Here is a 553,300-nt window from a genome sequence, read left to right as displayed (position 1 = left end):
ACCCACAATTGCTGGAGGTACTAATGTTTAAGGAAGTCACTTTTCACCTCAACACCATACTTTTAAAGACAACCTCGTCTTTATTCAATATTGATTCATGTTGAGTTAACGCCAAGTGCTACTTTGACTCCATTTTGTCACAAGGACAAAACGACAGAAAAATTGCTGATGCGCTCATCAACAATACAAAACGAAAAAACTGCCCGGTCGGTTCAATATCTCTCTCTAAACATAGTTTTTTTGTCAAAAAAAATTCACAAATAACTCCTTTTTTTATGTGCCTGGCATTCTCGACATTTTACAATCTGGTTTTTAGTCATCCCAGAGTTTCTAATGAAGTGTTTTTAGTTCTTGACACCGGGGACTACGCTATTCTTATTCTGTATTGCCCCTTTTGATACCTTCACCTCTCGCGGCCGTTGTGTGGGCATCTGTGGCAATTGTTCTTCAAACCTTTGACCTTACGTTATCATGACAAGTAGAAGCAGGATGTCAGCGGCTGACAGGCATTTGTGGTAGAGCAAGACCAGCATGGCTCAAGTGTCCTGGTCTAGCTGCAAATGCCGTAGCTAGAAGATGACACAAATGGTTGATGATTTAGTTCTTGGGTGCTTTATGTGGAGAGATACTTACTGTCTGGGTATCCGTGCCGGCCCAGTAGTTGTCTGTCCAAATTGGTGAAAGAGGAAAACTGGCTGTGGTCTTCATGCTGAGAGATGGAAGAGGAGGAGGAGGAGGGGGAAGACACTTCGGCCAGTGAGAAACTCTGATAGGGGAATCCACTAGCAGCAGGAGGAGGAGGTAGCTTTTTGTGGCGAGCACGGCAATTCTGGAACCAAACCTGCAACAAATCAAAAGTCCATTTCATTTGTGGTTTTTTTTTCTGTAGGTATCAAACAATTCGTACCTGTATGACCCGTCGACTCAGTCCCGTCATTTCCGCCAGTTTCTGCAGTGTCACAGCATCAGGGTTGTTGTCCTGGGCAAACTGGCTCTGCATCACCTGCACCACAAAAACCAGTGGCCAAGATCATGATCGATTCTCAACTTTATTGCATGAGAGTTTATTTGTCGAGTTTATGTTCTACGGTCAAGTTTATAGCGCCACCTACCTGCAGCTGCTCTGCCGTGAAAGACGTCCGCGCCCTTTTAGTAGGTTTGGGTTGGCCGTCCTGGTCGGAGGGCAGAGCCCCCTCCAGGGTCAGACCGCTTCCTTCAGGAGGAGCACAAGTGTGTTGACTGCTACGTTAGCTTCTCATGCTAGCCGCTATACGCTTCGAACGTGTGGATTACCGTACCGTTTTGTGCGGCCCTGCGTAGGTTGTCCAGTACGGCATCATAGTGGGCGCGACAGAGCACCCTGCCCTCCACCAGGCCAAATTCCTCGCCTGTGGACAACTGGCGTTTGCAGGAGAAGCAGGCGAAACATGCCAGGTGGTAAACGCTGCCCCGCGCACGCCGTACCCAGTCAGTGGCGTACACCTGACGGCCACACTGGGTGCACTGGGTTCCAAACCTGCTACACAACATGGCGACATTGTTAAATCAACACTGTGGTGCCTTGAGCTAGAAATGCCCCAATTGAAGAATCGCCTATGCATTTTAAGACTCGCACAAATCCAAAAATGAGAACACTCGCAAGGAGCTGCTGTAGGTCACAACTCACACCCAAACGCTCACACGCAAATTGAATTTGGCTCCTCGTGTCCCTCCCTACTCTCTACACTGTAGATGGGAGTTTATTCCTCAGCATTCTTTTTTTATTCTTTTATTATGTTTGTACTGTATTATATATTGTTTGTATTTTTAATGTATTATTTTTGTTTTAAACTTATCGTACAAAATTCGCTTAAAAATAAATGGCTTACAAATGAATCGAAAAAGACACCTACGTCAAAAACTCTCTAACTTTTACTATTGATGATTCTTCCATGACACTTGAATCCACTGAATTCCTCAGCATATGACTTTCACACACATTTTGCACACAAATTGCATCTTGTCGTTTCTTTTTGTCCTACCTGAAGTAGTCTAGCTTGCAGTAAACTTGTTTGTTCTTAATGTAGCAGCTGCTTTGCTGGCGCAATGAAGTCCTGCAGACGGAGCACTCCAAGCAGCCCAAATGCCAGTGATGTTCGTTCACCTTCAACACAAACACACAAATGTTGATTTGATGTACAACCACAGGCAAAAAGAATAAAAGATGGCGTGTTTGTACCTTAAGCAGGTATCGGTCGTGGATGTCCGCGCCGCAGCTGGCGCATAGCTGCGGCCGCTGCTCGGGCTTCGCCGGAGGAGAGCAGCGACAGGCGACCCGCGGAGGACTGCGCACTCCAGCCTCCTGTTTCACCTCCAGTTTGGACTGCAGCGGAGGTGTCCGTGTTTTGCAGGTGAACAGTTCATTTTATTTATACTTTAAATGTATTTTATCTTAAAAACATGTATGTAAAATTTATTTTTATAGTATACTTATGTATTTTGCCATTATACCATATATTAGAACATATAAAAATTAAAAATCAAGTATTTTAACAAAAGATTTATTCAATGAATTCAATTTGTTATAGATTGATAGATTGATATGAAATGTACAATATTTGCTTAAATTTGTAGTTGATAAAATGTATACATCAATAATTTTCACAATGTATAAAAATAAAGGTTATAGTAAAAACATACCATATATTGCTAAATGTATTTTATAAACATTATTATAGGTATAAAAACACAATCAATTACAGTTTAAACAACAATATACTAATAATTTATAAATTGCATGTACAATGTCTAAAATTGATTTCAAAATTGTTTAAAAACATGACATATATATATATAATATAAATTACTTAATGAATATTCTACTACAAAATAAATCATTAAAAATAATTCTTGCCTAAATGATATCAATAGTTATATCAACACAATGAAGGGATTTTAAAATAGCACCAGATAGAAAATATAACCACCAAAAAACAACTTTTGGCTTTTGCTAAATACATTTAAGCATGTTCTTCAATGAGCAAAATTTTTGTAGGCTTCACATTTAACCTTGACACAAAACTTCACAAAGATGAATTCTGTCATGGCTTTGAATTATTATGCATATACAAAAAGCAAAGGAACTCACCATGTTTTGTCTCTCAGAAGCGGCCCACTTCCAAGTAATAATGCACTGACTGCGCAGCTCACTTTGTACATTATATTTCCACCACCTCCTAAAACTGTAAAAAAAAAAAAAACTGTCACCGTTAAATTTAAACCCTGCAGAGGACAATTTGACGCAATTAGACGCAAAAATATGATCGATTAAAAGAGAAAAATACGTGTGCAATTAGTGATGGATTGAAAGGAGAGTGTCAATTTCATGTGCCAATCAAGGCGGGTGGAGGGTGGGGGGGGGTACATGTTAATAGCTCATTTCATCAATGAACACACACTTAAATGTGCAAAAGGGAAGAGGATGCAAATGCAGATTGGGCCATTGACGGCAGACAATTGTGCCGTATGAAAAGAGCCTGATTGTCACACTTTTTTTTTTTGGTGTGTCATTAAAGATGCATTCACGCACAACTTCTGCTACATCAACAGGGAAGGCAGCCAAAGAGGTGAGAGGTTCTCCCTTTAAAAAAAAAATAGGTGGAGCGGGAAAAATATATCGATATTTCAATTAAACTCATGAGACAAACAGCAGACTACTTTGTAGGATGGAGGAGAAGGAAACGTGGTGATGGAACAAACTGCAAAGTGAAGAAAAGCATAATAAGGAAATAGGAAAGTTAAGAAGTAGGAGGGGGCGGGGTTAGGATTCGTTTAGGAAGTAGTGTTGTCTCCCTCCCTCCCGACCCACTCCCATTCCAACAGTAGTTTAATAAGTTTAACATCTTTCCTGCAAAACAAAAATGTCAACCTATTTCGAGTCGAGCAAGCTGTCCATATGGCTGTTGATTATCTTGGTGCTGCTGGAGAGCTCAAACGGTGCTGGTAAGACTTGAACAAAATGAAATTATTTAATAATGCTTATAATTATTATTTTCTTATTTATATCTGTAGTTTAGTGTTTGTTTTATTGTTTTTAACTTTATTGTTTCATTGTTTAGGTTTTTAAATGAATTTTATTTACGTACAGCATTTTGTTTTATTAGTGTGTTTTTTTTTTTAAAAAAGCTCTAAAAATATTTGAATTGAGTTTAGGATGTTTTATAAGAGAACTCTATTTCCTGTATATTGTAAATATTAAAAAAAATCATCTTGCAAATAATTTATTTCCCCTTTTCAATTTGAATTTTGTTAATTTAATTACAGTGCAATTATTTTTATAGTAGTATTTTACTTATTGTAATACTTCTTAATTCTAGTATTTCTGCTGGAACTACTCTATAAGCCTTCAGTCCAAATTAAATGAACTGAGTCGGGAAAACAAAAACAAATTAACTATATTCAAGCAAATTTGAAGGAAAAAACAACATGATTAACTTTATTTATGCTATGTCTCAATGGACCAATCACTTGTGTGCGTTCATTAGCACGCCTTCTCATTGCAGGCAGGCGCCCATGTGTTTATCTTTAGCTGGTTGTTCAACGCCAAAAGGAAGACATACAGCCGCAGCGTGTCATTATCTGACAGAAACTTCCAGAAGTCAAAACTGGAAGCTGGTTGGAGACATGATCAGAAAGTTGCAGACTTCCTGCACTTACATTAAGCCGCATCCATTAGCTTAGCACGATATGATAGCCAGTCGGGGGAAATAATAAAACTTTGTTTCTGTACTTAAGTAGATTTTCCAGTACCTGTTCTTTGCTAACACCGTATTTATTTTTATTTTTTTTGCAGTCAATCCTTGTTGCTACTACCCTTGTCACAACTCAGGAGTTTGCGTACGATTTGGCACGGAGAGCTATGAGTGCGACTGCACCCGGACGGGCTTCTACGGGGAAAACTGTACCCATCGTGAGTCCAATTGAAATATGATCGCAGAATAACTCAAGAATGAGACAGCTAGCTGAAACATGAAGGCAGACAAGATGCTAAAACACTAAAGAGCAGCTTTTTGATTGCGACACAAAAAAGGAAATACAGGAGCTGATTGGTTAACCCAGAAGAAGAGGCCAAGAGCTGACAGAAAGGACGAACAGAAATTGACTGACGCAACATTTACTTGGAAGGAAAAAACAATTTTGTGTTTGTTTTCCTCTTGCCGTCCAGCGGAGTTCCGGACCTGGTTGGGGTTGATGCTCAAACCTAGCCCAGAGTTGACCCACTACCTCCTGACACATTTCCAGTGGCTCTGGGACTTGGTGAACAACTCGTTCCTTCGGGATACCTTCATGAGATTCATGCTGACTGGTGAGCCACAACGCACAACTTGTTGGTGGTTTTGTGTCTATGGTGTGCCTTGTTCTCCCAAAGTGCGCAGTGAGCTGATTCCCAGCCCCCCGACTTACAACACCAAGTATGGCTACCTCAGCTGGGAGTCCTATCAAAACACCTCCTATTACACCCGCATCCTACCTCCGATCCCAAACGACTGTCCTCTACCCATGGGAACCAAAGGTAAGAATTGCAAGTCTTCAGATAAACCAAAACATTGAGATCTTTTTTCATCGACCACAGGCAAGCCCGATCTGCCCGATCCAAAAGCGTTGGCTGAGCGTTTTTTCAGACGGCAGATATTTCGGGCGGATCCGGCGGGAACCAACATGATGTTTGCTTTCATGGCTCAACATTTCACCCACCAGTTTTTCCGCACGGACCGGAATGTACGGGGAGGCTTCACCAAAGGTCTGGGGCACGGGGTGAGCAAACTTTGAATCAAAGACAACAAGATTAAATTCAATAAGTCACTTTAGCGTCAACTCGGCATTTGTAGAGGGGAAAGTCACAATTTGATTTGTTTGCGTGCAGGTGGACGCAAGCAACATCTACGGCAACACGCTCACGCGGCAGTTGCAACTCCGTCTTCATAAAGACGGAAAGCTGAAATATCAGGTAAAAAAAAAAATTGTTTTTTTGCCAAAATTTGCTATTAGCAGTTAGCTTAGCATCAACACCTGACCGGTGTTGCTCGTGTGAGCATAGCTTTTTGCTTTTTATAATTGGCAGCATAATTAAAAGGGACCAATAGTTGATTTTTGGGAACCGCTGTCCGCAGCTAGTGAACGGTGAGGTGTACCCTCCAAGCGTGTCCGAGGCCCCCGTTCACATGGTGTACCCGACTGGCTTCCCCCCCGAGCAGAGACTGGCCGTCGGTCATGAGCTGTTTGGAATGCTGCCGGGCCTGACCTTGTACGCCACCTTGTGGTTGAGGGAGCACAACCGAGTGTGTGACGTCCTCAAGTCAGAGCATCCCAGCTGGGATGATGAGCAGCTCTTCCAGACCGCCAGGCTCGTTGTCATCGGTAACGTGGTACTTACTGGAACTAGATGGGAGTGTGGTTTTTTTGGAGGGGGGGGGGCCTAATCAATTTTTTCTCCTCATCTCTGCAGGTGAGATCATCAAGATTATCACAGAAGAGTACGTGCAACACCTGAGCGGCTACCTGTTCAAATTCAAGTTCGATCCCTCGTTGCTCTTCGGCCAGCGCTTCCAATACAGCAACCGTATCGCCCTGGAGTTCTGCCACCTGTACCACTGGCACCCGCTGATGCCGGACAGCTTCCATGTGGACGGCGATGACATCCCGCACTCGCGTTTCTCCTTCAACACCTCGCTGCTTTTGCATTACGGCGTGGAGAAGCTTGTGGAGGCCTTTTCGCGGCAACCGGCGGGACAGGTAGGAGAAGATCAAGTGATGAAAGCTTACCTGGTGCTGGCCAACTTTCATAACATCACGTGGTAATTCTTCTTTCAGGTATGCGGAGGTCGAAACTCTCACGAAGTGGTGCTCGGAGTGTCCGAAATGGTTATCCGAGAATCCAGAGAGACACGTATGCAGCCCTTCAATGAATACAGGAAGAAGTTCAATTTGAGGCCTTACAACTCATTCAGAGAATTTACAGGTACGCCGAAGAGGAAAATGCCAGCTGTTGTTAGCATCTCTGCTAAGCTGTCAATTGGCAGATATTTTAATATGCATGGAGAATGAGGATCTCACTCACTGCACAATAAGTAGAAGCTTCATCCAAGCTATTTCTTGTCTTAAGCCAAGCTACAAAAAAAAAAAAATTACGATATGTTTTGCTAACTGTAGATGATGAGGACATGGCGGTGGCTTTGTTGGAGTACTATGGCCACATCGACGCACTGGAATTCTACCCGGGTATTCTCCTGGAGAAGCCGCGTCCTGGCTCCATTTTTGGAGAGAGCATGGTCGAGATGGGCGCCCCTTTCTCCTTGAAGGGCTTGCTGGGCAACCCCTTGTGCTCACCCGAGTATTGGAAGCCGAGCACCTTCGGAGGGAAGGTCGGCTTCGATTTAGTCAAAGCGGCCACGCTGGAGAAATTGGTGTGTCTCAACACCAAGTGGTGTCCCTACGTTAGCTTCCGAGTTCCCCTCCATCAGGAGGAGACCAAGATCGAGAAAGATAAGGAGCTTTAACTCATCTAAGTAGGAGATAAAATCCCTAAGAGATTCAGAAAATTTTAGTTAGTTGCTCTTCCCTACAATTTTTGTTTTTTATTGACAAATTTATATTGACAAAAAAAAACATTTTCCACTAGCAATTTTTTATGAAGCATGTCAATCTTAAATAGAGCAACACATTTTTTTTTTTTTGAAGAACTCAAGTCTGATGTTTAATCTTTATTTTTTTGTTTTGTCCAAATACAATATGTCCTGGAATAAATTCAAAGCAGAGCAATATTGCATTTCACGTCTTTCCATCGTAGCTCCGAATATATACTCACTGACCAAAATTAAAGCAACATCGTGTACGTTACATTTTACACTAGCACAGTTGTAGCCCCCCCTTTGGTCTTTTAAAAAAAAAAATTAACAGTCAGTCAGCTCTGTATGTGACACTGAAATGAAACAAACAGTGATGCCAAAGTAATATACATCAGAAATTATAAATCAGCATACATTGACGAACAAAAATCTAATTTTCAGCGTTCTTTCGAAATGCTATAAAAAGCTCTATCTGTCCATTTTTTAAAATATCATAGTAATTTATTTAATGTATCATTTAATGACCGCTTTAATTTTTTTCGTATAGTTTTCCAACCCGGTCGACACTTAAAAGAGAAACACACACACACCAATGTCTTTGGTTTGTGTAATTTGTCATGCCACTCAAAAAATATATAAGTGGGGACCAGACATTTAACTAATTGCTAACACCAAAAATCGGTTGTTTTGTGTTTTATTCATTTGACCCAAGTTTTGGGGATTAAATGAATAACCCAAAAAGTTTGAGAACTGCTGCTTTAAGCGTCCTGTTTTTACTGTATAATGAAATCATTTGCTCTGATGGAGTCTGCCCTTATCGTTCTCCTGCTTGTTATCCAACGTAGAAGTGGCTGCGCTTGCGCCTGCCCCCACCATGGTGGCGGCCGTTGGGTAAAAATGAACGTCCACCGACACTGTGGCGTGTCCCACCGAGACGTGGTGCGAGATCATCAAGGGGGCGCCCCCGTGCGACACGCTGAGGCTGTGGTGGAGGGGAGCCGCCAGAGCCTCGGCCCCCCGCAGGGTGAGTGAGGATCGCAGGCCCGTATCGGGCGGGGAAGGGGTGGGGAAGGATGACGGGGGAGGCAGGGTGTCCTGGCACAGGCTCTGGTTGTCCGCCGCCATGCTGGGCCACTCCTCTTCAGTCAACTGCAAACTGGGAGCACTGTGGGGACTGCTGGCCTTCTCCTCGCCGTCAGTCTCCTCCTCCTCCTCACCGTGGTCAATCTACGACAGGGGAGCAAAGTTCATCATAAGGAAGGAACAGTGGAGCTAAAATATTTTTTAATGAGTATGTTAGTTCTTTGTTTATAATTGTAATACCTGGGTGTCCACGACAGGCTCGGGGTAGGTCTCCACAGTGACCGAGCGGGCGGCCTCGCACGTGGGCTCCATCTGGACCGTGACCAGACTGAGGCCTGGAGGTCTAGCTCTGGTGTCTGACGACTTGGCATTGTGTTCCATCACCACCAAGCACTCGTCGTCTTCAAAGGCCCTGCTCTCGCCATGCCCAATGTGAGGTCACGTTTCAATATTTTTTCTACGCAGTCAATATTTTTCTACACACCGGTTCTCATACGGTCGTCCCGCAGGGTGTCGCTCCGCGTGACGCATGGGGACTCCCAGGTTCCTCTGGGCTGTTGAAGAGAACAGGAATAAATTGCCCAGGGGGAGGATGCATTTGAAGGAACTTCTAATGCTACAGGTAAGGCTTCACATGCTGCCTTCTTGTATATGGCAGTGGAGAAAAGAAGGTCACACCTGAAGGCCTTTTAGTATGTGTGACTGGGAAGAATATTAGCTGTGGGTCATTGGGTAAACTAGAAAAAAGGCCGCATTTAAAGGCCGTAAAAAATAAACAAATTAAATTTGAAGACTTTCCAAGAGTGAGCATTTAAAACTGGTGTTTTATATATATTTAAAAAAAATTTTTTTTTTAAATAAATCACAATGAAAAGCCACATTTGAAGGCCTTCCATATATCGAAATGAGTGGTTTGTTCTCTCGTAAAGAATAAAAGAAGGATGTATTTAAAGGCCCTCCATACCTCAGTCATTAAAGACTGTAATGGTATGTTCTGGAATGAATGCCAAAAGAAGCTTGCATTTAAAGGCGTTACGAAAACGGAAAACATCAGAAAAGGAAATTCAGACTTGGCAGCTGGTGTGACCTCTTCAAAGCACCTTATTGTTTATTTTGTGAGCGTGTGAGGGGATTTTTATTTAAAAAAAAAAACAAGTTTGACTTGACAGCCAGCCTTTGGAACTGGTTTATGTGCTGACATGGTCGCTTTAGAGCGCATCGTCGTTGCAGCCAATCGTGGGATTTTTTTCCAGCCACCCAAGGGATTAAACAGATCTATTTTATAAACAAACAAAGTTGGATTCCTTTTTTTTTTTTGTGAGAGTTGAGCAATGAAATCAGTGGACACACCCACAGCATCTTTTCTTTACAAATCTTAAGCCTCATACTACTTGCCAATTTTATTTTTTCATCATTAAAATTTGGCAGAGTTAACGACACAAGACCTTTTTGTACATTAAAGATGCACTGCTACTATCCTTCATATCCACTTTGGAAAAGAATGAATACTCCCATCGAATAAGTTGTGACAACACATTTTAATGTACACATGATCCAACAAAGATTCTCCCGTTTTCACAACTCGTCTTTCTTTAACGTAGATTTTTGATTGAAGGGCTTTCGCACAGGCAGACCTTGCTTTTTTTTAAGCTTGGCTCCGACGCTCCTCAAATCATCCGCTCCTTTGTCCTTTTCCGGTTCTCTCACCCCCACGCACGCGTCGGACTTCTCGTAGCAAAGGAGGAGATCCGCTCTGCTCTTCTTGACGTACACGAAAGCGGCGTAGATGTCATCGTAGTGGCTATCGAAGAGTTTCTCGCAAGCGGCCCTCAGCTGCGCTTTGGTGAAATTCTTGCTGCTTTGCAATCTGTTGCACACGTCAACGTCGATGATGAGGTCGTCGATCTCGAACCTCCGTCTTCGGGCCGAGGGCGCTTGCAGTGCTTTGTTGAATTCTTTGGCCACCAGGAGGCAAGTGTGGCAGTAGGTCTCGGGGTTGATGTCTTCGCCGTCAACGCTCAGAAAGACCAAGCAGCTACACAGCGCCAAAAGGAACATCGTCACGGCGCAGGAGCGCAAAGCGAGCATGAAGGCTGACAAGGAGCAGCTCGGAATGCCAAGGCAGAGAAGCGACGGCTAACGTTGACGACAGATTTGTCAGGTTTTTCTGGTTCCTTAATTGCTGCTCGCTGATGTTAACCCTTACACGCCGCTGATTTTACAAGCACGTTTCATCTATCGCCACTTTTGGAACGCCTTGAAATGCAGCCTTCTTCTGATGTTTTTTTTTCAGGATACTTAACCGCTTCTGTCCTTCATAGCAGGCCTTAGAATTCCACCTCGGTCATTCTTCATGGTCATCTTTGGAAGCCCTTCACTCCCAGAATGCCTTCAAACATGGTCTTCTTTTGTTGCTGTTTTTTTTGTATCAAGTATAAACTTCTACTATCCCAGCCACCCTACCAAAACCTTCAAATTCAGTCTTCCTTCTTTCTTGCTCATCTTTTTCTTTTTTTTTTCTATGCGCAGATTTGTCTACTGATGACACTGTCTCATAACTCATCTTTTGTTGCAGTCTGGGAATGCTGAGCAATGGGAACATCTTCCATGTTCTTAGACTCTCCTTCTTCATCCTCGTCCTCTTCTTCCACACTTTCACATGCCGAAGACTTCTGGTAGCAAAAGATACTTTCCAACAATTTTGGTGGACGACTCATCAACGTTAAGTAGAAGTCCTCGGAGTGGGAATCGAAGAGTTGCACGCAGGCGGCGGCCAGGTCGTCTTTGAGGAAACCCTCGCTGGGAGCCAACCTGTTGCACACCTCGTTGTCAACCATCAGTTCCATCAGAACCGGCCGCCGCTTTCGAGGCGCGACAGCTTGCAATGTTTTCTCGATCTCTCGGGCTGCAAGTAGGCAACTTTCGCAGATGATCTGGGGGTCCATTAGCTCACTGTGAACATGCAGGAAGGCGAAGCAGCTGCATAACGCCAAAAGGACGAGCGTCGTTGCGTGAGACCGCAACGCCACCATGTTGGCTGTCAATGGCCAGCCAGCCCTGAATGCAAATGCTGACAGTCAGGAACTTGCAAGGCGTGTTGCCTTGATGCTTTCAGGTTTTTCTCGTTCTGTATCTATACGCAACACCAATACGGCACGTTTCTAAAAATGCAGCCTTCTTTTCTAACATATTTCTCAAGAACATGCCAGAGCTGTTCGTCATGGTCACCAGTTGATTGCCTTCAAATGCATCCTTCCGTTGACAATTGGGTAGGATATTTTGGAAGCGCTTCTCTCCTTCATAGCCAGGCGGTTAGGTCCTTTTAATATGGTTTTCTGTTTTGGCAATTTTTTTTTAAATAGGCTTTTATACTTTCCTTCATGACCACACATGGAATGCCTTCAAATGTGGCCTTCTTTTCTTATTTGTTGGAGGACACACCACAATTATGTTTCATGGCCACCCCCACTACCCTTACGCATTTAAATACAGGCTTTTTCTTTTATTCATTTATTATTTTTAAAATGTATTATTTTTAATGTATTATTTATTTATTTAGATTTCATTATTATTATAGCACAAAAAAAGGTACTAGAACTGGAATTTTTGACTTTACTTAACCAACCTGCACGTCCAGTAGGCACCGGCTCATTCTTCTGCACCACAGAGTAGAAGGCCACGGTGACGAAGATGAAGGCCAGTGACACGCCCACACCCACCACAATGGGCACGTCGTGTTTCTCCAGGACGGGCAACCACGAAGGCGACTGCGGAGTCACCCTGGAGCTGAGAAGGCAAATTAGAAGGTAAGCAGATGATGCACGAGTGAAAACTAATTCCCAACATTGTGGGCACCTACGGAGGGTCGTTGCCGGTCACAGCCGACTGCGACGTGTTCCTCTGCTCCTCGTCCGCCGCCCCCGCTTGATCCCGCCGGCTCCCATTTCGTCCAACGGAATCATCGAGCCCCCTGACCTCGGCAGGTTCCGGAGTAGGACCGAGGGTCCGGATGGAAGGCCTTTGCAGGGAGTTTTCGAGCTGGACTGGAGAAGATTTGGTTGCTCTGATGTGAGGAGTGCGTGTGGCAACTTGCGTGGTGGGCCGAGCGTCCGTTTGGGGTTCGGGCTGCTGGAAGTTGGGGTACGAGGGCGGCGGCAGCACGGGAGGTTGCACCTGAGTCACCAAAGACTCGCCCGGAGGGACACTCGTGGACCGCAGTTGTGGAGACACGCTTGAAGACCAGGATGAGGAGCCTGAAAGAGGTAAGGTTTCAAATCCTGGCACGGTTCGAAGATGTTCAAGTGAAATCTAGAACTAAAACTCGCTCGGATATGTTTTGTTGCTAGGCAGAATACGAGCTCGTACCCGCGACGGCAAGCGTGACCGTGGCTTGACTGCGACCGAGCGCGTTGGAGGCATCACACACGTACGTGCCTTCGTCGTAGCTGCGAGCAGACTCGATGCGGAGCGTGGCTTTCCTCGCTCTGGGAGAAAAACCCCGTTCAAATCTTTATTCGAACGCCGCTTAGCGATGACAACAACAGCGACTCACCCCAAGGTCATCTTGGCCCCCGTCTGCTTGGAGTGGCCTCTCTTCAGCCAGCTGATGGATGGCGGGGGCTCGCCCGACGCCTCGCAATGCAGGGACGCTCGGCCCCCCAAGGCTACCGTTAAGGCGGGGGGCCGCAAGGTCACCAAGGGGGCGGCTAGACAAGGAAATAACCAAATGATAAACTAGTTTCAATTCAGGATTTCCAATCAAGGTTCCAAGCCAGGGTTAGGGTTTAACATTACAAAGCAGGAAGGAGCAAAATGTGAAAGTAGGTTGAGGACCGAGCACGGTGAGCTTGGCTGGCTTGCTCCTCCGGCTGATGTTGAGCGAAGGGTTGACGGTCTGGCACACGTACACGCCGCCGTCTTCAGCGCTCACGTTGACCAGACGAAGCGTGCCTGACGTCTTCCTCTGACGCCCGCCTCCGTATTCTCCCTGAGCCAGATGGAGAAAAAGCACAATCAATGAGTTTCCAGCTAACGTCTCAACTTTCTACTTTCACGTGGAGCACCTGGCTTTGCCTCCCTGTGGTGAGAACGCTGCCATCTTTGATCCACAGGATGGCGGCGGGTGACGAGCTTTCGCCGGACACGCAGCGGAAGGAGGCCTCCTCTCCTTCTTTGACCGTCTGATCCCTTGGACCAAAGAACACCTCCTCCAAACCTGACCAAACACCATCTTGTCACGCTCGTGCAAAAGGTATATTTGGCAAAATCGCAAAAAAAGATTAAGATACTTCTCCGACCTATTAAGACATGCTTCAAGCTGAGCCTACAAAAATAAAAACATCTATGCACATCTATCGTGCATTTAGAACCGGACTCACCCGGCCGGGACGAGACTGTCAGACTGGACAGGACGACTAAGCAGAGGCCGGGAATCATCTGTGGAGGGCAGACGCGCATCCTACTGAAGAACTCCACCGTCAAGAAACCGCCACACAGTTTCAGCCATTGTGTCCCTCGTTGACAAGCAGGTACTGTCATGAAGTCAAAAATCAACACCCAGCAAATCTTATCGACTAATATATCAGATTAAAGGTCTCTGTGAACGCTTTCTAGATCTCCAATAGGTTTGCTCGCATGATGTGATGAGATTCCTCAAAATTAACCGCAAAATTACTACCACATTCATATGTTCTTTTTGTGCTCCTCGAGCCCCCTCCTCGCTTTCCCGATTCGTCCCCTTTGGTGGGTGAATGGGGCCAGCCACTTTATCGAGCGCATTGTACACGGCGCCCTCAATGGGAATGACATGAAACGAGTTTGCCGAGCTTTGTACCGGCAACATCAACATCTTCTCTTTGCCCGGCGTCTGATCCTATATCGGCTTTCATGGCGATCTCACCTCGTCCATGTAAGGGATGGCGTGCGTGCCCGACCAGCACATTTTTGCCTTATGTAATGCTCCATTAGCATGACACTGAAGAAGGCACAGTTTTGATCTAGCTCAGGGGGCCTGCATTTGAAGATGACTGGGTTAGGGTGGAGGTGTGAGCCTGGTAGAGATGGATGAATGGATGAAGGCACTGCTAGCTGGGTGGGTGGACGGAAGGAAGAGTGGATTAACTGACAGATGAATGGACATAGCATGTAAAGATTGCTGGCCGAGTGAGTAAATAAATATAAGGCTCGCAAGACAGCACAAGATTTTGGGCCCTCACACAAGAGCGGTTGACTCTCAAGACGAGACGGCATTGTTGGTCTTGAGTCATCTCTTCTCGAGGCTGCTAGCTTTCGTGTTGCGTGGGTGTCCATTTGTATGACTCACAAAGGTCACAACACGTCATTTACACTTAGCATCTCAATAACATCTCTACTTGCTAATTGGAAATCCTCCATATAAACAATTAACTAAGTGGCATCCCCCATTGCCCGGTATCAATAATACATGCAGTACACAACTTGCACAGACGGTAATAGTTGAATACTCACCAAGTACCGAAGAAGTCTTTGCATGTGTGGTCTTTGCAGAGCTGCTGTGGAGACCTTCGGTGTGCAAACCCTGTGTCCTCTTGATGCACTCGCTCATTGAGAGGGCGCCGATAAACAGCTGCCACACACACACACGCGCACACACACATACATACACACTCGTCCGAGTGTTCGTTCAAAGCAAACAGCTGTAATGCTGAAGCGCACAAAAAAAGAACCTCTCCTTTGTAAGCTCTTTTATGCACCTCGACATGCCGAAAAAAGATGTGGAACCCAAAATGCAAGTAAAAAACATTGGTACAATTTATCAAATAAAATCCAATGTATTTTTTAACAAACAAATAATAAATTGATCTGTGTTAATATAAGCTGTCAACTTTATTATACATAAAAGTTTAGTCCAACTAGGTTGTGTCTGGCAAAATTCTTGCAGAGAAGTTTACAATAATCAGCTACAGCTTTTAATTTCATTAGAGAATGGCTAATGAATACGTACATCTATAATATGTACATTTCTTGACACCACACTACCTTTACTAACCTACCTAACCACCTTAAATACCAAATTATTTCACCACTTATTTAGCTACCTACCCAGTTTAGCAAGCTTTTATCCCCAGTTGTCAATCAATGAGCAGATTGCGATCCATACTGACACTCATTGGTTGAAGTGCACTTTGCACAGCTTCCCGATTAAATGTGGGTTAATGATGGAGGCTTGATGAGGGTAAATGGCGCCTAGCACAAGGGACACACACTTATTTGATTCAATTGGACTTGCATCTGTTTGTGTCTTCATGAGCTTTATCAATTTTATAGCCGGCTGAAGATGTCAAATGTAGAAAAAAAAACTGAAGATGTTTCCCTTGTCACACTTGTCTCCCACTGCCTTGCAAATGGAAATGGCCGCTGGCGTGCTTAGCATAATGGTATGGAAATTGAAAGTACAAATGCAGCCATTTATAATCAATGCTGGCCTAGCGCTGATTTTAATTAAAAGCAGACAAAGGTAGAATGTCACACGCTCGCTCGGGCTGAGAACAACATCAAACAATCTCAGCGCAGCCAAAGGAGCTGCGGCAGCGCCCATACCATATTCATCTACAATATTAGGAAGCGCTGCAAACGGCAACAGTAAACATGCATTATCAGCTTTTGAATTGTACTTTTTTTATGCTGATTTTCTATTAGATCTTCATGTTCCTAATGAAACAACCTGCATCGTAACAGCAACTTTAACGCTGTCAATTTTGTTGCTGATCAATAATGTTACTGAGGTAAAGTGCTGAAGTTAGTCAGAACCACAAGGCCATTTGTTATGTTAATGGGGTCAGAATTGATGCTGTAATGTGGAGCTGCTTGCTTTTAGCTATAATCAATTGTTTAGTTTGGGTTTCAATCAAAATGGACGTATCTGGTCAAATTGAGTTTTTAATTGCTTTTATACAAATAGCTGTCTCACTGGACTGCCCACCCGCCAAACAAATGGAAACGTGTTTAAAAAAAAAAAAGATTCTGCTAAAACCAGAAGTTATTATTATTAACAATTGATTAATTAATTTACTATTATTATTGAAAAGTATAAAATGTGTGTATGTTTATGAAAATATATATAATTTAATAATTTTTGGAACGGTGTCATACCGGAAGTATTTTACTGAACCTTTTTCGGGTCAGAGTTCAGTTCCGTTTTACCAGTAAAGTCAAGATGGCGGCTCACATGTCCCGTTGTCGAACCTGGAGTCGTGTTCAACGGTAACGAACTATTGTTGATAACAAGCTTAAACACCAAATGAACGTCGTTGCATTACAGATGGACCCGTGTCGCAGCACAATTTATCTAACAATTATCTTGTCGTCTGATTTGCGTGCTTGTAACTTCCACGGTCGTGCGGCGTGAGCTTAATGAGTTAGCTTGATGCTAATTACCGGCTGTCACTTTCTCTTTGGCGAAATGAGTGAAATTTGTATCTTATAGGTTTGGCATAGCGGCGTACAGGAAATACAGCAGCGGTGGTGGCTACCCAAACCTCTCGCTATGTACGCCACTTCCCGGCATTCCCAAGCCCGTCTTTGCGTCCGTGGACGGCCAGGAAAAATATGAAACTAGGATCACAACTTTAGAAAATGGCCTCAAGGTTGCCTCGCAGAACAAATTTGGACAATTCTGCACCGTTGGAAGTAAGTCGCCACTCTCAATTGCTAACCACCTGTTCCCAGATGTACTCATTTCAACATGGCAAACAATATTTTTTGTTATTTTTAGTATTAGTCAACTCTGGATCCAGACATGAAGCAAAGTACCCCAGTGGAATAGCTCACTTCTTGGAAAAGCTTGCTTTTTCTGTGAGTACGTTTTTGTTGATAAATACAAACATAACATTGAAAAACAAATGTATCGTAACTGCGCTCATTTAATTGTTTCTGTTCAAATTTTGTGGCACTATCACAGTTTTCTCACACACGAGTGAAAGTTTACTAAGTGCGGTCTTTGTAGTCCACAGCTCAGTATGGCAGCAAAGATGAGATTCTGCTCACGCTGGAGAAACACGGAGGGATTTGCGACTGCCAAACATCCAGGTATCGTCACCAATACTTCACCAATAATTTTTTGGGGTGTCTGATTGTTTTGTGTGTTTGTTCATGTATCTTGTGGCTGATCTGTTTGCCGGTGTGCTACTAATGTTGATGTTGCGTGACAGGGATACCACCATGTATGCGGTGTCTGCCGAGGTGAAGGGTTTGGACACGGTAGTGAGCCTCCTGGCCGACGCGGTCCTGCAGCCCCGCCTGCTGGGTGAGTCCACCGCCTCGAAAGATCTCAGGCAATTGAAAGGAGCCATTTCCGACCGCGCATTGTTTGCGTCCAGACGAGGAGATGGAGATGACCAGGATGGCGATTCGCTTTGAGCTCGAGGACCTGAACATGCGGCCGGACCCTGAGCCCTTACTCACCGAGATGATTCACACCGTGAGTCCACCGTTCGTTCATAACGGAACTGTCAAGTCTGTGCAGCTCCTTCTAGAATGCATGTCATTGAGGTTTTTGCGTGTGGCTACTTTTATTTTGTTTGAGATTTCTGTTAGTTTTTAATTTTCTGCCTGTTTGTTTGATTATTTTATTTATTTATTTTTAGTGTCTATATTTTGAGTTCATATTTTTGTTTATCCAGTCTTTGTATGGTTATTTTTTTCCGTTTTTTTGTTATTTTATAATTCAAAGTATCATTCCAGCATTTAAAGTATAAAATAAGTATGAAAAAAACACTCCATGCAACAAGCTTATTTGTGAATCCTGTCATTGCTCCCAAGTGTAACACCGTGCATTGTTTTGAAACGCGTGCGTGTGGTCGTAGGCGGCGTACCGAGGCAACACGGTGGGACTTCCCCGCTTCTGCCCGCCGGACAACGTGGACAAAATCGACAAGGCGGTGCTGCACGGCTACCTTTCGGCCTACTACCGGCCCGAGCGCATGGTCCTGGCTGGCGTGGGTGTGGAGCATGAGCGGCTGTTGGAGTGCGCCCACCGCTACCTGCTTGATGTCCGGCCCGTGTGGGGCGACGCCGTGCCGGACCTTGTCGACCGCTCTGTGGCGCAGTACACGGGGGGCATTGTCAAGGTGACTCCCGCTGGGCTTTCTCAGATGGGCCATGGTTTAAGGGATAAGCATGGGAATTAAATGACTGAATGTTTCAGATTGAAAAGGACATGTCGGACGTGAGCCTTGGACCGACGCCGATACCAGAACTCACGCACATCATGATCGGACTGGAGACCTGCTCCTTCCTGGTGCCAAATAATTTTTTGGGTTGTATTTGTAGCTTGGGATTGCAGAGGTTTGTGTGTGGGTTTGTTCATGTGGGTGTGTCTCTGTCCAGGAGGATGACTTCATCCCGTTGGCGGTGCTCAACATGATGATGGGCGGTGGTGGCTCGTTCTCGGCAGGCGGACCCGGCAAAGGCATGTTCACACGCCTCTACCTCAATGTCCTCAACAGGTAACATAAACTTTCATTGATTTAGACATGAATTTTAGAATTTTTGTGTAGTGTGCGCGTGTATGAATTTGTTTGCTTGTAGTTTGTAAAATTGTATTTTGTTTTCATTTGTTGCTTCATAATCACTGTCTTGTGTGACCACCGTAAATGAACTGTGACCTCCTCGCATGGGAGAAGTCCATCTTAAGTCTGTTGGTATTAATTTTGTTTGAATTTTGTGTTGTGGTTGTCATGCGTTTCTCGAAGGCATCATTGGATGTACAATGCCACGTCGTACCACCACAGCTACGAGGACAGCGGCCTGCTGTGCATCCACGCAAGCGCAGACCCCCGACAGGTCATTACCGACAATGTCACAAATGGAACCCGTTCTGTTCATACTCCTCACTTCGACTTGCACTTGCAGGTTCGCGAAATGGTGGAGATTATAACACGGGAGTTCATTCAGATGACAGCAACGGCAGGAGAGGTTGGTGTGCTCGTGTGTTGTCAGTTGTTGTTTTTTAATTAACGTTGTTGTATTTGGGGGGTTGGTTGCAGATGGAGTTGGAACGGGCCAAGACGCAACTCAAGTCCATGCTAATGATGAACCTGGAGGCCAGGCCTGTCATCTTCGAGGACGTCGGCCGCCAGGTGCTCTCCACAGGCAAAAGGAAGCTGCCCCATGAGCTCTGCGCCCTCATAAGTGAGTACAAATGTCAAACAAATCCATACAAGAAAAAAAAATCTACCAAAAATGGTCACATTCCACGCAAATGAAAAAATTGCACAAATTATAAAAAAAAACCCAATATATTTAGAGAAGCATTTACACATGCACACACAATAGATTTTTTAAAATATAAGAAGAATGTATCTCAACTTTTTTGTCTCCTAAAATACAAAATAAAAGATATATAAAACGTATATGAAAAACACCCTACATGCATCCCTAAAAGAGGAAAATACATTTTACAAAAATATCTTAGAAACCAAATATTTTTGCTGGCATCGCAGGCGAGGTGAAGGCGGACGACATCAAACGGGTGACGGCCAAGATGCTCCGCAGCAAGCCGGCCGTGGCGGCTCTGGGGGACTTGATGGAGCTGCCTTCCTACGAGCACATCCAAGCCGCCCTGTCCAGCAAAGACGGACGTCTGCCACGCACTTACCGCCTCTTCCGATAAAACCAAAAATCGTGTAAATAAACAAAATGGACACTCGCACTGAACTCTCCGGGTGCGGACTAATACCTCCAGCAAGTAAGTAATCTGTAATACAAGATGGTATTTATTCTTTCTCTGTGGTTCATGTGGAGGTTGATCAAAGAATATTTGAGAAAAAAAAAAAAAAAGACCGCACGGCAACGGTATAATCAAAATAGATTCTTGTAAAGCTCTTGTTTTTAAACTGTTAAATGTTTTTTAATTTAAAGCAGGAGAATCTAAATTGGGGCTACGCAGATTTCTAACGAGGCTAAAGCACCCCCTGGCATTGTGCATAATCTACATAAGTACTGAACTGGCATGGCGGAAAACGTGCTGAAACGTGGACGGCAACTGTTAAATAAAAGCAAGCCTTTCCCCATTATTTAAAAAAAAAAAAAAAAGTTTATTGTGGTGCTTCTGTAGAAAAAAAAATCCTGAGGAAATTCATCCAGGCACTTTTTTCATAGTGTTTCACTACATGGACAAGTTGTGGTAATACAAGTAAGGTTTGGGTTTTAGGCTAACTCCACAAAGGTATGCACTTGGCATCATTTATCAAATCATTTTGAGAACCCCTGGTGTAAGGCATCTGGTTAGGACCACACACAAAAAAATCCTTGGAATGAAAAGATGAAAGCGAATATAGCAGCTGCTCATTGGGGTAAACAAACAAAAGAAATCTCTGTTCTTTGCAGTAGCATCTAAAACCGTCTTTAGTAATGTGCTAGTTGTTCCACAAATGTCCCAAAGCATTCCATTAATACTGACTTTGGATTACGGGCATGTCGAGGTTCCTGCCCTCGAGTGCTCCTCGTTCTGACCAGTAGGTGGCGGTGAGGTCCCGTCTGTGGTTTTGAGGGTGTTTCATGAAATGACACACACGCTGCTTTGGTTCTTCATGGTCTCCCTCATCTTCAGCTCCCTGCTGATCCTCCTCTTGATGCCCTCCAAATACAGGCTGCGGTCAAACTGGCCCGCTCCCAACGGAATACTGCACAACACACAAGTAGGTTACCAAATCTGCAGTTGGGAATGGGATAGGTTCAGTTGTGAATTGTGCATACCTACTTGTTGCCACATTTAGGTGCCTCTTTCTATCCATCTAATTACTTCTACGCTAATCGGAATCATCATGGTACTCACGTGTCTCGGCCCGCCTTTAGTTTGACGTGGTAGATGCCGATGACGGGCCGGTGGTCCGAGGTCTTTATGCTGGAGCAGCTGGCGTATTTGAGCACGTGGATGTCGTCCGCGTACCTGGTCCGGAACAAGATCCTGTCCTGGTGAGGAACACATACTTATTGTTTTTCTTTCTATTGTTGCCGTTGACAGCGGTGGTGCTTCTTACGGTGTACGACGGCGTCCTCTGTTTGGCGCTGCTGTCGTACACGTCGCTGCCAATGTCGAATTTGTACGTAGGTGGGAAGTGGATGTTGGCCTCCTGGAAGCCTTTGAAGATTGAACCTGAAAACACATCTGCATTCAATATCATTCAGTGGCAACAAATCTTAAAAAAAAAAAAAAAAGTGCATAGGTCTGTCTTCCTACCTACTTCTCCATCAACCTTCCTATTTCGGTAACCGCATACCTAGCTAACTACCTTAAGAATTCAATGAAAATCTACCATCTTTCATCTCCTTGGATAGCTGGTCGTGCTCCATCAGGGCGTCCATGTCATCCCCAGACGTTCTCTTGATAATACTCTCTACGCTGGCCCGCTCATGACCCAGACGAAAGTTGAAGTCTCCGAACCAGAAGACCTGGTCGAACCTTGTGGTGACGTCAGCTACGTGACACACAGACAGGAGCACAACACTGAGGTTAGAAAAAAAAAAGAAAGACTTGTCTTTAAATTACCCTGGGGCTTTTCCTTCAAAGTGTTGTGTTGCAGCACCCCCTAGTGGACAAAAGATGACCATGCATATTCACGACCAATTAACGTAAATAGAAAATTGTTTTATTCAAAATGGAAAAATTATTAATTTTGAAAGATGGACCAAGTCTTTAAAAGATCATGCTGACGTAACGCACGTAACATTAATTGCAAAGAAGTCAGTTTAGTGATTACAATCATATCAGGACTTTTAAGAGGCCACAGCATTATTAAATTGCATTTTTTTCAAACACCCAAATTAAGAAAGAACCCTTTCCTTACATGACGTTGATCTGTAAGGGTTGGTATCGGGGAGTCCCTTGGGAAGCGCCAATGCCTCCACGATCTTGTTGTAGTCCAAAATCCTCTCGTACACCTTGGCATCTCCAGCTGGAAGACATTTTGTGACGTGTCAGCATAATGCAACATTACAATGTGTGAGAATACAATGTGACAAAATCTTCATTTGATGCTTACAGGTGAAGTGTGATGTGATGAAGAGGAAGGACGTGCCAAAGAAGGTGAAAGCCACGGCCACGGCCCCTTTGGTCTTGATCTGCGAGATGATCCTGGTGGTGACGGTGGCGTGTTCCACCTCGGAGCAGAACCAGATCAGGTCTCTGCGGATGAAGGCGCTGAGGTACAGTACGCCGTGAGACGCCGCGTACAGCATGACGTAGTGTGGACCCAGAGATTCCTGGAGGCGTATCTCCCACTCCCGCCTACACACACACACACACACAAATTTGTGTAATGCACAGAGACACTTAATAGTAGGGAGCCGAGTACCTGTCAGGACATCCTTCCTGCACTCCGATAATGTAAAAGTCTTGTGCATATTCTGAGTCGGTTGGAAGGAGGAGGTCGTCAAGGTTGGAAGGAAAGCCCTGGGGTGCAACAAACACGCAGAAAGGCACACCAAGTGTACACACACAGACACATTCATTGACAAGAGGCAGACACACAACCAAACGCACACCCACACTGAAATTCTGTGATGCTCGCAACAGTGGTATCATTGTCAAAAATCTGCACCATACCTTCTCTCCCTGCATGTTCCATGTGACCACGTAGACTCCGAGCCTCCGATCTGGGAAGTAGCGCTGAAGCTCCTCCACCCCCAGCAGGGCACCGCTGCCAAGCCCTCCTCCTTCCAGAAAGCTCCTAAATGACACCGCATTGTCTTTATTTCTTTGGTTACACTCGTAATGTTCTAATGCAAGGACAGGCAATTTGAATGATGGTGTCGGGTACTTGACCCTGAAAACAAAGCTAGGCGATATGTTGGTATAGTTCCCACCAACCGTGTGCAGCTGCCTAACCCAACAAAATGAGAATGACCAGTTCTCTCCAGCCCTACTTAACGTAACTTCACGCAGTGATACTTCAACCATCAACTTAATTGTGCCTACCAGCATTGGTCCAGGCGTCGTACCTGTTTCTGACTTCCTGGGGTTTAATGGGGCTCAACACGCTGCTGGTGGACCTCATGGAGTTGACAGACAGGCTATCCGAACCGGCGTCGCCCTCGCTCAGGTTCCTGTGCAGTAGCAGCAGCCTCTGGGATCTCCTCCTGGAGGCGTAATCCGAGCAGTCCTTGTCAATCTTATTAGCGGCCCTCAGAGCGGCCGAAACGAAGTTGTGCCCCAGGGCGGGCAGCGGCGCCGAGCTGGGCTGCACCGGCGACAGGCGCAGCCTGGAGGACCGCAGCCGAAGCTCCGAGGGGTCGCTCCGCGGCACGGCGGTCGAGCTGCGGTCGGAATCGGATAGACTGCTGCCTCTTTCGCGAAACAACCTGGGAGATGTTACGATGGCCTCGCTTGTAGGGGAAGCTACTTCCTTGAGCGAGTCCGTGGACGAGCCCACTGGGTCGCTCAGGCTCTCCTGGCTGGATCGCAGCCTCCGGGCGCGGACGCTCTTCTCCGGCATCTTGCCTTTCCACTTGCTGGGCAGCGAGGGCGGCCGAGGCTGGTACGGGCTATCTCCAGCCGCGTTCCGCGCAGCCTGCTGCAGTTTGAGGGCGTTGTTGAACTCCTTGCACATTTTGCGGTCCGCCGAGGGGGCCTTGGGCGTTCGACCGTCACTGGCGACCGTCGCCGGGCTGCAGTTGCCCGGCCTTACACTGTCTCCGTTCTCCGTCATCCTTTTCTGATTTTTAAAATGTCAGCCTGTTTCATTGTCTCACTCGAAACAAATCACAACGCATACATTCAGTTAAATCTGTGGCCGGTTAGCAGTGCGGCTAGGCTAACACGGTCCTCGCTAAACTAACTCGGCATACGCCGAAAAAACAAACTATTCACCTCCTCAAGAGCAATAAATACATTCTTGCTATCGTTAATCCGTCATTAACATAGGAAACCAGACAGGTATTGCCCCGTTAACTATCGGATTATCACCCCAAGTGTGTAAAGTACACGTAACAAGTAGCCAGGCGACTTCCTTAGCAACGTTTGACAACAACTACTTCGTTGCCAAGAGGAAGATGGCAACGTGATCAACGAGGCGTCGCACTGCCCTCGCATGGTCGGTGGCGTAATTACATGCAACTCCCCACACTTTCATAATTAGTTTACAACAGTTTTCCTGGGGAGGGTTAGACAAGAAATTAAGTTTAGAACGTTGACTTTGTCTTTCAACCCTAACCATGATTGCACACCATAACTTGATAGGCCAAACCTGTCTTGAAAACCTAGATCGAAACCCAAACATTGTTTTCTAATCAAAGAATGTGACTTTTCAAGCATGTAATAAGTGAAGTTACTTAGCTCAGTTGCTATTATGACACGAAGCAAAAATAAATGTTCGAAATACGAAAGTCATGTTCGTCTCGGAAGAGCGTATTATTAGAAACACATCTTCTCCTCCTCCTCGCTTTTTCTTTATCTTTCCTCCTCCAGAGGATGCGGATGCTGGGGGGAAATCGATGCCCCGATATGAGACGAGGTCCTTAATGAGGATCAGAAACATCTTCATAAAGACCCCTAATCCAGCACTTAATCCCTCGTTACACAATCATCTGCATTCAGAGGGAGGCCTCCTTGTTCATCCCTCCGTTCGCCTTTGTCTTGACTCGTCTTTGTCATTTCGTCTCTTTTTTTTTTTCTTCTTCTTCCATGCGCTCTCATTACACTTTCAGATTGGGTGCAAATTGTGCTTTTGTGTGCACTCCTGCTCAATCTCAAATAGAAGACATATGCTTAATTAATGAGGGAGAAGCACACAAAAGATACTTTTCTGGGAGGCGGGGGTTGGGGTGAAGATGATGGCTCTCAAGTGGCACACGCAGATTAAAATTGATGGCACTAGTTGAATTTGAGAACTCTTTGACTGGCCTTCTAACCTCAAAGGGATCTTTTCGAAATATCTTCTCATGACAGGAGAGGACAGAGAAGACACAGTGTGGACATTTTGGTACGATAGGCGCCAGTAATTAACAAGAGTTTCTTGTGTTAGTAGTCTATTTTCTCACATTTGTTCAAGTTAAAAAAAAAAAAAAAGGGGTTATGGTTCCGAACAATGGATACATTCTCAATTTGACACTAAAGTGACATTTCCAATTGGGTTTCTGGCCAGGGTTATGGTTTCAGACAAGGGACGGGGTTTCAAATTGCGATTCAAATTATGATTTGAAAACAGGGTTAGGGTTTTAAATTAGAGTTTCAAGATGGGGTTATGGTTTGAAAGTAGGATTTCCTGACTGAGATACATTTTCAACAGGGGTTAGCATTTCACCATCATTTTTTTTTTTTTTTTTTACACAAATATCTGTAGCCTGCTTCTACTTCAGCCCAGACTAGTGCGAGTACTCGAGCACCCCCGCAACCATTTCCAGACAGAGCGAGCCACCGCTGTTTATTTACAAATCATTAGGGAGATTGGAAAGAGCCTCTCGTCAGACCCGGATCGGTGGCCTTGTTCACGGTCACGTCCTCCGGGGTGTCGACAGCCGCTGGCGGCCATCAAAGAGCAACGTGGCTGATGGGAGACCGCTCACTCAGTCCTAATCTACTGGCAGGAGGGAGGATCCAATCCGGATCTTCCCTTCCGAGCCTGAGGTTTTTCCAAGTAAGACAATGCATTAGCCAGATAAAGGCCTCCCGACTGAGGCTGGATCTGCGGGAGCCTTACTTTCTTTTCCGCCCTATCTGCTCGACGGGCGCCTTAAGCTTGGCCTTATTTCCAACCTCTTTTATCATGGCTCTGATAGTCTCCATCATTTTTCCGCCCAAAAAACAAACCCAGTCCAGTGAAAACATCATTTTTGTACTAGTATTTCAAAGTTAAGACTTTCAAACCCAGGTTTGCAATCCTAGGCAGGGTTTAAAATGAGAATTTTAAGACCTAGTCAGGGTTTCAAATTAGGGTTTCAAGCCAAGGTCAGGGTTTCAACCTTTAGCAAATTTGTACCGAAATATATCAAATAGAAAAGTTAAAACATGAATGGCTTAGTTATTACGTTTTATTCATTCTCCACTAAGACCCGATCATTCAAATTTGGGATTGTGACGGCATCAACTCTCAAGAGATGAGAGAGCCTGTCTGATTGGCTCGTCACTTAGGCAAATCAGTGCCGAGTTATCGCGGCGCATAATTTCAGTGTGACGGGATGGACGTGTTTCTCTCTCTGTAGACAGTACGGATGGCAGCCAGACGACAACACCGGACGGGACGGGAAGCCCCAGACGTCACATCTGCCGTTAAAAAGTCCCAAGGGGGGTGTGTGTGTGTGGTGAGGGGGGAACCAGGGCATGGGAATTGTGCTCTTCTCACCCCATCCCCCCCCAACACCCAGCCAGACCCAATGTAAGCTCCCAAGTATGGAAAAAAATAAACCTGGACTGACCTTGTTACCATGGGGGATCTCCATGACGACAGAAACTTGTAAAACTTACTTCTAAAACAGAACCAGAAATATAAATCAGAAACTTCGCATTCCTAAGGGAGAAATTGTCAAAAATAAAATTTGATCAGAATACTAATCAAAAAAAAGCAATGAATTTCAAAAAATATATGTACATATATTTTTCAACTTACAGGTTTGCTTAAAAACATGACAGTACAGAAACATTTATTACTTGAGTTCAAAAGTAGACTGGCGACTCATGGATTTTGGTGGAACACTTTGTCCCTTTTGTGACATTCCAGCGAAGATCACCAGTGGCCTCATTACGGCTAAAAATAGACCTTATTGTCCGTCTACTTTTTTTTTTTTTTTTCCGGGTCTTTCGGATATTCTCTTAAGCACTGAAAACACATCTGAGCAAGATGCAAAAGTGCTGCTTCCAGAGTGTGTGAAGTTTGCGTGGACATTCACACGGAAACATGTTTACTGATGTCACAGCTTCTTTCCCAGGCTCTTGAGGAATTTGCTTGGAGGAAAAAAGGGGTCCCACCAGTGGCGTGCAAAGGGGAGGGGGGGGGGCATCCATAGGTATGATAACCCAAAGGAGTGTGTCGGTTGGGGAAACTGTCAGTCTCACCGATGCCTGACAGCAGCTACCGAATTACGACGACCCAGCAAACACACCTATGCACAGTCAGCATTTTCTCAGTCAGTGGGAATGTCATGCGCTTGTACACACATCATGTGGGAAACCGATGGAGGGTCTGATAAGGGGTGTGAACCTACCGATGTATGCAGGTTGAACTGCACACCGTAAACAAGTTTGGAAATGAAACCCGTATCAATGGTTATTGGGATGCTTTGCTAATCTGAGCAGCTAAAAGTTTAGCTTGATAGCAAGTTACAGCAGGTCTACGTTGAATGCAAAATAAATGAAGCAAATGTGTTTAAAACATGGAGGAGGGACGGGTTTCGGGGTTGCTTTGCTTAACCCAGCCCAGCTCAGTAAAAAGTGGAGCTTTACTTTGAAAGGTCAACATGAGTACAGCCCCTCCCCAAGCTAATGGTGAGAACCTAAAGTTTTGTTGATGTTAAATGAGGTAATCTGTTGAAAACCTACAATTAACTTATTTTCCCAATAGATTTTGTTTGGGCTTTATGATGCCACCCAGCTTGTATTTGTGTTCCCATAAATGTGGTGTGCGTCTGCGCATATCTTTGTGGGATTGCGATATTTAAGCAGCCTGTGAATTGGACTGAAAGGTGAGTCTTAAATCGACGTTTGCTTCTAACAACAGGTGCAGGAATGGTGAGCACAGGACTATCAAATTTGCCCATAGTCAGCTACGTTAGCATCAGATGCTAACTTATAGTAGCTACCTAACTAGCCTGAAGCCGATGACCGGTTTGATGCAGGTGTTTTTGGGTCTGTTTTTGTTCCCAGTCCTGTTGGCTCAAGCTAGTTTTAAACCTTTTGTGAACAAAAATACTGTTTTTTGTCATGGTGCTATCTAGCAAGGTAGTTAACAATTGCCTAGTCTTTGTTTGTTAGTTTGTTCTGAGATGTTTGTTCTTGTTCCCGCTAACTTGATAGAACTCGTACGAAGCATATTTTCTGAAAACAAAATTTAGACCGCTATGCTAGCTTCCTGTGCTAATTGTTAGCTGGATAAACATGTCAAAGAAAATTGCCTAATGGAAAATGTTGGTGGGAGGTTTTGCAGTAGTTAAATGACATTTAATCTGCTTCGCAATGTCTTTATAAATCATCAGGTCCCATTAAGGTGTGTGAACTTCCATTTGCTTCCCTTCACGCCCTAATGAACGTTCACAGGTGCCGCATTGTCTTGCACAGAAAACTCCTGCTTTCCTGCCTCTTTGTGTGCCATGCCATGTCACGGGTTCTCATGCAGACTTTATACACAGCGGCACCGAAGAGGAGAGATAATCCTCACCCTTCCTTTCCTCTCCTCTCCTAACGACAATTATGAGATTATTCACATAAACAAGCTCACACACATTCATGGAACTTTCATTTACAGTCTAGAGGCATCAGAAGTTAGAATAATAAACTAGAGAGCATCAAAGTCGTCACAGTTTTTCCAAAAATGTTTTTACTCCACGGTGGGAAAGAAGACAGGGGAATGATATTTATGTGTGTTTTGCATCTGGGAACAGTCTGTCTAGTCCTTGTCCAAGTTAGATGACCTCACAAAACAGGCTCAAATATGGAGATATTTTATTCCCGCGACTGGGGTACAAATATTAGCATGAAGTTTAACAATAAAAATATTAGACTGCAAAATATTGGGAAAAAAAATATTATACACAAAATAAATGTGAAAATATTAGCTGCATAATTACAAAAATATTTCAATAAATGAACACATTGAATAAAAAAAAATTACAAAACATATCAATAAACAAATACTACCCCAAAAATCAGATATGTACAATTCTGATTATTTCCTGTACTTTACCCATTAAGCTAATTGAGCACAGGCCACTTATTAAACATCATTAAGACGACACAGCGCTACTTTTATGTCTGAAGCAGCTGCTTCCCGCTATTGTGGCGCCCCGACCTCGGGCGACCAGTCGCAGCGGGCCAATGCTGCTCCCATTTCGACAAGAGTGGCAGGAGGTCCCAGAGAGCCAAGCATGTTTTTGGACGCGTAATCACAAACAGGAAGCTCTGCCGGACGCGCTGAGCCACTTCCTCCTTTTGTTTACCGCTCAGCTTGAGTAAAAGCTACACGTTCGAGGTTTGTCACTGACTGTTTTGGCGCCGTTGTTTGCTATTTAGGTCAAATCTTTTAAACCGGCCCACCCAGCATTTATTGCATTAATAATTAAAGCATTAATGGTATTTTGATCAGGATAAAGATTTTGCACCGACAATGTAACTCTCCCTCCCGTCTTCCATTTGGCTTTTTCTCAGATTCATTCTTTCCATTCCCTTCTTTTGCTGCTCGCATGATGTCACGACCTCGGGGTCCATTTTCACTCAGCTTGAGTCAGATTTGAGTTCCTTTTATAAAAATGACCTCGCCCTGGAGTTCTTCCTCAAGTTCTTCGTCACTTCTAAAACTGTGGCCCGTAACAGGAAACAGAACGAGAGGAAAAGTCAAAGCATGAGCTGGCGTTTGTGTTCATTTAGGGTGTGGTACTTTATCTCCACGACAGCTCAACGCCCTTGGACTGCTCGTTGACATTTTCTCACATTTCTCGGCAAGGTGCTTGGCCCGTCTCACCTTCTCCCTGGCAGCAGTTGCCTCTTTTGCCTCAAGCGCCGGAAAGCAGGAGCCAAAGACCCTCGCCCGTGTTTCCTCACATTGGGCAGCAGTAGAATGTTCAATTCAAGAAAAAAAGTCACTGGAGCCTCCTCCTCGATAAGAACAATACAGACAGAGCAGGATGCATTCATCTCTGTGTGAACCACTCAGGAAATAATAGCACTGCAATACAATGGTCTATTTTCCTTCCCTCAGGTATTTTTTTCTGCGTGTGTGCCACGGACACCATGTTCACAAACATTCGGACATCTGTCAGGTCTTCTAAGTTTAAAAAATATATATATATATTCTGAGGCCAAAGTCTTGCTCAAAAACAAACTTTGGCACCATCTTGTTGAGGTGAGAGGAGGAGTTTTGTTTATCGAGGCCATAGCCCTGTCTAAAATGATCGACCTTTTTTGGGTGGGTGTTCAATTATCTGCAAATGTTTCCCACCCAATAGCTGGGGGGAAACTCCCGCGTTATTTTGAAATAGAAAATCAGGAGGGGGAGCGTTTAAAATTCATACAGCTTGACTTATGTCTGATTCTTTGCGGATGTTGTTCCGCTAATAATAGCGGTACCACAAGGGATGCGAGGCCGCGAGGGTCAACTTTTTCCTCGGGCCTCACGGTTCATTACAAGCCTGCGAATCTCTTAAGTAGTAAACAAGGTTGTATAATTAGAAGCTGCTGTCGTTTGACTGCGGAAGCCATTTGTCTTGGAGTGTTCAATGTGTGTACACTGCTTTATGAAATGTCTTTATGTGTGTATCTGCCTTTACATACATGTCTGGACATGTCGCACATACACACCTGCTGCTGCTGTTTGCGACCACACACACACACACACAACCACACAAAAAAACTCACTCATGAGAAGATTTGTATGCAAAGTGATTTTTTTTTTAAAGTACTTTTCACATTCTTTGCCTCAAGCTGTGATTGGAGGAAAGGATCCAGAAGTCGTCCAGGCTCAAACAAGCCAACACGACGCTCGCAGTCTAGCACCACCTTGCACGTCTTAAATTTCATTACCGAAACGAAACCTCAGTTTAAGAAAAGACGTTTTGCGTGTCAAAACAGTTGTTAAAGATAGACAGCGTAACATTAAACCCAGCTGGATCGAGTCAATCGGGTCTTTAATCTGGACCGATACCCAGTCATGCGTTGCTTATCAAATAATGACAGCCACTGTATTAGCTCGAACATGTGCTTTGGTGCTTTTTACCCAAACGAGACCCCGTGCAGCTGTCCGTGCTTGTAAAGCTGATCAAGTAGAACAGATTTGCCCCATCTGCGCTGCGCCAGTTGTGGGTACAGCCCCCTTGACGGCCCCCTGGGTTCATACAATGAGGAGGAAATCAAGACAAATCCTGTTTACCCGCCACCTCACAATGCCAAAGTGTAAACACCTTTTGGGTCTGGCTTGCATTGGGCAATGAGCACAATAAAGTAGTTGCGTAAAAAAAAATTAAAAAAAAAAAAATACAAGAGGATTATTATCCGCTTGTTGAATCTATATTGTATTATGTGTTTAGTTTGATGAACGTGTCAAAAAAATTGTAGACAAATACAGTGCAGCTCAGCCTCTGACTAGCAATTTTGGCAGTATGTCAAACCCGTTAAAAAAAAAACGCTAAAATTTAGAGTATTCGCCGAAACTCCATTCTTGTCATTGGGAACCAATTTAAAACACAGAATGAGGTTACGCATTAGAATACACAAATTAATTGACCGATTGGGATCAAATCAAAAGCAGATTATGGGCTTAGTTAATATAATACATTTCCATGACAATACTGATATGACATGATTAAATTGTGGTTTTTACTGGCCGTGGAATCGGTTTAAAGGTTGGGCACTCCGCATTTACTGGAGTATGCCTTTCCTGAGGCTCTCTTAACGTCTCCGCTTTTTTTTTTTGGACTCGTGCAGCAGTTTTACCTGCGAGCTAGTCGTGTGTCATTGTGGTTTATACAACAAAACAGGAGGTAGTTGACAGTGAGGCAGTTTAACAGTTCTTTATAACTGCTCAGGAAAAGTTGGGTGGTTGCTACAGTGGTGGCAAGAAAATAGACATTTGGTTAAATAGAAGATTAAAAAAAATACATTTACGATGTGTTTAAAAGTTGTTAAAGAGTTGTTAAAGAGGTTTTAACGTCATTTTCAGGGTTAAAAGTTTTTTAAGCGAAGAAATCTAGATCGCAAGTGAATCTGAAACGTAACGCTTCCGACGACAACAAATAGAAACCTTTGGGAGGCATTTTAAAGTGGCTTCACACAGCACTTGATTGGAATCTGCAGATATTTTGTGCTGACTTAGCTCGAAAACCTGACCTCACAACATCAGCGTTTGTTTACTAGTGTGGAAGAAGATGTAAACTGATAATAGAGAATTTCTCAGACTTATCAGTTGATGCCGCTATGTTGTTGCTGGTGATGATGATGATGATGGTAGTTTGGTTGTTTATTTTGTGTTGGTATTTTTTTCCACTATAAAAGTTTTTTTTTTTTTTTTAAAGTAATATTCACTATTCTGTACTTGTTGTCATGATGCCAAGCTAAAATTCAAGGAATGTCTTTTTCTCCAAAACTAAATACAATTGGCTTTCAGTTTATTACGATTAAATTGTCAAATAAATCCTAATATTTTTTTCTCTAATTGCCAGAAGCCATTTTGTCCAAGCGCTGATTCATTCAGTTACAATCAGTCTACTGTTCTCCGGAACTTTATACTTTTTTCCCCTTTCTACGTGCATAAAAAAATATCCTAAAATAGCTTTTAAAATGAACTTTTAATGACCTGATGTAGTATTTTTTCAAAATTATGGAAATTTTAACTCGCGCTGCCATTTTGAAAACGTGCTAAATAATTAGCATACAAAAAAATTAATTGAACATTAATTGAATGTGAGCATTTTTGAAGCTTTTCCTCTCCCCATTAATTGCTGGAACACTACGCAGAAAAAGGAACAAAAAGTGTGGAATGAAACCACAACATAAACTTTTTTCCAACTCTTTCCGCGATATCTATCGCTTGATCAACTGTGTGTTTGTTTGGAGGAGGGAGGGGGTGGGAGAAGGAGCTGGGGGCACCGTGGGACCGCGCCGACCGATGGCCCTCCTCCCCGCTTCGCCTCCCCAGATGTGGAGCGAGCGACTCGGGGTCATTTCCAGCCGGAGAAGTGTGGCGACAACATCTCCCGTTGACAAGGGCGTGCGAATTTTTTTTTACCGCGGAACTACTCCAACTTTTTTCCTCCCATCTCATCAGCCCCAGACAAGAAGACGTTCGGATCTATGAACAACCCATGCGGACTTTATGTGTGAGCACTTTGTAAACCTGAAGGAATGCCGATTTTTTTGGCGAAAGTAACTTTAGTGTTGTGGCTGATTGGACTAGCACGTGGTGAGTTACCCTAAAGTTCGCATTTATCGCCTGCATGTCGTATTCTTGAGTGAGCCACTTTTTCAAATCAACCTGTTGCGTTTGTGAACACACACTGGAAGTGACATGACTTAAGTCACAGTTGGTTCAAATCGAATTTATGCTTCGTCCTCTTCCTCCATATGAACTCACTCAAAATGATGCAGTAAGTTTTCTTTTTGGGGATTTTTATGCTCGTTTGAATAACATTTGTGTTGACATTCTGTCCAATTGTCTATGTGGCTATCGAAGGGACAGGTGCCTGGAGCAAGGCTTCTCAAAGTGTTGGACATTTTTACAAGGACCCACTTTATAATTCCGGTGCCAATCTTGTAAACCCTCAATGCCAACAGAATTGTTGCCTCTTTTTTAGGGGGAAAAAAAAACAAGTCAACGATAAATTCAAGTCATAATGTCATGGGATTTAAATAATTTTTTTCAAGGAAAAAGTAATCATCACAAGATCAAAAACTGCTGTTTAAATGTCTTAATTGGTATTGTTTTTGTTCTAAAATTTTCTTTACAGCGTATTTTTGCTGACATCTTTTTAAGAAAAAAAGTAATCTTTAAAAGAACAAAGAATATTTTGTCAGCATAAAAAAATCATACTGTTATGCTATCAACGCTTGACAAGTTAAAGTCAAATGTCAACTCGTAAGCTAAACCTTTTTATAGTACAACTTTTATTCTGGAACAACAAGACTTCTAAATAAGCTATTTTCTTAAACAATAGCTTTTTTGTTCTGGGGAAAAGTATTCTTGAAATTATACCACTTTTTTTTGTTAAGAAAGAACTCAATGTATTCATGCAGTGATGTCATATTTCTATCATAAGGTACATCTCTATCAGCTTTCAATTGGCCCAAAGTTGACGATTGATTAGTTCGTTTGTTTTAAACAATTATAACTTGTACAACATACTTGTTGCAAATGAATCTGTGTCCTCCATTTTGAGAAGCTCAGGCTGTCGAGGGCTCTCCCACCAAGCCACTGTGACAGTCATTCGTACCCACACTGGACATTTTTGTAGTTTTGCCCAAATTGTCCTTTCACAACATGTGCCCATGTATTATTGTGATTGTAAACTTTCCCTCGGTAGGCCTGAGATGCTCCATGCCCACCGAGTCATGTTTGAACCAGGGGAGATGTGATGCCACTCCGGACGGCAACGGACAGTGCAAGTGAGTAGAAAACTTCAACTTGTACAAAACAGAGCGGGGCGCGTGTCTGATTTGAGTCATCGGCGGTCGGCAGCGGGTCCGCGTGCGAGCCAGCCCCCTCTGCGGCCTAACTACGGCGGCCCTAAATCTTATTTTTGTTTTTCTTTCAACAAGCGACAGCTGGGGTCTCCAGAAGCCCGGCGGCCATTGTTCTCGGCAGCGATTAATTCTGTGTGACTAATCTGGGTGAGGCTTCCCAGAGAGGCCAGACCATCAGACCTTGTCTTTCTCAACACAGACCTCTATAACCCCTTTTCCCTCCTCTACCTCTTTCTCTCGCTGGCTCTCGCTCTCTCTCGGGATTTTGTCCCAAAGTGGCCCTCAGTCTCACTTACTCCCACTGGACAGATGGCATAGGGTTCTCCAAAGTTATGCACGCTGTCTGCAGTGAAGTGCCTTCACATGCAGGGACCATTCCAAAAGTGCAAATTTTTCCCATGCCTTTGTTATTTATTCACTTGTAAACCTGGCTTGTTTTGTCATTTTCCCCGCAACTCTAAACGGTATTCTGATTATTATTGTGCTCGTCCAGTATTTCATTGTTGGTCGACAGCAAGTGGCAAAATGGCCGCCACCTGAGATGGATTCAAATCGGTGCAATTTGCTGCTTAAGTCATATCCCACAAGCACAATATTAATCAGAGAAACGAGTTAAGACTAGTGAGGCCGCATAGAACATAGTATTGCAAAGAAAAGTTTTGACCTGCCCTTTAATGCTAACTTTTGATAGGCTAATGAAAATTAGCGTGGTTACGTTAGTCATTTTAAATCCTAAAACCAGGCAGCCAAAGATAACTGCCTGCCACAGCTTAATTTGGTCCGGTTGTGTTATTCACTCCTTTTAGTCTCCTGGCTACTCTACCACCCATCGTCCAACCGCCCGCCCCTCTCTGCCTTCCCCATCTTCTCTTTGGGGGCCACAAAGCCATCATTGTGCCTCTGCAATGTCCTCCTTCTCAGACTTCTCCAATTAAACATGAAGATAGAGCATGAGGCTTTCAATCCAGGTTTGCCTTTTCAAATGGGAAGTGTGTTTACGACGGAATGTAATCAGGTTTTCATTTGGCTGTTTTGGAAACATCAGACTGGATTTTTTTCATACAGGAATTTTTTATTCTTTATTAGTTTGGCACAAAATTGTATACAGTTTCCGTCACTACCCTCTGCTAATGCAGAACTAATGTATGTAACGGTATGCTAAAACATTGTACTTCCATATTTTGAATTTATTTAATGTCATATTTGGGTTCATTCTGTACAGGCAGGAAACAAGTCGTGTGTTTCCTAAAGCAAGCTAGCATAAGCACTGTAAACAAGCGTGACTTATAAAGAACAGAATGTTACTAGTTACTAGTTAATTGACTTAATTAACTTCTTAATGTTACATTAAATGTTACATTTAATGTTCTAACATTAAATGTTGTTAGTTTGAAGTTGATTTTATTTTTTGTGAGGTTGAACAAGTTTGCATGGCTACTGTTAGCAAACTGCTAGCTTCTTTCTGCCCTGCCTAACACCTGAGCTAGACCCGCTAACAGAACTTCAAGATTCAAAGCGTTGTAACGAAACATCCCCATTTAAATACTCAGAGCGTGTTTTTTTGTTTTGTTCATAAAGTTTTTGTGAAAGAATTCCCAGCTATTTTGCCCCGTAGACCAAAAGACGCTTGCATTTTGAACCGAGGCGTCACGCCAAGGTCAAGTGAACGGGGTTGGCCGCTTCACTCGGCAGGCATACCTACTTGACATTCCAGACCGTAAATACCATCTCGTATCTGCGCTGGCAGTCACTGACGTTTATCTGCAAAAGAAGTTAGCTGAAGGCCTTTTTGGTTTACTGTCAAGTTGATTCCGATTCCAACCAGCCATTTTTTTAAAAGATTTTAGTTTGAACTGTGACGGTTACAACTCACAGATGCTGATGTCAGCGATTCATTCTCTGATCCTACTTGATGCTAATCAAGTTCCTTTAGTTGCACTGTTGCTATAAATTATGTATGTGGGATGCATGATGTCTTTTGAATTGCTCTTTTTTTTTACGGCGTATTACAACACTGAAAAAAGTTAGAAGGGGCTTGTCACGTTTGCTTCCACATGTCAGGGGGATGTTCTCCGATAACAAGCACGGTTGTTAATTCCGTGCTGCTATGTGCAGTGAATGCTTCAATGTAGCACCACTTCAATGAAAGTGAGCCCTTGTCTTTCCAGTTCTGCCGACTCTTCAATGGCACCTCTGTTTGCTGTGGTCAGATGAGTCTGTCTATAACCCCCCGACCCCCATATTGGCACACACACCTCCATTGAGAGTCAGGAAATGGCCTCAAAGTGACTCGAGGGAAGAAAAGGTGTCATATCTCATCATGTGATCACACAACAGTTTTTTTTTTTTCCCTTTGGCGAGATTTTCGATGTAGAGTGGGTTGATTGGCCCGACTGGAGCCTCAGCGTGGGGGGATTAATGAGATCATAAGTTTCCCGGTTGCCACGATAAAACGCCCCGATGTCCTCGTCCGGACACCTGTCTGCGGTTTAGAGGGACGTGACGACTTGAGGTTTTGCTTCGAACACAAAGTGCTTAGGTGTGTCACGCTTTATTTGCTCTTCAGTTCCTGGCTAGAGGACATCCAAGCTAGCGATATGCTCAAAAGTAGTTAGCCATCATAATATGCCATGATTTTAGTCTACCATCACACCCTTAATGATTATTCATTTCTGTGGTTTCACAATTGTCACCAAGCCCCCTGAGGCTAACCCCGTAACTATGATGTGGTCTTTGATGAAAACCACTTTGGCACTCTTGATGTGCAGGCCAATGTGATTATCCTGGAGAGTTGCTATTCCACCTCCAGACTACCGCAAAGCCCCAAAGCGGTTCCCAGCCTCCTCCGTTGTCGTCATTACTCGTGCCGTGACCCACGAGACATGTTTCCCTGCCTCTGTAACGCTCCCAAATAAAGAGTGTCTCTATCTTGGAAGCCTCCAGATTTGGGCCAGCCAGGTCAACCTCCTATACAATTAGAGAGAGGAGAAGAATAGATGAAAGGAGGTGAAGAGGAAGTCGTCAAGCTTTCCTTGTCATTTATGGCAGACCACGGGGACTATATTTGTCTATAAGGAGATGTACCGTCTCTTTGTTTATGCTTACTTTGTTTCGTTTAGTTTCGGAACTGCATTAAATTTGATCAATTGTCCCAAAAGGGGATTATCCTAAAATACCCTAAATCATGTCAGTCCAGAACCTGCTGTTAATAATATCTCCCACAGGGATCCGCATGGCTTAATAATTGAATTGAATAAATGCCATCAAACTAAGAGCGTTAAAAAAGGGGGTACAGCGTCAGGCTCATCCAGCCGGGTGCGCCATGCCCGACTGTATATTCCGTGCACCCAGATGGCAGATTGGGCCGAGCCTGATCGGGGAAACCCCTTTTAGCGTTGGGTCAAATGTCAACCCAACATCTGCTAGAGAGTCGGAGCGGCTGCACGGGTCCCTGTAAGTGCAGGCGACCCGTTGCCAAGGACTACGGCGGCGACCATTGAAGAGCAAAGAACAATAAGCAGAGAATATAATAACAGTATCGGCCTTAGACGTGATCATCTCGGCACGGTTATTGGATAGCTCGCCCAACACCTGATATTTGCTCAGCTTCTGATTTGTGCTCCTCCTTTTCACGTGGTCCTTATTTACCTTTGATGCGTTGGAGTCTTACCTGCCGCTGAGATTCTTCTTGTTGAAGCAGCTGCCTCTCACTGTTTGTTTTGACTCCATAAAAGAGCCGTTGACTTTCTTTTGTCTCACCCTGCTCTCCTCCATGTATTGATTTAAAAACCTTTTCTTTAAGCTTTTACATACAAAAAATAAGACAAATTGAACAAAAAAATCCTCAAGGAGAAAAAGAAATTGGTTTAATGCACATCAAAACAGGACCAGAGGTATTTATTTACTAACTGTAGTCACTCATGAAAGCAGTTTTTTTTTTTTCTTTTTTTCATGTTGTTAACAAAATATCACTGCAGCCAACAAAAGTCTCTCCAAGTCCAGGCCATCATGTCTGATCCACATGCACTGAAGTAATGCTGAACTCTATCTTACTTATAAGGTATATATTTTATCCTATTCCATTCGTACCCTCACTGACTCAGAGCCTTTTAAAAAGCGACTTTATGCCGAGCGTGTATTTGACGAGCCCTTGCCAATTTAAAGAGCAAACTGTTAGCATTCTTCATGGAGTCCGCGCTGCCGTTGACTTGGGACCAGCGGTGTGTTTGGAGAACGTGTCCACGTGCCACGACGCTATTTGTTTATCCTTGAGGTCTTGTGACCGTTTTGTGATTAGAAAGTAGAAGAATTCATTTCATTCACTTTTAAGGGAAATTGAAATATTGGGATTTACACGTCTTTTTTTTTTTTTTTTTTAAATATGTCATTATTTGGGGGATGGGGGACTTTTATGTCTCAACAGTTCTAGTGGTACTCAGTATCGTGACTATTCGAGAATTGAGTCCTCATACTGGCATCGGTCTGGTGGTATTGAACATCTCTAAAAAGCTCTTTGTTAATGAATTTGTTTTTTTTCCAGTTATGACAAGTGGTGGGATGGTGGTGGGTGTCCCAGGAAGAGAGTGGTGGGAATACGGGGAGGTTTTGAATGTGCCGGGGCAGCAGCTGCCGTCCGGCTCCCTCATTAACATGCGCACCTGCTTCTCGCTGCCTTTTTCCAGCGGGCTCGTGCGGCGCCTCCCAACCGCTGGCTCCTAAAGAAGAACCCGAGCGCCTCCATTTCAAGGCTGTCCACTGCCTGGTTCTTGTTGGAGCGCACACCGGTTGCAGAAGAGGCTTGACCAACCTCGCTTGGCACGCCACTGGTCGCTCAGTCCGATGTTTATGCAGCGGGCAGCCTAGCATGTGATGTTTTCTTATTCTTGCCACAATCCCAATGCTGGGTAATCCCCCCGAGAGGGCCGCTGTCTAAACACTCGTCTGTGCCGAAAAGATGGGTCGGCTGCTCGGCCCCCACGCTCATATTGGACCCCCTGGGAATGTTTTGGGATGCGGTACTGGCATCCCGTTCAGGACTGTCTGACTGTGGTTCGGTATTTGATGTGATTTTGGTCGTGGGAAGACCAATTGGATTCTTTCTGAATCTCTTATTCCGGCTTTTGCTCATATTTTCTTGTTTTAAATTTAAAAAAAGAATTGGGGTGATAAGTAGTTCCTCAACACACTTGGCAACAAGATGGCTCAAAAAATCCAAAATTCTCTTACTCGAGATTGCTATGAAGCGCTGTGAGGTAAAAGTTCTGTCGGCCGTTTCTCCTTTTCGTTCTTTTTGATTCCGCAAGGCTGCTGCAAGGCTGCAGAGGTATGCTTGTTGTTGTTAGCCGCATTGTTGGGCATCCTCTCGGAACGCCCCTCAGCTCCCCTCATTGTCATTCCAAAAGTATGCTTTTCTCCCGCTATGTGGGAACTTATCAGCCGGCGTTTTTACGACGCTGTGAGAAACATCACACGAGTTTTGTCCCCCTTTTTACTGCCGAACAATACATTGTTCACGGAGAGCCGTGACGGAAACAAGGAGCTCCCATTTAAAGGCCCGCTTCTCATAGACACGTTGGCCTGTTGTAAAAGCACCTTTTTTAAGAGACACGGGCCCTATCGAGTAAAGGCTATTACCCTATAATATTATTTATGACCACAGAGGGTTGACCCGATTGTTTTCCCTTGGGTTGCTTATGGAATTCCCATTGACTAAACAATTCAAATTCACATCGGAGAGTAGTAGAATATTTAAATCGCAAAGGCACTAATTTACTGGGTGAAAAAATTATTAATTAATTAATTTATTTTATTCATGAATATTATTATATTAACAAAGTGAAGGCATCCACATTGAAACTGTTGACGATTTCACGATTTCAACACAAAAACAAAACACACGCATTTGATTAAATGGGATTACTTTTCTCAGGTGTCGAGATGGATACACCGGAAACAGGTGCCAGTTTCGCGACCCGTGCCCCAGCGGAACTTGCTTGAACGCCTGCGTTGGCACGCCGTGCCGCAACGGGGGTACCTGTCAGCTGGACGGCCTGCAGGCGTACAAGTGCCACTGTCCGCCCGGATGGTCAGGTAACAAGAAATATACTTGTTTGGATTAGAAACGGAGCCGTTATTTATATAAATTTTTTATATAGGCATTATTTGTTTTAAGCGGTTTGAAAGTGAATGGATATAATAACACACAATAAACAATATTTGAAAGGGAAAAATATGGACAAAATTTATAAAAGTATTCGACAAAAACAAAAGATATTTTTCTAAATATTAAAAAATTAAATGTAATGTAATATTCCATATTACCAAAAATATTTGATCAAAATATTAGTTTTAAATATTGTTGAATATATTCATGATTGAATGAATATTGTTCATATGTTCATTTTTGTTTTTTGTTGTCCCCTAGTTTTTTATTCAACAGACGAATTGGTTATGGGAATTTTACTCCAATCCATATCAGTCAGACCCTTATACTACCATATTATATTTTTTCACGAAACTTTGTATTCCCAGGTAACCAGTGCCAATACCCCGACCCCTGCGCGTCCAACCCGTGCGCAAACGACGGGCGCTGCTCGGCCATCGAGTCGCAGTACGTCTGCACCTGCACGCCCTTCTTCTCGGGCAAGACCTGCAAGCAGGACGTCAACGAGTGCGATGCCAGCCCGCCGCCGTGCAAGAACGGCGGCTCTTGCGTCAACACGGTCGGCGGCTATCACTGCCGCTGCCCGGCCGAGTACTCCGGCCAGCGCTGCGAGAGCCGCTACCTGCCCTGTAGCCCGTCGCCGTGCCAAAATGGAGGCACCTGCGTCCAGAAGGGAGACACCAGCTATGAATGCACCTGTGTGCCAGGTACGAACATCACTTGTGTACGACTCCGAGTTGGAAAGGTAGAGGGAGGAAAAAGCCCATCATATCAGAAAAGAGGAAGTCAACCCCTAAGTTTCTTTGTAATATATGCTCCGTGCAACCCAACTAGTCTAAACCCAGTGTTCTGATTAATGTTTAGTTTATGGAATATGAATTAAACAGGAAAAATCCACCTGTTTTTATCCATCTCAAGCAGCGGCCATTTTGCTAATCTGGCAACTGTGATGTCATTTTCAGTCAATAGCATGTGGCAAAATGGTCGCCCCCTGAGATTGGTGGGGCATATACAACATATGTTTGGGTTGACATTCTCTTTAAATTGGGCGGATGCTGGAAAAAATACCCTCAATTTATATTTTCCGTTTTTAGTGGGCATTTTTGCCTTGGTTTTTCAATTTGAGCAACTACTTGTTGAGAGCAGCTCGGCGCTGGGTGATGTCATTTCCAGCTGCTGGCTTGCACGTGTGTGTTTTGCTGCGGTTGAGTGTGTGAACAGGGCGAAGGCAGGAAAGCATCTGGGCTTATCGGAAAGGAAATGGTCAAAGGGACAACATCCTTTGCACATAACATACGATGGCGTACGGTGCCTCCGCGCCAGCTTAAATTGCACATAATGTTACAGTGGCTTCAACTTTTTTTTTTTAATCCAGTTAAGTACAATTCTGTGGTATTTAACGTTCAAGTTTCTATTCTCAAAAATTTTCTGTACCCTGAATGTGATGCCACAGACCTCAATCATACAGATGGAGGAAAGAAACAGTTGGCCACATTTAACTGCACTGGAAGAATAACTGACAGCAGTCGGAGGTGTTCAGGCAGTTGAAACAGTGGGAAAATAAAAAATCACTTTGGACTGTTGACAGGCTTCACGGGGAAAAACTGCAACCAGAACATCGACGACTGCCCCGGTCACGAGTGCCAGAACGGCGGCACTTGCGTCGACAGCGTCAACTCTTACAACTGCCGGTGTCAGCCTGAGTTCACAGGTTAGTGAAGCCAAGTCACAACATAATTTCTTTTCAGAATGAAATGAATGAATATTTATATTATTTGTCCCTCGGTACAGGTCAACTGTGCACGGAGGACGTGGATGAGTGCCAGCTGATGCCCAACGCCTGCCAAAACGGCGGCACGTGCCACAACACCTACGGCGGCTTCCAGTGCGTGTGCGTCAACGGCTGGGCGGGCGACGACTGCGGCGAGAACATCGACGACTGCGCCAGCGCCGCCTGCTCCCACGGCTCCACCTGCCACGACCGCGTGGCCTCCTTCGTCTGCGAGTGTCCCCCCGGCCGCACAGGTTTGTCCGAGGAGGCCGGGACCAAGACACATTACTTTGGTTTTAAGCTCACTTGACTTACCACCACTGACTAAATATACTTGGGGTTAAATCTGCTACCCTTTTTTTCCCCTAAATGCTTCAGATAGATTTTTCCAAGCGTATGTGTTTGGCTGCAGGTCTGCTCTGCCAGCTGGATGATGCCTGCATCAGCAACCCTTGTCAGAAAGGCTCCAACTGCGACACCCACCCCGTCAGCGGGAATCACATGTGCACCTGCCCTCCGGGCTACCTGGGGGCATCCTGTGATCAAGACGTCGACGAGTGCTCACTAGGTAAAAAAAAAAAGACAAAAACTCTCACACTGAAGTGATAATATGATCGAGATGACTCAGAATCTACACTGAAAAAAATAAGCAGTGTGTGACTGCTGTCCGAGCTACCGAGTGTAAAAAGCGCTACTTTGGCCAGGTCCCAACCCGTGCGAGCACGCCGGCAAGTGCATCAACACCAAGGGCTCGTTCCAGTGCAAGTGCCAGCGGGGTTACGTGGGGCCGCGCTGCGAGCTGGACGTCAACGAGTGCATGTCCAATCCGTGCATGAACGAGGCCACCTGCCTGGACCAGATCGGAGCCTTCCACTGTATCTGCATGCCAGGTTAATAAGACAAGCATCGGCCTGGCATGGTGTAGTGAAGCAAGCTTTTCCAAATGTGCCAGCCTCTCTCTCTCTCTCTTACTGTGTAACTAACCCCCCCTTGCTAATTGGCCAGGCTACGAGGGGGAGTTCTGCGAGATCGATACGGACGAGTGCGATCACAGCCCCTGCATGAACGGCGGCAAGTGTATCGACAAGATCAACGCCTTCCTATGCCAGTGCCCCACAGGTGAGGGTGCCGAGGTGAAGCGGGGTTGCGAAGCAAATAGGGCGGGCAAGGGTGTGCGGCAGGCCAGGGGGTGCAGGGGTCGATCTCTTTCGCTCGCTCTCTTCCCCCTCCCCTCCCTCCGAAAGACAAACACACCGGCGTAGTCGACACAAACTGCTCTGCGGACGTGCACTAATCCCGAGCCCTGAGGCGGGCTTACGTCGGCCCTACTAGCTTGAACGCAGAAGGAGGAGAAGCAGGAAAATCTATGGGGGGAAAGACTTGGAGAAGTTTCAACTTTTTTTTCCCTCCCCTTTTATCCATGAAGTTAGCTGGCTGACTTGATTGAGTGCCAAGTAGGCAGGAGTAATTGCTTGATTATTACCGTAATTTCCGGACTATAAGCCGCGACTTTTTTCCAAAATTTTGAACCCTGCGGCTTATAGTCAGGTGCGGCTTATATACGTTTTTTTTTTCGTGATTTTTGTGATGACTTGATCACTTTTATACACTCGCAAAAAGGCTGTGGACCACTGTTGTGCGGTATCTTGAAGAACAAAACAACAACAAAAATACTATTTTGAAACACTACTATGGCTGCTGCTTATTCTGGCAGTGTTGCTTGTGACTATTATGAGCTTTAGGAATACACGCTAGGTGACCTGTGTCAAAGGGCTCTAAACCCTTTTTCATACTATGTGACTCAGAGATTACACAAAGCAGTGGCGCTGTTTAGACCATCTGCATTGTATTAAAACCCAATCAATCAGCATTTAAATTCAATTCTTCTGGCATTGTGCTCACCAAAAACAAGTTGTAATGAATGTGAACTTTTAATGCATTTTATTCAGAAGGTTACTTTGAAGCCTGAGGCTTAAATGGCGGCGCGGCATATTTATGGATTTTTACGGCTTTCTGTGTACGGTCTTTCTTTGTAAAAAACTCATGTGCACGTGCGGCTTATAGTCCGGTGCGGCTTATGTAAGAAAAAAACTAAAATATCCCTGAATTTTAGCTGGTGCGGCTTATAGTCCGGTGCGGCTTATAGTCCGGAAATTACGGTATAGTTTGTTTTATTGGTATGCACAGTATTGACTGCCCCATTTTGAGAATGCTTGCTCAAAAGTATCAATACGGGACATTAGAATGTTAAGGAATGTAGCTACTCTATCCGAAATAGAAACCAAAAGAGAAAAAAAATGGGGATTAGAAGCTTCTTCAAACTGGCCAAACACGTTCATTGAAGTGGAAATGATACCCCCCCTCCCCATTACTTTATTCTTTTATTTTTCGGCAAGGATCAGAGGCAGCCTGGGTGGGGGAGAAGCAGCATTTCTCCAGTTGAGGAAAAAAAGAGGGAAAGAAAGCGTTAGACGTGATAAAGCGCCAACACACCGAGGCTTAGTGCCAAGGTTACGTGAGGAAGTGGTGGCAGGGAAAGTGTTTTGGCGGGAGGATGCACGGACCGTTATTGCACAAGCAAGAATGGAGGCGTAAGAAAGGGAGGGGGGGCACGGGGTTCTCAACTGCCGTGCTTGAAATGTAAATTCCCCCTCCGGCCCGAGACGGGGGTCCCCTCTTTTTATTTCTGTACACGCCATAGCCATGGAAACCCCGCTGAGGGCCATTGAATCGTGTCGTTCCTCCAATTTATGCAGTTGACTAAAAAAAATCCCTCTGCATTGTTTTGGTAGTCAATGATTGCATTTGTGAAGAAAATGTATTTATTTATTTTTTTTCCCTCAATTCTTATTTGACAATATTAATCAGAATACAGATTTTAGACTAGTGGGGGGCACATAGAAAATACTTTTGCAAAGAAAGTGTTTGATTTGAATTCTATTTAAACCAGTTTACTTTTCTTGATGGTTTTCCTGCATGCTATTTTTTCTTATTAAAACACTTGCTAAAAACTCCTACTGATCTCTGTGATTGTTCCATCATGTGAGGGACAAAAAGAGATGGAAGGGAAACATTTAAAGCAAAGAAAGGGAGCGCCTGCTGGTGAATTTTGAATCACGAGGAACTTGAATAGCGCAAGGTTAAGGGTCAAGCGAGCTCTTTTTCGTGGGAGTGTCTGAGGAGGAGCCTTGGGTTATTGTGATAGAAAAGTTTTTGGGGGGGCGGGGAAGACAGGCCACCTTTTGTCCATCGGCCTCCTTAGACAGGGGCAACTTTCACTCAGCCCCTCTTTTTCCCATATCTTCACTGGTGCCGAGTAGTGAAGGGAAAGGGGGGGGGGGATTTCATAGTGTTAAGTGATGATGAGCAACGTGCAGGTTTCAGATTTGGGGGCGAGTATTTTTTTTTTTTTGGGTGACAAAACATCCTTTGGGCTCATTGGCCACATCATTTTTAAAAGAGTCAAGTTAAAGTGTAGAATATGTATAGAAATTTGATCATATAAAATTTATATTTTATAAATATAAATTTTATAAAATTTATATTATAAATGCTAACCCCGTTAACCACGCTTTGCTCACCCGCTGCTTTCCACACTCACATTCCTTCACACCCTCTTGTTTATTTTTTTTTCTTCCAGGTTTCACTGGGCATCTTTGCCAGATCGACATCGATGAGTGTGCCAGTACGCCGTGCAAAAATGGTGCCAGGTGCACAGACGGACCCAACATGTACACCTGCGAGTGCACAGAGGGTATTCTATCTATCTATCTATCCACCCATGCACCCCCATCCACCCATTGAGATCCTTCCATCCTTCTGGTCAGGTTACACCGGGCGGCATTGCGAGACGGATGTGTACGAGTGCCTCTCAGACCCGTGTCACTACGGCTCCTGCGTGGACGGCCTGGCCTCTTTCAGCTGTCTTTGTCACCCGGGTTACACGGGACGGCTGTGCGAGACCAACATCAACGAGTGTCTCAGCCAGCCGTGCAGGAACGGTGGCGTCTGCCAGGACCGGGAAAATGCCTACATCTGCAACTGCCCCACTGGAACCACCGGTAGGAAGGACTATGGAGTTCTTCTCTTTTCTTTGGGGTGACTGGATGTGTTTTGTGTTTTCTTCCTGGCAGGAATCAACTGTGAAGTCAACATTGATGACTGCAAGAGCAACCCGTGTGACTACGGGACCTGCATCGACAAGATCAACGGTTATGAGTGTGCCTGCAAGCCCGGATACACTGGTGAGAAGCTTGTGCATCTAAAGGAGACGTGTTATATTCAGCGAAGCACGTCTGCCTCACAGTTGGAAGGTTCCGGGTTCTGATTTTGACAACAGAGACAGTATAGAAGATGAATGGATGGAGGGGGGGTCGAACAGTGGCGGGAGGAGGCCGACAGTTGGCGGGCGAGCCAGCACGCTCCTCCGAGGCTGCGGCGGTGTCGATTTCCCGCTCCACCCCGTGTCCCCAGCTTGCTGCTGTTGGGACACGCAAGCTGCCCACCCGCACAAAGACGCCGCACACAAAAACACACACCGTTGTGTGCGCGGCGTCACTGGGGATTTGAGCAAAAGAAAAGATTCAGTGAAAGATTCCTGAAAGTTGAGCTTTTAAAAGCTTGGAAAGCCCGTCCTGGAATTGAAGCCAAATGGTCTTCTTTTGTGTCGTGAATGGCGGCGACGCTTCAAGTCGCCGACAAAAGGAGCCGAAACTGCAAACTAGATGGTCGTCAAATAACCGCGACTGGTTTTTTTTTCTCCACAAAAATAAAATAGCAGATTTCAATTGTATTTTTTTCCCCCTGCAATAAATCAAACTAAAATAAAGCAAAAATCTAACTCTTTTTTTCCATCCAGAATATACTGACCACAAACGATAAGCTGTAATTGCCTTTGGAAATAAAAACAGGCTCTCCTTTCCCTCCGCCAGGCGCCATGTGTAACATCAATATAGACGAGTGCGCCATCAACCCGTGCCACAACGGCGGCACGTGTATCGACGGCATCAACCACTTCACCTGCGTGTGTCCCGAGGGCTACCACGACGCCACCTGCTTCTCGCAGATCAACGAGTGTCTCAGCAACCCCTGTGTCCACGGCCACTGCGAGGACAAGATCAACGGGTGAGGCCCGCGAGGACGCCATCTGTATTTTCATCTAGGAGGCTTTTCTCTAAAGCAATGTCGCTTTGGATTTCAGCTACAAATGCCTGTGCGACTCCGGCTGGAGCGGCCAAAACTGCGACATCAACAACAACGAATGCGAGTCCAACCCGTGCATGAACGACGGCACGTGCAAGGACATGACCAGCGGCTACGTGTGCACTTGCCACGTGGGCTTCACTGGTCAGTGGGCTTCCGTTGTGTGACAGTTCTGAGCTCTTAGCTCAACTAGATTTATCAGCAATTTCTCTCGGCGGGTCCCTCACGAATATATTTGAAAGTGTTTTATTTAAATATTGGGATTCTGCAAAATCAGGTGTTGAATCGTTAGTAGAATAGTTGTTTTTCACAGAGAAAAAAAAAGAATACATACTGTATTTTCGCATTGTCTATCTACATGTGCTGCCGCACCGTTTGTGTTCAAATATCCGCTGCGTCAACAGGTTGATATTCGTTAGTCCGTCTGTGGCCTGTCCCATTATGTGTTAGGCTTTATTTCGATTTGTTTTAAATGTACAACGTGTAATTCATGTAAGTCATGCCAAAAAAAAAAAAAAAAGTCTTTGTGTTTTGCTACGGCAGGACCAAATTGTCAAACCAACATCAACGAATGTGCCTCCAACCCCTGCCTCAACCAGGGGACGTGCATCGACGACGTGGCCGGCTACAAGTGCAACTGTGTTCTGCCTTACACGGGTATGAAAATATTATCGGCCGCATTGGCATTCCTCCACAGTTTCCCACCGCTTGTCTTCCTTGACTTATTAGCCGATAGGAAGGGAAAATATCCCACAAATTCAACAAGCTTTCCAGGAGCTAGACTTTCCTTTCCAGTCCCTCTGGCCTCCCGAGATACAAGCATCCCTGCAAAATATTTTTCATGTCATATCTTCTTTCAATTTAAGTCATCTTTTTGGAAAAATCCACACAGAAGCCAAAAGTCTTGGTTTTCTGGGGTGGGAACAGGGCGCTGCGCACATTTCCTGTTTGCCTGCTTTCCCGTCTCCCAGCAGCAGCAAATGTCCCGACAATGGGCGGAAGCTGAGCCTGGCTTCCTGTCGGAGACGTGCCTTGTGGAAACAGATAGGGAAACGTCGCCACTGGGCCGCTTAAAGTGACGGAACCTGGAGAAAAAATCTGCGATAGCACTGATTGAAAGGTCCTCTTTTAACGGGTTATCTGCCGAGTTCATGACTTCTTAACGATGTCACGCAGTACAAGTTAGCCATAGCTTCATGTCAAAACTTTTTTTAAAACTGGCTCCCCAAATTTGTGGACACTCACCAAATTCCCTGGACTCGATTTTGTTCTTGGATGATTTTGACAATTAAATTGAAAATGACAAGGCAATGTAGTAAAATACCATTTACAAAGGCCAGAAGAACATGGAAAAAAAAAAAGGCTTCATTTTGGTCAGTCCTTAATTTTTGATGTCTATTTTGTTTATCCAATGCAAATCAGGTGTTCTACAGTTTTGAATTCTTCGTTTTTTGTGTTACAGGAGAAAACTGCGAAAGCGTAATGGCCCCCTGCAGTGGCAAACCTTGCAAACACGCTGGAGTGTGTCAGGAGTCGGAAGACTATCAAAGCTTCTCCTGCGTCTGCCCCGAAGGATGGCAAGGTAAACGCTGGTGTCAGCCGTCCGTCCCTGAAGATAGCGTGGGAAAATCCAAAGTATTTTGGTGGAAAAGCTTTCATGACTCATAGTTTCCCGTGAAGCGTATTTTTTCACGTTTCTCCTTTTTGTCAGGTCAAACGTGCGAGGTGGACATTAAGGAGTGCGTGAAGAATCCCTGCCTCAACGGAGCCACCTGCCAGAACACGCTGGGAAGTTATCGCTGCGGCTGCAAGCCCGGCTTCACCGGACGCAACTGTGAAACTGACATTGACGACTGCAAGCCGAGTAAGTCTTTACAATGAGAAAAATAAAATACAAATATCGCCCAGCTGTATGTAAGAGTTTCTAAATGAAGTCCGCGTTCCCTCCATCTCCGTCCGTCAGACCCATGCGGCAACGGGGGTGCGTGTCAGGACCGAGCCAACGGCTTCCTGTGCACGTGCCAGCCGGGCTTTCGGGGCCCGGCGTGCGATGAAGACATCAACGAGTGCGAGAGCCACCCGTGCAAGAACGGTGCCAACTGCACCGACTGCGTCAACAGCTACACCTGCACCTGCCCGCCCGGCTTCAGCGGCATCCACTGTGAAAACAACACGCCTGACTGCACAGAAAGGCATGCCGGGATGAGATTTCTTTTGTCCACTGCTGCCCTCTTTGGTGGAAGTTGGAACGACAAATAAAATCGGATTTGTTTTCCAACTGTGTGCTTTTACCCGCAGCTCCTGTTTCAACGGCGGCACGTGCGTGGACGGCATCAACACCTTCACGTGCCTGTGCCCGTCCGGCTTCACCGGCAGCTACTGTCAGCACGACATCAACGAGTGCGACTCCAGACCCTGCCTGCACGGCGGCACCTGTCAGGACAGCTACGGCACCTACAAGTGCGTGTGTCCGCACGGATACACGGGACTCAATTGTCAGGTAGGAAATAATGGTTGAGTGGTTGATTTAGCTCTTGATCAACACGAGAATGACTTGAATGAAGTGATTTTTTTTTTTTTTTAAGAATTTGGTGAGCTGGTGCAGCTCGTCACCTTGCAAGAACGGAGGTAACTGCTGGCAAAGGGGTACGGCCTACAGTTGCGAGTGCCAGACTGGCTGGGCGGGCGTCTACTGCGACATACCTAGCGTCTCCTGCGAGGTGGCAGCCAAACAAAGAGGTAAAAAAAAAAGGAACATTTTTAGTAGGTTGTATCCAAATAGTGTTACTGAGTCAATTTCTTTGTTCTATTTCACAAATGTTGCTTTAGTGGTGTACAATCAAATTTTCTGGTGAGCCAGATCTGGCTCTGTTTTAAATGAAACCAAATGTGTGTGATTTCCTATTTTCCAAGGGGTGGATGTCGACAACCTGTGCCGTAACTCAGGCCGGTGTCTGGACGCAGGAAACGTCCACCGCTGCCACTGCCAGGTGGGCTACACTGGCAGCTACTGTGAGGAACAAGTGGATGAATGCACTCCCAACCCCTGTCAAAATGGAGCCACTTGTGTGGGCTTTCTTGGAGGATACACTTGCAAGGTAAACAATGTGAAGTTCAAGATGTTTTTATTTCAGCCATCATATACCAGGAGATTTCAAAATAGAAATAAAAAGTGTGGGCTTTTTTTTCCACATGTGCACGCCTTGTGAAATTAAGCCCTCCATTGTGCTAACATTGATATTGATGCAAAAAAACAAAGTTGACTGAAGTGTATAACAGCCCTAAAAAATGTAGGCCTTCATTATCCTTAAAATGACTGCATGCAGATTGTATGAAATATTTCTCCGGAATCACTGTAACTACCAACGAGTAACTCCACGGCCTATTTACAAACACCATCCACCTCCAGTCATGCTAATCTCCCCTCGATTAAAAAGCCTCCGGCCGGCCTTGGCCCGGAAAGAAAAACGTCGGGTAAACAATAATCTTTGTGTTTCATGTCCGCCATCGATTCAACTCTTCCTCCTCCTCCTGCTCTTCCTCCTCCTCCATCTTGGCGTCACAGTGCTCGCCAGGCTTCGCGGGGACCAACTGCTCCGACGAGATCAATGAGTGCTTCTCCCAACCGTGCCAGCACGGGGGCACCTGCATTGACCTGATCAATACCTACAAATGCTCCTGTCCCCGGGGAACGCAAGGTCACACCAACCCCTCAACCTATCTTCATTGCTGTCTTAATTACACTTTGGGTGGAAGGTTTTAAGTTTTGGGTCATTTTTTATGTGAAGTTAGGAGTGTTATAAAAAATTTTTATAAAAGTATTACAACCATTGTGGCAACCAACCCATTTTGATAATATAACATTACAATATTCCCAGGCATATCTTCTTTATCCTCAGTAAAAAATGACTTCAGTAGCCTTAATAATTGCATCGTATCACCCCCGGTGGCCACAGAAATGAATTCATCGTAATTGCCCAATCTGTTTCTTTCACACCAGGCGTCAACTGCGAGATCAACGTGGACGACTGCATGCCGCTGGCCGACCCGCTCACCAAAGAGCCCAAGTGTTTCAACCACGGCAGGTGCGTGGACGGCGTGGGTGGCTACCACTGCCTGTGCCCGCCCGGGTACGTGGGCGAGCGCTGCGAAGGTGACGTCAACGAGTGCCTCTCCAACCCGTGCGACCCGCGCGGCACGCACAGGTGCATCCAGCTAGCCAACAACTACCGCTGCGAATGTCGTACCGGATTCACAGGTACGGTTTTATTCTTTCGCACATCCCGCTGAAGTTTTGACAGTATAAAGGAATATTTTTTGACTCGACTCTAGGTCAGCGCTGTGACGCCGTGTTCGACGGTTGCAAGGGGAAACCGTGTCGCAACGGGGGCACTTGCGCCGTGGCCAGTAACACTCCAAACGGCTTCATATGCAAATGTCCGCCTGTAAGTGTGTTGAATGTATCTTTTTTTACACAAGACTCAAAACAATTGAATAGAACAAATATTAGAATGTAATCGAAAAGCCCCTACTGAGTTAGGATTAGGTTTGTTGACAGCCCGCCATTGTTTGCCGTTGATAGCCGATTCTTTCCCAACAGGGCTTCACTGGCTCCACATGCGAATACAACGGCCACACTTGCGGCAGCCTCCGATGCCACAACGGCGGCACCTGCATCTCGGGCCAAAAGAGTCCCAAGTGTCTGTGCGCGCCGTTTTTCACGGGGCCCGAGTGCCAGTACCCCGGCGACAGCCCGTGCAAATCCAACCCCTGCTACAACTCGGGCACGTGCGAGGACGCCGCCAAGGCACCGTACTACCGCTGCGTCTGCCCCGCCAACTTCAACGGCCTCTGGTGCCACATTCTGGACTACAGCTCCCCGGGCGGGCCGGGTCACGACCTGGCGCCGCCGCCGCTGTCGGCGGCCGACGAGGCCTGCGAGATCCCGCAGTGCGAGGAGCGCAAGCACAACCAGGTGTGCGACGTGCTGTGCAACAACCACGCGTGCGGCTGGGACAACGGCGACTGCTCGCTCAATTTCGACGACCCGTGGAAGAACTGCTCGGCCTCGCTGCAGTGTTGGCGCTACTTTAACGACGGCAAGTGCGACGCGCAGTGCGACAACGCCGGGTGCCTCTACGATGGATTTGACTGCCAGAATCTGGAAGGACAGTGCAAGTAAGTCAAAAAAACTTGCTGCCATGTAATCCGTCAAACACCTTCAACTTGAGGTATTCCGCCCCACAGCCCGCTGTACGACCAGTACTGTAAAGACCACTACGCCGACGGCCACTGTGACCAGGGCTGCAACAACGCCGAGTGCGAATGGGACGGCTTGGATTGCGCCGACAACATGCCCGAGAAGTTGGCCCTGGGCCAGCTGGTGGTGGTGGTCCTCATCATGCCCGAGCAGCTCCTCAACAACTCCTTCGGCTTCCTGCGAGAGCTCAGTCGCGTCCTGCGCACCAACGTGGTGTTCCGGATGAACGCTGAGGGCGAGACCATGGTCTACCCTTACTACGGCAGCGAGCAGGAGCTGAAGAAGTACATCGTCAAGCGCTCGGTGGACACCTGGTCCGACGTGCCTGGCAAGGTGGTGAACGTGGTTAAGAGAAGCATAGATGGGCTTCGGTGGACAAAGAGGGAGCTGGATCACGTGCAGATCAAAGGGTGAGAATCTTTTTTTCTTCATTTTCTATCAAGATATTGAAGATGATCAAGCAACTAAACGTGTTGACTTGGCCCGCTAGCTCCATCGTGCTCTTGGAAGTGGACAACCGTCAGTGCGTCCAGCAGTCCAGCGAGTGCTTCCAGAGCACCACCGATGCCGCCGCCTTCCTCGGGGCGTTGGCCTCCAGCGGAAAACTGGACGTTCCCTACACCATTGAAGCTGTTTATAGTGAGTAGACGTCTTCTATATATTATGGAGTTTCTACGCAGAAGATAGTAAACACATGTTGTGGCACAACTGAAGGTGTGTAACTATCAATTCAGACGTGCCTATAAAAAATTCAAATCTACGAACCGTGATATAGTGGGGGGAACGCTGCAACTGAAGTTATACATGCTTCGTTCTGGAGTCTTTACACACGTGCTCTCATGCACAAGTGGGACACGTGTGGGGGCGCACACGTAAAAAAAAAAAAAATGGAAATATCCTTGGCACCCGCCCACCCTGGTCAGGTCTTAACCCTGCCGCTCTTTGATTGTGTATTTGTTATGCGGCCATGAACAAATGCAGTGGCGATCAATCAATCCTTTTTTTCTGGCTGCTCTTAAATCCACCGGCTTCAGGCTCCAAAATGCTTAATTGCTGCAAATCAACTCAATGCAGCTCTCCATCGCGTTTTTTTTTTTTTTTTTTAATAATTGTGCGTGCACGGGTGCGAGAGGGGCCGCCGCTGCTGCTGCTGCTGCTGCAACCTTCACCTCGCTGAATGTAATACCAGGACTTAAGGCTTTAGGTTGGGGAGGGGAGTTTATCATTTCAAAATCGTTAGTAGAGGGGGGGGGAGAAAAAATTGATCGGGAGTGTGCTAGAAGTTGGGAGTCTTTGTTATCTGGAAAATCCGAATAAATCCTCCGTCTTTACAGCTTAAAGCGCGTGCAGTAATTTGAAGTTCATTAATCCCCCCCCCCCCCTCCTTTCTTTTTTTCTCTTAAAGAAGAAATGGTAAAGTTGTCTCTGGGTACCCTGACTTGAAAAGGGAGTTAGGAGGCTGGTAGTGGTCTTTCTTTTTTTTTTTTTTTTTTTCTCCATCACGCCCCATTCTTTGCACTTGTGATTATTATAGGCTAGATAGTAGAAGCAAGAGTTAGCGACGCGCACACTTCTGGTCCGTCCTCGGTCCCGTGACCATGCTGTGCCTTCTCCCGCCAGGCGGCGCCGACCCGCAGCCGCCGCAGGAGCTCTACCCGCTCTACCTGGTGGTGGGCACCCTGGCCGTGCTGGCCTTAGTCGGCGTGGGCATGGTGGCTGCCCGCAAGCGCCGGCACGAGCACGGGCGCCTCTGGCTCCCCGAGGGTTTCAAGACCACCGAGCCCAGCAAGAAGAAGAGACGCGAACCCGTCGGGGAGGATTCTGTGGGATTAAAGTAAGTTACTTTTTGACTCTTCTTTTTCATATTGGAATTCCTAAGAATGATTTTTATCAGGGAAGAATATGGAAAGAGATGGGAAATATGTAGAAAAGCTTCTCATGTTGGTGTTTTGCTTTGAAAGTACGAGAGTTTGGGAAACTAATTATTGGTTCCTTTGCCCTAAATGAGGTGAACATTTTGAAGTCGGAATGGTTCCAAATATTCAAAAGATGTGGGAAGAAGAATCAAATGTATCCAATATCTCTTGTGAATTTTATAGTGGACATTTGTCATTTTGAAATAGTCATAATTGGTATTATTATTAATAATAATAATTACAATAATATGTGGAAGAAGCCTGAGGTGAAATATTCATGTATCAGGGTATTTTATTTTAAACTGTGTGGAATTTGGAGTTGGTAAGAATGACTGGAATATGGAAAATAGTTCCCAAGTCGGATGTATGTATGTATGTAGGGAATTTTACTGTACAAATGTTGTTCAGATTTCAACGCGTGTTAACATTTTGAAGCTGGAATAGTGTGAATTGATCAAGAAATCATTTGGGATTTTTGCACGGCTAAGTCTAAGATGCTAAACATTTTGAAGTTGGTATGGTTTCGATTGGTCAATAAATGTGGAAGGAGTAAAATGCCCCGAGAGTGAGGCAAATAAGACGCTCTGTTGAGTTGCGCTTTAATTGACAAGCAAGGGGTGGGCTGTGAATTTGATCAATGCCAGTTGTTTTTACCATTAATGGAGCACCACTTTGAAGATGTGGAGCAATTTCACCGCAATCGTCTCTCGTTGTCACAGGCCGCTGAAAAATACCTCGGATATTTCACTCATGGACGACGGCCACGATTGGGGAGAAGATGAGACTTCGGATGCCAAACGCTTCAGGGTAAGAAATCTGCAAAAAATAAATGAAATAAAATGGTGTGTTGTCAGAGAAAACAAAACTACTCTGCTACAGCTTTGTGATTTTATGTAATCGTTCTGTCAAAATAATTTTTCAAATATGGTTTGACAGACTTTCTTTTCTTTTTTTTTCCCAGTATTTTTATCTGAAGTTTTTGTAGAAATATTTCACTCTTTTTGTATTTTGTCTAATCTTTTTGTTTTGTGATTTTTTTATATTTTGTATTATTGTCTTTTTTTTTGACACATTAATGTATTTTTTTTGTCTAATATTTTCTATCACTGATTAATATTATTGTCACGTTAGTTTTGCATTATTTTTTTTCCTCTTCAGCAGTTTGACGAGCTCGCCGTCCTGGATGCGGGCGAGCGCAAGGACAACCGGCAGTGGACCCAGCAGCACCTGGACGCAGCCGACCTGCGCGTCCCCTCCGTGGCGCCCACACCCCCACAGGGCGAGATTGACAGCGACTGCATGGACGTCAACGTGCGAGGACCAGGTGGGTGACAGTGTCTAATTAAGAAGAGAAATTGCCATGTCGCACGGTATTTATTATATTTATTATTTTTATAAATAAAGTCACACATGATTTATTCATATATATATATATATATATATTCCTAAATAATGTACAATAATATGATCATATCAATTTTCTTTTACCTTCCCTCGATTTTTATTTATTTTTATTTATATGTCTACAGTTTTCTATGTGTCTTGCTTGATCAATAGGTGTTTTTTTTTTCCTCTGATGGTAATCTGCTTCAATTTGTGCAAAAATCCATATTAATGACATCATGCAAAAAAAAATATTTCAAAAATCCTTCATTTAGGACCAAAACATTTTTTCCTCCTTTCCCGTCTCATCCAATCAGGTTATTTATTATTTGTTTTACTCATGTAGCGTTTAGGTTAATGTTTTTTAAATCACTTTTAGCAATCTGAACAGTGCATACGTGTCACATGTAATTAATTACATGATCCTAAAATAGCTTGACGCTAGCATGTTGTGTGTGTCTTGTGCTTTCTGTCAAAGCAGAAAGCACATCACGTTGCCAGTGTGTGATTTGCGTTGGCGTGCACGCGGGAGTTGCTGCAGGCAAGGGATCTTCTTCAAAGCAGCCGGTGCCTGGGGGGTTAGGAAGAGTGGGGTGGGGTTGGGGGGGCTGATTCCTGATCAGATTAATCATTGCAGTGACAAAGTAAAAAGTTATTAGTACAAGCGTGAGATCTATTTTTTTTAAATAGAAGCGTAACTTTCAACTGTATGTTCTAAAGTTTAACAAAAAAAATAAAGTTAGAAATATTGTAACATTCGATTTTTTCACAATGTTGTATGTAATTTTAATCTTTCAACTTTTGAACTTTTTCTCATAGCCTTTCAATGTGGGCTTAATTGTATTAGAATATACAGCGGACTAAGCATTGACAACCAAATATTTTTCATCAAAGAAATGGTCCTAGCCTCTGGGCAAAATTTTGGTGTCAACCTATTCAACATGGTCGCCCTACATGGCCAATCACCAGCTAGGACAAATCAAAGTAATGGGGTTAACAACTCGCCGGTGCACTTTTTTCGCCCCCGCCGTTGCCGATCGATGGGCTGGGATCGACCAAATCTCCGGGATCCGCGGCCCGACATTCCTTTTGAAGAAGAGGAAAGCCCGGCCTGAGTATCTGCGGCGAGCCGCCTCGCTCAGTCAGATATTGAGGTTCGCCTTTTTTCCGTAACCCCCCCGAGCTTTTCTTTTCTTCTGAAGAGCCGCCGAAGCCTCCATCGGAATCCGTTATTCAATTTGTTTGTTGCTTTGTTTTGATCGGCCGTTGCTTTGAAGCGTGCCCTGTTGTCTTCCTTTCTCTGCTGAGTCTTACTCCCCCCCCCCTTTTTTTTTTTTTTTAAATAACCTCTATTTGGCTGTTTAATCATAACCACGAATAGCAAAAATACATTCCACTCTGCATGCGAAAGTAGCCTAGCTACAACGTAACACACTTTTGCCTCCGCCCACATCAGATGGCTTCACACCGCTGATGATCGCATCCTGCAGCGGTGGCGGCCTGGAGACGGGCAACAGCGAGGAGGAGGAAGACGCCTCGGCCAATGTCATCAACGACTTTATCTACCAGGGCGCCAGCCTCCACAACCAGACGGACCGCACCGGCGAGACGGCGCTGCACCTGGCCGCCCGCTACGCCCGCTCCGACGCCGCCAAGCGGCTGCTGGAGGCCAGCGCCGACGCCAACATCCAGGACAACATGGGCAGGACCCCGCTGCATGCCGCCGTGGCCGCTGACGCCCAGGGAGTCTTCCAGGTCTGTTCCTTTTTAGATTACCAAACATTTGAGGTCTCAGGGAGACATTTTCCCAAGGCCCCCATCATAATCATAAACTATGTGGACCCCTCAATGTCATAGAAATTCAAAAGTTATCTATTTAAAAAAAAAAAGTAGCGCTGTTATTTTGGGTGAAAACTATCATTCGTTCGAATGGAAAGAAAACCCTCCTATTCGCTGTTTTGTTTTTCCTCAAGCCACAGCTGTCTACTATATTAAAACGCCATTGCTTTGGCGCCACCTTGTGGCTTGTTGGTGCCCTGTGTACAGATTCTAATAAGAAACCGCGCCACCGACTTGGACGCCCGTATGCACGACGGCACCACCCCCCTCATCTTGGCCGCCAGGCTGGCAGTGGAGGGCATGGTGGACGAGCTCATCAACTGCCACGCTGATGTCAACGCCATTGATGATTTTGGTAAAAACAACAACAACAAAACTGGAATCAAGTTTTGGATTATGACGTTGCGTTTGTCCTCTCAGGCAAGTCAGCGTTACATTGGGCCGCCGCTGTGAATAACGTGGCGGCTGCTGTCGTGCTGCTCAAGAGTGGCGCCAACAAGGACATGCAGAACAATAAGGTACCAAAACAGCATTTACATCTATGTAAAATGATAAAAATATGTATCTGTGTACACGATATCTATAGAATATAAAGTTAGATGGCACTACAATTATAAGAATATTAGATTAAAAACACAAATATATACACAATTACCGTATTTGTCTTTGAATCCTTTGATCCGTACCGTCAAGAACCGTTTAAGCATCGCTTCCTGTCTCTCGTTGGGTTCACCTCAGGAGGAGACGCCGTTGTTTTTAGCAGCCCGGGAGGGAAGCTACGAGACGGCTAAAGTCCTGCTGGACCACTTTGCCAACCGGGAGATAACAGACCACATGGACAGACTTCCCCGAGACATCGCCCAGGAGCGAATGCATCACGACATCGTCCGTCTGATGGACGAGTACAATCTGGTGCGGAGTCCCACCATGCACGCAGGTGCCCTGGGTAACGCCTTGTCGCCCCCGCTCTGCTCCCCCAACGGCTACCTGGGCGGCATGAAACAGCCCCCGCCTCAGGGCCAGGGCCCGGCGGGCGGCAAGAAGGCTCGCAAACCCGGCACCAAGGTCTGCAAGGACGCCAAAGACATGAAAGTGAAGAAGAAGAACTCGCAGGATGGGAAGCCGCCCGGCAGCTTGCTGGACAGCTCGGCCGTGCTCTCCCCGGTGGATTCGCTGGAGTCGCCTCGCGGCTACGGCTCGGACGCCGCGTCCCCGCCCGTTATGACGCCCGCGGCGCTGAGCCACCTCCAAACCATGTCGGACCCGCACATGGGCGTCGGTCACATGGTCATGCCCAGCAAGCAGGAGCTGGCACGGATGCAATTCGACCCGCTCCCCCCACGCCTCACTCACATGCCCGTGTCTGGATCCACCGGCCAGTGCGACTGGATGTCCAGGATGCAGTTCGGCGCCATGAGGAACAGTGCTCAGCACGGGATGATGACTGGCCCCCACAGCGGGCACCCTCAAATGATGGCCTACGCGAGCATTCCCAGCAACCGCCTCAATCCAATCATGCAGCAGATGCAGAACCTCCAGCAACTCCAGAACCAGAACTTTATCAACGCCGATCTGAGCCCCCCGGAGCTCCAGCAGGGTCCCGTACCCATCCGCACCATCCTGCCCCAGGAGGCCCAGATAATGCCGGCCGCAATGGGCGCCCAGTTCCTCACGCCACCCTCTCAGCACAGCTACTCGGGCCCCGTGGACGGCAACACACCCAGCCATCAGGTCCAGGTGCCGGACCACCCCTTTCTGACGCCTTCGCCGGGCTCACCCGACCAGTGGTCCAGCTCCTCGCCGCACTCCAACATGTCGGACTGGTCAGAGGGAATCTCCAGTCCACCTACTAGCATGCCGGCCCAGATGGGACACCTGGCAGAGCAGTTCAAGTGAAAAAGGGACCCATCGCTCTGTATTTTATTGCATCTTTTTACCTTCATTTAACCATGTCTCGTTTGCTCGAATGTTCTGGTATATTTTTATAAAAAAAAGAAAGGAAAAAAAAGATGAAAAGGGCGACTCAGAATATTTTATATGCTTTTATACCACTCTTTCCCAGCATTTTATTGAGCCAATACATTACATCCATAAAGTCTGTGATATTGGGATTTACGGTTTATTGGCTTCACATGGCCATTACGGAGTTCATCAATAAATCAAATAAAATCAACACACTCTTGCTTTTTGCACCATGTATTTTATTCTTTAATTATACTTTATCCTTGTTTAACTCCTTGTTGGAGAACAGCAAGCTGTGCGAAAAGTTTATCGATGGTCAAATTTAGGTCATGTTTCTCTGTGCATTTTACGTTCACCCTGCAAGCCCAATATCACAAACTTTTTGGAAGAGTGTTTTTCTTTAGAAAAAATATTTGTACTAAATAAATCAGGTCAAATTTGGACGTTGGGAATTGCCTTCTTTTTTTTTTTTTTACTAACCAAAACATGGCTTTCATCCACTATTGTTTTTTCTTCATTTTTATTTATTAATGTCTTTATTTAAAAACATTGCCTGCCTGTAGATGTTGCTGTTAAATCCTCTTTACTCTTCTGTTCTATTCTTTTACTTTTTCCATACATACACTGGCTATTTATTTGTTTCCTTTTGGCTCAATTTTATTTGTTGTGTAGCTAATCTTTGTATCTAAAGAAAATTGCATTCAAGGGGCATTCCATGGAGAACTTCCAGTGTTACGGGCGTGTTTGTGTTTTATTTTTTTTTTTGTACAAAGTAAACGTATGACAAAAGGAAATACGAATATGTACAGTTTAAAGGCCATCTTGGAGATTGGCTGTGTTAAACCAGGCTTTATTTTAAGTCCTGTGTCGTTTGTCAAACTGGCCTGTTTGGGCACTGAGTCTTGTCAAGCAGGAGGGAGTCAAGGAAAGAAAACACACCTTCCTCCAAATAGTTTGAGCCTATGGCTGTGTTCCCCATGTTGTAAATAGTTCATGAATTTCCCCTGTAAGCAAGATTTTGTTGAAGAAATCTGATGTCTTAAAGCATAAAATAAATTTGTGTATGTTTTCAAATGTTTTTGCTAAATAAAAAGGGTGACTGTACATCAATATGTTTTACATGCACCCTGAAATGAGATTTTGTTTTGTAAAAAGATATGACTGGCATAGAAATTCAGTGTGAAAAAAAATGTTTCTCGGCCTAATAAACTTGGTTTTAAAATTGTCCTGTATTTTTTGTTGCGCAAGTGATAGAAAGTACTGGTAATACAGTAATAACGTTATGATTACAGTTAATATTTACAGTACATTCAGTTAATTGTAATGAAAAAAAATCAAAACAAACTATGAATATTAAACAATTAAATAAATAAACTAAGAAGTGTACTAACTGAGCACAACTTATGGTACCATGTGACCATGCACGCGCAACGTTCCGTTCAGCTTGTGTTTTTATGACGAATATCTCCTCCTGGTGGAGGAAACATGTCATTACGTCAGTCCCTTGCGCCAACCTTTCATTGGAGCAGCAAAGCCATAAAAAAACCTTTCGCAAATTCGCATTATTCATTTATGAACATTTAACCACACGATTCGCACTTAAGTCTGTAATGAGTAAGGAGTACACGTGTTTTACATTGTTATTCATTTAGTGGACTGAATAACTGATGACTAACTGATGAATAATTGATGGATGATGACTGAAATGACTTAAATAATCATACAATTATTGTAATTATATTATAGAAATATTTATCTTACTTTACGTTTTCAGAGAACATTTTAAAGGTTTTTTTTTTTACTGGACTACAAATCCCATGATGCACCGTCGCTACTGTCCAGTTCAAAGTTGAAACGTGACAGTAAAAATAGGCTTTCCCCGCTGTCAGCGGAGCTTGCCGTTAGCGCTTTGTAACGTGAAAGCTGGAGGGGGGTCGCGGAAATAAGCCACTAATTTTGGCCGGGCCACGGAGCAAGCTCGCCGGCCTCCGAGTAGCCAAAAATGTCCCTTTACCGAAAGATTTAGCTGTTAGCCGCCGCGAGCTTTGACACAACCGACTGTGAGCTTTGCTAGACAGCTAGCCGGAGGAGGCGGTGGATGGTGGTGGAGGGGTTCGCCTCATGTAAAATAACTGCTGCTAAGCTAAAATATATTAATTTTTTTAGCCGAAAAAAAGACCCAAAACCGGGGCCGCCATGTTCGTCCAGGAGGAGAAGATGTTCGCAGGTAAAGTGTTGAAGATTCACATCTGCACCGTGGACGGCGCCGAGTGGCTGGAGGACATCCCGGAAGACAGCACGGTGGAGAAACTCAAGGAGAAGTGCTTGAAACATGTGAGCTTTCCTCCCTTTTTATGCTTGTTTGCTCTGTGAGTGTCAGCCGGCCCTCGTATTTATACTTAAGTTCATATAAATGGCGAGCGGGCTGGGCTGGCTTGCTGGCTGTGGTTATTTTTAGGCTCGGCTTCCCTCCCTCAATCTCCTCACTTCGTCTCCGATACGAGCAGTTCACTTTCCCTTTTTGGATGTGGCTATATTTATGACATGTAATATTATACACTACATACTCGTATTCAATTTCATTAGCCTTACATTCTGCTTTTAGAACATTAGGGACATAAACGTCCGTAATCGTCAGTATACTTTGTAAAGTAATATTTTGTGTGTTTGTGTGTGGGTGTGTTTGATTGTGCTCGCGCGAATGTGTGTGATTGTGGATGTCATTATAGCAGCACGATGCTGTTAATAAAGGACAGTTTTGGTTTGGTAATAAATGTGTGTTTTGTATGTTGCAGTGTGCGCATGGAAATTTGGACGACCCCAAGACACTGACCCACCACAAACTCATCCACGTTGCCACGGAGCGAGTGCTCAGTGACACCAAAACAGTGGCGGATGAAAGCCTCAAAGATAAAGGTAGCACGAAAGCCATTCTGTGTAATAAGAAACATTCCACAAGGAAGTCTTTTTTTTTTTTTTCAGACATTCTGCTGCTCATAAAGAAAAGACCACCGCCAGCGCCTCCCAAAATGGCGGAGGTGTGCGCTGAAGAAAAGGTAGGACCAGAGAACTCTTGAGAAGTAGAGAAGAAAATTCAGTTTCACTGTGACAGTAAAAAAAAAAAAAAAGCATACTGGATGAATAATGTTATCGCAACATTGCTAAAGGAAAGTGTTATGCTAATGCATCAGAAAAAACACGACAACAAGGCCCCGGACAAGGACGCCATCTTGAAAGCCACCGCCCACCTAAGCACTCGCCACTCGGACCGCATTGTCACGCAGCACAACATCAGAGACGTAAGTTGGCCTCCGTTCTTCGCCTCGCCTACGTCCTCATCAAGTTTTTAACAATACGTAATTGAATTTGATGACAAACCTTTGGAGTTGCTTGGGAGGACCTAACTAAACTATTGTTTGGAAAAAAATTGGTGAAAAATGAAACGAGAAATAATTTTAGAGTGTACACAATATGAGCCAAAGTCCTCGCCAAAGAAAAAGTAAAGCATCTTCCCTGACTTAATTATTAGCCGTTGTCCAGTTTCAGACAGAGCTCCGAAAGATCCTGGTGTCCCTCATCGAAGTGGCCCAGAAGCTTCTGGCCTTGAACCCCGACGCCGTGGAGCTTTTCAAAAAGGCCAACGGTAGCAGTTCGCACCTCAACGAATTTTAAAAAACGTACTCCTCACATAACCCCGTCTGTGTTCCGCCTGCCTGCAGACATGCTAGACGAGGACGAGGACGACCGCGTGGATGAGGCGGCCCTTCAGCAACTCACCGAGATGGGCTTCCCCGAGAGCAGAGCCGTCAAAGCTCTCAGACTCAACCAGTGAGTCTCGCGTCGGGGCGAGTCGCCGCTATGCAACTGCTCCTCCTTTTCACCTTATGTTTTTTTTTTTGTTTATTGCCTGTCCTAGCGCCTTTTCAGACTTTCCCACTTGCAGGCTTTGCCCTGCCGTGGCACTGTGCCTCTTTTTCTGGCTTTTTGCTCGCCCTTCTGACTGTGTGTGTCCTACTGTGTCTTCTCCGCCCAGCATGTCGGTGACGCAGGCCATGGAATGGCTGATCGAGCACGTCGACGACCCCTCCGTGGACACGCCGCTGCCCAGTCAAGATGCTGCCGCTTCTTCTTCTTCTTCTGCTGCTTCTTCTGCTGCCGCCGCGACGGCCGGCGCCTCCGCTAACCCAAACTCGTCGGCCTCGGGCTCCTCCAAAACGCCTCCCTGCTCGTCAGCGCCGCGACGCAGCCTGTCCAGCACGGACGAGAGCGGCGGCGGCAATCGAGCGGACGACCTCACAGAGATTTTCAAGAGGATTCGTAGGAAAAGGGAGTTCAGACCTGACTCGAGAGTACGTGCCCCGTCGTGGTTGTTTCCTCTGCCGACTCGATCCGCTCGCCGTTGAGCACAGGCGTCCGCTTTGCAGGCGGTGTTCGCCCTAATGGAGATGGGCTTTGAGGAGAAGCAGGTGATCGACGCGCTCAAAGTCAACAACAACCAGCAAGATGCTGCGGTAGGCACATGTGCCCTTATTTGTAGCAAGTTACCCATGGATGGAAACATAAGCTTCTTTTTATTTCTTGAATAAAATGACGTATTGTAATCACAACCACTTTACTCACATAAACTGAAAAAAAACCTTTTTGTTCAATTTTAATTTTTTCCTCCGTTGAATGTTATGCATTTAGAGCACAACATTCTCCTCAGAGAATTTCTTCTTTTAATGACTGGAATGAAATGACATTGTTACAGTGCGAGTGGCTGCTGGGAGACAAGAAGCCATCTGCAGAGGACTTGGACAAAGGCATCGACACCAACAGTCCGCTCTTCCAGGCCATCCTGGAGAACCCTGTGGTCCAGTTGGGTTTAACCAACCCCAAGACTCTCCTCGGTACATGCATACATAAATACATAAACGCTCGCTCGCTCGCTTTTTGTGAGATTTCGGGATTGATCCTTACCCTAAGTCCGTTTGTGATGACCTGAGCTCACCCGATCCGTTTCTCTGCGCGTGTAGCCTTCGAGGATATGCTGGAAAACCCGCTGAACAGCACCCAGTGGATGAACGACCCCGAGACGGGCCCCGTCATGCTCCAGATATCCAGAATCTTCCAGACCCTCAATCGCACATAGGGGCGAGAACCCCACGTGTGAATGTGGCCGCTGCGTGTGTAATTAAAGTTGTACCTTTACAGTAAATATTTATAACAGTAAAGTATATGAAAAAAAATATTATTACAGCGACTATACAAAGTTCTATTTACGAGCTTGTTTTTACATTCTAACTAGAGCAATTTCTAGTTATTTTGCAATATCATTGTTGCCACCAACAAACACACAAACGTGCATGACCAACGTTTACGCCTCACCTTCGGCATTGTGTATCGTTACGTGTGTTTTTCTTTTTTATTTATTCATTTGTATTCTCTTTTTTAACCCTCCTGTTATATTCACAAAGGAGTATTAGGGCCACAATGAAAAGAAAGATCAAATTTCATCTTTGAGATTAACAGTAACATTTTTAACCATGAGCTCATTGGTTTTTAAGTGCAAGACAAAATAATTACATGCGGTTTGACAATTGAACACACTTACCTTTGTTGGTCTACTTACATGGCAAACAAAAGTAAACACAACACATCCTGTTTATACAGAAACAAAAAATATTGATCGACTGGATCATCCATGGAATTACGTTTTTCCCCCAAGTCTTGAAAGGGGGGGGAACAAATATTTAAACATTTGTATATTTTAGGAGATGAGCACACAGTCTAAAATTGAATCTGCCCTGCACACTTAACAAATGTTCTTTCACTTCAATTTAACGCTTTGTTTCATGACAGGAGGGTTAAAGACACACGAACGAGCTGGCCTAAAATGCACAGTATGTTCCGCCTTGTCCGTAGCAAGCCATGGCTAACCTGTAAAGAACAAAAAGTCCCTTTTGTTTGGAGGACGTGGGACAAACATGGATATTATGGAAAAAGGGGGGTGAAGAACGATTGGCCTTCTCTTAACTTGTGAATGCGCTTGTCCAACTACTGCTACGTTTGAGTTTCTCATTCTCGAGCAAAGCTCAGCAGAAGAGCAACATTCCCAACAAGTTGTTATATAACACTTATGGATTTCCAAGAACGTCCACGTCTTTGCCTCTCTGTGACTCCTCCTCCAGTCCCTGTCCCAGCTGATGGCAGAAAAAAACATCATCTGAATTTTAAAACGTGAACTGCCTGGTTAGAGAACAGCAAGTTATGCAAAACGTACTAAAGCGTTGAACTGTTGGATGTTTTCATTCAAAAGTTTACAAATTAAGTTGACCTGTAAAGGTGAAATTGCTCATTTCAGATTTATCCTGAGTTGTCCAATATTAAGACATTTGTAAGGAGTGTGTTTGTGTGTGTGTAGGACAATGTCGACGGTTACTCTTCTTATTTATATGAAAAGAAAATTATTTATAATAAGCCCGTCTTTGAATGTGAAGAAAAATGAAAATGGTTTGAATCGTCGCGTCTATCATTAACACTTTGTTAATTCAAACACGACCTGTGGTGATTTGTTTTTATTTCAGCGGTTACGCGTCAATGCGTCGTGGAAAACTATCATTTTTGTCTCCTGGTGTTAACGTAATAATATACCAAAACGTAGTTTTACGGTGACTTTTTTTTTTTTATGCATTTGGATGAGTGCTCGGAAAACGTTTTCTTTTTTTTCTTTTGCGTTTTTTTTTTCTTTTGACTCAAGGTTTCTTAATCTTGCGACGATCGCCTCAACTACGCCCAAAGACATCTCCACCTACTACTGACATCGACGTCAACCACAAGATATTTTTTTGTTAGACTTTGATGCCAGATGTTTCTGAACATTAAATAGTGCGGCCATGATCGAAAAGCACAAGAAATGATACATTTAGACACGGACGTTTTGGTTTTTTTTATTCTGAAATATACTGATATATATTTCAGTCAGATTTTGTTGGGACTTTAATCTTTTTAAGCGACTTTTTATATTTAAAATAGTGACTTAATCCAATATTTTCCTTGAAACTTCTCATTTTCATCTAAAGTAATATGAAACGTATTGCAAATCAACATTAATGCAATTGCTTTTGATAAAAAAAATACACACTGTGTTTGTTAATATGACAACTATGATCGTTTGTATTTTTTCTCTCCATTTTCCCTCCATGTACTTGAGTGCTATAGAATGATTTAAGAATTATTTAAATTTTGTATATTTAGAAAAAAACTGGTAAAAATTATAAGGACTACTGAAAAGTACAATTGTAGATTGAAGTGTACTTGCTTTTGTCCTCAAGTGCATGTCACAGTCTGTCAGTACTATTATACTTGGTACAGTATTTGATACATTTTTCCACCTCTGGCTACAATTTTCACATTTCCAACAAGCGTTGCATACGTTGCAAAGACAACAAATAAAGCACATAAAGCATAGAAGGGAAATTACAATAAGCACTGCATACGTTTCAAAGACAACCAAGCACATAGCGCAAAAAAGTGAAATTATGTCATCAGCCGATCCGAAGCAGCGGGGGAGGGGCCAGTCAGCCTGTACGTCATGATGACGCAACCCAATGGGCGGGATCGTATAGAAAGCACCTCTGCGGCTCTTCCTTCCGCCACAGACGGAGACGTTCTGTCAGCCCTAGGAGCTTCCCTCGCTCTTCTTCCGCCTTCCTCGTCGTTCGGCCAGTTTGCCCTCTAACAACTTTAGCCATCTCCATCACCATGGCAGCGGTCAGGACTCTCAGGAAGCTGTGCCAGCACTCTCGCCATCAGCTATGTCTCCTCCACACGTCCGCCTCGAGGTGAGCCCGCCGCCATATAAACGACCACGCTACTCCTCAACATGGCTTCCTTTTTCTTCTGCACGTTTTCTGTCGTCGAAAATGTCTGCTTCTACTCTGTGTTTTTTTTGTTACGCTTCAGTATTACTCTAGTTCCAATCGAGCTTTGAAAACGCGAGTTTTTAACTGGCCAATATACCAGAATGTATATCCTCTCATCGAGAGAGCGCCCTCTATCGTCATGCCGGTATTAAAGCACGGTGGCTGATGAAATCCACCCGAGCGTTTGCACCCTGTTGCAGTTTTGCATGGAGGTGATGACATGCCCTTACTCGCACATATGCACACATTTCCAACGTCAGCTCCTTCACATGCACAATAAAGACCCACACTGCTACATATTAAAAGGTAAAATGTCCCGTACTGCCAAGTATTAGTCAATTTAATTAACTTTTACCTCGTGTCCAGCACAAGTCAAGTCACAAGACGAGCCGTTTGGTGATCAGGGCTTGCATGTGCATCATAAAATTTGATCTCCAGTGCATACTGTACTTGAAATAGAAATAAATTATCTCGTCAGCAAGAAAGGCATTACTGTATTAAGGATCCTTCTTTTTTTTTTCCCCCCTTAAATTATTGTTTTTTAACATGTGAACATCAGTTTGAGGAAAGATTAAGTGTTTTTGTTTACCATATATTTTTTTGAAGATTTGTTAAAAAGAAGAGGTTTATTTAACGTTTTATTTTCAGGAAATCCTGTATAATTTAGAAGTAAGCAATATGAATTTCAAAACTTTTTAGTCCATATATTTTCATCTCAGGGGAAGAAATTTTTTTCCCACTCCATTTCAATTGTAAAAGATATACATTTTGAAGGAAAACCACTAGCATATGTTTGTATCATATATTTTATTCCAGGTTAGGAGTCTAAGCAAGTGTATTTTTAATTTAATTTGTACACTTTATACTGACGAAAATAAATTGTGCCATTTTCAAATGTAGGTGCGTCCTCGAGTTGTGCTACTTTTCTTCCCCAAGTTACTGTAATTTGCTTTGGCATAACAAAACGTTGTTACATCACCAGTCAACGCCTCATTGCTCTTCAATTCCTTGCCAGAGCATTCTCCTCCCTCTCATGTGTGTTTTGGGTTATGTAAGCGTAAAAGTTGGCCCTGCTAATTGTTTGGCTGGCTCTGTGGTCACACAGTAAATTACACCCCAAAGTCTTTTTGGAAAAGACTTTTATTTTTTTTCCTTGGAACCTTCTTTGCTTCGCTGGCACGGTGAAGTCATTGCTCTGGAGTTAGTGCGCGGCTCCAGTGTTACTGTCTGTGTGTGTGTGTGTGTCAACATATGGCCCGGACAGCTCGAGCGGCGACTAATTTTAGAAGCTACAGGTGGTAGTGTGTGCCAGAGTATGCAGCACTGTACTAGATATAAAAAGTATTCACAGTTGTTCACACTTGAAACTTGAACATTACCAAAAAAAATGCTAGTCGTATTAAAAAAATCTTTTTTTTCTTGATGTGTGCTCGACAGGCAGGAGGCGGTTGTCATCTCAGGAAAGAAGCTGGCACGCCAGATCCGGGACGAGGCACGGTGCGACGTGGAAAAATGGATGTTGGCCGGACACCGGCGGCCTCACCTCAGCGTCATTTTGGTTGGCGACAACCCGGCCAGCCACTCGTACGTGCTCAACAAGACCCGATCGGCCGCCGATGTCGGTGAGGACGCACAGGCTGCAGATTTAAGATTTTCATCTCTTGCGTGTGACCTGGACCGTGTTCCAAAATGATGATTAATAATCACATTCAGTTGAGTGAACATTTGCTGCGTCTCCCTCAGGAATCTCCAGCGAGACAATCCTCAAACGTTCCGACATCAGCGAGGAAGAGCTGTTGGACCTCATCTTTAAGCTCAACACGGACCACCGCGTGGACGGCCTGCTCGTGCAGCTGCCTCTGCCAGGTGGGTAAACGTTAAGCACGGACGCAATATCACCTATGCTTCAAGTTAACTCTTGACAAGAGTAAAAAAACGAAAGTTCAGAAGTTTCTTAACGTACTTCAAAATAGTTTCTTGTTACCAGATGGTTGCAAAGCATGACTGCTATTATTTTGACCCCTGCACAAAATGTGTGATCATGAAGCGAGGTGGAGCATGAAGCCGAAATGATCAATGTTTGTCGGCACGCAGATCACATCGACGAACGCACCATCTGCAACGCCGTCGCCCCCACCAAGGACGTGGACGGCTTCCACGTGGTCAACGTGGGCCGCATGTGCTTGGATCAGTCCAGTATGTTGCCCGCCACGCCCTGGGGGGTCATGGAGATCATCAAACGCACAGGTACCCGCGGTGCCCACCTAGCGATGACATTTTTGCCTACGGCGTGTCGTGATGGGTCTCCTCTAAAGAACGGTGTGTTTGCTTTGGCTACTCAGGCATTCCCACCGTGGGCAAGAACGTAGTGGTGGCGGGCCGTTCCAAGAACGTGGGCATGCCCATCGCCATGCTCCTGCACACGGACGGACGGCACGAGAGACCGGGAGGTGAGCTGATGTGGTCGATCAAATCTCCAAGTCTGTTGGAACACGGACACACAGTGCTCTTGTGTTTGACCACCGTGTGCCCCTGTGTGCTACCAGGTGACGCCACTGTGACCATCTCCCACCGTTACACTCCCAAGGATCAACTCCGACATCACACTCAAATCGCGGACATTGTCATCGCCGCCGCAGGTGTGACAAAACTTCCTCCTCGTTGTGTCATCCGGGTTGTGTAAACGGCACCAAGATTCTTATTGTTGTCGTTCTCGTCAGGAATTCCCAATCTCATAACCGCTGACATGGTTAAAGAGGGTGCGGCTGTCATTGACGTGGGCATCAACCGGGTGCAAGACCCAGTCACTGGCAAGAGCAGGCTCGTTGGAGATGTGGACTTTGAAGGTAAATTTGAAAACAAAACAAGATGTTATCAATCTCAAAAACAACATTTTGCTTTAGAAAAGAGCCGATAGCATTATTGTTTGTATCTGTTATTAATTTTTTTTTTTTTCGTGTGTGTCAGGTGTAAGACAGAAGGCGGGCTTCATCACGCCGGTGCCAGGTGGTGTGGGGCCCATGACGGTGGCCATGCTCATGAAGAACACCATCAAAGCAGCCAAGAATGTCTTGCTCTATCCTCCTGAGAGGATTCGCATGGCAGCCGCATCTTAATTGAGGGGGAAGAGACCCCAAAACAAAAAACATTCCACAAACCCCTTTCACTCTCTTTTCTGGGACTGGAGGTATAGTTTAAGGCTTCCCTCTTGTTTCTTTTCCTAATTTTTAATTCCTTCCTCATGGCCACCCACGCTTGACTGTTACATCTACACAAGTGACAGAAATCAGTTTGACTTTGGGAATATTTTGTTAAAAGAATCATAAGAGATTTTTATTTATTGCTTCAACGGCGTTTAAAGTATTTAAGGGCGCGTGGCGGTGTTCACCTCAAAAGCAAAGTGGTGCAGTGTTGAGCAGAAAAAAGGGCTGACTCCATCAGGAGCGCGTTGACCAGTATACAAAAGCTTTAAGATTCACTAATGCCTTTGTAAAAACTGAAATAAATATTTGTGACTATTCTACAGACTTTTTTCTGTTTTCTTTCAGTCAGTCATACTTTAGTATAAAGCTTCTCCACTCCCTTTTCAAAGAACTTTAACATTTTCCAGCAGTTGCACAGCACTGACATAGGAACTCCTACAGTAGTGTAAGTGAACGATTCGTTCAAAAGAACGAATATCTTTCAGTGAATGAGAGTGAACGAATCACTTCCTAAAGTGAGTCGTGAATTGCATTTCTGTAGTGAGTGAACGAATCAGTGAGTGAGCTGCATTTCCAGTTCATCGCGAGAACGGATCAGTGAGGGAACGAATCCTGACTTTCCCGTTCGCGAACGAGCCAATGAGTGACTGCCTTCCTTCCCGTGCATCAACGGATCAGTCAGTGAAGGTGTTGCGTCTCCCTCCTGGCGTGAACTATGTAGAAAGAAAGAACCACTGACTGAAACTCCACTTCTTTTACGCACGTTTTCTCCAAGCTAACGGCTAACTTTATTGCATGAAGGGATGCGCCGTTATGCAACAACGGGGAGATTATGCTTCTCTTTGGGTAATCTTGATTTTATAACACTTAAAATAACGTGTATGTATATATACGCCTAAATATTGTTATCCAATATATCTACTGCAATTTCACATTAGATTGCTGGTTTGAAATTTACTTTTAATATTATTATTATTTTAATAAACATTAAAACCTGTTAAAACTTGTCTGGTGTTTTTTTTCCTTGTTTTTATTTTTTGGGCATGAAAACAAAAATCTGACATTTGGTTAACTGCTTTATATGACAATATTTTACGTATTTTACGTTGTGTAATGTGTTGGTGTCCCCCAAAATAAAGAGCAAGTAGTCAAATACACATTCTTGACACGTACAAAAAATGCATAAAGTTATTAGGTACACCTGAAAATGGCAGTGTACCTAATGGAGTGTCCGTGTGATGTCACAGATCAACCAGCCAATCAGGAGGTGGGGGTGAGGGCGGGTGTGGCACTTTTCACTTTTAGTTAAGCTTTGGCCATGATTTTTCCCTAATGAACTGGCCTGTTATTAGGTACACCTAAAAATGGCGGTGTACCTAATGGAGTGTCCGAGTGACGTCACAGATCAACCAGCCAATCAGAAAGTGGGGGTGAGGTCGGGTGTGGCACTTTTCACTTAAACCAGGGGTGGCAACCTCCAGTCCTCGAGGGGCCGCGTTCCAATATGTTTTCCAAGTGACCCTCGTTAAACACACCTGCGTGAAAACTTTTAGCTCCTTTTGAACGTGAGAGAAGCTAAAAGTTTTCACGCAGGTGCGCTTAACGAGGGTCACTTGGAAAACATGTTGGAACGCGGCCCTGAGGACTAAAGCTTGACACCTGTGGCCTTTGACCATGATATTTCCCTAATAAAGTGGCCTGTTATAAGGTACACTTGAAAATGGCGGTGTACCTAATGGAGTGTCCGTGTGATTCCCTCGTTAAGTGCAGGTGCGTGAAAACTTTTAGCTCCTTTTGAACGTGAAAGAAGCTAAAACTTTTCACGCACCTGCGCTTAACGAGGGTCACTTAGAAAACATGTTGGAACGCGGCCCCGAGGACTAGAGTTTGACACCTGTGACCTTTGACCATGATATTTCCCTAAGAAAGTGGCCTGTTATAAGGTACACTTGAAAATGGCGGTGTACCTAATGGAGTGTCCGTGTGATTCCCTCGTTAAGTGCAGGTGCGTGAAAACTTTTAGCTCCTTTTGAACGTGAAAGAAGCTAAAACTTTTCACGCACCTGCGCTTAACGAGGGTCACTTAGAAAACATGTTGGAACGCGGCCCTGAGGACTAGAGCTTGATACCTGTGACCTTTGACCATGATATTTCCCTAATAAAGTGGCCTGTTATTAGGTACACTTGAAAATGGCGGTGTACCTAATGGAGTGTCCGTGTGATTCCCTCGTTAAGTGCAGGTGCGTGAAAACTTTTAGCTCCTTTTGAACGTGAAAGAAGCTAAAACTTTTCACGCACCTGCGCTTAACGAGGGTCACTTAGAAAACATGTTGGAACGCGGCCCCTCAAGGACTGGATGTCGACACCCCTGGTTTAAGTGAAAAGTGACACACCCGCCCTCACCCCCACTTTCTGATTGGCTGTTTGATCTGTGATGTCACACGTACACTACTTTAGGGACGCCTCCATTTTCAGGTGTACCTAATAACAGGCCAGTTCATTAGGGAAAGATCATGGCCAAAGATGAACTGAAAGTGAAAAGTGCCACACCCGCCCTCACCCCCACTTTCTGATTGGCTGTTTGATCTGTGACGTCACACGGACACTCCTTTAGGTACGCCACCATTTTCAGGTGTACCTAATAACAGGCCAGTTCATTAGGGAAAAATCATGGCCAAAGATGAACTGAAAGTGAAAAGTGCCACACCCGCCCTCACCCCCACCTCCTGATTGGCTGGTTGATCTGTGACGTCACACGGACACTCCATTAGGTACACCGCCATTTTCAGGTGTACTTTATATATGTATATATACATATATTTATGCATTTTTTGTACATGTCAAGAATGTGTATTTGACTACTTGCTCTTTATTTTGGGGGACACCAACACATATTACACAACGTAAAACACATGTACATATTGTCATATAAAGCAGTTAACCAAATGTCAGATTTTTGTTTTCGTGCCCCAAAAAAATACAACAAGGAATAAAACACCAGACAAGTTTTAACAGGTTTTAATGTTTATTAAAATAATAATAATAAAAGTAAATTTCAAACCAGCAATCTAATGTGAAATTGCAGTAGATATATTGGATAACAATATTTTGGCGTATATACACATACACGTTATTTTAAGTGTTATAAAATCAAGATTACCCAAAGAGAAGCATAATCTCCGCGTTGTTGCATAACGGCGCATCAATTCATGCAATAAAGTTAGCCGTTAGCTTGGAAAAAACGGGCATAAAAGAAGTGGTGTTTCACTGAGTTCTTTCTTTCCTTGGCAAATCGTAAACGTACATTCTGGCTTACATAGTTCACGCCAGGAGGGAGACACAACACGTTCACTGACTGATCCGTTGATGCACGGGAAGGAAGGCAGTTCACTCATTGGCTCGTTCGCGAACGGGAAAGTCAGGATTCGTTCCCTCACTGACCCGCTCTCGCGATGAACTGGAAATGCAAATCACTCACTAATTCGTTCACTCAGTTTCGTTCGATGGTGAACGGGAAATGCAATTCACAACTCGTTCGTGAACGGGAAGTTACGTCATTTTCTTCTTCGTTTTGTTTTACGGCGAGGCGACACCAGCTTCAATGCGCATTATCGACACCTACTGGTTGAAGTCATATGACCTGAAAAAAGAACGAATCACTTGAGCAAGTATATTGTATTGTATTGATGTGTATGAGTTGTTTCCAAGGGATGTTGTAAAAAAAACAAAAACAGATCTGTGTGAGTGTGTGTGTGGGGGGGACGATTCGTTTGAACGAATCTTTTGAGTGAACTGATTCTAGATTCAGTTCACCTAAAAGAACTGGAATGCACATCACTATCCTACAGTCCACTGTGTGTGTGCGCGCGCGTGTGTGTGTGTGTCGGGGGGCGTTCGGAAATACACTCACCTGTGCACTTTGGTGTGCTCAGAGAGAAAGAGTGCGATTCCCTCCCATTACCGAAAGCAGGCAGCACTTTCGGTCTCCAGTCGGAGCGTCGAGTGCGCGCACCAGCACTCCGTTTTCAGGTGTAATGTAATTTACCGAATAGTACATTAGAACAACGCAGTGGCTTTCCGAACGTTCCGGTGAAACAGTGCACGCTCGGAAGCAATACCGAACCCACCCTTTGTCTTGAACGTCTTTATTTTGTGATAGTGGGAGACGTTGCTGCACCTTCTACACACAGCAACGGTTCACAATTTCGCTAATTCGGCCAGTTAAATATGGCAATAAGTCAAAGAGACCACTGCGACAAAATACGTCATGTATTTTGAGTCGTTCAAACCCCGTCGCCTCGAAAATGGCGGCTATGCCGGTAGTGACGTCAGAGGCGACACAACGTGCACGTCGGAAACAAATTGTAAACGGACCAGAGACGTTAACATAACTACAGTGGTGAACTTCCAATCTGGGTCATCTTGAATCTTAATTATTTCGGTTGGCTTATAAATCAAGACTCAGTTTGAACTGATATGGACCGGAGTAGATCCCCGAAAAGAAACAGTAAAGTGGAGAAAAATGACAAAGAAAAAAAGAAACGAAGATCTCGGGCTTCGTCGTCGTCGTCTTCCAGCAGTAGAAGTCGGAGCAAATCGAAGAAAAAGTCCCATAAAAGTCAAGGTTAGTACCACGCTAACGAGAAATAATGACGGATAAACACTTTTTATCGGGGAAAACTAACTCTAAAAAAACCTGTTCGTACCTTCAGGTGTAAAAACACAACGAAAGAAACGGAGACGAAGCTCTTCTTCTTCGTCGTCGTCCTCGTCGTCATCATCCACCTCCTCCTCGTCGTCTTCGTCCAGTGACGAAAAAACGAAGAGAAAGAGAACAAAGAAGTCAAAGAAGAAGAAGGCCAAGCTGAAAAAGCGCCGTAAAAAGGAAAAGAAGAAAAAGAAGAAATTAAAAACGAGGAAAGTGGAGAAGGAGGTGAAGAAAGAGGAAGTGGAGGAGAAGAACAGTAGAACGCAGCACGTGGACGCTATACAGAAGAGGCTGATGCAGCTTGCAGAGCCGTTAAGCACCCCTCCACCCAAACCTTCTTCTTCTCTGGAGCTCTGGCAGAGTGACGATGGCGGTGTGGAGCTCGGGCCAGGTGACCCACAATACAACTCTATTATTTTGTTGCAAGCAGTGTTGGTAAAGTACATTTTCTACACAACCTCGTTCAAAGTTTAGTTCACAAATTTGAAAATGAACTTGTTCAGGTCATAGTTCGTAATTTGTTGGTGGAATTAAGGGCACTGAATGGAATCAAATGTATTGTCCAATTTGCAAAGTGTCACGGAACTCACGCGCAATCTGTAATACTTACTTTCGGAACGGACTCGTTCTGTTGCTATTCAGAATCCAGGGAGCGCCATGTTTAATCTCTTGTGTTTTACAGTTATGACGGACGAGCAGAAGTCCCGGCTGGCCACCAGGAGGCCTTTGACCAAAGAGGAATACGACGCCCGGCAGAGCGTCATCCGCAGAGTGGTAGACCCTGAAACGGGCCGCACTAGGTGAGTCGTTGGTTGTTGTTAGCCTCTGAACTTTGATAACAGAAGGTTGCTGTTATGTGTACTCCTTCAGACTGGTGCGAGGTGAGGGCGAGATCATCGAAGAGATGGTCAGCAAGGAGAAACACAAAGACATCAACAAGGTAAGACAAACAAAATCTACAACAGGGGTCTCAAACTCCAGTCCTCCGGGGCCGCATTTGGAAAACTTGGGAACATGTAGGAATGCGGCCCCCTAGGACTGGAGAAGTTTGAGACCCCTGATCAACAATATCTGTAGAAATGACATATTTTTTTGTCATTGTGATTTTTTTGTTTTTTGCCCACGAAGCAAGCCACCAAGGGAGATGGGAATTCCTTCCAGAGAGTGCTCGGACTCAACAGATGAAACAAAACAAACATGACGTTTTGATGTATTTCTCTTGTTTATACACTGCATTAAAAAACACGGGAATATGGATAAAGCCGTTTTACCCATCAACACACACACACGTTGTTTTTTACTGTACATTAAAGCCATTTTCATTGATGATTGTGTCTGAAAAAGCTTGCATTGTGGAATTTGCCTCGCCATCTGTTGAACACTTTATACAAACTTACGGAATACTTCAAATAAAAGCGCATCAGTTCCAGGAAATGAATTAGCTCAGTTCCGCAGTTTTTTTTTTGTCTGAAAATCAAGCAAATGGACTAGAACAACATTTAGATGAAAATAAATGATAAAAAAAAACAAATCATGCGTAAACCGAAGTTCCACTATCCTCCTTCCTTGCCTCATTTAAGAGTGCCCATTTTTATGGCTTGTTTAATCATCTTATAAAATGGCCGGGCAAATTCATTTACTGTCAGGGGCGATTTTTATGTTTAAAAAGTCCTCCAGATATTAAAAAAATATTTTGTAGCAGTGTTAGATGGCAGTGTCAAGAATAAAGTCATACAATTATGAGAAATGTCACGTTTTCAAAATAAGTCATTTGTTTTTATGTCCCAATACCTTTGTCCATACACACACTGAACTCCGTCTCGGCAAGGTCCATAAAATTTGGGCTAATCCTCACTTCGACGTGTGTTTGCATGTGGTGTAACAAATATTGCACATTTCCCCTGGCATGTTGGTCCATTGCAGCCATGCTGGGTCGTCCCCCATTTTCATTTCATTGTTCTCATTATTATACATCTTTTATGTTGTTTTAAAATGTGGACATGACATTTTGTACACTCATTTACAAACACATTCAACACCTCCTGTACAGCGTGCGGGACAAAGCCACTTCCCAGAGTTCCAAAACAGCTTTTAACAAAGGGTACAATATAATAATAATAATAAATAGAACACAAGTGTGATTGGCAAGAAAACAATAGTCATTATAATAATAATAATGAACTAAAAACATAACAATCGTGTGCCAGGCCACACTAACACCAAGAATGAAAAAGAAGTTTTTGCTCCACTGAAATCAACAGCAAATTACAAAAGTGAAGAGTAAAGAAGACCTGAGCGGAGCAGACAGCATTTGTGCAGAACAAGAGTCCTCTTATTTAGAATCTATATCACAAGAGTAATGTACAAACATTGTGGCTGGAGGCATCCAAACACATGACATGGTTCCCTCTCGGCTTATGAGAACTTTGGCACATTCAGTTTTTCAGCAGGTTCACCTCAGAATATTCGTGGAGTCACGGCACATATTTTCAAGAAAAGTTAAGATATTTTCCAGAAAATAGTCGGTCGTTTTTTTTTTTTCAAGTTTGTGATTCTGAAAAAATAAAGTCCAAGACGTTCAAGAAAAAAAAATATTTTCCAGAAGAAAAGGTCGTGTTTGAGATAAAAAGTGGAAAAAAAAAAATCTAATTTCATGAGATTAAAATATTTTTTGGACCATTTTTGGGATTTAAAATAGTCTTACTGTATTAATCATTTCCAGAAAATTTTGAGTACTTTTGGGAAAACAAAATTCAAGTTTCAAGTTATATTTTTAAGTAAAACACTGAAAGGTGACTATATTCCTGAAAAAAATATTTTAGATTAAAAAGTCACTTTTCTTTCCCAAATGTTTTTTCTCATAAAATGACCTCTTTTTCTGGAAAATATAGTACGTATTCAGATAATATTACAATTTAAATCTCAGAAAGTGTGATTTTTTTTTTTTTTTGTTCCCTCAGTGCAGCCCAAACATGTAAAAATGTGAGCGGGTTGTCATGCAGTTAAAGGGTCAGAATTGATTTCCTTGACGTGACAAGGATTTTTGTGGTGGAAAAAGGGTACCCACAAATCCAGTTTTCATCTCTGAATCGATTCCACTATAAGTCTGTGTTGTGCTTGCAAGTTCGGAGCATAATTTTACAGCATTTTGGACCCAGTGGCATAAAAAAAAAAAAAAAAAACTTCATGATTGATGTACCAAACCTAAAAGAAGTATAGTAATTCCTCGCATGTGGAGTTTTTTTTCTTTTGGCTCTTTCCAAATGATGTCAAACGACGGCGCTGAAGTACTGTCCAAAGAAGATTTGGTGTTGAAGTGATGCGTCTCCACTTGGATGAGTTTTGTATGGTTGGGGAGCTAAATTTAGCCTAGGTGCTAGTGGAGAGTTTGTGATATGTTCACACAGACCAAATCCTCTGTAAGCCATTTCTTTTGATGGGTACAATAAAGTTGAAATGGCATTAACGTGTAAATTCTGACACGTTTCTGATTTCATTTGTTCATAAAGTTAAATGACGGTTAAAAACGGTTACAATTGCCTTTAGACGCGACGGGATGGCGCCAAACCGCTAAAAATATTTCACAACTTGTGATTTCATGATCATTATGAATAATGTCATCTGTGTATTAATCTTTTTAATCTGTATGTCATCATTTTTGGTTGTGTTTTGGGGAGGACTAAAACATTCGTTTTTGCCACTAAAAGCTGCCAAAGCACAGGATTGTGTGAATTAAGTGTTTTAATAAGTTGAAATGTTTCTCAAGTGTGTGGAAGGGGTCAAATTAAAAATACACAACCAAATTTGCGTCTGGAAAGGAACCCAGGAGGCTGACTATAAAGGCAATTGTAGAATTTTTTTTTTTTAAATGCAAGGAGGCATCAACTACTTGCATTTTTTTGCATCCCTAACCGTAGCCACTTACTTATTTGGGATTGAGTGCCCCGGCCTCCATTTTGGTGCTGCTGCTGCGACCCCAGCAGCCCGCCGTGATGCTCATGCTGCGCTGTGCCGCCCCCTGGCTGTGGGCGTGGCCGGCTCCACGCTCACCGTCCGACTGACTCTGCGTACGCTCGGGACGGCTGTGGACGCCGCCGACGCCGCCCGTCGTGGGCGAGCTGGGTGCGGGCTGCGAGGAGATGGTGCGCAACAGGTGGTTGCGTTTGCGCAAGAACTCGCTGTTGGCGCCCAGGCCGAAGCTGCCCTTGCGCAGGACCATGCGGGTGCTGCTGGACTTGGCCGGGCGCGAGCGGCGGTTGTGCTCAAGCTGGGACAGGTGGGACGCGTAACCCTCCGTGATGAACTGTCGACACGAAAAATATGATACTCTTCATACGAGTAGTGGAGCCTAACGCTAGTTTGAAACGCTAACCCTCGTTTGAATGTCAAATACTTTTCATAAAGTCATGCATTTTCAAAAAAAGCTTGAATCTAAAATTTGTTCAAATTGCAACACAAACAGCTTGCCTATACTACCTGACACTGGTGCTGCATCTTCTTGGAAGGTCTACCAACAATGAAGATCTGCGATGGATGCAAGTTGATGGAGCTGTACACGGAGATGTCCTTGCTGGACCCGTAGCCAGCAAATATCTTCATGTTGGCCTGACACCACGAGAAGACAATGAACATTGTGTACCCAGATTTTTATCCAACTGTCCAAAATGTTGACATTAAGACATACTCAGACCTCGGTCAACGACTTGAGGAAGTTGGCCTTGTGCCTGAGCGGGTCGTGCACCAGGCCGTCGCAGAAGGACACGATGCCGTGCGGGAAGTTATGCTGCGACAACCAGGCGACCACTCTCTGCTTCTGCATATCCGGTCGGCCCGTCACGTAGATGATCAGGTAGCCCAAATCCTGCCAGTGCCTGCTCATGCACGCAAAACAATATCTTAACATTCACACAGGGGTCAAAAACAGTGAGCTCGCCGTAAAAGATTTTACCGTACGACATCCACGGCCCCCGCCCGCACTTTGGGATCGCTGCCCATGATGGACACGCTGGCGGCAAAGGAGCCGTCGATGCTGAAAACCACAAACTCGGTGCCGCGAGGGATCACCGTCAGGTAGCTGTCGGCAAACGTGTGGTCGCCCCTGAAAAAAATGTACGTGCAACTTTTTTTAAATTTTATTTTAAAAATATTTGACTTTCTGGACTTTTTTTTTTTTAGTGTGTAATTTTCCAAGAGCGGTACTTATAGCTCACCTGACAACCATCTTGATAGGGTAGACGCCGACGCCCAGACGCTTGTCGTCAGGAATGACAAAAGATACGCGGCCGCTGCTGTTGGTCACCTCGGTGTTGAAGTAAATCCATTCTCCCGACGGAGGCTGAGTCATGACGTGAAGGTCCACCTGCGGCGGCACACACATTCAACAAACACAAAAGGCACACACGCCTGAGACAAAAAGTTCCAACCTTCTCGCCGGCCAGGGTGACCATGTCTAGGGGGCCGTACATGAAGCGACCGGTCACCGTCTGCTGGCTGTCCTCGGTGAACACAGCATCGTTGACGCGATGGTTGGCCGTCACGTTCTGTAAAAGTATGTCATTTAGTCGTTTGAAGAAGCTCCTTTGCTTCAAAAGACATCCTACCCTGATCTTGACGTGAGTCCTCTTGCGCAACCACTTTTCGCGAGGTTTGGACGGCTTGAACTCGGACACTTCTTTGCCGTCCAGTTCGAGGATACTGGAGTTGTCGTGCCTCATAACCTTCAGCACACATTTGGATCATCACCTTTGGGTTGCGCGGACAGAGCGGCGAGCGACGGGTAATGCGGTCCCAACCTGTCTGAGGAGGAATGACACCACGTCGGTGGACTCCCAGTAGGACGCGTGGAAAAGATGCGGCAGCGCCACAGTGGGGAAGGCGGTCAGCGCGTCGGGGCAGTAGAGTGCAAAGTCCATGCGCTTGGTGCCCCACCAGCGAGCTGCAACTGGGACGGGAACGCAATGAGTGGCGGACACACACACGCAATCACACCATGATTCATTTGACAAAGACCAAAGCCCAGCCAGCCCATTGCCACCAATCCCAGCAGCAGGTGTTGATCTACAGGAAGAGATTTGCGGAAGTTAAGAAAAAAACAAAAAAGAAACCACCGAAGAATCATCAGAGACAAGAGGAAGGTTATTTGATTGAAGAGAAGATCGGCTCCTGATTGAGGAGAAGCTTCCTGAGCCTCACGGGTCCGCCGGAAGCAATACCTTGGTCCACCTCCGTCTGGGAATCCAGCGAGATCAGATCGCACATGGCTCTGTGCAGGCCAGGAGACATGGGAGTGTCGGATCCTACACTTTGATTATCGCACAGCATCGGCTCCCCATCTTTCTCGTCTGTGGGTTCTTTGAGTTTCTTGCGGGATTTGGGGGGGCTTTTCAAGAAGAATTTGTTTTGGGATGACAGGGCCAGCTGGGATAAGAGGCCAGAACATTTGGACTGACTAAACGAGTCTGTCTGAGCTGAAAGGGAAAAAAAAAAACGTGAAAAACAAAACATGGGCGCTGCGGCGTGTCCATCTGGAAGAAAACCTCAATGGGATTTTGGTTACAGTGTGTGTGTGAGTGCAAGTGGGTGGGACGTTCACACACACATACAGAAAAAGAAACCACAACAAGACTGGTTGGTCGTTGCAGCATTGGGAGAAAATGCAAGTTGCATTTAACACTCAAGACGGTGAAACAGACAACATAGCGGGCGCTCTTCTGTGGACCTCTGCCTGAACTAACAGGGTGCGGGGGTCTTCATGTCTACCTGCCTAAGCACATCGTGTGTGTGTGTAGATGAGACTGTGGTGGCGTTGGGCGAACACTTACTGTTGGCTATGTTGCTGGCAGTGTAACTGTCTGCCATTCCTGACACCTGGCTGGCAATGCTGACCTCACTGGCGCGCCGCTGGCCCCGGGAGAAGGGGCCCATGATGGGGGATGATGGGTACGAACTGTCCATGAAGACACCACCATGAGACTGAACAACATCCGCTATGGAGCCGAAACAAGGGAGATCCCGTTAGACAGGGGATGAGGGTAAAGGTGAGATGGTGAAGGAGAGGTGGGGGTGGGGGGGTCATGGTTTCAGAGGACAAGCCGTGATTTTGCTCAAGGCAAAGGTCAACTTCCGATGGCCTCTGAAGCTTAATCAAAAACATGTCGACAAAACACACGATGGACACTATCACATCGAGCAATGATGAAAGAGGAAGACAAGCGAGGATGAGGAAGGTTGAAGGGGGAACGTGACGTGACAGGAGCGGCTACACACACTCGGGAGTGGCGGGTGTAGCCTTGAGGGCGCCCTCCTGCCAGTTAAGCACGGGGACGGGGATGCACGTCTCGCTGATGGTCTCTTGACAGCGAAGCAACACGGGCGGCCCGCTGTCAAGTAGCAGCGGAGCGTTGCTCTGGACTGTCTCCACTACAGACGCCGGGATGAGGGAAGGAAGGAAGGAAGGAAGGAAGGAAGGAAGGAAGGAAGGAAGGAAGGAAGGAAGGAAGGAAGGAAGGAAGGAAGGAAGGAAGGAAGGAAGGAAGGACAAGGAAGACACATAAACATATGAAGCAAGAACAAAAGACAAAAGAAAGAGTCAAGCCCTGAGTGGTGCCCATGTTTTTTGCAAGCGTCTTGATTCAACTCCAGAAATGGAACGGTACAGAGCTCCCAATACTCAAAGGACGCCAAGGTACAGATGGTCCAACACTTGAACAAACCTGCGTCGTGTTAAATGCTTTCCACAAGTTACACGCCAAAGGATTCTCATTTTGACACCCATAACCAAAACTGTAGGCCGTGACGAGCGGTCCACACATGAACCCTTTTGCAGGACTCTGACCACATTTGGCTTCCCAACAAACACACACACACACACAAGAAAAATGCTGCATTTTTCTTTGGAGACAATGCTCTTTGTCGTGTGGCAGAGATGCAGAGATGAAATACAGGATGACACCCACATGTGACAAGCGTGTGAGTGTGCGTGTATGGTGAGCACGTGGCCGTAAGACTCACCCAGCAGAGTGGAATTTCCGTCCCCTAGAGGGAAGCGTTGGTAGCGCGGCACATTGAAGGGAGGCAACAGGTGGAACTTCCTCTCCAGAAGAGGCTCCAGGCGCGAGGCGGAAGGATCGGCCGGATGAAACAAGTTGTATACCTGCTGACATGCGGGTCGGAGCTGGGCCACTGTGAGGGCAAGGGGGGGGGGATCCCCATTCACTTTAATTGTTCTCTTGACCATAACACGCTCGTTTTTTTACCGTCCAGCATGGGGATGACCGTCTTTCTCAGGGCTAGCACCAGACCCAACGGCGAGCCGAAGAGGAAAAAGTCAGAGACTTCAAAGTCCAGCTTGCCCAACGCGCTTCCGTCGAGCATGGTGCTGCTGCTGGACCTGCGCGATGCCCCGTCACCCCGCAGGATGCTGGAGTGTAAGCTGCGAGGACATTGCAAAGTCAACTCATTTGAAAGAGGGGCAAAGCGTGATTTTTGTCCACGGTGGTACCTGGACAGGAAAGCCTGGTGCTGCTTGATGGTGTCCAGCTCGTAGGTGGACGAGTCACTTCTCTTGCGCTGCAGCTGATGCTTCTTGCTCTCGTCGCTCAAGATGCTTCGCGGGATGTCAATGTTGCTGCGACTTAGATGCCGGCTGCCTTCCAGGGTGGACGAAGCCGACCCCTGCCCGCAGTTGATAATGGTGCCCGGCGACAGGAGGTCCTGGTCCTGCCAAAAAAAAAAAAAAAAAAAACTTTGAGTGAGTGGATATTGAGAGGTTTGCGAGGTTTTGAGCACCTGTACACTGACGAGACTGCCCCTCCGGCTGCTGTTCTGGCTTTCGTTGACAGTCTGGGTGCTGCTGCACAGAGCGTCGAACCCGAGTATTCCTCCCACACAGTCCCCGATGAGGCAGACCTATAGAAAGGACATCAGAGCACAGAAATTTCTCAGCTATAATAGTTGTCAATTTACTTCCTTGACACCGATTCCTATTCCTTTGGTAGCATATTTTGTTAGTTTCAAAAGAGAATAAAAAAATATGGCTAAAAAACCAACCTGGCCGGAGAAGGCGGCGCCGTCCAGAGATTTGATGAAATCGGCGTAGACCTGATTGGCTCTGACGATGACGGTGGCCACGGCTTCCTGGTACTGAGGCGCAGACGTGGCCAGCAGGGGGAGGGCCGCCAGCGGGATGTGATCTTGGCTGCTGGACAGACAGCTTTCGTCGTAGCCGTACGGGCTCAGGCTGCCCCGGCAAGACAAAGAGCGCATGCTCAGCAATTTTTAAATACATTTTTCAGTTTTTTTCTTTTACAATATACATTTGGAAACAAATTAGTATTTTTTTTCACTCCTCAAAATAACCCTCTTATTTCAATCTCAGATACATTTTGTACACTGCTGATTTCTAGTAGTAAGTGATGAAACCGGACAAAGACAGAATGAGGTTAGACGATGCAACGCTAACTTACTTGGACACCAGGGAGAAGGCTTCGGCACAGATGGCGGGACACGGAACCAGGCGGACGGCGAGGCGGCCCAGCGCCGCCGGGTAGTGGACGCGCATGACGGAATCGAAGGCGGCGCCGATGGTGTTGACGTCGGCCTGCTTGCCGCTGTGTTCGCCGCCGCCCGTGTCCAGGATGTTGCCGCCATGGAGGACCAGGATGAGCACGTGGATCTTGGAGGGCTGCGGAGCGGAGACGGACATCAGGTACAACTGGAGAACACCTGGTGCTCGTTCTCTGCATCGCATTAGGAAATGATGTTTGTAATGTTGGGAGGGGTGCAACAAGTGGGATTTGTACAATAAAGTCTTATGGGTTATTAGGGGTAACCAAACTTTGACGTCTATAACCGTCAATGGCACTGAATGAGTTAACATAACACAAGATGTAGCAAAAAGTGCCACAGTTGCCAGAAAACGGCACAGGGTTTGGGTAAGGCTGGTTCAGGGTTGGGCAGGAACTACGGATTGGCTTCACAAGGGGGTAGGAGCACTCGGGATTTTAGGTTTCCGTGGTTAACTAGAGGGGTGGGCTCACAGGAAACTGGGTGTGAGCTACTTACGGACTGGTGCCGCGTTATTGTGATGCTGGGAATGGGAGCGCTATCGGCTGGGACCCTAAAGGAGGCTCGCATCTGAACACAAGAGGACACAGACGCTCAAGGATGGAAAACCGTTTGAGCATCTAGTCCCTCTCCTTTATGGCCTTTGCACTCGGACGCTCTTTGTCCTCTCCTCATTAGTACAACTCAGTGCCCGAGTTGAACGACGAAGAAAAATGCTGATGAAAATTCATGAGATGTTCCCTTCAAGACCGTACCTCGTCTAGTCTTTCCCCGCCGGCCGCCCTGTCGTAGTCCACCGCCATGTCGCCTGCAAATACACCAAAGAAAGCTGTCAGGGCCAGGCCGTCCTCACCAATCATATCGCCGTGTCATCATTTTCCTCGTCTTACCGGAGGTTTCTTCCATGTCGGGAGCCTCGATCTTGTCCATGAGGTCGTTGGAATTCCACTTGGTGATTTGCTTGGGTAAGACCTCCTCGCTATCTGAGAAATCCTCTGCGACACACACATAAATACAAAAAAGAAAAAACATTTAGTAGCTACAATTGCACTACTACGCCACCGTAACAGAGTGGCGCTGTTTTAGGAAGCAACTCGTAGAACTGTCAAAGAAGAAGACAGAGTTTCTTTTGGACCCAAGCACGCTGGACTTCTCAGAAAACAACCGCTTCCTCGATTTTGGGCCAGGAAAAAAAAAGTATTGTCTATGATAGTGTAGCTTTGTGGTTTCTTTTAAGTTGTCATTTCTATTCATTTATTTTGTGATTTATATTGTGTTGTATTTAACTTGAAAGAGCTTCCAGAGAGATAACATAATCCTTATAGGCATATATTTTCTATCCTCTGAAGAACAACTAGTACCACTGCAGCTTATGGCATGCATGTTAAAATGTTTGTCATGATGTTCTTCTGCTATTGATGAACACAAAGGAAACGGGGAAACAAACTACATACATGAGTCACTTTTCATTCGAATTTATTTGCTTAATGTTTCATGCCATTGCTTCAATTATCTACCTCTAGTTCATTCATTTCCAAAATTATTTTGACTTTGATATCCAAAAGCACCGCTTCTGATGGTGGACGGCATCTTGCTTGAGTTCTCTCTCTGTCTCTCTCTCTCTGTCTCTCTCTCTCTATGCATGCACGCACGCTAATGTTTCACCCTTAAGGACAAATAAAACAGGTCTTGTAATGTTCTCCTTCATCGTCATTGAAACGATGCCAACAAACAATAAGGAAGGTTTTATTGCTCGCTGAAGTGTATGTATCATGGGAGAGAGTGTGTGATTTATGAACATTTGACATTCCAACCAGCTACTTGGCCTGAGTCCTGGGACAAAGTCATCCGGCAGGGTGGAAGGACGTAGGAGGTGCATAGGAAGGAGGAGGAGGAGGAGGAGGTTTATTTCAACTGCAGCCCAAAGCATGCTGGGTATCTGGGAAGCTTAAGAACTGATCTGTGGTTAGAGAGATGCATGCGAGTCAGCTTCCTGGAAAAGGGCTCGGGTGAAACCGCGTCTATGTATAGACAGGCGCTCGCTTTTCTGTAAGGTCCCATACAAGAACTGTGGAAATTGTTCCAATGGTCACGTTTAGTGTCTTACCGTGAGCGTCGAAGAACTCTTCGTCGGAGCTGTCGTCCGAGTCCCGCGCGATACTCTGCATCCTCCACTCCGAAATGCTGTGCCGGGACGGGCTCACTGGCGAGAGACAAACATTTGGATGTTTCAATAAAACGCCACGGGGTATAAATCCACAATTTTGAAACACAGTGAAAAAATATTTCATTGTTTTGCATTTTTCACATTTAAACATATTGGTACAGGTACCGAGGCACTTTATGCAGGGGTTGTGTCGGAGTGAATTTCTTGGTATTGGTGCACAAAACACCCGTTTAAAAATACAGTGGGAGAGATTTTGCATTTTCCATCTTATTTTAACACACTCTCCCAACCTAGCACAAAGAAATATTGCACCACCGGCTTCCACTCCCACACATGGGGTGTTATATAAACACGCAACAACCCAGCACAGCTCCCAGGCAGCGAGACTGCGGCATGCTGGGAAAAACAGAGGAAATTGGCAGGTCTGGTCCATCATGGTGGAGCGGTTGCAGTTGGAGCTGGTCTGAGATGTCACGCCGCTTCTAAAAATAGGCATGCGAGGACCCACGAGTGCATGTGTGCGAGTCTGGGCACAGGTGGCAGACCCCCCCACCCCACCCCCCCACAGCCAGTGAGCTGCTGCTGTGGTTGCTAAAAATAGCAATGTTGTAATCCAACAGGTTACATACAGTTATGTAATACAGTGAAGCCATGTCAATTTGAGGTTGACTGACTTTGGCCATTTTACAAAAATGACATATACTATATTATATTTAATATTTCATTTTAAAATGTTCTAATGTAATATTTATTGGAATACACTAAAATATTCATTGCCTCTTTCATATATATTATCTATATATTATATCATACATATATTAATTATATATATATATATTATAATATTTTGAATTTAATAATGCATATATATTTAAATACACTAAAATAATCTGAAAATTTTTAATATACAGTAGTAAAAATTTATATTCATTTTAAACAAAGAATGTAATGCTTACTATAACATAAATATGGATGAATCATTAAATTTTTTTAAATACTATACTGATATAGAAAACTAACAATAGAGAGAATGAAGAGACTCGCACCTCCTCGTTTTGAGGAGCGGGAGGAGCGGGAGGAGGTGGACCACTGCTTGGTGAGCACGCCGCGAGGCTGCAGCGTGTTGGTAGCCGAGCCGCTGACCGTCACCTCCGCCTCTGCCGCCTCCTTGGCCTCCTGCTCCGTGGCCGCAGGCGGCGTGTCACCGTTGGCTTCGGTGGCCTCCTCCACCTGGCAGAACTGCGCCATCTTCTTGGCCAGGGTCAGCTGGGTCTCCAGCTCCAGCTGCCTGATGTCTTCCATGGTCAGACCGTACCACTCGTCTTGCCAGCACCAGGCCTGCCGGTGGGCGCGTACCATTACTTTTCTTAGTCCTAGGAGAAAGGAATACAACAAGATTGTCATTGAAAAGCTTGTATCTTGAAAAACTCCACACCTGGGTCACTCGAATCTCAAGACATCACTGTATATACAACTTCAGAAAAATACGAACCAACATCATGGATGAATCTCTCAATCTTGGACTGCATTCCCCAGTAGCGGAATTCCACCTTGCACAGCTTGTAGGCGCACATGATGGGCATCCTGCCCGGGTTGTTGTTGTACTCTTCTATCCAGTCGTCCAGCAGGGGGCCCCGCTGGGTCTTGGCCGACTTGTACAGCCGCGGGTCCTCCTCCGCCTTGTACTCGTGGGGAGCGATGGGGTCCGTTACTATATCAATAGGGTCTGCCGTTTGAAAAAAAAAAAAAAAAAAAAAAAGTATATATCACACACACGTTTTTTAGCCACTTAAAAAGGTCTTTTTTTTTTAAAACTAATAATTTTTTTTTAAAAAAATGCTATATATTTTGAACATCATAATAAACATTAGATACATGTTTATAAAAATACTTTATGGTTAAGAATAGCAATACTGTTTAGTTTTTTAATTCCATACATTTTTTCCAAATATCCTTAAATATTTTAAAAATAAAAATGCATTTAGTAAATATTTAGATTAAAAAAAATAATATCAATACTCCCAAAACAAAATATTTTTTCAAATAATTTTTAGAAACATATTGCAGTAGCAGCTGTTGGCCACATGAGGGCCTCATCACCAACTCATGTGGAAAACAGGAAGCGAGCGATTTGATTTGAAGTCAATATCGCCCATCCCTATGCGGAGTCAGTGCAGAAAATGCAGCATGAAAAATGTTTGTTGACAAGTAAACACTTTGCGGCCTTACCGACTGTCCTCTGCCTTTTGTCGGCGGCCGACATGTTGAAAACGTCCGGCTGGTTGCCGGTGTCGCTCATGTAGTACGTCTCGATGTCGATGGAGAACTTCTCCACGAAGGGACACGTGTACCTGGATGGAGCACACGATGGTGCTTAATGATGTAGCTTCGGACAACTCTTTTCTCATGATATTACTATTTACTTAAAAATATATCATTTGATTCTCGTCAGATTTATCACAATTATGCTCACCGCGTGCGGGTGTAAGGGTAAGCATTCCAAGACTCCTCTTCCACCCTCAGCGCCGCTTTGGGCAGGATGGAGCGGAACCAGCTGGGAATGTGCATGCCAATGTGGTAAACCTTGTGGGTGTATTGGCCAGTGCCGCCCGGTCCGTCCGTGTACGGTTTGTTCTTTAGGATTTCCACGCCGCTGCCCTCGCCGCAGCTCTCCTCACGGCTTTTTTTCTGCCATAACAAGAAATAAAAAGTCAACACAAAACAGATAATTTGGGAAAAATATGACTTCTGTAACCAGTTATCCATAAAAGGGTTTGTCGAGATGTTGGCTCCAACTATTTTTGGGTCATTTTTAATACTGCGCCGCAAGGAACTGGCATTTTGAGCTCTCCTCTGTCCCCAACTATGGTTTTGTTGCCCTAAAAACAGTCTCTGTACTGGAACTCAGTACATTTTGCGTCTGGGTGGTGTGAGCCGGGCTGCGTCTGCGTTGCTGTAGAGCGCGGCGCCTGCGGCTAATGAATGACCTGTCATCGGTAACGAGGTCTGCTACGCCGGACGCTCAGTGTTCTCCTCCTCCTCCGGCAAACTGGGCTGATTCATCGCACAGCTTCTCCTCTCCCTAAATTGACTGCAGGAATCAGGTCTGGCAATTAACTCCCTACTTGCTGCAACAATAAATGCAGCACTATGTTACACACAAGCAAACAACCTAACAACATTTGGAGACATCTCTTCTTTATCCTCTGCAAAGAAGGAATATTGATACGGCTTACTAAGGAGTTTTGACCAACGCTGAACTATATTACAAGGCGCTATTTTCTTCTGAATATTTAAATAATAAATTATAGTATTTTTTTAAATGTCATTTGCAGTCATAAAAAATAAAATAAGTGTGGGGAAAAAAATTTGCTTCCACTGTAAAGCCCGTGTCATGTTTTGGCCAAGACGTCATCACTAAAACGGCGTCGACGCGAAAGGCTTCAGCTGTACATCGTGTTTGTTTTTTTTCTTCTCTACAAGTTAGTTGATGGACTTTTCTGATTGAGATGCAGAGGCGCACCGGCGGCCATATTTCATTTCTCACCCGAACCCGACAGCGGCCAGGCTGAATTTAAAATGAGTCGTCACAGAGGACGAAAGCGGGAAGAAGGGACGGGAACAGAGACGCTCTGACGAAGCAGCAGAGGCCTATATTTGCTGCTGTTGCCGTGGTAACCGGGCTACATCAGGAGATGGCAAACTTTGGTGCGCTAGGGAGAAATTGGACATTTTCAGGTATGAGGTTAAAAAAAAATATCAAAAATATAAACTAAGGATCAATGGATTTAATGAAGCGTAATATATTTTTACTCACAATAAGTTTTACAATTACTTGATAAAACTAATTAAAACTTTTGTAATGTACATGTAAAATTTGTACTTGTACTTGTTTTGCTTCCTATTGAATAAATTGACCGTTTTTGTAAAAAAAAGATAAATGAACAAAATGGTACTTTACGATTTCTAATTATTTAATCAAATTAAAAAAAGTTAATAAATACTTTTGATATCGCTAATTTTTCCCATTATTCACAATAAAAAACTACATCATAACTTGAGCTATATTAATACAAAATAAGTTAAAAATTGACAAATACACATTAATTAGCCAATTATAAACGTGAAAGAAACCACAAAATTATTGCAGCAAGTATTTCAGGACGTTTGATAATGTAAATACTCGGCGACCAAACGTCAACCAAACCTACGCCCCAATTTTCCTTCCATCCATCCCTTCCTCTCTCTCTTTCTCTCTCTCACTTTTTTGCCATCAACCCCTCCTGACCGCGCTGGCACATTGCTGCTAGTGATGTCACCGTTGCCACGGAGACGGCAGCCTCCCAACAACGAGGCGGTGCGGGTCAGGGGGAAAGGTAACTACAGGCCACTGGCGTTACAGACTCCGCTCCTTTGCATGCTCGACGCGTCGGTATGCAAAACATCAGCGAGGAAAAAAATAAAATAAAAAAAACAGCAATCCCGGAACCGTTTTTGCATACTCGAGTACATGCTAACCGCTTTTGGAGCTGATGATTCACGTTCCCGACCAGCTAGATTTCGTGAAGTTGTCGTAGTGAACTGCGGGTCAAAGTGTTTCCATAGTTATCAAACCCAATTGAGGCATAAACGCACTTTCATATTGATTTGCGTTTATTCTAGCTTATTAAAAAAAAATACACGAGAAGAGGACTTTGTAAAAAAATTCTTGCACATTAAATCACAATGCGAACAAAAAAATTCAATACTGAATTATTTTTCAAAACTGTTGGGGTTTTTGTCAGTAAAAATGTCTCCGAGGTAAAAAGGGTAGACTGTCGAGAAAGTAGAGTCGCTGTTAAATAATGCAGACCGTTATGACGAGTCGGCCTTTCTCCTGGGTGTGCAGCGGATCAGCTGGCAGCACCGCTGGATTAAAATAAATCCTCCAGCATGTGCGCGCACCAAATGAGGAGAAAAAAACAAAATGCAGGGTTTTTTTGTTTTTTTTTGCTGGATATCAAATCCGAGGTGGCTACCTCCGCCTAATTTTGGGCTTCTTTCAGCTTGGACAACTTCGAACATCATGAAAGATGATATTGGGCAAAATTGTATATGCAAGTGATTTTTTTTTTTTTTTTTTTTACCGTTAAGATAAAAAATGCGTATCTCTCCTCTCGCTCTCCGACCCAGTTACGAGTTTTGTTTAACAAAATTCTTCCAAAAAGAGGCCTCAAGCTGTTTATTGCCACTCCCGGTGACATTTGCTGTCAAACTAAAAATTTCTTGTGTAATTAAAACAGCCGCATAACTTTGCTTTAGAGTTTGAGCTGTTTACTAAGTCTGCTGTGAAACTCTTCTTGGCGAGCGTCTCTAGGTCTGAATTGTACTGCCTCTAGGGGGCGAAGGCGAGCACACACAATAACCATTGAATTGAAGCAAAAACAAAGTGGCAAAAATAACTGGAATTCTTTACATTAGCTGCATTTTTTTTTGGGGGGGGGGGGTATTAATGCCAGTTCTCCTGATAAATATCAGAATTGGCGATCGGCCTATTGATTAGGTCCCGCCTCCGACAGTGTTCGGCCCTTGGTGACCTTGACCACCTTACCACATGTCCCCTCACCTGGATCATGTAGAGCTGGGCAATGCGGTACTCCTCCACACTCATGGGCATGGGGATGCGGTACTCCTTGATAAGCATGGTGGAGGGCGGGGTGGGGCGATGACTGACAGGGTAGAGGGGCGATGGAAAGGGGGGATGGGGATGGGGAAGGGGAGAAAGACAGGTTTCCTACAAGCGACGCTTCAAATCTGCCAAGCCGACGTCCTCATGGATGGCTCCTGTAGAGAGGGGGAGAAATTAAGATCCCAGCAGAGAAAGTTGTGAAAAGACAAGAGAGCACGGCTCACAGTGAGCTAGCTGCACTTTGTATGCGTCGCTGCCCCATCCAGCTTCTCCTGATCGAGTAAGCCCTTCCCTTGATAAACTTGGCTACTTATACACCGGGTCGATGCTTAGTGTGTGTGTGCGGATGTGTGTGTCCCCGGACCTTGGGCTCCGTCACATGGGGGGGCTCACTTGGCAATAAGAGGGATTAGAGTTTTAGTGGGGACCATTGCGTAATGTTCTCGGAGCCCCCCTCCCCCCCCCCCCACAACAATTGCACAAATAGCTGCCTTGAAACAAGCACGCGCTGGGCACAAGGCGAGGGTGGTGGTTGGACATACGCAACGTGTGGGTGGTGTGAGGTAGGCTGGATGCAACAGTGGAGGTATAAAAAGTCTGCACACCCCTGCTCAAGTGTCAGATTTTTGAGGTATAAAAACATGAGATTGAGATAAATCAGTTCCAAACTTTTTGCATCTGAAACAGAAGTCACCCCCCTGTATACATCTGACATCTTTTAAAGTGTCTCTGTTAAACTGACTCAGTTTTAACAAGGGCCACTGTTTTTATGCCGTGGAGCTCGTACAAGGTAAAAAAGAGCGACCTACGTGTTCAAAAAGTGAGTCGCAAGCATTGCATAAGCTTAACATCTACTCATTCCTGAGCATTTTTCCCTGGCGGCCGGCCCTTAATCGCCAGGGCCGCGCTAATGGTCCCACCGTGTTATTTATCCGGCAAACAAAGGCCAGCTTTGGTGGCGGCACCTGGTGGAGGTGGGGGGGGGGGGGGGGGGGGCACGATTACGTAGGCTGAGTGGATACCCCACATCACTTAAGCCTGCGGGCACATGCAGACATGCAACACTTACCTAATGGACTACACTATAGTGGACTTTATTTGTTAAAAAAAACACAATTTCAAATTTAAGGGGAGGAAAAAAGTTGCCATCTCATGAGAATGAAGATCAAGAACATCCTGAGTGAGCACCCAACACGACTTGCACCCGCAGGCACATGAAGACAAGCGAGCGCTTACCTAACTGACTACTGTGCCTTGCTTTTTTTGGAAGTACATTACCATCAGGAAAAAAAAAAAAAAAAAAAAAATCAGAGCAGGACCCCACGTATATAAGCTAAAAATAACTGCCCATTCGGGAGAAGCTGGGATAAAAGTAGGCTAGCGGAAGGGCCCGCAAGAAGAGCAAGAGAGGTCACCAGTTGAGACTTAAGACTTACGAGTTAAGAAATTCGTCATTGTTGTGGGATACGAGCATCGTGCGGCGGCAGTGAAGTCAGATCAACGCACTTCATAACAAGCAACATAACAAATATTTCAACACAAATTGCATCAACACATACGTGACAATACAACTATACTCATATTCTTTATCCTCTGTCAAGAATGACTAGTGCTGCTTACTAAGGTGCTGTGACAATGTCCATGTACATCTGTATTATACAGCCCCCTGGTGGTCGAGGCGGGTACACCAAAAGGAGCAGCACAATGTCCAAAGAATTGAAGCAAAAAAAATGTAGCAAAACAAATTCATAGCAATAATAATTTGTTATTTTCCATTTAATTATTTCCATATTTTCTGAATTACAAGGCATCACTTCATGTTAGACTTGATTTTTTTTATGTTTGTTTGAATACATTTACAATGTATTTAAAAAAAAAAAAGTATGTTTCAGTAAGTTTAAATGTGTTCACAGAATTTTAACACATATGCCCCATATGAATTTTTAAAGGTGAGAAAAAGCTACAGAAACGTCAACAGCACAGGCAGGAGTATTTAAAAATAAAAGATTATTGTACGCCAAACCTCATATATAGCTATATTAATAAATTAGGAATTAAACTATTGTCAATTATTTTGTGGACCTCCAAGATACAGCTCGCATTCTTGAGTTTGACAACCACCGCCCTAATGTATAATCTCTTTTCACAGCAGCAATACCCAGGCTACTTTTTGTAAATCCGTTCCTCCTGCTTTCCCTTGGAGCCCGATACAGATGCGAGACCTGAAACACTCTAGTGTGCGAGTGCCACGCTTGACCCAGAAAAAAAAAAAACACATCCACACAACACATAGAGAGTAAAAATAGCTCCGTCACAATAATCCGGGCATACGCAAGCATAGCGCCTGACGTTTACTGGGCGAATATGCTGGTCCAGTTCTAAAAATAGCCCCCCCTGGAGGCAGTGACGCAAGAGCGGTGCAAAAAAAAAAAAAATCAGGAGGCGAGGATCTCGTTGGTACTCCACAACGGATGGCCGCGAGCACAGTGCTGCAACTGCTCGCCTCATCTGGGGCCTTTTTTTTTTTTTTTTAAACACTGCTGAACCGTCTGAGGCCATGGTGCATGATGCGTTTAGCCAGCCGTCCGGTTAAAATGTCAAAGGGCTCAATATGATACCGTGTGGGGGGACAATTGTTGCTACTAAGCAGGGATATGACACATATCTGATAATGGTCAAATTTGAAAACGTTTGCTTGTAATTTTGCAATACTTTTCACAGAAAAAAAAAATTATAGTCATAGGATTCTTTTTTTTTTTTTTACTTTTATTCATTACAACTGTTTTTCTCTGGATAAAAAAATGTGAAAATTTTTAGGCAAAATTTTTCCCCTCGAATATTTATCCTAATGATGACTTTTTGATGCAATTTATTGCAAAATAAAAAACTTTTTAGGAAGGTTTTAAAACACTGAGTTTGTTGAATGGTCCACAGAAATGGATTGAGTTGCTTCTTAATACTTTAGTCAACAGACAATTAGCAAATCAGTTTAGGTCAACAGATTCCCTCGTAAATAGGATGGCAACTCGGATGGTCACGTTTAAGGCCGTTTGCACCAAAGACACTTTGTCTGACGTCCATAAAGTGGCAACTATGTCTACAGAGGCTCCGCCTCACGGGACAGGTGGGACAAGGGAGGCAGGAAGAAAACGACGAAGAACCCAGTGGGATGTGCAACCTGCCTTTCTTCTTTAGTCATCGTTGCACGAAGGGGATGAGCTAAAAATACCCCCTACACCCTCAGAGCATCTTCTCCATCGTGTTCCTCCTCCTCATCAGGATCTTCTTCCTCCTACTGTAAGACTTAAAAACAGCTCGGGCTTGAAGGCGGCTAATATGTGGACAAGTTTTGCTCTCAAGTGATGCTAACTACGATACGGACATGCTAACCACGCTTCGGTGTGTTTGAGGCGCATAAGGAGAACACTTCCCGCAGGAGGGAGGCAGTTTTTAATTAAAAAGTGGACACCAACAATTTCCCCGCATTGTTTTCTTTTTCCGCCTAGCTGGCGCTCATCGTTGGCTTTCCATGCTTTCACCCCGCGTCCAAAATTAGATGACCTTATATGCAAATGACACTAGGATTAATCAGCCGAGGTTAACCAAGGATCTCTCGCGCCGTGCAATGCTTACATAACTGTCTAGGGGGCGGTGTGTGTGTGGGGAGGGTCCGATAAAGGGATAGCGTGGCTACGCTGTCATTTGGAGCAGACCATTAGTAAATTCATTCAGGCCGCAGGAAATGTTTTTTGTTGCTTTTTCCTTCAACCTCAATCAAAGCTTTTGTGTGAGAGCAATGCCTCCACATGAGATGACGGCGGTCAAAAAGCAAAAAAGCTTTCAGACAAGGGTCCTTGAGATGTTTGTACGTCCTGTTATGATAAACGGGTCCAGCCAATTCCATGAAATCTGGTGAAATTGAGTGGTTTGATTTTTATTTTGGCTTCTCCCAATCTGATTTATCCATTTGGAGTCAAATTTGATTTGATATCCAAGTACTGCGACGTAAAGGCTGCATGCTTTTCTGCTGAGCTTATTGGAATAATCACTAAACACAATGTGGCAACCTTATGAGGGAAAATGTTAACGCCCGAGGCCAAAACGCATTCTCCGTCCCTGCCCCTGTATCCGCTCCATCATGGCTTGAAGGGGAGGGCGGATGGGGTTGCCATGGAGACACCGAGGGGGCTCGCCGGCTGCTCATTGGCGGGCGAGACGAGGGAGTCGAGAGCGATGAGGAAAGCGGAGCCCACTCGCACAAACGAGGGCCCGATTTTGATTCTCGCTACCGCAGTAGCACAAAAACGTTCCGGTCAAAAATGAGGCTTGGGTCGGTTTGGAGCTGGCTACACGAAGGGAACAAAATACTAAATATAAGTGATTTTTTTTTTGTGCCAGCAGAAACACATTTTAAGATGAAACAGAAGTTTATTTAATTTTTATTACACAAATATTAATGCCCAAACTTCCTATTTTGGTTGTCTTGTCGGAAATGTAACGGAGCTCGCCATCAAGAGATATTTATGTTCAGCCTATGAAGCTTGCGTTTGAGAAATATCAATGAATGAGTCATTCATCAGCAGGGGGCGCCGTCAAAAGAAAATGAACTCCAGATGCTTTTATCGTCAAATATTTCCGAAATTTTGATTCAATTTGAAATCGGTGTTAATGAACACAATTATATCTTCTTTTTTAAACTCGTGTGAATGATTTTGACCACATTCACATTCTTTATTCCTGTGACCTATAACCAAGTAGTTAATAAGAAAAAAAAAACTCTATAAAGCAAGAAGGAAGAATGGAATGAGTGAGTGAGTCCCACCAGTGTCTCACTCTCACTCTTGCTGACCATAAAAGGCCATTTGTCCTTTCCTTTAGTTGAGGTCATGCTCTCCTTTTCTGTTCCTTTTTTTTTTAACCACCTTTTCTTATCAAACTGCAAAGCTTGTAAAAGCTGCTATCACCACAACACGCACGGACAAGCTACACTTTGAACCGACGGTTTTGTCTGAAAACCTTTCACAAAAGTAACTTGGATTCCCCAACACAATTGTGTAGCATGAGGGCGAGGTGGGGTTGGTGGTGGGGGGGTGTCTTATTTTTAGCCCACGCTAAAGTCAGGTGTCCGGCGGTGGTGGTATGTACTCGCAAAAAACTTAGCTATGCAAACGACACTTTCCCATTACACAAGGCAATCCGTCATCTAACAGGATGCCGGACTTTGACTGACGGAGGTCCGTTGGCAACCTCTGAACTCCCCGTCACGTGAAAAGATATGAAGAGGAAACAGCAGCCCCTCCCTCCCTTCACTACAGACGTACAGTACATTGAGGACAGAGGAAGGGGGTGGCGGTTTGATTAAAATAAAAGGCAGGCGACGTGACGCAGGATCCACTTCCCACATTACTTGAAACGGCGTCAGGATGAGCGTCTACTCAAGAAGAAAATGGCGCTCATTGATTATGGCTGCAAAATGCCGCTTTATTTTTCCAAATTTTGTGTCAAGTCTTTTAAGATTTTTTTCCCTTCAAATTATACACATATCCCATAATGCAACCTTGAACCTTTAACACAAGTCGCTTCTTACTTCAACCCCTCGGGCACACAACACTCTGAAAAAGGTGACCAAAATAGTGCCTGCATGGCGTCTTGTGAGTAGGTGGGCTCTATTTGAGGATAAAACTTGTTAAAGCGCCCCGCAGTGCTGCCAGCGCCAATAAAAATCTATTGACTGTCAAACAAGTGACGCAAAGAAGGCGTGAGCCGACTGCCTGTGGGGCTTATTAGCTACGGAGGGGGGGGTGAAAAAAAATAATAATTACACTACGCGACCCAAGATAACATGAAGGCGCCGTGCTTCGTCCTCTACAGTTGGAACCAGCTGAACAACATTTGTGATATTTATCTTGGTAGTAAATTTTTTATTTCCTCATAAACTCTCACAAATTTCTTTGAAATGCAAGTTTGTTTAAAAAAAATAAATAAAAATCAAGACTTTTATTTCTATTTTTTTTAAATTAAAAAGAAATTACAAATATTCTCATATTATCCTTGATATGCACGTTATTGGTGTCATCATGAAATTTTCCTTTGTAGAATCACACAAATATTTTCATGAGATGGCAACTTCTTTAAAGCGTGGCACTTTTTGTGAATGAAAGGATAACTTTGTTAAATTACACCAATATCCTCAGAATATTGCAACTTTTTTCAATTATGTGTATTTATTTTCATACAATACATACTCGTGAATCCCACAGTGGCTTGAAAGCTAATTAGGCGTATAAACTGTAGGGGGATCTCTGGCACATAACAAAAAGTGATCAAACCAAAAAAGGATTAAATGACGATTCAACTGTTGCACTTTGGCAATTAAAGGATTTTTGTGTTTGCATTGCGGTAGGCCACGCCCTGTATGTGCATGCGTGTGTATGAACAGTTCCTCAAGCCAAAGCGCGAAAAGTGTCACACCCCACTCTAAAAACTGGTTATGCAATAAAAAAAATAAAAAAACCATTGACAACATTAAAAGCATTTGAAAGGTTTATGAGGGTGTCACTTTGAATAAATATCCTGAGTTGTCATGAGAAAATAAAGAAGGAAGTTGGTGTAATGGCAGCGTGAAATGACATCTCCGTGTGCAGATCACATCTTTTTGCACAACATCCCTACTCAACCGTCACGCCAGCCTCGACACGTTACGGCGGGATAACATGACGATCCCGACACGCAGCATTTCTCCATTTGTGCAAATGCGAGTCTCGTCTTGTCCTTATGTAAGTAACTGACTTGGGTTCAGCCTTTATGTTGACATAACAAGTAAGGGTCACATCCCACATCACGCTTGCAAGTTATATTTTGTATACAGACATGACTCCTTACCACCCCTGGCTACCACGTAGCTCGGCCTCGAATGTTGATTGTTTTTAGCTTGCTGTCTATATAGCAAATAAATTAATAGGCTGATAAATCTCAATTGTGAGCTGGTCTCTTGGGGTGAAACGGAGGAAATACAATCAAGAAATAGCACCATTTGGACCCCAAAAGATGCCAGTCCATTGCAATCAACCAAAGTTCTGCGGAATTACAAACTGGGTTGAATTTACTGACACCATGGTGCTTGTCGCTCAGATTTTTGCTCGCAAGTAAAATGGCAGCTCCCTCGTATCTCAAGGCACCACTGTCATTTCGTCACTTGCAAAACTATGAATTAACCTCAGATCACTCTTGTAGCTGAATGAGCAACGTTTGGAGATTAAACACTATCTATGGGTAACGCGTCACGTTGACAATGGAGTGCAGCAATGATTCATAATGAAAATTATCAAAAGAAATACAGGGCCACCAAATTAAATTAAATGCCCCGTGGAACGTGGACCTGCTGTGGTAGTCAGTAAAAGCTGCGAATGATTGACTGCATGAACACTTCCTGGTTTCGTTCTGAAGACAATTTCGCTGACACAGCGTGAGGGCCACAAGGCAGAAAGAAGCAGGTACAAAAGTTCAAATCATTAAAATTGGAACTAAAAAGGGAAGTGGCGTTTCGAACCAACGTAAACCCACCAGGCACTTAGTTACCTAGCAACATAGCAGCCATGACAAAAATTCGCATCACATACCTGCGATGTACCTCAGCATTGGGAATCAGGAACCCGGTTTATTCACCTGGCGGAGCGGGAGGCGGGCGGGGTCCTCTCCGGAGTCAGCGGGAGTCAGCGGCAGCCGCCCACCCGGTGAAGTCCATGAGGTCGTAGCGAGTGCAACCCCATCCAAAAAAAGTCCCAATTTCCTTGACGACGACGCGGAGCACAGATGACGCGACCACAAAACATCGCCGTCGTCATCAGCACATCCTCGGCGTGTGTTTACACCGTACACCCGGTCCTCTCCAGCGAGGTTTTTTGCCACTCAGGGCCGCACATTTGGCAACGGGAGAGGCTACACAACACTCCGCCACTAAAAAAGGCCAAACTTAGCTCACGGGCGACGTCCACAAAAAAACGCCCTTATTTCCACCCGTTTGGCGGGAGTCGGCGGCACGGGGGCTGCGACGTGTCCGGGTGAGGGGAGCTCAGCTTAGGCCAACTGGCGGTGAAGAGGGCGAGGACCAAGACGTGAACGAGGAAGAGACGCCACCACCGCCATCGTGAAGTTGTCACTCGCAAGTCTGAAACGCAGCGAGACTTCACAGTCCCTTAGCAGCACGTCACACTGAGACACGCCAAAGACACACAAGTGACATGATGCTGGGGATCCGGTTAGACTTTCAAAATAAAGGTAATAAAACTACGGTACAGTATGCAGAGTGGGATAGAAGTTACACGTTTTAAAAGAAGTGGGAAGATAAAACTGACGTAAGACTGTAATGAAAAACTGAAGGAAAGATTGACAAAAGGAGGAGAAATTTATCGGGGGGAAAGGATAGAATGGAAGGAAGTCCAAATGAAGGAAATGAGAATGATGGCGTAAAGCTTGGTAAAGAAACGAAAGACAAATGAAAAGACGAAAGAAAGAGCAAGGAAGGTATGAAGAGAGGCAGAATGGTAGTCTTGAGGATAGATAGAATGTAATGAACAAAATACTTGGTCAAAGGAAAGAGGATAGTTAGTAAAGAAGGGTGGGGAAGACAGGGCAACGAAATACATTTGTAATTTCATCCGATCCTGCGTCAAGGGCAATGCTGTAGGTTTTCCGGTCTGTCCTTGTTGTATCAGCTTGACAGGACTATCTTTATTCAAGCGCAATATTGCCCTCTGCCGGTCAAATGCAAATTACACGACCTTATCATGGCAAGCCGATTTTGAAGATTTTAAAAGTTGATCGGTTTTGTTAGTTTTTACGTGATGGTCATATTCTCATTTTCTGCGACCAACAAAGCGCTTCCCGGTGGACTATTTTTAATCTACCAGAGATGAGAGGAAGATTTGTGTGGAAAATTAACAATTTCAAATATACGGATGGTTCAATTTCTACCTTTCCACTGCATTATTTGACACGTTTGTCCGTTGCCAACATATTTTTTACTCCAGGGGGCGACAGAGTCTACAAAATCATTGTTTTGGCCACGAAGGAGAACGGTGCTTGACGACTGTCTTTAAGCGTAGAAGAGTCAACAGACTTGGAATTAACATGTCTTAGCTCATTAATATAAATGTAATGTCTTCTTTGGACGTACTTGGAAGTATGTCGAGGCTTATCATGTTCGTACGCTACATGTACAACGGCCTAGCGAGTGGAGTGGCGAGGAACAACTCCCCTTGGCTCTCCTCGGTGGCAAAGACGCCCCTGGGTACACCTTTGCGGGTTGCAATCGCCGGAAAGAAGGACCTGGTCCACTTGGAGGAAGACGAGCTGAAGGAACAGTTTGTGAGGGGCTCTGGACCCGGCGGGCAGGCCACCAACAAGACCAGCAACTGCGTGGTGCTAAAACACATCCCCTCTGGTATTGTAGTCAAGGTTAGTTGTTATTAAACTCCTCATCAGTCATTAGTGTTGTTTCAGTTTCTTGATATGTTTATTATGACGATTGAATGATGTAACTTTGTTTACACTTTCCCACAATCCTGATCCTCTCGTGCAGTGTCATCAAACCAGATCAGTGGACATCAATCGGAAGCGAGCGCGAGAAATAATGCAGCAAAAACTGGACGTTTTCTATAAAGGAGAGCGCAGCGACATTCTGGTCAGAAAGAAAGAGGCTGAAGTCAAGAAGCAAGACAAACGAAGGAGAGTCAATGAAAATCTGCAGAGGAAGAGACTATTCAAAGAAGCCCTCCTAGCCCAGACCACATCTGCAAATGACTCGGTTTGAAATCAACAGCAATACCTGAAACAATTTGGGTGATCTTTTTAGCCTTCATATCAATGGGAATGCTGTCCTCAGTAAACCACATGTAATTCACTAATCTGACCATCGCTTTAAACAGAAACACCATCAAATGTTGATTAAAAATTATTTAACTTCTTTCTTTCAAGTGTTGTGTGTTTTCCAAATATTTATTTTTCACTACATCAAATTAAAAAAAATCATTTTCTTCGCAAAATTCCCCAATTACACCCAGAATACAAGTTTTGCCTTTCAAATGTTAATTTCCTCGTTTTTTTGTGTTTGTGGAATAGCCCAAAAAATTGTATAGTAACGTTCCATTATTGTCCATACATTATGTATACTGGATTTCTGTAGTGTTTTGCAGCGACCTTTTTAATATTTTGGTTAGATTGATTAAATTAACTGATAATTGGCTTGTTTAGAACTAATATTTATTACTAAAACTGTAATACGTAGACAAAACTTAAAGCTCTCGCTTTTTTTACTGGCTGTTTGACAAGAGCTCGAAATACAGCCAATGAGAGAAGACCATAGACCCACATGATCCCGCCTATTTGAATCAAGTTAACCAATTAGAAACGCCCTAGGATTTCAAACTCCTACACGTTTCTACGCATACATACACTAGTTATTTGTATGGGTATGTCGACGTTGTCGTCTCAACACAAAAAAACCCCTAAAACCACAGGAATTATTTAACTCACCACCCTCCGCGTCGGACATGTACTCGAAAAACTGACATGGCAAAAGGTAACCAAATCATCCTAACTCTTTTATGTGTGCGCTTATGGCTTCGCTAGATAGTTAGCTAGGCTAATAACAAGCTGCTACCCAGATTGAGGGAGTAACAAAAGTGCTGGATTTTGAGTTTGCAGGGAAGAAGCAGGCGCAAAGGACGGACGAAAAGCCGGAAACCGTTCCTGTAAGCAAAGGCATCTCCGAAGAGACGAAAGAAAACCGGCCCGTGGTTACGAAAGAGGTATGTTTGATGTCTACGCTGAACAAAGTAGTCCTGCTTTGACGGAGTCTCTTTATATGGGGTTACCCGGATGTAATCGAATGGGATAAAGAAACAAACGTGTATTAAAATATTCAGCTCTTGCAGGACATCCGGCATATTTTTCATCAGTTTACCCAGTTGAAACAAAATGAAATGTCATTAAGTAATTAAACATAACCAAGTCCCCCCCCCACACACACACACACTGTGTTAATGGGGCACCCAAAAGTCAATATACTACTGTATATATAAACTATTTAAGTATATTTACTTTGATTTGTTTTTATCTTGTGCAATAAATTAAAGTTGAAAATAATTCAAAGTGGCCCTTGCATTGTTCAGCCAGACTGCACAAGAAAAGCACCTCAGAGCGTTCGCCCAAGTCCATCTAGTTCAAAAAAGGCCATATTACCTCTGAGGTACACTTCCGGCATGCTCATTCAAGATGGAAGTGACGCGGATGTCAATCACACAGCTAAGCTTGACAAAGGTGAGAAAGCTTCTGTATTAGCATTGCAAATAGCAAGACAAGAGAGCGCCAGACACAAGCTGTTGTCATTGTAGACACCTCGAATAAGACTCCGACAGAGCTGCCTGAAGCCAAAGTCGCCGATCAACCGCAGCAAAAGCAAACGACGACGCACACGAACGCGAGGCTGCCAGACAAAAGCAAAGTTCCAGCAACTAAACCCCGAAGTCGGAATCCTCGCAAGGGCAAAGGGAAAAAGTGCGTTGGGAAGCAATTAATCTCATGAGTGAGGAGGAAATGTATTATAATAAAATTGTCTTTCCCTTCAGGACAGAGAACAACGCTTCCCAAAACAGAAAGGTCACAGACTACTTCCCGATCAGGAGGAGTAACAGGAAAACTAAAGCAGAGTTGAAGGTTTGGGATGATCCTTTTCTACCAACTTAATTGCTGAATATATTTTCCGCTATTCTCATTCACGTCAGCATTATGACATTTTTACATTTTCCATGTACAGTTGCCACAGACACCGAACAGATTCTATTCGCATGAAATGTTTACAGAATGAAGAGCACAAGCATTTGGATGATTTGATAAAGAACGGCGTTGAAGAAGGAATGCAGGTAACGCCCGTGGTGCCGATATTCTTATCCTGCAAACCAAAGTAAATGCGTCTTGTGACACTTAAGAACTGTCACCTCTCCGTATTACCAAAAACAAACATTTCGGAATAGCGTTAGTTGTAGCACTCTATTCACCATGGGGGGCATAATATTTCCAATGTGTTATTAATGGTGCTGGGTTTTGTCCACAGGTGAGGGTGATCGAGGGCAAAGGGCGTGGCGTGTTTGCCGAGCGGCGATTTAAGAAGGGCGACTTTGTGGTGGAGTACCACGGCGACTTGCTGGAGCTGGCTGAGGCCAAACTACGAGAGGCCCGCTACTCCCAAGACCCCCAGACGGGCTGCTACATGTACTACTTCCAGTACCAGGCTAAGACCTACTGGTGGGTCTACTTGAAGGCTCCCATCGTATGATTGTGAGAAAATAAATGTTTCTTTTCTCCGCCACACAGCGTGGACGCCACGCGCGAGACGAACCGCTTGGGGCGGCTGATCAACCACAGCAAGGTCGGCAACTGCCAAACCAAGTTGCACGCCATTGACGGTTCGCCTCACCTCATCTTGTTGGCGGCCAGGGACATTGAGGCGGACGAGGAGCTGCTGTACGACTACGGCGACCGCAGTAAGGAGGCCATCTCGGCTCACCCGTGGCTCAAGCATTAAAACGCACACACACCACCGTTGTCTCGGAACTCATCGGTGCCACACGGACGCTACGGATGACTCGTCCTTTTATTTTTTTTATTTTTTTTAAAGGACGTACAAAAAATGATTTTAAACTAACATGTTTGTTTTTTTTTTTTTAAAACAATTTTAATCATGCTTTTTACATTTCTCTGCTGTAAAGGATCAAATGTTACATATTGTCTACTGTTGCGATATTTTCCACCCGTGTAAATTATGAGCTAAGCTGTACTCAATAAAAGACACAATGAGCTGAGAAATGCATTTAAGGAATAAATGGTTCAAAGTGTCATGAGGAGATGAATGTTTTGCTTTGTAGCTCCTCGGAGCAGGAATCAAAGTTTCCGCCATCACAAACATTACTGGGCATTAAAATGTCATTTTGTAAGAAATTCAGTTACGATATCATTAAAGTGAAAAGCACTGGACTGGACGCTTCATTAGGTACCCAAAGGAAGTGCATCACAAGATGTGGCCAGTGTGGTTTGAGCTTGATGTGTTTTTGTAAACCTCAGATTCTTTCGTTTTTGTTGATGAAAACTAAGTATAATCAACACATTTTGTTAAATTGAAATTATTACAATAAACCATCTAATATGTGTGTTTGGAGACCAAATGTTTTTTTTAACATAATTTGACATTTGGTTTAACTGTGTATTTTTGGGAGTATCAAACAAAAAATGTAATCTTTAACTGAAAGGTGTGGATAAAGAATATATGATTTGAGTACTGTTATGTTGAAAGTTTAAAAACATATCAATTGCTTATTAATGTGTTAATGTTTGTTTAAAAGACACAATGTTCAATTTGACAGTTAGGTATTAGGTATTGCTAACAATTTGCCAAAGTGTTGGTTAAGTGAGTCGAGTTGCCTTTCCTGCCATCATAAAGAGCTCGTGTTTTAACTTTTTGTATCTCTCTTCTGAAGGATGCAAGTGTACCTAATGATTTGAAGCGCACCACAATAATCAATCTTTTGTCACACATATAAAATTAAGCGTGTGTTAACTTTACAAATAGTCTGTGAGTACAAAAATATAAAAGTGTTTCTAGAAACCTTCCAAACAATCCAGTCTCACCAGGGTATTTTTTGAGGTCTTCTCGTCTTACTTCCGTCTAAATGAAAACCTAGCGAGAAAGAGAAAAACAAGTTAGTGCGGGGAAGGCATTCGGGTATCGGAGGGGAAAAGTGCACAGCACCGAAGAAACTCCAGTGAGTCAACATCATTTGGTCACAAGTATGTGATTAGGCTCAGGATGAGTGAGTGCAGCCTCACGCAATGCATTGTGTCATGTGCTGCATGTAAAGCTGCACTTGACAACAACGCATCCGTTTGCTTTGCTCCTCGTCGTCCTCGGTGAGCTGAAGTCGATCCAGACTGAGTGAAGGAGGGGTGGGTTCGGATCACCTCTCAATCACTCATCAATTCGAATAAGTCGTTTGTATATCGTATGCATGACAAGTCTGTAACTATGTAAAGGAAACTGTACTTATAATGTACGCCACACTGGGATAAAGGATGAACCATTTTGAACAATTATTTTTTACAATGCTTTATGCTATATTTGTTTAACAGAGAAAAAAAAAAAGCAAAAATCAGCTGATTTCGTTTGCCATTTTCTTTGTCCTCTGTCTGAATGTGTCAACGGATTTTAAAAGCTATCTGTACGTCTAGTAAGTTCAAAATGTGAGTACTTCGGACACATTGAGTAAATATTAAAGACAATTTAATTACTCACAGTTTTCCAATGGTGGTCTTTTCCGTTTTTGCATCGTTGATCCCGGCCGCTCCGTCCTGCGCCGACCCGTCCAAGTCCACTTCCACCATGGCCGCTTGGCCCTGTGGCAGAATCCCGCTGCACAAACACAATCGAATCCCACGTGAGCCACTTGCACGCCAAACTGTTGCATGAGGACACTTCAACACGTGATGGTGAACAATAAAAAGCAAAAGCAGGCTCCTTTATTGCAGCACGGTCTCATAAAAGTCTTGATAGTAATCTTTACCTCTTGTAGAGCTGCAGCTCCTCTTGGGCCACCATGAGCTGGGCCTTCAGCTGGTTCCGCTCCTGTAGGACCTCTTTCAGCTCCTGCATGGTGAAGCGAGGCCTGTTGGGGTCACTCAGGTCCACCACCATTTGATTGGGTCCCACCGCTTGCTTCAAAGACAACAACACTAACACTTAGATTATGATTTGACGTACAACTTTTTTCCTGATCAATTTACTCGTAAACTGACAAGCCATTAATCCAGAACTAGGTGTTGGTTCGGTCGGTTAGTTTGCGCGTGAGCGCCCTCTGCTGTGCACTGAGAGTGACATCACAGTGCACTCAGTTTCACGGCTCACCAGTTTTCTGGGTTTGGCCACAGTGGATGCCGATCTAAGTAATCCTCATATTTAGGCAGCCAACACCAGCGGGGGAAAAAAAATACAACTTAGATCGTACTCATTTATATCCACGGACGACTGCCTCACCGTGCCCTGGCCGGTGGAGCTTTCCGTGACGACGCGGTCCAATTCGCTCTTCAGGTTGTCCCGCTCAATTTTCAGCTCTTCCAGGGACAAGTTGTACTTGTTGACCATCTTTTCGAACATCTCCAGCACGCGAACTATGCGAAACTGGAGGTCGGACACCTCCTCGCCCGTACGGCTGATCCTCAACAAGTCTCGTCCGACAACGTACGAGATGTCGTACACGTCCTCCACAGTCAGCTCGAAGGCGTCCTTCTCAAACGCCAATGCTGGCGACGACTCCTCGTCAAAGTCCATGCTTACAAAGGAGAACCCAATCTTTATCTTCGTCGCTTCTCACTGATGTTTATGGCCGGAGCGGGTGACTTCTTCCAGAGGAGCAGCACTTCCCCCATCACGCGTCTGCCAATGGCGAGTGGGGAAGAGGACGGCTAGTATCCTAGCTACAGGTGAGAGAGCACAAAGAGTAACGAGCGGAGTTGAGAGGAATCCCCTCCATTCCTCCACTCGCCAACAAACATTCTTTGTAGTTTAACGTTTGTAGTGGCTAAATACTCGCTTTGCGTACCGATTCAAATAGAGTTTGGAAATGAATCGGGCAACGCTTTGTAGTGTAAACCCCTTTGGAGTGTGGCCTGGCTAAAGGATCAGCCAGTACCTCTCAAATGTTCGGGCTTGTCCACTTGTTTTCTCCCGTCACTATGGCAACCAAAGATCCCAAACACGTCAAAATGTATGAGTGCACAACATGCACCGCTCGTCGGACAGTAATTTTTGTCAACTGCAGAAAGCGACAGAATTTTTGTGGGAATTACGTGAAAGGGAAGAGTCAGTGAAAATGAAGTCAGCTAAGCTACAAGCATTAAAAGTATATTTATCTCCATATCTTTGCATTTGCTTTGCATACATTGCATACATACATGGCTACATCAAATGTAGCTTAACAATACTGAAACTACTCTCCTGAAAATATTTGTCGGTTTAGAAGACAATGAATTAGCAAAATAATTCATTTAAAAACTACAGAAAATCTTTTTTAAAAATGTCAAATGTGACCATTAATACGGGATTTCTGTCATTGAAAATGTAAAATTGTGAAAAATATTGCATTTGAATAGCATTTAATTTACCTTTATGACTGTTCAAACATAGAAATACATAACATGAAAAATAAAAGCTTTATTTCAACATTAAATAACCATAAATTTGTACAGTAGATTTGGTTGACTAGACTAAATATATATCAAATTGGTTTCACTTGCGCGCAGGTAGCACATTTTATACCATTGATACTCAATACCTTTGTCATATATTATTTTAGCTGCTGTTCTTTAAATAAGCCACTGTCAGCTAGAGTTGGCTTACTCCATTTTTTTTCTTAATTGCATTAACTGCGAAAAAGGAATTGACTGTACATCTTTTGGTACCTTCCCACCATTTGGCAGGTAATTTAAAAATCAAATTGAAATACACTACTCGGAAATAATGGATAAAGCCCAATAGCCCTAACTGCTTAAAAAAATCATACAAAGGAAACGAGGCGTCTGATTGGCAACAACGTTGGGTCGTCTGCGATTAAACCGGCGGCGACCATGGGCATGATGGCGGTGAAGATCCTGGAAGTGAAAACAGAGAAACCTCTGCCGATACAGATACACGTTTTTTGAGGAGATATGTGGAAGTATGTATATCACTCACAGGCGACGTATTCCAGATTCCGGCAAATCTGAGGAGGTGCTGGTGACCTCTGGTGGTGGCATCGATGAAGCTGAAGCACCAAGGAGACAGCTGACATCCTCCTCTAAGTCTTCACTGGGCGACGGAATAAAGTGAGTGAACTAACATGTTTTATGGCCATGAACTCACGACATTACGTTGCACTGATAAAATAATAACAGATATGGAAAGCCCTCGTCAATCCCTTTAATCTGAGATGCGACTCAATGTGGTTTGTTGCAGGATTTTTGACCCGATTTCTTTTTTTAATTACCTTTTGTGATAGGCCAGTTCTTCCTCTAGGAGGAAAACTTGAGCCTTGAGTTGGTTTCGCTCTTGCAAGACATCACGAAGCTCCTGCAGAGTGAAGTGAGGAGCTTTCGCCTCCGCCTCTTCAGGCACTTCTTCCTGCAGATGACACAACATGAAATATCTACAAATGTTACAAAAAAAAAACTATGATTATTAGTGTTATTATTTTTTATGATTATAATGGTGTCTGTCTTACCAGTAAGAAAGCAGACTTGTCTAAGTCCTGCTGACTTGTGTTCACGTGTCTGTGCGTTGAGCTGTTGAGGAAGTTGGGAATGTTCTCCAAGGAGTCAGTATCTCCTCCGCACTCGACCCATACCGAGTCTGCCTTGACACACTCGGACGCCTGAATGTGGGCCGCATCGGAAAAACACGAGGGGCACTTAAGGCTTATAAAGACAAAGTGTTAAACAGGACACATTAAATATTTCCCGGGATCCTCACCTGTGGGGACGCCTTGGACCTGGATGAAAACAAAAGGTTCTCCTCCTCCATCTTGGCCACCTCCCTCTCCAGTTCCCACTCCTGCCTCTCCTTCCTCAGCTGGGTCAACTCGCGCCGCAGGGCGTCCATCTCGAGCCGACGGGCCTGCGCCGCAGCCTCCAGCTCTGCCCGTTGCCGCATGGCCGCCTTGCCGTGCGCCTCCATCGTGCCAAGCTTGTGACGGAGATCTTGATTGATCCGGATCAGACGGTGCTGCTGCAGCTGAAGCTGAATGGAAACAAATGAGCGGTGCAAACCAAAATGTCAGACTTCCAATGTTGTTTCAGGCATGGATTCTTGGAGGCTTGGACTGAGATGTCCACTCACCGCCTCAACGTCATCGTTTTTTAGCATCAGCTCGTGGTCTTTGGCTTGGATTTCATCCCTCTGCTTCTCCACCAACTTATTGAGCCTCGTCATCACTTGCTTTTCCTTCTCCGCCGTCCCTGCGAGGACACAATATATTTACCCATAGGACAAGAGGAAATATAGCTCCGCACTGCATGTGCGATTTGATAAATATAGCGGTGACAACAGTGTCTTCAAAAATAACCTGTGCTAGTTTGACCCCGCCACATTTGGCCGCGAATGTTTGTGTCAGCATATCGACACAAATTATCCATTCTCACGTGACTGAACGTACAGTAAACAGGGCCCCCGATAGTTCTACTCAGAGATGCAAGCAAGTAGAGAAGGCAGAGTAGGTCTCTAACTGATAATATAGTCCACCACAGTAAAACCCACCCTCATCTTGCAGGTACTGGTCTTGGTTTTCCACAAGAGCTTGGTTGAAAGCTCGGCAAGCCAGCAGCTTTTTGTTCTCCGCTTCCAGCTGAGACATCTGCGAGAGGAGATTCTCAACCTCGGCTTTCCACACGTCTTCCACCTGCACTAACTCCTGGAAGAAAAAAAACCAAAACAAAACATTGAGTCAGTCAAAATTCTGTATTTGGTCTTATCACAACACATCCTCTGTGTGTACAATCAACACGAATATATGGGGTTCGACTCTTTCTACATCGCACTTACCAGGTGGTGCTTTCTCTCCTGCGCCGTCCTGTCGCTGCGCTCCTGGCGCAGCCGCAACAGCTCCCGTCGCAGCTCGTCGGCCTCCTGCCCACTGCCACCGGCGTCTCCGCGGCAGCCCACCAGCGTCTCCAGGAGCTCTAAAACTCGGACCACCTTAGGAACCACGCCAGCCAGAGCCTCACAGCCGAAGCGCTCGATGGTCCGCTCAAACTCCTGCGCCAGGGCCGCGGCGATGTCGTACACGTCCAACACGGTCAGGTCGGACCAGGTCTTCTCCAGAGCAGACATGACGTGTATTGCGATTAAAAATAAAAAATCTTGGTTCTTCGTCTTCCTCCACGGAACGGTCGTGTCACATTTTAGAGTGGAAACGAGCGTTTAAGGGACTTTTGTGAAGGACCGCGACGAAGGACTACTTGTTGTGAAGTTTGTTGACAGGTTCAACTTTAACTTTCTACGATGCGTTCAAGGCTCTCGAAAAAGTTCGTACATATTATTTATTGATTCCCTGAGCGGATCAATTTATACGCATTCATCGGACAAGACCACTGCAGGATATTAATAATATAACAATGTCTTTTCTTCCGACAACGTTGCAATGACAATCCATATTATATTAAAACCTGAACGCGAGTATGTTGGTTTTTTTCTTTTACCACAGTTTCTGAATGCAACAGTCAATACATTCCACGCTGCACGGAGAAGCCGACTGCGCATGTCAGAATACTTTAAAAATACAAGCGAAAGACCAAAGCCCAGACCACGTATTAAATTAGTGTATGAAAATACAGAATACGCAAATGTATTAAAATGATATGGGAGGCTGACAAAATTATGACTGCATTGAATTTCACTTGAGAAAATTTCAAATCAAAATTAAAAAAAATAAAATATATATATTTTAAATTAGTCAATAAAACCTTAACGTTTATGGATATGTTGTGTGGGGATACGATTCAGTGGTGATAAAATGGAAAAGAAAAATACATTTTATATATATTGTAGAAATAAACGTTTATGGCTTACTTGTAAAATGTCCCCCCTCCTGGAAAAAATAGAGGGACAAGTCAATAAATTAGAATTAAACATTTATTTAATCTGCTGGGCATTTACATTTGGTATCAGGACAAACACCTTTGTTAAAATATAGTATTTCCGACTAGATTTGGGAGCATATCAAAAAGAATAGAACAGCATAAAATGATGCAATAATAACCCTTCTAAGTACCCTGTAGGAAAAACTCCCCGAGGTGATAAACATCCACATTCATTCTAGAAGCGACTACATGTAATTGGCGTGTACAGCACGTATCCATTCGAGATGAACTCTATACATTATTCTTGCTGGGACTTGCTGTACAACTGGATGGCTTTACATGAATTATTATTATGATCAGTATGATTAATTAAGACATCAGTCCAGCACATTCCAAGGCCTCTGAGCTAACAAATGAGATGAAAACTGTTCAACATGAAGACAACGAAGGAGGTGTGTTTAAAAAAAAAAAGTTCAGATAACTCAAAGCAGCATCTAGAATTTTTACCATGTCTTAAAATACTCAACGCGGTGGAAAAAAAACTTTGTTGATTAGGTTGCCAAACTTTAAAATAGAATAATAGACTGTTGTATTATATAAGCATAAATGAAAAACAATGTGCAGCTTCTGTTCCATTTTGGCAAAAGCAAATGACATGAAAAAAAAAGAGCAAGATTGTCAGCAAGCAACCTATACTACTCATAAGGCATTTTACGTTCCGTGATGACGACACCGATGTGACATCTTTGTGCTTCTGCTTTCACTTGAACTGCAATAAGACGAAGGAGTCAAGTCACTTTAAAATAAATAAATAAAATAAATAAATTATGGAATATGAATAGTATATTTACAAAATGAAAATCTATTTAACTATTGTCTATTGAGCATATATTTGTGGGCCGTTTCGAAAGACTTACGGGAGACTTGAGCCGGACACTGGGCTTCTGGGCCAGCGCGGGCTTCTTCATGAGCGCCGGCTTGTTGAACCTGGGTGACATGGATACCAGCGAGGCGGGCTCGTCGTCGCCGTTGCCATCAATGTCGGCCAGCTGGAGCTGGTCCAGCGGCACGCCGGCCAGAGAGTAATGCTGCTTCCTCAGCATGCCCAGACGCAGACGCTCGTTTTCCAGATGAGACTCCAGCTCCAGCACCTTCACCTACAAAAACATTGCCACATTCAATCCATTAGGGGGCAGTATTACACAACTCTCAGAAGAACGTAGCCCAACTTGTCCTTCTGGAATCATTTCCTGTGTCACTGCAAATTTCTTTTTTCCTCTGCCAATTCAACCTGTCCTTTATGTTGAATTAGAAGATGAATGAGAAACAAACTTTTTTTAAAAGGCTTTTCACCAACCCAGCTTTGGATGGAACATTTCACAAATAAAAAAAGGCATTTCATTTTTATAGAGTCTATGGGGCCCATAATCCACAAGGTGTTTTCTGAGTCCATCGTTACCTGTGACTCCATTTCTTCTTTTTTCAACTTGATGAGCGACATCCCAGAGAAGTCCATGGGATCTGCACACCAGACACACACAACAAAAAAAAACACGATTGGATTGAGGCTTGACACGCACCCGCTGAAGTAATTGCCTGACAGCACTCGCGTACCCTTGTCCTCCAGGTTGTCCTGTCCCGTCCTGGTGGAGCCCACCACTTTGGCGGCCATTTCGTTGACCAGGCGCGAGGCCTGCTGGAGCACCGTCAACCTCTTGCTGTGACGATCTGCTTTCACCTGGAAACACATTCGCAAACGTCAAGGAGACCGTCACAGCAGACATACACAGACCCGAAACTTTAGCTATAAATTCCTTGAAGTTACCTTGGAGGCAGCGACCAGTTGTGCAGTGCTGGCAGCGATCTCGTGGGAGCAGACAATCAACTCTTCATATTTTCCTGTGTGCAGCACCACCTTGTCAGCAGACTCCCTGTTGGTGGCCAGGAGAAAAACACCCAATTGGTTCTCTCAGCAAATCAAGAGAACCTGGTGTCAAGTAGAACTTACACCATCTCTGTGGCCCCCCAGCCCACCGCCTTGGCCGCAGAGATCAGCCCCTCGGTCCAGCGAGAGTTCCTGGCGTAGAACTCTTTGATGGAGGCAGCGCCCTGAACAAAAACAAACTTGTGTTATTCTAGCGGCTAGAAGAACTGACCTAGGGCGACACAACTCACCCTGCCGCTCTCCACGATCTCCTTCTGCAATTCCGTGGAGGCAAGGACCAGCATGCGGATAGCCTACGCAGGACGCAAGTGAAAACACACAATAAGGATGACAAAGGTAAGCAGAGTACAATGTTGTCCAAGTCCAGCGTACCTTCATGAGGTCTGTGCAACTGTTGAGGATCCTGAAAGAAAAAGGTACACTCAGATAACGACCTTCAAATATTAGTACCAGCGTTAAAAAAAATCCGTTTGAGTTGGGCCCAATTAATCAAAACATTTGAATAGCTCTGGTGAAAAAATGGCAGTGGTGTTTGATATTCTCATGAACAAACCTTTCATTGACTTCCAGTTTAATTCCCGACGTGTCCTTTCGAGCCTGATTCATCACTTCCTGTAACCACAAGGACACACATCACTTGCATATTCAAGAATAAAAAAAAAAAAAATGGAGGACTAATATATATACACATGCCAACACCTAAATAGACAACACACAAACAAACCTAAGCAAGCGACAAACATCCACAGACAGTTTCACCTAAGAAAATAAATAAAATAACACTACTACTTTTTTCTTTCTACAGCTAATCCTACTAACATCAATCCTGCGGACGGCCTCCTCGATGGCCGCCGAGGTGGCGGCCATTTCCTTGTCAACCAGATCCCCCAGCTCATCTTGGCGGATGTCCATGCCTTTTGGTCGCAGCTCCTACACAGCAGAAAGACAATTTCAGTTTGCACTCATCCTCGGACGGCGCGCCGGATTGCATCACGCTTGCGTGCCTGGCCCAGACGTAGGATCTTGTGGATGATGACTTGAATAGAGGCTGGGTCGGCCCTCTGCAGCGTGCTCTTGGACTTGAGCTCCCTCAGGTACTGCAAACTCTGAGTGGCGCAGCTTCTGCAGTTCTCCGTCAGTTCTGTGGGGCGGGGGTGCGTGTCATTTAGGCAATAAATTCATTTTAGTCATGTAACATTACGAGGGTATTTGTGTATTGCTTACTGTCTGCGTGGTCAGTTGGCGCCATGTGTGCGGTGGCGCTGCCATTGCTGATGGTGTCGGCGGCTGCGTGGGAGAAGTGAGTCAGCGACCTCAGCAGCGCTCCAGCGTCTGAAACGCAACGACACGATGTCACCTCGTTTCATTATTAGTTTCGTTATTATTATCGACATTGTTACAAGACATTTACCCTTCATGTCTTTCACGTACTCCGCTTGACCGTTTTTCATTTTATCCACGGAGCTCAGTGCCACCTCTGCTCGACTGATTAAATAATCTGTGTTTGAAAGACAGTCAGAAGTTTAAAAACATTCAATTATTAACAACGATGCGAGACCGATGCTCCATCTCAGCGGCGTGACCTGGGGAGCTGGTGCATCGGATGTGGAGGGGATCGTCCAGCTTGGCCACGGCATCTTGAATGATGTTCTCGGCTTCTGTGACGGTGCCCTGCAGCAACGCGAACTGCTCGTCCAGGAGCTTCTGCTTCAGCAGCTCCTCCTGTCTGGCCTGCGTGCAATACAAATGAAATCCACAAATATCGGACTGTTTCCGCGCACTCAATCCAGTGTACGCGATATAGGAACCCGTTTGCGTGACCGATTTGAAATCTAAAACCAAGCAGTGAACAATCCTGACCCACCTTCTCCTCCAGTCTGGCCTGCAGCTCGCTAAGTTCCCTGCTGTTCTTGTCTTTCTCTTGCTGGACGGTGGATTGCTGCAGCTGCGCACTCTGGCGGACGGAGGAAAGCTCGGCCTCCTTCTCGCTCACCGAGCGCATCAGACGCTCCTTCTCCGCCTGCAGGGCGACCATGGTGTTGTTGACTTGAGCTGAGGACTGCAAGACAGAAAGAAAAGCAGATGCAGTGAAGGTAATCACACTCTGTAGTTAAGTGCATTTACAATATTATTATTTTTTTTGTCAAAGATAAACTGTGTCAACTCACCATCTCACTGCTCTGCAGGGTGGCCTTGATGCGGGTTATTTCCGCCATCTTCTCTACCAGTTCTCTCCTCAGCTTCTCCATCTCAAATTTCTGCTCCTCCACCTACAACAAAAACCATTTTGTTTCAAAAATCAACCAGAATGCGAACGCTCCCACGACGACAGCTCGCCGACCTTCATGTCTGCTTCCTGCCGTATCCGATCCACCTCAAAGGCCAGCTGCTGTCTGGTCCTCGCCACCTCCTCCTGAGTTTGCTGGGTGGCAGACAGCATCTTCACTGTGTCGGCACTCTGTCGGCAAACGTGAAGCAATTATGACTTACGATTGCTGTGTCCAATGAAAATCCTGCAAGTATTGCTGCTTGACCTATGTCAACCAAGAGATTTGTCAATGTCGGAGAGGAGCCAAGTTTAGATTGGCTTGGTTTTGGACGTTACATATTTTGGTTGACACCTTTAGTTTAAAGTATTAATACAGGTCTTGGAAATGTCAGTACAGGGATGCATCATTTTTTTTTTTACCCCCGAATCAGAGCCTTTTTTGTGGTGTGCCTACCCTACGAAGTAGTTCAGCATGGCTGGCCACCAGCTCCGTGTGCTTCTCCTTCAGCTTCGTGTAGCGTTGTTCTGTAGCCTGGGCTCTTTCTGCACAAATACACAAAAGCACTCTCTAAATACACAGCAGCCAAAATATGGGGATCAATTTGTGATTAATGTAACATTGATCTTACGTTCCGCCTCAATGAAGGTGCTCTGCAGGCTCTCGTGCTCGGTGATGCGGCGACGCGCTGCCTCCAGAGCCAGGCGGAGCTGCTCGTTTTCCACTAGCGCGCGTTGCTTCTGAGACCGCTGCTCCTCCAACTCCGCCTCCAAGCTGTTGATCTGCGACTTGAGCTGCATGATGTAGCGCTGGGCCTTGCGGTGGGCGGGGAAATAAAAAAAGATAATATCACTTACAAATCATTTACATCAGCAATCTCCAAGTAATAGCCAGAAGTAGTCATTCCATATAGCTCGGAGAGAATATTTGTAAACAAGCTCAGAGCTCCTACTAAATATAACAACTATATTCAGCGTAGAGGTGAGTTGTATTTTTGTGATTTTTCATTTGTTGTTACTTGTACTGCTTGAGAAGGGAACCACCGGTTGAAATAAATCAGAGGAAGCATGACACACAAGCTCGCCACATTCCACATGTGGGGAAGAGATATTTTGCATCCGTCCAACAGGTGTCCAAACAAACAAAGCGGTGGTGTCAAGTCAGTCACAACAGCGCTCCTCACCTCCGCTTTCACCTTCTCCAGCTCGGCTCGCAACAACTCCATATCCCGCTTGAGGCTCTCAATCTGGAGATCCCTGTTGCAAGATGATAACAAGAAAATATTGACAAAAAAAAGTTATTTACTACAACTAATATTTTCAACTTTTTCATCAATCCCTGCAAAAGCTGGCAATGGCGTTTGTTGTTATTGATTAAAGTGCAATTACCAACGTCCCCACAGGGTGGCGCACAGACTATTTGCTTGGGTATTGGAAATGATGGGGAATTTAAATTGTCCTGCGTTTGAATAATTTCTTCCACTGGAATGTAACATGGTCCATATGAGACGACACTACCACGACGCATCACCTGTCGTCGAAGCCTCCGTTGGGCGGTCCAAAGGCCTGATCGAAGATGTCGGGCTCCGGCGCGGCTTGCGAGCTAGCGGCGTCGCTGACGTCGATGAGCGGCTCGGGGTCATCGTCATCATCGTCGTCGCCGTCCTCGTCGGGGATGACCACCACCAGCTTGACGTGCTTGGCCAGCGAGGCCGCGTGCAGGAAGTTGGGTGGTGACTGATGACAGGATGAGAGGGAAAGAAAATAACCATGTTAGCACAAGTATTCACATTTTGACATGTAAATGTTAAAAGTAAAGTACGTGTACTTGGATATTTCTCGCCACAGCTACAAATAAATATCAGATGAGTCAATTGGTAATTTAAGGCCTTCCAGTTTGATGACTCGTGGTGTTGGGAGAAATATGTGAGCTGTCCCTTATGTGAGTCAAATGTGAGCAGATCTTACATCAGGCAGTCGGGGGATTTGGATGAGCCTCTTGAAGAAGAGCATCTCTCTAGCTCTGTTGAAGAAGGTCTTGAGGCTGCGGGCCACAAAAGCGGACAATCACGTCATCATACAGAGAGTCCCCCAAAAATATCTGCCAATTTGCAATCAAACTTATAGGACGTGTAAAAAAAAAATAAAAATAAAAAAGTGAATCATTAAACTTAAGTTGAAGATGAACGTGAGTTTATTTTTTATTTTATCCAGGGTGGAGAACATAGGTCATTTTGTTGACCTATTACACAGAGATTCAAATTTCAAATGAGATAGGGGGATGGTAGTTGTGGTCGCCTGGCTTATGTTGCACACTTTCTTTTATTCAATACGTTCACTTGACACCACCACGTAAGCTCCAACACGTACGTACCTCTGGAACTGATCCCGGAAGCGATCCCGGTGTCCTTGTAAAGTGTCAGCGGGGAGACCTGAAATCCCCCAAACCGATCCATTTATTGATTACGTTCAACCCCCGGACTATTGAAATGGTCATTCTGCGTTTCCTTACACGCGTGTAGCTTGAACAGGAGCTTGACCATGAAGTGATAAAGTTGACTGCAGTCCTGGATGACCTGGATGAGTGGCGACAGACGACACTGGCCCGAGGTGAGCGTGGAGATGGCGATGGACGAGTTGAGTTGCCTCAGCACTGATCGGGACCACATTTACACATATTTAAATGAAGTCACACAAAACAACTGAAAAATTACATGTTGAATCGTCGACCTTACAAACATGTCGACCGACATGGACCAATTATGTTGGTTCTCGCAACACACAAACCGAAAAGATGTCGGATTTGAAATGATTCAATTTTAGGCTATAAAATCTGTTGGGTTTTAACATGAACAGATTCTACTTGAACACAGGATGAAGGAATTTTGAACACTGTGGCAAGATTCTGGGCGTCTTTCATTACAAGTGAATAAACGGAAAGAGACTTAATGTCCTGTAATTGGCTGGCATTTCCTCATCAGATGCAGCTAATTTAGGGCGATACGATGTAGGAAACAAGTTCAACGGAGGCCACGCGGCAGAAACGCCCTTCCTCATCAACTGTAGGAGGAAACCACCATTAAAATTGCACGAGATTTCATTTTAGGTTTTGGGTAAGGGTCACTACGAGACTGTTTTGGAGTTGCAGTGTTTGAGTATTTGTTTTTTTACCTGTCTCAGCCAACTTCAACTCCCCATCCATGTAATCAAACATCTCCACGGTGAGCTGAAAGCTGCCGGGGACAATTTGAGAGTGTCGTTACGAGAGAGAGGAATGAAGCGAATCGACTCAACTAAATGTCGAGGATGCGAGGTTTAACGGACTCACACGTTGTTGATGTCCGTCCCCGCCGTGCGCTCCAGCACCTCATCGGTGGCCTCCAAGTTGGCGGGGATTTCAGAGTGCTGCGAAACAAGAAAGCTGCGTGTTCAATTTCAACGTAATGCCAGATGGGTCCCGTGAGTCCGGACGCCCCTTTCACCTTGTTGTGAAACTTCATTTTGGTGCAGAGCAGCTTGGAGTACAGCGCAACCAGCTGGCCGTATCGATCGTGCAGGTTGCCCTGGAAAAGCAAATGTCCACACGAGAATAAACAGACCTCTTAGGCTTAATGAGCGTTTCCATGTTCATAAAGGAGCCGGTAGACGTCTAGACGTCATTTAATGCTAACGATTATTCCGTAGCCGCATGATGGATTTTTCTTGTGGATGAACGGCGCTGTACATAAAAAAAACATTTCCTTGCCTACAATCAACGAGACAAACACTCACCCAAAGCTGGCCGAGTTCCACAATAGAACTGAAATGTCTCATGCAGTCTTGTAACACCTGCGAAGGAACCCCCCAAACACACTTGAGTGATGAATTCACTTGTTTTTGTTTGTTAAAAATATCGAGAGCCTCACATTGCGGTGGCCGTCACGCAGGACTTTGTGCAGCACGTGGCAGAACTTCCAGCTGAGGATGGAACTGTTGGCCAAGGGGAAGCCCAGAGCGTACGACCAAAAGGTATAGGCCCCCTTCTCCCGGTGAGTGCCTAGGATGATACCTGATTGGTTCCCTGTTAAAGAAGTGCATGTTGATGGGAATCGGCTGCACTCCTCGCCTCAGGAGAAAAAATAAATAAATAAATAAATTTAAAAAAGGATACGCCGTGCATGCTTCTCCTTCACGGGTGTTTCGGTGGAGTTGATGGCTTTGCTGATGCTGCTTAGCTGAAAACGGAAGACAATTAAGATTTTGTCATTTTTTGCAAGTGGTGATTACAGTTGCAGCATAGATGACATAGTTAAGATCAAATGCCCACGCCGGGAGATACGATCTCCAAATGATTATGTGGAGAATGAGTCATCGGAAACTGTGTGCCTTCCGGAACCGGTCCGGCAGGACCAACAAGTGTCAACCGTGAAATGGCGACGTGAAGGGAGGAAGAGACGCGTCGTATTTTGATTTGGTCGTTGTCTAGAACGTAGCCTTACTGATTACCAGGAAGTTGTAAACTACCATGATGGGAATCCTCCAATTGTTAATGGTTAGCTGTCTATATAAAATAATAATATAAAAATATATATTAGGGCTGTAACAACAAACAATATGTACAATAGGAAAATCAATTTGAACTAATCGTCCTTAAATCGTATCGCACACCCATGTTTCAAAATACAGATCGAATTGTCTTGTATGGGAGAGACGCGCTTCTATCTATAAAATGTCAAAATTTTATAAAAATACCACAAGTGACACCTGATGAGCTATTGCCAAACGTCCCTCCCCTTCTAATTTCCAAGGTAAAAGTATTTTCATAATCAAGGAAGAAGGAAGGAGGGTGAAAAAAAACAGATGACGAACTGTGGTAATTAATTGGCAATGATTATCATTTTATATTTTGTTCCTGTTCTTAACTCAGCACTTTTCTGTGTGTGTGTGTGTGTGTGTACGCATAGCAGCCTCCATCGGCCTGGTCTTATATAAAACTCTCATCCAGTGAAGGCATTAATCCCCACGTGGCTTTAATCTCTGGTTTTCATTTCTCTTCTCCCTCCCTAAATTTTCATCCTAAAAAAAACAAACATGTTTAATCATTCCCATTACTGTGTGAACCTTTTGAGCAAATATTAACAAGTCAAGGAATCTATCTAGCATTTTCCCGTGGCACCTGATCAGCAAAATAATTGCTGACGTCATTTTAACTTGCTGTTACTCTCCCAAAATTCCAACTAAAAACAGTCCCTGCTAATTATTTTGTGGCGCCCCAAATGAATGCTAGCAAACATCCAGGGACCTCAGTTTGTGAAGCACAGCTTTACTGCACATAAGAGCATCGAGAACAGATGGGCTTCTGTGCCAATGAGAAAGTAAATACAACAGGAGAACGCCCCCCCCCCCCCGTCCCCATCTCCCCCGACTTGCCGGTGACGCAAACTAAACGGTCGTGCTAGCTCGTTTACACAGGGCGAGTTTGGCAGGGCGGCGTGGAGGCCTGTGTGACAATGAGGGGCTTGTTGGTTGGGGGAGGAAAAGAGGATGAATAGTTGGGTAGCACATTGGGGAGGAGCTGCTGTGAGTGTGTGTTTGTCGCATTGGCACACAGAGGCCGTCTCGACAGATGGCCGCCGAGCAGCGAAGCTACGGGCAAACTGGTGTTGGCGAATGATTGATAAAAGCCAGGCAAATGTGCCGCACAGCAACGTCACGACACTTGACTCACTGCCGTTGCCATGACGACCATAGTCACTGAGGAGCTAGTCATCATCTTAAATCAACGCAGGAGGACAGTAAAACGACTCTCATGCACGAGCTGCTGTTAGCCACAGCTCACACCCAGTCGCTCACGGGCAGATTTGCCAAAGCCAGCCTCTCTCCAGCGTGCAGATGTTTAGAACGCCACACTAGTTCCTGCCTCCTAAAGGTAATAGTAATAATAGTGTGTCTAAAACGTGAAAGAGGAGCATCGGCAAATTGAGAAGGAGGGTAAGCCTCAACTAATCCTCACCACCACCATAAGGTTGGCTTGCCAGCCGGCATTATTGTCAACCCGAGCAGCGTCATCCGTCCGTCTCCTGTCCGGCGAGTGCGCATGCAAACCATCTGGATGTTGCTCAGTTCAGAGTCGGGAATGCTTATTAAAAATTTAAAACCGCTACTGCCCGTTGGTTGGAAATGCGAGTGCATGATAGCGCAGCTCGTTACTATCTTGAATCAACACACAAGAGCAGTGGCGTTGGCTAGCAAACTGCTCGGAATGTTGTCTATTAGGATGTGATCAAAGTGGAGTAAAAGTTCATTAAAAGTTGACATAACTGACATTTTTTCAGCAAGCCCCAGTCTTTTTTTTTTTTTTTTGTGCGCCCAGACCAGATTCAACCTATTTTAACGGACCACTATAAAAAAACAAAACACACTGTTTGGTTTCCTTCTCTTTGTCTTAGAAAGGGGAGGACAGAGAGCAACTGTGCTAACTCGAGCATACTTTTGCAACACTTACTTTTGGCCTTTTTTGTTGTTGTTGATTAATGTGCATCGTTTAATAAAAAAATAAAAAATAAAAAAAAAAACACACAAGATGCCAAAAGGTAGCTCCAATTAAAACAAAAGAACACTAATATTTCCATCATTCTCTTTATTTTAGCCTAACATGGAGTATATTTATTATTCTTAATGTATCAAATATTCTGTATTTTCCTATATTTTATTACATAATTTCCCTGTGTGGGACAAATAAAGAAATATCTTATATGGGACAGTGACACATTTCTCTTTAGTATTCATGAAGATATTTGTCTGTCTAATGTGTGTTTTTAGTGAGACAACCTTGTTTTGGAAACAAGACATTGTCATAAAAGTGTACATTAGTGTGCTCAGGTTTTGTGTCGACATAAAACCACGATGGCAGACACAAACAGCGAATTTAACTCACGGCATCATTGCCCCTTTTAATTAAGAGGAGAAGCCCAAATGCATTAAGAGTGCTTTTCTCTGCTGTACTCCCACTCAAACACTTCTTGTTTATCTAACTACTAGCTTCACGCCCCATCGCCTCGCCTGGCCTGGCCTCACGGGTGCTCTCTCAGGCAACTATAGCAAAAGAAATCAAACACTGCACCCACACACACATTTCTAGAGGAGAGTGCGCATGTGATGCTTCACCTTCACGAGCAGTGCAGCAGTGGAGCTCGACTGCATGAATCAGCAACTTGATCACAAGACAAGTCAGGCTACCTCCTACACACTACCCAGCAGGTTCTTGATTTTCAAATTAAATCGGTTCACGCTCCTAACTAATCTTGCCCCCTTGAAATAAACGGAAATGCGATTCAAGCCCCACATTGTGCTAAGGAGTCTGTGCCCTGGCCACCAGGGGGCACTATAAGACATACATGCGGGTACAAACGAAGAAAAACAACTGCGCAGTAAGCAAGCTACAATAAGATCTTTTGGGGTTGCCAGAGGATAAAGAATATACACCTGTGTATCGTGTCGTACGAGATACCTCAAGTTCTTCTAATGTCTAAAATTTCATTTCACACAACGATAAAACATTACGACTCAAGGGCCTTTCATTCTGACAGAGGCAATCATTCACCAATTTGTGAAAATGTTGCAGTAAAGTGCCAACCACTGCAGAGAAGGACTTTTGCGATACTTTAAAATAAGTCCGGTATCGGCTCGATGCTGATACCTGGTATCGGTACTTGGCTGTCCTTATAAAACAGCAATGTTGATGCTATTTGTTAGCCCACCGACGGTGCTTTGCATTGTGGTTTAGCATTAAAATAACAGACTTTCTTAATTTATGCAAAGTTCCACCAAGATTTAACTAAAAAGCATAAGTAGTATTTTGTGTAACCCCCCCCCCCATCGCACAAACAGGGTCAACTAATCTCCTTGGTGGAGGGGATATACTCAAAGTCATTCTTTCGGCCAACAGCAAACTTGGTGGAACAGAATGGAGATGATTGCTGTTCCAGATTTAGAAAGTGTGACAAATGTTGTGGAGGGAGGCGGAGATGGAGAGCTGGCCAAACAGGACTAACTAGATCAGCACCACCATAGTGTCAAGTTATGTATGCTTTCCTTTTCCATATCCTATTTATTTGACTTAAAAAATGCCATGGATTTATTGTGTTTGGATTTAATGACAATGGTTTAGTGTTTCAATTTATATCGATTAAAATGTACTGATGTCATTCATTTGAAGTTCATTAAAGCACAGGCGAGTTCTTAACTTTGGTTCGGTTAAAAAAATGGTTAATCATCAATATTGATTTTTACTGCAGTTAAAAGACAAGTTAGCCCTGCAATGTGGATTACGTATAAGGAAAATTAGCCTTGTATTTTGGTTAATGAGAGCAACGTTAAAAAATATATATATTTGAGTATAAGAAAAGATGAGCGCTCGATTTTATGTCAATTAAGACATTGGTGCACCCCCCTCGTTTATGGTTATTGTGAGCCCAATTTACCTTCTATTTTCAGTCAATTAAGATGTGGGTGAGGCCCCCATTTAGGCTTAATTGAAGCACAGGTAAAGCCTCCATTTTGAGTCGGAAAAAGGCAGATTAGCCCTCAATTTTAAGTCGGTAAAAAGATCGGGTTAATTAAAATACAGGTGAACCCTTCATTTGGGTGTACCGGGAAAAGACACGGTTATCGAGCGAAAGTCACCCTTACCTGCCGCTTGTCGAATTGATCCCTCTCGGCTCCGAGGCTGGCCTCGGTTCGCCTGGCCTTGACCCGCGTCGTGAGGGTGCTCATCCTCCACTTCAGATGCGGACTCAAATGTCCCAAATCCCCATAAAAAATATTTTAAAAACACACATATAAGAGAGCGCACAAACTGGCTCGCCTCGCAATGCACGTTCTTTTCTTTTTTGTCGTCGCCGTCTTCTTTAACGATTCCAAAATATTCCCAGTCCGCCACAGCGGCGATGAAACGCGGCCAGAAGGAGGAAACGGACGTAGCCGGTCTGCCTTGTTCAGGGTACGGATGATCCTCCCCCTCTAAAAGGTGGACGAATCCACAATTACGTCATTTGCCTCCCACGTTCTACTTTATCATTTTTGTTTGTTCTTTTATTATTTCACCCATTTAATTTTCAAATTCACGTATGTATCTCTAAATAGTACTTTGTTTTTTTTTCCCTAATCTATGCCCGACAGACGATGACGTCATTCAAGCCGGCAATGCTGTCACTGTAAGACATTGTGGAAACCAATGTCAAACTACAGTGAGATCACTAATTTACTTTGTTTAAACAAATTATACTTCATTATTAACACTTTATTAACAACAGTAAATTTTACTATCAGTCCACAGCACAGGTATTGCTTGTTGCCAGACCGAATTTATGAGGACAGCTACATTTGCGTAATTTTGTTGGCCACAGAATGGACTTCTTGAACAGAGCCCAAGTGATTAAAGCACAGTGTAGTGCACAATTTTGAAGTTCTGGGTTTGATTCTTGACTCAGACAAGCATGCACAGTTGTTTAATATAACCCCATTACTCCTTACCTCTTGATTAGACTGCACAGGTATACCTAACGTAGTGCCCCATGACAGCCTTGAGTGCAGTGAACATGTCAGACTTGAATTTCACGTTACTCGGCGGTGGGGTGGAGCAGACTTCATGGCATGCAGTTTGTCCCTGTTTCCAGAGTGCACATAGACACATACTAGGTCAACAAAGGTCATAACTGGCTTTGTAACATTTTTTTTCCCAGCAAAATGACTGCAGCAGTTTGTCACATACCGGTGCAAAATCATGACGCCTCAATGGAGAAAGGTTATTTTTAGACCGTTTAAACATTGGCCCTTAGGCAATAAAGTTACTTAAAATGTGATGTCAAATGTTTTAGAAAATACGTCCATAACCTTAATTATTTTTGAATGCGATGCAGTTGCAAAACAATTAATTTAGTGCATGAATAAAGAAGGTTGTCACAATAGAAAAAAAATGCAGTAAAGCGTTTTGTTTTGTATTTTTGGGGCAGAGTAATGCTGCCATCTAGTGGCAAATTACAGTCATGACTAGAATAAAGAATTAAATATTGTTGAAGGGAAACAAAAATTGGGGACGGAACGGGAGGTATTGTCAACGCTTGATAATCGATTCTAAAAATATTGGATAGTAGGTTCTGCTAATAGGGTGGCGTGATGCCACCATGAATTGCATTTGGTAGATTTCTGTTTTAAGAATGTACATTTATTGTGAGATTTGGGACTATTTACAACAATAAAATTCTCCGTGTTAAAACTTTAAAAACTTTTGAAAGACTAAGGACAGTTGTTTAGATTTATTGAGTCAATGCCTTTCTACTGGAACCCAATTTGTAATTGTAATATGTAATTGTTGCTCTTTTTAAAGACCTGAAGTATAGAATTACAAAATCTGAAAAAAATCCCCACCAATTGCATAAAGACCGCTCGCTAAAACGCTGCCCACAAAAAAAACGGAAGTTTGGTGGACCAAGACGAGCCGTTCACTTCAATTTCAGTTTCCTTCAATTTTTTATCAGGTCATTTCTTACACATTCAAGTCGTCACAGAGGTTATAATAGTTCAGTGTAATAGTTGAATTTTCATTATAGTTTTGATTTAATTTTTAATTTTTCTCGTTTTAATTAAATTTTCGAGCAGGCTTGTTAGTTTCTAATATTTAAATGCTTTAATTTAGTTACATTTTTAATAGTTTGCCTATAAGTTTTTATAAATCGTTTTAGTATTTGTTGTGTGTAAAAAAGCGAGGGGAGGGTTACCAAGTAGTGTGTAATAAAGTAAGCTGATATTCCTTCTTCAGTATAAATAAATTGGAAATGAATGTCAAAAGCTCATGTACGAAAATGAAGAACGCTTTTTATAACCTTTTAAGCTTTCGAATTATTACCTATTTATAATGAGTTTTTATTCGTTTTAGTTGATATTATTGCTATAATGAACAATGTTTTTCAATTTGAAGTTATTTTGTGAGTTCTTGTTGACTGTAATAACCTTGATCATCACATGACACAAACATTTGATTCATGGTTTATTTGAAATGTGGCCCACTGTAATCGACACTAAATTTGGAGTAAGGTCAATTGCAATTGACGTGGACCATTGAATTTGACATACTGTAAATGTTGTTTGTCATATGGTCAACTGTAATTAGCATACGCTCACCATATTTAACATCTGGGCCTCTATATCATTTGAAATATTTTCTTAATTTTTCTTTATTTTATTTATCCATTGCTCTTATTTATTCATTGTATGTGCCTTCTCATTTTTACTTTTTGTATCGTTTACTTGAATGTGTAATATGTCTTGTCACCGTGGGATAGTAGGAAACGTAATTTTATCTCTTTGCATCTCTTGACATTGACAATAAAGCAGACTTTGACATATCCTGTAGTCAGCATTATATGAATACATCACGTACTGTCATAATTGTCTTTGAAATGTGGTTATTAAAACTATATAATTTGCCGTTTGAAGAGTCTACCATTGACCAGCTGGATCCAAGCGTTAAAAAAAAAAAAAGTGTCATTTTATTCCTAATCAGTGATAATGTCCTAAATTGCACGCAATCTCTCATTGCAGTTTCACACACACGTGTGCTTACTCATCACATAACACCAAAAAGCAGAAGCAATAGGGGGGTAGGGTTGCGGGAGGGGTCTTCCTGTGCGGGTTCACACCAAAGTGACTTAAAGAACAGCTAAACATTCGCTCTCTGGCTTCTCAGCATTTTTCATTGGCTCCCTCGACATGCACTGCAACTTCACCTCAACGTTACTGGTCCGGACGCTTCCCGCGCTCCTGTCCGTGGAGTTCATCCTCGGGGCCATAAGCAACGGTTTTGCCCTCTGGATCTTCTGCTTCCACCTGCGCCCGTGGAAGAGCAGCACAGTGCTGCTCTTCAACCTGGCTATCGCAGATTTCCTGCTCAACATGATTCTGCCCTTCCGAGCCAGCTACTACAGCTCGGGCATCAAGTGGTACTTCGGCCAGACGATGTGCAATGTGTCGCAGTTCATGCTGGCGCTCAACCGCACCGGGAGCACACTCTTCCTCATGGCCATCGCCGTGGACCGCTACATCCGAGTGGTGCACCCTCACAGCCACGTCAACTCCCTGACCCCCTCCAAGACCATGTGCGGCGCGGCCGTCCTGTGGTTGCTCACCGTGTGCATGACAGCCAACACCCTCACCCTGCAGAACTATCGCTCAGACTATTGCGAGAGCTTCCTGGTGGAGACCAAGGCCAAGGGAAACCGGCTGTGGCACAAGTTCAACTTCCTGTTCTCCTGCTGGATGCCGCTGTTGGTGATTCTCTTCTGCACGGTGCGCATCGTAGCCCAACTGCGGGGACGGCAGATAAGCCAGCACGGCAAGATAAGGAAAGCGTTATGGTTCATCACTGTGGTGGTGATACTCTTCGCCATCTGCTTCCTGCCTAGTAACATCACGCAGCTTCTCATCTGGATCAAAACCCAGGAAGCCATTAAGACCCTACCCGAGTCGGAGCTGTGCGACGCCATGGACGACCTCACGGTGGTCTTCTACATGACCGTCAGCCTCACTTATCTCAACAGTGCCCTGGACCCGGTGGTCTACTACTTCTCCAGCCCTACCTTCAAGAACATCTGCAGGAGGTCCCTGAAACTGCCCCTGGGGGATCCCACCGAAAGCACAGAGAAGAAGACCAGGGAGACTGCGTCACAGTCGTGCAGCCAGATTTAGCAGTGCATTTTCTCAAAAGTATTGCTTTTTTTTTTATTTTTTTTTTTATGGCTCACTGCAAGCACATCTACATTATCATATATCTGTAATATAAATATTTTGTGAACTTCTTTAAAATTGTTTTTATCTCATTAAAGACATACCAAAGACTGAGAACTATGAACAACTTATTTGTTATTTCAAAAACAGTGCCCAGTAACGCACTATTAGTGATTATACGGCCCGGTTTTATTACTAGGCACAGGCACTTTCACTGCTTCTGCAAAAACTTCACAAATGCGGAAAACATTAAAAAGCACAATGTCACCTCCAATTGTGTTGTTTCATCAAATTTCATTCACTCAAGTGATGCAGCGGCACACTTCCTCTTTTGGGTCACACCTTAAAAAAAATAATGGTGCATTTCAGGGAAAGCAATACTTTCAATTCTCTTAAAGTTCTCTGAATAAAGATGCTAATATTTTTTGAAGAAAACAAAACAAAACAGGAAAGCTATCTCACTCAAAAAAAAACCACAACCAGCTCAGTTTTTTTTTAAATTCAGAACCTAAGTATCATATGCAAATTCAGACTTTATCTGAGCCCTACTGTTTGCATGCTGCATTTTGCAAAATTGACTTTTTAAACGGGCAGCTTTAGAGTTTGCCTGTTCTGACATCTTGACTTTAGCGGCCCTACACATAATGATAATCTCTATTATTATCTCAGGAAGAGGCCCCAAAACATGACTGCCCTTCACCATACTTAACAGTGGGAACATTTATTGGAACAGGAAAAAAAAGTTAAGAATACAAACTAACAGCAGCATAAATATCTGGCAGAAACTCATCGAACATTCTGCAACGTAAGAAGGTCCTAGAAGGAGAAGAGCATTGCGACTTAATTCCACACCAAAATGGCTGTGAGGCAAAATTAAAGGATTTTTTTCAATGACTTATGTGAGTGATCAATAATTATGTTACCTGGAGACCTTGGTTTGTCGCATTTCCATGTTGTCTGTGTTTCATGTACTCTTGAGCCAGCCAGTGAGCGTCTTCCTGACTGCGGAGGGCATCAAATCACTTAGAAACAGTCAAACTTTCAACAAGGCGGTACGTTCACGAGTATGGAAAAATGTTCTCCCTATTGGGAGAGGGACCAATAATTCCACCAACAAGCAGTAGGTGGTAATAATTAGAACTCAAAGCAGTGGTTAGTTGGGTCTTGAGGAGATACAAATGAAATGACATGGGCTCAATATGTCCCGTTTAAAAAGACGGGTTAAGAATAATAATTAGATCCAAACGACCCAAAAAAGCAGTAGAGTGGGTCTGTGGAGAGACAGATGACTAAAAATCAGACCTACAAGTTGCAGGTCTGTCATGAAAAGATAAAGGGAAGTCTATAACTAACTTCTGCTTGTGAAAATTAATGTGACGTTTAAAGCTTCATTCAAAGTTTCTCTCGTAGTTTCTCACACCGGCTGAGTATAAGCAAGCGGTTAACAATATGGGGATTACGCAATCAAGAAAGAGGACATTTCTTGTTGAGCAAGCTGCATAACAGTTGTTGTCACGGCAATGCCCCGAGCAAACACCAGAAATTGAAATTACCAGTTGTGGCTGATCAGATAATTGATCAGGTCCTTCACTTTTTCCGGTTGGCCGTTGATCGCCATCAACTTCTTCATGTGCGTGAAGTGATTGGTCTTCACGAGGTGGACGTGTTGATCGTGTTGCATCATGTACGTCAGCACGGTGTCTCTGATCTGAAAGGTCAGAGGACATGATACAGTAAACCCCCTCTCGAGTGTTTTGCCATTCATCTGATTCTGGGCCCCGATTACCAGGTAAGTAACAATAATACTCTTATTGCGCGTCTTAGCCGCCTCAGAATCTTCTTGCCATCAGAATGCTTCACAGCTTTACGTTTCCTCTTTCACAGCTTCGCTCACTCAAGAGATCAATTGACACACGAGTGTTTACCCCAAAACACCAATCGCCTGTCGCTTGGCAACAGGAACTTCCATTAAAAATTGAATAAAAAGTAACAATGAGGCTTCAACTTACCTGTGAGGGAATCCCGGCAAATTCTCCCGTGTTCATGAGCTTCTCTTCTTGTTCTAGTACAGCGAGTGGGTCGTGCACACAAAGAAAGGCCTGCACAAAAAGCAAGCAGATGTTTCACCGCTAGGAATTGATTTGGCAAATTAACAGTAAAATCAAATGGTCGGGTTTGATGAGACACAAGTGAGACTTTGACGACACATTGGTGAGACTAGAGCCAAAAGTAAGACCCAAAATCAGCAGGTTGGGTCTGAAGAGACAGGTGTTTTGTCTTAAATCAGATTTATCAATTATTAAACAAACAAAAATTTTTTTGGACCGATGAATCGATTCTAAAAATACTTATTAGTGAGCAGGACTAAAATTGGACCGTGCAGCTAATCCACATGACCAGAATTGGAATGTGCGACATGAACCCCTGATACTTGCTCACCTGAACCTGCTGATCTTTTTTGCTGACACAAGGAATGAGCAGGAGCGTTCCGAGGGCAAAGGCCAGCAGATTGAATTGGGCAAAGCCTTTGGCGATTCTAATCAAGTCCATGTTTAACAACAACGGGCACCTTGGCAAAACAAATAAATAAATCCACATCCACACGCCATTTATACAGTACAAATAAAAAGAAGAGGAGAGTATACTTTAGAAGGAGAACAAAGTTCCTGTGAAATGTTGCTTGTTGATCCACGCTCAAGGGTAAAGAAGCTGAAATCAAAACAAGAATGCCGTACATTACATTATTATTCTAACAGCATTATAGTAAGAGAGTAAATCTATCATTTATTACAGTTACATCAATGGTAGCATTAGGCTGTGTGTTAGCATTAGCACTGTGTGTTAGCGTTAGGCTAGGTGACTTTTGTTAGATGAAATAATAATTCGGTGTTAGCATATAGAATGTTTATTCGAATTTCGCTTTACGTGTTAGTTACACAGTAAGAATGACAACAGGCACTAAAGAATATTTGAGAAAGTCTGTTTTAATACGCTTATAAAAGCCTTGTGATGAATGGGGGTCCGCACGACGAACCAAACGTGAAATTATTATGAATATTAAATTACCTGTGATAAAAGGTGCCAGCAGCAGACTCTTCCAGGCCCTGGAGAAACTAGAAATCTGGAAAGGAGAGAGAGCCAAACTCATGAAGTCTATCAGATGTTATTTGTTTTGATTTTTGAAATGCTACCTCCCACAGGACTGGCACGGCAACCACTGCTTCCAGCACCTTCTGGAGGTCGCTAATCTGAGGGTAGAGGGGCATACGTTTTATTTCACCTGCACATTCGTTTTGACAGACCCTGATGACAACTATAAACATTTTGGGAAAAACGAAACAACCGGTAGCAAAAAGCTCAGAAGAAGCTATATCAAATGAAAATGTCCTGACCAAGTTGAAGCAGAGCATTTTCTGAAGAAGACCGTTCCACAGCTGAGGGTCATAAACCTTGTACTCCAGGCACAGGTCTGCCACCAAGCACACTGCCTGTAAACACAAAAGCTTATCCTTAGGGAGCGAGCCGAAGCGGGCTTTCACCGTTTCAGAGCGAGCGGAAAATACCTGTGGCTCGTGGCTGTGATTCTTCCACAGACCTTTGATCAAACCCTCTTTGGGGCTGCTGAGGAATGACCGCACCGTGTAGGGAATGTTTAGCGCCTCCAGCCAGGACACAAAGATGTAGCATTTCAGGTAGTTGCTGGAAGTACATCATTTTTTTTTTTTTAACATTTCAGGAGAAATTCCTAAATGGACTCAAATGGAACAAGTGTCAGATGGTGTGCGATTGATACAAACGGAATTGAAATGAGAATGTGAAGATGCTCTGAATGAGGTGAACATTTTGGAATTGGAATAGCTTGAATCAGTCGAGGGTAAATGTGACAAATATCTCCAGCTTTCACAAAATAAAAAAAACGGAATCAACTTACTCCAGGTCTTCCCTCGGGATCTTCAATTGGGCCTCCAGGGTGTCGGCGTCGGCGAGACGGACGAGGCAAAGGAGCGCTCGGGTTCGATGGCGTGAGGTGAGCCGGGGGCCGGATTTGCTGAGAGGCTACGGGTAGGAAAACAATAAGTCGGTGGAGAGAATTAACACAAATGACGCAACGGAGGACTCACCCAAGTCTCGGCAGTCAGGATTGAGCTGAGAAGGCACACGGCGTTGGCTGTGGGTTGAGACTGCAGCATGTGCACCACTCTGACAGGAACAAATCGTATGGACGCCGTCAGACAACCGCTTCCTTTTGATTGCTTCACGTTAAATGTCACTCAAATCTTTCCTGAGTAGAAAACTAATCATGTTACATTTTCCTAAAAAGAAAAGATTGAAGCTTATATGTTTCATTTGGATTGAAAAATCTGTATTTCCCTCAAAGTAAGGCACATGATGATGATAGACTTTCCTAAAAAAGAAAAGCTGTGGTAAAGAAAGCTACCTCATTAAGTCTATGTCATCTTTGACGTTGCGGACGCATTCCTGGGCGATGTTGTCCTTTTGAGCCAGGCAGACGATAAAAACAGCAGAAAAGAAAGGCATGGAAAATCTCATGACAAAGCATCGAGTGTGTACGGTTTGTCAGCTGAAGGGAAACAAACCTTTGCCAACACGGAACCCGTTTTGCAGAGCCACTTTTCCAGGAGCATGTTGTGGATTTTCAGCAGATCCACTTGGTTGATGGTGACAATTTCCTTCACCACAGCATGTATGTCTGAAACACAGGCACAATTCAAATAATTTCCCTAAAAAGAAATTAATTGACCCTACATTTTCCAAAACTTTTCTCCAGACTATTAATTAGTTTTTTATTGTAGGAATTGTTTATTAAAACAATTTTCATCATTGGAGGATTTACTGGAAGTGATTTGCATAATCAGCTAACGCACCAGGATACGCATGCCCTCCTGAGTCCCTGAAGCGTTGTTCCACGCTACTGTGCTCGTAGAGGGCCGTAATGAGTTTGTCCGGAGCTCCGCTGAGCTTGAGGTACTCGGCTGTGTTGAGCTGAGTGGCCATCAGGGCGCTCACTGTGGCCGAACACCGGAGCTGCAGGTGCAGCTTGGATGTGAAAGCTTCCCCTCGGGTCCGCATGGCATCCTGCAGTAAAATAAAATAATAAAACAAATAAACAAAATTAAACAAGAGTGGCTTGGTGATGAACTGGTTAGCACGTCCGCCTCATAGATAGGAGGGTGAGGGTTCGAGTCCACCTCCAGCCCTCCCTGTGTGGAGTTTGCATCTTCTCCCCCGTGCCCGCGTGGGTTTTCTCCGGGCACTCCGGTTTCCTCCCACTTCCCAAAAATATGCTTGGTAGGCCGATTGAGCCCTCCAAATTGCCCCTAAGTGCGAGTGCGTAGGATTGTTTGCTTCTGTGTGCCCTGCGATTGGCTGGCAACCGGTTCAGGGTGTCCCCCGCCTACTGCCCGATGGCTGCTGGGATAGGCTCCAGCATGCCCGCAACCCCCGTGGGGACAAGCGGTATAGAAAATGGATGGATGGAAAATGAAATCAAATGAAATATTTTAAGACCACATCACACAGCCTCTTTTACAAAGAAATACCTACATCAATGTCTGGCTGCGCAAGCCACGTTTTTCCAATGGCCAAGCAAAACCGAAGTGACTGCGTCTTCTCGTAGCCTGCAGACGAGAAGACACTGGATCTACATGCTGAAGAATACTGGGCCATCACATGAGCGGGTCAAACCTGGAGGCAGTTCCTGGGTAATCTTGAGGGCCGTGGCAGCCGCCCATTCCTGGTTCTTGATGCAAAGAATGTACCTCATGAGGGTCATGGCCAGTTTTTGGATCTCCTTCTTCTTGCCTGCAGCCTGAGCTCTCTTGCTTTGCTCCAGGACGAGGGGCTTTATCTTTGCATCAAAGATGTGGTTGACTGCCAACACGTAAAGCTTGTCCAGGCTCACCTGTCAGGGAGAGAGTGAATATTTATTTAACTTTTCACACAGAAATTAATTTGAGGCTGGCTCAAGTGCAGTACCTTCATCAGTTTGCTGATTAGAAGAAGAGTTGGGAAGGTCTTCTCACTTAGCTCTGGAGCTTAAATACATGAAACAACTTGATTTTTGTCATTTTACTTAACTACAGGAGAACAAAAGTGCCTCTTTCAGATTGAATATTGGTCTAAATCAAGGTTTAGTTCTAATTTAGAAATACCATTTTTGCGTGTGCCGTTATTCCACGGGAGACTCACATATGATCTTCCAGTAGTGGTTTTTCTGCAAGAGCAGATGGAAAGGCAACCTGACAGCATCCAGAGGGGTCGGTGGCAGGCTGTTGTTCTCCAGAAGGTATGCGTGCTCCACATCTGAAGGAGGAGCCAGACGCTTGTACGACTTCAAGTGCTGCAGGAGGGCAAAAGCCTGTGGACCACATGACAAGGAATCACCTCACGTTTAGATTTTTCCACCATTTTTTTCTTTCACACTGCTTAGCATAGCAGAAGAGAGTGACTGTTTTTTTTTTTTTTCTTTTTTACCTGACTGGCAGAAAAGCCTGCAACGTTCTCATCAGCAGCCAATAAGAGCTTCAGCACCACCTCGATCTTCTCATAATTGTATGGACTGAGCTGAGGGACAAAATGTCAAGTGATGAAGGCGTGTATTTCACCTATTGGTCTAGAACTTATCCCCCGACCCAAATCGATAATCAAGGCTTCACTGTATTCCCAAACCTTAAAAATGGCAGCTGACAGACTGCTGATGAGCTCGTGAGTTTGGCGCAACTTGGGGATGATGCCCAGGGCCCGCTCCAGTGCCTCTGCATGGCACAAGACTTGCGCCTGTCCCTCCCCTTCCTCATCATGGGACAGTAGTACGGTGGTAACATACTGATTGATGACATTGTCGCTGTCCAGACCGTACGTTCTAAAGGAAGAAGAGTTGGAGCGTGAGAAAGCAGAGTTTGACAAACTTCGGAGCGGACTTTTTCGAGACCTGCAGTACTGGAGGATGATTTCGGGAGTGATCTTCTTGTTCTTCACCAGAACAGGGATCAACTCTGCTGGCTGGTGAAAAACAGGCTGGATGGAGATCTGCAAGAGACAAAAACATGAGATTAATCACCACTGACAAAAAGTTGAAAATATTGGGCTTTTTTTTTTTTTTTTTGGCGTCAACGCCTCAATTATTTGATTGATGAAATGGACGGTAAAGTTTCAATCAGAATTGGTATTAAAGGCTTTGAGTGTCATCTGCTGTTTGCTATTCATGTTATTGGATATTCTTTTGTATTTTAATTGCAATGTTATTATGTTTGATTCAATGATATACTGTATTTTCATTTAATTTGATTTATTCAATCAAGGTAGATGATTGACTAGAACATCCACCTCATAGCTCGTAGACTTGTATTTTGCAATTTTTAAAGGTGTGATGAGTTTGAGATAACCAAAGTGTTTTTATGGATGACAGTTTGTGGTATATTAAGCTTTATTAACTAATACTAAATTTTTAGGGGGGTCCAAATCTTCACAAGGATTAGAGACAAAGCTCAAAGGCAAAAAGTGAAGGTTTATTGTACCTCTATTTTGGCAAGCTTGATGCCCCATTCAGCATCGGTGATGACTGAGAGAAACTTGTTCTTTTCCTCAGGGTGATTGTACGAGCCGCAAAGCTCGACCCCGACTCTGGCTACAGCCTGAAAGAAAGCAAAACCGTCATCTCCTTTCCGGTCAACGACAACAACCCTCGGTGTGAAAATACACGTTTAGCGAACCAAAATCCTCTCGTAGTTTTCCCACGTATTGTCGATAACCTTCCACAGGATTTTAAGAACCTCTTCCTTTGAGAGGAGCGTGCACAGCCCGATGGCCAAATGGCAATCCACCATCCTCCAGTTGAACACCTACAGGACATCAGAGACAGATGTTCAGAGTAGACATTTTTGGCTGAATTTTGCAGTGCTCTCACTTTGTTGAGCAGAGCCACAGCGATGGAGTTCAAGGACGAGTTGGTGATCTTGCGCAACTCATTCAAGGACACGTTGTACTTTCGCATTTCCTCTACGTCATAAAGCTGAAGGAAAAAGGTGGCACAAGAAAGCGTGTTGACAGGTAGGTCGGAACTACCGTTGATAGTGTATTGTGTATGGCGCCCCCTGCCTGTGCACTAATCTTGAGGTCCATGACGTTGGAGGTGACGTGCTGTAAGCAGCTGCCGTACGAGTTGACCAGCACCCTAAGGGCCAGCTCCAGCTGACTGCACTCCTGTAACATCTGCAACATGCTGAGCAGAGGACTCAGCAGGGGCTGCAAGTAATTGAAACCTGCACACCAAAGAGCAAACCATGCTTACAGTTGAAGTGAAATGGCGGTCATGTGGGATGCTGACTGGACCCACCGTCTTTAAATGAGCAGTGAGAGAGGCAAGAACAGTCCAGGGGGTACAGTTTGCTGTCTGCAATTATGGGAAACAAGCAAAGGGACTGATTCAAAGTCAACAATCATTTATTGCCCCATTTCTTGAAGTTACCTTGAGAGACAGGTATCAAGCAGTGGGTGATCTCATACTGGACAGGTAACACGGACACGGGGTCCAAAATGATGCAGTCTTCGTGAAAGACATCTTGGAAACACCATTGAGAAGATGGATCTTTCTCTGCGTCCGTGGCAAAATCCTGCACGCAACAAATCAAATGTGTTATACCAACATGCATATCACTTTTTCTTTATTCTTTTCCGATTCATTCAACACAAAGAATATTTATAAGTCTGTCATAGAAGACGAGAGAAATTGGAGAGTATTTACTGTTGAGAGGCCGACATTCTAAGGATTAGACCCTTTTAGGTTAAACAAGAATTTAAAAAAAGTCCCATTTAAATAGTATGCTGACCTTGGCGACAAATCCGTAGCTGTCCGATATTTGGCACTGGTGGTAGATGTCCATGGCGAGCCGTGTTGACTTGCAAAGCTCCACACAATCCAGCAGCAAGTCTGTCATGACAAAATAGTGAAGCCACTTCTCTTTAGCATTTGTGAACTCAATATTTGCAAATTCATCCACACAATTACAAGTGTTTATTTATTTACCGGGGTGGCACACAGTGCTGGCCTGGCATGCGAGGTGGTAGATAACGGCCGGCAGGTCGGTGTCGTCAGGCAGCACCATGGGTACGTCAGATTCTAGCATGTGGCACAGCGTTTTGGCGGCGGTGAACAACACCTTGCCGGTGCCCGTGTTGTTGTGATGTTCATAAAGTTCGCTGAAGGCAGAGGCAAAACGAGAAAACTGTTTAGAAAAAAAATGACTGAAGTGCACCATAAATACTTTTTTTTCTTTTTAGCAACTAAATACAGACAAGTGAAACAGTTTGGAATGCATGACTTATGTTATAAAAACTCCAAAATTGTAATTGCTGTGGCTGGAGAAGAAAAAAAAATATATAGACCAAATCATACCTGAGGATGTGCAGTGCTTCCTGCACATTGCCCGTCCCCAAAGCTCGCAAGGCCATGTCAGACCAGAGCTCCTGCTCACTGCACTGCAGCGACCGACCCAGACGACGCAGGTCGGCATCGGTGGAGATGGCTGCGGACGGGCGAGCGCTACGTGCGCGCTCGTGTGCCGCGATGTGATGCTCCCGGATCTCTTTCTGGATGTCGGCATCTTCGTAGTTGGTGGGGGTCAAAAAGATATCAAAATCCTCCTGGAAATAAAAAACAAGAGCTTCAGTCAAAAGGGCACGGTCTTGAAACACTTTCCGTGTGGCATTCACCTGTAGGCGAGCGATTGTTTTAAACATATGAAGGCTGTTTTCGGACTCCATGCGTTGAAGAGCCTCATCTGCGGTTGACATTACAGCAGGTGTGATGAAAAATGCAAACGTGTACATTCTTTTCAGTGTAAGTCTGTCACTGTCACCGCCAGTTATTTCCCAAATAAGAAATTTGGTACTTACCTTTGAGTATGACAAGCTGGTATTTCAGTGCCTCCACCATCACCTGAGCAATGACCATCTTCTCTTTCTTGTGCTAACACAAACATATTGGCTCAAAGCAATTTTTTTAACTCAAGTAGAGGAAACAATATCTGATTACAGTCAACCCTCACTGATTCAATAAACAGATTTTTGAAAAAAACATTTTAGTTAGCAGCAGTTGCTAGCGTCAGCGAAGGAGTGTTTGCTGTATGTTCTGGAGTCTTAACTTACTTCATCGGACAGATGGTCTTCTTCCTCCAGCTTGAGCAGTGCCCAGGATGTGAGACGCTTCATCACGCAGGTGACCTCTTTGTAGGGCAAACTCTTCAGCGCAGTGACACACGCATCGCTCTGTGGAGGGAGCGAGGGAAGGAAATGGCGGGGGGGGAAACGTTTGTGGCTTCAAATAAAAAAAATGTGGGAAAACACTTACCTGGCCTTGGCCAATCAGCCGGACGAGATACAAATAGTTGATATGCGACGTTGGAAGTTTGTACGCTTCTGCGAGAGCTATGGTGTCTTGCAGACATGTTGGAGAGTCCTGCTTCAAGATGTACCGAACCGCCGCCTGCAAAACAGAACCCATCAGATACAGGGGAAGTCAACCCGAAAATGAGCTTTACAATCATATTTTCGATGCAGCCTAAAGTTAAAGTGTGGGAGGGATACAACAGCTATGATTTTTGACTGACGCTCACTGATTTTGATTTATTCACCGCCCAAAATTAAATAATAAATATATAATACAAGGAAATAAACACAAATAAAAATATAATAAATAAATAATTACATTTTACCATAATGTAGCTTGGGCTTGAGAGGGTGCAACTGCGGATCCCGTAGCCCCACAGAAGTTTGCGGATTTCCATCAGACGGTAACTCTCTTTTAAAAGCTCCTGCCTGTGTTTGAGTCATAAATCAGATGAATTTTTGAATTGCCATTCCAAAGGAGGTTCCTGATGACATACTTTGGTCCTTCCATCTCCAGGTACAACTGAATCTGGTCCTCCACCACAGTATTCCAGGGGAAGACAGCTTTCTGCATGATCGCCAACACAGCATCCACCTTCAGCTGTGGGGAAAGAGTTCCCACAGGACGTATCAATTACTGCTAGCAGGCTTACAAATGTTCAAAGTTCCATTTTAAAATAGCATTAAAATTGGTCATTTCATAAAACAAAGTAAATGCCACTTGTGAAATGCAACTTACATCCATATCTACCATGCATCCCAGCACCGCCACTGCTTTGGCTTCCCATGCCGTGAAAAGCGTGTTGGTTTGGGAGCTGCAATTTTCTAGCATATCCTGACCAAAAAAATAATAATAATAAAGTTGATGTTATTTGATATCAGGCTGGCAGGTGCTGGTGTGATGATTACCTTAATGTACTGCAGAAGGAGCTCATCCAAAAGAATGCCGTGCTCATCAGCATAAGGTAGGATGTGATTTTCCACTGTGGCGGCGATCAGATTCGGAGCTGCCGCTTTATCCAGCATGAGGAATGCAACACTGCGTACCTTCCCCTGATGTTTATATCCGGTACAGTCCCAACGTAAAACAAGGAGACATCATTTAAAATAGGTGCTCCTCAGAAAAGTGTGTGTGTGAGCAGTAAATAGCTTAATTAGCACATCAAACACAAACCTTCTCAAAGAGCGAAAGCGAAAGACTGCAGTTGTATTTTGTATGGAGCTCCAGCAGCTGACGCAGGTTGCAAACCAGGGTCCTTAAGTTCTCCACTTCCTCCGAAGCGTAGTAGTCATCCTGAGAAAGCAAAAGCAAAGAGCAGGTGATGTGATAATGTGAAAACAATGTAAAATAACAATCACAACTTACAGATTTCAGCCATAGCCATAAAGGTGGCAGTCCGAGCTCTGCCAAGGCCAGTCCGTTCTGTGGCCAAGCGCCCTTAAGAAAAAAAAAAAAAAGTTTGCCAAATTCAAACTTCAAGTGTGAGATTTCCTGATCCTCTACCTTCTCCATCAGCTCCAGATTCCGTGCCCTCTGCTCAATCCACTTGGCCAGCATTTTCTGAAGGCAAGAAAAAAAAAAAATGTCTAGCTCGCCGGTTTGTTTTTGTCCCATTGTTTGTGTGAGGTGATATCTTGCCCACCTGTCCTGATGGAAGCACTCTTCGGACAAAGGGAAGAAAAACATTCTTGAACCAGGGGCACAGGTCTCCGGATGGCAAATCCTCTGGAATCGCATCAAGGACGGCTTCAAGTTTGCTCTCATCAAAGCGGCCTGCAATGTGGCCCTTTAGACAAGACAACAAATCATATCTCATCCTTTACAGGAACATCTTGTCAGTTAATTGTTGACATCCCTTTCATTCTCGCCATGCACTCATTCATATGAGTTTTCTCTTGATAGCGTACAGCTTTATTTTCCTCGGATCATTTTTCCCTCAAAACGAATCAAATAAATAACTTGATTGTCACAACATTGTGACTTTTTCAAAATTATGCAACCATTTTTCTTGAAAAAACGTTTTTATAAACTTTCGCCCCTCAAATCTGATTTTTTTTTTTTTGCCCAGCAAGACAAGATAAAAATATCCAATTTATCTCTCAATATTGAATGACTTTTTTGCTAACAAATAAAGAACGCTTGTTTTGCAATAGACTTTAGAATTTTTTAATCTAAAATAGACCAATATTTCTTGACACTAAATTGTATTGAACAAATACACAACTTAATTGACTTGATTTGACCCCCCCCTTCCTCCCATTACCTCGTATTTCAGCCAAAGAAGTTGAGCGCCCCACAGGTCTCCATCTCTCAAGCGGCTCAGAACGTCTCCCAACATGTCCGAGCTGTTCAGGAACTCAATCCAGTCGATGCCGCTGTGGTTAACAGAAACGTACAACAACCACGGCAAATGTAGCTCAACGTTGTAGATTTTGCAAGAAAGGGCGAGCATATACTTGAATTTGTCCGGGCCGTGAAGACTGCAGAAGGTCGCTAGTCTGGCGAGGGCCTCGTGGATCTGCAAGGACGAGGAATGCGTGGCGGCGAGGCTCAGCATCTTCTCCGCCGTGTCAAAGGTCGGCCAGGGACACTTGATGCAGTAATCCACCACAAACTTCTCATCCTGGACCACATGTAAACAATGTTGGGAAGCCACCAAGTATCTGTACTTGAGGAGGCGTTTTTCTGATGATCTTATTCTGGGCTCTCAGGTCATTTAACTAGCTAAGTCTAAGCAGAATTTTCCCAAATGTTTCTCTCGATTCAAGGGCGCTTACAGCAATCTTCAGCAGGTTAATTCTGGCCTCCTCCACAAGTTCGGACCATTCGTCCTGTCCGCAGTCACCCACCGACGCAGAGGCCAGCTGCTCCAGCAAGAAGGCCAGCTTCACCTTGTAAACCAGCTGAACAAAAACCAACATTTCCGATCAGAGCAGTGTTTCACCAACATTAAAAACCAAAAAAGTTATTTTAACATACCTCTAAATCCAGTTCAAATAAAGCGGCAAACTGTTCAGCCTCTTCAAATCTCTGTTTGTGAAGAAGTCTGCTCAACCTGGTGGAAGAGAAGGTAAAGTGAGCTATAATTCAATTAGTTTGGGGTCAGATTTTGCACAAATGAAAAAAAAATTGCCCAACCTGTTCTCAGGCAAAGTCTCTGTCAGGCAGCGGACGATGAGGGAGGAAACACTTTCTCCTCGACTGCTGCAGCTACAATGGAGCAAACGTACAATATGAAAGGGCGGTCACAGTATTGGCTTGTCAATGTCATGCTGGCTTACAAAAAAAACCCATTACCTTTCTGAAGTGGTACAAATCCCCTCCACCAAATAAATGGTGTCCTGAAACAGAAAGCTTGACGTATTGACAAGTGGGGATATGAGGGGTACGTTTTTTGGGTCACTCTTTCTCCATAAGACCGAGTAGCATTAACAAATACAGAGTAGGATTCCAACCCTGTCCCAATACTTTTGTCTAGCTAGCGACACCGTAACCAACATCATTTATGACTTAAAACAACGTTCTCAAGAAAAACTATTGGTTATACACTCAGTTAGGGCTCATAAAGTCTCACGTTTGACAGTGGCTCAAAAAAAAAAGAAAGAAAAAAAGGTTTCAAAATTGCGACCAGTCATCACCATGCTTATATTTTTCTGGACCAGGCAGGACACTGAGGAGACATCAAGGCAGTAGCAAACGGCCATGGAGGGCAAACATCGGATCCTTAGGGAGTTGATCTAAAAAATATAAATGAATCCTAGTTCAAGTTAAGCAAGTTGAACAACTTGAGTGACATTGAACTGCTGTGGCTACCTGGCTCTTATTTTGCTTCTCCAGGGTGATCATCTTCACACTGCCTTTTGCTTGACTGTCAGCAACAGCACTGAGTTAAGATGGCCGCCATCAACACACAATCCCAAATGTTTGGGCAAAAGTTTACAATCGCTTTTTGAAGCCATAAAATCACATTTACCCTTCCACCAAGGCCGCCGAGCCGCATTCGGTGATTATTTCAAAGTCGAGAAGAGCGACATCTGGCCAGATGTGAACCATAACCAGGAAATGCCCATCCCAACGGCTCAGGACTTCCTGAGAAAACAGAAAGTAAGGCAACAAAATTGAATAGAGCTTTTTTTTTTTTTTTTTTAAGCAGATCTTCTGCATTTAAATAATATACTGGGAAAAACACAAAATGAGTCTCAGCGTAAACCACAAATGGAAATTGCATACATCTCTTGAAGCCTCCTTTTTTTGATAACTATACCAAAAATGTAAAAGTATGCCATTGTACTCACCTCCGTGTCAAGAATGTACAGAACATTTTCCACCACCACCATTTTCTTGACACCTTTAAAATGGAAAAACTGTCATTGTGTTTGTTGAATTCTATTAGGAGTCCCTCAACAACTCCACAGCACATTGGATGCTCTACATCAAACTGGTTTCATGTCAGTGTTGCACTTTTCCTCACCTGCTATCAAACTATTGTCCATGGAGTGAGCGAGACACATCTTGGACTCATGAGAATCGGCGATCCAGTGAGTAACCGCGTGCTCACCGTCTCCCTGTCGAATTCAGTGGGGACATATTGAACAAAGGCTTTGAGCCCAATAGTAATTGATTATTGCACAGTAGTGATTAATTACTGTTAAGCAAACTGTACTGACTTGTCACAGAAGTGGCACACTCACCCCGATGAATAAATGGATTTCATTGGCCAAAGTGAAGGCAACTGCGTTGCCGCAGCCTTTGTTGTGGTACATCTCGGTGGAGCAGAAGTCAATCTTGATGACACTCTGAAGCTGTATCCATTCCCCGATAAGTATTTTTTGAAATAATTATGCAATCACATGTAACGAAAAACGCCTTTACTCACCTCTTTTAAAGTGGCCATGTCCATGTTTTCAATGGCTGGAAGAAAAAACAAAACAGAAACAAAAAATCTTACATGAGACTGAAAGTGAGACTGCCTTTGAGATTATAAACAATGTTGTGTGTACTTACCTGTTTTGATTCTGACCAAATTAAGGTTGATGATATGGAAGAAGCCATCCTTTATGACCAGAAACACATGGTACAGGCCTGTAGACAAAAAAATAGAAAACCCAAAGCAAAAGTCCCTAAAATGGCAATGACATCATCATTTTGACATACAGTATATTGCGGCGGTGATCCATGTTAAACCCATTCCCAGAGTTTTAGAACCCTTGCTTTGTACCTTGCGATACCTTGCTTTCCTCTGTGATGAGAGCACAATACGTTTTCCTGTCACCGCTGTTTGGTTTGACAACCAAAGCCTAACCAAAACACAACGTATCAATTTTTTTTTCAAAGATAATCCGTCATTGTTTGTGGGATAATCTTGGAGTTAAGCTAATGTATTTGTATACACACTATATTAAAGTCATTTTTGTATCGTATGTCCACTTTGAATTCACAACATTATACAACCACAAGGAGACAGGAAAAAAATCATACTTTAGTGAGGAGTATTTTCTTGAGTGGAACAAAGATCAAGTGCAGATTGCCGTTTCTTTCACACACTAACAGAAATTCTCCCTCCAGGCACACGTCGATAGCATCCACGTCACTTTCTAGAGATAAGGAAAACATTTTTTTAGAGAAAGTATATTTTTTTAAAAAAATAATACAAAAGACCAAAATGTGTTTTGAAATAATAACAACTTGGAAGTCAACCAGCGTCATAGTATGGGTGTTCAAGGACGGATGTTTCACAGGATCAGAAAATGAAGAACAATAGAATAACAGCCTCACACCGCTTTGTGCTAGATGTGATGACAATCTCCATTAATTTTATCTTTTGGATCTGAAACAAAAACTGATGTGAATTTCATACCAAAGTGAAGAAGCAGCAGAACGGTCTGGAAGCGCTGGGAAAAGAGGACCACCGTCTTGTCGGCAACAAGAACGCTCCAGTTGTTTCCAGTGATGGAGTACAGATGAGGGTCTGGCTGCACCTGCAAGGCAAAATAAGATTTGTCGGCCTTATTAGTCAACGAAAATGGCAAAATGTCTCACCTTAGGCATTATAGTAAAAATAAAAAATAAAAACTGCGCCAGAGACTAGCCACGCCACAAATAGTAAAAACCAATTGAAAGCATGGCTCTAAGAATAAATATGTATTTATTGTAATACTTTTTAGAGATGTTTATTGTTTTGTTTTGATTTCCTCCTCACGTGCAGGGGAGGCGACAAGGAGGCTCTATCACCGGTTGCAACTGAAAATCGTCTTAGATCGAGGACTGCCTTATCCACTTTTTTTTTTTACCTCATTCGAGGACACCTTGACCAATGTGTCCAACTGGTACAAGCTACTGCCATTCTCCTCCGCTGATATACTGCCAAAGCGGACATTGCCTGAATCCTCGTTGACTAAAAGTTCCACGTCGTTCCACATCGTCGCCTCTTCGAGAAGTTAACACACAATTATAGCAGTATAGTTTCTTCATTTAACACATTAAAGGCTGTGAGATGTGTAATTTTACCTTTCTTCGGAAATTAAAGGACAAACATGACTGATATGTCGAATAACTCCAGCCTTCAACATTAGATTTTGGCGGGTGGCGGCAGTGGTTTGACACATTGATAATCCCTACATTTGGTCTTTCAGGAACAATTTCCACCAGGGTCTTACACAAAAATGTAGTTCTAAAACTAAACAAATTGTACCTATATCCCATTTTTAAACTTTTCTGATCAATAACCGCCATTTGATAGCAAATTTATCCTGATGTCTGAGAGAAGGTTTTGCCTTCAAACAAAACTAGAGTAAAATATACCAACGGAATATTGGCAAACTGTGCGCATGCGTAGCTCAAAACAAAGCTCGCCCACAAATGCGGAAGTCGCAAATGCGTGCTGCGCCAGCGACGTCCAAATTATAAGTTTCAGAATAAAGTATCCTGGCAACACAATAAACAAATACTCCACCTTTACATCACAAATTTAGGTGAATACAAATAGGCTTAATATTAATTGTACACAGTGACAGTTGAACGTGATTTTGGTCATTTGGATTCGAGATTTTACCCCATTCTGGTTTTAATTTGAATGCATTAGACAACGTGTGTTTCGCGGTAAAGGTTGCCAGGCAACGACAACAACTCCAAAACATTAATTTGGCACTGTTTGTAAAGCTTGATGCTGTTTTCATAATATGACTAATTTAAGATTTCTCCCTCAATTCAACTAATAATTCATAACTGGATCTTTATGACAAGAGTGTCGTCATCCTTTCGCAAAGTAACCAGGTGATTTTGACAATTTTGTAACCAATGGTGTTCTCGCTTGGCAACTCTTTTATTATTTAACTGAGCGCAATTGATGTGTTAATAAACATTCAATACATTTTCCTTTTGAGATTCAGGAATAGTAAGGACGGTGAAGTAATGAAATAAAAACTTTATTGACCAGTATATATAATTTCTCTATTTTAGCATGAATTGTTTTCTATCAAAAGAGCTTTTGATAAAAGAAATGTCGTGGAAAACCTACAATTTGGGGGTACGCAAACATTTTAAGATAAAGTGGCTAACTGGCCAACAATGTTCATCCACCAAATCACTTTCGTGGCCCACATATTTTGTGGGATCATATTCGATATTAACTAGGTTATTTTTTACTTTTTGAACAGTCCAAATTGGTGATTCTCAAAATTTTTATTCCCACACTCCAATGACTTTTAGTTAATTTTATTTGACAGGCAAAATGTCTGAAACACAAGCTCCAGAGAGCCCCCCAAAAAGTCACCAGAGCAACATTGACAAACTAAGGCGAAGCAGGGAGTCTCAAGTCTACACTGCAACCAGAGAAACCCTTTTCGCACAGGAGACCACACACAGTAGAAATCATGCATTGGTAAGTAAACGTAGCACTGAATACAGTGGGACCTTGACTTGAAAATGTTCAAGGTATCTGTCACTTGGGTAAGATTTTTTTTAGCCTGGTTAAAAAAAAAAAAAAAAAAATCATGACTTATAATACAGAGAAACAACTAAATTAGTTGGTCAAGGTACCACTGTATGAAGAGTAAAATACATCCAGTAAAATATATCCTCAAGCATGCTGTCCCCCATTTAGTCACTTGATTGGGTCTCTGGCTTGAATTCTTCGCTTCCCGTATACATTTTGCAAGACCACAATCAGCTGGTGTTCCTCTATACCGGAGCTAACGTCGGGATAATTTACAACCACACCACCAACTCCCAGCATATACTCCAGGTAAGAATATAAATAGAAATTAAATAAAAAATTAAATACATTTAACAAATAGGATTTAACAACAACACACATTAAAAAGTGGATATTTTTCAGGGGCACTGCTCCCCCATTTCATGTATGTGCGTCAGCAAAGACCGACGCTGGATCGCGACGGCGGACCTGAGCGAGACAAGCACTGTCATAGTGTGGGATTCATACTCTGGGTAATGTTCGACATACACTGGCAGAGCTAGGATCTTTTTCCTTGGGGAGGACCGTGGGGGGCGCATGGATATCTTAGGTGCGCACAAAACAACATTATTTTTTTACAAACCCAAAATATTCTTCTGAACACACTGATGAATACTCATTTAATGTTGTCTATGGGGGACGGGTGGAAATGTTTCAAACAAAATCGTCCAAAATAGAAAAATAACTAAGTCAATTATTCGGCCTGGGCCCTAAGGGGGCCAAGCATAATTCACGAGGGCCATTGCCCCCTCGGCCCCTCTAACTCCGCCAGTGTCAAAAAAATCGGATTACTTTGTTTGACAAGTCTGCTAGCAGTTTCATTAGGTGTTTTTTTTTTTGTCGTTGTTTTCTTGGTGGGGGTATGATACATTTGGACCGTTCCAGCATTCCTGTGCACACGTTGTTCGACTGCCATCCCAACGGGGGAGTCAGTGCCCTTGGCTTTTCGGCCGATGCCAAACAGCTGGTGACGCTCGGGAAAGAGAGAACTCAGGTGAGTAAAAGCTGTTGCTTTCCATCTCTCTGGTGGATCGTAAAGGATTTGCTTTTAGCCTTCACTGATTTCACCGTGCGGTTAAACTACAGTGTGTGTGTATCTGGGATTGGACCAACGACTGCCATGACCCGCTCTGGCTCACAGAACTCAGCCCGGAATACGGTTATCAAGTAAGTCCAATTGAAGTTCGTCATCACCTTGCCCATGTTTTGTATTTTAAAAAAAAACTTGTTTTTGCAGAATTACATCATTTTTAACCCAAACAATAGCACCCAGTTGCTGAGCAGCAGTGAAAGCCAAGTGTTGTTTTACACCACGGTGAGTCGTGGCACGTTTTCATCTGGTCCACCACATAATTCTAAAAAACAAAGGAAAAAAAATTAAAAGGTCATTAAAAAACCTGAAACGGCATTGTTGTTCCATTCATGTTTTGCTTTTTTCAGGCACAAAGAAGTTTGCAATATGTTCCATTAAAAGTTATTAAGGTAATATTTTATTTGCCAATTTGTTTTATTTAATATTTCATGCTCATTATATTTGTCCAATTATTAAATATTAAATGATCTTTTTTTAATACTTTTTTATCTCTATTAGTGGTTCTTAAATGTATTTTTCTTTTTTTATATAAATTAAAATGTTTATTATAAGTTACTATAATATTTCTATTTTGTGTATTTTTTCTGCACAAAAGCTACATACTGCAGTCGTATCTTAATTTTATGTAAAACTTTAATGATACATTTGTGGTTTATTTGTTATTTATTTGCCCGTGTTTTATGTGTTCAGCTGGGCGACGCGGCCACCCTGGAACTGAACGCATCTCTCTTCCCCTGTTCCACACCCGAGTTCAGCGAAATCCGTAAACTGGCCGGTGGGCCTCTGAGTCCATCCGTGTTCCACTGGCGAGACCTCCGAATCCTAACCCCGTCTAGGGCGGGGGTCATCGTAATCTGGGAACTCATGCAGGACCTAGATTCCAACCAAAGGCTGAGCCGAGACCACGTGAAGGTCATCTCTCTGCAGGAGCATCCCATCACTGTGCTTGTTGTGATAGACTAGTATGTACTCGTCGTTTTAATTGATAGCAAATGTTATTGCATCAATTCAATAGTTACTTGATGTTCTCATGCTGCATGCTCATCCATCGCTAGAGACCGAAGAGTTCATTCTCCGGTTGTATTTGTTTCTTTCACGACAGCTGCATTGTGACTGGAGACACGCGAGGCCACATCAACTTTTACGACGAAAACATGCTGCTCCTAACCTGGTTTACTCATCTGAATCTTGGCCCGATTGTTTCTATTTCCTTTTCCAAAGAGTTTCCAAGAGAATATTTGGAAGACGAAACCATGGATACCAAGCCACTCCTGGGCAGGTAAACGTCCGCTTCGGTCACCAGTGAAAAAACTAATACCCAATTGGAACAGTACAATTATGTAATCTCGTTCCATGCAGAATATCTCATGGCATGTTTCTCATTTCACGTTATCTCATCTAATTGCTAGTTTTACATCATTTATCGCATGTAATTTCACCTAATGTTATTTAGTCTTTTTTTTTTGTTTACATTTTTTCCATTTCATACATAATCTGATTGTTCTCACATGCATTTGATTTTAGGACCTCATCTCTCATTTTTTTTTAATCCCTCATATAATGTCTCTCTCTCATCTCAATTTATATCTGATTTCTCATGTGATCTCATCCCGCCTCTTCTTTTCTTATCCATCCCCTTTCAAATCAAATCAAATGTCCCGCAATTGTCATCCTAAAACTAACTTCTTGTAACATCACATCTGTAATCTCATTTCTAATATAATCTCACACAACGCTACGCTATCGCAGATGTTTTCCCGCCTCATATTTTGCAGGAATTTTTTGGTTTCCTCGTCAACCTCCGGGGTTGTCCACGTGAATGTGGAAGGCGGCACGTGGCGGGTCTTGATGCAGGAGAACTGCGACCCTGCCCACGCCGTGGCCTGCAATCCCAAACAGCCCGTCGCGGTCATGGGCAACTGCAGCGGCGTCTTAAAACTTTGGGACTACCAGCAAAAGCGGACCATCTGCAGGAGGGTCTTGGAGAAAGAGAAAGACATCCAGTGTGTCACTATTGACCCACAAGGTGACTATGGAAATCCGTTTGAGCTTTTATTCCATTTCTCCTCAGACAAATGGACAAATGTCCTGAAGCGCTGTGCCAGAAAATAATCAACACTTTCTGTCATACCAAGAAATAATAAATATTCATAATCAAAACATAAAATCGGAACAAAATATAATTGAGCGTACGACTCAACATATTTTCTATTTTTGAAAAGAAAAATTGAAATAATAAATACAATTAATTAAAACATAAAATAGAAACAATATACAGCTGAGTCTATGCCTCAACGCCATTTTTAAATCTGCTATTTTTGGACACTGACACGTTCGTTCCTTCTTGAACAGGACGTCACCTGGCGGTGGGTTTTGCAAGCGGAGCCGTTCATTTTCTGGATGCCAACACATTACAAAGTGATCCCAAGGGGTGTTTCGATTACTCCCCCGACAGCATCAGCCACATGAGTTTTTCGCATGACTCCAGATACCTCGCCACTGCCGTAAATTACCTCGAAGCAGCTAATTATGAACGCCACCGTACGTAGTAATCGAAGTTGTCGCCATCAGGATGTCGGAAAAGCGGTGACGTTATTTCGCATGCAGCCGCATTTGTGGATCTACCTGGGCAGGTACCGCTCCCACTACAAAGCCATTACAGACCTCATGTTTGGGGTTCACCGGGACAGCGCCAAGCCTAGACTGTTCACGCTGGGCGTAGACCGCCTGCTGGTGAGTCTGCAATTGGTGGATGAGATTTTTCCAAATCATCAAACATAAATCGATGAGCATTTATTTATCTACTAATGTTATTGATTAATGAACCGCAATTGGCTGCTGGCTGTAAAGCATGTAGAACAATCGGGATTAACAGGTGGAGTACGACGTGGAGAGCAGTGAAGTAGGCCACCTGATCATCCTGAGCTCCAAGCGTCTTGACCAGAGCGCGGTGCCTAAGTGCATGACCTTATACCCGCCGCTGAGCGCCGAGGAGTTTCTGGTGGTCGCCTCGGACCAATACAAGATGAAGCTTTTCAACAGCACCTCCAAGACATGCAGGTAATAAACATCACCACCATTTTTTGTTTTTTGAAAAGGAGACAGATGATGTAGATCTTTTCTGAATAACTTCAACAGAAAGACCCTCCTCGGGCCGACGTACGGAAGCCCCGTTAAGAAAATCAGGATTCTCCCCACGTCCAAAGACAACGAGAGAGGCACGTACTACATGGCGTACATAACAGACGACAAGGTCAGTCCGCTTAGCACTTTTCACCAGCCAAGACTGAGTAAGAGGAGGTCTGCTGATGCTTCCTCCAGGTTGGCCTTCAGATCTTGCCTCTGGACGGCAACCCCTACAAATCCCAAGCGGTGCTCTGCCATCCGACCGGCGTGTCCGCCTTCGCCTACTCCAACGACGGACAGTTTCTTTTTACTGCAGGTGGTCCTGACTGCACTGTCTTGCTATGGCAGATCAACTACAGGTAATCTTTGCATGGAACATACACGAGAAGAAATTTCAGAATGTTCTCAAATTGCGGCGGAGGAACTGGAGAAGTCACACGACTGGGCACTATCATCAAACAAATCCACAACAAGCTTCCCCAAAAATATGTCCACGCATCGTATTCATCATCCGATACCACAATATTAGAAACACCTGCCAGATTATAATCCGGCTCTCCTGTCGGATCTCGCCGTGTGTGTATGTGTACCTATTGTGTTTGGTATGCGTAATATAAATTGTGTTTTGGCTCTTTCCGGTGAGCGCAGTGGCCTGGAAGGAGCAGCAGCTTTGGGAGGAAAGGACCTGGAGCCATATTACACTCTTTTAGAGGGAGGCCGGAATGGAGAATTCTACAGGGTGAGTTTGAAATGTCATCATTTAGTCGTGGAACCAGTACAGCCAAGTAACTTGTGTTTTTTTACTGTAGGAAATCGAAGACTTTTTCTATTACTGCCAAATTCACAGTCAAGGTCTGGAGTCCATGGACACGCGACAGCTGTCTCCCAAAATTCCCCTGACGGAATTGCCTTCACTCATGCGGGCTTTGGCCTACTTCCCAACCGAAGAGGAGGTGCGATCCACATTTCGGTTTCCTCATATGTAACATTCCTGCAAAATTGGCTGTTTTATTCTGAGCAGGTTGAAGACATGCTAAACGAGGTGAAGATGGGCCAGTACACAGAAACAGGAGAGTACGTCACGGACATCAACCTGGAGGAGCTGATCAAACTCTACGTCAACCACCGGCCGGCCTTTGGTATCTCGGCAGATGAGCTAGCCACAGCCTTTGAGGTCCTCGGCGAGCCTAGCGGCCCCGCAGGACAACCCGTTCTGCACAGAGACCAGATGTTGGAGCTCCTGCAGGGCCGAGGTATACAATAGAAAATGTTACGATCCTGGCGCCTCGGGTCAAGAACCAGGAGAAATCCTTCTCACTAACAGAAAAACAAAAGTAACACAATATCGGAATTTGTCTTTTTGCGTCACCATGAATCCACACTTGAATTAATTTGATGGGATCTAACAGGGGAAGCTATGACAGAGGATGAGTTGGCAGAGTGTTTTACGACACTGTTAGGCCTGTTTGAGGTCAGAGACGAGGAAAGTCCCGAGGTCGACTTCTTTAAAAGTGAAGGTAAGTACGAATACTAGAATGGTTACAATATTTAAACTTTCACACATAATCTTACTTTTATTCCCATCTGTGTCTTTTATGCAGACGTGAGCCACGAATATGATCTGGAGAATGCCATCCCGGAGAAAATATCCATGGACACATTTACACATCTCATCTTGGGCCTCCCTTCATCCTCGTCATCGTCATCGCTGACGCTCAAGAGAGGACATAAAGCATCGGAGTTTGAACAGACCAGAACAGAACAGCTTGATGACGACTAAATGGAAACTCCATAACTGAATGGGAAATGCAGTGACTCAGAATTATTAATATTCATCATTTACAAATAAGTTAAAAAAAGAAGCATTGTGCTGTGTTCTGTGTAGTCCCAGAAATTACACTGTAATCTCCCCATAGTGTAATAAAAATTAGATAACAAAATATTCAAGGTGTTGCCAATGAACTACTGTAAGCATGAGCACTAGCTGCGCAGATAGAAATTGGACATCGCTACAGGATTTGTAAAATGCCAAATGAGTCACTTTAAAAATAAAGGACAAAGAAGGCACAACATAATTAACAGAAATGCGTTATCTAATTCTAGTCCTGACGCGCCCCTATCAGAAAGGGTGCGGTCTGACAGAGACCAATCAGAAACGTTCTGACCCCGAAATACTTCCTGGATCTTGAGACAAGCCCGCCTCCCTTTTTTTTTTTTTAAATGAAGCAGTGGTTTAGACCAATAAGAAAAGGCAAGACTAACACAGGCCAATCAAAAACCTTGCAACCTTTCAGTGACAACATCCTGCCCGCCCCCCTTGGGGATGCCTCCAAGTTGCTTCGGTGTAGTGATGTGCATTCCAGTTCTTTTAGGTGAACTGAATGTTTAGAATCAGTTCACTCAAAAGATTCGTTCCCCCCCCCAAACACACACACTGATCCGGCTTTTTTCTTTCTTTTTTTACAACATCCAGTGGAAACAACCCATACACATCAAACAATACAACTACACAATAAAAGGTTTTTTTTAAAAAAAAAAAACGTTATGCCGACATTTTTTGATTTTGGGGACACCAACTCATAACAACGTAAAACGCATATACATATTGTCATATAAATCAGTTAACCAAATGTCTGATTTTTATGTTTTGATTGGCGAATATCAAAACAAGGAATACAACACCAGACAAGTTATAACATAAATGTTTATTAAAACAATAATAATAATAATAATAATAATAATAATAATAATAATAATAATAATAATAATAACAACAATGATAACAGTACATCTCAAACCAGCAATCTAATGTGAAACTGCAGTCGATATATTGGATAACAACATTTAGGAATACACGTTATTTAAAACCTACAATAAGTAAATCGTAAATCTACATTCTGGCTTACATAGTTCACGCCAGGAGACGCAACATATTCACTGACTGATCCGTTGATACACAGGAAGGCGGTTCACTCATTGACACGTTCGCGAACGGGAAAGCCAGGATTCGTTCCCTCACTGATCCGTTCTCGCTGGAAATGCGAATCACTCAGTGAGTGATTCACTCAGTGAGTGAATCGTTCACTCACAGATTCGTTCGTTGGTGAAAGGGAAATGCAATTCACGACTCGTTCGTGAACAGGAAGTTACGTCATTTTCTTCTTTGTTTTGTTTTACGCCTAGGTGGCACCAGCTTCAATGGGCATTACCGACACCTACTGGTTGAAGTTATATGAACGGAAAAAAAGAACGAATCACTTTAGGAAGTGTGACCCGTTCACTTTCGTTCACTGAAAAGATACGTTCCTTCTGAACGAATCGTTCACGCACGAGCCAACACTACTTTTGTGTTAGCTGGTTTGTACTCAACTTGTACACAAAGTAGATTCGAAGAATTTCGAACGCCACAAATTGGCAGGAAAACAAAACAAAAAAAACTAAATTAAAACAATAAAATCGGACCGGCAGGGGACACTCGTAATGCCACGGCCAAGACTCATGACGGTTATAGTATAGTAATAACCCCGCCGGGCTAGCTCGCTAGCTGCTTAGCCATTTGTTCGCAATCATGGCTTCTCGGCAGCAGAGTTCCAAACAGCGGATGAGGAAACAACAGCGGGACGACGATGATGACGACGACTCGGACGCCGAAGAGACAAGCCCGAGCCGCAGCCCCAGTCCGAACCCCAGCCGGGGCCCGCGTAGGTCGCAGATCATTCATAGCGGGCACTTTATGGTATCATCGCCGCACAGCGAGCACCCGCCGAAGAAAGGCTACGACTTCGACACCGTCAACAAACAGACCTGTCAGACGTACCACTTCGGCAAGGCCAGCACGTCTCACATCTCCATCGACGCCTCGCTCACCAAACTCTTCGAGTGCATGACGCTGGCTTACAGGTACCACCAGTTAATTACACTGTCACAATTCCCCCAGTTATAATTTTACCCTCCTAAAAAAAAGGAGGAAGAAAACCCGAGTGGTTCTTGTGTGAGCATGTTATAGAAAAGTGACTTGCCAGCCAGTTGCTATTTACGGATGACAAACGAGGATTCCCTCGGACTTTTGGAACCAGCTTGGATTTGTCGTCAGGACTATTAATAGAGCACGGGATTACTACCAAGCAGGCATGTTGTTGTCGACTTTCTTTAGTTTAACCATGCTGCACATATTTAATGCTTTTAATCTAATATAGACAGAAAACAGGGGGAAAAATACTTTTACAGAGGCCCACTAAAGCAAATACATAGAATACAGTGTCTATTAAATGTTTCTTCCAGAATTGATTTGTACTTTCCATTTTGACTTGGAAATTTTGCACCCTGGTGAGGATAAAGCGGTTCAGTCAATGGATGGATGTGACAACGAAATGGTAAATCCACTTGTTTCCACAGCGGTAAACTGGTGTCTCCCAAATGGAAAAACTTCAAAGGTCTGAAGCTGCTCTGGAGGGACAAGATCCGCCTCAACAACGCCATCTGGAGGGCCTGGTACATGCAGTGTAAGACCGCTTATTTTACCACATTTTTGCTTGATCGATTTTAAACTCTAAGTTTGCTTACGTAAAATGCTGCCCTCGCAACGTAAGAAGTGAAGGATTACTCGACTTTCTCAAGTTTGAGTGATTCAACTTTTTGTCCCCTGCAGATGTGGAGAGGAGGCAAAATCCCGTTTGTCATTTTGTGACTCCGCTGGAGGGAAACATAGACCTGGAAGCGCATCGTACTTCCGAGGTGAAGGTTTGAATGCATATCAAAAAACACATGATTAATTTGGTGACTTTATATCATCATTTGTGTGTTGTAACTGCTAGATGATCACCACAGAGGGCAAATGCTGGAAGAGAAGAATAGAAATTGTCATCAGAGAGTATCACAAGTGGAGGACTTACTTCAAGAAAAGAGTTGAGTTTGGGTTCCAGTCACTTTTTTTTTTTTTCATCTTACAGCACTGTTAATATTTCTGACTGTCCCTTTAGTTGCAGAAGCACAAGGATGACGACCTGTCGAGTTTACTCAAGGTATGCAGAGTTTGGAAAAAAAATATATACAAAGCATGCAGCTTGTCAGTGCACCAAAACCTTTTAATACCTTTGAGAAAAAACAAATCAAACTAAGTCGTTTGGTTCTGTTTTCAGTCTAGAAAATCAGTTTGTTTGGTATACAGCAGGATATAAAAAGTCTGCACACCCCTGTTCAATCGTCCCACCTTTATGGTGACAACTTGTACAACTCAATGGGGAGGGATTTTTGATTTTATTTTTTTTTAAAAGCAGTATCACAAAAAAAAATCACATTTGAACAGTGGTGTGTAGACTTTTTAAATATACTGTAAGTATTTTACATCAGTTGAGATTCAAAGCCAGGTCTCAAGATTTGTTAAAATTAGAGTTTCGATTGCGGACGAGGATTTCAATGCAGACTTGAACACGGCGTTCAAGTGTCAATCACTAAACTGTAAAAGTCAAAGCATTCCGCTGAGCGCGCATGCATCTCATTGTCGACCCCACTTGTTGGCTGCGCTTGTCCTTGCATGCTTGTGTGATTGACCAGCTTGGTGCTTACATTTCTAACACCTAAAGGGGCCCAAGGAGCAGTTAGGGCTGTTTGGGGAAGTCTCTCCAGACATGCTCCGTGCTTGCTTTTGTCAGGATGAAGAGAGCGAGGCCCCCGTGCCCATGGAGCTGGAGAGCCTCTTTGACATGGAGATGCTATTGTCCGAGGTGTCTGACACGCTCTTTTCCACCTTGGTCTCGCACCAGACCACCGCCTGGCCCAACCCCAAGGAGAACGGTGAGGATTGGCGAGTCATTTTTAAAAAAAAATATTTTGTAAAACAAGTGGGGGGTGGGGCAATGTTGTATTATTTCAAGCCCGGGAAAATCTTTTGCTGGTGCAATTCCACAGCTCATGCGGTCAACGCAGACATGATCCAACCGGGCCTCATGCAGCTGCAGCCCAACCTGGACTTTTCTTTTGATCCACTACAAGGTAGCGGCCAAACGTTGTCTCTTTTTCAGGTGGAAAAGTCTGCACACCCGAGCGATCAATGAAAGGAGTGCCAAAGGAGAGCGCTCCTTCTAAAATTGTGACTTGTTGTCCGATGGCGTGACGCTTTTGTATGACTAAAAGTAGATTGAGTCCCGCACATGCGTCTCTTGAACACACACTAATTGTGCACCTGAAGGAATCACGTGCTAGTCTTCCAGTAACTCCCCTAGACACGAGTTTCCTTAACCGAGTAACCCACAAAGTAGAGGATGATTTTTTTTTTTTTTTTTACTAACCGCTTGCTAACATAGACTCTTGTTTCCAGACTTATTTCACAGCTTCCGTCCACCCGTCTTCCTCCCCGTTTCCCCCACCGCACCGTCAGGCACCCTACTGCCCGGCAGCGGCTCTCCGTCGCAGGTAAACACGGAGCGCGGCGCCTTTAACGCACCACTACAAGCAGAAGGTGTAAGACATTCCCCGCCCCCACCTTCCTGCCTCTTTTTTCTGTCCTTTACAAGTAGTGGTCAAAAATCCACGTAACATAGTCATGGTACTAAACTGGATAATGGCGCACGAGCAGCTGCTCGGTCTGCTTAACCACATCATTACACTGTGTAAATAGCGTCTTTTTGTCTTTAAATGTCAACATTATTATTATTTCTGGATGTCTGATTACAAAGCAGCCAGGCAAATATTCTTTTCATGGCATTTCGGTTCATTTCCAAATTGATTTGAGGCAGTTGAGTTACAAGCTTGTTCACAAATTAAACTCGTGTGTTTTGTCACCAGAGCCACTTATTGTCGTCCATGCAGCTCACAGACAGCCAAATCCCGTCCCCCATGACCAGTGCAACCAGTGGAACCAGTGCTGAGAGCATTGTGGACAACTACTTGCCTCTTTATCCGGGGCAGGTGGCGCTCAGTGAGCACGCCGCCGTCTCCTCTCACAATCCGCTGGCGTCCCAGTGCCTCCCAACGGCCCCCATTCTCCCCCGCACCTTGGACTCCGCAGCAACCTTGGGCGAGACCGTCGCGATCTCGCCCTCCGCTGCGCCGACCGCCGATGCGGTGTGCACGCATCCCCCGCCGCCTCCCCCTCGGTTGCCCTCCCTGGTTCCGCTGTTAGCCGCCCCGAAGCCTCCGCCGCCGCCTCACACCTTTGCCCGCCCCCGACACCTCCAGCCGGCCAACGGCAACAAAAAACGAGACTTGAAGAAGATTTCCCCAGCCAACCCAGTCGCCACTCAGCAGCTCTTCATCACAGGTCTGGAGGCAAAGTTGACTTTTTAAAACAGGGATTCTCCAAAAACTCACTGCCGGCTTTCACATTCTCAGGCGTCATCCCGGCAATGAAAACCGACGTGACCTCAGCTCCCGGGGTGCTGATCACTCATTGTGGAGTGGTACGTTCTCAACAACAAATTGACTCACAGATCATTGTGCACCCTGCTTTAATTGTCTTTTGGTACGTGTCAGGCCGGTGGGTTCTCTGTAGTACCTCAAACCCAAAAGTCTCCTCAGTGCATCATCCCCTCAGAGAACTCGTTTTCCTCCAGCCACCGAAACCAGAAGCCCGCATCAGTTGTCGGTAAGAGTTTGCGACTCGCTAACGCCAAATTTTATAATAATTTCCCCCCCCCTCCTCTTTTTAGTGAAGGGCCAGCCAAGGTCAGGCCAAGGCTCCCCTTGTGCTTTAGATCAAGTTCCAAGTCCACAGTCACTGATCAGCAGCAGCAGCAGCACAACACCTCAGGTGAAACAACGGGAAGGGAGCGTCAGCATTTTATCACTTAGCAAAGGGGGAATTTTGACGCACATTTCTATTTTCACATAGCACATAGTGTGGTGGATGGCGAGCGTCAGTCTTAAACATGATAATCATTTCTCAGCAGTGCGAAATATTCAAACCACTTACTAAGCCCGGAAAATATCTTAATTGACTCCCTCCACGCACTTTTTGTCCAAACGTGCCACTTACAGAAACAGGTGACGCCGTGTTCGTGTCATAGTCTATTATTTCTTTTTCAACTTTACATTTTTTGTACGTTTGTCTTGTATTAGTTAATATTTTTTTTTGTATTTTTACTCAGTTGTCATTATTACAGATTTTTTTCTTAGTTGTATTACTCTTCATATAGCTTTATCATTATCTTTTTTTTTTTTTTTAAACCGATATTTCTTATCGCTACAAGTTGTAAAGCTGGAGCGACAACGTCTTTTAACATCAGTGTGAAAGTAACGCATGCGTCTGTGCGTTTCAGATTCCAAGGAGAGCCCACTTCGCCGAGCAGAAGAGACGATCAAATATCAACCACTGCTTCAAAACGCTCGGTGGCCTGGTCCCCACCCTCAACTCCCAAGCCAACGTAAGGAGCAGCGGGAGTTGTGATTCCGACTGCTTGTGGTTACCATTCCGTTGGAAATGTTCACAGATCAGTATTGCAGTCACAATGCAAAAGACGGTGGAACATGTTGAAAAGCTCAAGCAGGAGAGGGAGCAAATGCAAGAAGACATCAGGAAGCTGCAGGAGGAGATCACAAACCTCAAAGCCTGCATTAAGTATGCTCATACTATTTGCAGTTTTTGTTTTTAAATAATATCTCTTCCTCTCTCTTGAAGTTGTCCCCAATATATTAATACTTGACTAATATTTGCATTTTTGTTCAATTATTCAGGATTTGTTTCTCTCTACACATACAGTATAATGTCTATTCTTTTTGTTGTTGTTTTAATCTTGAATTTTTGTGCCAATAATCCTTCCGACACACTTGGACTATCTACTGGCTTTTGTCCACCGGGTGGCGCTAAATTTCATCGCTTCAATGGAACGTCATGCATTCAAAGTTTTTTTTTTTTGCTTTTAAGTGAACATAATATTCTTTTACGACAGCTCGTTAAGTCCGGGGCTCATCCTGTTTTGTTTTTGTCAACCGCAGCCTGTGTCACGACCAGATGCCGGCCACGGGAGCGCAGGTCACGCAGCGGCGCTTTGACCACATGCAGCACAGGTTCACCGAGTACGTCAAGCTGCGTTCCCGGCAGGACTGGAAGTTCTGGCTTGTATCCTCCTCCTAGCTCTTGTCTATATTTACGGTCTGAGAGCGTACCAGTCAGGTTGTATCAGTCCGTGATTGTTTTTTGAGTGTGCGGGGGAAATTTGCTGCGGTAGGAAGGAATCCTCAGTGGAACATGAGCTATTTCATCACCTGTCTTAATTGTTGGCTGCCGCCATCATGAGATTGGTCCCCTCTTTAAACAAATCTCACGTTGATAGTTCGAACCAACTCCATGACAGGTGAAAATCCTCCCTAATGATTTACACCATATAAACATTTATTTTTGTCTGACTACTCCCAAAGCTTATACATATAAGCTTATTAAAATACTGTTGAAATTATTTCTTGGCAAATGTTCTGTTCTCATTGCCAAGTAATGAGAAACTATCAAATAACATCACTTTAAGGAATGAAACAGTACTGGCTCGCACGGTTTACCAAATATGATGTGACGCATGCTTGCCTAGAGCTGTTTGACATTTCGATTTGAACTTTATTCGATTATTAGCTTTAGCATTAGCTTAAGGGTTACGTATTGCGAAAAGCCAAAATTAAACAGCTGCAACTTGCAAGGAACAGAAACACGATTTCAAAGAGGCACTTTCGGGCAAAGTGGTTTTGACGGGGCTTGAGCGCATCTCAGCAAAATTCTGGAGCAAGCCTTGACTTGGCGCGTTTATCAGTTCAGCGTCATCATCAAGCCTCTCTTCGAGTCCTTCAACAAGATGGTGTCGACCGCGAGCGGAACGGAGCTTTGCAAGACAACGCTGGAGTGGCTCGAGCGCCACTGCTCCCTGGTCGCACTCAGGCCCAGTGAGTCAAACATTCAACACACACACACATTGATTTATGAAACGTTGTGTGTTTGCGTAGATGTTTTGAAAAAAAAATGCCCTTGTTTTCATTTTTTAATTTCTATGGAATTAAATTAATGCTTGAGTCAAAGCTGTTTGGATATAAGGACACGTAAAGCAAGTCCCGGGGGGGAGGGCGTCAAAGTCTGAAAATAAAAATAAGAGTGTGCACTAGCGGCTGCCACGGTTGACAATGAGCGAAGACATGCTTTTGGCAATGCGCCAAGATTGTTAAGACACTAAAAGTCACAACGTCGGCAGGAATAATTGGCACTGTCAAGTTTGTTTTCTTATGCCACGTGGAACCTATCGTTGTCTTTTTAAAGTTATGTTTCTTTTCTACTTGTGATTATCTTTGCTTCGGGTAGTTTTTATGTGGCAGACATTTGAACTTTTTCACTTTGTTTTCACGGCCAAATATTTGCATTGTTGTTTTCCCTTCAGCCCAACATTTGTTTTGTTTATTATCGTTTTAATTCGCAGCATGTTTTATTTAAGTAGGAAGTAGGCCTGTCAGGATTATCACACAGTATTGAATTTATTTGGGGAGGAGGAAAAAGTAACCATTGACAGGAAGTCATACTAAGTACATAAATAGCATATTCATTCATGTGGTATATTTGTAGTATGTTTGTCCTGTATGTAATAAGTGAACCTGTGTGCACCAGTGGTCAGCAGCAGCCTTTGCCAGTTGAGCACCAGCACGTCCATCCTCAGCGATCCATCACGCTTGCCTGAAGAAGCCATTCAGGCACTTAGGCACGCCGACGTGGAGCCTCGATCACAGGCCATCTGATGTCCATCCTTTTCCTCCTCTACGTCATCATCATCACGGAGGGCTCAACTCGTCTTCCTCTTTTTGTACTCCTAAGAGCTCTAATGGCTGTGCGCATGGTTGGCGTCTTTTTTTCCGGGGGCATTTTTGTAGTCAGGCGTTGTTAGAAATGGGCCTGTGCGCCGTTGTGGGAGTGAACACAGCAAGCTTGATTACTGGCCAATCAAAGCTCCCTTCCTCACACTTAACGATGCGCCCCATTTTTTACACCGAACATGTCTGCGAAATAGGACTTTCCATTGTCATCTTCGGCACAATTTTTTTTTTTGACCCGTTTGCCTCGGCGTGAGTCATAATGAACAATGTTGAACACAGTTCAGAAGCGAAATGAGTGTGTGGGTAAGTTTCTTTGAATTTCTCATAAAGCTTGACACCACAATGTAGCTCCCCCCATTTCCTCCGTCCTTCACATTTTGCTTTCTCAGCCCTTTTCTGGTGAGCGACATGACCTACAGCCCTCATAGGGAGCTTCACAGAAATAGCAATAAAGCACATGGCTTGTTTTCTTGTCTCTCCAAATATGTTCAGTGCAAACAGTGCCGTGAAAAAGTATTTGAACATTTGTCCAGTTCTTACTTTTCCACACAGTTTCCTCACTTCAGCGTTTAAGCTCATGAGTACTTAACTCAAAGAGATAAAATGCTATTCCATTTATTAAGGAATTAATGATTTAAAGCGGGCGCCTCTATCAAAATGTACTTGGCTCCTATCCCGAATAACTGGCAGGGCCACTCGGCGCCAACAAGTAGCAATGAGTCGTTCACGTCTTGGCAGGACTATTTTGCTTCCTTTAGCAACACTGGAGAGTTTCCGAGCAAGCGCGGCCTTTTAAAGGTCATGCTAGGTTCAATCAGTCTGATCATTACATTTGTTTGATAATCTGAATAAAGTGGGGAAACTATGCCATAAAACTAAGACATTTAAAAAGAAGCAAATACTTTTTCATGGCACTTTATATTTACCGTGTGGATTATTTGCCTCATCGTGTGAGCGCGTGTGTATATACAGTTTTTGTATCGATCCATGTGTTCTTGTCGGGCTCTCAGGGCAGCGCTGTTGAGCACACGAAACTCACATTTTGTCTTCCAATCATTTTTTATGGTCGCAATGTAAATGCAGTGTCAGGTTTTCTCTTCAACAAACGTAATGAAACGACGCAGTTTGTCATGTTTTGTACTCAATCATTTTAATCACAACATAATGCGCTGTCATATTTGATCACAAAACAATGCTGCATCTTCAAAATGTTTTGTGAAGAAAAAAAAAATCTCAAGTGTTTGCCACAGTCTTTTTAACTACAAAATACGTTGCCATATGTAGACTTGAACACATTTTTGGATGCCAAAAATGCTTCGTTGTGGCTTGTCACCAACAAACTTCTTGATTACACAACCTTCATTACAATGTTTTGTCCTCAACAACCTTGTTAAACACACGAGAAGAAAATCTAGTTATGTTTCATCTTCCACTTTTGGATCACAAAACAATGCGGTTTTGTCTTTTTGATGCCAACATGTATTGTCATATGGAATCATGAACCTTTTTGATCACAAACAATTCATTGTCTTGCCTTCTTCGGACATTTTCATCACAAAAGATGCTTTGTACATTTTTTTGGGGGGGGTGGTTACAAAAATATGCTTTAGCAAACTGCTTTGTCATTATTATTGCTGCTCCTGATGCTTTTATATTAGATGGAATTTTTCAGGATTATTATTGACATGTTTAGATGGATGTTTATTGCCGTCATTGTCAAGTTTAACAAAAAAACGTTTTGATTATAAAATTGATGGTCGTGCTTTACCTACGACAAACGTGATCTGCTATGCTGTGATTTTTTTTTTTTTTTTATATATACACCCAAACTTTTTTCATCCACGGCACACCTTTTCCTTGGAATAAATTCACACCATATTTAAACGTCACTTCTGTTAAAAAATCTCAAACTTGATTTTCCACAGAAGTCCAACGCTTCTACACCCCCATCCTTAATTATTGCGTGCACGTCAGTTCTGTCAATATCCCTTTCATACTTCCTGCATGACTTCATTCAAGGACAAGCCTTAAATTGTGACGAAACAAATGAGACACTGACTCAAGAGTCAGATTGACAAACATATAAACCCATAAGGGTAGCTTCTTCAATTGGCCACTGGTTATTTCGTATCTTATTAGCATTCAACGCATGCGCGCATGCAAAACACACACGCTGTTTGTGGTCTTACCTTAATTTGGAGATGAAGTCCATGCGCCAATGCTTCGCCACAAATAGCTCCGTTACTTTGTTGTAAAAGTCATCCTTATTTTCCTTTAGTTTAGGCACCTTTATTTTTGGCCTGCATCTCATTAAGCTCTGATGCCATCGCTGCAGCTCCGTCATATGTTTGAGCAATTAACTTTTCACAAGAGCTGTATTCCCAAGACATACAGCAGGGCCTCGTCTATCATCACTTACGTCATCAAAATGCCTCCTTCACTTCACTTCAGTCTACTTCACTGTGATGGACCCCAAACAACAGAGATCTGCTGCTAGTTTGTGACATCTGCTGTCTCGTTTACTTCTACATGAACAATTAGGGCAGCATTAATCACCCCTTGGCTCACGTCCGCCCCCCAGATTTGCCACCAGATTTGCCTCAAAGTGCAAAAAAAAAAAAAAAAAACTAGTAAGGCTCGTCAACCCTGAACAAGAGACGTTCCAAAGAATATGTCATAAATACTTTTATTTGAACTTGAAATAAATACACACAAACGAAATTGTGAATAGGATTTTGAATGAATAAATAAATACATAAATAAACTATAGCTGTAGATTCTGCAGCTTAGTTGGTGGTAGTCAGTCAATCCAAATGAATGAAAGTTCCTTCATCATACTAATCACAGCTGGGCTGTAAACTGGTGAAAGCCTCCACCCATGTTCGGGTGTAGTAGATAATGCGGAGGCCGTGTTTCTTCAACGCGTAGCCGTGCCATCTGACGATTGGTCGGCGGCATTCTGCCGTCACGCCGTTGTCTTCTCCATCGGCGCCTGGTCCTTGCTGGCGCGCCGTCAGCTCCACTGCTGCCTTGAACTGGTTGTGAAAGACCGTGGCGTTGCCCATCAATTGCTCTCGGTGCTGTTGGGTCAGATTCCCAACAATGGGCGGAAGGTGTCGCTCCAGGTAGTCGCTAATGGAGCACACAGCGTCGCGAACCTCGGCGCTGCTGTTCCCCACCGGGATGGTTATTCCCGGGATAGGCTCTAGGGATTTCCGTCTGTATTTCAGCGGCGGGTTCCCGTTGAAAATGTGTTCCACCTGGAGGCGAGAGTTTAGTGTCACAAAATTACTCGAGTGTATGCTAGATCCCAAATTGGGTGAAATAGTTAATCTGTGCTGGGTTATTTATACTCAACGATTTGACCCATGATTCAGCACTGTAATCCATTAAGCACCGGTGGAGCTATGGGTGAAGGGAACTGCCCCTTGAAATATTCTTGGACCATATCATAATTTCCTCCGGGAAACATGTACTGAATGTTTATTAGCATTTCCTGAAATATATTTTGACTTTGTCTGTTTGTTTTTGTTTTTTCTGCACTGAGATATTTTTGCCCCCTACCAAGGAAAAAAATCCCAGCTCCACCACTGCCAACAAAGAGTAAAAAATAATGAGTTACAAAGAAAGGTTGTTGGGTTATCATATATTTTTGGATTAAAATAATACGTTAATACCAACACTGGCCAGCAGTGTTGTTCAGGGAGTCATTAACAGTTTGTAAGAATGTTACTTTCATGTTACAAAACAACTTCAGTGCCCGAAACTTAAAAATGGTAACCATCTTCAGTGTTGGGAAAATATCTGTTGCAGTTCTATAGCTAATTCCCACCTTTTACAGCTTCAAAACTGACTTACGTAATCCCTTTCGGCCATGGCTAAATTACACAGGGCCAGCTCTGCTGCCCTGAGGTTCCCCCGCAGCGTCATGATGGCATCGCCAGTGCAGGTCACCGTGACGATGTAAGAAGACAGCTGCAGCAAAAGCACAAGTGGCAGATGCAGCTCACCTTGCAGCACACGCATCACGCTCCTGACATCATCATTTGACAAGCTTATATATGCCAAGATTTTTTTTTTTTTAACTAACCCCCTCAAAAAAAAAAAAAAAAAAAAATTGGCTTCACGACAGATTTCGTAATTGAGCACAATGAGGCAACCGTGTCATGTTCATCTGCTGCAGCTCGGTGCAGGAAATGGATGCTACCTGTGCAGTGACCCGGTTGAACCGTATTCATTTTAAAAATTGATCTTGTAAAAGTGAAAAACACTCATGACATGACTAGGGACAAGGAAGAACGACTATATATTAAATGGCCAAATTTATATATGACAAGAAAACGGGACTAAACGTCATTCTCACTTTTGACTTAGCGCAAGTGATGAGACAACTAGACGGGACGGGGAATTTCCGAAACGGGAGTGTTACGTGAAGACGTGCGGTGTGTGGGCAGAAATATTTATGGGATGGGTTAACATTGGGCTGTACTCAAAGATAGAAAATGACTAAATAACGTTATCACCAATGTTTATTGTACTTTATTTATTGATTGATTTAAATATGATATATATATATATATATCCATGATATATATATATATATATATTCGTTATTGTTATATACTATGCTATATATATATATATATATATATATATATATATATATATATATATATATATATATATATATATATATATATATATATATATATATATATATATATATATATATATATATAAAACAATAACGAATGCAGCCCTGGTTTAGAGACAGTGGCATTGGAGAAAAGACAGAAGGCAGAAATGGAGGTGGCCGAGATGAAGATGCTGAGGTTCTCTTTGGGAGTGACGCGGTTGGATAAGATCAGGAACGAGTGCAAACGTTAGGTGTTTCGGAGATAAACCCAGGGAGGCCAGACTGGCATGGTTCGGACATGTTCAGCGGAGCCGGGATAATGAATATATTGGTAGAAGGATGCTGAGGATGGAACCACCAGGCAGGAGGTCAAGAGGAAGACCAAAGAGGAGATTTATGGATGGAGTGAACGAGGACATGAAGTTGGTTGGGGTGTGAGAAGAGGATTCACAGGATAGGGTGAGATGGAAACAGATGGCGACCCCTGAGGGGAAAAGGAAAAGAAGATATATCAATTATAACAGTTGCTTAAAAGTACATCATTAAAAGTAATTTGTAAATGATTTCTTTCAAATACGCTCAATTCTTTTGAGTGACGAAAGTCGCAGACCATGGCCACGCCCCCTCATCGTTGCCTGGCAACCTTCGTCCGCTAAGCCAAACAATTTGCCGGTTCGCCGCGGAAGGACGACAGAGGCGGCGAGTGGAGGACAGCATGAGCTCGGTGGCGTTGTCGGCCGTTCTGGACAAGCACATTCGCCGCCTGTGTCTCGACCAGTTTCCCTGTGGTAAAGGCAGCTGGGTGAGGGAGTACTTACCGAATTGACGCGGTCCCACCGGCGCCTTTTTACGAAACATTGGGACAAAGCAATAGTCCCGACAATTTTATTTGAATTTTTTTTTCGAACAATTATTTTAAGTGTCATACTTTTGGAGAAATAGTTGTATTTTATTCATACTTGTAATTCGTTTTTTAACTTTTCTTCGTCAATTCCAACTTCTCCTTTTTCGATTTAAAAAATGCGAATCATTTTTTAAATGAAATAATCCACAACCGGGTTTTGACAAACAGAAAAAGGTTTCTTACAAAATACCCAACTGAAATACTTTGGGGCATAAAAATGAGCTTAAACATGAACATTTCCCAATAAAATAAATTAATAAATTGACATTTTGAACATGATTGAGGGCAAATCATTGTCCGTGTCATTTTTGCATTTGAGCAAAGAAATGCGTGCGTTTCCTCCTAACAGAGGAAGGACGGCGGCAGTGAGGCTGAGGCAGTGACGGAGGACACGGACGCGCTGCTGGACCTGTTAAACTGCCCGCACTCTCCGTGGCACCACGATGAGCCGTGGAGCCCGCAGGCCGCCGCCCTCCAGCGCGTGGCCGTGGTGGAGCCAGAGCGACTGGACGCCGACTTTGTGTGCAGCTACTTCAGGAAGCTGCGGATTGTCGACATGGACGTGAGGAAGCTGTTTTTGTAGAGGCTTCTTGCATCAGAAATGCGTGGTGGTGATTTATTGCTTGGCCTTGTTCAGGTGTCTGTGGTCGACAACTACCTGCTGAAGTTCTGCAACTTGCAGGAACTTGTGCTCAGCGCCAACCGCATCAGCGAGATCTCGGCCGAGAACCTTCCCAGGACGCTTAAGGTGTGCTGACCCCTTAATATTTCGACCCAAATTTGAAACCCCAAATCTAATATGAAACCCTATTTTAATTTGGAACCCTTACATTTCAGCTGATATATTCACATACAATTGCTGTCCCATTTCTAAAGAATGTATCAACACACTTGTTCACATTTGTTACTAACCTAAGTGGCCAATTTCCAATGCGTACTATTGGAGGTGTTGGAGCTGCGTGCCAACCAGCTGTGCGCTCTGGGCCGCCTGGCCATCTCTCCGCCTCCTCGCCTGCAGTACCTCGGGCTGGCCGCCAATCGTCTGGGATCCCATCGAGACGTCACGCTGCTCACAGGAAAACAATGGTTGCTCCGCAAATAACTAACATAGTTCCTTGACATCAAAACACCATCAGGCCACTTATTCCCTACTCCCTTATGTAGTTTTTGTGTGTATTTTGGGGTGACATTGCGAGTCGTGACCTTAGCCTTGTTATTATAATCCCCGCGTGTGTTATGTGAGAGGCCTGAGCTGGTGTGTCTGGACCTGAGCGAGTGCGACTTCAGAGAACAGCGCCCCCTGCTGAAGGCGCTGGGTACGCTGCCGTGTCTGCGGACCCTGGTGCTGGAGGGAAACCCATTCACGCTGGCACCCTCGTACCCTGGCTTCGCCGTGAACGCCCTTCCCCGACTCTCCTACCTGGACGCGGCGTGGATCGCCCCCGAGGAGCGGCACCGCTACAGGGGAATGGCCAACATGAGCCGTGAGCGTCCACCTTTCTCATCCGTCATATTTTTTTACTAGTTATAATTAAAAGATTACCTTAGACCTTCTGGTGGACTGGGCGTCGGCCACCGTGCGCGTGGGCGGGATGCAGGGGGTCCCGGACCCGCAGGACGAGGACCCTGACGCTCCGGAGTTCCCGGTGGTCAGCTACAGCTACGTCATCTCGTACATGTTCTTCAGTCACCAGACCACCGCCTACCGGGTAACGCGCGTTCCACTCGTCTTTACACCGCCCGTTCAGTGACAGACGCTAGATGGCGCTGTTGGCAGGAAGTTGTGATTGGCGGTCCGGCGAAGCGTCTGAGTCAGGATCAGAGTCAGGACCAGGGTGCCGAGCCAACTCAGTCGCTTAACAAGAAGAGTGTAAAAGAGATTGTGATGGTCAACCCGGCAGACTGCGGCGAGGATCAAACTTCCTCCTCTTGTGGTAATAAAAAAAAAAATGAAAAAGTGTCAAACAAAATTTGTCACAGGCCGCATTGTACTCAGTTTCCCTCTGAAGGCCTTTGCTATTAACAATTTGTACTTTTAGTAATGACACAAAGTCGATGCAAAATTTGTCGTTGCAGGCCACATAAAATGATGTTGGTGGGCCGTATCTGGCCCCCGGGCCTTGAGTTTGACACCTATGCCATAACGTGTCAGCTGCTACAAATACACTCGAGTAACTTATTCTTATACACTTGTAATAACCATTTACCTCGCAGGGTGAAAGTGAATTTCGGGAATATTAACTTTGTCACAGAGTCGCGATACAGCACGTCGTCTCAGCCGTGGGCCGACTGCGTTGATTTTGGCCACGTGCTGACGTTTGTCGTGCGAGACCTGAGTAGCTTCAAGAAGTTCCTCCATCGAGGATTTGTCATTTTTATCGAGCAGGAAAAGGTAAGAAGTACAAAAGTAGCCACTAGGGGGCGGGAAGACTCTTGTACAAGTTAGTAATGTAATAGTTTAAAAAAAAGCACTATCATATTTTAAAGTACATTACAATGATTTTTATTATATGACCGTATTTAAAGTACATCTTTTACATTATATTGACATCCACAGAGCTAGAAAAAGAGGACAGCGACTTGAACAATTTACTGTAGGAAGTTCAGTAATGAAGTATCTGTTTGTGCAGTGTAAATAATTAAATATTGAATTAAAAAAAAAACTCTTATCTCTCATCTGACTTTCAGATCCTGTCATGGCCTGCGGAGGTCTCAGACGATTCCGCACAAGGTGCCACTGACAAGAAAGGGAAAAAAGTGAGTTTCATCATCTTAGTCAAGCAGGTCCAAAAAGGTACAATCGGGTCATGTTATGGCCAGTAGAGGACGTTATTGTTTAAAAAATAAAAGAAATTAAAAAAACATTAAAAAATGAAAGACTTTGCCTTTTAACAAACACATTAATAGTCTTAATGTTGGAATTATGAAACTGATGATTAACAATGAATGAGCTGAATAGGAAAAAAGTTTGAAAAATGTGGACGTAGTTGACAAACTTTGTGTAGAACGTTTCACATGTATTGAAATGTGGCACTTGTCGGAACGCTTTCAGCCCAAGACTACAAAAGACAAGCGAAAGAAATCTGTGGTGGAGTTGGTGGCGGACCCGCCTGTGACCACGGTGGTGGCATCCTCGCACGTGTCCCTGCGCGGCCTTCTCGGCGGAAATCAAAAAGTGGACATCCTTTGCGACTTTGGCTCAATGCACAAAGATCCTCCGGTGGAAGAAGCTTCCGTTACGGACGAGGCGAGTTAGCGCTTGATGTTTTTCACTGGATTAAGTTTGCCATTGACGTGGGTCCATGTTGTTGTTCTTTGAAGAACGTGAGCGTGGACAGCAAATCCAAGGACGATTCCAAGAAGAAAGGAAGCCGTGCTGGATTGAAGAAACCTGGCAAAGGTGATTCTGACATTAAACTTTTGGTGCCATGTTGCATGACCATATGAAGTTGGCCTCGCTCACCTTCCGCTTCACAGGGATGCGGCGCGAGGAGAGCGACCCCGACACGCCGAGCCAGCCCGAGACGGTCACGGTGGAGCTGAGCGTGGAGCTGAAAAAGTGGCGCCACGCCTCCGAGGTGGCGCCGCTGGTGCCCGCCAACTCCTGAGGCAAGACGCACTCTGACTTTCATTTTGACACACTTTTATTTGTACAGAAAAGCCAAAGTAGAAAGAAGAAGCAAGGAAGTGCTTTCAAGTATTCTGCCTGCATGCGCCCCACCAAAATTCAATAAAAAATATTTTCAGGCATAGAAAAAAAATGCACTATGGCTCCCAAATTGTCACACCATTGTATCCTTCACATAGAATCATTTGTGGGGATTTATAGTTCTTTATCTCGATATACACACTGCTCACAACAAGTTTGGGATATGGTAAAACTTCTGAATGAATCAAGATTGCACTCTAACCTCGGCAGCTGACCTTAAATTGCTGTTTCTTTCATTTCCGGGCTTCCATTTTCATTTCTGCCACCTCCGGTTCCTCCAAATTAAGGATGTCTGTAAAGCTTATAGCCAGTTTTAAGCTGAGGCAAAAATGTCGCCCTATATCCCGAGGTATTTTTTTTTGCCACGAGTGTGACAAGCTGTGCAAACAAGGATGCCACGTTCTAGCCCTCAAGTCGCTTTTTTGAACGATGGACGGACAACCCGAGGCGGGCCGCATTTAGAAGGTTCGGTCGTCATTGCAGTCGTGGCTCCAGTGGCCGAAGAGCTCGCAAATGTCGCAGTAGGGCCGCTCGGCGCCCTTGCTGCCATGGTAGGCGGTGTGCGGCGGCGTGTCGGGCGTTTGCGCCTGCGCCGGGCAGTCCTCCGTGTCATGGCGGTCGAAGCAGTCGCAGATGTCGCAGAATAGTCGAGGAGGGGGCTTCTTCTTTTTCTTCTTCTTGCTGCTCTCCTTGTCCTCCCTACACGAAGCATTAGGGTACACTTTTAGTTTACAATTGAATACAATAGAATTTTCGCAACACAATGTCGTCACATAATTGATTCCTGCTATTTTGTCAAAACACTATTACAGGATTAATACAAGATGGTCAATCATTCTATTTTTACTGACCTGTCGTCGTCGTCCAACTCGCTGGCGTTGTTGCCGTTGAGAGCGGCAGCGGCCAGTTTCTCCAACTGGTCCTTGAGGTCCAAATTGTTCTTCCGCAGGTCAACGATGACCGAATTCAGGAAGTCAATCTGGTCCCCCCCCCCCCAAAACATCAACAAGAAATGAATGACTGCTCCAAAGACACGTACTGTATGACTCGGGATGGGCATTTGCAGGAATTGATCTTAAAGGTGAAAGGTTCCGTTTGATGAGTTCAAGGTTTGAATTTTTAAGTGGGTACATCAAACGGAACCTTTCGCCTTTAAGATCAATTCCTGCAAATGCCCAAATTTAATATAATAGCTGCAGTGCTAACGTTAGCATTAGCTAGCAGCAGATCTTATGATTGGCCATGTCATGTGCCACACCACTACACCAATTGACAAGTGAAATTTGGCACTCACTCAGGAACAATTTGGAATTGTGTGGGGAATAAAAAGCATAACAGGTCTCCTTTAAGTGACACATGCTTGCATGCATGAGTGAAGCTGACAACAACAACAACAACAACAAAAAAACGTGAACAAACCGCTGCCTGATGGTTCTGCAGCATTGCAGACAGAGCACAGCATTGGGGTGAACGGAGGAGAGGAAGAAAATAGCAGGTTCAAATTAGAATACAATACGCACGCATGTAATGGGACAGTATGACATTTTAGAGGTTGGGCGGACACATCATTAGGCACACCTGCGCAATCTCATGACATCCAACCATCCTCACAAAATAAGCCTTGATGAAGATGATGCTAAATTTTCAGGGGGATCAATATTGGGGAATATTGGGGCTATTTTAATTCGGGGGGGGTATAGAAATGAGTAATTATAGCAAAAAACCTACACATTTATTAAACAATTTACAAATACAGTGGAGCCTCGGTTTTCGAACGTCCCGGTTCTCAAACAAATCGGTATTCGAACAAAAAATTGGCGAGTTTTTTGCTTCGGATGTCGGACGAAATTCGGTTGTCGAACCTCGCGAGAGGAGCCGAGAGGACCCGCATGCCAACCGACTCCGTTCGTTATTACGCTCTCGTTACTCTGAGGATTGCATCAACTCTAATCATGCCTCCATAGGGAGCAAGTGGCAGCAGTAAAGCCATCCTAAAATGCAAAGACGCTCTTAAAGCAATGCGACAGCGAGCGCTGCAGTTGCGCGATCGGACAAAAATGCGCAAATGAAAAAGGTGTTTTTTCTTTTTTCTTTTATGCTTGGAACGGATTAATTTTTTTTCATTATTTGTAATGGGAAAATATGATTCCGAATTCGAACCATTCACTTCTCGAACAGCCTTCTGGAACGGATTGTGGTCGAAAACCCAGGCTCCACTGTACTAGATTAAAATGAAACAACTACAAATAGAACAAAAAATATTGAACAAATCAGACAAAATATTTGGATGCTAGAAAATAATTTGGTAAATAGAAATATACAAAATTTCAATCAATGTAAAAAAAAAAATAATAATCCACAGTATTGTGCAAGTGTGCCTAATGAAGTGTACTGAGGGACTAATGCGGTTGAGCCCCTCTAAAAGGTGATACTGAAACAATCAACACTCGACTCATGCTGCAAGCAGCTCAGTTCCGTACGACCGCCCCCCAAGAGACTTTAGAAAAAAAAAAAAGAAAAAAAAACGGCACTCGGGGCAGGGTACGGAAGCAAGTTGACACTCAAGTTCCTCTTAAAGCCTTTCCGAGTTTTCCCTGATGAACGTACCTCGGCCTGCGTGTCCGTGTCCCTCAGCTGGCTGACAACGACATCACCTGCACGCCCAAGAGTGTAGAGGCACGGTCACGCCACCATCGTTCAGAAAGTGACACAAATTCGACAGGCATCAAAAGTGTACCTGATGGGGCGGCAAGCTCTTGCTCCAGCTCTTTCACTCGTTCCTTGAGCTGAGCCTTGTCCTGCTCCAAGGCAGCGATGGCGGTCTGCAAGGTTTGGGCTGAGGCACTTTGTACACGCGTGGCAGCCAGCTGAAGAACAAGCAATATGAGTGCAAAAATTAACCCATATTGAGAGAGAAAAAGAAAAAAATACTAAAGCCAAAATCAGACAGGAAAAAAACGACAACAATGAATGTTTATTGTGGTTTTGCTCGACCTCGCTCTTTAGGGCCTCCATCTGCTGATCCTTCTCGGAGGCTAAGACACCGTTCTTACGAACGGACCTTTGGAACTCGGCATTCTCCTTCTCCAGCTTCTTCTTCAAAGTGCTCTCGCTGTCCACACAGGGAAAAAAAAAAAAAAGAACATTGCACATTGAGTACAGGAATGATGTCTCATCTTTCTTCTTGAGCACATTTCATTCTCGGGACTGAAGGCAAGTTTCAAATGTAGCTGAAATTAACAGTAGAGTACCTGAAGGCATAACTTGGCAGGCTTTCAGAAGAATACATAAAAAAAAAGTCTTTTAATTCTTGTGAGATGGTAGAAAGGTAATAAGTGACAAAATGTGTCATTGCCAAACCTTTGCTTCAACTCCTTCAACTGTGCTTGGAGTTTTGAGTGCTCGTCCCTGAGCTGAGGGGGGGGGGACAAAAATCATCACGCTCAAGACTCAACTTGATTGATGCAGCATTGACAAGAACACCTTGCTAAATTCACTGTGGTCCTGGTGATTGTTCTCGACATCCTGAGCCAGCTTGTCCTTCTCATTTTGGATCGACTGCAGGGAGCGTGACTTAACGGACACCGCTTCTTTGAGCTCCTCGCTAAGGAAGAGCAGAAAACGGCCATGATGCGCTGTTCAATACCAAAACGTAGGAATTTACGACTGAGTGGCGGGCGCGCGGGCGTGCGTGCTCACATTTCCCGGGAGAGACTCTCCAGCTTTTGGCTTTTGGCATAAAGTTGCTCTTTGGAGGTGCTCAGCTCTTGCTGGTACTTTGATTGCTCTTGTTTGAGCTCATCCATCTGAATGGATAATCAACGCAAGACAAATATTAGAGCCAGATTACAAAATAGAGAATAGGAGGAAAAAAAAATACAGCGGCGTCTTCACTCAAATCAACTCTCGCTATTATAATAACTGAAAAGGTCATGAATTCTTTCAAATTATTTTTTGAATATAAAAGCGTAGCTCATTTGTGTTCTCTATCGGTTAACACTGTTGTAACAATAACATTTGCTATGTTTAAAAAAAGAAAATCAGTTGATCAATAATATCTTTTTTTGAATTCCTAATAGGTACCTGCGTTTCCATTTCTCGCTTGGAAGAATGAAGACTCTCCAGCTGAACTTGAGCTTCACACTTATCTTGGAGCAAAGCGTCTCTCTCCTTGGTCAGCTGCTCAAGGGCCTCGGCGGTCTGGCCGGAAGCCTCGGAAGCCTGCGGCGAGCGGGACCATGATGAAACACGGTTTTAGAACGCAGCGCGGGCCACGGCGCAGCGGAGATGACAAAAGCTTGATTCGAGCCTCATTTTGGTCTCGCCGGATCGAGAGCGTGCTCAATTGCAGAACCAATTAAAATAATACACAGTGAACATGTGTGCAGTACAAATAGATACGACCTGTAGACTCAGAACGGAGGGGAAAGCGGAAATGAATGCGAGTTAGCCGTTTTATTAGGTACACCTGTCCTGTACCCGACAAGATTAATTCTGACAGCTCTGGTACAGCTATAAAAATTAGCGTCTGTTTTTTTTTTGGGGCGCTCAATTAGCAATGATAATAAAAGGACCCGTGATTGCTCTTGTCGCGATAATTTCGCCAAAACACCGCAAAACGGAAGAGGTGTTGATTGCGTTATAAGCCCACAGGGAGGAAAGAAGGCTTGCGATGTATGGTGAGGATGTGAAGAATGAAAACCAGGAAGACAGACAAGCAGGCATGCAGGTGCATTGGCGTACTAGAGGAACTAGCGGAGGAATACCTCAAGCTGCTGAGCAATGGCCTGTTTAAGTTGAGACTGGAGCCGCTCTCCTTCGGCCACAGCCTCTTGGTGGCGTTTCTCCGTGGCGGCCGCGTCCACTCGGAGGGTCTTCACATCCTCCTGCAAGTCCTCAAGCTGGCCAATTAGCAGTGACTTTTCCACAAGCCACTGGGAAACGTTGTGCTCAGAGCGACTGCGTCCAGCGAGGAGCGCCTCCTTCTCCGTTTCCAGTGCCGCCACCCGTTTGTCGGTCTCGGCCAATTTGGATAAAAGCTCTCGCTTGTCTTCAGACAAGCGACGGGTCACTAGCTCTTGTTCCTTGAGTTTTGCTTTGGCCAGGTCGGTTTCTGCCGTTATAGACTTCTGCTGCTCGTCTGCGTTCTGAAGTTGGGCGGACATGTCGTCGTTGTCCCGCCGAACTCGGGACAGGGTGTTCTGCAACTCCTCCGTTTGCCAAGCGGCTCGAGTCCGTTCACTGGATTCCGTCTCGAGCCGTTCCTCCAGATGCTGCTTGGCCTCGGACAACGACTCCGTCTGTTTTTTTAGCTCCAGGATCTCTTCGAGGAGCTTCTTCTTTTCAGCATCCGACTCGTCCGTGTGTTTGGAGAGTTTGTCGACTTGCCCTTTCAATTCCAAGGTGGATTGCTCCAGATGCATTTTGAGCTCCCCGCATCCTCGAACCAGATCGGCATTGGCCTTTTCCAGGAGTTCGATTTGGGAGGAACGTTTCCCCAGTTCGCTCTCGAGCTGGGCCTTTTCTTTTTCCAAAGACGTCAACTGGGCTTCGACTGAATTTGTTTTGCACGTGACTTCCTCCAGCATCCCTTCTAAGCGAGACTTCTCCTGATTGATATCGCCCTGAGTTCTGGAAGAGCTGTCCAATTGATCCTTTGTGGCTCGGATGTCACTCACAAGCTTCTCCCGCTCTTGCAAGAGGTCCTTAATGTCAGCGGCGGCCTTGGAGTGCTTTGCTTCTATTTCGCCCTTCTCACCAGCTAGACGCTCGTAATTTGTCTTCTGCTGCTCGAGCGCCGCGTGGAGGGTCAGTTTCTCCTTCCTCAGAGCATGCAGAGCCTCTGAGCTTTCGGAATTCTGCGTGCCAAACGACTCTCTCTCTTGCTCCAAAGTTGCAGACATCTCGGTCAGCTTTAGGTTGGACAGAGTCAGTTGCTGGGCAGACTCTTTGATCGTCTCTTTCAGCTCTTCAATATCTTTAAGCAGCTCCTCCTTCTCCTTACAGACTTTCCTCTGTGAGGCGAGCAAGTCCTCCTTCTCCTGTAGGAGATGAAGCCTTTCGGAATCCGTCACTTGGCTGCTGGTCTTGGACTCCTCCAGCATCTGGACCAGGCTGAGGCGAGACGCCTTCAGGTCTTCGCATTCGTGGACGGAGCTGTCCAGCTCCTTCTTGGCGAGGTTGAGCTTATTCTGCAGTTCCTCCTTCAACGCCTCGAGGTTCTTTTTGTCCGACGCGACCGCGCTGATTTCGGAGGACATGGTGGCCTTCTCTTTGCTTAGCGTTTCTACGAGAGACTGCAGCTGATTGTTTGTCATTGTCAGATCTTCTTTCTCCAAGTTGAGAGACTGCAGCTTGGCCTGCAACTCTGCGTTCTTGGCGTCCAGACACTTCTTGCCGGTTTTAGCCGCATCCAACTCCGAGATGAGCTTGTCGTTCTCGCACGCGAGTTTAGACCTGCTCTCGTTGAGGTCCTCCTCTAGCCTGCTGCGCTCTTTGCAGATGTTTTCATAGTCCTCCAGGAGCTGCTTGTTTTGACTTTCAGCCCGCCGCGCATCCTGCTTCTGTTTGAGCAGCGTGGCATTCTTTTCCTCGTTTTGTTTCCGGAGATCCTCAAGATCGGACTGCTGTTTGATATTTGTGCTCTTCAGGTTGGCGTTTTCATCCTGCGCCTCCAGGAGACCTTTTTTGAGTTTCTCCAACTGGTCCTTGAGTGACGTTCTTTCTACCTCTGAGCTCTTGTTGCCGTCGAGTAATTCATCCCTCTCCTTTGAGAGCTTCTCTACGGTAACCCGGAGGTCCTCGTTCTGTACGGAAAGATCCCGGAGAGCAGAAAGCTTGCTCTGCGTCTCTGAGAGCTGCGTTTCCAATTTGCACGTGTCAGCGCGAGCTTCCTCGCTATCCTGACACTTGCGCTCCAGAGCTACAGTCTGCTCTTCCAGTTTTGCGGACAAGTGTTCAACATTATGCTTGGAGGAGTCGAGCTCAGCGGAAAGATGCTGGGAAAAATCAAGTTGATGGGGGGGGGGGCAAAAAAAAAAAATGAGGAGGATATATTCAAAGATGCACATCAAGAAAATGTAAGGTGATCCCCAAAATAAACCAAGCCAATATGTATGAATGCAAACACAAAGGTTAAGCTGCAGAAATAAAAATAAATAAAAACGGCAAAGACACCATAGCACAACACCGAATGCACGTTCAATAGTGATTTGGATTTTGCGGCAAATCCAGTGTTGCTCGATTAAACGTGACATTGAGTCACATTTTGCTCCGCTGCGATTAGTTCGTGATGGCATTTTTTACATGAAATGACGAGAGGGGTCATAAGCGTTAATGTCCAAGGGGAGGTGAGGGGCTTCTCACACATGTACACTATAACAGGAAAGTAATCACAGCTTCACTTTTTCGAGAAACATCGATTGGTGGGAACGGGATGCAGATTAGCTGAATTTTAAGCTTCGTGGCAAAGACACTGGCATCTTGATTTAGTTTAATTTGTTCTACTGCTGTAGTATGTCAAGGCCTGGTTTAAAAAAATATCAAATGTCAAGATTAACAATACCAAGGAAAAAAAATCATGTTATGTGATCGCTGGGTACAAAGAGAGAGCCTACTCATTACCTGAAGCTTATCCTTGTACGTCTTCAGCTCAGACACCGTCTTTTCCAGCTTCTGGCTCCTGTCCTTGGAGGAGGAGAGCTCCTTCTTCAGATTGTCCAGTTTGTCTCGCAGCCCTTGGACCTCCTTGCCGTGGACCTCGGAGGCCTGGGTGAGAGCCTTTGCCTGAGAGTCCTTAAGCTCCTCGGCCTGGCTTGCACTCTGCTGCACACTCATCTCCTTGAGTACGAGAAAAGACCACGAGTGACGACGGATGCAACGTTTATTTTCATTTTGTCAGAGGATTGACTTCAGAGATCGAACCATCAGCAAATAATTAATAAAAAAAAAATGCTTTCCCCTAATATGTCTGCCATATCACTACTAACCAATGCCGCAATCTTCTCCTGGAGACATTTCATTTGAGCTGCATGGTTGTCTCGCGTCTCACACAGTTCCTGGTCTTTGCGCGACAGATCCTGCTCCCGTTGCTCATTGGAGAGGGCCACCTTGTTCTTCTGTTCCACCAACTGACTCTGCAACTCCTCGAGCCTCCTGAGAGAGGGAGGGCAGGCAGAGCGGTTAAAAGCGGGGGAAAAAAACAAATCTTGCCCTCGTATGTTGAACTTATCTGATTAAATATATTACTACAAAAAGATTAGTCACATCTACCTATCGAATTTTTTCCCCCCTAAGGGGACAGCACCTTTCTTTCTGCCGAAGGTCTTCATTCATTTTGCTCAGCTGCAACGAACTGTCGCCGGATGCCGTCATCATGTCCGAAATGTCTTTCTCCAGTTTGCTCTTGTCCTCGCCCAGCTGCCGCACCTTCTCGTCCGCAGCCGCCAGCTTCCTCTCCAGCCCTGAGTTGAGAGAAACGTGGCGGCTCGTGACTTCATGCATATAGTTGTTGTTTCGCACGTTTATGCTGCTTACCACTAAGCTGACTCCTGAGAGACTCTGATTCTGTGGTAAGAGTCGTGCACTGCTCTTCCTTTTTGCTGAACCTCTCAAGGGTTTCTGGCAAACCGAGAATGACATATTTGTTTTTTTTGTTAGGTTGAGGATCTAGTGAAACAGGCACAAGGCGGCGGGGTGCTACGCAACAGGCTGAGGAGAAGAGAAAGTGAATAATTCCTCACCTTGCATAGTTTTTGCAGATTTAGTCTGCTCCTCTGTGCTTATAGCCAACTGTTGCTTCTGTGGGCAAGAAAAGAAAAAAAAAAAGTCTTGGCGACCCACCAAATGCATTTCAATGGGCATTGCGGAAAATATAAGTATATTTCTACGATCCTGACTGTCATCCAATTTGTTAGAACTAATTCAGTGCATGTGTGGATTTAAAGGAGAAAATTAATCCCCAATATCGTTTTTTTTTTTTTTTTAACAAAAATGTTCCACTGCAGAATGGAGGCAAATGATCAAAGTATGGTTGTGATGAATAAATAGTCAACAATTTATATGTATAAATAAAACTAAATACACTTACCAGGCCTCCAAGCTGCTGCTGCACAGCTTCTTTTTCACTGGCTAAGCTTTGCTGTAGTGACAGGATTTCATTCTCTTTGCCTTCCAGCAGTGATCTCAGTTCACCAACTAACTTTTAAGCAAAGAAAATAAAACAAGATTGCATTTTTGAAAACCACACTTGAAATCAACCAAGACACCAAGTATTAGCTTCAAACTCACACGCTCAGTTTTTGCACAATTTCAGCAATTATCCTCGAAAAGGTAAGCTTTTGTATTTGCCACCATAGTTAGTACCTCAGTTGCCTGTGGGTTTCCTCGATTGGGAAGATCTTCCAGTGGTGCTTTCTGGTTGCTTTGGCTAAGACACAAACATCGGACCATTTGTGCCACCGTCTCTTTGGTTTCTCTCTCATCCTGGGCCTGGCGCGCTAGCTGCGCTCCCATCTCCTCCAGCTCCTTCACCTTGAGCTCGGCCGCGTGGAGCTTTCCGAGGACGTCCTCCAGCTCCACCAGGTGCTGATTCTCAGCTTTGTCAACGCCGGCGCGCACGGCGTCATCTAGGCGCTCCTTGTCTTCGGCGAGGGAGGCCAGACGCTCTTTCAGCTCGTGAATCTGCATGTTGCGGGCGGCGGCGGCTTCCTCCAGGGCTCGCTCGTGTTCCAGCTTCAGCTTCTCCAGCACGTCGGCATTGTCCTTCTCGGCCTGGCTCAGGCGCATGCGAAGCTGCTCGTTGTCGCCGGACAGCTTGACGCCGGCGGCCTGGAGCTGGGCGGTCGCCTCGCCGTGCGCCTTCTCGTGAGACTCCAGTTTCTCCTGTAAGCTGGCCAGCTCCTCCCGCCGTTCGGCTTCCAGTGAGGCCAGACGGTCTCTCAGGGACGTGATCTCCTCCAATAGGGGAGAGACGCCGCCGCCGTCAGGGTCGTCGGAGGCCTGCCGGGAGCCCAGACGGAGCTGCAGGTCAGCGACCTCCCGGGTGCGAAGCGAGAGGTCCCGCTCCAGCTCCATGATGCGGGATCTCTCCGACACGGTGGCAACCTTGAAAGGCAGACATTTTAAGTTCAGAAGTATCTGACACACTGAGCCTGCACGCAGGGCACGTGAAAAGACATTCAAAATGATTACAATTGTTTTTTTTTTTTTTTAAATGATTATGCAAATTATATTTTCCTCAGATTTTTTTTATCAATCCCACACAGCAACATTTTGAAGTCATCAACTGTCGGGGAATGATTTGAATGTTTTCAAACAAACCTCACAATGGTAACAGTTTTTGTTCAAATGCACCATTCCAAATTATTATGCACAGTAGTGTAATGAAACGCAAATGTTTGATTTTGTTTCAACACAAACATAATCCACCTGCTTTCTTGGAGGACTTTTTTTTTCAGGGAGGAAATTAGAGGGGGAGAAAAACCCCTCACATTTATGTGTATTTCCACAATAGACCACAAACCAATTCTAGGTGGACCTCCAGACATACCACCTGTTGCATCAACTCTATCATCTCGCTAAAGTGTGTGTGGTTTTTTTTTTTTTTTTCCCCCCCTCCCCTCCCTATCCTAACGCGACACGGCATCCATTACCCTAGTGTCTTCTAACTCTCTTTGAAGCTTCTCAGCTTTGGTCTTTTCAAAGTGTAGACTCTGTTCAAGCTCCTTACTGTGGACATGCTCCAGCCTGGTCTGCGTCTGTTAGTACACAAGGGCAGGGGGGAGAAAAAGAAAGAAGGAGAACACACCAGTGCCACCATCACATGCCAGCCCGACACAGACAAGAGAAAGAAGGGGACCAGAATGGACAGTTGGATGGAGTCATGGGTGATAACTAGAGCATAAGGAAGGAGACACCACCAGTTAGTGCACAATGCTCAGGTTGCACCATGAGCACAAAGCTTGTGAATATGCAGAAAAGATGCAATGTGCACGTTGGGAAATTAGGGAGGGGTGAGGGGATAATGGGGACATGCAAACTGACACCTGGTCCAAGTAGCTGTGCTTGGTGGAAAGAGAGGGATGTGCCCATGTATGATGTTGTGCTGCAGTGTTTTTGGATGTTCTTTAATTAAGCTAACTGCATTTGGTATATTTTGACCCTCCGGTTTTGTAGGTCAAATTGTCACATTTTAAAGTTAAAGAAATACAAGCAGCAATGTCCAAATGATTGGAGACGCTACCAGAATTGCTGATAGGTGGGTGGGGGGGAGTGGGATGACGGGAGGGATCTCCAGTGGTTCCATGCCGAGCACTGGACCAACACGGGGAGAAATTTTAAATGATAAAAAAGGACGAAGACAAGAGGGAAGAAGAGGCAATAACATCACTAAACGGGAGGCATTAAAAAAGTTCCAGCATTAGCCGCCAGCTTGCGCTCAACAAACTTTTTGGTTTAAGGTTTTTGGTTTGTTGTTGTGAAGCCCCATGCACATTCTGAGGGTGACTCATAAACCGTTAGTGCACAGCACACATACACGGAGGGGGATAGAAAAGGGGAAAAGGCGTATCCTAACCCTGACACCCTGGTTTTAATGCTCTAGTTTGAGTTCCTTCCGCAGTGGAGTGACAAATCCTGCCATCGAACACAGCCTGAGCAAGAGCTGGAACACTGCACTTGGAAAAACAGGACTCTCATCAATCAATATATGTTGAGTGGCTAGTTTGTGCTCACATCATTGTAGATAAAGAGAGAATGCAGATGTGGTGCTTCCTGTTCCACCACCACCACCACCACCGACTTATTCGGACCCTATGACAATTTGGACTTTTGAAAACACGACAAGCAGACACATTTTGGAAAGTAGCCTGTGAGTATTGTTGTACGCTCTATGTATGTATGTATGCGTGTGTCTGAGTAACATATGCAAACGGTCTCATTAAACATGCCTCGGTCTGAATGTGTATGTACTATACATTTGGAAAAATCCAACAAACACATTCATTGTGATGCGTGTGCATATTGAAATGAAATCAAAATTACCTCCAGGTCACCTTTCGTAATGCACGCCTCCTCAACGCGGAACTGAAGGTCTTCCACTTTTCTGTTGGGAGAAATTTTTTTATAATTAACTATAGACTTTTAAGTGTTAACAGCAGACTCAATTTGACATGTTGGCCCTACCTCCGCTCCTCCTCGAGTTGATTGAGCAGCTCGACTTTGTCTTTGTCGGCCGCCTCCACCAAGGCACGTAACTGATCCATCTTCGCCTCCATCTTCCAAACCACACGGTACAAAATGTTCATTTTGTCTGTCAAACTTGATGCCGCCCTTCCCACAAAATGCGCGTTTCATCAGAGTTACCTGCTCTTGGTCATCCCTGAGCAGCGAGATTTCCTGCTCCATCTCACCGGCGTGGCTGGTGGCTTTGGCCACCTCGGCCTTCTCCATGTCCCGCTCCACCATGAGCTGCTCAATGTGTTGCTGCTTCTCCTTTAGAGCCTCCTGCAGGGCCGTGGTGCCCGAGATCTTGCGGTTGTACCGTGACGACGTTTCTGTCAGCTGCGGGATCAAAAACAAACTACCGTAATGCAACGGATATGAAAAGACGCTTGATGCTGAGGGCCCACACTCATTTATTTGTAGTCGACGCCAATCTGTCTTAAGTCATCAGCGCATCTTACCAGGCCAGTGCGGCTGGCCTTGGTGCTGACCGAGGAGGTCACGGAGCTCATGGTGCTGATGGAGGAGGCGCTGGGGCTGCGCTTCAGGCTGCCTGGCGTCACGGCCGCCTTGCGAGCCGTAGCCTTGGCCGGCGTGGTGGAGGGGAACCCGATGCGCGTGACTTTGTGCACCGGTGCGAATAGGCCGTACCTGGGCTGGCACTGGAAGTACCTGCGGAAGCAGACAGGAAAGGAAACCTTTGAAAAAATATTGTGTGAAACTCTGAATTTGTCTAGGTCATCAAATTCCTCCCATTAAAAAGATAATAACGGCTAATAAAATTTCATACCTTGTGCCCGCCACTGCACCGTCATTCTTCCCCAAGGGCTCGTCCAGCTCCACACCACACCACTCGCCTTTCGCAAAATCCGTGTCGCCGATAAAGCGCACCACTCCTGCCTTGGTACCGCCGACCTGAGGAAGGGAAGGAAACCCAAAAACGACCTTTAAAGATCAAAACGTGCACCTTGAGAAATAAAGCTCAAACTAAAGATTTACTGTGTTCATACGTAATTGATGAACAGACTCAATATTTGTAATAATTAAAAAGTGACTTTTCCATCATACGTCCGCTTTAACGCTTTTCTTTTGAGGGATGTGCAACATCTCGTTTTGCATGTGGTAAACCTCCAAACCGTGGACTGTTTTGAGTAGCCAAAGGTCTCAAAGAGTCCTATCATGCCCCCCACCAAAGCTGACAGTTTGACCGCAATCTGCTCAACACTGGCACGTCTTTCTGGTGCTTTACAGGAATTATGTCATTTAGGATTTCAGTGAGCAAAGCAGATTACAGTGAACCCTCTCACTATTGGAGGTGTTTGGCATCTAAGTACCTGACTCTATAGCAAAAATTCAGGGAGGGGTGGGGTGGGGGGGGGGGGAAGATAACCCGGAATTTTTTTTCTAAATCATACAGACTGGCTGGCTGCATCATTAGACAAATTAGGTAGGTGACATTTTCATTTTCCTTTGTATTGCTAAATGAGCCGGATTAATCTATGAACTGAACCGATGTCTAACTTAACACATTTCTTAGCATTCTTCATTATTTTGATTAACAAGTGTGGTCACGGAACAAATTAGACTCTTATCTCAAAGCACTGCTGTACAGTGACTATGCTGACATGCTTAAGCTATTGTAGAGAAAACAAAAGGCGGCAAAGTTTACCAACACCCGGTCACCCATCTTGAGCTCCCGTTCCCCTTTCTTGACCGAGCCACTCTCTGACAGGTTGGAGACTGATTCACTGTTGGTGCGAGCCAGGTTGGACGACTGCGCCGTTGGGATTGCGGACGAGGTCTTCTTGGCTGCTGCGGACTTGACAGCGGGCGCGTGGGAGGCCACGCTGGCTACGGACCGGGCGGGCGAGGCGGCACGGGAGGGTGGTGCCGTCTGGGTGCCGTCGCCCTCTCCCTCGGTGCGCGACAGCTTGGACGGTCTTGTGAAGATCCCTCGCAGGGCCTCGCACTGGAAGTAGCGCACGCCCGCCACCGAGCCGTCATTCTTCCCGATTGGTTCGTCCAGCACGATGCCCGCCCATTGTCCCGGGGCGAACTGGGTCTCTCCCAAAAACTGCACATAGCCCGGTTTGGTTCCATTCACCCAGACGCGCTCGCCTATCTGGAAGCTATCGCCGTCATCGTTGTTGTCGTCCACGCCGGAGGCTGATTTTTCGACCACGGCGGTTTTACTTCCTGTTGAAAAGCAGGACAAATAGTACATACATCTCATACCTTGAGGAAATGTGGCAGAAAATATATATAATATATATATATACACAATATACTAAAGTGCCTTTACAAATTCCACTTATACAAATGCCACTAAAAAGGCAAACTTCTGATCTGAATTGTTAAACCAATACAATCCTTTGATTATTATTCCTCTTTCAATTGTGTTCATTTTGTGTCCACCAGGTGTCACTAGTTCAAAGCATGCAGTCTTACCTGAGGCCGGGTTGGTCTTTGGTGCGCCGGTACCTGGTACCCGAGCTACCTTACTGGGCACTTTGATACCGCTGGCCTTGGCCGAGCTCATGTTTCCTCGTGTGGTGTCGTGGACGTGCGAGGCCAAAGTCCGTCAACGGGCGCAGTCTGAACGTAGACCATGTAAACCACCAGGTAAAGGCTCTTGGATGGTGATGTAAAAAATATATATATATATAATATATACAAATCCAAAAATAGAAAAGGCAGTAGGGAGTTGGAGCGAAAAAGAAAAAAAGAAAACACCCTGAGGGAAGAAAAAAAAAAAAAAGATTTGCGCATTGGCACAATCAGAATAATTTTGTGAAGTGGACCAATATACAGACTACAGTAACAATCTACTCACTGGGTGTTAGATTTCAAACAAATTGTCACTTCATAATTTTATAAACTGTAATTAATCATAATGATGTCATTCTTCGCCCCTTGGTCACTGTGTGCATGGAAGATGAAAATGTTTGGACGCCCCTGCACTAGTGTAAATATGTCCTTGAGTCATTTGCGGCCACTTTGTTTTGGGAGGCATTCTGTTCCTGTGAGCACAGCAGAGGCCATGTCACACGCCTAAAAATACTCGCCAAAAGGCCAGATGATACGCCGGCACAGATCATGCCTCCGCCGAGCTCTTCTGGCGGCATCCGCGACCTTGATCGACTGGCAAACGCGGCCACTCAGTCTTTTTGTTCTACCAGATGAAATGGGAATGTCTGGCTGGTAGATGAAAACTGGATTATGCCCGGGGGTTGGGGTGGGGGGCAGATCCGATACCACCAGCAGTGTTAGATAATCCTATTTGTCAGATTAGCAGCCCACAGAAAGCCTATTGGAGCGATGTTTGATTTTAAATGTCGTCACCTTTTGTCAACGTGCCCCATAAACCTGCTCAAATGTCATGGAACATTTTTCTCAGTACTTTTTGAGCAACTTGCCGTTTCCTAAAATGGATTTGGACAGCAAAACTCTAAACAGGTGTTAGATAGATGATGATGATAGAACTTTATTCATCCCACAGCGGGGATGATACTTTTTTTGTAGGCCTATTCGTGCCAGACAGGCCTACCAAATTCTATGTGGCTAAATGAAACAAGTTTCAGGGTCTGAATTAAAAACATAATAGATAGCAAGCTAAAATCTGAAATGGCTGGCTCAAACCAAAATGGAAGACTTCCTGTATCTCTTCAGGTGTGTCTTGTAGACTTTGTTGGGACAAGAATTTATCTATGATAGACATGCCTACCAAATTTCATTTAAGTAAAACTTCAACATCTGACCTTGTGGATTCATCAATTTTGTGTTTTATGGCAAGTCGTCAAAACTTTCCCACCATGCTTCACCCACGCAAAAACTCAACACCAATCTGTCTTGAAGTTGAACCGTGTTGTCCAACCTTTATTGCCAATTAGAAAACGCTTACGACAGAAATGTCACAAAAAGAGTGATCTCATCTTAATTAATTCACTCCGTTTGAAACTTAGGCAAAAAAAACAAAACAAAAAACACACACACACATGCACACGCACAACTCCAACCTCCACATAGACACACTCAAGATATTTGTCAGTCGCGGAATGAAAGGCGGCCATCATCATCGACCCAGTTTAACCGGAGCGTTCCAGTTTACACCCCCTATGCCTAGCAAAGAACAGCCTCGGGGTCATGGGACCGCCAGGAAAAAAAAAACCCAAAACCACCGCACTTAATGCCACACAATATATCAACTGGCACTGGTGGACCCCAGACAGAATCTTGAATGTGGCCCATCCAAGCCATGTCGCATTACGCGCGACCACTCAAGTAAAATCATCCACTTGGAGACTTTCCCACTGCAATCATGTTAATCTTGAATCTTGTAGCCACACACTAATCTGCGGCGAGGCTGGCGAGAAGGTGGCAGGGGGTGTTGGGAAGCCAAACCATGGAGCACAGACAAATTTATGCTTCAGGGCCATAACAATAATTTGTGCACACATGTTTGGGTCCCTCATTTTCACAGAACCTTGGAGAGTAACAGTATTTTAACATCCAACTAACCCCCGCCCCCACCCACACATCCTTCCAAACAGTTCACTAAAATGTCACCTGGATCACGAAGCATTTCAATTATGCAGTCTCTCAAAACACTTTGTGGAGGGAAAAACATCAGAGAACAAAGACCATTTTCTGGAGGATATAAAGGCAGAACATCATGCTACCAAAGTAAAGATAATCCTAAAAAATATGGATTTGACGCTTTCTTTTGTGAGGGGAGCACGGATTACAGAGCCATGTTTACCTTAAAGCATCTGTCAGAGTATCGGAACATCTATTACGACACAAGTGCAGAAGTGATAGGAACCCTTTCATCAATATTTTTGCAGAGCCAATCGTAAAGTTAGTAAATTCCGGTTAATTACCATGGAGATTAAGAAATTCGTGTAAAAATGTATCGTACTTTCCCGTATGCAACAAAACGAGAAAAAAAATGTCTGAGGGAGAAAGTTAGGGAGTGCGCTGACGTTGACAGCTTGAACCGAGAAGCTAACGGACGCCGCCTATCTTTGAGGTGGCACATCTGGTCGAGCTAACGGCTAGAATTAGCCGTAAATGATTTAACATAGATTATAAAATATACCTTAAAACACTCCAGTTACCCTCCCACCGACCACAGCGAAAGATATACTACAGGGGAACGTCATTCGAAGGCGGCCAAAAGTATCCGCAATGTCGCTTACGCGATGGCAGCTCCGGGGCCGTGGGAGGGCTAACTTTTCCCCGTAACAAATAATAACCACCCCACGGATAACATCGTGTAACTCGTAGCGATTTTGACAATACGCCATGGCAAGTTAGTGCATATATCAAACGGGCGAGGCCCGAGTGACAGCGGGTAGTGGAAGACCGAGCCACGTTAGCCATTAGCCGACCTGACGCCTCAAGTAAAGTCGTCACTTACCTGGGCAACTTCAACCAACGTCCACTCGTTTAGCGGCATTGCTTGAACCCCTGCCCCATTTTTTACTTGAAAAGGCGACTGAAATGACTTGACAGTGCGTGAACTGACCTGTTTAGGCGTGCCGTGGATAGAACCCACGTCTTCCCCGTTGAAAGAGAAGAGTTTATCGGTTACTGCTGCTTCGACTTCTCACTCTGGCAACAAATCCTGTGCCGGCGGAAGCGCGAGGTTTCCGACCAAATAAATTTTGTCCAACTAGAGTTCCCGTAGTAGGGCTCAGATTTGGTCAATGCAGCGGATTGGGTATTTGAACCAAGTGTATAAGGTGGATCGCGCATGAGTGTAGTTCCCCGATTTGCTCTATTCATCAATCATTTTATGTATAACTTCTTACCAAGAAAAAATATATATGAATACATCTGTTATATTTTGTCATTTTATTATGATGCATATAGGTGTATATGGGCTGTATGTCACACATTTGTACAAAAAGTTTGCTATTTTTGTCTGTTAAACATAGTTTCAATATTTATATTTTAATATATTTTATTTAATACTTTTATTCTTTATACTGCGTTTATGCTTCTTAATTTTTGTAATGTTTGTTTTTTTGGGAATTCTTTTCTTAATTCTTAGTGCACTGGAAAGGGAGAAGCTCTCTAATTTCGTTGTACAATTAAGTTGTAAAATGACAATAAAGGGCATTTTATTCTATTCTAAATACACACGCAAAAATGTTTCTATTTACCGCCACTCTTGAAACGATTTTTCTGTTGTTTTAGTAAACTTTGAGACAATTTATCATGGTCTACTTTTGAACTAGGGTGCAGACTTTATATTTCTACTCCTGGTGTGAATGCGAGTAAAAATGGTCATTAATATCTGCCCTGTGATTTAATGGATGAACATTTTAGAAAAAGAATACAAAAATAAATACACTCTAGCTTGAATAGACAGTGCAGCAAGTTTGACATGTTTACTTCAAACTGTTGGATAGGGCTACCAAAAAAGACAAAATCCACTTTGTCACAAATTAACATTTTTACAAATAAAACTAATGATAAAAAAATAACACATTAAAAATATTTTGCAGCATTTATGTGCCTTGGAGATGCTGTACAAAAAAAAAAAAAACAACACAAGTAAAAACATGATCCAAGCAAGAAGATTCTTCTCTTTTTTCAGTCTGTTTTTTTCTTAGCTAAATTGCGAGGCGAAGTCTTGAGCAAGTCTCTGATGCGAAGGTACGTCCCCGTGGCTTCAGCCACCTCTGTGAATTCGGGGGTGTCCTCGAAAGGCACGATTCCCTCGGCGAAGCGGCTCCGGTGGGGAACGGCTGACACCTTGGGAGTCAGGGTCTTGGGGGGCCTGTTTGCATCTTGGGAATCTGGACCGGTGCTCTGGGGACTGTCTTCTAAGGATTTGCTTGGACCAGGACTTTGGGGACCGTCATTTTGGGATTTGCTGGGACCAGGACTTTGGGGACTGTCCTTTTGGGATTTTCTGGGAACAGGACTTTGGGGACTGTCCTTCTGGGATTTGCAGGGACTGGGACTCAGGGGGCTAACCTCTTGTAATTTAAGTGGAGAAGGGCTTTCTGGACTTTCATTCTGAGATTTTTGAGGATGGTCTCGTTGTGATTTAAGTGCAGAAGGACTTTGTGCGCTGTTGTTCACAGATTGGGCAAGAGGGATGTTATCGTCTAAGAATTTGATCACAGCAGGACTTGGGGTACTGCCATCTTGGATTCCGGCCAGGCTAGGTGTGCCACCTTTCTGAGGACAAACTTCTCCAGGCAATATTTGAATCTCATCCTGAGAGTCACCCACTTTTACAAGTTTTTCCATTTCCGAGTCACCTCTTACTGGGGTGGACGCGCTGGGGGAACCCATCGCAGGGGTTCCGATCGCCGGCGTCTCTGGGTCACTACTGGTGGCCGTTTCTGCATTTTGGAGCGCCGCCCAGATCAGCCTCTGCTGTTCCTCCAGCTCCTCCAGGGTGAGCTCATCCTCCGTCCCCTCCGTGGCCTGGTCCACCACCACCCAGTGGGGCCCCTGCGCCGCTGGGGAGCCGTTGGTTGGCGTTGGGGGCGGCGTGCTTTTGGGCAAGGGCGGCGGCGTCGGGGTGTCAGGCGGTGTGCCGTGCGGAAGAGGCGGTGGCGAGCTGAAGCAAGGGGAGCCCAAGTTGCTGTGGCGGGGCGTGTGGTAAGGGGTTCCGGGATCTAGAGGGCAGGAATGTCAAACTTTTATTACGATGAACTTGCGCCATTTGCAGGAGGAAAGTAAAAGAGGCTGCATATTGCAAAAATCTGCAAATAATTGATGCCCATTTCTGCCATGAAGAAAAAATAATTATGTGGGAAAACGCAAGAGAAAGAAGGATCAGGTAATAAAAATCAATAAAACACTGAACAGATTATTATAATTTCTTGCAAAAAACACAGGATATGTGTTCCCTACAGTAACCCCATTAACCAGCTATCACAAATTTAACATGAATATAATTTTGGGTTTACCTGATTCAATATCCATGTCGGAATTGTTTTCATGGCTGGACCGGGGCCGCTTCCTGCGTTGTTGGGACGAGTCCGACTCATGGGGCCTCTTCCTGCTCGGGCTGTCTGGCTGTTGACACGTCATTTACACAATAATGACACAAATAGAAGGTAGGCGAAGTTAAACACAATCAACGTTTCCAGTGTTTAGTGTTACCGAAGCAAAGTGGGTGGACAAGTAAGCGGCGTAGTTGTGCTTCAAGTGGTTGCTCTGCATGGGAACTGAACTGTAGCGCATGAATTCCTGCACGGAAGCACAAAAGACAAAACCTTTTCGTTTTTGCCCCTGACCTTTACATCGGTAACTGTGTCGTTAACTCACGTCTTTGACTTTATGTGGTGTGGGCACATTGAATCCAGGGAAATCCACCAGTTTGGAAACATCATAAGAGATGTTTTGTGTGCTGGTCATACAGGTGTCATTTGACACTAGACATCAAAACAACAGCGAGAGATTGTTTTTCACAAAAAAAAATAAAGATTCAGGGGAAGGGGGGGGGGAAAAAAAAAAAAAAAAAGAAATGCCCACATAAACAAATGTGACCAACTCATTCATTTGCGCCGCTTTCATTGTCACGTGGGTTGCTGGAGCCTACCCCAGATCGTGGGAAAATACGATACTTTGAATATTGACATCTTGGACGAAAAATTATGCAAATTCATTCTTGCTTTCAGAACATATCACGGAAACGTTTTTTTAATAAATGCCCATTACATGAATGGAAGAAACAACAAGTAGTCCTACCCTTTCCATCATAGAGCGTCAAACCCGAGTTCTCCATTTCGGCTTCCTTGAGCCAACCTGGCGGGTAGCCCAGTTGCCTCATGCGATAGATGAGCGGCGGCAAGGTGTTGGCGTCCAATCCCAGCGCGGACAAAAGCTCCTCGCTGCACACAACGACACACACATCACTTTACGAAAATGGAGCTTTACTTAAATCGCCAGCGTGTGCGACGGGCATTTCGTGCCTCAAGACGCCCGGCTTGTATTTGGAGAAGCGCTCCTCCACCTCGTCTGCGTGGTAGCGCTGGTTACTGAGACCGGCCTGGCTCTGGTTGAACTCTTTTCTTCTCTCGTTGATGGCTGCCATGTCTTTGGGCTGACGACAGACAAGCGAGGCCACTGTACCGACTTCTTTTTTATAAAGGCAATAAGTTCTCCGAACATGCGTTCACTCACCCTGGGGCAGTCTCTCATTTGATGCGCACTCGAGCCGCAGTTAAAGCACATAGACTTAGACCTGCCATACACAAATAATCAAAATTTAATAATTAGTAAATTAGTGAACTCAACGACAGGTTTTTCTAGACCACCTCTTTTCCTTCACGTCTATTTCTTGTCCATCTGTGCCAATAACCTGGCTGAAGACCTGCGGGTAGCTTTGCGCCACTTAAGGAAATGACAATTCATAAAGGAGACACAAGCGACAACAGAGTGAGCGTTCTAAGGCTCCAAATGGCCCTGGGCTCAGCCGTGTCTTTAAGATACGTTGGAACTTCCCATCCGTCGGTTTGCTGAGGGTTGTCGTTAAACAGCGGCTGTCCCAATTTGTCCACACTGAAGCTGTCAAAGTACAACACGCTGCCCACCACCTGTCTCACACACAACATTTATGCAAAGATATGTCATTGACATTACATACATCATTGCTATGATGGAAAAATCCACATAGCGAAATGAAACCTAATGTGCTACAAAAACAAGTTAATTCTGTCCGGTGTTCTCAATAAATTGCTTGTTAAATGGGCAACGACTGCTTGCAGCTCAAAAAGGCGGGAGAGGTGAGTGGCGGTGTTTTAAGTCGCTTACTAGTCGAGTCCGTTTGTCGCCCCATGAAATCAAAGTTAGTGGCTGCGTGCGTACTCACATTAAAAGCTTCGGATGTTGTTCTCGCGCTGGTGGAGGTCACCTTTTGTGGGTCTTCATCCAAGGCAAATGACGATGGCTTCACGGAGGACAAGTTTTTGGGGGTCAGATGGAAAGCAGAATTATTTATATATATATTTAATTATATATTATATCAAGACACACACACCTGAGGCTTCAGGTGTGATGATGCTGAGCGTCGATTGCGATTTTCCTCTTGATGGTGTTTCAGTATGACGCCACAGATGCTATCCTCGATTTCTTGACGACACTGCCTAGGAAAGAAACGTCTTAGTCAGTTTTTCTGGAAAAAGGACTTTCTGGATTAAATCCCACTTTAGAGATTTAGCCCCATCTCGAAACTCCACTTGGAAAACGTTATGTTGCTTTAAAACTTACTTTGATATGGCATTGTTGGAATAAATAATCTGCGCGATGGGGCCATCGACGTCGACATCGTCTATTGTGATTCCGCTGAAGGCAAACGGCAAACACACATAAGCCTCAACTCTTCGAAATGAAACCCCGCCACTGCCGTGTCATATTGTCACCTGGGCCGCATCAGGATCGTCAGCTTTCGCCTCAACAATTTATGTGAAGAACAAGATAAGGATGACAATACTTTGAAGGTTAAAAAAGTAACATATCCCACAATCCAATCTGAAGTAACTACTGTGCAGCATGACTTATATCGACCACGCCAATTACGACATATATGTGTAAATATATAAATCCGTACTCAAAAGTCGGGTGATAGTAGTCATTCGAAGTCCCTTATGGAGCGTTACTGCAAATTAACATTACATTCCTACCTAATGCATGTTTATGACCATTTGTTTTGTGACAACCACTGCTACATGTAAGAGGCAAAACCTTTTGTTTATTTGTTAATCCAAGTTGTTCTTTAAAGTCTTGAATGATAACGATTTATCAAGACAAGGTAAACAGCACCACGTTTGCGTTTATGTGAACTTCTCTTCACAATGCGAACCGACCGAAGGCGAAGTTTGTTGCTTGCAACCATAGCAACTGTGAACGGGAGGGCAGTCTCTTTGTCGATCGCTTTTGTTATGGGTGGGCGTTAAATCCCTAGTTGGAGTGATTTGGGGTGGTGGGGTGGGGTGGGCATAAAGAAACCTTCCCTGACGGCTAACTAGCAGTTAGCATTGGAAATTGCTATGCGCGCGAACACCGCAAGGATATTCTCCTCTGTTAACTTTTCAATGGAGTCGTCGCGCTCGTTCAGGAGACTCCGGAGCCCCTGCGTCTTTTCATCTTCTGCCGTGTCGGCGTCGTTCTCTCCCGGGAAACGAATATGTGTGGGGGCCGGGGTTAAGTCATCCAGTTGTTCAAACAACTCCGCGTCTCCAAAATAGACTTCAGCCATTTTTTCCGTTGTACACCCGGGTCAAGGAGAGGAAGAGCGTTGGTAAAAAATAGCTCGCGTTGATTGGTCAGATATGGCACGGCCCTATCACGTGACCTAAACGGTGGCTTGTATTGGTTTCTTTCTTTCTTTCTTTCGTCAGATTTCCAGCAGTGTAGACGCATCACGGCCTATTGCTGCCCTCTAGGGGGAGGAGGTATACCAAATCCTCGAATATCTGTACCTTCGAATCACGCAAAAATTCAGCTCTGCCTTTAAAATTCACGTCAAATTTGACAGGATGTCTCCGTTTTTTTTTTTTTTTTTTTTTATGGTGAGAGGCTACCCACGACCCTCGTGAGGATAAGCGCTTTGGACAATGAATGTATTTGATTACGTTCATAGCAATATAAAAATTGTTACAAAGCGATATACAACGACGAGACTCAATACAGGTTGAAGGTCGACCTTCTGACCACGTGGTGCAGGGACCATTTCAACCAAGTTACTCTTATTTATTCATTGTATGTGCCTTCTTATTTTTACTTTTTATATTGTTTACTTGAATGTTGTGTCCGTGGACCAATTGGGTCTAATGTCTTGTCTACACCGTGGGATAGTAGGAAACGCAATTTCAATCTCTTTCTATGTCTTGACATGTGAAGAAATTGACAATAAAGCAGACTTTGACAATCATTTTTTTCAAAATTGTTACAAAGAGCAATTCAAAATGCACCCAAATGGCGTCATGAGGAGGTCTGACAAATACTTGTACCTTGGGAGTAATAAATTATGATCAAATTGACCAGAGTATAAAATTCCCCTGTCCAAAAATCAGTTAACTATTAACTGAGTTAACAGGTGACACCAATTGTCTTTATTATTTTATTATTTTTTTTGTCAAATAAACATGGTAAAACAACAGATGGAGTAATAATGCATGGTAAATTAAACAATAAGTAAATGAAATATAAGGAATCAATTATGAAAATGCATGGTGAACCTAAGAGAATAATAACATGGTAAATTGAGCAAAATAATAATAATAATGCATGGTCAATCATAATATCACATGTTAAGTCAAGAAGAATGCATGCTAACTTAATAACACATGGTAAATCTAACAAAAAGACCAATGCATGATTAATCAAGCATAATAATGCATGGTAAATTGAACAAAATAATAATATTGCATGGTAAATCATAATATCACATGTTAAGTCAAGAAGAAGAATGTATGGTAACTTAAACAGAATCGTAACACATGCTAACTCTAACAAGACGACTAATGCATGGTTAATCAATCATAATAAATCAGTCAATCAAAATGCATGGTAAACCAAGCAGAATGATCATGCAAGGTTCATATGATTACGCGCAACTTGCATTGGCACTGTCCAAATCCAGCGGATAACGCGCTGTGGGCATCTTGCACACGTAGCCGTTGAGTTGCATGCAGGACATCTTCTTCCATTTGCCAGACTGAACGTCAGAATGAGATTGATTTTAAATCTAAACTCGTCTTCGGCGAGCGGGTCAATCTTTTCTGCACCTACCTGGCTCAAGGTGGCCACGCAATTCTCCATCAGGCCGGTAGGTTTTCCCGGAGGAGCCCAGTTGGTGAAGGTCGGCACCTTCTGGCGGTCCGACCACACGAATCTGCCGCGATTGACCAGGTCGTTCAGTCCGGTCCACGTGTCTCCAGGGGCTGCAGCGGAAAAAACAGCAACAGAGTTCTCAATGGCTTTCCAGATATGGCAGATATCGAGCCAATGTGAGCGACGCTTGGCGCGCGCGCACCAGACTTCAAGAGGTCCTGCAGCCAATCCCGCTCAGCCTCGGAGCGAATGGACATCAGATTGGCATCGAGACCCCAGCAGGAGTGTCGAGCGCCGTACCACGTCTTTGTATCATCAAAACGTTTGTAGCAGAAGTCCGCAAACTCCTCCCAATCAGATCCCAAGCATCTCGGCTCTGCGCGCAAGATGGCGTCACGTGAAGAAATGCTTTCTATTCTGGACATTCGACTCACCCGTGTCAGCAAAAGTGTAAGACGGAGACGGAGCATATTTGTCAGCATATCTGCAGACAGTAAAGTGAGAATGAGCCGGGCATCTTTAAGTGGACTCGCCAGTGAAAGCGCACCACGCACACTGTTGAGTTGATTCCGTTACAGGTGGAGCCTTTGTAGGCTTTCTGTGGCGGTCTCTTCTGCAAAGTCACATCTCCTCCGATCTCGTTCTCAATGACGCCAGAGTGAATAGCAGCCGCGCAGATGTTTGAGTCCTGCACTCAGAGAACGTCTCAGCCATACAGCAAGAACTCCGCTTGCAGGTCGTGCGGTAATTAACATACTTGGTCGTAGGTCCGTGTTCCGTAGACCTCGTACTCAGCTTGGGCGCAGCCCAGTGGGCACCGGACCCTGCGGAAGACATTCGCTGAGTGAGGAGGAGGCCTTTTTGGCAAGAAACGTCATACCAAGTCTGACTCACGTCATTGGTCCGTCGAGGCTGAGGTCGGTGGCTGTGCTGTTGCATAAGATCTCTGTGGGTCAGAAGGGAAAATCAAAGCCCGTTTCTTGCTAGTTTCTCACTGCACTCCAAACGTCGTACTCACTGCGAGCGGTGTCGTCAGACGCGCACCCCAAGACGTCAAAGCGAAGGCCTAAAAACTTTGGCAGGAGGCGGACGTACTGGGCGAACACAGGCCTGGTTAGTAGATAAATCCCCACAGAAGGCTGGAAACAGAACACCGCGTTTGCAATGAGTGACAACAACCGCCTGGACGACAAAGTCGAGAGTCAGCGACCGCTCACCTGTACTGGGTGGCGATACCAAGTCACTCCGTCAATACTCAACTGCATCGCAAATACGCTGGAACTTTGAAATTGGTATGTACAGCTCTGGGTCTTGACGCCTGTCACCTTGAAGTTCTGACCGAGGTTCACCTGGATCCAGCTGTCGACTGAGGGCGGAAGGCATTCCATCAGGATACCAAACTACCAGCAACAACGACGGACGGAGAGCTGTGGGTTTTTTTTTCTACATACAGATTTTGGACGGTTTCCAGCAACCGCTGCCCCCCAGACGCGCTTTGTGAGGTTCGGCATTGATCGCAGAGGAAGAGGCTGAAAAAGAAGAGTCTGGGATCCTCCCGTCAGCGATGCCCAGACTATCAAGACACACTGGGGAAAGACAAAAAAAAAAAAAAAAAGACAATGTGGAAGTAACGCTCGCTCAGTCATTCTCATGTCTGGTCACCCGTTCCTCGCCGACGCTCTATCTGGGGATCCGTTGGATTCTTTCCTTGGCACATCATCCATCGGCAAGTGTCTGGATGTGAAGCCCACCTTTCTTCTCGCAGCTGTAGACGACGTGGAGGTATTTGGAGACACCAGGGCAGGAGTCCGTATCCGTAAGGTAAATGGGGTAAATGGGGCAAGTCTGATAGTTGTCACACAATCCTCTGAAGCGACGGAGAGCCCCTTCCACCCTGCAGTCATCTGCAAGTGACAACACGCCACCATTTCACACGCATTTTATTCGCACACTTGCATACTGACTTCAACTTGTCACAGGACGTAGGGGATTTTAATGGTTAATGACTATTAGAAAAAGAGGAAGCGCCCGGCTTAGCTCTTTTTCATCGTTTTGTATTTTTATTCAAAGAAAAAGTCAAGTAAACACCTTCTATTGCCATCGCTCACACGTCCATTCATGTTGATATTGAGTTATACGTTACAAACGAGTTACCGCCAACGCTGACGGCGTGTGAAAGCCTCGTGACAGAAACGGCTGCAGGACAGCGAGCCAAAAACAACGATGCCACTGGAGGATTCTTACCGCGTGATCCGCCGCCACTCGGACAGACGTCGCTACGCTTCCGTCCATGGAAAGCCGACCGTATGCGGATGACTCTTTCATCGGGACATTCGAGGGACTTCCAATCGTCTTGGCAGAGAAGCTCCTTCTTGTAGCCTGTGAGAGCACAACTGTTGACTTTTCTCCATGTGTTTTTTTTACAGAGACGTACAAGGTGACTTACCGTCATGTGGCAGCTGGGGTTTTGCTGGTTTTCCTGCAAGCGGGAACCAGAACGTGGATGTCGAACGTGATGACGGTCCACCTCAGGTCTCACTTACCTCTTTTCTTGCAGACGTAGCCTCTCTTCTCATCGCACTTGCAACGTTTCCAGTCGCCGCTGCCAGTGAGCAAGAAAAGACATTTACCCCCTTCAGTGACACCTGGAGGGAGGGAGGCAAACAAGATCTGAGCGCTCATCCGTTCCTCCAAAGTGCAGCTGACAACCGCCTCAGCCCGACCTGCACTCGAGTGGAGGTAAGAGAAGGGGGATCCGTCAGTCCACTTGTCGCCGTCACGCTTGATGGAGGCGTCGGCGCCCAACCACAGGGAGGCGTCATCATTCATCGCCAGAAGCTTGGCGATACCTTTAGATCCCAAGGAGAACATGCAAGATTCCAAAAGGACTCACACTTGACTCTGCACTACAACTTGATGGGTGCGGCACAGCTGTGACAAAGCGCTAACAATACTGCAACAAAGAGTGAAAACAACAAACAACAACAACCGAGAAACGCTGGCCATATCTCGCTCGGGTTTATCAGGTTTTGAGTTGGAAAGGAAGGCGTAGCAGAAAAAAAAAAGTTTTTTCTCAAAGACCTAGCAAATTCATGGCCAGCCTACCGCGTACGAAGCCCTGCTCGTCCGAGTCGGCGATGCTGAGCAGGTTCCCTTGGCGGCCTTTGCAGTCGGCTTTCGCCTCCTGCCAGGTCTTGGTGGGCTGAAAGTTGAACAGGTAGCAGAAGTCGTCCGAGGGGTTGTCCACCCACCAGCCGCATTTGTCAGTCCAGCCTGCGGGACAGCCGGCGCAGGAGGGCAAAACAGCATAAGAGCGTAGAAGACGGCGGCGGTGCGAGACACCTACCCTGTTGGCTGGCTAATGGTGGCAGCTGTCGAGGCCCTCCACGCTTGGCTGCATGGTAAAGGAGGACGAATGAGCAAGTGCATGAAGGAGCGCTCGGGAGGGACATTTTTGCACCTGTTTTGCAGACAAATGGCCGCTTCATTGTGCAGGGGCTGCCGCCGATCTTCCCAACAGAATTTGGGAATGCGCAGTCCCCCGTGGGGTCATCTTGCCACTCGGCGTAGTCCTGCGGACGACATGAGGGTGTTGGACTCTCGGCTTCCCAACGCCCTTCCTCCGCGCAATTGTTGTGCTCAAATTTCAACTTTCCCAACCTAGCTCACGCAGAATGACTTCCAAAGTCCATCAGCAATTTACTTACAAAAGTTGTTCCGTCACTATACTCATAGTTGTTGCTTTTCTTCTTCAGTCCCAGCCAAGAATACGAAACGCTTTGCGAGTGATCTTGAGGAAAGGAAGGACAACAACAGCTTCAGGGCAAGAAGAGCTTCAGCTAAATGACGGCAGCTTTGTGGGACCGACGACTGCGGCGGTTCGTCTTAGCGCTCACCAAACACGAATTGAGCCTCTTGCTGTGAGTGGACGCTAGCCAGGTGGCCTCTCTGGGCAACACAGAACTTCTCGGCATCCTCCCAATCTTTGTGCAGCTTCGAGTAAAAGTAGCAATGATCGCCATACAGTAGGTTGCCATTGTCGCAGGTGGAAGCTGAGGCCACGATGGAGAACATTGAGGAGGAAAGATGGTTAAAGTGCAAATAAGCGTGCTGCAACTCACTCTTCACGACAGCAAGACCACTTTTGGGGGAACACGTCCGTCCCTCCGGGCAGCCTGCAAAAGAAAAAAAAGAAAAAGCCCGTTTGCGCCTTTCAACGGCAACGTGACCGCAGACGTGCAGGCTTACTCAGCGGCCGTTTGCACATGTAGGCCAACGAGGAATCACAGGAGCCAGACATCCACTCGCCGGGCTGACCCCTTCCCCCCTGGTTGACGTAGGCGCAGGACGCAACGTCGGCGCTGTCGGTAGATTAAAAAACAAAAAGGAATTTTCCTTGAGTGCTCATTCTCAAAATTGGTTCCAGAACCTTTACGCGTGTCCGCCTGACCAGAACAAGTTGTTACATCTTACCTTTCGTCTTGATTTGGGGCCCAGTTGGTGTGTGTCGTATTCTCGCCATCTGACCAGGTCAGATTCTGGCTCCCGCCTTCAAAGCGACACCAGACGTCGTCGCATTTCTGGGTGGGAAAAAAGAAAACGGTTCCAGTTGTTGCCGCAGAGTCCACTGCCGCTTCCGTCTCACCTGGTTGGAGAGTCCCAGCCAGAAGCGGGTGTCCTTGCCCATGGTGTCCTTCACAAAGTCCTCCTCGGCCGAGGTGGTGATGGAGAGCAGGTCGCCGCCCTCCCAGACGCAGTGGTGCCAGGCCCCCAGCCAACCGTTGGGCTCCTCCACCTTCTTGTAGCAGTCGGTGCCGTGCGCGAGCCACCCGGGAGCACACTTGCTGGCTGAGGGCACAATTTGGGCAACAGATCAGAGCGCACTCCTGTTTTTGCTCTTCAGTCCACCATTTTGAGCTAAGGGCAATTTGCAGGTCGCGGTTGGCCAAAACTTGTCTCGCACATGTTTTCAGGCAAATTGGAAGATCCGGGACTCGACTTCCCGATCGAGATTGTTTTGATCTGTTACAGACTAAAAACAATGTTAATAATAAAGTTATTCTTTATTGTAAGTTGATCTTTTTTATTTATATTTCGTTTGCTTTAATGTTACTAACATGGAGGGGGCGCAAAATGTTTTCTTCTCCCGGGGGGGGGGGGGGGGCATCACAGAAAATAATTGAGAAGCACTGGGTTAGCCCTATGGCATCAGAGACGTTTACAATTTGAAATGTTCCCTACAAAAAAAAAAAAAAAAAATCACCTTTATAAAGCACGCTTGTGAAACAAACATCGCCACATGCGAGTCAACGCGAAAAACATTCAAGTACATTTGCGGACTTAATAAAATAAGAAAAATTGCACATAAGTTGTGACTAATTTTGTCAGGCTGCTTACCGTCAGAAGACAGCGAAAGTTCTGCCACTCCTGCAAGAGGAAAGGCAAAGACGGACGTCAGGGCAAAGACTGACGTCAGGGCACAGACGGGGCAAAGACGGCCGTCAGGGCACAGACGGACGTCAAGGCACAAACGGACGTCAATGCGCGATGACGGCCAGCAGAGCATACAACTTACCTTTTTTCATCTTCTTGCAGACGTAGCTTCTCTTCTTGTCGCACGTGTCGTGCTTCCAGACGCCGTTGGCAGTGAATAAGGAAAGACACTTGTCCTCTCCGGGGTCACCTGGAGGGAGGGAGGGAGACAAGAGCTCAGCGCTCCGCCGTTCATCCAAAGTGCAGCCGATAAGCATCAGACATGCTTTCAGACCGACCTGCACTCGAGTGGATGTAAGTGAACGGGGATCCGTCAGTCCATTGGGCGTCATTTTCCTTGGTGGAGACATCGGCGCCCAACCACAGAGAGGGCAGAGACATGACGTAACCTGTGGACCCAAGGCAAAGGTGAAACAGGATCTAATAATAATAAATTATATTTCTAACGCACGTTACATTCGGAGGAATCTCAAAGTGCTACATTGCAAGTAAAAACAAGAAAACAAAGCAAGGGCAAGTATAAAACAACTGGACGACAACTAGGATATGAGAACAGGAATTACGGAAATGCTTGAGTAAAGACGTGAGTTTTAAGTCCGGTTTTGAAAATCAGTGGATTGGGGTGCTCTTAGGTGGATCGTCCAGACATACGCTTTACTGACCCGCTCATTGAGCCCATGAGGCGCATTTTGGAACGACACCATTCATTCGTTTGTTCGATTGATTCATTCAGTCATCCATTCGTACATTCATCCGTCCGTCCGTCCGTCCGTCCGTCCATCCATCCATCCATCCATCCATTCATTCGTGACACCAACAAATGGCCGCCTACCATGTACAAAGGTCTGCTCATGGTCGTCGGTGATGCTGAGCAGGTTCCCGTGGAGGCGTTGGCAGTCGGCTTGCGCCTCCTTCCAGGTCTTGGTGGGCTGGCGGATCATCAGGTAGCAGAAGTCGTTGGTTGGGTCGTTCAGCCACCAGCCGCATGTGTCAGTCCATTCTGCGAGCCAGACGGCATCAGATGGCGCAAGACAGTGTAAGCCGGCGGCAGTGCCGGACACCTACCCGGTTGGCCGACTAGTGCTGGCAGCTGTGGAAGCCCTCCGTGCTGGGCTGTAGGGGAAGAGGGGGGGGGGGTGTTACAAATATGAGCAAATGCTTGATATGTGCAGAAGGAGCGCTCGGAAGGGGCGTTCGCACCTCTTTTGCAGACAAATGGCCGCTTCGTTGTGCAGGAGCTGGCACTCAACTCCCCATCAGAACTTGGGAATGCGCAGTCCCCCTTGGTGTCATTTTTCCAGTCGTCGTAGTCCTGCAGACGACATGAGGATGTTGGACTCTACTCGGCTTCCCAACGCCCTTCATCGGCAATCGCTCACTCGCGCCCAAGTTTTGCTAATTTCCCTTCTAAAACAATCCAAAATTTGAAGCCTCGAGCAGCATTTCTCCTATGCCCACTTTGATTTTTATCCTACACAAATTTGGACTTTGTCAAGTTTATTTGTATAGCGCTAAATCACAAACAGCCTCAAAGGGCTTCACATAGACAAAAATTGACAATTATTTTCAAAGCATCCCCTGATCTTAAGCTCCCGAGCTTTGCCAGCTCAGCTGTTGAAAAATGACTTTCTCAAAGACATTTCACTTACATAAGTTGTTCCGTCACTCCACTCGTAGTCGTCGTCCTCCTTCTTGAGTCCCACGAAAACAGATTGTGAGGTCTGCGAGTGATCTTGAGGAAAAGAAGGAGAACACGAGCTTCAGGGCAAGAAGAGCTTCAGTCAAATGACGACTGCGGCGGTTCCCATTGGTGCTCACCAGACACAAATTGGGCCTCCTCCTTGGAGTGGACGCTAGCCAGGTGGCCTTCCCGGGAACGACAGAACTTCTCGGCATCGTCAAAGGTTTTTTCCGTCTTCTCGTAACGATAACAATAATCGCCATAGTGGAAGGTGTTGCCCTGGCAGTCGGAGGCTGAGGCCACAAAGAAAAACATGACCATGACAAGATGGACGACAAGTGCAAATAAGTGTGCTGCAACTCACTCTTCACTACAGCAGGACCCCTTTTGAGGGAACACGTCTGTCCCTTCGGGCAGCCTGCAAAAAAAAAAAAAAAAAAAGGACCGTTTGCACCTTTCAACGGCAACGTGACCGCTGACGTGCAGGCTTACTCAGCGGCCGTTTGCACATGTAGGCCAACGAGGAACGACAGGAGCCAGACCTCCACTTCCCGGGCTCACCGCTTCCCCCTTGGTTGACGTAGGCGCAGGACGCAACGTCGGCACTGTCGAGGACAAAAAATAAAATAAAAATATCAAAAATAATAAAACTATTTAAAAAAAAAAGGAATTATTTTCCCGTGTTTTTTTTCCTTTCCCCAAGTGGCCGTTTTTCAAAATTGGCTCCAGAACCTCCGCCTGACAACAGCATGCAAAGTTGTTACGTCTTACCTTTTGAGTTGATTTGAGGCCCAGTTGGTGTGTGTCGTTGTCTCGCCATCGGACCAGGTCAGATTCTGGCTCCCGCCTTCAAAGCGACACCAGACCTTGCCGCATTTCTGTGGGGGGAAAAGAACAACAGTCCCAGTTGTCGCTGCAGAGTCCACTGCCGCTTCCGTCTCACCTGGTTGGAAAGTCCCAGCCAGAAGCGGGTGTCCTCGCCCATGGTGCGCTTCACAAAGTCCTCCTCGGCCGAGGAGGTGATGGAGAGCAGGTTGCCGCCCACCCAGACGCAGTGGTGCCAGGCCCCCAGCCAACCGTTGGGAATCATCTCCTTCTTGTAGCAGCTGGAGTCGTGCGCGAGCCACCCGGGAAGACACTTGTTGGCTGAAGGCACAATTTGGGGATTAGGCGGACAGGTCAGAGCACACTCCTGTTTTTGCCCTTCAGTCCACCATTTTGAGCAAAGGGCAATTTGCGGGTCACGGTTGGCCAAATCTACATTTTCTCAGGCAAATTGGAAGATCCGGGACTCGACTTGGTTAGCTTAGCCCAATGGCATCAGAAACGTTTACATTTTTAAAGGATTTCGGAAAATTCAGAAACAACCACGGCTGCGTACAAAGTGCCGCTGTACAAGTTAAGACGATGCAAAACAAACATTCAACACGTGTCTGATTGCTTCATAAAAATGAAAAAGCACACAATTTGTTGGTTGGCATGGTGTGACTCCAGGATCATTGTTTTCGACACAGTCAAAGGCGACTTACAGTCAGGAGCCGGCGTAGCCTTTACTGCAAGAGGAAAGGAAGAGAGACATCAAGGCACAGACAGACGTCAAGGGGCGATGACAAACAGTCGGTGGGGCGTTGCCTCTCACCATTTCCTATTTTCTTGCAGACGTAACCTCTCTTGTTTTGGCACGAGTCGTACTTCCAGTCGCCGGTGCCAGTGAGGAAGGAAAGACAATTGCCATCGAAGGTACCTGGAGGGCGGGAGAGAAGATCTCAGTGCTCTTACATTCCTCCAAAATGCAGCAGACAACTGTCTCCAACAAACCTATAATCGAGTGGACGTATTCGATCGGGGATTCGTCAGCCCACTTGCTGCCTTTGGCACTGACGTGGACATTGGCGCCCAACCACAGAGGGGATGCTTTCGTCAGAACCTTGATCGAACCTGCACCGGAATAAACGACATCATCAAGAGGAGCCGAGCGAGGAGGACGCGTCATACGTTGAGCGCCGGGCGATCGACTTCTCAGCTCCAAATTTATATGTGTGTGTGTGTGTGTGTGTGTGTATGTGTATGTATATACATACATACATACATACATACATACATACATACATACGTTGAGTCAAGTGTTGAAACAGGACTAGAATGTGCTTGACGAGGATGGAGCGTGGATTTCTAACTTTCTTTCAAACATTATACCATAAAATACTACCAAAAAGAGGCAAAGAGTCCATGGGTCACTAAAGGATTAAAAAAGGCCTGCAAGGAGAAGAACACGCTGTGTAAACAACTCATAAAAATGCAAGAATAAATTAACCAGCAGTATGAGGACACGCAAGAAGGAACGTCATCATAAAATGTTAGATTGTAGTAAAAATAATACAAAGGGGGCAATATTACAGTGCAACGGAGCTAAAAACAAAATTATATATATATATTGTTATTTCGATATGACATTGAAAGTGACCCATCAATATACGATGAAAGCAGTGGGGAATGGATTCAATCTTTTTTTTCGTAAATGTGGGACCAGCCGGCAGGAAAAATACAGGATCCAGACAGACACGGGCGAATGGCGGCTGCTCAATCGGAGCGAAAGGCTGAAATATTTCTTGGTGCAGTTGGCACAAAAAGTAGTAGTAGCGCTTGTAAAGAGAAGTGAAAGCAAAACCTCAACTGATTACAATGAATAAGAAAAGTGAGTGGCGAAATTGCAGAAGCGTTTCATCTGGTCAATGTCATGAAAAGAGCTCAAGTAAATGTGGGGATGGAGGATGTCTGTGGGGTGAAATTGTGGAATGGTCTGGAAAATGAGCACGCAAATAGCGCAAACATAAAAGTTCCAAAAAGTGTGGAAAAAATGGTTTCTCAACACGTATGAGGAAAAACAAGACAAAACTGACTACACACAGGCAAAAAGGAATCTGAAAGTCCATCTCCTTGTGTTTTATTGATTCATGTGTTGAATTATTGGTTGAACGGATTAGGGTGGGAATCTGAACAGCTCTGCTTCCTCCTACTCGAGCATTCCTTGTTGTTGGGGTTTTTGGGTTGTTTGTTTCAGTGACTTAGATATGGCACTTTAAAGTGGTGTTTTATTTTGCTATTGTCTGTCATGTTTTAAATAGGTTCGAAATCAACATACAACAACAACAACACCAATATTTCAATTCATGGCCGCCTACCATGTACAAAGGTCTGCTCATGGTCGTCGGTGATGCTGAGCAGGTTCCCTTGGAGGCGTTTGCAGTCGGCTTGCGCCTCCTGCCAGGTCTTGGTGGGCTGGCGGATCATCAGGTAGCAGAAGTCGTTGGTGGGGTCGTCCAGCCACCAGCCGCATTTCTGAGTCCAGTCTGCGAGCCAGACGGCGTAAGACAGCGCAAGACAGCGTAAGACGGCGACAGTGCGGGACACCTACCCGGCTGGCCGACTAATGGTGGCAGCTGTGGAGGCCCTCCGCGCTTGGCTGCAGAAAAAGGGGAGAGAGTATGACCAAATGCTTCACGCATCCAAAAGGGGCGCTCGGGAGGGACGTTTGCACCTGTTTTGCAGACCGGTGGCCGTATCCAGAGGCAATTAACCTTTCTGTACAGGGTGGCCCCCCACACTTCAGAACAGGCACCACCACTGCTGTGGTAGCGAGTTCTTTTGTAGTCCTGCGGACGAGATTTTGGACAGAACTTTAGCGTGTTGCATTCGATGTGGTCATCTTCCCGCCTCATTTCCTCACTTGCAGCGTTTTCGTACCTTCTCTCATTAAAGTTTCACTTTGGTTGTTGGGTTCACTTTATTAGTCAAAGTAGTATGAACATTGCAATAAAACATTGTGCCCGTCCTGGGAACCCAAATAAAAATCTGGGAAAAACATGGACAAAGCAACTAACCCTGGCAGTCAAAGTAGTATGAACATTGCAATGAAACGTTGTGCCCGCCCTGGCAACCCAAATAAATGTCTGGGGAAAACGTGCACAAAGCAACTAACCCGACAAACCCGAGCCACCGTCCAGGATATATCATCTTAACCGCCTCTCTAAAATCTGAGCGCCAATACTTTGTAAGCGGCTGCCCGATGCCCCTAAACAAGACGGATGGATGCCTGCAACATGACTTTTCCAAAGGCCTTCAGCAATCCACTTACATTAGAAGGTGTTCCGTCAGTCCACTCGTAGTTGTTGCCCTTCTTCTTTTCTCCCACCCAAGTGCTACTGTAAGCTGAGTGATCTTCATAAAAGGAAGGAGAACAAGAGCTTCAGGGCAAGAAGAGCTTCAGCCAAATGACGACTGTGGCGGTTCTTCTTGGTGCTCACCGTTAATGAATTGGGCCTCTTGCTCAGAGTGTACGCTAGCCAGGTGGCCTCGCCGGGCGAGACAAAACTTCTCGCCATCCTCCCAGATTCTGAGCGTCGCGTCAAAAAGATAGCAATCATCGCCATAAAGGAAGTTGCCATCGGCGCAGTCGGAAGCTGAGGCCACAAAGAAAAACATTGAGGAGGAAACCATGACGAGATGGTGCAAATAAGCGTGCTCCAACTCACTCTTCATTACAGCAGAAACACTTTTGGAGGTACACGTCCGTCCGTCCGGGCAGCCTGCAAAAAAAGACCCGTTTGCGCATCTCACCTTTCATCAGCAACGTGGCCACCACGGACGTGCAGACTTACTCTGCGGCCGTTTGCACATGTAGGCCAACGAGGAAGCGCAGGAGCCAGACCTCCACTTCCCAGGCGAATAACGAGCTCCTTGGTTGACGTAGGCGCAGGACGCGACGTCGGCGCTGTCGGTAGATTATAAAAAGGAACATTTTCCTATTTTTCCTTGAGTGCTCGTTCTCAAAATTGGTTCCAGACCTTTACGCGTGTCCGCCTGACAACAGCATGCGAAGATGTGACTTCTTACCTTTTAAAGTGGTCTAAGGCCCAGTTGGTGTGTGTCGTTGCATTGCCATCAGACCAGATCAGCTCCTGGCTTCCGGCTACAAAGCCACACCAGACGTCGTCGCATTTCTGGGGGGAAAAAAGAAAACAGTTCCAGTTGTTGCTGCAGAGTCCACGACTGCTTCCGTCTCACCTGGTTGGAGAGTCCCAGCCAGAAGCGGGTGTTGCCCATGGTCCCCTTCACAAAGTCCTCCTCGGCCGAGGAGGTGATGGAGACCAGGTCGCCGCCCTGCCAGACGCAGTGGTGCCGGGCCCCCAGCCATCCGTTGGGCTCCTCCACCTTCTTGTAGCAGTCGGTGCCGTGCGCGAACCACCCGAGAGCACACTTGCTGGCTGAGGGCACAATTTGGGGATCAGGCGGACAGATCAGAGCACGCTGATGGAACACTTGCATGTTTTTACTCTGTGCTCTTCATTGGGGGTGGGGGATTTGGCAACGCCCATTGTCGCTTTGGCCCCTTCCTTCATTTTTGGGTCCAGCCAGCGCCATGCAGCAAAGTGGAGCTGCTGATTGTTGGCATAAAAGCATCACTTACGCCTGCCAAGGATTGCACACAATTGCCCCAAAGTGAAGATACCAAGCTTCAGATGTAAAGTGGGGCAAAAAGTATGTAGTCAGCCACCAATGGTGCAAGTTGTTCCACTTAAAAGACGCCATCATCGTCATCATCATCATCTTCACCCTCAGCAATGACCCCACCCAGCAGTTACGCACGTGTGGCATATCGATGACCGATGACCTAAGCTCAAATCAGGTCATCACACATTTCTCCACTGGAGGGTGCTAAAGCACAACGCAACTCAATCGAATGGAACACGTTGCAACAGTTGGACCGCACAACTGTGTTGCAACTTTTTTGCGTGTGAAGATAACAGACCAAACACGAAGGTGTATTATTAATAATATAATTACAATATAATTATTAATATAAAAATGATTATGATCTAGATCATAATAGCCATGATTTTTTTGTAACAGAGGTGCTAAGAAATATCTATTGTATAAAGGGGCTGTAAGAAATTATTGCTAATACTGTATCAAGGACTGTAAGAAACTATTAATAATAATGATGACTAATAATGATTATTATTCATTATAATTAGCTCATATAAATCATGAAAAAACTCTTATAATAGGGGCGCCAAGAAATATCTTGTCTATATACACTTGTGCATAATCTCTTGTATAAAGGGCTGTGATAAATTATTATTCTGATTTATTATTATTATCATCATTATTAATAATAAATGTATTACTTTTATTATTATTATTAACTAGTATTATCACTATTATCATTATTATTATTATATATCATTTATTATTGTGTCTTGTTGTCATTCCCTGTCTTAAAACCTAACGGTGCAACTCATCTACGTAAGTGTTACAAAGTCTAATCAGCCGCTCCTGAATTCCAAGTGTGCCCATGTTTTAAGAAAAAAAAGATACAAAAAAACAGAGCGAAGGAAAAACAAAAGTAACGCGGAAAAAAAGAGATGGAAGGAAAAGCCCAGTGACGCGACAGCACATATAAACACATTCGGTTTTCAAAACTAAAGGGCAATTTTAGATAGAATATTTTTGATGTTATATGCTCAACTTCAATACATCATACTGACAGCCAGTGCGCACTTACAATTCAGAAACGGCTCGTTTGCCGCCGTAAAAAAATAAAAATAAAGCCATGACACTTGACTCAACGGTTTTAGCTCGTCATTACAAAGTCAAGTAGCTCGTTCGTTCGGACATAACAGCAGCACACATGAATGACGAAAATGAGATTAAAGGCAAGCCTCGATAACAAGAAAGGTCCGGTCCGGGACAATTGACCGCGGCGCAAAGCAATTAGGCTCCTCTCAAACCAAGTTGTACACAGCAACTACATCAAAGTGTCCGAATAATGAGGATTCTTCAAAGTTCATTAAAGTGGTTGTCGTCCAAATTTGTGACATTGCAATGATTTATTTTTTTATCTCAGGCACCAGATGCAGTCATGCGAACTCACAGTACAGTACATTCCATCGTTTCTCCAGCTCTTTACTGTTGTTTTAACGGACTAAAGATACAAATTGCTTACCTGAAGCACATGTCCCATATATGGCAATCAGGAGAAGTACACACTTTAGTTTATACCGCATCTTGGAGGAAAATCCCCTCTCTCAGAGGGTCGCAACGATTGGAGTCGGGGAAAAGAAATGATAAGTCACCTCACTGAGAATAGCTAGTGGATTTTAGTCCAGTGAGAAATGGACGTTTGGTGCACCCTGCTCCGAGCCAGAGGCAGGCCACGCCCACACGCCGCCTCCGTCAAACACGTCACATTCAAAGGTAGTCATCACAAAGCACTCTCAAGCGACGTGAGGAGTGGCGCGCGCGCGCAGCCACGCCCACATGCCGCGTACGTCAAACACGTCACATTCGAAGGTAGTCATCTCAAAGCACTCTCAAGCGACGTGGGGAGTGGCGCGCACACGCGTGTGTTTTGGACCAGAAGAAAAAAAAAAGAAAACAGCACTGCACCCTTTGACTCCTTTATTTTTTTTGGTAACTTTGTAAATGTTCTGGACGTGAACAACAGCGAAAAGCAGTCTACTCATTTAACTGTAAATATAAATAATTAAATCCAAGTGTGAAAGTTGGAATTCAATGAGGTGTCACTCAATTTATGTTCAAGGGTAGACAAGACTACAGAAGCTTTTCCATTCTTGCCTCTCACAATTCATGTTGATTTTCAGAGAACATGAGAAAATACATTTAGCCGACGTGCTTTTGAATGAAAATGAACGATGAGCAAATGAATCTGAGAGACGTGAGGGGAAAGCGTCTCCAATTGAGCCTCGAGTGCAAAAGCACAAAACATATGTAGAATACTTTTTATTCATAACAACTATAATATAAATATGATCATAAAAAGTATCATATTTTTTATTGAATCTTTGATTCAACTCCTCTCCAGCCCATCCTACTTTGTAGCAAAGTGACTCGATTTGAGGAGAAGGGCGTGACTTATTTGCCTCCCATACAGAGAAACCTGGAATTGAGTGAAACGGAACCGAGTGGCAATTCCATTGACAACGTACCCAATAAAGAATGCAAATTTTGAAAACCAACATGACATTTTCTTTCATTTTTACCGCAGGGAAGCAATTGATCAGTATTAAGCAACAAAAGGAGAAAACAAAAATCCACTGATCGACCAGTAAGCCTGACTACTTTTCATGATGATCTTGAGGTCGCCTAAACCGGTCTAAAAAGGGGGCTCGGTTTTCAACAAGACGGAGCAGACACACAAACGGCAACACTGCTTGTTACTTATGTTGCGAGTCCAAGGTTGCAGCAAGGGCGAACAAACTGAAAAATGACTTTGGACTCATCAGGCTCCTTTGGCTTTGCTGCGGGGGAGTCGTCAGAACGTTCAAGGCTTCTTCCACTTGTTTAACAAGAGCACAAAGACACATAGTTGATCATGGGCCAAATTGATAATAACAACTAAAAAGTATCCACTTAGGGACAAAATTCCCCACATGAGATGTAGAAAGAAATAACAGTTGAATAAATAATGCAAATGTTGAAAACAAACGTGACATTTTCTTTCATTTTCACTGCAGGTCACAATGGGGACCCAGTGTTGTTTTTGTGGACAATCAATATTCAGCAACAAAAGCAGAAAACAAAAATCCACGGATGGACCGATAAGCCTGACTATTTCCTTGACGACCTTGAGGTAGTCATACCGGTCCAGAAAGGGGGCTGAGTTGTCAACAAGAAGGAGCAGACACATAAACGGCAACACTGCTTGTTACTGATGTGACAAGTCCATGGTTGGCTGCAACTCCAGGGTGGGGCCAAGTCGTTCCATCCGACCAGCAGACGGGGTCGCCTCGCCTACAAAGTCCAGTTTTGGGGGAGCCGCTGATGGCGTAGTGTTGCGACACCATGGGTTTGATTCCCGAATATGACGGTGTGAGTGAGTGTGTGTGACAGACAGACAAGAAAAAAGGTCAGTTTCTTCCCAGCCACCACTGGTCCCCAGGCAGACTGACCCATACACACACGGTGATAAAACCTGAGGAAAAGCGCACTCAGACCCACCTAAGTCATTTTTTTGTATGGCAATGGCAATGGGCTGTGCACCTGACTCACTTTATCCATGACATCACGCCTCACAGGAATCCCAAAGAAAAATGATGTGCGTCTAGAATCAGTGGGGTCACGACAAGCACGGGCGGTGGGCCTTGCGAGCAAAGAGGAGGCAGGGAGTTAGTTTCAGTGGGCCACTTTCTATTTTGTTTCCAAAAGTATCAAAACAAAATAAGCGCAAAGTGAAAAAAAGAAGAAAGGTTTTTTGATTGCAGTTTAGTTTTAGGCGAGCCTTCGGTGCCCGGATTGGCCTCATCGTTCGCCTACGGACCCACAATCCCACATCATTTTATTTGGCCCGCAAAGACAAAATGTGCTTCAAATTGTCTTCACCTTTAAAACTCATCTTTTTAAAATGTTTGAACAGTTTATTAGTCAGATTTGAAAATGAGTTATATGTCAGTTTGTTTTGTAGCTTACACTCCTATATCGTATGAGGAGTTCATAAATGTATTTAGGTTGACAGTAATAATGGCCCTCCGAAAGAAACTATGACTACAATGTGGCCCGCGGCAAAAATGAGTTCGAAACCCCTGCTCTAGATTGATCAACATTATCCTATGCTATGCTATGCTATGCTATGCTATGCTATGCTATGCTATGCTATGCTATGATACATTCATCAATTAGATACGGTGATTGCGCAATTTAAACGTGTTTCAAACCGGTTTCAAGGCTGTACGAGGGTTTTGAAATTGTGTCTAGCTATGTCTAACACACTTATTCGCAGGAAAGCAGAGTCATCCGTTTCTGCGATTTGTCAAGAGGCACACTTGATGCCTGCACTCTGTACAACGCAGGTGCAGAAGCTCTTTTCAACAGGGGCGTAGGTTTATGTAGGAATGGTAGGGACCTATCACCACCAATATTTGTGGAATACAAAATAGTCCCTACCAATAACCATCCATCCATTTTCTATACCGCTTGTCGCCAGCAGTCATCGAGCAGTAGCCGGCGGACACCCTGAACCGGTTGCCAGCCAATCGCAAGGCACACAGAGACGAACAACCATGCGTACTTCCACTCACACCTACGGGCAACTTAGAGTGCTCAATCAGCCGACCATGCATGTTTTTTGCAAGTGGGAGGGAAAACGGAGAAAAGCCGTAATAAAGAAAGTCTACCTTTGCTGTGATTTCTTTTTTTTTTTTTTACAGTCGTAGCCCACAATATTGAAATTGGACGTGACCGCGTATAAGTCAAGTCAAGTCAAGTCAAGTTTATTTGTATAGCCCTAAATCACAAAGAGTCTCAAAGGGCTTCACATAGCCAAAAATTGACAATTATTCTCAAAGCATCCCCTGATCATAAGCTCCCAAAAGGGCAAGGAGAAACTCAAAAAACCCCTGCCAGGGGAAAATGAGAAACCTTGAGAAGGGACCACAGATGGAAGGATCCCCCTTTCAGGATCACCAGGTTGTAATGGATGCAGAGAGGGCACAAGTAATACATAATATGAAAATCAATGAAAAAATGGATGTCGGAGGTGCCCTCGATTGTCCTGGCAGTGTCTTCAAGGAGGTTGAGCTGCAGTTTCTTCATCTTGAATTGGTCCCCGAGAATCCAGCTAGCCGCTATCAGCTTTTGCGCCACCTAAAGCGTATTAATTATTATTTTTTATTCTCATCTTTTGAAGTGCTGTAAATGTTCTGTTTAGCTGTGAAGGGCAACATAAATCATTGTTCTTCTCTTCATTCTACTGCAGACTGATTCTTCGCAAGGTGTATATGTTTGTGACGTATTTAGCATTGATACAATAATAGTACATTTTCTTTCAATAAAATACTCATTATACTATACATTCGAATATATTACGTTTCCGAATTGCAGAATTATTGTTTCCTTTTTCATTATTTTTCCTTCACTGCACTCATTGATATCACCGCAAGATGGCGGAGGTGCCGGGATGCCGTTGAACTACCACCGAAGAAGAATACGGAAGTCGGCGTCTCAATGGTCGAGAAACAAAACGCGAGGGTGATGCGGTAAAATCGCTTCACAAGTCAAAGAGAAAAAGAAAAAGAACCTTTCCGCACAAGGAAGAAGAGCGAATGGCAACTACAACAAATGAATGCAGTCTCCTCCACTCAAATTACCCAAAGTGAGTTCTGTAGTCTCCAATCTAGGTAAAGCGAGCTAGATTGATTGGACTCGCCACCCAGTGGAAAAGCGAACGAGGACAACATTGTCTGACTGCGGTCAACAGATCAAAATCCACCAAAGCCCGACTGTTTCCAAATTTGCAGGTAAAATATCTTAGAGGTCTTAGGTTCACCCAGAATGCATTGCCCGCGTCCATTTTGGAAGTCAAGCTGTACAACAACGCTTTATTTCTTGTTGTTCGGCGAAGCGAGAGTGAAAAAGAGAGTAGCAGGTAGTATTGCCTTGAAAATGGAAGCATATCTAGACTGTGGAATGACTGATCTTTCCTCTTTGGGCTCTTGCACTCCTCCTTATGTCACTTGTGCTCTCCAGACATGCAACAACTGAGTGGCTGCCAAGAAGAACCCATGCCCCCTCATGAAGCACTGCCCTTGCAAGTCAAGGAGGAAGAGGAGGAGTCCGATGTCACCAAGTTGTATTGTACGAGTAAGTAAGAAAATGAAAAATAAGCGCAAATGCTTGTGTGTAATTCAGAGGGAACAAAATTGATCACTGTTAGCTCTTGTTCTGCTGAGAGAGGCGTCAAAAAGGTCCGTAGGCATGTGCCGATATTACATTCTGACTCGAAAGTGATACATTTGTTTTTATCAGCGCCAACGCCAATTATTAGTAGTCATCGAGGCCGATATTGGGAGAAATATTCAATTTCAGTAAAATGGGTGGAAAAATTAAGTATGTTTTTCATCAGATTTTGTTCAGACCAATACCAGTACGGTTACTCAACTCTTTAGTAGATACCAAGTACCGATACCATTAATCAAGTTAAATGTTTCCTGTAGGCGTTCAGCAGGAACAACTTCATCATCAGCCCCAGGTGGAGAGCTCCACTTTTGAGCAAGACTATCAACGGCCTTCTCACATTAAGGAGGAAGAGGAAGATCCAGAGCCACAATCTGTTAAGGAGGGAGAGGAGGCTTCACAGCCACCTTGCGTTAAGGAGGAGAAGGAGGAGGCGTTGCCACTGAACGTCATTGTTATGACGAGCGAAGACGATTTAGACAAACCAGCCAAGTGGTTACAGCTTCATCATCCAAGTCCAAGTGGAAAGCATCATGCTGGACCACCACCAGATGACCATTTAGCTCCGGTGTCAGATGATGACATGGAAGAACCATCAAGGAGCGACGCAGACTGGGAAGGTGATGACAAAATGTCAAAATGCTCTGAGAAGGAAACCACTCGCAGCAGGAAGAAAAGTTCACCAACATGTAAAAAACATGTTATCTGCTCAGTTTGTGGTAAAAATGTTGCTAAAGAAAAAATTATAAGGCACATGAGGACCCACACGGGAGAAAAACCCTACAGTTGCTCAATTTGTACCAAAACCTTCTCATCGAGAGATTATGTGAGCACACACATGCGAACACACACGGGAGAAAAACCTTTTGGTTGCGCGTTCTGTAATAAAACATTCTCGCATAAGTCGCACGTGATAACGCACGTGAGAATACACACAGGAGAAAAACCCTACAGCTGTTCCGTTTGCGGGAAAACATTTGCGTCCAAGGATTATGTGAACTCGCACATGAGAACGCACACCGGAGAAAAACCCTTTAGCTGCTCACTGTGTGATCGAACCTTCTCTCAAAAGCCACATCTGGTAACACACATGAGAACACACACGGGGGAGAAACCCTTTAGTTGTACTGTTTGTGGTAAAAGCTACGCTCACAAGAACAGTTTGACAACACACATGTGGGGACACTGCTAAATGATTTAACCAAAGCGGATCACATCTTTTCTATTATTTAAACTTGAGTCTGAAGAGCTACAAACACGAGTCTGTTGTGCAGAACAACGCGTTGTCGTCATCGTCGTACTGCTCAGCTGATTCATCGTCTCGATGGGAGTTACGCGGTTCCCACGTTTGTGTTGTTCCGCAATCTAAATACTCATGGACTTAGCTGTGTTCTCAAAGAGTGAATGTCACATATAATTGTTTTTTTAGTTTTTCATTGAGACAAATTGGAATCTGGCTTCTTAACAACTGATTTATCATTTGTTCTGCTGTCGTCATCAATGCCCCAGGAAAATACTAGCTGGTCATGTCTTACAAAAGTGTTTACTGCCACTAATGTATTATGTATTACACCATGTTACATATTAAACATTGTATAAAAACTGTCTGAAAATTGTGGCGAGATTTTGTGAATACAGAACTCTAACATTTTAAATGAACTGCATTTTATTAATCCTATTTTATTCTGCGGATTAAATAAATTAAAGTAATATGACAATTTTTTTTTAATGCTTTTTACCTTTTCAAAAAAAGATTTTCCCCCTTCAATTTTTGGGGTATGTAGGGACACCATCCATATTTTTATGTCACCAATATTTGTATGATATTATTCTCATGTTTGAGTTTATGCACAGCACTTTGTTTCATTTGCAGCGTATGTTTTCATATTTGTTATTCACTGTTCTGAACATACCCCGAGGCCTGCGCGTTAGCTTCTCGTGTTCTGTCCACAAAGACGTGCCGTAGATTTCCAAGATGGCGGTCTGTTGTGCGCTTGCGCGGTATGACTAATAGCAGACACCCCCCCCCCCCCCCCCCCGCCATGATATAGCGGCAAACGTTTAGAAACCTTTCTTGATTTATCACACTCAATCTCCAAGTCATATTTAAGCTAAATGCAATCGAGTGTTCGAATAACAATTAAAACTCAACAACAGGCGTGGCGAAACGCTGTGACGGCAATCGTCATTTGAAAAAGGTTCCTGAACAACGGCGCTTTGGTATCATCTAGCAAACCATTTTGCACGCAAAACCTCAAAGAATGTGGAAAGAGTTGGACGAAGCGGATAAGGAAGAACTTTGTCAAGTAAGAAAGGAGAACGAAGAGAAACAACGACATCCGGAACCTGTTTCCAAGACTCCAGTTGTGCTACACATCGATGGTAATGTTTCATTCCTAGCGTTCTACAACCGCAATACATCGTTTGCGCGTCGTATTGTAATTTCCTATTACACCGGTAGATAAACAAACCTTTCCCTACTGTGGAGGACCCATTTACAAAGAGAGATTGCACAGTGCAAAGGCGCGGAATGCAATTCACTACTAGCCGTTGCGGTACTTATTTACTGTTACTCGAAATAAAACTAATGAAAATGTGTTTCTTCGCTATGTTTATTTGTTCCGTAACAGGAAAATTGCTGTAAGCCACACTCCAGGTGAAAAGTGAAAAACCTTGTCACTTGGTGAAGCAGCATGTGGTTCATTGCCCCAAGTTATTTATTTACATTGTGCATCATTAGGTTATAATATATCTCTATCTTTCCATGTTGTATATGTCATACAGTAATGTTTTGATTTGTATGGGGTCTTTTTATGTTTCCTGTCATTGCACTTCTCATCAGAATGTTTTCTAATTCATAATTTTTTGGTTCCTTTTAAAACTTGTGTCCTACAGATGCCCAACATCGAATTAATTGTCGAGTCAAAGAAGAAGTTGAAGATCCGCAGCGCCCTCATGTTAATGACGAGAACGATGCGCAGCCCATCAATGTCAAAGAGGAAGAGGATGAGTTCCCACTGACCGTCGTGGTAGTTAAGGCTGAAGATGCCGAAAACGCCCTACCTGAGTTGTCACATCTTCGTGGCGACAGCCCGAGAGACGACCGTTGCGGAAGTTCCCCGCTGTCCCGTCGCGACGACATCGCAGATACCAACAATACAGATGACGACAAACTCTCAGAAAACGGGACGGACAAAGGACGCTTCAACTGCTCGGTCTGCGGCAAGAGCTATGCGTACAGGTGCAGTTTGACGCGTCACACGCGGACGCACACGGGTGAAAAACACTTTGCTTGTTCTGTTTGCAGCGCCAAATTTGTCCGAAAGGTGGCACTGATTGCGCATGTCGCCACACACACCGGGAAGAAATCCTTTGCGTGCTCTGTGTGTGGTAAGAGTTACTCTTACCAGAGCAGTCTAAACGCGCACATGCAGACACACAACGCAGAGAAGCCCTTCAGTTGTTCGGTGTGCAGCGAAGGCTTTATTCAGAAAGTAGCTTTGATCGCCCATATGACGACGCACACCGGAGAGAAGTCATTCTCTTGTTCGGTGTGCGGGAAAACCTTTTCTTATAAAAGCAACTTAAATATACACATGCGCACGCACAAAGAGGAAAAGTCCTTCAGTTGTTCGGTTTGCGACAAGAGATTCTACCTGAAGTCCATTATGGTATTGCACATGAGAACGCACAGTGGAGAAAAACCTTTTAGCTGCTCTGTTTGTGGTCAGAGGTTCACGCGGAAGGTGAACATGATTAAACACATGAGATCACACACGGGTCTAAATGACACTCAGAATGTTTTAAATTAAAATTGATAGTTGTGTTTCAAGTCAACTTTGTATGTGTTTTTTCAATCGCCGTTGAAGTTCTCATAAATTTAAATATGCTCAGTAGTTTATTGTTCATCTCATATGATGCTGATGCTTTTTATTTTGCTCTTTTTCACTTTTTTTTTTATTATTTTTATTTTTTCATTTATTGTCATGTGGTGTGTATTGCTCCACATATAAATAAGTGGAAGTGAAAAACAAAAACAAATTGCACGTTGTATCTATTTGGTGATTTATTTGAATTATTGGCAAATAATATTTTGTTTCATGGCTCTGTCCTCATTTATGATACCTGAAAAAGATGGTGGAAGTCAGCCAATAAAATTGAATTTTGGGGTGTAGGGATTCAGTGAAAAATCTGCTAAATATTTTGGTTTTATCTTTATACGTACCGCCATAAGTGACACTTTGTGTTTAGTTTGTTCATTTTATTTGCAATAAACACGGCAACAGCGCTCTCCGCCTGCACTCTTGAGTTAAGTACTGCAGGTTTGCCACGAGATGGCGCACGTCTCACGCGGCTCATGATCGACCGCGTTCAAACCACCATCAAAGAAGAACCTATCGGAAGTTTGCCTCGTCTCGAGAACAAGCTGTTGGCCTTCATTGTCACATTGAGATGCCATTATTCCGTTCCAGCTCCCTTAAAACAATACTTTGTGTAGCAAATTTTCTAAATGACAAAAATGTTATCCTACACAGTGTAATGAATATATACATACACTTCTGATATGCAAAACAATGCATGCTTCAATCAACAAGAAAAAAAAACTGTCAAGGAAAATTAAAGATGAGTTCCACATTCACAAAATATCACAAGAAGCCGAAACAACTGTAACACGATGGTGTTATTTGCATTTTTGCAGCTATTCAGCAGCCGATTGCTGGTCTAGAGGAACTTGAGGGAGGAAGCTCCAGTTTGGACCGGGCAGGTCCACAATCCCCCCCCATCTTATACAAGAGTAAGAAGAGGCTCCACAGCCCCTCCATGTTAAAAAGAAGGAAGTGAAGAAAGAGGCGGCCCTGACTGTCATCGTTGTGAAGAGCGAAGATGAAGATAAACCACCCGAGACGTTGCCGCGTCATCAACGTGTTTCATCACCGGACAAACTCTTAGCGCCGCTGCCGCACGTCGACGACAAGAAACAACCCTCAAAGAGCAAGGCAGACTGTGAAAATGACGGCAAACATAAAGAAAGACCTTTCACGTGCTGGGTTTGCGGGAAAAGTTATTCCTACAGGAGTAACTTGAACGATCACATGTGCACACACAAAGAGAAAACTTTTAGTTGCTCCGTTTGTGGAAGAAGATTCACTCTAAAGGTGAATATGATGACGCACATGAAAACGCATACCGGCGAAAGAGCCTTCACGTGCTCAATTTGCGGCAAAACCTTCACGCGTAAGGCCACCATAGTGACACACATGAGGATACACACCGGGGAAAAACCTTTCAGTTGCTCCGTTTGCGAGAGAAGCTTCTCCCAAAAGAGCAATTTGAACGTGCACATGCAGTTGCACACGGGAGAAAAACCTTTCAGTTGCTCCGTTTGCGAGAGAAGCTTCTCCCAAAAGAGCAATTTGAACGTGCACATGAAGTCGCACATGGGAGAAAAACCTTTCAGTTGCTCGATTTGCGGCAAAGGCTTTCTCCTCAAAGTGACTTTGATTGCGCACACAGCAACGCACACCGGAGAGAAATTGTTCTCATGTTCACTTTGCGGTACAAGCTTTGCATTTAAGACTAATTTGAACGCGCACGTTCGGAGACACAAACAAGTATCCCACAAGTAGGTTTTTTTTTTTGCATGTAAATGGTGCCATTTACCAAAAAAAGTATCATAAAATGTGTGCAAAAAATCAAGCACACTGTATGTGGTCCAAGCAGCTTAAATGACAGAGGCATCATCTCTTCGTAAATCACATTTTGCTGTTTGTGATGAAGCCTCGTCAAATCAAAGTGGGGTTAAATAATTGTTTATGTGACGAACTGATTTGATGGTAAGATCACTAAATGATTCCCGAGCGCGGCATCGCTGCTGCTCACTGCTCCCCTCACCCCCACGGGATGGATCAAAATCACGTAGGGATGGGTTAAATGCCGAGGACAAATTTCACCACACCCAGATGTGTGTGTGACGATGATCATTGGGACTTTAACTTGACTTTAAGAGACAATATTGACTTTCCCACACAGTATACCCCTTGACCTTTTGGTTGTTCCGCAACATGAATGCTGTGTTGTTCAACGTATTGTGTGTGTCTCGCTTTGAAAATAAACACGACCACCGCTCAACTTTTGACCTCTTTTCGCTCTTGAGGCAAGATTGCTGCCACGGGACCCGCCTTTTGGGTTGAGGGGGAGCAGAAGGACGAGACGGGCATTGTTCTGTTGGACTTTTGTGTGCTCTTAAAATGTGCACGTCAAATGTAAAGGTATCAACACACACGTCTTATCAAAATAATACGTTTTATTCTTCCATCCTGCTGCGATCTGGCTGTAGCGGCGTCCACCACCGAAGAAGAAAAATCCATCACCGAAGAAGAACAGGGCACAAGTGTGCGTTTACTCTCGACGAAGCAAAAAATAAAAAATACAAGCAAATTCGAGTAGCAAAGAAAAAAATAATCATTAAGAATGTTACAAGCGTTGGTAAGGCAGCGACTAATTGCAGCCGCCGACGAAATATTTGAACTGTTTGAAAAAACGATTGCCACATACGAGGCGCAACTTTGTCGAGCGCGAGAGGAGACCGAGCGACAACGACGACAACTCGAAGCTATTTCCAAGACACAACCGGTGTCGCACATCCAAGGTGCGTTCAAATAGTCGCAGATATCTATTGACTCAGTTTAGCTACTTTGAGGTATGGACAATTAACGATATGAAATACATGGATAGAAAAGGGGGATTTAATTAATTCTGTTCATGACCAAACGATGGATCGTAGTAGTCATGAAAACAAAGTCATTAAAAAGAACAAATGGACCAGTTCTGGGTCTACCGCGCCTAACGCCCAGAGTTCCGGGAAAGGCTCCGGCGCATCCGCGACCCTCGTGACGATACGGCGGTTCCTAAAATGAGCGGATAGGCGCTCGATTGCTCTTATTCGGACCAAACAGACAATCACGTGATCTCAGCTGTGTTTGTGTTGCTTGTGCCCTGCAGACGTCCAGCTACTGATCAGTCACCAAGGACAAGAACTTTCCCCTGGGCTACAGGGGGACACCACCAGTTTGGAGCATCCGCAGCCCCTCCACGTTAGAGAACAGGAGGCAGATGTCCCCATGAAAAGCGAAGAAGAGCTGACTGAGTCGCAACGTATGATGACAGAGACCAAAGGGGACCACCTGTTCGCTCCGTTGTCCGACAGTGACGACATTGGTGAACTTTTAAGGAGCGGTACCGACTCTGAAGGTGAGATGAGGCGGCAAACTGACAAACAAACTGACAACTTCGAAAACAAAATTATTTAGGTCACATAGACGTGTCATGCAGTGCTGTAGTACTGTACAAAGCCGATGATTCGTTTTAGTGCCTCACTGTACACTGTAAAAACATACATTTGTAAAGGAAACGTTTACGCTGACTTCCTCGTTAAGGGTTGGGACAGTGTGACTCTTGTTTCTTGTGCCTGACAGAAGAATATGCGGGGAGCCCCCGATTGGAGCATCGCCAGCCTTCCCACGTTAAAGAGGAAGAGGAGGATTCCAGCAGCAGCAACTTGCTGCTAAGCTCCCCCCTCGTGAAGTGCGAAGATGATGACAATTCGCCCGACTGGTTACCGCTCCATCATGGCGCTCCGACAGCATGCGTGCAGTCGCACGCCAGCACCCGCACCGGGAAGAAACTGTTAAGCTGCTCGGTTTGCGGTCACAGATTCTTTCGAAAGATTCACCTGGCAGCACACATGAGGAAACACGGTGGGGACAACGCTGCGAGCTGCTGCGTCTGCGGCCAAAGGTTTAGTTCAAATGTTGCTTTGATTGCGCATGCGGTGACACACACCGTTGATGGACCTTTGGTCTGCCCGATTTGTGCTAAAAGATTTTCCTGCAAGACAAATTTAAGCGATCACATCCACTCGCACAGACAAGACTCCTTGCATTGTTCCTTTTGCGATAAGCCATTCTCTCAGAAGGTGACGCTGGAATGGCACATGAAAGCACACGCGTTGGAAAAAACTTTCACCTGTTCCATTTGCGACAAAACCTTCCCTCAAGAGGGCACCATGGTGACACACATGCGGATACACACGACAGGAAAAGACTTTCCGTGCCCGCTTTGCGGCAGGAGGTTCTGTGTCGAGGCTAACATGGTGTCGCACATGAAAACGCACAAGGCCTTCTAATGGTCCCGTTGAAGGTCAAAACAGCTCGAGAACAAAAACGATGCAGTGGTGAATAAACGTCGTCCTGCCCATTTAGGCTATGATCCAGCAATTGGACGAACATTTGAATTTTAACCCTGTAGGATTGTTTAAATCATAGGAAAAATGAAAACAAATGAGTGATATTCAAAAGAAGTTCCGCTTTATTTACGGTTTGCTTTGTTTGTCTTCCAACTGCCATCAAGTATTGAAACATATTTTTGAACCGCTTCAATGTTTTATGTCATTGACGCCAATGTGAGGGTAATGCGGTCCATGACGACACGACATCAATATTTATTTTCCTTCACTAATTCTCCTAACTTCAGGGGCTACTTTCTACATTACTAAATTAATTTTAAACAGTCGAAGTAGGAAATTCTTTGCCATAATGTATTATGGCATATAATATATGTATGTAGTATAGTCAGATGTCATAGAGAAGAAAAAAAACTTCATTACGTTTTATTGTACTATTGGAATATTTAATTTTAGGAACGAATAAAATGTCAAATTTGTGTCTCTTGGCGTTAGAGGTCATTATTTGGAGTCTGACTTTGTACGTTTTTTTTTTTTTTTTCCGTCTGTTCCTACCGTTGAGCCCGTCCTCAATACCGTCTCAAGATGGCGTCCGTATGACGTTACAGCTTCTCGAGCGCTGGTGAACTACCACCGAAGAAGAAAAAGAAGGAGGTCCACTTATTTTTACTTTAAAAGGGCAGAACGATATCAAGTGTAGAAAGAATACAAATGTTGAAAGATTTGGTAAGGGGGCAATTAATTGCGCCCACTGACGGCAACTTTAATGTTGTTTTAGAACGTATACGTAGTCTACTCAAAGTTTCCCTGCAGGGGGCGCTATAGGACAGACAACCTGCATTCATCGCTAGCCAATTGCCAGAGCGGCTGTGGCTAGTTTACCACTACCTCATGTTGTGTGCATGAATAAAATAAATGTATCCATCCACTTTTAAGCGTCTCCGAGTGTCCAGTAAAGCGCCATATACATGTGCTGTATTTTATTATTACTACAATTAACTTTTTTCTGCACTTGTTGGGTCATGAAGTGTTGGACAAAGAGTTGACTCACTGCCTTCACGCATCATCAATAGAAAGGTGAGTACTTTTACTTTGTTTTGACTGTTGTTTTTTTTTATACACAAATTGTTGTTGACCTAAAACGGAATGACCTTTTAATGAAAATAAAACTGTTTGTGCCATGAGCCAAAACATAGGTACGCACACACACACTAGAACTAAAGCAATGCTAAAACACATAAATAACAAATATGAAGTATTGTATTTAAAAAATGCACAGATGGCAGAAAAATACTTTAAAAACTAATTGTGGGGGAAATTCTAAATGACAAATATGTCGAGACTTATTCAAAAATATTCAACAACAGTGGAAATATTAGACAAATTAAGTCAAGTTTATTTACAAAGGTACACTTGCACGTTCTGAACCAAGCCAATGCAATAGAATCAAATGGGGTCTTAAAACACAAATGTATATGTACAAATAATAGTAAAAAACGGATAAAATGATCAGAATTTTAAATATATTTAATACGTATTGGGAAAAAAATACAAAGCATAAAGTCAAAAACATTTGAAAATAAAATGTCTGCTCATTAATGCATGAAATACTGTTTAAAAAAAGATTTACAAAGAATTAGACAAAACTGAATCAATACCATGAAAGATTAAAGTTTAAACTTTTTTGGGATCAAAAAACCCTTCAGAAAATAATGTTAAAAACGTCAGAAAATTCACATAATATAAAAACAAAAATAGAGAAACTGCAGAAAAGAAACATAATGATGGAAGAAAAAAAATCAAACAAAACTCTTTTAAACCATTATAAAACATAATGTCATAATGAACATGTATTTCTTTTGGTGAAGGACGACAACCTCACATGGCTTCATGATGCCTTATGAAGAAGCCATGTGGAGTTGTCGTGCTCTCATTTAACTCTGTTCCTTCTGCGGCTTACGAGAAAAACTCCAATATTGACTTTCGATCTTATCCAACATGTTGCAATGCTTTTGAACGAACACAGGGCGAGCAATGTTTGTGCAGAGGTCCAACTCCTCTGCCCCAATGTAAACACTCAAGGAAACGTGCTGCACTTGCATCGTAGTATATTCCGCCACTCAAGCGTAACCAAATCAGATTTGTGCGTTCATTCATTTTGCATTTGCGGGCTTATCTTTGTCGTCGTGACAAATGTCAGCTCGCCCGGCCGGGTTCACCGCGACTTGTCACACGAGCTCCACGAAAAAGCTGCCACGCTGAGCCAAATAGCCGCGAGGTAAATGTATACGCCACAAACTGACGATTGGAACAAATTGGCCGACGGATGGCCGTTTAGCCGCGTGAGCTGACTTGCTCCTCCGAGTCCTTTGACTCTTTCTTCAAATTCAAACGTTGGGTCCTACTTGTGTACACTGCAATTAATTGACTTAAAGAGGACCTTGCAAAAAAGCTGCATAATAAATCATCTCAACTCATTTCCAAATAGTTCAGTTTGAGCTTAAACATATTTACATGCTGCATAATAAAGCAACAATGCTCCTTGTTTTATGATTATGGCACAAACACACTTCGAATACCGCTTTTATTCAGATGCTGCACTGCCAAAAGCAGAGGCTAAGCTGCACTGTGTTTGTTTACAGAGGCGGGACAGTCCCTAACAAACTAAAAGTAAGAAACAAATCTGTTATTCTTGTTCGCCAACGTATTGTGGTGGAACATTGTCACCAAGACAATTGCGAGACGCAACCCATCTGTACCCAAGTCAAATTCCTTGTTTGGCACGCTCAAACTTGGCGAATAAAAATTCGGAGCAGGACACTTCATTAGGTACATAATCTAATAGTGCCCAAGAGACCATTTCCACTTCTTCCAAGAATATGGAATGTGAAAGCCTCGATGAAGGCAAAGCAAGACACGCTGAGGGCTTCTGGGGTGATGTTGAATGGAAGTGCGTCACGTATTACGCAAGACCCCAGTTACTATGGTTTCATTTCCTGTACATGTGGCGACCTGTCCGCTTGAACTATCTCATGAATCATCAGAAAGAGGTCATTATTTTTTCCCTTTAAGCTCCGCCAGAGTGGAGCAAAAATAAATAAATACATCAATAAATAACTGAATGTAGTTTATAAATAGTTTGGATATTTGGCATTTTGTTAACAGTTAAGGTCAGGTCAAGTTTAATATAAACTTTTGGAAGGTTAGGATAAAACTGAACATGTTCAATAATATTGGAATCAAAACAGACTGAGCTTAAAACGTGTGTGTGTGCGCGTGTGTGTCAGAAAGAGGCAGCTCGCAAAAGTTTTCTCAATTGTTTAACTGCAGTGACTCGGCCCACCCGACTTGAGAGGGTAAAAGCTACAAGATAGTTGACAGCAACAATGCTGAAACTAAGCCTTGTTTCTTCTCATTTGACGTACACGTATCATGTTTTGTTATTGTAACCGTGTTATGTAACACAAGCCGGCCTCCTTCCCAGAAGTGACTTACGCAAGGCAAGAGGAAGCGTGCCAAGGTAAATATTGCATTTTGCAAACTTGCCACTACATTTGTTCAATTAAACTTTGGATTGAATAAACCACTGTTTCAGTGCAGCGGTGGTCATTATTTGGGTAATTCATTGAATGTGACCTTTTAATTATGTCTATTTGTTATTTGCCAGAAAATAAGTCACTTTTTCCCTATACAGGAAAAAGTCCAAATGCCAGCACATCACCTCACACAAGCAGGACCAGATTACACCAAAAATACAGTAAGAAATTATTTTTAAGTTACTCACTAGAAAAGTGTTAAAAAAAAAAACATGGTACAAAAGTGATATTCATTTATAACCAATAACGTACTTCATTAAATCTATTTTAAAAATCTGAATGTTCATGATGCAGTGATGAAAACAAGACGAAAAAATGCAACACAGAAGTTATTTTTTATTGGAGACTTACAAGGAAAGTTGGCAACATTTTGAAACTTGTTTGTATACAGCGACCCAAAAGCAGAATACACAAATAAATAGTATTTCATATTTAAATGACCCCCCCCCCCTTCCCCCAATCCATTCCCATTTACAATACTGGATAGCAATCTAAAAGCGAACTCCATCTCCCATGAGCCATTGCGGCATGGTGAGCGCTACAGACCTGCTGTAAAGTGAAAGGGAGATATAGTGTGCTTGGCCAGAAACACCAACAGGTGACGGTAGCACTAATATATCGCTGGCGTCGGGCGGAACGTTTGCAACCTCCATAACAGGAGGTTTAAGCTCGGCACCAGCGATACACGTTGAATACGTTTGTTATGGCCAATTGTGAGTGCGTTCACACGCTAATGAGCTGGGGGAAGAGTTCAGTGGCAAATATGTCGTCCCAGGGGCTGCCGGAGCATAGCGGGGACGACGACATGTTGCTCAAAGGGGAGAGGGAGCACTCGTATCCAGAGTCGCTGTAGGCGTCTGCCAGGCAGGCTTCCTTATCCAGGCCGCCGAGGGCGGGTGAGGAGGCGGCGGCGGCTGCAGCATCAGCATGGCAGAGGAAGTCGTCCATTTGTGTAGGGATGACCGCTTCCTCCGGCTCGTCTTTGATGCAGACGTCGTCCTCCGACACCACCACCTCGGCGACGGAAAAGGAAGCAGTCAGGTTGTTGTCGCTTTCCTTGGCATCTTCCGTGGCCACCTCTGCTGGCTTGGTGTAAATGTGATCCAATTGTATCAGTCCATTAAGGGTCTCCAGCTTGATTGATGGGGTCCCCAGAGGCGCAGGTGCGGCGGTGGGTAGTGGATCGCCTCCGCTGACCAGGAGCAATGACGGCTGCTCGCAGGACTGAATGAAATGCTCCGGGTCAAAGATGTCCAGAATGCCCAGGAACAGATCAGACTGGCGAGAAGGGGGGGGGGGGGGTTTAGAGTAATCCAAGTTTGATTTTAGATTGCGTTGGAAGAGTTCAAGTTTGTGTTTTGTGAGAGCGCGTTACAGGCTTTCTATTGAAACTGCCAAAACCTTTTGCTGTGATTTGAGGTGCATGGCGCACACTTACCTCATTGTCTGCAGCATCAGGACCATCTGTATCCATTGGGACGTTTTCAGGTTTAGGAACTGCTGGGTCTGCACCTGCTGCAGAGGCACACGTAGCCTGAGTGCTGCTGACTCAGAAAACCCGATTCCCAAACTTGACTCATTCCCATTGGACACCAACACCTGAACCATAAAAAAGGGGGCATGAAGGAGAGATTGATTTGTGTTATGTTGCGAATTGTCAACCTTGCTTGCACTCAAAGTCGCACCTTCTCCTTTGAGTCAAAGGCGTCCAAATTAAGTCTGTGCTTCAGCCCATCATTTTCAGTAAGCAGGCCGTTGTTTTTTTCCCGGAGGAGCCGGTTTTCAATGTGAAGCTTTTTGTTCTGCAAAAATGCAGATGAGAATACAAGTTTGTCCTGCTCACTCTGGATAGAGGTGACACACCAAAGTAAGCCAAGCGGGTAATTAAACTGACAAGCTGCATACATAATTGCAACCAACGCCAAAAGAAAATACCTCAAGCTCCAACTCCAGGACCTGCTGCTCCAGTTCGCCCATTTTGGCTTTTTTCCTGTCCCTGGCAGTCTGAGCCGCAACTCTGTTTTTCAGTTTCCTGTAAGGAGGAGAGTGAAGAGAATAAGTGAGAGCATTCTTTCCGCCGTGCTGCGGAATCACTCCAGTCAGCCATGTTCCTGCCACGCAGGCACGTCAAAGTCCCGCAAGGCGGATTCACCGTGGCCAACCAGATAAGCAAGTCCAATTGACACAAGCAGAGGCATACGGTTTAAAAACACCTCGATCACCAAGCTAAATAAATTCTCAACAGATTAAGCAAAGGGCCAGACAAATACAAATCCATAGGTATTGAAAGCCAATGTGTGGGCTTTGGTTAAGAATGACAAATTACGACATCTTGAATAAAAACGCAAGAAACAAGAGGGCATTACTTTATTAGGCTTGCGCTAAAAATCACCGCCATTTTGTGTTTTTTATCAACATTATAGGACTGCGCCTGACCCACATGTTTATTTGACACAAACTAAAGTAGATGTCTTCAAAGCAAACCTTCTCAGTGCCTTCTCCTCGGGACTCAAGTGTGTGAGCCGCTGTCTTTTGCGCACCGGCGGCACCGCCGAGCTGCTTGACTCGGAGTCCGACGACGCTTGGCTCGAGGAGGACGGCAGGACGACCGAGATGGGTCGGCCGAAACTCGCCGTCGACGTGCCGCCCCTCTGCTTCCCGGAGATGAGAAGCAGTTTGTGGGCGCCTCCGCTCGTTGATGTTACCACCACCATGTCGGCACGATGTCCTCCTCTGTCTCCAACCACACAAATAATTGATGGCCCAAATTTCTATTACGGCCACGGTGCTTCTCTTCTTCTAACAGACAGAGTCGCAGTGTCGGCGATTTTTCCTCTATCGTGTTGATGCCTGATAGGCTGGAAAGACGTGGACGTCACTGAGCTACGGTCGGTGATTGGACAAGATGCTTACCTCATTTGCATTCTAAGTTTCATCCTTTTACAAAGGGCATAAACAAATCTTGTCCCCAATCAAAAAAAAACCTCAGTTGATCCTGTTTATCTAAGCGTTTTTTGTGTGTGCAGGAAACAGTGCTTTCATCTGGTGTAGCGGATTTAGACCAAAATGATGCAAGCTATTGCGGGGTGAGGGGGGGCTCAAAAGTGCATCATCCTTCTTTCTTGGACAGGTGGCCAAGCACGCTGTGCAAAATGTAGATCAAAAGGAAACATACATATTATAACAAAGAGTTTAAAATAAACAGACACATTCATCATTAAGAAACACATTAACTAAATAAAAATGCTCTGTGTAAAGGCATAAAGTTGTTCGAGGCTCAGTAAGATAAAAGTATGCCTGCCATTTGAAAACAAACACTTAAAACAAGCTGGCAAGTTTGCAGAGCTTTGGATTCAGTCCTCTTGTACGAGGCCGAACATTCAACAGGGAAGTGAGCACTTTATCACAATGTTTGCTCCGCTCGAGTGCAGTGGAATGAAGTAAAGTCCCTTAGTCATAGTGTGAAACACAGCTGCTGCAGTATCAACCGTTTCAAGGCTGATGAGGAACCATTTTATGCCACTGAAGTGAGTCTTCGCACAAGCAATCAACGTACCAGATAACAAATTCATTAAAATACATACATCATTCAGAAAAAGTCAAATAAAACCAGTACCAAATTGATCCTAAAAATGTTCTAAGAAAATAGTAAACAAAAGAAACAAATCTTAAATTACAAACATTAATTCCAAAAGCAATTACAAACATTAACAAAAAAAGTAAAGTATAATTAAACAACACATCCAAGTTAAACATATATTTAATATTTAAAACCATGCAAAAATCACAAAGCCTAGCATTAAAAAAAGCGCCCAACTTATTTAAGTATAGCATACACTAGTAACACACACATACAAATGAAATAGCAATAATAGTAAATAAATACATAGGTACCAGATACAATGAATAATACCAAAACCTGGTAAATACAAAATGGAATTTGCACTATATGAAAAAAAGCTACATATACAGCGTGTATAAGGATAACAGTCAACAATACTGTAACAATTCTGTACAAAAAAATCCAGTCAACAATAAACACAATAATACCAATTAGAAAGGGAGAATATTTGTAACAATTTGATGTGTTTGTTTGCCATCTTTTCACAGTATAAATAACAACAAAATGTTTTTTTTTCTTAGTTTTGAGCACAGTTGGACTAACTTGTTAACAGTTTGCTGTGAGAACGCACTTGCAAGGCCATAAAGGCACAAAGTCCACAAAGCTTTCAAAGCTTTGAGGATTGCCGGTCGAGCTAATGGCAGTGAAACATTGCCGTTTGATATACTATGAAGTATTTTTAAAATCCTGAACTCTAAGTACAGAATTGTTTTCATCTCTTATGACGTCTGATATGTTTTATTCTCTGTCCCGTGACACACTAAAACAACTCATTTGTTGTGCTCATGCCTCAGGGCAACTTTAAATGTTTTAACTAGTAGCACTGCCAAATTTACATTTAAACTATTATAAAATAACCCATAGGACATATCTGACACATTAAATGCTGATTAGTGACTCTTAAATTGTTTCCGTTATTTCACTTTGGAAAAAGTTTTGTATTTCTTATGGATGTCTCTAAGTGATAAAATGCTAACGAATGAGCACATAAGTATGGATAGTTCATCAATTAGCATTTATTTAATGTTTCTAGGCCACAAAACATTCAACGATTCACAGACCAGTAGCAGGATTCTCAAATCTATTCTACAGCTGACTGGTAGGCAGTGTAACAATACATGAAATTGTAACTAATGGGGGGGGGGGAGCCGCAAAGTTTTGAAAATCATTTTTACGTTGACACAAACCTGTTGATTTGAATAAAGAGGCATAAAACACACAGCCTGCCTCTCTGTAAACAAAAGTCAGGTCAAGCATGTTTAAACCACAGCAGTTTGTGTAGCAGTGGCAACGCCCTGGGACTGGAGAAATTTGGGGGTTGGGGCATATTTGGTTTACCCTACTTCTCCCAACATTTCACACTCCGCCCCCCACCCACAATGTACGAGGATGTTGTTGGCTGGGCCTGCAGGCTTCCCACGGCTGTCGCGTGTGTGTGTATGCATGGGCAAATGGCGCAAATGCACATATCATATTTTAATCAACCATGCATTCATTTTTGCTCAACACGAATTTTACTACAGGGCAGGCAAGAGGGGGGGTCGGCTGCAAGAGGACAGTATCTTTGGGCAACGGTCTCTGAAATCTTGTTTCTTTTAATGCACAGAGTAGGACATTTAGAAAATAATAAAAGGCCTTGTCATGGACTAGGGCAACAGATCCAAAACAGGGCAGGGGGAAAAAAACAAGACAAAACAAACATCATGAGCATCTAGTAGTCTGTTCTCATAAAATAAAGGGAAAAAAAAGGATTTTATCATATATTATTTACAAAGTTGATAAGGAAATTTCTAGATGGTGGAGCTGGCATGACAGTTTTACTAACGAAGGAAGGCAAGTTGTACTGTATGTGATGCAGTCTCATGTTGCCCTCGAGTGCTTGAAGTTAGCAACTGCAACAATTAATATGGCGCTAACAATAACAAATTGCTCCATTTTCTCTCCCCCTCTGAGACCACAGCAATTTGTGCCTCCTCCTCAAGACCACTTTCTCACTGCATGACTGGGGTCGCCATTGATGTTGCTGCCGCTGATAATCAACAGCAATCATCTTAATGTATTAAATATTGCATTCTTAAAAGACAATCCATGTAAGAAAGCCCAGGCATAAATCACTCTCATCATTTTTACGCACGTAGGCTAGCCTGTACGTCCTGGACAGTAGCTATGTTTTGTTAAAAGGTGGCTGTGTTGATTAATATACAGAAAACTACCCTTGACCACTTTTATTTTGAGGACAGTACGTGCTCAATTGACTCATTGTTGCAACTGAGCTTATATTTGAAGCCAGAATCATGGTGATGAAGATGAGGATGATGAAGAAGGGGCCTCTCACAAGGACGCATGTCATGACATCAAGCAATTAGGGCAGGATGGAGGACGCAGTATTGGAGCTCCCCGGGTTGATGATGTTAGATACTTTTCTCATGATGACATTGTGGTGTGCTGCATGTTTACCACTGGGAACGTTTCCTGACATCAATCATAGGTAGAAGAGATGATCACTGAGTGTGCCAGTTAGCTTAGCCTATTTTAGCGTTAATACCGCAAGCCAAAAGTCAGTTTTAGTATTTCATCTAGAAAATTGAGCTTGAAAATTTGTTTAACTCAAGCTTAGCCTAGCATTGATAGAGAGAAAAAGAGTTGGCAATGATGATCAAAACATTGGGCAATAAGTGTTTGTTGTTGCAACAATTGTGTCCTATTCAGACGTCCAGTAGATGGCAGTGTTACCCAAAAAAGTGAAGTCGACTGTGCTCAGTGATGGGATTATTCATAAAACGTTCTTATAGCATTACGAAAAAGATGAATTGCATCAAATGTTTGGAATAGCGACAGCCAAAGTGAAGAGTGCCATCTTAAACTCTGCCACACAAGTCAAAGTCTGCTTTATTGTCAACTTCTTCACATGCCAAGACACACAAAGAGATCGAAATTACGTTCCCACTATCCCACGGTGACAAGACATAGTACACAATATACGTCCAAGTAAACAACGCAGAAAATAAAAACAAGAAGGCACAAACAATGAATAAATAAGAGTGATGAATAAATAATAAATAAACAAATAACATCATAAATAAGAGGAGCAAAAATGGAGCAAGTCATCTGACTTGGTTGTTTTAAAGAGCCAATTTCTTTTAAGCCATTTTCAAGGGTGCTAATAACATATCAGATATGTTGAGGCTATTAGTATTTCAAAAATATTACATCTCTTGTAAAAACTATCTTTATTACAAACGGCAATTGAACCGACCAAGTTAAACTTCTGTCCCGGTGACCTCCCGACTGAGTACCCCCCTTAACAATCCGACTACAGTGATCCCTTGCTACTTTGCGTTTCGTTTATCGCGGCTTCACTACATCGTGGATTTTAAACAACAACAATAACAACAACAACAACAACAACAACAACAACAACCAAAAACATACAACGAAGGTCAAAATAAAACTTCTAAATTGAGGAAACTGTCTAACTTTTAGGACAATGTAGTATTGCTCCAAATGTTCGTTTACATTCCTTTAGAAGTCCGTTTTAGCGTATTGGCATGATCGCGAATTAGCATCTTTCCGCTAACTCGTTAGCCTGCCCAGTACTTCTTGTTGGTGACCGTATTTTGCGGATTTCACTTATCGCGGGTGGTCTTTGGAACCAATTATCCGTGATAAACAAGGGATTACTGTACTGGCATTTGAGCATGAAAGGGGGCGGGGCCAAAGGCATTTTGGAAGGGAGCGAAGAAGAAAAAGATAAAAAAAAAAAAAAAAAAAATATATATATATATATATATACATATATATATATATATATATATATATATATATATATATATCACATAATTGAGATCGAAGGAGATACGCTTTGTGGAGGAGGACGGGAGAAGGAGGGAGGGGTGAGAAAGAAAGGGGTGGTGAGAAGGGGGGCGAGGGGAGGCGGCTTGAGCAGCAGCCAGCCAGTGTCATTGACAGACTCTCAGTGGTAAACTAAACACGCTCCCCCGGTGTGTTTCCGCACATTTTCGCTCCTTACCCCCCCACCCCCACCCCCCCCGCCCCTTGAAAAAAAGTCATTTCGGCGCAACACTCCACGCTCTCGCCCCGCGTCGCGTCGGACATGCCGTTCCGCTCGGCGCCGCAAAGCCAGCCGGCGAGATGATAACGACGACTACCAGGACGACTACCAGGACGATGCTGCTGCTGATGCCGACGATGGTGGGGCCGTGGCGGGGCGGCTCGGAGCGGGACCACCCCTACCAGTACCAGCACCACCATCCCGGCTCCTCGGCTGCGGCGGCGCTGCTCTTCCTTGCCGCCGTGCTGGCCGCCGAGACCCGCGTCGCCCTCGCCAAGGATACGGCCTATGTGGAGGTGGTCCTGTTCGAGTCAAGCGCCAACGGGGATTACACCACGTACACGACGGGCTTGCAGGGACGCTTTTCCAAGGCTGGAGCCACCATCAGCGCCGAGGGGGAGATCGTCCAAGTACGTGTCAAGTGTCTCGAAACACGCTGCTTTCTAACTTTTCCTTGGCGGAGGTTGACAGGCGTGCGTGCGTGCATGCCCGTGTGCGTGTGTAAAGATGGTACGACTTTGCTGCCCCAATGCGGTCACAAGATGGCTCCTATCTGGTGGAATTCATTCTCACTGGCAACTTTTTTGTTCTCTAATACAAAGTTGATCAAATTTCTCTTTGTGTTTGTTTGGCGCGTTGGGTGCACGCATGTAGTGGTTTGCATGGTGCAAAGAAAGTTTGTTGTTTCGAAGTTTTTTTTTCTTCTTGAAAGTAAAGGGTCTATAACTTCCGGCGTTACACACAGAAAACACGATGGTGCGTTCAGGTGCGCAAGTTTTCATTTTGATTTGCGCTTCTTCAAATATCGCTCCTTGCTTTAACGTGACTTGACTACTGCTGCATCGAAAGCGCCTTATAAATCTCGGATAGCGTAATGTAACGTATTGACGTCACATTTAATGCCCAGACCGCCAATTAACCTCATTTCCATCATATTTCACATGTATACAACTCCAACATACCAAAGATGCATCACATTTAATACCAAAGTAACATAATGTTCAGTCTTCCAATTAACTGTACAGTATGTACATAACATTTAATGTTGTGCCACAGATTTGTCACTAAGGTCTATACTTGTGGACCATTATATTTAATGACATTAAATGATAGTATTTCCATCAGTATTCATGCTTATTTCCTTATAACGTAGGATATTGACATCACATGTGTACATTGGAATCATATTCAATGACTACAAACCTCCAATATATGATATTTATGTCAATAATACACCTAATTTAGCATATTTAACATAAGCTAAAGGCTTTATGTACCATATTTAGAATCCTTGAAAAAATGCCAAGCACTGTAACATGTCTGTACATCAAATTTACTGTATTTACATTGAATGCATCATATGCAATGGTGCGTTCAGATGTTTGACTTGTTTTGCCAAGTTTCTGAATGCATTTTTAATTTTTTTATTTTGCCTCATGGAGTTGGCTGCCGTTGAATTGATAGTGCCTCGTACGACTCCTATGTTGTTTTTACAAATATTTGATCGGAAGCTCGATTGCCGAGCTGATAAGGCTTTCAAATGGTTGTAATGTTTGTCATAATGTGTGTGTATATTTGGCTTGTGTGCACACATGGAGAACATACCTGCGCAGTTTTGTGATATGTTAAGAAAAACACACAGCAGGCAGGCACAAACAATGCAAAAGTATGTGTGTCACGTTTTGAGTGTTTTGCATAGCTCAGCAGGTGCACTGCAGGTGCCCAATGTAATGGCCACGTCATTTGCTCTGTTGTTTATGAAAATCAGCGCCTCCAAATCTGAAACCATGGTTCTCAGTCGTAAAAAGATGCCCTCTTCCGGTCGGCGATGAGATCCTGCCCCAATTGAAGTATCGTGGGGTTATGTTCACGAACGAGCGAGGGCAGGAAGAAGCATCAAATCGAATGTGTAATGCAGCATGTGTGCATCACATTAAAAGCTCTGTGTCCACCGAGTTCATCGCTGTTGGGTGAGTGACACACGGAGAAATGAAAAATGTTGCCTTCCCGCTCGTGTTTCCACGCCTTCGTGGCCGTTTTGGCGCCGCCTGATGACCACGCGCGAGCGCCGGACGTCGGCTTTGCGTCGGAAAACCGCACGCAGTCTATTTAGGTTTGCCCTAGCGTAGCCGGCAACCGCTCAGAGGCGGCCCGGCCCGTCCCGTGTTTGCTCTCCTCGTATTATGACAGTTTTTTTTTTTTTTGCCTGCATGTGATTGATGCATGTGACGACCTGAATAGTATAGCTGTTGTTATAAGCATGCGGCTTAAGATAAAATATTTACGTTGTCCGTAGTGACCTGTCAAGATATTTTCTGCTCTGAACCGTTTTTTCGTCTCTCTGGATTACTTTGAGTGATTTCTATTGTGCAAGGTGTAATAAGCGAGAGGAACCATCACATTAGACTCTAGGGGGGGCTGTGTGGATTAAATTTAACTGGTCCCGCGATCGGGTTTGTAAGTAGAAACATTTGTAAGTAGAAGCAATATTTCTCATAGGAATCAATGTAAAAGCAAACAATGCGTGTGCCGGACGGAAATTCCCCCGAGAAGACACGAAAGACACACGTCGGTTCGGAAGTCAAATATCGGTTCGTATGTCGATGCAAAAAAAAATCGCGAGGCTTCGCTTCGTATCTCGAAAACTTTGTAAGTATAGGCGTTCGTAAATAGAGGTACCGATGTATTGTCTAGCAGTCAAATGTTCTGATTGCTATTTCCCGTTGCAAAAAGACCTTAATTTTGTACATTGTGTGTTTTCTTTAAATTCTTTCGCCGATTCATCAGAATTTAATTAGTCCAAATGTCAGGATTGGCTTTAAAAAAAAGATCCATTTGGTTTGCAGGTCAGGGCTTTAGTTCTTCCTATGGTCCTGTAAAGAGTAAGCAACAAGACTTAACCGCTATACCTTTCGGAGCTGGCAGGACTTGTGTGGCGCCACATTTAGACTATAATGACAGCTCTGGCGGTTTGAAAAGGCATCCAGCGCTCCTTCTCCCGCCCGCCGCATGCTGGAAAGCTGGGCTCTTATGGACCCGTCACAGACGGGAGGTGCCACGGAGCGGGACAACTCCCAGTAGCGGCGGCGGTACGCGAGCACAAGTCTGGAAGCTAGCTGTGCTCTCCGCTTCGCAGCTGGGTTCGACTTTCAAGTCCGGGCCAAAGTCAAGGCTCCCTTCCCAACCCCATTCTTTATTCCTTTTGATGGCACCGCAAATTTGTCAGCACATGACCTCAGCTGATGCTTTCCACTACTTCATTACTCCCTCGCACTGCTGACTTGACACGAAAACATTGGGGTGCCCAACGGAGAGGTTGGGGCCGGTCTGTGTAACAGGAAAGTGGCCCCAAGTAAATGTTGTCTGGAACTAGTTAGCTGTGTGAAAAAGGAAACGTGACGTCTAGCATGAGGAGAATTGCTCGGCTCTATTTGATGATGAAATGGAATCGAAGGCAATTTTCATTTTCAGTCTCCTGATATTTGTGTATTTTTGCGTATTTGTGATCATTTTTTTTCTCTTCACCTACCATTTCGTGAGTCAGTTATTTTTCAGGTGATATTTTTGGCTTTTCTATTTAATGTTTTGCTTCCCCCCCCCCCCATGTAGTAATTATGTGCTTCGTATGTTTGTGTAACATTAGCCATCTTTGGCTCCACCCATTTGGAAGCCTCTAAACCTCCGCATTTGGCAGAAAGGTCGTTTCATCGCCCACATCTTCATCCCTGTGACATGGTGAGGGCCGCCAAAAACAAAGGGGCAAGGGAGTGGTGGGTCACGCCGCCACAATGACCGCCAGCCGCTCGGCGTGCTTTGTTGTGAGCCCAGAATGTGCTAACTAACAACGACGCCGGCCTCTATTGTTGTATTTTATTTTTTGGGGGGCACCGGACAGGCGGTGGTAGCCGAGGGTGAGCACTGCGTTATTGCTCGTCGCCTCACTCCTCAAGTTCAAGAACATGTGGTGCAAAGTTCTTTTCTTTTGTGGACATCATTGCATCAGCCTCTTATGTCTTAGAAGGAAAATAAAAGAAGGGGGGCGGATATCAATGACTACTGCCGTCTTGCACAATAGAAAGAAATAGAAGTCGTGCAGAAGTCAAGGATGGTTCCCAGGTCGTGGTTTGTGTGTTTATTAAGGGCATCATATTCATGTACACGTGTGGAGATGCTTCCGGAGCCTTCCGGACTGCAACACAATGAGGCCACACTGTTGATGGATCGGCTGTGTTCCGTCCGCCTGGAATTTGCCGCTAGGGTAGTCTTCAATGGGAGAGGTTTTTACTCTGTGTGTCTATGGTGGACAATATTTCACGGCAAATCAAAGGCGAAAATTCCCACGCATTTCATGTAAACTTACTGAATGTGAAACAAAAATATTAGTCTGAAGAATGACACAATTAAGAAATGGGAACATCTTCGCTAAACACACATCGTGTATACGAATGAGAGCAACGAATTGACTACCAAACAGCCTGTGGCGTAGTTTCCGGTGTGACCCCCCCCCCCCCCCCCCCCCCTCCTTTCGGTCTTCCTCCCACTCAGCCCCCTGAACCCTGAACCGGGTGGGGGTGCAGAGGTGAATAGCTGCCTGCCGGGAGTTGTGCTGCGGGCGTAAAGCACATGAATGTGCCGCCTGAGCAGATAGGATCAGGGCAGGCGAAGGGGGCGGGGCTGGGGAGAGGAGAGGAGAGGAGAGGAGAGGAGAGGAGAGGAGAGGAGAGGAGAGGAGAGGAGAGGAGAGGAGGGAAGGCCCCGCCAGCTTGTGACGCTGCCTCGGCATTGCTCCACTCGCTTACTTCAAAGTCGGCGCTACTGCGGGGGCGGGAGTGCCTGAGGGCGCCGTCCAAGTCTTCAAAGTCTTTGCCGATGTTGATACGCGACACCGCCAAGGGGCACATGATGTCATCGCGGGCCAACTGCATTCAGGCTCCACACAAATCAAGGTCAAAGGGCTTCCTTGTGCGCAGTAGTACGATACTTCATACACTTTTTCAGTTGGCCTGCTCGCAAACTCTTGCTTGCTACGACTACTCTGAGTATTTTTTACACTGAAAGTTGAAATGAGCTCAGAAGTGATTTTGCTTTCGAACAGTGCTGTTTGGGTTTTCTCCGTCCCGTTGACGAAACAGTGGGTGCACGGAGGGATACATGAGACTAAATAATATGCTTAAGAATTATTAGGAAATAAGTACAAAAATATTTGGTCAAAAATGTTTGATGTTAAAAAAAGGAAACTCAAAATGGATAAGATTTTATTTTTGAAACATTACAAACATATTTAGATAAAATTAAGGGGGGGAAAAAAACCCAATATCATATCAGAAAAGGATTAAAAAATTCCAAATAAGATGAAAAAAATAAAATCGGAACCAACTCCCATGGGCGCTCAAAACGCTACCCGCGCTAATTGCGCTAAAGGCTAATCGTCTGAAATCTGATAACGCTTTATTCGTGACCTATCCATCGTTTTATTTCACTCCAACTACAAATCCTTTCAAAAATTCACTCAAGATGATCATCCGTCTGATAACTCATTGACAGCGCTTATGACAGATCCGCTCCATCAAAGGTTATTTAAAGCCCCGCCCACTCTGCCCACTCTGCCCGCTTCGTCCGCTCCTCGCTTTGTGATCGCCGTCCTTCCCGGCCGGGCGCAAAATAAGCGTCAACAGCTGCATTCTTATTCATCCAGGGTTCACATTGAGGTTGGCCTTTTAGCTCCAAGTCAAGTCAAGTCAAGTTTATTTGTATAGCCCTAAATCACAAACAGTCTCAAAGGGCTTCACATAGCCAAAATTGACAATTATTCTCAAAGCATCCCCTGATCTTAAGCTCCCAAAAGGGCAAGGAAAAACTCAAAAAAACCCTGCCAGGGGAAAATGAGAAACCTTGAGAAGGGACCACAGATGGAAGGATCCCCCTTTCAGGATCACCAGGTTAAACTCCAACGTTGCCCCTCAGGGTTGGTAAGTCAGGGGGGGCTTCCTCACAAAGTCTACGTATGTTGGTCCACATACTGCTCCTGGCGTGTGGATGCAGACAGAACACAATTCATAGCTTGCTCGGCGTCGAGAAAATACCAGAGCTTATTTTTGCTAGCCATTCATTTCTTTTTGTCATCTGGAACTGTGAAATGTGTGTGATTCAAATCCGCTCTGTGAGACGCTCCACCGCTAAAAGCGTAAACTTTCCGATCCAGAATGAGTCCTTGCTTTGTTTTTGTTTCTCTTAACATAGTCGTTCTCAAACTGGGCTCCGCGAAGCCTAGCTTAGGGGTCGGCAAATCTGAAGTTTTCCCTCTCGTACGATTTCCGATTTCTCCCGAAAGCCTTCATCTGTACTCAAGTTACCGTTCTTTTGTTTCTTTTGCAAATTTCTTCCGTTAGTGCTTTTGAAATCTTAATTTATTGGACAGATTAGCTTTATTCTCAATTGCGTAGTGTCTTGATTTCATTTGTTCCACTTTCTGTCAGTACTTTGTCGACTAGTTGGAATGGTCTTCACCTCTGAGGTTTAGCACAGGTTGTCATTCCACTTTGAAAATATTTTTTGCTGGGTCGGTCGGGTGCAGTGTAATGGAAACGCGCTAATGACGACTTGTCAAAAGAGAGCACAGCACGCTGTGCACGGGAAGGACGGAAAAAGCCAGAGGCCAATGCAGCCCTTTGCCGCATCCCACAGGCATGTGACACGGCCAAGTTGTCACGCCGAGGGCGACGTTTTGCATCCCACAAAAGCATCTGGAAGTAAACACGCGGCGGAATGCGACATTTGGACTGCGGCCTGTCTTTGATGTGCACAACAGCTCAAAGGAGTGTGGCTGGAATCTTTCATTTGCATGTCGCCTGATTAAACGCTGGCCATGAGACTCAAATATAGCTTCTCATTCTGCGTATGTAGGGGAATTTAGAAATAGACCTTTTGTTCTTAGGATGGTTGTTTTCTTAGCTTAGCTAAAACTGTGGAAGTAGACAGTGGTTTGGAAGTAATGAACTACAAATACTGTAGTTTAGTAGCATCTTCTGTACTCGTGTGTACGTAAAATTGAATTCTGCGCATCTTCTTCAATAGCCCCCCTAAAGCCCCTTGCAAATATCTTCACACTGTGCCCACCCCAACCGGCTCAACACATGGCCCCGGCTTAGAGGGTCCTCTTTTAACGAGAGGATATCCGGGCCACTGCGGTATGCAAAGAGCCTGCGCATTCCTGACACGAGCGGCTCGCCTCAAAGGTGACTTTCAGGCGATTCGGGCAAACGTCGGATTAGCCGCCCGCCCGGCTTTGGCCGCAGGCCTGCTTGGGAGTGATCACATCGGACCAAAGGCCCCACCCGAATAGATCTGATTTAGATGTATTTTTGATTACACTCCTGCTTGTTTGACAAAATCACGACAAAGGGTGGGGGGGTGGGGTCATTGGTTGGGGTGGGGTGGGGGGGTTTAGCCCCCGCTGCACCCTAGCAGGACCAACTGGTTTGTCCCCATCTTGAAAGGGGACACCGCTATGGGATGCATACGTCCTAAGAGAGGGGAGGTCGTGGCGGCACCTGTCCCCTCCACTCAGAGTGTGCCGACGACGGGCAATCCAAAGCGCAGGCCTGCAAGCTCCTAAAAACAAAATGGCATGTTTGATAAGCGGATTCTTGGAATGCCTCGGATCGGTCACTTTGTGCTCTTGGTTTTTGTGCGGAGGATGATGGAGAACTTTGTGGCGGTGATGACAGGCGGCCGGTCTGTCTCTTTGGCTTTCGGGTCATCCTGACAAAAGGGCCTCTGTTGTCGGAGCTATTGGTACAAACACCGAGCCATTCCGCTACACACGTCGTTGTTGTTGTTATTGATCGTATTGTTGTTGTTTTTTTCAGAAAAAAAATGACCGAAAGTGATTGTAGTGCCTCTTCTTGGGCATGATTGAATTTCCCAATTTTATTTGTTCACTTCACTCGAGCAGTGGCTTACGCGAAGCTCGGCCGTTCCCTCAAATTTCGGACGGCAATGCAAAGCACCAACTCACCAAAGTGGTGCCACTCCTGCGTCAAGGTACCGCGAGAAAACTTCTTTCAAATGGGTCAATCCCAGCCGCAACATAACAGAAGGGTTAAGGTAGCCAAGGAGCCGCCATGGCTGCTACAAAATGTTCCATCACTCCTTTGAGCTGGCCAAGGAAAATAGCAACTGCTCACTGGACTGTGTGAGTCACTCGCTAACATGTTAGCGGCGCAACCCCAGGGGACCATAAAGGCTTTAGCGAGAGTCGTCTTTCATCTTTTTTTTTTTTTTTTAATTGTATCAACCCCCAAAAAGTTGTAGAAGTTGTAAATGGTCTAAGCAGGAGATGGGAGTTCCACACGCAATGCATGATGAGAGCTTGGACCCTTGCACATGTGCGTACACGCGCGCTTCCTTTTTCCAAAAGATTCACAGACGCTCTTTGATCCGCACCCAGTCCTCCCACCAGAGAGGCCTCGAGGATGTGAGCGCAGATTCCATTTTCAAGTCGCGCACGGCTTCCTCTGGGGAGGTACATTGGAATTCCTCGTGCAGAAACAAGCCAGATAGACGACTTGAAGTGCCAGTCGGCCCGGGATCCTCACAACTCGCTTCAAAAAGTCACTCAAACAAAAGAAAACACAGGTGGCGGACCAAAACATTTACCGTATGTATCATAAATATTAATTGACGACTTGTTTAGGGCTGAGAAAAGAAATCAGCTACCACCGTTAAATCGACCACGACAAAACATTTTTGCCTTGAAACTATAATTGGAAGTGAATAAAAGCGGCAACTCTAACTATTGCTCAGAATATAATACTATGACAATGTGCATGCATATATTTGTCTCAATGAGCTCAAAAATGGACTTTTAAATATGTGGGCGTGTACGCGAGAAGCCCAAAGGCCGCACAGAGCGCTGGCGAAAACGGCGCCCAAGTCGCTCCTGTCTCCGATGGGCCCGCTTTGCAGAGTTGTACCAGCTTGTTTTTGCATCTCCGGAGGGGTGAGGTCAGGTGGGGGCGGGGTGTGTGTGTTTGCCACGTCCGTCCCTCGGCAGTGCGTTCGCAACCTGCGGCCCCTTCAGAAGTGGAGCCAAATGCCCCCGGAGGTTAGAAGCGGCTAAGTGCTTTTCTTGTCTCATAAAAACAAATCAAATATCGCCGATCCCTCGGGGGAGTTTCAAGACGGCAAAGTCGTGACGCGGCAAGAAGAGCCGCTTTGCTTTGCCTCGGATAATTAGTTTAGTTTTTTTTCCTCCACTGCACCTCAATTAGGGTTGGGTGCACTTTGGCGGTTGAGGGCCATGTTGGAATTTTTAAAATGGTCAGATGGCCCAAGTCATTTGTTGTGTATGAAAGCAAAACAAAATCCAACTCTTAAAATATAATGTAAAACAGATCATTTTAGACAATCAATTGAGCAAACATTGAGAAATATTTCTTATCTTCATGACAAAATTTGTTCCAAAAAAATTTAAACAAAATTTAATCTTCAACCCATAAAAAAACGTAAGAGGTCAATTATTTATGCAAACTGGTCTCATACATGAACGACAATGTGAATCCCTCACTACTTTGCGTTTCGCTTATCGCGGCTTCACTACATCGCAGATTTTTTTCCAAATAAACATTTAAAAGTCAAAATAAAACTTCTAAATTGAGGAAACCTGTCTAACCTTTAGGACAATGTAGCATTGCTCCAAATATTTACATTCCTTTAGAAGTCCGTTTTCGCGTGTTAGCACAATCGTGAATTAGCACCTTTCCGCTAACTCGTTAGCCTGCCCAGTACTTCTTGTTGGTGACCTTACTTCGTGGATTTCGCTTATCGCGGGTGGTTTTTGGAACCAATTATCCGCGATAAACGAGCAATTACTGTATTGTGATGAGCCAACAACAAATGTCGATAATGTCGATCTTGGGTGGGCAGGATGAACGAGCGAACTCCGCCCACCTCTGATCTAATGTGTCCAAAGTTGTCCGTTACTTTTAAATGGCCGTCCGTCTGTAGGAAGTGCCGTTGTCTGTAAAAGGGGTTGGATGTTTACCTCCTTGGGGGTTTATTAACCCTAACCCCCAGTTCCCCCTCATTCTCCACAGCCCAAGAGAAAACAGGAGCAGGAACAATGCGACATTTGTGTCGCGCGGCGCACCGGGCCCGCCGCTAAACAAACGTTCCGAAGAATAGCGACCGCGGGCCACGGTGACTTCATAAACAGTCGTCAGCGGATCGCTGATGTGTGCGTGATTATTGACTGCTCCAAAGTTGTCCGTAGATGTGCTTGTGAGCGTGGATGGTTGTTCGTCTCTGCCTGAAGGACCCACGCTTGAAATTTTACCCAGAGAAGCATCCATCCAATTCCAGAAGCTTGCAAACTCTTACTTGGGTGTTCACCCAAAACCTCCCAATTGGAAGGAAGTATCCGAGATTTGGTCAAATGTTCTTGGTCCACGCCGTTTGCCACACATTGCGGTGGAACTTCTTCAAGTTTTCAGTTGGAGAACCTGGCCTGAATCCTAATCAGGACGGCATCCTCCCGAGTGCTTTCCGGCACCCCGGCGAGGCCTCAACTTGGCCCGCCACCTTGCCTTGCCTTTTCTCTCCGCCCGCCGATGGAGCTTCTGCTGCAGCCCTGGCCCCTCCCCAACCTTTCTCTGTGGCACAATGGCTTCCCTCGGCGGAGTTCTAAGAGAACAGCGTTTGTCCGATGGCCGCCGCAGCTCCCCCCCCTCCCTTTTTTTTTTCTTTTCTATTGGGGCTCTGTGGGGACAGTGAGCACGAGGGAGATCTGGCTGGGTAGGAGTTACAATTGCCCCAACAAGTAAACAACTTCAGGTAGAGGTGGTCCACATATGGATCAGGAGCCAGCTCATTGCAAGTGGTTGTTTTTAGTCAATGCGAAAGCTGCCTTGTAAAAGTTCACTTCTAACCTAACCAACACATTGCCTTGATTTGAGATATTCACGTAGGCTTTGCTTTCCTGCAACTTTGGACCTCATGTGTCTACCATGGAATGACCTCATCCATACTTGATCCTTTTCTTTGCCAGCCAAGGGCTTTTCCTTTCCCCTTTTTTCCACGCGGCTAACCTCCAAACGGGCAGGGAGCGCACCTCGGCAGGCCCTGGCCCGCGCTTGACGTGGACATTGTTGTAGAAGCGGGTCCCTCTCACCCGGGCAACCGGGCCCCTTTTGAGCCCTTACCCCTCGCTGTTTGCCCAGCTCGCTCTTTACCCTGTCCTAAGCCCACTCCTCTAATACCCCCCCCCCCCCCCCCCTCTCACCGTGGGACTGGAGCTTTGAGAGACGGTTGTGTGAGAGACGTGTTGTTTTGTGCTCACTTGTGCCGCTGGCGGCCGGCTTCCTACGGCGCACCAAAGCCGGCCATTCACTTCTTTTAGCCCCCACTCCATTGCTTCCTTTGACCTCCTTCGGGGAACCTGACCCCGTTTGATCACATTAGGGGACCGAGGAGGAGCTCAGTCCTTTGACATTCCCGTTCGCTCACTGCTTACAAAAAAATCACCTAAGCTTGCTTTACAACGGCTACTTTTATCATGCCACGCCATGCCTCCAGATATCTGCCATAATTGTCCACGTTAACATGCAGAGATGATCGTCCTCTCGGATGTCTCCCTTAACATGCCTTGATCAAGATCCAATTGTAGAAACAGTCCTGACTCCTGTCAGACCACGGGCCACTTTAGATTCAGCCCAGTTCCCTAATATGTTGAATGCCTTAAAAAGACACCGGCTTATCTTATTTATGTCTGGTTAAAAAAAAAAAAATGCCTGACAACAGTTTAAACAGCCACGATCACCCCAAGTGTCAATTTAGGTCATTTTATATCCTCACAGGACTTGAAACCCTGAAGCAGAAAAAAAGCTGATGTAATGGGTTTAAGAAAATCTCCTTGGGGAGTCAACCCTCAACTCCCCCCACACCAATGACACCCCTGCCCTCTTCATCCCCAAATACGGTGACTTGGATCTCTCGGATCTTGAACAGTTCTTGGTGAGCTCTTGAGACTCAAGTTGTCACGGCGCTAAAAAACAAAACAAAAACAAAGGACAAAAGGTTTATAATTCACTGATTTATTGTTTTGGCTGGGGGAAGGGGAGCCGGAGATGAAGGCAACAGAGAAAGAGGGGAGGGTGCTTTTTAGAGAAAAGAAATCCCAGCCCGGCTACACACACACACACACACACACACAAGCCCACGCACTCACACTCTGTGTGAGCCGAGCACAAAAGAAACCTGTAACGCCTCCAGATTCCTTCTCGTCGGGTATCAAAGACATGCTTTGCTTTAGAACAAGAGACGAGTGGGTAAGATAGCACCAAGCAAGCCAGTGAACCCAGCACTGGCCCGGCTGGGTGCTGCCAGTTAATCTCTCAGATAGGATTTTCACCCCTCCCCTTCTTCCTCTTCTTCTCCTGCTCTGCCGCCTCCCTCTCTCTTTTCTCTCTCTCGGTGGGGATATCGCTATTACGGCGAGGCCTTGAATGGAGGGACTTGTCTAACCTGATCACTTGTCAGATTGAGCACAGGGAGAGGCACCCCAAAGGCGCAGCGATAGAACTTGGTTGCACAATGAGGGAAGGCGCTCTGCGTTAGCTGCTAGCTTGGTGCTGCTCTCACGTGGACCCAAAATGATCCAGTTTGTCTTTGGACTGTTGGGCGAAATGAACCCTGCTAGTATCCATTTTCAGTTCCCAGAAAGCTCCATACATGCTACCGGTAGTTCTCTTGTTAAACTGTTAATTTGGAAATTAATTTTTGCTTCTGCCTCGGCCCACTCCGTCCCCCGTTATTGCTCTTTACTAGTAATCAGCCGAAGGTTCTCTTTATCCTCGTCTGTATCCGAATCATTTGGTTGGTTCCTCCTTGAGCCTTACTACGCCACACAACAAAGACACGTCAGGACAATTGGTGGGTTTGGAGCACATCCAAATAGCTTCCGCTTGCTCCTGTTCCTTGACACTGAACTCCTTTCTGGAGTTTAAGAACTTCTGATCTCGGAGGGCTGGAGCTCCCCCAGTTGCCCCCCCCCCCCTTGTCCAGGTTGTCCTGAAAGGTGATCGTGCAGCTATTCACAAGCAAAGAAAGAAGGGAGCAAAATCTTGAAATCCATGACTGGGAGGAATCAATCCATCCTCGCTTTTTTTTTTTTTTTTTTTCTGTCACAGTAAAGACCATTTTGTTTTGACCGGCCGGCAGCATATAAAGAAAAACAAATGAGAAATCACATTTACGCTAATAAGTTGGCCCAAGATTCTTGTCTTATTTTGCGTGTGTGTGTGTGTGTGGGGGGGTGATTAGAGATATTTGCAAACCTGTCGCCACATGTCACACACAGTAAGTTCATTAAGAGCGTGAGAACTACCCCGTGGGAGTAAACCCATCTTTTAGGCAATCTTTTTTTTTTTTTCCCCCTTGAAAATAATACACTCCTTTTTCTTTCTCAACAGTTTGCCATCTCCTTTTTCCAAAGTCACTCTCCAAAGGTGTTTTAGTGTCATTTTTGCCAGCTTGTGTGTGGGCTTAGCTTTTGACTAGCATAGCGCATGAGCGAGACAAGCTGCTCCGCATGGGACTCGGGTGGACTCACCTGATTTTCTAAATTAGAATGTACCAATGTCTTAAAGCATCTCGAAGACATTTCACATTTGTGAAGTGCTTAATTGCAGCAGTCGGAAAACATTCCACGTTATTTGAGCTTCTGGTCCCCCCGCCCCTCAACCAGTGTGACCCCAACGCTTCATCCCGGAAACGGTGTAGGTGAACACTTCCCGCAGTGCGGTTTGGAACCCCAGTTGGCGTTCCTCAAAGAAAATAAAGTCAGAAGCGCGTGAAACCTGAAACCGGCGCTAATGCTGGCTAGCTCCACCTCGGCTTTCCTCCTTGCCTAAACACTGAGGCCCGTTTGGAGTTGAGGGGGATGCGGGGGGGGGGGGGGGGGGGGGCTGGATCGTCAGTGTTGTTCCAACTCATGCACGAGTGTGTGTGCATGCATTTCGAGTATGATCATCTGCTTTCCTGTAAACAACCACCGCTTTATTAGGCACACCTTGTTGGAAAGGCCCGAGGTGAAACCTGCTTTTATAACGATGAGCTCTAAGTTGCGGCTCGTTCTATGATCAGCCCACGGCCAGTAATGCTAATCATATTAGGCACATCCCGACAGTCAGAACTTGCAGTACCATTAAAATGTAATTACCAGTCGGCAGCACAAGGCAAGGACAGCGCTTTTTTGGATGAGTAAATCTTTGAAAATGCACCGATTTTTGCAAGCTCTCAAACAAGACACGCCAAAACTCACTTAGCCGTTCCATACTGTGAAATTTGAAAAAAATTGTTTGGTTTAATTGCTCAGTTGACCTAAAATTATGAAGATGTGAGTATGGGATGCTCAAAAACGTCTCGATGATTCTGCCAGAATCGTCCATTTTTGTGTGAACCTGCCATTCCGGGCCCATTAGACAGTTCTTTGGGAGGCAAGATGGCTGAAGCTTTTTTTTTTTTTTTTTTAAACTATGGCATTGAATGTAGGCAGAGTGTGGCAAAAACAATCATTTCCCGGATCCTTAAAAAGTAAGGATTAGGAAAAGCACGATTCTTCTCATGCTTGGTTAAGCGGAAAAGTAGTGAGCGACAAAAAAAAAAAAAAGAATATTCTTCTCTTTCTGATTGCTCCGAACTTGTCTTTCCATTGGCATATAAGCCCGCCTGCGTGGCTGTATCCAAAACGCTGATGTCATCTTGCCCTTCCTTCGACAGCAAAACGAGTTAAGTGAAAAAACAGACCCAAGTTTTTTTTTGTTTTTTTTTTTCACAGTACAAAAGGTACGATAATTTTGTGGCTTTTGAACATTCCGTGGAAAAGATCAATTAGCGTTGGCGTGCACTTTAAAGGCCAACTTGCCGCCATGTTGTCCGGCTGGAAGGAGGAAAGAAGGGCAGTCCGGGCCCGTCCTCTAATCCCGCTCCAGCGCGCCGAGTTGCAGCAGCTTGCGCCACATTCCACAACTGTGGGGGCTTTTTGGGGAGGGGGCGGGGGGCATTCCTCCTCAGCCGGGGCCATCAAAGAAGCAGCGGTGCTTCAAAGGCCTGTCAGAGCCTAGGTGTTGATGACTGGAACACCCCCCGCCCCCCCACCCCCAAGTGTCCAGTTTTAGCTCAGCCCTCCAACGCACGTACGGGCCGAGCCAGGTATGTGCCGCCAACCTCCTGCGGGGGGCTTAATGCTGCCATTAATCATAGCTCATTACCAAGTGACTCGGACATTTGGGGCGGGGCAGAAATGAAGAAGAGCTGACTTGAGATGCTACACTGCAAAGAGTTTGCTGTTTATTTTAAGATCAATTCTTTGCCTGTAGGACAAGAACATTTGACTTGAAAAAAAATGAACATAGCTCGTCTGAAGCCCGTCACGATTCTTATCATCATTTGCATCTGAGTCAAGCGTGTGACTTTTTGTTTTCTTTTAACGTGAGTATCTGTGCTTCTCCTTTTGCCACCTCTGCTCGGGTGCCCTTGCTTCCCCTCCTCTACTCGTCCTCATCTCCTTCCCAAAAATGTTGGCATCCCGCCCAATGTTGACCTTTGAACTTTGCTGGCCAGGCCTTTGTTCGTGTCACTCTGGATTTGAAAGCCTGAAGAGCTGAAAGTGACACCGGAGAGACTTAAGAGAGTGTGTGTGTGTGTACGTGCATGCGACACACACACACACACACACCATTGACGGTTTTAGGATGCCCTGGCACAGAGTTAATAGAGTCACAAGCCAGGCAGTTGTGCTCAGTGTTGAAGCTGTCAAGTATTCAGCCTTGTGCCACATATCAGAACATTGACATGATATTAGATGTCCCCACTTGTTTGCTTTGTGCGTCGCTACGACGACTGTGCCGCCATGTTTTTTTTCTTTTTTTATGGCGACGATGGCGAGGGTTCACCTTTGGGACATGAACTTAAACGGATTCAAAAGTAAACTGCAATCTTGGGCAGGGTTTCCTAATCTTTGGAGACCTGATACACTTTTTGGGTGGGGAATAAATGCCATTGACGTATTTTTGGAAATCTTTGCAAAGCGCGGCTAATTTTATTACTGTAGACAGGAAAAACTAAACAAACCAAAAAGTCAAATTTCAATGAGAAAACGAAAAATAGCTTGGAAAAAAGGACATCCTGCTCATTTCCGACTCAAAAGATTTCACAAAGTCTCTCTTAAATGAAACCCTCTACTCTATTATCTTAAAGACTGATCCCCCGTGCTCACCCTTTGAACAAATGGACTGCCAAAATAAACAGCGGACGTGTTGCTAGCCTTGCTAATTGCCCCACCCCGCCCCGGTCCGGTCCGGTCGCCACGGAAAAGACAAAAGAGAGGAAGTGCATTCTTCCAGGGATCCCTCGCCAACGCTTGTGTTACAGGAGAAGGAGGAGCGAGGGCCCCACCTGGAGGGCCCTCCCAGCTGCTCCCGTGAAACTGGATCCCCCGGCCGCACTCCTCCGGGCTCGCGGCTCCTACTTTGAAGTTATTTCCAGTGCTGGGAAAAAGAGCAGAGGCAGGGTGGAGCGTGTTGTGCGGATGTTTGCGCGTGACATCCCGGAAGGGAATAGGGACCAACGCTGGTCCGAGCGCTGGTCCCAGCGCTGCACTGGTTTGGCTGTGTATCAGCATCTCAAAATTGCAAAAAAAAAAAAACAATACCAACAAAAGAAGACCATCTTGCTTGAGCTCTGTGACAGGACAATAAAATATTCACACTTGCATCATGAGATTTTCATGGGTCTTCTCATGATGTAAGTTTGTCCTGGTTCTGACCTTGTGGAACTGAATTATGGTTGTTGGTTTTGTGTTTTATGCTGAGTCAACAAACTTTACCACCATGGCCCTCGTAGTAATTGTCAAAATATTTGTCAAAAAATGTCCCACTCTGGATTTTATGACAATTTCTGTCTTTGAATTTTCCAAACAATTGTGATGATGCCAGACGGGCAGCTGATAAGAAGAAGAAAAAAACATCCCCTTCTTGTCTGACCCTCGTGTGTTCATTGGATCCATTTGGCATTCAGCAAATCCTCGCCCGCCTGCCCGCCATTTTTTTGCCGTCCAAAATGTCAGAAGGCATTTTTACGTGTCGGCGTAAAACGTCCCCCCCCCCGTAGGCTTCCATTTTCAGATTCTTGTTTGCTCTGTCGTCACTTCACCTCCCGTCTTCTCTATATTCACATAAGCGCAAGATTGCCGTTGAGCGGCGAGCCTTTGATGAAGGTTCATTTGCTTTCCAATTACACGATGAAACCTCGATACCTGGCACCCGTGAGCATTTCCGATTATTGGGCGTGGCTGTGATCCTTAATTTGGCAGCTGCACGGCGTGGCCTCTTTTGGCACCCGCTTGACAGTTTAACATTTATTTTGTGGACATTCTTACCACCCGTGCCAAAGGAGGAGGAGGCGATTCAATTGGTTATTTTTCTCTCTTTTTTTTTTTTTTTTTTGGGGCATGACCGTGCCTGCGTGTAAGGCGAGGTGAGTCTGGGACTGTGAAGTTTTAACACCCGGCGCCGACTTCTCCCCCATGTTGTGTCGAAAGCAATGCTCGCCGTCTGACTTCAGAAGTTGCATCAACCCTCGTGCGTCAGCGACGGCGTGTTCCGTAAACACTCGGCACTCACTCGCTTTTCATTTTTCTCCGGAATGCCTCAGTAGTCTGTCCCTTCCTTCTGCGTATTCCCCAACAATCTGTTTGTAGCAAAGCACTCCCAGTGCGGAGCCAAAACTCCGCTATTCACAATTTTTTTATTTCAATAATTTTTCGGAATGGTTTGGAAACATCATGGTAGCTAGCAATCTGAAAAAGCGAGTGCATCCCTGCCGTAGAGTGTCTTCAATCTGTAGCAAAGCAAACCGAGCCTGGGCGTTTCGAGGGAGCTCAGGAGGGGTCAGCCGGGGGTCTTCTTTGCAAGCCGCCCGGTCACCTGCAGGTCAGCGGCGGGGCCTTGGGAGACAGGCGCTCGGCGTGCACGCCCTACGCTCAAACACGGCGCCGGGGAGGCGTGAGGGTGCGAGGACTGGCGCCGGGCCCAGGTTTGCCTACCTCGAGGTTTTTGTGTGCATGTGATCGACAACACGTTGCTTCAGTTGACTTTGTCTGACGGGATATCTAGCAAAACCTGCTTTGAAGGTGAGGCGGTATAAACGAAGAAACAATCTGCTGCCTCACTCACTCTCCCTCTTTTTTTTTTTTTTTGCCTCGGACACCATGTGCTGAGTGTTAGAACGTTGCGCGTTGCGCGACATGCTTCAGCAAGAGCCGAGCTTGGAATAGACTTCTTTGAATTTTTTTGGCATCTGTAGCCCGCAAGCGTCCTACTCACACCCTCAACTCTCCCTAGTTCAAAGGCCCTCATGGCTGCTGGCGAAACAAGAAAACAAGCGGAATGGGTTTGCGCTATACGCAAAAAGAAAATCACAACTCTGGGGAAAAAATGAAGAAACCCCTGCAAAAGTAACAGTTTTTGCTAATTATAGGTGAAAATTAAATATGACACTGCTTTTAATTCATAATTAAACATGCATTAAAAACGTGACATCCCAAATCTAATTATTTAATTAGAATTAAGACTCTTTAGAAACTCTCGAGTCATACAAGGAAAGTTCGAACGAGCGACACCCTCCAAAGTTGCGGCCGGTGCGCTACAGGTGAAGTTGAAATTCCCTCGCCAGGATTTCATTGAGCATTTGCCCCGTGTAACAGGACACTCATGTGACAGGCGGCACTCACTTTTCAAGCATATGACAACAGGCGGGGCAGGACAAAAGCTGCCCCCTCGTGGTACTTGTGGCGAGCGCCTAGCATTTTCGAAGGTAGACGACCATTATTCTTTGGAATGTCACAACTTCAGAAATGCAACCTACGCTTCTCCCCTATTTTTGTCAAAGGTTTGAGACCAGCAGCATCTTCTAACCCTTGTGGAGATAATGCTAAGCCTGGAAAATAACAACAAGTTTGCCAACCAACAACATTGGCCTATTTTGCAGCGCAGAAGTCTCCCAAGGTCGGCCGGTGGGCGCGCACAATGCTCCAGTGTTCAGGCAGCGGGGGCGCCGGCAGGGCTTGTTCCACAGAGCAACGCTTAGCTTCTAAGGCACAGGTGTCAAACTCAAGGCTCGGGGGCCAGATACGGCCCGCCACATCATTTTACGTGGCCCGCCAAGACAAATTGTGCATCAAATTCATGTGTCATGACTAGAATTGCAAATTGTCTTCACTTTTAATAATATCATTTTTGGAAATATTTGACCAGTTTTTACTGGTCTGATTTGAAAACGAGTTATTTGTCAGTTTTGTAGCTTTTACTGTATATTATAGGAGGTGCTCATACATTTATTTTGCGGCCCGTGAAAAAAATGACTTTTTGCCTTCCTCCACTCACATTTGCACAATCTACCGAAACTGACAAAATATAGAAGTTGTTGAAGTCAAAAATGTTGTATGGGCTCCCACGCTAATACTGTCCTTGTGAACTATGAATTGAGATTGAAATGTAGCCGCTTCTTTCCGTCTCAGCGGGCGGGCGGCCACTTTGCCACTCGCTGTCGGTTGAAAATGACATCACAGTTGCGAGGTCATTTGCGGTCCACAGCAAGTGGCAAAACTGCTTTGTTTATGTTCATATTTATTTTTGTGCCTCGTCCTGGATTTCCAGAAAGGCTGCTTCAAAAATGCATATGTGTGTATAGTGCGACTGCAGCTGATGAAAAAGGTCAGGGGTCACCTCAGGGATGAAGGCTATCTGGGGTCATCAGCAATGGCCCGGGCGGGGCCCCAAGCGGACAGCGCTGACTGATTGGATTGTGAGGCGCATTTTCTCTTGGCATTGTTGCCAGGGAGGCCAATCGATTCGGGTTCTGCTTCTTGCCCAGTGACAAATTCGTCACGGAAATTGGAGCGCGTCGGACTTGTTGGATTTACCGGATTTGGAAATGCCGGGCGTCGTTCTCAGCGCCGACAATCTCTGTGGAGTGTTTTTTGTCAAATCGTTTTTAGAAAACAGGTGCCGATCCGATTGAAACTTGTTCCTCCGCCTCAAGAGTGCGATAGCCGAAGGGGATAGCTCCAATTCTGAGAATCTTTTCTTTCCCCTCCTTTCCAGATGCATCCTTGGGGATTGTGTAACAACAACGACGAGGAGGACCTGTACGAGTATGGCTGGGTGGGCGTGGTGAAGCTGGAGCAACCAGAGCTGGACCCCAGTTGTCTCACCGTGCTGGGAAAGGTAAACAAGAGCAGCCGCCGACGCCTGTTGCCGTCCCCAAATACGCCAACTGTCAACGTGCAGTGTTCCTCAAGACGGGCTTTGTTGTTTAAGACTTGGCCTGAGCGCCCCAAACATCGTGGCTTTGAAATCAACAGAGCTGGAATCTATTCTGCTCAATTTAAAAAATCCAATTACTCGATTACTAAATTTGTGTGAATGCGCAAAAACGAGCTGTTTACTCAGAGCGGTGTCTAAAAATAAAAAGTGTCTGGGAACACAAGGACCCCCAGCTGTGCTTGGCATAGCACGTTGGCCTCTATTTAAAGCACGACCACGGCCATTTTATCGAGGTGGTCGATGCGAATGGTTTTGATGGTCCCAAAGCAGTTTCAGTATTGCCAAATATTTTTCTAAATCGAGCGCATCAATGACATGAAACTAGTTTGTTTGAATCGCTATAATTCAAGCTTTGAAAAAGTCAAAGATGAGCAGGAAGAAGAATTTGGAGGAAACGACGAGGGGCTCGGCGAGGGTCGGCCGCTCGGCTGTGTGAGTGCTGGCGTGTGACATATCTTGACACACTTCTTTCCTGCCTGCTTTCCTGTCCGCTTTGTGTGAGCCGCGCCGGGTTCGGGACCCTTGATCCCGTTTGCTGTAGTAGCGGCGGCATCGGCGGCGCCCGGCTTTTCCTAATGTTGGAAAACCTTCCTAACCTTCAATTGGATAACAAAAAGCTGAAACGTCCAATGGCTGGTTTGGTGCCGTGTCTGCATCAGTATAAGGCAAAGTGCGGCAGTTGTCTGTCTGTCTGTCTGTCCAGCGTAAGTCATCATCTGCAGCAGTTATGTGCTTGTCGTGTGTGGCCTGCGTCAAGCACCATCAGGTTAAAACAACGCGTGCCAAGATAATATTTCAGAGCGCGACCGGGGCCCACTACAAAGCGCTTAATAATAACCCCAGAGAGCGGCAAAGAGAACAGTGGAAGAAGGGGGGGGGGGGTTTTCATGCCATTTCCTCCCCGAAATAAAGCGAGCAAGCTGCTTTCAAGTTTGCCAGAGGCGGCACGCAAGCGTATCATGTGTATCCTATGTCCTAAAATCCGCAGCGGCCTGTGGAAGGAACAATGTGTGTGGCCAAAGCGAGGGGGTCTCCTTCCGCCATTTCAGCCCATTGCTTTGCGGCCTCCCATATATTTGAACCCTCGGCGTCTCGTGAAAAAAAAAACTCCAACTTGAAAAGCGTTGGGTAGTTGCGGCCCTTTCAAAAAGTTGTGCATCAAGAGGGCGTCAAAGCACTACTTTACTACTAGGCAGGGCTCATGAAGAAGCATGGCAACAAATGATAAAATGGCAGCAATGCCCTGGTTGTCATGTAGGGCAGAGTGAATATGATTGTGTTTTCCGTCCCCCCCAGCGTTAACATAAGTCAAAAGGTAAAGTAACACGGTGACCTCGTACTCGTGTCCTCATCTTGCTTTGTGGACGTGTGTGGAATGCGTCTGGTGATGGGTAGGCACCCCGGCCCAGGAGGAACTGGCACGGATCGTTGGAAGCCTTTGAGAGCAGGTTTGGTGGTTCACACTAATGTCATCGCGGTCCCAACGCAAACAAACTTTGTACGCCCCCTAAACACTCCACTCGTGAATCCACCCCTCCCCCACAGCAATTGATAAAAAGCACCGGCAGGAGGTCCGGGGCTGGAGAACGGCTTACGGAGCTCTGGGCTCCCCAAGCGTCCCACGGCTCTTCCTGGCAGGGTGCTGGCGGAAGAGCTTGGCTTTTTCCCCGAGGGTCCCGCCTCGCCCGTTTCCATGGGCACTGGGAAGCTTCTCGTGGCATGCGGCACCGAGTGAGCCCGGGACGGACTCGGCCGGCTTTCGATGCGAGGAGGCTACAAGAGCGCCACGGCACACTTGTTCTCCAGCTTTAGTCACGTGATGTTTACAATGAGTTTCAGATCACAACTGGATTTCGGGCTTTACTGTGCTCCAACATATCGTTTCACGAGAGTTCAATCTCAGCTGCGCCTGAGAACGTCTGATCAAAAGCGAGGGCCGGACACCCAGCCGGTTGGGCCACCGCCTCGTGCCTCCCCTTCCCTCCCCTTCATCTTGGCTGAAGCTTTTGTCGAGGAATGTCTGCGTGAGAATCCGCGCGCCCCGCTGCGGAATCTCCGAGAGGGGCCCCCGCGCTGCTAATCTGAGGCCCGTTCCTATCTGGAGATGCTTCCAGAGCTAGAAGATTAGCGGGGGCGAGAATGGCATCCTATGCTCTCGGGCTGCTTTTATGCTCGGCCAGCGAGCCCACGATTGTCCGACATCATGTGATGAGGAGGAGGAGGAAGGCCCGTTTGCTTCAGTGAGCACAAGCCTCAGCAATTGACTCACTGGCCCTAACATAAAATAAAAATAAAAAAATCCACTCGTTTGACTGGACGTCTCGTCTCGCTCCTGTTGAGATTATATTGTTTATATTTATCCACCTGGCCACACATGCGATGCCATTTCACTGCCTGTTTCCTCCAAAGGTGTTTCTTCAATATTGACATTCGCTAAGGGGGGTGTTTGTTTATTTTTTTGGGGTCACGGTATGATGGCATCTGTCCACCAGAGGGCGATCGTGTTCGCATATGCAAAGCATGCAGCAATATTTTACAGCCATTACTATTTCCTGCCTCGCCACCAAAATCAATAGTCGCCTTGGATGTTGGAAAATGGTATTTTTATATTTCTCCTTTGTGATTATCTTTTAAAAGGCAGAATTTTCTACTCTTGCCAATGCACGTCATTGGTTTAATTGTTGACCGAGCGCCAGGGTACACTCTGCCAGATAAGACAACAATGGAGGGTTGTGTTGCGCCATCTCGATTTTTGCCCGCTGCTCAAGGCCGCTTTACAGTCGTGCCGAGGTTATCTTTATTGGGACCACAGAACAAATACACAACAGAACACTCACACCAAAAAAAAAAAAAAAAATGAAAGAAGTGCTTTCTTCAGTGTTTGCTGATAAGATCTTTTGATCACTTTGTTCTTACTGTGAGAACTTCATTCACGCTTTGAACCCCTGAAGAGGTCCAAGGGATATTTCGTGACATTTTTTTTTTACATGAATACGATTCAAAGCATCCAGCCGCATTCTACGTTTACGAAATCCTCAAACTTGCTTTGCTACCGAAATGATCAGCGTCTGTGGCTATTGATGTTGAATAATTGTTTATATGTCTGACGGAAGTACCTGTTAAAGCAGGGATTGTCAACTGGTAGTCCGCAGCCCTCTAGTGGTCCGTGGCAGTATTGCAGGTGGTCCGTGGAATTGGAAATGGAAAATAATTCTAACATTTTCAAAAACAAAATTAATTTATTTTCCAGTTAATCATCGACCCATCTAAATTGTGACAAATGTAGCTGAGATTCTCAAAATAGACATACAAATGCAAAGCCTGTGTAGATGCAAAAGGAGATAATAGTCCAAGCGATCCCTGAGTATCTTCTTCTGGTCCCTTGGACAAAACCAGTTGAAAACCCCTGTTTTAAAAGATTCAATTCCCCCATATTTTAGTCTAGTTGTGCTCAAGGGGCGAATTTCCCCCAAGCTTGTGACACTGATGAGGTGCCGAACATTGCGAGAGGTGTAATTTTCCACGGCAGGAATACTGCTGGTGGTGGTCTAGGCTACGGAGTGAGCTACATGGGTTTGGGAACTTGGTCATGCGTGTGTGGTCTTAATTGGGACCCGCTGCTTGTTTTGCCCCGTGACCTTGTAAAATACAACTGTTAAGGCCTCGTATGTTCCACCCCCACCACCACCACCAAATGTTAGCGTCCTCGTTTATTTGTGTCAGGGCCATAAAGTCACTCAGTAACAGGATTTTTTTTTTGTTTTTTTTAAGATCCTGCTGGCACAAGCTATCGTTATCAGATGCCGCATTACATCACACAAAAACTAGTGATTGCTTTGAGTCTGCAATTTTCAATGAGAGATCCAGTGGCTCTCGTCCAAACATCCTCTGTGCTTAAAAAGTGGTATTCCTGTCTCGGCTCACGGAAAGTTTGTTTGTTTTCCTGCAAATCACAAAGGGCTGCAGTCCTAAAGCGGTAAGAAAACAGCACGAGAGGCACGCCGAGGAAATTTAATTAGCAGCTCGTCCTGCTCCTGTGGCTGGGAAGCCCGAGTCTGAGCACTCCCTCTAAAATCAAGATAAATACTCCAGTCGTGCTGTAGACTCTCTGCAGAAGGTGTAATTCTGATATATACCAACATGTTTTTATATATGATACTTTTCCCACACGTCACACTTTCAAAGTCATCAAAACACACTTTTGAAATGATTCCGACTAATGAAATTCTGTTAGCTTAATGCTAACATATGAAGGCAAACGTCATTGACTGGCTAATGGACATTAGCATGGATCTCTCCCGCGAGACTTTGAGTGTTTCTTAGCGTGGCACAGCACGACATGCTACTCCACTGACGCTGTGCAACTCCAAATTCAGAAATATTTGAGACGTAGCGCGGGGGCCAAAGACGTTAGGGTGGAGGATATGATTCTTTGCAATACACTAACTTTTGTTAAATCAATGTCGCCACATTTTCCTAAAATAGGCCAATACAATGTATTCATGTCTTTAAATAAATTTAGCAGATTTCTTTTGTAAGCTAAATAACATGGCAACTAGTTAAACCACAATACATGGCGATACGTGCTGTTGCTGAGTACAACATACATAGAAGCCTCTCAGTACACACACACACACACACACACACACACAATGTTCGGTAGCACAGGATAATTGTGATTACGCAATGGCTGGTGACTGGCTGCTCCACATTGTTTCTTGGGAGAGATGGATGGAGGGAGGGATGGATGGATGGACAGATGGACGGATGGTGGGCAGAAGAGAGAGAGTGCTTGCTGGTCGGGAAGAAAAGAAAATGACATGGAAACAAGTGATGTGTCTTTGTAACGTCAGACAGAAAGCACTGAATGGAACATGTGATGACGTGATTTTTGTTGTTGTTGTTGTTGTTGGGGTGAGCCGCTGCCCACTCAATGCCCGTGTCCTCCGACACTGCCAGTCGGGCAGCTTGTGTTGGCACCTGACTCCATTGGACGACGACGGTGTGCACTTCATCCGAGTTATATGACATCCACTTAGCGCTGGAAGTACCTCAAGTGACTTCTTTCCCGAGTGTATTTATGTTGGCGTGACTAAACTCTTCACATTTGCTCCGCCTTCCAAGTGTGAACGTGATCTAAACTTCAAGTCTGGCAAAAGTAGCGCCAACCGTCCGACTTGTATTCATCTTTTCGATGGTTAGATAGTAATAATGCGCAGAGCTCCTCCTCGGCCAATCAGCACCTTTGTTTTTGAGCATGTGACTCTTAACACAATTTTGAAATTGTTCATTATAGTTTTGAGGCAGAACCTCACGACATTTTTTACCTGAAGTTTTCCTCAAAGCCAAACAAAAAGCAGAACACGCTGGTGGAGTTGAAGCGCAGAACCGACCGCTACGTTTGCTTTTATTTTTGGGCAACTGTGGCCGAACAACGGCGAGAGGGGCGAACCACATATGAGACGAGCTATGGGAGAAAAGTATGCCTTTATCTTTTAATAAAGCCAGCAGGCAACATGGAATTACGGCGTAATAGCAGTGCGCAGTCCTCTGAAGACTTAATTGCTTTAATTATAGCGGCAGTGGCGGAAGAGGAACAAGACCAAAGGAGCGGCAAAAGTATAAGGCCATGATAGCGGAAGCAGGCGCAATCCAGGTGTGCAAACGTGCCGTGCATACGTTTGCACGCTTGGGTTACGCAGAGAAAAAGAATCCCAAGCTGCCAGGCCGATGTGGCGGGGCTAAAGATAGCTCCCATTTTGCTCGCCGTCTAGACTCAGTAGCCGGCTGCTCTTTTTGCGGCTGCGGTTTTTGTCCTCTCGCCCGCCCGGGGTAGATTGCGCGCGCTGACGAGCCAGCAGCAAATTGGCATAGCCGGCACCCAACCGCACACGCACACACACACACACGTGCACAGCCGCGACTCCATACCTGACCTCGGTCCATACCTGTCATCAAGCCTTGAGGATGTCAAATGATTTTTCATACCATATTGCTAAATATTACAGTTTCATGCTCGTTGTTTTTTGAATTTCCAGTTGCTTTTATTTCCACCAAATTGTCAGCTGTTTTTTTATGGTGTTTTTTTTATTTTGTTCTTGCAAAATAAACGTTATTTTTCCGATAATTGTTTTTTGTTTTAAAGATACATTTTGATATCGTTTGTTTTCATTCTATTATAATGAAAACGATGTATTCAGAAGACTTTCTATGTTAACATCTGCTTAGTGAACTTTAAAAATCTTTTATATTTTCGCCTCTTTTTTGGGCTTTGTGTCGGCATTGCCAAATCCTCATTGTAAATAAATTAAAAAAAATTTAAAAGAATATTTTCCTAAAAGAAAATATATTGTCACTTCTTTTTTGGCCCCATGTTTTTTTTTTTTTTGTAAGGCCTGCCAGTTTGCCTGCGGGGACATTTTTGTTGTCGTCAGGCAAGTCGCTGCACTGCAGATTCTTGAGGAGGGAGTTCGTCGACTTGTTCGTTTTTTGTTTTTTTTTAAACTTCTCAGCCACAGCTATTAATTATTAACTGGGAGAGACGACATCAAAGCTGCAGACTAATGCCAAATTAAGTGAGTTTATGCGTGCGTGCGTGTGTGTGTGTATGTGTGTGTGTGTGTGTGGCTATGGAGGAAAACTGAGTGTGAAAAGAAGCTTTTGGACTTTCCCAATGCAAGAAGACAAGCAAAAAGAGAGAAAAACAAACAAAACAAAAAACTATGAAAAGTGCAGGAAACAAATGGACAAGTGAAATAGCTGTTCCTAATAATTTGACCGTTTCATGTTGCTACCTAACATTGACAAATGACAAAAAAAAATATTCATTAAATAGCAAAGAAAATGACTTAGAAAAATGACCGTTCCTGGTAATATTATGTCTCGTAAAAAAAAAAAAAAAAGTACCGAAATAGTGGTTAAAAAAAAAAGAAAAAAAAATCTGTGAATTTCTAAAATCTGCAGTTGCTGAACTGCAACTATGTAGGGGAAAACATTTTTCCACAGAGGCAGTTCTTATCTTTTTTTTAGAGTGTCCACATGTACCTTATATAGTATGTGCGTGTGTTTACATTTTGCTAGGGTTCCGTCACCACGTGTGTGCTGCATCTGATGGAGAGCTCCCCCTAGTGTACATTTTCTAATAGTCAACCCAAATCAAAACTGTTGCGTGTTTTTCGTGTGTGTGTTTTCAGGCCAAGCGAGCAGTACAGCGAGGCGCTACCGCCGTCATCTTCGATGTGTCAGAAAACCCGGATGCCATCGACCAGGTTGGTACACAGAAGTGTATCGCCCTGTCCAAATTTGCCGGCTGTGTCCTCCAAGGCCAGTTCGAAGGCTGCGTCCTTCGCATCCCTGGAAGCTCCGCCTCTGTGGACCGCATGAGCCGTGGTGAATTTGGACAGGAGGACTATCGCTGTACAAATTAATAGGCAGCGTCCTTCAACGCACAATATGGTGACGACGTGGTGTCATTTCATTGCACTGCCGAATTGCTCCAAGTTTATGTGACCTATTGACCCCAAACTATGAAGAATCATAGTCCCACATGGGCTGATTGAGATACACCTCTATCGTTTGAATGCTTAATTTTTTTAAATGAATTTATTTCTGTAAATATTAGCATTTTAGCTCAAAAACTTCCAAGTCATGTGACCTATTGACCCCAAACTGTCTCGGATGATAATCCCAAAGTGGGCTGGATGAGATACACTTTTTATAATCTCATTTGAATGCCTAAATTTTTTAGATTAATTTATAACTTTAAATATTAGCGTTTCTATTATATTGAATTACGAGATTTAATTATATGAAAACACTGGCTCGAGCGCAGCCTTTCAGATTCCACCGGCACGTTTGTCTCGAGCGGGTGTCCGATCCGGATTGGGTAGCTCACGTGCAGCGGTGGCTCTTGTCTCCTCAGCTCAACCAGGTGGCGGACGACCCCCTCAAACGTCCCGTGGTCTACGTGAAGGGCAACGACGCCGTCAAGCTGATGAACATCGTCAACAAGCAGAAAGTGGCGCGCGCCAGGATACAACACCGACCGCCCAGGGTACGGCTCATTTCAAATCAATGATCGTGTCGAGACGTTTACGGAAGAAGAAGAAAAAAAAAACAACACGCTCCTCCCATGTGCACTGAATTTTGGGCAATATTTCCACATTGATGCTAATTTTTGCACTTTCTTGCTATGGCGGGTGGCGTTGCGCAGCAGCCCACCGAGTACTTTGACATGGGCATCTTCCTGGCCTTCTTCGTGGTGGTGTCGCTCGTCTGCCTCATCCTGCTTGTCAAGATCAAGCTCAAGCAGAGGAGGAGTCAGGTAGGCGAGTGCGTCGCTTCTGTGTTTTTGTCTTTCGCCACACACCACAGCTTAGACGACCTCGCAGGTCGTAACATGTCTGCTTTGCGATTCCGACCTTGTTTTTTTTTTTGCTCTGTCTGTTTTTGTGCGCAGAGCTCCATGAACAGGATGGCCAGCCAGGCACTAGACAAAATGGAGACACGCAAGTTTAAGGCCAAAGGCGGTAAAGTGGCACGTGAGAGCAGCTGCGGGGCGTCCGACTCGCTTAGCAGCAGCTCCACGTCCGACTGCGCCATCTGCCTGGAGAAGTACATCGACGGAGAGGTACGCAGGGGGGGGGGCAAAAACCGTGACAGTAATGGCAATCAGTATCAAACGACAACATAAAGCGCGCCGTCGCTAATGGCTCCCTCTAGTGGGATGCGAATAAAATGTTCAAGCTGTGCCTAATGATGCAGCGGCTTCAAGTTTTGTTTGCATTTTTTCAATCAAGATGTCTATTGCGATTCAGTTGTGTTTAACTTTAAACGGCTATGTTTGTGTTCCTATTTTTATTTTTTTTACAACTGCTTCTTCTCAAACATTCATTGAGGTAATACATACATGTGGGTGAACCAAATTGAATTGATAAGACGCATACAAGACCCGGACTGCTTCTTTTTTTGGGAAAGTAAAAGCAGCTCTCCTCACGTAAGCGATTTTCTTTGATTCTTTAACCGTATTATTTTTACCCCTCCCACCCCTGCAGGAGTTGCGGGTCATCCCTTGTGCTCATCGCTTCCACAAGAAATGTGTGGACCCCTGGTTGCTCCAGCATCACACCTGTCCCCACTGCAGACACAACATCATCGGTAAGTTCTGCAGTGCTTCACCCGCTGGCTGTTTGTAGGAATGAAAGTCTTGGAGAAAACAGTATGCATTTTCATCACAGTTTAAAATGCTTCCCAGGTCATAAATGAAAAAAAAAAAAAATGAAGCAGCCCGTAGCGATTGGATTGCATTGCTTGACCCGTCGCATTTGTTTAAAGTGTGTTTGTTTGGCTCCACAGAGCAAAAGAAGGGAAATGCAGGCCCCGCTTGCATGGAGTCCGGCAACCCGCTTCACGGGCGGCAGCAGAGGGTGGTGCTGCCGGTCCACTACCCCGGCAGAGTGCACCGAGCCGGCCAGGTGACGGCTTACCCCACCCGAACCAGCGTGGACCTTCACGGCAACGCCATAACCGTGCTCACGGTGGACCAGCACCCCGACCCTCCGGGCCTGTACCCGCCCCGAGCCGCCTCGTCCTTTCTGCGGAGCTACCACCCCGCCGCCTTGCACTTGGACCACTCCCTCAACCCTCATCGCTGCGGCCTGGAGCAGCATGGACCCCCCGCCTACCAAGCGCCCCCGCCGCCGCCTTCCCAGCAGCCTGCTTTGAAACGCCCCAAATTCCACGGCCGCAACTTCTCGCGGGCGGCCTGTTTCTCCCAGTACGAAACCATGTACCAGCACTACTACTTCCAGGGCTTGACTTTCCCCCAGCAGCCTCCCGAGGGGGGTCAAGGCCACAAGAGGGCCTTCCAGCAGGGGCTTTTGTACCCCGCCGTGGTCCACATGGCTCCGGCGTCCTCCAGGGTGGCAGACGCTTCCAGCCTGAGCTGCTACCACGGCCACCGCTCGGCGTGCAGCGGCTATCTGGCCGACTGCCCCGGGAGCGACAGTAGCAGCGGCGGCTCGGGCCCGTGCCACTGTTCCTCTAGCGACTCCATGTTGGACTGCACCGAAGTCAGCAACCAGGGAGTGTACGGGAGCTGCTCCACCTTCCGGAGCTCGTTAAGCAGCGACTACGATCCCTACGTCTACCGGAGCAAGAGCCCCTGTAGGGCGGAGGCGGGGACCGCGCCGTGCCCCTCCGCCCCTGAGGAATCGACGCCGTCATCCGTGGGACCCTCGGGACGCGATTGCCTCCAGCTTCCCTACAACTCCGGGGACCGGCTGGCCAACTGCAACTTGGAGCCCAACCGCAGCGGTCGCTCATCACTGGAACCCGAGGAGACCATCGTCCCTGAACCCCCCGCCGCGGACGTCGGGGCCCAGGTGAGCGACCTCGGGGCGGGAACTGCGCCGGGGTGCACTTGCTGCTTCGAGGCGCTTCCCCAAAAAGCAGACTCCAAGGCCCGAGACTCGGAGCAGACGTCCGGACTTTCGAGACCCTCCGGGAACTTCTCGCGCCCTTCTTCGGAAGGACTTCCTTGCTGTTTCTACAAGGAGATGAAGGTCCATAGGGGACACTATTCGGAGGACTACGCCGTCAACGTGCAGTACGCCGAGTCGGAGGCCCAACCGGCACAGGGCTGTTGCGAACTCAGCCAGCGAATACCCATTATCCCCGAGGACAGTGACTGTGAAAGCAGCCTTTTGCCCGACTCCGGCGCCACGTGGTCGGAAGCGCATAAGGACGACTTCTACACCCGAGGTGGCTCGTACCCTCAGAGCGAGGAGACCAGGGCTTTGTTTCCGCCGCAGCTCTCTGAAAACACTCCTGGCCGAAGTACTGAGGGCTGAATTGTGTTTGGTACTGTCCGGTCGGTTGAAACCTCCAGTCGCCTTGCTTTCTGGTGAATGCGGCTGCGTAAACAACCTGGGGATGTCTGCCCAAATGCTGGTTTCCGGTGAATGTCGTCGTGTAGGAACGTGGATCTTTCTACCGAAATGTTCGTGAACGTGTCCGAGCGGCCATCCAGGAGGGCTGGACATCTGCATCTTACACTGCCTTCCGAGCTTCGAGCCAGTTTGTACGGTCGTAGCGATACCAAAACAAGCAAGATGTGATTGTGTTGTTGCCACCGGAGCTGGCCACCACGTCAACCACGTGGAGGAAAAATACATGTCGTGTGCTATTTTTAACACTTGAAACTGGTTAAAGTGAGAAAATATTCAATCACAATGGAATTGACCATTTGTACCAATTTGGGGTTGCTAAGTGAAAGAGGTTTTGTGGTCTGAATCTTTAAAACGTTACCGCGTTTACATGAATTTTGGAGACTTAAAACCCAAACCCGCAGAAAGTCAGTCAGAATCCTTCCACGATGTTTCCGAAAGCCCTTTGAGCATTTGTTCGATATTCAGCACAAGGTCCTCGTATGCTCTTTGTCCTCACTAGCACGACAGAAACGGGACGCTAGCTTGTGCGCTTGTGTGCGACTGGCGGCCAGCAGACTTATTTTTTTGCCGGTTTTCTCATTTCGACGTTGTTTTGTCTTCAGCACAAAGAAAATGTTTCCAATCGTCATTTGAACACGTCCTACTCGTGCGCTAAAAGGCATTTTCTTTCTGGTGAGGACAAACGCGAGCTTGGCTCTGGAGTCCGTGCTCAAAGGGTTTTGGCCATGAGCGGCCTTGCGCCAAAAGGCCAAAGCAAAAAATCCAACGTCAAAAGGCTTCCTTGTTGTACTTTGACAAGTTGGAGCAAAAAGAAAACAATGCATTTGAAATACGATACACGTTCATGCCTTTCTGTTTGTCCTGCAGACTGCTTTCCATACTGTTTCTATGAAATACACGCACGCACGCACGCGCAGAGGACAGGCGTCCCCAAAAGTTGCCTTTTTGCATCGCAAACCTGCATGCTGGCGGAACACATTTGTTGCTGTTGTCTTTTGGGGGTACATGAGTCACTATTTAATGTGGTTTTTTTTCATGTTTGTAGCACTTAAGAAGATGAAATTGTGTACAAATGAATATTTTGTAAAAAAAAAAATGTAAGAAAGAGTATAATTATTTGTCCGTCAGTCAGTCCCATTTGCGAATGTTTTACGACATCAACCTTGTGTATATTTGTGTACAGCAAAAAAAGCATTTCATGAATGGAAATATGTTCTCTGAATATTTATTTACTAATATATTTATCTCAAAGCCATGTCTTATGTTCAGAGTTTATCGGAGAGACAACGGAAATCACTTACGGGCGTAAGACTTTGTAAATACGCGTGTGTTCACAATTGCACAACAGTTGAGACGGGATGATTCAATCTTCTGACCAAAACAACAACAAAAAAACATTTGAGAAACTTTTGTAGCGTAGCAGACTGTTTTGTAATTACCAGTGTACAAAGATGTGTGTCAAATATACACTTTTATTCAAGGAAGTCCTGCCTTGTCCTGTCTTGATGCTGAGAAAAAAAAAAGGCACATCACATTCATTCAATGCAAACACATTTTGAAGGCACACAAAATTGTTCGGGTTCGATTCTGGCTCCGCCCTTTCTGTGTGTGGAGTTTGCATGCTCTCCCCGTGCCTGCGTGGGTTTCTTCCCACATTCCAAACACATGCATGCTGAGCGCTCCAAATTACTCGTAGGTGAGAGTGTGAGTGCAAATGTTTGTCTGTGTGCCCTGCGATTGGCTGACGACCGGTTCAGGGTGTCGCCCGCCTACTGCCAGCTGGGATAGCGACCCTCATGAGGAGAAGTGATTCAGAAAATGGATGGGTACATACTGAAAAAAAAAAAAACCTTTTTTAAAATCTTGTCATAATTTACATGAATGAAGATATATAGTAGCTTTTCCTCAGTCATTTTCCTAATAAAAAAGGTCAATTTGGAGACAAAGAAAAAGGAACACAAACCCGACTCTAGCTCGACCCAGAAATGCAAGTCCCTAACCTTTTTTTTGAAAGTGATCATTTTCTTTTAACCCTTACATGCATAAGTGGGTAGCGGTTTGGTGGCGCACTGGTTAGCACGTCTGCAGCACAGTTAGGAGGGTGCGGGTTCGATTCCACTTCTGACTATTGAATCATTGCTGTATGATCATAAATATAATACCTAATATCATAGAAGTGAATTACTCTCAACCAAAATTACAAAAATGGCATTTAAAACACATAATATGGTTCATTTTTGACCCACTTATGGAAGAGTGTAGGCTAAAGTCATTAGTGCATCTCAGGGTTAAAAATAAAAATAAAAAAGGATTATGCATACACCATCAGCAAGCCCTGATTTATCTTGATTTTTCTTACTTCCGCTCACGTGACCATAGGTCACTCACGTGATCAGCTCGTGTCGTGACATCACCAGGCATCCCGGAAGTAGTCTCTAGCTAGAATGGAGTGATGGCTGCGGCCTTTCGTCGTCAACACCTCAACAGGAAGAAAATGTCAGCAGATTTTCAACTCTTCTAAACGATCTATCATCGAGTCCGGTCGGACTTCCGTCGGCGTCGCCAACGTCCCCCACACCCTGAGCTGTCCCTGGTCGGCCGTTTGGTGCACCTTGAAAGAAGAAGAAGGCTGAAAGAAAAAAGAAAAATTGGACAAAATGTCACTGTTCCAATCGGCGCTGGATTTCCTCGCCGGGCCCGGCTCGGTCGGAGCGGCAAGTCGGGACCAGAATGACTTTGTGGGGCAGATGGTCGAGTTGGGTGACATGAAACTGCGGATCAAGCGGGTGATTGCGGAAGGTAAAGGAATACACATTCTCGTTCATTGACAGTGGACTCGTGCTAACTCGCAGCCGGGAAGCTAACTTGCTAACAATTTATTCAGTTGCCGGTAAATGACAGTTACGTTAGCACGTATTTGAAGTAGATATGCAGCAATAAATTAAACTTTGGTGCAATTGCATCGGTTTGACTGTCTACCAACAGGACTGCGTGACAACTTGAACTTCAAACTGCTGATGATGTTTGTTTTGCAGGAAAATCTAGCTGTCTGCAAAGTGAAGCTTTATATTCGCGCTCCACTGTTAACGAATTCAACTGATTCTTTTTTTTTTTTTTTCCCTTCTTCCCCAACCTACGATTAATTCCGGACATAAGTCAGCCATTCACATTCTTTGGACACCATCTCCTAGAATTTGGGAGCCATTGAATCATGTTGAATTGAGTACACAAAAGCTTTGCCAACATCTCTATCGTCAATCATAGCCCTTTTTTGTTAAGGGTTCCTTCAAAAGTCCTACAGAATAGACATGTCATCTCCAAAGCTGACCTTTATAGGCTAGATCAGGGATGATGACAACTAGCAGCCCGCTGCCATTCAACAGGTTAGGGAATGTGTGATCCTATGCTGCCCCTCCAGTAACACTGAAGAAAAAATGGGGGCCCCTCCAACATTTAAGTAGCCGATCCCAGGGCTAGATAGACAAACACAAATAAGAAACTATAACAAAGTAAAGTTGTGTTTGTCCTTGTCTGTTATTTACCCTTTTTTGAAATTTTGGCCCTTGTTTTATTCTTGCACTCGTATTATTCTTGCACTCATGTGCGCTGCTGTGACAAGTGAATTTCCCTGCTGTGGGATGAATAAAGTTCAATCAATCAATCAATCAATCAATCAATCAATCAATCAATCAATCAATCAATCAAGTAATAGAGAAGCAAGGTTATCGCAACTCAATACGATAAGAAATAAAGCAACAAGGTTGGGGTGAATGCATTTTAGAGTTTATTTATGTGAGATGGAGTGAGATCTAAAGTAACAAAGATGTAGAGAAGGAACGAACACAACCAGGTCATGTTAAAAAGAAAAGAAAAAAAGAGAAGATTACGGCCAATTTTCTTATTTAAAAAAATACAATGACTAATGGTAAGAATTAAAACAATAATGAAGAATAGGAGTGAAACCAAAAATCAGAATCAGAAGAATTAAAGCAACATCGACGAAGAAAGTGGGGAGAATCGTTAACAATGTGCTTTCCGCAGGCGGCTTCGCATTTGTCTACGAAGCCCAAGACGTCAGCAGTGGCAAAGACTACGCTCTGAAGGTCAGAGGAAACTTGTTGAATACAAGCCTTCCGTGTTTGAATCCGGATTCATTCCGCTTTTATACCTTGTGAGCGTGACATGTCAAATTCTGCTTTTGGGTTTTACTCCAGCGACTTTTGTCCAACGAAGATGAGAAGAACAAGGAAATAATCCAGGAAATTTGCTTCATGGTACGCCCGCCACCCTTACTTTCGAAATCTGAAAATTCAAAGTTTGTAAAAACTGTCCCGGTCGGCCTTTGCAGAAAAAGCTGTCGGGGCACCCCAACGTGGTCCAGTTCTGCTCTGCCGCCTCCATTGGCAAAGAGGAGTCGGACACGGGTCAGGCCGAGTTCCTCATCCTCACTGAACTCTGCAAAGGTACGTTCATTAGTCGTGACTTCCTCTTTTCCGGCCGTCTGTGGCTTGGCTGAACCTTCACCCGTTTTCTGACGTTTGAATATGACTGCTTTCGAGGGCAACTTTTATCTCCTGTTTGGAATGAAACAACATCAAATCGTTGCAGCATCGACGTGGTGCGCCATCTTGTGTTTGTGCCTGGGCCACCAGGGGGGGCAGGATAATATATACATACGAATTTACGCAAAGAAGATGGGTCACAACAGCTCAGTATTCTATACCCGTATTTTTTTAATTCCGATATTTGATGGAATAAAATTCTGCCGAGCATTTTAAACAATATATCATGAATTAAAAAAAAAAATAAAAAAAATTGTTGTCCCATAACACCTAGAACAATCCTCTTCTTCTTTGGGCTGCTCTCGTTCATGGTCTGCTGTTCCTCTCCAGTCCTGTAGGTGGTAGTAAACGCCAAATACAGATTTTTGTCTGTCTTCTGCGTGTTGCTACTGTGTTTCAACGCCACTGAGACAGAAGGTAATGGGGACCCTGCAAACATTTGGTCTCACCCTCAGGCCAGCTGGTGGACTTCCTTCGGCGAGTGGAGCAGCGCGCCCCCATCTCCTGCGACACGGTGCTGAAAGTTTTCTACCAGACGTGTCGTGCCGTGCAGCACCTGCACAAGCAGAAGCCCCATGTCATCCACAGAGACCTCAAGGTGGGCCTCAACAATGACATCACCTTTTGCACTCACACCGCGTCGCACATCTCAAGAAACTGACCACAGTTGATCATTTTTTAAAATTTCAAATCTACACACAAGACCTTTTTTTTTTTTTTTGTTTGTCAAAATCCTATCTAAGTATGTTGTGGTCATTTTTGCTCAGTAGAGCGAATCACTAGTAATTCCTAACGATGGTTTGAGCCATGTCGCCATCTCTCGCTTGCAGATTGAGAACCTGCTGATTAGTAACCAAGGCACCGTCAAACTGTGCGACTTTGGCAGTGCCACCAGCGTGGCTCACGACCCCGACTACAGCTGGTCGGCACAGAAGAGGTCCATGGTGGAGGACGAGGTACGTGCGCGACCTCACGCTTCTTTGCCCACATTTTAACGGCACTTTGATTCAACGTTTGGGGATAGTCTCGAATTGATTCCAAAAAACAAAGTCCACTTCAAAAGCATTGGTGGTCAAGTATATGAATGGCAAAGCAGCAGGTGGCACTCTAAGCCTAACAATAATGCTGAGACAGAAAATAAAATAAAATTTTAATTAAAATAATAATTGTTATTAAGTACACCCTTTTCTACTCAAAAATGACTTTGAAGTTTAAATTTAGATCGTATTTCCCTCTCTTCATAATTATCCACGCATAATTATAAATACAAAAGATGTCCGTCTCATGAAATAAGTACTTCATATTTTATCGTACCGCAGTGTATTGTGTTTTGCTCTAAATTAATACTTTATAATTATTTAATCTGTTCAGTTAAATCAATGCGTTAAGTTATTAGATCGTAGTTTTGCTATATATTTTGTCATTTATTTTTACATTCTAAAATGTGTATATATAGTATTATTAGTATGGCATAGATATTTGATTATGTATACTTCTTACAATTAGAATAAAAGACCGAAAGAAAAAATATCCAAATATGGGTTTTTTTTTCCCCCGATTGCAAGTTCGGAAACGTATACGAAAAGAAAAGGTCGTTTGCTGCCATTAAATAACCATGAAGTTCCCCCCCTCCCTCATGACCGCCGTACACGTAGGAGAAATCACATTGACAAGCACCAGGCTCGCTGTTGATTGAATAACCGAGCGGGCGGTCCATGATGTTTTGTGCGGCTTTGACCACAACGAAATGTGCCCCGAGATTGTGTTTGTAAACCTGTTAAGACGTGCGCACATCCGTCACGCTGATAACACACACACACGCGCTTTCATTGGACCATCACGGTTAAACCATTCTAACCTCGCGTTGTTCCCCTCAGTCAGGACTTTGGCCTTTGATTTCCACCTCACCATTTTTGCTATTTGTTAGCAGTTACCTTTGCTGAATTTGATTGGATTGATTTTACATATGCTAGGTCTAAGTAAAGACGACCGTGTGGCTCTCTGAGCTGAAGTCTTCTGGAGCAGTTGCTTTGGATTTAGCAACCTTACAGTGTGTACCTGTGTGTGTTCATGTGTGCGCGTACACACGTCTGTTTGTCTGCCTGTCTGTCCGTAGATCACAAGGAACACCACTCCGGCATACCGCACACCGGAAATGATCGACCTGTACTCCAACTATCCCATCAATGAGAAGCAAGACATCTGGGTCAGACCTCCGTTTTACCTTGTGTTTAATCACCTGAGCACAAAACCAACAGATGCCATCCATCCATCCATCCATCCATCCATCCATCCATCCATCCATCCATCCATCCATCCATCCATCCATCCATCCATCCATCCATCCATCCATCCATCCATCCATCCATCCATCCATCCATCCATCCATTTGAAGCAAATTTGTATCCCACCCTACGACAATCAGCAAGGAAGCGGATACATGAGTAATCAATGAATTCCCCATGCCTAATTTTTCCTGCCCCATACAGGCCCTGGGCTGCATCCTCTACCTGTTGTGTTTCAAGCAACACCCGTTCGAGGAAGGCGCCAAGCTGCAGATCGTCAACGGGAAGTACTCCGTGCCGCAGAACGACACCAAGTACACAGTCTACCACAATCTCATTCGTAAGTGCGCCGCGTCTAGAGTCGGTACTGGAAGCACGTGGCAGTACCCCTCTTCCTTTGCAGGCTCCATGTTGAAAGTGAACCCTGGGGAGCGGCTCTCCATCACAGAAGTGGTCAACCAGCTTCAGGAAATAGCGGCGGCCCGAAACGTCAACCCCAAGTCTCCCATCACAGAGGTAGTGTCACCTTTTCGGAATGGTCGCTCATTCATTTTTGTTCGGACGTTGCACTTGTTAGCAAATCAGCAAAGTCATTTGTCACCAACATGGAAGCACGCTTGAATCGTCGCACCGATTGAAATGCAAATAAATCCCCGCTCGAACCCCCGTCTTCACGCCCGCTCGGCATGGTGCCTCACATTTAGCAGTTGAGCCACGATCCTTATCCCAAATTATGCCACTTCATTAATGAGCAAATCCTCCACCAAAGTTGCCATTTATGTTAAGCTGATTTAAAGGTCAGAAAGCCTCCACTTTGTAGCCATTATATACTCAGTCGTAAGCTTAGATAATTGATAGGGGCCGTCCGTCTATATAAATAACTCTACTGAAGGGTTCCCGTAAAAATGAGCACAATAGAAGGTCCATATTTAAAAAAAAAAAAAAAAAATTGCATTAATTATCGAATCACATTTTAACTCAAGAAAAAACAAATTTGAGGAGAAGCTACTGAAAGGACATAGAATGAAACATTTGTACCACATTTTTGCTCAGTTCTATGGGCATGAAGCGACTCTTTCTGGTGCGTGCGGATTAGACACTATTTTGTCTTTTTATTATTTGTCCATCATCGAGGATAAAGAATATATGCCTGTTTATTTAAATATGTTGCTCTACTATTTGTGTTCTGAGATCAGCTGCTTAAAGACCCCAATTTTGATTGAGCTGAACAGATTTAGACGACGCAAAATGAGGCGGTTGTTTGCTTCTAATTTTTATGTTGGAAAATTGCTAAATGGGGTCACTGGTGTGTGGAGGCGCCACTCTGTTTTGCGACTCGCGGGCCTCGTTTTGAGAAACGCTACTTTCCAGCTCCCGATTCTGTCCGTAGCCGCTTCCTTCGAAGGGAAGAAGGCTAATCTGATTAGCGTTAAGGGGTTTCCCTGCTGCCCGTAAGAAGATTATTGTCCTCCGCCTCCTCATGAACTTCCTTCGACGACACGGTCGAGTGCAAGGAAAGCGGAGTAGATAGCGCCGATCGTCGTCTCGGGATTTTGTTAGCGTTGAAAGAAACTTTTGGAAGGGCATGATGTTGACTGCCTACTACTGCTGGCGTCCCATGTATGACGGATATGAATGTCTGCAGCTCCTGGAGCAGAATGGAGGGTTCGGAAGTAACGGGGCGGCGGCGGCAGCATCGACGGCGGCGACGGCGGTCACGGCCCCCTCGCAGATACAACACAACAATGCAGGTGAGCGCTATTTCTTTTGTCCATAATGGGATTTAGAATTGTTTTTAAATGCTTTCTATGGTGATGGGGATGATAGACGGTCTGCTTGTAGGCGTGGCACTTGTTGGGTCTACTCATTTATAAATAATCAAATCTATACAAATAAAAACTCTTTGTATAAATTGCTAATTGATAAATCGCTAAAACTAGTTTCTTTGACATGTTGTCTATTTGGTGAAAAAAAATGCATTTAGACTGTACACCATTGTCATGCTAATAATAAGTAAGAGATTGGTTTGATAATTTTGCCCACATTTTCCCTAAACTCATACGATAAAGGCATTTACGATCCCGACCAGTCGGGTAGCGGCTTCCTGGACATCCTCAAGGGAGGAACCGAGCGCTTCCTGACTAACATCAAGGATACCTCCTCCAAGGTTATCCAGTCCGTAGCCAGGTAAGATGCTTGTTTGTCTTTTATCGACCGATCTAACATGGACGTCGCCGCCACTATTTCCTCCCGGCTCCTTATGCCAGAGTGCAAATCAAAGTCTGAAGGTTTTCCACTGTTCTCCTTCTGTTTGGATGAATTCATTGTTTTTCACCCTTGGTATTTGTTTTGGTCATTTTGTGTTATTTGTTTTTCCTTTTTTCTCTCCGTTCAATCCCTCACCATGTCTTCATCTGCTAGCAACCCAAGGTAAACATTGAGCCTCGGCCAAGCTCCTGTAGTCCGAGCGTGTGTTTGATTTAGTTCAACTCTGCTGCATTTGTATTGTCTGCAAAATAACTGCTAATTTGCGCGTGCTCCGCAATCATAACGAGGATCAATCGTTTGCTGTTTTTGTCATTTGATTTGAAGCGGCATAATGTGCCTCCCCTCAAGACGAAGAAGAGACGTGCGTCAATGCATGAATGATTGCTAACCAAGCAGTGTCCTAACTCCACGTCATGCTAACTTTCAAACTGACCCGGTTAAAAGACATTTTACAATTTGAAATATGTCCACGGTCAAAGTGACCCGGGTGCATTATTTGTACTCCTGACAACCGGCAAAACGAGAATTATGCCTCTGGATGTCCACGTTTCGCGATGACCTGAACTCGGGTTCCTTTGACTCGCAATGTATTGGGAGTGCCGGGCCAGTTGTCCGGCTTTAAAACGGGTCACTTTGACCCGCAGTGTGTTACTTAATATGGCTGTCGCGGTCATATGCAGGGAGGATGTTTGAAGCACTTTTTTTTTTTTTTGTCCACCTCTGCGACCCTGCCCTTTGTTTTACAGCTACGCCAAAGGTGACCTAGATATCTCCTACATCACCTCGAGAATAGCAGGTTAGTTTTCGGTCGGGAACTCACCTGTTCAATATTTCCGTCCCTTTTTTCGTCTCACAAGTAAAGTTTGCATCTGTATGCAGTCATGTCTTTCCCGGCCGAAGGGGTGGAGTCTGCTATAAAGAATAATATCGAGGACGTGCGCCTATTTCTGGATTCGCGGCACCCGGGACACTACGCCGTCTACAACCTCTCCAGGCGCTCCTACAGGCCGTCCCGCTTCCACAATCGGGTGGGCAGCCTGCGCAAGCTCTGCTGTCGATTATTTTGTCGATTAATAGACAAGTTGGTTGATGTCGATTGTTCCGTGTTTTCCCGGCCTAGGTCTCGGAATGCAACTGGCAGGTTCGCCGCTCTCCCCACCTGCGCAGTCTGTACAGCGTGTGTAAGAACATGCACCAGTGGCTCAAGCAGGACCAGAGGAACATCTGCGTGGTCCACTGCCTGGTAAGCAGGCGCCAGAAGGTGGCCGCGCTGCTCTTGCCTTTTGTGTGCAGCGTCGTCTGTTTTTACCGCAGGACGGCAGGGCAGCGTCCGCCGTGGCCGTTTGCTCCTTCCTGTGCTTCTGCCGCCTCTTCACCACGGCCGAAGCGGCCGTCTACATGTTCTCCATGAAGCGGTGCCCGCCCGGTATAGCCCCATCTCACAAGAGGTGGTGCCACCGCCGCCCCGCGTTTGTGTCCCCTTTCCGTTACGGCGCCGTGACAGCCGGCTGATTTGCGCAGGTACATCGAGTACATGTGCGACATGATGGCGGAGGAGCCCATCGTCCCGCACGGCAAGCCCGTTCTCATCCACGCCATCACCATGACGCCCGTGCCGCTGTTTAACAAGCAGCGCAATGGCTGTCGGCCCTTCTGCGAGGTCTACGTCGGCGACGAGAGGGTCCTCACCACCTCGCAGGAGTATGACCGGATGAAGTATGTCTGCGTTTGGTTTCTTTTCAAGCAAGCATGAAATGGAATCAAATGTTTCAGCAGTGTGAAGCTCATGTTCCATTTACAGGGATTTTAAAATGGAGGACGGACGAGCGGAGATTCCTCTCAACGTGACCGTCCAAGGAGACGTGCTGGTGGTGATCTACCACGCCAGGTCCACGCTGGGAGGACGTCTGCAGGCCAAGGCAAGAATGAATACCGTATTTAGTCTAATTATCGCCCAGGGCGATTAATAGAGAACACTTTTTGCTAACACACACTGGGCGATTATTAGAATATGGGCGATAATTAGAATAAATTCGGTACCTCCGCTAAAGAGTTTTTTGGTCCCGTTATGATGAACACATTTTTTTATCCCTTGGGCAAACTTCTTTTTTGGAACGTGTGCACTTCCAAGCAAGACGGCAGGGTCGTTGATACTTTTTGATCCAGCGTCGTCGTATCTTCCTCGGTGAAAGCCGCTCCCAGTGGCGGAATTTCCAAAACAATCTGTCGTCCTCGGTGGAGTCATTTATATTCTGCGTTTGCTGTTTCAGATGGCCTCCATGAAAATGTTCCAGATCCAGTTCCACACAGGCTTTGTGCCCAGAAATGCTACCACTGTGAAGTTTGCCAAGTAAGTCAGTATTTTCTTTTTTTTATGTTGAAACGTTTTCTTATTTTGCACCAGAAAATTAAAAGGAAAAAAAAATCACACAAACTATTGCCGCAGGGTTCGTTCTGAGTAACGGGAGAAATGTCTCTAATCTCAAAACTTTGACTTTTTGATCCCAACAAAATGCATCTTTGTTCTTCTGCCGTGACATTGCTTTCCGGCAGATACGACCTGGACGCCTGCGACATCCAGGAGAAATATCCGGACTTGTTCCAGGTCAACCTGGACATTGACGTGGAGCCCCGGGACCGAGCCAGCGCCAAGACTCTGCCGTGGGACAGCTTTCAAACCAAGGGCCTCAACCCCAAGATCCTCTTTTCGTCCCGCGACGAGCAGCAAGAGATCCTCAGCAAATTTGGTAGATGGCGCTATTCCACCTTTTGGAAGCAACGTTGTTTTTCAACTCTGCTGGCCATTTTTGGACCAATTTAACGTCGAAAGAGCCGTGTAGTAGAAGAATGAAAGAATTTGCTCACCTTTCACGATCTGCAGGTAAACCGGAACTGCCACGTCAGCCGGGATCCTCTGCGTTCTATGACGCCGGTCAACCGCCTCAGCAAGCCTCGCAAAGCTCGACCGCCTCGGAAACGGACTCTCCCGTGAGCAGCGACACCGGCGCCAACAACTTCTTCCAGACGCTGGACTGGGAAGGTGCGAGGTCATTCCATGTGCTTTAAAAGCTTCTACACTTTGAATTGTTCATAAGCCTGTCTGTGTGTGTCTGTCAGATGTCGGCGGGCCTCTAGACACATCGGGCATCCAAACGGGCGGGTCCTCGAATGAGCTGGAAGATCTGAGTGACCAGTCGGAAGGAGAGTCCTACTCGTGCTCGACCCACAGCGGGGAGCCTCCGGCGCGGGATAACAGCGAGCCGCTCTTCGACGCCGACTTCCAGGTACGCAAAATATTGAGGCTTTCCGGGGAGAAGCTAACGTAGCACTTTGCAGCTTCACGCTCCACACCAGTCACAGATGGTCCAAATCTAAACGTTGTGGAATCAACATCAACCTTGATTGTAATGGAAGGGTGGCACTGCTTAGCACGTCCACCTCACAGTTCAGAATGCAGGGTTCCATTCCTGCCCTCACCATGTGGAATTTGTATGTTCTTCCTGTGCCCGCGTGGGTTTCCTCTGGGCACTCCAGTTTTCTCCAAAAACATGCACGGTAGGCAGATTGAGAGCTCCAAATTGCCCGTGGTTTTTGGTCTCTGTGTGCTCTACGATTGGCTGGCACCCGTCAGAACAAATTAAGTATTCATAGCAGTGTAAGCATATTGTTTGCTAGCATGAGAAGCTAATGCACCCCCCCTCCCTCCCAGACTCCAATCCCATCTCCCGAGGACTCACCCGCCGACAACACAGCCGATCTCTTAGGTTTGAACTCCGAACTCCAAGCGCCGCCGACGACCGCCGCTGGCCTGAAGGCCTCATCTAGCCATGGCGACCTTCTCAACGACCTGTTTGCACCACCTGCCGAACACACGACGGCAACCCAGGAGGACTTGTTCTTTAGCAGCTCCAAACGTAAGCATCTTTGTGAGAACATTTGGGTTGAATTACAAGATTTCAGGCATAAAAGTCATTTGAACTCCCGGCTTATGTAGTTTTAGATGCCTCTTTTTTACACTTAATTTTGCATGACGTTGTGCTGGCAAATTTTGGTTTGAACTCCCATTGATTGATATTTTGTTCAATATAGGGATGTGCAATTATCGAAAGCGGGGGTGTCGGACTGATACCGACCTTTTTGGGATTTGTCGGTCCAGTAAATATGCAAGGCACCGTGTGTGTGTTTTTGGGCAGCCACAAGCGACCCGTTCGACCCGTTTGGGATGGGCTCCAGCTCCGGCGTGGGCTCCAGCGTGGGCTCATCCCGGCAGGCCTCTGGCCCCGACCTGTTTGGGGACTTGATGGGTTCTGAGAGTTCGGTGCCGAGCAAAGCCGCTTCCGCTTCCAACGCCAGCCTCTTGAACCTGAGTGAGTGACGCCCGTTCCTTTGGCGCATGATGCCGGCGTGTTCCTATTTGTGTTTGCTGTCAGATCAATTAGGTAACAATGCTCCCAAGATGACATCGTCGGCCAGTCACCCAGACCTCTTGGGCGGGTGGGAGAGCTGGGCAGCCAGCACGTCGGCGGCCATGAACTCCACTGCCAGGCCCGCCTATGTCAGCACAGGTAAAAAACACCTAATGTATGAGAATACATCAGCTAGTTTTTTTTTTTTCCTTTTGTTTTGAGGGGCGGGGACTAACTTCCCGTATTCGTGTGCTCGTAGCTTCGAGTATGTCTTCCATGTCCAAGGCCAAGTCTCAGACATTCGATCCCTTTGCTGATTTGGGGAATTTAAGCTCCAATTTATCAAGTAAGTGTTAGCATCCATCCATCCACTTTCCAAAGCGCTTATCCATGTCCCCTTGATTTGAATATCCAAGATGTGGGAACTGCAAGTAAAATAGGATTTACTCCAAAATGAATACGCCCCCCAAAAATTGAACGTGATGCATTTGTTCCAGGTTCGACCACTGGTAACTTCTCCAAGCCTAGCAAGGCTCCACCGCCCTCCTCTTCAAGTTCGGCTAAGCCTCAAGGTCCAGCGTCCTGGCAAGCTGGCAAAGCCCCCCAGGGCCACAACAAGACCTGGCAGTCGGGTCCCGGCTCTGCGTCCAAAGCGTCTGCGCCCCCCCAGGGCGCTGGCCCTCAGACCACCAAGGCCAACTACAACCTCAACTTCCCCAGCGTCATCGGGGGTCGCGAGGAGAGAGGCGTTCGGCCTCCGGGATTCGGTAGTTCCCCGCCGTCACGTTTGGCGCGTGTGCCGCCAATGTGCCCTGAAAATATTTCTTTCTCGCCGCTTGCGTTGCCGTCACGCAGGCCCCAAGCCCAAAGTCAAGGAGGACGACTTTGGGGACCTGCTGTCCACTCAGGGATTCTCCTCCAAGATGGATAAAAAAGGGCCCAGGACCATCGCCGAAATGAGGAGGCAGGAGCTCACAAAGGAAATGGATCCGCTTAAACTGCAGGTACAATTTCCCTTCCCGAGTGACTTTCGATTGAGAAGGAAACGTGGATTCAAAACCTTTGACAACGACCGAGATGTAACGGAATTTCCGGCGCACTGCAATAACGCGACCTCCTTTTTCAGGCATGCAAAACCTCTTGGAAACTTTTGGAAAATTTGAAAAGGGACCATCCATTGGCAAATGTCTTTGTATTCTTTGTTTCAGTTCGTAACTTTGAGTTTGAAGTTCTCTTTGGCTCAGTCACGTGCCTTCCAATGACTCTTGACCTCCCTCCTCTTAGATCTTAGACTGGATCGAGGGCAAGGAGAGGAACATCCGCGCGCTGCTGTCCACGCTGCACACGGTGCTGTGGGAGGGCGAGAGCCGCTGGAGGCCCGTGGGTATGGCCGACCTGGTGACGCCCGACCAGGTGAAGAAGTTCTACAGGAAGGCCGTCCTGGTGGTCCATCCAGATAAGGTGCGCTTTGGACACAATACGTATCGTGCCGTGAGACCTGCAATGGACCCTAGACTTGCGAGTGCCCCTTTTTGACTAAGCTGAGCAAGTTGGGAAGACTTAGAGCCGTTCATTGAACGAGACAATTAATCCAAGACACAAATACAAAAATAAAATGCCCACAAGGAGCTCATGATACAGCGTTGGTAACGGCTGTAACAAATGGTTTTAGCAGCGCCCAAAAATGGTAGTTTACAGAAATACAGAGCGGCCTGAATGTTGGTCAAATTTGATTGTGAATTCTGATTTTTAAAAGAAAGATCCCTTTGCTCAAAAACAGGACATTGACGATGACGCAGTTACTGGTTTGGTTGGTAAGAAATCCATCAGGGGTGAAAAAGGGTCAAAAGGTTGACTCTGTATAGTAAACCAAAAGAAGATTTTTTTGCCCATGTTTCATTTTGAAAGAAAGAAAAACAACGCAAATCAGTCTGCTCTAATGGAAGACGGCAGAAATCTCAAAACGTGAACCTTATGAGAGGTTGAAATTCAGGGGGTTGGGCCATTTGAAATTAAGCAAGGTCCATGCATCTTTATCAACAGTTCATTTGATTAGCTGTGGGTTAATCGGATAATTGTTTCCCCTCTAATGACAAGCATTCATTCAATCCTGTTTTGTCTCTTCCTCTCTCTTTTTGAATCAACGGAATCACCCCGCAGGCAACTGGCAAGCCGTACGAGGACTACGCGAAGATGATCTTCATGGAGCTGAATGATGCCTGGTCAGAGTTCGAGAACCAGGGATCCAAAGCCCTCTTTTAGTAGAAAAGACAACAAAAGTGACACAAAAAGACGGTCCGGCTGAGGACTGCATTGTGAACAGATATATCTAACCCCGCGGGGCATGATTGGACGGGACTGAGCCCACATTGGGCCTTCTTTGTTTTTCTTTTGTTTTGTATTTTTTTGCACTGCCCGTCTTTCACTCCACTTCACAATCTCCCCAAGTACACTTGCTACGTCTGTGGAAATACAAACGAAAAAACAACACCGTTGACGCTCTGCAACATTCAAGGAATGGTGAAAAGAGCGAGGAATTTCCGAATGCTGAGAAATCCGAATGGATTTTACAAACGGAGATGCTTTGTTGGTGCCTGTCAGTATTGTAGACAAGCCTTCAAAATGGCTGCCAAACAATGTGATTTGTCTGCCAGTCACTATTGTGAAACACACACGCCACATACTCACGCTAGTTAGTCTAGTGGTACTTTCTGACAAAACAGACCCACAACAAAAGTGCTCTTTTTTTTTATTATTATTATTACTACAGCCGTCCCAATCGTGCTATGCTACGTGACTAACCGCTCATAATAAGGCCATTAGCGATAGAGTGACGAACATTCCATTAGCGCTACCGCTAACTACTTACACCTCAACAATCCGGCTTATAGTTAGCGTAATGTGACAAATAATGAAGGAGGTGTGCATCCAGTTAGCATCATGCTTTCCTAAATGGCGCACCGCAACAATCGGGTTTTTTCGATGCACTCTGACGATGAAGCAATTAACAGCCGACCACATGCACTCTAATTAACAGTCAGGCTACTTTTGACAGGGCAAAGCCTTGAGTTGGGAGCTATGCCTCCCAAGAATGACAATGTGAAGTTGGCAAAGTAGCACGGCGTACTGCTAACCACGTACACTGAATGTTGGACAGGAGCTCGCTCTTGTTGGCATCTCTTGCTAACTCGTGAACGGGCGTGGCTGATGTTTTTTGAATGACATAGATCAACCATAACATGATGTGTGATTCGCTTTTCATATTTCAGAAGGGTCCATTGTGTGCATAAATATTGTAAATACAAAACATCCATCTCTTGACTTTGTGAAGATGACATTCGAGTGACAGATCCGTGCGGGAGTACGTGTTTTATAACATCACACTGTTGTTAGTTGACGTCGTTTTAGTTCACATTTTTACCTCAAGGACCAATCCAATCACTTATTTATTATTATTATTATTTGTCAGTTTATTTTTTGCATTCTATTGGTGCCTGATTAAAAAAAAATTAGAGTTGGAAAAAAATCATCAATTAGATTTTCATATGATAATATATTAGAGGGTGTATGGGGGACCACTTTGATTTTTCCCAAAGGTTATAAATATGCTTTTTACAAAACATGAATATAGAAATATATATCCTATCTTGTCATATCTTTCTTTTCTTTTCTTTTTTTACTTCCTTTTTTGTTGAGATTTTTAAATTTGTGTTTCCAGTATGATTGTAAGTTTAAGAATGGAAATCATCAATACAGTGTTTTACTGGATCAAATTGTCATAACAAGAGAATATGAATGTATGAAAAAACATTAAAAGTTCTGACGGCAAAAAGAATTTTTTGTAACAAACCGACATTTTCAGTCACGTTTTACTTGAACTGAGCTTCATGGTACGTAGCTAATTAACTAACATCTTTATTTATAATACTCTGTCAACTGTTGCAGTTCATGTATTGGAAGACAAAAGTGTTTTTGTCCATTTGTGAGCGAATACGTTGGCATCGCTTACAAGGAAACGTACGTTCGGAAGCTCTTGCAAGCTTCTTTGTGCAAAGCCGTGTGGGAAAAGGTGATAAGGACCCAGATGTCACCTCTGACCCCATCAAATGTGGACCATCTCACCAACTCAGGCTTGACGGGTGACTTTTTCAATGATGAGAACTTAAAGATGCCAAGGATCAAGACGCTAAGCCAATTGAAAAAGACTCGTGTGTTTAGTCACGAAAAAGTTATCAGATGCTCGTCATGTCACAATTTGACACAATTTGTTTTGGATTGGAAGGAATCCAACTATGATGCGAGGTGGTCTCGCCCATGCGAGTTTAGACCAGGTGGACACGTCGGCATGAGCCAAAGCAGCTCGGAGAAGCTGAGACAACATCATGTTGCCCACTTTGTTGATGCTCACCCTCGGCCTTGTCTTGGTGGCGACGGGAAACGACATCGAAACCACGGCGGCACCGGACGGTCACATCACCATTGCGCGGGGGAAACTTCTGGTGAGTCCTCCACATCCAAATCAGCCCTGGGAAAATGTTGAAAGGATCCAAATATTGAATCGGTTCAAATGTGCATGTAAGTGAATGCCAAACAAATGAAATATTTTCTGTTTTATTCTTAATTATTTAAAAATCACACAAATATATATCAAATGGGTGATGTAAAGTTTGTTTGTTTGTTTGTTTGTTTGTTTGTTTGTTTGTTTGTTTGTTTGTTTGTTTGTTTGTTTGTTTTTCAGGCTCCCAGCGTGGTTGGATGAGGCATCAAGAAAATGCCCGAGCTCCATCAATTCCTGATGGAGCGCTGGGCTTTGTAGTATCCTTCTCGTCAACACCTTTTCCACACAAACGTCTTGTTTTCCAAGACGCAAGTCGTCTTAAATGTTTGCCATAACACATTTGGTCATTTATGCTGTCGAATAAAAATGGAATTTACTCGAGTAAATGATGATGAGCTCATTACACAAAGATGCGAAATAGTTTAAGATGTTAAAAAAAAAAACAAAAAAAAAACGTACGTTTCTTTTGTTTACGTCATCGTTTCTGAAACCATGCACCGGAGGTGCGTTCGAGTGGAAGTTTCCTTGATTCGAGGTTTCCTCTTCCAGTCACAACCTGGAGTATGATTCCTCGGAAGAAGTGGACCCTCGACTCATTTTTTATGATGACAAGGGCGAGGTCGTGAAGGTGATTTGTAACTCTCCCCGTTTTTGGCAACTCAAATTCAGAGAGGTGGAAGGCTGCGGGTATTAGCTAAGAAATCCAAACAATACCAGAACTGAAGCTTTCTTGTTTTTTTTTATGAAAGCTGGATTTCTGTAACATATCTACACAAAATAATTTTACAAGAATAGAACGTCAGAAAAAAGCTTAATATTTAGCCCATATATTTTCAACTTCTGTTCTAAAAAAGAAAAAAAGTTAGTCAAAAAACTTTTTTTTCTGCTTGAAAACTTTTTTTCTTCCAAAAAATGTTTGATTTCCCTCCTAATACTGTAAAACTATTTTAAAAACAAATTGTTTTGCGTCTCTTTCTGTTTGCAGACGGTTGGCGTGAAAGGTATGAAGGCGGTGGAGATCGCTGCCCTACTGGACTCCCTCGGCTTCTACAAGCGGTCGCAGAAGGGCGAAGCAGTGCCAGAGGAGTTCCAGAACTTCCCCTTGCATGCCCTGCGTGACGAGCTGTGACGTACCCCAGAAAGCCAAACGCCGCCACTGCGTCTCGCACACGCCATTGATGACGAACGGAGCCTCAAGGTGTTCCCAAAATACAAAAACCCGGCTTCGTTCTGACGGCTCGCTTGGCCTGACGCAGTGCGCGCCCGTCGTACGCTTATTCCTCACGTGTCTGATCCAATAAAATAAAAAAAAACATACTTGAGCGTGCTTAATCTGTATTGTACATAAATCTAGGATGTGAGCAGAAGCCAGAAAGTTATATACAAGGAAGAAGTGAAATAAATTGAATTCAGCTGTAGTTTTATAAAAGACCAAAACGAACACAATTAAAACTAAGTAAAAGTGAAAATAAATACAAATATAAAAAAATATATAGCTGAAAAAAACAGATTGATATTTTTCCCACGGGGGTCGCGGGCTTGCTGGAGCCTATCACAGCAGTCATCGGGCAGTAGACGGGGGTCACCCTGAACCGGTTGCCAGCCAATCACAGGACACACTGAAAATGGATGGATGGGTTTTGGTCCTCCATAGTTCAGGTCTTCCATGGTCTTGAACCACTCTGTCTATCTGCCGTTGGCTCCACAGCGTCGTTTACTGGCGGCAATTGCAGCAAATTTTATAATAACTCGACTCTGACATCTACTGGACAAAACCGATCGCTCTTTTCAATCCGTTAAATCCGGAGTTCTTAGAAGAGAGGAGTCACTGTGTTCAATGTTGTTGTCCGATTATTCAATTTTCTTTTCAGTACGGTCTCACTGCGCCCTTGAAGCGTATTTTATTGAATTTATGTCCTTTTCTTTTGCCATTAGTTGAGCCGTGTTTCTTCTAGACGACAGGCAATATGCGCCATGGTGGGCTCCTGTCGCATTTTGTCTGCACGCTGTTATCGTTTCAGATTGACTCATGAGAAGATTTGGACTAATCCGCAAGGCGCCCGCCTCCTGTTTGCCAATCTGATTATCTGCCCCCGCGCACGTCTTGCGCACGTTTGAGCGATGCCCGCGTTCTACTCGCCGGTTCCCGACAACGTTGGCGTGGGCCCGGCCTGCGCGTACTCTTCGCCCGCCCGCAGAGAGCCCCGTGACCTTTCACCTTCGTCTTTAGTTTCACGTTCAGGTTGGTCTTCATTCTTGACTTTGATTGATTTGATTTATTGAACATATAAACACATATGAGACATTTAAACACACACAACAAATGCAAGTCTGATTTGTAGTTAGTTGAAAAGCCAACATTTTAGAAATCAATAACAATAATAATAATGATAATAATAATAAAAGTGCTAATCAATGAAAATATATAGTGCTTTGAGATAATTCTTTTTTCCAAGAAAAAGCTTTTTATAACATTTCAGTCAACATTCATAACATTGTATGTGTGTGTACGTGTATGACATTTGTACAATTTGTGCCTTTTCAGCATGGTGGTACGACGTGTGTCTGCAGATGTTGATCTACTTCAACATTTTTTATGTGCCTTGCTGGTGGTTTTCGTCCGTCTGCATGCTGCAAGTCAAGGTCAGCGCTTCGACTAATCATGACCGGGCCAGTGAGCCGACTCTGTTATTATTGTCGTCGTCACTATCAAACCTCATCCACGATCCCAGAAACTGAAAAACAAACAAACAGGGTTGCAAAATTCTTTTTTGGGGTTCAAAGATTCCAATGGAGATCCTTAGGTCAGGATTAGAGTTACCTTTAAGATTGGGTTTGGTATTAATGGGGTGAATTAGTTTAGGGTTGGCGCACCGACCTTTTTGAAAATGAGAGCTCGGTCCTGTGTTCCCAAAAAGGCGAAAAAGGTTTACCAGTGGCGTACGGACTCTTGAAATGACAAATTTGCTAAGCTCCCAGGAATGATCAGCATCGCAAGCTAGAAATGAATGATTTCCCTCAATCTGTCCATGACGTTTCCAAAAGATGGCTTCCACTACGATCCTAGGAAATTACAATGCCCGGGCTGTCACTGCTGAGCTCGATTTCAAGCAGACCTGCAGGCAACTCAAAGCCTGTGTGTTTTCCAGTTTGCGTATCTTCCAGGATACTATCAGGGTCTGGCGATCAGCGGCATCGCACTCGTCACTGTCGTGGAAACTGTCCGCCTTTACCTGGGTTACTTTGGCAACCTGCACCAGAACGTGAGAGTTTTCCTTTGCATGCATTGTTTTGATTGCTTCTTTTTGTAATTCACATTCTGTTTTCCTCATCATTTATGGAATTACTTCATGTACTCTGTTATTTACTTGAAGTATTTCTTTTAAATCTACTTTATGCTCTTAAACTGCTTTATATATCCGGAACTTGATTTACTCAAAAGTACTATGTAGTGTGTATACTTGTAAATTGCATGCAACTAATGTATATATATATGCGCATGTGTGGGTAGGTTGCATGGCTGTGCTGCTTCTGCGTGTTGACGCTGTCGTTGGAGCTGCCGGTGCTGTTGTTCTTTGTGACGGACGAGGGGGAGCTCATCCTCCCGCTGGAGCGTGCCGTCCACTCGCTGCTTCTGACCGCTGCGCTGGCCCAGGTCGTGGCCGCCGCGCTTGCGCTGCATTCCATGACCAGGAAGCTGACACTGCTCTTCCACCTGCGCCAGCTGGCCAAGGTTGACAGCTTCGGCAACTCCGCCACCCCCGGCAGCGCCGGCGAACCCGGCCTCGGCTGGTCGTACCGCCGGGTTACTGCTCCTTAATGTGGAAGTCGAGCCCAAGTGTTTCCTGACAAGAATATTGCTAAACGCGGCATTCTGATGAATTGCGCAATGTGAATGAAGGGGCGGCCATTCCGTCACCTACTGTACCTAAAAATGACATGAAGGTGCCGATTGATTGTTTTTCTATTCTTTTTTTGAATGTTACGCATGAACACATAAATAGATGCCGACTGTGTAGGAAAACTTTTGCAGGAAATTGTCCGTCGTTTTTGCATTTTGCAGTTTAAGGCTATTTGCTGATGCATTAAGTCTCTATTGTCACGATGGAAATATGCCTGGGCTTGATTGTTTACGGTAATCAAAACAAGTTTCAATAAAGTGATTGATTAAAATAAATAAATAAACAAATAATAAAGTCGCCCATTGATTACGTCACGTGACGTAGATTTGAGTCGCATCGATAAAGATGGCGGCCTCCGTTGTCCGGTGGGTTCTTCACCCATCTACCACGGCAGTCTTCCTTTCTGCGGCGGGCAGTCGGCGTCTGTTTTCCCCCGCCTGTGCGCCACCATCCTGCCGAAGTTTTAGCGATGGAGCCGCGGAGAAAAACACTCATTTTGGCTTTGAAACTGTTCCGGAGGGTGAGAAGTCGAAGAAAGGTAAGTCAAGAACAAAATTCGTTGTGAATCTCGCTATTTTAACCAAACATTTGCTATTTATAACATTAGAAATTTCTACATATAAATTCGGATTCTAACTTTGTGCTGGGATTGATACTTATGCTCAAAGAAAGCCCATTAAGTTTAGAGCTCATGCCATTAAAACGTGTAAACAAATGGATATCTAAAGTATTGTTTGGTGCTATACATCTTGCCGAATTCTAAGCTAGGGGTAATTGTTGACATTAGCAAAATAAAGAAGCTTATACTAGATTGTTACCTTAATATTAATGGAAATTGCTCCATAAATAAGCAGCTATTAATACTGCAGAATTTTAGGGTGGAGTTAATTCTTTACTTTAGTCCTGACTTGAGATTTGTCTTAATTGCAAGGAACTATGTATGTTTTGGCAGTCAGATAGAGTTTGGTCAAAACAAAATGTGATTCCGAACATTTGTGACATGCTTTTGACATCTTCTCACTGTTGTAGTGTATAAAGTGTTTGAGAACGTGGCACCGAAGTACGACGTGATGAATGACGCCATGAGTCTGGGCATCCATCGTCTGTGGAAAGACGCGCTGCTGCATGCTATGCACCCCCAGCCCGGGGTGCACCTCCTGGACGTGGCCGGCGGAACAGGTGCGCCCAATGTTCAAAAGCGGGGATCTTTTTGAGCCAGAGGTGGGACCATCGAAATGTTCACAACTGAATAGTCTGTGTGTAGTGTTTCTTACGTGTACCACAAGAGGGCGCTTGGGTCCCATGTTCCATCCACCCATTTTTTTAAACAACTTTCCCTAATATTCGAGAATCACTGGTTGAAGCTATCGAGCCTCCAGTTTGTTCAGTGTGTAATTGTAAACTCAGAAGTCAGCAAAATATGCTTAATCTATTCTCCTCTTTTCCCAGGCGACATTGCATTCCGTTTCCTGGAATACACATCCTCGCAAAAAGAGCGGCAGGCCAGACGGACAGCGTCGTGGCAGGACATGTCTCACAACTACCCAGGCAACCGCGGGGAGGGTGAGGAAGGCGGACCCCGAGATTCCAGGGTGGTGGTCTGTGACATCAACAAGGAGATGCTCAAAGTGGGCAAGCAGAAAGCTCACCATGAGGGCCTCGCTAGCGGTGAGTAAATAGACCTGCACGGCCAAAAAGGGAGCAGCGAGGCACTTTCAAGTCAGGGTGCGCTACATTTGCTCAGCCAAATATCCAAGTCTTCATTCATGTGTGTGAATGTGTGTCAGATGTGCTCTGGGTGGTCGGGGACGCGGAGGAGCTGCCGTTCGACGACGATCAGTTTGATATTTACACGATTGCGTTTGGACTTCGCAACGTCACGCGCGTGGAGTTGGTAAGCACTTTCCGATCATTTCATTCTTGTTCTTTGTCATTTGCAGGACCTGAGATGCTCTTGAAATGTTCACAAAAAAAAAGAAAATCTAATCAAAAATGAGAAAAATGAGTCTTCTCAAATTTTAATTAGAAATAAATTCTTTTAAAAAAAGGAAATAATTTTATACATTTATTAGTGAGAGTATTTAATCCAGAGATCTAAAAAAAAAAATGTTTTTGTAAAAATCCGACTTTTATGTTGTAAAATGACTCGCTTCCCCCCCCCAAAAAAAAGTTTTGTATTTCTCTCTTGAGGCCCTACAGGAGGCCCTCCGAGTGCTAAAGCCTGGAGGCAGGTTCATGTGTTTGGAGTTCAGCAAGGTGACCAATCCCATCTTGGCCAGGTGAACCCAAAGCGTACCGGGACTCCACAAAGCTCAAATTTGACGCTGTTCTTGAACAATCTGCCAATTTTTTTTCTTGCTATTTCTTTTTCTTTTTTAGGCTTTACGACGCTTACAGCTTTCAGGTGATCCCGGTTTTGGGAGAAGTGATTGCTGGAGACTGGAAGTCATACCAGTATTTGGTGGAAAGCATCCGCAAGTTTCCAGCTCAGGTAACAACAAAAACTACCTTTGTCATCATGCTTCAGTCATTGTATGAAATTCTTGTTTATTTATTTATTTATTTTAAAATTTTTCACCCAAAAAAAAAGCTTTACTATACATGGTCATTTTTCTTTGGTCTTTTTCAAATAAAGGTGTTATGGTGTAGAGCATTTAAAACCTTACTATGTAAAAATCATTAAGAAGCCTTTCCTTTTTTTCTGCAATGTGCAGGAGGAGTTGAAGGAACTGCTGGAGGAGGCAGGTTTTTGTTGCGCACGCTACCACAACTTGACAGGCGGCGTGGTCTCCATTCATTCAGGTTTCAAGCTGTGACAGACGGCAGAGCCACGGCACCCGGCGGCGTCCACCTTTTTCCATCGGGCGTCGAAAGCCTGCAGCTGTTTTGCACGGTGCTAATGACTTTTATGCCGTGCGCTCAATATTTGAGAGGGGATCCAAAAAGACAAACTTCATTCCCCCATCAGTGAAACTGAGATTTATAATCTCTCTTCTTTTTCTCCAAATTGACCTTTTATAACAGAAAAAAAATCACTGACAAAAAGATACTTTGTATTAAATCTTTATTCATGTAAATTATGACAATATTTAAAAGAGAAACTGTTTATTTTATTCATTTCAATGTCAATAAACCCATCCTTCCATTTTTTCCTTGTGTTTGTGTGTGTGTGAATGTAATGAAATTCCAATTCCAGGAGCGTATATTTAAAATGTTCATTTTGACTTGGCAAAATTGAATTTCAAATAAGTGGAAACAAATATTTATTCTGTTAACTGTGAGGAGGGCTGCCATTCAACCGACCACAATGAGGCTTTGACCCCCTGTCTCCTGATAGGGCACACCCCTCGGGCGTCACTCCTTCCTCGCCCTCCGATTGGCTGCTGATGGGGAGCAGCGCCCCTCCACTATCCCTCCGCCTCCTCAGTCACCTCCCTCTCCTCCTCCGACATGATGCCATCTGTCGGCTGATGTGGAACCAGGGCCCCGAGGGCCAATCACAGCCCGGCTCTTTTTTTGACAGGCGGATTGAGCGGCGTGCGCGTGAAGGTTTGCCTGCGCGTGCACGTTGGGAGGCGTTCAAGACCTCCACGTCCTCACCAAGCTGTAGGACACATTTCAAAGAAAGGGTATCTGCATGAAAACAACTTCGATCCATTCATTTAGCAATATGTATACAAAAAAAGATACTATTTCTTGCATTACTTTTGTGCTGTGTTGTTACGTGCATATTTTACTATGCATATAAAACAACAATCATACTTTTCAAAGTATATTGATGTTTGTGTTTAATTTGCAATTCAAACATTACAAGCACTACCCTCTCATTTTAGTCCTTTGTACATAAACGTACAAAAATAACAATTCACATTTTTTTTGAAACATCTAAAAACATCCAAAACACTTATAGATGTTAATTATTTTTTTTGTCACATTAAAAAAATAGACGCAAGTATTTACTGTAACATATATGTACTATAATATCTTAGAGGCCACAAGAGGATGACAAAAAACCCGCACACAGATGAGTTTTTTCACCAAATAGAGGACTTAAAAAAAATCTGTGAATAGGTGAAATATGTTTGAATCCCCGAATAGACACTCTGAGAAGTAGCAACCATGCATTATTGAATTATTTACCTATTTAAAAAAAAAATGGCATGGCATCAATGGAATTGAATTGAATAATTGAATATAATTGGATGAATGAAACACGTATCACAGTTTCAACTCTCGAAACGTCGCTGGAACATCTCATGGGATTTGATACGCCCATCGTCGTGACGTCACGACTACGCAATGACAGCTCTTTTTTTGCCCCGCCCCTCCGGACTCGCTTCCTTGACAGCCTCTCATACGCGCTAGGTTCCCACTGGAGCGCAAGGACGAATCAAGCTGGCTAGCTGACTGTTAGCTTAGCTTATTGCATCCAGTCCGAGCGAGCGACGTGTCAAGTGAAGACGGGAAAGGACGCCAACATGTCCAAAGACAAGAGCGACACAATTATGGAGGTGGACAACAAGGTGCTGTGGTACCCGGACTCCAAGAGGGACACGCGGATGGACCAGTTCAGGCGGCAGGTGAACCGCCAGCACGGGCTTGACTTGGGTGAGTCGCACGTTCGGTGGCGCTCGTTTGCGTGCTTTTGTAGTGGCTTCAGTTTCCATTGCTATCATCGTTGTGGGATTACTGGTGACAATGACGCTGTAAGGCTACTTAGTGGAAATATAACAGGTTCTCCACCCCAGTTAAAACAGACAAGGGACCCTCTCAGATTGCGGTCGGTTTATAAAAACTTCCTTTTATACAAAGAAAGCAAACAAACAGAAATAAATAAATAAGCACAAAACAAAACACCAAGAACTGGGAATGATCCGTTCCTGAGCCAAATTGTCGCCATCACCTTTTCACGGATTTTTTTCAATATTTATTAATAGTTGAAAAAAAAATAATTTCCCAAAAATAAAATATATAGTATAAAAACACCTGTTTATGTTGTTGTCGCAGGAAGCTCGTCTTGCTGTCACCAGTTCTGCTTTTTCAAGAACTTTGGGGGTTAACAATTATATGTACTGAAAAAACTCAATGTAATTATAGTTGGGGGTCAGTTATGTACCTTGTGATATCAACAGCAAGTAGTGAGTGAAGTTGCGAGTGATCTCACTTTGCATTTGCGTGTTTGACCTGAAGTGCAAACCCGAGTGAAGAGGTTACAGTGAGGTGGGCCTGATTTGCTCCTTGACCCGTGTTTTTGTCTCTCACCGCAAGTCAACTACGGCGACTTGTACCAGTGGTCGGTGGATTGCTTCGCTGACTTCTGGGCAAATGTGTGGAGCTTCTGCGGCGTGGTTAGCTCCAAACCATACCACCAGGTAAAAAAAAAAAGTCAAATCGTTATAAAGTTAAAGTATGTGTGTGTCCATTTGTGTGCGTGTTGTGCGTACCTTCTTGTGTGCAGCTGTGCACATTCTGTGTGTGCGAGTGGCTGTTTTTGCTAATCTGTGCTACACGTGTCTCTGTGTGCAGGTCGTGGACATATCCAAGCGTATTTCGGACGTTCCTGAGTGGTTTCCAGGTGCTCGCCTCAACTACGCAGAGAACCTGCTCAAACACGCCGATCAGGACAAAGTGGCTCTTTATGCCGCAAGTGAGTACACTGCACATGCACACATGCACGCATGCGAGCTGGCTAAAGATAGCGCTATCATCAGCGTGCTCCCCCTAATGTAATTATGGTTCCATCTCTCGGCCCCTACATCTGCGCTGTTTTGCTGTATGTTTGTGTTACTATAGGCAATATCGGCCCCCGCTGGTAGTTGGTATCAGATCAATTCCCGTTTAACAACAGTTGATACGTCTGTATTAGCTTCTCTCGTTTGCATTTCCAGTATATATTTGCATAAAATATCAGTACGCTCAACACTATTAGTCGTATTGGTTTAAATGGAGACTTTTTCATTTCTATGGTGCACAAGCTCCACCAAAACTGACGTCAAAACGGAAGGCCTCTCGTGTCGCGGGAATGCTAAGCTAACTGAGTTATTCTTTCCAGCCGAGGCTAACGAGGAGATCGTAAAAGTCACCTTTCGGGAGTTGAAGCGTGACGTGGCATTGTTTGCTGCCGCCATGAGAAAGATGGGCGTCCAGACGGGAGACAGAGTTGTGGGTGAGTTGCCGGAATGTTAGTGGTGAAAAAAAAACTGATGAAAAAACGCAATCATTGATGCTGCCCTCCATCTCCAACACATTTACGAGGCATCATTTGAAGTTGATCTTCAGAAACTCTGAGGAGAATCTTACTCTGAATGATGAAAATCAGAGATGAGCACTTCACCAAATTTTACCGGTCCGTCCTTAGCCCGCGTCTCGGGCACTCAACTGTCCGTCCTTATTAAATAATATAATCAACCCTCCATACCCACGCGTCCTCGTCGTTGAAAAGGGCTTCCAAGTCAAGTCAAGTCAAGTCAAGTCAAGTCAAGTCAAGTCAAGTCAAGTCAAGTCAAGTCAAGTCAAGTCAAGTTTATTTGTATAGCCCTAAATCACAAACAGTCTCAAAGGGCTTCACATAGCCAAAATTGACAATTATTCTCAAATCTTCCGTCACCGGTTCGGTCCCTGAGTCCATTCTCTGTTTGGGGAAGAAAAAAACAAGTCATTGTGCAACAAATGAGAAAGCCAGTTCGATTCCAAATCAAAATATATTCAACCGTTACCAAAATAACCAGGTTTAACATCTTACCCGGAAAATGTAATTCTTAATAAATATTTAGGACTATGCTGGTTGAGCTGATTTAGAGAGGGCCAAGTATCAATACCAGCTCAAGGACAATTTAAAAAAAAAAAAAATCACACATTAAGTCGTATTGAACGTCCATGATCATATGTTTTACGAAATCTTTATTGTCAATGTTTTCTGGACAATTTTCTACAGTAATGGCGACCAATCTTGGGATAAAGGGTGCTCATGTTATGAAACGAAATGAATGAAACCATGCCGGCGGTGTCCTTGTTCCTCCCAGTTACAACGAAGACGAGCACTTAGCTGATGAGCTAACACGCGCACACGTGCACGCAAACATTTCGTGAAGGTCCTTGCTCTATTGTCAATAAATCACGAGATGTTATGGCAGAGCAGGCATTTTCATTCCATGCAGCAGCACTTTGCTCGCATGTAAGGTCAGGTCGGACAAGATGGTGGCATCTAACAGAAGCTAAGCTGTACTGATCTGGAGTTTATCTTCTTACGTACCGCTGCTTTGTATGACTTGAAATTATATTTGTGACGACGTCTTGGTCTTGTGTTAATTTTCCCGCGTGCGCTCGCAGGTTACCTTCCCAACGGCATCCACGCGGTGGAAGCCATGTTAGCAGCGGCCAGCATTGGAGCCATTTGGAGCTCCACTTCCGTCGACTTTGGCGTCAATGTAAGCAAATATTTTTGTTTCTTCTGAAAAGCATGTGTCGCAGCATGATAATATGAAGCTTACGGCCGTTAACAAGCTACAGAGGACTACATTGCCAACTTACCTTTTGCACCTGCTGTTTCTCTCAGCTTTGAAATGTCTTTGACGGTGTTGTAGCGCCTCCTCTGGACAATAGCGGGAACAATAAGCGCAACACGCAGGGAGAAAGACTCGCGCCTCAAACTATTGCTCGTATTACTATCGATTGTGACTTGAATAAAAGTAAAAATAACGTTCCATACAATTACTCTAGTTGATAATTATGCTCCAGTATTTATTGGTTTTATTTATTTTTGCTCTGATGAGAAAACATACAGACTTTATGAAACGTAATTTAATTCAATTAGTTATTAAATAATTTCATAATAATAATAATTGAATTAATTATCCATGCTCAAATTAACGAAAGCCTACTTTTGGAAGCCCTTACTTTGACTTGAAAAATAATTTGAAATCCCAGCTCTGGTTTAAAACCCTAATCCAAGCATTCAAGCATGAATTCAAAATCCTTACCTTGATTTGAAACCCCTAGCCTTTGTTTTAAGTTGTAACCCGAACACATGTTTAAAACCCTGGCTTGAAATCCTACTTTTTGAAGCCCTAGTGTGCGTTTAAAACCCTAACTCTGGATTGAAACACAAACTTGAAGTCTAACCTTTTTTTGAAGCCCTACTTTGGACCCTTTAGCCTTGTTCGAAACCCTACCCCCCAGTATTTGTGGTGTTTTCAGGGCGTTCTGGACCGGTTTTCGCAAATCCAGCCCAAGCTGCTGCTGTCTGTCGCCGCTGTGGTTTACAATGGGAAAACTCACGACCACATGGAGAAGCTCACCTGTGTCGTTAAAGGTTTGGAGCACCAACTTGAAGCCCTAATCCTGACCTGGGGCAAACCCCAACTACAACTTGAAACCCTACTTTAAAATCCTAACTCTTTTGTCAGACACCCTAAACCAGCTTTGAAAGCATTTGCCCGACTCGTGAGGTGTAGCCATCTTCTTTCTGCTTTAAAACACTAACCGTTGTTAAAACCCTAACTCAGTCTTGAGACCCTAATTTTAAGCCTTAATCCTTATTTAAAAGCCTTAGTCAAGCCTAAAACACTTTAGCTTCAATGTAGTTGTCTGTCAAAACCCAGTTAATTGAAGTACCACTTTTAAATCCTGAGGAAAAATTGCCCGCTTGTGCGTCAAGAACAAAAATCCCCAAGGTGTGTGTGTGTGTGTGTGTGTGTGTCCTGTAGGCCTTCCTGACCTGCAGAAGGTGGTGGTGATTCCATACGCTCGCGACAAACAACACGTTAACCTCTCCAAAATCCCCAACAGGTATATTCACAAATAATGGCAAAATACGGCATTAATGCTAATTTCTTTCACTTGTTTATGGCATTCCACAATACATGCTTATGGGGCTTTTATTCTGATTTGTTTTGGTTGAACATTTTCATCCTTTTGATCTTCAACTTGGGATAGCAAATAACTTGAAGCTAGCATGCTTTGCGTAATATTGGAGAATTGTACGAGCGAGTCTTTTTTTATTTCCTCCCTCAGAGTAAAGTTATACCATAGTCTCCCATTGCTTGACAGATACCGGGTAAAAAAAAAAAAAATAGTATTATTTTTTTTACGAGCTTCTGTGTTTTTTAATTTATATTTCTGAGATATTTTTTTCTCTTGTCCCGTCCAGTGCGTTTATCGATGACTTCCTGGCGTCCGGTCGTGGCGATGGTGATCATCTCCCCCAGCTGGAGTTTGAGCAGCTGCCGTTTAGCCACCCGCTTTTCATCATGTACTCATCAGGAACAACCGGAGCTCCTAAGTGCATGGTCCACTCGGCTGGGGTGAGAAGAACAACATGGAGCACTTGGGCTTGAAACTTAAGCTCTCCTTTCCAAGTGTTGGAGCTCATTGTGTGTAAAACTATTGCTGTCACTTTCCACCAGAGAGCAGCAAAGTTCCATCAGCACACTCAGTAAACGCCCCACAAAGTCCTTTCCTCATTTTATCCTCTCTTCAAACCCTAACTCGGATGAGAAGACAAAATTGGAAGCCTAGTAGTTTTAAAAGCCACATTTGAAATCTACACCTATCTTGAAACCTTAATTTGAAGCCCTGCGTGATCAATGTATTTTGAAGGCCTAATTTGAAACTTTAGCCGAAGCTTCAAATGTTACTTTGAAACAATAACTCTGGCTTAGCCACAAATTAGATTTACAACCATAACCCTGGTCTGGAAGCTTTAATTGGAAGCCATAGCTGGAAACACTAACCCTGGTTGAAAATCTTAACCCCAGTTAGCAAATGCTAAATCTAGGTGAGAACCCTAATTTGAAACGCTAACCCTGGTAAGTAAGCTATCGATACCTGTAGTATTTTTGATATTCTAGATTCAAAAATACTAGAGGTATCCTGTAGTATTTTTGATATTCTGGATCGGCGAGTACTCTGCCCGACTGAATACGTGTACAGTGGTTCTCGAACATTTCTGGAACTTTAATAATGAAACCGTTGTTTGGTGTGTGTGTGTGTGTGTGTGTGTGTGTGTGTGTGTGTGTGTGTGTGTGTGTGTGTGTGTCTTTGCACGCCCAGGGCACCCTAATCCAACATTTAAAAGAACACATTCTCCACGGCAACATGAGCAGCAATGATGTCATCATCTACTACACCACGGTAGGTTGCCACGACGACCGGCCCTCATTGATGCATTGCGCTGTTTTTAACCTCTGGATTGCGTTGTCGTGTCGTGTGTGTGCGTGTGTGTAATTTCAACAGACTGGCTGGATGATGTGGAACTGGCTGGTGTCATCGCTGGCAGTAGGCGCCTCAGTGGTCCTGTACGATGGCTCGCCCCTCATGCCGACACCCAACGTCCTCTGGAACCTGACCGAGACGCTGGGGTGAGTGGCACTGGAAGCCGTAGAGTCATGTGACCAAGAAGAAATGAGAATGAGATAACGAGGGGGAACGGCTCCAATGATTTGTGGTCGGCAAAAAAAATGATGTTGGCTGAGGTGTATTGCTAACGCTAAAGCTGACGTGGTGGCTAGCTCAAAAATGTTACCCAGGCTTGAGAACTTTATTTGAAAACCTAACTCAGGTCTGAAATATTAATTAGCAAAGCCCCTAATTTGAACCTTGGAGTGAAATCCTTGCCAAAATGTCAATCTGGTTTGAAGCCTTGTTGACACGCTAATTTGAAACCTTATTCTCAAACCTAAGCCGTGTTTGTCTACAAGAAGACAAAGCAAGAATAAGTCAAAAACAAAAGTCACCAGAAAAAAAAAAAAACAAATAGGGTAGAGAAACGAAAGTGAAGCATGGAGAACCTGAAATGTCTGGTTGAGCTCGGTAACAAAGTATTTGTACGCGCTCACACCCGGGGGCGGGTGTTTGAATACGAGGTGAGGCGTGACCGGCACGTGCTCACTGGAGCGTCGGGCGGAGAAAGACGAAGAGAAAACAAAAAAACCCAATTGGGGCCATCGACTTTGGCGCCAAGCAAACCACATAAAGTCAAAGATAACGCTGCTCTCTCTTGCGTAACGTCGCAGCCGATCAACCGGGAGCAGCTTTAATCGCTACGGTAACCACTAAAGTAAAAAAAAGAAAAAGGAAGATGAGACGCATGTCCCCTGGGTCGTGGCCACAGAGCCGTGAGACTTCAGTTCAATCCATTTTCATTCGAGCCGTCGACGGGTTGGGAGTTTGCTCCCCGAAGCTCCTTCCGCTCGGAAACACGAAATCGATTACGTAGGTTTATCAATGGTCGACCCTCAAAAAGGTCCAAAGGAGCCTGGCTCATCTTTAAACAGCTCTCGAACGAACGACATTCCCGCCCTAAAGAGCGCATGGTATGTTTTTTGGTTAAAGATTCGTAGACGTTTAGAAATCAGCACGTGGGGCAAAAAGCAACAGCGAGTAGTCGTAAATGCCAATTAGAGGACGTAAAAAGCCCAGCGGAGCGGTGCAAGTCCAAATCAAAAGCCGGGGAGCTTCACTCGGAGTTTAAACCTCTCGGAGACTCTGACAGATTTAGCCCCAATTAGACGCTCCGACCTCCCTTTGCAGGACGACGGTGTAAAAAAAAAAAAATGTTCATGTCAGTCTCTCCCGCAGGGCTTCGGCACCCCTCCCCTCCAAGCATCCCCCATTGCGGCACTGCAATGTGGGAATGTGTCTGGACCGATTGCTTCAAAAAAAGGTTCTCCGTTTGGAAAAAGCACCTATCTGTCTCTGTGCTGTGGCGGCCGCTCCTCTCCGCGGTCATTTCTGGCCAAAAAGTCCGCACAGGCACACCTTTAACCCGTCATGGCCGTAATTGATTAGAGCAGCAGCAAGCGGGCCGTTCGCTAGCTTCACGGGAGCCAATAAATGCAGAAATCCACATTGAAAGCAGCTCGTTAGTCAGCAGTTCTGCTTTTTCTGAACCTGACGCATCTCCCGCCCTCGCAGCTTCCCCTGGGCGTCAGAAAGGCAGCGTGCCACACTTTTGCTCTGTACGTTTCTGTCACCAAGTGAGGTGATGGAGCTCTTTCGGGGGATGCTGATTGACGCCAGGCTCAAAAGTTTCCCTAACAGCTTCTAAAAAAAAAAAAAAAAAAACGCAATTTGTCTGTTTTTTGGGGAAGATCAAGAAGAACTACAAAAACATTTCAGCGGCCCGTCCTTGAAGTCCTCCCAGAAAGTTTTTGGAAGCCCGTTTAACTTTGCAACGTAAATTTGGTTCAAGTATTGACAGCCATCATTTTCTCTTATTCAGCATCAGCATCTTCGGCACTGGCGCCAAGTGGCTGTCGGTGCTGCAGGAGAGGAACCTGAAGCCCGGTCAGTGACGCCCACGCGCAACTCCCGCCTTTTGTGGTGTCGGAAGCAGGATGCTCATCCTGGGGTGGGCTTCAATGAGGGGAGTGCGTCCCTCATTGAAGTGGGAAGGCTTCTACTTGGCCATACAGGACGAGCCATCCCACTTCTGACACCAAACGGGAAAATGAAATGAAATCTGTTTGAATCAACCGCAACTCAACGCGCTAGCGTGAAGAGGCTTTGTTGAATCATTCCACCCCCGACCGTTTATGTAACCAATTTGTCTGGTTTATGCTGATTTTTCTTCTTGTTATGTTTATTTTCTCCCCCAGCCAAAACAAAGGCGGCCGTTAGCGGAGAACGAGGGCGGCGCGTCGGGCTTTCGGAGCGGGTCGGGGGGAAGGGGGTCGGTCGTAAGATTAGCGGGGTGGCTAATCATCACCGACACGACTCCCATTATGAGCGCCGACCGGGCGCCTTCTCCATCTCGGGAGAGTCGCAACACTAAAAGCAATTAGCCGGCGACTCGTGTGAAGAAGCGTAACGGGCCCTTTTATACCCGTGATTGAGTGTCAAGCACGGCAAACTGTTGCTCTGCCGCCGCCTAAACGGCCAAAAGAACATTAGCCGGCTCGGCCCCTCGCCGTCATCAGCGTTAGCGTGTCCATCTGCTCTCATTGTTCAAGTGCAAATCCACTGGCCCTGGGTCACTGTCGACTGCTGTCAATTGCCGCCTGTTTCCTTTCCGTGTGTTAATGAATCGGTGTGTGTGTGTGTGTTGCTGACACAGCTTGAGGAGAGCACGCCGTCTGTTTTTCATCTGGTTGGTCGGAGCGCAGATATACCTATTGGCTTGTTCTTTTTTTTTTCCCCCAGTATTTTTGATTTCTTTGTCGGCACGGAGTTTGCATGTACGTTTCCTCCCACGTTCCAAAAACATGTGTGCCCGGCGATTGACTGGCGACCAGTTCAGGGTGGGCCTCGCCTGCTGCCCAAAGACCGATAGATAACCAGTCTGCTTTCAAGATTACAATAATCAGAGAATCGTTCTCGTTGAGAGGCTAAAATCAGAGGATTTGAGTTAGGCAATGGCTCTAAACGATTACTCGATTAGTAAAATAGTTCATCGGTTTATTTGTCAAGTATTTGATTAATTTTGTCACCTTGTAAATTCTCACATTATTTTCAAATTCACATTTGTGAAGCAGGCTTGTTCATGTTTAATCATTTTTCTTGAGATTTATTCGATTGAATATCAGCTTTATTTATTCATTTGTCTCGTGCCTAAGAAACGGATCAGTGGATCGATTAAAATCCCGAAGGCTCACGTTTGAATTGAATCGACAACGACAGAAACCAAGTCCATTTTTTTTTCCCCATCTTCATAATTTTGGTTTTGGAAACACAATTGAACAACAACAATGTGAATTGTCATCCAGTAAATCGTGTACACTCTTGTGCAGCTTACATTTTTCCCTTGGAATTTTTGTCAATTAAAATCAAATTTGTCTTTTTTTATCCTCCGCAGCCGAAACCCACAGCCTTCAGTCTCTGCACACCATCCTGTCGACAGGCTCCCCTCTCAAGCCCCAAAGCTACGACTACGTATACCGCTGCATCAAGAGCGACGTGCTGCTGGGCTCCATCTCGGGTGATTTTTTAATTTATTTGTTGTTTTTTTTTTGTTTTTTTTCCCATCTCTCTTTTATTCCCCCTGGAGTGGTTCCCCACACACCGGCTTACAAAAAAGATTGACACATAAAGGGGGAAAATGTATTGAGAATGTACATTTTTGCACACACTGCCACCCACGAAGGCCCTTTCAGCCCATTGTTGCGTTGACAGGGTGGCAGAATGCTATCTGTCTCTCTGTGTGAGCTCTGAAGCGTTTAACATTTACTGACTGACACACACACACACACACACACACGTTCAGTGGAGGAGGCGTGAAAAGACGGACAGTAAAAGGCTTTTGCACATCCATAAATAGATTTCTCCTTCACCCCAACTAGTAGAAGAAAGCAATGTTTTCAGTTATTTACAATTTTTGACGCTGGATTGTAGAGGATTCTTGAGAATTCCGCCCCTCGCCTGAATTCCATTTAGCGACATACAATGTGTTTAGTCTTGTCCGTCATGTGTAGAAAAAAAGTCCCATGAAGCCAGGAGTGAAAAGAACCAGCGAGGCAGCCATTTTGCATTTCTCTTGGGGTGGCGTCTCGCTTAGCGGTGAATGCTTGAGAAGGCAGAAAATGTTGGATTGGTCAACTTTTTCCACGGATGATAAAAAGCAGGGGATCTCACTTGCAATTGGCGACATTTAGCGTCCATCTTTAAGCCACTGAGCACGCTCGATTGCGTGAGGCCACTTGTGTGACCATTTGAGGCTCGCCAACTTCATTTTGCCCAGTTTTGCTAAGCGACAGGTCTTATTTACACACCATGCTCATTTGCACCAATTTCACCAGTCAGCCGCGCCCCGTTTGCTTTTTCCGGTTGTCAAGGGCAACAATAGCCATGCTATTGGCTGTCAGCCCACCTCGCCTTGACCCCTGAGTGTGTGTGTGTGTGGATTCATCCCAGCATATGCAGCCGGCCGACTGGTGGTCACTGTGACATATGCCACGGGACCCCTTTGCCCATTTCACCCTGACAACACAGACTCTGTTCAAGCCTGAGAGGGAGAATTACTTCAGCGGGTGATGAGAGGCCCCCCGTGGCTTCTCATTGGGGGATTTGACTGCTCGCTTCCCCCCCATCCTGATTTAAGATGGTCTGACTCACCATATGCCACTCTTTCCCTCAGCTCCACGTCTTGTTTTATGTCATGTTGTTCTTGTGTTTGACGATTCAGCCTCTTTAACCTTTGTTAGATCATGACTAGACCCCACCAAAAAAAAAAAAAAAAAAGCAAGAGGACATTTGCCGTGGTAGATCCAAGTGGCCAGTCCAGGCTACGGCGCTGAATACGACAGCTCGTCTAAACCTTTTGTGGGGCATTTTTCGCCAATTGGGCCCCCCCAAGCAATTCTGCCCATCTTTCTCAGCCTCTGCCTCAGGTTATGACCGCCAACTCTGTCACAGTCAAAAGTTCCCTGGCATGAGAAGCGCGGTGGGCTAAAAATAGACGTCCGCTCTTGAGAACAGCGCTTTTCGGCATACACTCAAGAGTATCCGACATATTCTCCACTTTCACCTGCGCGCGACACCAAAGAAAGCAAGGGTGCCTAAAATACACTTTGTGTGACCGCCTAAGTCGGCACAATCATGAAATAATTGCGCATCTTCCCACTCGTGAGCTTGCGCGTTTAATCAGAAGTTTCCTGCCGACCCCCGTGGGATCTCATTAAAGTTCGCTACGAGAGCCCGATATCATAAAAGTGAGGCCCAGGGATTGATGAGGAGACAAAGAAGAGATAGAAAGCAAGCCGGGAAGAAACAAGATGGATGATGGCGGCTGCCTGCCTGCCATGCATACCAGGTAGACGACCAACAATGGCAAGAAAGGAGATGAATGCGAACACTACATTATTGGAAAGCGCAAAGAGACAAATGGGGAAGAAATCTGACCCCAAAGCCATTTTCACTCGGCTGCACGGAATTTGGCGGCCATGTCTGTCTTCAGCAGACCCACATAAAAGTCGAATGGCTCTTGTCCCGTTGGAGTTTGAAGTGGCCATTTTAAGGTCATTTAGGCAACATAGGTTTGTCCTTTAAAATTGGACTCGAAACGAAAGAGGAAGTCTGCCATTTTGTTGTGGAGACGCCATGTTTGGCCATTTTCAGGGCTTGTTCAAAGTCTGTCATACACAATTTGCAGAGCCAAACTACTCCTTGAGATTTTGTCGCTCATAAAACAGAACTTTTTTGGTCTGTCCACAGGCGGCACAGACATTGTGTCTTGCTTCATGGGGCAGAACCCAACAGTTCCGGTGTATCGGGGCGAGATCCAGACAAGAAACCTGGGCATGGCCGTGGAAGCGTGGAATTTTGAGGGTAAGAACTGAGCGTAACGGGTGAACAAGCTTACAACGGTTTCCAGGGCCTGCCTGCCAGCTGCCTGCCTGAAAAGAGAACCTTGGGCAAGGAGCTGTCACAACATCGCAAACCGGTTCTCCAGAGTGGACATTTTAATCCAAGAGTAATTAGGCAGAACATTCCCAGGGTAAACTCAGCTGAAAGAAACCAGAAGCCAATGTTTTAATAAGAGTTTTTATCTAAGCCCTGACTGACCCCCCCCCCCCCCCACCCCCCCCACACACACACATTGATTGCGGCCCCCAAGGATAATTTAAAGACACTTTTTGTAAGAAAAAAAGCAAACGGAAACTAAAAACAACGTCCTGAGCGGGAAGAGACTCTCGGACATAACGGCGAGTGTGTGTGTGTGTGTGTAGGAAAACCTGTTTGGGGAGAAAGTGGCGAGCTGGTGTGCTTGAAACCCATCCCGTGCCAGCCCACGCATTTCTGGAACGACGACAACAGCAGCAAGTACCACAAAGCCTACTTCTCCACTTTCCCGGGTCAGTACAAAGTTGGGATAGGTCCTTTTCAATTTTGACAGCTTTTTTGGGGATTTTGAAAAATCCTTTCCAAGTGGCACACAATTTATGTTTGTCAAAATATACCAATGTGCAAAGACACTAATATGAAAAATGTGCATATAGAATGAATAATAACACTGTGAATACATTTTTTTGTTGACTACTATCAATATTAGATCCAAGAAACACGAATAAAAAGAATAGCATTTGATGAAATTGTATATAAATAGTGGAAAATATATGAACATTGGTTGCAAAAAGAAATATTTGTTAAAAATTGTAAATATTTCAAAGCAAATATAATATGGACAAAGTGCAGAAATATACTGAAGGGGATAGATAATTATTTAATTTAAAAATACATAAATATTGGAAAAATCTAAAAAATAAAAAATCTAGGGGAAAAAAATGAAGAATAGAAAAATATCTTAATGTAATCACTTAAAACCAAAAAGGCGTTTGCCTACACAAGTCCCAACTGGCTCATTCGGCCATCTGACTTCAGTTGACAAGAATGACCATTTGTGTGCTGTGTTGGTCTTTGTAGGCGTCTGGGCCCATGGCGACTACTGCAAAATCAATCCCAAGACGGGAGGCGTCGTCATGCTCGGCAGGAGGTCAGTAAAACGTGCAACTGGAGTTTTTGCATGGAACCGCTGTCGATTTTTTTTTATTGTCTTTCCTTATTCAGCACAATGTTGAAAAGCACAATTTGTACAGGCACTGACGTGAAAAGAACCCCGATAGAATCCAGTCAAAGAAATAATTTCAATTAGTTAAATGCATAACAATAAACAAACAAAACAATAATAAAAGCATAATAATAGTAGTCAGTCGTGACAAGAGTGTAATCTCGACAAAAACTTCAAATCTTTTTTTTTTCCGCAGTGATGGAACATTGAATCCCAACGGCGTTCGCTTCGGCAGCTCGGAGATCTACAACATCGGTGAGTCTCGAGGAAATTAACGTCTACGTTGAATTTTTTTCCCAAAATCAAATTGGAACAAATGCGTTAAAGGGAGATGAATTATATACCTTTATATACAAAAAAAATACGAGAGCATTGACGTGGCGCGAATCAGAGGCCCTTGAAACGGTGGCAGGTGTGAGCAGACTCACAGATGAGTTTGAATGTAAATTCCCAAGAGGGTGTGCTCACTTGTGCAACCACATTCAATTATTAGTTGTTAATTTATTTGAAAACCATTCACCCTGATTTCATTTTTGGGGCCTTTGAGGAGGGGTGTGTTAATGTTTCCTAGCCACTATGAGAGTCAAGTCGTGTTTTTTTTTTTTTTTTGTGCGCACCGCAGTGGAGGCCTTCGAGGAAGTATCAGACAGCCTGTGCGTGCCTCAGTACAACGCCGACGGCGAGGAGCGGGTGATCCTCTTCCTCAAGATGGCGCCGGGGAAGCCCTTCAGTGGCCAACTGGTGGCCGACGTGAAGGCGGCCATCCGCAAGGCGCTCTCCGCCCGACACGTGCCCGCCATCCTGCTGCAGACCGCCGACATTCCCGTGAGTCCAAAACCAAACGCTTGCTCTGGTCACATTCCATTTCAATTTAAACATTTACGCGGCGCCCCAAATAGAGAAAACGAATTCCAATTCCCAAACCGACCTGACATTTGCGGTTGTCGTCCTTTAGTACACGCTGAGCGGTAAGAAGGTGGAGGTGGCGGTCAAGCAGGTTCTGGCAGGGAGTGAGGTGTCCCAACGAGGGGCTTTCTCCAACCCCGACTCTCTTGACCTCTACAAGAACATTCCAGAACTGCAAAACTTCTGAGCCACCAGCAGGTCGCAAAAGAGAACAGAAGACAATGGCGTCAAGCTGCCTGACGAACCCCAGAGCGGCAAAGCCAAGAGGTACGTTAGCATCAGCGCTTTGCTTTCATTAGCTGCTATTTTCACGTCTGGAAACCGCGGGATGCAAAAATCACACTGAACTTTGGACAGAGATGATGGATGAACTTGAATTCTTATTGTTGTGGTCTGATGAGAGATTGGAACAGTTTCTATTTTAGTTTTTGCAAAACCAACCCCTCTGGTTGAATTAGAATTATTTTTTTTCTCTTCAGCAGCATGGGGGTTGCGATCAGTCATATTTGCTTAAGATTTTGCAGTTGAATCTGAACTGCAATTATTCTTATTAAAAATAAAAAATGAAATAATCAACATTCTGACCGTTTCAAGCGGACAAATGATTTGCTTTTAACATCAATTCTTACTCATAGGCTTGATAAAAATATGATTGGGAAAAAACGTATCGGGACTTTTATTGCTGTGAAATGCCGGCGACAGAAAAGTCACATTGGACAGTGTGTCGCTCAAATTGTAATTCTTATGATTACTTTGCAGCCAAATACTTGTCGCGTCAGAGTTTTTACTTTTTTTTTTTAAATCGGTTGGTTCCATGAACCAGATGCAACTCGCGCCAACACAACTAAACTAAAAGCGCGCACATTGTGTCTAACATACAAACGTAACAGGTTTTCCATTCCATGCAGACGTGTCAGTCATTTCTTGTATTAGAAATAAATATTATGAATGTTGTTCTTGTGCATGTTGTTGAAATGTCCAAATATTTATAATGACCAAACAAGACATCATCAATTCTCAAAATTAAAAAAAAAAAAAACTAAGGTTGGACACCAGACTCGATTTAATGAGTGTGTTTATTTTTTAATGTATTTGACGTTGATTTGATTCATGGCAATTGCATTTTATTCATTGTTCAAAATGATTACATTTACGACAATTATTTTTCAAATTCTAAACTAATAAGATAATTGTAAGTGGAGGCTTTTACATAAGATATTTTTTCATCCTTTTAGATAAGAGCACAAGTCGTGTCGTGACAGCTATTTGTGTCCTGGCCTTCTATATCTTCTTGAATTGAGATATTTTGTGTATGCGCAGGCGTGCCAGCATGCCATTTTGACCAACATGTGGTTTTGCCTTCAAACGTGCTCTGAGAAACTCCCAATAACCTTTCGAAACGCGGGCGCTCGCAAACACCTGTCACTCATCAAAGGAAGAACAACTTCTCCCCCTCCATATGTACTTTGAGATGTTTGCATTTTGTTTAGGAAGGCGGAAAATTAAAGGAGCACGTGTTCAAAGTGTGGCGATGGGACTGAGCGCTTTATGAGATTGGGGGGGTATGAAATTGCACAATAACGACTAATGACACCTCGGTCGGATGTGGGAATTGAAGAGGCTCGTTTAGCGCCGTTATTACGCTGTCATTGGAAGACAAATTGACGATACCAATGTCACCACTTTTACTGTTTTGTGAATCCCTATCATTTTCAAATACTGTTAGACACACCGTCAGGATAGCTTGTGCACTAGAATATGAATTCTAGTTTCAGCCATATAGTCAAGTATGTCCTCAATAATACATAAAAATCCTGTTGTTGTGATTGCTGAGGCCAGTCAGCGTATAAAAATCTCGATATGATCGAGTTACTCTATCTCAATAGACAGTTTGTAACTGCAGCTAGTTTGTGTGCTAGTAAAATACGGAGCTAACTAAATGAGTTTGTGACTGGAGCTCGTTCGATTTTAGTGTAATTGCTAGTTAGTCATTCAAATTGTTATTTTCATCGGTTTGCTTTCTCTAGCAAATGGTTTGCACCTTGGTGTGTGTGTTTTTTTAAATTTCTTTGCAGATAGTTTGCTAGTTTCTACAGTTTTCTTTGTTCAATTCATTTGCCTGCTGTCCAACTTTTGGTGATTTTATTTTTATGCTTAGATTGCTAACTGGATTGTTAGTTTGTTAGCAAGTTAGCGAATAATGTCATAATGATAAGAACAGAGTTAAGTAACTATAATTAGTTAGCTCATAGTGTAGTGATGGCCAGCGCGTCTTCTCCACTGTCGACCTGTTTTCTATATTAGACCGGAGTGCACTGACAAATGTCACAAGTTTAGGTTTAATTTTTGAATTTCAAGCATATCTTTTCCACTGTGCCGTGAATGGTACAACAGCTGCCATTGGAGTGGAAGTCGTGTCTATAAAAACTCCACAGCAACACTTTTTTTCTCATTTGTTCTTTTTATAAAAAAAGCAATTCCACGTGTCAATCACATCTTTCTTTTTGTAGATTATGTCTCAGCAGGGCGCGCCACCTCGTACTCCCACCGTCACAGCTTGAGTTGTGTCCTGTTTGCGTCGACACGTTCTTTCTCTTTGCCAACTATCAAACTGTCAAAGTTGATTCTTGGCGGTAACCTCTCCCCCCCCCCCCAAAAAAAAAATGCATGAAAATCTGTTTCCACTCTCTGTCGGGGATTGAAATATTACATCCAACTGAATCGAAATGGGTCGGGTCGCACAAGCTAACAAGAACTGCTTCATTAAGAACAGACAAAATCACTATTTCAATGACGTTGTCAGGGAAGTTTTTTGTTTTGGTTAATTTGTAAGTTTGATACGAAATTTGTCAGCCAGTCAGTAAATAAGAGTAAGAATGACATTGAAAGAAATGTGCTATAGATTGTTAGCTCACTAGTTTACTAGTTAATCAGCTAGCTACCTACTTAAGTAATTACGCTGCACAAGCTAACAATGTTGTACAAATGCTAAGAAATTCAGAATTCACTGACGTTCTATGTTGGTTGGTTGGTTGGTTGGTTGGTTGGTTGGTTGGTTGGTTGGTTGGTTGGTTGGTTGGTTGGTTGGTTGGTTGGTTGGTTGGTTGGTTGGTTGGTTGGTTACAAGTGCCAAGAAATTCTGTATTCAATTAAGGGAACTTCTTAGACAATTAGTCAGTTATCTGCAGACTCAAGATCTCAAGATCGGCTTACTTGGTTCCATTTTTTTGTCCCGAGGCTAATAATCCAGCTGGTTATTTGGTTCACTTGGACGGAAACTTTTTTTTTCCATTTTTGACGATAACTCTCCTGGCTTGAGATGTCAAACTAGATATGTTTGCTAATATGATTTTACCTGCCCTGCAGCAGCTTGTCAACGAGAGAACTTTGGACGTCTGAGCCCGTCTGTTTATTTTCAACGTATCTATTCAAACAAGACGTCCGTCCTTGATGAAATCAAATCCTCCACCAGCTCGGCTCTACTTCTTGACTTCGTCTTACTTACTTTAATCTTTCCCACGCTCGTACTCCATTAGCGCGCTAACACATCGATCCGCGCGCGCACCCAGAGATATAAGTGGAGCTTCCATTCTACTCTTACTATTGACCCACTGACTAAACTAAACAGACACGCACTCCAAATTTGCTTGGTACTGTGCAAACAAACGCACGTGCATAAATAGAGTTGCCAGTTTACGCACACACGCATACGCTTGTGTGGTCTGTCCTTGTGTGACCTCTCATTTTGTCCACATACTCATGGTCACTTCATTAGGTACACATTCTAAACACATCCAATACCCTCAATGTTTTGATTGACTATCAGAGAGGGCTGGAAATAAAATAATGAAATAATTGTAATTGTATTCATGTCTGAATCTATTTCTGTATTGGTGCAAATAATTTAAAATGAAGTTATTGATTTTGTTGCGATATTAACGTAATGAAAGAATCTCCAAAAGAATCATTCAAAACTCAGCGAGTATTGATTACATTTTTAAACGTGTTTATTTTAATGCTTTATTATATTTTGGATATTTTTTCTATTTCATTGTGTTTAATCTTAGAATTGGTTTGTAATTATCTTGCAGAGAAAATACAACTGGACAGTATTTCACAGCAAATCCATCTCGTTAAATAATACACTCAGTTTACGTTTACTTTTCACGATTAAAAATCTTCATCATAGATTGGAAATGCATTTCAAACATTTTACGCTTTTTTTAATGTTAATTTGTTTTACAGAGGGAAATGCCATTACAAATATGTCTTTAATTCACAGACAATAGCTTTGGAATAAAATGATCCATTTTATTTGTAAAATTGAAAGTGTATCACCAATATTGTTTTCATGGGATAACAAGGAAAAATTTCAACAGCTTTTTTTTTGTTTTACCTTTATCGTGAACGTCTTAACTGCTAGCAACACCCCAAAAGTGAAAACGTCCAACGCTGGCCCAATTAGTCAACATCATTTTCATGACATGATGCAAAGTTTCTTTTTTTCCAGTGTTTTCGAAAAAACGTAATGGGTGTGCATACTTTGAGCATGCTAAAGAAAAAAAAAATCACACCCATCACAGTGTGCATACTTTATTGGGCATACCAAAGATAAAAATCTGTGATTTGAAAACAGACAGCGTGCTAATAAGAATTGAATCCATAAGTGATAATAACACTCGCGAACCCTCTTGTGGGAGTTTTCCCTAAATGAGCCTCAGAAATCATTAGCTCGCGCGCACACGGCTAAATAAATCAGCCATATTAATCCGCTCGGCATTGTGGGAAGATTTTCACCTCACCCATCGACCGCCTGCGATATGAACGTGCGTCACCTCTCTCGGGACCTTTTGTTTACCAAGCTCAGATCGTTTCTTCTCAAACTTCATAACAATAACGCACAATAAAGGAGTGATTTTTCATGTCGTCAAATGAGTCTGCCGATTCTTATTACCGACTTGACCATTTTGTCATTACAGCACTTCTTATTTTACATTCAAAGGAAAAGTCCGAACATGTTGCCGCCCCAGTACTCGTCTAAACGCGGCATTCGGATTGAGACCGCGCGAAATCTGCTTTTTGTATTTTTATTTTGAAAGGAAAAAGTCGACATGAGCAGGAACAAGGATTTGACAGTTGAACAGAAGTTCTCATGCCAGCCGTGGTTTGTCCACGCACATGCTAACAACAAAGCTAACTGAACTTTGAACTTAAGTGTTGTAATAAGAGCTGCTTCTAATACTATCATTTTTATTTTTGTATGTGTGTGTGTGTGTGTTTCTACTGAATAGTGAGGTGAAATTGAGGGAGAATAATGACTTTGATGTTTGATTTCTAGTTTATGTCATACATACACAAGCACACACAAGCTCACATTTTGATCCAGGCCAGGAGTGCAACAGCTTGCTATGAATATTCAGAAAAGGTGTGCGTGCGTGTGTGTGTGTGTGTGCACGTGTGCATGTCTGTGTCTTCAGATTTGTCTAATCCTACTCAACAGGAAACATATACTCCTGGGACAGGACATTTTGTTTGTCGTCTAAGTGTGTGTGTGTGTCAGCATGTGTGTGTGCATGTGTGTGTACATGTGCACGGATGCCTCAGGGTTGCACTTGGCTGTGAATTTAGTTGGAAATGACTGTAGCATCCCCAACATGCACGCACTATCACACACACGTGCACACACACACACACACGCACACACACACACACACACACACACACACACACACACACACACACACACACACACACACACACACACACACACACACACACACACACACACACACAGGTAATAACACATGCCCTCTGTTATTATTGTCTTTTGTTTTTGACAAGCTGATACAGGCTCTTACCTGTGTGCGTCTCTATCTCTCTCTGTCTACCTACCTATCTTAATTTTATTTTTGAAATTCCTCCTTTAGAAAGCTCTAGCTAAGGAAGTTGAACATTTTTAAACAAACTCGAAGCGTCAGTGTGACTATACGTTTTTGTTCTGGGCGCTCTTCGAGGTGGCAGCTTGACGGCCACAGCTGCGGTGGTTTAAGCGTTCTTTGCTGGAGGATTAGCGATGACTTTGCTGCTGCTGGCAAATGATGACAAATAATCAGCCCCCCCAAGAAAGTAACACACTAAAGAAGCCTTGAGTTATTTGGAAACAGCAAGTTTTAACTGCAAAGTTTTTCGCCAACTTCTGCTGCTAGCTACGTTGGAAATCTACGTAGCTAGCATGACCTTGGCACTTTTGGTTAGCTGTCCAACCACAGCGCTCGTATGTACAATAATTCTTTCAAATAATAAAATAACACAAGTAAGCCAATAAATACATTCATCAAATGGAAATATAGAAAATGTGTGTTGGTAATATTAAAAATATATACTTTATTTTGGAGAATATATTAGAAGAAATTGTAATTTTCAAAATAAGTGTCGATTTGAAATTGAAAGACCCAGAGTAAAATGTGGATATGATAAAAAAAAAGAAATTAAATGATATGCTAAATAACCGGAATAATAGTTAAATTACAAAAATAAAATAAGGAAAATATTAGAAACAGGGTGGCACGGTGAAGCACTGCTTAGCACGTCTGACTCATTCCCCGGGCACTCCAGTTTCTTCCCGCATCCCAAAAACATGCTTGGTAGGCCGATTGAGCACTCCAAATTGCCCCGAGGTGCGAGTGCGGATGGTTGTCCGTCTATCGATGTCCTGTGAATGACTGGCGACCAGTTCAGGGTGTTCCCCGCCGACTTGCCCGAAGACTGCTGGGATAGGCTCCAGCATGCCTGCGGGCCTTGGATGGATGGATGGATGGATGGATGGATGGATGGATGGATGGATGGATGGATGGATGGATGGATGGATGGATGGATGGATGGATGGATGGATGGATGGATGGATGGATGGATGGATGGATGGATGGATGGATGGATGGATGGATGGATGGATGGATGGATGGATGGATGGATGGATGGATGGATGGATGGATGGATGGATGGATGGATGGATGGATGGATGGATGGATGGATGGACTTTCCCCCAACTACATGAAGTACCCCGGAGCATTCGGCGTACTGTATATTGCACGCCAGACTCCAACTTGTGGTTGACGTGGGACGTTAATGCAAATGTAAATAAATCTGCAAAGTAGGTTTTAATAGCGACACAAAGCTCGTTAGCCTCCACAATGGAGGAGAACACGCATCCAAACGGCTTGCGTGACTTTGTTGTCCTCTGGCATTGTTTACGCGCGAACGCGCACTCTGCGATTGTGTGAGCGTGCGTGCGTCACTTTCCACTTTGATTGTGTTCACAGTGTCAAGCGCTCAGTCTGTAATTAGCACACAGCAGCCATCTGTCCAAACAAGCGCTGTCCCGCTCGCTTCCGCGCCATCATCCCCGTCGCCGACGCGACACTATTTGCCGTTCGCTCGCTCGCCGTCTCCATCTGCCCGTCTGCCTCTATTTACAAGCACACGCGCTACCATCTTTTAGCTTTTTTACACGTACACTTTTTATTCACAACTGTGTGCCGCCATTGCACATTTTTACAGTTTCATTTTCTATTTTTCCATTTTTTTTTTTGCAGTTTGACGTTTATCTGTGTATATTGTATTTTCATTTGTTGGTAAATTTTTCATTTGTATTTTGGAAATGTTTTTAGAATTGATTATTGTTTTTTTATTCGATTTCATTTTTACTAAAAATATTTTTTTAGTTAGGTGTTTTCAAAAAAATAATTTCATTTAATCGCCATAATGTCGCTTAAACGTTTGTTCTCTGCTGAACGGCTAAACGATAACACGCAAAAGACGACACTGCCTTCCTGAAAGTTGTCACAAAAACGAGGCTTTCCAAACCATGTGGGCTCGCAAGTCTCGCTAGCTTTAGCTTTCCTCCTTGCATTTTGGTCAGTGATGCACTTTCAGGACTTATTTGAAATTTAGAATTTTTAAAATTCTTGAGTATCTTATACATATGGAAAGATACATACAAAAACACACACACAGAAAAAAAATATTGGCTATTGGTATCGGTTCGTTCGTTCGTTATCTCCTATTGGTAGTATAACTACGGTGCATCGATGATTGCTAAAGAGTGTTTGTGACAAACTCAAATCCCTTTTTCAGCAATAATCGAGCAGGCTGCGAGGCAAAAAGATGTCGCAGATACGCAAGGCCTAATTCTTTTTGACAGTTACCTTCAACCGGGACTTGCGTGAATGCGATTTTTGGAAATTGTTGCCAAATTCTCAGTGCGGGTTTAGCTAACCTTGTGCTACTTTTTTTTTGTACTGAAGAAAGAAGGAGCGCAAAATGGCAAAGGCAAAGATGACATCGGGGACAGGGACTCGATGATTAGCTGCAACGGCTAATTGGTGCCGTCGGTCCTAGCGGGGGAAATGATCGGCGATGACAATATCCTTAATTCAGCGTTTGGCCCAAAGAACACTTATCATGCGTGTGCTCGCCTTTGTGTATTTCTGCGTGTGTGCGTTTGGGTTTTTGCACTCCTGTGGGGCACAATCACAGTGAAATTAGTGTAATTAAGTTGCCAGTCGCAACGGGCTTCTGTGGAGAATTAATATTTACGGCCGTGTGTGTGTGTGTGCGCATGTGGAATTTTTTTTATTAGCATCTCGCTGATGTGTCACCTCCCACCTCCTCCCAGCGAGGCCTCGCGGGTAATCCGCCCGGCAAATTGGATGTTTGTTCAAATCGTTATCCCGGCCGGGACACTTTGTATGCGTGCGCGTCGCTAATAAAAACAGATTGACTAACGCTCTTTGGTGATTAGTTTTACTTTTACTGGGGGGACGCGGCGGCGAGAAAGCGGCACCCCGATGTATAAACTGTTTATTTAATGTCATCGCAGAGTCTATTATGTTTATTTGAATTTGTTTATCGATTCCAGAAGCTACCCAAGACAACACGCTGAATTCAAACAAATCTTCCACGTGAACATTCAAGATGGACCTGCCCACACTTTTTCAAACTCTCGAACGTTTCCACCAGAAAGGAGCGTTGCCAACATTTTCACCTTGGACAGAATACACGTCACTAGAAGAATCTGGCGGTGCGGGACAAGGGACATCGATCACTCGTAGTTTCATCAATATTAACTCATTCACTGCCAGCACAATTAAAATAGATGTTTGACGTCTATAGCCGTCAATGCGAGTGAATGAGGTGAAGTATGGGATTTTTTTTGGGGGGGGGTTGTCTAGAAATATTTTATTAGATCACATTTTTATACGATCAACTTTTCCTACTTGCGTGACGACACTTTAAAAAGGTTAACGAGCTCGAAACGGGCACCGCCTTCCTCCCCTGTCCTTCCTTCTCGCGTGAACAGCGTGAGGTCATCAGCGGGGGGCGGGGGGTTCTTTACGCGTTTGTATGGGGGTTGGCACAGGCGGATGCTCGGCTTGAGCCGTCCCGCGAGCTTTTTCCCGGGAATGTCAAGCGTGGCTGAGAGGCTGCGACGCTGCGAGCTGTGAAGGGTGAATCTGCGGGGATTGTCTCGTGACAGAGAGAAGGCAAAAGGGGGATGTGGAGGAGGGCAGGGCTTCTGCTGGCAAACAATGGCATCGTGTGTATGATACCGCACACGATTTGTTTGTTGGTCAAAACACGATCTAGCGAACTTTTTACAAGCAAAAGTGAAAACTTTGACATTATGTGAATATCATCCCAATAGTTTTCTCTGTCCACTCAGATTTCAGCCTCCATGTGTTGCCATGTCAAACAAAATGAGTAGTACGGTATTAGCAAGGGACTCTTCTCATCTTTTTTTTTTTTTTTTTAAGTAATCAGATTTCAACTGCATCCTCACAGGGCCCGAACGCGAGCACCCAATGATATTTTTATATCCTTATTGGTTCGAAGCACATCTGCACAATTTTCAGGTGGCAGCCACTCTGACGTGGACTTTGTCGCCATGGCGATCAATGTTGCAATGGGAACCTTCCCAAGGTATAAAAAACGCTGCATGCTCTCATTTAGAGTGGTAAAGGAGCCTGTTTTGGATTTGATCATCGTCATCAAGCTGTAATTGGTTTGTTGACTGCAATTGAATCATTTGAGAAGCAATACAAAAGTGCTATGAGGCCTTTTCAAAACAGCCTCAGGCTCAGCTTTTGTAAATTCATCGCCGTAGCCTGTTGGACTTTGCAATGTGAAACGTGGTAAACATGTCGATCATAAGTAGGCCCACAAAAAAAAAAAAAAAAAAACACTCATGAAGTCATGTGTGGAAAAAAAGGAAGTCTGACGTCTTGTTGTAACTTGGATATGTTGGCATTATAACCAAGAGTATTTCAAAAGTCAACTTCAAAAGCTCGCTTGATTTAGCAACTTGAAATTAGGTAAGCATGTCTATCAGGAGGTGACCCACAAAAAAGTCTCAAGAATTCATGCCTGAAAACACACACGTCAGCCATTTTGGTTGAAAGACGCCTCCCCCCCAGGTGTCCTTCATAGTCCTTCCAATAACATTTTTGAAAATACATCCCCTGAAGTCTCTCGGTCTTCTAATGATGAAATTTGACAGGTTTGCATATCACGGGAAGACGTACAAAATAAGTGTGGCCAACGCTGCCGCTCTATGCGAGTGTGTGTTGGATATACGTTCTTGTGTTTTGTACGGAGGAGCAATCATCACATGGAAAAAAAAAAAAAACCTTGGCAAGATCCGCTCTGATTCCCTCCCCACCTGCAGAGGGCGACGTCACACTACGGAGTGGGGGGAAACTCGCTTGTCATCAAGTGCTCTCGCTCGCTCACCTGCGCCGGTGCATGAACGCTTGCCAGGAGGCACTTAGGAGACGTTTTTATGTGGCTCAGTTGACCCTGTCGGACTCTTCCTTGTCACGAATTGCAAGACGCAACTGGTAAGAAAACAAAAATAACTTTAAAGTGGTTAATGTGGTTAAATTAGAAAGTCAAATGCGAACCAAGTGGGATTGTTGTGGGAAATTGGGATTGTTGTGGAAATTGTTACACGTCTTTTCTATTTGGATTATCAAGCAGTTCTATCTTCCTCTATCGTTTTTATATCTCTTAAAATTTTAAACTGTAAAATCAGAAACGATTTTAAAGAAAAGAAATAAATAAAATTAATAAAAGTCAAGCGAATGAGACAAATGAGACAGCCAAACGGAAATGACCTCAGTGGCCATTTTGAACCACAATGGCTGACTTCCTGTATCTTGTCAAGGGTGACTTCTTGAAGTTTTTTTTTTTTTTTTTTTTGTGGGTCTACTGATTCTGGATGAGTCCACCGTATTTTAAAGTTTCTAAGTGAATCTGAGTCTGAATCTTTCAAAACCTCTCGAGATTCCCCAAAGATTCTCAGCCAAATTTCCTGTGAAAATGACTCCGGGCGCTGGATTTTCATAAACTGTTTAAATTCAGTTGTTCTAAGCATGTTTTGCTCATAATTATTAAGTTAATCATTTCAGTGAGCAGCAATGAAACCATATCCACAGTACTTAAACGACATTTTATTACAGTTATTTATATTTATTGAAGTAGTTAAGAGTGAATTATATTTGAAGTCAGTTTGACAGGTATATTAATGGATAAAAAACAACAATGAATGACGTTCTCAAAATAATATCAAGCCCAGCGAGCAATCTGAGTAGTTGATAACGATTTGCGATTTGGTTCTGCTCATTGCTATCGGAGGAAGCTTGCATCCCATAACCCTCGTTCATTACGCATCGGAAAAAGAAGCCATCCGTCACTGTCGTCGGTCGTAACCTGGCATAGATTTGTGATAAGGGATGACGAGGCACTTTTCAAGCCATCTGAAAGCCATACCAAAAATGGCTCTTCTGCTTTTTACTGTGCAATCGGGCGAGAGTGGGAGGCGCAAATTGAAATGAGACCTCCGCCAAAGTCCGAGGTTTTATTTAAACGACCGATGCTCCGGATACCCGCCAAGAGCTCCGACGTCATTGTGAAATTGCTGACTCACTTCCAATAGATGGCGAAACATCCTATCGGAAATAAATGAAACGGCAGAACTTGACCACACGTTTTACACATGTACAACGCATTTGGGCTTTGATGAGTAGACCCACAAAAAAGTCCCAAGAATCAACACTGGAATATTTGCTGGAGGTAAGCCATTTTGACTTGAAGCGTCCATCTCAGGTCGTTTTGGTCTGTATTTCCTACATAATCCTCCAATCACAAACTCCTGCTAGTTCCCAAAGCCCACAACTGTAAGTCTGCCATGTTGGTTTGAATTGGCCTGAAGACAATTTGCAATTTTACCATTGGAGCAAGACAGAATATTTACTGTCGCCGACCATGTAAAAGAATATTGCGGGCCATATCTGGTCCCTGGGCATTAAGTTTGACATCTGCGGTTTAGACTCCTGTATAACAACAAAGTCAGAAAATGAAGAGGAAACCTGTCAAGAGAAAGTCTGTGAGTTTAAAGCTATTATAAGATGTGAAGCTAACAGCCAACAGAAATTAGCCTAAACGTTCGGGTTGGCTATCGTCCCTGAAAACGGTCAAAAACAACGGTTAGCTCGTAGTGGCATTAGCAAAATTAGCCTCCTTGGCTACGAGCTTGTGACACGGCACACAAATTCAAAATTAAAACACTGGCAAGGAGAAGAGACTCAGACTAAGTGTCTGACCAACTGCATTGACTCCAGCTTTTGACGTCACTCACTAGGACACACCCACTAAAGGTCCCTTAATACTAAACCTGACTTATTTTTTTGTTGTTAAAAAAAAAAAAAGCTCTTCCTTTTGTGACTAATTACAGACAAGACGAAAGATGTTTGCACACCTGATGGCCACCAGGGAGTGCGCTTGCTCCGCTCATAAAGACTCCCCAGAGTCAAACACAAACAAATAAACAAACAAACAAAAAAAAAAAAAAACGCACAGCACACAGGAGTGAGTCAATCGAAAGTAGATGCGTTTTATTACAAAGTGGTTCTCCGAGGCGCGCTCACGTGGTGTGCGTGCGAGCGCGCGCGCGCGCGCCTGGAGAGTCTATCGATTACACGGAGAACAGGTGTCGCGCGTGTCAGTGAATGAATAATACAGAGGGCACGAACGCCACTCGCGCACGCATTTCTGGACACTCGATTGTCTTATTGATCTTTAATCGACAAGTTACTGCGGATGTGTTTTGACTTTTAAAATTCATTAAAAAAATGATGAAAATAGATAATCATATAACAGGTTACATGTGAACTATAAGCTATATATTCTTAAGAATATAAGAACTAATATAGAATACTTTGAAGTAAAACAATACCATTTCAGGAATTTAATAATACTTTGAGAATCCAACAGTAATATATTATTCCTGCATTATAGTATGAAACATGGAATGCATATAAACTGAAATTCAAATAATACTGACGAAGTTTATAGATGTCTGTTATGAAGTTGAATGAACACGCCTGAGTCCCCCCCCCCCACACACACACACACACAAACCCTCGTGTCTTAAATGTCAGTCCGATTGCCAAATCCCACCCCCCTTATCGCCATATGCACCCTCCTCCTTCCATGCCGCGTCTGATCCACTCTCGACTTGACGTGCGCGCGCGCGCACACACACTTTCTCTCTCTTGCTCGCTCTCTATTTCTCACGCTCGCGCACCCGCTCGCTCGCTCACCGGAGTTGTAGTTGGAGCCCCGCGCTAGAGCAGCACAGTGTCTGTTGGGTGGCGAGAAGGAGCGCACCATCTTCATCATTTTCAACATCCTCATTCTGAGCCCGTTTGGATGTATTCAAATCACGTGACTCACTTTTGCTTGCAGTTGGACACTGGACTTTTGTTGACTCTTGTTTTTTGTCTTGTGAACTTGTTCGCAGGTGTTTGAACTTGGGATTGTAAACGCAAAGTGGAGCTTCGCCGTTTTCCCTATCGAATCCGGTTCTGCTCCAATCCCCCCCATTTGGGATCGTAAAGAGTTCCACTCAAGTCCGCCATGAGGTCGCTGACGGCGTCTTGCCGCTCCCCTTAGTCGCTCCAGCGCCTTTGCTCCGCCACCGAGGAGACGCGCTCCCTTCGCCCGCGATCGGGTGCAGACGGGCTCCCCTCGCCCGCGATCGCGTACCCTGGCCGGCGGGAATCGAGTGGCCTCATCCGAACGGGACCGAAGAAGGATGGAGGCTCCCCGGACGAGAGTTGCGGGAGGAGTCGGAAGAGCACTCCGAGGACGCGCGACCTTCTGGATCTGGACGCTGCTGCTCGTCTTATGCGAAGGTAGGAAAAGTTCAGCAGAATTATTGACGTGATGCGTCTTATGCATTTGAATGCTTTATTTTTTGGTCAACCTTTTTGCACCGAACCTTTTCGCACTTTTTGAACGGAAGTTTTGTAGCCAACACACGTTTTGCAAAAAGTGTCTTGTGCGCGCACAAGGCACAGCGTCACGTGACTATTTGGCGACTGCATAATCGCGGTGGTAAAGTGGTCGACGGAATTCCTGCGCATAACAAAAGCATAAAAACTTGTCGTCAAAACCTGAAACGGTCTGCGTTCACATTTATTACTAAATTGAAATGCTCGCGCACTGTGTAACGACATTGGCGCGTGCGCATGCCAATGACGTGTTGCTGTGTAAGAGCCCGATGCCAGATTAGTGTGTGTGTGTGTGTTATTGTGCATTTTGCGAAGCAAAGTGGAACGATTCTGATAAAAGAAGAGAATATACTCTTTCGTCTGGTCAGGTTGATGCGACGTCACAATATTGTGGGTGGCGACAGATCAGACAAACTGCTCGAATTTTTTATTTGTTTTTAACGCAGGTTTTTTTAAGTACAAGAGCTGAAGCAGTAGTTATATTTCAAGTCTTTGCATTATTATATTATTATTATTGTTATTATTATTGTTATTATTATTATTTATTTGACACAAATCTCTTCTACAACAAAGAGTACTCTTGGCACTCACAACTTGCAGTACAATTCATCTTTTACTTTTGTACTGATGTGCTTTTCAGTCTTTTTTGAGTTGACTATGAAGGTATCTTTACTTCTCCTGAAGTATGCAGTAAAAGTCTTTTTACCAGCTTTGGGATTAACAGCAAAATGGTTCCTGTTGTCCTTTAATGCGTTTCTGTTCTCTTTTCCTCTTTTTTTTTTTTTTTTTCCTTAAGTCCAAGAGTTGATTCAGTACTAATGCTATGAGCAGTCTTTTGAACACAATTTCGACTTTGACTAAAGAGAAAGAGTACTCGTGCCTCCTACGTCTCCACTTGCTACTTTACTTAAATAAAGGAATGAAATCGGTAGTATTTTTACCATACTCACCAGTGTTGTACTTGGAAACAGAGTGTGACATCTTTTGCCAGCCCTTGCTATCCGAGTGCGTGCTAATCAAACCCGACTTACGCTTCGCTGGAGACTTAACGGGACGTGCTGATGTGCGCTGGCTTGAGACCGGAAAAAAAAGTGCAGCGATTACATGCGGTTGCGGGGTTAGGGGGGGGGGGGGCAGTCATTGGTCATTGAACACAACAGCTGGGGCTGTGTTGGCACACACACAAAAAAGTTGAATCACCAAGTATGAAATCTGGAACATCTGAGGTCCATTTTGGCTTTGGTACGTGTTTGAATTGGGTAATTTGTTTTCATCTAATTGGATTGAATTTGTTTGTATTTGAATGGTTGCTTTGTGCCATTTGCTCGACACTTTTTCTGTTGCAGTATAAAACAAAACAAACAAACAAAAACATGTAATAAGGTAAAACCAAGTTGAATCAAATTTGGAACCAGATTTGGCTTTGACAGCAGTGCACACACCACATGTGATTTATTTCAGATTCACTTTTGACACAAGTGTGCGTAAGATGACATCAGGTCAAACCAAAGTTCTGATCTGAGCAACTGCGCCAGTGCGTAAAGTCTTGCCTTTTTCACACGCTGATTAGTGGAGGTTTGGGTGTCACTTCCTGTTGGTGTGTGTGTGTGAGTATGGGGGGGTAGTTTGTCATGTCTGCAGGGTTCAAATTTGCATTAATCAGCACCACATTTCCCTTTACATTAGCTTCACTTGACTGTGTGTGCGCGCACGCACGCAGACATGCACGCACGCGGTGGATCATTATTACGACAAGATGACTCAGACGGGACTCGTAATGGATTAACATAGAATTTTAATCCGATGTCATTTATCAGCGTGTGCGAGTAATGACCGTGCGCGTGTTGGGATTTAAAGGCTACGTTGATTAAATGCACAATCTTTCAACTCGAATGTGTTTGTGAGGCGCCAACAGCAGCGCCTAGTGGTGTGGATGAAAGAATCGTCATTTTTGATTGACATGTAATTTGTGTGGCCCATGGCACACAAATGGTGCAGCAGCAACACATAGACCCCCGCATATTGCCACGTGAGCTTTGCAGATCTTTTTTTTTGCCTCAATGTTTGTCTTTTTGCAGTTTCTGAAATATTTTCAGCAAGTTTTGGGAGGGGGGGGGGCATGTTTTCTGCCATTTGCAGCCTGTTTTTCATAGGAGACATTTATTGAAAGTTTATCAGCGTTTTGACAGTTTATGAACTTTTCCCCCTGTATTTGCTGATCACGCTCCCCCGTGTCACATATAATTTGTACTCTGTGCAAAACTACAAATATTAGTGCCGTACTGATGAGCTGAGATGTTGCAGTGGTTGCTGCATCCAGGCAACGCTACATTCAGCGGCGGCGCAGCAGCCAATCATTTTGCCGCAGGCAGACATGTACCAGGCCCTCGATTCAGTTTAGGAATTTCCGAATGAGAATCCCCGGTTTCCGACCGATGGCCGAAAAGTTTGCCCTCGGCGTATCCCTCGTTACGCTGATGTGCTTGCTTGTGTAGAGTGTCGGTTCTACCTGGATTTTTGCTTCGGTGGGCCGGGCTGGCCAGGTCCCTCACGGCAGCCGGTACTGCACTTTCTTCCTCTTTCCATTATCTGCAGTGGGAAGAAATCAGAGCACTTCAGATTGGACACTTGTTTACGACCAGCACAGAACAGCAGACTATTGATTTTTGCACACGCACATACGAACGAGAGGCGCTTTCGAGGTGGTGAGGCGGGCGAGATGAAGGTTTTCAATTTGATTAGCGTCATCAAACGCAGCACTGTTAACAGGCGCGGGCGCTAATAGAAAATCATTTGGATGTGGGGCACACTCTCTCACAGGAATGTTGCCGCGAGGAGGCGAGCGGGGGCAGGCACAAGAAGGTGTCGCCAAATGGATGAAGGTGATGAAAAGCGGGACAAAGGCTTTTTTTCCCCCTCATTTCATGAGAAACAAACACAAAGATAAAAGACAGGATGGCAAAAAGGGCAAGATGAGGACAAGTAACCTTTTCCTCCACAAATTCATCCACAAAGTTAACATCAAAGTTTGCAAAAGATGCGACACTCACAGGTGGTTCCTTTCTCCTTTGAGGTTGCTGCAGTGGCATCTTAAAAAAAAAAAAAAAAAGCACTTCAAGAACATACAAGAGTGAAAATAAGTGAAGCAGGCAAAGTATGAGGGTGACATTTTTTTTTTTGTAAATAAGCAACAGAATTATAAGATGAAAATATTTACAAAAAGTCAATGAAAACAACAATATATGATGAATATTAAATAATACAACAGAAATTGGACAAAAAAGTCAAATGATTGCAACAAAAAAAGTGTGTGAGGAAAAAATACATAACCAAAATGTTACAGAAGAAAATATGATAAAATAATTCCCAAAACAAACCACCTAACAACAATCCTATTGAAAGTCAAAATCATTCCCCTATTATAATTCAAATTCATCTACACATCAGAACACAAAGCAAAATATTAGCTAAAAAAATACAGAAATATTGCTAAAAACTGTAAAATATGCAAGTACGACAAAACACTTGACCTTAAACCGGACCCCCCCTTCCCCCCACCATTGGTCTCCCATTGGCCAGCATGCCGTGGTCAGTCAACATGTCTCCAAAGGAGCAAAAATGTGCAAGTGAGGCACAATCTAATCCCATTTGCGTAGTGTGTGTGTCTGGGTGTGTCTGCGATCGAGCTCCTTGTATTCAAGCAAGGTGTCGGGGGGGGGGCTGTTGCCGGGGGACAGGCGACAACACTCGATGGCATCCGCTACATTCCCGCTGCGGCGAGGAGGAAGGAGGAAAAAGTGCGTGGGGACATTAAAAGGCCAGACGAGGCCAACGAGTGCGAGAAGGAAAAAAAAATGGGATGAAGGCAGTTGTTGTGGTGTGAAATGAGAATTGGGGCGGCGGAAGAGATGAGCCAAAAAGAAAAAAAAAAAGATTGAAGAGGAGGCCTGACTGAGAAGCGAGGCGGAGGTGCAAAAACTCAGCAGCCTGCAGGCGGCGGCGTGCCACGCACATCGTCGCCTCCCGGTGGCCGCGAAATTGGTGAGTGAGGGTCTGTCGGCTGTAGCGGGCGGAACACTTTGCTTTGGCGAGCATCTCTGCTGTGCTATTAATGACCAGCATCGTGCGCAGCAGAAATGAGCAGCCAACTGACCGTGACAATCTATACGGAAGCGCCGAGCTGTAAATGAAAAGGCAACCTTCTATTTTCTAACGTACTCGCACGCATGTTCGAACACATGGAAAGCGTCCGTTGAAACACAAATGCGGAGCCGCGGGAAGCTGGTCCTCCTGCGCTCGTTTGTCAAGGAAGCCGCAAAGTGATTAGCATCCCGCTAACCGCGTGCGTGCACGTCCTCCTTAACCAATTAACCAAGCTTGAGGGCACGGCGGCCTTCTAATTAGATGTGCAGATAGGGGAGCTCGTTATGCAAATAGGGGAGGGGGCTCCTTAGGCAAAACGCCGAGACGGCCGAGAGCTCCCGTGCCATCTAATAATACATGACAACTTTTGCAGGTCGTCCAAAGTCTGTGTGAATGACATGAATGATGAAATGAAAAAATTTCGAATTAAAATTTTTTCATGTCAAATGTAAAAAAAGAAACTGCTGCAATTGAAAAGATCTTTTTCCAACTTTGCCCGAATAAAATAGTGTTCGCTAATTTTATTGTAATGTAGTCACTCCACGAAAATGTTCGCTGCTGCACGTCTTCCCTCAACCACAAAGCGTCGTAAAAAACAATAACAAAGAGCCTTGAGTCACTCAAGCGGTGTTTTCAGCGGAAGTTGCGGCTCGGCGTTGCCGTTTTGAGGAACAGTTGACATTTGCCCTCTTCTCTCCATCAGATGCATTACTGGACACAGGCCTCTGACATTTGCGTTTGGGCAGTGCTAGCCCCCCTCGTGCTAGCTGACATTTTGTTGGCTGCTAATGCTTATTCATGACCTCAAAATGGGACCTGTGGGGGGGGGGGGGGGGCGTGGGAGCACTCCGCTCTGTTTGCTTCCCATTCGTTGTCGACCCAGGTGGGTGGAGCTCTGTCAAATGATAAATTCCACCCTGACCCCAAGAGATAGCAAAACAAATTTGAATTTTACTCAGGGCAAATCTTTACTTTTTTGTTTACAAAGATGCAAATTGTAATATTTTTTGTTTACAAAAAAAGGATAGAGAAATAAACATTCGAGACATGTTCGAATATGAAAAATATTTGGTCGAATTCAAGTCAGCTAGCTTCACGGTAACAAAACCTGAGAAATGTCTTTGACGGGCTAATGGAAATTAGCTTGGATGTTATGCTAACTGTTACAAAAGGCTGCCTACAAAATCCTCGCAAGCATTTCTTGTGTGCTCAGTGCTGCTTGACATTTTGTGGCCCAGCGCAGTACTGCCCCAAAGGCTCGCACGCGTCCCGATACTTTTGTCGTTGGGTTGGTGATGTTTGTGTGCCATTACCTGGCTAATGGCTAACGCTCAGTAGTGTCACGCTGATGACTTTGTGTGTGTGTGCGAACGCGTGCTTGCGCACGTGTGGGACTGGAGGGCAGGCAGATAAAGGTGTCTGCTTTTTTCCGATAAGGACTCCCACCTCTTCATCGCTTTGCTGTTCTCGCCCCCCACCCCCGCCCGTGGTCTTCCTCATTGTCATCCAGCCGCCATTTGCTCCTCAAGATTCCCCTTAAATTTTCATTTCAGGATGTCATTTTTGACTTTGATTCTTTCATTTTTTTAGAACGAGTTCACATAAATTTGTTAATCATGTTTATTTTTAGATTTAATTTTTAAAAATATTTTAATTCATCTATTTATTTTTAAAATGAAATGATTAGTTTAACGTGTTGTTGAAGTTATTACGATGCAAAATTACTAACAGTTTAATTTAAATGGATGGATCGTACCTTGTTGATTGTTCAAGGCAAAAGTAAAAGTTGCCACGAATACTTCCAGGCTACTTCTTGCAAACTGGGGTACCTTCATTTTAGCTGCCTCGTGACCTACCTCGCTGCCTTTTTCGCTACTTGTTACACGAGCTACCTCCCTAGCCATCTACTCGGCTAATTAGCGACCTACTGTACCTAGCTAGCTTCCTACTTTGCAACCCGCATTTTTGCTCCCAGGTTAGCAACCTCAGAGCAAGAGTTACTACTTTGTCCTATTTGATTTGTGCCTTGTTTGAATGATTCATGCCTGGAGAATACTTTTACTCTTATTGTGTCTGCTGTTGATGTTGGGTGGAATCAGCACCATGGACAGCTGCAGGCCCCGCACCAAGTCTTGCAACGTGTACAAAGGCCAGCTCCACCGTTGCCGAGTTAGAATCAGAAACTCGGTCGCCTCGGTGCTTTGCAACTCAAACTAAAAGGATTGTGTTTAGTTTTTTTTTAATGCAACTAAAATAGAGGTCATAGTTGCAGCACAATCTGAAGTTGCAGAATTAGGCGAGCGCTGACCAGTAAGATGTTGACCAAACCGAGCCGTGTTCTGATGATGGTCTCCAGAGCAGGTCGTGTTCCGGTCTTGAACTGGCCCAGTCTCGGGATTTTGTGGACACCGGTCAAGACCAGAGCTGATTTGCTGTTCTTCAATTTAATGGGCAAGCAATCAATGTGTCACTGAGCCCACGTTGGGTCTCGGTCTTGTCCCGGTCTTGTCTCCGCTCCCAAAAGTCTTGGCGTTCTCACAGGAGCCTCATCCTCCCTTGTTGCCGTGAGTGCTGAGTTTGCTGCGGCATGTTTTTTTTTTTTTTTTTTTATTGCGACAGTCCTCCGCAAAAGTGAGATGAGGCAGGTAAGGTGCCTGTTGCTGTCATCAGCGTGCAGATTGGAGAAATGAAACGGCTAACAAGACAAACGGCCCCAGCGATATTAGCCGGGGTGAGCGCGAGGACGAGCACTTTTTCTTTTGCCTTCTTTTCTTTCTTTTTTTTTTTCTTTTCCAATCCGCACTTCTGTTGCCGCCTTGGCAGGCTGCGCCGCCGCTCGTCTTTCCTTATTTTGTCTCCCTCTCTGCTCCAATCCACTCGGTGTGTTAGCCTTTAAGAAGCAAGCACCTGCGCTAGCTTATCCTCCTTGCCGCTCTTTAAGTGCGTGATGACATCTGTTGATTAGCATTCCACGAGCGTGAGACAAAGTGGCAGCTTAACCTGCTTGAGAAGTTCATCATGTAATGCTGCTGTAATCAAAGTCACAAACGGCAAAATGGACTTTTGGATTCCTGCGTCTGGGTTTGATTCGTTTGTCGCCGTCTACTTGCCAAGAGCTCAGTTGAAGCCTCCATTTGTACTTAAACGGCAAGGGGATTTATTTTAGACGGAGTGAGATGAAAAATTAAAATTAAATTTAACAAACATAATTCCCGTGGAATGTGAGAAGAAAGGTCCACTTGGTGCTAAATCAGCACCGACGCACGTAGACAGGAAACATCTGGTGCCGGTCGCCGCCGACCCCTTTTTGACGTGTCGTGAATTCTTCATCGGGACAAATTTCGAGAGGACAGTCGGCGTCTTTTTACGGCATCCTTTTAACCTTTTCAAAGTGCTCCTTGAAATGACCTCCATGACCTTCACGCACGCAATGAGATAGCTTTCGACGCTACGTTGAGTTTGACATCACTGAGGACATCGGTTGACAGTCGGAATTGGTTGAAAGACGACAATCATGCCTTTTCGTGTGCGAGACTTTGTGAGCCCCAAAAAAAAGTTGATACCATGCCGAGAAAACATTACCTTGCTGATTACACACTGAGACACTCACACGATGACATTACGATGCTGAAAGAGCGCAGACAAAAGTATTTGGACACTTCCCGCTCGCTCCTGTTGAGGAAGTGTGCCATTACTTCACGTTTGTGCTACTTTTGAAGGCTTTTTTTTTTCTTGGTGTGTATTCAGTACCTGCCAGGCTGAATTGTTCTGCCTGGTGTCAGCCGCTGACACTTTACTAGGAACATGTTGAGATACGCTCGTGCGTGTGTGTGTGTGAGTGTGGAAGTCCGAGAGAGAGAAAGAGAGCGAGAGAAAGTAAATCTGTCTTCCCGCTTCTGCCGACAGCCCAGGGAGAGGATGAAAAAGATTTAATACCTCTGCCAAGGTGATGCCCTACAGTGTTGCCTCTCTTTCTTTCTCTCTCTCTCTCTCGCTCTCTCTCTCTGTCTCTCTCTCTGTCTCTCTCTCTCTCTCTCACATTCACGCACGCACTCGTTTGCCTTGTTTGCAGCGGGATGTCAGACATTCTCGTAAGGAAGCAAAATGCCAAAACACAAAATCAGATTTTCTTTGTTGTAAACGAAACAGAAATGTTAAATCTAAATTTCTTTCTTTTTTTTATTCAGAAAGCAAAGTAATATTGACTACTTTTTTCTTTTAGATTTGTCATTAACAATGTTAAAAATCTGTTGGACGTGTGCGCTCACCATTTACACACGGATTAATACTTTGTGTGTGTGTGTGTGTGGTGTTTGTGCGTACACACACGTGGTTGGTGTGTATTTTTATTTATTTTTTTATTAGTGATGAGTTGGCCAACTGTGCGCTGCCATATTTTATCCACAATTAGGGAACTTCTCTGTCAGACGGGACGTAGGCACACACACACACACACACACACACAGACACACACACACACACACACACAATGATACATTGGTATCGTTAGTCCTCATCCCCTCCTCGACAGCTGTGCATGTATGTACGCACGTACACGTGCGCACGCGCACACACTCGCCAACATCCCAGTGTGCGTGCAGACGCAACACGTTAGACGTGAAAGACATGAGAAGAAAAATGAGTCGGTTGCAATTAAGGGTGCCTCGCTGCCCATCTTGCTTTCCTGTGACCTCCCTTTGACCTTCCTGTAAAAGTGACTCACCAAATAGAAAAGAATGTTGATTACAAATATATATTTTGTCCTGTCCTTTTCTCTTCGATAAAGAAATGTATAAAGTTCATCTTTGTAAGTAGCATATGGCTCATCAATACTCCCAAATTCCTTTAGCTTGATGCTAAACTATGATGGAAAACATCATAGACGTGCTAGCAAAAATTAGCATGTATCATTTTCGTCATTATCATTTTTTTTTTTAATTCATGATCTGTTTTTTTTGGTTTTGGTGGAAATCCATGATTTTGTGATTTTTTTTGTGGGCACGATGTTACAGTCCAAGTCAGGTATAGAAGCCAGAAGACATCTTATCGCAATTTCGCCTCTTTCGTGCAAGCATTACCTCATCCTGGAGTTTATTGCAGTACGGCGAAACAAATTGCGGGTGGAGTGTCACGTTTGGCATTTTTGCAGCTAGTGGGCGAGGGAGATGAGGATGAAGACGTGGAGGAAGATGAAAGAAAAGCTTCTTGCACCTGCCGGGCTGCGTTGTCCCTTATCAAAGCTCCTGGCTCTCTTCATTTCTTCCTCATTTCCTTTGGTGGCTGTCTGGCCGCCTCTTCTTCATTGACTCTCATTTCCTCACGTTATTGTGGCAACGGGCCGGCTCTTTGGCTTGCCGGCGCTTTCGCCTCCCCGAGCGGCGAAAGGGAACAAAGAAGGGGGAGGATGTTCCTGAAAAACAACATCTGACGCCGCTTCTGCTCCGTCACTTTGCCAAATGCTAGCTTGCTCGCTCGCACCTGCCAGTGTGGCCAAATGACAATTTGCCACGTGAAACATTCAACGAAGCATGATTTTAATTTGCGCAGAAAAAGTGGACGATTTTTTTCCCACAACCGCGCACCCACCCACAGCCCGGCAAACTCGGAAAGCATCCGCCATCGTCGTAGTAACAATAATGACACATCAAAGCGTCTCATTTCATGTAAGGCCATTTTTTTTTTTTTTTTTTTGCTTGTTAATTCTGATCTTATTCGTCCGTTGTTGCTGCTGCTGCTGCCGCCACCCCTTCAACTCCGGCTGAACTTTTCCGCCGCAAAGTGTCGGCAAAAGTTGTTGGCATCATATGCGATAAAAATAAGACGGCGACTAGTTCACAGGAAGTGGTTTGAAAGCGTGTGCGCCCGGCAACGACTCCTTGTTAGCAGAGAAGCAGCAGCTATCTTTCTTTTTTTTTTTTCCTCAACAATAATAAATTTGTCGCTTCTCCTCCTCACTGCTCTACTTTTCCACTTTTGTGGTTGTGATTGACGGGAGAACTTTGTGTTTATGCTGATTGGCTTTTGTAACCTGATTTCCTTGCAGAAAATATAATCACAACGCCGTTTGCAGTTTTACAAAAGAGGAAGTGAGCTCATCTCAACTCCAAATTGATTTAATTCAGTCACATCAAATACCTGTCAATTTTTTATTCCAGTTTTGTATTGACAAATGTTCTTTTTTCGGATTTAATAATTGAATTTTTGATTTCAAAAAACAAAACAAATAACTTTGACTTTGTTTTTGGAATCAAAACTTTTGTTTATCATCAAATTGTTTAACTCAATTTTTATAACGATAATAATAAGTGTGATATTTTGTCAAGTGACCTTTTTAAAAATAAAAATAAAATAACAACCAAGAACCTAGAGATCAATCAAACGTTCCATGAGGTTATTTAAGACATTTTTTTTCCCTGCTCCTAAATGTAGAATCTTCGTTCGTCGTCGCTTTTTTATGTATTTTTTTTCATTTTTATTTTGTTTCTCCCGTCCTGGTTTTCCCACCTCCGCCTCCCTTTGCAGCTTGTGTGTCGGCATGTCTGTGTTTTGGCTGCGTGGGCACCATCCTGTCAAAGCCCTGCTGTGTGTGTGTGTGTGTGTTTGTTTTGCTTCAATCGCTGTGTGTGTGTGTGTGTGTGTGTGTGTGCGTGTGTGTGGCTGTCGAGTTTGATAAAAAGCCTCTTCTTTTTTTTTTTAAATAAACAGCTTTTCCCGCTCCATGCGATGGAGCCTCTTTGATCGATTGCCTTCCTCCAATTCTGTCTTTGATTGCTCGGCGTTCTGATCAATGGCTGCTTGCACGCTTTGTGCACGCTCTCAGCCGAGCGCTTCAAACGGCGCGGAAGTTAAGTGGCGCCGCGCCGGGTTTCCCTCAACGGGCGGGAGGGAAACTAACTTGCTAAAGGACAAAATCCTTGGATTAGCTTCCGTTTGCGTGCGGCTAACGCGTGGTGAGATGCGCGTGATCCGGTTTACGATGTTTTTGACATTTTTTCAGATACAAGCCGTCATTCAGTAGACTCCCAGTTGAAGTTCATGAACAAAGTGAGTTTCATTTTGAGTACTAGAACAACCACATAGCTTTTCCTGAGCAAACTCCATTTTGCTTAAGACAATGCAAAGCGCCCAAGACAACCTCAAAAAATTAGCTTCGAAACTATGATATGTATAACTGAAATTTGAGCACAGGCGATGTTTCACAAACGTCATGTATTCTTTATCCTCTGCAAAGAGGGAGTGATATTTATTTTACAATTGAACAATTGTGAACGTCTACTTTACCTCAAGCATATGTCTGTATTATACTGACCCCAGGTGGCCAAAGAAAGAACACATTTGCCGTGAACATAATCTGCCAATGTACACGGCCGCCCTAGCGCTCTTGTCGAACGAAATATTTCTTTGTTTATTCCCTGACAGAGCTGGGCCAGTGCGTGGCACTTTGACCCGCTTGGAGAGCGTCGGTGTGAAACTTGCGACTTTCGTATCTCGGAATCTCAGAACTGACACGTGTTTGTATCTTTTCCGTTTGTTAGCATCTTTGCATCGTTGGGCCTCCTTTAACTTCTTTGAAACGCTGCGTATTTATTTTTGTGTCTCAGTATACGAGTGCAGCTTCAGGTCATCTCACGATCTCAACATTTCAGCATCTCTATTAGCAATCTTAGCATCCGAGCATCTCGGCACCTTTATTTCTCTTTGAGTCTCGGCGTCTCTTTCGAATTTCAGCATCCTCGTAGCTTACCTTGTGTCTCCGCATCTTCATATTTCAGCATCTTAATGGCATTCTCGGCGTTTGGCCGCATTTGTCAAGGCACCTTTGTATCAGGGGCTCTTTCGTCTCGGTATCACGGCCCGGTGGCATGTCAATGGCGTTGCACCTCTGCGTCACGCCAGTTTAGCATCACTGTATCTCGGCATCTTCTCGCCCTGCTGTGGCCGTATCTTTACATCTCAGCACGGTCCTCTCGATGCATACATTGCACGTGTTTGTGTGTGTGTGTGTCTATAAATAGATCCAGCTGAGCAATTATAGGGAAAGATAACGAGGGGAAGTGTGGCTAACGACAGTCACTGGCCTTATTTGTTGTGTTTGTGTGTGTGCGTGTGTGTGTGTGTGTGTGTGGTGGGGAGTCTTTTCAAAAGCATATTAGCGAGCGCCTTGAAAGCCGAGTGGCAGCTTTAATACTTGCTCATAACTGCACGTACGCACATGCACAATTTTAATCACGCTGTGTGTGTGTGTGTGCGTGTGTGTGTGCGAAAGGCTGCTTGATGTTGATAATGACGCCGGGGTAATAGATGTGTCACTCTGCACAATTAAAGCGACGCACTGACGATACAATTTCAAGAAGCCGTATAAGCGCATGCGCACACGCATTCATTTTATTTGGAGTTGTAAAAAAAATATGCTGCATGAATGAAGGATTAGGTCACCGCCTGTCACGTTTGCTCCTCGCTTGTAATTAAGCCTGAAGAGATGTGTGACACACACACACACGTATGCACAGATACACACAACTACATCTTTGTACCTACCTGCAATAAAGTGTCAAAAGAAGTTCAGCCCTGGAAACAGCTGACCCAAAGCAAGTCCACAAAAAACAACCCTCCCCCCCACCAAAAAAAAGTGATGATGTCATATCATCTACGAATGATGGGACTTGCGACCATCCAATCAGATTACCCAATTTGGGATTTCTGCGATACGGCAGCACAAAAACATGCAATTGGAACTTCCATTTAAAGTTCTCTCTGCTCTGCTCTGCTCTGCTCTGCGCTGCGTGTGGTTGAAAGACATAAGTTGTTCCGAACAACGCAAGGCACTCCGCCTCGGGGCGAAAAGAAGCTGGTGAATTATTGAGGCGACACTGCAAACAAGTTATCACGCGCGCGCGCACACATGTCGTAGTGGGCGGCCATTTTTGCTTTTATGAGCGTGTCAGCGTGTGTTTTGGCACCCAAAGATCTTTCACTCGAGAGATGAGCCCATTGCAATTTGACACTTTTCCGAGAATTGCACACATGAATTCATGTGTACCATTTTTATTCCCGCATGAAATAGTTTTCCGGGACACCAAATTTAAATGATACATTTATTTTTTTTGCAGTGGAAATTCTGTATTTTTTTCTTTGGATTTTTGGGGGTAAATACATGTGTAAAAGGCAAACTTGACAATAAAAATAGCGGTCAAAATCTATTTATCAATTGATTACTCGTATACTTTTCCTGTAATCTATCCGCTTCAATCTGCTCCCTGCAATAAAGTTGAAGGATGTTTTTGCTTGGAAATAATTTTTTTGATTTTGGCAAAACTACGTACGACCTCACAGTGGTCCGCAAACTTTCCATCTGATGACTTGTTTGTCCTGCCAACCCTCATTTGCCAGGTCAGCAACTGTGTGTGTGCTTGTGTGTGTGTGTGTGTGTATTAGCAGTATAGAGGACGGCCAATATCAACAGTGCAGGAGGCCACCCCCTCAAAAATCACACTGATCCAAAGTCAGTTTGACATGCGAGCAATTTTCTTTCTTTCTTTCTGTCAAAAAAAACCGCAGGGAGGTCTACTTTTAAGAAAGCACATTTGATTTGGAACAAAAGAGTGAAATAACGGGCGTCAAATCATTTCATGGAAATAAACGCTAAGCGTCCTTTTCTCCAGGCCTCACTCAATAATTCAGTCTCGCCTGTGTGTGTGTGTGTCTCTGCTCTTCTGAGTTTGGCGTCAAAGATCAAATGAAGTCAGAGTCGCGCTCGTTTCATGAACAAAAATAAATGTATTGAGGACGATCGACGCAATATGGCGTGTCACATGAAGTGAAGTTAAGCAGAATATGTTAGCATGCTAGTATTTAGCATGAGCATCCCCAAGATGGGTTCATTAAAATTATTTCAAACAATAGTTCAGTTATAATATATTTAAGTAACGAATAAAATAAACCAATGTTTTTCTAATGAATATACGAACGTGTGTGTAAAAAAGGTGAAGGTTTCACAAAACTCGTTCTCCTAGCAGTGGATGCATTTGAGTAGCGTTTAGTTTTGGTGAAAAAAAACTGGTGAGCGGCCAATCGAGGCAGCCGTTTCCAAAAATGTCCCCCAATATGAAGAAATTGCGATTTCAACAAATATGACAATTTGATCCGTCTACGGGCTGTTTGTGGATGACGCAAGTATTTATTTCAAAGGCAAGAACGTGTTGATTGCATCTAATTTCTTCATGAAAATTGGTCGCTCGAGTGTTTGGCGGTCATCCAAATGACATCAAGCTTTTTTTTTTTTTTTTCACCCCCCCGAGAGCTCATTACAACTCCTCAATATCCACCAGTCCCTTCAATAGGTTCCTTTTTCTATTCTTACGTGTGTGGAGCAAAGGTTGGATTACCGGCGTGTTGTTGCCAGATAGGCTTGGATTACGCGTGGGGAGAGACACACAGCGAGGAACTGGAGGTGTGACTCAGGCGATATGCACACGCACAGGAGATGTGAGGTGCGAGTGAAAGAATGACAAGATGAGGTCGGCGGAGGACAGCCGAGTTGCGGTCAATGCCCAAGCTTCGGAGAGGCCGCCATCTTTGCTGTTAATTCCACGCGCGGGCACTCGGAAACCATCAGGCTACTTCACGCTTGTTTGGTTAGCTAGCTAGTCAGTTAGCTTGTTGTTTACTATTTTAAGAAGTCATCGATTTGCTTGATTTTGTGAAGAATTTAAAAAAAAGACTTTCTGGCTCTGTATTAACTGTAAAATATATTTCATACATTGAAATGTCTTCAAAATAGAAATTGGGATTGGCAGGACAATCTTTTTTTTTTTTTTGTTATAGTTTATCTCTCTGTATCGATTGTAAAAGGTGGGGCGCTTTGTTACCATGGCAACCTCGCATCCTCGCACCACCCCGCCCCGTTTAAAGGCACACACGTGTATTTTTAACAGCCGTTATGTGAGCGCATGTGCTGACTACTCTAAAATCCAAGTGGCACCCCATCTTTCACACACACGCAGTTCTGCGTAAGCACTGACTGTCCCGCTAATGAAGTTTAATGAGCACAAAGCCAGACCTGTGCACTTTTTTTTTTTTTTTTTTAAAGTAGAGATGCTCACCTGCCTTCCACTTACTTACAAGCCAGTGCAGCAAAGACACACCAGTGATTTCCCCTGTAACTTGCCTGAAAATTGTCGAGAAGTTGCTATCTATGCTGTGCTCAAGACCGCTGGGAAATGGTGTCATATGACTTATTGGAGCTTAGCGTTTTACGGCGAATCATCACATTTTGCCGCTTTCCCCAGGATAACCCCCTTTGTTTTTTTTAATTTGCCGTAGTTTGTCTGTTTGATCTATGTGGTTTTGAGGAGGCAAAAAAAAACTTTCAAAAGTTTGTCTTTGAGGGACCCTTTGCGAGTGGCCAAAATGACTCAATGACTTTGAAAGCAAAACGGATGAAGATTTTGCAAACTGAAACAGCCTTTCAAAAATCTCCCAAGGTGGAGTTTGTCTTTAAGAACTTTGAAAACTAAAAGTGAAATGGTTGTACAGATTTCCTGTACGGTTTGGGAGGTCATGACTTTTGTTGGTCTACTCTTGCTTGCTCATGCCTGCCTAGCAAATTTCCAGCAATTATCTTAAACAAGCTCTGGCAGCAGAATTATCCAACTCAGGATAACTTATCAGTGTGCTCTCGTGTGAGACTTTAAACAACAACAAAACAAGAGTGCTAATTTCCATTTTTTAAAATGTTTTTTTTTTTTGTTTTCATAAAAGACAAATGGCGTCACATCATGGCATCTCTTTAGGGACTCACTGACGCTAATTAACGCTCCCGCCGTGGTTGAACGCATCCATCAACATCGGCGCTGCCTGTCGTCACGTCCTGGCCATTTTTGAGGGATTAGTCGCACGTGAGAGTGCGCTCTCACGCACACACAGAATCACACACTTGCATACTCATAGCTGTGTATCAATGACTGTGTGTAGAATACAAATCATAACCTCTGCTGCTGCTTTGGAAACACCCCACCTATACAATGCATGCAAAAGTAGTGATTGATTTTTTTTTTTTTTTAAATCCATAGTGTCAGACTTAAGCGTGCATGCTAATGCTGCTTATTTAATATTCGATGGAGGGTTGAATTTAATTGAAACTTATTTTCGGGGACCTTGTATTAATTCTGCCTAGCAACAAGTGACGGAGAATAAACGTTGTTGTTGCACAGTTGATATTTCCAGAGTGTAACTTCCATTTAAAGAAGTTGAGCTGAACTCCATCACACATCCAACTTTTTTTTTCCTCACTCTGTCACTCAGCAGACTAATTATAAGTGCGTCCCGTCATTTCTGTTTAGTCGCCGCGACGCTTGAAGGGAGGCAAACAAATCACAACACGCCATGGCTAATGTGACGTGTTAGCTCACACCTCATGTGTTAAGATCACCCTTGGGTCACAGATGTCATTGCGATCTTTTTCTTTTTTTTTTTTCTCCCAGGCTAAATGTAAAATCTTTAAATCAATGTTGCAGATTTTTTAAAGGTTAGGATTGATCGGGTATGATTGGTGTTGTCGGGGCAAATGTCAGCCAGTCAATGCCATGTCCTCTGTGTTCTTTAGCAAATACGCTACCCAAAAGGACATGATTAGCACTTGTGAAGCAAATAGAGTTCCCTGCTTAGATGGGCTGCGTGTTCCAATTCAACACATCCGTTTCAATCAAGTGGATGTATTTCAAAAAGATGTAAGACTTGCAAAAATGGAAGGGATCAATATTGCTTACTAAATGATGGTTTGTCAAGCAAATGAATTTTTTGTGTTTTTGTCAATCAAACAAGTCAAACAGACATGCTTAGCTAAGATGGCATTTTAAATGACGCTTAGACGGGCTGCATTGAATCTGCGTTAACGCTGTAACGGGACACGATTGTCTTCCGCGGCGTGATTTGTCAATGGAATGGACGGGTTGGGCTCAGACGACATTTTATGTCATTTAGACGGGCTGCGCTTTAATGCACCTTACTGCTACCTGCAGTGGAAACACTATTGCCCGTGTAATTTTATCCATCAAATGCGGCAAACTGACGTATTTGAGCAAAGATGAGAACATGACATTTGAAGTGACATGCGCTTAGACGGGCCGCGTGTTATTGTATGTCACAATTTGCCAAGCAGATATTTAAAATCTTGTTTGTACTTATTTTTTTATTTTACAAGTTGGCTCTCGCCAGTGTAGATGAACGCTGGGTGTTTTTTTTTTTTTTTGGTGGGGCTTCCATGTGATTCACAGCCAGCCAGGCGATCTCGGGCCTGACCCACTCTGCTCAGCTTGAGAGGTTCTCTCTCGAGCTGCTGCGTCGGCTGCCGAGTTTGCTGAGCCCGAGACACTGTTGGCTCGATTTATTACACCCCCCCCCAAACCCGGGGCCCAAATCACGTCGCCGGAGCGTCTCACTGAACACGTTTCCAAAAATCACCCTGGCTGATGTTGCAGCGTGACATTTTGGGAAGCACGTCTGTCACATGTACAGGAACCCAAAAAAAGTCATGCCCGACAAATCACGGGAAGTTTAGGTCATTTGTTGACAAATTGTAAGGCGTGGCTATCTATGCCTGCCTTATTGAACCCAAGTTGCGACAAAGACAAAAAATATAGCCAACCAAAGCGCCATGTTCTCCATTCATCTGCGCTTTTGGACATTTGGTCGTCGTGATGGCCGGCGTGATGGCTGATGACACCTCGCACACATGCCGGGCCACACCGCAAAGCTGTTTGTGTGTGCGTGTGTAGCTCGCCGCACCGTGTCTGGGGAAATGTGAGCGCACTGACCCACTGACAGGCGCATCAATCAACAACTGTAGTGTGAACACAGCAAGGTAGAGCAACATGAACGACTGGGCTCGGACATGCTGGCTTTGTTTTGAGCCGAAATGGAACTTATCAAAGAAATGTTCATTTTCGTAAAGGGGGGAAAATACACGTTCTTCCCGTCCGACACAGAGGACTTGATTTCACGCGTTTCTTGGAGGACACTGCTTCCCCACACGCATCCTTTGTTTTGATTTGAAAATGTCCAAATTCAATTGAGAAATTAAAAACAGTTGCTTTCCCACGCCCCTGGCATGGACCTTTCATTTTGAATTCAGAGAAGAGTGTTGTTAACAAAGTCGAATTCAGCATTTTTGCAATGCCGGCATAGTAGCTAGGCATCGCTAAGCATACATTTAGCTAGCTAGCTTTGCTAAATGTATGCGTCGAGTGCCGTCCTGTCAACGTTTAGCTTCCTCTTTGAGCGCTTTGCCATCTTGCACGTGAGTCGAGAGCATAAAGAGCGGAAGGGGACGGCAAAGGAGAGGGCCAAAATAACCCCCCTGATAAATGTCAGGCTCGGAAATAGAAAGTCCATCCTTCTCTCCGTCGCTCTATGATCGTTTTTCCTTTCCTCTCACGTGGAACGGCTGAGCCGCCGCCGCCGCCGCCACCGTGGTGGTTGGAGGTTTTGCAGACGGCGCGCCATCTGCGTGATCAATGGCCGTCATTCTTCCAAAGAACATTGGGTCACGATGGATCTTTTCATCGGGCCTTGTGAGCGCAGCGCAAACTCTCATTTTCTCGGCCAAGGTGATGCTTTGGGCTGCGTCATTCTTCTCGCTCTAGTAGGGCACGTTTTGGGGGGGGGGTTATACCCCTTAGCTGGACAGTATCATTTTACATTTTTGCAGAATCCGCCACAACCAAACACTTTTAATTCAAAGAAACCTTCAATACAATAATTTTAGTAAGATTTTTTTGGGGGGGCGGTTATATTGGGTTTTCCTGAAGTTGGCACCAAATCCCAACCAAGCGTCTGAATTGAAGTCAATGTAGATCAAAGACTGATAAAAATGTTGTTAAATGGATCTCATTAGATAGATAGGGAGAGTGTCGCAAGGTTGTGTGTGCGTGCACGCGTGGAAAATTGGACAGGAACACAGCCAGATGTACAGATACGATGAGGCCCATCTGCCATTCTTCTCCACCCCCCCAACACACACACATACACACACACACAAATGTCCATTCTGTTCCATTTTCCAAGGATACACACGCACACACAAAAGCAGCCGATAGTGAGAGGAAGCAGAAAGTGATACTCGATGCCGTGTTGGTTAAATATTGACGCTTGGTTCTTTTACAATACGCAAACACAAGCAAGCATCAGGGGATGTATGTTTGGTTCTTACACACACACACACACACACACACACACACACACACAGCAAACCCGCAACCCTTGTGAGAATAAAGCAGTTCAGATAACGGATGGATGGATAGTACTGGGGAAAAAAACCCAGAAGGAATATGATATTTATTGATTTTATTTCTTGTCTTTGCATGTCAACAATCAACAGCCACCATCTGTCACTGTCCTTGCGCTCCATTTTTTCCCCCTGTTTTTCGTGGGTGGGTGTAGGGGGGCTTGTTTGGTGGGGGGGCGCGCTTGTTTGGCGGGAAACTACGCGCAATGCAGCAGACGCCATCTTGTGCATCCAAACCAATCATCCACCTTAGGGAAGGGACATTCAGGATGATTCTTCTACTCAGATTCTAAGAACTTTCTTCATCCAACAGGATAATAAAAAACAACAAAACTAGATGTTGCTAGACAGCCAGCGAACCAAGATGGAAAAATCCGCTCTTGGTCATGAAGTTTCCCGCCCATCCAGGATACAGCAACGCAAAAAGAAAACGTGTCGACGTGTAAACGAAGAATCCTTTCATTTGTTTGCTTTGGTGCTGATTAGAATTGGAGAATGATTGCGTTTTTGTTGTTTGGGTTATTTGTGTGCGTGTGTGGGTGACCTGAACAAAGAAGGTGAAATTATGAAATGAAGTCAAAAATTGAAAAACAAAAGAAAGAAAATGGAAGCTCATAGAACCCGTTACAAATTGTGAGCAGCCATTTGTTTCAAAATGCCCCAAAATAAGGACACATTTCCGCACTGGTGGATCCAAACTGCCAACACATATGTACACTCATACGTGTGTGTGTGTGTATGCGTGTGTGTGTGCGCATGCTTCCTTTGCAACGTGCCAGTGTAGCCGGGTGTGAAAATATAATGAGGGTGGGACAGCGCGGCGCTGTCTGGGGCAAGCCATTCCAACGCAACACACACACACACAAATAATAATAATAATATAATAGCAGTGATACCTCAGAGCGGCGCGGGGTGGGTGCACGGGCTTGAATGGTGCACGGGTGGGGAGGGGGGGGGGATTGTATTGACGTTGAGAAAGCATCAGATGAGAAACAGGCCGGGAGAAGATTCTAATGTTTTTTTATGACATCCAGCGCGTCTGAATGCAAATGACACTCAAGGAGTCTGTCTGGTATACGTGCTTCAAATTTGGGAACAACTCGATAAAAACGCCAGGACAGTTTTGGCCTTGAAGGAACCCTGAGATGGCCAAAATGACCTATGGATGGACCTTTTGGACCAAAATAGTACATGTCAGTGCACAAAGTGTTTTGAGGCATGGGTATTTATTTATTTTTTTGTGGCTCTCCTCATGTTAGACACGCCTACCAGATTTCATGATACAAAGTGAAAAATCCTTTTTTCTTCTTTTTTTTTTTCTTTTGTCCCTACCCAGGCCCCTGGAGTTTACCAAAAACCCCTGATAGGACCCCTAGCAAAATGGCTAAATTCCTATATATTTTCCAATTTCTTGAGGCTTTTTGTCAGTCTGCCTATGACAGAGTACTAGCAAATTTCCTGTTCCTGTACTCAAACGGAAACTGAAACTAAAAGGGCTGTTTCAAAACAAAATGAAGTTTTGCCAATCCTGGCTTTCCAAACCATCCGCGTAGTATCCAAGTTTGTCTTTGAAGGACTCCGGGAAACAGCCAGCATCACCCAAAAACGGCTGCTTCAAACCCAAACCTTGGGAGGTGTAACCGCGGGTGTGTACGTGCGTGTGCGCGGCGGCGTGCGTGTGTGTGTGTCGCCGGCAATTTCATGAAGCATATGTCATACTCCCGTGCAGGGAATGAGAGCAGCTGACACACACACACGCACACACTGGCTTCGCCGTGACCCTTGGATGGGAGCATTAGCGCCTCACGCACGAGCTAACGCAAGCTAGCGCCGACAATCCCAACTTTTTCCACAAACGCTGGCATTGAATGACTTAGTTGATATTTTTGGGACTTTTGAGTGCATAGAGGAGCAGATTGGTGTCACCTCAACGCGTGGCGCTCTGCCTGATGTCACAGCTTTGCAAGCTGGCGTTAAGAGCCGTCATTGGCTCCAGCACAGATGACCCGCTGCCGCTGCGATACGTGCGCGGATGACTTGAATGGGCAACCGCTACAACAGCTTTCACCATCCAGAATATCTGTGAATGGATGTATTCAAGGATAATTTTGAATTAAATTCAATAATCACTGATTCTGTGCTCGTTTAGACCAATAATGATATCAAGGCCGGGAATTCACCTTCTACTTCGAGCCAAAATGGCCGACTTCCTTTTGTTGGCGTTTAGCTTTTCTTTTGTGGCTACACTTACGTCAACATTTCTTCCCAATTTGACGTTGGTTGGTCTAGAGAACTTTGTGTAATTGTTTTTATTCAAACACATTTTTTTTTTGCCATCCAAACCAAACGCTAAAAATATGGATGGAAACAAATGGTGATCGTTTTGAAGATAACTCAGAAGTCACAGTAAATAATTCTCTACAGCGTATTGTTTCATACATGAAAGGGGGTTTGAAATGTATTTTAAGATCAAAAAGAATAAAATAGAGTGAGCAATGTGAATCATTTGTCATTTTTTTGAGACACTGTTGAACCTTGTGTCAACTAACCATCTGAGCTGAAAAATACAAAGCAGCAGTGTCTGCCATAAACGAGTTCAATGTCATCGAGCAGGAATGAACCGCAGTATGGAATACACACGCCCAATTTAATGAGGATAGTCAAGGAAAGAACCAAAGTTGCTCTCCTGGCGGAACGCCGTCACCTTGTCTTCTTTTGATAAGAAATAGGCCAGAAAAAGCCGCAGTAATCCTCCCTCGCAACCTCCCTGAATTGTATCGTAAATACTGCTGGAATTGGATCATAAAGTGCACGGGAATATATTGTGCGGGAGCACTGTGTGTCATTTTGGCTGCACGCTGCTGTAAATCCTTTTGGAATTGGGCATGGAAAAAGCCACGCGTCAGAGTTAGCGCCCTACGTCCGAGTTAGCGCCCCGCCTCCAGAGCTTGTGCACCGCGCCAGAGCTAGCACCCCGTGCCAGAGTTAACACCCCACGCCAGAGATAGCACCCCACGCCAGAGATAGCGCCCCACGCCAGAGTTAGCGCTCCACGCCCGAGTTAGTGCCCCGCCCGACGCCGCCCACATCCGATAACGCTCGTGTCCAAATGTCAAGAGTTCCCCGGAAATGTGTCTCGCCGTGGCTAAATGGCGCAATATATGCAAAGTCATGTATTATTCCACGGCAAGCTTAAACAAATCAAACAATGACAATTTTACCCAGTGCGGCATTGAAATGGTATGTTTCTTGTCTTTACTCCCCAGTCAACACCGAGAGACGGGTTCTGGGAATCTGACGTTTTTGCATTATACTGACAATAACCAAACAAAATGGGGCCAAGACATACTGTAGCAGAGCTACTTCCAAAAAGCTCAAATTAGCTACAATGGTTGGTACAGCTACGTTTGTTAGCACAGTGTTTGAAACCAAAATGGCCGACTTCCTGTGTCTGTTCAGACATTGGGTTATGGAACCGCTGAAGTTCGGTATGACCACCAATTTTGATTTTGCTACACGAACCTAATTTCAGCACCTTCATTTTGAAAAACCTTTTTGGAAGAGTATCTGGAGATGTCTCTTTTGGTTTGACGTGTAAAAAAAAATTGGACTTGACCTAAATTGGCAGCCTCAAAGAAAAATGGCACTTTGGGCCTTTTCAGGCTTGGCTTCTTGAGTTGTATTTTCTTTGTGGCTACTCATGAAAGCCATCCCGGCAAGAAATACTATTTAGTTGCAATTTGTCCTTGAGAAGATGCCCGACTGTTTGAAACCCCCCTCCCACAGATCACTGACCTGGTTTGCTTCTTCTTTCAGTATGTGGCGGTCACTCCGGATCATCCGGTCCCGGTCAGGCAACACCGGACTCTGCCCAGCCTCATTTCTCGGCCTCGCTGTCGACTTATCTGCCGGTGCGGTGCCAGCTGAGCGGCGTCGATCAGGCCTTCTTCCTGCGCGACGCCAACCGGGACGTGATGCGCAACGGGAGCCTGGCGTCGCGCACCGAGCCCTTCCTACTCCATCGGCTGGATGCGGGCGTGGCGGCGCCGCATGCCCTGCCCGCCGTAGCGTGCGGCTACGGCAACCTGAGCGCCGAGCAGCAGATCCCTCTGGAGTTGCTGCAGGGGCCGCTGGCCAGTCCGCTGCCCGCCGCCAGCCACGTCACCCTCAACTGGAAGGTGAAGGGCCACGTGGTAGTGCCCAAAGTGGGGTCCACCCAACCTTGGATACAGGTATCGCTTTTCATACCTGGACACTTTGAGGGCTTTTTTGTAGACAGATGTTCAGCCCGTAAAGCCTTTTTTTGTTTAGTAAGAGGACTTTTTGTAGCTGTGTCACTCATGAGTAGACCCATCAAAAAATGTCTCCAGGAGCTATGCTTGGAAAGAAGCAGCCATTTTGCTTTGGAGTGTCCATTTTAGACTGCATTTTTAGAAATTTAGTACGCAATCATGACCTACGAAAATTAAGACGCTACGCCTGCTAAGTATGTAGACCCACAAAAAAGTCTAAAGGATCACTGTTTGAAAAGACACAGAAAGTCTGCCATTGTCATTTTTCCATTTTGGGGTCATCCTACTCGTATCCGAGAGTTCCTCAAATCAGTTTTCCCGATTATTGCCAAATTTGAAACGTGTTTACAAGACACTTGGCTAACAAGACATCACACTGATATTCCTAGTCACTTTCAGATCAGGTTACAGTGTCTGTGATGTTTTCAAATATGTTTCTCCATTTGCATTTCAGGTTCTTTTTTACTTGGTGGGTCGCCGTTGGGACGAGCCCGACCCGCCTCCTCCGGGCCTCCTCCCGTGCATCCGAGCCTTGGCGGTGCGGGACCCCAGCGAGGCGGCCCCTTCTGCCGGCTGCCGGCTGCTGGGGCCTTCGGGCATCTGCGTGGTCCGCTTGGAAATCCCCCCCGCCTGGTTCATACCTCTGCAGGCCAAACGACGACCGGCGGAGGGGGCACTGCCCTCTCTGGATGTGTACTACTCCATTATACCAGTGGAGGGAGCCGGACTGGAATGCCCTTCTATTGTGAATGAACCGTGGAAGAGTCCGAATGTGAACACTGGGCCTCTCGGAGTTCTGAGCCCGTGGAGCCCCCTGGTGGAAGGAGGACTTCAGGACATGCAGAAAGCCGGCTCAGTGAGCATGAGCGTGGGCCCGGTGGCACCCAAAGGGGAGATGCTGACTCTGGACCACAATGTGGACGTCCTAGTGCCTCCCAGCCCCGTCCGGCTGGGGAAGACGGTGGCGTTCGCTGTCTACATGAAGACGGAGTCACATGCTGAGCAGTTCGTCCTAAGGTACGCTTGCAAGGCCTCCATTCTGTATGTTCAGAATCTTTAGGCATTTTTGAATTGTTTGAAAAGTCATCCCTCACAGTTTTACTCAGCAACATGAAATGTCGTGGCTATATCTATCATGAGTAGACCCACAAAAAAGTCAGGCAGACAAAAAACACATAATTTTAAGGGTCATTCAGGTCAACCTGAGGAAGGAATGCAAATCCTCCATCTCTGCTAGCTTTTTTACCCCCCCCCCCTCCTGTTGTTTTGACTTCGTTCCTTGAGTCCCCCATCCACCTTTTTTCTGTCATCGCTCAACGCTGCCGCCGCCGCCGCCGCCTCCTGAGCTTGATGGCTGTCACCTTTGTGTACTCAGCCTCTTTTCAGGAGCCAGCAATGCAAATAACACGCTCATGAATATGCATGGGGCATGCCGGGAGAGCGGGAAAACAGAAAAGAAGACGTAGGCGAGGGAGACGTTGACAGAGGAACGTTTACGATAAAAACAGGACAATGTAAACATTTTAAAAGGCATCTCCAACAGCGCAAAGCCGCCAAGCGGTGTGGCGGTTGGCTGCGGTTTGTCGACCAATCAGTGGGCAGCCCTTGGACACAAGCCACGGTGTCGACAAGAAAACTACTGTGACCAAAATCGGTGTGTGTGTGTGTGTGTGTATACATGTGTATAAGTGAATCGCCAACTATTGGCCTGACATGCACATGCCGCGAATCTGCTTTCTGTTTTTGTGTACGTAAACTCACCTTGGGAAAGGGTGCAGCTTTGTAAAAGAAAAAAAAAAAGCAGCCTCACATGGAAGCTTTGGAAAATTGGTTGTCAGGTGTGCTTTTGAGGGCTCGACGCGAGCTTCCCGCCCGCCATTATCCCGAAAAACAAATGTATTCTGGCTTGGCCGGCTGAAAATAATCCACTCCTGCACTCCTGGCAGCGTTTACGTCTGCCTGGTGTTCGTCTCGGCCGCTCTCGGTGTGACAAATGACGTGTGTGCAAACAAACATCCAAAGAGCATTTCCATAACAATGAACTGATGCGGGACTTTTTTTTTTTTTTTTGCATAATTTTAGTGGTTCCTCATCTGAAAGGTTCTGCTTGTGTCACGGGAGGTCAACGTCATTATCCAAGGGGAATCAGTACTTTTTATATGGGCTCCTTTCAAAGACATGCAAAAATACATAATGTATGATTTGAAAAAGAAGTATTGAAAATACAGAAAAACGTAAAAAAATATTGACAAAATGCAAACAATTGCAAAAATGTGCAATGTGCAAATGACAGACTAAAAAGTTTGCAAACAACAATAATTCAGATATTGTTTTTAAAAACACAAAAAGAATTGCAGGACAAAAAAAAAACAGCTACAAAAACAACAAATACAGTTAAACATATACAGAAAACATGAATGCAATATTTACCAGGGGGAAATTCACCGAGAAATTCAGAAGGATAAACAAATCTGTAAAAAAAAAAAAAAGTATATAATATAAGCAAAATATTTGGAAAGTATGTGAAAATTGACAAAAATATTGAAAATAAATGGAAACTGATATTTGTAAATAAGTGTCAATTTCCTGCTTTTTTGGGGCCAACACTAATTTTTGGTTAATTTAATTTAATTATTAACTACGTATATTTTGTTTATTGCAGCTTAAAACAATAAAACATTTCAATCTCCTCATTTTTCAATTTGCTGCACTTTGGCCTCATTTTCATTTAGTCACTTTTAAGTAGTAAACCTCAGCACAAATGCTCGCCTTGGCTTAGCCTCGGCTTGTTTTTTTGTGCCTTAACACCAGACGCTTGGCCGCAGTCTCCACTTTGCCCTCAGTCTCCTCTTGGATCAGACCGAAGGGCCTCACGATGTTGTCCTTGCGATCCAGCCTCGGCATCTGGCCCAGCGGTGGCTTTCCTTGCGCTGGTGCTTTTGGCACTTCCCTCACAATTATGCTCGGGCTACACAAGTAGATAATCGGACATGCTAGAAACGCAGTCAGACATGTTATCAAGCTTAAGTGGAGCCCAGCGTTGGTGCGCACATGCGTGTGTGCACGCGTGTGTGTGTGTGTGTGTGTCTGTGTGTGCCCTAATCAGGCCTAAGTGTGCTCCATCACAGCGATGGGGATGTGATTATGCTAAACTGCTGAGGAGATGGAGTAGCACGCCGGAGCCGGCCTGGAAGCTGGCCATGGATTGGCCATGAAAGACACACAACCAAAAAAAAAAAAAAATCTCAGATTGTTGTTTGTATCACTTTTTATGATAACACATGCAAACAGTCTTACTTGTAATAATATACCAATGGTTTATGCTGAATTTTTTTTTTACTGAAAAAGAAAATTAATAAAATAAAAATAGATACAAATGGAAAACAATTAAGCATATGAAAAATCAAGACAATATAGAATATACTGTTACATGAATTTGTATTGCAAAATATGTAGCATTACCCCACAAAAAAGAAAATATGCAAAAGACAGAAATGTGCATGCAGAAAATGCAGTACAAAACTGAAAATATTTTTTTAGTACAGAAGAAAAAAAAAAGCACAACAGTAATATAAATACAATGTAAATAGATCTGGAAAAATCAAATTCAGATAGAAATTAATACACAAACTTTTGTAAACAACACAGAACATATAGAAAACACATGATTTTTTTTTTTTTGTGTAAGTCTAGTTCAGCCTTGCTTGCTTTATCTTTTCATTCTACGCGTATACGCATGTGCACTTGTGAGCACTGGGAGGTGTACAGCTTAGTCAATTTTTTTTTTTCTTTCCTCCGGATCAGAGAAGAGATGAACTTGCCAGGAAGCGGCCGAGTCCTCTGGTGGCCACTTTGGCGTTTATTTGTCCAAAGCCACCCCCAGCCATTGATTTGACTCACTCAATCCATCAATGCTCACTTTTCTGCCTGAGCCCGCATATACACCAGATAGTAGAGAACACTTTTTCACATATCGTCTTTTTGGTCTGGTTACCAAAAGTTTTTTTTCTATAAGAAACAGACTTTGGCAACTGTATTTTTACAAAGTTTGTTTTGGTGGTAATCCTGAAAGTCGCCGCTTTGTCAGCTTCCTGAGAAGTTTTGACGTGTTCTTCTCATCATAGACATGGCTATTAAATACAATGTCGCTGAGTGAAAATGGGTCTGGGGGCTGAATTTTGGAACTCAAATGTTAAATATTTCTATTTGTCCATCCGTCTGTTATACACTGGTGGAAGTATGTAAACACCCCCCAAAAAAATCCCTGTTTATTTTTCCTTCATCTGTTTAACTACTCATGTTTCCAATATATCTGTATTGTAAGAAGGATGGAGCCGAAGCCTCGAGTTGTTTGTCAGGGAGGTGGGGGGGTTGGGTCGTGGCTCCCCGTTGTGCCGAGCAAGCGGGGAGATGCACAAAGAGAGAAAATGATTTGGTGAATTGCGTTTTACTTTTTTCCCCCCGTCTCTGCCGTGAATTAAAGCGGAAAGAAGGCCATTGTGAGGAAATGGAACGGAAAGAAAAGAGCAAAAAAAACCACGTGGAAGCCTGCGAGCAGATAAAGGCGCTACTTATAGAAACGTGGCTGATGGAGATGAGCAAAAGCCGTAAGCAGTTTTTTTTACATCCTGGAGGGGACGCTTTGTGCATAGGCTCCATTCAAGCAGCACGACACAAAACGTAATGTCCTCTTGATATCGTAAACACCATCGGAATCATATTTAACCGGTTCAGGGTGTCCCCTGCTGACCGCCCGACAACCTGACTGCTGGGTAGGGACCCTAGTGAAGATCAAGCCGTATGGAAAATGAATGAATCAACTAATAAGGAAGTAGATCCATCAGCACAATTGATAATGGAAGCGCTAAGTATTACTTCCCATTCCCATTTGGCTTGGTGAAGCAGCATGTGGCTCATCGTCAAAAGTGCTTTGAAATTCCATTCAACCTGTTCAGGACATACGGTTACATCTCGGTGAGGTTACTTCAGTTTGTGTGTCGCTGGCAACTGCAGCAAAGGAAAAACATTTGGAAATGGCGCCACGCTTTTGAACAAACTTCCATTCATCCGCTTTGGGCCTTTGTGGCGCTTTCAAGAGGACTTTAATCGGCGGGGGAATTAAAGGCGAGCCGAGGTCCAAACAGATTGCGTCACCCTGCTATGCTTGCCGTCTTTTTTTTTTTTTTTGGACCAAAAAAATGAAAAATGGGCAAAACGGGGGCACCCATGTAACACTGACATACATATAGATATATATAGTATATATCTATGATATACATATAGATATAGATATATAGATATATAAAGATAGATATCTATATGTATGTCATATACTATATTATATATATATATATATATATATAAATATATATGTATGTGCTCCTGGGGTAACTTTGAGGTAAGTGCGGAGTAAAAGCACACACAGACACACACACACACACGCACACACACACATGCAAATTGTAAAGAGACTTCAAGCAGCCGCAGAGTTCCTGACGCCCAAAAAAAAAAGACGTGAGCACAGAGGCGTGCCTGTGTCTAAATGGAGCGCTCCTCTGTCGTGCAACAAGCAGCCAGGCGCGTACACAATCAAAAGCGGCCATGCATTTGCATTTCAAGCGCACGCCAAACAAGCACACGCGCTTTCCAAAAGCAAAAAGCAACCACCGGTGGAGGCCTCGCGCGACGCAGCGGAGCGGCGTGACCAATCGGCTGCAAGCTGTCCAGTGCCACTCCCGTCTGAAGTCAAACTTATTTGAAGCAGCCGCTCGTCTCGCCGATGTGACCGAGCGAGCAACCACCTCGAGTCCCGTCGCCGGCTGGTTCGTTAAAGCTAATTAGCCGCGCTAATATGCCCATTAGGCCGGCGAGGACATCAGCTCGGCTGTTATGACGGACTAATGGACCCAGACGACAAAAAGAGAAAAAAACGCTGTTGCGCTTTGCGTTTCTTCCGCCTGCATCATTTTCGGCCCTTTTATCGGATGTCACCGATCGAAATCAACAGAGCAGTCAGTGATAATAATATTCCACACAGTGTGGTAATTGTACTTGGCTAATTTGCTACTATCAACAATCCAACATGCAAAATGATATTGTATGGATGATTTCTTTGTTTTGGCAATCAAACTAGCAGTATCGGAATCCTCACTTTTTGCCGGCGTACCTAACGAAGCGCGTAAAATGGCGGCGGCGTGCTAAAATCAAGGCAATGCAAAAGCATGGAACGACGGTGTTAGCGGGGGAAGATGACAACTCTGCGTTTGATGCGCCGATGCTACGGCTTTTGTTTTAGTGAACACGTGTTTACAGGCATGAAGCACGAGCGCCTTTCCCTGCCGTGCTAATCTTAGATTCAAGCGTCAAGTCCTTTCACGCAGTCTGTCGTCTTTTGTGTTGAAAGAACATGGCTGGTGGCTATTGTCCGCTTCTATAGGCGCCACTAAGCTCATTTATGCCCATCTGTATTTTGCTTCTTGCATTGTTTGATTCCCGGACACCACTACCACCACCCCTCCCTCCTATTAGCTCGATTAGGGATGTGGTTAATTCATTAAAGTAAGTTTACTATTTACTTGTAGCTTGCCAACTTTTGGCCTCGCCGCACTCCAAACAGGAGCAGGTTCTTTCCTGCCAATCGTCGTCTTGTGCTTCCTCTTCTGCTCTTTTTCCTACTGGCCCAGCAGGCGCCCGGTCACGCTGTCGTTGCCGCTGCTCAGCGTCAGCAAGATGTTCACTTTCGGCCCCCCGAGATGACAAAAAGGAGGCTTGATCTCGCTGTACAGCTGCGTGTGTTACAGAGTGCCTATGTGCGTGTGTGAGCTATTAGTCAGAGATTAGAGCAGCAGCAGAAGAAGAAGAAGAATGTGGTAATGAGTTCTCCAGTGGAGAGCGATAAGAGGCATGCCACATTAATAAGCTGTCCGGCATGGCGGGACGCCACACTTGACGACATCGCATGCCGACAAATGGAAAGATTGGATCACATGTCATAGGAGAGGCTTGTCTTCCTGGTTTGTAAGCACATATAGCAGATGTTAGCTTAGCTTAGCTTACAGCGTCAGCATGATACAACAAAGTCTCGGCTTGGATGCAACTCATCGTTTCTCTCCCGCCCTGAATCTCCTCATGGGTAAAACTAATTGGGCTCTCTGATATTCAATTCTCATCTTCTGAAGCATGCTAATGCTAGCATCCACAGTCTCTACTTTAGTGCATTACTCTGGCTCACGGCTGCCCTTTCTCAGGAGCTGCCCATAATCTCATTTTTGGTGAAATACAGAAGACTCTTCATAGCTTGTTTTTGTTGCCATATTTAGTTCCCAAGTTACCTTACAGATGTAGTTGTAAACTCCACACTCATCATCTTGCTGTACCGTTTGGCGCTGCCCTGAGTCTCCTCTTAGGTAAAATTCAGGAGACCTTTGTTGTCCAATGTTGTTCAACGACTTGTTCTGGCATATCCTATCAGCATTGTTGTAAGCCAAGAACTTCTCCATGCTGCCCTTAGTCTCCTCTTGGATAAAACTCAAGAGAAAATTATACATCGAAACAATGGAGGACCTTTTTTTTTTTACCTTGTTAGCAGCAGTGATATACTCCACAGTCTCCATTTTTCTGTTCCTTTCAAGATTCAAGAATTTTTATTTTTCTGCTTTTAAGAGTCCGCACAGATAAAGCTCAGGTTATCCTCACGCTCCCCTGTTCCTGTTTTCAGCGTGTCTCATTGCTACAATCAACACGGGTTGATTTGTTATTTTGTTTTTTTTTGTTTATGGGTTTTTAGGGGGGGGGGGTCGAGACAAGTGACTTGTTCTCGGCCCAGAAGGAAGGCCTGCTCCAAGCTCAGTGTGAAAGGGGTTATCCGGATTCGTTGAGAAGACAGCATCAGGAAAGTCAAATCTTTGTCAGCCTGTCAGACTGAGCGGCGTCAGGTTCAGGAAGCATTTGTGTGGCACTTACATAAGAGCAGCACAGCGGGAGGAAGCCAGAGCTACGGGGGAAGAAGATGAAGACGAGAGGGACTCGGAGGGAAGGAAGGAGGTGCGAGCGGGATGAGAGCAGCGAGTAGGTGTATGTTGAAAGGATTCCGGGGGAGCTCTGAGAGGACGCCAAGTGCACCTTCCAGGAGGAGACGACTCCAAAGTCTGGAGATGGAGCAGTTTGCCTCAAGTGCACAGTCTTTCCGTTATGATCTCAAACTTGCTATGGAACAATGAACACGATGGTGCTTTGGAAACACGGCCGGTAAATTCCAGCAGATCTGAACCAGGTCGAAATGTCAACTCAGCTCAATCGTCAAAGCGATCCTCATTTCGCTGAAAAATAGGGCGACTAGGAAGGCCAGGCTGTTGGACTTGAGGTTTAGTTTGAAATCTTATGCTTCCGGTTAGGGTGAGAACTTGGAGTCCGAATCGGATGACGCTCGAGTTGAGATTTGAGCTCTTACTCGTTTAGCTTTTTGAATCCATTGAACCAACAAACTGCACCGTTGACCCCTTTAGCATTTAGCTTTCCCAACCATGTCCACGACATATGCTTGAATAATAGTGTCGTAGAAGGATGAAAACGCTAACGTAGCAACAGGACGGCTGTTATCACGGCAAAGCACCTGGACGAGGGAGGTAGTGACGGACGGACGGCGGGAGGTGGAACAGACCTGTCCGTCAAAGACAATCGCCGGCGCGCAGAGAGAACAGCAGTCAGTCAATTTGTTTATCCGCCAGCCGCTCGCGCATGTGGGAAAGGTCACCGCCGCCGTCGCCGCCGTCCATTCGTCTGACTGTCACTCGCCGCCCTCTTGGCGACCTCACTCAAGATGGCTTCGTTTTGCCTCGCACGCCTTCCAAAAAGGCCTGAGTTTGGGCATACCCGATGGAACTTGTTTCAAATACGTTTCATGATCGTTCAAGCCAATGTTGTTGACCTTCAGAACTTGATTTTTTTTGTTTTGTTTTTTGTTGCGCACGTGTGTCACCTTCACAATGCTGTCGTTAGCTTCACTATTGCGCCGTTGTCCTCCTGCCCTCAGTCTCCTTTTGGATTAAACTCAGGAGAGCCTCAATGTCATCTGTTTTGCATTTTTTTTTCCTTTTAGTTTTCCAACAAATGCAAATTTTGAATTTATCATGTTTGCTGCAGTATTCCATTTTGCTAACCTCGGTCTCCTTCTTGATCAGAGACCCTCATTCGTAATTGTTTTTTTTTTTTTTTCTCGACGTGGCCTCCATCACATTTTCAAATTGTCTCCACTCGGCTGAAAAGTTCTAATGTCTCACCAGCTTCTTCATTTGTTTTTTTGTCCAAATGTCTCGTTCCGACATAGGCTGTCATTAGACCCAGTATTCTGCTCCTCAGTCTCAGCATTGCTGTCGCGCTCCTGCCCTCAATCTCCTTATGGATAAGCTCTTGCCAACAGTTTTTTTTTTTTTTTAGTTTATCTCTTGAGCCCACGTTTTCAGTAACTGCGTTTTTAAACATCCCAGTCTCTGCTTTGTTGAAATGCTCCATTTCCTTACCGCCCTCATTCTCTTCTTGGATAAATCGGAGGAGAGCCTCGTCTCTCTTAGTGTTGTTGTTTTTTGATCGTTTTCTTACCCAGCTCACTGCACTTCGTTTTTGCCATTTTCTTGTCCTTCTGCCCTCAGTACCAACGTGGATAAAAAAAAAAAAAAAAAAAAAAATCAAATGCTTTCTCCTCTTTTGTGTTTGTCATTTCCATTGTTATCCCACGCAGAGATAAGATACGTTTTCAATGGTGTTCTCACTTGCCTTGATGCCTTTTTCTTTGCATGCCAACGGGGACGTGTTATTTGAATTCTCGACGTCTTGCAGTCTTTTCAAGTACGCCACTTAGGCACGTGTTGTATGCGTGTGTGTGAAGAGCACCGTTGTCGCCAGCTGCCAAGCGATGTGTGCAAACGCATAAGCAAGTTTGAAGTGTTGTTGAAGAACAGCCAGCGCATGAGAGCGTTGCGAAAAATATTTATTTTTTAATTTTAGATGACAGTAATGGAACCCCGATGCGCCACATCTTTTCCCGCGGCAGGCGACTGACTGTTTTAACCTTTGCGCCGTGCTTTCGATTGGCGCGGAGAGCAACTCACAAAGACACGTGCTTTTACCTCTTTTAGGGAGAGCTCTTGGCGTGAGACGAGAGCATGAACTGCAACCACAGCAGCCGTTTTTTTTAAAATTATTATTATTAACCATTCATGTCATTCAGGAGTAAGCACAGGCAGGATTTAAAAAAAAAATGTCATGCTCCAGCGAACCAGAATACAAAATATCTTGGAACTGTTAGCCTGGAAGTGCACAAAACACCCCCCAAAAAGGCCAGTTCAAATCAAGATGGCGGACGGACGACCTTTGTCTGTTGGTCTTACCGCCTTCCCCTGACCATATGCAATAAAAAAAAAAAGCAATCAATCAATACAAAGCACATCATTAGAGCATTGACGGCGGACTTTATTTTTTTACAACGAAAGCCTTTAAGGTGAGCAAAAAAACATTTATAGGAAATATTAAAAGAGCTCTGTGTGTGCGTGTGTGTGTACTGCAGCAAGTTGATTAACAGTTTCAAGAGCCAGGAATTTTTTTTTCGTCCGTCAAAGCAAACGTGTTTTGTCCCACTAATGAGTCATTTTTGAAAAGTATTCATTCACTATATTAGAGCGATGTTGAATGTTCTTCATCTCCGTTTCTTCCTATAGGAAATAATGTGAGCTGAAGGAGGAGGAGGAGGAGGAGGCGTGCGTGCCTGGGTGCCTGTGCGTGTGATGTATTTGGCAAGACTTGAATCAACAAGCGCATAAAAATAACAACAACAAGAAGAGGAAGAATAATGATGACATTGTTTTGCTTCGTCTTGTGTCTCGAATCCAAATCAACTCCAGAGTCCGTGGAGGCGTTTCGTCTCTGCCAACGCACACACACTTGACGCACGCACGCCGTAGCACGTCCAGGCAGAAATGTTTGAATCAGATATGCAAAGACACCATAATTTGGTTTGAAACTGCAGTTGTTTGAAAAATGAAAAGCTAAACTTGAGATGCTGATTTGAAACCCTGTGGTGTTAGCATTTGTTGAGCATTAGCATCGATCAGCCATTGTGGCTTTTGTGGCTGTGTGCAGGGTTTGGTTCCAGTCGGGCATCAGCTTCCTGGCGGTGAAGCCCAGCGACCTGGTGGCCTGGGAGATCAAACAGGAAATGGCGCCCGGCGGAGGCTCGCTGGCCGTCATGTGCCAGAGGAAATCGTTTGCCACCGCCACCGCCAGGTAGAAGACGCACACGCACCACCCACTATTTTCTACCCGATTATCGTCAAATGTCGGAGAGGAGCTTTTCAGCTTCCACAACCGGGGAATCCAGGATACGGGTCTAGTATAGTCACCTCGGATGTTAAAAAAGGAGAACGGTTGCCTGTACTATACTTGTTGGCTGCAAATCTCACAGCGACAGTGAAATTGTGACAATCGAAAATTGATGCATACTCACAACGCAATAGAACAGAGACAAATTCCTCATTATTCAGAGAGCTTAACGACAACGTGGGAGTGTAAGACCCGCGCACGCAACACACCAGATACGCACTTCTAATTATTACGGGAGCTTGACGACGAGTTGGAAATGAAACCTCTACGCACACGCGCGCCACACAAGCAGTGAGTGCGATCGTGTGGGCTGGCTGGCTGGCGGGCTAATTAAAAGGATCTGATGGGTATTAATCTCTAATGAGATATTAGCACGTTTTTTATGAATGAGCGTGGGAATTGACATGGCTCCATCCACGCTCAGAACAAATCCTACGCTACGCACCGATTTGCTGATGTGTACAGTCGAACCGTCGTCCGCTAATTAGTAATTAATAATTATTAATTAATTTTATATACACATATATATATATATATTATATATATATGTGTCAATTTTGTTAAACTGACATAGTTTGAACTTGATTTGCTTATTTGTGTTGTTCCGATTGAGAACAAAGAGTTTCTTTAACGCTCCCGCATGCGCACGTGTACATGAAGTCAAGTCACAGGGTTGGCCTCTTACGTGAATAAATTATGATAAACCCATGTAAGATTTATGAAACGTATGACAGCAGCGGATGAATAAGCCATGTCGTCACGTCGAGCCGGAGACGTCATGTTGGTCTGGTCACGGTGTTGGCAAATGTTTTTTATTTGCACTTAAAAAAATGTGTATATTCTCTTTTGTTTGTTGTAACTTTACATGGAAATCTACTTTAGTGTGAAGTCGGACCGAACCATTAATAAAAATCCTGCCCCCCTCCCCCCATTCAATACTGCAATTTAATATGCAGTTATATTTTCCAAGGTCTGCTTCCCATGCAAACAAAATTGGATTTATTTTACATAAATGTTTTGGTCTTATGCGTTAGGCTTACGCTTAAAAAGGTAAAATAATCACAATGATATGATAGTTGATATATTCCCCTTTTTTTTTTAACTTACTTTGATTTACTACATATTCAAAATTCTTTATTTACACAATAAAATGCATCCGTTCCCATAATTTTCATCTTAAATATATATAAAAAAAGAAATTTATTATCAGATTTATCATTTTGTAATTGAAATAATTCCCTTGTTAAAGTATCAAAAGTCAAGCCTCTTATCCGAGGTTGGACACGTTGCACTTTGGGGACGTCTTGTCCTTCCAAGTGACATACTTCACCTCGTCTCAAGTTGACGTTCACGACACTTGAGCGCAATCAACGCCTCTCCCGAAATTGTTTTGTAGTCCCGCATAAAGCCAAATGATCTTGACTCACCACCATTCACGTGAAAAAATAAGTGCCTCTGCCCAAATTTCAAACTATGGATGGCAAGAAAATACATTTGTCCTTTAATATTATTGCTAGCTAAAATAAACGCACGAGTCTTCTTTCGCAAGCTTTGTGTGTGCATTTGTCCGAATAATAAACGCCTCCTTCAACTCAAAATGCATTCTATGAAATTGTGCATACATTTATGCAAATGAATACATCGCATACAAAGTCACGGCCCCCTCCCCATACAAGCCGGTCCCCCGTCGGCGCCAGCCTCCGAGCTCTGACCCGCGTGTGCTAATTACCGCTCTTCGGTAGGCGAGGCGTTCGCTAGCTTAGCATCATTCTGTCACTCGGTGCAATGACCTCGGCCACCTGGGCGCGCTCCATCACACGCGTGGGAGAAAGTCGCTACGCAGAGAGGCGCCCAGCAAATATATGCTTTGTGATATTTTTTTGTAGGTCGCGCTTAAATAAGCCTCACGCTAGCCGGTCCCGCTGCGCTAACATCCCATTCCTCAACGCCTCGCTCGCAACGTCTCTCGCCCTGTTAAACGCCCTTGGGAGCGGGGCGTCGCAGCGTGTGGCGGGTAATTAAGCGACCTACGTGGGACCCGCCAGTGAATTTTTTTTCTCCGTAGGATAAGTCTGGCATTATGTACACTTCTCAGCCAATCATGAAGCCAGAACCCGCTACCTCATGCACACATTAGCGCTAGCGTCATGCATATCCTTAGCACAACAATGGCACTCGCTCGTTCGTGCGAGTGTAACAAAAGGTCATTGTCCGAATTTTCACAAGAACCTACAGTGCATGGAGGAATGGCGATTTTTTTTGGGGGGCATTTGATCCCCATGTGTTATAAATCCATGGATTTGTTGTCCATGATTGAATACAGACAATTTAACGCGGCCAAAGTGCCGAGGTAAATTCACAGAAACCTTGTTCCAAGGGGTGTTGCCTAATTATTTGCATGACGTAGCGGGTTCTGGCTTCATGATTTCCTGGGAAGTGCATAAAAATTTCACGACCCGCCGCGTTCCCACCACCATCCTCACAGAACGGGCGAGGTGTCGCACTCAACGAGCTAACGCTAATCCCGCACAAAGTTTACATTTTTTTTTGCCTTTTTGCACATCTAGCCAAAAAGCAGTGGTGTCTCAACGAGTCAACATCCATTTGAAAAAATAAATGCCTCTCCTCAATGATCCAAATCTGATGAAGTCAATTAATTCCACATTGAGCGAGGGCGCCGTTTTGATCGGAATGAGAGTATAACGCAAATAATCTACTCTAACATCAAATAAACACCTCCCTCAAATATCAAAATTCGATGGCGAGGAAATCAAATTAGTTCCACCTTTAACTGAACGCAGAATCAAATGACACTTTGCCCTAACTTTTGCACCACTTGCGCTATTAAAAGAAGTGCCTCCCTCAAACATCAAAATGTGAGTGCAAGGAATTAAAGTTTGCGGTTTTCGCGATTAAAATAAATGCCTCTCACGAATATCAAAAATGCGACTGCAAGGAAAAAAAGGGATCATTAGTTCGGCCTTTACCACATTGATCTGAGCCTGGGATAAAACAACGCTCTCTTCTCTCGTGTGCATTGGGACCATTAAAAACAACGCCTCCCTCTTCTGTTTTCCATAATACAACGTGCTCATCCTCCTTTTTGTTTTTTTAAACGTATTTGTTTATTTGGGGTGTTCTCCGGCTTTCTCGCCGGAGAAGTCCCGCGGCCGCTGTTTATTCGATTCTTTTCACCACGTTCATCAAAAAGGCAACATCCCAAGTCATATCATGCGCAGTCAGCAGTACGCGTTTTGTCGTTGCTTTTTGTTTTGCTTCCTGCGCCTTGTGGAGTGGCAGCCTTTCATGCACGTTCCAAAAGCTGGCGCCGTGTCGCTGTCACTTATCGGTGGCCGCTGTCAGTACAATGTGGCGGCGGGGGCTGTCGACAACACCTGCGCTCGTGTCAACCCTTCCCTCCCCTTCCCAGGACGCGATCCCCCTCACCCCGCCCTGCCTCCGTTTCATTTCTTGCTGTTTAGCCGGCGTCTCTCTCATTATCTATTTCCATCTCCGTTTGGCTCTCTTAACAAGGCGCTTCCCGTGTGTCTGTCTGGCGCATCTGTTGATTACCTAACGACCTCACAAACATGCACGCGCAAAAAGAAGGATGAGGCTGCCTCGCATCGTCGCCGTTCACAATCGGTCAGCGATGATCTGCCATCGTCGCAGAAAAAAATGAGTATAACTATAACTATATAACTCAAATAATGGTTAGTTGCGGCCCTACTTGTAATACTTGGATATTCCTCCAATTTATTTTTTAAACGTATAAAAAATTTGTGTGCGCATGTTTCCTCCCATTTGATGAATTTTCACTTTTGTGAAAATACAAATACCTTTGAATATCCAGAGAAACCGTATCTGTGTGGTAAAGTTTGTGTTTATTTGGTCTTGCCCTTCCCTGCCCTTAAAAAAAAAAAAAGCCCATTGTGGCTTTGAGCGTCTCCTTGAGCAGCTTTAAGGTGTCATAAAATGGATCTGGGAGCCGCTTGTAAGAATCAGCCGAAGCATCCGAGCGCAGGCTTCTCGTGCGACGTTAGGTGTAAAAACATTTTTGGCTAGTATGAGGCGAGGAAGTTTGTTGGGGAAGGGGGTGGCGGGGTCACACTTGTGGGGTCGCCCATTAAACATGCTGACTGATGTGTCCCATTTTAGCCTTTTGGACTGCTATTGACTTTTTTAAAAGCGGACACGGTGCAAACCGCTGGTGATTAACGGCATGATTATGTGTGCCAGGATGCCCATTAGGCCCCCCCCCCCAATACACACACACAGGTGGCACTTTGCATGTGTGTGTGTGTGTGTGTGCATCAGTTCAAATGCTCCCGAGACTAATTATCAGTCAGGTGTGTCATCTTGCGTTTATTTGGGCCGCTAGGGCGCTAACAAGCATTTTCGCTGCCTTTGTTTTGTTTTTTTTTCCCCCTTTCCCTCCTTTCTGTGTTTTGCCAGCTGTCTGCCGTCTTTCCTGTGCGGCCGGGGCGTCAAATGAGAAAGTGAGAAAGTGGAAACGAGCAGAGTGGCTGGCTGAGGGTGGCGGAATAGCAGAGAGGTGGCACAACGCATTCTGATGAGGAGGGAAGAGAGGCGGCGTTTTGTTTGCGACAAACAAACAAAGAGGGCGAGGGCGAGGGCGAGGCGAGGGCGAGGGCGAGGCGAGGGCAGCGTCAGGAACATGAATAAGCAACAAATCCCACCCGCGTCAAGCACGTTCCTCGTCAAGAGTTGATTGAGTCGCCGCACATGGCCTGCCTTGTTGCTAGGCGACCACGTCATCTGCCAATCTCGCTCGTGCGTTTCATCTCAGACTCTGGAAGTTTTCGAAGTGTTTTGCATCCTGTGTTTTGTTCTTTAAAGTTGACTTGAGTCAAGTTTATGCTGGGTTTTTTTTTTAAGAAAAATATATCATCCATTTTGTTGGAATACAAAATTAATTTGCTATACTGTTTTCTATTTTTATATTCCTTTGTCAATTGTTTTTATCCCATATTGGAACTGAATAGTTTGATTACTTCTTCTATTGTAACAGTCTATGTATTATTATTATTATTATTATTTAAGACAACTATTTTTTTGTACAAAACAACCCAACAAATTGTTTTTTTTTTTGCAAAATAACCCAAAGTTGGGTCAGTCCAAGTTTTCACCCAAATTGGGTTGTTTTTAACCGAGCAATTTTAAGGGTACAACTTGAAATAGAATATTTTTCATCAGATTTTTAAAAAAGGATTTTGCCCCTGCAGTCATAATGTGAAATTTGTCATCTGCAAGATGTTCTCCACACCAAAGCCACTCAGGCACACCTTGTGCAGCGGCAACACAAAAAAAAACATCTTCCACTTGTTTCTTTGAAGCACGTATGTGTCAAAGTTCATTCACTCGATTCGTTTTGCTTGCATGCAAATATTCACGAGAGAGCGGCCAGATGTGCAGCACAAGGGTCTTAACAATGGGGTCATTTGTTGTTAAGCCTCCACCACTGCCCCCGGCGACGACATCGCTTCCGTGTCACAACACAACGTGTGTCTGTGGGGGGGGGGGGGGCACACGAGCCACGATATGTACTGCTGCACAGACGCGTGCGCGTCAATAAGCGTGAATAATTTTGCAAAGACGAAGCATCATGAGATGTCTGGCCGAGTTCTAACCTCATGTAGGTGACTGGTTCCAGTTTTGTGTTTCATGGCAAGACATCAAACTTGGCTGCCATTCCCCGCCCACATCAATTGATGGGAAATCATATTCCTCACAATTAAGCATCAGCCATCTGTCGAGTGTACTTGGTTCAAATCTGCTGGAAATTGGATCAGCAGGCATTCACCTGGAAATGGCCAATTTGACTCCAAAAAGCCTATTCAAAGCAAAATTGCACACCTCCTGTGCTTTTTCAGACAGTCCTTATTGAGACTATTTTTTTCTTCTCACGTTAGAGAGGTTTTGGAAACCCTAGCAACGTGAAACATGGTCAGCTTGTCTATCATGAGTATAATAAAAATAATAAATAAATAAAATAAAATAGATGAATAAAAATAATACTTTCCCCCAAAATATACACCTAGTTTTGGAGATCTCAAGTGGTGGCTGTATTGCCTTAGATAACCAAACTTTGATGGTAAATGTATTTTTTTTTTAAAAAAGAAGAGATTTTTACTTTTGGTGGCACCCTGGGGGGTAATTTCAGCCGCCCCCTACCCCGATGAAATTGTGTGTGAAGGTCCATTAAAATGTATGGCCAGCACGAACTGGCCGCTAGCCAGAGCGGGGCCAAAAAGCGGGACCCCGAGGCTCACCGTTGCTTATGCTCTGATTAGCAAATTAGCATGTCCCAACAAATGGCCATGACATCAGCGTGAAAGCTAACGGAAAAAGGCCATCGAGCGGGGGCACTTGGCGACGTTTTGTGCCACCTCATCGTTAATCAATGCTATGCTAAGCGCCGCTAAGTGGCTGATAATGTGCTTTTAGGGAGGCACGCACCCCCCGGGTCGGGCAGGAAGTGAGCGGGACCGGGTCACTGTGACAGGGTGACCTTCGCGTTGGACAGAATGCTAGCACTCCGTTTTCACTTTATGTCTTTTAAACTTAGTCGTCGATGAACACATCGCTGTTGTGAGAATTAAACTTGTGGTGTTTCCCTTGAATTAGCATCCTGCATGGAGGGAAGAGCGTGCGAAGGGTGTGCACATGCAGTTTTCAAATTTTTCTTCTTGTTGCACTTTTAAAACCTATGTCTCCCTCAAATTTAGTTGAACGTATTTCTTTGGCGGGGAAATGGGGTGCGCCGACTGTTCAAGTGAGTGCACAGTTTCAGTTTGGATGCTTGATTTTCTTTTAAGGGTACGCTTGGTGTTGGGGGTGCGCCAAATTGTGGGGCAGCAGGTGCAACCCTCTGCAATTTATGAAACTCATTCTGCCTTTTCTGCTCATTTTCTCTTGCCGTCATTCCCACTTTGGCTTTCCGCCGACACTCATTTTTCATCAACGACTAATAGACTGTGTGTGTGTGTGTTGTGTGCGTTTTCAATTCATTCAGGGCTAAGTAAGCTGCATTTAGAATCCCCCCCCCCTTCATGAATCAGATGAGTCAGACGTCACACAAGTTGATTTTCTCGGTAATGTGTGTTTTTAAAAAAAGTCTAAAATGGAAGTAGTCTAATCTTTGCGAGTCGTAATGATTCAATCCAAAGAAATTAGTGTGCCAATGTTCCTTTTTGTTGGCAGAGTCATTCTGGGAACGCAGACGAGCCAGAGTGTACCAACAATATGTAAGATTTGGTCTGAGCTTACCTGGCGTCACATCAAAATAAGTGGTAGCATTACAATAAATACAACGAAAACTCAGCTACAATGCCGTTCAATTTATTCATAGGAAATCATTTGATGGTGATTACCATAATGAAATTCACTTCATTGCCAGCGATATTTTATGTATAAAAGGTGGGCGCAGCTGCATCTAGCTAATGAAGCGCCAACCACCAGGGGGCGAACAAATGGTTAAGACTTCATTAAGCTTCCTATTCATTTAGTTGGTATATTCAAAATTCTTGGGTCATGTTTTGTCCTCATCGTTGTAATCCGTTTTTTTTAAAAACTTTCATTCTGTACTCACAACTTCACGTATTGTTTGTTGAAATGTAGTGCAGTAAAAATACAGACGTTTTCTCTAACATAATCAATAGTTGTGATCAATAATCGAAGAATCATGATTACCACTACTCACATTTTAGCTTACTGTCAAACTAAACAGAAAATTACACAAGGCATATTCAAAACAAGTATCCACTAGCATGATGCTAACACGTAATGCAGAACGTCATAGGTGGGCTAACAGACAGCACAATTGATTGAGCAGCACATAATATAACGATACTTACAGAAAATATATTCTTTATCCTCTGTGAAGAAAACAAATATTACCGCGGCTTCTGGGGTCTGTTGTAAAGGTACTCAATGTGCTTGCATCCATGTGACACTGCTCCCCCCCCCCAGGAAAAACATTAGTTTTACTCTCCGTGTTTGCCGTCACCTTGCGCCACGCCGTTGTTTTTCATCTAGGATTGATGTCACTTTCTCCCGCTCTCATCTGAAACGCCGCTTTGACACAAATGACCCGAACACGTATCACAATTTCAGTCTTGTTGTAGGAAACATCCCGCCGGGGCACGGCGGGCCGTATTAAAAGCCCGTTTACGGCCTCGTCTGGCCGTCGTAAAAAGATGTACAGTAAAATTTTATGGACATGCGGCTGGCTCGCATTCATTAGCCGCCGGGATTCTTTGCGTTTAAAGAAGACGCGGACAAGAATGGCTTGTTGTGGAAGGACGACTCCTTCCTCCAAGACCTCGTCCAGGGAAGCGCACGCAACTAATACTGACAGAGCGGCAAATCTACAACAACGGGACAAATGGCGAGACATTACGGCGACAGGTGACCCTGAGCTGGAAAACTCTCCCGGCGAACGTAACGTTTATGATCCCGGCGAAGGAAGCAGCCTACGGACGCAAAGTGAGCAGACTTGGACCTCCATTTTTTTTTTGCTTCTTTTTGCTTTTTCTTCTCTTGCCAGCCGCCCTCGATCGCCATGATTGACGGGGTCACTGGTGCTTCACACTGCGACCGCTCCGCTTGCCATCTAACACGAGCACTTCTTGAGGGGCTTTCTGGGTGATCTTGGGGCGTGTTCCCAGCTTGCCATGTTGCCTCCCAAGCTCCCTTAGCCAAACATTAGCATAAAGGTACCAAGCCCCGCCTCCATACTTGCTGTCAACTAGCGAGCGAGCGAGGCAGGCAGGCAGGCAGCACTGGGCCTTGTGGGAGTTTGACTTGCTTTATTTATCTTTTTAAAGGGCCGGCCGGGTAGCCGGGCGGTCGGCCTGGCTGACAGGCAGGGCTTGATACCTGGCCTGATTCAGTCACTGCGGCCCAGTGCGCTGCTATACGCTATTAGCGGCTAAATATACACCGGGACAAGTCCCAGCACACGCGATCAAACGATCATTTTTAAAAACATAAAGTAAATCACATTTTGGAATATATATACACACGCACATATATATATATATATATATATATATATATATATATATATAATATATTTACACACACATGTGTGTGTATATATGTACGTACTACGTAGTGCCTTTTAATGTTTTTTGAGGGGTCCCTAAAAAGCTGTAGGGTGGTCTCTTGAGAATCTTCTAATTGTCTCCTGTGGATGCTCATCTTCACCTCTTTAGCATATTTGAATAATATTTTAATAATGTGCTGCCGTCGTCTCTTTTGTGTGCAAACGGCTTCTCGGCTAACTGCTGTTTTTCACTCTATTTGTTGTGATAAATGACTGTTAGATGTAATTTCCCCAGGATCGTATCTCTCTCAGGAACACGCACACCCGCACAATCGCCATAATTAGACTGGCCGATTAATAATTCATTATTACCTTCTTTTTTTGAGCGCTATTTGGAATTACTCTGTGTAGGGTAGAACTAAAACCTGAAATACTGAAAGTGATTCTTCTTTTCCAAGAATATATTCAATTGAACCATTACCAAAAAAATCCAATGGAAGAACGGATGAATTTTTGAATGTTTTATTTTAGAAATTCAGTCCTCAAAGCTTCACGTCAATCACTAGACTGAAAATGCCTTTTTTGACTTATTTCCAGATGTCGTTAGAATTGTTTGAAAATCCCAAAGACATTTCGACTTAGGAGCATACAATTTGCTGGACTTATTTGTCATGAGTGAAGTACGGAGAGAAATAAAAAGCTCAAGGAGTCACGCTCAGAAAGACATGAGACGGGCCACCTGCCATTTTGGTTTCATTTTTCACCGCAAGGCAAACCCCGCTTAAGGATTTGGAAGCTTTCTGCTGAACCTCTGATTTGCTTTAAACTCAATTTGGATGGAACACGAGTCAGCGTAGCCTAAGCATGACGCCGCCAGCGCCGGTGGACTTTGGTGTTATACATTTATAAAATATACATTTATAGGGAGCGGGGGAAACAGCGACTAAGTAAACGCGTTCCCGGCAGCAAGGCAAACAAAAACGATAAAAATGAAACGCGCAGCCGTAAAAGCCGATTCTCATCTCACCGTAATGACCTTTTTTCCCCGCCGTGCGCGTCTTGGAAAGAACACGTCGAAAGAGACGGCAAAAAAGGGGCCCGCAAAGCGGCGTCTTGTCTTCTCTTCTTTTGTTCTTTCTCCAGACGGCAGCGGCGAATCTGCGACGTTCACTCCAAAATAGATTTCCACAAAAAAGGAGAAACGAGAAGCTCGCACAACTTTTTGACATGTTTACAACTTTGGAACACAAAAAGTTGGCTGCCGTACAAAAAGTGGCAACCGTCACCTTTGTTTTCTAGAAAACATCTGATATTGTCCACAAATGTAACAAACTGTTTGCCCTCAAAATTACAACATTATTCTCCATTTAAAAAAAAAAAAAAAGAAACCTGAAACATGATTTTCTTTTGAACATTTTGGCCTGACCTTGCTTAAAAACAACATTTTTCTCCAAAAATTGGATTCCCTGGTTCAAAATTGAGCCCAGATTCTGTTAAGTGACGACAATAATGAAAATAATTATTCCAAGACTGAAGTAATCAAAAAACTGTTTGTTTTTTTGGGCATAATGGCTTCATCATCGTAACAAAACTCTCCTTCCTCCTTGCCGTTCCAAATCCTAACAAGTACTTTCTCCATCTCTTTCCATTGTTTTTCCAATTTCTTCTTTATCCCCCCCCGCCCCCCCTACATTTTCATCTTTGCTATCCCAGCACCCCGCCGTGCTCGCAAAAGCTTTCGGCTGCATTTAAAGAAAAAGGAAAATCGCAGTGGGAGATGTTTGATGCACGCACACGCACACAGTGGCCTTGCCCTAAAAGCATTTACATGTTGCATGTCGGTGTGTGTGAGTGTGTGTGTACGTACGTACGCGTGTGTGTGTGTGTCACACTCACTAACGTGTACGAGGGCAGAGGGGGACGAGTGCTCGTGTGCGTTTGTCGGTGGCTGGGGGGGGTCTCTGCATGTCGTAGCATGTCTGATGAGGCATAAGCGTCACAAGTGGCTGGACGGTGAGGAGGACATTAGCCGGCCTCCCGCTGTTACATTTTCTAGCTCGTCCTCTCGTGTGCGACAAGCAACAAAAGAGGAGGAGGATATGGCCGGCAATCACAATAGAACACAAATCCAAGACACACATGCTGGAATCTAACTACAAGCAGTTTTTAGTGCGTACATTTAAATAACTTGGGAGGTCGGTAGGTGGTTAGTTGGTAGGTCGCGGTATCGTTGCTTCGTTGGTTTGTTGGTACATTACATTGCACTGGAGGGAGGCGGGGTCGCTGTTCTACTCACTATTCTACTGTGTGTGCGCATGTAAGTGTGTGTGTGTGTTTAATGCATGTCCTTCACTTTCTGCAAGATCATTCCTCAAATGTCCACACTGTCCTTTACGTGCAAGCTGACAGCTCAGAGAGACACACGTACACACTCATGCACACACACGCACACACACACACACAGTATATATTTTACATGCATGTTGGCTTCATTTCCATGTAAAGCGGCTGCTGTGACACCCCTGCTGTGTGTGTGTGTAACATCACTCACACACTCCTACGTGCACAACGTGCAACATAGTGTGTGCATGTTTGTGTCCTTTCACTCTGACACGCTTGTGTTAGCACAAACTGACAAGAGGCCCAGCATGGCTGCGACCAGCTGTGTCACTCGCACACACACACACTCATGCATGCACACACACGCATACACACACACACGGTTGTGTGACCGTGTTGTCGACTTTTGGTCTCGAGTGATGTGGTTTTACCTTCTTGTCTGTTTATTGTCACCAACACACCTGTGACAGCCCCGTGCAGATGTGTGTGAATTTCTGTCTTAAAAGTTGTAGATTTGATATTATACATTAAAACCGAAAAAATTAACTTCAGTCTTGATGCTAATTAAATGCTCACAAATTAGGTGGGAGTGCTTTTATGCCTTTTTATTCGTTCATTTTTTTAATAGCATGTGTTTTCATCTGAGAGATTTTTGTGAGTTTTTAATCATCGGGATGCTTTTCTGAGTCATTAAACTAGTGATGGAAATGCTGAAAAACGATTAAAATTTCAAAAATGCCATCAGTGTATTTGCTAATTACGATAACACTTTTTTTTCAAACACTTTGACATTAAAACTTATATTTCTGCCAACTGATCATCTGGGGGCAGGGAAGTGCTAATCATCAGAGCAAATTGTCTCGATAAATGCAATAATGATCTTAAAAAAAAAAATCCTAATCAATTTTACCTCATGGAGCGTATCTGTTGTTATCATGCCAGAATATGTAGTTTGTGTTAAAAATATATATGTATATTCTGGTGTCTTTATTATTCTGCAGCTATTGTGACAATGCATTATATAAATAAATCTATCGTACACAACCTTGTATGGTGTTATTAGCATAGCAATGTTAGCTTGCAGTGTGAAGTTGTCATGTACATAAATGTCGCTCGAGCATTGGCTTGCCTTCCAATGCAGGATTATTGTAGCACTGTTACCTGTTAGCATACCATTGTTAGCTCAAAGTCAAGGATTCTTTGTCACAGTCTTGTAAACATTAAGTCTAGCGCTGTCAACTTCTAATCCAGTATGCATGCAAGTGCATAATTTCGAGTAACCTATTTTCTGGATGTAGTGTGATGTACACTTGAAGCCACTTCAGTTGTCCTTTTGACTCCTCTGAACTAGCCATGCTATGCTAACACCGTACAACACCTGAATGCAGCTGTCAATGTGGACACATTGCTTTTTCAGCTCCAGCGATTACACCGCTCCCGCAGATGCACATTTAACACATTTTTTTATGTGAGGAAATGGCAGGCACGGATAGCAACCATCTTTCATTTTCTCAATAATATTTTTAAAACTCATTATGTATTATCCAGTTGATCACTTGTCATATGTTTTAGAAAAATGAATTAAACTCACATTATCGTTTGTAACTGCACAATGTACCGCTACTTTTCTGAACCGCTTCTCCTCACGCAGGTATTATTTGAAATTATGCTAATGTCTGAGTTTTCTTAAAGTACAAAAAGGTAAGGTATGCTGGCATTTTCGACTCTACGGCATCGTATCCCTTATTGCGGTAATTTCTATTTATGAGATGGATTTTAGCAGGTAAAAAAGAGGACATAAAGTGACAGTTAAAGCGAAACGTTTCAATCCCGCTTGTTTTGTGCTATCGATATAACGATAAAGGCTGTGATTACGCTCGTGAAGCTGTTCAAATGTGCCGTTAAGTTATTTGACTCCTACTCCTGCTCCTGCCCCCATACACACGCACACACACACACACACACACACTATATGAATATCCAGCTGTGTTATCATCAACGTTCTTGTCACTTTATGAATAAGTTGACTTGACTTGAGCACTGAGGCACAGCTGCGAGAACAAATCAATGAAAGCGTTTACTGTCTGTATTTTTTCCCCCTTGGATTTAATGACGCAAGAAGAAAAATAAGTAGACAGAAATGTTCGCAGGATGTCTCAGAAGTGTTAAAAGCAGGGGCAAATTGCACTTGTCTGTCCGTATGCTTGCGGGAGAAGTCTTGAGGATGGATATAAGATCAACAAGACTGTATCATGTTTGATAGTTGGAAAGTTATTCTCACTTCATAGTGAAAAAATACTGGAGATAGAAGATTGTAATTATACCGTATCATTGTTTAAAGTCTTGGTTATGCTCAACAGGAGTTAGCTCCCACTGTTAGTCAAACAACCAAAAGATGGAAAAAAAGTTTCTTTGGTATGCTAGATGGCTACTTCCTGGTTTGGAGACCATTAAATTTTTTGAAAATGTTTATTATTATTCTTGGGCGAGTGGAGCGTCTATTATTATTGAAACAGCAAAAAGTAAACAGTCAAGCGCCCTGATTGCGGATTATTACTAATGGAATCGTACCGTTTTCCATCCGCCAGGTTGGAGCGCCCGTCTTACGAGGTGATGCAGTTGGACTTTGAGGTGGACAACGTGATCACCTTGGCCCCGACCCAAACTCTGCACTGGAGCGTGGAGTACGCGTCAGGAGCGCCGGCCTCGGCCGAGAAAGTCTCGCACCTGTACGTCAGCAATGCCAACATCCAGGGCATCGTCCCACTTGCGCAGGTCAACTCTTCTCTTTCCGTTGTCTGTTTACCCATCGGATCCTGATCCCTTTTTTATACCTCCATCTTCTACACTTAACGTGTAGTTCATTTGTCCCTACAGCTACTCCCATTTCTTATTCATCCTCCCTTTCCATACCAAATTTCTCACTTCCTCTTCTGCTAGTATTGCCGTTTTCCTGATTGGTTTTGATCTCGGGATCAGTCTCAGGATCATTTCTTGATTGAGCGCGTCTTATTCTACACCAAGCCATTCTTCCTTCTCTACCTAGCTCATCCCCTACTTCTTGCTTATCTGGCATTAATGTTTCAACAAACAGTGAGCTGTGACATTAAAGGAATTCTTACGTGCTTGTGGATTAGAACAGCCATTTCCCGTCTGCCCAGAACAAAAATGAGAGCTGCATCCAGCTGCTCCAGATGCTTTTGAAAGCTCGCTCTCACTTCCATTAGCGCCAAGCTAATCCGGCCTACTAGCCCTGGTGAGAAAAGCCAATTTGGCGTGGTGGGCATCTGCCTTGGCTGCACACCAGACAGACAAGAACAAGACTGCGCTCTGTGCTCCAAAACAAGCAGAAAGGCCAATCTGACGTTTGATTTCTTTAAGTTGCCGTTTACGTGCGTAAAAGCGAAATGCGATAACACTTCAAACGACACTGAAAAGTATGTCGGTACGTTATCGTCGCGATACTCATCCATCCGCCCATCCTCATTCATCATTCATTATTACTTTTTCATGTCATTAGAAAATCCATCCATCATTTTGCGAGACATTTGTTATTTTCTTGACATCCTCTGCTATCAATCCACCGCGGTGCATGCTGGTCAGTTGCTGTGCCAGTCTGCTGTCGGCCGGCCGATCCGTTTGTTGGTAACTGTCACCGGGGCCTGTCTGTAAGACAGCGAATGTGTTGTCTGTCTTTCGGTCGGTCCGTCGTCGATCAGCCAGTAGGTCCGCAAGGCAAAGCAACTTTATTTTTCTGTCTGTCAGTATGTTCGCTGTCAACCAATCTCATCTTATCAGATGTGATTCAGTCTGTTTTTCAAATTATTTCTCACAGAGGAAATAGATTATTCAAATAGACATAATGGAAATATGCACATCTTCTGTAAAAGGAACATGGTCAGGATGTGCCTCCCAATGCCTGAAGCTAAAACAAGGTAAAGAGCAGCCCGCTTGTTAGCTTGTTAGCGGGGTGGGGGCTATGCTACATCAAAGCCAAGGGAGGTCAGGAAAGGATGTGCTGATGTTTCAGCACATAAATTGGATCAGTAATAATGTTCTGTGATGTTTCCGACCGCCGCCATTACGCGTCCTCGTTCGCTCCCCGCCGCTAAAAGTAAAAGCCTGACCGTCCCACGGGGTCTGAGAGGGAAGGAAGGAATAAATGCTGCTCTTGTCGGCCATCTTTTATTTATTTGACGTCGTCTAACTTGTTTGTGCTTCTTCGCTGCGCTTCAAACAAAAGTGCCCTCGCAGAAGTTGGAATCTAGTTCTGTCTTTATACACCACTTTGAAAACATTTGGCAGATTAGGTTTTCTTAGAGTGGTGCTCACTCTAACTTATTTGCAAGAACCACACGGGAGACAGTATGCCCATTGAGCACTTGCAAGTGGAGAGGTCGTTCGTCACTGTGCAAACAGCGATGATCGAATGAAGTCTGACTTTGGATTCTTGCAAGAGCATATTTATTGAGAGAAGCAAGTTGGGGGTGAGATTGGACATGTTTGGTCACCGCAGCAACTGGTTAATCAGTATGGAGGGTCCCAGCTCATTGCGTTACAAGGTTGTGGAAACAGAAACTAGTGGAGCATTTTAGATGACTAACTAAGCAAAAATGTTTCCACACCATTTGAAAAGTTTCAACAACTGAATGGTGAAACTTTTCAGAGTCAAGGAAAGGTAAAAGGTTTAAACTAAGATAATAATTCTAGTCTACATTCCAACATAATCATACGATCAAGATAATTTGTCAACCCTAACAGGTTTGGGCGTAAAATTGGCAGATTAGGTTTGGGCGTGAAATTTCCAGATTGTTCTGTTTTAGAATTAAAGAGTGAAGACTGGCTTAGTAGCTTGTTGTGCAAGCGCCGCCCATGTCACTTGTTGAACATTTTTACTTCATGCTATGATAATGTGAACGTGAATCCCTGACCATTTAAAAAAAAATCTGATATTAGCCAATTTGTGAGCAAGGCATTTTGATTTATTTAGCAACACAACATGGTATTGAGCAGCCTTTTGTATTTTTTTGTGGATTTGCATCCATGTAACTTGTCATTAGGTGAAATACATTACCATTCACGTGACTGCTATGTTAGCCTCTTGGGCTAGCCACTGGCTACAAGCTAGCTAGAGCAGTGAGCAGCAGCGGTGCCGCGCTCGCGAATCATTTGGTGTTCCAACCCCCCAATTCCAACCCTTAATGCTGAGTGCCAAGCAGGGAGGCAATGGGTCCCATTTTTAAAGTCTTTGGTATGACCCGGCCGGGGTTTGAACCCACAACCTTCCAGTTTTAGGGCGGACACTCTACCACTAGGCCACTGAGCTTTAAGTCTTTGTCTGCTACCTGCCATTGACCCCCCCCCCGCTAACGTTCATTTCCATAGCCAGCGTAAGCCCATAGCAATTAGTCCTGGCAAACAGCACCACAGAAGAAGAAGCGTGGAGGGTCAGCACAGGGGCTGACGTTCGCTAGTGAACGAGCATGAAACTAGGAAACATTTGTCCCACTTTGGATTTATTTTCGAATGGGACATGAGGTTGGACTCAAATGCATCTCAAAAGTCATAAACGAGCAGAATCGTAACATTGTCACACAACAACAGAAATCATGAATGAAACGTACACACAACATACCAGCAAATAAACATTGCGTTGCGAACTGGCAACGCCATGTGCCCATCCAACCTTGTGTGACAACATGGACAAAAGTTATCGGTTTCCTTAAACATTTTTGAGAACCCAGTGAAGAGGGACCAACAGTAAAATTGCATTTACGCTACGGCTACGGAAGTGAGATCAAGACAATAGCGATGCTGCGTTTCCATTGGCTACTTTCTGTATTTGGGTCAAATTAGTTGGTACGACTCTCAAGTTTGCCACGGTGCACTTGTACATTACATCAATTGTACCTGTCTCAAAACTTGCGAACACCTCCACCTCTACACCCTAACTGCTGTACCTAATAAAGCGACCTGTGTGTGTGTGTGTGTGTGTGTGCGCGTGTGTGTGTGCGTGAATGAATCACTTGTTTGACATCTCAACATTTCTGTGCCCATAAAAAAATTGCAATTGGTCTTTTAACAAGCTGCACATCAGATTTGCTCACGCGTACACCGCCACTGACTTTACTGCATATTAATGCCGTGTCATGCCGTAAACAACACACACACACACGCACGCACACACACACACTAAAGGCACAAACCGCCATATGTTCAGATGGCTTCACATCTCTCCGCATGGCCGCACACAAATTAAAGCACTTTTGATTTTATTCTTATTATTGTCCTTTTACGAGCGTCTCTGACTTATTTGAGTGGCGAATATGAGAGAGGAGGAGCCAGAGAGTGTGTGAGCGCGCGCGGCACATTGACGGTAAATCAAGCAAACGAATCTGCAGGATAAACGGCCCTGAGACGGGAGGGGTGCAAATGTCTCACACTTGTGTGATAAAACAACCTTTAATAGGCTGCTGGAAGACTAAGCAGATACATTTTCATGAACATGAAAGTCTACACACCCCTGTTTGAATGTCAGATTTATGTTTTTGGAAAAAAAAAAAAAACCCAAGACGAAGTTCAATCATGTCATGTGACTTAAATTGAAACAGCAGTCAGGGATACAAAAAAGAAAAACTCAGACTGGAATTGTGAAGAGTTCCGGCTTCTGCTAAAATGCAAAAATTACACACACACAGACAAAAATTGACATTCAAGTTTGTACACTTAGCAAGGCAGTCTTTAAATTGGAGCCTAATTCATTTCGTTTTTTACCTTGAAACCACTGTTGCCGGTCTTTTGTTGGATGTTACTTTACTTAGCTCCACACACACACACGCGCACACACACAAAATTGGATATGTCCGCACAAACGCCCATTCATGCTTGAAAACACTCAAACCTCGGTCGCCCAGGTGACCAAGCGTCTTGTCCGAGCTGTCCTGGAATAACATCAGACTTATCCTGCTCTTTTTTTATTGTCTCAAAAAGAAAAAAACATTGGCCTTTGAATGAAATAGGGCCATTGGCAAGTCTGTCAAAACGTTTGTTGAGCACCTGTATCGTTTTTGCCAGATAATTTCAACCTCAATCGCTGATGCTTGTCCCAATACTTTTGCATTGGCAATCATGCAGAATAGTGAGTGTGTTGCTAATCTGGTGTGTTTGGAGACGCCGCCGCCTCCGCCTTTTGTGGCCACTGGGTGACATCGACGTGCACTTGCAGCCTGCAGTCATGATCGCGACAATGTGGATGCGATCTTATCTGCGCATTTCATCTCACGACGAACACGCGCATGCACGCGAGCGTGTTAGTCATGTGATGAAATGCTCATGCACACGCGTGGCGGGTAAACATTTCTCTTCCCACTTAGCCTGCAGGCAGAAACTTTTGCTTGATATCTTCTCTCATCACTTTTTCTTGTCTTATTGTCTTTGTCATGCTTTTAATCCTCTTTAATCCCTGCTGGCTGCCCCCCCCCCCCCTCACCTGTTTCTCAACCTCACTTGCTTCCTGACTACCAAACATTTTACAGCCTCCATTGTCTTTCAGGCTGCATAAAATGTGTACTTTGGCATCTTTAAATCAGCAAATTGTCTTCGATTTTTTTTGCAAAAACACTTATTTGCGGCTCTACGAGCTGTTGCTGATGTCACAAAACAAAGCAAAATGTTTTCGTGTTGATCAAATGAGAAATCACTGAAGACTGAAATTGCCCCAAAAACATTTTTTCATATTTGATTCATTGTTTGTATTTACAAAAATACATGCAGGATCTTTGAATTCCTAAATCATCATTGTTATTTACAAAACATCATTTGCAGGGGGGGGGGGGTCTTTGATTGACATGAAGCAGGACCGATTTGTGGAAGCGGCACACTCAATTTTCCTTTTATTTTTAATCACGAGCATGTGTGTGCGTAGGGATAAATCCTCCCTTCGTAAGCGTGGTGCCATTTTATGGAGATGGACGCCGGCAGGTAGCAAGCGTCTAATCTCAGTCCTGATTACAATCAGCATTTGGTCTCCAGTATTTGCCCAAAATTGTACCGTTTTAGTTTGAGCGTTGGAATCATTTATTGATTCAGCAACAAACTAATCCGTTATCAAAATAATTCACAACTATCATGATCATCGATTAGTTGTTGAGAGACATTTCATCTTTAAAAATTTCAACCACTCAACAGTTAATCTGTTTCCTTGAAAGCAGACTCCTTTTTTTTTTTTCTTGTTTTTTTTTCTTTTCAAAATAATTCATTTGCAGACTTCTCAGGAACATTTGCTGATTTTGTAACATGTTAGACTAATTCGGTAATCCATTCATGTTCATTCATTTCTCTCCGCTGTCAATTTGAAATAATGTTCTGTTTTTGAATGAATGGACAAAAATTGTTTTTCGATCTAAATCATCAGTTGATTGGAAAAAAAATCAACAAAATCATTGATTAGAAAAATAATCATTAGCTGCAGCTCGAGTTAGGGCTATCAAACGTGCCGATCACTAGCAAATTCCAATGTCCTATTCTTTAATAAACGGACAAAAGTGTTTTTTTGGATTTAAATGGCGAGTTACTTGAAAAAAAAAAAATCCACAAAATAATTAGAAAAATAATTAGTTAGGCCTATGTGCCGATCGCTAGCAAATTCTGACTTTTCAATTTGCGAGCTTTGGCTCAAATTAAGCGGAAAAAAATATGGAGCATGAAGCTAGAATGCGTACATTGACCAGGAGCAATGTGTCATTGTGATGCGTGTGTTGGACAGGACACGGAGGTGTTGAACACGGCCATCCTCACAGGGCGCCGGGTATCTCTGCCCGTCAAGCTGGTGACGGTCGGGACGGACGGCCAGGTGAGGGAAGTGGACGACGCCATCAGCTGCAGTTCAGCCGACGTTCACGTGCTCAAGGTAAGTGTCTGATGTTGACCAAAATGCGTCTGATAGCTTCATCAAAGACCAGATTAAGATTTTTTGAATCGCCTTTGAATTTTGTGTGGTCCAACACAATGCACATTGAGATTCTCTTCAATTTTTACAAAACATGTTAGGTCATTTGAAGAGTTGTCTTGGATATTTCTGAGAACGCACTTGATGGGTTCATCCAAGTAAACAAAATCTATGTTACTTTGCAAGCTCGCAATAATCAAATAAAAAAATGTCTTTGTTTAAAACAACAAACACAAGGTTTTTTTTCTTCTCGTGGCATGTAAACCAGATCTCGTCTTTACTCTTCCTAATCTCGCCGAAACCTCCTACTTTGTGGTTTTAATTCACTCTGAGCAGCGGAGCGTTTAATGGCTTCATTCATTACGCTACTCGTCTCCTCGGGAATGATGATGATGACGATGATGACGCCAATTTACCAACCTTGGTTAAAAAAAAGGGCCTCGTTTGCCAAATTGTGGCTTTTACAGCTTCGTGTTCTTGCTCATTTTTGTGACTGCGAGTTCTTTGTTGTTCACATCACCCAGATTTTTAACTCAAAATTGTCTTTAATGTTTTCAAAAATACGTATTTAACGTTTACTAAGAAAAACATTGACTCTGATATTTTTGTTTGACAAATGTATGCTATGTTGGTTTAAGATTCCAATTGTTCTTTATATTTGCAGAACAACGCATGCTCAGTTTGTTAGAATAGGTTTAGTTTATGTTTATAAAATTATCAACATGACTGCAAGATTGTAAGTCGTCTTTGATGTTTTCACGAGCCAATATTCAACATCTGTCTTAAACAAGATTTGTCTTTGACGTTTACAAAACCCATAGAGAGTCTGTTCATTATCTCATGTCTAAATTGTCTCTGGTGATTTGAAAAACAATTAGGCTATATTTGTTTAGATACCAACTCCTAACTGTCTTTAGTTTTAGAAACCGTGAACTTGACAAAATTCTCCTTCACCATTGACATGCTACATTTGTTAAAGGCTAAATAGTTTTTGAAGTTTGCAAAATTCTCTCCATTATCCTTATTCTTTTAGGAATGAAAGAATCTATTTTCTTTGGCTCATGGAAAAACAGCCTTTTCTTTTTTTTTTTTTTTTTAGATACGTTGTCACTTTTAAATGCGCTACAGTTTTATGAGGAGGCTCGTTGTTGTTTTTAGCTCATTCTTGTGATTGGTCGCTCCCCACCATTCCCCTCTTTAACAACAAATCCCATGAAGAATTAGAGCGTCCACAAACACAAAGTTAAATCTATACGGGCTATAAAGCCGTAACGTTTATGGCGCACAAATGTGGCAAATTCATCCGGCTGTAAAACTTTAAAGTGGCGGCGGACGACGCTAACGCGCATGCTAGCCGTCGCCGCCGCCGAAACACTAAATGAATCAAGCAGAGGAATGCGTTCGCTCGCTCGCCCGGCCAAAGATAGAAGATTGATTTCTCCGGCGCGGCATCTCCTTTGTCCTCGGGAAGCGCAAATGAAACGCACCCTCGCTGTGACACTTTCAATATGGAGACAATTTCCTTGCGCCGACCGACGGGAGCCCCGCTGTTTAAGTGTGATCAATAACGCCGGCAACGGAGGGCACTCATTTCATTGCGTGTCTTTGAGCGTGTCTTTCAGCCTGTGTTTGCTGCTCTAGATTGAGTCCACCTTTTCAACACGCTCACAAAAACATTTCTCATGTTCAAAATATTCTACTATCCCTTTGATGGCTACAGAAAAGGTCTAAATACTTTTTGGTCTTGAAGCGACGTGTTGGTTTATTGGCATATTGAGAATTAAAAGTCAGAAGTCTTCTCTGTAAGGAAAGGGTTTTATTACAAGATCTTGGGCTGTTACAAAGTCACCATCTATATGAATAGATGATCCTAAGCAAGAGCGCCCTTCTTCTCTTTTAGACCTCGTTTTATACTCTCAAAAGGGCGTTAGCGTGAGTTTTTTGGCGGTTGCTTGCAATCCTAATATGGTTATGATGTTTCATCTATTGACACTGGATTGGTTACATGTTTTTCAAAATAACTGGCAAAACAGGGTGACACAAACATCCTTCATTTGGGGAAACATCTGAGCTTTTGGTTAGAGATGTACGTGTTAGAGATGTACGTGTTAGTTCTTGCTTCCAAGAACTTTAAGCAGTTTTTTAACAGACTCAGACAGAAGTGGTGGTAAGGTCACTTAGGCTCTCTGCAAATATAATTCCTGTCTGCTCAAGCAAGTATCGTAGCATCAAGAACACATATTCAGTCTTTATCAAAATCCCCCCCCCCCACCAAAATATTCTTCTTCCCAAAATTAGTCTTTCCGGAAAACCACGTTCATCAAGTTTATTTATAAGTAGAAATGTCTCGTGATGTGAAGGGCAAACTTTCTGCGCCCTCATTACTGGATTACCCGTATTTCCTCTCGCATTGTCGCAATTTGATTGGATGATGTTTGTGCGTGCCTTAAGAGGGCTGTTTGTACCCGTATGGACACAAGGGTGATTAAGAATTGATCTGAGCGACATTTAATAAAGCACACACGGGTGACCTTTAAACACACGCGTGCACACCTTGTCCTTGGAAATTGTGTGTGTGTGCATGCCTACGCGCACTTTTGCTGACTGCTGCAATATAAATCACTGGAGGAAGGCCTCATCAAATTTGCATGAGTTGCACTTTTTTCTCGTTTTTATTAAATATTAGGCTTAATTTTGTATTGTGCAAGGGAGGTGCTTAAAATTACACAAAAATGACAACATTTCAAGAAAATCATTTACCGATTTGTCTTCCTTTTTGTTTCTCTTTTGCAAATATTTGCGTTTTGTCATTCCCCAAGCAACGAGTACCCCGCATTTCTTCAGCACAAGGCGACTCCATATATGGTTTTTCATATTTTTAGTATTAGTGAAGGGCTTGACTGTATTTCAAGTTGTTCTGATCACTTCTATAGTGGGATGGGGGGGGGGGGGTAAACCCTGAGGCCCGCCTTCTTCTCCCGCTAAAACGCCCCAAGTGACTTTTCCAACCCTATTGAACATTTTGACTTTGTTTCGACTCCCGCCGGCACAATGAACTTGTAACTCCTCGCTGACAGCTTTTTTTTTTTTTTTTTTTTAAACGCCCATCAAATGCTTTTAAGTCCACGGAGCGGACGGACGCAATGTCAGGCTGCTCGCAGACTGTCACCGTGACCCAAAAGTTTCACTCTGATGGTCCCGCACTCTCGCGTACACGTGCGCGTGCATGGAAATGTGCTGCAGTAGAGGCGGACAGCACAGCGGGTGCAATCAAGTCCCGGTGAAAATAAAAATAGAACAATAGAAAGTGACACAGTACTGCGAAGAGTTTTGCTAACAAACTTGCCAAATTTGGAACGACTCTCAAAACAAAACAAAAAAGATTCTCCATCTTGCGTCTTCCTTTGCATTTTGCGAATCTCCGAATTGTCTTGACAGGGTTTGGAAATTTGAAGTTAACACTACATCTAAGATTGTCTGCCGCAACATCACATGCCAGGTGTTGGATAGCCGCAAATGTGTGAAGTAGGGCCCGGCTGTCGAGCGTGACCCGTGTCACGCCTCCATAAAACATGGCCGCCAGGGTCGATAACTAATTAGCCGCAAATTAGCATGCTAACATACACAGCCAGCAGCAGTCGAAACTAAACACTAAATATGCGTGTGTTGGAAACTGAACAATCTTCACATTCATCAACTGGTTCAAGGTGAACGCAGGACGCTGGCAGATTATTTGACGTGATTTTTGTTTTTGTCCCATTTGATTTCGCTTCTGCTTTGCACATTTTGAATCTGAGACCCAAAAGGGAAGTTCTTGTTCGTCCGGCAACGCAGCGACTGAGCAAACACGGCTCAACTTTGACTCGCTTTAACTCCAAATATGATTCCGGTATCTTTGATCGCTTTGTCTCATTTGAATAACGGCGTGTGATAACTCAGCACACGCTCGCTCACATGTGTGTAAATTTAAAAATTGACACGCACCAATACACACACACACACACACACATACTGAGGCCACGCAAGCAGACATATTGGGGCCAGCGTTGACTTCCATGCTAATAAGGCTGCTAATTTACACGCACACACACACACACATCACGCACACACCTTTTCTTCAAGCCCACTCGACGGGCTTCACAAAGGAAGCAAACGTTTGAAGCTAAGTAGATTGTATCTTTGCCGACTTCAACACAAAAGCAGAAGCGGGAGAGTTGAAGGGGATTTTTTTTTTTTTCTCGCAGCATGCAGCAGTGCAGCGCAGTCCCCAAACAAGCGAGCAGGTCCAGCACCCTCACTTGGTTGTTGACGTTCAAGTCCGCTTCAAGGCCAAAAGTTTCTCGGATAGGCCTGCACAATGGTTGAGGTCAAAAGTGGGATTGTTTTTTTGTTTTTTGTTTTCCTCAATGCCCCTCCCCTCTCAAAGAGAGATACGTTTTATAAAATTCAAAAGGTTAAGCATTTGTGGTACAGCTCAGAAGTTTGGATCTGATTTTACACCTATATTTTACGTTGAAAATTCGTTTTGCTCTTTTGCTGGGATAAGAAATTAGGGTTGAGAAGTCAATGCGAAACACAATGAAGAAGAGACTCGATTCCAGCGTTTTTGTGACGACTGCCTCGAGGCGAAAGTATATTTGGTGTCACGAGTGGGATTCACAAATTTTTGTGGTGAACACGGCGCAAAAGAGTCCAATTGAAGCACTTTTTTGGTGGTCACCTCAAGGGCCAAGCTATCCGCTGTGAGAATCATCCATTCTTCTTTTTGAATACGATTCGGAGGCGATTGGCCCCGGCGTGACCCTCTCAAATGACGGCCAGGCAGGTGGGAGGTGTGATCCCATCTGCGGGTCTGCTATTCGGCCACTTCAGTACCCGCCCCCGCTCGGCGAAGGGGCCTCCTGATTGGATGAGAGCCTCACCATAGTCTGAAGGTTGGGCTCCCCGGCAGGCGTCACGCCGAGCGCAATTGCAGATGCTTGTGCGGCCTCACGGGGGATGTTGCACATGTGAAAAGGGGATGGTTTTTTTCTCTCGGACAAAACGTGCAGCGCAGGGCGCCCGCATTCGGGCAAAATTGGGCTTTATAATAATAAAAAATAAAAAATAATAATAAAAAAATATTTTTTCTATACTGCATCCAAGAAGTATATGTATGTATATCCTCCGTTACAATGTACTCCGGCTCTCCTGCCCTCTTTATGATACGGTGCAGGTGTACCTAATAGAGCGGCCCACCCACCCAGTGAGCATTTATAGCCCCAACCTGTGGTATGTATAATCAGCTGTTTAATTAGCATATAGCGCTAATTGTATAGTATGCCACAAGATCGACCCACACATGATTGGATGTTTCTCTTTCAACTAAAAAATAAAAATAAAATGACAAAGACAGCAAAGCCAAGCTAAATACGATATTTGTTTGAAGCAGTCGAGAAAGTTAGGCGGAAGTTTCCATTGCTTTTGTAGCGCTGCCGGATGGAGTTTGACAGTTTGGGATTTTTTGTGTGGTTTTTTTATTCCTCCTCTACCGCACACTTGTTGAAGTGCTGAGGCCGCCGCTTTTTGCTTCCCAATTCCTCGCGTCTGGCTTTTGTCGCCGTGGTTGCTGTGGCAAAGCAACCCAGATTAAAACCATTCTTCAGTGTCCTCAAAGCTCACACTCAGCAACAAACACACATACACACGAAAACAAAATACACTTGTTCACTTTGTGTGTGTTATCAGACGGATGTTTTTAACTTGATTTCGTTTCACATTGCCAACTCAGCAAAAGTCCCTCAAAGTGCGCTAAAACACAATCGAATACAGTCCAACTTTATTTCCAGCGGCCGCCTTGTGTTTGTAACGCAGGTTTCCGGGAATTGCGATGAGGTTCTGGTGAATGGCAAGGAGATGCGCGGGCGTCTGCAGGTGTCGGTGGTCTTCGCATACATGCACCTGACGGCCAGCCTGTCGCTGGACGTTTGGGTGCCCAAGCTGCCTCTGCAGATCCACGTATCCGACACCGAGCTCAGCCAGGTCAAAGGCTGGCGTGTGCCCATCTCCCCCAACGCTGCCAACAGCAAAAGGTGAGAGGGAACCAATCAAACTTGGGCTTGGAAAGCGTCCAGACTGAAGGAGCCCTTCAACGATTTCAAAAACTGTCACGCATGGACACAATGAAGTTTGCCGCTGTGTCAAAATATGGAAACGCTCTCTCTTCTCACTTTGGTTAAAAGTTTGCGGTTTTAGCTGTCATACAAAAAAAAGAAAAAAAATGGAAAACTCAGAGAAACAAACAAAAGGGCTGAGGATTGACATCTTTTAATGTATTGTCTAGTTTGAAGTGTTATTTCCTGATTTGTTTTGCTAGAAAGAACTTAGGTGTTGAAAAAAAAAATGTAAGTCTAAAGAAAAAAAAAATCTGAATGTTAGTCCAAAATTGGATTGAATTTTTTCAGGATTTTTTTTTACCTCAATCTTTCCACCACAAATGATTTCCATGCAAAAAATATATATTTTTGGTATATATTTGCAAAAATAGTCATTGAATATAATATTCAATATGTTAAGCATGTGTGTTAGCTTGCCACCTCAATGATTTTTTTTCCTTCCATGAACATGGTCTGCGGCATCTTTGATCAGGCCGACGAGAGACAGCGAAGACGACGAGGACGACGAGAGGAAGGGCAAAGGCTGCACACTGCAGGTTCTCCTCTTTGCTTGCAAAGATCTTCCGATGAAGATGTTCGGTGCTGACGCGTGCCTTGTCCTACAGTACCAGTACGCCCTTGTGCGCGTCCTCACGCACTTTGTGGCCGAGCCGTCCGACCCGGGAGGGGAGGTGGTGCGCATGCTGGGCTCCGACTGGCAGGCCGACATCACTCACTTGGTTCTGGATCAGCTCAAGGTACCTGCGCCATGATTACCAGACACTTCATTCGGTACCTGTTTAATCAGGGAGTACCTAATAAAGTGACCTTTATTTTACCCAGGTGGAAGACGAACGCATTGCCAGGTTGGTCGACGGACGCGTTCTGATTGGACGAGACCTAGGCATCACCACTATCCAAGTACTTGACACACACGCACACTCACACACACAAGCAGAATTTAGCCGGCATTTCCTGTGGGTATCCCAGTCAACATTTATGAGTGTGACCATTTTTGCCTCTCCGTTCTTTCCATTCACACGTTGGCTCATGTGACACTCTACTTGTCGCGTTGATTTGTGAAGATATCACACTTGTCATTGTCGGACTTTGAAGTTGGCCATTGAATTGAAGTCAGTCGAAACGCTGTCACCTCGGTTACAAATAAAAAGTTGGCCTGTCTTTTGCTCGGCAGGTGATGTCGCCTCTGTCCGACTCCATCCTGGCAGAGAAGACGGTGACCGTGTTGGATGACAAGGTAAGAAAAATGCAAGTACAGTCAACCGTAATCATACTCTGCCTGAATCGCATTGCAGAACAAATCATAAATCGTAATCTTTAAAACTTATATTGTAACTACAGTGGTTGGTATTGTTAATTGTGACGTATCATTTTTTAACGCGCAGGTCGCCATCGCCGACATGGGGGTCCAGCTGGTGGCCTCGCTCACGCTCAGCTTGGCGCCCGCTGGCGGGAATTACCAAGCCGTCCTGATGACCGCCACCGCCAGCGAATTGTTGCGTGCGCCCAAACAGGTAGGAGGACACGCACTACACAATCGCTTCTTTTTAATCATCATTTGTCAAATTTGTTTTTGAGTCCAAATAAATGACGCTTTTTTTTTTTGGTGTTAAAACTGATTCACTTTCGTGTCAGGGAATTGTGTGTCAGGTGAGTTTCTTAACTGTTGTACAAATGTAAAAAGTAGAACCACTTTTAGGCGTAACTGTAAAATTGTTGCTGTAGTAAAAAAAAAAAAAAACAACAACAACAGTCTCAATTGTAATTACAACTCTAGTATCTTTGTTGTCACTTAGCAAAGCTAAGCTAGACACTAAAAGTTGAACCTTGGAATGACCATTAAAAGTGTCCCATGTACACTTGCTAAAGCGCTTATGATCAGGTAATTGCGTTTCTGTTATACTTAAGCTCGTCAAATCGGAAATAGGAGAGTTGACTTCACCTGGGGGGCTCTTTGTATCTTTTCAGCAAAACTCAGGGCACACACTCGCACAAGTAGATGGCAGGTCGGTGTGGAAGGAGAAGCCCCGAGGTCGTAATCAGCCGATCCAAAGAGTAATCCTTCGCTGTGAACATCTCACGCTGCTTATCTGCCTTATGTGATAATCGGCTCCTAATTAGCCGCCTGCCTAACTGTCAGCCACGAACAAACTCCACTAAGTGTGTGTGTGTGTTAGTGCTACGTGTATGTGTGTGTCTGCTTGAGCAATGCCAGATATGCGCTACTATCATGTTTCCACCTGTACTAAGATGTGCGCACCTCAATTAGAGGCAGGAAGTAGCCTGTTGCCATGACAACACGCACATCACGAAATACATTTTTACGAGTGGTAAATCAGTTCACAGTATGTTTGTCTATGTTTGGTTAGTTTGTCCGTCAGTTGACGGGTCGGTTGATCAGACAAGCGCGTATTCTGTTGGTAGCCGAGTCAGTTCTTCGGCAGTCAAAAACGATCGGGGTTACCGAGCAGGTTGTTTAATCACTCAGTCAGATTGTTAGTCAGCAAATTAGTTAGTTATCCAGGTGCTTAATGAGTCACTCAGTAGGTAAGTCAGGCAGTTTATCTAGTATGTTTCTCATATGGTCAATTCGTTTCTTAGCCTCTTGGTTAGTCAGTCAATCAGTTTTCTGTCAGGATGTCAGTCAGTTAGCCAGTTCAAGTGTGTTGTAGTTGGTCGATCAATTAGTCCGTCAGTTACAGTTGGTTTGATTGAGTTAGTAAATCAACTAACCAGCGAGTTAGTTAAAATATAAGACCAATTTTCATACATGGCAGTGCCATGGTGGTCCACTTTGAACAGTTAGTCTTCTTACCTTAGGTCTAAATGGGGTATCTCCAACAGATTGTGCTGCGGTGAAAAGCTAAATGCGTTCAAAGTGCTTATGATTCCATTTCAGGAAGCAGCCATCAGTGCTTGGATCCACTACAGCGACGGCTCCGTTACGCCGCTTGACATATACGACCCCAAGGACTTTCTGCTGTCTGCCGTGTCATTGGACGACAATGTCATCTCCGTAACCAATCAGGTAGGAGCTTCAATTAGCGCCTGCAATGTTTTGCCTTTAGCCCCTTACTGGTTAAATTGTTCAGGAGCAACACAGGTACATCGTGGTGGTTAGTTAGTTGGTTAGTCAGTCAGTTAGTCAGGTCATCACACAGCTAACCAGCACTCTATTGTCAATAGGTCGGTGAGTTAGCCGGTTGGTCACTAACTCTTAGTCGACCATTTAGTTATGACAGTAGGTTGATATTAGTCATTCATTTGGTTTGTAAGTCAAGCAATTAGTTAGTCAATCAGTCATTTATTTATCAGTTTACTTGTTTTAAGTTGGTTACTCAACCAGTCTGTTAGCCAGTCAATCGGTCGGTCAGTCAGTCAGAAAATTTGTGAGAGTCGCTGAGTTAGTTCAGAAGTTGGTCACTCAACCAGCCGGATTTCATTTAGTCAGTCAGTAAGTGGGTCAGGTAGTGAGTTGGTCACTCAGTCACCCAACTGGTTAGTTCAGTCAGTAACTTTGTCGGTCGGTTGGTGGGTCAGTCAAGAAGCTCGTTAATGTGCCCTCTTGTTGGTGGAATTGCTCCCTCAGGAACAACACTGGCCCGTAGTGGTGGCGGAAGGTGAGGGCCAGGGGGCGTTGGTGCGCGTCGAGATGGTGATCTCAGAGACCTGTCAGAAGTCCAAGAGGAAGAGCGTGTTGGCGTCAGGTGTTGGCAACGTGGTGGTCAAGTTCGGCGTCGCCGATGGCGGAAGTCCGGAAGAAGGGGGAGGGCCCGACAACAACACCGAGCAGCTGAGAGCCGGAGATGGAGTCGAGTGGGAGTCAAAAAGTGTGGCAGTGGCTGTGGACCGCGAGGAAGGCGCCATGAGGAAGGTTGGACAACAACAAAAATCTTTTTTTACTTGGCCAAATCCCGCGAATAAAAGCCAACTTGCTGATTGATCGTCCAATTGTCAGGTGAGCTTAACAACCAAGAGCACTGTGACCCATCGGGCGACGGGCGGGAAAGCAGGCGGTGGCGGCCGGGTTGGTGGAGGGAGTCCGAGCCGGGCGGGGGACTACGCCGGCTACCCGGCCCAAGTGGAGGTACCTGGAGCCTCGGACAGCGAGCTGAGCCAGAGCACCAGGGGACTGTCAGACCTGGAGATCGGGATGTACGCCCTCTTGGGGGTCTTCTGTCTGGCCATCCTCGTCTTCCTCATCAACTGCGTCAGCTTTGCCTTCAGGTAGGTTCAAAGCAAAATTCACAGTTGAGGTCTCAAAGAGTCCATAAGATCCTGTTAAGGGTACCAAAGATGACACCACTCACTGCCGAAGGCAACAGAATCTGCAGCTCAAGGTACCAAAGATGACATAACTTGACATTGAAGCTGGCAAAGAAGATGTAAGTGGTTTTGAAGGCAGCAAAAATGACGGAGGTCGTTGTGGCATGTCATTGTCAGGTACCGCCACAAGCAGGTGCCCGTGCTGGAGACAGGTGGCAACATGAACCACGCCCACGACTGGGTTTGGCTGGGCAATGAGGCCGACCTCCTGGCGGAGCACCCGGACCAGGCCGATCCGTGTCCGGGGGCACCGCCCGACGAATGCACCACCATCATCGACCGCGGCGAGGACGCCTATGAAGAAAGCAAGTACCTTCTCAACGGGGCGGGTACCGCCTTGGCCGTGGCCGGCAGCCGGGGCGGCGGGGGCCACCGGGGCATCTCCCGTAGCCAGACCTTACCCCGGGCTCTCCCAGACCCCCACCAGTGCCTTTCCACCATCCCCGCCGTTCGACACGACGCCGAGCATCTCAACAACTCTCCCAGGGCCACCGGCAAACGCAAACGAGTCAAATTCACCTCATTTGCCACCGTGCTCCCCAACGACCACCACCGGGGTGGGGCCGGCGGCCCATACGCCGACCCCTCAGTCCTGCTCGGCAAGGGCGGCGAGGATGACATCAAGTGGGTCTGCCACGACGTGGACATGGGCCGGTCGGAAATCAGGAGCTACATGGAGAGGTTGCAAGACAATTTGTGACTATGTGGGTCGGGCGGCGGGGGGTCAGGGGTAGGGGGGTCGGTGTCTTGAAGGAGAGGGGGAGAGTCTGCCACCATTTGGACATGGGCCAGTCGGATACCCGGAGCCACGTGGAAAGGCTGCGCGACAACAGGTGACTCTGTCGGGGGGACCGGGCATCGAACCGGGCGACCAAGGGGTAACATTTTAGGGGATGGTGCCTGGGGGGGGTCCAGTCAGAACCAGGCATTTGGGTCTTGGTGAACCCATGAAAACAATTCACCTGTGATGCCTTTTGGACGGAAGCGGAAATGGCATGGGCGCGGGCAAAGGGAAAGACGGCGGGCGAGGACAAGCCAAGAATGTTGACTAACACAAACAGGAAGTGGAAGTCAAGCTCATGCAATAAAAGATTTCAAAATGAGTGAGTCGAATGGAAATCTGCGCCCAAGTTGACTCTTTCGTTGCCATTACCAGGAAACCATCGTGCTTTTCACAATAAGTGTTTCCATTTGCATAAAAACCATTTTATTTATTGTCACATGCAAAATGTCGTTGGGGTTTAGGACCTATTTTAATATTGTCAAAAAGTGGTGATTCTTTTTGACATTTCTTGTGTCCAAAATTGTTCAACATTTCCTGTCCACAAAGTAAAAGCTTTTTCGTGGCCAAAGTGGGGGACTGCGATACAACGGGCACCCCAACTTGCACAAGTAGTGGCAGGATGTGAAAATAAAAAGAGATTTGACTTTGAAGGGCGTGCTGGGAAGTGTTTACCTAGCAAGCATCAACTTGGCTCGTTTGTTGCCATTTCAGTACAAGGACAAGAGTTGCCACGCCCATGAAAATGTTTTATGTTGTAATTTTATTTATTGTTAGACGTGTAGGATCTATTTTTAATATACTTTTTTGACATTTCCTGTGGACAAAATTGTAAAATGGAGTCATTTCCTGTCTTCAAAGTAAAGAAGATTGGAAGGAAATAAACCAAGACTCAAACTTGCACAATTGGCAACAGGAAGTGAGATCACTACCTGTTGTTTCAAACTTCTTGCCAACGATGGCTCTCTTTGTCCACCCGTCCTCCCATTGGGTGAAAAGACTTCCTTTTTCCTGTAGGTGAGACCATTTATTGTATTACTGTAGATTTGACTTCTTTATAGTTTCATTTTGAAATATAGTCTGGTTTTCCTTGTATTCTTTGCAAGTATTTACTTTAGAAATGAATTATTTATTTCAATTCAGCACTGAGGCGAGGTCAAAGGGGGTGGCGGCGCACGCACAAAACCGTTGTTTTGTGTTAAAAGCTCAGGTGATGATGCGAAGAACGACGACAATGAAAAGAGACAACCACATCGTTGGGATGGCAATATTTATTATTTGTAAACATTACTGGCCATGTAATCAAATGTTGTACATAGGTAAATAAACAGGATCTACAACAAGAGCTCACGTGTCACCACTTTGTCCACACAGACTAAAGCATGGTGTTCCATTCACAGAAATGTCTATGTATTGTGTGTGTACGTATTTAATTTTATTTTACAGTGTCCACAATAATTGCCGTAAGCGAAGCTTGGGTACATCAGCATCCGAGAATTTCCTACGGAACTCAGCAAAACGAAAACTGACAAAAGTCAAGTCAAGATCCTTTTTGCAGACACTGCACCGCAAAATCTCTTTTTATGAACTATGAAAGGAGTGTAAAAAAGAGGAATGCTACCTTTTATGCCTGTTTTAAACAGAAACTTTGCAAATGGTTTCACACAGTGACCCTGTCAATGGGGTCACCTTAAATTCTTAACGTTTACCACCTAGAACCAAAAAATCTATTCCCGAGTGGCTTGATTTGCACAGTGGTGCAACCTGCTCTCCCAAGTGAGCCAAAGGCACCCAGCGAGGAAAACTTCAGGTCACTTCATAGGATGGGTTAGTGAAGTTAGTGAAGGTTGCACCGTTTTTAAAAGGGAGGAAGTGAATTGGAAAAAAAAAAAGCCACTTTCCAAGTGAGGCGGGTTGCATGCAGGGGTGCTCCAGTGGCGACATTTTCCTCCACCTGGCAGCACAACGTTTATGGTAACGCTAATGCTCACCGTTGTTACAATAATCATGATAAAAAGGGGCGTCATTATTATAATAGCAGCTATTTGAAAGGGGAGACGCTAATAGCAGCAAACGCACTTCAGTTTCCATTACGGCTAACAACAACACAAGCATCTGGTTGACATACAGTGGGGGTGGGGGCGCTTGGAGTATGCCTGTTATATATAGGCTTGATGCGTGTGTGTGAAAATTGCATATATATATATATATATATATATATATATATATATATATATATATATATATATATATATATATATATATATAAAAAACCTTTTCCTCACCCCCCGTGGGTGGTCTCTTTTTTTTTCCCTTCAAGCTCGGGTCCTCTACCAGAGGCCTGGGAGCTTGAGGGTTCTACGCAGTATCTTTGCTGATATATATATATATATATATATATATATATATATATATATATATATATATATATATATATATATATATATATATATATATATGCACCATCAGCAGAAAAGTACAACAGAAAAAGTAGTGCTGTGGCAATTTAGGAGTACCTTTAGACCCCTGCCTGACAGCTAGTGATGTGCATTACCGTTCTTTTAAGAGAACTGAATCTTTGGAATCAGTTCTCTCAAAGATCTGTTCAAACGAGTCGTTCAACGAATCTGTGATGTTACACGGACACTGCAATAGGTACACCGCCATTTTTATTTTCTCAAGTGATTCGTTCTTTTTTCAGTTCATATGACTTCAACCAGTAGGTGACGGTAGTGCCCATTGAAGCTGGTGCTACCTCGCCGTAAAACAAAACGAAGAAGAAAATGGGTAACTTCCTGTTCACGAACGAGTCGTGAATTGTATTTCCCCTTCACCAACGAACGAATCTGTGAGTGAGTGATTCGTATTTCCAGTTCATCGCGAGAACGGATCAGCGAGGGAACGAATCCTGACTTTACCGTTCGCGAACGACTCAATGGGCCAACTGCCTTCCTTCCCGTGCATCAACGGATCAGTCAGTGAACGTGTTGCGTCTCCCTCCTGGTGTGGACTATGTAAACCAGAATGTAGATTTACGATTTACCAAGGAAAGAAAGAACCACTCACTGAAAGACCACTTCTTTTATGCGCGTTTTCTCCAAGCTAACGGCTAACTTTATTGCATGAAGGGATGCGCCGTTATGCAACAACGGGGAGATTATGCTTCTCTTTGGGTAATCTTGATTTTATAACGCTTATAGTAGTTTTTAAATAACGTGTATGCATATATACGCCTAAATATTGTTATCCAATATATCTACTGCAATTTCACATTGGATTGCTGGTTTGAAATTTACTTTTAATATTATTATTTTCAATAAACATTTATGTTAAAACTTGTCTGGTGTTTTATTCCTTTTATATTCGCCAATTAAAACATAAAAATCTGACATTTGATTAAGTGCTTTATATGACAATATGTGTAGGTACACCTCATGGACACGTCAATAGGTACACTACACGAGGTAAAAAAAAGAATAAATAAATAAAGGGTTAATTGCACAACAAAAGCACATCTGAGTACTTTCTCACACCCGGGATCGAACCAAGGTCCTACCGAGCAAGAACCCTAGTTACTAACCAGTCAGCTATTCCGACTGGCAGCCTACAATTGCTTGCAGTGTTTTGTACTAGTGATGTGCATTCCAGTTTTAAGTAATCTTTAGAATCGGTTGTGTGTGTTTAACGAGGGTAACTTGGAAAACATATTGGAACGCGGCCCCGAGGACTAGAGCTTGACACCTGTGACCTTTGACCATGATATTTCCCTAATAAAGTGGCCTGTTATTAGGTACACTTGAAAATGGCGGTGTACCTAATGGAGTGTCCGTGTGATTCCCTCGTTAAGTGCAGGTGCGTGAAAACTTTTAGCTTCTTTTGAACGTGAAAGAAGCTAAAACTTTTCACGCACCTGCGCTTAACGAGGGTCACTTGGAAAACATGTTGGAACGCGGCCTCGAGGACTAGAGCTTGACACCTGTGACCTTTGACCATGATATTTCCCTAATAAAGTGGCCTGTTATTAGGTACACTTGAAAATGGCGGTGTACCTAATGGAGTGTCCGTGTGATTCCCTCGTTAAGTGCAGGTGCGTGAAAACTTTTAGCTTCTTTTGAACGTGAAAGAAGCTAAAACTTTTCACGCACCTGCGCTTAACGAGGGTCACTTGGAAAACATGTTGGAACGCGGCCTCGAGGACTAGAGCTTAACACCTGTGACCTTTGACCATGATATTTCCCTAATAAAGTGGCCTGTTATAAGGTACACTTGAAAATGGCGGTGTACCTAATGGAGTGTCTGTGTGATTCCCTCGTTAAGTGCAGGTGCGTGAAAACTTTTAGCTCCTTTTAAACGTGAAAGAAGCTAAAACTTTTCACGCACCTGCGCTTAACGAGGGTCACTTGGAAAACATGTTGGAACGCGGCCTCGAGGACTAGAGCTTGACACTTGTGACCTTTGACCATGATATTTCCCTAATAAAGTGGCCTGTTATTAGGTACCCTTGAAAATGGCGGTGTACCTAATGGAGTGTCCGTGTGATTCCCTCGTTAAGTGCAGGTGCGTGAAAACTTTTAGCTCCTTTTGAACGTGAAAGAAGCTAAAACTTTTCACGCACCTGCGCTTAACGAGGGTCACTTGGAAAACATGTTGGAACGCGGCCTTGAGGACTAGAGCTTGACACTTGTGACCTTTGACCATGATATTTCCCTAATAAAGTGGCCTGTTATTAGGTACACTTGAAAATGGCGGTGTACCTAATGGAGTGTCCGTGTGATTCCCTCGTTAAGTGCAGGTGCGTGAAAACTTTTAGCTCCTTTTGAACGTGAAAGAAGCTAAAACTTTTCACGCAGGTGCACTTAACGAGGGTCACTTGGAAAACATGTTGGAACGCGGCCTCGAGGACTAGAGCTTGACACTTGTGACCTTTGACCATGATATTTCCCTAATAAAGTGGCCTGTTATTAGGTACACTTGAAAATGGTGGTGTACCTAATGGGGTGTCCATGTGATTCCCTCGTTAAGTGCACCTGCGTGAAAAGTTTTAGCTACTTTTGAACGTGAAAGTGGCTAAAACTTTTCACGCAGGTGCACTTAACGAGGGAATCTTGTAAAACATGTTGGAATGCGGCCCCGAGGACTAGAGCTTGACACCTGTGACCTTTGACCATGATATTTTCCTAATAAAGTTATTAGTTATTAGGTACACTTGAAAATGGCGGTGTGCCTAATGGAGTGTCCGTGTGACGTCACAGATCAACAGCCAATCAGAAAGTGGGGGTGAGGGCAGGTGTGGCACTTTTCACTTTCACTTAAGCTTTGGCCATGATTTTTCCCTAATGAACTGGCCTGTTATTAGGTACACTTGAAAATGGCGGTGTACCTAATGGAGTGTCCAAGTGACGTCACAGATCAAACAGCCAATCAGAAAGTGGGGGTGAGGGCGGGTGTGGCACTTTTCACTTTCACTTAACGTTTTTCCCTAATGAAGTGGCCTGTGATTAGGTACACTTCATGGACACTACAATAGGTACACTACACGAGGTAAAAAAAAAAAAATAATAATAATGAATAAATAAGAAAGTGTAGCGAACGATTCAGTGAACGATTCTTTTGAACAAAACATTTGAGTGAACCGATTCTAAAGATTCAATTCAAACTGGAATGCACATCACTAGTACAAAACAGTGCAGACGACAGCAGGTTTCCAGATCGCAATAACCAACTGGATAATGTCACGGGCTCTAGCTCGGTAAGAACTTGGTTCGATCCCAGGCGTGAGTATGTGCATAGTTGTGCAATTAACCCTTTATTTATTTTTTCCTCGTGTAGTGTACCTATTGTACCTATTTTTTGTACGTGTCAAGAATGTGTATTTGACTACTTGCACTTTATTTGGGGAGACACCAACACATTATACACAACGTAAAACACATATATTACCATATAAAGCAGCTAACCAAACGTCAGATTTTTGTTTTCATGCCCAAAAAAATAAATACAAGGAATAAAACACCAGACAAGTGTGAACAAGTTTTAATGTTGATTAAAATAATAATAATAATAATAATAATAAAAGTAAATTTCAAACCAGCAATCTAATGTGAACTTGCAGTAGATATACTGGATAACAATATTTAGGCGTATATACACATACACGTTATTTTAAGTGTTATAAAATCAAGATTACCCAAAGAGAAGCATAATCTCCCCGTTGTTGCATAACGGCGCATCCCTTCATGCAATAAAGTTAACCGTTAGCTTGGAGAAAACGCGCATAAAAGAAGTGGTCTTTCAGTGAGTGGTTCTTTCTTTCCTTGGCAAATCGTAAATGTACATCCTGGCTTACATAGTCCACGCCAGGAGGGAGACGCAACACGTTCACTGACTGATCCGTTGTTGCACGGGAAGGAAGGCAGTTGACCCATTGACTCGTTCGCGAACGGGAAAGTCAGGACTCGTTCCCACGCTGATCCGTTCTCGCGATGAACTGGAAATGCAAAGCAGATTCGTTCGTTGGTGAAGGGGAAATGCAATTCACGACTCGTTCGTGAACAGGAAGTTACGTCATTTTCTTCTTCGTTTTGTTTAACGGCGAGGTGGCACCAGCTTCAATGGTCATTACCGACACCTACTGGTTGAAGTCATATGAACTGAAAAAAAGAAGGACTCACTTTAGGAAATGTCACTCTCGTTCACTGAAAATATTCGGTCTTTTGAACGAATCGTTCACTCACGAGCCAACACTACTGACAGCGCAATGATGGTCCGGTAATTGCCGCTGTGCCGCCGTCCGTCCTGGGGAAGAAAAAAAATCTCAAAGTACTTTCTTGGATGCAAGCACTGGAACTGATGAAACTTTGATTTCTCAGGCACTGCAAGACTTTTTTTTTTTTTTAACGGTATTTAATGATATAAACTGCCCCCCCCCCCCTCACTCCCTCAAGTAAGCTTTTTGGAGTCTGTTGGGAAATAGTAAAAATGAATGAAAACTGACACAAAACTTGTCAAATTAATAAAAAGGTTTTACGATGGCAACAAGTCTTCAAATATATTTGGAAGCGCCATTAGCGCCATTATTCTCCTTCAATTTCTTAAATTAATGGGAGCAATTTGGCTCACCGAGATAAAATATGTCAAGTGCACGCAACTTCAAATTGTCAGGGGCAAAAACGCCACCGGGACTCCTTTGAAAGAGAAAAATAAGAGGTTATCAGTGGCTCATATGATGAAAAAAGTTTTTTTCAAGAAAACATAAAGAATAAAAATGTCACGTGGAGTTGAGCAACTAGTTTTTACGAGTGATCGTTTTTGTTGGTATTCAAGATTGGAAACATGATTTGTAAAAATATATATACATATATATATTTTTCTTTTCTAAGAGCAAAATATTTCTTTTTCTACAAACTTTTTTATTTTTTTCAATCTGACCTAATATGTCAAATTTCAACAATTCAAATTTGCCCGAAGTCAACTGGGGTAGACTCCGGCGCAGAAAATGGATGGATGAAATTTAGAACTTTTCTCACAGTGTTTTTTTTTCCAAAGATTATCTTTGACAAAAAAGTGACAATTTTTTGAACATCTTATTTTTCCATGAAACAAAACTGTTGCTAGATTACACCTTGTATCACCATTTTTACCCCCTGAAAAAAATGCCACTTTTGTCTCTTAGGGATAAAACTTTATTTCTTTTCTTCCTTTTCTCTGGATTTTGCTCATGTTCTGATTCAGTCCCAAAGCCCCGGCACTCTCCATCCTGGCGTCCAGGTGACTAATGGAATGACACAACAAGAATGGGCCATTGTGTTTTATTGAGCCCTTCTCGTTCTCCTCCTCTCTTTCTTCTCTCAGTTTTTTCCTGCGCTGGGCTGTAAAGAAGGCCCGATGAGAGGACGAACGAGGGAGCGCACGTCGGGCCGAGCGACAAACGAGAGAGCGGAATGAAAGAAGGTAAATGGAGAATGGGAAGGAGTGAGGCGGCTGATGGTGGATAATGGGATAATGACGCTAAAAGACAAAAAATAAGTGGAGGCAGATGGAAAAAGAGGAGGACGGGATGTAAAAGAAGAAGAGGATGAAGAGGAGCACATAAAAGGATGAATAGATGGTGAGTAACGTGCGGTCAGTCTTTCGGGCAGAATCAATGCTTGATTAATATGAATTCCCTTGGCCGTGGCAGGTGGGCGGGGCTAAAGCCAACACTTCCTGCTCAGATTGATCGGGGCCAGGGCACCAAGGGCACGCTAACGTCGCCCACGTCCAATTACTCATGCGCGCGACGTGCTGACGCCGCTGAGGAACTTTGCAAACCGCAGCGGTCCAAACGCAAACACTCGACGGATGACTTTTTGGATTTTTTGTTTTTTTTTTGGGAAATGCATAAGAAATTGAAAGCAAATAAGACTAAGTTTGAGGTTAGGGGTCACTTTGCTCCTAGTAAAAAGTATCAATCTGGAGCCATTGGGTTGGTGAATATCCCCCATCCCTGTCAAAAAACTCCTTCTCCAAGGCTCTGCATCTGTGCGGGGTCCCTCAAGGGTCAATCATGGGTCCGCGTTTATTCCTCCTCTATCTTCTTTGCAATGTTGCAAAGAAAATAAACATGAGTTAGGTTCTTATAATTTAACAAAGTTATTTTCATTTCTCATTGTTGCAGATATTCCTCATAGCAGAGGAAGGACAAGGACGCATCGGGAATGCAGACATTTTGTTTTCTTTACACTCATTATGCAATTGAATGGAAATCCCGCCGGCCCTCGCCGGGCCTCGGTTGTGTTTTTTTTTTTTTTCCGGGTTAGGATTAAAAAGCGGACCCTTGTGTGTGCGGTTTATAGGCTGGATTGTCACCACTGCTATTGTGTGTCGATTTGTGCGCCTGTCGCCAGTTTTTATTGTCACAGCAAGTCATCCTATGTGTGTCTCCTTCTACTTGTTACCTTTATGTTCCCCGTTTTTTATTTGAATCAATCGGTACCTTCCTTTCAATTGATCCCATTGGCTCCTTTCATTGGTTTGCCTTTATAGGTGGTTTTGAAACAGGCTTGCCACCAACTGTTGCAAACCTGTAAAGCGGCAGATTTGTTGGGAGTTGGGCTTTCTCAAGTTCTGACCTTGTGGGGTCGACTTATTAAAGTAAAGCTTTTATGGTGGATTGTTAAACTATGTTGACACAAAATCCCTCAAATGACCCAAAAAGGCCATTTGAAAGCAACAAAGGCAGACTTCCTGTTTCTTTTCGAGCATAGTTCCTTCAGACTTTTTGGTGGGTCTAATCACAACAAACATGCCTTCCAAATTCCAATTGCCAAATGACCTTGGGCTCTCAAATATTCTCCGGGAGCCTTTTGTGTCTGCAACTTCAGGAAATAGTCCAAAATGGCTGCTGCGAGCCAAAATGGCGGCCTTCTTGTGTGATTTCAGGCATTTTTGTGTGGGATGGCTCATGATAGAGATGTCTGTCAGATGAAATGTTCTCAAGAGAAATAGACTAAAAAGGATTGATCTTTCAAAACTCTCTAGGACAATTTTGTTTTTGCACATGCTCGGCAAATGGCTCAAAATACAAACGAGTAGTTTTACGTCGCTAAGTGAAACGGTTCAGTCACTTTGAAGAGGTTATTACGAAGTGGAAGCCGATTGCCGCGAATAGCCAATTGCAACCAAAATGGCTGACTTCTTTCGCAGGTCTTCTCATAATACATATGAGCACCAAATTTCATGTCACAAGGTGAAATGTGCTTGATCTTGGTTGTAGTACATCTGGAGCGCAGCCACAAAATGGCGGCTTGAAAGGAAAATGGCAGACTTTAGTGCATGAGTGGATCTTCTTTCTCCTCTGCCACACACACACAAATACACACACAGCATTGAAATGATAGCAGTGAGCTCTCCATCTCGGTGATGCGATTTTCCTGGAGATTTATGGTGGCGGCACAGCGCTATTAGTTTGCCTTAAACGCGGTCATGGACTAGAAAACAGCAGCACGCTTGTCTGGGTCACATGTGCCGTTGTTTGTCTTGATCCATCACGACTTTGGACAAGAATCCCGTTGTGAAAGTCACCCAAACTCGCTTGTTTCATTTCAGATTTGATGACTCACAAATTTGCATGTGAGCTAGTCAATTTATGAAATTAATAAAAAAAAGAAACGATATTAGGGAAGAAAAATCTCCCGATTCGTTGATGAGAAAGTGAGTCTTTTTTTTTTTGTTCGAGAAAGAAATTGCCTTTCTTTACAGAAAGGTAACTCAAAAACACACACATGAGATGTGTGTTTGTGTCTTTACTATTGGATTATGATGGCACCTATTTTTAGGCCAACACACGCACACACACACACACACACACACACACACACACAAGGAAGGTTGATCTACTCATAGGTTGGTTTCCATATCACCGTGCAGTCACCTTGAAATCACATCATCCTGCACTGCCAAGCCATACAATAGCACAAGAAATATGGAATACATTTTTTCCCGTCCATCTCTGACCTAGAAAATATTGCCCTGATAGAAGAAAGGAGCCAGCACCAATTGGCTTTACCTTACAGGGTATTCTGTCATGTGTTGTTCTATGTTGTGTTTTTGTGAGTCAAACACAAAGGACGTTGGAGCATTCCAAATCAAGGATGGGCAAGTGGCAGCTTACGGGTCACGGAATATTAATCGCAGAAAAGAAAAATTTTCTTTCTAGCCTTTTCCTTTCATCGATAATGAGCAGTAGAGCGTGAAACTACCGGTTTCTGACCAAAAAGCGGAGAAAACAAGAAAGAACAAAAGCCACTTTGACTCTAATGCACGAGTTCAACGTGAGTGGCTTTTCCACCTGGTGTTTGCTCTTTGCTCTGTCAACTTTTCTCCTACATCCTGATGCACACGTTCCTCTAGGTGGCGCCACTGACGCGGGACTGTATTTATAGCATAAACTATAGCGCCCGCCTAACATCTCTTTGAGTCGTTTCTCTGCGGCCTTGTGGTCATCTTGTTGCTTTTGTTGCTTCGCCGTCTCTACACGCCCTTCTTGGCTTTTGCTAGTTTTATCAGGGAGGACACCGCTGCCTTTGAGAATTAGCGTTAAGCCTCGGCGGAGGACCGAGCGCCATCAAGTGACATTCTTCTGATGCTTGTTTTGGTCTCGACAATACGTGCCCAGCTGTTGCTTAGCATCTGCACGAGTAAGTTTCATAAGAAAAACGACATCTTTGGCTTTCCTGCCTTTCTTTGTCCAGCGGTGAAATGCCAGGATTCCGTATGACATATGGAACACGTACAACACACAAGACTTTCGATATAAGTTGTTAAAACAGAATGCACAATAATCAAAAAAATAATCCAAATGTAGCAATGAGGAAAAAAAGGCATTATGAAGGAAAGCACTGTCATTTTTTGACAAGTGTCTTTGAGAAAAGGACCACGCATATGCGTTGTATATAAATGTCACACGGCTGCCGCTAAAGCAAAAAAGTCGATTTGGTGCGCATGGCTTCTTGAGACGCTTTTTGCAGGACTACTACTTTAAATAAACAGGCGTTGGGGGCTAAACGTGAAGAAAAACGTAATTTCGTCAGTTCTGGATCAAACTTTGCAGTTACGTCAAAGTCGGTACAGATTGGACATTTCCCCAATCACCACCCACCCTGAAATGTTCAAAATAAGCTAAAAGGCTCCATTCAAAGGCTATTTTGGCTTTTCTCAAATGAATTCATTCCCGGTTGATCAATTATCACCTACATGGCAAGAACCTTTCCCGTCATTGTTAAAATGTCAGGCGGCAATGTTGTTTATCAGCCAGGCATCTCAAATGTTGTCTGAGAGAGCAGAAAATGACTTGTCTGTTTCTACTAAATGAAGGAGAAAAATTCACAGATTTTAGTAAGCAATGGACAATGTTTTGTCCTGTTAAAACATGGCTGCACACCTTTTGACGCTGGTATGATTTTGTTTTACGCAATGAAATCATTTTAAAAAACTGACTTTCATAAAAAAAACTTGTTTTTATTAAAAAAAATATTTTGAAAAACTGACTTTTGTAAAAAAAAAAAAAAAAGATTAAAATAAAAAAGGTCTTTTTTTTTCTTCTGGTAAAACTTTTATTCCCTTCAAATCATTATTTTACACGGTGCATGTAGCCTAGGCGTCTACGGGTTGTTAATTTTGCGGCGGTCTGTTTTGCCATGCGGGCCGAATTTGGTCACGCGCGACTGACACAAGCAATTGCTCTCATGACTTTTTGTTTTGCTTAAGTGAGTCGACTGGATGAATAAAACATCTTTGCTGCTGTGTGTTTTTGTCAAAACAATGAGGCCCGGCTTGCCACAAATGTTGATTTTGAGCTCAAGACCGCTGCGGTTCGTGTGGGCTGGCAAATGAAGTGCCAGGACAATGTGGGGAGCTCCACCAAGGCAAAATTCATAACCAGGCAAAATCAGGGATAATGGCCAGCAAATATGCACATGTAGTGCAAAATTTTTTTGAAAGTTTTTGTTCCGCTGACCAGCATGCAGAATTATTTTAACAGATCAAAATGCAAACAATTGCATAATAATCTTAATAAAATACATCTGGCTCTTACGACCTCCTTCAAGTAAGTTACGACTCCACATTCAGGCTCTGCACATGAAGCAATTCAATTAAGGTGTTACAGTCTGCAGGAACTAGGACCCATTTTTTTCCTCTTTTGAAAAGAAAACTATTAAAAATAGATACATGAATGTAAAACAGAGTAGAGCCTCCCAAAATTCATTTTCCTACAAAAAAATCCTTTTAAAATTACATTTTCTCTATTGTTTTTTTCAAGCAGAGATTTTCTTGAAAACACCTGCCCAAAAATGATATTTTCTAATACTGAAAACCACAAGAAAAGTATAGACTAAAATTCAACAAAAATTTTTGTTTTTGACATGGAAATTTTTCTTTTCGTATTGGTCTAAGATAAAACAGTAACACATTTTTCATAAAAAAAAATGTATCCAAGATATAAATAAAATGACATCCACATTATCAAATTGAAAAAAAATTATACATTTTTAAAATCCTAGATGTTTTTCAGATTTTTTTTCAACATTCTACTGTTTTCTTTTAATTCTAAATGTAATGACAATGTGTTGAGGAAAAAAAACTAAAAATTAAATCCTCCCTCAAAAATGTTAAGCATTAGACAAGTTTCTTGGTTCATTTTCTGGATTGGTTGGCAGCCCCTCAGAAACATTTCCAACAAGAGATTAAGAAATCTAAAGATTGTCACGATGCAGTTAATTGAGTTTTCTCACCTGAGGCTTCCTTCTTTTGCTCCGATGATTATCAGCGAAGTGTTGGTAGCTCCTGTATGACTTCTTGCATCATGACACCTCTGCAAATATGACAAAAATAGTGAAGAAAAAACCCCAAAGAGTGAACATTTGTACTGGTATTGGTCAGACAAAAAAATGGAAATGAACATCTGGATTAAAAGAGACAAATAAATACAGCTCAAGAAAAAAATACTAGAACAAAATATTGAGCCAAAATAGCAAAATACATAAGATAGACATGTAAGGAACATTAGAACAAAAAATATCAAGGAAACAAATGATTGTATGCGATTGGGATAGTTGTGATGCATCTTTTTTTCCATCGCCAACTTTTATACAATTAGCAGCTAAGCGTTAGCCGCTGAGTGTGTTTTGTGTTGCAAGGGCATTTCTATTTTTCTTTGTGACAGAAATGTATTCTAGTGCTTGAGTGTCTTGTCTGTCAGTGACACGCTAGCATGCTCGTGTTTACAAGCGGCGGTCATTAAATGCCGTATTCCCTCGCCGCTACTTTATGCTAATCTCACAAAGGTATGTGTGTGTGTGTGTGTGTGCGTGTGTGTGTGCGTGCGTTTCAAGTAGCAATCAGCAGGGCAAAATGAGTCGCACTAAAAGAGAAGTTGACTCTGCACATTGGAATAACGAAGGAAGGGAGGGGCGGGGCGCGAGGGGGCGCTGACAGCTCTAATTACACTGGTGCCCATTAGCTGAGTGTTAATTGGATGATTTATTGTCCCGCGGGAAAAGCTGACAGTCAATTGATGCTGATAGTGTTTAAACGGACAGAAGAAGAGTTGCGGCGCGGACGGCGACTACTGCTACTGTCGTGTGTGTGTGTGTGTGTAGTGTGTGTGCATGTGTGTGTGTTTTACCTCCACTTCCCACAGTCGCCAGCGCAAGGTGGATTGTCATCTATATTGTCCGAGTTGAAATAGTCTTTCTGTTTCAAAGGCACAATTCATTTATGTTTACTTTTAGAAAGTTTTTTTCCAAATATCCATGATTTTTCCTCAATTATTTCCCCGGTATTTTATATTACTTATGTCCATTTTTAGTGTGAAAATATATATTTTACAAATTCCATGATGTGCATGTTTTTTCATCTAATATTTTTGTATTTTGGGCAGCATATTTTTTAAATATTTGTACACTTAATAAAATATTGATTCAAAAACTTGATCAAATATGACGCTTGATGATGCAATGTTTTACTCCCCAGTCTCGACTTTGCTGCACTGTGCCCTCACTGTCCTCTTGGATAAAAAGTACTTTGATAAGCCACAATAAATCGAGGTGACTCCAATTTTTGTTGCTGTTTTTTGTTTTTTAGCTTTTGCACTAGATGAGTTGAATGAGGTTTGGATTTGGCCAAAGAGTTTCCAAATAAATGCATAAAACTAGGGCATAACTTGCCGTGTCCCTTTTGCCCCCTTGGCCCGGTAAGGAGCCAGCGAGTGTCCGAATGTCATCTGGCCTGACGACTTCCGGCCTAAATGGCGCCCAACGGACAGATAGATGACACGCTCTGCGCTAATGGCAGCCATACAGTATGCTAAACGCTATTTAGCAGACACTTTTACTCTAAATGACTGCACGGCAGACTAAGTGCATTTATTTTTAGACCCCAAGAAGAAGTATGCTCCGTTATGGCGTTGATGCAAGATCACTTAACGCAAGCATAGTCGCATCACACGAGCTTGGAAGCAGCCAATCACAATGCACTGTGGTGATAAAGACTACACAAATCTTAGCTAATTTGTAACAATAATGATGGAGATCATTAGTCCTGGAGCCACTTTGTGATGGTCTCAAGTACCCCCCCCCCCCCCCACACACACACACACAGACACACAGACACGCCTTCCTCAACACACGCACGTCACAAAATAGTCATTTGCCTTAAAACAGAATTATCAAGCCTTTGAGAATTTAAGACTTGTTGAGTGTTACTTGCTTTAATCTGTGATGAAGCACTTAGGAGGCACACAGAGGATTTAATTTATCACTCCACTAAGAGTTTGGGATGTTTTTTTATAATGTTACTTTAGGAAAAACGACTTTAAGCTTCAGAGTGCTCATTGGCATTAGCGTTTGTTTAGAAATTGGGAAAGGGGGGGGGAGTCCCTCTGTGTAAAAAGATAGACAACACTAGTAAGGATGAAAAAAGTTTCTTTGAATAATTTTTATTTCTCTTTGTGTTATGTAGTCTGCGATTTTGAATGACAAAATCAAATTCAACAGAGGCCAAACAACAGAGGTACAAGCCAGTTGGTTCTTGTACACTAAATGCCATGTAAAGCTAGCGAGTCGATAAACGAGCTAACTTGTAACAATGTAACAAGCTAACTAACCTAAAAAAAAGCTGCATAAATATGGACTAACATACTTGTTACTAGCTAACTAAGTGAGCCATTGAACTAAACTGATAAATAAACTAGATAACATATCACAAATAGACAAGCCAACTACCAAGTAGCTAGCTAGCTAGATAGCTAAGAAAATAATTAACTTGCTATCTACTAACTGACCAACCAGCAAGTTCATAAGCTAATCTAGCAAATAAACAAACAATAATAAACTCTTATGAGAATTTGAATCAACCAAATGATGACTGTAAAAACAAACTAATAAATTAGCAAACCAAATTGACTAGCTAACAAACTCATACACAATAACTCGCGAACTAAAACAATACAAGAAGACCCCAGTCATAAACTAGCTCATACTGTAAGTAATGGACTAACTAGCAAACAAAAGTAACAAATAAACCACCTACTTAACAAAGTAGCTAATCAAGGGTTAAACTAATCAACCGATTGGCTAAATTAGCAGGTAAGTAGCTAATGAACTGACCAATTAGGGAACAAGGTAACTATATCACAAAATTGATAGTTTAAGAAAAGTCAGGTGGAGCAAAGGCGATTATCATTTATATTTTACTGCCGGTCCAGGGAACGAAAAACGAGAGTGACAATAATCATTGTTTGCCTCGGCTTTTAGGCTCTATTTTAGTTCAATCGCAGTTCAAATCAAAAGTTTGCAGAGAAAGACAGGAGCAGCCAACGAGCTTGCCTTCTTTCAGATCCTTCTTTCCACTCGGCTGCCAGCTTGTGATCCGAGGCCCAGCCCGGAGCCAAGAGAGGATGCCAGGCATTCCAAAAGTACACCGACAAAAAACAAAGACGCCGGCGTGCCAGAATCAATCGGCACTTGCGCCTGACTTTTCTCTCGACAACAACCTATTTGCCGTCATCCCGCCACACTTGGCGTTCATTGAGCACAACGACAAGGTGGTTGCACCGACTGAGGTTTTTTGGGGTCAACAGAAAAGGAGAATTTCAAAGAAGGCCTTCAACGAATTAGTCGATGAATCAACCAAATATTAATTATCAAATGAATCACTGCAAATCTGAAGAATCAATTTTTTCATTGTCCAAATCTTCAAGCTCTCCGAGGTAATCATTTCTCTCGTCCTTCTTGAAAGCCTTCCTTCATTTGTCTTTTGTTTAATCTTTTCCAAACATCTGCTTTTATTATGGAAAATAATGACCAGCCAGCCTTCGATGCTCACTCTTAAACCCGAACTCTAAAATGCAAGGCCAGGAAGTCGACCAGAGTTATTGTCCGCCCGCTCACCTTTGCATTTGTACATTTTTTCGCATTTCTCGCACGCAGATAAAGAATTGATGACATTATCGTTATTCTAGGGACGGCTTGAATAATTAACAGGAACAAAAGAGTCGCTTTTTTTTCGGGGGTCGCCGTCGTCGGAGGCATTAATCACTCTCATTCATCACGCCGTCTGTCTCAAACGCTGACGACGCTTCCCCGCCGCCGCCCGCAAAGACAAAGGCGTCGAATATTTGATGCCGCGCTGGAAACGAAGACATCCACGTATAGAATTGAGAGAACAGGCTCGAAAGTTTTGCTCCCAAAGAGATTCTAAAGAATAGATATTACATTTTTATGTTGGTAGTTGAAAGGCAGCTAAAGCGAAAGCACCTTGAAAGTTCAAAGAAAATCACAACTCATTAAAATCCAGATTGAGAATCTACATTGGTCATCATTTTAACTTTCTGAGAATATTCGCTGCTGAGGGCCTGGCTTGTTTTCTGCTTGACAGGCACAGTCGATTGCTTGATTGTTATTGCGAGGTAAATTTCGAAGCGAGCTTCTCTTCAAGTGTCAACATGTTTTTCTTTTCCAAAGCAGAGCCGCAGAATAGTTTGTGTGACAATGGAAACTGAAAAATCACACAAGGGCAAAACTTCACAAAACCCCCGAGCTCGGTAAACCACTATGCCAACTGAACTAACTTGAGACTGTCCGTCTGAGATCGTAATAACAAATCTGCTCTTTTTAGAGCCATATTGCTTTGTGAAAAGTTTTCCGCCCACGTCATGTTGATGCTCAAGGAATGGGAAAACAATATTCCGATAAAACAGTCAACGTTTGTATTTTCAAATGATCATTTTGACAGCATTCCTACAAAATCACAATCTCCCACGTTTGGTGAGCTATTTTGGGGAGAGGGCCGCGGGTCACGGTCCCGGGGACCACCCAGTGCCCTCCGTCATCACGTTGCTGACCGCCGTCTCGGATCATCGGTCGATTGGACCGACTTCCCCCACGAGAAGTTGAGCGTAACGTTCCCAATCGGCGAGGTTTTGCGCTCGTCGCTAAGCAAATATTTCTTTTAAAAAATAAATCACTCAAATCAAATCAGAGTGTACGTTTGAAGTCACCGAGGAAATCACGCCACGTCGGCACTTTGGAGCGGGACTGTGTTTTAAATTACTTTTTCCCTTCACTGATTTGCAGGCCCGCCGGCTCATTACGCATCCATTCCGGAAAGTTCCATCACATCAAATATAGGGCGCACGGTAATTTCTCCATTGGAAAAAAGAAAGTTGAGTGTCTGAAGTTGAAAACGGAAAGCATCGCTGATCAATGCGGACGTGAACCTCGGCGGCCCTCCAGCTTCCCAAAACTGCTGATGGAGAAAGCAATGCGTTATCGCCACGCACCTCGTCGCCGCCGTTGTCGTGACCATCGAGTGCCGCTCGGGCTTTTGTTCTCGGCGCCGCTCGGTGATTACAAGTCGTCAGTGCGCAAACATTTTCATCATTTCATCACAGGAAGATTTCTCCAGTCACACGACTTGCGGGGGCCAATTCCAGGACTTTGGGACTTTCGCGTTGAAAAATTAGGATTGAACGCTTGCTTGTTTACATTGGGAAATTGGAGATGCCTTTTTGCAATTCAAACCGGTGCTTGCAATGAATAGATATGAGACTTTGGAGTGTAAAACCCCCAAAAAGGGACAAGCTCACGTTTTTTGCCCACCAACGGCTACGCTTCAAGTCTGACTCTTAAAACTATTAGCCAACCAATGCTAGCCAACGTTGGGTTATTTAGCACATTGAGTCGCAGATTTGATAACCTTTGGGCTCGTTTGTTCGTTGGACTGCGACAAAAAGCAAGGGCAAGTGGGAGAACCAACAAATCAGCAAATTGCATATAACGCAAATGACGTAGCGTTTCTTCTTCTGGGAACGGTTGTATGATTAGCAGAACGGTCTTCTTCATGTAATTCCATTTGCGGATCCTCGGCTTCCATTGCAAGTCATCATTGGGCCCAGCTCCTTTCATCTGGCTCGCTCGCCTCGTCTTCCCATCTTGGGGAGTCGAACGACTCAATTACAAATCATTCAAGGACTCGCTTCATTTGGAGCGCAAAGGAGGGCTACAAAGCAAACGAGGACATTCCCGCCTGACCAACTGAAATCGCATTTTATTTGATTTACACTGGCAACGCAGATTATGGTTACACGTCCAGCGGGAGCCGTCAGAGAAAATAAATTCTTTCAGTCGCATTTTGATTCAGACAAGCGCCGCCGCGTATTGGTCACATGTCCCAGCGGAATTTGTCCCCCTGCCCTCCCCCCAGTGTCCAATTTCACTTCAAAGGGCAAACACTTGCCGGGTGTCTCGGTCAGGCCTCAAACGGCCACAAACGGGGGGCTCGAGACATCAAGATGTAAACGGTGGGTGACGAATGGAGCGCGCCCTCACGTCAGCCGAAAAAGGTAAGCGAGGTTGGGGCGGAAAAAGCATCTGACGATTTCCATTGGAGTCTCCGCCCTAGCCGGCCCCCCCGCGGGACCAACAAGCGAGGCGGCGAGGCGAGCGTTTGCCAAAGCGCGTCTCTCGCTTGCCTTTTGTGCCAGGCTAATAAGAAAAGTTGCCTTCAAAGGGTTTGGGCGGCGCACGGAGGAAAACGGCCAGAGGGACGGCAGACGGAGCGAGGTGGGCTTCGGCTTCTAACGCGTGAAATTACACCCGACACCTTGCCGAGGCGCTACCGCTTCAATTTTTTTTTTTTGCACTTTTTTTTCCTAGCCCATCCCCAACAAGAGGATTATTGAATGTAAGCGCTTGCTAATTCAAACTTTTGGGCTACGGGGACATTTTTCCACATAGCACCCTGCATAACCAATTAAACATAAACCAGCGTGTAGAGGAGGGAGGGGAAATCGGCGGTCTGCGGGCCGCACGCAGCCCGAGACCTTGGGAAAACAATCCAAGGGGGGAACAAAAAAAAAAAAAAAAAAAAAAAAATCAAAAATATAAAGCTATCGGGGGGGGGGGGGGGGGAAATCCACGAATCTGGGAATCGAAGGATGCAGATTTGCGTCTGTGTGGCTCGAAGGGTAGTTTGAAGGTGTAATCTCACCAATATATTCCGACAACTAGTTTCCTTGTGCTTCTGGCTAAAAGCATTCTAACACAAAAATATCTCTCTGGCGCCATCTTGTGGCCACGGAAGTGTTATACGTAAGGGGAGGAGATTAATTTTCTCATTTCGCCACCTTTTCCAACAGTGAACAAGTAAACAACTACAAGCGGCAATTACAAAGCTTCCTGGGTGGGCGTCAGTTACTCGCAGTGTTTCAGTATATCGCAGATAATTTTTATGCCACCCCCACCCCCGGCCCCGCCCTAGCCCTCCCTTCACAGAGGCCTCAGGGACTCCAGTTTGATAACCGGGGCCCCAATATATTGGTGTACTCTTATTAAGAGTTCCAATTTGCGCTAAGAGTGAGCGCTAGATAGCAAGTTAATTAACTCGCTGCCCCTCGTCTCCCCTGGCGATGGGCGAGTAGCTTAGCCTTTCATGTTGCTAGCCAAAGATAGCAGGTGAGGGGAAAGATGGAGGTGAGGAGCGGGAGGGTGGGGGGGAGTCATAAGAAAGAACAAAATTGGAGGGGTGGGGGAGAGAGTCGGAAAGCTAAATTGGATCGGGACCAGGGAAAAAGCGCTGAGAGGCGTTTTCTAGTCGGCGACAGGATGTCGGAGAGTTTCTTCATCTTGACTTTTTCGATTCATTGTTTCCACACCTGCTCGGCGAGATGTAACAAACGTGGGCGGAGGGAAGACGTATGGCGGAGGCAAGCGCGGCTAATGAAAAGAAAGAAATGGGCGCTGAGGACTTTTTTTCTTTTTGGGAAATGGACACTTTGGACACTCTCGCAATTTCCGGCATCAAAATTCTGCGCTATGAAATGATTTTCTATCGTCAATCATTGGTGGCCTCGTGTGGTGGGGGGGTTCTTGGGGAATGATGGCAAATGCAAGTTAGACGTTTTGTAAACACAGTGAGGAAAAGATCAAAGCCGGCAAATGCGAGCAAAAGGATGCAGGCGTCACTCAATAGCGCCCCCTGGAAAATTCCAAAATTCCACAGCAGCACTTCCAAATGCGATCGCTCGCTTCGAGATGATGGCGGACACAGATGAGGGTTTGAGGAAGGCAGCCATTTTGGTTTGTGGCCACCATTTTCTAAGCCTCATCCGGAATTGGGAAGAGGGAATGACGAGAGTTAAATCATGCGCGTGCGGGCCATTGCAGGCGAGTTTCATCCCTCCAGGCTTTTCCGCGCACATCAAGGCCTTCACGCTCTCGGCTCGATGTACGGGTCATGACAGCCCATTAGCTCGCACGCCATTGATCTGTGCACGTGTGTGTGCGCGCCTTATCCAATCAATGCTCATGTTTTATTGGCGGAGTCATTACTCATTTCATTGAGTGCATCCAGAAAGAGTCAAAAGGAAGGAAAAAAGTGCAAATGTAATCAAGTGAAAATGGTTCACGTGATTGTTGCGAACATACGTCCGCATGTGACACGTACAGGATGCGCTAATGAATCCGGTGAGTAGAGATGTATCGATACCAAAAGCAGAATCGGAACCAGTGCCAATCAAGGTTACCATCGTTTTGGATTCATCAGCAAAGGATAGTTTGACCTTTGACTGAAAAAAAACTCAAATAAACCCCAAAAACTCAAGCATCATATTCATTGACAAAGACCAAAACAAAGGGCTTCATTTTTTTCCTATATAAATATAGTTAGTTGTCTTATTTTAAACTTTATTTTGTTATTGGTAAGAGATGATTGTTTTTATATGCGGCCGTTTCTTTGTTCCTCGTCCCGACCCGTTTCAAAAAACTACTCTCCTGTCAATATGTACATAATGAGGAGGATCTTTGCTCTTTTTATTTTATCTCTTTGACTGCCACACACACGCACGCACACACACACACAAGCATGAACACACACACAGGATCTGATGGTTTGATCAAACTCTGTCACTGACAGCGTCGACTGAAAAGCTTTGCATCCTTCGCCGTAAATAAAAGTAAAAAAGGCAAGAGCGTATAAATAAAATATGAGCTCGCTAATGAATAAATAAAAGAGTGACTGTATTAATAACGGCAGCGAGTGGCAATATCAGACGACGCCGGCGTCGCCGCCGCGGTCGCCCACGCTCGCGCGCTGATGAAAAGACGGCAGGCAGGCGAGTAGACGGGCCCTCCGCCTTTACATTGGCGGGTTATGTTCCCTTTTCCACGCTCACTTCGCTACTTCCACCTTTGCACATGTTGCCAAATGGAGAATGCCACCTTTACAATGCCGCAAAGGAAAATACTAAATGCCCAGAAGCTAACAGGCCTGCCTCTTAGGTGAAAGAGGTGAAAAAAGCGCAAAAAAAACAATTTAAAAAACAAGAAATTCACACAAAAGTCATGAGATTTTTCATTTCATTTCAATTTTTTTTTCCAAATCCAACTTTTTTAAAATAATCATTTTTTTATAATAAAATAACTTTTTGTAAAATAAACTTTATTTTCAGTTTCTATGAAAATTCTCGCAATTTTTTGACAAAAAAAACTCTACTTTAAATGAAAATTAAACTTTTGTTTTTTTGAATACATTTTCAAAGAAAACTTGGAGATGAGAATTAATATGTCGTAAGTTAGTTTAGTGTCTTATACGTCAAAGTTACTACGCTCGATGCTGCTCTTCCATGACAATACAATACATCCAAAAATGAATCTCAAGTGGCATAGATTTTTGGAAAAAATATCTCCTCTTTCAACCTGAGACATTTAGACTGGCAAAATTTCAACCCTAGGATGAAAACAAAACTGCTTTCTGTGGGAAGAATGCTTGCATGAGCACGCTTGTGTCATTCCTCTCTTGTGAGCCTCCACAAACTGGAGACAAATAGCACAGGAAAGTACAACTGACAGCGTGTGTGTTTGTGTGTGCGTGGGCACGTGCATGTGTGTGTGAGTGTGTGCGCACGTGCTGCCAGTGTCAACGTACGACAAGAGTGCACGTGTAGCTTGTTGAGGTCTTGCACAAACACACATCTTTGCATTCACAGATCCAAAGTGGTCCCTCCCCAGCGAGGTGGCAAAACCTCACATCACGCCACATCACGCCACACCACGCGTCGTGGCCACATAGGTCCATTCTCACATGGTGTACATGCTGCCTATCTCTGTCGACTTCACGACTTCACGACTCTTCATTCATCCATCTATCCATTTTCTGAACCGCTTAGTCCCCACGGAGGTCACGGGTGTGCTGGAGCCTATCCCAGCCGTCATCGGGGGGCACCCTGAACCGGTTGCCAGCCAATCGCAGGGCACACAGAGACAAACAACCATTTGCACTCGCACTAAGGGAAAATTTGGAGTGCTCAATCGGCCTACCAAGCATGTTTTTGGGATGTGCGAGGAAACCGGAGTGCCCGGAGAAAACCCACGTGGGCCCGGGGAGAACATGCAAACTCCACACAGGGAGATGGAATCGAACCCGCACCCTCCTAACTGTGAATCGGACGTGCTACCCAGTGCCCCACCGAGCCGCCCACCCTTCATTCAACCTTTAAAAAATGTACTGTCTTGATTTTTCAGATACTCCTCACACTCGAAACTTTTCCGCTGCCGAGGCTATTTTTTTTTTTTTATATGTCACGGTGTTAAAAAATCCGCTTACAAAGACTTTGATGCGCCACCCGTTGGCTTGGCAAAAAGTGAGGCGGCAGGCCGAACCCGTAAAGCACGCTTAGAACGACGCGAGACGGCAGGCGGAGGCCTCACGTGACGGCCAAGAGGTGGCGTCATCGACGAGCGGGGTGGAAGCGGGAGGGGGTGGGGGGGGGGATTTAACAAGACGCTCCAGATGGAGGGCCGCCGTTGCCGAGGAAGTCATTAAGCGGCCATTTCATGTGCGCGTGCTGGCCTAGCAAGGACTCTAATTGCGTGTGAGCGGAGATGCCAAAGTACATTTCCATCAAAGATGGAGGACACCGGAGAGCCAGCAGTCACCTCCGCCTCCTCTTTGCACATTTTGCCCGGCTGCTTGACTACCCCCCCCCCCCCCCCCGCCCCCAACACCTGACAGACGCCCCACACCCACCCAAAGATCTTTCTCACGTTTCCTTTCCGTCCCTAATTTGCCCGTGAGCTTTTTAGTTTTGCTATTTCCATGATTTCCTCGCTCTCCACCTCCTCCGCCGTGCTGATGCATCGTGGGAATGTTTTTCGGGGGTGGCTTTATCGTCACGCTTGTTATTGTCGAAGAAAAGGCAGTGGTTGTGCAAGATGGTGGCAAACCAAATGGTTGCTTTCCTCAAGCGCCGTGCACAAATGGAAAGCTATAAAAATGGCAGGAAGAGAGAGGCAAGGCTTGTAAAAGGCAAGTCACGACTTGGATGGCAGTCGACGTCGCCATTGCTGGGAGGAGCTGCCGCTTTTTCGGTCGAGGCAGAAAAGCCATTTCCATTTGTATTCTGATGTGAGCAAAATGTGCCAAGAAATAAAAAGTTCTTCTTTGATACAAAAGGCTCTCGTGTTTGAACTTTTTCCAAAGAAAAGGAAGACGATCTCATGGAATCAGAATCTTGATTAGCCACAAAAACAAAAAATGATGGGCAACATTTCAAGTCAAGTACAGCAGGGATGGAAATGGGGAAAAAAACGAAAAAAGAAATTATTGTTATGTTAATTTGTTTCTGGATTGTGATCTTGTAAATGAAAAAGTATTTTTATGCAAAATCATATGGGGGGGACAATTATCAACGAGCGCTTCCACAAAAGCTTTCTTGTCATGAAAATGCATTCCTCACATATTAAAGTCAAAATGCTTTTTTTTCTCATTGACAATTTTGAACGATTAAACATTTATGGCTGAAAAAAAAATACAATACTTTTATGCGGGATCCAAAGCTCTGAGTTTAAAACGCTAACTTGATCGGGATGAAGCAATTTTGCCGCTAATTCTCTCAAAGCGGAATTGGACTTTGTTAACTTCGGTGGAGCCAGTGAGAAGCTCGCCGGGCGACTCCCGCGAACGATCCGTCGTCGGCCCGACGTCCGGCTTAATTCTGGTGTCACAACCTTTCCTTGTAAAAAAAAAAAACTTAGCAGTCGCCTCAGGGACGTCGGCCGCGCACTTTAACGCCGATCCCCCGGTCTGCATCAAAGAGCCGCTGCGATTGTTAGCGTAATCCCCGGAGGTCCTTAATAGGCCGACGCCAACGGCGCAGCAGGATTAGGAGCCTGTGACGGCCAATATAGTTTGTAATTAGCCTCTTAACAGGCCGCGCGATGGCGGGATTACTCGGGCGTGGGCACGTGAGCGTCTGACGGACTGCCAGAAGCAACCGAGTGAGAAATTGCCAGAGAATGAGTCTTTTTCTTTTTTTTTCTCTTCAAGACATGAAGGATTTCTCGCCCAAGAGGTTGGAAAGCCACCTCGTCCGTTGTCGTCTCCGGTAAGCGTACATTAATCCGACACGTGACGGCGACGAAAAAAAAAAAGCCTTTGGTGCCACCAAAGCGAGCCTCGCATTTTAAATTGAGGTTGGAAAAATAAGACAAATAAATTGGAAGACTAAAAGGAAGTCGAGTGACGTAAATTCGTTGTTTTCACGCAAGCCTTTATATATATATATATATATATATATATATATATATATATATATATATATATATATATACACGATTATACGCTGGTGACATGTCAGTGTGGCAGAGCTGGCTTGGCTTCACTCGTCTGGCTGGTCGTTTGCGCATCTGCCAGGTCGCACTTCACACAACATGAACCGCAATATCGCTCTTTAAAGTGAAATTTTTACCCGACGCGAATGCTATGTTGCAAAATAAAAAAAATAAATAAATAAAAAACTTTTTAAAAAATGTTTAAAAAAAGACCAGGTCTTATTTTCTGGACAAAAAAAAAAAAATGACTAAAACTAGAAAAAGAAAAAAACTCACATTTCAAAGGCACAGCTGTCAATGTAATAACATTTTCAGCTTCCTTAGGTGTGTCGTCTTATGTTCCAAATGATGAGCTTCACCGCGGAGATTAAACATCATCATTAGGCATATTTTCCCCCGACCCTCTGGCGCCCTCTGCGGGCCCCTGGGGGATGCCCGGGGGTACCGCGGTAATCTTCAGAGCTAGCAAGCCAGCATCAAACACCTGCTATCCCCCCCCCACCCCTCCTCTTTTTAATTTTTTTTAATTATTTTGTGTTTGCCTTCAACCACACCATTATTCTCTGTAGGCCAATTAAAAGTCTTCTCGGTCTGTTGTTTCCTGCTCCTGTAAAAGTTAGGACCAATGACAGATGGCGAAATGTAAAAAGCTGGTTCGCAATAAAGCGGAGAGGCGAGCGCTATGAGAAGAAGACGGGCCCGATTGCGCAGGTATACCTAATAAAACGTCCAGCGGGCACAAGTGATCAAACAAAAATATAGTCTGAGGCCGTAACAGTGAATTCCAAAGCAAACCTTTTGGGGCTAATCAATTCCACTGAGGCAGATGAGCGAGCTGCCAGACAACAACGGGATTATTTCCGTTCGCCTCGCCCAGAGACAGACAGACGGTATCAACGGAGCACAGATAGCGTCCCTCGGGACTGTCTGAAAAGGGATATCAGGTTTGGTGTTCAACCCACTTCAAGCTCACGCGCTCCCGAGCGAGCCGCCGCAAAACAACAAGCGGAAATACGCACGTGTTCCGCAGATGGGTTTATTTGCATCGCTGCCAGCGTGGCTGCGTATTAAACATGGCAGTACGAGAAGAAGTGTGTCATCGTATGTATGTCTGAACTGTCTACGTGTCGCTCGACCAACCAAAGTTATGTGGAACAGATAAATCCATTTTTCCTAACCCTAACAGCAAACTCACTAACCGACCAACTAACTCTCAGTCTAATTGAGTGATTGAGTGAGTGAGTGACTGAAAGACAGGCAAACTAACTTCCTGACCAGTTACTCGACCAACTGACTGAGCAATTGACTAAACACCAAACACCTACCTACCTAACAAACGAGCAGACTAACTGGGTCACTGTCAAACTTACCAAGTGACTGACTGAACAGACGGTCAACCAACTGTTTAACCAACTGATCGACCGAGCACTCAATTAACTAACTGATCAACTAATTGACTGATTGATTGACCAGGCGTGGTGGACTAACCAACTAACGACTTATCTGAGTTAATGACGATTCCAATCACCTAGCTCAAAACCTAACTTGACTCACGGGGTGACGGCCCGACTTACTGCCATCTCTGCGATGGGAGGACGCTGCAGCTCAAGTCATGACCGGCCTGGCTAAAACGATTCATGAAATGAAAATAAACAAGATGGAAAGTCCATCGTGGGCCGTCTGATTGCCCATCGCTACTCTCTCCTTGCGCTTTGGCGACATCAGCGAGAATGTGTTACAGGCCGCTACCAGGTTTTCACTCTTAAATGACACTGTGCACCTTTTATGCAAAACGTAAAAAGGCACATTATCACTGGGCTAAGCAGTCCCTTGGGCGGCATAGAGCAAGTGCAAGAGCTGCAGCTGTCGCTTTCCTTTATATACATATGCGCTCCATACATTGCACGCGAGTGCATGTCTATATAAGTCATACAGTCCATTAGCCGCCCCGCAGAAACTGTCTCAGCACATTCCCATTCTCTTAAACTCTAAATCCCGTTTAATGCGATGATCAATATATCCGGGCGAGAAGGTGTCCGCTTTTATATTGGATGACAAGCCTGGAGTGCAAAAACACACACAAACACACACCCGCACACAAACACACTGCAAAATTTTCTTGGCTTACAGCATGTATTGTATTGGACGGCAGTCACAGGCAGTGGAAGCGGACACAAACAGGAGCAGCCGGGCCTTCTCCGTTGGCCTCTAAATGCTATTTTTATATATATATATATATATATATATATATATATATATATATATATATATATATATATATATATATATATATATATATATATATATATATATATATATATATAAAAAATTCCAAGCAGTGGCTATATATATATAGCCATTATATTATATTACATTACATTACATTACATTACATTATGTTGATAGCCATTTTTTTTCCCCACAACTTGCTTTTAATGGGCATTTTTTGACACGGAATCCCTCATTGGGCACAGTGGACATAAGTTAAGCTCTGTGTCTCAGTTCTCGCATTATTGACAGCCCGTGCTCGCTGCCTGCTTGGAAATATATGGCCGATTTTTCGCCACGGGCCTGCGGACGATGGCGTGTAATGATGACATAGCTCTCCGCTAATGGAGCGTTAGCCCGGACTGACTGTTTGCTGTCTGATTTACTCATCAATTCATCGAGCGCTAGGCTTGATGGATGCCTGAAAGCTTTACTCCTTGTCCCAGTCATCATTCCTGACTCTCATTTTCCCATTTGTGTTGCTCCCCCTTTTAATTCCTTCAAGGAAGCGAGGTTAGCCTAGCGTCCTGACTTAAAAAACGACAGCGGGGATCGAACGATCGCGCCCTCTCCTGTCAAGCGGCGGCTCATAAATCTCCCGCCGCGGCATCAGGCGGCTGGCGAAGACGTACGCGCCCGATCTCGCCGGGCGTAAAACGCCAACGCCATGTGAGAAGCCGGTGGATGCGCTCTAGCTAAACGGGTTCCAAATGGAATTGAACCTTGAACCCTTCAGAGGTTGGATGGAGGGGAGATAGTCTGGAAGATTGTAAATCTGACAAGTAATGGCTCATCCTGGCGGTACCAGCCGCATCCCATCCCCCCCCACCTTCGTTGCGTCTCGCCTGGAATAGGGGTGTAAATCGTGGCGCCCCGGCAAAGCAGGAATTGAGTCAGAAGGCACTTAAACTGATGTGGCTGTAAAAACACACAGAAATAATAATAATAAAAAAAAAAAAGGCTGCCAAAGAGGAGGGAGGCGATGAGGACAAGCCAGGACGGTTTTGCGACGCAATTTTCTCGCCATTTTGTCACCTTACTGTAATTTTTCCTTAGCACGGCTTCGTCAAGTTTTCCTCTGGCCTGAAATGCGCCAATGTCATGAAAAACCAACGCCATTTGAAACTGCATTTACAGTACCTGGAACTACTCAACGCCCCTCCGAAAACTGCAAATATTTTCAAAGAAATATTTTATAACAGGCAAATATTTTGCTGTTCATGGCTACGTCTGGTCTCAAAAAGAAAAAGAGTTTTAAACGTTGAGTGTTAGACCTGATTGTGCATTTCTGCAACATGCTGTGCTCAACAATCCCATGTTATTTCTTTTAGCTCAGCGTTATGCTAACGTGTCATCCAAAACACCATCAACAGGCTAGCAGAAATTAGTATTGAGTCATTTTAAACCTTCAAACAACTACTCTGGGGAACACAAATACATTAGCTAGCAAAAGAAAGCATTTCTGCTTTATTGCCACTTTTGTGTCTAGTGGTTCAAAATGGAACTACACCCTTGGGTGGCTGCACTGTATACCTAACATTGTTATCATATCCGACAGTAACAACAAAACAACACAAGCCCCCAAAACATGTTTAGTCACTAGTTTTTTCTAGTTTTCATGTTTAGTTTTTAGTTTTTAGTTTTATTTTTGCAAAAGGCAGATGTTTTTGGCCCGAGAGCTTTATCCTCTGTACTAAACTTTTCAAAAACCATCAAAGCAAGTGTACATGCTGATATGACTTAAATGATCTCGCACACACGTACACACACACACACACACACGCACACACACACGCACGCACACAGAGACACAAACGATGGAACAAAGAATCTTAATAACGCACAAGGACCACCAGGGAGACTTCAACTAAATCAATTGATGTAATGAATGAGTCAACAGGAAGCTGTTTGCTTCGTGTGCTGTCTTGCTATGCGTGCACGCGTGCGTGCGCCAAGCAGCACCCTTTCATAAATATTGAACAGTTATCTTTATGCTTTCATTGAAGGGCCGAGCTCACAACGGCCACGCTTTGTCCTTTTGACTCTTTGTTGGGGGAAGCTGGCCTCTAAATCTCATCTGCGTGCATTAAAGCTGGCTGGCCACTGCTTGGAATTAATGACCGGGATGCAGCCAAATGTGTGCGTGCGTGTGCGTGTGCGTGTGTGTGTGTGTGTGTGTGTGTGTGTGTGCGCTTCTGTGGGAGCAGGGGTGGGGGGGTCGTGGAAGACTGTGCCCCAAGAATTTATATATAAAAAGATGAATATATGCAAATGTGACGAACGTGTTGGGGTGTAATTTCTTTGCCGTCTCCACACGAGGCGAATTCCTGATGAAAACTGTGAAAGCGTCTGCGGCGCATCGCTTCCCGCCGCCTTCGCATTTATTGCCATAAACATCCAAAACGGGAAGCTGTGCGCACTCCCGTAGAATTCCAAAGCCTCCAGGCAGGCAGCAGCAACTTTTGAAGTTTTCAGAATGATTGCCTTTTACGACATGCCGTCATTAAAGGGGACAAATGATAGAAAATTAACTTTTTTTTTTTTTTTTTTATTGGCAGTTTGAGTTCATTGAATGAAAAAAAAATGGAGCAATGAATTTACTGTAATGCCCCCAATTGTAGGAAAGGAGAGCCACAGCTGTAGAATTTGACCAATAGTTGATATTTTGCACTCACGCTACATCTGAATTTCTAGTGTATCTATTTTTAGATTACGATGCCACATATCCAACCAAAAATCATCACGGAAGCTCCGGAAGGGACCGTTTTGCCGCTGCGGTGCCATCGGAGGAGGCTCAAACATTTACCAGCCGCGGTTCCCCCTCGATGTCCAAATGCGGCGAGCGCGGCTTCAAACTTGTATTTTTGCTGCCTTTTTGTTTCGTACTCAATCTAACACGGAGCAATCAGTCACACGGCGGCGACGGTCGTAAAAACATTGAGCTGTAGCGCTCCGCTTTTGTCCAATACGGCCCCAACTCACTCACCGCCGGCCCGGCCTGGCTCGGCCCGAGGCGAATGAAGCAAACGGACAGCGTGCGCGCTTTGTGCTGTTGTGTAAATGTAGCAATCAGGCTGCATTGATTTCCCAGCATCCCCCTTGTGCTTTGCTGCAAGCTAAATTAATGGCAGATTACAAAAAGCCTTTAAACCCTTTTCTTGCTTTCACTCCCAAACTTTCTATTTACTCTTTGTGTGTGTGCGTGCGTGTGTACGTGTGTGTGTATGCGTGTGTGTGGATTGTATCTGTGCTATCTGAAAGGCCTCGTTCACGTAAACGCAACGGATAGAGATAGAGAGGGAGGGAGGTAGGTTAGGGTGAACCCACTCTAGGGTTTAGTTTTTATTTTGGTTATTTTGGTTCGGGTTGGGTTGTGGTAGGTCCCCTAGTGAAAGGGTCCAAATATTACGACTAGCTCGGCGGGTTGCCAAATCAAGTTGCACAGGGTTATTATCTTTGGACACAGCTCATTAGAGTTTCTCAGTGATGTTGTGGCCGGTGAGTGCAATTGCGCCACGTCAAAACGCACGTCGGGATGTAAGTGTGCGATTGCACCGCCGGGTTTGAAAAAAAAAAAGAAATGATTGAGCGAGTCAGAGCGAGCCACCCCGCCGCTGTGCTTGTTTACACAGAAAACGTGGCAATGATGGCGCCCCGGCGTGCCATTGTAAAAAGTGCGGCGCCATCGGCTGCTGTTACTCGCCTTTGGCCGCCGCCGTGGAGGATGACACCTCGCCGTTTATCCGCCACCTACACAATGCCGCAATCTTGCACACGTCAAAATGACATTTTGCCCATTGCCGCTCCCCTCAGGTTTTTTTTTTTTTTTTAATGTGGGCAAACACAGAGCGAGGCTTTTGTGCAATGGACAGACAGAATAGGTTTTGTTGAGAAAGTAGGCCCGCTGCCATAAATATTTTTTTGATCATTAGTATTTTATGCTTTTTGCAGCTAAGCCTTTGCAGAAAGTTCTGGTGCGAGATTGATGAATCCACACGACAGGGCCGAGGCGAAGTGAGGAGAAGCGAGACCATGTGCAAATAAACACGCACGCACGCTGAAACAACGCGCACACCCATCCCTGTCTTTGCTCCTTGCCTTGTGTCTCATCCACACTGCTTGGAGACGCCGTTCACACTTTTTGCTGACAGAGCAATCTCCAACATGAACGCCAACAACAACAATAGCTGGAGATTCTCTGCAACACCGTGTATGTGTGTGTGTGCGTGCGTGTGTGTGTGCATGTATGCGTGTTGTGGGCACATAACTCTGCTTTATCAGCCGCATTGTGGAAACAAAAAGCTGGGTCCCCTTGGATGTAAATCTTCCCATTTTACGGCAACGTCTCGCTGTCGCTGAAAGTTTTCTGGCCCAGACAGGAAGTGCTTACACTTAAGCAGGGTAAACACACACACACACACACACCAAATTGTCAGGGCGCACTATACACCTAATAGATGATGCAGTAGCAGAAGCTAATTGCTAGCTTATCAGGTCCAATGCGGATGTTGCTACGATGTGGAGGAATCACTTCTTAGCGTTTGGTTCTTAGCGGTGCCGAGATTAGAGTTGGGTTAGGGTCAGCAATCGGGTCTCGCATTCTTGTTGTTCATGTTTGCCGAGCCGTTTGCGACTCTTTGACACAACAGAAGCTGACTCGGCAAGAAGTAGCTCGGCTAGCTGTCAGCATGCGTATCAACTTGACCAAAAACTTGGGGGACATGAGTAATACGGCCAACAATCAACACAAAAGACTCGCCCCTTCATTTTCTATCCATTTTCTGAGCCGCTGGCTTGATTTCCACTTTTGACGGTGACCATGATTATTTGTGAGCTTGTTTCCTGATTGGCTCTGATGTCTCGTATTGACCTCTCAACACAATAGTATTTTTTTTTTTTTTGAAATGGGAGATGAGTTTAGCATTCACGATTGTCCTTCCCCACGAGTCTCGTCCATCAAATCACAAAAAACAGGAAAACGAAAAAAAGAAAGATCTCTTGGTAGAATTGACAGAAATGTGTTTGTCCAAAAATGAGCCTGCGTTCAATCACACCGATCACATTTCCCGTCTTTGAATCCGCCACGCGCATTGTGGCGCAACCGTTAACCTCTCGTGTGTATATTAATTCACGCCTTTTCCGCTGTTCAACTTTTTTCCATTATCCACCGTCTTCCCCCTTTTTTTTTTTTGTTATTGATTCTGCACTGTAATTTTCCACACTTCCCTGTCATCTCTCATCTCTTCACCCCTCTGAGAGTCCCCCCCCATCTTCCGAAGAAAGGTACAATAAAAGAAACTGAGAAAAAAAAATATCACACCTCGGTTGAATGTTTTTTTTTTTTCCCCCTCCAGTCGTCTGTCTTCCCAAACAATATTACAAAAGCAATTCTACAGCAGTCAATAGGCAGCGGGATTGGCTCTCATCCGCCTCGTCCCGCGGGGACGGACGGCCCTATCATCAATATAGATTTATACCGTAGCCTGGCAACTAACATACACAAATGTCACAGCGGCTAAAAGAAATACAAATAGGACAGCAAGCAAATTGGGCCAATTTTTTACAACATGGCGAAGTGACGGATGAGCGTAAAATACGAGCGGCGGCGGCAGCGGCGGCGGACGAAACCACGCCGTAACTTCTCCGGATGGACGACCGGCTGACGCAATCAGGATGTCGGTCTTTTCCATCAGCGTCAACCAAATATTTTTTCACAAGAAAAACGAGGTGAGTGTAGTTCGGGCTTTTAAGTGATGATTGATAACCGATACCAGGAACCGAAATTTAGCCCAGGAATATTCATGGGCAGGAATACAGGGAGGGTCACACAAGTATTCATCGGCGGCAGTCAACATTTTGTTTCATTGATATGTTTTTTGTTTTACTTGAGCACAATTATCCTCGTTTGGTCACATGATGTTGTCAATGCGAGCCTGAGGACATCGATTTCAATCGACAGTGGAGGGCATAGGAATGTCAAAATGGCCGCCAACCAAGATGGAGGCAAATGGATTGGGGTTGAATTCACGTTTTTTTTTTTAACGTTGTTCCATGGATGAAATATGAATCTGAATAGTGCGCTTGGACGAGCGGGTCCACGTATATTCGCCACGAGCTCCGGTACAACAATTCACGACATCCGCTCGACAGGTTCTACGTTGAGATTGCTTTAAAGAAAAAAACGGGTGCTTATTTTTGCGTAGACTCTAAAAAGGTCTTTTGAACTCGATGAGACTTAAGCCGCTACCGAGTACTAGATTTAGTCTGTGCAGCCGCATTGTCCATTCTGCTTTCTTGGCCTCAATTGGCCCAAAGAGTCAGCCTAAGTTCTGAGGGCAAGATGGTGGCTTTGCCACTTGTGTGGAGTCAAAGCTGAACCTCTGTGTGACCTTCAACATTTCTGCTCCTTTTTTGTTCATGTGAACGCAGGGCTGAAAGTGTGTGATAACAAACAGCACGGGAGGCGGAGTCCAGCTGAGATGATGGCCTCCAGTTTTGATTGAAACGCGCACACACGCACACACACACACACACACGCGCGCGCAACAGAAGACTGGAGCTGTGTGTAAGAGGCAGTTTCTGCGTGCGGCGGGGGTCCGGCCTGGAAAGCCTCGGGGAGTCGCGATGGAATGTGAGCAAGTCCCTCGGAAAATATCATCTTGTCCAAATGGGTCATTTAGAGCGCTCGCTAAATTGCGCGCACACGTACAACGAGCAGATCGCCAAACATGACGTCGGCTAACTCAAGTTGGAATAGGAAACGGTCAGCACAGATTTGAAAAGCGTAACCAATTTTGGACACGAAAGCATTTGATGGCCGGACTTCAATGTTCTACCAACAGTACCCGCCTGCCTCCATCAATTTGCTAAAATTCCCACCAACATTCCTTGCTGCTTACTTTACGTAACCACCACTCGCCCTACCAACCCAGCACCAAGCATTTTTTTTTTCCCCTTCATACCTACCTACCTTTACCATCTACTTCCCTATCTCACTAGGTACAACCCCACCAACCTACTGACTGACCAAGCAATCATAACCACCCTCCCTGCCTATCTAGCGACTACCCTAACATACCTTGCTACCAACACCTAACCTCCTAACCACCTACCAACCACCCAACCAACCAACCAATCTACCTACCTACCTACCTACCTACATGCCGCCCTCTACCAATCCAATTAATAACTAAATTTTCAGTGAGTGAAAATCATCACAATTTTCCCATTTGCTGTTAACAAGCTATCAGGATATTGTCAATTTGACCCACGGAGTTGTGAAATGAACGGCAAGCCAATGTTGTGCCAAGTGGTCCCGTACACTTCATTGTGACAGTCTGCGTGAGTCACTCTCGGTGCCGCCGCCGCCGCCGCTGCTTCTTCTTGCTGATGATGGATGTCCGGACGCCTTCAGCGGCTGTAGACAATTTCCTGAGCACGGCCGTATGCGCGGCTTTTTGAATTCATAAGAAAATTGACTGCAGACTCATGATGAATGAGGACGCTCCTCTCGCCAGGAAATAGAGAAAAATAATAGCCGCCGCGTCAAAAATTGTGATGACTTTCACTCATTAAAAATCTATTTGAATCTTCCAGCCTACTTTAAAAAAAAAAAAAGAAAGAAATTCAATCTGATGTCTGTTGCGCCAACACAAGGTGTCCCTCGCAGTGAGTGGCAACCTCCAAAGTCCAACACTGTAAAAGGAGGACAATTTGGAATTTGGCCTCATTTCTGCAAAACGAATCTTATAGTAGACGTATGGTGGAAATTCACATTTTGGATTATGGATGAAATCAGAATTCTACAATTAACGACACAAAGACAAAATCCTTTTGTGACTTTTGCGGCTGTGTTTTGACCCAGGCTAACTGTTCTTATTACCTACTTTCTCCTCAGTTTTCTATTCCACACACACAAACACAAACACATACACACACACACACACACACATGCTCGCACACGCACGCACACACACACACGCACATACACATCTTCCACCCTTGGGGGACATTTATTCTGATTACGCGGAGCGCGGGAGATCGAAGAACGTAGTAATCAGAAAACTGGCCGGGCATCTATCACCGCGGCAACCAATCAGAGCTCCGGCTCTCCGCTCCCCGGCGCCACAATAAAATTACACGCAAAAAAAAAAAAAAAAAAAAAAAAGGGTGGCCAACATATAAGTTTGTGATTTGTGTCCAAAAAGACACACGCAGAGTCCATACTTCATTTAGAATGTTTGGTCTCCTGTTGAAAACATGACAAAGGCATCTTTGGTATAAAAGGTGAGAGAAAAAAAATAATAATGCGGGTCAGGAGTGTAAGAGGAAACAAGTGTGTGTGCTGTGTCTGGGGAGTGTGAAGCTATTTGTTTCCACTGATGATAGAGGCTGCAGTAGATTCGAAGAGACAGCAAAAGGGGGATTAGCAGAAAATGTGGCAACGAAGGAGCACACACAAAAACTTGGGCACGCGCGCACACACAGTGTGCCGCCGAGTGACAGAAAGCCACGTTGCCATGTTTGCAACGGGAACAACGATATCAACGCATCGCTGAGCTCATCTCGAATATTACATGTTGGACTTTGGTTTAATGTTTGATGTTACAGTAAACTTCATACACCCCCGCCCCGCCTCACACATAGCCACACACACATTTTTTTTCCAAATGTCAAGCCGCTGTGTGGCACCACATGGACAAATGTTAATAAAATCAATGTTTATCGGCCTCGGATCGAAGGGCGCGTCAGCCGAAATGTAAGGAAATGGCAGAGACATCACTCCTGTCATCCCGCAATATTTACGACGGATGGATGCATGAATAATTGAAAACACAGCTACATGTCCTACACAAGGCTATTGTTAGATGCAAGGGACTTTTGGTTGTTGTAAAAAGTGGTTTGAAGCTGTATAGGCAACATTTTGACTATACATTTTGGCCATTTTGGTTTGTTGTCATTGAAGAGGAGACACGAGTTCAAGTTAGAATTATTGTTACGATAACGTCAACGTTTTTCCCTTGAAAGGAGGAATGTATTGAGGGATGTTTTCTTTCATTTTCTTATTCATTTGTCAAAATTGGTTAGTTAATCTAAGGTAAATAATGCAGTAAAATTAAAAAACAAATACAACATTTACACGTACGTTCAATATTTTGTTTCATTAAATACATGGCTAATTAATAAGTGCAAAATAAATCATTCACTGAAAAGCATGACCATGCTTTATTTTTAAATTGACAAAAAAAACTGTGATTATATATTTTTAATCTGTATTGATACAATTACATTTAACTAATTTAATTTTTTACAAAACGGGAAAACATTATTTTCGTACGCATTTGTATTCATTTTTATAAAAACATTTGAAATATGCATGTAAAAAATTAATTTATTGTATTAAGTCAATCGCTAATTAGAATTGAATTTGTGATGAATACAATAAAAACATGGTTATTCAATACATGTATGACATTAAAAAAAATCTATTGTAACTGCCACTTTAATAATTCTTTTCTCAGTAGGGGTGAAGTGTCCAGCGAGTGTCATTCTGTCTCGTCTGACTTTGCAAAGGTGACCATTGACAAAGTGTTTAAGTACAGTGTGTGTGCGTGTGTGCGTGCGTGTGTGTGTGTGTGTGTGTGTGTGTGTGTGTGTACCTCTAATTACTCTTCCCCTCCACTTGAGCGTCTTTTCGCCCGGTCAGCACTGGAGCTGGGCGCTGGCGTGGCGGCTAACAGGATTAGCTTTTTAGCAGCCAGGAAGTGACACAAAATGGCGACTCGAGATGACTCGCGCTCGACCCTCCTTCACCGCAGCGCCGTCTCGCCCTCACATTTCCCGCTCAGCAGCCATTTTGTTTGGGTCTGGAAATCCTTTTATCCCCCTTGTGAAAGAGAAATGGAAGAAGAAATGATGAACACGATCTGCGCTTATAGGCAGCCATCTTCTTTGCATTTGGAATGTTTTTGTCTTGTGTTACAACAGGAAGTATAGCAAATGATGTAAAGTGATTGCTTGAGAATAGATTAAAACCAGTTAGCCTGTTAGCATTTTGCTGCAAGTTAGCGTAGCGGCCCTTAGCTGCATTTCCTGTTCTATGGCTCTCATGGTATTTTGCGCTTTATACACTGCATGAGACATTCCGCTGACCTTTAAAGTTACTTTTTTTTTTCTTTCCTCCAAAAGCTATGTGTGTGTTTATTAGATGTGCGGCAAGGTTAGAAGGCAAGCTGTGCCGTCAACATGCCGTAAAGCACTTTACAAATCACTTTAAAGGCGACATCTCCTTTCTTTAATTGGCTCCAGAGTCTCCTCGCCGTCGTTCATATTTCAGACGGTGCGCTGAAACTCGCGTCCATAAATCTCCTTTATGGTGGAGAGGGGCGAGCAAGCAGGACTTTGAGGGAGAGAGAGCGCGAGCGAGACAGAGAGAGAGAGAGAGAGAGAGAGAGAGTGTGTTAAGGTGTGACGAAATGTGTGTGTGTGTTTGTCCATATCTTAATTATTCTGTGGCCACTGCAAGGCAGGCTGCTGTGCAATATGCCAGCCTACCGATATAGTGCAAAAAAATCCTAGGCTGATGGAGAAAGTGTGGGACAAAATAAACTTGGGCCTTACAGCCTTACGGCCATGCGGCAAGTGCAAAGCTCATGAGCAGCTTGGATGGTGAGCATCCGAGGATTGCTTTTTCTCAGATGGTATTTTATGCTTTATTGTAAATTTACTTGAACCTTTTTATTATGTTGAGTTATTATTTTGATCCCTGATTAAATGTATCATTTTCTTGTTAAAAAACACATTGTGAAGAAAATTGCTCGTTTTTCCTTGCACAAATGTGATTTTTTCTAATCATTTTTTGAAATTTCATTGCACAAGTTTTTTCTTTTTTCCATTAGAATTTCAAATAAATATTCCTGTAAGATTGATCAAATAATATTTTTCAAAATCCATAAATTATTCCTTAAACTAATACTGTCGGGCTCTTCCTTCAATTTTTTTTTTAATTTTAATCCTGATGAAATCCAACTTTATTCAATTTCAATTGTATTCTTTATGTTTTGCCAACTTTTCACTTATTAGCATTTTGCATTAGCCCAAAAGCTAATTTGTTCCAATGTTCCAAGACTATTGACGTTTCTTCCTGTGCGTCATCTTTGGCATTAGATTCTATTCTAAACTTTAAAAAAAAAAAAAACACGAAGAGCGAGTTGGGCTTGAAAGTTCAATTAAAAACGCGGACCTCTGGGCTTTTCATTTGTGTGCGCGCGTGTTTGCGTTTCAAACGCAGCTTTTTATCTGGAATGAGTGCGTTTGAGTGTTTTTGCTCGTTATCAGCGTGAAAAGAAAAAGTCCACAGGTAATTACCACAAGTAGCGTCCTTCTTGTCGCTACTTCCGTTTCGGCAAGGCGTTCGCTGCTTGATTTTTTTCTCTTTAATTGGCTTCCTTGTGCAGGGGAACTTGTTTACATCTTATTATTTACTTGCAAAATTAAACAGGAATAAAGTCAAGCACCCCTGAGGCTGCGTGATTTGCAATTGAAGCAAATTTGACCCTTTATTTGTATTTAGTGGCACCAAAAGGGAGAAAGCGGTAGCACATTTCTTCTTGCGCAACTTTGTACTTAAGGTTTCTTTTAGGTTGGACTATGACGTGTATTTGTGTTTGTTTTTTGTTTTTGTTTTCACCAACTACCATGAATTGTGAGCGGAGATTAGAGGTGTGAGTCTAACCTTAAACAAATCATCAAATAATTAAGTGAATTGATAATTTTCTGACTCCTAAAATGGCAACAGAGTTGAACGTGAACTGTTTGCGCACTACGAAGATATACAATGCGTAATTGTAATAAACTTGCGTGCAGAGCTGTCAGCGACAAGCTCACTTTGCATGACTTCAAAAAGCCAGGCGTTGATGTAGCGCCTAGCCTAGCGCTGGCGTTTGCCTCATTTAAGCCCGGGCCTTTATTTCACAGCCGGCAACTCATACATCAAAGTCATACGCGGCTAACAAGGTTAGCGACATAAAAGACGCACATAGAAAATAAAAGTGATGAACTGTTTTGTAGGTTGATGTAATTGGATGCCTGCACACACGTCCTCTTGTAAACGTAGGGAAAGTGGGGAAAAACACACAAGCAGGACATTCATCTACACGCTAGCTTGCATACACCCTTTCACAAAGGCTTGTATTGATTATTTCCTGCTTCAAAAGAATATTTATATTTTTGATGCAAAAGGCATACCAATATTTGGCAATTTGCATCCCTTATACAACCGGTACGCTGGTTTAACATGCGACCAGGTTCTGTTTAGCTATTTGTTTCACACAGTCACTGGTGGGTCCAAATACGTTTGGGCGCAAGGCTCATTTTCGGCCTTCTTGTCTGCCTTCGTGAGCCTCTAATGTAGCGATGTCAAACTCATTTTTGTCGTGGATCGCATTGTAGTCATAGTTTACTTCGGAGGGCCATTATGACTGTCAACGCCTTATATTATATACAGCATAGGCTACACAACAAACTGATGATAACTAGTTTTGAAAGCATAAACTAGTAAAAACTGTTCAAATATTCAACATAACATTCAACTATGAATGGTGATAAAAATTGCTAGCAATATCACTATTTTTCAAAAGCGAAGACAATTTGTAATTTTAGGATTGCCACATGAAGTCCATGCAAATTTGTCTTTGCGGGCCACATAAAATGATGTGTTGGGCTGTATCTGGCCCCCAGGCCTTAAGTTTGACACCTATTCTCTAATGGAATACCGTGTGTACACAAATATACACGTTTAACTCAGTGTCAGTGTGTGTGACTCCGCTCCATGCGCAAGAGTGTGTGTGCGCGCGTGTGCGCACATGACACGCAGATTGCGAGCTGTCAAAACACAGTGACTATTTACCTTCCCAGATTGAAAATCATTCCCAGTGCTCCCCACTGTGTGCATGCATGCGCGTGTGACCCCCAAGGTGCGAGTGTCCTTTGAAAAATGTCAAACAGCTGTTAAAGTGACCTTATGTCAGAAAATAAATATAAAAAAGATTTTATACCTTGTAGTGGCATTCAAAATTGACTCAATGCGATGGATGACAGTGAAGTCATACGGACAGGGAATCGTTGCCTTAAAAAGCCCCTTTCTTTCAAAAGTATCTTGATGCTCTAAAAAGTTGCGCCGCTCCCCCGAAAAAAAATACTTTTCTCTAATAAATATGACTGCTGTTGAAAATTGCCCCTTTCTCCTCCAAATAAAAGTATAAGTGAAATCTAGAGTGGACCTCCGCAGTTGGCACGGAAGAGAGGCTGGGTGGGCCCGTGAAGATATGCATTAAAAATATTTAGACAAAAAGAAAAATCCACAAATAGTTGTTAACCCATGGGTGACAAACAATTCTTCAAATAAAACTTTTTTTCCCCCAAAAAAATAAGAACCTCCCCCCTCCCTCGCCATCAAACATTTGTTTGTTGTGCATATTGGTCGATCCAATGAGCCTGACCGAGAAACTCGCAGGATTGCACTGAACGGCGTAAGAAGAGCATCTTCAGATACGAGCGCAAGGAAGACGACGACGCCAGCGTCAAAGCGTCTCCTCGGGGGGGCCGAGGCGCTCTCCTCGGCTGCCGTCTGAAGATTGCCAATCCCCGACACTCAATCCGGATGTTTATCTAGCCCCCCGAGGATGCGTATTACCAAACGAGACGTTTTATTTATCAAGGTAAGCAGACGGCGAAGAAGGAAGGTTGAAAAGCCACCGGCAAGATGGAGGAACAAGACAAACACACTTGTGTGTTTGGAAAAATATGACATTTAGGAGACGAGGCTATCATGAGTAGACGCGCGAAAATGTCCCAAGGTGCCAAAAAAAAACCCAGGAAGTCGGCCATTCTGGTTGAAAGCAAACATTTCAGGGACTTTTTTGTCGACTCCAGCGCCGTGACACATTTGTCATGAGTTGCCCTGCAAAAAAAAAGTCCCGGGAAGTAAAGGCTAAAAAGTGACAGGAAATACGCCATTTTGTTTTGACATGATTTTGGCCATATCTATGGTGGTTCTTCATAGAAGAACCTATCCTACAGAATATTTCAAAATTCAGCCCCTCCAAGGACAGTTTTGAAATTTGGTCGGCATCGTGTGTTGACTCACACAAAAGTCATTCCTGAAAGGACACAGGAAGTCAACCATGTGTTTTTGAAACGGGCCATTTTACAGCAATCTCCCTTAACTCGCTAACCCCTCACCTGTCTGCCTCAAAGTGAAAATGAAACCATTTTGATTCTTATAAAGGGTAAAACAAGAATTGCTTCACGGGAGGACAGAGTGTATCAAATTGTCCCCTTCATAAACGAGAGAAAATGTCAGGTTCAAACACTTGCGCCATAGCCTGTCTGGACAAGTTGCTCTTTTTTTTTTTTTTTTTTTTGCAGGAGCAGATGGTCAGCAAATATTACCTTGAATAGCGGCATAGGTCTCGCAGATTCAATCTTGCTCCACTCAACTGGATTGAAGCACTCGACCCAAAATCCTATAAAAGATGTTTTAGATTTATTAGACGCTGAGTATGTGAGAAAGTTTGTTCTCTCAGAGGAGACAATGCTAGAAGAAGAACATCCTCTTTAACGACCCTGTAAGCTTTTAGTTAGCATGTTGGAGGAATGATGATTTACAGGGTTTGTCACATTTGGGGGGGGGGGGAGGGACATCGAATGTACCCGACAGAGACAAAGTTTTATCTGGAGAGTATTATGCAGAGCGTATACGAGGAACGCAGCACACAAGCGACAAGTGCTTAGTGCTGGATGCTAACTGAATGCTGGTTTCAACATGTCCGCTAACCACCAAGTGTTTTCTGGCTAGTTAGCAATGGTTAGGGGTGAGCAGCTCACTGCTTTCTAGCGGGTTGCTAACTGCATGTTGCTTTCAAGATGTCTGCTAACCGCCAACTTTCTTCTGGCTAGTTAGGAATGGTTAGGGGTGAGCAGCTCACTGCTTTCTAGCGGTTGCTAACTGCATGTTGCTTTCAAGATGTCTGCTAACCGCTAACTGTTTTCTGGCTAATTAGCAATGGCTACAAATGAGCAGCTAACTGGTTTGTAGTCACTGGCTAATTGCATGTGGAATGTTCCCGTTTACTTTGTTTTCAACGCCACACTTCAGAGGTCTTATCTGGTGATCTTCCAGGTGTCCTATGTCGCATTTCCCCCAGCGCGTTAGAAGGCAGCATCAGCACTAGCAGTCGACATCAGGATGCCTGTAATCTCGTCCCCGTCGGCGGCGGCGGCGGTCATTCTTTATTCTCTGGTCTGCTTGTCATTTTGTAGCTGTCACTCGGCCCTTCTCTGCCCATCCGTCAGCATCCATCCTCCTCCTCCTCTGCCATCCGTCACTCTCGGGAGAGGTTGGCTAACAGGCTGCTTGACAGCCAGCAAAAGTGGACTTCTCTTCCTTTTTTTCGCCTTCCTTTTTCCCGAGCCAGCCATCCAGTCAGTCAGTCAGTCATCCGAGGCTAATTAAATAGCGGCGCACTCCTTCCACAAGTCCACTCTGCTCGTTGCCTTTTTCTCCCTCTGTCTCTCTCTGTCTCTCTCTCTTGCTCTCTCGCTCTCTCTCCCCTTCGTCGCCCAGAGTGTCGTACGCTAAGATTAACCTCCCGCTGTAAAGATCACACACACAAAGTAACAGCGGTCGACAGCAAGGCTCCTCAATCAAATGTTTAAAGCGTCTAGTTGGGAAACGTTCCTTACATGAACAGGCATTAGAAAGGCTACATTAAAACCGTAACGACGGACCTTCATCGAATACAAGAATTGTTCACGAAAGGATCGTTTTGCTAAGAAGCAAGTGGTAGAAAGAGTATTTGATCTAAAAGTTTTTGTCAAAACAAGCTGCGTTTCTTTGCAATGATTGCCTTCACGTTGGTACGCACATTTGCCTCGCGTGTCACTAATAAGTTGTCCCAGACATCTTCAGAATGGCCGACTGAACCGAAACCGAAGCTTTTTATGCGATTCAGTCTTTCTCCCAGTGTAGTTTTCTTTGCATTTGGCTCCTGGCGTGCGTCTGTTGAGCGTTATTCGGACGCAGATGGACGATTAGAGCGGTATTACGTCGCGGCGCGCGGCAAACAAAAGACAAAAGCAACGTTAAAGCCGCAGGCGGCGATGGACGTGCCCTCGCAGCCGCTTTTCACGCAAATCCTCAAAATGATCAAACTTTGGCGGCCACGTTAGATGGTGTAGGTTTAAAAAGCTCCGCAAAGTAGCACGGCCCATCTGTCCGCGATAGCCGCTTCTCATTTGTGCAAATCTTTCAGTCTGAGTCAGTTATTCTCTCTCTCGTTTTTTTTTTAAGCACGCTACACACACACAAACGGAAAGTCTATCGGTGCAAGACTAAGACGAAACAGAACAGAGGCTGTGATGTACTGAATTCCTTGTTTGGCACGCCCAAACATGGCGAATAAAAATTTTTGAATCTTAAGGTCTGACGTTACAGTTTCAGAAGAAAAGAGGTGAGTCGTAGCACAAATCGCCACACAAGATTGTTGTTGCGGCACAGCAACAAACGGGCAAACAGAAAGCAGGAAGAGCAAAGGGACATGTGGTGGACGGGAACTGAAAATTGCCGGAAAAACAACCAGGCGGGGAAATTACAGGCGGGCGTGGTGAAAAATGGAAAGCATAAATTGTGGCCAATTACTGATTTGAAGCACCCGCACGGGTGAGCAGGGAGGCTAGTTAGATGGGCGTGGCCGACTGGCATCGTGTCGTGGGCATGGAAAAACACTGAGAGCACGCAGGCATGGCAACGGAACCAAATTGTTACGCACGTATTCAAATACTGTCCAAAAAATTAACACACACACTGTTTCGCTGACATTTTTGGATTCATTCACATGTAGCGGCCTGGTAAATTTTCACTACAAATACCTTTGCTTTGTAAAAATCATCCCCAAATATTGACATGTTCTATTCTATATATCTGATTGTAGGGAGAAACCTTTATAGAAATAATAAGAATAAAAAATACAAAATTCAACAAACACTTTTCAATTCCTCTGCAGAATCCATTGGCAAACAACGAGAAAGGATGACTGTCTTTCAAAAGATGTTGGGGGGGGGGGGGTGTAGCGGTGTTGGGTCAAGAGCCCAATCTATTCGCTAGATGAAAAGCAAACGGCAATCGTGTGGCACAAACACGCGTGTCATCCCCGGGAATTGGCCATCGCCTCATCGGAATCCTCCTCGTCTTTTTTTTTCTTCTTCTTTCCTGTGCAAATGGGAGACATATCGAGGAAAGCGGGGGAGGGCGGGGCATATATATTTCATTGGATGGGATGCCACGTTGTCGCTTAAGCCGCTTGATGTCACAACTCTCTCGGGGCAAAGCTAAGGAAGGAAGGAAGGAAGGAAGGAAGGAAGGAAGGAAGGAAGGAAGGAAGGAAGGAAGGAAGGAAGGAAGGAAGGAAGGAAGGAAGGAAGGAAGGAAGGAGAGATTAAAAAGCAATGTGCGAGGGATGAATGAAAAGGTAAAAAAAAATAGAAAGGTCAGCAAAGAGCAAATATCTAATTCAAGTTGCTACTGCGAACTGGATCAGCACAGCAACATCTGAGGTAGGAGACCTCCGGGTCCAATGCAAAGTCAGACGTGAGGAAGTTAAGGGTGTGCCACAAAACAAGGTTCAAGAAAGGGGTCAATTCTGACATGCGAGGTCTTGTCGTAGGCCAGGTCCGCTTGGAAAGACAGCAACCCGTGATTGGCTGCCAACCAGTCTAGAGTCTAGTCTACGCCCCCCCCAAGAGAACGCTCTGAGTTTAAATGAGTACGTCAAAGTTCAATTTACTCCATTGCGGTAATTCGGATGGCTCCCTTCACAGCCTGGTGATCACAAACATCCAATTGTTTGAGGTCTCCTCAGAACAACCACATGCTGCTTCACCAAGCAAGCCACCAATGTTATTCGCTGCCTGCATGCCATGTCGCGAGTAAGCGAAGCCTCTCGGAGAACGTAAGCCCCTGGAATTAGCCGCAACAGATCAGAGATACCGGTGCGGACACGCGAGCAGATGCGAGTCGGGGGCTGACAGTTGCGGGGGAGGAAGGGCTCGTCAGGACAGATGGAAGGACACTGATGGATCCCGACAGCCAGCAAGCCAGGATTCGCCAGCGCTTTGGCCTCCAGCCTGAATCAACAGAGCAAGCTGACGGCTATATCTGCCCGCCTTTATTAACGCGGAAAGGCGTGAACGCACACCTGGACACACACACACACACACACACACACACACACACACACACACACACACACACACACACTTTAGGGTAATATGGCGGCCAAGACAGGAGAAAGTTTGCTTGGCAGCAAGCTCATATGAGCTCCGGGATTCCAGGTGCATCGTTCATTTTATCCCCCAGCAGATTATTTAAAAGACGACCTGCAGCATACACACGACGACCCGATACACACACACTCACGCATGCACGCGCACACACACGCACGCACACGCACACAAACACACTTGATTGTGAAGGCAGAAATGTTAATGATGTAAACAACTTGCAGCCTCATTCACTCCTGTTTTGCTTGTTGTTTTTCTTGGATGAAATCAACTGGAATGTGTTCATACGCATCCGGCGCCATTCAAATTGGATCGGTGAGCTGTTAGAGGAAAAAAAATGATGTATTATTGAAATTATACGTATGTATGTTCGCCCAAACAAAACTGACTTCAGTATTAAATAAACTGCGAAATTAGACACTGTACAAAATAGGAAATAAAATGGGTGTTGATTTTCAGAACTTATTTGTAGTTTTGAAGGCACGCTTACATTTCTTAAAAATTAAATTCACAGAAAAAAATGGACTAAAATTATTGTTAAAAATATAAATCGCCCAACATTTGTCTGATTTACTTAGAAACCACACTTTTTTCATTTATGAATTTGAAGAATGATTTTGATTAAATTAGTACCTGATATTGTAAAGTTGATATTTCAAATGAGTGAATAGTAAAAAAAAAAAACTTTAAGCCTTTTTGATCAATCAAAAATTGCATTTAAAAAATAAATCATCCAACATTTTTCTGGCTTACTTAGAAACTATACTTTTTTCATTTATGAATTTGAAAAATGATTTTTATTAAATCAGTACCTGATATTATAAAGTTGATATTTCAATTGAATAGTTAAAAAAAATCAAGCCTTTTTGATAAATCAAAAACTGCATTTAAAAAATATATATACATATTTCTTAAAAAAAAAACCACAATGAAATAAATACATATACGTGTTTTTCTTCCCTAACGTTAACAAACGAGTTTTAAACATGTAATTCTGGACCATATTACAGATGTGGATGAAAATATAGATTCCAAAATCTGTGAAACATAATTACGGATATCTCCATTTATGAATCAACAAATTATTGAAGTTGTTTATTAAAGAAAGTATGAAATTATTTTAAAATACAATGACTTGGTTGAAGAAAATTGAGTAGGTGAGTGAATGTATTTATATGCAAACGTGTATGTGCATGCGCATGTGCGTGTGTGTGTGTGTGTGTGTGTGTGTGTGCGAGAGAGAGAGACATGACAGCTGGTTGACACAGTGGGTACTCTTCAGGTGGGGTGTTTGTAAGCGACATCACCTGTCACAATGTTTAATTAGCACCTTTCTGCATTGTGCGTGTGTGTATGTTGATCAGTCCATTATTATATGTAAATATCTCATAATGTGTTTTCACACCTCCATATGTTTGACTTATGTGTTATTTGTATGCATATATGCGCAGGGCGTACATATATCGACTTTCCTTTTAATATGCTTTAATTATGTGTGTGTGTGTGTGTGTGTGTGTGTGTGCGCGTGTGTGTGTGTGTGTGTGTGTGTGTGTGTGTGTGTGTGTGTGTGTGCATGTGTGTGTGCGTGTGTCAATGACAGCTGAGGTCACTCCTGCGGGTTTTTAATCCGGACTCGCATTGGGAAGTTGGAAGGTTTAATCGGAGCTTCCGCCGGCTACCCAGAGGTTCACCAGCTGCACTTGGGATACGCTTCCTGTCCAAGGTGCACACACACACACACACACACACACACACACACACACACACACACACACACACACACACACACACACATGCTCACGTGCACATGCACACAGGCGTTTCACCTGAGCAGTCCTCAGAGTTTGTCGGGCAACGTGTTCCTGTTTTCACCAATTGGCATAAAATTTGGTAAACACGTTTATCACGAGTCGACCCACAAAAAAAGTCTAAAGAAGCCATTTTGTTTTGAAGCTGCTGTTTTAGGTTCTTTGGGGGAAAAGTTCCAGTGGGATGAATTTTGTCTGATCGCTTCCGTAGTCAAGCAACTATCGGAGGGCTGAAAGGCGGCAAGCGGTGTTTCTCTGTTTAAAATGCTGGGCTCCACCTGCGTCGGATTGATTTTTTGTTGATGTTGTGTTATATTGTGTGTATTTTATTTGGAGGGCCCACTCACCCCGAGGCAAAAATCTGCAGGGACGCCGATTGCGGCGGCGCTTTCCCAACCAGGATAATGATGGCAGCTTAATCAAGTCGATGCGGAATCAAACAAAGACGGCCGTTAGCGCTGCGGTTCCGACCCAAACCCGGTCACGCTCCACCAGCCCGACGCTCACCTGCTGTCGATTGAATAATGGAGGTGATTTGAACCACACGAGGTGTTTGGCTGATTATTTGTTACCTCTGCCGAAAAGCCCGTCGTTCCATTAGAGCTTGTTTGCTAACTTGAAGCGTTAGCAAAAAAGCGCTAACAAACAAGCGTTAGCAAATAAAATGCACTTTCCAGTTGAGCTGAAGATTTTTGTTAAAATCATCATTTTTGCAGTGGAATTAGATGTATTAAAAGTGGTAGCAGTACTTGCTATTGGTTTGGGTGACTACTCAAGAAGTGAGTACTCGTACTGCTATTGGACATCCGTAATATTTATTGTTATACATTAACTCACAAAGTGAAGACAAATGAAAGGTGAAATGAAATTCACACAAATATTTGGCAAGAATATCATAAAAAGAAAAGAAAAAAAATAGGAAATGAATGAAGGAATAGCGTTCGCCCACTGGTGTTCTGTGCGCTCCTTTTGTGACGATCCCATTAGAGAATCCAGAATCTGTTGAAAGTAGTTTATACCTGTGCTCTTTTGTGCGTGCGTGCGTGCGTGTGTGCGTGCGAGAGTGCGTGCGGCAGGATTAATGTGTCGCTGTCACGCGGCGGCAGATGATGAAGTAGTAAAATGGCGGGAGAATGAAAGAAGAAAAATAGCAGCGTGTCAGATAAAAAAAAGAGGACAGATGAAAAAAGAGAATACTTTGCCTTCACAGAAAAATAATCGCATGAAAGATTAATGTCGTACGTGGGACCACCGCATGGAAAAGTGGGCTAAATAAGCCAACCCTCTGACAAGAACAAAAAAAAGCAACAACAAAAAAAAAATTGCTGACAAAGTGGTGCTCCATGCAAGTCCACGTTAAATTCTTTTTCCTCTCCGTTTTTCAGAAGGAAATCTTTTCAAGTCACAAAGCGAGCTGCGCTTTCCAGTCGGACCAAGAACGTGAAATAGAGTGCATTTAGCATTAGCATCTTTTTGCTCGGGAATTTATTACAAATACTTGAAATGACCTCAAAAGTTGGAAAGTGCAAGATATTCGCTTACAAAAAAACATTCATCATTACAAATATAAAGAAGGCCGTAGAGAATACTAGAAACTTTGTGTAAATGGAATACATTTATTTTTTTCCCAATGGACTCTGGCTGCTGCTTTATGCTGCAAACGTCTCCCGGCGGCCCGAGTTTGTCGCCAAGACGAAGCCTTTCAGCCCTTTCATTCCATCTTCATTATGTGTCCATTATGCGTGTTAAACCCTAATCAACGCCATCAGCTTTTTTTTTTTCCCGTAAATAAATAGTTGCTTTGCCTGCCGGCTGCCTTAATTGATTCCCCAGCACGCTAATTGATCACCGGGCCAACAGCACTGATTGAACATGAACAAAGCGGAAGAGAAGAAGACGAAGAAAAAGAAAAGAGGTGGCGAGGACTATATGCCGGTCAAGTGAGAACTGGCGTTGAACTTCGGCTGACCGTGTTGTTTGCAAAACTCAATCCGTTCAATCCATCACAATATTAGGTACACGACTGGGATTAGAGAGCTAAAGTGAGAATGCTCACAAGGATATAAAAAAAAGGTATCTAAAAATGGGGAAAAAAAGAGAGAAAAATACACAAATATTATATCTAATATATATGGAAATAAAAGACACATATTAAAAGACATTATAACAAAACAGTTTACGCTTTAAATATCAGGCACCCTTTAATAAATGACAGGCTAGCAATAAAATACGCGCTGACCTCAGCACAAAAATGAGACTCACAGAGGTTCTGCCAATTTGTGAATGCAGAGCCACAAATTTTGCTCATTGCTACATCATCCTTTCCAAGCAATGTGATCCTACGCATCTTCCCAAAGCGCCAAACGAAGAACTTTAAGCCTTCCAACGAGCGTTGGCAAGGCAGACGTATCACTGTCAGGCAACTCTACTCCATTACGTTTCATTACAGTGAGCTTGGTGTGAATGTGTTATGTACTTAAATGCTGTCACTTATGCTGACATGAAGGAGACTTCAATTATTCATCAGCGTGTTTGCTCTTGTGGAGACAACCCACCTTGCCTTTCTTACACACTAATGACAGAAAAGACACCTTGTGTGTGTGTGTGTGTGTGTGTGTCATTTACCGTTCTTCGCCTTTCCCACAAGGCCGTGCGTGAGTAGCCAAGCGGCGGTTCCCCGGGGACTGCCGCGCCGGTGCCTCCATTGTTGCCGTTGTGATGTATTGCCAGGAAAGGCCTGGAAGGCAGCGACCACTTATTTAGACATCAAATTAGGGCCTATACACACACACACACACTAATGGGCTGAAAGAAGCTTATGTGTGCATTTTTTTTTTCTAGCAGTGAAAGAAAAGTGTCCCTGGACTAAAGGTAGAGCAACACTAAGATGGAGAGACAAGAGTGAATTTCCAGCCTCGTTTTTTACATGGAGCGTGAATAAAATCAAGACTCCAACATATGGACGTCATTTTAACTTCTAGTGAGGGTTGCGTTACCTGCATGGAGCAAAGCAGCCAGATTTGGACGTAGAACCTACCAGGGGCGCGCACAAGTGGTGGCTAAGGGGCCGGGGGACCTTTGCCCAAGTCATCCATCCGGGTTTGGGGCATTTGTTATTGACATGCAACAAGCGCTTGATGATATAACGTTTAGGTATCATCATGTGAGCTGTTAAAAGGGACAAAAACAAGTATGTGTGATCTTGTCTCTCCATTTTTGTGCAGCACTATGCGCTGGTCGTCCATCCGACGGCACACTTGGAAATTCACAGTTGAAATTCAAAATGGATTCTACACATTTCTTTGGCGTCTATAAAATCGGACGCTACTTTCTGGATGACGTCAGTGACATTGAAAGCACAACCCGGGGAGATAGTTTGCCACAAAAGGCACAAAATGTCATTTGGACAAGGACACGCACAGACACGCACGCACACTCACTAGATGTGTGACCTGTGAGGGTGCAGAGCAGCAACAAAAACACTTTCCTGTAATAACTTCAGCTACATCTAATCCTATTTCCCTCGCAAATGTGTGTGCGCGCGAGAGAGAGACAGACACAGCAAGAGAGAGAGAGAGAGAGAGAGAGAGAGAGAGAGAGAGAGAGAGAGAGAGAGAGAGAGAGAGAGAGAGAGAGAGAGAGAGAGAGAGAGAGAGAGAGAGAGAGAGAGAGAGAGAGAGAGAGAGAGAGAGAGAGAGAGAGAGAGAGAGAGAGAGAGAGAGAGAGAGAGAGAGAGAGAGAGAGAGAGAGAGAGAGAGAGAGAGAGAGAGTGTGTGTTAAGGTGAGATGAAATGTGTGTGTGTTTGTCAAGATCTTAATTCTTTTTCTGCAGACTCAGCAAGGCAACGACACACACACACGCGCGCACACACAAACACACTTGCTTGGCCTCAACTTCAACACACACACACGCTCGCGAGGACCCGGCTGGACATTCGGACGCCATTGAAAGCTGCGCTTAAGCAGGATAGGGAAAGTGCCTGTGTCCTGATTTTGATGTTATGCTCATTTATTCATTTGAAGAATTCCCACTGTGGCAAAGCTAATGGCGCTGGTGGAACAGCATGACACATCCCAAAAGTGACTTTTCTCCTTCTTGGCCAAGCTGACTTATTTATGCAGACTTATTTACCTCGTTATTATTTCATCTCGACACCAAACTTCCATTGAACGCTTCTAAAAATGTGGTTAGGATTCATTTGTGATGTCCTTGTCTCGGTTTTGATGTTTTTCGTGATGACACTGATGATCATCGGACATCTGCTGTTTTCATTTGTTGAAAACAAACACCCCAAATAAATGTAGAATATCTTTGTTTCGCATTGCAACGGACTCGACAGTCGTGCGATTACGGTTAATTCTTTACTGCATGAAATACTTGGTGCAGAAGTACGCGGCTTGCTTCCCAAACTACAAACAAAGGTCAAACTTGTCATGGGCCTTAAGTGTGGCACAAGAGTCACAAGACATTGCAGGCTGCGTCATGCGTCTGCCCTGTGCGACGTCTCCTCTCGTCTCGAAAAATAACTTTGTGTGCATGTCTGTGATGTCAACAAGCTTCATTAGCATAGCCACAGCCGCGAGCGTTCACGCTGCATCCGCAACACCTGGGACACGCACTCACCAAAATGTGCACCTGACAGATAATATACAAGCTAGTAAACACACACACACACATACACACCAGTTAAATAAAGAACGTGAAAGTAGTGTGTGTGTGTGTGAGAGTTTGATTGCGCTGTCATGCTAAGTAGCAAAGCTCACAAATGACACAAAGAAGAAATGTAGGGGAAAAAGACATCTTTGTTTGTAATAACCACAATTGTCAATAAAGTTTTGGTTAAAATTCACAATAAGAAAAAGATATGTTGAAATGAATAAATAATAAAATCATCGGTTGTCGTGTAGCTATTTGTTCACTCGGTCGTGGCTTGGATTTCTGTTTGAGTCCCACTATCATGTTTTATAGTCAAGCAAATTGTGACGGCACACAATTTATGTTTATTTTTTTTGTATGAAAGTTACTGTAAAAATGAGTTACATTTTCAATATTAGCTGTAATCTCGCATTAAACCCTAGATATGAAGATGAACAATATGAGGAGAAAGACAGAGGGAGGAAATGAAAAAAAGAATGGAAAAGAGGATGAAACCACCTCCCACCGCAAAAAAAAAAAAAAAAAAAGGTTTTGGGGTTGATCAATTGTCGTCTGCTGGTGGTAACGCCTCATTTTTCAATTCCTTGTTTGCAATCTGTGCTGCCCAACATTGAAACATAACACACACACACACACACACACACACACACACACACACACACACACACACACACACACACACACACACACACACACACACACACACACACACACTCGGGAGGAAAACATTTTTTTGTCATTGACTTTGGAGACATTCTGCTCCCCTAAATATACAACCATTGACACACACTTATAGTACACAGCGTTTAGCAGTATTTGTATAGCATACAGCATCGCATACATGCAGTACATGTTTCCGGGCACAGGGGGCGGAATCTATCTCGGCCTGACTCGGCACCAACCAGGACAAGGCCTGATTTCGGTCACCTGTCAATCGCAGCTATGTGACCTGCCACAACACAATCGAGAGCAACCCACTTAAAAAAAAAAAAAAAAAAAAAAATCTTCTAGTCCCAATATCCTCTTTAACCTTCGACGTGTCATAATTTCCGCTAGTTTTTTGAGAATCTTCACGTGACGTAAAAGCGAAATGAGTTGAATAATATTCACAGCGGGAGATGTTTTCAGGGTCCCAATCTGTGTTCTCCGCACCCAATTTTGGTGATAAAAGAGGCAATTTGTCGAGTCAGGCGGGCGCTTGTGCACACCGTTTACCTTATTGACGCTAATAGCCAGTCGCACGGAACAGCCCGTGAGGCAAATTGCCAATTGCTATTAAGAAGAAGTGCATTTGTGCAAACAACGAGACGACATTTCTGGACTTGCTTCTTCAATTTTTTGCCAGTAATTTATTTTATTCATCTCACAAACGTTTCCTCATTTCCACCTCATCTTTCTCGCCAGGTTCATTTTCTTTGTTGTCTCACGGTAACTCTTATGCAAATATGTGTTTGTATTATGTCATTAAAAGCCGCCTTTGTTTTGGCTCAACAGTGCGTCGTGTTTGTTTCCCCCACTTAAATGCTCACTTAGTCAGTAGTGTTCCAATCAAATACCAAATTAGTCTGTTAGCTAGTTTGCTGACAATTGGTTTGACAGTGAGTCAGTTGCATTGCTGGGTTACTCGGTCGATTATCTCGTCAGTAGTTAGTCAACCAATCAGTCACTTAGTTGGTTACCTAGGTTTTCTGTCAGTGAGTCAAATAGCAATTCACTGGCAAAGGACTCATCATCTTCTGTCAAAGTCATCAGCTAACATCCATGTTTTGTTTTTATGCTGTTCTCGCTGCTAATTCAATTAGCAAGATTACATCGCCGCAATTAGACTTTCCAATGAACGAGCCCTTTATGCTGCTTTTCTCTTTTTCCCCTTTTGTCTTGTTACTGGAATTGAAAAGTGACGATAAGACACACCTGCATGTATATGTATGTGGGTAATATACGTACACGCGCGCACACACACACATTCACACACCTTCTCATTTTTACTTTTTGTATCGTTTACTTGAATGTGTAAAATGTCTTGTCACCGTGGGATAGTAGGAAACGTAATTTCGATCTCTTTGTATGTCTTGACATGTGAAGAAATTGACAATAAAGCAGACTTTGAAACACGCACGCACGCACACACGCACACACACACACACGTATTTGGAGAAAACGCGTAGCCAATTGTGACATTGGATGTTTCGTCCCGATACCAGTGATGTCGTACACGGACAGAAACGTCAGAAAGCGGGAGGCAGGTGCGCGCGGCTGACAAGGACTTGGCGTCTTCATCGCAAATCGACGATGATGAAGATGGTTCCGATGCAAGGCGAGCGGGAAGAGGAAGCGGGAGGGCAGCGCCGGCGCACATCTCGCTCGCCGCTTTGTCAAAAGGCGGGGAGCAAAACAGAAGCAGCGTTAATTAGAGCGTTTGATAGCAACGATTACCAGAGTCTTTTCAGGAGACGCTCGGCTGAGATGTCAGATAGTCAAAGCCGGGAGCAATTAACACAAAGTTGCTGGAGTTGGGCGACTTTCCCGTTTTAGGGCGAGTCATCAAACTTTGCCGCCACGCTCCACCCACATGCGCGCAAATTTTGCGCCATTCAGTTTCAGCAATTCATCAAGTTAAATGTGCACCAAATTTGAAAGAACCCTGCAAATGTTTGGGGGGGGAAAAAAAAATCCTTTCTGGCCTCAACAGCATCTTTGCAATCGACTGATTTTATGTTGCCAAGTAAAATGAGCTTTGCTTTTCAAAAATGCTTCCAGATGGTCTGAAGTCAATGAGAAAGGCCAAAACCAACCCAAGCAAAATGGCTGACTTCCTGTGTCCTTGGTGAGACTACGCTTGATTGAGATGTTCCAAGTTGATAAGTAAGACTGGGTTCACGGGCCGGATATTCAAAATGGCCAAAACGAGCCCAAGACGGCCAAACTGGCGGACTTCGTGGGCGTTTTTTTTTTTAAATTATCATTATTATTTGTGGCGCTACTTGAGTCATGATAGACACGTCGATCAAACTTCACTTGGCTCGGCGGGCTGACCCAATCGACTTCGAGAAGTGAAAGATGAAACTTTTTTGACTGACTGATCTTGGTGATCATCATCATGGCTTCTAATTAATTCTCACTTTTCTTCCCAGCTGACTGATTGGCTCATTTGCAGATCATCTCGGCGGCCTCCGCTTTCATTAGCCGCATGCTGAGTGATGATGGCGCGCTCGTACGCGGCCAACCGGGCAACACTCACGTTTATTACTTTTATTGGACTTTTTACCGGCTGACTCGTCTGGCACCGGAGTCCAGATTGAGGAGGACGACGATGATGATGATTATGAGAAGGTGCGTTTTCTCTCATGCCGGAGGGAGCCGGTCACGGCGTCCGATCATTCAGCCGCCGAGTCGAGGCGACGGGTCGCGACGAAGCACGCCGGGGGCGTCCCGTCGAGCTATTCGTCTTATTGGCTGTTTGCCTTTAAATGAAAAGCGAGATGTCATGTGATGTCATTAAGCAGGGGGCAATATTTCACTTCCTGTCTCGCCGATGACATCATTCCATTGACTGGTCGCGCTGCGTGAAGCATGCGCTCGCCGAAAACACTTGACCTTTTGAGGATTAAGTGACAAGCACGCACAGCTAGCCAGCCGGCGGCTAGCTTGCTAGCGTCGAAAAGCTAATGTCGCAGTCTCGCTGCTACTTATTGACAAACTGCGCAACAAAAGAAAAGGGAGTGGGGGCCAGCGAACATTTAATGCATGGAAATGCCATTGTGGAGCAAAAAGGGAGTTTTTTTGTTAGATTTTTTTTTTTCTTACACAACTGAAAAACAAAAAAAAGCAAGAGGTATAAAAAGTATAGCTGAGCTTTTATTGATTGAAAAGGAGACATCGTTCCTTTTCTGTCAACAGAAAGAAGTGAATTTTAATAGATAGTAAAATAAGGCAAGTGAGGATTTTTTTTTGCCATCAATTAAAAATAATGGCTACAGTGATAAAGCGTGTGTGCGTGCGTGCGTGCGCGCGCAATGTCGCCCACAGTGCTTTCGGCGTGAAGAAGAGCAAAGACGGCAACAAAATGCACAAAGCTAGTCAGCAGTGTGACACTAGCACGGGAACCGCTGCATCTCACCAGCCAGCCATTCCGCTGCCGTTCGTCATCGTGTCAACACACAGCGAACGACCGCATGTCCAAATCGATGCGGAGGTCACCGTGCTGATTTAACATCTGCTGCCTGCCCTCCTTCCCAAACACACACACACACACACACACACACGCTGAAAGTGTCATGTTGAATTCCTTGAGCTTTACTTCATTTGCCGAGTCCTTTCCATACAATGAAGACAGATCCGGGGACCCCAAGCGTCCACTGGAGTCCACGAGGGACCTGACATGTCATCAATAAAAGTTGATTCACTCAAGGAAATGGATGAAACATTAGCTCTCACACGTATGAGAGCTTTTCCTCCCATTTTCAATCTTGTGGACCTCCAGCAGGGTCGCAGTTTGGATTTAGCAGGATTATATTTTTATACATGAAAGTAGACATGTTTTTTTCATGATATCTGTGTGCGACACTGTTAAGTTGGAAACATTGACACAATGACTCATGAAAAAAATATCTAATCTCTTGGATCTGGATTCTTTACGATCTCCAGCCAATTATTTAAGATTGTAGCTGGTGTGGCCGGTAGTGCTTTCGTGTGTGTGTTTAGTCGATCGGCTCCCGGCGGACGAGTGTTTAAACAGCCTTGAAATGCACACACACGTTCATCACTTTGGGAGTTCACGACTGCTGCGCTTTCTTGAACAAACTACAATTTCCTTCTTTTTTTTTTTTTTTAAAGGGGGTATAAATTTCGAGTCCCTTGCTTTCTTTTGCCCTCGCACCCTCCCTCCCCTGCAATTACCGCCAAGCACTGGTGGTCCTCTCCAAAAAGTCCATTTCCTGCACACGCACGGAGGAAGTCGTCTCATTAATGACAACCTCGGAGCGGCCCGGTTTCGATTTCAAAGTGAAATGACGCTCGTCCGTCGCCAGCCTGCTAATTACACTCTGACATGTCGCTGACAAGGACGCCGAGTGACAAGCGCCCTTTTAGAGCCGCCCGCTCGTGCCAAATTATTTCTCTCAAAATACTCGGGGTGCGTTTGTGGGGGGCTTGCCGCTAAACGGCCATTTTTAACAACTTCGTGTTAAAAACATATTGGTTCCTCAATTACGGGAAAGGTGAGGTTCGTTTTCATTTTTAATTCCGCTCCCTAAACTTGTTGTACTTGGCAAGTTTGGTAGACGTGTAAACCCACAAAAAAAACAAGTCAGAAAGCCGTTCTGGAAAAGAAGCAGGAAGTCACCCATTTTGATCTGAAGCCTTCATCTATTTTACAAAGGGTCCCAGCCCCTTTCACACAAAAACTGGTGGAAATGCCTTTCACGGGTTGAAAGTCCCAAGAAGCCATTCTTGAAAAGATACAGGAAGTCGGCCATTTTGGTTTAATGTGACCCTTTCCAACGGTCGGAAAATGTCAGCTTATTAGGGAAAAAAATGACTTGAACTGAACTGGATCTTTATCAACACATGTAAAAAGGAAGACAATATGATAATATGACCTAGTTGTGCCGTGAAGATAAAGTCACTTTGAATTGATTGATTTTCATTAATGAGACCTTCTTTGTATTTCAAGTTTGGATGATGAGTTCAAGGTCAAGGCTGTTATTGTTCAGGTGACACACACAGACAAACACGCGCACACACACACACACACACACACACACGATTACTTACTGTCACGCATGCTGAGGCGAACATAGCGCTTAGCAGTATGGCTAGCAGTCTCAGACCATGTGCTGAGGTGTTAATCACACCTATGTGCATTAGCACTGCGCGCGCGCGCGCACACACACACACACACACATTCTTGCTGATAAGTGGTTTCACTTCTAACATCCTAAAAGACTCAGCGCGCTGACCTGCACACAACCTTAGAACATAAGCAAAACGTGTCTACAGACTTAATGTGAACTCAACTGAATGAGTATATTTAATTGGGGTTGCACATTTCACACATTTAGCATGTGACACCGCCCCAAACGAAGAGGCACCCACTTAGAAAAGAAAAAAAAAATAATCAAGCCTTTCTCGCAAAAGAGTAGGCACACACCTTACCCCAAGTACAGACGTTTAAAGATCATATCAAACAGCACAAAATAATGCACATGGACAGCGGGGGGGCATACTTTGGCAAGCCATTCTTTAGGACTGCGACCTGACACCAGTCTTTTCTGAACTTTTTAAGCACACACCTCTTAATAATCATAAAAGCCTTACCTCACGAAAAAGGCAAACTGATCACACCAAAGCTTAACAAATATCTGGCCCAGGAAATGATACTACACACATATCTGGCCCAGGAAATGATACTACACACACACTATAATATAAATCATGCAAACAAACCATTTCACGTAATCAGTTAGAAGTCTTCTCTAAAATATTGCTTTCATTTTTAGAATTGCAAAACAATTGATGCACTTCCCTTACCCAAATATCAAATCGAAGCCTGTTTGCAACCTGAAAAAATCATCAGATTCAATTACGCCAACGTGAAAGGGGGGTGCGCAACATTCCTGGAGAATAATGCGGCGCCTTTTCTGTTGCTAAATTGACCCGTTTTGGTTCGGTAAGTGAAAGCCAGCCTTTATCCAATGGGATATATGATATATACACTACATGGACTCAACACGAGAAGACATTTCGGATTCAATTTCACAGGGCGACAACGGCTTTCCTTTACATTTATGCTCACCATTGGTCACACACACACACACGAACACACACTTTACTGTACTTGATCTACAAGGCCGTCCCAAAGCCCTCTACTGCCATCCGGTGGCCAAAACAGTCAAGTATCACTTGACTGGCAGAGCTGTACAGTAGCTTGTTTTTATAGTACGGACAAAAGACTATGGACTACAATCGATTAACCGGTTACTGATTAATTAATAAGACTGTGTTGTTTACCTATTGTACTGATTTGTGCTGTTACTTTTGTAACTGCTAATTTGGGTTTCAGTGCTGCGCTCTGGGGCCGTGTCAGACTTGTGTTGGCGTCCATGCATGTGCGGATTGGCATGCAGAACTAGTCTCTCTTTGTGTTGCTGCTTGGTGTGGTAGCATAGCAGTTGATTGAAGGTGTGGAATAATCGTAATTTGGAGGCAAATTCATTTACCTGCATCATATGTTTGCGAATGCAAACCTGTACGGCTAGAATGAATAAAAGACAATGAAAACATTGCTGTGAGAGAAAAACAAAGACCAACAGAAGACACGTGTCGACAAAGACCGACGGCAGACAAAAAGGACGCCCGGGCGGGAAAAGCCGACAGCCAAAAGCGAGGTGCTGAAGCGTTCATGCGAACCTCATCTCCGCACATTGTTGACAGCCTGTGACCTGCATCGTGCGTACACACAAGCACACATTCGTGGCATACAAATGTTGAACCAAAAAAAGCATGAACACACAAATAATAAAGAGCAAATATTTTGCACAGCAAAGCTGCAGGCACGCATGCTAATATTAGAGCGTTGCAGTCAACAATCTCCATTCTGCTGCATTTTGCCCACAGTCTCCACTCATACGTTTGTTGCCTCATTGTTACATTTTGTGGATGGCAAACAATATAAACACAGATGCTAATGTTAGCTTGCTCGGTCGCCATGTCTTATGGATTGAAATATAGTAGTTGTGCACTCCTCAGTCTCCACTTTGAAGATTTTGCCCACAGTCTCCTCTTGGATAAATTCGTTGTCTCATTGTTGAATACAAGGATGATACTCAAAAGCATGTGTTGGTTGTCATGTCTTACAACTGAAGTAATATACTTATATTTATTATACTCCTTATAAACATTCTGTAATTTTGCTGCAATATGCCCACAGTCCGCACTCAGATGCATTTGTTGCGTCACTATTGAATTTGCGCACGACAAAAAAAAAACAAAAAAAAACGCTATTGTCGGCTTCCTGAATTGCTTAAGAATACAGAATTGCAAGATAACAGCAAACAAACACAGACGCTCGCAGTCTCCCCTTTAGCACACTTTTCCCTTAGTCCCATCTGTGGAAAAAAGAATGCTCCTTACCTTGAAGTAAACAATTGAGACCCTGGTCTTCTTCAGGATTTAATTGTGTGTTCGGTTCCACGTGAAATTCAAGATGTCGTCGTTTGTTTCTGAGTAGCTTGGACCAAATGCAGCTTGGACCAGGGTTTAGTGAGGGTAAAGGTTGTTGGAGGAGAAGATGAGGGGAACCAGCAAGCAGGAACAGGCAGGAACAAACAAACAAACAAACAAACAAACAAACAAACAGGGGAGGCAAACTAGTAGAACGGGCTAACAGACGACAACGGGACTGACTGACCGACTGACAGGGCTGGCTAACAGAAACAGAACTGACAGGGCCAGAGTAACAGGACGAACCGACAAACTAACAAGAGAAAGAATAATAGGAGGAACCGAAAAACTAACAGAACAATCTAACAAGAGAATGACACGCAGATTGGACTTAAATACACGACAGGTAACGAGAGACAGGTGACGATTACACACATGATGGCGTAGGCACAGGAGGGGAGGGGCGAGTGCACAGACACGCGAACGGAAACCATGACAACACCGACACGCGAGGAAACAACCGGAGACAAGACGTGACAGTTTCTTTTACAGTTCCCCCATGGTACCGCCAGTCACGAAGCGGTGAGCTGCGGCCCTACTCAAGCCTTCAGGTGCCTTTCTGCTCGACTCCTCGCTCACGTAAGGACTCGAAAAGTTTCTTCAAATCGAAAAACAAATTTGTTCCAAAGTGTCCTTCTTCAAAATAAAAAAGATTTCTTCCCAATATTTCGTGGCTATTTTGTACTTTTTTTCCCCTCCCTTGGGACCTTCAGCACAAACGGACACTTTTCCAATTAGGGTTGTAAAAAAAAAAAAAATTTACGATATATATTTTAAACGGAAAAAAAACTGAATGAGCCCATAATAATTGTTATCGCTTGTCGCTCCCCTTCAAAGTGCTTTGCTTAATTATGAATACACACACACACACACACACACACACGCACACACAGTTTTGGTGAACAAACAAGCTTTGATCACAGTGTAACATTGTCAAAAGGGATCAGCCCTAATGCAAGTCTTATCATTAGTAGCTTTGCTTATTTAGGATTTTTTTTTTCAACACCGACTGACTGTCCAGGGCATCAATTATTATTATTATTTTTTCTCATAAAATTACAATAGTATCTGATAAAAAATATCCAACCCCCCAAAAATATCCTAAAAATAGCACTTTTACTCAAAACAATAAAACTGTCATCATTTTCTAGGGAAAACAAACAATAGAAGGCAACAAAACAAAGTTAACAAAAGTATTGCTTTTTTTTTTTTTCATGCCGAAGATTTTATTTTTGGTTTTTGCTAGCTTACTGTGAAAGCCGGCATTAGCGTCGACAGCTAATCAGCGGCGTCACTCGCTAATAGGCCAGAACAGACCTACACGCGCGTGCGCGCACACACACACCGCAAGGGACATAATTGGCTGTGATTGCACGGCACTCTCATGCTGATTGGCGACGTGTCGCGCGCGAGCGAAGAGACAACAACGAAGGCCAGCAGAAGCCTTAAAAGCGCCTTTATTAAGCTCAGGCTGTTTAGCACAGAATGCTTCTAATAATTAGCATCTGTGGTTGGACGTAACCACATGTACGGCCCGTTTTTCTGGTATCTCTACTTTGAACCAATGTTTGGTCGCTTGCCAAAAAAACTGACAATTCACTGTCTGTGCACTTCTTCCATTATCTAATATACCACAAGATGGCGCCAAAAGTCCAGCTGAAAACAAAAGTAGTGCTTTGGCATCATCTCTGTGCCATTAGGGGCGGAGCTTGTGTTGTGCATGTCGCTGCTACATGTGTAGAAGTAGCAGCCGCGAGACGGTCTACAATTACAGTGACAGCAATGCTAGTTTCCATTATCTTTTCTTGGGTTGGTAATATTCGATGTAGACTAGTGGACATTTGGTTTGCCGGGTGCATGTGGCCTCCCATTTGACAAAAGTTTCAATATGATTGGTTCATCCGGAAAACAGCCACGGTGTCCACAGAGGATGGGTGTGCACACTTATGCAACCACATTTTTCCTTGTTTGACGTTTTTATGTCAGTCAGTTCATGTTTACAGGTTAAATCTTACAATTATCGGTTTTTCAATCACAGCTGACTCTGAATGTAAATAGCTTTTTTTTTTCTTTTATTGTGTTTCATTAATTGCCGAGGTCAACAATTTTTTTTCAGTTGGATTTTAAATGGACCGTAATGATGCCGTGCAGCAGGGCACGCAAATCAAGTGGTTGGAGCGCGACACATGTCGGCGTGCGCGGAGTCATTTGAGAAAATGTCATGACATTTTGACCGAAGAGACGTTCTTCCTCCCACCGCTCGTCTACCAGAAGACGTCCACATCATTTATCCCCACATGCAAATGTCGTGTAGGCGGCGGGGAGAAGGCAGACGCATCACTGACTAGAAATATTCATTCTGTGTATATAATACCTACATTGGAATAACCACCGACGCGGCATAAAAGTCTGCAAAGTGAAGAATCAGCGTCATCAACTTACAGTGGTCACTTGACTTGCCAATCGATTGTTCCCATTGAAATCAAGCAAAATGCCCTAATAATAATAATAAATTATATTTATATTGCACTTTACATTCATTCATTTCACCCCCGCCCCCAAAAATGTTTAAGAATAAAACTAGCAGCCGTCTCAAGGTCAGTCTGGCACATTCTAGGAGTCCGTCAAAGATGAATCTGCCTCAGAAAAATTAAAACCAGCTGAAACCAGTTTGACTTGGTTTTTTTTTTTGGTCCAAAGACCAACTAAGTTTGGAAAAATTCAGCCCGAGAAGCCCCTTTCCACTCAGCCACAAGACATTTTGGTCGCCATGTCTATCGAGAGGAAATGCACAAAAGAAGTCTTGAGAAGTCCAACTTGAAGCACACACCTTTTTTTGTATACAAATTAAATAAATAAAGGTTTGAGAAAACACTATCAAAATGGTTGTTTTTTTGCCTAATTTCAAGAGACAACTTTAAAAAGTTAACTGACAACATTGCAAGAATACAGAAACGGGTTTGGCACTCATCACATAGCAACACTTTTTTTTCCCTTTTTTTGCCAAGAAAGCCATCCAAGCCCGCACTCTCTCGCACAAACCGAGGGCTGACTCACAGTTTGGGCGGGGGCGTCGAGTTTAGGTGTGAACATGCAAATGACAGGCGTGTACGCCGTCTGTTTTCTGGGCGCTATGAATAAAACATGGTAAATTGAAGCCCTCCCGAGGATTCCCATGGCATGCATTAACTGTCTGAGAATTAGGAGGCTTATTTAGACATTTTTACACTTTGTATTATGCTTTAATGACTTTGGGACAAAATGTCTCTTGAGGCTGATGCCAGTCGCTGTCGTGTGTGGTGGTCAACTCTAACCACTCTGGCAATGTTTACACATCAACCGCGGACAGATTTTTTTGTTTTTTTTAAACCATCTTACAAAATAGAAGTGGTAAAAAACGGAATTTTGAAAGGTAATTGAAATCTTTTGTACAAAAAGGGGCATTTTGGTAAAAGAAGGAGAAAAAAGTTGCATTACCGAGAAAAACAAATATATGAATCTAACGAATAAAACATTGAGGAAAAAAGAATCTTACGAATGTCAAAACCTTTTTAGAAAAAATGCAGAACATTTACAGGAATCAAGAAACTGGTACAATGAAGGTAATATGATACAAACTGGGTTGATTCCAAGGTTCTTTGAAAAGAGAACTTTTCTTGGAGGTTTTATCCAACTGATACCAAATTTGAAGTACAGCTACGAGACAGATGGCGAGTGGGCGTATCGTAGCGCCTTGCCCGAGGGCCTCGATTGAGTCCACTGCAAAGTAGAGAGTCAACACATTGCATTTAGCACCCATGCATTGTTGCGTTTATATCACATTTCAGGTCTCGCCCGGGCACTTGCGGTGACAAATGCACCGAGAATTTCGACACAGACAAGTGAGATCGCTGTTAAGGTCGACGGCGGTCTGACATTTAAGTCAAATGTAGGATGCAGTAAATCGCCTGGAACACAGACGCTTAAAGAGCGTGAGGAATATGAAACGTTGGCAAAAAAAAGTTTACAAGTCTAAATGGCGTCATGTGACGATTTAGACAGTGTGCGAAAGGTTGTGTGTGTGTGTGTGTGTGTGCGTGCGTGCGTGTGTGCATGTGTGTGCGTATTTGGCTGCAGGGAGACGCAGGTGCTGTGTTTGGGGCACTGTACCCCTCAGAGGTTGTTAAACCACCCAGGACCCAAAAGAACATTTGAAAAAACACACACAACACGCACACACACAACCTTTCCTCTCTATTTTTCTATTTTCATCACTAGTCACTACCCTCCCAGCATTTTTTCAACTTGACCCCGTTTTATCTATTTCTAAAAAATTACCCTATTTTCCCAATCTCCCTGCCAGGCCAAAACCGAGCCGTGTGCACGTACGACCATCTAGTGGCCAGTTTGCTGTACAGCAGCAAGAGCCAAACTGCTACCAGTGTTTTTTATGCAAAATGGACCTGTTGCGTACCGTCTTTTCACTCAATAAGTTCAGCTCATGAAAAGCAAAAATATTACATTACAATTTTAGTTTTGTGCAGTTTGTCACTGCACTGGTAATTCTACTGACTTTAACGAGGCAACAAATCGAGGCTCAAATCCAATTGGACAGCGTGCTCATCAGTAATGATTTAAAAGGTATTTTTTACTTAAAGCTGTGCAATAAGAGGAATAAGAGAAAATTACTTATGTTGCGAGTCCAAAGTTGCCTGAAACTAGAGGGAGGGGCCGAGTTGTTCCTTCCGACCAGCAGACACGTGACAGCACCACACAGCAATGGCGAACAAATTGAAAAATGACTTTGGACTCGTCCCACTCCTTTGGTTTGCTGCGGGCGAGTCGTCAGAACGTTCAAGGCTTCTTCCACAACGAAACGTTTGTTTAACAAGAGCATAAAGACATATAGTTGTTCACGAGTGGTCCAATTGATAATAACAACTAAAAAGTATGTACTTAGGGACAAAATTCCCCACATGAGATGTCTTGGAAAGTCTCGAGCGGCATGGCTGTGCGCTAAATAAATGTCTATAGAAAAAGAAATAACAGTTGAATAAATAATGCAAATTTTGAAAACAAAAGTGACATTTTCTTTCATTTTCACTGCAGGTCACAAAGGGGACCCAGTGTCATTTTTGTGGACGATCGTTATTCAACAACAAAAGCAGAAAACAAAAATCCACGGATGGACCGATAAGCCTTTCAACAAGAGGGCGCAGACACAAACAGCCACGGCGCTTGTTACACTTGCGTGAAGCTGGCCCCCTACCCCACGCAACGTTGAAGGAAAACTGATTATTTCGTTTGTGCCGTAAAAAAAAATCGTTTATGCTGCAACGGAATGTTTTAGTTAAGAGACTTTACTTTAAAGGTCATCCAGAGTCCACCCAGCGCCCCATCTGCTCCAAATGAACCCAAAATGGCTACCGCTCGTTTGTGCTCCAAAAACCTTCGTGCGTTTTCGTAGCTATTACACATTTCATTCCGATCGTGACGTCAACCCCACCCCCCCCCCTTTTACTGCCAAATGGACCCAAAATGGTACCGTTCGTTTGTGCTGGTTTGTGCCGTAAAAACGTTCGTTTTTGTAGATATTACACATTTAATTTCTAGCGATGACGTCACCGCATCGCGTCGCGTATTTCAAGCTCCTGGAATGCCACTGACGCAGGACGAACTTTAGCGAAATATGTTGCTTGAAATCTTCTACCTTGAAACTAGATCAAGCCCAAATAAGTACCAAGAAGTGCATGGATCGATGTGTCCTTTGTATTTCTTAGAAGTGTTCCCGTTTTGTTGCAAGTTAAAAAGTCGAGAGCAGGTGAGCATCCAAAACTTGTATGTTTGAAGAAGCAAAATGTCGCCATCTGTCAGTGGCTCAAGTCCACTGCATTAAGGATCCGTCGTCATCTGACACTCAAGGGCTTGGCAACCACAGAGGCTGTCAAAAAGAACGTTCTTTTATACTATATTGTGAGCTTATAATATTTATAGTATTGTTTGCCTGCAATTAAATCTTTATGATGTGACCATTTGTTATTTCTGCTTGCGTATGCTAAATGTATGTTTTAAGTTAGTTTGTTTCCCTTGTATTATGACGTATGAAGGTTTGTCCATTTCTAGGATTACCACTAGTGGTCTGTACAATCAAAAGCTTTCCAAAGAAAAAAACAAAAAAGAGGTACCACAGTGAGCATGAAAAAAACCACAGATGTATTTTATGTAGCCTATTTGCAATTTGGGTCAGTTCGGTTCAGTGCTTAAAAAATGCAGTGCACATCTTTGCATGAAACAGTCAGGGGTCATGATGCCATCAATATATTTCCATGGTTGTTATCTTGTGACTTTTTTTTTTTTTTTACATGACACTAGTGTGGTGGAATTTTGATATCTAGTGCTTGATTTGTGCAGTACATTAAGCGCAGGCTTTAGTGCCATCTCCCGCCATCGTGTGTGGGGTTTGCATGCGTAGGTTTCCTCCCACGTTTCAAAAACATTCATGATAGGCCGATTGACCGCGCCGGTCCTGCCACTGCCTGGCACCCAGCTGGAATAGGCTAGCCGCGTCCCTCGTGAGGATAAGGACTTTCAGGACAATGGATGGATTTCATGACGTGGATAGCAATAGAGTACATCTTTTTTTCCAAATTGTTACAAAGAGCAATGCAAAAATGCACCAAAATGGCGTCATGAGGAAGTCTCACTAATACTCGTACCTCGGGACTAATAAAGTATGATCAAATTGACCAGACATTCAAAATACCCTGTCCAAATCAGTAAAGTATTAAATGAGTTGACAGGTGACAGCAATTGTCTTTGTTATTTTATTATTTTTTTGGTCAAATAAACATGGTAAAACAACAGATGGAATAATAATGCATGGTAAATTCAACAATAAGTAAATGAAATAAATCAATTATGAAAATGCATGGTCAATCTAAGAGAATAATAACATGGTAAATTGAGTAAAATAATAATGCATGGTAAATCATAATATCACATGTTAAGTCAAGAAGAAGAAGAATGCATGGTAACTTAAACAGAATAATAACACATGGTTAATCTAACAAAAAGACTAATGCATGGTTCATCAATCATAATAATGCATGGTAAATTGAACAAAATAATGCATGGTAAATCGTAATATCACATGTTAATCAAGAAGAAGAATGCTTGGTACCTTAAACAGAATAATAACACATGGCAAATCTAACAAAAAGACTAATGCACGGTTAATCAATCATAATAATGCATGGTAAATTGAACATCACATGTTAAGTCAAGAAGAATGCATGGTAACTTAAACAGAATAATAACACATGGTAAATCTAACGAAAAGACTAATGCATGGTTAATCAATCATAATAATGCATGGTAAATCAATCGGTCAATCAAAATGCATGGCAAACCAAGCAGAATGATCATGCAAGGTTAATTGCATTCATATGATTACTCGCAACTTCCATTGGCGCTTTTTATATCCAGCGCATAACGCGCCGTGGGCATCTTACACACGTAGCCATTGAGTTGCATGCAGGACATCTTCTTCCATTTGCCAGACTGAAAGTCAGAATGAGATTGATTTTAAATCTAAACTCGTCTTCGGCGAGCGGGTCAATCTTTTCTGCACCTACCTGGCTCAAGGCGGCCACGCAATTGTCCATCACGCCGGTAGGTCTTCCCGGAGCAGCCCAGTTGGTGAAGGTCGGCACCTTCTGGCTGTCCGACCACACGTATCTGCCGCGATTGACCAGGTCGTTCAGTCCGGTCCACGTGTCTCCAGGAGCTGCAGAGGAAAAACGGCAAGAGAGCTCTCATTCGCTTTCCAGATATGGCAGATATCGAGCAGATTCGAGCGACGCTTAGCGCACACGCACCAAGCTTCATGAGGTCCTGCAGCCAATCCCACTCAGCCTCAGAGCGAAAGGACACCAGATTGGCATCGAGACCCCAGCAGGAGTGTCGAGCGCTGTACCACGTCTTCTTCGTGTCAAAATGTTTGTAGCAGAAGTCCGCAAACTCCTCCCAGTCAGGTCCCAAGCATCTCGGCTCTGCGTGCAAGATGGCGTCACGTGAAGAAATGCTTTCTATTCTGGACATTCGACTCACCCGTGTCAGCAAAAGTGAAAGACGGAGACGGATCCCATCTGTCAACATATCTGCAGACAGTAAAGTGAGAATGAGCCGGGCGTCTTTAAGTGGACTCGCCAGTGAATGCGGCGCACTCACACTTTCGAGACGATTCCGTTACAGGTGGAGCCGTTGTAGGCTTTCTGTGGCAGTCCCTTCAGCAAAGTCACATCTCCTCCAATCTCAATGACGCCCGAGTGAATAGCAGCCGCGCAGATGTTCGAGTCCTGCACCCAGAGAATCTCTCAGACATAGAACAAGAACTCCGCTTGCAGGTCGTGCGGTAGTTAACATACCTGTTTGTAGAGCCGTGTTCCGTAGACCTTGTAGCCGGCTTGGGCGCAGCCCAGTGGGCACCGGACCCTGCAGAAGACATTCGCTGAGTGAGGAGGAGGCCTTTTTGGCAAGAAACGTCATACCAAGTCTGACTCACGTCATTGAACCGTTGAGGCCGAGGTCGGTGGCTGTGCTGTTGCATAAGATGTCTGTGGGTCAAAAGGGAAAATCAAAGCTCATTTCTTGCTAGTTTCTCACTGCACTCCAAACGTCGTACTCACTGCGAGCGCTGTCGTCAGACGTGCACCCTAAGACGTCAAAGCGTAGGCCCAAAAACATTGGCAGGAGGCGAACATACTGGGCGAACACGGGCCTGGTTAGTAGATAAGTCCCCACAGAAGGCTGGAAACAAAACGCACGCGTTTGCAATGAATGACAACAGCCTGGACGACAAAGTCGAGAGTCAGCGACCGCTCACCTGTACTGGGTGGCGATACCAAGTCACTTCGTCAATACTGAACTGCATCCCAAATACACTGGAACTTTGAAATTGGTATGTACAGCTCTGGGTCTTGACGCCTGTCACCTTGAAGTTCTGACCGAGGTTCACCTGGATCCAGCTGTCGACTGAGGGCGGAAGGCATTCCATCAGGATACCAAACTACCAGCAACGACGACGGACGGAGAGCTGTGGGGGGTTTTTTTACATACAGATTTTGGACGATTTCCAGCAATCGCTGCCCCCCAGACGCGCTTTGTGAGGTTCGGCATTGATCGCAGAGGAAGAGTCTGAAAAAGAAGAGTCTGGGATTCTCCCGTCAGCGATGCCCAGACTATCATGACACACTGAGGAAAGACAAAAAAAAAACAATGTGGAAGGAACGCTCGCTCATTCATTCTCATGTCTGGTCACCCGTTCCTAGCCGACACTATCTGGGGATCCGCTGGATTCTTTCCTTGGCACATCATCCATCGGCAAGTGTCAGGATGTGAAGCCCACCTTTCTTCTCGCAGCTGTAGACAATGTGGAGGTATTTGGAGACACCAGGGCAGGAGTCCGTATCCGTAAGGTAAATGGGGCAAATCTGATAGTTGTCACACAATCCTCTCAAGTGACGGAGAGCCCCTTCCACCCTGCAGTCATCTGCAAGTGACAACACGCCACCATTTCACACGCATTTTATTTGCACACTTACATACTGACTTCAACTTGTCACAGGACGTAGGGGATTTTAATGGTTGATGACTATTAGAAAAAGAGGAATCCAAAAAGCGCCTGGCTTAGCTCTTTTTCAACGTTTTGTATTTTTATTCAAAGAAAAAGTCAAGTAAACACCTTCTATTGCCATCGCTCACACGGCCATTCATGTTGATATTGAGTTATACGTTACAAACGAGTTACCGCCAACGCTGACGGCGTGTGAAAACCTCGTGACAGAAACGGCTCCAGGACAGCGAGCCAAAAACAACGATGCCACTGGAGGATTCTTACCGCGTGATCCGCCGCCACTCGGACAGACGTCGCTACGCTTCCGTCCATGGAAAGCCGACCGTATGCGGATGACTCTTTCATCGGGACAATCAAGGGTTTTCCAATCGCCTTGGCAGAGAAGTTCCTCCTTGTAGCCTGTGAGAGCACAACCGTTGACTTCTCTCCGTCTTTTTTTACAGAGACGTTGAAGGCGACTTACCGTCATGTGGCGGCAGCTGATGTGTCTTTCCTAGAAGCGGGAACCAGAACGTGGATGTCGACACGTGACGACGGTCCACCGCGAGGCGTCACATCTCACTTACCTCTTTTCTTGCAGACGTAGTCTCTCTTCTCGTCGCACTTGTCGCGCTTCCAGTCGCCGCTGCCAGTGAGCAAGGAAAGGCATTTCCCCCCTTCAGCGACACCTGGAGGGAGGGAGGCAAACAAGATCTGAGCGCTCATCCGTTCCTCCAAAGTGCAGCTGACAACCGCCTCAGCCCGACCTGCACTCGAGTGGAGGTAAGAGAAGGGGGATCCGTCGGTCCACTTGTCACCGTCACCCTTGATGGAGGCGTCGGCCCCCAACCACAGTGAGACGTCATCATTCATCCCCAGAAACTTGGCGATATCTTTGGATCCCAAGGAGAACATGCAAGATGATTGCAAAACGACTCACACTTGACTCTACAACTTGATGGGTGCAGCACAGCCGTGACAAAGCGCTAACAATACTGCAACAAAGAGTGAAACAACAAAAAAATACAACCAAGCAACGCTGGCCATATCTCGCTCGGGTTTATCAGGTTTTGAGTTGGAAAGGAAGGCGTAGCAGGAAAAAAAGGTTTTTATCAAAGAATTGGCAAATTCATGGCCAGCCTTCCGCGTATCAAGACCACATACAAAGACATGACGCCTTTTTCGATTTACTTTAGCTTCTATTTCTCGTTTGCTTCATGTTGGAAAATAAGAATTTATCCACTTGTTTGTGGCCAATATATTTTAATTCATGGCCCCCTACCGCGCACGAAGCGCTGCTCGAGCGAATCGGCGATGCTGAGCAAGTTCCCTTGGCGGCCTTTGCAGTCGGCTTGCGCCTCCTGCCAGGTCTTGGTGGGCTGGCGGATCATCAGGTAGCAGAAGTCACCCTCGGGGTAGTCCAGCCACCAGCCGCATTTGTCAGTCCAGCCTGCGAGATAGACGGCGCAGGAAGGCAAAACAGCATAAGACAGCGTATAAGACGGCGGCAGTGCAAGACACCTACCCTGTTGGCTGACTAATGGTGGCAGCTGTCGAGGCCCTCCACGCTTGGCTGCATGGTAAAGGAGGACGAATGAGCAAGTGCATGAAGGAGCGCTCGGGAGGGACATTTTTGCACCTGTTTTGCAGACAAACGGCCGCTTCGTTGTGCAGGGGCTGCCGCCGATCTTCCCAACAGAATTTGGGAATGCGCAGTCCCCCGTGGTGTCACCTTGCCACTCGGCGTAGTCCTGCGGACGACATGAGGGTGTTGGACTCTCGGCTTCCCAACGCCCTTCCTCCGCGCAATTGTTGTGCTCAAATTTCAACTTTCCCAACCTAGCTCACGCAGAATGACTTCCAAAGTCCTTCAGCAATTTACTTACAAAAGTTGTTCCGTCACTATACTCATAGTTGTTGCTTTTCTTCTTCAGTCCCAGCCAAGAATACGAAACGCTTTGCGAGTGATCTTGAGGAAAGGAAGGACAACAAGAGCTTCAGGGCAAGAAGAGCTTCGGCTAAATGACAGCAGCTTTGTGGGACCGATGACTGGGGCGGTTCGTCTTAGCGCTCACCAAACACGAATTGAGCTTCTTGCCACGAGTGGACGCTAGCCAGGTGGCCTCTCTGGGCAACACAGAACTTCTCGGCATCCTCCCAATCTTTGTACAGCTTCGAGTAAAAGTAGCAATGATCGCCATACAGCAGGTTGCCATTGTCGCAGGTGGAAGCTGAGGCCACAATGGAGAACATTGAGGAGGAAACCATGACCACATGGTTAAAGTGCATATAAGCGTGCTGCAACTCACTCTTCACGACAGCAAGACCACTTTTGGGGGAACACGTCTGTCCCTCCAGGCAGCCTGCAAAAAAAGAAGACTGTTTACGCCTTTCAACGGCAACGTGGCCGCAGACGTGCAGGCTTACTCAGCGGCCGTTTGCACATGTAAGCCAACGAGGAATCACAGGAGCCAGACCTCCACTTGCCGGGCTCACCCCTTCCCCCTTGGTTGACGTAGGCGCAGGACGCAACGTTGGCGCTGTCGGTAGATTAAAAAAAAAAAAGGAACAGTGGTCCTTCTCAAAATTGGTTCCAGAACCTTTACGTGTCTCCACCTGACAACAGCATGCAAAGTTGTTACATCTTACCTTTTAAGTTGATTTGAGGCCCAGTTGGTGTGTGTCGTTGTCTCGCCATCAGACCAGGTAAGATTCTGGCTCCCGCCTTCAAAGCGACACCAGAGATCGTCGCATTTCTGGGAAGCAAAAAAAAAAAGTCCCACTTGACGCTGCAGAGTCCACGACTGCTTGCGCTTCCGTCTCACCTGGTTGGAGAGTCCCAGCCAGAAGCGGGTGTCCTCGCCCATGGTGTCCTTCACAAAGTCCTCCTCGGCCGAGGAGGTGACGGAGAGCAGGTTGCCGCCCACCCACACGCAGTGGTGCCAGGCGCCCAGCCAACCGTTGGGCTCCTCCACCTTCTTGTAGCAGTTGGTGCCATGCTCGAGCCACCCGGGAACACACTTGCTGGCTGAGGGCACAATTTGGGCAACAGATCAGAGCGCACTCCTGTTTTTGCTCTTCAGTCCACCATTTTGAGCTAAGGGCAATTTGCAGGTCGCGGTTGGCCAAAACTTGTCTCGCACATGTTCTCAGCCAAATTGGAAGATCCGGGACTCGACTTGTTAGGTTAGCCCTATGGCATCAGAGACGTTTACAATTTGAAATGATCCCTAAAAATAAAAAATCACCTTTATAAAGCACGCTTGTAAAACAAACATCGCCACATGCGAGTCAACGCGAAAAACATTCAAGTACATTTGCGTACTTAATAAAATAAGAAAAATTCCACAGAATTTGTGACCAATTTTGTCAGGCTACTTACCGTCAGAAGACAGTGAAAGCTCTGCCACTCCTGCAAGAGGAAAGGCAAAGACAGGGCAAAGACGGACGTCAGGGCAAAGACGGACGTAATGCACGATGACGGCCAGCGGAGCATCACAACATACTCACCTTTTTTCATCTTCTTGCAGACGTAGCATTTCTTCTTGTCGCACGTGTCGTGCTTCCAGACGCCGCTGTCAGTGGATAAGGAAAGACACTTCCCCCCTTTGGCGTCACCTGGAGGGAGGGAGAGAAGATCTCAGCGCTCCGCCGTTCATCCAAAGTGCAGCCGATAAGTCAGACATGCTTTCAGACCGACCTGCACTCGAGTGGATGTACGTGAACGGGGATCCGTCAGTCCATTGGGCGTCATGTTCCGTGGTGGAGACATCGGCGCCCAACCACAGAGAGGGCAGAGACATGACGTAATCTGTGGACCCAAGGCAAAGGTTGAACAGGATCTAATAATAATAAGTTATATTTCTAACGCACTTTACATTCGGAGGAATCTCAAAATGCTACATCGCAAGTAAAAACAAGAAAACAAAGCAAGGACAAGTATAACACAACTGGACGACAACTAGGATATGAGAACAGGAATTACGGAAATGCTAGAGTAAAGAGGTGAGTTTTAAGTCCGGTTTTGAAAGTCAGTGGATTGGGGTGCTCTTAGGTGGATCTTCCAGAGATACGCTTTACAGACCCGCTCATTGAGCCCATGAGGCGCATTTTGGAAAGACACCATTCATTCGTTTGTTCGATTGATTCATTCACTCATCCATTCGTACGTCCATCCATTCATTCATTCATTTATTCAGTCGTGACACCAACAAATGGCCGCCTACCATGTACAAAGGTCTGCTCATGGTCGTCGGTGATGCTGAGCAGGTTCCCGTGGAGGCGTTGGCAGTCGGCTTGCGCCTCCTTCCAGGTCTTGGTGGGCTGGCGGATCATCAGGTAGCAGAAGTTGTTGGTTGGGTCGTTCAGCCACCAGTCGCATGTGTCAGTCCATCCTGCGAGCCAGATGGCGTAAGACAGCGCAAGACAGCGGCAGTGCGGGACACCTACCCAGTTGGCCGACTAATGGTGGCAGCTGTGGAGGCCCCTCGCGCTTGGCTGCATGGCAAAGGAGGGCGAATGAGCAAGTGCATGATGGAGCGCTCAGGAGGGACATTTTTGCACCTGTTTTGCAGACAAATGGCCGCTTCATTGTGCAGGGGCTGCCGCCGATCTTCCCAACAGAATTTGGGAATGCGCAGTCCCCCGTGGGGTCATCTTGCCACTCGGCGTAGTCCTGCGGACGACATGAGGGTGTTGGACTCTCGGCTTCCCAACGCCCTTCCTCCGCGCAATTGTTGTGCTCAAATTTCAACTTTCCCAACCTAGCTCGCTCAGAATGACTTTTCCAAAGTCCATCAGCAATTTACTTACAAAAGTTGTTCCATCACTATACTCATAGTTGTTGCTTTTCTTCTTCAGTCCCAGCCAAGAATACGAAACGCTTTGCGAGTGATCTTGAGGAAAGGAAGGACAACAACAGCTTCAGGGCAAGAAGAGCTTCAGCTAAATGATGGCAGCTTTGTGGGACCGACGACTGCGGCGGTTCGTCTTAGCGCTCACCAAACACGAATTGAGCCTCTTGCTGTGAGTGGACGCTAGCCAGGTGGCCTCTCTGGGCAACACAGAACTTCTCGGCATCCTCCCAATCTTTGTGCAGCTTCGAGTAAAAGTAGCAATGATCGCCATACAGTAGGTTGCCATTGTCGCAGGTGGAAGCTGAGGCCACGATGGAGAACATTGAGGAGGAAAGATGGTTAAAGTGCAAATAAGCGTGCTGCAACTCACTCTTCACGACAGCAAGACCACTTTTGGGGGAACACGTCCGTCCCTCCGGGCAGCCTGCAAAAGAAAAAAAAGAAAAAGCCCGTTTGCGCCTTTCAACGGCAACGTGACCGCAGACGTGCAGGCTTACTCAGCGGCCGTTTGCACATGTAGGCCAACGAGGAATCACAGGAGCCAGACATCCACTCGCCGGGCTGACCCCTTCCCCCCTGGTTGACGTAGGCGCAGGACGCAACGTCGGCGCTGTCGGTAGATTAAAAAACAAAAAGGAATTTTCCTTGAGTGCTCATTCTCAAAATTGGTTCCAGAACCTTTACGCGTGTCCGCCTGACCAGAACAAGTTGTTACATCTTACCTTTCGTCTTGATTTGGGGCCCAGTTGGTGTGTGTCGTATTCTCGCCATCTGACCAGGTCAGATTCTGGCTCCCGCCTTCAAAGCGACACCAGACGTCGTCGCATTTCTGGGTGGGAAAAAAGAAAACGGTTCCAGTTGTTGCCGCAGAGTCCACTGCCGCTTCCGTCTCACCTGGTTGGAGAGTCCCAGCCAGAAGCGGGTGTCCTTGCCCATGGTGTCCTTCACAAAGTCCTCCTCGGCCGAGGTGGTGATGGAGAGCAGGTCGCCGCCCTCCCAGACGCAGTGGTGCCAGGCCCCCAGCCAACCGTTGGGCTCCTCCACCTTCTTGTAGCAGTCGGTGCCGTGCGCGAGCCACCCGGGAGCACACTTGCTGGCTGAGGGCACAATTTGGGCAACAGATCAGAGCACACTCCTGTTTTTGCTCTTCAGTCCACCATTTTGAGCTAAGGGCAATTTGCAGGTCGCGGTTGGCCAAAACTTGTCTCGCACATGTTTTCAGGCAAATTGGAAGATCCGGGACTCGACTTCCCGATCGAGATTGTTTTGATCTGTTACAGACTAAAAACAATGTTAATAATAAAGTTATTCTTTATTGTAAGTTGATCTTTTTTATTTATATTTCGTTTGCTTTAATGTTACTAACATGGAGGGGGCGCAAAATGTTTTCTTCTCCCTGGGGGGGGGGCATCACAGAAAATAATTGAGAAGCACTGGGTTAGCCCTATAGCATCAGAGACGTTTACAATTTGAAATGTTCCCTACAAAAAAAAAAAAAAAAAAAAAATCACCTTTATAAAGCACGCTTGTGAAACAAACATCGCCACATGCGAGTCAACGCGAAAAACATTCAAGTACATTTGCGGACTTAATAAAATAAGAAAAATTGCACATAAGTTGTGACTAATTTTGTCGGGCTGCTTACCGTCAGAAGACAGCGAAAGTTCTGCCACTCCTGCAAGAGGAAAGGCAAAGACGGACGTCAGGGCAAAGACTGACGTCAGGGCACAGACGGGGCAAAGACGGCCGTCAGGGCACAGACGGACGTCAAGGCACAAACGGACGTCAATGCGCGATGACGGCCAGCAGAGCATACAACTTACCTTTTTTCATCTTCTTGCAGACGTAGCTTCTCTTCTTGTCGCACGTGTCGTGCTTCCAGACGCCGTTGGCAGTGAATAAGGAAAGACACTTGTCCTCTCCGGGGTCACCTGGAGGGAGGGAGGGAGACAAGAGCTCAGCGCTCCGCCGTTCATCCAAAGTGCAGCCGATAAGCATCAGACATGCTTTCAGACCGACCTGCACTCGAGTGGATGTAAGTGAACGGGGATCCGTCAGTCCATTGGGCGTCATTTTCCTTGGTGGAGACATCGGCGCCCAACCACAGAGAGGGCAGAGACATGACGTAACCTGCGGACCCAAGGCAAAGGTGAAACAGGATCTAATAATAATAAATTATATTTCTAACGCACGTTACATTCGGAGGAATCTCAAAGTGCTACATTGCAAGTAAAAACAAGAAAACAAAGCAAGGACAAGTATAAAACAACTGGACGACAACTAGGATATGAGAACAGGAATTACGGAAATGCTAGAGTAAAGACGTGAGTTTTAAGTCCGGTTTTGAAAGTCAGTGGATTGGGGTGCTCTTAGGTGGATCTTCCAGAGATACGCTTTACTGACCCGCTCATTGAGCCCATGAAGCGCATTTTGGAACGACACCATTCATTCGTTTGTTCGATTGATTCATTCAGTCATCCATTCGTACATTCATCCGTCCGTCCGTCCGTCCGTCCATCCATCCATCCATCCATCCATCCACTCATCCACTCATCCATTCATTCGTGACACCAACAAATGGCCGCCTACCATGTACAAAGGTCTGCTCATGGTCGTCGGTGATGCTGAGCAGGTTCCCGTGGAGGCGTTGGCAGTCGGCTTGTGCCTCCTTCCAGGTCTTGGTGGGCTGGCGGATCATCAGGTAGCAGAAGTCGTTGGTTGGGTCGTTCAGCCACCAGCCGCATGTGTCAGTCCATTCTGCGAGCCAGACGGCATCAGATGGCGCAAGACAGTGTAAGCCGGCGGCAGTGCCGGACACCTACCCGGTTGGCCGACTAGTGCTGGCAGCTGTGGAAGCCCTCCGTGCTGGGCTGTAGGGGAAGAGGGGGGGGGTTACAAATATGAGCAAATGCTTGATATGTGCAGAAGGAGCGCTCGGAAGGGGCGTTCGCACCTCTTTTGCAGACAAATGGCCGCTTCGTTGTGCAGGAGCTGGCACTCAACTCCCCATCAGAACTTGGGAATGCGCAGTCCCCCTTGGTGTCATTTTTCCAGTCGTCGTAGTCCTGCAGACGACATGAGGATGTTGGACTCTACTCGGCTTCCCAACGCCCTTCATCGGCAATCGCTCACTCGCGCCCAAGTTTTGCTAATTTCCCTTCTAAAACAATCCAAAATTTGAAGCCTCGAGCAGCATTTCTCCTATGCCCACTTTGATTTTTATCCTACACAAATTTGGACTTTGTCAAGTTTATTTGTATAGCGCTAAATCACAAACAGCCTCAAAGGGCTTCACATAGACAAAAATTGACAATTATTTTCAAAGCATCCCCTGATCTTAAGCTCCCGAGCTTTGCCAGCTCAGTTGTTGAAAAATGACTTTCTCAAAGACATTTCACTTACATAAGTTGTTCCGTCACTCCACTCGTAGTCGTCGTCCTCCTTCTTGAGTCCCACGAAAACAGATTGTGAGGTCTGCGAGTGATCTTGAGGAAAAGAAGGAGAACACGAGCTTCAGGGCAAGAAGAGCTTCAGTCAAATGACGACTGCGGCGGTTCCCATTGGTGCTCACCAGACACAAATTGGGCCTCCTCCTTGGAGTGGACGCTAGCCAGGTGGCCTTCCCGGGAACGACAGAACTTCTCGGCATCGTCAAAGGTTTTTTCCGTCTTCTCGTAACGATAACAATAATCGCCATAGTGGAAGGTGTTGCCCTGGCAGTCGGAGGCTGGGGCCACAAAGAAAAACATGACCATGACAAGATGGACGACAAGTGCAAATAAGTGTGCTGCAACTCACTCTTCACTACAGCAGGACCCCTTTTGAGGGAACACGTCTGTCCCTTCGGGCAGCCTGCAAAAAAAAAAAAAAAAAAAAGGACCGTTTGCACCTTTCAACGGCAACGTGACCGCCGACGTGCAGGCTTACTCAGCGGCCGTTTGCACATGTAGGCCAACGAGGAACGACAGGAGCCAGACCTCCACTTCCCGGGCTCACCGCTTCCCCCTTGGTTGACGTAGGCGCAGGACGCAACGTCGGCACTGTCGAGAGGACCAAAAATAAAAGAAAAATATCAAAAATAATAAAAATATTTAAAAAAAAAGGAATTATTTTCCTGTGTTTTTTCCCTTTCCCCAAGTGGCCGTTTTTTAAAATTGGCTCCAGAACCTCCGCCTGACAACAGCATGCCAAGTTGTTACGTCTTACCTTTTGAGTTGATTTGAGGCCCAGTTGGTGTATGTCGTTGTCTGGTTATCAGACCAGGTCAGATTCTGGCTCCCGCCTTCAAAGCGACACCAGACCTTGCCGCATTTCTGTGGGGGGAAAAGAACAACAGTCCCAGTTGTCGCTGCAGAGTCCACTGCTGCTTCCGTCTCACCTGGTTGGAGAGTCCCAGCCAGAAGCGGGTGTCCTCGCCCATGGTGCGCTTCACAAAGTCCTCCTCGGCCGAGGAGGTGATGGAGAGCAGGTTGCCGCCCACCCAGACGCAGTGGTGCCAGGCCCCCAGCCAACCGTTGGGAATCATCTCCTTCTTGTAGCAGCTGGAGTCGTGCGCGAGCCACCCGGGAAGACACTTGTTGGCTAAAGGCACAATTTGGGGATTAGGCGGACAGATCAGAGCACACTCCTGTTTTTGCCCTTCAGTCCACCATTTTGAGCAAAGGGCAATTTGCGGGTCACGGTTGGCCAAATCTACATTTTCTCGGGCAAATTGGAAGATCCGGGACTCGACTTGGTTAGCTTAGCCCAATGGCATCAGAAACGTTTACATTTTTAAAGGATTCCGGAAAATTCAGAAACAACCACGGCTGCGTACAAAGTGCCGCTGTACAAGTTAAGACGATGCAAAACAAACATTCAACACGTGTCTGATTGCTTCATAAAAATGAAAAAGCACACAATTTGTTGGTTGGCATGGTGTGACTCCAGGATCATTGTTTTCGACACAGTCAAAGGCGACTTACAGTCAGGAGCCGGCGTAGCCTTTACTGCAAGAGGAAAGGAAGAGAGACATCAAGGCACAGACAGACGTCAAGGGGCGATGACAAACAGTCGGTGGGGCGTTGCCTCTCACCATTTCCTATTTTCTTGCAGACGTAACCTCTCTTGTTTTTGCACGAGTCGTACTTCCAGTCGCCGGTGCCAGTGAGGAAGGAAAGACAATTGCCATCGAAGGTACCTGGAGGGCGGGAGAGAAGATCTCAGTGCTCTTACATTCCTCCAAAATGCAGCAGACAACCGTCTCCAACAAACCTATAGTCGAGTGGACGTATTCGATCAGGGATTCGTCAGCCCACTTGCTGCCTTTGGCACTGACGTCGACATTGGCGCCCAACCACAGAGGGGATGCATTGGTCAGACCCTTGACGTAACCTGTAGCGGAATAAACGACATCATCAAGACGACCCGAGGGAGGGGGACGCGTCATATGTTGAGCTCCGGGTGATCGACTTCTCAGCTCCAAATTTATATGTGTGTGTGTGTGTGTGTGTGTGTATGTGTATGTATATACATACATACATACATACATACATACATACATACGTTGAGTCAAGTGTTGAAACAGGACTAGAATGTGCTTGACGAGGATGGAGCGTGGATTTCTAACTTTCTTTCAAACATTATACCATAAAATACTACCGAAAAGAGGCAAAGAGTCCATGGGTCACTAAAGGATTAAAAAAGGCCTGCAAGGAGAAGAACACGCTGTGTAAACAATTCATAAAAATGCAAGAATAAATTAACCAGCAGTATGAGGACACCCAAGAAGGAACGTCATCATAAAATGTTAGATTGTAGTAAAAATAATACAAAGGGGGCAATATTACAGTGCAACGGAGCTAAAAACAAAATTATATATATATATTGTTATTTCGATATGACATTGAAAGTGACCCATCAATATACGATGAAAGCAGTGGGGAATGGATTCAATCTTTTTTTTCGTAAATGTGGGACCAGCCGGCAGGAAAAATACAGGATCCAGACAGACACGGGCGAATGGCGGCCGCTCAATCGGAGCGAAAGGCTGAAATATTTCTTGGTGCAGTTGGCACAAAAAGTAGTAGTAGCGCTTGTAAAGAGAAGTGAAAGCAAAACCTCAACTGATTACAATGAATAAGAAATGTGAGTGACGAAATTGCAGAAGCGTTTCATCTGGTCAATGTCATGAAAAGAGCTCAAGTAAATGTGGGGATGGAGGATGTCTGTGGGGTGAAATTGTGGAATGGTCTGGAAAATGAGCACGCAAATAGCGCAAACATAAAAGTTCCAAAAAGTGTGGAAAAAATGGTTTCTCAACACGTATGAGGAAAAACAAGACAAAACTGACTACACACAGGCAAAAAGGAATCTGAAAGTCCATCTCCTTGTGTTTTATTGATTCATGTGTTGAATTATTGGTTGAACGGATTAGGGTGGGAATCTGAACAGCTCTGCTTCCTCCTACTCGAGCATTCCTTGTTGTTGGGGTTTTTGGGTTGTTTGTTTCAGTGACTTAGATATGGCACTTTAAAGTGGTGTTTTATTTTGCTATTGTCTGTCATGTTTTAAATAGGTTCGAAATCAACATACAACAACAACAACACCAATATTTCAATTCATGGCCGCCTACCATGTACAAAGGTCTGCTCATGGTCGTCGGTGATGCTGAGCAGGTTCCCTTGGAGGCGTTTGCAGTCGGCTTGCGCCTCCTGCCAGGTCTTGGTGGGCTGGCGGATCATCAGGTAGCAGAAGTCGTTGGTGGGGTCGTCCAGCCACCAGCCGCATTTCTGAGTCCAGTCTGCGAGCCAGACGGCGTAAGACAGCGCAAGACAGCGTAAGACGGCGACAGTGCGGGACACCTACCCGGCTGGCCGACTAATGGTGGCAGCTGTGGAGGCCCTCCGCGCTTGGCTGCAGAAAAAGGGGAGAGAGTATGACCAAATGCTTCACGCATCCAAAAGGGGCGCTCGGGAGGGACGTTTGCACCTGTTTTGCAGACCGGTGCCAGTGTCCAGAGGCAACCAGCCTTTCTGTGCAGATCGCGCCCCCTCAATCGAGAACAGGCACCACCACTGCTGGAGTAGAGAGTTCTTTTGTAGTCCTGCGGACGAGATTTTGGACAGAACTTTAGCGTGTTGCATTCGATGTGGTCATCTTCCCGCCTCATTTCCTCACTTGCAGCGTTTTCGTACCTTCTCTCATTAAAGTTTCACTTTGGTTGTTGGGTTCACTTTATTAGTCAAAGTAGTATGAACATTGCAATAAAACATTGTGCCCGTCCTGGGAACCCAAATAAAAATCTGGGAAAAACATGGACAAAGCAACTAACCCTGGCAGTCAAAGTAGTATGAACATTGCAATGAAACGTTGTGCCCGCCCTGGCAACCCAAATAAATGTCTGGGGAAAACGTGCACAAAGCAACTAACCCGACAAACCCGAGCCACCGTCCAGGATATATCATCTTAACCGCCTCTTTAAAATCAGAGCGCCAATACTTTGTAAGCGGCTGCCCGATGCCCCTAAACAAGACGGATGCCTGCAACATGACTTTTCCAAAGGCCTTCAGCAATCCACTTACATTAGAAGGTGTTCCGTCAGTCCACTCGTAGTTGTTGCCCTTCTTCTTTTCTCCCACCCAAGTTTCATAGAAGGCTGAGTGATCTTCATAAAAGGAAGGAGAACAAGAGCTTCAGGGCAAGAAGAGCTTCAGCCAAATGACGACTGTGGCGGTTCTTCTTGGTGCTCACCCTTAATGAATTGGGCCTCTTGCTCAGAGTGTACGCTAGCCAGGTGGCCTCGCCGGGCGAGACAAAACTTCTCGCCATTCTCCCAGCTTCTGTGCGTCGCGTCAAAAAGATAGCAATCATCGCCATAAAGGAAGTTGCCATCGGCGCAGTCGGAAGCTGAGGCCACAAAGAAAAACATTGAGGAGGAAACCATGACGAGATGGTGCAAATAAGCGTGCTCCAACTCACTCTTCATTACAGCAGAAACACTTTTGGAGGTACACGTCCGTCCGTCCGGGCAGCCTGCAAAAAAAGACCCGTTTGCGCATCTCACCTTTCATCAGCAACGTGGCCACCACGGACGTGCAGACTTACTCTGCGGCCGTTTGCACATGTAGGCCAACGAGGAAGCGCAGGAGCCAGACCTCCACTTCCCAGGCGAACGAGAAGCTCCTTGGTTGACGTAGGCGCAGGACGCGACGTCGGCGCTGTCGGTAGATTATAAAAAGGAACATTTTCCTATTTTTCCTTGAGTGCTCGTTCTCAAAATTGGTTCCAGACCTTTACGCGTGTCCGCCTGACAACAGCATGCGAAGATGTGACTTCTTACCTTTTAAAGTGGTCTAAGGCCCAGTTGGTGTGTGTCGTTGCATTGCCATCAGACCAGATCAGCTCCTGGCTTCCGGCTACAAAGCCACACCAGACGTCGTCGCATTTCTGGGGGGAAAAAAGAAAACAGTTCCAGTTGTTGCTGCAGAGTCCACGACTGCTTCCGTCTCACCTGGTTGGAGAGTCCCAGCCAGAAGCGGGTGTCCTCGCCCATGGTCCCCTTCACAAAGTCCTCCTCGGCCGAGGAGGTGATGGAGACCAGGTCGCCGCCCTGCCAGACGCAGTGGTGCCGGGCCCCCAGCCATCCGTTGGGCTCCTTCACCTTCTTGTAGCAGTCGGTGCCGTGCGCGAACCACCCGAGAGCACACTTGCTGGCTGAGGGCACAATTTGGGGATCAGGCGGACAGATCAGAGCACGCTGATGGAACACTTGCATGTTTTTACTCTGTGCTCTTCATTGGGGGTGGGGGATTTGGCAACGCCCATTGTCGCTTTGGCCCCTTCCTTCATTTTTGGGTCCAGCCAGCGCCATGCAGCAAAGTGGAGCTGCTGATTGTTGGCATAAAAGCATCACTTACGCCTGCCAAGGATTGCACACAATTGCCCCAAAGTGAAGATACCAAGCTTCAGATGTAAAGTGGGGCAAAAAGTATGTAGTCAGCCACCAATGGTGCAAGTTGTTCCACTTAAAAGACGCCATCATCGTCATCATCTTCACCCTCAGCAATTACCCCACCCAGCAGTTACGCACGTGTGGCATATCGATGACCGATGACCTAAGCTCAAATCAGGTCATCACACATTTCTCCACTGGAGGGTGCTAAAGCACAACGCAACTCAATCGAATGGAACACGTTGCAACAGTTGGACCGCACAACTGTGTTGCAACTTTTTTGCGTGTGAAGATAACAGACCAAACACGAAGGTGTATTATTAATAATATAATTACAATATAATTATTAATATAAAAATGATTATGATCTAGATCATAATAGCCATGATTTTTTTGTAACAGAGGTGCTAAGAAATATCTATTGTATAAAGGGGCTGTAAGAAATTATTGCTAATACTGTATCAAGGACTGTAAGAAACTATTAATAATAATGATGACTAATAATGATTATTATTCATTATAATTAGCTCATATAAATCATGAAAAAACTCTTATAATAGGGGCGCCAAGAAATATCTTGTCTATATACACTTGTGCATAATCTCTTGTATAAAGGGCTGTGATAAATTATTATTCTGATTTATTATTATTATCATCATTATTAATAATAAATGTATTACTTTTATTATTATTATTAACTAGTATTATCACTATTATCATTATTATTATTATTATATATCATTTATTATTGTGTCTTGTTGTCATTCCCTGTCTTAAAACCTAACGGTGCAACTCATCTACGTAAGTGTTACAAAGTCTAATCAGCCGCTCCTGAATTCCAAGTGTGCCCATGTTTTAAGAAAAAAAAGATACAAAAAAACAGAGCGAAGGAAAAACAAAAGTAACGCGGAAAAAAAGAGATGGAAGGAAAAGCCCAGTGACGCGACAGCACATATAAACACATTCGGTTTTCAAAACTAAAGGGCAATTTTAGATAGAATATTTTTGATGTTATATGCTCAACTTCAATACATCATACTGACAGCCAGTGCGCACTTACAATTCAGAAACGGCTCGTTTGCCGCCGTAAAAAAATAAAAATAAAGCCATGACACTTGACTCAACGGTTTTAGCTCGTCATTACAAAGTCAAGTAGCTCGTTCGTTCGGACATAACAGCAGCACACATGAATGACGAAAATGAGATTAAAGGCAAGCCTCGATAACAAGAAAGGTCCGGTCCGGGACAATTGACCGCGGCGCAAAGCAATTAGGCTCCTCTCAAACCAAGTTGTACACAGCAACTACATCAAAGTGTCCGAATAATGAGGATTCTTCAAAGTTCATTAAAGTGGTTGTCGTCCAAATTTGTGACATTGCAATGATTTATTTTTTTATCTCAGGCACCAGATGCAGTCATGCGAACTCACAGTACAGTACATTCCATCGTTTCTCCAGCTCTTTACTGTTGTTTTAACGGACTAAAGATACAAATTGCTTACCTGAAGCACATGTCCCATATATGGCAATCAGGAGAAGTACACACTTTAGTTTATACCGCATCTTGGAGGAAAATCCCCTCTCTCAGAGGGTCGCAACGATTGGAGTCGGGGAAAAGAAATGATAAGTCACCTCACTGAGAATAGCTAGTGGATTTTAGTCCAGTGAGAAATGGACGTTTGGTGCACCCTGCTCCGAGCCAGAGGCAGGCCACGCCCACACGCCGCCTCCGTCAAACACGTCACGTTCAAAGGTAGTCATCACAAAGCACTCTCAAGCGACGTGAGGAGTGGCGCGCGCGCGCAGCCACGCCCACATGCCGCGTACGTCAAACACGTCACATTCGAAGGTAGTCATCTCAAAGCACTCTCAAGCGACGTGGGGAGTGGCGCGCACACGCGTGTGTTTTGGACCAGAAGAAAAAAAAAAGAAAACAGCACTGCACCCTTTGACTCCTTTATTTTTTTTGGTAACTTTGTAAATGTTCTGGACGTGAACAACAGCGAAAAGCAGTCTACTCATTTAACTGTAAATATAAATAATTAAATCCAAGTGTGAAAGTTGGAATTCAATGAGGTGTCACTCAATTTATGTTCAAGGGTAGACAAGACTACAGAAGCTTTTCCATTCTTGCCTCTCACAATTCATGTTGATTTTCAGAGAACATGAGAAAATACATTTAGCCGACGTGCTTTTGAATGAAAATGAAAGATGAGCAAATGAATCTGAGAGAAATGAGGGGAAAGCGTCTCCAATTGAGCCTCGCAGGCCTCGAGTGCAAAAGCACAAAACATATGTAGAATACTTTTTATTCATAATATCTATAAGATAAATACGATCATAAAAAGTATCATCTTTTTATTGAATCTTTGATTCAACTCCTCTGTGAACGTGCATTTTCCTTTCGGCATTGCTTGTAAACACTCGCTACTTTGTAGCAAAGTGACTCGATTTGAGGAGAAGGGCGTGACTTATTTGCCACCCATACAGAGAAACCTGGAATTGAGTGAAATTGAACCGAGTGGCAATTCCATTGACAATGTACTCAATAAAGAATGCAAATTTTTAAAACAAATATGATATTTTCTTTCATTTTTACTGCAGGTCACAATGGGAACCAACTGATCAGCAACAAAAGGAGAAAACAAAAATCCACTGATCAACCAGTAAGCCTGACAATTTTCATTATGATCTCGAGGCCGACTAAACTGGTCTAGAAAGGGGGCTGAGTTGTCAACAAGAAGGAGCAGACACATAAACGGTAACACTGCTTGTTACTTATGTTGCAAGTCCAAGGTTGCCTGAAACTAGTGGGCGGGGCCGAGTCTTTCCATCCGACCAGCAGACATGTGACAGCATCACACAGTAATGGCAAACAAATTGAAAAATGACCTACTTTGGCTTTGCTGCGGGGGAGTCGTCAGAACGTTCAAGGCTTCTTCCACAACGATACATTTGTTTAACAGGAGCACAAAGACACATAGTTGTTCATTCGTGGTCAAATTGATAATAACAACTAAAAAGTATCCACTTTGGGACAAAATTCCCCACACGAGATGTCTTGGAGGTCTCGCGGATTTTCACATATTGCGCGTGGTCTTGGACCCAATTATCCGCAATAAACGAGGGATTATTGTACTTTTATTATTATTTTATTATTCTGAAGAAGTCTGTTGTTGACGTAATTTTTAGCATACTTTGAGTGAATCACCCAATTTACAATATATAAAACGAATATTGCACTCTGCTGAAAACTCATTTCGGGCTTTGCAGCAGATGAGGTGGGAGGGTGCTTGTTTTGCGTGGTGCAAGACCTGCGTGAAGCTGCCCCCCCCCCCCCCCATGCAAAATTTTGCGTGGGTGGGGGGGCCAGCTTCACGCAGGTGAAATCTTCCACAGTGGAGACTCCACGGGAAGCGAGGGGGGTCCAGTTCGGTGCCTCTCTCAAACCTTGCAAATATCCTTCTCCTGCCATCTAGCGGTGAATGGTAATACTAAAACATCAAACCACAGCCCATGCATATTTGTAGTTTGGCAGCAGCAAATTCCAATATTTGCAGGATTTATTTTATTTTAAATCCCCACAAGAGCCCACTGAGGTGACCCAACTTCGGGTTGTTTTGGGCAAAACGAATGGGTCGGTCCAATTTGCACCCAAACTAGGATGAATGTGTGCTATCCCTACTTTGAAACCCTAAACCTAGTTTGAAGCACTAATCTTTTTTTTAAATCCTAGTTTCAACCTCTACTTTGAAACCTTAGCTTAGTTGAAAAACTGACTGAAAGCCTAACCCTAGTTGAAATGTGAAATGGAAATGTGAAAACGTGAGTGAGCAACACTCACCTGCTTAATGACAGCTCAGCAAGTTAATAGCATTGAAAATTTATTGTGGTATCAGATCGTTTACACCGGTGAAATGAGACGATGCAAAGCAAATCAAAAGCAGTGTCGGAATCATCCCAAGAAGAAACGCAAGTAAACAGGCACAAACGAGACATGACAGATACACAAGATGGCGCCCATCGCTGGGCTTGCCAGGTGAACGCAAACAAACGCTTCTCTTGACCACTGTGGTAAACCAAACGGTTACATGACAGTCCCGGACTCCGACTTTTAGAACGAATGCATTGTAGAGAGTTTGCTGGAGGGAGATTCTCCAGTCCGTGACGCTTTTTCACAAGTTGAACGCAGTGTTTTGCCTCCTTGGACCATTCCATCTCAGTGGGGCCGCTATCGTTGAAATGACTTCAACGTGTAAATCCCGAGTCACAAATGCAAACGGTGAGGCGATGACACTTCGAACTCTACGCGAGGACTTGAACTTGACAAGCAGTGTGAACAAAACTTTTTTTTTTTTTTAAAGGATGATTGAAAAGAAAAAAAAAAACAGCAGGGAGCCCTGATTTGGGAACTAAACTGCTAAGGCCAGCACGATGTGAATAAATAACAGGAAATACAATCAAGCGTGCGCCCCAAAAAAGCAAACTTAAAATGGCCGTTGCTGCGAGATGACGGCAAAGTTTCCAGCTTGCCCTTTACATCCAATGCCAGCACTAAATAAACAAGCTAAGCTAGCAGGCAAAGTAAACAATAGTGGCCTAGCTTCACACGCACGCATGCACGCACACCGACACCAAAGTACTTCAAGTTGGGGTCAGGACAAGAAAAAAAGCCAATAGAAACATACTTATAAAAAGCTTACATATGACGTCACTGTGTAAAAAACGGGAGACAATGTCTCCGCGCTTTGTCGTTCGAGGAGAGTTGCTAATGCTAAACACAAACAGTTTTGTTTTTTGAGGGGGAAAAAAGGCGGCGTAAGTGGACTGACCTTTGCCGGCAAAGTAATCAATCACTTCTCATCCAGCCAAATGTGCACAAGTGGATGTTGCGTCTTTATACTTTTGACTCAACAGGAGGGGGGAGAGGGTTCTGCACTGCACAACACAACAAAGTTATTTTTTTTTTGTTGCAAAGGCGTGAGATTGGTTGTAGCTAGGAAGCCGAAGGCGATCAAATCATACAGATTGTAAAGTGCACAGAAAGCTGTCGCTAATCACAAAAGTCAAACCGTTGTATGATGATGCACTAGTCTATACATCATGAAAGAGAGAAGGAAAATGCCACCATACAAAGAAAAAAAAATGGCCATCTTCCCAGAAATAAACCACAAGTCATTTTACAAATGTCTGTCCACCATTAAAACTGTAAAATGAGCCAAGTCAGAACTATCCCAAAACTAAACAAATGATTTTGTCTGTTCCTATGAAAACAAGTCAGAACGGTCCACATTAAGAATAAAAAGTCGCAAATAAAAATCAAAGTGATTGTCCATCACACAAGTAATTAAATTGAATTGAATAAAATGACACAGCATAACTAAAGACAATCAAATGTCGAACGTCACAAAAGCAAAATACGAAAGTGTCCTAACGGTTTGTCCATCATTACAAAAAACGACAGAGAGCTCACAGAAAACTAAAACGTGAAGAGTTTGCAGCTGTCATCACTTAAGCAGAATATTAAAAGGGAGCAATTGAACAACAATATATCTTAGGTGAATTTCAATATATTATATTCAATATATCTTAGGTGAATTTCATCCCCAAAGTAAATAAGAAAAAGGAAAATTAGGAATATTTCTGAACTGAAAGAACTGGAATTTTTTTTCCAATCAGAGAATTGGAAAAAAAAAAGGTTTTGAAAACCAAGCTGTCCGTCACAGAAGCCAAATGAGAAAAGGTGCCGTCGGAAAACATTGATTGCTCATCACCAAAAGTCAAAGCGTCAAAACTATGAAAATAAAAAATTCAATTTTCCATTATTACTCAAACAGGTCTGTCTCCAAAAGACAAAATGTTACCGTCCTTATTGAAATGAGAACATCCAAACTGTTGGTCATTGATCATTTGGAGAAAAGAAAAAAGAAAAAGGCAAAATGTTACCGCCACAGGTTGTAGAACGTTTACGGTCAATCATCCCAGAAACGGTAAAAAGCGAGAAAACGTCATGAGAGTAACGTTGTGGTTTGACCTCCAAGGTGACATGAAGCCTCGGGAAAGTGCAAAACACATACGTGAGTAAGGCGGCTAAAGACACTGACCGAGTATAGAATATAAATCATTTGATAAATGTATCACAGACGTATAATATCGATGCATTAAATAGCTTCTTTCTATGGAACTGCAATCAATTTCGCATGGGACCAGCCACTCTCCAATTACCCAAACATCTATACACACATATCTATATATATATATATATATATATATATATATATATATATATATATATATATATATATATATCTATATATATATATATATATATATATATATATATATATATATATATATAAAATACACGCATCATTTAATATATTTATGGTAGATAAATACTGCTTTGACATTTTTGTAACATGATCTGAAATTTGTAACGTGATCTGAAATTTGAAAACGAAAACACCAAAGAAGAAAGCAGATTGGTGTAAATATCGCAAATAAAATCCAGTGCCCATGCGCTAGCTCACTAACTTGCTAGCCTACGAGATTGCTAACCATGCTAGCTCCTTAACCCCTGCTACATCAAAACCGTGTCCAAGCTTGCAACACGTCACATAAAAAAACAAAACAAAAAATGGTGCGTAGAGGCTAACCGCTTAGCGGCTAAGGTAAAAAAAAAAAAAAAAAAAAAAAAAAAAAAAGTGGTCCATCATTGTCCTGCGGTAAGCCACAATGACACAATGATTTGCTTCGGAGCAGTTTTGCCTCCTGTGGCGTGATGATGTCACAATCCTGGGCGGGGGGGGATGAGGGGGGTCAACCGGAGGTCGCCGTTAAACAAGTGAGCCTCCAAGAGTCATTCCCATCCGTTGTCTTTGATCATGTGAGCCAGCTCGATGATGAACTTTCCCTCTTTGTACTTCTGACTGGTCTCAAAGGCGTGCTCCTGAAACACACGCTATCGTTAGCTTAGCCACACTGGTGACGCTTTCCTTGTTTTACAAGAAAACATTTATGGATGCCCGTGTTAGCTTAGCCACAATTGCAAGTTGCTTTAAAAAGCCCTCATTTGAATTGGGAATCCTCATCCTGACAATGTGAAGCACCCGTCTCAAAATAAGACCTTAAAGCCTTGCACGGAATTTCACAAGATTGACTTGACTTGTTCTTGAGTACACCGGGGCTCCACTGTTGCGATTGTTTTATTTTTTCGGCGGATTCTAATGTTTGGCAGCGTAAAGGTCAATCAAGTGAAATGTATCATGAATAAAATAACTTTTTTATTCTTCCATGCGACAATAAAGTCATGAATCGCAGAGCCAAAATGAGATTTCGTTTTTTACCGAGAGAAAGGTTTTGTTGTCGTCACGTATGGATGCGGAGACAGATGGGCCTGCAGTCGAAAGAGCAAAAAGCGTCCCGTGCTTACAACTCACATATTTCCAGCCCAGGGTGGTTTTGCAGTTTTCACAGTAGATGTCGGCCACAGCGTGAAGACCCGTGAGGAGAACCCGCTCCTCAGCCGGACCGCAGCCCACGTTCACCCTGTCAAGCGCAGACGATGTCAATTAAGATGTTGAAGGCCCCACAGGCAACTTTGGCTCACCAAATTTCACATTGCAAAGTGGAACAAAGTTTGGCCGCTGAATTTTCAAGACATTTGAAGGAGGCCCAGAAAAGACCAAATTGAACGTGAAAATCACCACTTGGAGCCAACACGGATGTCTTTTTAGCGAGCCAAAATGGCCGCCGCCAACCGCGAAAGTGATTTTGGAGTAAGCGTGTGGCGATGGACGTGTGTGTGCAACTTACACAGAGTTGAAGAGATACGCTCTTCCTTGGCTTCCCTGAAATGACTGAAAGAGAGAAAAGAAGGTCACGTTAACACGTAACGCTCGCTCCGCCCCCATTTTCCCGCTCCGTCCACGGCCGCGGCACAAACTCGGTTTTAAATCTTAACCTGGGCCCGAAAAGCCCAACTTGATTCACCAAGCCCGAGTTGAAGCTGTGAGCCCGGTTGATTGGAAACCCTGGCCGGCGCTTCTTGAAAGCACCGATGCGGCTTTGGAACCACGTCCCTCGTCTCCCTCCTCGAAACTAAAACCCAGAGCCTTCTCCCCAACACCAAAACCGGCTAATTGCCGAGCGTACGCCCACCTGTATTGAAAGCTCGGCCGGGATACCTTGGAGATGAGCTCGTCGTGGTTGGCCAGGTGCGCTCTGCAGTGGATGCAGCTGTAGGTGCGGTGGCAGCTGGGCAGATAGGCCTGGAAGGTCTTGGACTTGGTCATCTTGACCATGTCCGGGGGCTGCGGCTCCTCGCCGGCGTCCGGGCCGGACGGGTTGCAGCTCCGCTGGACTTGCTGGCAGAACAGACACCGGAGGATCCAAGCCAGGGCCGTCGTGGTGCCGGTGGGCTCGGGCGCGTGGCAGCTCCACGCCGACGCCGCGCCTGGAAACTGCACCTGCGTCCTGGATGCGACACACACACACACACCCACACACACAGTAGCACGTGATGCCTTAGTCGTGTCGCCATAAAGTGCCGCGACATCGCTAAACACGTCGAGTTGCCTCAGTGAGATCATAAGTGACACATTTACATCACGGCAATCACATCTATCCATCTATCTATCTATCGCGCGGTACCTGCACGTGACACGGTACCGCTAAGTCCGTTGTCAACGGTGTTTGACTGACACGGACCGACCGGGAGAGGTTGAAATTGGAACGGAATTCTCATTCAATTTTATTGCTGGGGAATTTAGCGGTTGGCGGCACGGTGGGCACTGGTTAGCACGTCCGCTTCACAGTTCAGAGGTTGCGGGTTCGAATACAGCTCCATCCCTCCCTGTGTGGAGTTTGCATGTTCTCCCTCTGGCTGGGTGGGTTTTCTCCAGGCACTCCGGTTTCCTCCCACATCCAAAAACATGCATGGTGGGCTGATAAGCACTCCAAAAATGCCCATAGGTATGAGTGCGGATGGTTGTTGGTCTCTGTGTGCCCTGCGATTGGCCTGCTGTCTGATGATTGCTGGGATAGGCTCCAGCATGCCCGCGACCCCCATGGGGACAAGCGGTACAGAAGATGGATGGAAGGGAATTTATTAGTACCAAAAGAATAGAACTTCTGAGAGATTCCGCAATTACAGGTTTACAAAATAATACAGTACAATAATGTGAAGGTAGTAAATTAATCCTCTAAGTGTTACCTCAACATAGTCTCTCGAACGAGTCTATAGAAAAAAACATGACCCCAACGACGCAGAGACGCGGCCAGGCATTCACGGAACTGCTGTCAATCAAACACGATGAGGGCGGGACTATGACGTCTTGTTGTTGTTGACTGGCCCTTGGCCGTCTACAGACGGCGCTGTTTCTCATTTTTCTCCTTTTGTTTAGTTACCATGAGAAAACATTTTACAGACAGAAACGGATGTATGTTGAGGTCTCAAGTTGATTTAGTGACTATGATGGTGAAAATTTACTTTGTGAAGGTTTTTTCGCGTGTGCAGGAAAGTAATGACAAAAACTCACTTGCTTTGTTCATGCTTCTAATATATATATATATATATATATATAAATCACACTGTTGTGCCTGACAACACAAGAAACACGTTTTCAGTGAATTCGAAACGGTTTGCATAGAGGAGAAAAAGCCTGACATCAAACAAAAGACCTCAACGGGAAGTAGACGTGGCGCGCACACACTCACACAAAAGCGGTCAATAGACGTCTGTGTGTGCTTGTGTTTGCATGTGTGTCAGACAGCTCTCATCTCTTCATCTAATTAGCCCACCTTAATTAATCCTCGCGCACTCCTGCTCACCGTCTGCGATGACAAAGGCTTCTGCGCCTGCGCAATCACACTCGCAACAACACTGGCTCAAAACTCAAGTTTAAAAAATCCATGGAAACTTTTTCGACTTCTCGCTCGACACGAAACATGTTTAGAAAACGCGTCTGCTGATTATTTGTCAACGAAAAGACTGTTGGTTTTTGAAATAGTCGGATCCGCGACTATACAACACCTTTGTTTACTTAATTGACCACGCTGTCCTCAACATGTTTAAATGCGCGTTTAACGTCAACACCAACGACAGTTTATTTTTTTTAAATGGATTTTAATTTGTCGCCTCTTTATTTTGTTAAGGTAAGGGACAAGCGGGATGAAATGCTTCAGGTGGCAAAAAATGTACACCCCCACATACCACCAAGATGTACGAGGCAAAAGTCATAAAAACATACAACGAGCAACTGGCAACAAAACCTAAGTACCCAGCACGGTTCGGGCAACCGAAGCCACCACGACCTCACGACACCTGTAATGTCGTTGATTATAATCAATAAAACTTATAAGTTTAACAACAGTGTTAACCTGCTATGTTGAACACGGCATTTAATTCGCCTTGCAGGTAAGAAAGAAATACACTAAGAGAAAAAGTCAGCTGGTAAAAAGGCAACAACGCAACATGCATTTCCCAATCATGGTTCGGGAACCTGAAGTCTCTACGACCCCACACCACCTTTCTTGACGAGCTTTTTTAAGTTTAGTCATCACACCGAAGCGGCTCTATTTCTTTCTTTCTTCTTTTTTTGTGGTTGACAAAATACAGTTTGTCAAGTTGCGCCGGCGTCGAATTAGTCAAGACAACAATGCTACCATATTAAACTGCATTATGACAAACAATAGCTGATTGGTTTTCATTGCCTTGTTGTTTCTTTTGTTTGTAGCACAGGTAAGAATGGGGGGAAAAGAGAGGAAGCGATCAGAGCAAATAAAGAAGCAAGCGCACTCGCATGAGAAGTGCAGACAAAAGCCTCTCTGCCCCACGACACCAATCAAGACTTCAATCAACAAAAACTCGCGTACTTTCGACTCTTTTGTGTCAACTCCTTGACGACGATTCAGCTCGGAGCAACAGCGCGATCATTTTTCACAACTTGTCTCCAGACCCGTGACGCCGCCACGACAGCACACATTTAGTTGTATTTCTCGGTTGATTTTCCGAAAATAAAATTAAAAAAAAACAACACACTGATTTCTAATAAGTGTTGTCACGCACCTGAATGTTTGTTGAGAAGGACGACAGCCTGTCGAGTTCGGAAACACCCGAACGCAACACAAGCTCCTTGTTGTCGACTCGTCACAATCTCCTCGTAAAAGTCATCGTGTTCGATTCCTGTCCATGTGTGGAAGTGTGTCGGGTTCGTGCTCGCATTTTGGCCCCCACGCGTGCTTTTGTTGTCTTTTGTTGTGCACGTCTGGCACTGGTCTGACCGCTTTGGCACGAAAACGTCACCCACGCGGGAGGGCGCTGCAAAGATGATTGACGGCCACACTGTCCAATCAATAGCGGCGCTGCCTTCACGTCCCCCTGGAAAGATGGAAAGCTACGCATTCAGATGTTTTTTTTTTTTTTTAACCCCGGAACATCCTGCTTCTTTTTCTTCTTTCTTAGCCACACTTGAATATTACTATCTTCACATTAATGGTAGCTATTTTGAACAGTGATTTAGTTGCATTAATTTACTTATAACTGCTTTTAATTGTCGGACGTGCACCATATTTTACAAAATTCATATTGTTAATCTGATTATCATGATTGCTCTTATTCGTAAAATTAACATTGTTTTGTGTGACAGAATAGATAGATAGATGTCATTTATTGGTGGACAAAAGGCTCAAAAAGCCCCTTATGATGAAAAAGACATATGGACTCAGATTTCCCGCGCCCGGACGCGGGTCACTGGGGGCCCCTCTGGAGCCAGGCCTGGAGGTGGGGCTCGAAGGCGAGCGTCTGGTGGCCGGGCCTTCGCCCATGGGGCCCGGCCGGGCACGGCCTGAAAAGGAAACATGGGTCCCCCTTTCCATGGGCTCACCACCTGTGGGAGGGGCCAAAGGGGTTGGGTGCATTGTGAGCTGGGCGGCGGCCAAAGGCAGGGACCTTGGCGGTCCGATCCCCGGCTGCAGAAGCTGGCTCTTGGGACATGGAATGTCACCTCTCTGACTGGAAAGGAGCCCGAGCTGGTGTGCGAGGCAGAAAAGTTCTGACTAGATATAGTCGGACTTGCCTCCACACACAGTTTGGGTTCCGGTACAAGCCCTCTCGAGAGGGCCTGGACTCTCTTCCGCTGAGCCAAAAGGCAAAGCTCTCAATTTACCGGTCGATTTACGCTCCTACCCTCACCTATGGTCACGAGCTATGGGTCGTGACCGAAAGAACGAGATCCCGGATACGAGCGGCCGAAATGAGTTTCCTCCGCAGGATGTCCGGGCTTTCCCAGATTAACAAATAGGGTGAGAAGCTCGGTCATCGGGGAGAGACTCGGAGTAGAGTCGATGCTCCTCTACGTTGAGAGGAGCCAGATGAGGTGGCTCAGGCATCTCATCAGGATGCCTCCTGGACGCCTCCCTGGGGAGGTGTTCCGGGCATGTCCCACCGGTAGGAGACCCCGTGGACGACCCAGGACGCGCTGGAGAGACTATGTCTCTCAGCTAGCCTGGGAACGTCTTGGGATCCCCCGGGATGAGCTGGATGAAGAGGCTGGGGAGAGAGAAGTCTGGGAGTCCCTCCTAAAGCTGCAGCCCCCGCGACCTGACCCCGGATAAGCGGAAGAAGATGGATGGATGGAGATTGGTGGACAATATGCATACATATTTATTCACGTCAAGATTTGAGAAGAATAAAAACATAAAAATTAACAACAAATAAGAGTGAAAACTGTAACGCAGCTGTGTATGGCCGTCAAGTTATCGTATGAGGAAGAAAAACGGTATAATATTAATGTTATTAAGATGACTCACCTATCCCCAGATAGATGATTAAAAAAAAAAAATAATAAAAACGATTTATTCCATGTTGCGATTTGTGTTGTTTTGCTGACCTTCAGTAAGATTAAGATGTAATTATTAAATATGGTTTGTCTTACAAATAGTCAAAAAGTGGACATTTTAGATATGTATTATTAATTTTATACACATAATTTATCTGCGGTGATATTTTCGAGCATTCCAAGTTGTTGTGTTTACTGGTAGGATTATTTCCCATGTGACGTGACGTGCCAAGTGGGGGAGAGAGGGGTGGGCAGGTAGGCAGGTACCCGGATGTGTAAATAAATACAAGACGAGAATGAGAATATCAGGTACAATAACAATGCTACTTTTCCTGCCTCGTGTCGTTTTGTTCAAAATCACGGCTCATTAGTCGCAAAATCAAATTTATGCGGGAAAAGAGGAACGTCATTGTCATATTTAATCACTCATGAGCAGAAAGCTGGTTGAGGTCACTTTAAAGTCACACACGCGCACGCACATTGGGTTAATTTTAGAAAGGCTCAATCGATGAAACGTCTCATACTTGTGCTAAGGACGTTTTTACTTCACGCAAGCGATTCGAATGAAAACAGACGAAAAAACAGCACATCCGTCGTGGCAATGACGTCAGTATTGGACCAACGCGTTTTTTTTTTTTTTTTTAAGCAGCTGACTGACATCAATGAAAACAACAGCAGTGGGGAGAGGGACGAGCCGCACATAAACACCACACCGCAGGGACAGCGTCGATTTGCTTTTCATAAGACCAAAACAACAATAAATCTATGTCATTGACGTGTCTGTTTTGTTAAAAACATATTAAATGACTGTCCCTAAAAAAAAAAAAAACATGAATTATTCAACAAAACAGCGACAACGTCGTTAACCAAAACGATCTGAAATTGTGAGACGTTCAAGGACCATCATGAGATGTTCAATGACTGGCGAGCGTCTCCTCCAAAGCAGGTCACTCACCCCCGAAAACACTCGTTGACTCCCGTAGTGTAGAATCACCGTCCCATGCAGGCTGCAGCAGCCAGTCAGTCTAGGCCGACTTGCCGGTCATGTAAGGCGGCCTGGCACTGGGATGATGCTTGGTTGGCCGGTGGATCCTCGCGGGCGGGTGGCAGCGGCGGATTGTCAGGCGGGACGAGGGCGCCTCTCTCTCGGCCATGAGCTGTGACGGAATCCGCGGGGTTGTTTTTCTGCTCCGGCCTCCGATGATCAATAATTCAGAGAAACAGCAACGAGACGCATCGTGACAGCGACGACATGTTAAAATAACGCAAGGGCTGTGGCGCAAAACTTGGCGGAAAAGTGCAAATAAAGCAGCTTTTCTTTCTCATGCTTGTGCTGCCTTTAAGTGCCGTGGGGAATTTCCTGGATCAACTTGTAATGCGAAAACATCAACTTTTTTTCAATACCCACTGGAATGTAGTTTTCAAGTGGCTTAAAAGGACCCTTAAACTAACCTATTCCATGAAGAACTTTTATTATAGTGGATGTTTACGTCGTTACGGACGCTAGCTCTCGCCACCGTTTACAGCTGGTTGCTGTGTTTCAGCCATAACCTCCTTTCTCTGCCTTCCTGGCCTCAAGATAACGTCACTGCGTCATCATGTGGTCGTTGTGTTGCAATAAACGTTCTTTTGTGTACTAGTTGTGATGATAAAACGACAATCTCCGAGTTCTGTCGAGGACCGTGATGGCAGCAGTAGCCTAGCTATTAAACACCGCTACGAATAGCCTCCAATCGACGGCGTGGTGGGGCGGGGCTGGAAGGAGACAGCCAATCCAAGGCAGAGAATAAAAGGCAAATGAGCTTGGCTTGATTTCGACTGCGCGCGCCGCCGAGAAAGGACACGTGCCAGACGTCAGGGCGTGTCAGTGGCGAAGCGTGTTGCGTTACTACCACGTGGTTGCGTCTCAAGTAAACATAAGATGACGTCATTGTTTTAATTTAAAGTTTATCGTTAGTCATTTTGTTATCAAACATTCGACTTTTGGGGCGTTCGCAATTGCGCCTTTTAAATTAATTATATTATTTGTCTTGAGATGAGTAACGTATTTTAATGTCACAATATTACAAGTGTCACAACACTGATGTATTTTGCGGGACAAAAAAAAATGAAAGTATGATTGTAACACTGATATTGCAATTTCTAATCAAGTTTACTTATATAACCCTTAATCATAATTTACTGTATTGCACACATGGCGGGTTCAGGTTTATAACGAGGACCCCTATAGAAAATCTCCAAAATTCATTTATTTTGATATTTTTCCCCACAGTTGTTCTTAGCCCAATGTTTATTCCCAGTAGTTTGATAAGACTTTTAAAAGACATTTTCAGTTTCATTTGGAAACTATTAGATTAAAACTAAAAATAAGGTTCACATTCTCTTCACTTTTGATTACATTTCAGTTTTACCTGGTAGATTGCAGACTTTGGGTCAGCTTGACCTTTTGTGGGATTTAAATATTAATTAGTATAAATTATGTGAAACCAATGTATTTGATTTTAAATATTTCTTGTACCAATATTCTATACGCCTCAAAATGACAAGAGTGACAGTGTACAATATTTTATTTTTGTGCCCCCCCCCCCCGCCAAAAAAATTAAAAAAAAATTTTTAACTTCCAGTTTTGAAATGAATCAGTAATGTACACAATGAAAAATAATCCATTGGAAACAAGTGTGGCACTATTGGGGTAAAACATGTTTTTATTGATAATTTTCTAATTAAATACACCAAGAATTGTTTGCGCCAAAGAAAACTGTTTGGCAACAGTGTACATGTTGATTGTTGTGTGGTCCAGTCTCTTCAATAGTGTGTTTAATTTTTCTTTGTGTGTTTTTCTTTTTCCTGGCTTCCAAAAAACATTGAATAATTCACTTTTTAAAAACAGTCTTCAACAATAAAAGCGAAATTCTTCACACAGTAGCAAAATAAAACTGACCCAAGAAACACAAACAAAACCATGAAAAATTTGAGGCGGACGCACCTTTAAAACAATAGTGGGACCTTTTTTTTTTTTTAATCTTTATCTTTCTTCACAAACAATCAAAACATGGTGAGGCAATGAGATCATTTAGTTTCTGATAGAATCAAAACACTCATTGGACAATAAAAATATCTGCACAAAAAGGGAGGGAAAAAATAAAATAGATGTTTTTCTTCGCAAACCGCGCAAGCATACACACAAACCTGCACACGCGCACACACACAGGAGTGGCAACAAATCTTTTTAAATGTACAAAGCTCACTTTTTTTCTTTGATTGATCACATCAGAAGCTGCACATGGAATTGTCAAAGAAGGCACAAACAGACAAAAGAACGGAGCACAAGCGCTGATCAGCACACAAACCGTTCCAACGCTGCTGCTTCCCGGTGCCTTTGAACGCACCCCCCCCCTCCCAAAAAAATACACACCTACAGGCCGCCGCTGCCACAAGAGTAGTTGACATTTTTTTAATATCTACTCTAGTAACAAAGTACAAAATCAGTTAAAGTCAACTGTTTCCTTTCATTAATGGCTAGGCCATACCCATTTGATTGAAGCTATTTGTAAAAATTTAGGAGATTAGCGACATGGAGCGCTCGCAGGCTGGCATGTTACTCCATGTATGTTGTCAGATAAAACTTTGTTGATCTCGTTTATGTTTGGGATAAAATGACAACCAAAATACAAAGTTAAATAGCATCTTTGTGCTGCATTTGCAATTTGTGAAGGGTGGGGAAAAAAAATCTCAATCTAATGCTGTGCAAAACAGATTAGTAACAAGGATCGCCTGCAGGCTAGCTAGTTAGCTGTCAGCTGATACCACATGTGTATTGTCAACAAAGTTGAGTTCATTTGGGGTAAAACCAGCACCTCTAAAAACAAACTTGCTAGGTTGCTACATTTGTGTTTGGAAGGAATGCAGCATTACAAACCGAATAATACCAATAAAGCCGGCTAGCTAGTTCGCTATCTAGCTGCCAGCTAGATCAAAGTGAATGTGGTCACAATGCAGATTGTTAGTCTTTCTGCTGCCTTTGTGTTTTTGGGGAAGCAGAATATCAAATGAATTAGCGCCAACAAGACTTGCAAGTTTTATTTGCAAGAAAAGGTTTTCCGGGTGTATTAGCCACAAGAACTGCAGCTAATTAGCTGCAGGCTAATTGAGCCACACAGATTTGGCTAACTCCACTTAGGTCATTTCAAAACGTTGGCAAAATGACAAACTTTGGGTCAGTCCACTCTAGTTCTCAGGGGCTCAATTTCGAGTGTTGACCCGCCCCCCCAAAAAATGTGACTCAAATTCGTTTGGATTAAACTTGCTTGATTTCTCGAGGGACACTAAACTACTATTGAGCAAACTGATGTTGGTGCTGCGTTCATGGCTGTGAGGAAAAAACAGCATCCCAAGCCATCCTGAGAAAGCAGCTAATTTGAAGCCCAACTTTTATATATTGAACAGAACCTATGGCCTTTGGAGTTTATATCCTGCATTTGCGACAGTCCTCAAACTATACTCGCAGTTAGTTGTGTAGCTGCCAGTTTAAAGTGCCGTATAAAAAAAAAAAAAAAAAAAATGGAGCAGAGCTGTTCTTTTTTTTCTTTGCTTCAAGAGTTTTCGTGCCGTAATTAGCGGATAGGGGGGGTAGTCAAAAGGAGGCCACTGAAGCACCTTGTTGGAGGCGAAATGGTGAAGGCCCGCGTGGCACTCGACACGCTCTTTCTATACACAGCTGCTAACAGTCATGCAGAAGGGGCACACACTTGTCTTCTCAGCTGGCATGTACGCACACTCAAGGAAAATAGAGTCCGTTTCCCAACCTGAACATATATTGGACTATTTAGAAAGGATAAACTATGGGGTGTGTTTTTCTTTTCCGATCCAAACACATTAAGACCATTCCGTGCTAACCCACAGAGGCTAAGCAGAAGCTTCATGTACAAGAAAAGGATGATTCTGTATGAGAACCATCAGAACCATGGCTTTTTTTCTGGCTGATAATGTCGACTCTTTGCATAAATGGCTCTTTTTTGGGGGGGTGAGGGGCTGCGTGATGTGCAGATGACAATCCCAAAATAAGCCTTTTAAAGGAAGTGTGGGTGGAGGAAAAAAAATAAAATAAAAATCACCCCAAGCTGCGATGGATCCCCAAAAGCCGAGCCCCCAACCCAGTCTCCCACATCCCAGAACGACAAACTGATTGATTCATGACGCCATTCCTGAGCAAAGTGGACTTGATGAGCGACAGCCAAAAATTTTGGGAAGCAAAACCGGAAGTAATAAAACAAAAACACAGCGATAACAGTGTGGAGGGGCGGGGCAGCGGTGAGGAATCATCTGCAGGATGAAAAAAAAAACAAAAACAAAGAGTGGTGTTACTCTTTTCATTCGTAGTGATCCAAAGCAACATCATTTTGCAACACATGAAAATGTCCACCTGCCCGAGGTCGATTGAGATGCTGCCTTCAAGTTTCATAGGATTTGACAATGTCATTTTAGGGACCTTTTTAAGCCTCAAGTGTTGTGTGGCAAAAAAAAAAAAAAAACTTGGTTGTATATGTATTGAACTGGTCTTATCTTGTTTCTTTTATCAATATTAAAAATGTGTATTTGGTTGGTATACGCATGTTTTGATGATTCAATGTAGATTGCGTCACATTTGAAAATAGCTTTAAAAAAATAGCATTGTGGTCATTTACAAAAACGGTGAGACTATTGTGCTGTGAGGAGCATTGCTCAGCCATTGCGTAGCCTTGCTGCAAGGCATTCCAAAGCCATTTCCTGACCTGGCGTGAAGCGTTAGGACCGGAACCCGGGCTGGAAGCGTGCTGTCTCCTCAAAGATGAGCTCCTTCAGAGTCTCCTTGGGGAGGTCGTCCAGCTCCATGTCAAACTTAAACGGCGCCTCCGCTACGGGCTGTGGCCAAACGCCAACGTCAACACCGGGGAGTGAACGCTTACCGTTCGTCCTGCGAGGCGTCCGTCACTCACCTCGTCGGTGGGGTCGTAGTATTGCTCCAAGTAAGGGTGTGCCAGGGCCTCCTCCACCTCAATCCGCTTGTGGGGGTTGAAGGTCAGCATTTTGTCCAGCAGATCCAACGCTGACAGAAACAGACAGCACAAAAACAATTGTAATAAAGCCAACTGTCCACAAGAGGGAGCCACAGCAATCGCAAGCGTACTTGAGACCAGCCGCAGCTCTGTGCAAAATGCCGTCCGCAACGCAACAGGAATTATATACTAAGTCCCACAACAACAAAGACGGTTAAAATAATCAATGGCCACCATTCAGCGTGAATGGCACAAAGCAGTCAAAGAAAACCAAGTCTCCTGTTATGGTGAGGTAACCCGTTGAGGACTTTAGCATCCCTCTGTGTGTTCTGTCAGACCTTTGGCATCAGCGTTGGGGAAGAGGCGGTTCCAGGGTACTTTGCAGCGCAGCGGCAGAGAAAGCAAGTAGTTCCTGGCTTTGATGTTGATGATGCAGTTGAGGTCCTCCTGAGAGGGCGAGCCCAGGATACCTGAAGGACGACAAGATGATTTGTGTCAGGATAGGCGAGAAGACATGGAGACGAAGGCTAAGCAAGCAAACAAAATATTGGCCTGACCCAGAATGTGGTTGAGCTGATCCAGGTAGTGCTTCCCGGGAAAGATGGGCCGGTTGGACAACATCTCAGCCAAGATGCAGCCCACCGACCAGATGTCAATAGACTTGGTGTAGCCCTGAAAGTCATGCCCAATGCAGGACGCATGAGCCAGGTCAGTTGAAAAAAAGACGTCAGATGTGTGCAATGGACTAGGATTGACGGAAACATGTCATGCACATGTACGTACTCTTAGATATTTTATTGACGACGGAGCCATTTCAAGAAAGCCAGCGCATTTTGTCTGCGATAAAGGCAGCACTTTGGGCAAGACGCGTCAGTGCATTTGCTTGTTTCTCAAAAGTCCTTCCGGGTGTATTCAGACCCGACTGTCAAGTGGTCTCGGTTCGCTCTGTGTGCCGCCCTGGTCATTGCGGTCCAATTGGAGCACAGATCGCCACAAGCGTGATGTGTATACTTCACTTGCAAATCTGAATAGGAACGGCACCAAACAAAACATATTAAGTCCGCCTTTGGTCCGGACCAAACAAGCGGACTGAAGGACTTTTCTTAGTCAGCGCAAAGAGAAAGATGAATATGAAACGATTGCTCCGGTGGCCTTGCTGGGTGTCAGGCAGAAGAACTCCCACGTGTGTGTGCAAGTTCTAGCCACCTTTTGCCACAATATGCGGACGAGATTTGTCAAAGTCACCTTTCCTCCCAGTTCAATCGGAAACAAGCGCGTACCTTGGAGTTGAGCATGATCTCGGGCGCTCGGTACCAGCGCGTTGCCACGTACTCCGTCAGGAAGCCCGTGTGGTCGTGGTCCGGGTCGGCCACGCGGGCCAGCCCGAAGTCGCAGATCTGAGGGGCGGGCGGGGTGAGGAGGATGCAAAAAATGGCGGCAGAAGACAGTGGGCCCTACCTTGAGATCGCAGGTGGTGTTGAGCAGGAGGTTGGAGGGCTTGAGGTCGCGGTGCAGGACGTTGGCCGAGTGGATATACTTGAGGCCTCGCAGGATCTGGTAGAGGAAGTAGCAGATATGGTCGTTGCTCAGGTGCTGCGTCTTCAGCAGCTTGTACAGGTCTGTCTCCATGAGGTCCTGCACGATGTAGCTGAGAGACGTCGTTGAGGAAGCCTCGGCAAAAGTCACTAAATCACCATTCGGGCCAAGTTGGCTTTTGTGTCATCTGCCAAGACCCGCGAGCGATTTCCCATTGGGCTCATCCTTCAGGATGGGGGAGCGAACCATCCAGAAGGAGGAGTCGTCCCATTTGTTCTTTGGACAACTCGTTTTACTTCAAAATGTCTAAAATTGAGCGTTACAAACAAGGGGGTGTGGAAAGTAGCGGGTCAAGGATACACATCTTTCATCTGGTCGATGGTGGGCGTGCGTATGATGTCGTTGATTCCGATGATGTTCTCGTGCTTGAAGCGCAGCAGGATCTTGATCTCGCGCAGCGTGCGCTGGCAGTACGTCTGATGCTCGAAGGGGCTGATCTTCTTGATGGCCACGCGAAGCTTGTTGTCACGATCGTACGCCGAGCTGCGGAAAAATCGTTAATGGCGTGGAGCGGAAACGACGTCACCGGGCCGTGGGGCCCGCGTGGCCCCTCGAGGGCGCGGCTCCTTCGTTCGGGGATTTCGGTTAAGTTCCGTTCGCAATGCGAGCCCAAGACAAGGGCAGCTTGACCTCACTTTCAGTCGACATCTTGTATTTTTGTACAGTTTGACAAAGGAGCCGCACAACAAACTAAAAGCTTGCCCGGTCAAATAATTGTGCTTTGCTACGTCTCATTTTTTCGGTCTTCCAGGGTGACCTGAAACGTGTGTAAATGCGCAATATCAACAGCGACAAACTGGTGTGTGCCCCCCACCCCGGTTGTGTAGTTTTTTGTTTTTTTTTACGCTATGGAGCGCAAAGAACGCCCACATTGTGTAACAGAAGAAAAGCAGTTGCCATGGTGACAACCCAATGTAAACAGCGGCATGCCAGCCTTCTGCCAGGGAAATGTGACTGACCTTCCTTTCCACTTGGCTCTGAAGAATGTGCGCCTCTGTGTGTGTGTGTGTGTGTGTGTGTGTGTGCGCGCACGTGGGAGGCAGAGCTGCAAGATTCTGACGGCCGTGTGTGCTGCACTCTGCATGGTGTTAACACGTTCATCTTGAGTTATGAGCTGATGAATTCAAACTAATCTGACACACAAACTAACAAATGCATTTCAGTGGACGTTAGGGATTTTCACACTCTCCCAACGTAGCATTTTCCTTTCAAATTGAATGAAATTCGTGACCATTTCCTTGTGTCCATCAGCTCATAAAATAGGCTCAAAACCAATTCCAACAAGGAATACGGTGGATGCCAAGAGACAAACTAGGGCGCAACGTTGGCATCTTGCCGGGGGAAAAAAATGAGTCTCCAAATTAAGCCGAGTCGTGACGTAAGCGTGGTGGGCGAGGCCGGTGGAAGATTGGCCACTTTCAAGAATGACACAGAAGCACATGCAAGGCAAAAGGTAATCAGAGCTGCAAAATGTGCACGTAATGCTGTTACCTCAAAGTGTGTGACGAACCGCTGCTTCTCACGAATGGCTGACAGGAGCTCGCGTGTATTTGGTGAGGTGTCCGCGGCGTGCGCCACAATGTACGTTGTCGGAGGCTAGGCATCGAGCGGTGACGCAAAAAGTGAAATCGTCGCCTTGCAAATGATACACCTGATGGCGGCAAAACACAACTTTTGCTCTTTAACATCCAACTGACTCATCAGGATATTACCCCTTTTCTAATTTGGCCATTTTTTCCCCCCACATTAACACAACGTAAGATAAAGATAATCACAAGAAAATCATACAAGATTTGAAACAATTTTTTGGGGCGGAGCGCAAGTGGAATGTCATGGATGCAAACAAATGCATGTTATTCAGACACCAAGCGACTCTGACGTTCTGACAATGTCCCCTTCACAATATTCCGGTCCAGCAACGATGACAGTCCCGTCAAATTTCCTGCTTCTTAGTCTGCTGCAGTGTTGCCATGGAGACGGGAATGCAAAGGTTTCGCGCCGCATTTGGCGTCGCGTTATGTAATAACACTGTTACCATGACGAAATGGAGGCAGGGGGGGGGGGCTAGATCAGAGGCAACAAAGGGACACCGAGGAGTCCAATGCCGTGCGGAGGCTTTGAACGCTGCACAAGACGACGCATCCGTGAAATGAACCGGCAAAACCCGAATAGCCACGTGCAGTAGCGAGCAATTAGGGAGTAAAGCGAATTTGTTTGCAGTGCTTTGCCACTCTTCGCTGGCACCTTGGTGCCAAAGAAGCATTTCAACCAAGCTGAGGAGCTCCACTCAGACAAAAGCAGTTATTTGGCACCATCTCATGCCTACTGCATGTTGAAGTGAGTTGAGGATATCGTAGACAGACTTTGTGCTTTACGTTCAAGTGGGTTGACTTTGTTGTGGCAAAAGTAGTACCTTGCCACCTTCTCGCCACTGCCGTAAAAGTCCAGATAACGCGTATGAATGTTCACACAGCCTCAGTCTCTTGTCATTGGCCACAAAGGCAGGGGGGGGCGGCTAACCATGTCACTGGTAGATTGGTTGCCACGGAGACGATGCCGTTCAAGATGATGGCAGGGGTGCCACACGTCAGCACTTGGACTTCAGGATCATTTCGGATGGCTGTTCAACGCCTTTAACAATCTTGCCCTGTTTTGTCACAAGGGACTTGTTGCCATTGCGTAATCTGGCTGCTCCTTTTGACTCCATGAAAATTATGTTACGAGTGACGTTAGACAGCGCCGATACCTAGATTTGATCATATCGGAAAACAATATCGTGCATCACAAGTGGCCTAGTGGTAGAGTGTCCGCCCTGAGACTGGAAGGTTGTGGGTTCAAACATACCAAAGACTATAAAAATGGCACCCATTGCCTCCCTGCTTGGCACTCAGCATTAAGGGTTGAAATTGGGGGGTTAGATCACCAAGTGATTCCCGGGCGCGCCACCGCTGCTGCTCACTGCTCCCTTCGGGGATGGGTTAAATGCGGAGACAGATTTCACCACACCCAGATGTGTGTGTGACAATCATTGGGTCTTTACCTGTCTTTGTCTTTCTTTACGATAGCAAAGAGAGGTGGAAAAGTCAAAATAAGGCACTTTTGAAGAAAATTGTCAACAATTTTATCATTGTGTCAATCGTTTTGGATGCTTAGAGCAAATGTAATGTGTAAAAAAAACAAAAAATTAAAAATTAAATTAAAAAAAACACCCGACGAATCAATTTTTTTCCCCCTAAAACAGACAAATGTTCTCCTTGTGGGTCATTACTTTATTGTTGTAAATATTTATTATTCTATAAAAGTTATTCTATCCGGTATATTTTTTTAAATCGGCTGATTAAAGTCAATTAAACTGATTTGACTCGATTTTGAAAGAATATTTTGGCAGCTTCTGAAGCTGATGTGCACCGCTTACACTCGAAACATGGCCGCGAAGCACACACACAGAGGAAATTTAACAAATTAGTGAAAAGGAAATGATATAAAACACTGCAAAGCCATATTGCACCTTTCTCCTATACTTAAAATCATAAAAGTGGATAATACCAGCATTCAATCCACTTGCATTGATTTCTGATATACTTTCATTGTATACAAGTAAACATGTTTGATTTTACCTGGCAACAACATGAGCTAGATAGATAGATAGATAGATAGATAGATAGATAGATAGATAGATAGATAGATAGATAGATAGATAGATAGATAGATAGATAGATATGCGCGTGTGTGTGTGTGCGTACTGAGCGGCAGCGATTAAATCACTTTTTTCAACAAGGAAATCTGTTGATTGCTCGAAGTGTTAAAATAAAACGCGTTCAATTTTAGTGATTTGAATTGATGAATTTGTGGCTATGTCCAGGTAAATATAGAAGCGACGCAAAATTGATGTCATGTGACAGAAAGAATCGTTTAATTAGACGAGATTTGACGCAATAGCAGCGGCGGCTAGCAAACCAAACATAGCATTTAGCCGTGTGGCTAAGCTAACGGGCTAACCGGAGGTGTGTTCCGGCGAAAACGGCTTCTTTACGTACGTAAGGTGGCTTCGGGGTGCACGGCTTCACTCACCACACCATGCCGTAGGCTCCTTCGCCGATGTAGGACAGATTGCTGTACCGAGGACCGACGTCGAACGCCTGCCCGCGTACCAGCTCGGTCCCCGGGCCGGGGCTGGGGCCACCGGCCGGGGCAGACACCGCCGCTGTCGCCATAATGAGCACAGGTGGGCTTCTTGTTCTTTTCTATCCCTCCGACTTAGTTTAAACCAAAAAGGATGAGGAAACTGATGATTTTTGAGTCCGTGTGGTGCTCGACCGAGGCCTTGAGGGGCGAGCGTGAGAGCGAGTCCGAGGAAGAGTGCACACAGTGCCGCTGAGGAGCTGCGATGGAGTGGTGGGGGGCCGGGCAACGCGAGTGAGTGCAGCAGGAAATAACCACGGTCACGTGACCCACTCCATTTTTTTTCCCCCTACCTTTTTTTCCTGCTTCTGGACGACCTGTCGATTCTGCAGCGTGGGAAAAACACTCGATAAATAATTGACAATCCATTGTCGTGTTGGGCATTGATTTACTCAACTACAGAGGATGCAGGCATTTATCAATGCATCATGCTTGCATTTATTGACGCCACTGCAGCGTGCACGAGACATCCATGCATATTGTCCGGTAATTACTTCTCCGGTAATTGCGAAAGTCATTGATCAGCGTTTTCTCAAAACAACAAATTCAATTAAAGCATTCCAGTTCCTTTGGATGACTGTCAATTTACACACACACAGAATAATTCAGAATGATGACTATAGCAACTGTGCTATATTAGGTTAATGATATAAAATATTATTGGTAGTGTATGGAATATATCAAATGTACTAGTCACATTGTGAGCTCCTGGCGAGAACAACCTTTACTTGTATATATTAAAATGCATTTGTGAAAAGAATATTGGTTGACACTGCTCTCTGCTGGTCAGGTTCTGTACATAGTTGTCTGCCCTTGCCCGTGTTTCTCTGGCCATGACTTGAATGATCGGCTGGGTGAAGATCATTCTCCATTTCCAAGCGGCTAAAGACACCTTGGAAGTTGGAAAACTTTGAAATGATTAAAATTTAACATGATTATTCATTTACAATTAAAAACTCCATACACAAGTAATAGAGTGGATTTTTATTCTTTAGATGTGTTACAAAGGTGATGCTCGGTACCTTTGGGTGAATACTATCTTTGTTACGGTATGGTAATACTCTTGTATGAATTTCTAATAGTGGAAAAAACAAAACAGAGGGAAGGTGAGTCGTGTGCACAGCTTAGAACATCCATCCTCCGGACAAAAACCGTCATAGAATAAATGGACAAAAAATACAAAAATGCTTTAAAAAAAAGAGAGAGTACAAGTATCACAAGAATAATAGGTGGTGTCAACCAGACAAATTAGTGGTTCATCCCCCAAAACGTCAACTGCGTCAAACCATGCGGGTGAATTTCTAGACAACAAAAAAGCAGTGTGACAATCAAACATTTTGTGGGGGGAAGTAAACAGGACTAATTGCGACTATTTTGCTGGAAAGCATTGAAAAAATCCTACAGATGAACAAAACAAATGACAAGAAAGAAAACGCTGCAAGCAGCCAGCTGTTTGTAAACATTTCCTTGCCATTTCTCAAGCTTTTTGTGAACTGTGTTGACTGTAAACACTGGTTTCTCCAACAGGGGGCAGCAGAGTGACCACAGCTTGAAAATGAACAAACAACTTTCAAAAAGGTTGGGGAGGGGGGACGCTCCGAGTTCCTTGGCCGTCATTGGCATCTTTGCCGGATGCAAAGACGCATCGGGCTCACGGGCTCCAAATAGCACGGAACGTGAATAAAATTTGAATAAAAATGCAAGTCAAATAAAATGTGATTGTTTTACAATACTTTCATATTTGTAGAACTTCACAACAGAGAAAAAATGGCTGATTTTTGCCAATTTGGGAGGAGGGCAATGTTTGAATGGGCTTATCTTTGTTGTATGTTGAAACGTGTTAATCTGCAAAAAATGAGAAATATATGATGATTAAAACAAGCTAATTTTTTGGGTGGCGTTCAAAAAGCGCTAACATCAGCCGGACGATTAATCGGTCGCGCCCCACTCGTGACATCGATATTTGATTCAGTTGCGTGGACACTCAATGTTGCCAGCCCGCGCTCCATTTTGCTGATGGTGGCGACGCCGAGGACGCCGCGAGGATCTTAGTGTTTGAAATGAGACGTCCACCTGCAGTTAAAGTGCAAACTGCTGTCTTTCCCCCTGCGCTATCGTCAGACCAGCTGAAGCCGGCAGGGGGCAAAAAAAAAAAAAAAAAAAATCCCTCCCATCTAGCGGCTCTCGATGACCACAGGCTCATAGCCGCCGGCCGGCACCCTGAGGGGACACAGCGAGTGGTCAGAGTTTTTCCAAAGACACAAGACGGAGACGCGCTCACCTGTTACCCAGCCGAATGGCGCCGAGCGCCGTGCTGCCATCTCGGTTGACGAACAGACGCAGGTTGCTGTCTACGGGATGTGACAACGGATGCTACGTTAGTGCTAATTCAACTATTTAAGAAAAGAGCCTGAGTTGGATTATATCTTGCATCAAAGATTTATTTTATTAAACATTAATAGCATTTGTGAAGACCTTCAGTATTGCTGACGTCCTCAAAGTTTTGGCTCTGGACAATCTTCTCTACAATGTCGTCGGCGTCCATGCGTGTGTCGTTCACCCAAGATGGCTGACTCTCCACAGAGTCCTGTTTCCTCCTGAAAGTCACACACAACTTTGCAGATCGATTGGGTTGGGACACATTGCTTGTTATCAAGACATCCATTCACATGATTTTTGTTCTTTGAATTTGCTTTTTTTTTTTTTTTAAAGTGCTGTTTGGTTTGCACTCGCTATGGTGAGCGCCACAAGTGGCACGGTGATGACCAACATGATTGCGTAATAGGTATGAACAGTCACAAATGTAATTATATTGAAAGACAGCAAAAAGAGTATGCACGCCTCAATATGAGAGCGCCGGACAAAAAGTTTAACAAGCCAACTGCGACCCTTTCGAGAGGCCCTCGAGCGAGGTACGGCAAGCACACGATGAGCACGCTCCGACGACATTTTTAACAACATTTGGGCTTTTAGGTTTCCTTTTCTCATGTAAATTGGCGCTTAACATTATCTCGCCATCTAAATTTGCGTTTCACAAGATTAAGGTTTTTTTTTTTTTTTAGTCCCGCATCAAGTTCAACCTTAAGTCAATGTGTGCTGTTAGCTCAATCTATGCTCAAGATTTTGATCCAAATTCATGTTTACAAATTTTTAAAAAATCATAAAAACGGGCCTGCGGTTCTGATCATTAAAAAATGAATAGATAAATAAACCATTTCAATTGACCATATGCAATTCTTTGGGCCACTTTTGACATCTACAACGGTAGCCTTGTACCTGGGGGGCCTGTTGGTGGGCAGGAGCAGCCTGGGAGGTCGCGGCGGTCTGTCCGGGCGCCCAGCGTCTCTTTCTCCGTCGGCGGGGGCGTCTGCGGCAAAGCCCACCGGACCCCCCGACGCGCTGCTGCCGGTGGAGGTGTTCCTGCGGTGCGTCAAGTCCGACAGGCTGGATGAGCAGGAATGCTCCGTGCTGTAGCCTGCGGGACACAGGAGAGACACGGCGAGGGGGGGTCAGCTAAAGCTAGGTGCAAGGCTAGTCGCGTCTGGGAAGAAAAACAAACCAGAGATTTTGCTGTGCTGGCTGGCGTAGCTGGAGTTGCGAGAATGTCCCGATTGGAAAAGTTCTCCGGGAAGGCACGCGTTACCTTCAGGGTCTTCCGGAAAACCTGAGCGCAACAAAAGCACACACTTAGACAAAACCTTTGTCGTTATCTACAAATCCAAGTTAGTTTTTTTTTTTTTTATTCAAAATTTGATCAAACAATTATTTTGTAGTTGAGCTTTCAAAAAGTTTGCCAACTAAATTCAGATTTTTGTTATTGAATTGTGGACTGACGTTATTCTTGTAGCTTGAAAATGTTGGTGATGAAAGTTGTGTTTTTGCACTGGAGATTTTTGTCATCTAAAAATGTCGCCCGTTTAAATCTAATTGGACGCGTACCTGAGCCGACGAGGGAGGGCCGATGTTTGGGCGTTCGGCTCAGGGAAATCCCTCCGGGTGGCCCTGGTTCCGCCTTGGTTCCTTCCCCCTTGCAGTCCGGCTGCAGGGCGTGCTCGCGTCGCGGCACCGAGACGCTTTTGGCCGTGCCAGCTGGACTAAAGGAAGTCAGAATGCACGAGCCCAAGCCCCATTGGTAAAGATATCATGCATGGTTCTGCTACGGAAGAGTATCTCATCATTATTATTGTGCTTGCATTACAATATCACAAGAGCTAAACAATCTAGCAAAAGTCAATGAGGAAGCTGGATTTCACGGGAGGATGAGAGATGAATACAAGTCTGTCATCATTGTTTTCTTTGGAAACAAAGAAAAGAACAACTCACGTTTTAAAACAGGGGTCGCCAGAAAGGAGAGTCATCCCAATGATTACCTGCGCGAAAAAAAAAAAAAAAAAAAAACAGTTGGCGAGGCTTTCGGCAGAGATGGGCGAGCCATGCTCACCTTGAGAATGGAATTGTCCTGCCGTCGGTTCTTGGTGTCGTAGCCCTCCAGCAGGCAGCAGCGCACCGTGGAACCCGAGCCGGCAAATTCGGCCATGTTGAGGTCCGCGAAGCCCAGCTGGGGACGGACGGAAAGACGGACGGACGTCACGAGCGGGCGTGATACGAGCACGCGCGGGAAGACGCTTGATATCGATTCACGCTCGAGATGTTTTGCTGGCGATGGAAGAGTTTTGCAAGGTAACTTGAAATGTAAAATTTGCACAACGTTTATGGCATAAGGAAATCTGCCGTCTCGTTCCCTCTTTGTGCTGTGGCGGAAGCGGCTTCTGTTTTTCTTCTAAGAAGCCTCACTTCCAAGGAGGGAAGTCTAAATGTGGCCACTCGCAGGAAGCGGTGCTCAGCACCGGAACTGCAAATGTTTTATTTCTGTATCTGGGGTCACCCGGCGCCAGCGAGTCTCTCACCTTGGCATACGTTTTCCCGCCTTTCAGCTCCTGCAAGAGGGGTGGGGGGGAGAGGGGGGGACAGTCACTAAACGAGCCCACGTTTGAGCTCGCGGCCTAGAGGTGGACACAACGTGTAGAACATTGACGGCCATTTTGTCTCGCTTCACTTACCTTCCTCACAGACACGCGGCAGACGGACGGGTCCAGCACGCCCGTGTGCGGGTTTGCGCTCAACTTGGACACAAAGGAGAACCTCTTTCTCCATCGTACGCAGTTCTCACGCACCTCCTCCCTGCCCGCATGCAAACACTCGATTAATGGCAAGTCACAAATAAAGGCGTGCAGTGGGGAAATTGGGGAACCGCATGAAACTTGCCAGCCATGTCTACCGTAGGCAGATTCACCAAAAAGTCACAATGTGTGGCTAACTGTAATACCATATGCAACCAGCAGAGGTTTCCGTTGTTTTCAGTAATAGTTATGAAGTCAGCAATACGGAACGAAGAAGACAGACTCACTTCCCGGTCAATGGCGATGTGTTAAAAATAAAGTTGGAGCGCAAGCTCGTTGTTCAAGACAAAGTTTGGTCATTTACAAAGATGAACAATACATGGTGAGAGAAGTAAAGTTGTGCAACTGAAAATGGAGACACCGCGGCCACCGGTTTACCCTATACCAGTGGTTCTTAACCCGGGTTCGATCCAACCCTAGGGGTTTGGTGAGTCGGTCTCAGGGGTTTGGCAGAGCCTCCACTGTGGAGGTCCAAACATACCTGATTTATCGTGGAAATTTGTGATGACGCATGGTCTCGCAATGGCAACAGCAGAAGTCACGCTGATTTGCAGGTGTGTAGTTTGTTGTGAGTTGTGTTGGTTTTGTTCTTTGAACAAGGTGATGTTCATGCACGGCTCATTTTGTGCACCAGTAACAAACATCGATGTCTTGAATTTAAAAAAATATATAGATTTTTTTTTTTCACTAAAGAGGGGTTCAGTGAATGCACATATGAAACTAGTGGGGTTTGATGCGTGTGTGCGTGCGTGTACACACAGAAAAAGAACAAGAACAAACAGCTGAGAATAACCCTGGACCCAAACATGAAGTATGAAAAAATTTGCAAGTGAAATGGCAGGAGCCAAACACTTGTCAAAGCTGGATGCAGTGCGGGGATTCTGTCAAGTTGGATTAGAGAAAAGCTCACGTTGCTGCACTTTTGGCAGATACAGATTTCTAAGAATGCCTTGTGCTCCGAACGTCCGAAACATTGCCGTTAAACAAACGCAAGCAAGAGTACACGGGCGGACGCGGGTCGTTATCATCCACACTGAGCAGAAACACAAACAAGAAATGTCAGAGACAGCAATACAGAGGAAGCGGTCGTGACGTCGGAACCGGCCCGAGGATGGCGGCTTGGGTCAAAACAAAACACAAGCATGGAAAGGTTTAGCCGGGCAATGAACTTTTTTTCGTGCTGGAAAAGACAAAGCGAGGAGATAGTTTTCCATCCCCATCTTGCAATTATTCTTGACCAATAATCTGTGATAAAATTGGTATATAAATGTAAAACTAATATGCTGCTGTATTTTTGTATACATGGTCTTTTATATCAGTTTCTAATGTTTTTTTCATTGAATATTTGTAGTATTTCACATCCTATATTTTGCTATTAATGAACATTTTGGAATATACGCTTTGTTGTTTCTAAAGCAAGTACAGTGACATCTGCATCCACTCGCACGTGTCTTGACCTTCAACAATTCATCTTGTTTCAATCAAGATGTTTCTTTACTGTAGAAATGGCGCGCCGGCTACGCACGATATGCAAATGAGGCAAAAATCAAGCCGAAAACAGGAAGCAGCTGCTGGAAAGCGGTCGCTGCGGGCTAACCTCTGGTCGGAGAGAGTTTCCCGCGCTTTGCTCTACGAAGGCTGGACAAATCGACCCATTTGGTATTTCAGACATGCGTGTGTTTACATAGTTTTGGCTTTTTGTATTTTTTGCAACCCATTTCGTCCCAACTCTGTTTTGTTTTTTGGCAGAGCTCCTCATATAGCCAGCTGTTTTGGGGCATTTTGATGGATCTTTCAAATTGGCTTTCCGACAATGACAATATAAGCATCGTAACTAACAAGGGTGCTTTCACCCAAAAGCAAGTTTATTCCTAGCTTTTCTGTTCTTCCCTTTCTGACAAAAAAGCAGAGAAAACAAGCCTTTGGTAGAAAACAAACATGGCCAAAAGAAGAGAAAAAATTTGATGCTACAATGTTCTTTGTGACATCTACAACTAAAGAAAAACTAAACTACAAATAAATAAAATAAATATAAGCTAAAAAATAAAAGTAAACAAAACTGAAAAAGGGCTTTTTTTTGTTGACATGAGCAAAGGGGCTCAAGTGTGGCTTTTTGACATAACCATTTGCTGTTTACTACCTGAACTCTGTCATCTTTTCCCAAGACGCTATATCAAACATTTTTTGAACAAATGTTTATGGCCACTGCAGGAGGGTGCGGAAAACATCCCCGCATGATAAGTTCTCACACACGTGTGTGCTGAAGAGTCCGGATGAGGTCACGGTGCGGCACAAATCATTTGAGTAATCACACCCAATCCTCTTTTGGCCCTCTCAGGCAGGTCTTTTTTCTCTGGCCATCACGACATGTGATTCGTGTTAATGGCCCGGGAGAAGGCATCGCATGGAAGACGTACACAAGCAGGACATTTGGAGCGGTTCAAATTGCCAACATTCCACTCGGAAAGCCTTTCAAGCTGGCTGCTGGTCGGAGGAACTTTTTTTTCCTCACGACAGCCGTTCTCAATCACGGTAGCGTTCAAGTCGAGCTTTGGCTCTGCTGGGAAGGGCGTGCATATTAACAACAACCAATGACATTTTTGTCTACACATTCAATCCCGGATTACGTGCTCATAAAAATTTGTTTGTCTTTCTTTCCATGGGGTACGGGTCTGAACATGACAGGCAGTGAATGGAGTTTAAAAAAAAAAAAAAAGGAAAAAAAAGTTACAGTTTTGTCTCCTCCATTTGCAGCTGGATGGCCGTGTCTGTTTGATTGACAGAAGCAGGCGGCGCATGCGTGTCTCCGTTGCCGAGTTTTATCGGCAAATACCCGAAAGGGGGTGTGACCCTGGGCAGGAATGACGAATTGACAGGCGCCAGAGGAGGCCATGACCAGGTGACAACCCGATGTGAGGGGGTCTCAATGTCCATGAGTGATTGACAGATGGTTGGGTTTGATTGACAGTCTCGGCGTAGAAAAAACGTGCATTGACGTGCCAAGCTGATTGGAGGAGAGAGGAAGCGAGAGTAAGAGAGAGAATTGTTTGTTTCAATATGATAATCGGTTATGTAACATCCAGAAAGGCGGGGGCGTGGAAAGAGGACGCTGAGAGGGTCTCGCTCGGACAGATCATATCCGTGGCCGGGTAGAGGAGTGGTCTCGAACAACAAGTCGTCAAAGAAAAGCAGGCGGTGTGTAACATTATTGGAGACGTTGCAGAACGCGGGAGACGCAAATGCACGCACGCACTAACGGCAAGAGGCCGCCGCCGTGCGTTTTTGTGCTCCTGTTATAGCATATTTTTGTCGTCCCAACACGCATTTCTGGAGGGCCTGGCGTCAAATGTACGATCCGTGCTCTTGTGTCAGTGCCGAGACATGTGAAAACAAAAAGAGAATGCAATGAAGAGATACGGGAGATGCATGATGGCACTTTGAACGTGTGCAAAGATGCAATGGTGCAAAGGTGTAGCCGGTTGGCTGCACTAAGATCATTTGGTGCCTGACAAAAAGAAGAGCAATTCAGGAAATCTGTTTTGGACATGGGTGAGGCTATTGTGGTGCTTTTTGGGCAGTGGCGTTTTGCAAGTTGAAAAAACACAACACGATGCCGTTTCTTTTAAGATAAGTCACCAGATTCCTTCATTTGTCCCACACGGGGAAATTCCTTTAAAACCAATTCTGACAGCCCGACCAACGTTTTGCTCGAGCCTCACCGATGAAAGGACTTTCAGAAATGAAGTATTGTATTTCAGATTGAATTCGAGCATTGCGCCGGTTTAAATGTGGCTCAATGTTTGGTTTGAGGCCCGAACCCGGTCCGGTGTCCAAGCCTTCATTTTAAACCCCAACCTTTGTGTGAGTTGCAATGCTTCCGGCGGCGGCAGCAGCTCGACAACAAACTACGTCAACAAAACACAACAACAGCAATATGTTTTTTAAAGGTCAACAAAATGAAGTGACCTGGAGGAGGAAGCGACGAAGTCTCCGTCCAGCAGGCGAACTTTGCAGAAGAGAACCCCGTTGACGAAAGGCACTGCACTCAGCTCCTCCAGCGTTAGATGCGTCTGGAACTTGAATTTCTTCTTTTTCGCGAAGAAGGCCATTCCGCCGCTATCCTTTGTCGAGCCTTCGGTCGCGTGAAAAGCCCCCCAAACTACAAACCGCCCCGGAAGGGACCTTCGTGCTGGGGGTAGTGTTTTATTCCAGATTTGGCCGAGGAGCCGCTCGCTCCTCTGCTTTCGTCGTCTTCGGCGACGAGTCAATGCAGAAATCTAAAAACAAACCAAATGACTGTGTTAAAGTCAACATTTGGTGGCCTGAAAGTCACACGGGATTTTAATAAAACAATAAACGTGAGTCGAGAACAGTGACCAACCTGGAGACATTTCCACCCCCGGTTACGATTATCCCAAACAAATGACTCAAAACTTTCCCACCGTCGTCGAACAGGATCGATCCAGCCAGCGTGAGGGGGGTGGGGGTCGGTTCAAGCTAACTCAGCAAAGCACGACCTTTCGGATTTACTTTCAAAATGAAAAAACACTGTCAACCAGTGTCAACCAAAGTCGCAAAACAAAGAACAATCACATCTAAACTATACATATTTCGGTGGTTTAAATCTCCAAAATTCAATTATTTTTGATCCTTCAAAAGCACACCGCGGTAATTGAATCTCCTATCTTTTATTTTTCAAAGGAAAAAAAGATACAATTTCCGTGTATTGATGTAGCATTACAGACTTGCTTGTGTAGGCATCAAAGCGCGGGCTCAAAGCGGTAAAACAGCGTCCTTTAGTGGCTGGCGCCTGTATATGCTATTTTTGACGCACCACATTCCCAGGTTGTAGTTACAAATTTGAATGCCTAGACACCGGTGACAACATTCCCTGGTGGTCTAGTGGTTAGGATTCGGCGCTCTCACCGCCGCGGCCCGGGTTCGATTCCCGGTCAGGGAACACATTTTTTTTGTGATTCAAAGAAGTTGCCTGACCCCACAGTATCTCAGCATGCTGATATTTATATATATGAATCTCAACTATGGATACGCGGATTACCACAAAAATGTTACCCACTATTCTTACTCCTGTATCTATTCACATATTTGCAAAAATAAACAAGAGTTTGTTTCCATTTCTTCACAATGCTGGCGCTTTTAGACCAGTCATCAGATTATCGCTGTATTTTAAGGCATACAATGTATTCTGTTTATTGCATGGAGGGTCGCCATGTATGTTTGTTTTGTGCTCCACAACACTGCTAACTATCGTGGATTTTGTCATTCATTTACTCACGCATTGGCCCCAAAAGAACACCTTGTTGGTGACTTTTTGTCTCATCATGTTTTTGCGCGTCAAAACAGAGCATGTTATGACAGACGCTGCCCCCGCTATCTCCCCTCACCTGCATCCTGTATCTTGATGTTTGTGCGATTCCGCAGGTTAAAGTGCGACCGACGTGTTACGCAAGTGAAACGTCGACGACAAAATGTTTGCCGTGAATCAGGGTAGGTAGGTAGGTAGGTAGGTAGGTAGGTAGGTAGGTAGGTAGGTAGGTAGGTAGGTAGGTAGGTAGGTAGGTAGGTAGGTAGGTAGGTAGGTAGGTAGGTAGGTAGGTAGGTAGGTAGGTAGGTAGGTAGGTAGGTAGGTAGGTAGGTAGGTAGATAGATAGATAGATAGATAGATAGATAGATAGATAGATAGATAGATAGATAGATAGATAGATAGATAGATAGATAGATAGATAGATAGATAGATAGATAGATAGATAGATAGATAGATAGATAGATAGATAGATAGATAGATAGATAGATAGATAGATAGATAGATAGATAGATAGATAGATAGATAGATAGATAGATAGATAGATGTAGACAATATAAACATGTACACGACAATAACAAAAGAGAGGAAGCGAATAGGTCTGATTACGGTAAATAGATAGGTTTACTAATTAATAAATTAATACTAGACTTGTCTAATGAAAATGTCTCTAGCTTTGTGTGAATAGTGTTGTTTTAAATCATTACGCGGTTCTTGCCTTGACATTGATTAAACAGCCCTTTTGGTCACCTCGGCCGCTTCTGGAGGCGTTTGAGTTAGAGGACACATCTGATTGGTTCATCTTTGACACGCTGGACAGAAACGAGCATGGGATTGGGCCCCACAGCCCAATTCTTATGCAACTTCAAGCCGAGCCAGTCAATGAGCAAGCGTCCCGATTGGCTCGTAGTAAAATGACGTAGAATTAGAACTCGAAGGGGAGGGGCATCGCAACATTCTTTAGAAGCCGGCTTCTCGTGACTCACCGGTATTTCGATAGTCCGCCGTGAAGGAGCAGCTTGCACGCGTCTATTTATTTATTTATTGGAGTTTAACTTGCAGTTGACGGAACCAAGCATGCTTGCCCTGTGCCTTTATGTCCCCGTGTCCAACTCCGACCCGGTGGAGGTGGACTACTTCGAATCGAACGGACTTCCGACCGAACTCAATTCGCTCTTCAACAAACTCAGCGTGTTCCTGCCGTCTCAAGAGTTTTCCACCTATCAGCGATGGCGAAAAGTAAGAAAATAATATCACAAATTGTATGGTGGAGATATTTACGCGCACTAGAGCTTGGAATAATACGTAGAAGTCAGAAAGCTACTTGATTTACCGTCATTGATTGAATCTGTCTGGGCGCCGGCCGGCTTAGCTTAGCCAAGCTAGCACGAAAGCCTTACGAGTAGGCCGCAGAGCTCGCCGCGCTCCAGCTGCCACGACGTTGTACGTTTTCCGATCTCCGAAAATTCCAATTTTAATAACTAAACGATTCCGAAAGTGGTTATATATGTGTACAGTGCAATTAGTTGCTAGCTGTCCCGTTCGGTAAATGCGGGACCCGCCTTTCCGAGCAAGTCGCCGGGAACTTCTCATTCATTGCCACACGTGACGTCACAGAGATCCTTTATTATAGATTGAAGAGGAATCGCTGAAGCTTAAAGTGTTGTTGTTGTTGTTGTTGTTATGCTGCACTGTTTTTAAAGTATGCAAAGTTGAAGTCGTACCTACTCTTCAAAAGTTGCATTTCCATGCAATTTTCTTACCAGATATTTTTGAGGAACAAGCTTGCCATAGCAGCAGCTGACTTTCTCGCTTAAAAGTTGACATTTGTCCGCCCTGTGCGTGCAGCTGATTACCGCCTGACAAATCAGGCCAGGTCGGGTGTCAAGATGTTACGTCAGTGACAGTGACCTGCTCTCGATTTAGTTTGAGACGGGATTACCGACGTCGGCGGCCTCTGCAGTTCTCGGGTCAAAGATAGAGCGGTCGTGGGGCAGCATTTATGGGTCACGGTGGCAATGGTTGACTTTAAATGGGCAAAATGGGATATGACTCGATACGGGCAATCGTTTCATCAATCTGTAATCTGTGCGCGACTGACCCACAGAAGACCAGGAGGGAGCCCGACATGTGCGATGACCGGCTGGACTTTGAGGAGTTTGTGCACTACCTGCGAGACTATGAGAAAGACCTGAAGCTGGTGGTCAAGAGGAATGCAGGTGAGTGTCTCAGTTGTGCTCAGACCTCCTGTCCTCCGCGTGTCCCCGTATGAACCCCTTTTCATTCTCAAGGCCGGGTGGACAGCAAAGAGTTCATCCAGGCTCTGCGAGACATCGGCGTGCACATTTCACATCATCTCGCCGAGAAAGCCCTTCGGAGGTAACGGAGTGGATTCTACATTTCTTTTATGCGTTTTGTGTGCGTGGCTTGAATTTGCTCATTTTGGTGTTTTAGCGTGGACAAGAACGGCATCATAACCATCAGCAGTAAAGAATGGAGCAAGTACGCCACGGCGGAGGAGACGGAGAGCATCCCCGAGATCATCTTGTACTGGAAGCACTCCACGGTGAGTTGCTGAGCACAGGAAAGTCAACCAAGCGCTCATGCCATTCCATTCTCAGTCGGTTCTTGAGCACATGGTTTATTTAGGAATGATTATCGGCTCCAAAGTGCACCTTCCTGTCTCGGCTAAATGGGCCAATTAGGAGGCACAACCCCGGGAATGAACCCGGCCTGTGCGTCAGCGCTTAAGCTCCGGTCGGATTATGCGTGTCGCTTATGTAACGGCATAAAAATTGCCGCCGGCGCAAAGAGCAGCTGCCGGCAGCTCCCACGGGTGCTGCTAATGAGCACCTGGTGCAACGAGTTTTTTTTTTTTTTTTTAACCTGTTAAATGGCACATTGGGCTTACTGGTTGGTTGCGCCGCGCTTTGGCCTTTAGGTGAACCCGACCCTGGCGTTGCAACGAGTCCCCTGCGTTGCCAATGCCAACATGGCCATTGCACACTGTGACCTAAGTCCGCTTGAACAGAAATACGCAAAACAGAAGTACATTTGGGTACTTTCAGAAGCCTCCGACACGGCTATTTCATTTTTGGGGTTCAAATCGAGCTCCTTTATTTCTTTTTGGATGTCCTTTCATTTTAGGCCATTAAGTAGCGGCACACGATTGTTTAAACCCTTTGAAAGAAGGGGAAAAGGTGCTTCAAGAACAGTCTCACCTTTGTTTGAGAGAAAGCAACAGCTCTGTGTTCGTTTTGTAACGGGCAGATCTTTGACGTGGGCGAGAACCTGACCGTCCCCGACGACTTCAGCGTAGAGGAGAAGCAGAGTGGAATGTGGTGGCGTCACCTGGTGGCAGGCGGCGGAGCCGGCGCAGTTTCCAGGACGTGCACGGCACCTCTGGACCGGGTCAAAGTCATGATGCAGGTAAGGGGGTCACCGCCGTTGTGTAACTCCAGAGGAAAGTGGAGCATCTTATCGGACCTGTCGTTAGTCAAACGTGGTTTTATCTCCAGCTATGCAACAAGAGTTAATATTTAAATGGAGCGGGGGGTGAGGGGCACAGAGTCTGAGGTCCAAGCGGGCCTGCCGCCGCCACCCTTCCTGCGTCATTGCTGGCCGGCTCCAAGGTCCTCGCTTGCGTCAACGGCCTCCAGTTGGCCGCTCGTGCTCACCTTTTACCCACGTAACGCTTTGTCCAACTTTGGTCACAATTTGACATGAAGACTAAATATTCCATATTGAAAACTGATAACCACCAGCTTCACGCTAACATCATGAGCAAGCCTTTCGCTGGGCAAAGGAGTTTTTGTTTATTAACGAGGTGGTGTTCCTGTAGGTGTACGGCTCCAGAAGCAACAACATGTGCATCATGAGCGGCCTGGCACAGATGATCAAGGAGGGTGGCGTGCGCTCGCTGTGGCGAGGCAACGGCGTCAACATCATCAAGATCGCGCCCGAGTCGGCCCTCAAGTTCATGGCGTACGAGCAGGTATGCTGCGGGGCAGGACGGCACGGCGACTGCCCGTACATGAAACGTGAGCCGGCTGACATCTCTGTCCCGTTTGCCGTAGATCAAACGTCTGATCGGCAGCGACAGGCAGACCTTGAGCATCTCTGAACGCTTTGTGGCCGGATCGCTGGCCGGAGTCATCGCCCAGAGCGCCATCTACCCCATGGAGGTGAGCACCATCACCGGTTGAAGGGGGTGTTTTGTAATTCGTTAGGGCCCGGACGGTATTTCGGCCCACTCCTCCACATCTTTGAAGCAGTGTTCAGAAAATGCAATCTGTGCAAATGTCTTCTTGTTTTACTTTTTAAATCTCTAGGTGCTGAAAACGCGCCTGGCTCTGAGAAAGACGGGCCAGTACGCCAGCATCTCGGACTGCGCCAAGCAGATCTTCCGGCGAGAGGGCCCGGCGGCGTTCTACAAGGGTTACGTGCCCAACATGCTGGGCATCATACCATACGCTGGCATCGACCTGGCCGTGTACGAGGTGAGCAAGCGCCGCCGCTCACCCCCCTCCACGGACGGCCCCGTTCCCTCGCTAACTTGGCATCGCCCCGTTGTCCACCAGACCCTGAAGAACGGCTACCTGCAGCAGTACGGCGCCAGCGACGCCGGTGTCCTGCTGCTGCTGGCCTGCGGCACCGTGTCCAGCACCTGCGGCCAGCTCGCCAGCTACCCGCTTGCTCTGGTCAGGACGCGCATGCAAGCGCAAGGTGAGACCCGCGCACTCGTCTCAAGTCTCAACATGGAAAGGCGCCTGACTGAAATCCCAAATGACGCTTGCTCCTTTTGCAGCTGCGACGGGCGGCGGCCAGCAAGCAACCATGACGGCGCTCTTCCAGCAGATCCTGCGGGCCGAGGGTCCAGCCGGCCTCTACCGGGGCCTGGCTCCCAACTTCCTGAAAGTCGTCCCCGCCGTCAGCATCAGCTACGTGGTGTACGAGCACATCAAGACGCAGCTGGGGGTCACCTCGCGCTGACCGCGAGCCACCCGCCACGACGGGTTCAGTGTGCAGCTCGATCTCATTCTGTGAATGTCAGCTGACACAAGAGAGACAGGAGGTGGCCCGTGTTGGCCTGCTGCTATTTGTTACGGTTGCATAAGCGACCGCAACCCGAGGACCAAATGTTGGGAGGCAAAGCGCCGTTGTGATCGGGGTGAGCTATTTTTGCACAGTTTGTTCTCTCTGCTGCCACACACTATTTATTTCCATTCACTATTTATTCTTTTATTGTCGAGCGGGACTTCAGCGCTCCCTCTGTGTACGCGTGTGTGTCCAAGAGAGCCAAATTGTGCTTTTAAAAGAGAAGCCTTAATGAAGAGTGGAAAAATGATTATTTGGAGAAGAATTGTCCTAATGTTCACCTCAGGATTTTTTTTTTTTTTTTTGGGGGGGGAGGGGGTTCTTCGATGGTTTTGACTAAAGAAACAAATGAGCAACTAATTGCACTTTAAAGCCTTTGAATGTCACAGCAGCCCAGCTGTAACAGGTAACTTACTTTTTGTTTTATAGTATTTTTAAGACTTATTTTCATGCAAATAAATGCAGATTCTTGTTAAAATGTGCAGAGTGCTTTTGATTGTTCTACCGTCATAAACAGTGCCCCTTCCCATGTTCAAATTAATTAACTAATTAACTTCCGGTGCGTTACTGCCGCCTAACGTGGAGGAGTAGTACTGCATGTACACAATAGCACAAATAGCACATTGTTTTTTTTTTTTTTACTGATAGCTACAGAACATGTATTAGAAAAAGACCATGGTCAAGTATAATCAGGCAAGACAACGTTTAATTAACGAGTTTAGGGTTCGGGACATTTTTTTGAATACTTGAGACACTTTCAACAGAAGTTCGTGTGAGCTGTATTTGAAATTATGTCTATTTTTTTAACATCATCGGGTTCAATGGGAAATGTAATAGATGATTGGAATGGCTTGGCCCACACTCCGTTTCAGAAGGTGGCGGTAATGCACTCCAAGTTGCTTGCGAGCCACCATAATAGCAGAAGAAGACGAAGCTAGAAGACGGAAGTCTCTCACTGCGGGTCGACTCGCGACTTGAATTTGTTGGGAGACAAAAACATCAAACAAACAAACAAGCAACAAAGCTTGGGCACTTTGCAAGAACCATGGCGTCCTACGGGGAGAATCAGAAGGAGGAGGAAGTGGAGCGACCTTGTGGAGCAAGAGAAGAGAAGCAGCGACATCCGGACGACATTTCCTCGCCTCCGCTCGTCTTGTACAACCAAGGTCAGTGTCTGCACGTCCAGATTTTTATTTTTCCACTCTTTCCCACAGGAAACATGCACAACCAAATAAAACAACCGGAGCCACAACCCCCTAAAGGGAGGTTGCTGTTATTGTTTTGTTCTGGATTATATGTTGCATTTATATCAAACAAAGAGAGAGCGACGGAGAACACAAATTGCCATTTCTGCCATTAAATCACACGTTGAACTCTGGAGGAACAAAAAAGATGTTTCACGTATTCATAAAATGAAAGACAACTTGAATTCATCCACCTTCAGCCGACCAAAAAATGCCATCTGCGATTGTGTTGCGTGATTATTTCACCGTATTTTATTGTAGTTGTCAAGTTGAAACATTCCAAGATAATTCATTTGCGTGGCTTGTGCGAGGCAGATCATCAAGGGGAGGGCTCCGGTTCGAAGCAGGAGCGTCCGCTGAAGCCGCACGTCAACGAGGAAACCGACCATGCGGAGATGCTCCGCGTCAAGGAGGAAGATGAGGAGTTTGATGTTAGCCGGCTGCCACTGAATGTCGTCGTGGTGAAGACCGAATACGACAGGGAGGACGAGAGTCCGGATGAAGCGCGAAGGGCAGGCCAACCTGCAGACAAGCTCTTCCCTCTACTGTCGCACTGGGAAGATGCAGATGAACCTTTGCCCAGCGACAGCGGTGGCCACCAACGCTTCGAAAAGGACACAACCCAGGTGGGAGCTCCCGCGCATGACGGCGATTTTATCTGCTCGGTTTGTGGCGAAAACTTCACTGAGGTGGACGCTGCTCGCCACATGAAAGGGCACGCCGCCGAAAAACCTTTTGGCTGTTCCCTTTGCGGCCAAACATTTGCAGAGAAGGTTGAGTTGATCGTCCACAAAGTAACGCACGCCGCAGAAAATCCTTTCACTTGCTCAGTTTGCGGCAAAGTCTATTTGATTAAAGACTACTTGAATAAACACATGAAAACGCACACGGGAGAAAAACCGCACAGTTGTTCAGTTTGTGGGGAAAAATTTGCTCACAAGGCCACTTTGATAGCACACACGGCAACGCACACTGGAGAAAAACCTTTCACCTGCTCCGTTTGTGAGAAAAACTTTTCTTATAAGTCGGACCTGACAAAACACATGAGGACGCATACGGGAGAAAAACCCTTTAGCTGCTCGGTTTGTGGCGAGAAGTTTGCTCGCAAGGTGTCGTTAATTGCGCACACAGCGACGCATACGGGAGAAAAACCTTTCACTTGCTCCATTTGTGGCGAAAGCCTGTCCTATAAGCACAGTTTGAATTCACACATGCGGACACACACCGGAGAAAAACCTTTCACGTGCTCCGTTTGCGGCGAAAGCTTTGCTCGCAAAGAAAATCTGGTCGCACACATGAGAAGACACACTGGAGAAAAACCTTTCACGTGTTCGCTTTGCGGGAAAAACTTTTCTCACAAGTCAGCTATGAGTAGACACCAGAGGGCCCACGCCAAAGAAAAAACTTTAACTTGCTCAGTTTGTGACCAGACCTTCTTGAAGAAGACCACTTTGGTGGCACACATGCGCAAACATAACAGACAAAAACCGCTTGCAGTCAAACATTGGACGGACTAAATAGTCGATTGAATCAATTGTTAGAGTGTAGCTCTCAGTATTTGTTTTTTTTCAAATAATTGATGAAAACAATTTCTGTTATCTTGACCACACACATTACAATGTTAAAGCATTTTGCATCTGATTTTGATCCATGTATCCTAGTTTGTTGTTGCTGTATTCTATGTCATTAAAAAGTCCTGCCTCAAATATTTTGTTTATCTTGGTGACAGTCTTTGAAATGAAACGTCTGAAATAGAGTCTGTTCAGGTTCTGACAACATTTTTGCAACTTTCCCTTTCAATTTGAAAAAAAACTTCCTTTTGGGGCACGCAGAGACGAACAACAACAAAAAGACACACTGCAGCATAATCAAAATGCTTTATTATGTGACGCATTATAACAAGGCCAACATTTTGGTTAAGTTTTTTTTCGTGGAACGGGACACAATTTTCTTTTTCGCAGGATTCATCTGGCATTTTACATTTCTCAGCCAATCATGAAGCCAGAACCCACTACGTAAAGGTTTCTCACATTCCTCGGCACCATGGCTCTGTTAATTGTCTGTATTCTATAATGAACACAACAATTTTATGTATTTATAACTCGTGCGCATCTTATTTACCTACAATTGTGAGGATTCGGACTAGGACCATGTATACATGACGGCCGCCGTATTTTGGGTTTTGTCCCTCGAAGCCCACCGTAGATGCCTTTAAAAATGGCTGCCTTCGTACGCATGCGCACATACATAAGCGTTAGAAGAACGAAAAATAAAAAAAGCATCACGGCGACACGTCGGAACGTGAAAAGGCTGTGAAACAGGGCGAAAACCAACATGAAACTGTTGAAAGAGTTGGTGAGAAAGCGACTTATAGCAGCCGCCGACGAAATCTTCGGTCTGTTCGAAAGTACCGTCGCGTCGTACGAGGAACAACTTTATCGTGCCAGAGAGGAGAGCGAGCGACAGCGGCAACTGGGCGACGTTTGCCCAAAAGCTCACATCCAAGGTCTGGTCACGTTTCGTGTACTGGCAGAACAGAAAGCAGTTTTCTTTCTTCTCAATGTCTCTCGAGTTTCATTGTGCAGCGAAACAACAGGATGATGCATACAAATTGACGCCGTGTCTCATCTGCACACTGAAATGAAAATGACATTGTAAATATCAACAGACGTTTCACGCACCGAACTGTAGCTTGTGTGACTCAAACTGTATATTTATCAGTAATTTTAGAGACCTTCTTGTAACCTATTTAGACTTTATTTTAAACTTTAGGTGCAATTAGTTAACGACTGTTTTGACAGTCTAGATTTTCTAGCCGCATTTGGCTTTGACTCATTTCACTGTCTGCGAGTGAAGGAAACAGACCGACAACTGGTTGCAACTTTCATTTGTCCGCAGTGAGATTGGATCAACGACGAGCCACCGGCGGAAAAGGTCAAGTCATTCCAGATGCACTCTTAGCGTCGGACAGGCGCTCTCCTCCCGTCAAAGAGGAAGAGGAGGCGCCACGGTTCTCCCGTGTGAAGGAAGAAGTAGAAGAGGCCGACATCAGCGAGTTTCCGCTCAAGGTGGTGGTGGTGAAGAGTGAAGACGAGCAACTCCCCGGTGGGTCGTCGCCTCGCAATCTCCTTCGCGTTCCAAGTGGAGAGCGTCGTAGAGAACCGCAAGCACATAAACTCTTCTCTTTGCTGTCGAACACCGGGGACACAGGAGAATCACTAAGCAATGCAGACTGCCAAGGGGACGGCAAACGCTTCCTGCCCTCGGAAAACGACTCGACTGAAAGGAGATGTGGCACAGGTAGAAAAAGTTTGACCTGTTCAGTTTGCGGTAAAACGTTTGCTCGAAACGAACATATGAAAAAACACATGAGAATGCACACAGGGGAAAAACCCTTTAGTTGCTCAGTTTGCAGTGAGGAATTTACTCAGAAAGTCTCTTTGACTGCTCACATGGCAACGCACACGGGAGAAAAACCTTTTGCCTGCTCACTATGCAGTGAAAGCTATTCTTACAAGCACAGTTTGAATGCACACATGCAGACGCACACAGGAGAAAAACCCTTTTGTTGCTCCATTTGCGGCAAACGGTTCCCCCAGAAGCCAAACATGGTTAAACACATGAGGACGCACACGGGAGAGAAACCATTTTGTTGTGCGGTTTGTGGCGATGCGTTTGCTCACAAGTTCTCCTTGAGCGTGCACATGCGGAAACACACTGGGGAAAAACCTTTCCGCTGCTCCACTTGCGGCGATGCCTTTGCCCACAGGTTCTCTTTAAATGTCCACACGCGGACGCACACGGGAGAGAAACCGTTCAGTTGCACAGTATGCGGTAAAATCTTCTCCCAAAGGGCCCACGTTGTCGCACACATGAGGACGCACACGGGAGAAAAACCCTTTACTTGCTCCCTTTGTGACAAAAGCTATTTCAAGAAGTGCAGTTTGACAATACACATGCGGAAACACAACATGGAATAAAGGTTTCGCTGCACCGTCTGCTCTCAAACGAGCAACAATCGGCACCGTGTGGTAACCTCCAGCTAGTCATGGGATACGAGCTCCGCTGCAAAGAGAGCGATAAACGTCACTAACACCCTACCTAGAAATGTGTTTAGGATTGCTTTGTTCATAGTTTCAACCATTAAGGTCTTGCAAACTGTAACCCTGAAACTGCAACATCATTTCCAACATTACCTTTGAAAAGAGTGAATTGGCGATGGATGGATGGATTTGAGGTCCGCTTTGTCATGCCCAAGCAGCAGAGACTCTCCGTAACTCACTCGCACTCACAACCCAGGCTAAATTTAGCTCCTGCCCAACATATAAAGCTTGTCTCTCAGTTGAGATGTACAGACTATCACGTGAATATACCTTATTTCTGTCTAAGATACTGGAACCAGGGTTTCCTGAGGAAGCAATCCTAAGGGATTAATAAAGTTGTCACTTTATTGTTGTCACGTATTTTGGAAAATTGATTTTTTTTTTGCCTGTAAAATAATTTTCTCGTGTATTTGGAGTGCTCAGGAGTGTAGAAAAGCATCATATATCCCTCCAGGTACTGTTATGATCGTTTTGGAGGGCTATTTTTTATTCTGTTCAGATATCTTTTTTTTTTTTTTAATCTATTACATCACATCCGTTGAGGCGGGACAAACCAAACAAAGAATAGCGGGCGGATGACATACAAACCCGGAATGAGAAGGAATCGAATATTACAGAAGTACTTTGAGAAAGAGCACTCAAAGTTTTATGTCAATGTTTTCGCATTATTTTTTTTCTTCACAGATAGTTGATGAGCCCAATAACATATTTTCAAAGGAAGAGGTGATTCTATAAGTCAAATGCAACAAGTTATTTGCTGTTTTGTTCATTGTTAATGAGCAATAAAGAATTGATTTTGAAAATAGTCCAAGATGGCGACTGATGCACGCATGCGCAGTCGGTCGCGCTTTCCTTCGACTTCAGGTTGGCGTAGTGAAATAGCCGAGCACGAAAATACACTTAAAGTTGTCAAAATGTTGAAGGAGTTTGTGAGGAAGCGACTCATGGTGGCCGCTGACGAAATTTTCGAACTATTCGAAAGCACCATCGCTTCGTACAAGGAGCAACTTTGTCACGCCAGAGAGGAGAGCGAGCGACACCGATGCCAACTGGAAGCCGTTCGCCCCAAAACTCTCCTCCAAGGTTTGGTCGCGTTAGTAAAAGTCTACCTAGTGATCGCTATGTGAAAGGTCGTTGTAGATAGCAGAAGCGTTTTGCAAAACAAATGGATGAATTTTTTTCAATCAAATGCATGTTAGTTTAGGTTGTGTGAAACTTTCAATTGATTGTGAATGGCTGTTTTCATGTGGAAACACCATGCTTGCTTTGTGCCATTCAAAAAACTAGTGATGATGAAGGGCATATATTTCCGCTATTAAAGCAGCTTGGCCTGGCAACTAGCAGCCAGCAGCCCTTTTTTCCCCCCATATTGTTATGATGGAGGGTTTTGGAAGCGCCCATTGTATGTTTTATTTTATTCCCAATTCAAAGGTTCCACGAAGATGGTGTCCACGTATCACCTTGCTATTGTCAGGTTCGGTTTGTGCCCTTCAGACCAAGATCCGCAGTCCCCACTCATCAAAGAGGAAGAAGAGCAGGTGGACGTCAGCAACAAGCCGCTTACTGTCATCTCGGCGAAGAGTGAAGACGACGAGCTTTGTCGTCGAAGCAGAGGGGCGGCAGCGGCGGACAACCTCTTGGCACCGCTGTCACATAGCGAAGACACGGAAGAATCGTCGAAGAGCGGCACAGACTGCGAAGGTGACGACAAACGCTCGATAAAGGAAGCACCAAAGCGTTTTGTCTGTTCGGCTTGCGGTGAAAGGTTCGCCCGCAAGTCAAACATGGTAACGCACATGCGTGTCCACACGGGAGACAAACCTTTCTGTTGTTCGGTTTGCGGCGAAACGTTTGCACGTAAGGTCTCCTTGAAGGGGCACGCCGCCACGCACACGGGAGAGAAACCTTTCACCTGCTCAGTTTGTGGCGAAAGATTTGCCTATAATTACAATCTCACCCGACACATGCACACGCACACGGGAGATAAGCGCTTCGCATGCTCCGTTTGCGGTAAAATCTTCAATCAGAGGGCCAACATGGTGGCGCACTTGAGAACGCACACGGGAGAAAAACCTTTCCAGTGTACGCTTTGCGGCGATCGCTTTGCTCATCGCGTCTCGTTGATCGCGCACACAGCCACACACACGGGACAAAAACCCTTTCTTTGCCCAGTTTGTGGCGAAGGGTTTTCTTATAAGTACAGTTTGACCGCACACATGCGCAAACACCGACAGTGACAAAAGAAAATTAAAAAAATGCCCTGTTTTGCATGTGGAGGCGCGAATGCCATGAATTTGGTCCAGCCCTTGTACTCCTTTTGCAGTGTGCTTCTAGGCCACCAAGGGGCAGTATAATTCAGATAGTAATGAAGTTCCACAACTGACCCACTGAGCTGCATTGATTGTTATTTGTTGTAGAAGGGACACCCCCAAACCAACCAACCAGCCAGCTTGGCCGATGATCAGCTGTCCCTCGTAGTAATTGCTGCTACACGTGAGCACAGAATCATGTCTTGGTGAAGCAGCATGTGGCTCATTGCACAGGGTTATTTAGCATGAGGGGCTGCAAACATTGACACGTTCTGTTTGTCGTTCTACATCTGCCCGAAAAGCAGCTTTAATTGTGCACTCAGCGACAGTGACTGGAGAAAAACCATCCAGGTGCGCAGTTTGTGGCAAAAGCCTTTTTTTATAAGCGCAGTTTGAACGCATACATGGAAACGCACACGGGCGAAAAACCCTTCAGCTGCTCCGCGTGCAGTAAAACATTTCCCTAAAAGCAAAACATGATCAAACACATGCGAACGCACACGGGAGAGAACCCTTTCATTTGCTCACGGCTTCTCTTTGCGCATACACATGCATAAACACACGTGGGGAAAAAAACCTTTTCATTGCTCAGCTTGTAGCTAAACGTCTGCCTGCTACAATGGCCACCAGAACAAGTTGCGACATCAAAATATTTTCCAAGAGCCTCTTTTGTTGGCTGTATGTATCAAGGTGTACCTAATAAAGTGACCAGCGAGTGTGTCTGTGCACATGCTCCTAATGTGCCAATCTTGATGTCCAAGACTCATCTTTGTGTGCCACTCGCAGAGAGAAAATTGACGATCGCATTATTTTCTTCTTCGACTTATTGGTACAAGCACCACGCATTTATTTATTTATCCAGCCAGCCGCATAGACAACACATAAATGAAAACATAGCAGAGGAATCAATCTTTTCAATTCAGCGTTCTTAGCGGGTGTGGCAATGCAATATGGCTGCCGGAAGCTTCGCTTCTTTCTACGGCAAGCGAGCAGCATTATAGCGGCAACATGATGCGTCAGGTCAGATTTGACCAAATCATCAAAACCGACATAGCGTATAGTCTGTTTTTTTTTTTTGCTTTACAACAGGAGTTGAAGCTTCTGGCGGCCCTTTCTTTGGTGCTGATCTTTTTCTTCTTTTTTGTTTTTTTACACGAATCTGCAATTTCGCAAATCGCTACGCTGTCGCTTTAAGAATAGGAGAACGGGGCACGTGTGCTGTTTTGCTCATTTGAATATGAAGGAGTCGTGCGGGGCTGGGCTTCTCGGATGTTTTTGGTCCTCAGTGGTGTGCGTTGAGTAGTTGTGGCTGATTCTCGTCTGGACATGGAGCTGCACATTCTGGACCACCGGCTGCGGGTCACCAGCATCAACAAGAGTGGCTTGTCGCACTTCACGCACCCACTCATCAAGCTAATCTTCCTCCGCCGCCGGACACGGTAAACAGGGGGCTCGTTGAGAAATTACGTCATTTTGCATATTTGGCGACGCCTTCAACGCGTCAAGTCGACAAATGGACCAGTTTCGTTTGATGCACCAGGTCAGAGGCCACTGGCACCGCCATCTAAGAATGCAATGCGTGTGATGACATCTGCTGTTTTGATGAGGCAACGTCGAGGCGAGAGCAACGGTGGCCTGCGCTGGGGAAATCGTATTCTCACCCACCTTCCGCTCATTGCTGTACAGTCGCACGCGATTGATGGTCAGCTTTAGTTGGAGTTTCGAGGCATGTTTTCCCAACCAAGATAAACTTTGGTGGATCCACTTGACGTTCTTGACGATCCTAATAACCTTATTTGTTTCTCCCGCCTTGATGTTTGGGGAGGTTTACGTTTCCTACTACTTAATGGTTGCGATTGCAGCAGTTTCAGCAGGTTGCACATCTGCTCGTCGTTGAGGCCACGCCCACCGACTCCTATTGGCTGTCGTGGGCATTAAGCAATTGATGCGCCAATCAGAACCGCTTATTCGTTAGTGAAGGCTCCACGGATATTACTTGTTTTGTACACATTTGCAATTTTGTTGGGCTTTTACTTCTCTTACGGAGATTTCAAATTCACAGTCTTTTTTTTGCACATTTTTGAGGTATTATTGACTGATAACTTTGTTTATGCATTTCACAATAACTGCAGCTCTAACAAAGTGCTTTAAATATACCAATTATACAACTACAAAGACGGTAAAAACAGTAAATCAAAATAAATGAATATAAGTGGTAATATACATGCATATAAAGTAGACACCGATAGAAGAGGAACAACAAAGTCAATCTTATGTTGGTCCATAAGCCGACGAAAGAAAAATGCGGCCGAGTCAGCAGTCGCTCGGTTGGTCGGGCAGCGCGAGAATAGCAGGGTGGGGCTCGCAGAGAGACCCCCCACCTCCCAAAAGAATTGAGGCCACACGAATGTTTTTTTTTTTTTTCGCTGTTTCCAGCGTCAAAGCCTACAACAATTGGTGGATATCCCCTCAGCTCGGTAGGCCAGTCGGCCGTCAGCATTATTCACTTTTCTCCCGATTTTATCAGCAAACGTTTTGCATCGGATTTTAAAGTATAGTTGAGCCTCACACAGTCGCAGCCTGGCGGTTCACAGTTGGACAAATTTGTTTCATGGAATCTTTTAGGCTTCATATTTTTTCTTTTTGATCACAGGTTCCAGTAAAGTTATGTAATTCATCTGTTGGCCACTAGATGGTGGCACACTATTAAACTTGACAAATTTTAAGGAAGGAGAGCAAAACAGGAAATATTTCAAGCTCAGTCTCGTTTTTCTGCTGTTGATTGAATGTGACATTTTCCATCCTGCTTTTTAATCCTACAGAAAAAGAGTCTGTCCATTTTACAATGTTTATGTTTATTTGGGATTCTTGGCTGTCAAGTTTGTTGGTTTGGAGTGAACACCCAGCGCATTTTGTCAAACTCAAGGCCCCAGGGCCCGATGTGGCCCATGAAAGCAAATTAAGCTTCATATGTCAAAACTAAAATAGCAAATTGTCATCACTTAAAAACAAATAGAAATATTTCTTGACATTTTTGTTACCATTCGTCCTTATAAAATATTTGAACAGTTTTACTAGTTTCTGATTTTTGCCATTTGATAATCGTCACAGAAGTGTGTGTGTGCTTGTGTGCGCCTACACTGTGTATTTTGATTGTCATTTACATTGAAAGAAAATCCCAAATCCTGCTTTCAGATGCAAGTTCTTCAGTATGACGGAGACCCCCGAGAACTACACGGTCTTGTTGGATGAGGAGGGCTTCAAAGGTAGACCGAAAAAGGCCCCGCAACACTTCACTTTTAGCTTGTGTATTCCAATCAACGGGCGCAGTCATATTATTGGCTTTATTGCTGCTACGCGTCATTTGAATGGTTCTCTTGAATATTGTTTATTCCATTAATTGACAAACCAGATTGGGAAACCCCTTTTTAATTACGGTGTGTTTTGGATCCCTCTGGTGAGGAGTGATGAGATGTGCATTTCAATGGCAACTGTTGACTGATGCCTTTGGCGGCAGAGCTGGAGGCCTCGTCGCATCTGCAGGCAGAGGGCTCGGTGTGGCTGCCGCTCAACGTGCTCTCCGACGCCGTCGCCGCCTCGCCCGGCTCACAGGCGCCGGGCGTCACCAAGATTGCCGAGTCGGTCATCGCGCCGCTGGCCCGCCGCCACGTCTCCGTCTTCATGCTGTCCACCTACCAGACCGACTTTGTCCTGGTCAGTCCGCAGTTTTGTGCCTCCAAACCGGCATGGGACCACGACGAAGGGCAGGGCGTGAAATCCTTTGGGCAAAAAAACAAAACAAACAAATCTCTTTTTATCCAAGCATTCAAATATCGGATGGGAAAAACATCATCTAGTACCAAAGAGGAATTTACTTTTGATTGGTTTTGCAGAGAGTTGTATTGTAGAGAAAACAATTCTTTGTGTGAAAAAATGTCACAGTTATAAAAGGAAGGAAGATATAGTTATTGAAACATCAAATGGGTTTCAGGTGAGAGAGAAGGACCTGCCGGTGGTGGTGGCCACTCTGGAGGAGGAGTTCAACATCTTCCGCGAAGTTGGAGGAGAGTCGCTCCTCGTCCGCGGCCGCGACATCGCCGACGGCCCGCACAAGAACGCTAAACAAGGTGAGTCTGTATGCCAAACCGACTTGCTTTCGTCCATTTTGTTTTTTTAAGTTGCAAATACAAAGACTTTTGTCTTTTCACGATGGAATGCTCCCTCAAGTTTGCTTGATGATGCAGCTTTCAAGTGGTTATGTCATCAATGAATATTCCAACGGAAAGCACGTGAGCGCGTCCTCCTTTGCTTGCAGCCACGCAGGCCGGTCTTCAGCCGGTGCTCATTCCTCAGAACCGCTTCTGCGTCATGTCCCTGGACCCCGACACGCTGCCCTCCATCGCCACCACGCTCATCGACGTGCTCTTCTACTCTGGCAGGTCAGACAGATGGGCTGCAGTGCTGTGGTTGCGAGACAGGGTGGCGCTGTAGCACGGGGCATTCAGCTAATTTTTGAAAAACGGATCATAGTTGGACTTTCTATGTCTTTGATGACAGGGCAACTGGAGACCTTTTTTGTGGGTCTTGTAGGGTTAGATTATATATTTTTTTAAAAATCCAGCTATCATATAAAATATATCATATATTTAAAATTTGCAAATTTTTGAGCCCGGTGCTTGCTTGAAACCAAAATGGCAGAGATTTATTTTTTTAAATAAGACTCTACTCGTGTTAGCTTCAAGTTGCATGTTGCTAAGTACAACTGCCAAAGACGTGTCTTTTCAAGGTTTAGTCCAGGAAATGTTTTTCATGTTGCAAAGTGAACGTGGTCAACAAATTTGGTGGCAGGTTACCAAGCCATGTTTGTCTTTGCCTAGCCCCAAAGAAGAAGAGGTGCCGTCTCCTGGCTCAGGCTTGGAGCGGATCAAGTTTTTCTCCTTCTCCCTGATTGACGGTTACGTCTCGCTCGTCATGGACACGGACACTCAAAGACGGTAAGCACCATGGTCGTGATGTCAAGGACAAAAGCCGCTGCTTAGTTCATTGACGACAGTGTCTTTGACACTGTGCTGTGCGCCTCAAGGTCGAAAAGTTGTCTTAGATGTTTCCAAAAGCTCTTTGATCTTTGCCCACTCGACTCAAAACGATTCTTGGATGCCCCAGTTTCCCCGCCGACCTCCTCTTCACCAGCTCGTCCGGGGAACTGTGGCGAATGGTGCGAATCGGAGGACAACCCCTCGGCTTCGGTGAGCGACCGCTCTCTTGCCCCGGTCTCCACATGCCCCCCCCCCCGAGACGTGTCGTTGTGGCTGCTTTCAGACGAGTGCGGCATCGTGGCCCAGATCTCACAGCCGCTGGCCGACTGCGACATCTCCGCCTACTACATCAGCACCTTCAGTTTCGACCATGCTTTGGTGAGTGGACACCTGGTGACCAATCCTCATTCCATTTGACTCACAAATCCAGCTCACTCTTTTATTTAAGGATTCCTTCCGCTTTGTCATCTGTGAGTAAAGCGGTCGCGTTTTCGCACCATTGACTCACCTGGCGGTGACAAGCGGAAAGAAAATGCTCAGCTGTCTTTGACGTTTATGTTGGGAAGTTGTTCGCCAAAAACATTTGCGTTTAGTTTTTTTCTGCCGCGTGTAATGGCGATGCAACATCGCTTGTTCTATTTTTCTGGAGCTAAGCGAGTATCGCAAGAGGTGAGCGGCGCAACGACGGGCTGTCGTGTGTAGTTTTACCGCAGAGTTGGCTAATCTTAGCGTGTATAGCAAACTGTCATGCACACAAGTGATGACCTAGCCCCACAACCCCACCTCTATTTTTATTTTTTTTTAACCTTCCCACAACCCCCGCGGAAGCCGCTGCGGTATCCCATGTGTCGCAACGGCTGCGGTCAAAGAAAGTTGAGGTTGTCCCTCACCGTGTGCTTCCCAAAAGACAAAAAGGAAATAATAGACGAGCGAACGTGAGTCACGTTATCTCGTCATCCACGATTACAAATCAAATACAAGCGAAGGAGACCAATTGAGGGATTAGTCAAGTGTATTTTTTCACTTCCACTGAATTGAAAGAGTAAAGTGGTGTGACCTTTGACTCTGTTCGGCTGTGTTTCCGCACACGTTCGTGGGGTATGGTTTTGAACTGAGTAGTGAAGCATGAGCTGATATTAGCTCTTTTGAAAGTTGGCCTTTTTTTTTTTACACAATAATACATAAAAATCATTCCCATTTTTTTCACCTATTGACACATTACAACAAAACAGAGAAAATGCCATTCAAACAAATTCGGCCCACTTTTGCCGATTGGTTGTTGTGTTTGAAAGAAGTAAAATCCTCAGACTTTTTCTTGGATGGGATCAAAAAGGTTTCAAGCTAGCTGACCAAGGATTGGACTTTCAAGATGGGGTCAGGGTTTGAAATTACAATCTCAAGTGAGCTGAAGGCTTTATGGCTAGGATGCGAAGACAGGTGTTTCAAAAGTAGAAAATTATTTTTCTTTCTGGAAACAACAAAGCCAGGCTCTTTCAAAGCCATCAAATGTGCATCTGGTTTTGAGCCAAAAAGAAAATGAAATCATCGTGTGTGTGTGTGTGTGTTTGAGGTTCCCGAAGAGGACATTGCTCGTGTAAGCGACGTGCTGCACAAGCAGCGGATGAACCTGACCACCAGCTGAGCCCTGACCTCCTGATGCCACAAGCATTTTTCTCAGTTTTTTCCTCAACACCTGAGGCAACAACTTGTCTTCTTTATGGGTCAGCATTTTGGAAAGAAGCAAAACAAAACAAAATTCAAGAAACAACAACACCTGTAACGGGTCAATAACTTGCACAAACGTTTGACTTGAGTGAATATCACTTCGGATACTTTTGTATTCGCTGGACTGTTGCGCAATATCATGCTCATGAAAATATAATGTTTGGAAATTTGAAAGCTTCTTCTTTCCCCCCCCCCCCCCCCACTTCTCAAGAGTGTTAAAAATTTCTCAAAGATGAGCATGACTTGCACTTTGGCCGTTGCCGCTGCTCATCTGTGATGATGTCACAAAAAAAGCCAAAGAAAAAGTGACGCAGTGTTTTGTTTGGGGCGCTGGGCGTATTTTTAGATTTGCGTGTGAATTTTGGTGCTGCGAGGGAGGGCGGGCGGGCGGACGTCGCTGATGTGTCAGTCAAACGGACGCTTGACACGTGTTGCAAGGCTGAACTTTTCCATATGTGTCAGTTGTGGGAGTTGATGATGATGCCGGTGATGATGAAGGTATGAGGATGCTCGGTAATAAAAAGACACGCGGCGCAAGTGAGAAGCAACATAAAGGAGATCCGCCATGGCCTCTGCGCTGAAAAGACTGCTGCACTTCGGTAATATTCATCGTCAATTTATTGGCTTTTGCCTTTTTCTGCTTTGCACAACTCAAGTTCATTCAAACATTGATGAAGGACTTGACAGTAATTCCGTTTCTTAATAATCGTGTTTTATCCGACAGGATTTGTACACCAAAATTATTTTCAAAATGCTTTTTTGTGGGGATATTTTGAAAAATGGTGTGAGGGGCCTCACGTGAAATTGTTTTCAAGAGCGACAGCAGCCAGGCTAAGCCATTGATTGTTTCTGTCCGTTTTTTGCTAAATCCGGCCGCTCGTTGAATTACTTGGCCCAAATCGGAGACTCACTCCAAAGCGACTTTTCACAGTGTTTCACATTTCTCTCTTTCTTTACTGTTCATCTTTCGATTAAATAACTTGGACTGTCTGTGCATTGCAAGTTGCTCTGTGCTTTCCCAGTTTGGGCACCGGACTCAAGTCCTAAATTTGTCCTTTTGTGCTCAGCGCTGTTGGTTGCGTTGTTGGTTCCGGAATGTCGTCCGGCGCCACTGGCCGACATCTCTTGCCAAGACGACCTTTCAACCCTTATCAAGATCGTCAACACGCTCGGCGCCCAAACTGCACACCTGCTCGACGAATACGTAAGTGTGTTCAGTGTCTGGACACCCCGACAATGGATGTGTTGTTTTGCTATCCTCGTTTTCTCGACTAGAAAGCCTCGGACACTATCGACGCGTGTTCCCTGACTTTTACAAAGGCTACAAAGAAGCTTTGGGTCGTTTGGCTATCAGGGAACGTGCCCTCATCCTTCTGCCCCCCCCCCCACAGATGGTCTTCCACGGCCTGAGCGGCGAGCCTCCGAATGTCCCCGACTACGCCGTGAGGGGCTCCAACTTCTTCGAGCTACTTCAGGATATCTACACCAAGAACGTGCTGTTCCAACTGCATCTCGCCAAGGTGGAAAAGTACCAGAAGGAAAACTGGGGCAACCCCAGTAACGTCGCCGTGCCGCTCGACCAAGTCAAGGGGAATCTTATGTTCTCAAGCGCCATATTGATGAAATTGGCCCGCCAAGTCCAGCCGGAGGTGGAGCTGGCGACAGCGGAGCCTCCACACGAGACCCACAATCACGGTTGGGCCAAGAAGTCCTATGGTTGGAAAGTCATTGTAGGCCTGAAAAACTGGGTGGCAGATGTCAACAGGGTCCTGAATGTGATGCAGGCACCGTGTGACAATCACATCGATGAGACAGAGTGAAGAACTGTCGGGGCCCGAAATCCAGCCGGAGGATGTCCCGGGATCGCTTCTCGTGCTGATTATCGCGCTATGCTCCGCTTGTGGGAGAAAACCTGATTGGGTCCAGAACTGACACTGACCACCTGGCGTGCCTGAAGGCAAAACTGTCATTAGGATGCAGAGCTTTGACCAGGCTCTGGCTCCAAAAGGTAGCCAGACAAAAAAATGCTGAGGGTGCAGAGGTTAGCCGGTTCAAAACATTCCTTTCGACCTTTCCCGGCCGGTGATGTAGTAGGTGGTGCAGCTGCACGTCAAGAGTTTTGGTCAGGCTGTGGGGAAAATTGGAGGCGAGTCTGCTGATCCGGATCCATTCATCCAGGAACTGTCCAATTGTCTGGCCCAGCCAAATGGTCTGATGAAGCTGCGGAACAACAAAATGAAGCCAAAATCGGTCATCTGTTGAGGTTGTGGGGGAAAAAACTGATTTGATGGCAATAAATGTGAGAATGCGGATCCAGAAGGTAGCCTGACGCCTTTGCACATGTTGCTTTGCTACGAGAACCTAATTTGCCCTCAACAAGTCTTCCTCGGTCCACGGCCCAAAGAGTTGTCGCAGGGTACTGCGGGTAGCAGATCTCCGCCACAGCCCTGCAAGCGTAGTTGGATCCGGTCCAGTCCGCAAAACCTTTTGCACTTTCCTCTGATGAGGTCAATCTTGTCACTGTTCATTATGAAGATTATTTAATGTGTTGTTATTGCTCTATTTATTGTTTTAAATTAAAGCGCAGCGTTTCTAAATGACCATTTCTTTGCTGTTTCTCATTTAAATGTTGTCGGTCGGTCGCGCGGCTGTTTGGTAGTGTAACAACACAACCTTACAACATCCACCGTCCGCAGGACCGGACGGCACCAGTCACCGTTGTAACACGGTCTGGCACTTTAGCAATTATTTTTATTAATATTGCGTCGTACTCCAATTTGGTAGGTAGAAGCACACGCAATAAGTCTGCCATTTTGCTTGGAAACCATTTGATCGGAACCTACTTCGAATGTTGAAATAGTCGTATGTTGGATCAAATATTTCCATAAGAGTACACTGTACATTCGTTTATAAATAGTCTTGTATAAAAGTTCAGATCGTATGTTGAAAAATTCATATGTTAAAGCAATCGTATGTAGTTTGACAGTATCTAGAATGCAATGGATGTCATTGTTGGGAACGAAATTTTCATCTGTGTACACTTGATGGTCCCAATTTTTGCAGGTCAGGCTTTTGTTGGATGGAGGGTTGAAATGGCTTCTCTGCATGTCAAACTGGCGACATTAATTTGTTGTATTTAATTTGTAATAATGCACTATTTATATGTATGCACATGATCAAGAACTTTATTATTTACAGTGACAATTTTTAGCTAACATCTTTCCTTGGATGATGATAGAACTTTATTCATCCCACAGCAGGGAAATTCACTTGTCACAGCAGCTCATATAGGTGCAAGAATAATACGAGTGCAAGAATAATACAAGTGCCAAAATTTGAAAAAAGGGTAAATAACAGACCAGGACAAACAAGTGCCGCTAGTAGAGATGAAACACCTTCATTTTATCAGGTTTTGTTTTTCAATATTTTTCTTGTTTTTTGACCTTATGTTACGAACTTTGCTTAAATTGAACAGTAGGCCTACTCGTCACTAAATATAGCACGATGTAAAAATACAAATGATAAATACCAGATAAACATAAAAACATGTGGCCAAAGTTCAAAGAGATGACCCTAGTGAACAAAAACACTGAAATAAAATTGTTGTAAATCAATTTAAAAAAAAAAAAACAGATTGTCAAAACCCAACCTTTTTTTTTTCTTTAGCCTTTTGTCAAACTCACCCATTTATTTCCTTTAAACGGACTTATTTCTACTAAAGTTCTCTCCCTAAAAGCCCACTCCTTTCATTTGCACCAAGCTGTTGAACTATGTTTCCCCCAAATGCCCCTGGCTCGCCCAGTCGGCGTGGACGACATGCCTAAGCCGGCCATCGCGTGCTTGGGGCAGGCAATGCAGCCATTCCGTCGCACATACGGGACCTGACCACTTCCGTCGTGTATAACGTAAGGAAGCATGCATTTGTTGTCGCTGCGCTTGGCGGCTGAAAAGGCGACACCAGTCTTTCTTGTTGCGCTTGGCGCTGGCGTTTAGATGGGAAGGAGCTCCGGTGGACTTTCGCCGTAGCAGAACTTGGCTTGGGGGTTCCGGTACGTGTTCTCGTGCTGGACGCTCTGCGGGAGCCACAAACACAGTTTGGCGCATTAAGACTCGGCGGCGTTTAACTCTTATGAACTTGTTTGTCCTTGAATACGCCGCAAACTTGATTTAAACTTCAATAAAGTATCTATCTATCTATATGGATTTGGTGGTGGGGGGGGGGGGGGGGGGGGGGGGGGGTTCTTGTCAAATCGATAAGTGCGCCTTGTGGCAAAAGCAGCATGTTGCAGAAACGTGTACAGACGAGCACCCGATTGTTTTGGCAAAAGTCAGCTGAACTTTTTCCCTTTGGTGATGAAAAGTAAAGAGCAATAAATGCCCGAGCATTTATTTACTGAGCACCTTGTGCAAAATGCCCTTTTTTAACGCTGTTAATTTTTGCAGAAATAAAAACTTGAACGCGCCAAACAATCCAAAAAATTCCATCGTAACGATACATCGGAAGAGCTCGGCTCTGAAAAGCCGCACCTTCCGTTTAAGCGACTTGGGCGCGGGCTGACGAGAGCAAGAAAAAGACGGCCGTACTTGCGAAGAAGTGCGACACTTGGCCAGGCAAAGCTCAAAGAGGTCCTCCACGGCGGTGAAGAGGTTTTGGAAGCCCTGGGCGGCGCGGCTCAGGAAGCGCTCCAGGTGGGCTTGCTGAAAGACAAAGCGCAGCCGCTCAAGATGCGCATTCGGTTCGACATCTGACAAGGTGCCGTAAGGTGTCGCGCCGCCGTTTAACGAACACTCACCTTGTCCGGCCGGAGGCAGCAGGACACGCAGTATTCGTACACGCTACAGCAGCCGTCGGCCAGGCAGCTTTTGCAGACGTGCTGGCGGCTGCGCGGCGCCTTGACGTTGCAGCAGCCGTTCACCAGTAGGTCTTTGCGCTCACACACGTAACCTTGGCAAGGAGACACCGAAGGTTTTCACACCTCTTGCCTTTATTGATGGGGCGGGGAATCACCACGACAACTCACCCAGCTCGTCGGTGAGCAGTGTTTTTCCCTGGATGGAGTTGCGGCAGCGGCCTATCTGTCGGCTGCTGTTTCCCAGATTGAAGCGCACCTTCCAGGGGATGCGATGCTCGGTGTCTCTCACTTCCAGAAGGGCGCGATCCCCTGTGATTCGCTCCTCCTGCACGCACACACAGTGGACATATTTTTCTTTGCTGTAGACGGTGAAGGTTCACGTATTTTTAAGTTTGCGTGTCGTTGCTGCACCTGTTTCAACGTGCTGGTAAGAAAGTAGATGAGCGACAATCCGAAGACGATTCCCAGCACCCAGCGTTTCCTTAAGAGCCGCCGGAGCACCATCATGGCTCGACGTGGTCCACAAACATCCAACCGCCTGTCCTTAAATGCGCACGATTCGATGCGAGCGCGTTTGTGTGAATCTCCCGACAAGACACACACACAAGGCTGATGAATTTACAAAGAGAAAGTTCCGCGTCATCGGCATTTTAACCCATTTTGCATTATAATGTTAATGTTCAATCGCAGGCCTGGTTGAGCTTGATCGCTTAAATCGGTAGGTAGCTTGGTGAAAAGCATGTGCAAACCCGTAACCGAGGACAATATCAATTGAGGGGCGGGATGAAAAACGACTAAACAGTACGTAGAGCGCAGTAAAGACGAAGTTATTTATCTCGAGATGATCGGTGTTTAGCCGCTGGCGTTAGCAAAACAAGCTGAAGCGGCGTGAATATGAACGTCGAAATGCGATTGGTCGATGGGTGACAACGCAATGACGGAGGCACCGAAGTCATTTCAATTTGCATTCGAGGAAGCGAGAACAACGCGATGAAAATCAGAAACAAATATGATGAAAAACAAACAGAAAACTGTCACGCCGTCTACCAAACAGGGAAGTAACATTTGTTGACGCAACCGGCATTTGCTAAGCAACTTCCGGACACGGAGGCGGCGAACATTAACGTTAAATGCGATTGGTCAATGAGACGCGAGGTGATGATGTCACCCCGGAAGTTGTTGGCTAAAAATTAAGGCAAGCTTGCTAGCGAAGTAACAAGCTAGCTCATTTGAAATTAAAAATGAAATTCACCCTAGGAGGACTCGTTGATGAGGTTAAGGTAAATTCTACATTAAACGTCTTGTTTAAAAAGGAAAACGCACCGTAAACGTGAGTATGTACAACGTTAGCCCGTGTGTTGGTGTCCTTAGGGCAGCTTCGTGTGTTGATGAGCGCCGTGCCATGCAGAGGAGACACAGCAGCAACACGGATGGCATGTCCTCTGAAAGGCGAGCGCATGAACAATTGACTCTAATCCATGTTGTTCATCAAACAAGAGTGCAGAGAGGTTAGACCTCTGCCAAGGATTCAAGACATCCTATTTCTTGTCTAGGAGTTAGCCTGATTTGGGTTTATATACACAGGTGTGAGTTTCAGAATAAGGTTTTATCATCAAGAAAACAATCATGTGAACAGCTGCAATCTAGTGGGAAAACGCCATAGCTCCTGAGTCTGAATTTCGGTTTTCTCGTTTAGGAACCGTAGCCAAACCCAGGGATCCGAGAGCAGTCTGGATGAAGGCGGCGCGTTCGACTGCCTGAAACCCGATTCGCCCGCGTTGCCCCAGCAGATGTTTTCGGGCCTGGCAGGCATCCCGTCGGCCGCAGTCTCCACTGCCCAGTTCCAGGCGGCCGGCTTAGTGCTGGGCTCGCCCCCGGACGTCTTTGTGCAGATGACAGCGTCGTCCCGGGAAGCAGGCGGCCCTCATCGCCCCGAGGGCCGAGCCTTCCTGCCTCACCCTCCTCACCACCATTTTCACCAGCCACCGTCGCTGCAGCACGGGACCCCCTCACTCCTGCAACAGGCCACGGCGGTGGCGGCAGCGGCGGCAGGCTCAGAGAGGCACCACCGTGGCCCCCGAGAAGAGGCGGGCCCGGAGGACCCGGCCGCGCCGGCTCCAGCCTTCTCTGAGCTGAAGGCGATGGTGACATGGCTGCAGAGGGGCTTCCCGTTCATCCTCATCCTGCTGGCCAAAGTCTGCTTTCAGCATAAGCTCGGTAATTGTTCATCCTGTTCTTCTTAAATGATTTGAATTTAATTTTAAACAACAATCCTCCTCCCGTGCTGTTAGCACATGAGCAACCATGCTTGCTTGCGCACTGGCCTCTAACATAGCTGCTGAATGTGTCTTCCAATGTTATCTAATTAGCTTAAAAGTCTGAATGAAACATGTTTTCAGATGTTCACTTTTTTTTTTTCCCCCAAGCTAAAATAGATTCATATTTTTCATTTCACATCTCCCCATCATGCAATAAATCACCACTGCTCCCACCTAGCATGATAGCACATAGCCTCTGTTAGCATGATCGCGAGCACACACTTGACTTTGCTTCCAGCTCAAGCTCGGCTCTGCCGCTGATGATGATGATGAGCGTGTCATTTGTGCCCCAGGTATTGCCGTCTGCGTGGGGATGGCCAGCACCTTTGCTTACGCCAACGCCACCTTCAAGCGTCAGGTGTCGCTGCGGGTGAGACAACGTGTCCTGAATCAAACAGAAAGCACCGTTTTTTTTTTTTTGTTTTTTTTTTTTTGTTCCATCTGAGTGACATTTCACAACATTGATTTTTGAGAAGCCCGACGATTTGCACCATTTGATCCAGTAATCGCGCAATGTATTCTGAAATGAAACTGCTGCGGAACAGCCTAGGTCCGAATCAGATTTTCCTAAATGCTGCTCTGATGCAACGGACTGCATGCGCTCGCGCTTGACAAACACTCCCTCGTGTTTCAGGAGGAGCGCTCGGTGCTGGTGGCCCTGTGGATGGCGCTGTTTCTCTCCGGCAACGTGGCGTACGTGTACTACGCCTTCAGCCAAGAAGAGCTCTACAACAGGTAGCCGGCGACAGCCAGCGTGGCCTTTAGCCGCCATTTTCATGAGGCTCATCTTTTATTTGTTTTTTCTATCGCCTCAGCCATCTTATGTGTCGTTTCTTTTAGCAGAGCTGCCGTCTGGTTTTTGTCCTGTGAGTATTTTATGTTGAGCTCGCATTATTGTTTGTCACCTTCTCACATGCGAGCGCAGTGTAAAAGGGGGGGGAAAAAAAATGGTATGTGTGTGTACGTCCTGTTCCAGCCTCCTGTTTTCCAAGCCCAATCTGGACACTTTTGACTTCTTTGACCTCATGTGGGCGGTGGGCATCACCGACTTTGTCCTCAAGTTTGTCACCGTTGGACTGAAATGCTTCATCCTCGTTCTACCTGGCATCCTCTTGGCGTTCAAGTCCAGGGTGAGAGTTCAACTTCTTATTTGTGTCAAAATACAAAGGACAATGTCTTCCGGGAACACTTTTCATCTTAACATACTTCAAGCTCTATGACATGAAACCTTCCCGGCTAGCCCAGATTTTCTTCCTTCCTTCTGTACCTTCTTCCGCTGCTTCGTACGACGACTCGATCGTGCCACAAGGGCTTTCCTACAACTTTCATATTTATACACAAATCAAGTTTGTCTACATATTAATTGAATAGGAATAAGAATGTCGGTGGTATTCCAGGCTTAGTTTGACCTGAAGCATGGTTAAGTATTCCAAAGAGGAAAACATGTCATTTAACGAGTAAAAGTAGCCATTTCTGGGTCATTTTTAGCATTTCCAGGGGTCCTGCACCTTTATATTTGCGTCAATTTGAATGCTCAATGTACGAGGAATGTACCATGTTTTGAGTCAGTCTAAATGTTTCTTTGGCTTTGACCTGCTCGAATGAAAAGTTCTCCTTTCTAGGGAACTCCTTCCTGTGGCTGCTGGTAGAGAATGATGACTCAGGGCATTTGTGGGAATGCATGGCCTCTTCCTAAGTTACAAGTCAATGCGCTTGTACTACATATTTGACATTTCTGACCCAAATAGCGTGATATTTACCCTTGCAGTGTCAAAAAAAGCACAGGGGACGGATGCAGGCCAAGTTTGTGCCGCCGGCTCCTCGATTCATAAGAGCCGCTGTTGTTGTTATATATATATGTGGTTTTTTTTTTAAATTTTACGTTCCTGAATGTTTTTTGCACATTTGCTCGCAGGGAAAGTTCTACCTGCTGATCGAGGAGCTGAGTCAGCTGTTTCGCGCCCTGGTTCCCATCCAGCTGTGGTACAAGTACATCGTGGGAGAAGAGCCCTCGGCCAGCTACTTCTTAGGAGCCGCGCTCATGATCGTCTACGGCATCTGCAAGGTGCTCATTAGCCATAAAAGAAAGATGATGATGGTGCTGAGTCTTAACATGTCAACGTCTCAATTGGGACGCAGACATTCACAGAAACAGTCATCGTTCTCTCACAACATCCGCAGGAAGGATTTCCCCAGAAAGGAGAAGTTTCCATTAGTAAAAGAAATGGAATTGACTTTAAATAGACTTTAACAGAAGCTGTCACGATTACAACCGATGAAGCGGCAAATTCCTCAGGAATATTGATGAGTCAGAACCCAAAATGTAATCGCTTGGCCGGTGAGTGGCAGTGATAACTTTATGCGCTTGCCTCATGGCCAATGAATCACACAAATACAACCAAGGCGTTTTTTTCCATGCTCGTTCGCCAGAATGAGGGGAGGACACTGGGCGGAGTGGACCAGAAATGGCTGGTAGTGGCGTGACCTGGCTTTTTTTTTTTTTTTTTTTTTCTTCTGGAGGGGTTATAGTGGTATTTGAGTGTTGCGGGAGGATGAGAGCAGCTGGAGCGGAGGTGACGCGCCACAATGTCATGTAAACAGTCAAACATAAAACATAAAAGCATATGATAAAAATAGAAAATCAGCCACAAGCCCTTTTCAAGTTCAACATTAATTTGCCATTTGCTATGTGAAGTAGTGCAGGCAATGACTGTTTCCATCATTTTTTTTTATCTTGTGGCGCTCCCTTCTGACTCTAAATGGGACAAGATTCAAGAGTTTTTATCAAGCGTTTTTTAAGAGACATTTAGTACTATCATTTTGTGGAGAAATGTAAAATGGCGAGATCAAAAGTTTGTTACTCCTTGACTTGAGAGTGCCACTTTTGAGGTAAAAGTGCCTCGTGGCATTCATGACTTGAAGTGAGCCGCCTTGTCTTTTGTCTGTCACCTGCAGTCCCTTGACATCTGCGGCCGAGCCTCGACCCTCCGCAAGGCCGCCGTCCTGCTCTGCCGCCCTCAGGTGAGCTTCCATTCAAAAAGATATTTTGCAGAAAAAATTATTTCACATAATCTGCCTGTCGTGTGACAAACAAAATGAACCGGCAAAATCTTAGCCAGTTTTTTTGACGTCGGGTTTTACACGTTGGCTGTTACATTTTTAGTCTTGTCAAACCAAGCTTTGCGCAAGAAAAATGACAGAAAACATGATGCTTTTTAGTTGCATTACACTTGGGGTGTTATTTTAATTTTTTTGCGTGCAGAGTTGCGGCGTGCGCGCCGGCAGCCAGCGATGCAGCGAGGCCGGCGATGTGTGCGCTCTTTGCCAGACGCGTTTCCGCGAGCCCGTCGCCCTCCTGTGCCAGGTACACCGAGAGGCTCGCTCTCGCTTTTTGTCCCAATTGCCGGTCAATGGTGACGGCGCTCTTTCTGTTTGTCGCCAGCATATTTTCTGCGAGGAGTGTCTGAGTTCCTGGTTGGACCGGGAGAGGGCGTGCCCCCTGTGTCGCACCACCGTCGTGGAGACCCTCCGATGCTGGAAGGACGGGACCACCTCCGCTCACTTCCAAGTCTACTAAAGCTGCATGGTGATGATGCACTCACAGACGAAAAACAAAAAGTAGATATAAAATAAATGTGATCATCTCTGGGCTCAAGATCTAGACTAGCTATCAAAATGAGAGCGATGGTGGAAAATGGATCGGTGAAACAGCAAGTGGTGGATTTCCTTACAACAAAAAAATAATTTAACGGGAGTTAAATGTCAACTTTCACTACAGGACTATTTTCAGACATTGGACAAACTTCTCGCGGGCTGAGAGCAGAGTGGCCACATGATGGCAGCACTTCGTCTTGAAATGTCTCAGCGCAATAAGAAAATGGTCAAATTAGAGGAGGCCCACATGGGATACGATTAGCTGCGTGATCGGTTGGTGCAACTGCCGCTTATCGGTAGGGTCGATGCCGTTTTATTCATCGGTAGGGACATTTTATTCAAACTTCCAATTTATTTGTTATTGCTGTATTCAAATCCTGTTGCACTGGTCAAATCTATGTTTTTCTTTTGTTTCTCACTTTTCTCTTCATGGTATGTGGTGGTATATAGGTCAATGTAGTAATTTAGACTGTGTGTCTGGGAGTGAAAATTTGGCTGTAATCGGGACGGGACTTGATAAACTGAATTGCTTAAACCCGCCTCCCTCTTTGACAAGTCATAATGTAAAATTAAATTGTAATGAACGTTGATTATGTACATGCCGAAATAAACAAATCAAGTCATCACTTTATTCCCAAAAACTCTTCATAAAGTTGTCCCGTGATGTTAAATCAAGAATAAAATTAGAATGTTGTTTTTACATGTCAAAATGTTGTCAGGTTACAAGAATAAGCAAGATCAGCAAGAAATGCATTTCTTTGGAATAACGTCACAATGTCATCGAGTCGCACAAAAACCTTGTAAGAATGCAAACGTAACTGCGGGGGGCAAAGTTCTGAAACGGATGGGGAACATGATGACAACATTCGGAGCGATATGAAAAAATAGTACACGTGAAATTAGAAGGCAGTCATAATATCGTCTTCACTGTTTACTGACTCGGTTTGTGTTTTATGTGTGTGATGAGTGAGAGATGACAGATAAGGAGGCAATCACACAAACGTGAGCTTTTTAGTCTTGATTTAACCGACGAGGAACTGGTTTCCTAGGCAGGAACCAATGTTTCCTCTCGCCGTGTCCCACGTCGGACCTTTTCTAGTGAAAGACTCGTCGTTTGTTTTGACGGCGGCGCTTCCCTTCAAGAGATGTCTTCAACCCTTTCGAAGCGTTAACACAAAACGTCGCTAACATTTATGCACGCTATGGCCGAGGACGAGCTGGCTGCGTTCAGGGACCGTTGGCAACGGGAGTTATACAGAGCAAAAGAGGAGCGGCGCTTCTCTCTTCTTCCGTCCCCCAGCCCCAGTTGCGAAGACGCGAGTGGAGGTCAAAGGGAGTCTGAACCCGAGACGAGTGGTGGCGCGGAAGGGCCAGATTACGTTTCCATCGCCAGGGGCTTGTTGGGCGGCAGGACGAGTCCCCTTCTAAACAGACTCGCGGAGGAGAGGAGCAGGAGGAAGAAGAAGTACCAGGAGGAGACAGCCGACTGCAGGGAGTCCCTAAAGCATCCTCGGAAAAAAGTCCAGAAAGAAGAGCAACTGGTGGATCGACTCATTCTAGATCTGGTATGGAGGCACTCAGAAGCCATCTCCTCAATGTCGACACCAGCTAACTGCGCAATGCCTCTTTCCATCGTTTATTTATTTTTTATTGATTTATTTATTGTTTTTCAATGCAGAACGAGGCCAACGACATCCCCTTCTTTGACGTGGACTTGCCGTATGAGTTAGCCCTGAAGATATTCCAATACCTTAACCGTTCTGAGCTCGGCAGATGTGCACAGGTGAGTCAAACAGCTGTCCGTCCATGCATGCACGCCCCTACTGGCAGAGAAAGTCGGCGAGTAGCATGCAGATGAGTGAAATTCAGATTATTTTTGACGGCAGGTGAGCAAGGCGTGGCGGGTTCTGGCCGAGGACGAGGTGCTGTGGTTCAGGCTGTGCTCAGCGGAGGGCCACGCGCGCGGCGCCACCGTGTCCGACTCGCCTTGCTGGAAGGCGTCGCTGCGAGACCGTCGCCGGGCGGCCGCCGACGTGCGCGCCAATTGGAAGGTGAGGCATTTCAACGTGACGCCGCACGCTGTAAACACCGCCAGGCAAACGAAGCCTTCCGTGTCGTTGGAGAAAACCTCCTGACTGTGAAGTCGATGAGTCGTTCTGAGTGGACCTGTTGCCATTGCGATGAATCCAAGTGGACGATTTCCCTTTTCAGATTTTTCTGGGGGGTGTTTTTGTCACAATGTGTTTGTTGACCACTTTGCCGCAGAATCGTGTCGGCTGCATCCTTTGTAAATTGGAAAAAAAAACGTTTACCTTTGAGGAATTGTTAAAACATAGAATTATATTCCCTGCTGCGTATTGCGAAAAAGCTCAAGCTCATTTGTTTTCCAAATCCGGATGAAAATTTGCTCGAGTCATGGTGGACGGTGACGCCAAAGGATGCAAGTGTGGGGAAAGACAGACTAAGTTGGCGTACCGTCGACGTCAGTTCCTGCCACAACTACGTCCTGGCAGGGTGAGGACAGCCAATCGGGGCACTCCACAATCACCACAAATTAACAGAAAGATAAGAATAAGTCCTAAGAGGCAGGAAACACGTCTAACGCGGCGGGTGTGTCACGTGCTGCCTGTCAGGTACTCGTCGGGGGACGTCAGGCTGTGGAACACGTCGCAGCGTGACCTGCCGTCGTCCCACCTCCGGTCCAACCGGCTGTCGGCACTCTCCGAGCCCAGGCCGCCTGTCGCTCTGGTGCGCGTTGGTGGACACGTGGCGGCGGCCGCCTACCGCGACGGTACGCCAACTTAGTCTGTCTTTCCCCACACTTGCATCCTTTGGCGTCACCGTCCAGGTGGAATATTGTGTTTCAATATGTAAATAAATACCATCAATGTCTATTAAGACATTAACAGTTGACGGAACACATTTTGTTTTGAAGGGCTGCTGTGTTTTAACAAAGAAAGACTATATGCTTATGGATGAAGATGACTTGGTCTTGTGAACAGGAAAGAGGGGTGCTTGGGATGGTTATTGGTTTTTATTCAAAACCAATATTCTTTGCCAAATTACAATAGACAAGAGGGGCATGTGCCCCCTCTTTTGCTAAGTTTATTTTCTTGTCAAACTAACACAACACACAATAATAATGAGTACATATTGGATCACTTTTGTGAAAATATTTAAACAGATATTAAGTAAATGTGAGATAACTTGGATGCAGTTACTGTTGCGTTTGTTCAAGATGTCCGTCGTTGAGCAAGGAAAACAAAGATGTGGAGTTGGTTCTTTATTTGCAAGATCTTGGGTTGTTTTACAGCAGTCGGTACACAATGCACTTCAGCAGATGAAACAACAACCTCATAGTTCCGGTCAGAAAACTACATAGTGTCCACAAGCAGGAATACGGAAGAGAAGAAAAGGGAGGGCAAAAGAAGGAAAAACATATCCTCATAAGGCAGACATTTGTTCCGTTATCACCTGAATGTCTTACCTACTGAATATTTTGTATCCATGTGTCATGACGTTAATGAGCTGTGCCTTACGTGTAATGGAAAAGTTACCGAGCTGTGTGTACCCTGATGGAGCAACTATGTTTGTATAAATTAATAAGAGTATTTACACGTTGCTGTTGCCCCATCTTCATTACTTAAACATTGAGTAAATACGGGATAACTTATATGCAACTACTTCAGCATGCATCTTTTCGATAACGCTTAACAAAGAAAAACAGTCCCGATCAACGACAGTCTATGAATAAAAGCTACAGAGTTGACTCAAAGAGCTGACCAGTGCTTCACCATCCAATTCTTCCAACAGGTGTCTGCCTCCTAAAAGCGGATGTGCATCCGGGATTCCAACTCCAAGGCCTTGAGCATCTGCCGGCCCAAAATTTATACGTAAACATTTGGGGGTGCAACGGCCCACAGGACAATACGCCCTAATGGCCCGCAGGATTTTGGTTCTTGATTCGCCGCGTCTTTGCTGACTTTGGGCTTCTCGTTGAGAAAAATCGCTCGTAAACATCGGCAGACGTCAATTCTGATTTTCATTTGATTCCGAAACTGCGGCTGCTACGATTGCTTAGGGTTATCGCTCAAGTCTCGTAGTCCGGTCTCAAACGAAAGTCAGGTTTGGGTTTCAAATGAAAGGTAGGATTATAAACTGGGGTTAAAGTAATGTGCTGCTGAAAAGCAAAATGAAGCAATATTTAGATAGAAGGCATGCACAAGTTGCACCGCTAGATCCGTCGTACCAGTTGAAACATCTCAAAGGTGATCCCCTCGTAGAAGTCATCTAGCGCCTGCCGGGTGAACGAGAAAGTCGAGGTTGAGCGTGGCTCCAGGGTTTCGTGTCGCCTGTCAGCATGTGCGTGCAGGCGTGCCCTTACCTTGTCGGCCGCTTCCAACATGGCCGCGCGGGCAATGGCCTTGGCCACCTGGTCCCCGAAGTCGCCACTTTTGCACAGCAGCTCCTCCACCACCAACGGAACAAATGAAATCATAATCGTGAATACCGTTTTATGCTTCACGCGCTGGACTTAATTGGACTGCAATGACCGAATAGCCGGCCCATGTAGAATCTCGTCATTCTCATTTGATTTGATTTTTTTCAATAGTTTATGCTTATTGACTATTTGAGTAACATTGTTTTTTCCACCTTACTTTTCACATGAAGAAAAAAAAAAACTGGTTAAAACAATGGTAAATTCAAAGAGTTGGTTAACCATGAGCAGAACTTTTTGGAAGGTCAGGAGTGCACCAACTGTGTCCGTTTTTCTTCTTCACTTTAACAATTTGCTTTAGTTTCCATCATTTGAATATATTGACAGTAATTTATTGAGATGATCAAATCGATGTGTTACAAAATGCTTGTTTTATTGATTGTATTTTGAGTTTTTTCAATTTGTGAGTTTTCAGTTTTATTCTTCGATGTTTTCCTTCAGGTGAATATCACGGTTCCGCTTGATTTGTTTGTAGGCGAGCCAAAAGTCTTGGGACGGCCCCTAAAAGCCAAGCAGGCCGCGTGCATGCGCCGAAACGCTCGGCTTACCTTGCGGTACTCGGCCAGCGTGATGATTCCGTCGCTGTCCTTGTCGTGCATGTTGAACAAAACTGCAAACGCAAAGTTTTCTTGTCATCAACCGTGGCCAGTCGAAGGCTCACGTGCACTCACGGCGTAGCTTTTGCTTGCTGGCGGCCTGCCGCTCCTCCCCGCGACTGATGTGTGCGAGCGGCCGGAAGTGACTCATGACCATCAGGAACTGATCCAAGGTGATCTCCTCGTAGGATCCCACCATGCCCTGGTGCTGGTTCCTGCCCAGTTGGACCACAGCAATAAATCAACAAATGCAGACATCCCTTTTCAAACTGTCAGGGTTTTTAATAGATAGTGTTGTTCGATGCAAACTGAACTTTCTGAAACATTTTAAAAATCATTTTAGTGCGCCAAAGCATGCCAATGCTGTTGGTTTAATTGCTGACCTTTTATCAAAGAAGGCATCGATGATTTGCTTCTTGATGGGATTGTGGGACAGTTGTGGAATGGCGTCCAAATGTTCTCTTCTGCAGTGCGACAAACAAACACACGGTCAGGTCAGTTTTGATTCCAACATTAGCTCTCAAAATTGACCAAATTACCATTCGGTGCTCTTTCCACCCAAACGCAATATCACGCTGCACGCTCTGTGTGCGCTATATACTTTGTGCAATCTTTCAGCCACAATGTAACATTTCTTTTTCGCCAACCTAATGCTGAGAGCTTGTTGTGCCGGGCGAACTTTACAAACTAAAATTTCAAGTTGACCTTTTACCTCATCATCTCCTTGTTTCCACTGAGATGCCGAAATCTTTTGTGGAGGGTTTTGATTTGCTTTCTGGAAACTTGGACGCATACACACACCAACACAAAAGCAGGTCAAAAAGTGAGACATCAGTTTATGTGTTTATAAAAAGAAAAAAGAAGATAAGGACCAAGGGGTGAGGAAGTGGCACACAAAAATGATCAAAGTCTCTGAAACTGCACAACTCGGGGCTTGCCTTACATCCACTCTTGTGTGCCAGCTCTTCATAGCGCTGCCGCTGCTCCTGCTGCTGCTGCTCCTGCTGCTGCTGCTGCAGGTGGCTCTGGTCCAGCTGCTGCTGCTGCCCATGGCTCTGGTCCTGCTGCTGCTGCCCGTGTCTCTGCTCCAGCTCCAGCTGCTGCTGCCGCTCAGGACGCATAAGCCAGGATCCCATTGCTGCTCTAAAGTGCGCAAAGTGCGACGCCCGCGGCAGCTCGCTTTCCGAGTCCCATCCGTCCCTCCTTCAAGGTTCTAAGTCCATCCCGCTCGCCTGGATCAAGGAACGCCCTTTTGAGTGCAGCTCTTGTCCAATCTCCTTCATAGGCAACTCAAGGTGCGTGCACCTGTGGAGTCTGCATTGAACGGACCCAAACTGAAGGTGTCCCTTTTTGTGGCCTCCAAGTAAACATTGGTGTAAAAAGTGATGGTTTGCCCATGAAAATAAAATGAAGTTAAAAAAGAAATGCACTTGTCGCCAGCCAATCTGGTGAACGCCTGGTTGTGCACAGTCTCGGTGCACAGTTAGACAGCCACAAATAAGTCCGTACGCTCACATGTTTTAAAATTTATTTTTAAATTGATTGGGGCTTTGACATCGTTGAAGTGGACCGTTGCATGTGTCCCATATTGTCACCCCTCAGAGACACAACAGCCGTGTATGGTTTTTCTCGAGTATTTTGGTTTTAAATTTGCTTTCCACCTGAAATTATGCCCTCCCTCTCGTTCACTAAATAAATCCTGTATTTTACCTGGTATGTCTCGCTTAATGAGTTAATGCAGACGACGAATTCTGAGAATGAAGTCAGAATTCTGACTTTAAAGTGAGAATTCCTACTTTCTGACTGTAAAGTCAGAATTCTGACTTTATTTTCGGAATTCTGACTTTAAAGTGGAAATTCTGAGAATAAAGTCAGAATTCCCACTTTAAAGTCAGAATTCTGACTTTAAAGTGAGGATTCCCACTTTCTTTGAAACTGGCTATACAGTCAGAAGTCTGACTTTAAAGTAAGAAATTCCCACTTTCTGACTTTAAAGTCAGAATTCTGAGAATAAAGTCAGAATTCTGACTTTAAAGTGGGAATTCTGACTTTATTCTCCTTTTTAAAGTCAGAATTCTGACTTTATTCTCAGTCATAAAGTGGGAATTCTCACTTTAAAATCAGAATTCTGAGAATAAAGTCAGAATTTTGACTTTAAAGTGACAATTCTTACTTTAAAGTCTGAGAAAAAAGTCAGAATCCTGTCACCCCACTTTTTTTTCTTCACTGGCCTAATCATCTTCCGTACTTTTCCTTCCCTTTTATAAAAAGCGTTTGTTTATTTGCGATTCCCTCTCGTTGTCTGCAGACGCGCTTAGTTTGAAGCGACGCTAACTTCTGACTTTTTCTTCTTCGGTGGTGTCAAGTGTTATTTTATGGCAGTACTTGCCTAGTGCGTCACAAGTCGGCCATCTTGCCACGGTAAGTCCTTCTTTATGCCAACAGACATAAAATGAATGACTTTCGGCCGGTGGCACTCACTTCACACCTGATGAAGACATTGGAGCGGCTCTTCCTCGGTCTCCTCAGACCTCAAGTGCGACATGCTCAGGACTGCCTGCAGTTTGCATACCAGTCAGATGTTGGAGTGGAGGACGCCATCCTCCACCTACTGCACCGAGTTCACTCCCACATGGATAAGGGAAGCGCCACAGCGAGGATTCTGTTCCTAGACTTCTCCAGTGCGTTCAACACCATCCAGCCCCCCCTGCTCAGAGACAAACTGGACAGGATGGGAGTGGACCCATACATGGTGACCTGGATCTCCAGCTACCTCACAGACAGGCCACAGTACGTCAGACTAAAAGACGCCATCTCTGACACTGTGGTCAGTAGCACTGGAGCCCCACAGGGCACAGTGCTGGCCCCTGTACTCTTCACCTTGTACACCTCAGACTTCTGTTACAACTCTGAGCTGTGTCACATACAGAAGTACGCGGATGACACAGCCATTGTCGGGTGTATCAGGGACAATAGAGAGGAGGAGTATAGGAGCCTGGTGGGGGATTTCGCCACCTGGTGCCGTGCCAACCAACTGGAGCTCAACATCTCCAAGACCAAGGAGTTGGTCATAGACTTTGGGAGGAACAGGCCTAAGCCTAGGCCCGTACTGTTGGAGGGGGCTGAGGTGGAGGCTGTGGACTCCTACAAGTACCTTGGGGTGTGGCTGGATAAAAAACTGGACTGGTCAACTCACACCAACCACCTTCACAGGAAGACACAGAGCAGGATGTACTTCCTGAGGAGACTACGTTCTTTTAACATCTGCAACAAACTCTTGGAGATGTTCTACCAGTCCGTGGTTGCCAGTGTCCTGTTTTACACCGTGGTGTGCTGGGGCAGCAGCACATCCAAGAAGGACACCTCCAGACTGGACAAACTGGTCAGGCGAGCCGGCTCTCTGATCGGCAAGAAGCTGGACTCTTTGGAGACGGTGGCAGAGGCAAGGACACTGAAAAAACTGTTGGACATTATAGGCAATGTCAGTCACCCTCTGCACTCTGTCATCACTAATCGGAGGAGCCGGATCAGTGGGAGACTGCTCCTCCCCAATTGTAGGACAAGCAGACTGAAGAACTCCTTTGTCCCCCAAGCCATCAAGCTATTCAACTCCTCACTGGGGAGGAGGTGACATGGACATGAACAGGGACATAACTGTACACATTCTCTTTTACATTTCATTGCTATCTCTTGCACTGTGTGTATTTCGGCATCTTCTGTATTTCGGCATCTTCTGTATATCGTGATCTCTTGTGTTTTTCTTGTGTATCTTGTATTTTACTGCTACTGGACACAGAATTTCCCTGAAGGAGTAATCCCAAGGGATTAATAAAGTTGAGTCTAAGTCTAAGTCTAAGTCTAAGTCTAAAATGGAAAGTACAGGGTGTAAAAACTAAGAAAGGGGGTAGTTACAATTTAAGTCAAGAATCAAATACAACATTTGAACGAAATAAGACGTTGAAGCATTTTCAGTCGGGGCTATGTGACGTCACAAACGCACTAACGCAGACTAACCAGCAGATGCCAGTGTAGGGCCGCGGGAGAATTTTATGTCGCCAACAAAGACGGTCGACAGGCTGACAGCTAGAATTCATGATTTGCATTTCCAGTTCATCGCCAGAACGGATCAGTGAGGGAACGAATCCTGACTTTCCCGTTCGCGTACGAGTTAGTGGGTAAACTGCCTTCCCGTGCATCAACGGATCAGTCAGTGAACGTGTTGCGTCTCCTGGCGTGAACTATGTAAGCCAGAATGTAGATTTACGATTTGCGAAGGAAAGAAAGAACCACTCACTGAAACACCACATCTTTTATGCACGTTTTCTCCAAGCTAACGGCTAACTTTATTGCATGAAGGGATGCGCCGTCATGCAACAACAGGGAGATTATGCTTCTCTTTGGGTATCTTGATTTTATAACATAATAGTTTTTAAATAATGTGTATGCATATATACGCCTAAATATTGTTATCCAATATATGTACTGCAATTTCACATTGGATTCCTGGTTTGAAATTTACTTTTATTATTATTATTATTATTATTATTATTATTATTATTATTATTATTATTATTATTATTATTTATTATACATTTTTTTGGTTTAAATAAATATTTATGTTAAAACTTGTCTGGTGTTTTATTCCTTGTTTTTATATTCGCCAATTAAAACATAAATCACACATTTGGTTAACTGGTGTATATGACAATATGTGTTTTGCGTTGTTGTATGAGTTGGTGTCCCCCAAAATAACAATTGTCGGCATAACGGATTTTTTTTCAACCTTTTATTCAAACACAAACACATTCGGCATAATAACATCATCAACTACAATCCAACAAACACAAATTTTACACATCAACGTCGGCAGAACGTGTGTTGGCTGGCATAGCAGCGACGCTGTCTGTCACTCACTCGTGAATCTTCGCGAACGAACCTGAAAATGGCGGTGTACCTAATAGAGTAAAAAAAAAACAAAGAAAAAAGAATAAATAAATAAAAAAGTGTAGTGAAGGATTCTTTTGAACAAATCTTTTGAGTGAACCAATTCTAGATTCAGTCCACTTGAAACTGGAATGCACATCACTAGTACAAGAGAGTGCAGACGGCCTATGGCTGTCATGTCAAAATAGCCTACTGGTTAATCACACGGGCTCTCGCTCAGTATGAACCTGGTTCGATCCCAGGTGTGAGCATATACCCAAGTGGGATATTGCTTTATGCAAAAAAATGCAAGTATTTATGTGTAAATACATAAGGTGGGCCCGCCCACAAGTTGTCCGAGAGAAAACCAATGGATCACGCCCACTACCTAGGGGGTGGGATGAAGTCCAATAATATAGGACACTCCATACCTAATAACAGGCCACTTTATTAGGGAAAAATCATGGTCAAAGCTTAAATGAAAGAGAAAAGTGCCACACTCGCCCTCACCCCCACTTTCTGATTGGCTGATCTGTGACGTCACTTGGAAACTACATTGGAAACTGCACCTTTGACCATGATATTTCCCTAATAATGTGGCCTGTTATTAGGTACACTTGAAAATGGCGGTGTACCTAATGGAGTGTCCGCTCGTTAAGCGCACCTGCGTGAAAAGTTTTAGCTACTTTTGAACGTGAAAGTGGCTAAAACTTTTCACGCAGGTGCGCTTAACGAGGGAATCCCATGGACACTCCATTAGGTACACCGCCATTTTCAAGTGTACCTGATAACCGGCCACTTTATTAGGGAAATATCATGGTCAAAGGTCACAGATGTCAAGCTCTAGTCCTCGGGGCCGCGTTCCAATATGTTTTCCAAGCTACCCTCGTTAAGTGCACCTGCGTGAAAAGTTTTAGCCACTTTCACGTTCTGCAGGAGCTAAAACTTTTCACGCAGGTGCACTTAACGAGGGAATCTTGGAAAACATGTTGGAATGCGGCCCCGAGGACTAGAGCTTGACACCTGTGACCTTTGACCATGATATTTCCCTAATAAAGTGGCCTGTTATTAGGTACACTTGAAAATGGCGGTGTACCTAATGGAGTGTCCAACTGACATATAGAATAGAATAAATAAATAAAGGGTTAATTGTACAATAAAAGCACATTAAGACATATTCCCACATCTGGGATCGAACCAAATTCTTACCGAGCATGAGCCCGTGATATTAACCAGTCGGCTATTTCGACCTGGTAGCCCATTCTCGTCTGCACTGTTTTGTACTCGTGATGTGCATTCCAGTAAGTGAATTGAATCGTTAGAATCGGTTCACTCAACATTTTTGTTCAAAGTGCCACACCCGCCTTCACCCCCAGCTCCTGATTGGCTGTTTGATCTGCGACGTCATTCGGACACTCCATTAGGTACATCGCCATTTTCAGGTGTACCTAATAATTTTATGCATTTTTTGTACGTGTCAAGAATATGTATTTGACTACTTGTTCTTTATTTTGGGGGAAACCAACACATCGTACACAACGTAAAACACATATACATGTTGTCATATAAAGCAGTTAACCAAATGTCAGATTTTTGTTTTCATGCCCAAAAAAATAAAAACAAGGAATAAAACACCAGACAAGTTTTAACAGGTTTTAATGTTTATTAAAATAATAATAATAATAATAATAATGATAATAATAATAATAATAAAAGTACATTTCAAACCAGCAATCTAATGCATAATCTCCCCGTTGTTGCATAACGGCGCATCCCTTCATGCAATAAAGTTAGCCATTAGCTTGGAGAAAACGTGCATAAAAGAAGTGGCGTTTCAGTAAGTGGTTCTTTCTTTCCTTGGCAAATCGTAAATCTACATTCTGGTTTACATAGTTCACATCAGGAGACGCAACACGTTCACTGACTGATCCGTTGATGCACGGGAAGGCAGTTCACCCATTATCTCGTTCGCGAACGAGAAAGTCAGGATTCGTTCCCTCATTGATCCGTTCTCGCGATGAACTGGAAATGCAAATCACTCACTCACTGACTCGTTCACTCACAGATCCGTTCAGTTGCGAATGGGAAATGTAATTCACGACTCGTTGGTGAACATGAAGTTACGTCATTTTCTTCTTTGTTTGGTTTTATGGTGAGGTGGCACCAGCTTCAATGCGCATTACCGACACCTACTGGTTGAAGTCATATGAACTGAAAAAAGAACGATCGTTCATTCTCGTTCACTGAAAACAATTCGTTCTTTTGAACAAATCGTTCACTCGCGAGCCAACACTAGTGCGAGAGGACAGTGAAGGCGGGCTTCCGGCGTAGAAAAATAGCCACCAAAATAACTCGTTTGATCCGAAACTAGTTCACCATTGTGCCAAAGGGAATCTAGAATCATGAGCATGCCGAGAGTGAACTGTGGCCAGCTTCAAGTAGCGTGTTTAAGGCTTCTTTCAAAGGTTTCACCTTTCTAAAATGTGTCAAGCAATTCTGAGTCCGAATTTGAGAACAGGGGCACACATTTCTTTGCAGCTGTTCAGCAATGGCCGCTGCTTTCTTGTCATTTCAACTTCAGATGTGAGAGCAGAAAATGCGACTGGCGTGTTGACATTTGCAGAGACCTTTGAAAGCTTTCAGGCATCGCAGTGGCCTTCAAATCGTATTGAAAGTGGCGCAAAAAAGGTCGGGGCCCACTAATCGGTGATGGAGTCCGACTCAACACACGGTCATCGATTTGAAAAAAGGACCCTGCCCACGTGGCCCGAAGGGAAGAAGGCATGCAGGACAGACACGGGCAGGAAGGATGTTTGGCTTTGCTTTTTTTGCATCCAGAGTCAAAATGGGCGTCCACGACACAATTGTCGCTTTGGCCGTAAGTGGCGGCCAACCAGCCCAACTCTGCCTTACCCGCTCCTGGAGCTCGGAGTCAAAGCGAGCGTCTTTCGCGGCGCACACGAGCCCTCCTACGCGCAGGCGAGACAGTGGGGGAAAAAAGGCACCCCGTGGCGAGTTGTCCGTATCAAAGAGGAAGTTGAAAGGGGCTCCCCGCGCCCGCCCCGATATGGCAGAGCTTGCGTACCGAGCGCGGCAAATTTCAGGATGAAGGGGGAGCGCGGAGACGCGGCGCCGAGATTCGAGTGGTAAACGGGATAAGCTCAGCGGATCCTTCCATACGTGGGCGCTAGGCACGGATCTCATGGAAAAGCTGTCAAGTTGACTTTGAGCTTTCAGAGGTGCCGCTGGTCACAGCAAAAGGGGAGGAACACCTCCGTCTTCTTTTCTGGTCTTGAGACTCTACTCATGAATCTTGAATCGTCAGTCGCAATGGACACGCTGCCGGTTCACCAAACGCTGAGCAGCGTCCTTGAGCCAAAAGGGTTTATTGACTTGTTGCTAGGTCTACCAGTAAGAAAAGGGGAGGGAGGGAGGAAAGCGAGTGACTGCACACATATTCCCTCCTCGAATTTCCACCCTCCGCTGGACATGAAAGCCAAGGACGCTTCGATGCCGCGCTTGCCTCAATGTCAACACGAAGCAAGACTCTGGTGGATTACTGACGGATTAGAAGATGCGGCAGGCCAAAGAAGAGACACTCACGTGCGTTCAAAGTCGGGGGAAAAAGTCTGTCCCAAACTTTCGAGGTCAGTACAAAGTGCACTTCAAACAGTGGAATTGGGACGACATGTCGTCGCCGCTGCCTTTCGTGTCTTACCAAGCGGTGGTGACGAGAGCACGTTCTGCCTCAAAGGCGTTGTCGTCCAAAGCTTTGGGTGGGCCGCACCTTTTGAGCAAAAATGGCGGACTTTTACGCCTTTTTGGACTGCTTCGTCCAAGGCCACAGCATCGGTTGGGGAGTCAAACGGGGGTGGGGGGGGGGGGGATTAGCAATGCTACAACAACAAAACTGAATTCATTGTCAAGGTTTTCAAGGTTGTTTCCAACAGCCGTTGCCCGAGTGCCTACGCTCTGCTTTTTGCAAACGAGTGCGCCGGCCGGGGTCGTTTGCCCAACAGCGGCCATTTCTCCGCTCCGAGCTTTTGCGTTGGCGCACAATCCAGCCGCCCCCTGACGTTACGTAAGACCAAATGAGATCACAGGCCCAAAGGACAGCAGTCCGTACTCTCTCACATTGCTCATTTTGGGAGATGGACGATCAAGGCCAATGTTGTTTAGCGCGGTGGCCATCGGCAGCTTGG

At 44.7% G+C, this 553,300-nt stretch overlaps 47 protein-coding genes, 3 long non-coding RNA genes and 1 other non-coding gene across 92 annotated transcripts; 31 read left to right on the top strand and 20 right to left on the bottom strand.

The window, feature by feature from the left end:
* Positions 1 to 613: 613 nt before the first annotated feature.
* Positions 614 to 3,198, bottom strand: lhx6b (LIM homeobox 6b). The gene is made up of 7 exons (XM_049764091.1): positions 3,190 to 3,198; positions 2,219 to 2,362; positions 2,022 to 2,143; positions 1,299 to 1,519; positions 1,113 to 1,213; positions 908 to 1,003; positions 614 to 841 (listed from the first exon to the last, which is right to left on the bottom strand). Exons 1-7 carry the CDS (start codon positions 3,196 to 3,198, stop codon positions 614 to 616), a joined length of 921 nt encoding a protein of 306 aa, XP_049620048.1.
* A 641-nt stretch (positions 3,199 to 3,839) lies between these two features.
* On the top strand, positions 3,840 to 8,585 carry ptgs1 (prostaglandin-endoperoxide synthase 1). Of its 2 annotated transcripts, none has more exons than XM_049763190.1 (10): positions 3,840 to 3,981; positions 4,832 to 4,948; positions 5,204 to 5,344; positions 5,408 to 5,551; positions 5,612 to 5,793; positions 5,903 to 5,986; positions 6,150 to 6,396; positions 6,485 to 6,771; positions 6,850 to 6,997; positions 8,450 to 8,585. In XM_049763190.1, exons 1-10 carry the CDS (start codon positions 3,900 to 3,902, stop codon positions 8,497 to 8,499), a joined length of 1,482 nt encoding a protein of 493 aa, XP_049619147.1. In that variant the 5' UTR covers positions 3,840 to 3,899; the 3' UTR covers positions 8,500 to 8,585. The 2 variants fall into 2 exon arrangements, with proteins under 2 accessions (XP_049619147.1, XP_049619146.1); XM_049763189.1 differs by lacking the exon at positions 8,450 to 8,585 and adding an exon at positions 7,189 to 7,797.
* On the bottom strand, positions 7,920 to 15,553 carry LOC125994021 (roundabout homolog 3). Its single transcript, XM_049763155.2, has 11 exons — positions 15,174 to 15,553; positions 14,066 to 14,218; positions 13,751 to 13,902; positions 13,521 to 13,674; positions 13,240 to 13,393; positions 13,053 to 13,171; positions 12,547 to 12,940; positions 12,313 to 12,473; positions 9,172 to 9,241; positions 8,928 to 9,099; positions 7,920 to 8,831 (listed from the first exon to the last, which is right to left on the bottom strand). The coding sequence occupies exons 1-11, from the start codon at positions 15,268 to 15,270 to the stop codon at positions 8,394 to 8,396; spliced, it is 2,064 nt and encodes a 687-aa protein (XP_049619112.1). The 5' UTR covers positions 15,271 to 15,553; the 3' UTR covers positions 7,920 to 8,393.
* Positions 15,554 to 16,830: 1,277 nt separating this feature from the next.
* Positions 16,831 to 20,381, top strand: pmpca (peptidase, mitochondrial processing subunit alpha). Its single transcript, XM_049763250.2, has 13 exons — positions 16,831 to 16,928; positions 17,152 to 17,354; positions 17,440 to 17,519; positions 17,671 to 17,753; positions 17,876 to 17,970; positions 18,044 to 18,144; positions 18,530 to 18,793; positions 18,871 to 18,963; positions 19,053 to 19,171; positions 19,418 to 19,508; positions 19,578 to 19,640; positions 19,712 to 19,856; positions 20,168 to 20,381. The coding sequence occupies exons 1-13, from the start codon at positions 16,882 to 16,884 to the stop codon at positions 20,335 to 20,337; spliced, it is 1,554 nt and encodes a 517-aa protein (XP_049619207.1). The 5' UTR covers positions 16,831 to 16,881; the 3' UTR covers positions 20,338 to 20,381.
* Positions 20,382 to 20,737: 356 nt separating this feature from the next.
* inpp5e (inositol polyphosphate-5-phosphatase E) lies at positions 20,738 to 24,720 on the bottom strand. The gene is made up of 9 exons (XM_049763179.2): positions 23,667 to 24,720; positions 23,272 to 23,395; positions 23,021 to 23,118; positions 22,709 to 22,953; positions 22,514 to 22,621; positions 21,983 to 22,144; positions 21,707 to 21,822; positions 21,502 to 21,638; positions 20,738 to 21,349 (listed from the first exon to the last, which is right to left on the bottom strand). Exons 1-9 carry the CDS (start codon positions 24,371 to 24,373, stop codon positions 21,223 to 21,225), a joined length of 1,824 nt encoding a protein of 607 aa, XP_049619136.1. The 5' UTR covers positions 24,374 to 24,720; the 3' UTR covers positions 20,738 to 21,222.
* LOC125993945 (neurogenic locus notch homolog protein 1) lies at positions 22,722 to 61,761 on the top strand. Of its 3 annotated transcripts, none has more exons than XM_049762984.1 (34): positions 22,722 to 22,871; positions 34,881 to 34,962; positions 40,970 to 41,130; positions 41,572 to 41,910; positions 42,792 to 42,914; positions 42,995 to 43,228; positions 43,387 to 43,542; positions 43,679 to 43,864; positions 43,980 to 44,093; positions 46,615 to 46,728; positions 46,802 to 47,035; positions 47,108 to 47,218; positions 47,906 to 48,098; positions 48,175 to 48,320; positions 48,720 to 48,833; positions 49,639 to 49,758; positions 49,888 to 50,040; positions 50,140 to 50,368; positions 50,475 to 50,676; positions 50,762 to 50,915; positions 51,090 to 51,274; positions 51,742 to 51,874; positions 52,177 to 52,434; positions 52,509 to 52,621; positions 52,777 to 53,354; positions 53,424 to 53,846; positions 53,927 to 54,075; positions 55,057 to 55,270; positions 56,072 to 56,159; positions 56,511 to 56,676; positions 58,192 to 58,490; positions 58,782 to 58,929; positions 58,995 to 59,092; positions 59,313 to 61,761. In XM_049762984.1, exons 2-34 carry the CDS (start codon positions 34,895 to 34,897, stop codon positions 60,468 to 60,470), a joined length of 7,161 nt encoding a protein of 2,386 aa, XP_049618941.1. In that variant the 5' UTR covers positions 22,722 to 22,871; positions 34,881 to 34,894; the 3' UTR covers positions 60,471 to 61,761. The 3 variants fall into 3 exon arrangements, with proteins under 3 accessions (XP_049618941.1, XP_049618940.1, XP_049618939.1); XM_049762983.2 differs by lacking the exon at positions 22,722 to 22,871 and adding an exon at positions 33,444 to 33,763 and having other exon boundaries at positions 56,514 to 56,676; XM_049762982.2 differs by lacking the exon at positions 22,722 to 22,871 and adding an exon at positions 33,445 to 33,763.
* Positions 61,762 to 62,383: 622 nt separating this feature from the next.
* ubac1 (UBA domain containing 1) lies at positions 62,384 to 67,076 on the top strand. The gene is made up of 10 exons (XM_049763310.2): positions 62,384 to 62,870; positions 63,332 to 63,452; positions 63,519 to 63,592; positions 63,728 to 63,835; positions 64,077 to 64,179; positions 64,256 to 64,364; positions 64,570 to 64,885; positions 64,961 to 65,047; positions 65,287 to 65,425; positions 65,552 to 67,076. The coding sequence occupies exons 1-10, from the start codon at positions 62,733 to 62,735 to the stop codon at positions 65,665 to 65,667; spliced, it is 1,311 nt and encodes a 436-aa protein (XP_049619267.1). The 5' UTR covers positions 62,384 to 62,732; the 3' UTR covers positions 65,668 to 67,076.
* Positions 67,077 to 68,150: 1,074 nt separating this feature from the next.
* Positions 68,151 to 71,963, top strand: mthfd2 (methylenetetrahydrofolate dehydrogenase (NADP+ dependent) 2, methenyltetrahydrofolate cyclohydrolase). The gene is made up of 8 exons (XM_049763367.2): positions 68,151 to 68,359; positions 69,878 to 70,062; positions 70,184 to 70,306; positions 70,535 to 70,687; positions 70,783 to 70,890; positions 70,987 to 71,079; positions 71,161 to 71,286; positions 71,408 to 71,963. Exons 1-8 carry the CDS (start codon positions 68,280 to 68,282, stop codon positions 71,554 to 71,556), a joined length of 1,017 nt encoding a protein of 338 aa, XP_049619324.1. The 5' UTR covers positions 68,151 to 68,279; the 3' UTR covers positions 71,557 to 71,963.
* A 4,016-nt stretch (positions 71,964 to 75,979) lies between these two features.
* Positions 75,980 to 78,098, top strand: arl6ip4 (ADP-ribosylation factor-like 6 interacting protein 4). Its single transcript, XM_049763410.2, has 5 exons — positions 75,980 to 76,267; positions 76,356 to 76,742; positions 77,034 to 77,151; positions 77,222 to 77,291; positions 77,480 to 78,098. The coding sequence occupies exons 1-5, from the start codon at positions 76,120 to 76,122 to the stop codon at positions 77,534 to 77,536; spliced, it is 780 nt and encodes a 259-aa protein (XP_049619367.1). The 5' UTR covers positions 75,980 to 76,119; the 3' UTR covers positions 77,537 to 78,098.
* A 1,852-nt stretch (positions 78,099 to 79,950) lies between these two features.
* On the bottom strand, positions 79,951 to 101,972 carry LOC125994218 (membrane-associated phosphatidylinositol transfer protein 2). Its single transcript, XM_049763453.2, has 27 exons — positions 101,370 to 101,972; positions 93,688 to 93,905; positions 90,556 to 90,770; positions 90,312 to 90,433; positions 89,575 to 89,808; positions 89,129 to 89,455; positions 88,023 to 88,118; positions 86,806 to 86,910; positions 86,671 to 86,723; positions 86,396 to 86,485; positions 85,816 to 86,033; positions 85,400 to 85,589; positions 85,139 to 85,258; positions 84,852 to 85,069; positions 84,607 to 84,782; positions 84,362 to 84,532; positions 83,618 to 83,770; positions 83,173 to 83,337; positions 82,564 to 82,818; positions 82,144 to 82,292; positions 81,952 to 82,068; positions 81,775 to 81,891; positions 81,562 to 81,710; positions 81,300 to 81,449; positions 81,042 to 81,222; positions 80,828 to 80,956; positions 79,951 to 80,654 (listed from the first exon to the last, which is right to left on the bottom strand). The coding sequence occupies exons 2-27, from the start codon at positions 93,763 to 93,765 to the stop codon at positions 80,277 to 80,279; spliced, it is 4,356 nt and encodes a 1,451-aa protein (XP_049619410.1). The 5' UTR covers positions 93,766 to 93,905; positions 101,370 to 101,972; the 3' UTR covers positions 79,951 to 80,276.
* An 816-nt stretch (positions 101,973 to 102,788) lies between these two features.
* mtrfr (mitochondrial translation release factor in rescue) lies at positions 102,789 to 103,714 on the top strand. Its single transcript, XM_049763441.2, has 2 exons — positions 102,789 to 103,206; positions 103,331 to 103,714. The coding sequence occupies exons 1-2, from the start codon at positions 102,907 to 102,909 to the stop codon at positions 103,559 to 103,561; spliced, it is 531 nt and encodes a 176-aa protein (XP_049619398.1). The 5' UTR covers positions 102,789 to 102,906; the 3' UTR covers positions 103,562 to 103,714.
* Positions 103,715 to 104,181: 467 nt separating this feature from the next.
* Positions 104,182 to 106,646, top strand: kmt5ab (lysine methyltransferase 5Ab). 2 transcript variants are annotated; one of them, XM_049763376.2, is made up of 8 exons: positions 104,182 to 104,329; positions 104,455 to 104,558; positions 104,922 to 105,069; positions 105,144 to 105,306; positions 105,378 to 105,465; positions 105,612 to 105,671; positions 105,863 to 106,053; positions 106,123 to 106,646. In XM_049763376.2, exons 1-8 carry the CDS (start codon positions 104,320 to 104,322, stop codon positions 106,331 to 106,333), a joined length of 975 nt encoding a protein of 324 aa, XP_049619333.1. In that variant the 5' UTR covers positions 104,182 to 104,319; the 3' UTR covers positions 106,334 to 106,646. The 2 variants fall into 2 exon arrangements, with proteins under 2 accessions (XP_049619333.1, XP_049619332.1); XM_049763375.2 differs by having other exon boundaries at positions 104,189 to 104,329; positions 104,448 to 104,558; positions 104,926 to 105,069.
* On the bottom strand, positions 106,603 to 109,503 carry rilpl2 (Rab interacting lysosomal protein-like 2). The gene is made up of 4 exons (XM_049763437.2): positions 108,833 to 109,503; positions 108,363 to 108,514; positions 108,095 to 108,211; positions 106,603 to 107,482 (listed from the first exon to the last, which is right to left on the bottom strand). Exons 1-4 carry the CDS (start codon positions 109,124 to 109,126, stop codon positions 107,461 to 107,463), a joined length of 585 nt encoding a protein of 194 aa, XP_049619394.1. The 5' UTR covers positions 109,127 to 109,503; the 3' UTR covers positions 106,603 to 107,460.
* A 485-nt stretch (positions 109,504 to 109,988) lies between these two features.
* Positions 109,989 to 112,869, bottom strand: LOC125994093 (RILP-like protein 1). The gene is made up of 8 exons (XM_049763297.2): positions 112,370 to 112,869; positions 112,085 to 112,238; positions 111,668 to 111,786; positions 111,302 to 111,568; positions 111,054 to 111,203; positions 110,820 to 110,953; positions 110,528 to 110,641; positions 109,989 to 110,445 (listed from the first exon to the last, which is right to left on the bottom strand). Exons 1-8 carry the CDS (start codon positions 112,655 to 112,657, stop codon positions 110,352 to 110,354), a joined length of 1,320 nt encoding a protein of 439 aa, XP_049619254.1. The 5' UTR covers positions 112,658 to 112,869; the 3' UTR covers positions 109,989 to 110,351.
* Positions 112,870 to 113,440: 571 nt separating this feature from the next.
* Positions 113,441 to 126,580, bottom strand: hip1rb (huntingtin interacting protein 1 related b). The gene is made up of 31 exons (XM_049763057.1): positions 126,288 to 126,580; positions 121,768 to 121,831; positions 121,523 to 121,665; positions 121,389 to 121,445; positions 121,100 to 121,180; positions 120,946 to 121,022; positions 120,789 to 120,850; positions 120,130 to 120,270; positions 119,992 to 120,049; positions 119,586 to 119,661; positions 119,149 to 119,354; positions 118,802 to 118,874; positions 118,250 to 118,433; positions 118,075 to 118,163; positions 117,693 to 117,809; positions 117,520 to 117,621; positions 117,216 to 117,410; positions 116,935 to 117,082; positions 116,763 to 116,849; positions 116,576 to 116,683; positions 116,356 to 116,492; positions 116,171 to 116,281; positions 115,905 to 115,963; positions 115,724 to 115,754; positions 115,582 to 115,644; positions 115,415 to 115,515; positions 115,232 to 115,337; positions 115,021 to 115,144; positions 114,866 to 114,927; positions 114,324 to 114,563; positions 113,441 to 114,175 (listed from the first exon to the last, which is right to left on the bottom strand). The coding sequence occupies exons 1-31, from the start codon at positions 126,369 to 126,371 to the stop codon at positions 114,167 to 114,169; spliced, it is 3,195 nt and encodes a 1,064-aa protein (XP_049619014.1). The 5' UTR covers positions 126,372 to 126,580; the 3' UTR covers positions 113,441 to 114,166.
* Positions 126,468 to 147,435, bottom strand: kntc1 (kinetochore associated 1). 5 transcript variants are annotated; one of them, XR_011086665.1, is made up of 65 exons: positions 147,295 to 147,435; positions 147,078 to 147,214; positions 146,645 to 146,765; positions 146,266 to 146,381; positions 146,006 to 146,084; positions 145,792 to 145,869; positions 145,664 to 145,698; positions 145,479 to 145,589; positions 145,259 to 145,352; positions 145,083 to 145,135; positions 144,761 to 144,876; positions 144,601 to 144,670; positions 144,426 to 144,524; positions 144,085 to 144,128; positions 143,926 to 143,997; positions 143,767 to 143,842; positions 143,565 to 143,690; positions 143,244 to 143,410; positions 143,051 to 143,162; positions 142,430 to 142,573; positions 142,291 to 142,347; positions 142,153 to 142,224; positions 141,961 to 142,080; positions 141,696 to 141,839; positions 141,526 to 141,621; positions 141,284 to 141,387; positions 141,113 to 141,215; positions 140,749 to 140,883; positions 140,547 to 140,666; positions 140,295 to 140,367; positions 140,112 to 140,179; positions 139,795 to 140,042; positions 139,426 to 139,598; positions 139,229 to 139,329; positions 138,868 to 139,012; positions 138,736 to 138,792; positions 138,498 to 138,661; positions 138,307 to 138,411; positions 138,113 to 138,241; positions 137,918 to 138,034; positions 137,332 to 137,429; positions 137,070 to 137,262; positions 136,875 to 136,964; positions 136,590 to 136,758; positions 136,377 to 136,435; positions 136,086 to 136,302; positions 135,945 to 136,018; positions 135,266 to 135,476; positions 134,978 to 135,090; positions 134,818 to 134,873; positions 134,501 to 134,579; positions 134,311 to 134,435; positions 133,943 to 134,078; positions 133,772 to 133,867; positions 133,571 to 133,627; positions 133,446 to 133,500; positions 133,025 to 133,088; positions 132,819 to 132,948; positions 132,389 to 132,478; positions 131,933 to 132,087; positions 131,303 to 131,381; positions 131,141 to 131,195; positions 130,648 to 130,721; positions 127,131 to 127,263; positions 126,468 to 126,617 (listed from the first exon to the last, which is right to left on the bottom strand). XR_011086665.1 is itself a non-coding variant. In XM_068650301.1 (63 exons), exons 2-62 carry the CDS (start codon positions 147,204 to 147,206, stop codon positions 131,166 to 131,168), a joined length of 6,549 nt encoding a protein of 2,182 aa, XP_068506402.1. In that variant the 5' UTR covers positions 147,207 to 147,214; positions 147,295 to 147,435; the 3' UTR covers positions 130,482 to 130,721; positions 131,141 to 131,165. The 5 variants fall into 5 exon arrangements, 4 of the variants coding, with proteins under 4 accessions (XP_068506402.1, XP_049618953.1, XP_068506403.1 ...); XM_068650301.1 differs by lacking the exons at positions 126,468 to 126,617; positions 127,131 to 127,263 and having other exon boundaries at positions 130,482 to 130,721; XM_049762996.2 differs by lacking the exons at positions 126,468 to 126,617; positions 127,131 to 127,263; positions 130,648 to 130,721 and having other exon boundaries at positions 131,085 to 131,195.
* Positions 129,314 to 130,372, top strand: LOC125994153 (hydroxycarboxylic acid receptor 2-like). Its single transcript, XM_049763378.2, has one exon. The coding sequence runs from the start codon at positions 129,366 to 129,368 to the stop codon at positions 130,338 to 130,340; it is 975 nt and encodes a 324-aa protein (XP_049619335.1). The 5' UTR covers positions 129,314 to 129,365; the 3' UTR covers positions 130,341 to 130,372.
* Positions 147,436 to 147,897: 462 nt separating the features above from the next.
* cfap251 (cilia and flagella associated protein 251) lies at positions 147,898 to 154,918 on the top strand. Of its 2 annotated transcripts, XM_049763068.1 has the most exons (21): positions 147,898 to 148,059; positions 148,512 to 148,666; positions 148,889 to 149,029; positions 149,123 to 149,232; positions 149,645 to 149,753; positions 149,846 to 149,926; positions 149,997 to 150,074; positions 150,200 to 150,241; positions 150,543 to 150,814; positions 150,955 to 151,131; positions 151,628 to 151,878; positions 152,205 to 152,356; positions 152,424 to 152,585; positions 152,728 to 152,912; positions 152,991 to 153,105; positions 153,174 to 153,337; positions 153,627 to 153,717; positions 153,788 to 153,931; positions 154,000 to 154,231; positions 154,388 to 154,495; positions 154,580 to 154,918. In XM_049763068.1, exons 2-21 carry the CDS (start codon positions 148,517 to 148,519, stop codon positions 154,756 to 154,758), a joined length of 2,943 nt encoding a protein of 980 aa, XP_049619025.1. In that variant the 5' UTR covers positions 147,898 to 148,059; positions 148,512 to 148,516; the 3' UTR covers positions 154,759 to 154,918. The 2 variants fall into 2 exon arrangements, 1 of the variants encoding a protein (XP_049619025.1); XR_007490459.2 differs by lacking the exon at positions 154,580 to 154,918 and having other exon boundaries at positions 154,000 to 154,312.
* Positions 154,919 to 156,246: 1,328 nt separating this feature from the next.
* mlxip (MLX interacting protein) lies at positions 156,247 to 165,537 on the top strand. Of its 3 annotated transcripts, none has more exons than XM_049763127.2 (17): positions 156,247 to 156,878; positions 157,374 to 157,480; positions 157,627 to 157,712; positions 157,793 to 157,882; positions 157,958 to 157,999; positions 158,561 to 158,771; positions 158,886 to 158,969; positions 159,295 to 159,389; positions 159,762 to 160,236; positions 160,308 to 160,375; positions 160,449 to 160,560; positions 160,625 to 160,725; positions 161,234 to 161,338; positions 161,405 to 161,532; positions 161,910 to 162,033; positions 162,713 to 162,842; positions 163,552 to 165,537. In XM_049763127.2, the coding sequence occupies exons 1-17, from the start codon at positions 156,547 to 156,549 to the stop codon at positions 163,677 to 163,679; spliced, it is 2,418 nt and encodes an 805-aa protein (XP_049619084.1). In that variant the 5' UTR covers positions 156,247 to 156,546; the 3' UTR covers positions 163,680 to 165,537. The 3 variants fall into 3 exon arrangements, with proteins under 3 accessions (XP_049619084.1, XP_049619086.1, XP_049619085.1); XM_049763129.2 differs by having other exon boundaries at positions 156,248 to 156,878; positions 158,630 to 158,771; XM_049763128.2 differs by having other exon boundaries at positions 156,249 to 156,878; positions 159,786 to 160,236.
* Positions 165,538 to 168,551: 3,014 nt separating this feature from the next.
* LOC125994039 (leucine-rich repeat-containing protein 43-like) lies at positions 168,552 to 181,893 on the top strand. Its single transcript, XM_049763192.2, has 13 exons — positions 168,552 to 169,192; positions 169,644 to 169,856; positions 169,932 to 170,042; positions 170,241 to 170,380; positions 170,540 to 170,778; positions 170,843 to 171,003; positions 171,072 to 171,228; positions 171,547 to 171,686; positions 171,983 to 172,051; positions 172,347 to 172,541; positions 172,616 to 172,694; positions 172,772 to 172,903; positions 177,083 to 181,893. Exons 1-12 carry the CDS (start codon positions 169,106 to 169,108, stop codon positions 172,900 to 172,902), a joined length of 1,722 nt encoding a protein of 573 aa, XP_049619149.1. The 5' UTR covers positions 168,552 to 169,105; the 3' UTR covers position 172,903; positions 177,083 to 181,893.
* Positions 172,921 to 190,908, bottom strand: clip1a (CAP-GLY domain containing linker protein 1a). 9 transcript variants are annotated; one of them, XM_049763004.2, is made up of 28 exons: positions 190,753 to 190,907; positions 187,674 to 187,959; positions 186,895 to 187,421; positions 186,016 to 186,140; positions 185,687 to 185,897; positions 185,367 to 185,564; positions 185,187 to 185,278; positions 185,046 to 185,106; positions 183,656 to 183,760; positions 182,367 to 183,107; positions 182,092 to 182,202; positions 181,745 to 181,802; positions 181,539 to 181,622; positions 181,309 to 181,465; positions 180,992 to 181,157; positions 180,627 to 180,842; positions 177,770 to 180,001; positions 177,087 to 177,224; positions 176,703 to 176,809; positions 176,487 to 176,607; positions 176,364 to 176,416; positions 176,255 to 176,275; positions 175,998 to 176,115; positions 175,741 to 175,870; positions 175,611 to 175,657; positions 174,423 to 174,437; positions 173,855 to 173,982; positions 172,921 to 173,702 (listed from the first exon to the last, which is right to left on the bottom strand). In XM_049763004.2, exons 2-28 carry the CDS (start codon positions 187,762 to 187,764, stop codon positions 173,462 to 173,464), a joined length of 6,294 nt encoding a protein of 2,097 aa, XP_049618961.1. In that variant the 5' UTR covers positions 187,765 to 187,959; positions 190,753 to 190,907; the 3' UTR covers positions 172,921 to 173,461. The 9 variants fall into 9 exon arrangements, 8 of the variants coding, with proteins under 8 accessions (XP_049618961.1, XP_068506316.1, XP_068506318.1 ...); XM_068650215.1 differs by having other exon boundaries at positions 187,674 to 187,856; positions 190,753 to 190,897; XM_068650217.1 differs by having other exon boundaries at positions 187,674 to 187,820; positions 190,753 to 190,896.
* A 688-nt stretch (positions 190,909 to 191,596) lies between these two features.
* zcchc8 (zinc finger, CCHC domain containing 8) lies at positions 191,597 to 196,484 on the bottom strand. The gene is made up of 14 exons (XM_049763134.1): positions 196,269 to 196,484; positions 195,617 to 195,659; positions 195,465 to 195,539; positions 195,235 to 195,340; positions 195,067 to 195,144; positions 194,688 to 194,791; positions 194,513 to 194,578; positions 194,379 to 194,439; positions 194,168 to 194,298; positions 193,944 to 194,086; positions 193,521 to 193,627; positions 193,356 to 193,442; positions 193,160 to 193,268; positions 191,597 to 192,865 (listed from the first exon to the last, which is right to left on the bottom strand). The coding sequence occupies exons 1-14, from the start codon at positions 196,450 to 196,452 to the stop codon at positions 191,826 to 191,828; spliced, it is 2,334 nt and encodes a 777-aa protein (XP_049619091.1). The 5' UTR covers positions 196,453 to 196,484; the 3' UTR covers positions 191,597 to 191,825.
* An 818-nt stretch (positions 196,485 to 197,302) lies between these two features.
* Positions 197,303 to 475,316, bottom strand: LOC125993954 (lymphocyte antigen 75-like). 5 transcript variants are annotated; one of them, XM_068650210.1, is made up of 85 exons: positions 475,090 to 475,316; positions 473,148 to 473,350; positions 472,977 to 473,083; positions 472,742 to 472,854; positions 472,616 to 472,669; positions 472,388 to 472,543; positions 472,219 to 472,301; positions 471,626 to 471,740; positions 471,503 to 471,550; positions 471,270 to 471,437; positions 469,910 to 470,029; positions 469,731 to 469,835; positions 469,621 to 469,644; positions 469,035 to 469,237; positions 468,863 to 468,969; positions 468,584 to 468,696; positions 468,455 to 468,508; positions 468,228 to 468,383; positions 468,059 to 468,141; positions 467,610 to 467,721; positions 467,479 to 467,526; positions 467,246 to 467,413; positions 466,676 to 466,786; positions 466,480 to 466,587; positions 466,302 to 466,331; positions 465,551 to 465,753; positions 465,379 to 465,485; positions 465,154 to 465,266; positions 465,027 to 465,080; positions 464,802 to 464,957; positions 464,613 to 464,695; positions 464,364 to 464,475; positions 464,250 to 464,297; positions 464,027 to 464,194; positions 463,501 to 463,611; positions 463,311 to 463,418; positions 463,183 to 463,212; positions 462,626 to 462,828; positions 210,097 to 210,203; positions 209,862 to 209,974; positions 209,736 to 209,789; positions 209,508 to 209,663; positions 209,339 to 209,421; positions 208,742 to 208,856; positions 208,619 to 208,666; positions 208,386 to 208,553; positions 207,022 to 207,141; positions 206,843 to 206,947; positions 206,733 to 206,756; positions 206,147 to 206,349; positions 205,975 to 206,081; positions 205,696 to 205,808; positions 205,568 to 205,621; positions 205,341 to 205,496; positions 205,172 to 205,254; positions 204,723 to 204,834; positions 204,588 to 204,635; positions 204,355 to 204,522; positions 203,801 to 203,911; positions 203,605 to 203,712; positions 203,427 to 203,456; positions 202,675 to 202,877; positions 202,503 to 202,609; positions 202,278 to 202,390; positions 202,151 to 202,204; positions 201,926 to 202,081; positions 201,737 to 201,819; positions 201,490 to 201,601; positions 201,376 to 201,423; positions 201,135 to 201,302; positions 200,753 to 200,878; positions 200,573 to 200,674; positions 200,476 to 200,508; positions 200,274 to 200,408; positions 199,781 to 199,933; positions 199,481 to 199,615; positions 199,247 to 199,395; positions 199,048 to 199,168; positions 198,924 to 198,975; positions 198,787 to 198,853; positions 198,584 to 198,717; positions 198,464 to 198,513; positions 198,232 to 198,405; positions 197,988 to 198,139; positions 197,303 to 197,913 (listed from the first exon to the last, which is right to left on the bottom strand). In XM_068650210.1, the coding sequence occupies exons 1-85, from the start codon at positions 475,148 to 475,150 to the stop codon at positions 197,803 to 197,805; spliced, it is 9,270 nt and encodes a 3,089-aa protein (XP_068506311.1). In that variant the 5' UTR covers positions 475,151 to 475,316; the 3' UTR covers positions 197,303 to 197,802. The 5 variants fall into 5 exon arrangements, with proteins under 5 accessions (XP_068506311.1, XP_068506315.1, XP_068506313.1 ...); XM_068650214.1 differs by lacking the exons at positions 206,147 to 206,349; positions 206,733 to 206,756; positions 206,843 to 206,947; ... (6 more) ...; positions 209,736 to 209,789; positions 209,862 to 209,974 and having other exon boundaries at positions 205,975 to 206,069; positions 210,192 to 210,203; positions 475,090 to 475,314; XM_068650212.1 differs by lacking the exons at positions 203,427 to 203,456; positions 203,605 to 203,712; positions 203,801 to 203,911; ... (7 more) ...; positions 205,975 to 206,081; positions 206,147 to 206,349.
* On the top strand, positions 216,185 to 218,567 carry LOC125994138 (zinc finger protein OZF). Its single transcript, XM_049763361.2, has 3 exons — positions 216,185 to 216,518; positions 216,748 to 216,861; positions 217,215 to 218,567. The coding sequence occupies exons 2-3, from the start codon at positions 216,750 to 216,752 to the stop codon at positions 218,144 to 218,146; spliced, it is 1,044 nt and encodes a 347-aa protein (XP_049619318.1). The 5' UTR covers positions 216,185 to 216,518; positions 216,748 to 216,749; the 3' UTR covers positions 218,147 to 218,567.
* Positions 218,989 to 220,791, top strand: LOC125994140 (oocyte zinc finger protein XlCOF6.1). Its single transcript, XM_049763363.2, has 2 exons — positions 218,989 to 219,336; positions 219,850 to 220,791. Exons 1-2 carry the CDS (start codon positions 219,216 to 219,218, stop codon positions 220,764 to 220,766), a joined length of 1,038 nt encoding a protein of 345 aa, XP_049619320.1. The 5' UTR covers positions 218,989 to 219,215; the 3' UTR covers positions 220,767 to 220,791.
* Positions 221,312 to 223,203, top strand: LOC137840144 (gastrula zinc finger protein XlCGF8.2DB-like). Its single transcript, XM_068650119.1, has 2 exons — positions 221,312 to 221,357; positions 221,755 to 223,203. Exons 1-2 carry the CDS (start codon positions 221,312 to 221,314, stop codon positions 222,579 to 222,581), a joined length of 873 nt encoding a protein of 290 aa, XP_068506220.1. The 3' UTR covers positions 222,582 to 223,203.
* On the top strand, positions 223,269 to 230,013 carry LOC125994123 (transcriptional repressor RHIT). Of its 3 annotated transcripts, none has more exons than XR_011086638.1 (4): positions 223,316 to 223,603; positions 223,957 to 224,205; positions 224,433 to 226,273; positions 228,891 to 230,013. XR_011086638.1 is itself a non-coding variant. In XM_049763339.2 (3 exons), the coding sequence occupies exons 1-3, from the start codon at positions 223,426 to 223,428 to the stop codon at positions 225,137 to 225,139; spliced, it is 1,137 nt and encodes a 378-aa protein (XP_049619296.1). In that variant the 5' UTR covers positions 223,269 to 223,425; the 3' UTR covers positions 225,140 to 226,274. The 3 variants fall into 3 exon arrangements, 1 of the variants encoding a protein (XP_049619296.1); XR_011086637.1 differs by having other exon boundaries at positions 223,318 to 223,603; positions 224,430 to 226,273; XM_049763339.2 differs by lacking the exon at positions 228,891 to 230,013 and having other exon boundaries at positions 223,269 to 223,603; positions 224,430 to 226,274.
* On the bottom strand, positions 229,109 to 231,616 carry xbp1 (X-box binding protein 1). The gene is given in 6 exon segments (XM_049763332.2): positions 229,109 to 230,070; positions 230,231 to 230,338; positions 230,341 to 230,391; positions 230,478 to 230,594; positions 230,728 to 230,824; positions 231,277 to 231,616. Coding segments are annotated over 6 exon segments (1,158 nt in total). The 5' UTR covers positions 231,507 to 231,616; the 3' UTR covers positions 229,109 to 229,515.
* On the top strand, positions 236,440 to 269,303 carry znrf3 (zinc and ring finger 3). 2 transcript variants are annotated; one of them, XM_049763123.2, is made up of 8 exons: positions 236,440 to 236,896; positions 256,649 to 256,771; positions 264,064 to 264,138; positions 264,792 to 264,923; positions 265,086 to 265,193; positions 265,329 to 265,499; positions 265,924 to 266,026; positions 266,225 to 269,303. In XM_049763123.2, exons 1-8 carry the CDS (start codon positions 236,567 to 236,569, stop codon positions 267,718 to 267,720), a joined length of 2,538 nt encoding a protein of 845 aa, XP_049619080.1. In that variant the 5' UTR covers positions 236,440 to 236,566; the 3' UTR covers positions 267,721 to 269,303. The 2 variants fall into 2 exon arrangements, with proteins under 2 accessions (XP_049619080.1, XP_049619079.1); XM_049763122.2 differs by having other exon boundaries at positions 265,083 to 265,193.
* gak (cyclin G associated kinase) lies at positions 270,228 to 285,175 on the top strand. Its single transcript, XM_049763020.2, has 29 exons — positions 270,228 to 270,618; positions 271,861 to 271,922; positions 272,034 to 272,093; positions 272,168 to 272,282; positions 272,837 to 272,979; positions 273,212 to 273,337; positions 274,498 to 274,587; positions 274,871 to 275,006; positions 275,070 to 275,182; positions 276,312 to 276,417; positions 276,736 to 276,853; positions 277,681 to 277,730; positions 277,814 to 277,962; positions 278,055 to 278,177; positions 278,249 to 278,382; positions 278,456 to 278,650; positions 278,736 to 278,853; positions 279,205 to 279,284; positions 279,488 to 279,681; positions 279,816 to 279,974; positions 280,052 to 280,218; positions 280,644 to 280,848; positions 281,128 to 281,301; positions 281,365 to 281,499; positions 281,600 to 281,686; positions 281,838 to 282,107; positions 282,196 to 282,344; positions 282,625 to 282,801; positions 283,501 to 285,175. The coding sequence occupies exons 1-29, from the start codon at positions 270,477 to 270,479 to the stop codon at positions 283,600 to 283,602; spliced, it is 3,879 nt and encodes a 1,292-aa protein (XP_049618977.1). The 5' UTR covers positions 270,228 to 270,476; the 3' UTR covers positions 283,603 to 285,175.
* selenoe (selenoprotein e) lies at positions 285,700 to 287,220 on the top strand. The gene is made up of 4 exons (XM_049763446.1): positions 285,700 to 285,839; positions 286,079 to 286,155; positions 286,448 to 286,526; positions 286,884 to 287,220. Exons 1-4 carry the CDS (start codon positions 285,723 to 285,725, stop codon positions 287,025 to 287,027), a joined length of 417 nt encoding a protein of 138 aa, XP_049619403.1. The 5' UTR covers positions 285,700 to 285,722; the 3' UTR covers positions 287,028 to 287,220.
* LOC125994196 (transmembrane protein 17A-like) lies at positions 287,476 to 290,081 on the top strand. Its single transcript, XM_049763433.2, has 4 exons — positions 287,476 to 288,140; positions 288,444 to 288,541; positions 289,048 to 289,161; positions 289,410 to 290,081. Exons 1-4 carry the CDS (start codon positions 288,020 to 288,022, stop codon positions 289,716 to 289,718), a joined length of 642 nt encoding a protein of 213 aa, XP_049619390.1. The 5' UTR covers positions 287,476 to 288,019; the 3' UTR covers positions 289,719 to 290,081.
* Positions 290,108 to 292,950, top strand: coq5 (coenzyme Q5, methyltransferase). Its single transcript, XM_049763379.2, has 7 exons — positions 290,108 to 290,338; positions 290,830 to 290,979; positions 291,250 to 291,468; positions 291,588 to 291,694; positions 291,991 to 292,079; positions 292,180 to 292,291; positions 292,515 to 292,950. Exons 1-7 carry the CDS (start codon positions 290,146 to 290,148, stop codon positions 292,614 to 292,616), a joined length of 972 nt encoding a protein of 323 aa, XP_049619336.1. The 5' UTR covers positions 290,108 to 290,145; the 3' UTR covers positions 292,617 to 292,950.
* On the top strand, positions 294,134 to 309,159 carry aacs (acetoacetyl-CoA synthetase). The gene is made up of 18 exons (XM_049763156.2): positions 294,134 to 294,408; positions 295,069 to 295,172; positions 295,327 to 295,447; positions 295,853 to 295,966; positions 297,130 to 297,227; positions 297,997 to 298,111; positions 298,506 to 298,587; positions 298,949 to 299,102; positions 299,851 to 299,931; positions 300,034 to 300,158; positions 302,021 to 302,085; positions 303,593 to 303,715; positions 305,947 to 306,060; positions 306,462 to 306,587; positions 307,156 to 307,225; positions 307,497 to 307,555; positions 307,923 to 308,125; positions 308,256 to 309,159. Exons 1-18 carry the CDS (start codon positions 294,279 to 294,281, stop codon positions 308,391 to 308,393), a joined length of 2,022 nt encoding a protein of 673 aa, XP_049619113.1. The 5' UTR covers positions 294,134 to 294,278; the 3' UTR covers positions 308,394 to 309,159.
* Positions 315,177 to 390,612, top strand: si:dkey-215k6.1 (transmembrane protein 132B). 4 transcript variants are annotated; one of them, XM_049763036.2, is made up of 17 exons: positions 315,181 to 319,101; positions 322,065 to 322,458; positions 345,800 to 346,215; positions 346,730 to 347,292; positions 357,409 to 357,552; positions 371,647 to 371,833; positions 377,823 to 377,966; positions 383,859 to 384,076; positions 384,633 to 384,696; positions 384,766 to 384,897; positions 384,983 to 385,060; positions 385,335 to 385,397; positions 385,546 to 385,674; positions 387,060 to 387,188; positions 387,750 to 388,034; positions 388,119 to 388,387; positions 388,604 to 390,612. In XM_049763036.2, exons 2-17 carry the CDS (start codon positions 322,359 to 322,361, stop codon positions 389,184 to 389,186), a joined length of 3,504 nt encoding a protein of 1,167 aa, XP_049618993.1. In that variant the 5' UTR covers positions 315,181 to 319,101; positions 322,065 to 322,358; the 3' UTR covers positions 389,187 to 390,612. The 4 variants fall into 4 exon arrangements, 3 of the variants coding, with proteins under 3 accessions (XP_049618991.1, XP_049618993.1, XP_049618992.1); XR_007490453.2 differs by having other exon boundaries at positions 315,177 to 319,101; positions 384,633 to 384,897; positions 388,119 to 388,500; positions 388,604 to 388,752; XM_049763034.2 differs by having other exon boundaries at positions 315,180 to 319,101; positions 384,633 to 384,897.
* Positions 394,360 to 450,630, bottom strand: LOC125994222 (uncharacterized). Of its 3 annotated transcripts, XR_007490526.2 has the most exons (9): positions 450,119 to 450,630; positions 439,954 to 440,065; positions 431,633 to 431,706; positions 426,841 to 427,067; positions 403,432 to 403,499; positions 402,539 to 402,618; positions 396,002 to 396,062; positions 395,831 to 395,917; positions 394,360 to 395,754 (listed from the first exon to the last, which is right to left on the bottom strand). It is a non-coding gene; the product is annotated as an uncharacterized lncRNA (long non-coding RNA). The 3 variants fall into 3 exon arrangements; XR_007490525.2 differs by having other exon boundaries at positions 394,360 to 395,917; positions 450,119 to 450,629; XR_007490528.2 differs by lacking the exon at positions 403,432 to 403,499 and having other exon boundaries at positions 394,360 to 395,917; positions 450,119 to 450,629.
* On the top strand, positions 394,979 to 397,462 carry LOC137840162 (uncharacterized). The gene is made up of 2 exons (XR_011086639.1): positions 394,979 to 395,016; positions 396,999 to 397,462. It is a non-coding gene; the product is annotated as an uncharacterized lncRNA (long non-coding RNA).
* Positions 456,998 to 461,224, bottom strand: LOC137840161 (uncharacterized). The gene is made up of 15 exons (XM_068650220.1): positions 461,083 to 461,224; positions 460,568 to 460,693; positions 460,388 to 460,489; positions 460,086 to 460,314; positions 459,594 to 459,737; positions 459,305 to 459,439; positions 459,072 to 459,220; positions 458,875 to 458,995; positions 458,751 to 458,802; positions 458,614 to 458,680; positions 458,417 to 458,544; positions 458,297 to 458,346; positions 458,065 to 458,238; positions 457,822 to 457,973; positions 456,998 to 457,747 (listed from the first exon to the last, which is right to left on the bottom strand). The coding sequence occupies exons 2-15, from the start codon at positions 460,667 to 460,669 to the stop codon at positions 457,637 to 457,639; spliced, it is 1,716 nt and encodes a 571-aa protein (XP_068506321.1). The 5' UTR covers positions 460,670 to 460,693; positions 461,083 to 461,224; the 3' UTR covers positions 456,998 to 457,636.
* Positions 475,317 to 477,454: 2,138 nt separating the features above from the next.
* On the bottom strand, positions 477,455 to 488,114 carry LOC125994215 (protein yippee-like 1). Of its 2 annotated transcripts, XM_049763448.2 has the most exons (6): positions 487,382 to 488,114; positions 484,656 to 484,967; positions 481,774 to 482,062; positions 481,403 to 481,446; positions 481,027 to 481,135; positions 477,455 to 480,536 (listed from the first exon to the last, which is right to left on the bottom strand). In XM_049763448.2, exons 3-6 carry the CDS (start codon positions 481,888 to 481,890, stop codon positions 480,447 to 480,449), a joined length of 360 nt encoding a protein of 119 aa, XP_049619405.1. In that variant the 5' UTR covers positions 481,891 to 482,062; positions 484,656 to 484,967; positions 487,382 to 488,114; the 3' UTR covers positions 477,455 to 480,446. The 2 variants fall into 2 exon arrangements, with proteins under 2 accessions (XP_049619405.1, XP_049619407.1); XM_049763450.2 differs by lacking the exon at positions 484,656 to 484,967.
* Positions 488,115 to 489,113: 999 nt separating this feature from the next.
* On the bottom strand, positions 489,114 to 498,471 carry mapk1 (mitogen-activated protein kinase 1). Its single transcript, XM_049763328.2, has 9 exons — positions 498,129 to 498,471; positions 494,358 to 494,540; positions 493,920 to 494,109; positions 493,742 to 493,858; positions 493,019 to 493,133; positions 492,800 to 492,931; positions 492,402 to 492,511; positions 492,198 to 492,327; positions 489,114 to 491,748 (listed from the first exon to the last, which is right to left on the bottom strand). Exons 1-8 carry the CDS (start codon positions 498,269 to 498,271, stop codon positions 492,211 to 492,213), a joined length of 1,107 nt encoding a protein of 368 aa, XP_049619285.1. The 5' UTR covers positions 498,272 to 498,471; the 3' UTR covers positions 489,114 to 491,748; positions 492,198 to 492,210.
* Positions 498,472 to 499,208: 737 nt separating this feature from the next.
* Positions 499,209 to 508,104, bottom strand: eeig1a (estrogen-induced osteoclastogenesis regulator 1a). Its single transcript, XM_049763333.2, has 12 exons — positions 507,801 to 508,104; positions 507,386 to 507,696; positions 503,300 to 503,420; positions 503,147 to 503,176; positions 502,681 to 502,797; positions 502,563 to 502,609; positions 502,179 to 502,333; positions 501,799 to 501,903; positions 501,516 to 501,714; positions 500,715 to 500,836; positions 500,521 to 500,590; positions 499,209 to 500,459 (listed from the first exon to the last, which is right to left on the bottom strand). The coding sequence occupies exons 2-12, from the start codon at positions 507,526 to 507,528 to the stop codon at positions 500,414 to 500,416; spliced, it is 1,155 nt and encodes a 384-aa protein (XP_049619290.1). The 5' UTR covers positions 507,529 to 507,696; positions 507,801 to 508,104; the 3' UTR covers positions 499,209 to 500,413.
* A 203-nt stretch (positions 508,105 to 508,307) lies between these two features.
* On the top strand, positions 508,308 to 508,379 carry trnae-cuc (transfer RNA glutamic acid (anticodon CUC)). Its single transcript has one exon. It is a non-coding gene; the product is annotated as a tRNA-Glu (tRNA).
* A 1,316-nt stretch (positions 508,380 to 509,695) lies between these two features.
* LOC125994078 (calcium-binding mitochondrial carrier protein SCaMC-2-A) lies at positions 509,696 to 514,317 on the top strand. Its single transcript, XM_049763277.2, has 10 exons — positions 509,696 to 509,981; positions 510,850 to 510,961; positions 511,034 to 511,121; positions 511,197 to 511,308; positions 512,013 to 512,171; positions 512,584 to 512,736; positions 512,819 to 512,926; positions 513,074 to 513,241; positions 513,323 to 513,467; positions 513,550 to 514,317. Exons 1-10 carry the CDS (start codon positions 509,820 to 509,822, stop codon positions 513,732 to 513,734), a joined length of 1,392 nt encoding a protein of 463 aa, XP_049619234.1. The 5' UTR covers positions 509,696 to 509,819; the 3' UTR covers positions 513,735 to 514,317.
* A 415-nt stretch (positions 514,318 to 514,732) lies between these two features.
* On the top strand, positions 514,733 to 516,789 carry LOC125994092 (gastrula zinc finger protein XlCGF57.1). Its single transcript, XM_049763296.2, has 2 exons — positions 514,733 to 515,005; positions 515,399 to 516,789. The coding sequence occupies exons 1-2, from the start codon at positions 514,885 to 514,887 to the stop codon at positions 516,598 to 516,600; spliced, it is 1,323 nt and encodes a 440-aa protein (XP_049619253.1). The 5' UTR covers positions 514,733 to 514,884; the 3' UTR covers positions 516,601 to 516,789.
* A 509-nt stretch (positions 516,790 to 517,298) lies between these two features.
* On the top strand, positions 517,299 to 522,248 carry LOC125994097 (zinc finger protein OZF). 8 transcript variants are annotated; one of them, XM_049763307.2, is made up of 4 exons: positions 517,299 to 517,589; positions 517,982 to 518,383; positions 520,681 to 520,887; positions 521,604 to 522,248. In XM_049763307.2, exons 1-4 carry the CDS (start codon positions 517,418 to 517,420, stop codon positions 521,645 to 521,647), a joined length of 825 nt encoding a protein of 274 aa, XP_049619264.1. In that variant the 5' UTR covers positions 517,299 to 517,417; the 3' UTR covers positions 521,648 to 522,248. The 8 variants fall into 8 exon arrangements, with proteins under 8 accessions (XP_049619264.1, XP_049619260.1, XP_049619259.1 ...); XM_049763303.2 differs by having other exon boundaries at positions 517,301 to 517,589; positions 517,982 to 518,188; positions 518,294 to 518,383; positions 520,681 to 522,248; XM_049763309.2 differs by lacking the exons at positions 520,681 to 520,887; positions 521,604 to 522,248 and adding an exon at positions 519,871 to 520,101 and having other exon boundaries at positions 517,302 to 517,589; positions 517,982 to 518,188; positions 518,294 to 518,383.
* A 367-nt stretch (positions 522,249 to 522,615) lies between these two features.
* castor1 (cytosolic arginine sensor for mTORC1 subunit 1) lies at positions 522,616 to 528,430 on the top strand. 2 transcript variants are annotated; one of them, XM_049763359.2, is made up of 9 exons: positions 522,616 to 522,934; positions 524,691 to 524,761; positions 525,013 to 525,209; positions 525,487 to 525,622; positions 525,811 to 525,934; positions 526,373 to 526,489; positions 526,659 to 526,741; positions 526,815 to 526,909; positions 528,102 to 528,430. In XM_049763359.2, the coding sequence occupies exons 1-9, from the start codon at positions 522,822 to 522,824 to the stop codon at positions 528,171 to 528,173; spliced, it is 1,008 nt and encodes a 335-aa protein (XP_049619316.1). In that variant the 5' UTR covers positions 522,616 to 522,821; the 3' UTR covers positions 528,174 to 528,430. The 2 variants fall into 2 exon arrangements, with proteins under 2 accessions (XP_049619316.1, XP_068506322.1); XM_068650221.1 differs by having other exon boundaries at positions 522,913 to 523,035.
* LOC125994230 (uncharacterized) lies at positions 522,768 to 523,421 on the bottom strand. Its single transcript, XR_007490539.2, has 2 exons — positions 523,161 to 523,421; positions 522,768 to 523,059 (listed from the first exon to the last, which is right to left on the bottom strand). It is a non-coding gene; the product is annotated as an uncharacterized lncRNA (long non-coding RNA).
* A 3,629-nt stretch (positions 528,431 to 532,059) lies between the features above and the next one.
* spring1 (SREBF pathway regulator in golgi 1) lies at positions 532,060 to 534,189 on the bottom strand. The gene is made up of 5 exons (XM_049763435.2): positions 533,521 to 534,189; positions 533,278 to 533,434; positions 533,050 to 533,201; positions 532,841 to 532,954; positions 532,060 to 532,329 (listed from the first exon to the last, which is right to left on the bottom strand). The coding sequence occupies exons 1-5, from the start codon at positions 533,614 to 533,616 to the stop codon at positions 532,246 to 532,248; spliced, it is 603 nt and encodes a 200-aa protein (XP_049619392.1). The 5' UTR covers positions 533,617 to 534,189; the 3' UTR covers positions 532,060 to 532,245.
* An 82-nt stretch (positions 534,190 to 534,271) lies between these two features.
* rnft2 (ring finger protein, transmembrane 2) lies at positions 534,272 to 539,712 on the top strand. Of its 2 annotated transcripts, XM_049763273.1 has the most exons (10): positions 534,272 to 534,389; positions 534,481 to 534,558; positions 534,806 to 535,326; positions 535,721 to 535,797; positions 536,062 to 536,162; positions 536,404 to 536,557; positions 537,343 to 537,492; positions 538,383 to 538,448; positions 538,690 to 538,791; positions 538,870 to 539,712. In XM_049763273.1, exons 1-10 carry the CDS (start codon positions 534,379 to 534,381, stop codon positions 539,002 to 539,004), a joined length of 1,395 nt encoding a protein of 464 aa, XP_049619230.1. In that variant the 5' UTR covers positions 534,272 to 534,378; the 3' UTR covers positions 539,005 to 539,712. The 2 variants fall into 2 exon arrangements, with proteins under 2 accessions (XP_049619230.1, XP_049619231.1); XM_049763274.1 differs by lacking the exon at positions 534,272 to 534,389 and having other exon boundaries at positions 534,481 to 534,617.
* A 533-nt stretch (positions 539,713 to 540,245) lies between these two features.
* fbxw8 (F-box and WD repeat domain containing 8) lies at positions 540,246 to 541,922 on the top strand. The gene is made up of 6 exons (XM_049763455.2): positions 540,246 to 540,646; positions 540,760 to 540,864; positions 540,968 to 541,132; positions 541,347 to 541,368; positions 541,538 to 541,595; positions 541,715 to 541,922. The coding sequence occupies exons 1-6, from the start codon at positions 540,275 to 540,277 to the stop codon at positions 541,884 to 541,886; spliced, it is 894 nt and encodes a 297-aa protein (XP_049619412.1). The 5' UTR covers positions 540,246 to 540,274; the 3' UTR covers positions 541,887 to 541,922.
* A 429-nt stretch (positions 541,923 to 542,351) lies between these two features.
* Positions 542,352 to 545,662, bottom strand: tesca (tescalcin a). Its single transcript, XM_049763414.2, has 8 exons — positions 545,119 to 545,662; positions 544,888 to 544,957; positions 544,559 to 544,639; positions 544,251 to 544,390; positions 544,129 to 544,189; positions 543,466 to 543,559; positions 543,331 to 543,378; positions 542,352 to 542,953 (listed from the first exon to the last, which is right to left on the bottom strand). The coding sequence occupies exons 1-8, from the start codon at positions 545,309 to 545,311 to the stop codon at positions 542,906 to 542,908; spliced, it is 735 nt and encodes a 244-aa protein (XP_049619371.1). The 5' UTR covers positions 545,312 to 545,662; the 3' UTR covers positions 542,352 to 542,905.
* Between the last annotated feature and the right edge of the window lie 7,638 nt (positions 545,663 to 553,300).

The sequence above is a fragment of the Syngnathus scovelli genome, chromosome 3 (genome assembly GCF_024217435.2).
Source record: "Syngnathus scovelli strain Florida chromosome 3, RoL_Ssco_1.2, whole genome shotgun sequence".
NCBI classification, from domain to species: domain Eukaryota; kingdom Metazoa; phylum Chordata; class Actinopteri; order Syngnathiformes; family Syngnathidae; genus Syngnathus; species Syngnathus scovelli.
The sequence above is the reverse complement of the archived record's forward strand: the minus strand, read 5'-3'. Positions and strand labels throughout refer to the sequence as shown.

Bases quoted from the DNA above. Each gene is read 5' to 3' on its own strand.
- LOC125994138 (XM_049763361.2), top strand. From the start codon at position 216,750: ATGCAACAACTGAGTGGCTGCCAAGAAGAACCCATGCCCCCTCATGAA. The intron at 216,862-217,214 runs GTAAGTAAGAAA...TGTTTCCTGTAG, and splicing joins CACCAAGTTGTATTGTACGA to GCGTTCAGCAGGAACAACTT.
- mlxip (XM_049763127.2), top strand. From the start codon at position 156,547: ATGGCTTCTCGGCAGCAGAGTTCCAAACAGCGGATGAGGAAACAACAG. The intron at 156,879-157,373 runs GTACCACCAGTT...TTGTTTCCACAG, and splicing joins TGCATGACGCTGGCTTACAG to CGGTAAACTGGTGTCTCCCA. The intron at 157,883-157,957 runs GTTGAGTTTGGG...CTGTCCCTTTAG, and splicing joins GGACTTACTTCAAGAAAAGA to TTGCAGAAGCACAAGGATGA.
- LOC125994123 (XM_049763339.2), top strand. From the start codon at position 223,426: ATGTTACAAGCGTTGGTAAGGCAGCGACTAATTGCAGCCGCCGACGAA. The intron at 223,604-223,956 runs GTGCGTTCAAAT...TGTGCCCTGCAG, and splicing joins ACCGGTGTCGCACATCCAAG to ACGTCCAGCTACTGATCAGT. The intron at 224,206-224,429 runs GTGAGATGAGGC...TGTGCCTGACAG, and splicing joins GAGCGGTACCGACTCTGAAG to AAGAATATGCGGGGAGCCCC.
- LOC137840144 (XM_068650119.1), top strand. From the start codon at position 221,312: ATGATCGACCGCGTTCAAACCACCATCAAAGAAGAACCTATCGGAA. The intron at 221,358-221,754 runs GTTTGCCTCGTC...TACAAGAGTAAG, and splicing joins CAAAGAAGAACCTATCGGAA to AAGAGGCTCCACAGCCCCTC.
- aacs (XM_049763156.2), top strand. From the start codon at position 294,279: ATGTCCAAAGACAAGAGCGACACAATTATGGAGGTGGACAACAAGGTG. The intron at 294,409-295,068 runs GTGAGTCGCACG...TCTCACCGCAAG, and splicing joins CCAGCACGGGCTTGACTTGG to TCAACTACGGCGACTTGTAC. The intron at 297,228-297,996 runs GTAAGCAAATAT...TGGTGTTTTCAG, and splicing joins CCGTCGACTTTGGCGTCAAT to GGCGTTCTGGACCGGTTTTC.
- tesca (XM_049763414.2), bottom strand. From the start codon at position 545,311: ATGGGATCCTGGCTTATGCGTCCTGAGCGGCAGCAGCAGCTGGAGCTG. The intron at 544,190-544,250 runs GTGAGTGCACGT...TTGCGTTTGCAG, and splicing joins CAGCAAGCAAAAGCTACGCC to TTTTGTTCAACATGCACGAC. The intron at 542,954-543,330 runs GTACGACGGATC...TTGGGCCGGCAG, and splicing joins CCTTTGAGATGTTTCAACTG to ATGCTCAAGGCCTTGGAGTT.
- LOC125994218 (XM_049763453.2), bottom strand. From the start codon at position 93,765: ATGCTTATCAAGGAGTACCGCATCCCCATGCCCATGAGTGTGGAGGAG. The intron at 84,533-84,606 runs GTAAAAAAACGA...TTGCCCTCACAG, and splicing joins GGTCATCCCCATGCTGGACG to TGGCCCAGCTCCGACCCGCA. The intron at 82,069-82,143 runs GTTGGGACCGCA...TGTGTGCTGAAG, and splicing joins TGTCATTCCTCCTCAGACAG to GTTATGAGGCACGACAACTC.
- kmt5ab (XM_049763375.2), top strand. The intron at 104,559-104,925 runs GTATGTTTGATG...TTGTTCAGCCAG, and splicing joins GGCCCGTGGTTACGAAAGAG to ACTGCACAAGAAAAGCACCT. The intron at 106,054-106,122 runs GTGGGTCTACTT...TCCGCCACACAG, and splicing joins TACCAGGCTAAGACCTACTG to CGTGGACGCCACGCGCGAGA.
- LOC125994078 (XM_049763277.2), top strand. From the start codon at position 509,820: ATGCTTGCCCTGTGCCTTTATGTCCCCGTGTCCAACTCCGACCCGGTG. The intron at 509,982-510,849 runs GTAAGAAAATAA...ACTGACCCACAG, and splicing joins CCTATCAGCGATGGCGAAAA to AAGACCAGGAGGGAGCCCGA. The intron at 510,962-511,033 runs GTGAGTGTCTCA...TTCATTCTCAAG, and splicing joins GGTGGTCAAGAGGAATGCAG to GCCGGGTGGACAGCAAAGAG.
- rilpl2 (XM_049763437.2), bottom strand. From the start codon at position 109,126: ATGGACTTTGACGAGGAGTCGTCGCCAGCATTGGCGTTTGAGAAGGAC. The intron at 108,212-108,362 runs GTAAAGATTACT...GTGTTTGTGCAG, and splicing joins GAGCTGCAGCTCTACAAGAG to CGGGATTCTGCCACAGGGCC. The intron at 107,483-108,094 runs GTGAGTAATTAA...CTTTCTCGCTAG, and splicing joins AAGACCACCATTGGAAAACT to GTTTTCATTTAGACGGAAGT.
- LOC125994196 (XM_049763433.2), top strand. From the start codon at position 288,020: ATGCCCGCGTTCTACTCGCCGGTTCCCGACAACGTTGGCGTGGGCCCG. The intron at 288,542-289,047 runs GTCAGCGCTTCG...TGTGTTTTCCAG, and splicing joins TCTGCATGCTGCAAGTCAAG to TTTGCGTATCTTCCAGGATA. The intron at 289,162-289,409 runs GTGAGAGTTTTC...ATGTGTGGGTAG, and splicing joins TTGGCAACCTGCACCAGAAC to GTTGCATGGCTGTGCTGCTT.
- LOC125994153 (XM_049763378.2), top strand. From the start codon at position 129,366: ATGCACTGCAACTTCACCTCAACGTTACTGGTCCGGACGCTTCCCGCG.
- ubac1 (XM_049763310.2), top strand. From the start codon at position 62,733: ATGTTCGTCCAGGAGGAGAAGATGTTCGCAGGTAAAGTGTTGAAGATT. The intron at 65,048-65,286 runs GTAGGCACATGT...ACATTGTTACAG, and splicing joins ACAACCAGCAAGATGCTGCG to TGCGAGTGGCTGCTGGGAGA. The intron at 65,426-65,551 runs GTACATGCATAC...CTGCGCGTGTAG, and splicing joins CAACCCCAAGACTCTCCTCG to CCTTCGAGGATATGCTGGAA.
- mapk1 (XM_049763328.2), bottom strand. From the start codon at position 498,271: ATGGCGACAGCGGCGGTGTCTGCCCCGGCCGGTGGCCCCAGCCCCGGC. The intron at 492,932-493,018 runs GTCAGGCCAATA...GTCGTCCTTCAG, and splicing joins TCAGCTCAACCACATTCTGG to GTATCCTGGGCTCGCCCTCT. The intron at 492,328-492,401 runs GTGAGTGACGGA...GTTTGGCCACAG, and splicing joins ACTACGACCCCACCGACGAG to CCCGTAGCGGAGGCGCCGTT.
- LOC137840161 (XM_068650220.1), bottom strand. From the start codon at position 460,669: ATGATGACGTCTCACTGTGGTTGGGGGCCGACGCCTCCATCAAGGGTG. The intron at 459,440-459,593 runs GTGGGCTTCACA...GTCTTTCCTCAG, and splicing joins CTACAGCTGCGAGAAGAAAG to TGTGTCATGATAGTCTGGGC. The intron at 458,803-458,874 runs GTGAGTACGACG...TTTGACCCACAG, and splicing joins GTCTGACGACAGCGCTCGCA to ACATCTTATGCAACAGCACA.
- LOC125994140 (XM_049763363.2), top strand. From the start codon at position 219,216: ATGTGGAAAGAGTTGGACGAAGCGGATAAGGAAGAACTTTGTCAAGTA. The intron at 219,337-219,849 runs GTAATGTTTCAT...TGTGTCCTACAG, and splicing joins AGTTGTGCTACACATCGATG to ATGCCCAACATCGAATTAAT.
- LOC125994215 (XM_049763448.2), bottom strand. From the start codon at position 481,890: ATGGTCAAGATGACCAAGTCCAAGACCTTCCAGGCCTATCTGCCCAGC. The intron at 481,447-481,773 runs GTATCCCGGCCG...TCTCTCTTTCAG, and splicing joins ACGACGAGCTCATCTCCAAG to TCATTTCAGGGAAGCCAAGG. The intron at 481,136-481,402 runs GTAAGTTGCACA...TGCGCTTGACAG, and splicing joins GCGTATCTCTTCAACTCTGT to GGTGAACGTGGGCTGCGGTC.
- LOC125994021 (XM_049763155.2), bottom strand. From the start codon at position 15,270: ATGAGCGAGTGCATCAAGAGGACACAGGGTTTGCACACCGAAGGTCTC. The intron at 13,675-13,750 runs GTGCTCCACGTG...CATCTGGCTCAG, and splicing joins CCACAGGGAGGCAAAGCCAG to GGAGAATACGGAGGCGGGCG. The intron at 9,242-12,312 runs GTTGGTTAAGTA...TCTCTTCAACAG, and splicing joins GGTGCCTACTGGACGTGCAG to CCCAGAGGAACCTGGGAGTC.
- gak (XM_049763020.2), top strand. From the start codon at position 270,477: ATGTCACTGTTCCAATCGGCGCTGGATTTCCTCGCCGGGCCCGGCTCG. The intron at 276,854-277,680 runs GTAAGATGCTTG...TTTGTTTTACAG, and splicing joins GTTATCCAGTCCGTAGCCAG to CTACGCCAAAGGTGACCTAG. The intron at 278,178-278,248 runs GTAAGCAGGCGC...TTTTTACCGCAG, and splicing joins TCTGCGTGGTCCACTGCCTG to GACGGCAGGGCAGCGTCCGC.
- pmpca (XM_049763250.2), top strand. From the start codon at position 16,882: ATGGCGGCTCACATGTCCCGTTGTCGAACCTGGAGTCGTGTTCAACG. The intron at 18,964-19,052 runs GTGCCAAATAAT...GTCTCTGTCCAG, and splicing joins TGGAGACCTGCTCCTTCCTG to GAGGATGACTTCATCCCGTT. The intron at 19,509-19,577 runs GTCATTACCGAC...TTGCACTTGCAG, and splicing joins CAAGCGCAGACCCCCGACAG to GTTCGCGAAATGGTGGAGAT.
- LOC125994039 (XM_049763192.2), top strand. From the start codon at position 169,106: ATGAGCTCGGTGGCGTTGTCGGCCGTTCTGGACAAGCACATTCGCCGC. The intron at 170,381-170,539 runs GTTGCTCCGCAA...GTTATGTGAGAG, and splicing joins CTGCTCACAGGAAAACAATG to GCCTGAGCTGGTGTGTCTGG. The intron at 171,229-171,546 runs GTAATAAAAAAA...ACTTTGTCACAG, and splicing joins TCAAACTTCCTCCTCTTGTG to AGTCGCGATACAGCACGTCG.
- LOC125994097 (XM_049763302.2), top strand. From the start codon at position 517,418: ATGAAACTGTTGAAAGAGTTGGTGAGAAAGCGACTTATAGCAGCCGCC. The intron at 517,590-517,981 runs GTCTGGTCACGT...ATTTGTCCGCAG, and splicing joins CCCAAAAGCTCACATCCAAG to TGAGATTGGATCAACGACGA. The intron at 518,384-520,680 runs GTAGAAAAAGTT...TGTGCCCTTCAG, and splicing joins TGAAAGGAGATGTGGCACAG to ACCAAGATCCGCAGTCCCCA.
- clip1a (XM_049763004.2), bottom strand. From the start codon at position 187,764: ATGAGCTCGGCCAAGGCCAGCGGTATCAAAGTGCCCAGTAAGGTAGCT. The intron at 181,623-181,744 runs GTGAGGAATTAT...TCGGTTTGCCAG, and splicing joins ATCTGCAAAAACTATGCAAG to AAACCCTTGAGAGGTTCAGC. The intron at 180,843-180,991 runs GTTAGTAGTGAT...CTCGTACTCAAG, and splicing joins AGGAGAAGATTGCGGCATTG to GAGATGAGTGTGCAGCAGAG.
- LOC125993945 (XM_049762982.2), top strand. From the start codon at position 33,706: ATGCCGATTTTTTTGGCGAAAGTAACTTTAGTGTTGTGGCTGATTGGA. The intron at 52,435-52,508 runs GTACGGTTTTAT...ACTCGACTCTAG, and splicing joins ATGTCGTACCGGATTCACAG to GTCAGCGCTGTGACGCCGTG. The intron at 59,093-59,312 runs GTACCAAAACAG...GGTTCACCTCAG, and splicing joins AGGACATGCAGAACAATAAG to GAGGAGACGCCGTTGTTTTT.
- coq5 (XM_049763379.2), top strand. From the start codon at position 290,146: ATGGCGGCCTCCGTTGTCCGGTGGGTTCTTCACCCATCTACCACGGCA. The intron at 290,980-291,249 runs GTGCGCCCAATG...CTCTTTTCCCAG, and splicing joins GGACGTGGCCGGCGGAACAG to GCGACATTGCATTCCGTTTC. The intron at 292,292-292,514 runs GTAACAACAAAA...TGCAATGTGCAG, and splicing joins TCCGCAAGTTTCCAGCTCAG to GAGGAGTTGAAGGAACTGCT.
- lhx6b (XM_049764091.1), bottom strand. The intron at 1,214-1,298 runs GTACGGTAATCC...CTCCTCCTGAAG, and splicing joins ACGCAGGGCCGCACAAAACG to GAAGCGGTCTGACCCTGGAG. The intron at 842-907 runs GTACGAATTGTT...GATTTGTTGCAG, and splicing joins TGAGTCGACGGGTCATACAG to GTTTGGTTCCAGAATTGCCG.
- LOC125993954 (XM_068650210.1), bottom strand. From the start codon at position 475,150: ATGCGGTATAAACTAAAGTGTGTACTTCTCCTGATTGCCATATATGGG. The intron at 469,645-469,730 runs GTGAGAGGCAAC...TTCCTCTTGCAG, and splicing joins CTGCAAGAAAATAGGAAATG to TAAAGGCTACGCCGGCTCCT. The intron at 465,754-466,301 runs GTAAGCAGCCCG...TTGTGCCCTCAG, and splicing joins ACTTTCGCTGTCTTCTGACG to CCAGCAAGTGTGCTCCCGGG.
- si:dkey-215k6.1 (XM_049763034.2), top strand. From the start codon at position 322,359: ATGGAGGCTCCCCGGACGAGAGTTGCGGGAGGAGTCGGAAGAGCACTC. The intron at 377,967-383,858 runs GTAAGTGTCTGA...TTTGTAACGCAG, and splicing joins CCGACGTTCACGTGCTCAAG to GTTTCCGGGAATTGCGATGA. The intron at 388,035-388,118 runs GTTGGACAACAA...TCCAATTGTCAG, and splicing joins AGGAAGGCGCCATGAGGAAG to GTGAGCTTAACAACCAAGAG.
- ptgs1 (XM_049763189.1), top strand. From the start codon at position 3,900: ATGTCAACCTATTTCGAGTCGAGCAAGCTGTCCATATGGCTGTTGATT. The intron at 5,987-6,149 runs GTAAAAAAAAAA...CGCTGTCCGCAG, and splicing joins ACGGAAAGCTGAAATATCAG to CTAGTGAACGGTGAGGTGTA. The intron at 6,772-6,849 runs GTAGGAGAAGAT...TTCTTCTTTCAG, and splicing joins CGCGGCAACCGGCGGGACAG to GTATGCGGAGGTCGAAACTC.
- znrf3 (XM_049763122.2), top strand. From the start codon at position 236,567: ATGATAACGACGACTACCAGGACGACTACCAGGACGATGCTGCTGCTG. The intron at 256,772-264,063 runs GTAAACAAGAGC...GTGTGTTTTCAG, and splicing joins GTCTCACCGTGCTGGGAAAG to GCCAAGCGAGCAGTACAGCG. The intron at 264,924-265,082 runs GTACGGCTCATT...GGCGTTGCGCAG, and splicing joins TACAACACCGACCGCCCAGG to CAGCCCACCGAGTACTTTGA.
- rnft2 (XM_049763273.1), top strand. The intron at 534,559-534,805 runs GCGAGCGCATGA...TTTCTCGTTTAG, and splicing joins GATGGCATGTCCTCTGAAAG to GAACCGTAGCCAAACCCAGG. The intron at 537,493-538,382 runs GTGCTCATTAGC...TGTCACCTGCAG, and splicing joins TCGTCTACGGCATCTGCAAG to TCCCTTGACATCTGCGGCCG.
- fbxw8 (XM_049763455.2), top strand. From the start codon at position 540,275: ATGCACGCTATGGCCGAGGACGAGCTGGCTGCGTTCAGGGACCGTTGG. The intron at 541,133-541,346 runs GTGAGGCATTTC...ACTTTGCCGCAG, and splicing joins ACGTGCGCGCCAATTGGAAG to AATCGTGTCGGCTGCATCCT. The intron at 541,369-541,537 runs GTAAATTGGAAA...GTGTGGGGAAAG, and splicing joins TCGTGTCGGCTGCATCCTTT to ACAGACTAAGTTGGCGTACC.
- zcchc8 (XM_049763134.1), bottom strand. From the start codon at position 196,452: ATGGCTGAAGTCTATTTTGGAGACGCGGAGTTGTTTGAACAACTGGAT. The intron at 195,660-196,268 runs ATATCCTTGCGG...CTTGTTCTTCAC, and splicing joins TGAAAAGTTAACAGAGGAGA to ATAAATTGTTGAGGCGAAAG. The intron at 194,299-194,378 runs GTGAGTGAACGC...GTCTGTCGTCAG, and splicing joins AAATGAGAGACTGCCCCAGG to CCCAAAGACATGGCAGCCAT.
- eeig1a (XM_049763333.2), bottom strand. From the start codon at position 507,528: ATGGCCTTCTTCGCGAAAAAGAAGAAATTCAAGTTCCAGACGCATCTA. The intron at 501,904-502,178 runs GTACGCGTCCAA...TGTTGCGCTCAG, and splicing joins GCCCTCCCTCGTCGGCTCAG to GTTTTCCGGAAGACCCTGAA. The intron at 501,715-501,798 runs GTTTGTTTTTCT...TGTGTCCCGCAG, and splicing joins CCAGCACAGCAAAATCTCTG to GCTACAGCACGGAGCATTCC.
- hip1rb (XM_049763057.1), bottom strand. From the start codon at position 126,371: ATGAGCACCCTCACGACGCGGGTCAAGGCCAGGCGAACCGAGGCCAGC. The intron at 120,271-120,788 runs GTAAAAAAACAA...GGTCCCGATCAG, and splicing joins GTTGAAGTTGGCTGAGACAG to TGCTGAGGCAACTCAACTCG. The intron at 117,810-118,074 runs GTAGGCACACCA...GTTTGCCGACAG, and splicing joins ATGCTGAACTACTTCGTAGG to AGTGCCGACACAGTGAAGAT.
- castor1 (XM_049763359.2), top strand. From the start codon at position 522,822: ATGGAGCTGCACATTCTGGACCACCGGCTGCGGGTCACCAGCATCAAC. The intron at 526,490-526,658 runs GTAAGCACCATG...TGGATGCCCCAG, and splicing joins GACACGGACACTCAAAGACG to TTTCCCCGCCGACCTCCTCT. The intron at 526,742-526,814 runs GTGAGCGACCGC...GGCTGCTTTCAG, and splicing joins AGGACAACCCCTCGGCTTCG to ACGAGTGCGGCATCGTGGCC.
- mthfd2 (XM_049763367.2), top strand. From the start codon at position 68,280: ATGGCAGCGGTCAGGACTCTCAGGAAGCTGTGCCAGCACTCTCGCCAT. The intron at 70,688-70,782 runs GTACCCGCGGTG...TTGGCTACTCAG, and splicing joins GGAGATCATCAAACGCACAG to GCATTCCCACCGTGGGCAAG. The intron at 71,287-71,407 runs GTAAATTTGAAA...CGTGTGTGTCAG, and splicing joins TGGAGATGTGGACTTTGAAG to GTGTAAGACAGAAGGCGGGC.
- LOC125994092 (XM_049763296.2), top strand. From the start codon at position 514,885: ATGGCGTCCTACGGGGAGAATCAGAAGGAGGAGGAAGTGGAGCGACCT. The intron at 515,006-515,398 runs GTCAGTGTCTGC...TGTGCGAGGCAG, and splicing joins GCTCGTCTTGTACAACCAAG to ATCATCAAGGGGAGGGCTCC.
- arl6ip4 (XM_049763410.2), top strand. From the start codon at position 76,120: ATGGACCGGAGTAGATCCCCGAAAAGAAACAGTAAAGTGGAGAAAAAT. The intron at 76,743-77,033 runs GTGACCCACAAT...TGTGTTTTACAG, and splicing joins CGGTGTGGAGCTCGGGCCAG to TTATGACGGACGAGCAGAAG. The intron at 77,152-77,221 runs GTGAGTCGTTGG...GTACTCCTTCAG, and splicing joins CCTGAAACGGGCCGCACTAG to ACTGGTGCGAGGTGAGGGCG.
- spring1 (XM_049763435.2), bottom strand. From the start codon at position 533,616: ATGATGGTGCTCCGGCGGCTCTTAAGGAAACGCTGGGTGCTGGGAATC. The intron at 533,202-533,277 runs GTGAGTTGTCGT...CTCCTTGCCAAG, and splicing joins ACTGCTCACCGACGAGCTGG to GTTACGTGTGTGAGCGCAAA. The intron at 532,955-533,049 runs GTGAGTGTTCGT...TTTGTCTTTCAG, and splicing joins GCTGCCTCCGGCCGGACAAG to CAAGCCCACCTGGAGCGCTT.
- mtrfr (XM_049763441.2), top strand. From the start codon at position 102,907: ATGTCTTCTTTGGACGTACTTGGAAGTATGTCGAGGCTTATCATGTTC. The intron at 103,207-103,330 runs GTTAGTTGTTAT...CCTCTCGTGCAG, and splicing joins CCTCTGGTATTGTAGTCAAG to TGTCATCAAACCAGATCAGT.
- kntc1 (XM_068650301.1), bottom strand. From the start codon at position 147,206: ATGTGGAACGACGTGGAACTTTTAGTCAACGAGGATTCAGGCAATGTC. The intron at 139,013-139,228 runs GTCAGCATACTA...TGTTGCGTGCAG, and splicing joins GCTACGGATTTGTCGCCAAG to GATTTTGCCACGGACGCAGA. The intron at 135,091-135,265 runs GTGCGTTAGCTG...CCTGTGTTTCAG, and splicing joins AGGAGGGCATGCGTATCCTG to ACATACATGCTGTGGTGAAG.
- LOC125994093 (XM_049763297.2), bottom strand. From the start codon at position 112,657: ATGTCTGCTCTGGAGAAGACCTGGTCCGACCTGACCGTGTTGGACGTG. The intron at 111,569-111,667 runs GTGAGTGGACAT...GTTTCCATTCAG, and splicing joins AAAACGATGACGTTGAGGCG to CTTCAGCTGCAGCAGCACCG. The intron at 110,446-110,527 runs GTGAGTGATATA...TTTCACTTCCAG, and splicing joins GAATCTGGAATACGTCGCCT to GATCTTCACCGCCATCATGC.
- inpp5e (XM_049763179.2), bottom strand. From the start codon at position 24,373: ATGACGGAGAACGGAGACAGTGTAAGGCCGGGCAACTGCAGCCCGGCG. The intron at 23,119-23,271 runs GTATGGTGCAGA...GTTGCACCCCAG, and splicing joins GGAACATGCAGGGAGAGAAG to GGCTTTCCTTCCAACCTTGA. The intron at 22,622-22,708 runs GTAAGCATCAAA...AATGTCTTCCAG, and splicing joins CATCACATCACACTTCACCT to CTGGAGATGCCAAGGTGTAC.
- cfap251 (XM_049763068.1), top strand. From the start codon at position 148,517: ATGTCTGAAACACAAGCTCCAGAGAGCCCCCCAAAAAGTCACCAGAGC. The intron at 150,815-150,954 runs GTATGTACTCGT...CTTTCACGACAG, and splicing joins GTGCTTGTTGTGATAGACTA to CTGCATTGTGACTGGAGACA. The intron at 152,357-152,423 runs GTAAATTACCTC...TGTCGCCATCAG, and splicing joins CCAGATACCTCGCCACTGCC to GATGTCGGAAAAGCGGTGAC.